The following is a 576,716-nucleotide window of genomic DNA, read 5'->3' as shown; positions in this document are numbered from 1 at the left end:
TCAATTCAGGATGAGGAGAGAGAGGGGACTCTCAGCACTTCAGAAATTCCTCAGAAGACCAGGCAACACCCATAGGAGTCCCAGTACACAAGGACAAAGGAGTTGCAAATGGCAGTCATCACTGCACCAAACAAAGGGATCTCATGCCGCCGGAGATCAGCTCAGGGAGCTGAGCATCACAGGATAGAGTGCTGGGGACCAGGGCTGGGCTGTGCACAAAGGATTTCTTGGAGAAGTGCACAGAAGCCCTAGGAGCTGCAAAACATGTGATGCACCGGATTACTGTCTGGCACGAGGAGGCAAGCTCTTACCTCCACCAAATTTATACAGCTGGACCTTTGGACAGTCAGGGTCACTTCAGTCCACCACCTGTGTTCCAGGGACCATGCTCGTCGACAGGGGAGGGGGCCCAGAGTACTGGTTGTCGATGCAGGAAGGTGCCTGCTGAAGCAGGGAAGTGACTCCGTCACTCCACGGGAGATTCCCTCAATTCTTCCAGTGGAGGCTGAAGACAGGGAGCCTTCTGAGGATGCACAACCTGGAAACTGTTGCTGTCGCAGGCAGGAGCTAGAGTTACAGAGTTGTATTAGTCATCTTGGATACTTTGTTGCAAGTTGTAGAGTTCCTGGAGCAGTTCTATAGTTGATCCGATGGTAGAAGCTGAAGCAGAGGTTGCAGAGGAGTCCTGCTGGAGTCTTGCAATCTGAATCTAAGGAAATACCCAGAGGAGAGACCCTAAATAGCCCTGAGAGATGTATTGGCTACCTTATCAGGTAAGGACCTATCTGGAGGGGTCTCTGAGGTCACCTGTTGGCACTGGCCACTCAGATTCTCCCAGAGTATCCCAACACCTTGGAATCCAAGATGACAAATCCCAGGGACACTCTGGAGGACAGGGGAGTGGTCACTCTCTTTTCCTTTGTCCAGTTTCGGGCCAGAGCTCGGACTGGGGGTCCCTGAACTGATGTAGACCATCTGTTCCCTCCAAAACACTTCCAGAGTCTCTGGGAGTAAATCCCTCTCATGCCCGTAACACCTATTTCCAAAGGGAGAGGGTGTAAAGCCCCAGTCCCAAAGGAAATGCTTTGTTTTGCCTTCCTGGGATTGGGCTGCTCAAGCCCCAGGGGAGCAGAAGCTTGTCTGTGAGGTGGCAGCAGCTGGGGCTGCAGTGGAAACCTCAGAGAGCTAGTTTGGCAGTACAGGGGGTCCATGGTGGAGCCCCCAGGGTGCATGGAATTGGCCCCGCAATACCAGAATCAGATTAAGGGTACAATTCCCAGTTCTTAGACACCTTACGTGGCCATATTCGGGGTTACCATTGTGAAGCTAAATATATGTTTTGACCTATATGTAGTGCACACTTATAATGGCGTCCCTGCACTCACGAGGGCTGGAAAAATGGGCCCAGACAATGTGGGGGCATCTCTGCTAGTGCAGGGGTGCCCTCACACACAGTAACTTTGCACCTAGCCTTCAGAGTCTGAAGATTAGACATATAGGTGACTTATAAGTTACAGGGTGCAGTGAAAATGGCTGTGAAATAGTACTTACACTATTTCACTCAGGCTGCAATGGCAGTCCTGAAGAAGTGTTTGTATGAGCTCTTTATGGGTGTCAAAAGAAATGCTGCAGCCCATAAGGATCTGCTGGAATCCCAATGCCCTGGGTACCTAGTTACCATACACTAAGCACTTATAAAGGGGGTCCAGTATGCCATTTGGAGTGGAATACTGGGTTACCAGTATGTAAGTACAAATTTGGAATCAGAGAGAGAATAACCACTGGAGTTCTGGTTAGCAGGATTCCAGTGACACAGTCAAGCATACTGACAAAACAGTAAAACATACTGACATATAGGCCACAAACTATGAGCACTGGGGTCCTGTCTAGCAGGATACCAGTGAGACAGTAAAAACACACAGTTCAAAAATGGGAGTAATCATGCTAGAAGAAAGCCACCTTCCTACAAGACCGTCCGCAACAGCAATGAACGCTGCATCTCCTGCCAGGGTGCAGCTCCAGCAATGACTCCCTTGAGGCCTCCATGAACTCAACACTCCAGCTGTGGCTCTTCACACCGACTTGGACTCTGAGAAGGTAAAACCTTCACCAGGGCAATCCTGGTCCCTTTGTCCGACCCGTGCACCATCCCGGATTGGTGTAAACTTCTGACTTTGACCCGGTCCAGCACGACCAGAGTGCTGCATAAGTACTTCATGCATTGCCTCTAACTTGAGCCTGACTGCTTTTGTACCAACCTACCAGTGTGTTAAGCACAGATTTAGTGACTTTTGTGGTTCTTCCTGACAAGGATTGTGCTTATTATTCGAGTGGGGCTCTCATACCTCTCAACTAATAATCCACAGTTGCCTTTCGAGATGTATGAAATGTTATGAGAAATATGTATTGTTTATAATTTTGTAACGAAAGGTTGTATCACCCTGCAACTGATTGCCAAAAAACAATATTATGGACTCGTCTATGTAAGTAAAGGAAGCTCTACCAATAGTGGTATACCCATACATTTATTTTAAGGAACAGAAGACCAAGGTCATTGCCAAACGACTTTGTTCCTTGGTGTCGAATCACTTGCATGCCAAAAAACGACAATGACTACAAGCAACTCCGTTTACAGTGCGCACTACACGAGGAAAGAAAATGTATTTATTACATGGCACTGAGAAAAAGGGAAGCTTCCCAGTGGATCTTCACGTATTCTGTTCTTATTCTTTGTATTATGGTATTTTCCTTCTGTTTGTCTTTATTCATAAGGCAAGATTTCCGGCACTAGTTTGCAAACCTATTAACACAAGTTCAGGAGACACACACCTAAGATGGGACAACTTTAGAACTCTGACCTTCCTACTCTGCATGTTTCAATCACAGTGACTGTTGTCGCTCTTATTGTTAAACTCTATGGGTAAGGTTTCTGTTCTTGAATAGTCTACTAAACCTGCGGCCGTCGTCAGTTAGTCTTACAGTGAAATTCTGCCTGCTACCAATGGCAGGAGTCACGAATTTACTCTACCGTTGAGGCCCCCACCCATCTGAAGAATGCACCCTCCTGCATTCCAGGTGATTCGATTGTTATGTTAAAAGCAAGAGTAGCAATAGACTATTTGAAAGAACATATGCAGACAATACATAAAAGAACTACTTTGTGTTAGGAAATCAAGAAGACAAAATGTTTGTGTAAGCACATGCATTATTTTTTTGTTGCTAAGGAATCATGTCCTTTGGTACGACACTAAACACTGATGAACTGGAATAGATGTGTGAAGCCTTTGACATTCCAGATACTATTTCGAGAATTTTGGGGCAGATGTATCATGATTTCCGATAGCGATTACCAAATTGCACTTTTTTGCTATTGGAATGTATGAAACTCCAGGAGTTTCATATAGCGATTCGCAAGAGGTCAGAAATCAACCTACCTCATTATTATTCATGAGGTAGGTCGTAATTTGCAACATATTGGGAATAGCTACAATCACAGGGATGGTGGCCTGCAGGGCTCAGCAGACCACCATGTCTGTGATTGCTTTTAAATAAAGCAACCATTTTTTTTAAAAATGCAGTCTGTTTTCCTTAAAGGAAATCGGCATGTGTTTAAAAAGAAAAACAAAAAGTTTTCTTTTCATTTTTTAAGAATAGGCAGTTGTCCGTGGGCCACTGCCTGCTCTTAAAAAATGTTTTTGCATGCTTTCACAAAGGGGAAGGGGCTCCTTGGTGACCCTTTCCCCTTTGCGAATAGGTTAGCACCAATTTGAAATTGGTGGTAACTGTGATTGTTTTGTGTCTGCATTCACGGTCACAAAACAATCATACATACCTCTGCGATTCGGTATTAGGAAGGGATGCCCTTAATACGCTCCATCCGAATACCGAATCAGTACATAGTCGCAAATCCAATTTGTGATTCGGTAACAAGTTACCAAATCGCTAATTGGACTTGATACATACCAAAATGCATTTTTGGCGATCGCAAACGGCCAGTTGGGCTGTTTGCGATCACAAAGATGTTTGATACATCTGGCCCTTTGTGTTTTAAATTGAGTCATTTGTTAAAAAATATTTAATAGGATGCAAAGCAATTCCCTTGTCCCTTCCAAGGCCTCTCTCTCTTGGTGAGTGACAGGTGCTTGTTTTGTGCATTATCGAGCTGCCTTAACAATTTTCAAGGGGTGCTTTTGGCTACAAGCCCAGTCCTGGTAATTTGTTATTCGGGTTATGTAAATTGATTAGTGCGATATGGTCCACTTATGTAGATGAAGCTGAGTTGAAAATATGTGCACTTTCAAATCAGGTTTGCCAGCTCTGCTGTCAAAAATATTCAGGAAATAAAAAAGGCTGTTGAGTTTAAAACTGCTAGCAAGCCGGTAAGAGTTCCTAGAAAATAACTAATACAAATATGCCAATTTAGATCGTTCTGGTGTAAATGTCTGTACTGCTGGGTCCTTCTGTTTCCTTGGAATATACCCACACTCTGCCTACCCACATGCATATGTCAACAAAACTGTTTTCTTATTCATATAATGTTCTGCAAAATGGAAATTATTGTAGAACTGTTTCAGATTAGTCATTTGTGCTCGTCTCTGCCCACTTCATTTGGAACGTTCCTTCAAATTTGCGCTTGTTTTCCATGTTTTATTACCACGATGAAATGTTGCTAAATGCTGGATGATGCTATCCTATTTACTATTCTACGCTAATAAAATTCACTGTAAAGTCTTGCAGTGTAAAAATCAATCCCCTTGATTTATAGTCCATGATCTGTATTAGGCATTTTAAGTATCCCATCCACAGTGTTTCAAATGGGGTCCCTCATACGAACAATGCAAGGCAATTAACAACAAGTCTGGCACTGTTTAGGCACGATCTACTTCAGTAAATTCAGTTGTGCTACTTCAACCCAGCAACAAGAGGCCATAACTAGCAAAGCACATGTATATTCGGTTACCGGTAGTGGAGATTCGTTTTTTGGAAATAAACACTAGCAAACCCAATAGGTCTCACCAATGAGAGCTATTGGCTTTGGGAATGATTTTTAACCATGTTGTGCAGCGTGGCTAAAAATATATTTTTTAAAGTACTATGAAGCAGATTGTCTTAAAAAAACAAAAACTAAGGAGTGGGTTGGGGGATGAGGCAACAGAGTGAGGGCAGGAGAGAAGGGCACGGTAGGGGAAGAACACACGAGACAATACGGAAGCACATGGACAACAAAGGGTGGACGGTGGAGGCTGGTGAAGCAACCAACAAAGCGTAGTGGGAAGGGCTGGGGAAGCAAACAGACAATTGAGGGTGGCCTGGAAGTCCTGGGGAAGCTGGATGACAATTTTTAAAGAACGTTATTTATAGCTTAAAGTTTAACATGTAGCAGCAATAAGACATATCATGTTGATTAAGTACAGGATCATCTAAAAAATTGATTCATACATCAGTGGTAATTTCGTAGCTGCGGTGCGGCCTAATATTACAGTAACCTTTCATGGCGCAGTTCCACAGTGCCCTGACAGCCAGTCCGCAATGTATTATGGCATAACATAGTCTGCAACACATAGTTTGTGATAGATAAATTACAATCGGTGGCATTAGTGGCACAGCAAGTTTTATGGTGCATTATCTGCAATCATCCCTCTTGTACAATCATTTGTGAGACTATTGTTACCTCGTTATGTCTAGATCCTTGTCTCCATAACCCTTACATCTTCCTCCTCTCCCCTGTCCTCACCATCTAGACTATGTAGGTAGGCCTGGTACAATCCCCAGATATCTCTGGATCTGGAGGTGACGGGCTGTAATTCTCTATAATTTCCAGATTGCGTATTACAGTACGTCATATCAGTGTGCCATTCTTTGAGTGTGGGGACTGGTCCACGTGCCCAACACATGGTTATTCTGCGCCACACCAATAGTAAATCCATCGTCACTAGCCTCCTGACTGTGCTTGTGACATCTCTATCATATCCCAATAATGCCAACAGTGGGTCCCTGGGCAGGGGTTCGGCTGTGATGGTTTCCAACGCCTGAAATACCTCTTCCCAAAATCGCTGAATCCCTGGGCAAAACCATGCCAAACGGGCAAACCCAGCCTCATCCTCTCCACAGCGCGTGCACTGAGCACTATCTCATAATCCGTATCTGGCTAGTCTAACCGGTGTGTAGTATATTCTATTTATATATTTTAAATGGATGAGTCTGTGTCTGCTGTTGAGTGAGACTGTTTTAATATTGATGCAACAGTGGTGCCATTGATTATCCATGATGTTGATACCTAGATCACTTTGCGACTCAAGCCTCACTTAGTACAGGGTTGAGCACCTTGCTTCCTGTGTGTATACATACATTTGAGTTACTATGTGTGTTGGAGTTGGTGACTGCAGAAGGAAGGATCGATCCTGTAGTTCTAATGGCTCTTGGAAGTCCTCACCCAGGAGCTGACACATTGTGCGTCATGCTCTGTAATAGCGGAAATGTGTTAACAGAGAAAACTTTGTGTGTTGACTACTGACGTGTTACCAGTTCCGCATCTTTCCCCTATCAAACAAGTCACCCATCTAGGGTACCGAAGGCTGGTACCATGTCCTTTTCCTGTCCCATCGGGAACCAAAGGCACCAGGACAACAGTATGTGCAGAGAGTACAGTCGCTCGCCCACCTGACATTCCAGCAGCCACTGCTAGCAGCTAGTGGTAGCATTGAGTGAGTCGAAAACATTATGGACCATATTTATACTTTTTGACGCAAAACTGCGCTAACGCAGTTTTGCGTCAAAAAAATTAGCGCCGGCTAACGCCATTCTTAAGCACCATGCGGGCGCCGTATTTATTCAATGACGTTAGCCGGCGTTAGCCGGCGGCGCTGCCTGGTGTGCGTGAAAAAAAATGACGTACACCAGGCAGCGCCGGCGTAGGGGAATATGGAGCTTGGGCGCCAAAAAATGGGGCAAGTCAGGCTGAGGCAAATTTTTCGCCTCAACCCGATTTGCACCATTTTTTTCGACTCCCAACCCCCATTGAAATGACTCCGGTCTTAGCAAAGACAGGAGTCATGCCCCCTTGCCCAATGGCCATGCCCAGGGGACTTCTGTCCCCTGGGCATGGTCATTGGGCATAGTGGCATGTAGGGGGGCACAAAGCAGGCCCCCCTATGCCACACAAAAATAAAAAATAAAAACTTACCTGAACTTACCTTAATGTCCCTGGGATGGGTACCTCCAGCCTTGGGTGTCCTCCTGGGGTGGGCAAGGGTGACAGGGGGTGTCCCTGGGGGCATGGGAGGGCACCTGTGGGCTCCTTCCGAGCCCACAGGTCCCTTAACGCCTGCCCTGACCAGGCGCTAAAAAACGACGCAAAAGCGGCTGAATGTCATTTTTTTGGACCCGCCCACTCCCGGGCGTGAATTTTGCCCGGGAGTGTAAATACGGCGCACATGCCTCAGAGTCAATTTTTTAGACGGGAACGCCTACCTTGCATATCATTAACACAAAGTAGGTGTCCACGCTAAAAAATGACGCAAACTCCATGGACTTTGGCGCTAGACGCGTCTAACGCCAAAGTATAAATATGGAGTTAGTTTTGAGTCGGAATTGCGTAAAAAAATCTACACAATTCCGGCGCAAACAGAGTATAAATATGGCCCTATGTCTATATGTTTGTTTGTGAAAAAGCACCTGAGGTAGTGGAAACCTGATCCAACGCTCCACTGCCTCCGCCAACCTTTGTATTGCTTTGCCATCATTTTTCCGTAGAGCTACTGATGGGTTCATGTGGACCTGAATACCAAGATAGCGCAGAGCATCGTGTGTCTACGATAGAAGATACAGTGTCTACAGGGGTCGTGGCCGCAGTTAGCGGGAATAGAATTATTTTATTCCCATTGATACAGAGCCCCGAATGTCTCCCGTACAGGGTCACCTCCTGTAGTATTGGCTCCAGGTTAGTCCAGGGATTTCGTAAGTGTAGTAGACTGTCGTCCCCATATGCTGAGCCAATGAGGCTATAGTCAGGAAACTGAAGGCTCCTAAATGCGTGGTTTTCTCGGAGAGCGCAAAAAGTGGTTCGGCCGCCATAGTATATAGGAGTGGAGGCAGGGGCCACCCCTGTCTGGTACCACGGCCAGTTTCCATCGGATCTGAAATCATGCCATTTATTCGTATGCAGGCGGATAGTCTTGTATATAGGACATTTACTAATTGCAGGAATATGCCACCCACCCCAATTTGTTTTAATACTGCTCTCATAAAACCCCAATGTACCGAGTAAAGCACTTTCTCAGCGTCTGTAAAAAGCACCACTGCACAGACTGCCAGATTGAGACATTGTACCACCCGAAAAAAGTTCTAAGATTGCATGAAACATTGCGACCAGGTACAAATCCCAACTGCTTCGATTCTATGACTAACGGAAGTATCAGTGCCAGGCGGTTTGCCAATACCTTGGCATATAGATTGGTGTCCACATTTAGTAGGGACAGTGGCCAATATGATGAGCAGTTATTGGCGGATTTACCTGGCTTTAGCAGAGTGACCAATAGTGCCTCTCTCATAGACAGAAGCATTTGCCCATTAGCCCCCATTTCTTCAAATAAAGTAGCCAAGTGAGGGATCAATAGATCTTAATAGTCTCTATAAAAGGCTACAGTGAGTCCATCTGTGCCTTGCACCTTCCCATATGGCATTTATTTTAGGGCTGTCCGTATCTCCCTAGGTTGTAACGGGCCCATCAGTCTTTCTCTATGCTCATTAGTGAGCCGCTGCATGGCTATATGTGCCAGATAGTCTTCTGTAGAAGTCACATCCTAGACTGTGTGCTTTATATAAATTAGTATAATATTTACAGAAGCTCCTGCAAATGCATCCCAGAGCCCCTCTGAGTCCAAATCAGAACACCCCCATGGTAAACCCTGCCGCACAAAATTGATCTTGTAACATCCTATTGGATAAGCCCCTATAACCTGGTGCCAAATGAGTTTCCTCCAGTATAGCAATGTCTATAGAGTGACGTTCAAGATAGGCTACCACCTTATGGAGCTTCCTACAATTGTTTAACCCACGAATGTTCCAGATGATGAAACAAAGTAGTGCTTCACCACTGGGTCCCATCCTGGAACCAGGAGTGAGGTCATCCGCCATGCCCAGGCAACATCAATTCTATGAGCCTGTACCAGTCACACATCCGTTTACTGAGTTCCGAAGCAAATACGTGCTCTTGCTGCATGCCACAGTCCCACTCCACCACCCACATTGTGCTATACCCCAAGTGGCACAATGATTGTATACCATCCCAACACCCTCCCTTACCCCAACTTTCATTCCCTTGTTGCAAAACGGGTAGTAAACACTTGGTGGGCTTTGCGGGTGCCATAACTGGACTCTAGGTATCAACGCCCTTAGTTTGGCTCCAGTCTAATATGTAAATGCACAGAAACAATATAAGTTATTGGCAAACGTTTGGCTATGGTATACACCTGTCCTCACCAGTGGTTGGAAGGCAACATAGTGGTATGGGAGTACCAATCTCCAACTGCACAGTATAACTAAAACATACCTACACCCCCTCCTTCACCATGAGGGAATTCCCTCCCAGGCCCAGGTCCCCCACAGGTGGAGCGAAAAGACTACACCTCTAGAGCATCAGCAGTATTAACATTCTGCTGGGGGCACCACGAGAGGCTGAGGAGACCCAATGATAGTGAAGCAAGTATATGGGAGTGGTTATTACCCCACAGGCAGGCCTTCCTCCCTTGCTGCTGGCTGTCCCATATGAAATGTTCTGGCAATGGGCGTCCACATGAATGCACATTAGTCGTCCATCTCTGTTTTGGCGTCGAGCTCTGGGGGTCTATGGCATGCACTTTTCAGTTCTCTGCTCTTCGGGAATTGTGGTAAAGTGTTAGGATCTGTGAATATAGTTGCCTTGTCATCTATCATGACCATGAGTTGTGAAGGATAGAGCATATTATACTCCAACTGTAATTCCCTCAATTTACGATTGCCTGGGGCAAACTGCCTACATGCATCCCGAAACCGTTGGGTGAAATCCTGGTACTGAGACAGGTCTGTGCCCCTACATTTGAGGGTCTTAAGTTCTCGTGCCTTACAGAGTGCAGTGTCTCTATAGTTTAGCAGCCTGGTGATTGTAGGCCTGGGAGTGCCCCCAGGACCTGCCTCGATGCCAAGGCACAGTGCGCTCTCGCCACCATGAACATGTCTGAGAATGTCTCACGATCTAGCAAGTCGATGAGGAGCTCTTCCACAAATTGTTCCATATTACTTATGTTTGTGCTTTCTGTCACACCTACTAACTGTATATTATTTTGGAGCACCTCCAAATCTTCTATTTTAGCTTGCAGAACTATTAGTAGTGTATCTGCCTTCTTCTGCAGTGCTGCCATCGAGACTTGCTTGTCTTCCACTTCACAGAGTCTGCATTCAGCCTGATCAAGGCACTCTGCATGTTTGTCTATCCGCTTCACCAGTCGGTCTAAGCGGAATGTTAGAACATCTATCTTGCCATCAGTTTTTATTAAGCTTTGCTGCATTGTCCATTGTCCTTAGGATTTGCTTTCGGTCCTCCTCCAGTTCTGTGCTGTTATCACTAGATTGGTCCCCAGGTGGGTGGTGTCTTCACTCTGAGCCTTCGGCATCCTCCTCTGGTCAAACTTAAGTTTTTTCTGCATTTTATCTTACTTGCCCCTTGCTGTGAATATGGGTCTGCGCCATTACCACCCTCACAGTCTCGTTATTGGTATTGGTCTGAGAGACCCCACCTGATTAAGCTGTTATGTTGTCCACCACAGAGTAAGGTGCGTTATTCTGCCTTCTATGAGCAGAAGTTGTTCTGCCTCTCTGTGTGGTAGGCCACTCCTGCAGGCCAGAATATCGCTGTCTGCACCTCATATGCTGCCGGGGCCCCTGTCCCTACAATCAGTTATGACCTATGACCCACCTTTCTGGGATTTGCCCTGTTCAGGGGGCCGAGCCTTTTGCAGAAACAAAGGCATTGCAGCAGAGGTCACCCATGAGGTTCACTCTGGCTATAAGGCAGGCTATAAGGCAGTGCAGCCCAGTGTGGGCAGCTCCAGAGGGCACCTTGGCCCTCCTCGCAGAGGGGCCACTTGGGATACCAATACATGTGCAACCACTAAAGTGCATGGGCTCTGGGCGTGTTGCAGAATGCTATTCCACTTCGATATTTGCTGACTCTCACCATGCGCTAGGCTACCTGGGCCTTACATGCCATCAATGTGCCTCAATAGCGAGTAGCCTATCAATAGGCCTACTGAACCAGTCCATACCAGGGACGCCACCGTTTACATATAGGCCTTGCGAGGTAAGCGATCTGCCATACAGTTCGTCTGCAATGCAGCCAGTTAGTGTTCATCCATGCATATCACATTTTAAGGTAGGCCTCAGTGCAGTCAGTTCCTGAACGTAAGTGGTCGCACTCAGAGGTGTTGTCCCGAGGAAGGGGTTGCTGCCATGCACCACTCTGTTAGGTGAGATTGCACTCTGTGGCCCTTCAATCTCCCAGATGTGGCTCTAGACTTATTTGCCGTCACCGGACAGGCCCGATGAGCTGCCCCTCTCAATGCAGGCCGCCGCCCAGTCTCTCCTGCTTTCATCAGGGCAACTCCCTCTACTGATGAAGCTGGCCTTTTCCCGACTGAAGAGCTTTGGGTTTCTTGGGACAGTTTTTAACAAAATGCCCAGATGCACCGCAATATAAACATAGTTGATTCACTCTTTTTCTTCCTTAGATAAAGGACCTTGGATGGAACCAATTTGCATTGGTTCTTCTATCGTTATCCCTTCTCCGGCTCTCGTATGATCATTTCTTACACAATCAATTCTCAGGGGAAATGGTCGATACTCTCTTCTCTTTTCTGCTCTTCGTTCAGTTAACCGGTGGTCAATCTGTAACACAAGATCAATTAACTCCGAAATTTCAGTGGGTCTATTTGGAACTTGTGCTAAGGCATCTTTCAATTCATCTCTCAGTCCACGATAAAATATGGCGGCTCTTTTTGACTCCGGCCAGGCAGTCTCTACAATGAGTTTATTGAAATGAGCCAGATAGGCTACTAGATCTTTATTACCTTGCCTGATTTCCATCAGTTCATTGTCAGTGGCTTGAGCTGCAGTTCGCCGATCAAATATTCTTAAGAACTCATCCTTGAAATTTTGGAAATTATATAAAACAGGATCATTTCTGGAAATTATTGGCATGGACCATGCGGCCGCATCTCCTGTCAGATAAGACAATATAAATGCCACTTTGGACTGGTCTTCGGAAGAAATGACTGGTCTACATAAAAAATGCAATGAGCATTGGGTCAGAAAAATCTGCCCCTTATTTGGATCCCCACCGAAGCGCTCGGGTTGAGCCAAAGGAATAATAGGGGAAACCGCATGAATTACTTGAGTGGATATACCTGCAGACTGTGAAGGGCTAGGGATTTGTGAAAACACAGATTCATTTGATTTAGCGGTGTTCCCTAACTCATTTATTCGCTGTTTTATTTGGACTGTTTCTTCTATGGTGTTATTTAATTGTTTCTGTAACCCTTCCAAAACGGTGGCTAATGCTTTTATATCAATTCCTTCTGCCATTCTGCTCAGGAAGAAATCTGTTTTTTCCCTAAAATGAGGGTGATGGCCCTTCAATCTGTCAGGATACTTCAATTCGATTTCCTCAGAAGCAGAAGATAACTCCTCAGTCCCGACCCGAGCTACTCACAACGAATATTAATCCTTCGTGCTGAGTACCCCAGAGGGGGAAAGGGGAATGGGATGGTAGAGAGACTGCCACAGAGATGATGAACGCCAGTACTCAGTCTGCCTCTTCACATCTAAGATTGGATACAGCACCTGCAAGAGTCACAGTCGCAATTACTAGGGACATACAACTTCAGTTTTTCACTTTCTACTCTCAACACTTAATTCTCTTTAATTCTATTATTTCTTCACTCACCCTGAGTTCTCTGTAGCCTTGCTTCTCTCTATAAATGATAGCTCTTCTTAAAAAAATGCTTATTACTGATTCTGGAAGAACTTCTCAACCTTTGTTAGAGATTGGTTTTATGTTGCTATATATATATATAGTTGGTGATAATGCGTTCTTCAAATCAGCTGATGTTATTTAATTTCTCCGGTCTTATTGTGACTTCTGTCAATACTTGTATTTGTAAATGCTTGTTTATTAAAGTTCGTTTCTCCTTTCTTACTTCGACATTTGTTGATAACTTGTATTTGTAAATGCTTGTTTATTACAGTTTGTTTCTCTTTTAAACTCTATTTTGGTTTATTACCATTGAATTTATAAATGCTTATTTGTTAACAGTTCGTTTCTCCTTTAAACTTGGCCTTTGTTTATAACCTTGAAATTTGTAGATACTTGCTCTTTTAAAGTTCGTTTTTTCTTTGACTTTAATATCTTAAACAAGAACCTTGTAAACATAAGGTTAATTCATACATTAACTCTGTAGCCTTGCCAACTTCCACGGGAACGGTCTACTATCAAACTCTTCGAATAAACCTTGACAATATTTATCAGTTTTCTGCAATATAATCTTCAAATGTAATTTTACCTCACAGGAGTTTCTGTTCTGAAGCGCGCTCTCTCTCCACACAGCTGATTCCTGTCAGACCTCAGTTGAAGTGCAAGGCTTCCAGCTGGAGAGCTCGTAACCTAGCAACCAACCGATTGCAAGACTAGAACTGTAACTAACCTTCAGGACTCACAGCAGCCATCTTGGATCTTCTCTTCTTGATTCTTCCTTTGAAATAAGCACAAGATTACTCTGCAAACCTTCTTCCAGTTTGGGCTTTGCTGTCTCCACTGAGGATATCTCTTTGCTTTTCTCATGCACTTCTTTGATTTGACTTGGCAAGTTTGTGTGGTCATGACAACAGTGCAATTTTCAGAACAATCCAAAATTTTGAAGTAAGTACTCTACTTACAGTTCCAGTTTCCAGGGGTTAGGATGTCCACTGGTCAAGGTTCCAGGTGATATCAAACATACACTACCAGCAACATGGGGCCGGCCAGGTGCAGAGGTCAAAGTTAGTGCTAGATTTAAAATGGGATTCTATGGAGACTGGGGAACTCGGAAACAGATCTGCTAGCAGGTAAATACCTGTGACTTCGGAGGGCAGATCTGGGGGGGCTTTAGGTGAGCACCAGGGGGGGGGGCACAGGTTAACACCAAAACACACCCTCAGTGGCACAGGGACGGATGGGTACAGGGTGCAAACACAGCATCAGGCACCCAATGCTATTTAATAGGGGGGCTCCAGGGGTCACAAAGATGCTGCAGGCTAGGTCCAAGGGGTCGTTTCCGGGAAACCACAGGCTGGACGAGGTGAAGGCCACCTGTTGAACAATGCTGAACTGGTGGTCGGTTTCCCCAAGGCCAGGAGGCTGCGGGTGCAGGAAGGGTCAACCCAGGGTGGACACAAGGTCATAATCACCTGGGGACCTGCTCTGGACTGATGGGTCACCTGGAAACGGGCTGTGGGCGTCGGGTGCAGAGTGGACAGGACTTGCAGATCCGGAGCAGTTCTGGAGTCCTTCTGGAGGGTTTCTTCTGGACTGGGCAGCTGTCCTCAGGAGTTTTTTGTCCTCTGGTGGGCAGGCAGTCCTCTGGGGTTTTGGAGAGTTCACTGGTCATGCTGGATGTGTCTTCTTTTGTTAGCAGAGTTCTTGAAGCTGTAGATAGACAGGTAAGACTGGGGCCAAGTCACTTGCTATCTGGAGTCTTCACTGCTGGGGGTTCGGTTTAGCAGTCCTTCTTCTTTCTTCTTGTCTTGAGGTTACCAGGAATCTAGAGAGTTAGGTTCAGGGGAACCCTTAAATCCTAGATTTAGGGGCGATACAGGGGTCAGAGAGCAGTAGCCAATGCCTACTGTCTCCGAGGGTGGCTACCACATTCCTGTACCCACTCCCTTTTAGGAGGAGAGCACACTCAGAACCCTATTGGTTCCTGTCTTCCAAACCATGATTGAGGATTCTGCAGGGAGGGGGCTACTTCAGCTCTGGACACCTTAGGGGTGGTCCCAGCTGGAATGGCCACTCCTCCCTATTTTACCTAATTTTCCCACTGGACTTGCCACCAAAAGTGGAGCTTTGACCAGGAAGTAGGCATCTCCACTAGCTTTAGTGCCCTTGGGCACTGAAAAAGGAGGCCTGAGCCTCTGAGGCTAACCACCAAGTGTTACAGTTCCTGCAGGGGGAAGGTGGGAAGCACCTCCACCCAGAGCAGGCTTTGTTTCTGGCCTCAGAGAGCACAAAGGCTTTTGCCCCATGATGTCAGAAACCTGTCTTCTAGTGGCAGGATGGCACAGACTGGTCAGCCTTACACTAACGAGCTGAATAAGATACAGGGGGCATCTCTAAGATGCCCTCTAGGTGCATTGTACAATAAATCCAACACTGGCATCAGTGTGGGTTTATTGTGCTGAGAAGTTTGATACCAAACGTCAGTGAAGCCATCACGGAGCTGTGCAATTCATAATTACAAACTCCCAGCCCATGTACTTAATATGGCCACACGGCAAAGTCTAAGAATGGACTTAGATACTGCAGGAGCATGTTTCAAATGCAGCTATGCCCTCACCTGCGGTATAGTGCACCCTGCCATAGGGCTGTAAGGCCTGCTAGAGGGTGGCTTACCTATGCCACAGGCAGTGGTTCGGGGCATGGCACCCAGGAAGGGGTGCCATGTTGACTTTATCATTTTTCCCCCCAGGACTCACAATTTGCAATGGCAGTGTACATGTGCTTGGTGAGGTGTCCCTTAGGGTGGCACAATACATGCTGCAGCCTTTAGGGACCCTCCCTGGTCACAGAGCCCTTGGTACTACTGGTACATTTTACAAGGGACTTAGCTGTGTGCCAGGGCTGTGCCAATGCTGGAGACAATGGTACAGTTTTAGAGAAAGACTACTGGCATGGGGGCCTGTTTAGCAGGATCCCAGAACATTCTCAGTCAAGTCAGCATCAATATCAGCCAATAAAGTGGGGGGATAACCATGGCAAAAGGGGAACTTTCCTACAGGGTAGGATAACAAAGGATCCCATCAGAGAAGACCACCCTTGAGTAAAATCTGTCTGGGGGCATATAGCTGCCAGGCCCAAACTGATTGGCTGATTCACCTCAGCACCTTCACTGTTTTTATTAGGAGCACCTATATAGATGAATGTAATTTTGATATATGGAATGGCATGTTTAAAAGAAATGTACATGCAGATGTCTGGAATAATATGTTTAAAGAAATATATGATGTAATACATTTTCTTTCATGTTACATTATTTGTACATGGAGATTTTTTAAATTATCCAGTTTACGCGGAAGTCCCTTCCCCCTTTCTTTGACCTTTCATTCTTAAACATAGATCACATCTTAAGCTTTTATACAACTCAAGCTATTGAGTTGGTATATCGGTGCTTGCCATGGCACCAAGAGGGAGTATATACTCGGTTGTGACCAGGAAAAGATCATGATAACGTAATACTGTCATCTTGCCTCCATTGTTTGATGCTAAGAAAAACAGAAAGGTATTGATCGATCACATCAAAAGGCATAATTTGACCAATTCTGTACAGCAGTCCTTATCAATAGCAAAGTGCCGCCAGATTAATCTAGTCTTTTGCTTTGAGGTGCCCTAAGAAGAGATCAGCTAGGCTCAGACTGACTCTTCTCATAGGGAGGCCACTGGGACTCCAGACTTTCCCTTATCAGATTTCAATTTTGTGGCAGCAATCATTGGGCCCTCAGTTTTATTTTCTTCTGCTAGCTGAACCCAGATCCAAAAGAAGTGAGGGTTATTGTTTTCCACTCAGCTGGATGTCTGAAACCGCTGTATAGAGAAAATGGATGGTCACCAGCCAAAGGAGTATGGACAAGTGCATTTAGTCACCCTGGTCCTACATTTGGGTTTCAGCAGTAAGCTCATCAACTCTTTTGTGGATTACTTTGTTGATAATTGTCATCACGTTGTTGCATGGGAACTAGCTCCCTTAATGCCTCTCACTATTCCCTGTCATACAAAAGCACCAACCATGTGTGTACTCTCACCTTGTGGTAGGGAGCTAGCATTTGGTTAACATCAGTATGTATTTGTTGGCTAATGGCATCTTTTGGGATGACTTCTCTCAGTATATTTTCGGACAAACTAAAACGGTTAAAATATGGCATGTTCTGCATGATCTCAAAACATATACATCTCTCAGCAACGAGGGTCCTTATCTCGAAGCCAAGAACTATCAGAAGATGTTTTTTCCACCACTTTAGCCACCACTACTTTCATTCCTCGATTCGTCACCATGAACTATTCAATTTCATGTAGTGCAACAACCAAGGCTTTTCAAGAAAAAAATGTGCATTTTGATATTGTTCGTAGTTCTGATTCATCTGCCTATTTTAATTTGAAGATTCCTGTGCTGTTGACAACAGTTTTGGTTATGCATCACAAAGCTCTTAAGCAACAGAGGGCGCCCTTAGCCCTCTTCAATTAAACATCCCTCTTAGCTCCATACGGAGCTATGTACACACTATTCTGTAGCTGGTAATCCTGACATAATGTGGTTTAGTTCATGGAACAATTTCCCCATAATTACTTTTCAATACGATGAAATATTGTAATATAAAATTTTATTAGCTTCCAATTAGGGGTGCTGATATTCACTCTTTTGGCCAAATGTCACTCTTTTTTGCAGCTTGATAAAGTGAGCAAACTAGTTTCAGTTCTCCCAAAGAAATCTGTTTCTTTTACTTTTCTGTTATTCAGACAGTAGCCTATAGAGCACAGATACAACATCTTGTGAATACTCATCACCCAGCTCACTCTGAGGGTCTTTTTGGAGCTAGGTTTATGAAAACTCAGTACATTGGATGTCTTCATATTCCCATCATTGCCGGTGTCATTACTGTAAAGGTGTCTCTTCTTTGAAGATGGGTTTGCTCTAGCTACCTGAACAGCATTGTTGTTATGATGCAGCCTTTTTCTTGGTAATAGATCTGCTCCACTGGCTGTACGAACACTGGGCTTTAAGTTTCCAAAAAATGTTACCACCAACGTCAAGGCCCATGTTTTATTGTTGATCCTGCTATTATGCAACTGTGCTCAATGTTCCGCTACAATAGTCACCTATGCTCCCTGTGGATGGTGGAGGTCGTATGGAGTCACTGCCTCATGTGCCACGAAGTGCCACACATCTTGCTCTTCTGATGTCATAGTAATTTACAATTTCAAAGTTTCCTCCTGTGACACCTATGTTTCCTTTCCCTGTCCCTAGCATGCTGTCTTATTCGCCCATAAACCCATGATTTGTCGACCTCATTGGCTCATGCGCTCCGTGTTCTCTCTTTGGCACCTTCCATTGTTTCAGTGGTTTATTTTCCATCATCATCTCCTCCTTTAGAGACGACTGTTGACTCTACAGAATCAAACATTACAAATATGTCTATTATATCAATAACACTTCAAGATTGGATGAAGCTGCTGCTGTTTTCCATGATTGCCTGCTCTGTATCCGTCTTGGTGACTGAAGTTGTACCATGCTGCAAAGTCAAATTAGGCCCCTGCATTTTGCATTGCTTGATATAGATCAACATGCAAGTCTATAGATTGTTGCTCTGGGATATAATTACATTCACTAATAATGCTCACTTTTATTCCAAGGGTGTTGTTTGCCTATACAATTGCCCTAGTTTGCCACCAAATTATGCATCCACCATTAAATTATGGACTAAGGCCTCCAGTTATTTCATTTTCTTTTACATATTTTTATTGGTGTTTTTGAAAAATCACACACAGTCAAGTAACATCCCTTACCCGTATCTGCTCATTCCAATACATCCCCATTTTTGAAGTATTGTGACTTCCATTATCGTGGTGTTGCCTCGGGTTTCGAACTCAGCCATTTAATTCTGTTCTTAATCCCTTTCTTCATTGAGCCCTAATGAGTTTGTGGATGAGTTCAGTGAGTTAGGTTCCGGCTCTTTGAGGCAGTCTATCTAACGGTCCCAGGTTCTATCCATCTCTATTGGGCTACAGCCCCTCACTGCCTCCAGATGTAAGGTCCTTCCCTTCACTTCCGCCCATCTTATTAGTGTATCTCTCCATGTTACCAGGTGTGGGCCCCCCTAATCCTTCCAATGTAAAGTGATTTCTCGCTTTGACAGGAGCAAAGCTAGGTCTGTGTGTTTTTTAGTAACTTTTTTGGCATTGGGGCAGTGAAATTCTCCCAGTAGAGCCTCCAGTGGCGAGACAGGCAGTCCCATTCCGTCACCTCTGCAATGTTTTGGAACACTCCCTCCCGGTAGTGCTTAAGTTGCAGGCAGCGCCATAGCATATGTAGGAGGCCTGCGTCTTGCTCTGTACAATGGGGACACCCACTATTCACTACATCAAACATCTTAGATATCCTTTTGGGCATGAGATATGCCCTATGGAACACATAGAAACAAACCAGTTTGAAGCAAGCATTTCTAGATACAGTGTATGTGTGTGATGTAATTCTGGCCCACTGGTTCTCATCTATAGGTGTTCCAATGTCTTCCACCCAGGCCAGGTTCAGAGTGTCCCATAGGAGCAATGTGTCTTTTCTCAGTGCTCTATACAAAGTGGATACAGCCTTCCCTTCCCCACCATTAGTGCATATAGCCTGACATGTGTAGGTGGCTCCACCGCCCCTCTTTTCCAATGTTGTTGTATGATAGTTATCAGTGATCTGTGTAGTAGAAATAACCCTGGGGTGAGGTCGAAATTGTCTGAAAGGGCTGCAAAAGGCAAGAGTTCCCCATTTCTGTACAGGTCCCCTATTGTGGAGATATTGTATTCCCCTAGGCCCGATATACCCGCTAGAGCCTGGCCTCCCGGGAGTGTGGAGAGTCCAGTAATGGGCATTTCTGGTGCATAAGGCTAGGCGGTCCTAGTGTGCTGTAAACCGTTTAGCCAACACTTGCGCAGTGTGTGCATGTCCAGTGGGCTCTCAGGGTGTCGCCCTCTAGGGTTTAGCAGGAGCCGGAGCAGGCCATTTACAGAATTCTTCAGTTGGTGCCCCATTCCTGGAAGTGGTGTCGCTGCGTGCATTTCCCGTGCAAGCCATTGTAACTGGCACTACGAATAATAGTGTTCCACATCAGGCGCAGCCAACTTCCCCTCGTCAGTGGGTCCCTAGAGTTAAGCTAGGGCCACTCTGCGTCTGCCCGCTCCCCAGATTAGGCTGATCATTATGAAGTTAATCTCCTGAAATAGGGAGCAAGAAAGAAATAGTGGTAGAGTGGCAAAGTAATATGTTAGCCTTGGCAGGGACACTATTTTAATTAGGACAATCCACCCCACCCACCGACAATGGAACCGTTTTCCAGAACAAGGTATCCGCTTTTAATCTCTGAATCGCCCGACCCACATTCCCCTCTAGTAGATCCTCGGGCTCGTGGTATATATGTACTCCTAGGTAACGAAAGTTGGAAGCTACCCCCATGAGACCACGCGTGTTTCCCACCGGGGGAGCACCTTTCCACAGTGGAAAGATATGGGATTTCTGCCAGCTAAAATGCAGTCCAGAGAGGTCACGGAAATTCCCTAGCAGTTCCATTGTACCTGTCAAATCTTTGTCCACATTGTGTAGGAAAAGCACTGCATCATCCGCATACAGCGCAATTCTGTGAGTTCAACCCTCAATGCTTAACCCCCTGAAGTAGTCACTCGATCTCGCAGCTTGCGCCAGAGGCTCTAATGCTATGACAAATAATAGGGGCTGCAGAGGACAACCGTGTCTGGTCCCCCTGCCCACCACATATGGCTCTGATATCAAACGGCCTGTCCAGACATGGGCGTTGGGTTCGTGTATAGAAATTTCGTCCACTTGATAAATCCCTGTCCTAAGCCCATCCGCTCCATCACTTGATATAAATAGTCCCACCTGAAACGATTGAAGGCTTTTTCTATATCTACCGATATAATCGCTGGTTTTTGCGAGTCTGGTGACTGATGTTGCAGGACAGAGATTAAACGTCTAATACTGATGGCCGTATTACGACGAGGGATGAACCCGGTCTGATCTGGAGGAATCAACCTGGTTCTGTAAGGGAGAAGGCGCGTGGCTAGAATTTTTAATATGGGCTTAATATCTTGTAATCCATGATCAATATGGATAATGGGCGGTATGAACGTATGTCTGTAACAGGGCGCCCGGGTTTTAGAAGCAGTGTAACTATGGCTTTGTTTGTCGAAGGGGGAAGTGTTCCCGTCTTCAGCAACTCCAAATGGACTGCGCTAAATTGAGGAGTTAGTAAATCAATATATGCGCTATAGGACTCTGTCGGGAGTCCGTCCACCCCTAGCATTTTGCCCCTAGCCATTGACCTCACAGCTGCACTAATTTCTAGGGGGGAAATGCCCTCTCCCAAACCCTGACGGTCTGCCTCTTCTAATTGTGGAAGTCGTAGGTCTTCCAGGCTTCTTAGCTGAGCATTGTTTATGTCCTCTGCCAGAGAACCATATAGCAAGGAATAATAATCTGTAAATCTGGCATTTATCGCCCCTTGCTGGAATAGCCGGGCACCACCCTCGTCCTCAATATTCAGCACCAGTGAGTGTTGTCGTGGAGGGGTCAACAGCCAAGCCAGAGGAGCACCCACTTTGTCCCCCTCTGCGTGCATCCAGGTCATATAGTTTTTATGATAAAAACATCTTAGTCATTCGATTGCTACTGCAACCTTTCCCTGGCCTCTATAAGTAAGGGGCATAGTCTCAGAGCACCTGGTCTGTTCTAGCGTTCTGAGTCTATCTTCACTGTCCTCAATTTCTTTCTCAAGGGTCTTTTCAACTCCCACTACCCCGGCCATGCACTGGTCCCTGATGACTGTTTTGAAGGCCTCCCATTTCAACCGCACGAGAGGACGCAGTACCCTCATTGTCCACAGAGTAAGTCCGAATAGTCTTGCCAATTGATTACCGGAAGGCTCCATCCTCTAGTGTTTCAACTCTGAGCTGCCAGTCCGGTATTTGAGGGTGGTCCCTGTGCCATGCTAATGTAAGCTATAAAGGATTGTGATCTGAAATCAGAGGTATTCTGCAGCGTGGGCAGTGCTGCTGACCTTGGGTGATGCCAAGAAAACGACTAGTCGGACATGGAGATCACGTTGACTCGAATAAAAGGAGTAATCCCGTACCATGGGATGTAAATGTCTCCATGAGTCTATGAGGCCCCAGTGTTGTTGCCAATCAGTGAACACTTTCACCAATTGATGTATAGGGGATCTTGGAAGAGAGGGTGTGATCTATCCAAGTTCCATGCTAGAGACAAAATTGAAGTCTCCTCCAATAATAGTTGCCTGTGTTAGCTGCTGCCCTAGTGTATGCGAAGGTGATGCCAAAAAAGATCCATGATCAAGGTTAGGTGTGTAAACGCTCCCCCTATTGTGATGTCCCTTCCCTCTAACCTTCCAGCAATCAATACATAGCGGCCCTCTGGGTCTATTGTCTCATTCATCTTTTGGAAGGGGACCCCGGGCCAAATCCATATTAGGACTCCTCTGGAAAATGCAGAGTATGTTGTAACATATATCTGCCCCCACCATCTCTTGGCTATGGTTTTGGCCTCTGGACCGGCAAGATGTGTGCCCTGGATAACCACTATATGTATACCTCGTCTCTTAAGCTGGGAGTAGACCATATAGTGTTTAGCCATGCTGTTCAATCCCCGGATGTTCCACGTCAGGAAATAGTAGGTTAGAGGGTACGCCATGTGGTGTTCTTGGTTGACAAGTGTGTGTCTCTCTGCCCCAGTGACCTAAGTCTTAGATGAAGCACTCATGTATGGATATGGATGTGTTTGAGCAGATACAACCCCTCTGTTTAAATGTGAATAACAAAACAAATAACCAAACATCCCAACTCCCTTTCCCCAGGACCGGCATCACAACCATCCCCGTCCAAACTTTCAATAATGTTTCTAACGGTTCAGATAGGGGGGTCAGCGTGAGGAACCCTGGAGCAGACTCCTCCGAGACAGCTCTCCTTCATCCGAATCTTCAGGATAGCTCTTTGGACCCCAGCCATTATGAGGATTGACCCCGTGCAGACCCAGCACCGATTACAACATCCTGGGGGCTGATGTATCGAGCCACTCCTCCCTTAGTGAAAGAGACTGCATGGATCTCCACACAGGTGCGTCGACAATTACACCTGCGGCTCCAAGGCGTCTTCTATACTATTAGGCAGTTCTCCCTTGATGTCCGGAGGTGGGATGACCAACCAATGTGATTCATATCAAGACTCTGCTATATTATCTCATCTGATGTGCCAGGGGTTACTTTTGGTGGAGGGTCAGAGGTGTCCTGGGATGAAACAGAGGCACTGCCAGACAACGAGTCTCGGTCCGATACAATGTCTGAGGGGAGGGATGAGCCCTGTCCCTGTCTATTGAGGGACTCCGCTATGTCCACTGCCTCCTGTATCTCCAGCAACGCCTGTGATCGTGGCGGCGCTGCAGCCATGGTTGCTCATTTCAGTTTCCTTCTTGGCCTCCCACGTGGGTCTTGGTGGTTTCACGGTGCCTTCGCCAAAGCTGGGAAGGTTGACTCCAGCCATTTCCAGACCTGTTGTGGGGAGGTGAAGAAAAGTACCTCGTTGTTGGTAGTGATCCGCCGTTACGACCGTGGCGGAAACCGCCAACAAAGACAGCCACTTTAACACTCAGACCGCCATGGCGGTACAAACAAACAGCGCGGCGGTCACCGCCAACAGACAGGCGGGAGACAATGTACCGCCCACACCATTATGACAGGCCAATCCGCCACCTTTTCCGGGGCGGATTCACCACAGATAAAAACACGTCGGAAACAGGAATTTCGAAGGGAAAACGCTCACCTCTACACACCCCACGAGGAACGAGGACACCATGGAACTGAAACTCAAAATTCTACCTGCGATACGCTTCCTGTTCCTCTACCAGGAGCACGAACGCCGGCGGCGAAGACCACGGTGAGTACTGCACCTACGACACAGGGGAGGGGGGAGGCAAAAAACAGGGACACACACATGGAACACCCCCACCCTCACCCACTACAACACACACACTAATACATGTTGATACATTACAGTTACCCCCCCCAAACCCCTCGAAGAATGCAAAGACAAAAGGAAATGATTGTAACGATTGTAATCTATTAAAATCCAGTACTCCAAAATATATATACACTATAAACAAATATATACACCAATAATACAAGTCCAGTTATTGCACCACTTATAGTCCGTGGACCACTGGGCCCAAAATGCATGGGCGAGGCCCACACTCGATACCCGATCAAAACAGAGAGAACACTGCAGGGGCATCAGATAGAAATACAACAGGCACCTCAGGGGGAAGGGAAGAGGGGGCGCCTCAGCCGGATGAGCGCACAATGCCAGATCCACGAGGGGGCTCAATGCCCACTGATGTATCCTGGGGAGTGCAAAGCCACAGTCTCTCAAGTCTCTACAGTGGGTGGTTTGCCGAGTGTTCAATCCTGGGGAGTGCAAAGCCACAGTCTCTCAAGTCTCTATAGTGGGTGGTTTGCCCACTGTTCAATCCTAGGGAGTGCAAAGCCACAGTCTCTCAAGTCTATACAGTGGGTGCGTTGCCCACTGTAACATCCTGGGGAGTGCAAAGCCACAGTCTCTCAAGTCTCTACAGTGGGTGGGGTGCCCACTGTAACATCCTGGGGAGTGCAAAGCCACAGTCTCTCAAGTGGATAACTGTCTCCACTGGTTCTGGATGGGCCTGGTGCCCAGAGTGCTTCATCCTGTGAAGGACAGAGGTAGTGGATGGATCTCTCCACTGGTTCTGGAGGGGGCATGGTGCCCAGAGTGCTTCATCCTGTGAAGGACAGAGGTAGTGGATGGATCTCTCCACTGGTTCTGGAGGGGGACTGGTGCCCAGAGTGCTTCATCCTGTGAAGGACAGAGGTAGTGGATGGATCTCTCCACTGGTTCTGGAGGGGGACTGGTGCCCAGAGTGCATCACTCACCCCGTGACGGACCCAGTTGCGTCAGTGCCCCTGTCGCTCATGGGCTAGCGTGCTTGAGTTGGCGGTGCCCTGTTCAGCGGTGCTTGAGTTGGCGGTGCCCTGTTCAGCGGTGCTTGAGTTGGCGGTGCCCTGTTCAGCGGTGCTTGTGCTGGCGGTCCTTCATGGCCCAGCGGGGCTTGTGCTGGCGGTCCTTCATGGTCAACGGTGCTTGTGCTGGCGGTCCTACATGGCCCAGCGGTGCTTGTGCTGTTGGTCCTACATGGCCCAGCGGGCTTGTGCTGGCGGTCCTACATGGCCCAGCGGGGCTTGTGCTGGCGGTCCTTCATGGATCAGCGGGGCTGGGGGTGCCCTCCTGGGCAGCTGGGCTGGGGCTGGCAGTGCCCTCCTGGGCAGCTGGGCTGGGGCTGGAGGTGCCCTCCTGGGCAGCTGGGCTGGGGCTGGCGGTGCCGTCCTGGGCAGCTGGGCTGGGGCTGGCGGTGGCCTCCTGGGCAGCTGGGCTGGGGCTGGCGGTGGACTCCTGGGCAGCTGGGCTGGGGCTGGCGGTGGCCTCCTGGGCAGCTGGGATTGGGTTGGCGGTGGCCTCCTGGGCAGCTGGTCTGGCGGTGGCCTCCTGGGCAGCTGGGCTGGGGCTGGCGGTGGCCTCCTGGACAGCGGGGATGATGGCGGTCCTACATGGCCCAGCGGGGCTTGTGCTGGCGGTCCTTCATGGATCAGCGGGGCTGGGGGTGCCCTCCTGGGCAGCTGGGCTGGCAGTGCCCTCCTGGGCAGCTGAGCTGGGGCTGGCGGTGCCCTCCTGGGCAGCTGGGCTGGGGCTGGCGGTGCCCTCCTGGGCAGCTGGGCTGGGGCTGGCGGTGGCCTCCTGGGCAGCTGGGCTGGGGCTGGGGCTGGCGGTGGACTCCTGGGAAGCTGGGCTGGGGCTGGCGGTGGACTCCTGGGAAGCTGGGCTGGGGCTGGCGGTGGCCTCCTGGGCAGCTGGGATTGGGTTGGCGGTGGCCTCCTGGGCAGCTGGTCTGGCGGTGGCCTCCTGGGCAGCTGGGCTGGGGTTGGCGGTGGCCTCCTGGACAGCAGGGATGATGGCGGTCTTCTCCGCCGTGTAGTTCTTCCCAGACTTGCAGGGTTTCTTGTGGCCCTTCCCCACCTTGGGAGGTGTCACAGCTGACTCCACACTCCCACGGGACCCCTGGGAGCGGCTTTGGTGGCTGGAGTCTTTACCCTCTCCCGCCGGTCACTGGCCAGCTTCTGATGCTTCACAGGTGGGGGACTGGCTGTGCTGTGGCTCTGTGCCACACTGGCTGTCCTGGTGGCCGGTGCACTCCACATACCGGTGACTACAGGCACCACTGGTCCCAGAGATTTTGTGGCTGAGGTGCTACTTCGGGACCTATGAGATGGACGGGGTGGGGAGGAGTGGGAAAAAGGTCAAGGCTGGACATGAAATATTTCTTGGACACACTGGGATGGGTAGCTGGAGGAGGTTTGGGAGTGGAGGAAGAGGTGGTGGTAGTAGGAGGTGTACGTTTGGTGACTTTGGGTGCAGGTGCATGTGCTGGAGGCTGTCGTGAGGTGGATGGCTGTTGGGTGGGTGGGTGCCTGCATTTGTGTATCTTGGGAGGGGGCGTCACAGACACACTGGGAGAGGACACAGGGGACGTGTGAATGGTAGTGGGGTTGGTGACTGCACGTGAACGGGGTGTGCTGGTGGGTGTGCTGGTGAGGGACGTATTGGCTGTAGAGGTAGTGCATGCAGGTGTGAGTGTAGACGAGACTGGGAGGGAGGAAGGAGACGACGAGGAGGGGGACACAGTGGAGGCAGTGGATGTTGGTGTGTCTGCATGTGTGTGTTGCTTGCGTGAGTGTCTGTGGGATGTGTGGTGCTTATATTTGCCTGAGCTTCCCTTGTGTGTTAACGTGTGTGTATGCTGGTCTGATGGTGTACTTGGGATAGGCAGAGGTACAGGGGATTGGGTCTGGGTGGAGGAAGTTGGAGGGGGGAGGCTAGAGACGGGGACAATGGCTGCCATCAGTGCTGAGGCCAGAGTTTGAAAAGCTCGGTGAAGGGCCGCCTGACCAGAATGAATGCCCTCCAGGAATGCATTAGTTTGTTGCAACTGCCTTTCTACACCCTGGATGGCATTCAAAAAGGTACACTGCCCAATAGTGAGGGACCTGAGGAGGTCAATGGCTTCCTCACTGAGGGCAGCAGGGGTGACTGGGGCAGGGCCTGAGGTGCCTTGGGCGAAGGTGATGCCCAACCTCCTGGGTGAGCGGGAACGGGGCGAAGGCAGAGGGGCTGCTGGGAGGGCGGTGCTGGTAGGGGGGTGGCGGCTGTACCTGTAGATGCGGGGCACAGATGTTGCCGCCACCACAAGGGAGCTCCCATCAGAGGATGTGTCCGTGTCGCTGGTGTCAGCTCCTGTCCCCGCCGTGAAGCTCCCCTCGCCCTCCGTCCCACTGGTGAATTCTGAGTCCGCAGTCTCGCCCTCCAGGGCCATGTGGGATGCAGCTCCCTCGTGCTCCGGTGCCACTGCTCCTCCGCCTGATGATGCTAATGCACACAAGAACAGGGAGACCACAAAAAGTGGGGGGGGGGGGGACAGAAGAAAGACATGTTGAGTGGATGGATTACCGCTACCGTAGGCGGACAAGACAGACACAGAAGCCCCCTGCACTACGCCGCGCTTTTGGGCTCCACTGTTCAATTCCTGGGAAATGGCCTACAAGGCTATGATGACATCTGCACACATAGATGACACAGGGGCATGAATACCTGTACTTGTCAGTCTACAGAGGTGGGGTGGGGTGCCACATGGCCTGCCTTATGGAGGGGCCTTGCCTACGGAACTCGTCAAATATCTTTCTTCTGGTGGGCGCTGACCTACATGAAATGTACAGGGGAAGAAGAGAAGTCATTACCAACTGCACCGTCAAAGTGATTGGCCCCCATCCCTACCCTTGCCATGTGGCACATGCATTCACCGTCTTTCATGCATGCAGCACTCTGCCTCTTTCCTTCTTACATCCAGCCCTCTCTACACAGGCATAGCCCATACAACATGCTCCCTGTGTACTTACCTGTTTGTCTGGAGGACCGTAGAGTAGCGTGTACTGGGGGAGGACCCCATCCACGAGCTTCTCCAACTCCTCCAATGTGAAGGCAGGGGCCCTTTCCCCAGACACTTGAGCCATTATCTCTTCCAGACCGAGGTCACAGCAGCACTTGCACTGTAGGTCCTCTCATGTCGAATATCAGGTATAGAGTGATTGAACAGATATATAAAATGGCGGTCACTTCCGCGGCGGCACATCCACGGCGGTGCGTACCGTCACCGCCGGCGTACATCGTCATTGGCTCCTGGGACCCATATGGTCCAATGTTAACCAATGCAGCATTGCGCCAGGGTCTCCGACCGCCTACCGCGACGGTGTACAATGCCAGCGCAGTTACCTCACATCCCATTGTCCCACTTTACAGGTCAGGCAGCCACCATTTCTGGGGCCCACATGGCTTCATTTTCAACTGGGTCACACATACCTAGGCCTAGTCTCAACACACATACAAGCCACCTTTTGTGTATGATTGGTGTTCTGTGTAAACTGTGGGTACGTACCTCTGAGTTGTTTGACTCTGTGCTTGCTGTTGTCCTTCATAGGCACCGTCCGCTGGGACATGTGAGGAGATGGCGGCATCCTCCGGTGTACCGACCGTTGGTAGATCTGTCGACAATGGAGGAGCGACATTTGATAATCACCTACAGGCTTGACCGTGCCACAATCCAGGAACTGTGTACCCAGTTGGAGCCAGACCTGATGTCAGCAATCCGCCATCCCACAGGAATCCCCCCTCAAGTGCAGGTGCTGTCAGTGCTCCATTTCCTTGCAAGTGGCTCTTTTCAAACAACTGTGGCCATGGCATCAGGGATGTCCCAGCCTATGTTTTCCAACGTATTGTCCAGAAACACACGCGGAGCTACATCGTTTTCCCTCAGGTGGAAGATTTGCCTACAGTGAAAGGTGATTTCTATGCCTAGGGACATATCTCCAACATCATAGGTGCCATTGATGGGACCCATGTGGCTTTGGTCCCCCCCCACAGGAGTGAACAGTTGTACAGAAACCGGAAGAGTTATCATTCTATGAATCTACAGATGGTATGTTTGGCAGACCAGTACATCTCCCATGTGAATGCCATGTTCCCTAGCTCAGTGCATGACGGCTACATCCTGCGGAATAGCAGCATCCCTTATGTGATGGGTCAACTCCAGAGGCACCATGCGTGTGTGGCTCTTAGGTGAGCACCTGGAAGCAAGTCAATGGGAATGGTTGTCTGGGTCGGGGGTTATCCCTCCAGGTTAGTGTGTGTCTAACAGTTGCCCCTCACCATTTGCAGGTGACTCTGGTTACCCCAACCTGTCCTGGCTACTGACCCCAGTGAGGAATCCCAGGACCAGGGCAGAGGAACTCTACAATGAGGCCCATGGGCGAACTAGGAGGGTGATCGAGCGGACCTTCGGCCTCCTGAAGGCCAGGTTCAGGTGCCTCCATATGACAGGTGGATCCCTATTCTACTCACCAAAGAAGGTGTGCCAGATCATCGTGGCCTGCTGTATGCTTCACAACTTGGCTTTGCGACGACAGGTGCCTTTTCTGCAGGAAAATGGTCCAGATGGCGGTGTTGTGGCAGCTGTGGAGCCTGTGGACAGTGATGAGGAGGAAGCAGAGGAAGAAGACATGCACAACAGGGACTCAGTGTTCCAGCAATATTTCCAGTGAAACACAGGTAAGAATACAATCCTGCCTACTACATGTACTTTTACACTACTACCTCTCTCCTGTCTGTCGTTTTCACCCAGTGTATGGTCACTGAGTTGTCACTTTCCCTTACGGTTTCACAGATGTGGGTCCCACTGTGTGACATCTGCTTAAATTCCTCATGGACTAGAGCTGTGTGACATAGGTATGTTGACATTACTATTTCAAAAAGATTTTGTCACTGTAATTGCTAATACACTATTTTGAAATCACAGACAGACTCCAGATCATTTTGTGCTTTAGGTGTGTTTATTTAAATACAAAATATTGGAGGGGGTAGTTAAATGGTGAGGGGTGATGATGGAGGAGTGTCCATGGCAGAGTCCAGTGTATTAGTCTCACAGGTGCATTGCCCATATGGGCATGGGAAGTGGAGCTGGGGCAGTTTAATTATGGACAGGGTGACAAAGTGGGACAGTAGGATGACAATCAGGGTGGTCTCATTTCTTGGTGGGGGTCTTGGCATCGTTCTCTGTCTTGTTCCTGGATCTCAGGGACCGTTTCCGGGGTGGTTCTCCCTCTGCAGGGGGTGGGGTGCTGGTGTGGTGGTCCTGTGGTGGGGCGTTCTGTCCTCTAGCGTCGGCGGAGGTGGTGGGCAGTTCATCGTCCATGCTAGTGTCAGGGGCCCCTTGTAGTGCCACAGTGTCCCTCCTGGTGTTGAGTACTTCCTTCAGCACCCCTACGATGGTGCCCAGGGTGGAGCTGATAGTTCTGAGTTCCTCCCTGAAGCCCATATACTGTTCCTCCTGCATGCGCTGGGTCTCCTGAAACTTGGCCAGTACAGTTGCCATCGTCTTCTGGGAGTGGTGGTATGCTCCCATGATGGAGGAGAGGGCCTCGTGGAGAGTGGGTTCCCTTGGCCGGTCCGCCCCCTGTCGCACGGCAGCTCTCCCAGTTCCCCTGTGTTCCAGTGCCTCCGTCCCCTGGACCGTGTGCCCACTGCCACAGCCCCCAGGTCCCTGTTGTTGTTGGGGTGGTGGGTTATCCTGGGTTCCCTGTAGTGGTGGACACACAACTGATTGACGTGTCCTGGGGACGGAGGTATGGGCCCGCTGGGTGGGTGCTGTGCTGGTGTTTCCAGAGGGGGGAAGGTCTGTGGTGGCCTGTGCCTGAGTGAGGGGAACCGACTGTCCCGAGGTGCCCGATGGTCCCGGCTGGTCATCTAGATCCAGTTTGACAGAGGTGCTGTCATCACTCTGGGCCTCTTCTGTTGGTGGTGTGGACATGTGTGGACCCTCCTGTCCATTGACGTTGGGTAGGGGTCCTGCAGGGGTATAAAAGGATGTTTGTTAAATGTGTGTGTGTAATGGTGTGCAATGGGTGGGTGACCGTGTACCTCAGTGCTAGCATTCCTGTGTGGGAGCTTGTGTGATGGTGGTTTAGGGGTGTGTATGGGTATGTGCAGTGGCCATGCTTTGGTGATGGGTGTCCATGCTTTGTAGTTGCATGCAGGGCTTGGTGTTGGGATGTGTGGTTTGTGATGTTGGAACATTTGTGAGGAGTTGGGGTGGTGAGGGTGAGGGTGAGGGTGGGGGTATGTGATAGCATGCAGGTAGGGTGGGGGATGTAATAGTAAAGCTTTGACTTACCAGAGTCCATTCCTCCAGCTACTCCTGCGAGGCCCTCAGGATGCAGAATCACCAATACCTGCTCCTCCCATGTTGTTAGTTGTGGGTGAGGAGGTGGGGGTCCGCCGCCAGTCCGCTGAACCGCCAGGTGGTGTCTTGAGACCACGGAACGCACCTTCTCCCGTAGGTCGTTCCACCTCTTCCTGATGTCCTCCTGATTTCTTGGGTGTTGTCCCACTGCGTTGACCCTGTCCACTATTCTTCGCCATAGCTCCATCTTCCTAGCTATGGAGGTGTGCTGCACCTGTGCTCCGAATAGCTGTGGCTCTACCTGTATGATTTCCTCCACCATGACCCTGAGCTCCTCCTCCGAGAACCTGGGGTGTGTTTACCGTGCCATGGGGTGGTGTAGGTGATGTGTGTGGTGATATGTAGTGGTGTGTTGTGTGAGGTGCGTGGAAGTTGTGTGGGTGATGGTGTTGTGTGCCTGTGGATGCTGTTGTTCTTGCTGGTGGTGTCTCTCTGGCCTTCTTTCTGAATTTTTTGTCGTGGGGGTTTGTGGGTGATGTGGGTGTGTGTTTTATATCGCAATGGGTGTGTGGGAGTGGTGTGTGTATGTGTCTCAGGTGTGTGTATTTTGAATTGTCCAATGTGGGGATGTTTTGTAAGAGTGTGTGTATTTTGAGCGCGGCGGTGTGTAGCGCCAATGGAATACCGCGGATGAAAGACCGCCGCGTGGATTCGTGTGTCGTGATAGTGTGGGCGTATTTCTGTTGGCGTGATGGTGGAGGATTTGTTTTCGCCAGTTTATCACTGACCTTTGGTGAGGCGGACTTGTGTGGGTGTCTGAATTTTGGCGGATTCAGAGATGCAGGTCAAAATAGCTGTGGCGGAATTCCGCGGCGGTGTGTTGGCGGTCTTCTGCACAGCGGTAAGCGGCTTTTACCACCAATGTTGTAATGACCGCCTATGTCCGATAGCCGACGGTGGTCGTCGCTTAGGAGGTTTAGGTCAATGGCGATCGTGTCAATTTTCAGCTCCAGGTCCTCCCTGGATGCCGCTATGGCCTAGAGAATTGTGTCGAGAGTTGTTTCCGGAGGCAAGTTTTGATTTGGACCTGCTTGTCCAGCGCCACTGCCCTCGTCGTGTGGGTCCATCGCGGCACCCCAGCCCGTACCTTCTTTTTTTTTCAACTTTCCTATTGTACGCACTGATTGGCAACCTCTGCTTCAGATGGCTGCGTGGGTGTTTTTTTTTTCCGTGTTCTTTTCAGAGCGGGGGAGGACTTTGCTAGTTGTTGCTTATCTGTTTGCGTGTCCTGGCAGCTGTTTTTCTGATGTATGGTGCTTCAGGATTATGGTGCCGGATTCAGGGGGCCCACCCCGCCCCCGCCGTTCTGCTCCCAGCGCAACCTCTCTGAGCTCGTTTGTCCATGGAGCCGGGTCTCGGGGCCCAGCCTCAGCATCCAGCAGTAGCAACACTGCAGAGTCAGGGCAGTCTCCCCGCACCACTCCCCACCAGCGCCGGTATTCCTTGAGGGACCCACTTATTTTCTACCCCCCCAATTTGCCCCGACTGCAAATGTTCAGGGTGGGGGCTGGCCCCTGGTCATCTCCTCTCAGGTCGCCTCTACTATCCATATATCACTGTCCGGTCTGAGTGGCGCTCGCTGCCGCACTCCTCGGGCCAGCACCACGCCGCACCACACGCCCCCACTCACCCGGAGTCCAGTGCTGGTGACACTGCAGACGTACAGAAAAGGGCATGCAGCACCACCCAGCAGCCTGCCAGCTCCCACCACTCCGGTATCCTCGCTCCGTTTCTCGGGCCGCTCGGCTTCCTCTGACCACCACAGGCAGCTCCCGCACTCGATTGTGGCCTGTCTTCCAGTCCAACCTGGGGGGATGGAGGATGCTCCGCAGGTCACTGCCTCATAGATCTCGTCCAGGCCCCCCAGCCCCCTCCACTCTCAAGCACGTTGGGCAACCGCACAACTTATGCCGGGGGCCCATGCGCCATCACTGTGCTCGGCGTCCTCCTTCAGATATTTCCCGGGCCACCATTTTGTGCCGCTCGATCCATGTGGGTCTGACGGGATGGATCCAGATACTTAGGCTGCGCCGGCAAGACGCAGAGTGTATCTTCTCAGGGAACCAGTGGTCCAGGAGGATTTTAGTTCGGCTGGGGACTCAGGATCCCGGATAAAGTTCGGAGGCCACCGGGAGCCTCGCTCCAAGCGCACTACTCCATGGGCTTCAGGCCACGCCCCCTAGGCCTCCACTTACATATTACAAAAGCTGCTGGTTTTCATTGCATTTATACAACTAACTGTACAAGAACGTGTTGCTTACTTGTCATGCACTCCGATAGTGTGCTCGTATTTTATTTAATGTGTAATGTTTTGGCGGAGGCCTACTTGTTTACTATTTGTACAATTATATGCAACAAATCCCAAGGCATCCTTCACGAACTACATCACAAATCACGGGTTCACCTGTGAAACAGTATAGCTATAGCGTCTCTGGTTCTCTCAGAAAGAGAGGACCATTTCAGCAACCAGCGAGCTGGTTCCTCCACTATCAAGGACAATCACAGACGCAAAGCTGGGTTCTCACAGACACCCTACCTACACAATACAGGTACAGGATGATGTTCTGCACCACTTTGGATGTCAGACTATGCGTGTTAGGTATCACTAGCAAAAACGTTGTAGGAAGTGGGGTTATAGAGAATAACATGCTGCCTGTTTTTATATTATTTATGTTCTATTCATTTTTACTCACCACCGTTCTTATGATATTTGCTACTCAAATTTTGCAATACTCTGCACCATGAAAGGCTTATAAAATGCTTGTCCCAATATATCATATGTGCTCACTTTTGGGAAAGGTTGAGGGAGTCCAGAAAATTACCATTTCTAAAATGCATTAATTCCAGGTAAGTTTGGAAAAGAATGATGGGTATACCTCCATTGTCTTGGGGCTAATGAAAATTTACCTGGTGTGATCAGGACTGATCAGCATACGGCAATATCCTTTATGAGATAGGTGCTTGTGTAACAGGTGTATTAGGAATGTATGTTGAAAGTTGGAGTAGGGTGTGGGGTGGAGCTCTGTAGATGGTATGTGCAGGCAGAAATTAAATTGTGCGTGAAAACATTAGGGATAGTGTCCTAGAGTAAAGACTAAGGACAGTACAAATCTACAATGCAAGTCTGTTTAGATTTAGGTAACGTTCTACAGGTTTGGAAAATTTAGGAAATGCTCTGCAGATTTTGCAAATGGTCACTTGTTTTATATCTCTGTCTGTAATTCATGGCAAAAAAATAGCAACATCAATGAAAAATAAAGAGGAATGACTAAGGCCAAGAAGGAAGTGGCAATCAACAAAGACTGGTATTTTTAATAGCAAATGTCTCACAGGCTGGACTGAGCTGTGGGCACCAGCTTAGTGAATCGTTGCAGCAAAACAATAGGACTCGCCTAAGCAAGAACTATTGGCTTGCCAATGTGTTTTAGCCTTGTTGTACACCAGTGTGGCTGCTGTTCAACATGGGTAAAAGTTATTGGCGTAGTGGAGAGTGACGTGGAGTTGTTGTGTAGCCATTTTAGTTGTAGCTTCATGCACGTGATTTTAGCACACTAAGCATGCCGCTGTGCACTTTAACCTAGATATATTTTATTCAGCTTCATTTATTATTTTAACAATAGCCACATTTGCGGTCTTGTTTTATTTCTCTCCATCTAACTGTTCTTTGCCTAGGCCAGCACTGTATTCTTAAACAACATTTCTTTCACTCATGGACTCTTTTCTCGAGGCTGCAATAAGATATGTTGCCGGTAAACGTGGTAACACTTTGTTTCTGGTATTCATAGAAACATACACATCCTTACGTAGGGACATTTTCTCAGAACATCAGCTGTTTTATTATAAAAACACTTCTTTGTCCCATACACGTTAGAGGGAGAGTCCAGGCAGATGACCATGACTATATGCTGATTGCTGAACGCTTCGCTACAGCTGCTTATGCAGACTTCAGGCATCTTGCTCAGGTATGAGGGATGATGTCTTCCCAGGAGAACCTGAAGGGCAGAACTAGAGCTTAACATGCTGTGCTCTAATATAGCCTAGGTAGGAATTATAGTAGTGACTCTAGTGACAATATGGTAGTGTTATTTTTATGCTTTACTCTCCTTGTCACAACTTTAATCCTGTCATGCTTCATCGTCCTGATTATTGCAGTACATGCTTTATTATCTAAGATGCAGTTGCTTCATTAAAACCTTATTGAAACATATACTGCCTCTGATTGTCCTTGTATATGTGAGACCAATGTAACTGAGAGAAACGGGTGCGATCTGAGTGACCACGATTTCACTGAGGAGTCACTTGTGTCATGCGCTCGGCTGCCCAATCATCCCTGCTCTTGGGTAGAGATGAGGCACTGCTAGTTAGCGGAGCAAAACCCGGATTAGGCCGACAGGTGTCACCTGTAGTGGGTTAGACTCAGTCCCCCACACCGCAGGCAATTCTGCTGCTCAAATCCAGTAATCTCATTAGGATAATGAGAGCCTACGCGACCAAGTGTCAGAGAGGAATGGCAAAGAATGGAGTCCAGTGTTGTAGAGTGGAATGTCAGAGTGTCGTGTATTGGAGTGGCATAGAGTGGAGGTGAGTTGAGTGGCATACAGTAGAGTAGAGTGGAGTGGACTGGTGTAGAGTGCATTGGTGTAGAGTGTTGCAGAGTATTTGTGATGTAGAGTGCAGCAGTGTAGAATTCAGCAGTGTACAATGCAGGGTCATAGATTTGAGTATTGCATAGTACAGTGCAGTGGTGTAGAGAGCAGTGGTGCAGAGCAGAGTGTCATAGAGTGGCACAGAGTGATGTGGTGTAGATTAGTGCAGAGTAGAGTGGCATAGAGTAGAATATAGTGCTGCAGAGTGCAGTGGTGTAGAGTGGAGTGATGCCAAGTAGAGTGGTTAGAGTGCAGTGGCATACCGTGCATTGGCACAGAATGTCGTTTTATAGAATAGAGTGGCATAGAGTTCCGTGTCAGAGTGCACAGTTGCACAATAGATTGTTGTAGAGTGCAGTGGTGCAGAGTGGTGTTGCATAGAGAGGCATAGAGTGCAGTAGCATAGAGTATAGTGGTGCAGAGTAAGGTGCAGTGGAGTGGAGTGCAGTGGCATAGAGCAGAGTAAAGTGATGTAGAGTGCACTGGTGCATAGAATTTTACGTCGTACAATGCAGCGTTGAGAATGCAGCTGCAGAGATTAATGTGGTTCACTGTAGAGTGCAGTGGTGCAGAGTAGAGTCACAGAGTGCAGAGGTGTAGAGTGCAGTGGTGTAGAGTGACATACAGTGGCAGAAAGTGCAGCAGCATAGAGTGGTGTGGACTTTGGAGTTGATTAACCCATTTTTTTTTTTTTCAGACGATCCTGACTCTGCCAGGAATCAAAAGTAAGACCCAAATACATATGATTTTACACTTTAGCACCACTTGCTTTGCATTTCCTGGTTTTAATATTTTTTTTGGCCCAATTTCCATAACACAAGATTTATTATGATTATGTTTGAAGGCTAGATCATCCATAAAAGTTGCAAAGGCATCCAAAAGGGATTAGAGACTATGGGGGTCATTCCTACCCTGGCGGTCCGAGACCGCCAGGGTAGGGGACCGCGGATGCACCGCCAACAGGCTGGCGGTGCATCCATGGGCATTCTGACCGCGGCGGTACAGCCGCGGTCAGAAACGTAAAACCGGCGGTGTCCCGCCGGTTTTCCGCTGCCCTATGGAATCCTCCATGGCGGCGCTGCAGGCAGCGCCGCCATGGGGATTCCGACCCCCTTACCGCCAGCCTGGTTCTGGCGGTTCTGCCCGCCAGAACCTGGCTGGCGGTAACGGGTGTCTTGGGGCCCCCTAACAGGGCCCCACAAACTGCACCTGTCGCACCCTTTCCACTCCGCCGGCTCCATTCGGAGCCGGCATCCTCGTGGAAGGGGGTTTCCCGCTGGGCGGGCGGCCTTCTGGCGGTCGCCCGCCCGCCCAGCGGGAAACTCAGAATGACCGCTGCGGTCTTTTGACCGCGGTACGGTCTTCTGGCGGTTCCCGCTTGGCGGGCGGCTCCCGCCGCCCGCCAAGATAGGAATCACCCCCTATATGCAGTTCTAGAGATTAAAACACCGTCATCCCTATGTCCTACACTGGCAGATCCCTCCCTGAATGGCATAAGGAATCTTCCAACCCATTTATATATAAGTTAAAAAGCAATGGGGCCATCACACAACCTTGTCAAACTCCCAAAGTAGAGTTAATCCTAGGGGAAAGTTCACCATTTACCCCATAACAAATCCTTGCCGTGATACCCGAATAAAACCTTCTGAGGAGATTTATAAGAGCTTGATCAATACTTAGACCCTTCATAATCTCCCAAAGTTTGAATCGATTAACCAAGTCAATGCCATACGAGAAGTCCATGCATGCTAAATGGATGGACCCTCTGTTGGCCTTGACATATTTTCCAATGATCAGCTGTAGATTAAGGTAATGCTCTACTATGCCTAGTCCTCGCTGAAAACCATACTATAACCTTGATAAAATCTGGATTTCCTCAAGCCATGTCTTACCCTTGTGGCTACGATTCTACCTAAAATTGAAAGTGAATTGTCTAATCAGGAACTGGGTGGTAACAATTTGTAGAGGACATATTCCCCTTTTAAAAAATTGGGACTACAGTAGCCTCCTTCTAAGATTCTACATATTCTCCTATTATAGCTGCCCTTATCACATTAGTTAGCAGATGGGCCCAAAAAGAACAGCACTCTTTAAACTTCATCCTGTCCTGGGGCCTTACCAAAAGGACTGAGATTTATTGCTGCAGTAACTTGTCTTAGGTCAAAGGATATACTAAATTGTAAGGCAGCTTGTTTGTCATAGGGTACTTCTTCCCTAAACATAAGGGTGGCCACAGAATTACCTGGGTTAAAAATGTTTGTAAAATGTTCTACTGATGTCTTCATTGGTATGTGCGAGGCCATTGAAGGTTTTTGATAACCTGAAAAGAAGAGATGGTTTACAACTTTCCAAAAAGAAGCACAATCTCTTCAGCTCCCTGCAGATACCAAATCACCCTAGGTTTTACATCCAAGATCTGCTTTACTTTTACCTAGATTTCATTATATACCCTTAATGCTTGGTTAATATCTACATTGGACCGTGGAGTTTTTGATTAGATTTGAAATTACCTGGCTAATTTAATCTTAGGAAATTTAGGTGGATGGTCACAGAGACAAGATGTGTTCATCACCTGGTAAACTGCTGCTTATGTTGCGACAGCGATAAACGTTTCCATGGCACTCTAGAGGCAAGGAATTTCATCATCAATACAGCGTGCAAAGTTTTATTATTTTTTGCTTGGGACCTCATGAATTTGACCTCTGCTGTTAATTTAGACTTGCTGAACAGGCCTTAGTTGCACATTGTTAGAAATGAGATCTTTGGTTGGCAGTCAGGTTACCCCCTGTCCAAGCAAGGCCCCTCACTCTAATCAGGGTAAAGGAGAATCACCCTCAGTTAACCCCCGCTCACCCCTTTGGTAGCTTGGCACGAGCAGGCCGGCTTAACTTCAGAGACCAGGTGTAAAGTATTTATGCCAACACACACAGTAATACAGTAAAAACACAACAAAATGACTCAGCAATATTTATCTAAACAAAACAAGACCAAAACGACAAAAATCTGACATATACAAGTCAAGTTATGATTAAACTAAAAAATGGCACTTAGAAACACAAAATGCTTTGATGAGGTGATAACACTGCGCTGTGACAGAGTCATTCCCAACAATCTGACGCCCACTGTGCCAGGTACGGAGTCACGCAGACCCCCAGGTACAGTACCTAAGTAAAGTGTGAAAACAAGCTGGTACGCGCAGTCAGGGATTGCAGCGTCGCTGGATCCGAGGCGGCGTCTGTTCCGGTGCTGCGGGGCGGAGGCGTAAGGAAGAGGTGTTGAGTCCTTGATGTGAAGCAGTGGAGGTGAGGTGGCGTCGGTGTGAAGTGTTGAATCCGCGCACTTCGGGCAGCGTCGGTCACGACATGGTGCGGCGACTTCCACGGAGACGCGGACTTCGGCAGGGCTGCACTGGTGTCGGGCCTGCGAGGGGCGTTGCACTCCAGCAAGGACCACGGAGTTGGTTACAGGTGGCGTCATGGGATTCGGCAGAGGCGTCAGTCCGGAGTTGTCCGAAGTCAGTTTTCTTGGATTTTCACCAGCTTCTCCTTCCAAGGACCCAAGGACTGGATAGGGCACCACTTGTCAGGGCAGGAGTCTCAGCAAAGAGTCCAGGTGCTGGTAGGGGAAGTCTTTGATGACTCTGAGACTTCAGAGAGACTCAGTCCAAGCCCTTGGAGATTCTTCTCAAGCAGGAATATACCCCAAAGTCCTGTCTTTGCCCCCTTTCACAGGCAGAACCAGCAACAGCAGGATCGCTCAACAAAGCACAGGCAGGGCAGCACTTCTCCTCAGCTCTTCTCCTTGCCAGAGGTTCCTCTTGATTACAGAAGTGATCTAATTTTCAGGGGTTTTGGGTGCTCTTCTTATATACCTTTCTACCTTTGAAGTAGGCCTACTTCAAAGGAAAGTCTCTCTTTTTTGTGAGACCCTGTCTTGCCCAGGCCAGGCCCCAGACACACACCACGGGGTTGGAGACTGCATTGTGTGAGGGCAGGCATAGCCCTTTCAGATATGAGTGACCACCCCTCCCCACCCTACCAGCACAGATAGCTCATCAGGATATGCAGGCTACACCCCAGCTCCCTTTGTGTTAGTGTCTAGAGAGAGGTGCAAACAACTCAGCTGTCTAAATGACCCATACAGGGAATCCACAAACAGGCAGAGTCACAGAATGGTTTAAACAAGAAAATGCCTACTTTCTAAAAGTGGCTTTTTCAAACACACAATCTAAAAACCAACTTCACTAAAAAAATGTATTTTTAAATTGAGACCCTAAACTCCAAATGTCTATCTCTTCCCTAAGGGAATTTGCACTTTAATAATATTTAAAAGCAGCCCCCATGTTAACCTATGAGAGAGATAGGCCGTGCAACAGTGAAAACCAAATTTGGCAGTATTTCACTGTTAGGACATGTAAAACACATAAGTACATGTCCCACCTTTAACACACACTGCACCCTGTCCATGGGGCTACCTAGGGCCTACCTTAGAGGTGCCTTATATGTATAAAAAAGGAAGGTTTAGGCCTGGCAAGTGGTACACTTGCCAAGTCAAAGTGGCAGTTTAAAACTGCACAACCAGACACTGCAGTGGCAGTCCTGAGCCATGTTTACAGGGCTACTTATGTGGGTGACACAACCAGTGCTGCAGGCCCACTAGTAGCATTGGATTTACAGGTCCTGGGCACCTCTAGTTCACTGTACTAGGGACTTACTAGTAAATCAAATGTGCCAATCATGGAAAGTCAATTACACATATATTTTACATAGGAGCACTTGCACTTTAGCACTGGATAGCAGCGGTAAAGTGCCCAGAGTAACAAAAACAGCAAAACAGAGTCCAGCACACATCAACAACCTGCCAAAAAGTTAGGGGGTACCACGTCAAGGATGCAAAGTCTAACACACATGTTGTGCTGTATGGTCTACATGTTTTACTAGTTCAACCTACAACACCATGGATTGGAATGACTGAATATCAGTCGTATACAAAACCAGAGACACAGATAAATAGAGACAGAGAGTACTGTGTAAGGGTTTATCACTTATTATTATTCATTGACATATATCTGTACAGCATATCACACCTTCAGTTTAACACCAAAATGCATTAATATTCAGCAAAGAATAGAAAAATTAAGAAAAGAAAAACAACATTTGGACTTTGCATTATAGTTTCTATCAACAAACTTAAGCAATCCCTGTGATAATTCAATTTGACATCAATATACATTAATATATGACACAAAAAAGGGATTTTGTTTTATAAAAAAACTGACGAAAAACAATAAATTACAATTACTGGCACACAAAATGGGGGAAAAAATAAAAACGACTATAAACGGAGAATTATTGTGTCTACCACAAAATAGTATTCAGTTTGCATTTAAATCTCCCTTTTGACCACCCCAATGTGGGACATAGGGTAGGGTGACCGTATTTTGAAAAGAAACAAAACGGGACAGGTTAGACATTAAAGTAGGACTAAAGCCTTTGGTCTCACTTTTTTATGTGGCCTGTCCTGTAAAAGAGTGTACATGCATGTGTGTGTGTATACAGACACACACACAAGAGCAGGCAGCAGAAGTATTTAAGACTCTAGAGGTTCATGTGAAAGGAGAGCATACCTTTCACTTCTGATTCACAGGTTGATCTGACCTTTGTCCCAAAAACCGGGACATTTATTTCAAATTAACGAAAGCGTTCACAGGCTGACCTGACCTTTGCCCCAAAAAATAGGACATTTAAGTAAAATGAACAAAAGCGTCAGACACTGGGATAGTCCTCTGAAAACCTGGACTGCCCGGGGAAATCTGGGACATCTGGTCACCCTAACATAGGGCCTCATTAAGAGTTTGGCGGTCCGTGCACCGCCATCAGCTTGGCGGGCAGACCACTGCATTATGAGCCTTCCAGGCCTATAGAGCAAAGACTGCCACGGTTCTGCTGGCACCACCAGGCAGCGCAGACCATTGTGGTGACAAGGCAGGATAAACAGGGCAGAGGAACCTGGTTTTGCCAGACACATTATGATGTTGCATACCGCCAATGTGACCGTGGTGGTCCAACCACCACTTCCTAGCAGGTGGAAACAGAGAATGTAAAGGAAGCAACTCACCTGCAGGCAGCATTAAACGTCCTGTGCTTTCATGGAGCTCATCAGTCACATGTCTTGCTGCTGCTCATTGGTAGAGCCCAAAATCCATGCTGCCGTGGACACAACCGACGTTAAGTTCACACACCTACCTGTGTCATTATGCTCAACAACAGATTGTTGCGCCGTCACCACCTGAGATGGGGTTACGGTAGAGGGCACCAAGTACATTTGTCACTTGTCACTGTGTACACAGTAGGACACATTCACAGCCATTAAACACCCCCTTTGTGCAAGTCACACAAACTGCACTGCCACACTACTCAAATGCGCACATAACATTGTCACACTAAGCAATACCACAGCAACATAACATCTACCAACACAACTGAGACCCTTGCATTGCACACATGCCATAGACTGTTGTCAGACTCAACACACATATGTATGGTTGTGACATAAAACACAAACACCCCTCCCATTAAACATCCCTGTAATGGACCCACACATCACCCACATTGCAACACAATGGAAGGACAATGGGATGCACAGTTCTCAGAGAGACAAATATCCAAAGCTCACTATACAAACAATACCTGCAGATTAGGGATGTGTTATCAGGTCATCGGGTGCATTCAGGAAAGGATGCTGCCCTGGGACACACTACACTTTGCACACACCCCTAAAACATCATTTTCACAGGGACAAACAATACTAGAGCCAAGTGACATGTTGATCTGCAGAATGTGGAAGTGAAAGTCAAGAAGCAAATACAACTGCAACAGGAGGGGACATACACCTAGATGAAGTAGTTGCAAGGTCACCCCAATTGCATTAACAAATACATACAGTCAACATCTACCCTTGTCCTGGGTGACTGCCTGCCTGCTCACTTGTTGTCCCTTCCGGTGGAGGTCCCCTGGCTTGATTGGAATCAAGTGTGGGCACAACCATGTGCATGGACATTACTTGGACTGGCCAATGGCCTTTGTTCTTATGCATGTTGCATTGATTAAACCCCAGTAGTTGTTGTTTGGGTACACATTTGTCTGGAAACTCCTTTTCTACCTTCTTGTTGTCTGCCTACAGGTGTGTGTGTTTCAGCCTACTTGCTGATCCATTTGCTGTTGTTTGCAAAATCTAACTTTGTGGGCAGTGCTGTTTCTTACGAGGGGTGGGCTTTTTCTTGGGGGAGGGGTATGGGTGCTTGCAGGGGGCGCAGGTGTGACACGGGAGGACACAGATGTGGAAGGAAGGTGTTGGGATGTGGGTGGGGTTGTCTTGGGTTTGGGAGGGGGTTCGGAGGTAACAGGGGAAAGGGCAAGGTTGAAAAGGAAACTCTCCTTATGAACACGGGGATGGTCTTTAGAAGGGGATGGGGATTTGGAGGTTGATGGAGTGGTTGTATGGTGTGTGGGTGTAGATGTCTTGGGTGTGTGAGGTATGCTTCTGTTTGGGTGGTGCCTGTTGTATGTGCGAATGTGGGCATTTGTGTATTGTGGGGGGCTGGAAGGTAGAGGTGCTGGGTGATGTAGGAGTGGTGGATGTTTGTTCGTCTATTGGGGTGCTGTCTGTGGGTATGTTGGATGTGGTGGATGTCTGTGTGTCGGTTGGGATAGCAGCTGTGGTGGATGTTTGTGTGACTGGTGGGGTGACGTCTGTGGGTATAGTGGGTTTGGTAGAAGTGTCACTGCCTGTTTTGGTAGTGCCTGTAGGTATGCTGGATGTGGTGTGTGGGTCGGTGGGGGTGCCTAAGAAAGTGGCAGCTGATGTGTTTGTGGTGTGTCTTGTGGTGTTCGTGCTTATGTGTGCTGCTTGTGTGTGGTGAGGTGGGTGCATGCGGATATGTCTTTGTGCTTGGGATAGGTAGGGGAATGGGGGATTTTGATTAGGAAGAGGGAGGTGGAGTGGAACCGGGGTGATTGGCTGCAGTCAGTGAGAAGGACAGAGCCTGAAAAGATCTCTATAGGCTGGACAGGGCACTATGAATGCCTTCCAGGAAAGCATTGGTCTGCTGAAGTTGTCTTTCCAAACCCTGGATGGTATTCACAATGGCAGTCTGACCCACAGAGATGTAACTCGGGAGGACAATAGCCTCCTCACACAGGGCAGCAGGGATAAAAGGGGCTGGGACAAAGGTGCCTGGGGCAAAGGAGAAGTCCACCCTCTTGTGTGAACAGGTACTGGCACTGGGTGGGGAGCAACAGGGTGGGTGGCAATAGAACTGGGGGTGGCGGACAAAAATAGTACAGGTGTTGGTCCTGGTGGGTCTGCCACCTCTCGGAAGTGGCCACTGGAGGTTGAATCTGATGATGAGGATGTAGACCCAGTCTCCTCCGTGGCACTCCCCTCATCCTCCGGGCCACTGGGTCCCTCCGTGTCAGTGGTGTCTTAACCACAAGTATCATGGCCAGATACATCCCCACCTGGTTGTGCCCTCTGCCCTTGATTGCCTGGGCTGATGCTGCAAATACAAAGAGGAAAAGTGTCACCACATGTTCCTGATAACACTTGAACAACAGCTCTGATTAGGAAACATTACCATGATGTCAAGTAGGCCCCAGCAACAAACTCCACCAAAGTGGCCCTTACATGTACCATACCATATGCATGCATGCCACCTGAATTGTCAACAGTTGCCCACAGGAAAATCAGGATTTCAGGCAACTACAATTGCATGGCTGAACCTGTGCAATCACAGTAACCACTTAACAAGTAGGAGACCACATCATCTTCAATGCTTTGCATCATGGAGCATTCCCCAGTAACCTGTTGCCATGCAATAGTAGGCCAATGCTAATTTCATTCCCATAGATCACAAACAATGTAATGCAGACATTTATTTGTGACATACCCAATAACACAAAAATAAGAAATGATGCTTTCAGAAAATGTCATGTTGCTGACAACAGTACAGTAGCCTAGAGAAAGTGACATGGAATTACTCATGCAACACTAGAAACATGTCAACAATGCACACTTCACCAAGTTACATTTGACCCAATCGAGTCATGGGGGTAGTAGTACTCATGTTGCCCAGATATGCTACACATTTGTCATGGAAATGTACACAGTAGACAAAATGTGCAAGTTGACAGGGAGATATGTCCCTAAAATCCACAACACAAATAATCAGCAAGCGACAGGGAATTCACCCCTAATGTCTGGCACCCCTTAATATGACATATTACAATTGCATCATTAGACACCATTAGCTCTTTGTATGTTGGAGAGGTCCAGAAATGTGCAAGTACTTGTAGAGGGCCTTCCACTTGTTGGCCAATGGGAAGCTACATCACTGTCTCCATTTTGATCCTGCAAACCCAGATGTCTGTGGATGAATGGTTGTCCCCAACCACATGTGATTCCAACATAACTGCAAGTAACTCCATGATGCATGCCAACAGTCAGGTTGTAAACCTCCCGATTACACATGCCCAGTGCACTTTGGCCTGGAAATGCACATTATGGCTAAAAGAATCTAGCCATACATGTCTTGTCCCTAAGTGCTACTGCAATTTTATATGCTAAATGAAATGTGTCAGCCAACAATCAATGGGGGCACATGCCTGTCTGTGGCACCACATTAAATGTACCCCCATTACAAATGTCCTATTCCACACACAAGTTGGCATGCACATGTATGTGAGGGAATACTAGAATAATCCCATTAACACATGTAGACCACGAATGAAACAGCAGCGTACACATTTTGTCAAAAGAGAATGGGACACAAGTTAACCTGTGGGCACCAGGAAGTTTGGCAGCAGTGATGGCACATCAATCATGCCAAGGGACATTCTCCACTTACCAAGGGAAAGTATTGATCTGTAGCTGCACCCAAAGAATTATGTATGCCCTGTCACATGTATGATGGCCATCTTCACATTACAAAACAGTAGTGAGGCACCGACACCCGTCACACAAACATTACTTGATTGATCATTGTACACAGCCATGTGTTGTCCCTGGAGGGCAAATTGCTTGTGGATGGTACACAGTTGCGTCCTAGGTCCCTGGGCCAATAGGCAAGGCACATCAGTATGTGCCACATGACATATCTACACAAACAGTCACTCATCTCCTGTGTCACACATAACTCATACATAATCGTCAGGGAGAGATGTCAGATCCTAACACATTAACTTTGCAATGTGACAGGCAGGAATATGCCCTGTACTCACCCCCTTGTAGCTGCTGTGCTCCCTTTAAATGCCCATCAAGGCCTGGGTACGCCACCACCAGGATGCAGGACATTATGGGGGTCATGTTCCTTTTTTTATTTTTTTTTATTTTTATTGAAGATGCACAGCAAGGAAAAAGAACAATATAAATAGAGGACATATAAATACATATAATTTATCTCATCCATATGTATCAAGCAGCAGTTATTAATTAGGTTCATTAAAGCCAGCTTAAAAGAAAAAGAAGTCAACTGCAGGTAAAGTGCATGGATTAATGATACTTAATACATACTACATACAATCAGCGCTTAACTATTGCCTAGCCACTGTGCGAGCAGGGCCAAAATTGATTTACCAATATGTCTGCGGGCATGGCCCTTAAGCGCGTAAGAACCCATCTCAAAATAAAACGTTGAACATAGGCGGGCCAGCCAATGGTTAAAAGTCAGTGACATTGATTCCAACCAGTCAGAAGTAATACAACACCAGGCCGCTGACATAGCTAGAAACAGAAACTTCTGTGACTGGTCTGTTTGCCCCGATGGGGATCATGTTAGAATGTGCGCCCCACCCACGCTGGGAGGACAGCCCCAGCTGGACCTCCGCAATCTTCCGAGAGCAGTGTATCACGTACTCCCGCCTCTTATGACAGTGAGGGCTCCGCCAGCTGTGGACTCCCAGGCTCCGCACCTTCCGGGTGATAGCTCTCCATTTCATCTTCTTCTGATGGGTGTTTACCTGCATGGATGCAAGAGACAAATCAAGTGATTACAATCATAAGTTTTGGCACAAATAGTTGAGACACACACATCAGAAACACCAATCTAGAAAATTTCAACTTGTCAACATACTACAAGTGTAATGCACACAAGCCAATACATCCAGAGACATGACTACAGATATTTGTACCTATTAGGAGACTAACCCACTACCCTGCGCAGGGCCTACAATGACTATGCAAGCCTAGTCACATCAGGTAGTCCATGCTCCAGCAACATGTACTGTGATGTGACCACAATGAAACACTACACACCAATGTGGCTTCTGAAGGGTTAACTCCTTAGGCCAGAATGGACCAACATATTCACACACTGTGAGATTGACTCACTGCATAGAGTCCTTACTAGCAAACTCTATAGTACAGACTTCATCATTACACTTGAGTCACAATGAATGTGCTGGCCTGATGGGTACAGGAAGTGTATGCCTTGTGCATGTGTGGATATGTGGTCTAACAAATGCAGACTTATGTCACTTCAGGGGGTGGACTCTGTGGAATGTACCTGTACCACAGAACACTCCTTTGGACATATGTGTCTATCCTACAGAGATGGCATCCAACATACAAAGGCATGCATTGTACAATTTTTGCTATGAGACCAAGATACTGACTCGCATATCATGGCCTCCCAGAAATCAACACACTCTCTGCACTGCGGGACTGTCACTAGTGCAATAAACCTGTACAGGACAAATATGACTTATGTGAAGGTGACAACAGAGCTGTGGGAGTAAGGGATCTGCTCTGAGTCAGAAACACACATTGACAATGGTGCTAAATGCACATATGGACTACTTCTGGGATATACCTCAGTACCCATTCCCAATCTAGTCAATGAAATGAGGCTTTCAGGGCTAGTGTTGCCACTGGAGCATCATATTGTCCACATAGCAGGATCTGCTGGTGTACAAGGCGTGGGCACAGTGCCACAGTTGAATAGCCACAGTGACTTTCCCAACATACAGTGGCCCTATCTTCTGGTGTGTTTCAACCTATGTTAATTCTGGTGTTGGAGGATTTCCTCTCAGCAATGTTGAAACACATAGACAGCTATATCAGATTTCTCCGATGTGAAGATTTAGCCAATGTGAAGGCTAACTTTTATGGTTTTGCCCACCTCCCACATGTGGTGGGGGCCATTTGTGGCACACATGTTGGCTTGGTGCCACTGCATGCCACTGAACAAGTCTATCACAACAGAATAAACTTCAATTCCATCAACGTGCAAGTTGTCTGTCGGATCTCTATATCTCACATGTATGTGCCCGTTATCCAGGATCAGCCCATGATTCCTTCATAATGCAGAACAGATCCATACCCAAGCTGATGTCACAACTGCACCCAAGAGGGCCTGGCTGGTTGGTAAGTGACGTCTATCCTGATTGTGTATGTGCAATGTCAGTTGCTACAATCACAAAGTGAGTGACTCATTGTTGCACTTATGTCCCATTCTTTAACAGGAGACTCCGCAAATCCAAACTGTCCTTGGTTGTTGATGCCGCTGAGGAATCCAACTATGCCAGGGGAAGTCCGCTTCAATGAGGCCCATGACAGAACATGGCAGCCAGTGGAGCGGGCTTCTGGGCTCCTGGAGGCCATATGTAGGTGTCTGGACAAGACTGGTGGAGCCCTCCTCTACTCTCCCAGGAAAGTGTGTCAGACCACTGTAGCATGCTCCACAGCATCCTACTGCAGAGGAATATCCTGTACATCCCCTAGAAAGGGGTGCCCGCAGTGCCACTGGGTGAGAATCCTGAAATGCCAAGGGAGAATGACAGTGGTAAAACGGAAGGAGCTGACTTGCGAGATCTCACCAACAACTACTTCTCATTTGTTTAAGTATGTCATGTGATGCAATGACTGTGACTGTACATTGAACTGTAGTTGTGAGAATGTGTGGAGTTGAGTGTTTTGGAAACAGCCAGGGAGCTGATAGTCTGCAATATTCAGCCAAAGCCTGCTTGATAAGATAGCTTTTGATGATGATGTTGCTTTGCTTGTGTCAGTTTCCTTGCAATGTACTTGTTTTCCAGTTGCTTCCTATGTGACATGTGTCATAGGTATGGTTTCAAGCCTATACTCCTTGTTTTTTTCTTTGTACAGGTACCTTCTCTGTGACATCTTCGTGTGGACAACAGAGTTGTGAGATTGGCAGTTATCTGAGGCTTTTCTAACATACCATGTGGAAATGTAGGATTGTTCCAGGTAATGTAGGTTGCAGAGTTTCTATGTATGACAATTGTACCAAGACAGTTTGCACAGCTTTTGGGTGGAGGTCAGAAGTGCCCATTGTACTTTTTTTGTGTCTTGTGGTGGGCCTGATGCATTATATGTGTCATCATGTGGTCAGAAAATATGTAGTCCTAGCTTTTGACCCAGTAATTTTTCCTTCACATTGGCTAAACACTTTTTGCATGACCTGTATATTGCTGGATATGTGTTTCATCATTGCAGGTCACAGTGCCTGTGCCACAACACTACAATATGTTTGCGTCATACCAGCAGATGCATTGGAATTGGATTATGTCTGTATCTTGGATTGTGTGGTATGTGATAAGGCTCAAGCGGCTGACAGCATACACTTTAATGTTTGCCTATTCTACAGGACAATGTCTGACAAATCTCTTCCTTCCGTGGGCTGGGAGTCTGCACCTGTAAATATATTCATCTGCTCAGTATGAGTCACACATTCTGGATTACCAATAGTCTAGACATATTGACAGCCTATGTGCTGAACACTGTAATAAAATGTTTGCTTTGACCAGACACTTGTATGTATGTGTTGGTGTATAATGGTTGTAATCCTGAGCTGGACACTGTGTACCTGTAACATATTCCTGTTTACACACGTATCTTGTATCTTGCTCATATGGTTCAGATTGCCTTACATCTCTACATAGCTAAATGTGAAATTTAAGCAAGCAAACAATGAGTTTGTGAGGGTGACTTTGTTACAATGCTGGTACAGAAAATAAATATGGGGCAAAAAGAAACAACAATGTAAAGTGAAGGTGCCAGTCATGGTGAATGAAATCATTGGAGTAGATGCCACACCTTTGGGAGTCCAAAGTCCAGAGTACCCCTCCCATTGGAACTGGTAGGTGGTTCAGGATCAGCCAACAGAGTGAATGTGTGGCACACAAAGGAGGTCCTTTAGGAAGAGGTCACTTGCTGGCAGTGGTGGGTGCCTTGCCATCCACTTCTCCTGGACATCCCGCTTGCCGGGGGAGGATGATCTGCTGCTACAAAGGCAGGGGTGTCTCGGGCTGGATTTTCCTCTGGCAAGGCCTCGCTTCCAGTGGCTGGCACAGACGCTAATGTGCCTGGGTAGACTGTTGTTGAAAAACCCTGCTCAGGGCGGTATGTATGTGCTTCAGGACCCTGTGAAGGAGGCCATGTTGTTATTGTGGGCCTCCATCTGTTCCAGCATGTTTCTGTGTATGTCCCTCTGTACCTGCTTGATTTTCCAGAGTTTGGTTAACACCTGGCCCATCACGCCTTGGGAGTCCTGATAGACCCCCAAGATGTGGCTAGTGTCCTGGCCAAGAGCAGCCCCAGTGACCACACCCTGCTGTCTCATAGCATCCGTTCCACGAACCCTACCCACACGGGCATGTGCCCTTGGCATAGGGTGCCCTCTCCAACTTGTTCCTCAACCCTCATTGATGGTAGTGTTGAGCTGCACCTTAGGATCCAGGACTGGGGGGCACGAGAGGGTAGACAATGTGCTAGGGACACAGGTTGGGGGCGGCGAATGGTTGCCTGTTATGTAGAGGCAACATTGTTGGGAGGTGAAGTTGTGGGTACAGTGAGACTCACCGTTGCTGTCTGATCAGGTTGTCCAGATGGCCCAGAACTTCTTCCACGTCCAGATGTCCGGGAGTGTCTTCTTCACTGAGGGCTTCGTCCAGGGGGTAGTGGCAGTCTGTGGCCTGTGTGTGCCCAGGGGCAGCTTGGTCTGTTGATGTAAAATGCATAATGTTACTGGTTGTATTGTGACATCTACCTCCAATGGTTTAGAGTTACAGTAAACAGAGACCTTGTACAAAGTTAAGTTGCAGTTAATTCTATTGTGGCAAGTAACCATGGTATTGGGTGTATTGACATGACGTGTGAAACATGCCAATTCATCTTGACTCAAACAGCTGCTGAAATGTGCAGATCATTTGCACTTGGGAGGATGGCCTGAAAATGACAACTTGCCACCATGCAGGCAAAACAGTGGCTAGGCAAGATATAGCTTTGACCATTTGGAGGCTTATTTGAGTGTGATGCAGGCAAACCCAGGAGTTTGGTGTATATGTGACTGGAGTCATCATGTGCACAGTGCTGTGTGAATGGGTCTGCTGCCAATATTAATCTGGAAAGACATCTTAAGGCCTTATGAATACTTGTTATACACACTAGTTAAGGTGTCATTCCTGTCCTCAAATATTTCATCTTGGGTTAGCATGTCAAGATGGAGGTATGTTGACAGATATGTCTCTGATTTGGCCATGATCTGTGCTTAACCACTCCCAGGTGAGTATACTTCATTTGAAAGTTGACAAACAAGAGTATTTTGACAAGTGGCCACTGTGCTGGTGGTTGGAGTAAGAGTTACAGGTCTTATTGGGCTTTGCAGCCAGGTCACTCCCTTTACTTCTCACCACTTAGCAAATGGTATCCTCCCAGGTGAGTACACTTCAATTGAGAGTTAAGGAACAGGGGTCATTGGACAAGTGAACACGGTCTGGTATTTGGAGCTACAGACACAAGGCCTCCTAGGAGTTACAGTCACCACTCCCTGTACTGCACACACTATACAAATGTTATTCCCCCAGGTGAGTACACCTCTTTTGGAAGTTACCAAACAATGGTATTTGGACACGAGAACACTGGGCTGGTAGTTGGAGTAACAGTAACAGAGCCTCCTGGCCTTAGCAGTTATGTCAATCCCTCCACTACACCCACTTTACAAATGTTATCCACCCCAGGTGAGTACACTTCAATTGAGAGTTAAGACACAGGGGTAATTGGGCTGGGCTGATGGTTGGAGTTACAGAAGAAGTGTCTCCTGGGAGTTGCTTCCCTGTACTACACACAATAAACAAATGTTATCCTCCGACGTGAGTACACTTTATTTAGAGTTAAAACACAGGGGTATTAGGACAAGTGACCACTGGGCTCTTGTTTGGAGTTAGAGAAACAGTGCCTCCTGGAAATTGCAGTTGGGTAACTCTCTGTATTACACACACTATACAAATGTTGGGTATTACATAGCTGTATGCAAACCGTATTTAGGTTTGGGAATACATTTACCTGCTGAGACATACCATGAGTCCTGGGATTATTATTGTATATTGAAAGAGACTTACAGGCCTCATTTTGACATATGGCATGTGATGGACGTAAGTAGCTGTGCTGCTGGGTCCAAAAATAAGCTATGAGCATGCATGACATAGCATATTTTGTGACAGTTTTTGTGTTGTGACTTACCAGACTCCACTCCCCCAGGAATTCCTGTCAAGCCCTTGGGATGCAGGATGGCCAACACCTTCTCCTTCCAGGGAAAAAGTATTAACGGGGCACTGGGAGGGCCACCACCAGTCTTCTTGGCCTGCAGTTGGTGCCTGGAGACCAGGAAATGCACCTTGCCCCTGAGGCCATTTCACATCTTCCTAATGTCCTCCTTTGTGCGCAGGGTGGTGTATGCAGCATTCACTCTATCGACTATCCTGTCCCACATTTCCATTTTTCTACTTAGAGGAGTATGCTGGACTTGTGCACCAAACAATTGTAGCTCTACTCTCTGATTTCATCCACCATGATTCTTAACTCATCTTCTCAAAAACTGGGATCTTTAGAACGTGACATGGTGGGAAAAAAAATAACTGGGTGCCAGTGACTTACTAAACAGGGGAAGTGTAAAAAGGTTTAAATGTACAGAAGTGTGTGCAGGGTGTTATAAGGGATGGTGAAAAAAGGGGTGCCTAATCGATGAAGTATAAGGAAAATAAGGTGCTCAGGCTTCTCTGTTTTGTGTTGGAAATGCAATGGATTGTGGACTGTGAAGGGGTGTGTTTTATAGTGTCTTTGTAGTTGTGTACATTTGGCCAGTGTCTGTCAGCTGTGTTGTTTTCAAATTCTTCCAATGTGCACTAGTTACTTTGCTGACCACCGACTGCCATGGTACAGACTGCCATTGTCTGACTGCCATGGAGGGACTGTCACGACGACTGTGTGCTTGTAATATGGTCAGTGGTTGGTGTTGTGTTATTTACTTATGAAGCAGGCGAGTAATGGAATATTGTGGATGTAAGTGATCACATAATGAGGTCCACTGCTGGAGATTCTGGCCAGGGGCAGTGCCTGTGTAACTCGTAATAGGGCGGTGTTTCGGGTCTGCCAATATGGTGGTCTGGTGGTCCGACTGCTAAACTTGTAACAAGGCCCATAGTCTTTGACCGAGGTCTTCCTCAGGGCCACTCCCAATTTTCACAGTGAGACATTAACAGAACCTTTTTTCAAAAACAACTCATGTTCTTATTCATGTAGGTATACTGTGTCACTGTGTGAATAGAGATTAATTGAATAATTGAAATTGAGGGAGTGATACTGCTTACTGTTTCTCCATCCTCAGCTGTCTTTGTTCTTTGCTTGTGTTCCAAATGTGCCTGTCACAGTATTATATCAGCATTCGCAGGGCAAGGACTCCTTTCAAGATTTTTTTTTAAATTGGCTTCAGGCATTGTGGTGCTGATTATTATTAAATGTCAATGTGACAGGTATTTGGCCTGAAACAAGAAAGCTACTGTCAGGCTGTACTTTTTTATTTCTTTTTTACTTTTAAATGATCTATTCTACCTTCTGGGATCTTCACACCTCTTACTAACTGCGCCCAAATCATTTGCCAGAGATTTTAAGTAAAGACACACAATAAATAGAACGTTTGTGGATTGGCTGATCTACATTTACTATGCTGGAATTTTCAATTGTAGTTTCAAAAAAAGAGTTTTCCATAAACCTTCAGTCTCCTGATTTGTGGGGCACTCTAGGAGGTGTCTGAGGAAGAGACTGGAAAGTGAACTAGTATACAGTCTTAGTGCTGAGTGGAATTGAGGACATCTGTATAGACACAAGGCTATTCTCAGTCATGGTGCGATGACACCTGTTAATCAGTTTGGGATGATTTTGGTTTCCAAAGTCATTACACCAGGACATGAATGAAATAAGGTTATAGCAATACTGGGATATAGAGTGGGAATATTGTTGAACTTGGGCTGGTTGGCTTTCTGATACTTAGGACCTATCCAGGAATAAAAGGAGGACAAACCTAGAAAAGGGCTCAAGAAAAACCATCTGCTTTGTGCCACCAAAGACCAGGCTGAAGCCAGAACATACATCTGTGCAAACAGACTTTTATTTGTTTTGCAAATGGTGTTCATTGAGGTTGCCTGCCGTGGCACCCTGGTGGAGTCCTTGTCAGATACCAACTTTGACTTCATTCGACTTGACTTTTTTAAGGTCCAGAAAAGAAACTGGGATTCTTGGTGGAGATCTGCAACAAGGCCAACTGCTATATCACAACCAGTCAAAAGTATTTTCCACCCACTCTTACTTGTTCCTCTTGTCCTGCTCATAGCTTTTTTCAATCCAGCAGTGTGAGCTCCACTTGCCTGATCACTTTGAGCCTTACTCGATACCGACAGGATGGTGGCACTTACTCTTGCTACCAAAATACTTCTTAGTGAAAAGGAAGAATTCTTAGCTAGTCTTAGCCAGACCTATTTATCAGTGTCACCCACGTCTCTGGCATTTTGGTTTTCTTTTGACTTTTCAATGACTTTCAACACAGCACATTTTTTATGTGTTTTCAAGGGGATGATGTGCCTAATATTTAAACCCCTAATTTTACTTTTTCATAATAAAAAGTTATATTTTTGCTTAGACTCGGTGTGCAAGCAAAAGTTATTTGTCTGACAAACTTTACTGTACTTGGGTCTGTTTGTTATGTACAATTCCTCATTCATGTTGATAAGGCCACCATATTCATGGCACACTAAGGTAAGCCTGTCTAAAACTTGTATGCTTCTCTGGAATTCTTGGACAACTGGAAGCTCTGCTACAGCTCATATCATCTCTCTCCCATAACATGCCAGTATTCCTTCCCACTCTAGACTAGAAGATTTTGTCAAGGTTGCTAGATGATGGGGATGGTGTGAGAGAGACACTGAGAGAGTATGGCACTGGAGAGGGTGTTTGGTGGAATGAGGAAGCTGTACATCTCAATCTTGGAAGAATTCGACCTTAGTGAACAATCAGCTTTTCAATAGAAAAATATAATTATGAAATTCTGATATTAAGCCTGAGGCTGGTTGGGGTGAAAGATGGGAAAGAATACAATATTTTAGTGTCATCCAAAAAGAACTGAAAGAAACCGTATATGGGTGAATTATGCAGGGAGAAATGGAGGCCCTTGCAGGACGTCAACACATAGGAGAATTGGTGGAGTGTAAAAAAGTAAATAAAAAAGAGACAGAAAAAGACAGAAATTAGTCACTGGGATATGTGGAGAACCCGTTGTACACTGCGTAGAAGGTGCCATGTTGTGAACAGTGTAGGATGATTGACAGTATTGAATGCCACTGAGAGCTTGAACAGAATGATGATAGGTAGTAAGTGGCCATGTTGTGTAGAAGTCAGAAATAGCAGTCTCATGGGAAAAGGCAGCTCAGAAACTCAGGAGTGGCCAAAATCACAATTTTCTTAGACCACATGCTAACTCAGCATGAAAGAAAGCTTCTTGTGTCTAAACAGTGATATAAAATAAATTCTAGTTATGGGAGCATATGCTGCCACCTTGATCCTATTCACCTGGCTTGATAGTGTGTGAAATTTTCATAATTTTACATTCAAATATTTCTGTGTAATTACCGAGATTACACCACATCACATAACAAACCTGCCATCTGGGGGCAAATGGTAATGTGAGATGTACGGAAACAACATGATTCACATGCAAGTGGCATCTTCCCAAGACAAGTAGCAGTCCTTTTAATGCAGGTGGTCAACAAAAAATGTACGTTTATTTTTTACCCAAGTGTACCATTCGGATAATTTGTAGCCGCAAAACCACAAATTCAAACACAAGAGGCAGTTCTATTAATGCAAGCAACTGATAATTCAACTTGAAATAAAAAAGTTGAGCTGAATGGTTAGCAAAATGGACCTTTAGGGTAATTATTTTCAGCATCAAACACATGTTTTTCTTAACAGAGAGAAAGAAATGTCCTCTTCCTGTTCTAAAAACACCTCCCATCTGCTTTCTTAAGCAATTGGCTATTTTGGAATTGGAGTTTGGAGAGAAAGTTTCTCTGTCTCTGTCTGTAATCTCTGCTGCATCCATCACAGACATATTAACTTTCTGGGAAACATCAAGTGGATTCAATGCATTATTTTTCAAGTTTGTTGTTTGAGAGAGGGCAGTCACCACTATTTTTATTCATTTTTTGTTTTTTACTTTCCCTTTGTTGTTGGATAGCCTTATCTTAGTAGGGGCCTGTAGGAAAGTAACCTCTTTTTAGCTTGACCCCCACTTTTGGCCTGTTTGTCAGTGTGTTTGACTGTGTCTACTGGGGTCCTGCTAATCAGGACCCCAGTAGTTATGCTCTCTCCCTTAAATTATGGTTGTTGCATACTGGTAACCCAGTATTTAACCCAAAATTGGCATACTGGTGCCCCTTATAAGTCTCTAGTATATAGTACCTAGGAACCCAGGGCATTAAGGTTCCAGTGAATCCCTATGGGCTGCAGCATATCTATTGCCACCCATAAGGAGCCCATGCAAAGGCTTTTGTGGGACCCCCCTTGCAGCCTGCGTGAAAAGGTGCGTGCACCCTTTCACTGCCATTTACACTGCACCAGGTCACTTATAAGTCACCCCTGTAGCAGGCCATCCAACCTAGAGGGCAGGGTGCAGAGGACCTGTATGTGAGGGCACCCCTGCACTAGCAGAGGTGCCCCCCACAACCTCCAGGACCATTTTCCTTGATTTCGTGAGTGCAGGGACACCATTTTATGCATGTACTGGACATAGGCTACTACCTATGTTCAGCTACATGGAGGTAACTCCGAACAAAGGCATATTAGGTATCAAACATGTTGGAATCATACCCCAAGGCTTTTGCAAGCATTGGTTGTATTATTCCATGCACTTTGGGGGCTCCTTAGAGAACCCCCATTATTGCCATAACGGCCTTCTGATTTTTTTCCAGGCAGCCCCAGCTGCTGCCACCTCACAGACAGGTTTCTACCATCCTGTTGCTTGAGAAGCACAAGCCCAGAAAGGCAGAACAAAGGACTTCCTTTGAGAGAGGGGTGTTACACCCTCTACCTTTGGAAATAGGTGTTACAGGCTTGGGAGGGGTAGCCTCCCCAATCCACTGGAAATGCTTTGAAGGGCACATTTGGTGCCCTCATTGCATAATCCAGTTTACACTAGTTCAGGGACCCCCCAGTCCCTGCTCTGGCACGAAACTGGACAAAGGAAAGGGGAGTGACCACTCCCTTGTCCATCACCATCACAGGGGTGGTGCCCAGAGCTCCTCCAGAGTATCCTTGGGTGTTCCCATCTTTGTTTCCAAGTTGGCAATGAACTCTGGGAGCATCTGAGTGGCCAGTGCCAGCAGGTGACATCAGAGCCCTCCGCTGATAGGTGCTTACCTGTTTAGCTGACCAATGCCCCTTTCAGTGCTATTTAGGGACTCTCCTTTGGATGGTTCTTCAGATTCGGATTGCAAGACTCCAGCAGTAATCCTCTCCATCCCCCACTTCAACTTCTCACCAAATAAACTGCATATGGACCCTCCAGGAACTCTACGAACTGCAACAAAGAAGCAAAGATCACTTTTGCAACATTATATCTTCAGCTCCTGCCAGCAACTGTTTCCTGGTTGTGGATCCTCAGAGGACAGTCTGTCTTCAACCTGCACAAGAAGAGCGAAGGAATCTCCCTTGGGGTGAAGGAGTCACTCCCCTGCATCAGCAGGCACCTACTGCATTAACGACCGGTTGTGTGGATCCTCTCTCCAGCAGAGCTGTGTGAATCCTGCATCACGGGTGGTGGACTGACGTGGTCCCGATGGTCCTGACGTCCTACTGTCCAACTTTGGTGGAGGTAAGAGCCTGCCTCCCCACGCAGGACAGTACCCCTGTGCACCACATGTTTTGCAGTTGCCAAGACTTGTGGGAATCCTTCCATGAAATACTTCATGCACTGTGCAGCTCCGGCCCCCAGCACTGTACCTGCAACACACAACTTCCTGAGTGGCTCTCCGGCGGCGTGGGAGCTTTTGTAGTAGTGCTGCGTGGGCCTCCTTTTGCACCTCCTTTGTCCCTGTGCTGTGGGACTCCTGTGCCCAGGCAGTGCCATTTTCCCTGAACCTCGAGCTTTGCGTGTGCCATGGGTTGTTGGCGGACTCCAGCGATGCAAACCAGACTGCAATCCTCCATCCGGCGTGAGATATCACTTGCACCAACCAGGGACCCAAATCCCTCTTCTTGGGTGCAGTACTGACTGTTCTTCTTCACCTGTGGTTCTTCTTTTGCACCTTCATCCAGGTTAGCAGGGGCTCCTATTCCCCCTAAACTCTTCTGTGCTTTTTGGACTTGGTCCCCTTCTTCCACGGGTCTTCGGGTCCACGAATCCACTGTTGGTGTCTTGCAGTCTCTTCTGGTTCTTGCATAATCTTCTTTATCGTGTTTCTGTGTGTTCTGGGAAAGTTACTTACTCCTGCTTTTCTTGGCACTGGGGTGGATTCTAGTCCTTATCTTTGGTGTTTTCTAGTACTCCCAGAACCCCTCTACACACTACACTTGCCTAGGTGGGAAACTAACATTTGCATTCCACTTTCTTAGTATATGGTTTGTGTTCCCCCTCGGCCTATTTATAACTATTGTGATTTTCACTAATTGCACTGTTTTCTAACTGTTTTTACACCTGTTTTTGCATACTAGTTTATATAGTTTGTGTAGTACTTACCTCCTAAGGGAGTATAGTCTCAATGGTATTTTTTGCATTTGTGTCACCAAAATATAATACCTTTATTTTTTTTAACACTGAGTATTTTCTTTCGTGTGTGAGTACTGTGTGACTACAGTGGTATTGCATGAGCTTTGCATGTCTCCTAGATAAGCCTTGGCTGCTCACCCACAGGTACCTCTAGAGCGCCTGGTTCTAGACAATGTTTACATTTCACTAATAAGGGATAACTGGACCTGGTATACGCTGTAAGCACCTTAGGTATCCACTACAAACCAGGCCAGCCTCCTACAAGGCCCTTGTGGGATTACACTGTTTTATAAGATAATGTTTGAACAATTTTGGGATGGTGAAGGTGTTTGTGTGAATTTTGTGCAGATGTGTTAATCATTTTACTGTGTTGTTGTTTACTGTTTGGTGCTGTTGTAAAGTGCTGCTTTTTGGATGGTCACTCCCCACGTTTCTTTGCTGCCGGATGCTGTGTTTTTGACCTGTTAGTGTACTAAGGCCTGCTAACCAGGCCCCAATACCAATGTTCTTTCCCTTAAAGTATATGTCAAATTGCATAGGCCAGTTGCCAAGCACCTTACCATCCCTGTAAGTCCCCAGTAAATGGTACCCAGGGCAAGGGGGGTACCAGGGCTGCAACACTGATTGTGCCACCCTGAGTACCCCGAGTAAAAGAGATACTGCAGAGTTGCCATTCAGCCTGCATGAGCAACTTGCTGCTTAATTGAGACTCTGCCCACGCCAGGTGCAGGGAGAGTCCCTGTTACTGCCCATTGACAGGTCAGTCACCCTAAGGCAAGCCCCCTATAGCTCGGGGAATAGGGTGCACTGTTTCATGAGTGAGGGCATTTGTGCAGGAGCGGCCTGAATAACCATCAGTCTATTGGATAACAGGGGCTGGCATCTGACCACTGCTCAGATGTCCAACTCTGCAATGGCTCAGCTGAATCCCATCATGTTTGGTATCAAACACTGTGCTTTTTAACCCTGAACATGGTGCCCATGCTTAGGATTAAAAAGCAGATGCCCAAGTGGCACCCTCAGAGGGTGCCCACAAAGTACGCAGGTCCTGTACTGTTTTGGCGGGCTCGCATGAGAACAATAGTGGTTTCTGGGTAGGTAGTAGTGTACTCCACACAGGAAGTCGTCACTGCAGGGGCAGAATAGCCGCAGGGACTGTTGCCCATTGGCCACTGTCCCTCACACCCTTAAACACCCCTAAACCAGGATTTAAGGGGTTCCCTGATACCAGAACGTAGATCTTACCTAGACAAGAAAAAAGAAGCACAAAGAGACACCTGCACCAACAACAGGACCTGGACTCCAGCCCCAGTGCAAAGAAGAGGACACAGAGTGACCTACAGAGACCAGTACTGGAACTGAGTGCTCAAAGTGTGCTAGAGGTGAAAACTCACTGGTCTCGACCAGAGGGGCCCCGGTGGACACCAAAACCCCAAGGAAGACTCCCTTGACTGGTTGCACCAGTCCCCTGTAAATTGCAGGACTAAAGAAGTGCTGAAGTCGAAGAACTGTGACCCGACGGGTTATGAGTGCCTGAGCCCAAACAGACTCAGTGTCCAGCATCTAAGGAGTGGGAGTAAAGCCCATGCCAAGTTGTATGCCTCTACTTCCCACTAAACAACCTGCAGCCACCAGAAAGCTTGTGGACCACCTTTGCAGCTACCAAGCCTTGTTTTTCGCCTGCACGGAAACTGACAGCCACATGATGTTCACCAACTCCAGAGCACCCCCCCTAGAATAGGGACTGACATAGCCAGCCACCCCCCTCCTGTGTGTTTGCATCCTGAAGGAAGTGACTTCGATTGGGGCAGCAAAGCAGCTTTGGCACGACCATTATGGTGATTGACAGCTAGGACCTCCCTTAGCACCCGGAGCCACCGGACAAGGTGGTGAAGATCCAAGTGTCAAATCCTGGTCCTGGCCCCCTAAAGACCTATACATCCGAAGGGTAGAGTGTGAGTCCACCCTCAAGTCCACTTTTGCAATGGAGTGCATAACACACCAGCCACTGCGGACCATTAAGCATCAAGGACATCCAAGTCACCTCTGCAACCGGAATCCATGGGAATGGTAAAAAAAGTCTGACTGTTGAATCTTGGTCCCCTCAGAACCTTAAGTTACTGTGGATTCGTTTGAACTCACCCTACAATTGCCTGAGTGCAGACTGCTATTTTCCCCATTGACCTCAATGGAAGCGCTTTAAATCTGCATGTATTTTCCAAAGACTTAAAAATTCACAAGTCCAGTTGTACAAAAGCTACAAAGTTCATTTTGGTGTCTAAATTAAGATTAAAATCTAATATATTTTTCTAAATTGGTGTCCGATTCCTGTTGAGTTGTGTCATTTACTTATCATCCATGTTGGTAATGTGAAATGCTTTACACATTTTCCTCTAAGTAGACTGACTGCTCTTTGCCACACTACCATGACTGATCTAGGGCTTGCTGAGAGTGAATTTGAGGTCCACTGCTGGCTATTGTCTTGGTATTTCATGGTAAGGCTTCCTAGTCATACCATATAAGACCTTTACCTTGCTACACGTGCCATCTGCCCTGCAGGCCTTATGTGTATTTTAAATGTATTTTTTATATTCTCATTGCTGCTGTGCTATATTTTGAAATACTTTTAGGATTTTGTTGACTGCCTTGTATTCAATGCAAAATGTAGGTTATTTTTTAGTATGCATGTGCCTGTTGGTGGCTAGGAATGGGTTGGCTCCTGGAGTCGAAGCCTATGTAGCTAGACATGCTTCTTTGTTCTCGGATACCTTCTTCCCCATATGCTTGTCCACCATTTGCTTGTGAGTTTGTTTATTGAATTTTCTCTTTTGACATAGCTGATGTACTGGTGGTAGGTAAAGTACAGTCCCATGTGTGGGCCCACACACATTCTGGGTAAATAATATATATCAGCACAGTTCTTTCTCTGCAGTGCTGTAAGATTTTTTGGGGGGCTGCTCTAGTCAGGAAAGGGCAACCATGGTCTTTGGTCCCCATGTCTCCTCCTTTGTCGGCCATGCAGCGGTGGCCATTTTATGTAGCCTATGTGTGTGCTTGCCATAGCCTGCCATTTTTTCTTTGTTCTCCATGCTTCCTTTTTGGGGGGCATGTGGCAATGGATATTTTTTAAAGCCAGTGTATGTGGTAGCCATTTTGTCTATGTTCTCTAAGCCTCCTTTTTTGCTGGCCAAGTGATGACCACTATTTGGTGGAGCCACTGAGTGTGTAGTGGCAATTTTATCCTTGTTTTCATGCCTCCTGCTTTGCTTGCTATATAGTGGATAAGATAGCTACCACCATGTTGCGCAGCCAGTGTGTCAGTCAGTCCTTTTGTTCCACTTTTCAAAGCCACTTTCTAGGAACAGTGATAGAAGAAGCCCATAAGAGTTTTCTTCATTTTTTTATTTACACTTGCAATCGATTTCAGTAATGTCTTGTTATGATTGATTTATTTGATTTTTATCTGACCTGCTCCACATCCTATATATGGGCCCCATTGCTCCTGAAAGGACACCAGCAAATATTTAATTAATTAATTAATTTGATTTTTGCCTTGCCCTCTCCCCCACTTCCGATAGGCTCCCCATGGGTCCTGGAGGGGCACCAGCAATTATTTAATTAATGTATTCTTGTCTGTACCCTGCCGAAATAGTTCATGGAGAGCTGGAGGGACATCATCAATTCGTTTACTCATTTATTCAATTCTTTCCTGCCCCTTCGCATCCCATAGGATACTCATTGGCGCTTGAGAGACACAAGAAATCATTTTATTAATTTATTTGATTTTTGCCTTTCCTCCCCTCAGTTTCCCCTTGGGGCTATGGTTTGCTATCACCTTTTTGTAAAGCCAATACCTGTTTCAATCATTTTAGTCCACTTTTAAAAGCCATTTCTCTAGGAACAGTGATAGAAGCAGCCCATTATTTTTTGTTCATTTGTGTTCCTAATCTACTTGTCTGCACTTGTGGCTGATTGTAGTGCAATCTTGTTGTTTTGACTCATTTATTGCATTTTGCCTGCCCCTCCTCCTTCATCTCATAGGGTCTCCATGGGCCTTGAAGGGGCACCAGCAATTATATAAGTCATTTGTTCAATGTTTGCCAACTCCCGGTTTCCCATAGGTCTCCATTGTGTTGGAGGGACACCAGATATTATTAAATTGTTGCCTGCCCCCATCCCTCTTAGAGTCCCCATTGGTCTGAAAGGGGTACCAGCAATTATTTAATTCATTTATTTTATTTTTGGCTGCCCGTCTGTATCTCATGGGCAGTGGAAGCAATTAACTTATGAATTTATTGGACTTTTCCCCATTCCCACCTCTCATTAAGTCCCCAAGGGCCCTGAAGGGACATCAGAAACTGTTTAATTCTTTTATTTAATGTTGCCTGTCTCCCCATCTGCCATGGGCACTTAAGATACACTAGCAATTATTTAAGTCCCATCCCTGGCTCTTATGCACCACCAATTATATAATTGATTTATATTTATTCTCCCTCATCAACCTCCTGTAGGGTCCCGAGCAATGACTGAATTAATGTATCCAATTTATGCTGACCCCCAGCCTCCCATGGGTCTCCCCATGGGCGCAGGAGTGATATCGCCAATTACTGAATTCATATATTTGGGTTTTGCCTGCACCTCTGCCTTCTAAAGTGTCCTCATGGGCTTTGGGGGGACACCAGCAATTATTGTATTAATTTATTTGATTTTTCACTACGCTTTCTGCCTTCTATAGAGCGGATTTCAATGGGCCCTGGAGGGACACCAAGGTTTCCTGTGTAATGTCTAGCAAAAATAGTTTATATATGGGTACACTACTTCTAAGCACTGATGATCATGAAGACTTGTTTTACATTGGACAGACTGTCAAACTCTCCCTAACTTCCTGCTTCATTTTTATTTCTTGCAGGTGCATGAGATGGTACATCAATCCACAGTCCACACTACTGAAATGGAGAGAAGCCTGTGAAATAGATGACAGCCACACCAAAGTCCTCCGCTAAGTGTTCCTGCTTGTGTTGTGTGCTAACCATAACATAAAAAGTAAAGAAGATGACCAAAGAAGTTTCCTGACAGGAACATGGCCAGTAAGAAAAAGTCTGTTGCCAGTTCCACCACTGCCATCAAGCCCTCCTAATTTTACTGGAAATGTGATGTACTTGCTGCACCCTCCCCTGGACAGGAAGAGGCTGGGGGGAGGATCATCCTTAGATCACCAAAACCAAAGCCCATGTTCCTCACTGTTGCAGTGATTTCAGGCATCGAGAGGCACGTCTGAAATCGGATTGTCCCAGCAGCAAACCGAATCTTCACATGAACATCAACAACAGGAACCACAGCTGGTAACTCCTGATCTTTTCAAAGTAGGAGCAGAGCAGGAAGGTTAGCTTGCTGCAGAGGAGGATGTTGTTGTGGTTACTCATCCACTGGACACATCAGCTTTGTGATCTCCAACAAAGAAAAGAAAGAACACTCCCCCCCAGTTCTTTAAGTCCCACCTTTCGATGATCTGAATATGGATTCACAACCAACCAAGACCCGCCATGTGAGAAAAGGGAAAATGAAGGTTCTAAAAAGGCTTGGAAGTGAAGCTTTCAACCTCCACAAATGGGGGGTTCTGTTGGCTCCCAGTACCTGCAGCACCAAAAAACACAATCGCTGGCTGCTAATCCTATAGCAACAAAAGCTCCAAGTTCACTACCAACCTATGCAATGGGTTGGTTTAATATGGCAGGACTTAAGTCAAGAGGAAAGGAGAAAGGCAACTGTTGGGCCTGACCCTCTCTGCAGGGTCACCCCAAACTTTTTGCCTTTTTCACTCTACTTTTTTCTGAATTTTCATTGGCCATAGTACTCTGTGCACTTTACTACTGTTAACCAGTGTGAAAGTGCTTTGCATTCTCCCTAAAATATGGTTAAATTGACTTCTACCCAGTTGGCACATTTAATTTACCTGTAAGAGGGGTATACCAGATACTCAGGGCCTGTAAATTAAAAGCTACCGCTAGGCCTGCAGCACTTATTGTGCTTTCCACTTGTGTAGCACTTTAAAACATGCCCCAGGCCTGCCAATGCTGCCTGAATACAGTTTTAACCTGCCATGTTGCCTTGACCTTAAAACCCCCTTGCCAAACCTTAACCTCCCCTTTTATTACATATAGGCCACCCCTAAGGTAGGCTTCAAGGAGCCCATAGGGCCGGGTGCTGTGTAAGTAAAAGGTTGGACATGTACTCGTAAGTTTTACATGTCCTGTTAGTGAAAACTCCCAAATTCATTTTTCAGAACTGAAGGACTATCCCTCACATAGGCTAACATTGGAGAACTCTTGTTATTTTTAACAATTGGGAGCTGGTAGTTTTATGATGTTTGGTGCTTTGAAATTGCGGTGAAGAGCCCTATTTAATGGTAAAGTCATGTTATAAAAATCCTCCATTTTGAAACAACACCTGAATCCAGTCTTTGTGAGCCCTGACCCTCCAAGTGGTGCCCCTCCTGTCTTGGACCCCTGGAAGTGGTGTGAAAACTGCTCAGATAGACAAAATCCAAAAGTAGGGACTTCTAACATTTTTGGCAAAAAACATCTCTGAGAACCAAGAGTAACCCAGAACTTATCTGCTTGCCTACACTCCCGAGGTGCATCGCCGGGCGGATTGACTTTGTGGCTTTTGCTGCAATGATCTTCTCTGCAGCAGCAAACCCGTTTCAGCAGTCCTTTGCAAAAGCAGTATCCGATCTCATGCAACTGTCTTTGGGTACAGACCTCTGCCTCATCTCTGGAGATTTTCATCTTCCATCTCAATGACTAAGTCGGAACATAGAAATCTTCACCCCAGCTTTGACCGAAGGCCGTCCAGTAACAAAGCTCTCTCTTGCAGCTTTGCCCCTGACCGTTACCTTCTCAGAACATTTTACTCAGAAATTCTTCTAAATCCAAAGGTAAGTGCAGACTGGGCCCAATCCACTTCTTGTATTTAATCCGTGCTTCATTGTGATCAGCCATATTTTTTGACTTTGATTCGGTCTGGTGTGACTAGATATCTGCAATTGGCGCATCCAACTGTTAGGCACTAATGTTTACTAAAAACTTTTAAAAATCATAACTCCAGTTCTACTAATTTGATTTTTGAATTTTTGGTATCAAATAATTTAGTAAAAGTAACTTTATTTTTCTAAAGTGGTTTGGGATTCATTTGTTGTTTCTTCACTTTATTACTGTTTGTGTGCTGCATAAATCCTTTACACATTGCCTCTATGTTAAGCCTGTCTGTGTTGTATGCCAAGCTACCCAGGGTTAAGCACACATTAATTTAGTTACTTTTTGTGGTTCACCATGCATAGGATTGTGGCTGCTGCTTGACCATGGCTCATACCCTAGTCAACCAACAGCCCAATCGTCATCCAGCTCTGTATCACAACGACCCTCCTGAATGTCTGAATATGGGGACAAACTACTTTCTTGCCTAATACATAACACAACAACATATCTGACATTCCTGCTTTAAACGTATATATGTACATATATTTTAAATGAAAATGCCAAAGGTTAAAGTAACATTTATAGTCCAGTAACAATGTAATATTTTAAACTTTAAAAACCACATAAATTCACCAGTTACAGTTATGGTAATCTCAATTAACTAGAACTAGTGCCCTAAGGTAATTATAACTTTAGCCCCCGCCAGCAAAAAAATGAATTACAACAATGGTTGCTCGAGAATAAGTAGTGTTGCACCTTGTTTTTTTCTTTTACCACTATTTATGCCCCATGGATTATACTGAAGTAACCTTTCTCCTGAGCCCTGAGGGTTTTGTTATGCTTACCTTAGTAAATAAATGCACACTATTTTGCTAGTTGATGCTTTACCATGATGGTCTCGGTCTTGGATTTTCCATTCAATCTGTGTTTTATTTTAGTCTAGTCACCTGTGTTGCAGAATGAAAATCCTCTGGCTGGTTTACCAGCATCATTCCAAATAAGAAGAATCTTGTTTTTCCTATGATGTCTTCCCTGCTAGTGCTGGGTCACTTGCCACCAGCATTAAGAAGACTCTTTGGGAAAACTTGCTTTCAGGTATTAGATTGACTACGGAGATAGGACACATCACTTTTTGAACTTAGGTAAGAAAAAAGGTTTTAAGGCCAGGAAGGAAGATTGTATATTTGTGGCTCTGTGTTGGCGGCCACCATTAGTGGTCAATAATTACAGGGCATAGAACAATGGTAGTACATATACAACTATTACTGATAAGAGGATATGCGTTGTTCACACTAATAAAGCATTTAAAGGGGTGTGGGTATGGTCATTATAATTTTTCCAACACTGATTGCAGGGGTGTGGACTGAAGAAAGTGAGGCAAGAAACTATCTAACATGGCAAGTGCTTTCTGATGGGCCAGGAGCTGGGCTCAGCCTTTGTTGTCACCATGTTGGTGGTGTCTCCTGTTTAATTAACAGACACCCTGACCTCCCGGAGCAGACCCCTTCCCTCTCCTTAAAACCTAAAAAGGGCTGCCCCTAGCTGCCACTTTGACCTCCAGTAACAGGTACACCCCGTCCCTAAACTATGAAAACCCCATCTCCAACTGTCTTTCCTACCCTCTCCTTCTGCAACAGACCATCCTCCACAAAAATGAACCTTCTGAAAATGTCCCACTGTTTTTCTTTTACTTGGCACTGACCCTCATTGATTTCTCCTGACCTTTGATCAGTTGTTAGAGGAGGATGTTTGTGGTTCAGGGTGGGCAGCTTGGAACCTTAGCTGCTTGCGATGGTCGTGATGATGATGTTACCGGGTTTTCTCTGGCTGGTGATCCATGGCAGGGGTCTCCTCCTCTTCTTTCTCCAGGACAACCAGCTAGAAGTACTCCACTGCAATGGCCTCCATCTTTAAGAGATGCAGTTGAGCGACTATGTCTAGCTGGGATTCTGGGGCATTGTAGGAAAGTAGCCTCTTTCTAGCAGGGTTACTCCCACTTTTGGCCTGTGAATGTGTGTCAGTGTGTTTTTACTGTGTCACTAGGATCTTGCAGCCAGGACCCCAGTGCTTACAGATAAAAACCTATATGTCAGTGTGTTTTGCCTGTCTCACTGGGATCCTGCTAGCCAGGACCCCAGTGCTCATCGTTTGCGGACTAATGTGTATACCTATGTAGTGCCAAACTGTGTCACTGAAGCTCTGCTAATCAGAACCTCAGTGCTTATGCACTCTCTGCTTTATATTTGTCACTGTAGGCCAGTGACTTCATTTACCAATTTCAATTGGCATACTGGACCCTCCTATAAGTCTCTAGTATATGGTACCTAGGTACCCAGGGCATTGGGGTTCCAGGCGATCCATATGGGCTGCAGCATTTCTTTTGCCACCCATAGGGAGCTCAGACAAACTCTTACACAGGACTGTCATTGCAGCCTGCGTGAAATAGTGCACACACTATTTCACAGCCATTTTCACTGCACTTATGTAGCTTATATGTCACCTATAAGTCTAACCTTCGCTTGCTGAAGGTTAGGTGCAAAGTTACTAAGTGTGAGGGCACCCTTGCACTAGCAAAGGTGCCCTCACAAAGTTCAGTGCCATTTCCCCAGACTTTGTGAGTGTGGAGACACTATTACACGTGTGCACTACATATAGGTCAATACCTATATGTAGCTTCACAATGGTAACTCTGAATATGGCCATATAATATGTCTAAGATCATGGAATTGTCCCCCCATTCCAAATCTGGAATTGGTGAGCCAATTCCATGCATCCTGGACCCCCAGTACTGCCAAACCAGCTCTCTGAGGCTTGCACTGCAGCTACAGCTGCTGCCACCTCACGGACAGGGTTCTGCCCTCCTGGGGTCTGGGCAGCCCAGTCCCAGGATGGCAGAACAAAACATTTCCTCTGAGAGCAGGATGTTACACCCCCTCCCTTTGGAAATAGTGTTACAGGCTGGGAAGGGGTAGCCTCCCCCAGCCTCTGGAAATGCTTTGAAGGGCACAGATGGTGCCCTCCTTGCATAAACCAGTTTACACTGGTTCAGGGACCCCTTCTCCCCTGCTCTGGTGGGAAACTGGACAAAGGAAAGGGGAGTGACCACTCCCCTGTCCAACACCACCCCAGGGGTGGTGCCCAGAGCTCCTTCAGTGTGTCCCAGACTTCAGCCATCTTGCTTTGCAAGGTGTGGGGGCACTCTGAAGGGCTCTGAGTGGACAATGACAGCAGGTGACGTCAGAGACCCTTCCTGAAAGGTCCGTACCTGATAAGGTAGCCAATCCCCCTCTCAGGGCTATTTAGGGTCTCTCCTGTGGGTTATCTTCAGATTCTGCTTGCAAGTTTCCTTCAGTAATCCTCTGCAACAATTTCAGACTCTTCTGACCTCGGATCAACCGCAGCCTGCTCCAAGAAACGCTCTAACTGCAACAAAGCATCTATAAGAGACACTTTTCTTCAGTAACCTCAGCTCCAAGTCAGCAACTGCAACAGTACCCATGGTGTGCACACTCTGGAGACTCCCTGTCTTTATCCTGCACCAGACGAACCGAAGAAATCTCCCATGGAGTGACAGAGTCACTCCCCTGCTCCAAGCAGGCACCTTCCAAGACGACGACCGTACCCTGGGACTCCTCTCACAACGACGAGCCTGCTCCTAAGGACACAGAGGGTGGACATCATCAACAGACTGTCCTGAGGTCCTGCTGATGCAATTTGGAGGAGGTAAGACCTTGCCTTCCCCAAGAACAACGGTACCCCTGTGTACTGTGTCTTCTTCACGTCCTGAGGCCTCTGTGCACTCTTTGCAAAATACCTTCATGCACAGCCTGGCCCAGGTCCACAGCACTCCACCCTGTGCCGCAACTCGCTGAGTTGTTCTCCGGCGGCGTGGGACCTTCTTTTGTTGTGCTGCATCAACTGCGTTTTGCACCTCCTTTGAACCCGGATCCTGCAGCTTCTGGGGGTGCTGGCTGGCATCCTGAGGGCTCTCTAAAGTGATGAGAGCCCCCTCTTCCTCCTCACATAGAGTTAAAGCCCCCAGGTCCCTCCTGGGCCCATCCAGCGCCATTTTGACAAATAACTTACTTTTGTCATTGCCAAGGCTTGTTGGAGCCTTCCAACACGAAATCTTATCTGCAACGATGTTCACGCCATGGGACATCTTTTGCATCATGCAGGAACCCGTTGGCATCTTCCTAGGGTGGATTTCTGCAGTCTTCGATTAACCAGGGACTCTTCTTTTGCACCCTTTTCTCGGGTGGCAGGGGCTCCTGTCCTTTCAGGAACTTCTTTCAACTTTTGGACTTGGTCCCCTTCCTTTGCAGGTCTTCAGGTCCAATAATCTAGCAGTTGTTCTTTGCAGACTTGGTTGGCTGCTGCAAAATCCCCAAAAACGAGGTGTAGTGTGTTCTTAGGAAACTTGCATTACTTTACTCATGCTTTTCTGGGCTCTGGGGTGGGGTAATTTACTTACCTTTATTGTATTCCTACTCTCCCAGTGATTCTGCACACACTACACTTGTCTAGAGGGGAATTTGTGATTCACATTCCACTTTTTTATTATATGGTTTGTGTTGCCCCTAGACCTATTTTCTCCCATTGCATTCTATAGGATTTCCTACTGTTTGCATTGTTCTATGACTATTTACTTGTATAATTGTGGTGTCTAGTGTATATATTGTGTATAATACTTACCTCCAGAAGGAGTATTGTCCCTAAGATATTTTTGGTACTGTGTCACCCAGATAAATACTTTTATTTTTGGTAACACTGAGTATTGTCTTTACTTGTGTATGAGTATTGTGTAACTATAAGCTGTATTGCATGAGCTTTGCATGTCTCCTAGTTCAGCCTAAGCTGCTCTGCTATAGCTACCTCTAGCAGCCTAAGCTGCTAGAACACTACTACATTTCACTATTAAGAGATAACTGGACCTGGTATAAGGTGTAAGTACCCAAGGTACCCACTACAAACCGGGCCAGCCTCCTACAGTCATGACATCTCGCAGGAGCATTTGGATGATCCCATTAACGAAGAAAAGGATATGAACAGTAGTAGTCAACTCAAACACTTGTTTATAAAGTCAGACAGTAACATTGCTGGTCCCCTAAGTCCACTAGAATTTTTTTATGTGATTTTTTTTATCACAAGGCCTCCTTTCTCATACATAATTCACATAGTGCAATATGGTGTATGAATTAATCCTTGCCCACTGCCATAATCAAAAATAGATGTTTTTCGAAAATGGATGAACCGTTCAAATGTATTTATAGGGCGACAGTCACTTAATGTGTTGTTAAAAAGTGATGCAAGATAAAATATAAATATATATCACCATTGAAAAATATGGCACATTAAATTTAGGCTGCGCAATTTATTTGATTTATTATGTAATATTAATTGAGTTGACCTGCATTGATAGAACAACCGGTGGTATGTCATAAATTCCAATCACTCTGCTGTTAACCTACTCCCTTTTGAGTCCCTCTCTGATTGTAAACTCTATGAACTACAGCCTCTTCAGAAGGAGCATCAGCTTGGGACTAATTGAGGACCTAGACAAATACATAACACACAAATGTAGAATATCAGTATGAACCACAGTATTTGACACATGTTAAAAACTAAAACCTAACTAACTAATGTAAAGGTATAACTATTCATCACTATTGTGTTGAAAGGTTTATTTTACTTTTTTTTAAAATCAAGTACTCAACAATTCAATGTTATAACAAAAAATGAACAATGGAGGCAAATTTACATGATCATGAACACAGTGATGAAAAAGTTGTCATGGCCTCCCTGCTTCATTACCGAAAGGGCGAGCCTGCTCATTGTATATTTCCTGCTCCCTCTCAGGAGCGTCCCATAATGCCCTACATGGACTTTATTTCACATACTGGTGGGCAGAAACCATAGTCATGATCCTGCAGACAATTATGCACAGTTGTATTAGTGGTAAATGTGTACTGAAAATCTTGAGGCTTCAAAATAATAGCCCAACTTCACTGTCCCTTTAAATGCAAAGGACTGCGGACCTAACTATAACAACACAGTAACCTTTGTTTTTTTATTAATTCCTGAGCTTTTTTTATAACGTAAAGTAATAATATAAAGAGATATCGTTTTAAGAAAGGCAAACTTACTGGCTTTGTTAAAGGGTCAGAACACCAAAATATATAAGGCTGCCCTGTTTGGCTATAGCAAGTACTTCTGCACATTGACCAATACAAACCAGACCTGGTAGCTTAGTCAAAACGTAGCCATAATAATTTATCAATAAACATATTCTTTGTAATCATTATAAATACGCAAATAATAATACATGAAGAACGTTTTTGCAAAACTATTCACAATAAAGCATTTTGTATTCCAAACAACAATAAATGTGTGCTTGAGTCCTTCTTTAACACTCTTCAGGCCATAAAATGCAGCCAAAGAAACAACCACAAGGGTCCCCTATACTCTAGCTGAAAAGCATACAGCTTCAGCTTGGAGTGCTTGGAAAATAATGGCAAGCTCTCAACTCATGCTTTCAATGGCTCAGGAGACTTACAGTGCTCATTAAACTTTCCTGAGGGTCTGCTGTTCTTCTTACACCCCCAGAACACTTTTGTACATTGTTGGTGGTGTCCCTGCCCTTAATTGGGGCACCATGACAACCAAAGTATATAAAAATAAAGCCCACGCAGGGCATTATGGTGCGCTCCTGAGAGGGATCAGTGAATACACAATGAGCAGCTTCGCCCCTTCAATAATGAAGCAGCAAGGCCATGACTATTTTTCCTATATTTACATGGGTGCCCCTATCCCACCAGAAGCACCAAAAGCCAATTTTTGTTTTTAACGGCAGCACGGGAGGAATTCCTCTTATATACAAAATATATGTGTGTATACGTGTGTGCGCACACATATATATATATAATCATGTAAACTTACTAGTGATGTAATGCTGTAAAGCCTCATGAACATTAATACATACATTTTTACAAATGTAAACAACACTTACCTAGCCCTGCCACTTTGAGGTCGCAGAGGTCACTCTACCTGTCGAAAATGTCAGCCCATACAGTGAACAATCCTAGATTTACTAGGGACAAAACTATAGAAAACCATGGACAACAAAATTAGCTGAACCAAACTACATCTTCCAGAAACATTTGCTTAAACATAGTCTCTTATATTTCAATAATCTATGCTAACAGGTTACAACCAGTGCTTTAAATGGAAATATAGAAATGCAATATTTATTATTTACTCTCCCTTTCAAATCAAAGAAGAGCTGTCAGCATCTGTCCAATTAAAGCACTGGTTACAACCTCACTTGTGCTACAATGATCAGCTATTTACTTACTGTAAATGAGTTGCCTTGCTTACATCAATAAAAACGAAACGAGTTATGAAGTTATCACAAAATGATCAACTGCACTATCTAAAACTGTAAAGAAATAAGCAGAATCAAGAGGGTCATTTCGATTATGCTTTAAGAGATACCATGCAAGTGTGTTCATTTCATACCCTCCTTCTTTTGGGTTTTAGCAGTTAGATTCCCAATTTCCAGAGTTATGGACATTTGCATCCTTCTACGAAGAAAGAGAATGGGGATTATACATATTAGCGGGAGAGACATTTGGAAAATCTGTGCTGGAGTACAGCACCCCAGCTGTTAGTGTATGCACAGCAGATACACCCACGTTTATTAGGGTTATACGCAATTTGCACAAACGTGTATTTGCTGTATTTGCATTATCCTAACGTAATGGTAATATCCAAATGGCAAAAAAAAGAGTGGTTGAATGGGCGTTTTATACAGGAGGGAAGCCCGAAAGTGAAAACTAAAACATTAGAGATTATGATACCGCCGGCGGTCTTGTGACAGCCGCCGGGCTGGAGACCCAAGTCTCCAGCCCAGCGGTCGTCTCCGCCATGGCGGTCTGATCGGAGAAGTGGCGGATGACCATGGCGGTAACCGCCATTGTCATAATTCCACATTTTTTACCGCCAGCCTGTTGGCGGTAAATCCACCACTTCTCCGTCAACTGCCAGGGTCGTAATGACCCCTTTATTTTGATTTATTAAAAATTTATTTCTTTGCTTACGCCCCAATCAATTGGCAAATTCCATGCTGTTTTATCAGGAAATTTCCCACATAATCCCTAGAATTTGGGAGTTTTTTGGGTGCTACTAGTGATTCTGTCATTTTATTTCTGGCGGTTAGCCTATTACGGATTTTGCCTTTTTTCTGTATTTTCCTATTTCTGATAGCGTTCATGGCAATAACTTCATGCATTTAAATGAAATCTTCTACTTCAGCACGTTACGATTTCTGTATTGTACTTATGAAATTTGCAATAATTCTTTAAAAATGTTCTAATTCCACCCTAAAACTTACTTGTTGAGTCAGTCTTTTCTTACTTAACTGCATTTTTGGATACACTGACTTGTAACTTATCTTGGGACTTGAAATTGAGGTTTAACACCATCCCCATTCCACCCACCTGTGGGCGTATTATTGTATCTCCCTTGCTGTTTTGTTCCAGGACTGCCTAAACAGTGAGAAAGCTGAGGTCTCACATGTACATGTTCCATGTTTGAGCGAAAGTGAGCGGCTCATCCAATTCAGGATTTTTCTTTGCATTTTGGTAGCTGTTCTTCTTCTCCTTGAGTGCTTCTGAAGCAGCTGTCCAGCTCTACTAACCCTTTACGAGTACATTGCAATACTGTACATATAATCATAAACAAATACGACTAGTACCAGAAGTTAAAGGCGGGGGAGGTTTGAACCAGATAAGTACTTCTATATGAAATCAGGAACCCTGACAGTTTGCCAACTGCTCACGTATCGTGTGACACCCCAAGCCAAACCTGATTTTTTTTAGCTACATTTAGCTATTTTTTAGCTAAATGCAATGTATATGTTATCTTTTTTAAGGTGATGTTTGTTTAAAACAAATAATCGAATAGGTCGTACCTATTCAAGATTTATTGGCTTTGGTAATTGTTTTAGCGATGTTGTACAGCAGAATGACTAAAAGGAAAAAAATACATTGTGACATCAACAACAGCTGTGTCATAGCGTTTGGTTTTTCTCTTACTTTCAACAGTGATGTGCAGGAGTCACTCTGATGTATAACATGTCTAAAAAAAACACTGAAAAAGCCAGTAGATCTCATACAGGCGACACCTATTTGCCTTAGAATAATGCTTTCTTGTGGTTTTTTCATCCCAGCGAGTATAGTGACATCAGCCATTTTGATACGCCTATTCTGTACAGCAGTGCCAACCTATTGTCTTGAGTTTGGATGTAGCAATTTCCTATAAAGGGGAATACAGTAATTTGTAGTTATGGCTTGGGAAGTGGAAGGGCCACTACTATAATAAGACCACTAAAGATAGAAATCTTACGGCGTCATAAGTGATGACCCCCTAGAAGGCACAGATTGCATCAAAAGGCCTTTAAATTGCCCTGATTAATAGGGAAAATGAAGCATACAAAGGGCAAATTATAATTTAGACTGTGGCACTGGAAATGAAAAGAAAGAGGAATGTTTTAAAAAAAAAAATTACATCCCTGTTAAGCGATGGACTATAATTTGTTGTGCAGCAGATTTAATGACTGAGTGCAGGCCCTCTATTAATTATTTCTACTCCTTCAGAATATTGTGCCATTGGTAGCAACCATAGATAGTGCACCAAACAAACTACCCTACAAGGCATATATTTGGAACACAAGTCCTTCTCACATTAGGGCCCCTCAAAATAGTTACTATCATCAGATATTAGGCTGCTGCATATTCATCAGTGTACCCTGAAATCATCAATCGCTGAGCCTTTCAAAAAGGACATCATTCAGTCCATTCAGTTTATGAAATGGCAGCAGGTAGCACTGCCAGATACCACACAGAGCGTTGCATGCTCATCAGATACTGACATGTGAAATATATATTATCTGCTGCCCATCCAATTTTGATTTGTGAAATATCCATTATAAATCCGTGAAATGCTGTTGCTAGGCTAGACGTAACATTAAGGTGCATTTAGCATGATATTCCATATAAAGTATCATGTATTTAAAGTTCTTCGAGCCGCAGTTATTTCTAGAAGTCGGTTCCCCTACCAGCTATCAGCATGAGATTTAATTAGCAAACTACATGCACAGAATGTGATGCTTGCATTACTGGGGTGATATAAATGTATTATCCCTTGGCAGTGTGTGAAGGAAAGAATTCTCTGTGCTTCACACAATTTTAGACAACACATGCATTCCCTTAGCGATGTTGGGCCCGAATCGTGCATAAATAAAATTACACTAGAAGTCCAAATATTTATTAACGCAATACTGAATTCAGGAATAAATAAACATTTTTTAATAATAATCCTGTCTTTCTCAAAGTTTTAGAATCCAGTGAATCTGTGTTTTCTATTACTGATGGAAATCTAGTTTTCTCTAAAGTTTAAAGCCACCATCAAGACTTTTTACCTGTGTGCCAATAGGCGTGTTATCCTTCGAGGTTTTCCTCACAACATGATGAGCCTACATGATTAGTTATTGATACTCTACTGACCGGTCTGCTTTAGAGTTTGGGGTGCTGTTTTTTTGTCAAAACTGTTATTAGATTTTATAAGAACAAAGCCTAGTACGGTCTCCAAAGAGAGGTTACACAGTACAGCTACACGTAACTATAATACGACACATTGTTTCAGATATAAACCTTGTCCTCTACAATGAGGAGTTCAGTGTTAAATACCATATCAGTACACACTTATGTTCATCAATCAAGCAGGTGTCCTGTTATAGATAACTAAGAAAAACAATGAAATAAACAAAAAAGTCGTCATTCTATTAGTAATCTAGGCAAACGCATGCCCACATTTTAAAACTGGAACGGTTGTAGTGCTTTTGCGCGTGAGGAACAGGTTGCTAGTGAAAGATCTCTTGAGAGGTATCTCACTGGTAGACCCCAGGAATATTCAAAGTTTTTGAATTAGTCTCTGAATATATCAGCTTACCTTTCCATCGTTAGAACTTGCAACAATCTTGCGTGTCATTGCAACAGAGCAGAGGCCTTCTTCTTCTTCCAAGCTGCCACAATTGTCAGTTTTGCTGCCCCTAGGCAGAGCTCCATTATTGTTTTGTCACTTTTGGTTTGATATTTTGGAGAGTCATCTCCGAGGCCTAGGAGTGTGAATTCCAGTGTCTCTGGAATTGGGTAGCTTAATATCTCCTTAATTTGGGCCCAAATTTCAGATCAATAAGGTCGATTCACCGGGCAATCCCACTAAATGTGACAAAACTCCTCCAGGAATCCACAACCTCTCCCACAAAGATCAAAAGTATTGGGAAAATACTTTTTCAACTTGGTGGGATACGGATACCAGTCACAAAAGGTCTTATAACATGTGTCTCTCAAGCCCAAAGAATGGTTATGTTTCACTATGTCCCTCCAAAGTGTTCTCTACCTCCCCTCTGTTATTTCCTGCCCCAAAGTGTATTCCCAGAAGGTTGTGTGAGGGGATGGAGGGAATTGTTGTGTGGATAACAGTAAGGTGTGCAGAAAGGAAATAGTGCCCCTGGAGGTTCTAGTGTTTTTCGCAAAACGTTCGATTGGTGTAAGTTCTCTGGTGGTTGCCTCTTGAACCTCTGGTTGTAATATCTGATGTCTTAGTTTAAGGTAGTGGTAGTGTTCCAAGGCGGGGAGCTGTTAATCCCTTCGACAATGGTCAAAAGTTATATCCCAGTTATGGAAAAGATCAGACAGGGTGAGACATTCTCCCTCCCACCAAGCGTCAAAGGGACCAGGTAGGATGGCTGGCGAAAATGCTGGATTGAAATGAACTGAGGTAAAAGGGGATGGGAAAGTTGTCCCTGTCGCTGATCTAGTCACTGTGTCCCAGATTGTAGGTGTTGTTTTGGTGGGTGTGTTTAGATAGGCATGCTGAGGACAAGCCGATTTTGGTTTCCATAATAGGTCCCAAATCACTCTACCCACCACTGTCCATATTGAGCTAATGTTTATCTGACTCACATTGTGACCACTCAGTTATGCTGCTTGATATTAGAAGTGGAAGTCTGGTAAACCTAGTCCCCCTATCTCTTTCATTAACCTCAGTATTTTTAAAGGACAGGCGGGCTTGTTTGTCCTGCCAGATAACCTGCGTATTGTGCTTAGTGATGAGAAACATTTGCAGGGGAGAGTGAGATGAAGGCTTTGAAAAAGATACAGAAATTTCAGCAGAATCATAATCTTAATACCACTGATTCTACCCAACCATGACATCTATGAGGGTGTCCAACACTTTAGGTCAGATTGTACTTGGAGTAGAAGTGGTGGGAAGTTCACCTGGTATAAAACCTTGTAGGCTTGGGGTGATTTTGACACCCAGATATGCGAGTTCTTTTTTTTTGCCCATTGAAAGGGGGTGGAGTCCAATAAAGCTATCATGTCTTTATCTGATAAAGCCAGGTTAAGCAGAGGGGATTTAGCCATATTGATGCGGAAGCCTGCTACTCTGTCAAAGAGGAGCAACTCCTCCTGTAAAGCTACCAGGGATCGCTGGGACGATGGGAGTGTCAATAAAATATAATCAGCGGATAAAGAAATCTTATGTTACACTGAACTAAAGTGGATGCCACTGATAGATGGGCTTGCCTTTATTTTGGCTGCTAGGGGTTCTATGCTTAATGAGAAAAGTAAGGTGGATAGGGAACAACCTGCCTTGTTCCCTACACCAGACTGAACTCCTTAGAGCTGACATCATTAATTAAGTCTCTGGATGTGGGTATGGCATAATTGAATTTAATTATTGCAATAAAGCCACACAGAAGGTGAACTGTTTCAGCGTTTGAAATAGAAAAGGCCAGTACACTCGGTCAAATGCCTTTTTGGCATTGAGACCCAAAATCACAGCCAGGATGCATTTCTTGGTAGCTTTCTCCATCATAAGCACCGCCCTCCTCACATTATCATGGATTTATCTGCCTGTGATAAAGCTTGATTGGTCTGAGTGTATCAAGTCAGGCATCAGACTTTCCATTCTCAAGGCCAGGATATTTGAGTATAACATCCAGTTGTATACAAATATGTGGAAGGTAGTAATGGTAGAGAGCTTCACCTCCTAGATGTGTCCAATTTTACATGTGAATAAGCCTAATAAAAGTGGTGCTCAATGGTCATTTGCCCTACTACCCAAAGGGATTTAAAAAAAATGTATTTATAAAAATACACAATGTACATATAAACAGCTAAGACCACAGCACTCAAAGCACAAATATTTACAAACACAATATCGAAGTCTAATGATCAAAGTCCGTCTATGAATAGTACAGTAATCGTTGTGTTCCAGTAAGGTGTTTATTTGGATCAACAATTGCTCTGTATAGTCAGATCAGTTATAGGCAGTGTACAGTAATAGCCTTAGATCACACATATATTCATACACAGCCAACACGTGTTTCATCACACAGTTACTTTTTCAAGGTTGTAAAATATAACATAAACAAAAGTGTTTACAATATTGGTACAAAAGATAAAAACACTCAGACATGACAGAAGTGAAAGAGCTTGCAGTAGTGGGATGTTACGCTGTGTTGAAGCGTAAAATGAGTCACGTATATAGATCACCGGAAAAGGGAAAAATAGGTAACCTCAAGGTTGGTTCTAATTGACATTTCCAACAACACCTAAGGTTTGAGATAAAGGGGCATGAGGGTGAATCGAGTAGAGATAGATGCAGACCCTATATTGTGTCAAAAATAAAGAAAAGTGATGTGAAAACAAAGAGGCACCCAGATTTTTAACCTACCTAAGATGTTGACAAACTATATCCATGTCCGGCTAGATGAATGATGTTTTGGTCATACTACAGGAGAATGGGTTGACTGTGAGGAAGGAGAAATGCAAATTTGGCCAGAGACAAGTAGAGTATTTAGGTCACATTATTTCTCAAGAAGGAATTTGTTCTAAAATAAGTCATGTAAAGGCAATTGTGGATGCTCCTGAGCCAAGTAGTAAAGAGCACTTGATGTCATTCTTAGGTCTCACAGAATTTTATTCTCGTTTTATAGAGAATTATGCAACCAAAATAGAGAATTTGAGAAAAATATTGAGGAAAAATGTTCCATTTGTGTGGGGTAAGGCTCAGTGTATGTGTTTCGAACGTATTAAGCATGAAATATTACAAGCTCCATGTTTAAAACCTTTTGTAACTAATATGGATTGTGAAATCGCTGTTGATGCTAGTAGTTATGGTAGTGGGGCTGTTCTTTCCCAAAAGAAGGGTCATGAGAAATGGCTTGTGGCCTACGCCTCTCGAACACTTTCGCAATCCGAAAGGAACTATTCAGTGATCGCGAAGGAAATGTTGGCAGCATCTTGGGCTGTGCAAAGATTCCGGTTGTACATTTGGGGGAAGAAATTCAAATTGTGCACGGACCATAAACAGTTGGTAAATATTTTACGTCCCTCTGGTGGGAAGAATTTATCACCAAGACTTGCAAGACTTGCTTCTAAGTTACAAATGTATTTTTTTGAGGTGGAACACATTCCTGGGAGGTGCAATGTTGTGTTTACATATGAGGATGTGTTGTCTGGTTTGGAACCGCATGAAAGATCGGATCGAGGAATTTTGACGGAACAGGAATGGGATCAAGAAATGGTGAAAGATAATGAAATGCAAGTGGTGAAAGGTTACATATTGAATGGCTGGCCTAGCGAACGTGTGTTGAGAGGTGAAAGCGCTACTTTAGGGAAATTGAAGGATGAGCTCAGTGTTTGTGATGAGGAAATTTTGGGGGGTGATAGAATTATTCCTCTGAAGGGAATACAAGAAGTTATTGTGAAGAAGATTCACGTTGATCACAGTGGTATGTCAAGGAATAAACGGAAAGTGAAGGAATTTTTCTGGTAGCCTGAAATTGATGTAATGATTGACAGATTTGTAAGGAATTGTTCAATTTGTGCGCAGAGTGATAAATGTGCGAAAGCATGCACAGCACCTTTAATAGCTGTGGAGTTACCTGATAGGCCTTGGAGGAAGTTAGGAATTTACTTTGTGGGGCCATTCTCTACTTTGCCGGCTAAAGAAGCTTATGCTATAGTCTCAGTGCATTATTTTTCAAAATAGCCTGAGGTGGAATTTGTAAACAAAATTTCTACGGAGACTGTAATTGAATTTTTGGAGAGTGTATTTTCCAGGGAAGGGGTACCAGAAGTCCTAGTATCGGACAATGGGGTACAATTTACTTCTACAAGGATGTCAAAGTTCTTTGAGCAGAATGGTATAAGACATGCTAGAGTTGCTTTATATAATCCTTCTTCGAATGGTCAGGTTGAAAGATTTAATAGGGTAATTAAAGAAACAATACAATTGGCTCTAAAATCTGGTATTTCATGGAAACAATCCGTACAGGGTGACTCCTCATTCTGTAACTGGCAAAATGCCTTTTGAATTGTTAAGAGGAAGGAAACCGTCTACTAGTTTAGTTCCGTGGTGGTTGATGGAAAGGAATCAAGTGAAATTTGGTGTGGAATGTGATAAGGGAATGAGAGACTTGGTGCGGGCCTATCAGCTGCGTACCAAATCGTATCATGATATCAAATCCAGTGTGTGTGAGTTGTCAGTGGGACAAAGTGTTCAAGTTAAGTTATCTGGGAATGTTCATAAGGGAAGGCCACGTTGGTCGGAGCCAAAAAAAATTGTTAAAGTTTTGAGAAACGCAGTTAAGTTGGATGATGGCAGAATCTGGAATGTGAGATGGTTGTCTATCTGTAGGTCTGGAGGAGAGAGTGGTGACGGATGTTCAGGAGGGTGTAATGGGTATCTAATGGAGGGTGTTCCTGATGTGGTGGATAGTAATGCTCAAGATGAGAATGATGGTTGTGGAATGGTATGTTACGACGTAGTGGAAGGGAAAGGAAGGCACCCACCTATTTGGAGGACTATGTGACAAATTAGTTATATCATTCAATTATTGTTATTTGTACTGTGTATAGTTAAAGTATTGGGAATTTTGTAACTGATATTGAACTGTTCTTCATCTATGACCAACTGTATATTGAACATTGTTTTAAGATTTGTTGGGGGAAAGATGTGTGGCGTCGAGTGTGGAATGGTCAGTATTGACCAGGAGATGGAATGTTGGGTGGCGACGGTTGAGAAGAGACGAAGGCAGAGGTGGACGCATCTGGGGTGGTCGGCACCGCTTATATGTATGCTGCTAACAACCAAATAAATGCTTCATCGCAGCCTTACCTTGTTTGAGGATTATCTTAACATATTGTACACTGCCTATGACTGATCCGACTATACGGAGCAATTGTTGATCCAAATAAACACCCTACTGTAACACAAAGAAGATTACTGTACTATTCATATACGGACTTTGATCATCAGACTTCGATATTGTGTTTGTAAATATTTGTGCTTTGAGTGCTGTGGTCTTAGCTGTTTATAACTTAGCATCCAGGTTAAGGAGTGCTATAGGCCTGTATGAGCCGCAATTACTGATCTTTACCTGGTTTAGGCAGGACTGTGATCACTGCCTTGCTCATAGTAGATGGGACCAGTCCTTGTTTGGCTATGTAGTTGAATAATGCTGTCAATAGGGGGACGGGATCAGAGCTAAATGACTTGTGAAAAAGAGCTGTGAACCTGTCTTGTACTGGGGACTTGTGAAGTCACTAATTGGTTCTTGCAATTGCTCATTTTGTTCTAGTGTCACCTGTGGGAGATCCACTGTTGAAAGATAATCATGTTAGGAGTGTGTATGTATGTATTATACAGAGGTTCGAAGTAAGTGCCAAACGCCAGGGCCTTCCCCACCTCTGAGGTCTCCAGGTCCCCGTCTTCGTTAAATATTCCACCAATGTATTCTTTTTTCCTCTCAACCCTTAGTTGTCTCCCCAGCTCTGTTCCTATTTTGTTGCCCTCAATTTAGGATCTATGTTTAAGGCATAGCAATGTTAGTTCAGCCTTATTTGTGTATATGGCACTAAGTTTTCCTCTTAATGCCGTTACCTTGAGCTGAAGAACCAGCTTGGGAGTGTTTTTGTGTGCCTGCTCGCAGGTCTTTAGTTCCTCTTTGAGTTTGCTGCTCTTTTGACCTCTGTTTGTTCAGTGCCAACGTCAGAGCTACACATCTACCTCTTACTACTGTCTTAAATGTGTCCCAGTTGTTGGCGGGTGTGGTGTCCTGGGGTGATTTATTTGAAAAAATCCTTAATGGACTTTCGCAGCTCATCCTGCAGCTGTGTATCACGTGTCAGGGCGCTGGGGCAGAACCAGCATTTGTGTTTCAGTGGCGGGGTTGCCCAGTCCAAACACACTGAGATTGGAGCATAGTCAGATAGCACAATTGGATGAATACTCACCTCTCTAAGGCCATGGATCAAAGTCTTGCTTAGGAAAATATAATTGAAGCGTGAATAGGTACAGTGTACATGAGAGAAAAATGTATAATCTTTGGCAGTTGGGTGAAGTGACTGCCATGCGTCTACCAGGCCTAGATCTTGAGTTGGCTGCTTAAGTGCTTTTGTGAAGCTCCCTGTGTGAGATCTTTGTAGATGAGTGCTATTTATTCCAGAGTGCCACGTGAGGTTGAAATCCCCCATTAGTAATATAGCTCCTTCCGCGAATTCCCTTACCAAGGAGAGCATGGAGTGTATGAACGTTGCTTGATTGGTGTTGGGGACATAGGCTGTTACAATGGTGCATAATCTCCCCCGAATATGGACTTTCACCATGACTATTCTGCCGTCCTTATCTGTTTTATCCCCCTGTGGGTGAAATCTTAGAGAGAAGTGCAACATTAGGGCCACCGTTGTGTTTTGCGGAAACTGAAGGTCTATAAAACAAGGGGTAAGATTTATTTTTAAGTCTATGGTCCTCAGCCCTTTTGAGGTGTGTTCCCTACAATTCCACTATGTCTTCGAGTTGTTCAAGCGGTATTTCCATATTTCATTTAGCTGGCGCGTTTGAACCTTGTATATTCTACAAGAGTGTGGTAATCACCATAGCGTTAGTAATTCCCTCATTCTCTGCCTCTGAAGCCTCGCAATTTCATAGGGCTGTCTCTCCTCCTCCCCATTTCTGCCACCCCCAATCCTTGGACCCCCCCACCCCAGCTCTACCCTATACCCTTGATTTTCAGCAGCGCCATTCAAAATTATATGAGATCGACATACATTTACCAGTTTGTAAAGCCAAAACCATTGTGAAACATGAACTTCCGGGACAACAGGTCACAACTTATACTCTATGTCTACCAGAAAAGTCATTGGATAGGCGATTCGGTCAGAGACCACCACCATGATCTAAATGTTGTTTACATAGTTAAGGAACCCAGTGACTGCATGGCGACTGCCGGGTCACATCCAATTCTGTTCCCTGGCGCCACAAGTTATCCTGTCTGAGACCTCCCCAGTTGTCTTGTTGGCGCTTGTGTAATTCGCATTGGAGTGCCCTTGGGAAGTATGTGCTGTTAATGCCCCGGAGAGCCTGTAGGGCATTGCAAAGTGAGTCGAGGTTGGTCAGAGTGAGTGAAGCGTGCCGCTTCAGACATTAATTTTTATTCTGTACTTGCGGACGTCATTGAGCAAACCATTGTCCCACGTTCAAAGCACCTTGTTCTCCAGGTACCCTCACTCTCCTGTCTTCTACCAGGGTCTGTGACTCAGGTCTACGTATCTCCAGAACCGTCATTGCCCCCTTTAAGTCTGTAATGTGATGTGTTTTCTTACTTAGCTCAAAGGCAAGGCCAAATGGGTCTGTCCATCTATATTTAATGTGATCTTGCCTTAGCTTTGCAGTGACAGATCTAAATTGTTGGCGACAAACCAGGATCGCTGGGGCAACATCTTGGTAAAGTGTGCACGTGGTCCCTTGAAAACTAACTGAGTCTATTGTAATTGTATTTATATCGCACTTACTACCCCTGGCGGTGTGTCAAAGTGCTGTTTGGCGAGTAGCACGCTACTCCAGAACCCAAAAGGAATTAGTGGTGGATTAGTATAGGGAAATATGATTACAGTATTAGTATTATTATGAGTTGATTTGAGCAGGGGATATGTGAGTTTGTTAGTTGGATTGACTAGAGTAATGGAGGGATAGAAGAGGGAAGAATCCAGAAGTGTTAATTGGGAGTTTATAGCAATAGGATGAGGCTTGGGATGAGTAAAGGAAAGGAGGAGGAGGGAAGAGTCTGTGGAAAGGGGTTATGGATATCAAAGTAGCAGGAGATGTTTTGGATGAGCCAAAGGTGAGATAAATGAGGGCGAATTTAGTAGGGTTCTTTGGGAGATAATGGTAGTAAACTGAGGTTTGGCGTGAGCTAGATGAGGTAGAGGAGGGAAGAGCTTAGGCAGGGTTATTGTGGAGATGAAAGTAGTAGAATGGGTTTGGGATGAGTGGGGATGGAGGATAGATTGATAGAGACATAGGGTGATTGGGAGATAGTGTAAGGCTTATGAGAGAGTAAAATTTATATTATTTTTTATTTATTTATTTTATTTTTATATATATTTAAATTATTTATGTTTTGACTTTTATTTATAGATTTTATTTTTTTTTATTTCTTCTCTATTACAGTAGGACTAGAGTAATAAATATGTAAATACATAGTAAGGGAATATATGTGCAAGTAATATAATAATGGGTATAATATGAGAAGAAAAGTAGTATTGTATAAACACAGACTTTCAAGATTTGTAATATCTGATGTTAATTAATAAGTGTACTTTTCTAACATTCATTTATCGTTCCTCAATTTTTCTGTAGTGAAGTGCTTGCTGTTAAATAGTTAAGATAACATTTTCTCCTTGTGATATAAAAAAGAAAGTAGGGATTCATAAGTATCTAATATAACAACTTATTTAAGAGCTATGCAATGACCTATAAACATGTTAAGCATAGAATAATATGGAAAATGTTACTTACCCAGTAGACATCTGTTTGTGGCATGTAGTGCTGCAGATTCACATGCTTTGCATAGGTCTGCCATCTAGTGTTGGGCTTGGAGTTTTACAAGTTGTTTTTTTCGAAGGTTTTCCAGTCACAAGATTGAGTGACTCCTCCTCTTGGTGATAGTGAGCATGGGCATCGAGTCCTTTGTTAGATTGTTTTCCAGCTGGAGTGTGAAGTAGAGAGTGCAGATAAATATATATATATATATATATATATATATATATATATATATATATGTATATATATATATATATATATATAAGAGAGAGAGAGAGAGAGGAAAGAAGATGTCCATGCAATGTATATACATATTTACATAAATAAGGTACCACAAGGGCTACAGGCTTCTGGGGAGGAGGAAGAGCGCATGTAAATCTGCACCACTACATGCCACAAACAGATGTCTACTGGGTAACATTTTCCATTTGATGGCATGTGTAGCTGCAGATACACATGCTTTGCACAGACTGAAAAGCAGTACTCTCCCAAAATAAGAGTTGGCTAGCCTGTAGGAGTTGGAGTAGTTTGACATAGTATTTTAAGCACTGCTTGTCCAACATTTGCTTGTTGGCGAGATAAGACATCCACACAGTGGTGTTTATTAAATGCGTGTGCACCATGTGGCTGCTTTACATATATCTGCCATTTATATATTTCCTAAGAATGCCATTGAAGCTCCTTTCTTTCTAGTAGAATGTGCTTTAGGAGTTACCAATAACTGTCTTTTAGCCTTAAGATAGCAAGTTTGAATACACTTTACTGTCTATCTGGCTAATCCTTGTTTTGAAATAGGATTACCCTTATGAGGTTGCTGAAAAGCCACAAAGAGTTGTTTAGATTTCCTGAAATCTTTTGTTCCTTCTACATAATAAATGAGAGCTCTTTTGACATCAATGGTGTGAAGAGCTCTTTCAGCAACTGAATCTGGCTGTGGAAAGACCACTGACTGATTGAAGTAAAATGGTGAAACTACTTTAGGTAGGAATTTTGGGTTTGTCCTAAGTACTATTTTATTTTTGTGAATTTGGAAGAAAGGTTCTTCTAAAGTGAATGCCTGAATTTCACAAACTCTTCTTAAGGGAGTAATTGCTACTAGGAAAACAACCTTCCATGAGAGAAATTGGAGAGTGCAAGAATGCATGGGTTTAAATTGGCGGACCCATAAGCCTTGTGAGCACGATGTTAAGATTCAAGGCTGGTGCAGCTCTAGGTGGAATAATTCTTTTCAGGCCTTCCATAAAAGCTTTTATAACAGGAATCCTAAACAGAGAAGTATGCTGTCTGTTTTGGAGGTAAACAGCTGTTACTATTAAATGGATTTTAATAGAACAATATGCAAGATTTGCTTTTTGTAAATGAAGCAAATAACAGACAATATCTTGTACTGATGCTTTAAGTGGATTAATGTTTTTGGGTTGACAGTAATATACAAAACATTTCCATTTAGCAGCATAACACTGTCTAGTTGTAAGTTTGTGTGCTTCCTTTAGAATATCAATACATTCAGATGGAAGCTGTATATATCCAAATTCTGTTATCGCAGGAGCCAAATCACCAGTTTGAGCATACTGGGATTAGGATGCCTGATTTGACCTTTGTTCTGAGTCAAAAGGTCTGGTCTTTTTGGAAGCTTGTGATGTGTTACTACAGACAGATCCAACACTTTTGTGTACCAGTGTTGACGTGCCCACGTGGGAGCTATGAGTATCATAGTGAGGGAGGTGTGACGGATCTGGTTGACCAGAAATTGAATTAGTGGGAGAGGGGGAAAAGTGTAAGCAAATATCCCTGACCAATTGATCCATAGAGCATTGCCGTTGGATTTAAGGTGTGGGTACTTGAATGCGAAGTTTGGGCATTTTGTGTTTTCGCTTGTGGCGAAGAGGTCTATGTCTGGGGTTCCCCACATTTGGAAGAATCGTTGAATCACTTGTGGGTGAATCTTCCATTTGTGTATTTGTTTCTGCGTCCTCCTTAAAAGGTCCGCTAGTTGGTTATGTATCGCTGGGATATAATCTGCTAGTAGTTGAATGTGATTGTGCATTGCCCATTTCCAATTGTCTGGGCTAGAAGGGACAATTTCTCCCCCCCCCCTTTTCAGATAATACATTGTGGCATGTTATTAACACTGTTTTGTGTGTGATCTGTGGTTGAAAAGCTTTGAGTGCTAGGAACAGTGCTAGCAATTCCGAATGGTTTATGTGATAAGCTTGTTGAATGGAGTACCATTCCCCATGTATGGTGAGTTTGTTGAGATGGGCTGCATTGATGCATCAGCTGTAATTAGGGTCTGTGGCACAGGGTCCTGAAATGGCAGTCCTTTTAACAAGTTGGTGTGATTCCACCATTGCAGAGAGTGGTTAAGTTTGGCGGTCCAACAACACTAGATCCTGACGTTGACCCTGTGCTTGAGACCCTTGTTACGAGAGACACTGCTGCAGCAGACTCATGTTTAGACGTGCATTGGGTACTATTGCTATGCATGATGCCATCATGCCCAAGAGTTTCATGAGCAACCTCACTGTGTAACTGTGGTTGTATTGTAGTCGAGATATGAGATTGTGGAAAGCTTGAATTGTCAGTGGGCTTGGGTATGCTAATGCTGATTGAATGTTCAGAATTGCTTCCAGATATGGTTGTATTTGTGCTGGCTGCTGATGAGAGTTTTGGTAGTTGATTGTGAATCCTAGGTTGTGTGGGATGTCCACTGTGCATGCTGTTGACAGGTTTGAATTGTACTGGCTTTTATAAGCTTTTATGAGCCAGTCATCCAGATAGGGAAAGACATGTTTATGTTGTTTTTTGAGGTGTGCTGCAACCGCTGCGAGGCATTTGGTGAATACCCTTGGTACATTTGTTACTTCAAAGGGTAGTACTTTGAACTGGTAGTGCTTGCCTGCTATCACAAATCTTGGAAATGTGCGATGTGCTGGATGTATGGGAATGTGGAAATAAGCATCTTTTAAACCTAATACTGTCATGTAGTCTTGTTTCTGTAGCAGGGGAATGATGTCCTGTAGAGTGACCATGTGAAAATGCTCTGACAGAATGTACTGATTGAGGGGTCTGAGATCCAAGATTAGTCTGAGAGTGCCATCTTTCTTTGGTATGAGGAAGTATAGGGAACATACTCCTGACTCTTGTTGGGATGTAGGTACCATCTCTATGGCACCTTTGAGTATAAGTGATTGTACTTTTTCTTTTAATAAATTTAGATATTCCTGAGAAAGTCTGTGCAAACGAGGGGGAATGTTTGGTGGAGTAGAGAAGTTCTAGGCAATAACCATGTTGGATAATTGATAGAACCCATTGATCTGTAGTAACGTTGTGCCATTGTTGGTAAAAAGTTTCCAGTCTTCCTTCCACAGGAGATGTATGCTCTGTAAGGATGTGTAAAAAGTCATTGTTTGGTTGAGATGGAGGAACCTCTTGTGCTGGTTGATTTACCTTTCCCTCTGTAATTATTTCCTCGGTAAGACCCTCTGAAGGTGCCTCTGTTGTAAAAATGTGACACTTGTTTTTGTTGGGATGTGGATGGCTCTGAGGTTGATGGTTTGAAGTCACCCCTAAACTGGGGCCTGCAAAAACATTCCGAGTAGGTGTGGTGTACCCATAGCTTTAGCTGCATCAGAGACTTTTTTCAGCTTTTCTATGGTGGTATTGACTTCTGGGCAAAATAAGTGTTGCTTATCAAATGGCATATTTAACACTGCCTGTTGTATTTCTGGTTTAAACCTTGAAGTTCTTAACTATGCGTGCCTTCTAATGATTACACTGGTATCGATACCCCTTGCTGCTGTATCTGCTGCATCTATTGCAGATCTAATTTGATTATTAGAGATAGCCTGCCTCTCTGTTACTATCTGCTGTGCCCTTTTCTAGTGCTCTGGTGGAAGGTACTGCAACAAATCTTCAATCTCATCCAAATGAGCTCTGTCATATCTTGTTAACAGTGCCTGAGAGTTTGCAATCCTCCAATGATTAGCAGCTTGAGTTGCTACTCTTTTCCCAGCTGCATCAAATTTACAACTTTCCTTGTCTGGTGGAGGAGTGTCCCCAGTGGATGGCTATTTGCCCTTTTCCTTGCTGCACTGACTACTATAGAGTCAGGTGGCAATTGGGCTCTGATAAAAAGTGGATCTGAAGGTGCAGGTTTATACTTTTTCTCTACCCTTGGTGTGATAATTCTAGACTTTACTGGCTCTTTGAAAATGCCCTCTGCATGTTTAAGCATGCCTGGGAGCATAGGAGGACATTGATACTCCTTATGAGTAGATGTTAGTGTGTCAAATAAGAAGTCATCCTCAATGGGATCTGTATGTAATTGCACCTTGTGATATGCAGCTGTCCTAGCTATAACCTGATTGTAAGCAGTGGTATCTTCAGGTGGAGATGGTCTTGCACGGTATAGATCAGGATCATTAGAAGGAATGGGATCTGAATCATATAAGTCCCATGCATCTATATCCTGATGAGTATCATCTAAGTCATCCCCATGTGTTCAGATAGGGGATTGTGGAGAAAATTGTGTAAGTAAAAATGGTGGAGGTGGAGTATCTTGAGGTGGAGAAGCAGGAAGTAAAGGAGAATGTGGTGGTAAAGGCTGTTGTGGTGCCTTTGGTTTTTCCTTTTGCTTAAATATTTTAGCAGGTGGAGGCGCAGCTTCTAAAGTCTCTTGGAAAGTTAATCTTCTTTTGGTTGTAGGAGGAGGAGAAGCAATAATCCTTCCTGTGTCCTTATGTATATAGATTTTTCGATGTTTAGTGTCCATTATTTCCAATATGGGCCTTATTTCAGAAGACTCCTCAGTAGCTGGAACATATTTTCCACTCACAGGTTTCAGCTCTGAACGTATGGAAACCGAATGTTTTAGTCGGGCTGAAAATGTCAGCTCTGAAATTGATGGTAGTTCTCTCGGCTCCGAGGTGGAAGTCTCTGATTTTCGGCTCGATCCTAAAACAGGTATGACATGCTGTTTGGTCGGCGCCGAATGCACTTTGGTCTTCTGTTAAAGTGCCGAACCCGAGGGTTGGCCATCCTACTGTATTTTTCAGATCTGACCGTGGCCAGCAAGCAGTGGGGGACCCAGGACCGGTGCTACAGTCTTTTGTGGATGGAAAGGGGCTGATGTACTCACGTACTGTGCCACTGGAATGGATTGGTGGAATCTTGATCCGAATCGGACTCTGCGATGGAAACTGCAGTTTGATGAGCCGTCTCTTCTTGTGCGTGTACTTCGCCGAAGATGTCGGACATTTGTTCCGTGACTTGGATGCCATCTCCAACCAACGTGCTCTTCGAGCTCTAAGAGTCTTCTTAGAACGGAAGAATAGACATGCTTCACAGCTTTCTTCTCTGTGATCTGGAGAAAAACAGAGATTGCACGCTGATCTGTGTATGGAAACTTGGTGTGACAACGAGGGCAAAGGCGAAACAGAGTCTGTTCCATCAGCCTGACACTGTTCGACAACCACGAGTTCAAGTAGGTCCAAGAATGGCGCGGTGGCCCGAAAAGGCCTTTTAATTGATATCAACAATTACAATCACATCGAATGTATGTTAGAAAACACGATTGAGAACTATACCGACGTTTACAGAAAAGAAGAGAGAAGTTCAGATAGTACCGAACCGAGATCTACCAGAGCAAGAGGAAACGCGTCTGAAACTGACAGCGGAAAGAAAACAATCTAACAAAGGACTCGATGCCCATGTGCACTACCTCCGAGAGGAGGAGTCACTCGAGCTCGTGACTCAAAAACCTTCTTAGAAGAAAAACAACTTGTAACACTCCAAGTCCAACACTAGATGGAGGACGTATGCAAAGCATGTGTATCTGCAGCAACACATGCCATCGAACACACATATATATGTGTATACATACACACACAAATATATATATATATTTAAAAAAACATGAGTAAATATACATTTGTTAAACAGGCTTAAAGAGTATGTGTAGAATTTATTATTATGAAATAGTAACTATACATATTTCTTAAAGAACTATACATATCTAGAATATACACAACCAGATTATAAACATTTATCAACACAGGCATACGCAGCCCACTGTTCTCTGAATATGGTAGTTATGAAGGAAAGAGCCAACTCTTGAGTAATCTTCTGAAGACAAAATAGTTATCTTTGGATCTTATGTTTGGGGGGGTAATGAATTCCATGGTTTTTGCTTCTTGAACAGAGAAAGATGTACCACCTATTGTCTTCTTCTTCTATGGTGGTGTTTTAAGGCGGGGTGTCAATCTTGAGCAGAGGTTTCTTTATTGAATGTATTTGGTTATTTTGTTTCTGTTGAAAAGCGGTCCTGTTCCATGTATAGCTTTGGCAATGGGTAACCAGTGTAGTGCTCGCAAGGCAGGAGAGATGTGGGTTTGTGGCTTTACATGTAATAGTAGCCTGGCAGCTTAGTTCTGAATAAGTTGTAGTTTTTTCATAATACATAGAGATGATCCATGGTAGAGGCCACTGACATAATCCAGTTTAGATAGTACAAGAGAAGCTATAGCCTGCACCTTGTGTGGAAATCCACGGTTGGGGAAGATGCGTCACAGAGTCTTCAAGATGATGAAGCTTGATCATGCTAATTTGTCCACTTGGGCATTCATTGTTAACTTGGAGTCACTGGTAATTCCAAGGTTTTTAACTTCCTTGGATACTTGAGGAGGTGGTCCCAGATCGTCAGGCCAGGCACACAGTGGGTCATCATTTTTACACTCACCGCACGTATTTCTTTTTTGGGAACATTCAGATTGAGATTGCTCCATTGTTCAATGGCTCTCAGGCAACTGAAGATTTGTGAGTTTTCATTGTCTTTGGGGCATTCCAAATTAGGTAGTATTTGTGTGTCGTCTGCATAGTTGTAGCATGTGAGTTGAAAATCATTGATCAGTTCTGGTAATGGCATCATGTACATGTTGAAAAGCATAGGTGAGATGATTGATCCTTGGGTGACCCCTGCTTTTGTGAGGTAGAGATTGGACGAGAAGGGGGAGAATAGATAATATCAGTTCTGTTTTGAAGGTAGGATGTAATCCAGTCACAAGCAGTCCGGCTTCATGGAGTCTTTGAATTCAGGCTTCATAGTCAACAGTATCAAAGGCAGCTGAGAGGTCTAAGAGAAGTATTGCGTAAACTCCATTGCAGTAGACTGTGTTTTTAAGATCATCCCAGATTGCTATGAGTGCTGATTCAGTGCCTCTTCCTGGGAGGAATCCAGTTTGGTAGCCTAAGAGTATGGAATAATCTTCAATGAATTGTGACATTTTGGCAAATGCTGTTCTTTCTGTCAGATAGCCCAAGAAAGGTCCATTTGTGATAGGTCTGTAGTTGTAGGGGTCCTGTGGGTCTAGATTTGTTTTCTTTAATAAAAGATGTATGTATACCCTTTTCAGGTCTTTAGGAAAAGTTCTAGTAGCTAAGCAGTTATTGATGATCCTTCTTACATGATGCTTTGAATGGTAACAAGTTCCGGCTTTGCAAAAATGACATCTAGAACGTGTCCAGCGATGTGTGTGGGATTGTGCACAATCTGATGTAGGTTCATTGTGACTAGGCCAGTGGTGATAGCTTTTGGATGGGGCATATTGGGTTTGTCAAACCAGATGTTTAGGTCCCCAAGAATGCATAGGTTTGAGTATAAAGTTATGAGGGATGAGACTATATCTAGTAAAGTGTCTGAGAATGTTGAATTGTTAGGTGGGGGTCTGTAAAGGAAGAGAAAGTTACAGGAAGATGTTGGTGTAGGGTTGCATCTGGTGAGGAAGGCTTCACAACTTTGTATGGAAATGCTGTCTGTTTTACTGAGATGTATTGCTTGTTTGAATATAATAGCTAGTCCACCTCTTCTCTTGCCTATATGGTATTGTGTGATGGTTTGATAGCCTGGAGGAACAACTTCATGCAAGACTGGGACCATGTCATCTCCCAACCATGATTCCATTACGAATAGTAAGTCAGGTTGCGTGTCCGTGAGCAGGTCGTAGATGTGGTGCTTGTTTGTTTAGAGTGATCGAGCATTTATGAGCAGGCAGTTTAGAAAATGAATGTTTGTGGTAGTGTTGTTTTGGAGAAGGGTGAGCAGTATATTTTGAGCTTGTAGCAGTTGTGTTGTTAGTTGTGATAACTATGTGAGGGACACAACAGTCCTGTCCTGTTTTTTCAATATAGCGTTTCTCTTCCAGCAGGCTTAGGGTCTGTGTGTGTTGGTGTTGGACTTAGTGGCTGAGAGTGACATGATGAGTATTTGTTTTTGTAGAGTACCTTATTGTGTCCTAGACAAGGGGATACGAAGTTAAGAGTGGCATGTTGTTTATTTTGTTTGCGTCACTTTAGTGTGGAAGGAGTATGGGTTGGGGTGGTAGCGGAGCATTTGGATCATAATGTAAGGCTCTAAATTGTGCAATGGATGAGAGGTGGGTGAATGAATGTTGCTGTGTTGGGGTGTTTGTGGTAGTTGTTTGTGAGGAGTGAGAATTTAGGAGTAAAGATTGGGCAGGATTTGTATTATTTGTGTAGTTATGAGGGTGGGAGTGTGTGACAAAGTATTATGAAAGTTTGTGTTATTTTGATGTACTGATATGTGTGGTCTGTTTTGTTTGTGCGGAATAGTGAGAGGAGATATTGAAGTAGTGGTTTTCTGTGAAGGATTTGTATGTCAGTGCTGGTGAGTGGTATTAGACTATTACAGAGGGAGTTGATGTGATTAGGAGAAGAATGTATGAAGTGTGTAAGAGTGGATGGATGAGGGTTAAGGGTTTTTGTGTTAGTTTTAATCATTAGAAGAGGTAATATGTGTGGTGAAGCGTAAAAATTGTATGGCTGTGTGTAATTGGTGAAGAGGGGGGTGTTTGTGGATAGTGTGTTGGAAGGTTAGGTTTAGGTATTGTCATGATAAAAGGGGGTCTGGTAGGAGCAAATAGAGGATAGTGCTATTGGTTTGTATGAACAGGGAATGTGTATCTGGATGGCTGAAAGTGATGTATAATGTGGTTTTGTGTTGTGTGTGCGACGGCAGGATGTGTTAGTGGGAATGAACAGTGGTGTGAGAATGAAGGTGTCTTACTTTTGAGGAGGTGGTGAATATGTGTATAGGTGTAGTATTTGGGGTTTTGTGTTGGTTGATGAGACATTGCAATCTATATGAGGTCAGTTTGTGGTGCATGAGCTGGATGTCTTTGCTGATAATGTGTTCGCATGTTGATGGATGTGTAGGGAGTAAAGTCCTTTTGGGTAAATGGAAAATTGAGCAGCATTTCTGGCCCTAGGCCCGACCAGGCCCAAACAGGCAACTGCCCTTGTCCTCTTCGCTCTTAGCCACAACACCCAGACAGAGACGCCCGGAGTCCTAGGCTTAAATATCTGTACTGGCCAATAGAAACCTAGTCCGAACTCTAACCAATCAGATTTGTAACCCTAAACGCCACAGCCAATGGGAGACCTAGCCTTATTAACCAATCACTCCCCTAATCCTGACAAGCAATATCAACACTAACCCTAAAACCACAAACCAATGGGAATCCCAACCCTAGTACCAATCACAACACCAACCCTAATACCATGAACCAATAGGAATATCAACCCTAGTAGCAATCACAACACCAACCCTAAAACCATGAACAAATAGGAATTTCAGCCCTAGCAGCAATCACAACACCAACCCTAATATCATGAAACAATAGGAATCTCAATCCTAGTACCAATCACCACACCAACCCTAAAACCATGAACCAATAGGAATCTCAACCATAGGAGCAGTCAAAACACCAACCTTGAAAGCATGAACTAATGGGAATCTCATCCCTAGTACCAATCACAACACCAATCCCAAAAACCATGAACCAATAGGAATCTCAACCCTAGTAGCAATCAGAACACCAACCCTAAAAACCATTATTCAATAGGAATCTCAACCCTAATAGCAATCACAACACCAACCCTAATACCATGAACCAATAGGAATCTCAACCCTAGTATCAATCACAACACCAACCCTAAAAACCATGAACTAATAGGAATTTCAACCCTAGTACCAAGCAGAATCCAGACCCTAATCCTTAAACCAATAGAAATACTAGTCCCAGGAACCAGTCACAACAACGTATGCAACAACCAATAGAAACGTATATAAGGGCCACGTTGATTGAAGCCCAAGCCCCTGTGGAAGGGAGCTGCTGCTCTATTCAGAATCTCCTTGGATATAGACAGGCAGAATCCACACTTCTAAGCTAGTAGAGTCTACTTTCCAGGTAAGGCAGAGATTGAAAAGCACAGAAATACTGCTTGTCGTGCACAAAGATATTTGGCTTTTTCAAAGCAAAAACAAGTGGTGCAGACACTTTCTAAACACAATTTAAATCACAGAAACAGATTAGGCAGTCTCCTAAACACACTCTGGTTAGCCACTGAGGTGTATGTAGCCTTTTTTTTCTAAAATAAAAAAAGGGGGGGGGGGGGGGTGAAAATCGGAGGTTGGCTTAATGCAGTCTTTTGCCACAAATTAGGTCTAGTTTTCAAGCTGCCTGTAATATTGCCTCTTTTACTTTGAAGGAATGTAGGTTGGTCAGAATATCCAGATGCCGGGGTCTGATGCCTACTGATGGGGCCCCCCACTCTGTGCACTCAGTACAGTTTTATCTTCGTTTGCGAGCCTCCCAGCACCTCAGAGAACAGTCCTACCATGAAAGCCTCTAGATCCTGCCCTCCGCCCCTTCCTCTAGTCCTGTCTGACTGTTATCTCTCCTGGACCTTTCTACTAAGTCTTCAGTTTTCATGACAGATGCCTGCAGCTGTATCCGTAGGGATTGTATGTGGTTCCTCACTTGTTCTGTATTTTGTTTGAGTTCAGGAGCCTTAAACTCAAGATACAGAACTTTCGTGCCCACAGAGTCCACATCCCCCTGTAACGTGGTCAGTCTACTGTTGAGGTCAGCTTGTAGTGCTTCCAAGGATGATACCATGTCAGCCTTAAATACTTCACACAGCTCCATATTAAATTCACATAGTGAAGATAAGAGGTCTTCCTTGATCAGGGACATGGTGTCTCCTAAGGCTGCAGGGGGGTTAGTATCCTGTGTCTCTGTTAGAGTGAAATATTAGGACATTCTGTTGCTTTACAGCTTTTTCAGCGACATAAATCTGGGTGTGGGAAATGTGGGGGAGATGTATACCTCCAGTTATCGTTGCAATTCAGCCTGTTCTTTTGCAAAGTGATGGTAAATAGGTAGTAATGGATTCCTGCTTCAGCCCTTAATGAGTCAGTCCATTGCCATCTTTCGATGTCTGATTTATAGGTAGCCTGGATCCAGGCTATAGGTCTGCATAACACCCCCACCTCAGCCAAGGGAGACCCCTCAGCTGTATGAAAGTTGTTTACACTGCATAACGAAGTCCCGACAGATGGAATCTACCTCCTAGAGGCTGTGGGTATTGTGGATGTTTACACCCCAATCGATGACTGACTGGACGCTTGCGCCTCAATAGGTATACCAATTCAAGGTCTGACACATCTTAACGCTCCGTTGTTACGTTCTTCTATGTTTGCTGCTGATCTGCCAAGTGTTTCAAGTCAGAAACTGTTAGAAATGAGATCTATGGTTGGCAGTCGGTTTGCACTCTGTCCAAGCAGGGACCCTCACTCTAGTCAGGGTAATGAAGATACACACTTAGATAGCCCCTGCTCACCCCCTTGGTAGCTTTGCACAAGCAGTCAGGCTTATCTCAAGGGGATGTGTAAAGTATTTTTACAGGGCTACTCATGTGGGTGGCACATTCAGTGCTGCAGGCACACTAGTAGCATTTGATTTACAGGCCCTGGGCACCTCTAATGCACATTACTAGGGACTTACTAGTAAATCAAATATGCCAATCATGGAAAAGCCAATTACACATACAATTTACACAGACAGCATATGCACTTCAGCACTGGTTAGCAGTGGTAAAGTGCCCAGGGTATCAAAAACAGCAAAAACAGAGTCTAGCACGCAGTCAAAACATGCGAAGCAGAGGGAAAAAAGACAGGGGAAACCACGCCAACGATGCCAGGTCTAATAGAAATGTTATCTCCCAGAAGATTTTGTCCCCCCAACACACACAGTAATACAGTGAAAACACTACAAAATGGACACAACAGCACTTTAGAAAAATAGGTAATATTTATCTAAATCAAACAAGACCAAAACGACAAAAATCCAACATACAACATACACAAGTCAAGCTATGAATTTTCAAACTAAAGAGTCTTACTCCATAGAAAACAATGGACACGTTGATTTTCCACAGAGTACCTGGTTTACGTAAAAAATAAAGCTGTAAGGGTGAGTCTGCATCGAAAAAGTCAGCGATGCGTTGATTCCTCACCCACAAGTGAGGCAGTGCAGCGTTTTTTCTTCAGTGAGGTAGGTGCTGCGTCATTTTCCTCTCCCGCAAGAGAACGATGCGTCGATTTCCTGACAGGGCACAACAGATCCGTGCAGGGTCACAATGATTTTGATGCCCAGTGACGATGCTTGAGAAATGCTAGCCGCACGGTGATGGAAAACCGTGCTGCATGGGGCTTGCGTCATTATCAGCAGCCGCAAGTGGGTGTTGCGTAGTTTGTCCAGCCGCAATGCCTTGATCTCCCAGCCGTGATGCAGGAGGGGTGTCAATTTAGTGCTGCGTCATTTTTTTGCTGTGTTGCAGGTGGTGTGTCAACATTTTCCCCGCACGGCTTCCTGCGTGTGGATTTCCGTCCTTTTTCTACCAGCTTTACCTTTGAAGGCCGCAGGGACTGGATGGGGGGGGCACCACTTGGCAGGTCAGGAGTCTCAGCAGAAAGTCCAGGAGCTAGCAGAGGAAGTCTTTGATAGCACTGAGACTTCAAAACAGGAGGCAAGCTCAATTCAAACGCTTGGAGATTCTTCTCAAGCAGGATTATACCCCAAAGCCCAGTCTTTGTTCCCTTTCACAGGCAAAAGCAGCAACTGCAGGACAGCCCAACAAGGCACAGTCACAGGGGGGTCAGCACTCCTCCTCAGCACTTCTCTTTGCCAGAGGTTCCTCTTGAATCCTGAAGTGATCTGAAGTTTGGCGTTTGGGGGTCCAATACTTATAACCCTTTCTGCCTTTGAAGTTGCCCAACTTCAAAGAAAAGTCTCTGTTGTTCACAAGATCCTGTCTTGCCCAGGCATAGCCCCAGACACACACCAGGCGGTTAGAGACTGCATTGTGTGAGTGCAGGTACAGCCCATTCAGGTGTAAATGACCAGTAATCCCTCCACTGTAGCTCAGTTGGCTCATCGGGATATGCAGGCTACACCCCAGCTCCCTTTGTGTCACTGTTTAGAGGGGATTCACAAACAGCCCAACTGTCAGTCTGATCCAGAAACGGAATACACAAGCAGGCAGAGTCACAGAATGGTTTAAGCAAGAAAAGGCCCACTTTCTAAAAGTGGCATTTTCAAACAAACAATCTAAAAACTGCCTTTACTAAAAGATGTATTTTTAAATTGTAAGCTCAGAGACCCCAAACTCCACATTTCTATCTGCTCTCAAAGGGAAACTGCACTTTAAGGATATTTAAAGGCAGCCCCCATATTAACCTGTGAAAGAGATAGGCCTTGCAACAGTGAAAACTGAATTTGGCAGTATTTCACTGTTTAGGACATGTAAAACACATCAATACATGTCCCACACTTAACATACACTGCACCCTGTCCATGGGGCTTCCTTAGGGGTGTCTTAGATATATAAAAAGGGAAGGTTTGGGCCTGGCAAGTGGGTACATTTGCCAGGTCGAACTGGCAATTTAAAAACGTCATACACAGACACTGCAGTGGCAGGTCTGAGCCATGTTTACAGGGCTACTCATGTGGGTGGCACATTCAGTGCTGCAGGCACACTAGTAGCATTTGATTTACAGGCCCTGGGCACCTCTAATGCACATTACTAGGGACTTACTAGTAAATCAAATATGCCAATCATGGAAAAGCCAATTACACATACAATTTACACAGACAGCATATGCACTTCAGCACTGGTTAGCAGTGGTAAAGTGCCCAGGGTATCAAAAACAGCAAAAACAGAGTCTAGCACGCAGTCAAAACATGCGAAGCAGAGGGAAAAAAGACAGGGGAAACCACGCCAACGATGCCAGGTCTAATAGAAATGTTATCTCCCAGAAGATTTTGTCCCCCCAACTCAGACATTTCTCCCCTTTTCAGTCTTTCGTTGGTGCGGGGTTTGGAGCTGCCATTTTGAGGTCAGGCAAGCCAGTATTCTGGGAGATTGAATGATTGATATCCTGTACGGAGTCTTGTTTTCTGATAATCTGTTTGCCCTTTTTAACTTGTGGTGGTATTAATAGTGGGCCCCCCTTTACCGCCGTACAGCACCCCTTTCAGGCCTGCCTCCAGATCTCCGTTTAGGGTCCCCACGGCTCACTCACTGATGCTCTCGCTGCAACCGTCTTTCTCTTCCGGGCTGCTGGAAGCAATGTGCACCGCCTTGGAAGATTGTGGGTCCTCCCGTGCCTCAGCTTTCATGGTCTCTGGCACCCTGTCTCGGGGGTGCAGTCCCTTCTTTGCTCGCTAGCTGGTGCCAAAGTCCCGCAGCGCCATCTTTCCTGACGCCATCCGCCCATGCATCTGCGGCATCCGACTCCAGTTAAGATTAATTTTGGTTGAGTGGGTTTTCATTGCCTCTCTGCATGTTTGGCATCCTATTCCTGGGTTTTATGGTCAGATTGGTATGGTGTTCCTCAACTTTTCTGCTGTACAATGGCTGAGCCTCCTTGGATCACATCCACTCAACCCTCATGGCTGGCCACATCCCCTGAAGGGCTTTTTTTTTTAATCCATCTATCATTGTTGAAAATGTTCTTCCGGTTCCATGGTGGGAATGGAAAAGACTACATCACAAACTAGTACGGAAGTTTTTTTTTTTTTTTTTGTTTTTTTTAAGGGCTTATCTTGTGTCCTCAAATCTGAGGTGTAATCGAGAGCCCTGGTAAGGTCAGAAGGTGGTCTGCCTGGTCAGGTGAAAGAGATTCCTTTTTCTGGGATAGGAGGCCTCACACACTAATCGTGCCATGCTTCATCCTCGGCAACTTCTCCCCACACTGGTAGGACAGTGCCACCAGGGCGAACTCAACCTCCTGTGAAGTAGCACATGGGAGGGAGTTCTTAGATAAATTGTACTGATACTACAGGCGGGATCCCAGGTTGTCACCATTATTGAAGTGAGATGAAAGGTATGATAAAAAACAATGGAGGATTGTCTGTTGGATAAATGACTCACACCATCAGTTTAGGCCAACATGTTTCTGCCCTTCAACAGCCAACAAGGTCATGGACAATCATAAGGGCCAAAGGATCCCCTAAGACACTGACCTATTCACCCAAATAGAAGTACAACAAAGTAGGCATATCCTACCTTATTAGTCAGGTAAAGTACCTTAAAAATCAGGTAAAGTACCCTCTACCCTTGGGCAAATAGCCTCATGGTCTGGTAGGGGATGGTGTCCTCTAAAGTCACACTTTCTTAAAGAGACCACTGTGACTGTGGAGTGGTACTGGGACTTGTGAAGACTTGGGCAGCATTTCAGCAACTCTAGATGACTTTTCTCTGCTCCCTACTACTTTTGCTCTCTACTGATGAAGGGTGAAACTCAGAAACGCACGTCTAGAGATAACTGCACTACCTGCACAAACCTTGGTGAAGAACTACAGCAACTTTTAAGTAAGCACACTGCATTTACCAAATGCAACCGTGCTTCTTCCATCTCGATTTCCCTAACCTGTTTTGTGCTTCTCTGTGGTCTATTACATCAGTCAAGCATCCGTACTTCTCACCACAGTGCTTTCCCAGCTGCCCATATAATTTGTGATGACATTTCTGGCGATTCACCTTCATATTTTTCAAGTGTGAGCAGAGTTTTTCTTTATGAGCAGGTGATCTATATTGTTTTGGCTTGCATACCCTATAGTTTGTGGCTTGTGCCATAATCATTGTATACATTAGTCAGGACAGCCCTGTGAATATTTACTGTGATGGTCTACCTGCCCAGTTTTGTCTAGGAATGGGTCTACAGTGATGTTCCAATCACTTACTAATACTGCACTATTTGGCTTGAATTCAGTCAGTGTGATCAATAATCTGGAGAGGAAGTGTCTTTTGTTTCGGGGATGTACATTGATTCTATGAAGAGTACTGCATACCACGTTTTGATTCTTGCTAACATGTAGAGTATGTCAAGGCATGTCCATAAGATTTTATTAGGTATGCTTTTCCTTATACGTATGGCTATCCCACACCTCTTTGCTGTTTTAGAAGATATGTCATTTTTGCCTCATTGTGTTCAGGATCTCCCACTAATATTCTCTGTACCCACACAGTCACATTTCAGTTTTAGGAAGTTGAATCACACAAAAAACATATGTCCTGAAGGAGGACAAAATCAGAGCATAAGTAGAGTAAGGTATTTTCTCCCTATGTAAAGGTTGCATAGCATGTTAAGTGAGGAAATAGCTAATGGGGGTAATCTGCCTTGTTGAGTCACTGTTTCTCATTGCATCGAGTCACAAGTACTTTGAATATTGCAGGCCATTATGGGAAACTTGGGTTTCAGGTTATTGAGTAGACATCTGATCCAGTGGAGGATGTATCAGGGGTGCTCCGCTTCCAAAAGGGGACGAGAAAGCAAACCACTGAGATGATGATTTACTAATAAGTAAAAGACACTCTGAATCATGCATACAATTACTTAGCTGTAGACTGTGGGTTCTAACTCTCTACATAGCCAAGGCAATCCTCACAAAAAGCCAATGTTTTAATCATTAGTTATTCTGGGGTGGCATAATTTGGACATGAGAGGTACTAACATACACTACCTGATTACGTTTGAAGTGCCCTACTTCCAATGCATGTGAGTATTATTTATATAACTAAATCACAATTGTGAGTTCTCACAAACGGTAACTACGACATGCTGCAACAAAATACTAAATAGTACAGTATCAGGTCCCAGTATATATCATATTCTGGGCTGTTTAATATGCTTTTCAGTACTGACCTTGAACTTATCCCTTCTTTTACTCACCTTAATCCTTATTGCCAAATGGAAGAGGAGAAAAGGGATGACAATTAGAGTAATGCCACTTGAGTGGAGATTTTGATTTGTCCCTGTTCTGCAACAATCTTATCCAAACCTACTTTGTCTGGCCTGGAAGGGTCTGAGGTTGAGTGGCCACAGCAGGTTACTTTGTAGTGTCTTGCTATTTAGGAGATAGGTTTGTGGATACCTACCATCATAGAGGTGATATTGTATCCATGTTATCTGATTCAAGGTAGCCAAGAAATATTTTCTAAGGTGAAGTAGGTGAAGTCCTTCATTTTGTCAGCCTATTACATTATTTCATGTTTTATGTCCCATTTCTAAGGGCGTGGACCAAATTTTTCATTAGGTTTGTGAGAAAATTGGGTTGTTGGGTGGGCGGGGAGTGGAACTCAAGCAACAACCACAATACTTCACAGGGTGAACCACAAAGAGTCACTAAATTAACCTTTGCCAATCCTCTGGTAGCTTGGAACAAAAGCAGTCAGGCTCAACTTAAGGGAATGCGTACAGTATTTATGCACCAAACAAACACAAAGTAAAAATAGAACAAAAGAAAAATACGACTCCAATTTAGAAAAAAAAGAAAAATCTAATATATCATTTGACACCAAAACTGCAAAAATCCAATCAGTAGAACTGGAGAAATGCAATTTCAAATATTTAAGGTAAGTATAGCATCTAAAAGCAGAAAGCGTCACTTGTAGTTATCTGGTCGTGCGGGACCAGGTGAAACTCACAAGTTCAGGCTGACCACGATGGAGAGCAGGCCAGATACAAGGACCAGGTGAGTTCCTCTGAAAAAATTACCTTCTCAAATCCAGCGCGCAGAGTTAAGTTCATGGTGGACAGCGCGGCAAGGAGGAGGGAGCGCATCACGGATAGTCGCTGCTGTAGCACAAAAAGCAGGCTGGGCACCATAGATGGTCATCGCTGTAGCATCAAGATCCTTCTGGACATTGCAAACAGTTGTTGCTGGAGATTCACAGTGGCAGTCATCCCTGGCTGTCAATGCTGTAGCATGAAGTGCAGAGCTTGCGTTGCCAGTCACTGCTGGTGCTCGCTGTAGCACAAAATGTCAGGTTCACCAGAACTTTGCATTGACGACTGGTGGGCTCACAAGACCTTGGTGCGAACTGACCCATTTGCAGTCACGAAGACACCAAAACCTCAGGATTTCTGATTTTCTTAAAGAAGCAGCTGAACTGATGCCACATCAAGGGTCCAGGACCTAGAAGACAAACTTGAGGAACCAGAACTCACTCCAGCAGAGGCCAGCAGGACTCAGGAACATCAAGTTGCAGGTCTCTGGAGCTTGTTGTGTCCCTGTAGCTCAGAGCAGGTTGGTCAGCTGAGCACTGCAGTCACTTAAGCCTGGGATAAAACCTGCAGGTCCAGTCTTCCATCTAAGCAAGCAGGGCAGGCCCAAAGCAGCAGCATGTCCTCCTTCTGTAGTATCCACAGGTCCGGAAGTGTACCGAAGAGTGAGTCTGAGGGTTCCCTTTTTATACCTAGTGCCCACTTTGAAGTGAGAGAGGCTTCTGGAGTTTATTCTTACAGAGGTGTCTGGAACTTCTTGCCTCCCTGCCCTGGTTCCAGTCTGTCTGGGGGAACAATAAGCTAGTTTGCAGTCTTTTGTGTGTGAGCTGAGGCAATGCCTTCAAAGTGCAAGTGTGGTAGGTGGCAGCTTCCCCCTTCTCCCCCCCCCACATCCTGCCAACACCCAGACCTTCTATTAGGATACTGTCTGGGAGTAATACACAAAGGTCAGTTGCCAACTACACAAAGTCATATGTCCCAGGAAAAGGCCACAGGCACCACATGGTTAGGACAAGAAAATGCCAGCTTTCTAAAAGTAAAAACAACAAGTGATGGACGGAATGCTGAACATTGTCAAACACTCACCCCCAGTCACAGATCTGGGTTTAATCCATCGTTCTTTTGCTCACCATGCCACCCCAGTTTGGACCCAGCCATATGCAAATCAGTCTTGACCCTGTTCCTCATGGGAACAGTCCAGCCCGAACTGCCAAGCCAGGTCCTCACTGGACCGGAAACAAGCATCCTGGGACCAGTTTTGGGGTTTCACCCCTCATCAGCCAGGCTAGCTTGAATCCAGTGGCATGGGAAGCACGGGACCCACGTCTGGGCATACCCTTCCACTTAGGGCGACAAAGCAAAAACAACAAGTGATGGACGGAATGCTGAACATTGTCAAACACTCACCCCCAGTCACAGATCTGGGTTCAATCCATTGTTCTTTTGCTCACCATGCCACCCCGGTTTGGACCCAGCCATATGCAAATCAGTCTTGACCCTGTTCCTCATGGGAACAGTCCAGCCCGAACTGCCAAGCCAGGTCCTCACTGGACCGGAAACAAGCATCCTGGGACCGGTTTCGGGGTTTCACCCCTCATCAGCCAGGCTAGCTTGAATCCAGTGGCATGGGAAGCACGGGACCCACGTATGGGCATACCCTTCCCACTTAGGGCGACAAAGCAAAAACAACAAGTGATGGATGGAATGCTGAACATTGCTTCTCATGCCACTGGATTCAAGCTAGCCTGGCTGATGAGGGGTGAAACCCCGAAACCGGTCCCAGGATGCTTGTTTCCAGTCCAGGGAAGACCTGGCCTAGCAGTTCGGGCTGGACTGTTCCCATGGGGAACAGGGTCAAGACTGATTTGCATATGGCTGGGTCCAAACTGGAATGGCATGGGCAGCAAAAAAACGATGGATTTAGGCCCAGATCACTGTACTGGGGGTGAATGTTTGACAATGTTCAGCATTCCGTCCATCACTTGTTGTTTTTTCTAAAAGTGTCACTTTCAGAATTGTGACTTAAACAACCCTACCATTGCAGAGGGTTTAAAATTACAATCTGTCAGACACCAAACACAACTTTCCTACTTGCTTCCAATCAAACGTTATTACTTATAAATGCAATAAGGTAATTCATGTATGAGAGATAGGCCTCACAATAGTGAAAAATGAATTTGAGAGTTTTTCCCTACCAGGACATGTGAAAGTTAAAAGTACATGTCCAACTTTTTAAATACAACGCACCCTGCCCTATACTGTTTACGGCCTACCCTAGGGGTGACATATGTTTTAAAAAGGAAGGTTTAGCCCCGGCAAAAGGTCTATTTTGACAGGTCGAAGTGGCAGTTGAAAACTGCACACAGGTTTACATTGCAGGCCTGAGACTTGTATTTAAAGGGCTACTTAAGTGGGTGGCACAATAAGGGCTGCAGATCCACTAGTAGCATCTAATGTACAGACCCTGGGTACATGTAGTACCACCTTACTAGGGACTTACAAATAAATAAAATGTGCCAATTGAGTGTACATCCATGTTTAAAAGAGAGTGCACATGCACTTTGCACACTTTACTACTGCTATCTAGTGCTAGAGTGCCAAGGCCAGCAAAAACAAATTCTGCAAAACAAGAGGAATGAAGGTAAAATGTTTGGGGGAAGACCACGCTATGGCTGACAGGTCTAAGATGGTTAGTATCTGATAATCTGCAGAGACTGATATGGACTGTCTGCTTAAGAGAAATAACCCTTAATACTTTTTTTTTCAGCAATCAGTATTTTCCTTAAGTCCTTGTGTCGTCGAAGGTATGTGATGACGGGACATGGACCTCTGTGGACGATGCTTGGCTGAGGCCAGATTGTACGTGTCCTCTGAAATTCCAGAAGACTTTCAAAGTGGATGTTCAATAAGCATGGCAGTAAGCCTGTTAGTACAACAGTTACCAGGCAGGTCAGCAGGTAGACATATAAACAGAATCCCTGCGAGTACTTAAAATGCATTTATTGGATGGGTGTTGAATCAGCCCAGTTTCAGGGGGTGAGAGGGTAGTCAAAAGTTATTCATATGGGGGCTTGTGTCATATTCTACACAGAGGTGATCACCTTTAGAGGTCCTTATCTGCACTTCCAAATTGTTTATCTCTAACCAATACAGCTCTGTATCTGGTGTTACTATTTTTTTAAGTAACCTATTCTTCAAGGGAGAATGCCCCCAAACAGGACCCAAATATCCATTATTTATCTTTCTGTCATCAAAATTCGTAAATGATTCTACATTACAGTGCTGTTTGTGTTGGTGCCTGGTTATCAATCTGCTGGGTGCATTGTGTCATCGATATTACAGCTATCACACCTTCTCTAATGTTTACTGGTGCAAGTTTTTTCTGACCGCTGTGCTCTCCTTTGATTATAGCTTGATATAATAACTTTTTCATTTTTTGTTGTTCCGTTCTTCCTGGATTTCATGCCAGTTTAGTTTCAGTGCACTGTCCATGGATCTCCAGTACCCACGTCAACTTACAACAAGCTTCTTCGTGCCTCTTAATCTGGAAGTGGGCTCAGTCCCCACAACAGTCCTCGCCTACCTGTACCATCAGATCAGTGCCACAGTTCTGTCTATTGTCCATCCTACACCAATGCCGTGTCCTCCATCTGCGGATCCGCTGTGCCAAGGGCTTCTTCTCATCTCTGCCCCACAGTATGTTTCTGGTACAACTCCTTCTTGAGCCTCTCAACCTGGGAACAGATCCCCTCTGCTTTCTTTTCTCTTCTCTTCTCTTCTCTTCACTTATCTGAACCTCATCAGCTGAGTCAAGGCTCTTTGACTGCCCGGGTGTTCCAGCGGTAGCATCCCTTCCTCCCATCAGGTGGACTTGATCTTGAATGCATTTGCACACTATTTACTATTTCTTCATCAATAAAAAAATAGAAATGTGCTCAATTTATTTGGTATGGTACCAATATGATACGTTTGAATAATTTACTATGGAAGTCTGATTTCAAAGCTAGAATCAATAATTTGTTTTGTGATTATCAAATTTAATTTCATCTCACAATTACTTCTAGTTTGAGGACCATTACTTACGCCTTCAAATCTATTGGAGTAACTATGGGGTGCAAATTTGCTCCTAATTATGCAAACATTTATGTTTATGTTTGAGAGGACAACTGTCAGGTTGATTGTGAACATGTATACCTCTATGAGCCGGTTCCATATGACGCGCTACAACAAAGCTCTTGGATTTGCATGTGATTAGGACCACAAGAGGAAGGACAGAAGGGTGCCAAACTGTGGGTGCCACCTGGACAGAATCCTGACACCTCAGAAGGGGACACCCCATGAAATATCTGAGTAAAGGCACATGGACTATATGTCTATGAGGCCACACGACTATCACAAGATTTAGCGATGGTGATGGCCCTCTTAGAAACTTAAAGGACCTAGAATATAAGTTCTTCAGGGGATGTGCTTTAGTTTCTTTGGAGCAATTACATCAGGAGTCATTGCATCACGTTTTCTTTTTTTAATCGGGTGCTATAATATTACATGCTAAGTTTTCAGGATTTTACAGCGCAAGTCTTTTACATAATAAGTCAATAAATAGCATTTTAAATATACCTAAACATATAAATGTGTGTGTTTAGGTGTAGGTATATAATAGAGATAAATTAAAGGAAAGTAAGTGGTAGATGCATCAAAGGATTTTGCATTTGCAAACGGTGCAAATCGCAAAATTCCACCATTTGCGAATGCAAAAATGCCTTTCAGAATGTATGAAAGGCATTTGCAGTGCAATTTCAAGGAATCGCTAACATAGCGATTCCCTGAAATTGCGACTCCATTCAGGGAATTTCAAATTGCGATTCCCTAAATAGGTAATCACAAATAGGGAATACCTATTTGCCTTTACCAGTGCACATTTATCATGCATTTCCTAAATGCGAATTTGGCATTTAGGAAATGCAATTACCACGAACTGAAGTTTGATGGAAAGTATGTGCAATTTTTAAAAATTCCCCTAGGGCATGTGTGCGCTTTACATGTCCACAAATATTTTTGGGGGGTGCATCAAAGGGGGCCTTAGGCCCCCAGCACCCTGGAATTTGCATTACCTATGTTGCAAATTCCTAACAGGAATTCGCAAATTTGGAAATGCAAAACCATTCGCACCTATGGGCCTACAGGCCCATAGGGATAAATGGAGTCCCATTCCCTAATTACGATTTGCTAATAGAGATTGAGATGTTTAAGAAATCGCTATTAGCGAATCTAAATTTTCATACATCCCATTTTGCCTTTCTCAAATATCAATTTCTTAAAAATCGCTATTTAAGAAATGCAAACTGGCTGCTTGATATGTCTGGCACTAAATGTTAAAAATAAACAGTTAATATTAATAGAAAACAAAACATATGTAACATTTAATTATGCAATATAATGATTTAGATAATTTAGCTGTAAATTAAATGTTATCTGTAAACAACTGAAATTAATGTAAAACACTAAATGAAAAAGAAAATTATACAATTAATCAATTTTAAGGTACATTTTGAGATAATGTATTACAAAATGCATTATTAAACATATAAAATTAAATATATAAACTTTAAAAAATATATACAAATACTTCTGCATATAAGTATAGGAATACACACACATATATTTATGTACAAACACACACACACACATATCCTGCGGGGTTTTACCTTGAAAAAAGTAAACACAGGTTAGTGAGTGGGTTAACCTCTTCCCAAAAATTAAATGTCTTTATTAATTAAAAATTAAAAAGAAGGCGGTGGGGGCTCTCCCCAAACAAATGGATTTTTAAAGTGTGTTTAATGAAGGGGGATGCACCACCCCAAACAACAAACACAGATAATATACTTTGGATTTAAAACTAAATTAAAGATTATACTAAAAATATGTTTTTTTAATTATTTTGAAACTATAACTTCTAAACTAATTTTAACATATATATATATATATATACATATATATATATATATATATATATATAAATGCTTTTGTCATTTTACTGCTCGGGGTTCATGGCACTGTGCTAATCTTATGCTTAAATACTTTGGTGTAGAAACGGCAAACAACTTTGTACCTTTCTATCTCGGTGTGAATAGCACTGTGCTAATCATACAACTAAAAATGTTGCTAGAAAGACATATATATATATATATATATACACACACACAACACATACACACACACACACATTAATAGGGATATATCAATTGATAGATGCACTTACCTTCAGTGATAGGCAGTAAAATACTCCTGGTGTAAATCACTTCTGATGTGACGACTCCGGATGAAGTAAGAATGATGTATTGACTCCCAATACAATTATTTGAATAATGTCGGCACAGAACTATCACAATATATCATGCATATATCAATAGTTACAAATAAGGAGTACCAAGGACTCAGATAAAACATTTAATATTAAGAACTCTGTTCATACTACAGCTATCAACTTGTTACACTGAATGAAAATTAAATCGCGAAATCCATTTCATAATATTAAAGGTAGCTATCTTTAGCAACAACAAAAGGTACACTGTTCCTGACTGTAGGGTGAACAATTAAAGTTTAGGAGCTAGAACCCTCACACACCCAAGAGGGTGTCATGCTTCATCATCGGGAAGCTCCTCGTCAGACCGGCCGGTGCAATGTCTGACGGGCTCCCCTTTCGGGGGCTCTTTGCCGGAGATCTTTTATGGTATGTGGTGGCTGCCGTTGAAGTTGTGGAGGTCAGACACTATAACTGGCAGGAGAGTGAACGGAATTTAAGATTGATTAGAAACCCCTAAACTTATTCTGTTTAATATCTATCCAGAGGGGTTACGATCAAGATTAAAAACTCTATTAAGTGGAATCTGAGAATAATGCTCGACCACTTAAGAAAAGCCTAGAGTACTGGGAAATTGTCACCTCCCCCTAGGATCTGGTCAACATGTTTCGCGTAATATTGGTCGTGAAAGATCCTCTAACGCTTCATCAGGACCTACATCAAACTAGACTTCTCCTGGCTATATACCAAAAAAAAGAAAGAAACACTATCTAATTATGTGTATGGAAGGTACATAGCAGTCACTTACATTCATGTGAACTGTCTCGTCAGTAGTCTGAAACAAAAAAAGGTCACCCCGCCCTCTTCGTGTAGGGGGCCCCTTAGGGAGTAGCACGGTCCAGCCTATAGCTTTTTGCTGTCGGCGTCTTCAATTTGAGACACCTACCCGTCGGCGTGCTCACCCTGGAAGTCAGGAACAGTGTACCTTTTGTTGTTGATTACATGTATAGGGAGCATGTACACTGGACCTTTAATTCTCCCGATCCCTCTCTTTGTTGAGCTATCTTTAGCAAACAATATGTAATAGCAATTGAGTTTCATTCCATAATAGAGTGGAAATACAGAGAGTGTTGAAGGAAGGGTATATTATGTAAAACATCAGAAGTTCAAGATCAACAGTATGGGCAAGCTAAAATTCTCGTTTCTCTTTAGATAAACATTCCTGCAGTGCATATTAGCAGAGCTGTATAACCAAAAAGTGTGACGATGTCCATTGTCTGTTTCTCTCTCTTGTCACATTTCTCATGTTTGTTGCAACCGACACAGTGGTAGTGTGGGAAGGCTGGGGAAATTACCACCACTCCTGTTTGACTCGGACTGCCAGGTTAAAGCAGCTTGAAAAAAAACATCTTGAACAGTGATAATTGAAAAACAATATATGTATTTGGTGGAGATTCGTAGATAGCTTTGTGGGCAAATGGAAGAAGCCACAAAGCTTGTTAAATAACTTTCAGAAGTATGTGTTGAGCTGTCACTATTCAGTTACTGGTGCCAAGGAGAGGACAGCGGGAGATGGATTTTTATAAACCATTGTAACACAGGTAGAAACAAAACTTGAGTATATTTATTGCAGAACCGATAGACAGAAAATTATTGTTGTCGACGAGTTTTCATCCATGACCCCACTTCCTTGTAGGCCTCTAGATAAATTTACACAAGCAGAGCTTGTATCATCCCATGAGCTATGCCATCGTAGCCAAGGATGGCCCTATCACTGTGCAAAGACATATATTAGGCCTTAACCATCATGCACAACGTGCTACCACTGCACCCAATCTTAAGGCTTTTTGCTACATTTGACAAACCTGAGAAACGAGTGCCAGTGACATCAATAATGACTTTTTACATATACGTATATTGCAATTCACTGAGGCATGTCCGAGTTTTGAAATGGTGAGGAAAGAAATAGGATAGACTATGTCTCATATTAAATTTTTGTGATGTGGAAGGTATGGCTATTCAGTTGTTTACAGTAAGCTAAAGCTTCACAGGCGCACCCCTGCTGCTATGACGTTGTTCCAACAAGTTCATTAGGCTGGCCAAAGTACTTACATTTTGTACATCAGAAAATAACTTATGTGGAAAATTCCATATTACATTATTTCATTTAAAGACAACTGTTGATCTGAGGACAAGTAGAATTGAGATGTATTTTTCAAAGACGAAACTCGTTATGATATCCAGTTTCTCGACAACAACGTTGGAGGCACTCTGCTTATACTCCTCATCCGTTTTAAGGCCAGAGCAACAGGGTGAGGAGTGTGGTCCTTCCTGACACGTTTTTTTTAACTGTTTACTGGCTAAGCACAGTTGCCATATTGTTAAAATGTGTAGGGATGATTGCCCATTATAATTAGTAGTACGAGAACTTAGATTGTAAGGAAAATACAACCAACGAGCAGTTATAAATTAAATATACACTATTAAGCATATTCTTCTGCGGGAAATTTTAGTCAAGAAGGATAAGACTATATTTGGCATATTACAACATTCATAACATTGGACATTGCAGGTAGAATACTGGCAATTGCTGATATGGCAAAAGTAAGAAAAGTGTTTTTTTATCCTGATAAATGCATAACTATGTACATACTTACAAACGCTCATAATAATGATAGTTTATTTTGTAAAGCATGCTTTCTCATAAGGTAGACCTCTGATGGACCAGCATTTGAAGAGGACATGTACAGGCATTGACTAGAAAGACTGCACAGTGCCATGCTACATTAAGTGGATGCATGATTTCTTAAAGATAGAATACACATCCATCTCTATTGATGGAAGGATAGAGGGCAAGATTAATCATTAACAAATGAACTTTTGTGTGCAACATATATATTTAGTGCAAACACACATCTAACACATAACAGACAATGGAGTTGCAGAATGGCATATGCAGGCCGATGCTTAATCTACATGTCATCGGTGACTCAACACTACTCGGTCGGTGTGGCTGGCCTTCCTGAATTGGAATGAACTGCTACATTAAGGTCAATATTTGGACCAAAACCAAGGCAATATTGGGCAACACAAAGCAGCTAACGATAATCTTCCTCACCGATTCTGGGAGTACACGAGGACGCCAGGTCTTCCCCTTTGTGATCCAGACATCTGAAGCGCAACCTCAGGAGAAAAAAAATGTCTTATCCTTGATGCTCAGTTTATGTGCATATGCTGCGCTAGTGCTCTGTTGAACCTCAATTGAAGTACAGTGATGGATGGACAGAAGGGAGTTAAGCAATGTGGAGGTAGGAGTAAATCATTGAGCAATCATGGAAAACAAGGTTTACATACATTTATCTGTGACACCCTGTAAAATGGTAAGATATGGTATTCAAATGTACCTTTCAGTTTGTCCTTCAACATTATTGTGTGGACTATGTAAGCATGCATAAGAGAGTGAGCTTTTATGCTATGGCTTCACAGTCACCAGCATCCAGTTCAGCTGCAGTTGCTGGCAGACACAATATGAAGCTTCACATGATACACCAGGGAAATTGACGATCACATGCTTTCGACATCACAGACATGTGGCACACTGATGAAGTGACATAGGTGTTGATTCCAAGAAAGGTGTTCAGTGGACTTGGCTGACAGCTGCATGGTGATGTAATTATATGGTTGCACATTAATTGCATTAACTACTGCATGCGTCGAGACTTGCTGGGCTTTGACATACCAACTGTGATGCCATTGTTTCTCAGGAATACTCATTAGCCACGACATGCAGGTCTGCGAGTACCCTGACATGGGTAGAGATGGCAGGACAGTGGGCTAGTGGTAATATACGTTCCAGCTCCCATTCCCTGATAATATCCAGAATCACACTTCGAAAAAAGCAATCTCTCTCGAAAAATCTCCATCAGACATAAAAAAGTGTGATGCCTTGTCTGCATATTCTCTCTTCCTCGATAATCCGGGACAGTGTTGGAACGCCTGTTCCTTATACAGAGGGAAAGTAGGTAGGATTGTGGGTAGCTTACTTATGGTGAATTCTAATGTTTAATTAGTCAAAGTACATATACACTGCAGCTGGAGTGTTTTGCATCAGGCCTCATTCACTTTCCTCGATTTTGGTATGTGTGCTTTCCTTCGACTTGGCAAGTAGGAAAGTCTCTCAATTCTCATTTTTGCACTGGCAGAAGGTTGTGTGGAGTGGAGTTGTTTCTCAATTAAGTCTCTTGTGTGCTTAGACAGGGAGGTTATAGTCCTTCACATTTCCAGATTCACCTTGACACCACCAGTAATTGGATTTCTTTGATAAGGTTACATTTTTGTTTGCAATGTGATGCTATTTGTTAGAGGTGCAATGCTATTTTCAAAACATTAGTTTTATGGAATTTGTTGTCATCGCCCTTTTGTGTTTTCTTGCAATAGATTTGCATTTCTTCTGTGTGTGAAATACACTGCAGTTAGTTATTACACATTGTTTTTTAAATGAGGTCTCAAGGATAACCAGGAGTTTTTAAGATCTGGATCTAGCTAGCGAGCATGCTCTGTGAAGAATGAATCTTTATTTGCATGATTAATTAATATCTTTGCAAAAAAAACAATACATAAAAGTTCTCTAAGACTACCGTGGACTTGAGATCACAATTTATCCTGGAGTGCAAAATCCTTGCAGAACATGTTTATCAAACATTATATAAAGTTCTCTGAGACTATTATAAATATAAAATCACAGTATGTCATAAAATGCTTGTTATAACGTGCTATATAGCTGGAAATCATCATAAACATGACGTGCAAAATTCTTGCAGGAAAATACTTGTTATAAAGTGCTATATAACTGGAAATCATTCCAAATATGAAGTGCAACATTCTTGTACGAAATGATTATAGCACATTACATAAAGTTTACTGAGGCTTTTGGAAATATGTGCTGTACCATTACACAGCCAGGTAGGGATTATGAAGCAACAGTGGCTTGGGGACATGTCTTCCGCAATCAAAACCTCTATGGGTGATGACTGTTCTGTGCATTCGTGGTGCCTGATGTAGCCTACTGGGAACCAAGGTCCATATGTACTAAAGCATTTTCCCATAGACACAGAATGGGTAAAACCCTTTGATACATCTGGCCCCAAAAGTAGGACAAGAAGGGGGTACACCAAAGATGAACACAAGCAGCTGCTACTATATAGAAGAATGTGCCGATCAGGCAGAGTAACCATTTAGTTGACCTGCACTTCTGGAGGTCGTTCCTACCCAAGTCTTGGCTGGTCTTTGGTGAGTTATAAATACCGGTGCTTGAGCTCTGAAACAGCACCTTTGCACTCTTTGAGGTGATTAGATGTTTCCACCGGGATAAAACATTAGCAGCAGAAAGGCAGGTCAGCAGAGCCTTAGCAAGGCATCAAGCATAGTCCTGGCTTGAGGAAACAGTTCGCACCCAGCTCCTCATTCATGAAGGCACAAGAGCAGGGTTTTGTTCATTTATGGTTAAGATTAAATGCTTGAAAGTAATGAATAGGACTCCAACTTAAATACCCAGTGCTTCGCAGGATGGCAGAATCCAGCTGCCAACTACAGTGAATGCATATTACACGTTTAGTGTTTTAAATTCCAACCACTTGTGTCGAATCAGATTTTCACAATTTTGGAGGTACAGGCATGGTGGGCTATTTTCACACCACAAAAGGACTAGTCGGCTGTAAATCTTTATAGGAGCTACAACTCGTTCTTCTAAAGTCTCTATTTGTTCATATCTAATAGTGGTAATGCCACACTGGTCAATAATCTCTTAACAGGGATGTGGCATCTAGAAACTATACATATGCTGATACCAATTAGGACCCAAGTTAATGGTGTAGAACCATTCAAAGTCATGTGGACACTAGCCTAGGTCTGAGAAAGCATCAGATTTGCAGATTTGGGCTAGGAGCTTCTCAAACTTAGCTAAGAAGTAAAAAAGATGTATTTATGTAACAAAGGAAAATCTGCAATATGGGACAGCAGAAGCAACAAAACTTGGTAATTTCATGTTAACCTAGGGGACTCAATCAGGCAACACCATTGACCAGTAGGAATATGAAGACGTCTTACAGTCTTACGGATGGAGGCAGATCTTAAAGTTGTCAGACTACTGTTCCATAAAATCTTTATTTCCTTCAGATGAGGTGACTATATTTCTAGAGATTCTGTAGTGAGACCAAAGAAAATAAACCTTTTCAGTATTCCCACATGGCACCAGACATATGTGGAAGAAGGGATAACACTGAAACTTTCCAACAAGCATTGGCAATGCCAAAGGTTCCGGCTTTAAAGGAATGTTGTATGGTAATGTGAAGCATTACACATAACTAGCAAGGGAATTGATATGCATTTGTGTGGAGGCAATGAATTGTAGAATAACAACTGGTGTAGTTTTAAAGATCAAGTGACAGTTGCACTGTCAAGCCAGACCTTAACATCCATGTAGGTCAATGCCTGCCTCCTCCCATCTGTGAAGCTGCCAGAGAAAAACACAGTAAACCATCTAAGACTCGTTAATAACATTACAGTGTCATGTGTGTGTCCCTGAAAGTTCAAGCTCCGCTAGTAGATGAAAAGACAAAATGATCACAGCTGCGTGGAGGGCAAGCACTTCTTGAGTGGAAGCACGCAAGTTCTGTCCAATTAAAATATGAACTCCTGACCACCAAGATGTGGGTGGAGCCAAAGCCCCTGTTTAACTATGCTGACATTGTTGTCTGGCAACATCTGCATTGTCAAATTGAGCCTTAAAAAGAAAACGAATTGACTGCATGAAAACCTCCTTCAGACTCAGATCAGAGTTTAACATTACTGGGGATAAGTTGAAAGGATACTTCAAACTGATTCCAATCGATTGCTCTCAAAAGGATTGACTCAGCATAGCAAGCACAAATCGGATAAGGAATTATTTATTAAATAATTGACAGAACATTAATTAGTGACAAGGCAGAACAAAAAGGACACTGTGTTCTCTATGCTTTAGTCTACGTGTCCAAACAATTTGCATAGTCTGGAAAAAACAATCAGGTGTAGATTTCTACTATATGTTTATATTTAGATCAGATGTGTTTTCTTTGGGGGGGGGCTTGAGTTTGGAGTCCTGTGAGATCAGGATAAAAAAAATTGTCAAACCTTCTTTCTGGGCAGAATGGACTTATTGTATTTTTCCAGTTATCTGAAAAATCAGCATAAAGATTTAAGCTGGATCAAACTGGGAAACAAAAGAGGATGAATAACTTTTGTTAGTAAGGGTGCCTGAAAGGCATGACTCTGTCCATGATTTCTTTTTTTACATTTTATGAAATTACTCTTTACCAGCCCATCCTGATCTGAAGCTGAAGAACAGCATTCAGAAGGCCCAAAGGGAACATTTTACAACAACCCCTAACTGGATGAAACCTAGAAAAATTCTGAATTCCCTACATACTCTACTAAGGAATACATCCGTTCTATAGTTAAGAAGTTGAAATTTGTCCAGGCAAGTAACTATAAATAATGGGTTTATTTTGATTATTGCAGATCCCCCAAGGAAAGTAAATGAGTTTTTGGACAGATCATGCAGCAACTGTGAGTCAAACATTAGCAAAATGCAATGTGTCTGTGCTGCATTCTGAATATATTCCTATATTGCAAGGAGCAGGCAACACAGTGGTGGCATTAAACTGTAGGCATTACTTGATGTCACATGAGTCATAAAAAAGACATGTTATGTTAATGGCACCGTTTGTATGTATGTAACCTTCTGCAATATGCCACTGCAGCGTACAGCTGATGGATGGGGTTAGTGCTTAACAACAGACACTTAAAGCTATTTGTAGCTAGATGCTAAAGAAAGATATAGGATTGTTTTCCAGTTTCCTGCCCAGCTCAAAATTATGTGGAACAACTTCATGACAGCCATGGACTCTCATGAAGCACCCGATTTTCACAGTAACATGCATGGTTTTGATTAGTGTTGGGTCAGATAAGTAGGGCTCTGACCATTTCAAATTCTTTGATTAGAAATGCAGGACATAGTTTAATACCCTTATGTACCTAGGTAGTAGTTTGTCCATGGGAAGGGTTGATTTATGGAGTTCAAAGGCATGGGGGATGCTACGTGTAGGACAAGGTTTCTATGAAGGGAACGGGTGGAGTAGTATGGGATGAAGGTGGAGGAGGGGTGGCAGGCTTGAAAGCCGGTTATGGCAGTACTGCATTGGACTGAACAGGTATATAAATGCACAGTTTGGGGGGTTAAAAGAGCCTTCGGTTCACAGTAGGTGTACAAAGAAAAGAAAATCCTTTTTGTAAATACTGATGTTATCATCTATTAAAGAGCTATGCAAAGACAACGGTCTCGGCCTTCTAGCTCCAGAAACAAGAGTAGAGGAATGCCCAGAGCTTGGTAGGGAGTTAGGTAGGCACAGCACCATGGAGGAGTAGCTAGTAGTACTTTACATTATTTTCAGTGAGGTCCACAGATAGTAAATGGGCCTATTTAAGGTTCTACAGGAGACAGAAGAGAGTTGAGCCACTTAAGATAAAAGTAAGGCTATGAGCCAGAAAAAAAAAGGTCCTTCAAAGAAGGGATGCACAATGAAAATATTGTCACTAGGAAGGAAATATTAAAAACTGGACAGAGAAATGCTGTTTTTTTTTTTTTTTTTAAGAGAATGCTGCCAGAGAAAAGATAGACTTTAAAAGGTAAATCAAGAATTTGCAACCTGGTGCCACAGGGACAGACCCAGAAGCTTGAGTAGTAGCATTAAAGAAAAGGTTGCAAGCACCAACAAGGTAGTTAAAAACATTAATCTTGGACATCGGCACACAACACCGTTCTCAACTGAAGGGTTATGGGAACACCCACTGGTGGTAAACAGCCAATGTTCAGAGAGCTGGTAGGTGTTCAGATTGCTGAAACCACATTCAGGGAAATTCATCTTGTAGGTTAGAGCTCTACAGACGTAACGTGGTCAACCATGGGTGAAGAATAGAAATGAGCGGCCCTCATTGAGCACCCTTGATCAGAAGACTCAGATGAACTCGAATGGGAGACTAAGACAACAAGTTCAGGCTTGAAAAAACTATCCGAGTTGTTGAATTGCTAACTGCAGAAGCTCCTATATTGATGGACCTCTACAAGGTGCAAAAAGATGGCAGTTAGAAGCCAAAGATTAATGGAAGAATGATCTCCTGCGTAGTGAGTGAAAGGGGACTGACATTAGTGTGAAATATCTTGAGGCTCTTGTAACCGGATACGTGAGGGTGCTGGAACACCTTTGTGTGGCTTGGCCTATTGGACACTGTAAGGCTCATTGGTACGGACACACAAGTGCTAAAGGACACACATGTTTACTCATACACCTACTAACATGGATAAGGCTTTACGTGACAGAGTGCAAAAACTCAGGGCCTCAAGACATTTTCCAGAACCCTCGGATCCTTTAGACTGCAGCATTAATAGGATAAGATACAAGATAGGCCACAATTTCTACTCCATCTTTCTAATATTTACAATGCTTGTCGAAAATGTCTAAGACTTTGTTCCCCATCTCTTTTTTTCCAGCACTGTGGTCTACACCCATGAAAGAGGGACACCCGAATTTTGTTTTTGGGCACTATAATTATGCTTTAAGAGAGAGTAAAGCCGGAATATTAAACAGTTCTTAATCATTACATGGGTCAAGGCACTCCCCATATTTCCATCCAACAGAGTGAAAAACATGCTAGTAAACATAATACGGCATAGTAATCGCCAAATTAATCGCATGCCTTTGCAATTCTCATACAGTTCTCAATGCCTAACGGTATGTGAACGTTAGAAGCCTAACTAGGCTTTGACGCTTGTAGAGGCCTCTTCAGAGGCACAAGCTGATTGTTGACAAGCTGCTAATGTCGTAGTTAAATGCTGAATGCATTTGTAGGTCGGGGGAGTCCCAGCATAGCAACGCGGGAGGCGTCATCATGCTGCTTGTTGTTCAGCTGAACTGCAATCAAAATGGGAAATAAAAGTGTACTCAAAGATAGATGTTACCAGAGAACAATATATAGAATGCTATCATCAGCAAATTGCTGGTATAGAGGTAAACACAATTCGAAAATAAATCAAAATTACCAGAGCATGTCTGAAGGAATACATGCAAATAGGCCAAGCAGGGTGGAAGACAAGGAAAACACTGCTTCTTGCAACAGTAAATATCAGCAAAAGCTTGCATCCCAATTACAACTAGCAGGCACGTAAGGTATAAGGAAAAACCAAACTGGAAGGATGGGTCACGCCAGGGTCAACTATTCATATCATGCCCAGTCCTATTTTTCAGATGAAATACAGACTGGCAATGACCACATCTGCCCTCTAAAGACACATATAAAAGCATCACGGGCCTGTGTAGTTAGGGCTTTGGCTACTGCTAGGTAGCAACAACGGACAAAGCCCTGAGACTGGAAAGCAGGGTTAGAGAAGAGGAAAAGGTGGTTCCATTTCTCAACAATGGAGTGAGAAATAAAAAAAATACTTAGGCCTCTCTTGCCAACGTGACGCCCAAGGTTTGATGGTCCCAGGTTTGCTGAATGCGATCTTCTCCTGTTCAAAGAGGGTTTTATTTCCCTTGACACCACACTTGTTTATTTTAATACATTCCATGTTCTAAGTTGGTTCTAATACTTTCCATGCTCAAGCAATTGAGAGCACTAACGAGGTTTCTTTTTTTTTTTAATGGTGAAGTGTGATTTTTTTTCTTCGCCCATCTTAATTCGATTTCGTTTTCAGATTCATGTTTTCAATTTGCAATTAGCTTTGACAGGGTAGGCCATGCTGCCAGTGCATACCCGTTTATAAAATACAAATTATGTATCAAAATTAACGAATTCACATATTCTGACTTTATTGGCGGTGTTACAACTGTCAAAAGAGCCCCTAAAATCAAACGCCTACATTTGTAATTAGAAAATGTATACCATTAAATGTGAACGCTCGACTAAAACATCAGTAGTGGCGTATCAGGGCGAATGTAGCCTGCTAAATGCTCAGTGCAGTGCTCAGTTATGTCGCTATTGCCTCAGCAGACTGTGCTTTGGATGGCTGACGCATGTTGTGCAGCACCTCTGGTAGCTACAACAAGAGCAAATTGAAAATAGGAGAACTCATCCTTCTAACACTCAGACCACGCACAAGATGGGGGAGCATGTCCCGAAAACAAGCCTCATAACGAAGCTTATCCTAGTCTTCTTGTGCTGGACTGCAGTCGCCTGGAGTAATACGTTTCCACTGCTCCCCACTTGTGTGGTTCAACACACTCAGAGCTCGCATGCTCACCCCTGCACTAGTAAGGCAGTGCAGCCAGAGGATGGCTATGAATGTCATGCACTTCTTTCTACTCGATCCGCAGTGTCAAGCAGTAGAAGTGTAAGAGTTGGTGTATGTCACTTTAGCAACATGATGACAAACGTCAATGTGTGGCTACGCGTCCTCCCAGGTCTGTGCATGTCCATGTGTGCAGCAAGAATGGAAAGAAAGATGTGGATGATTAAGAATTTGTTGAAGTGAGAGATATTGTATTATATTGCTATCCATGTGCTACAGTTCTTGAAAAATTATTAAATATATACAACTATAAATTGCTAATTATGGGCCTCTAGAGAGAAAACAGGGTTTGCAGTTTTTTGTCTTAAAATAAGCCTGACATTGAGGGTAAGCTCAGATGCCCCAATGGAATGGTACATAAGGATCAATGCATACAGGGTCCGGTCTACGGGAACCGCTGCTAGCACTGCTAACTCGCTGTAATTGGGTAGACTCCATTTCTGCCTCTTTGTTAGGAATTTGACATTTTATGAGCCTACACCACGGGCATCCCATGACACAATCTCTAGCTTCAAGAGTGTGGAGCTGACCGGTGGCGGATTCTTAATTTCTTCACTGCCTCAATCATGTTCCTATGTCTTGTGCCCACTAACAGTCTGTTTCCATTGTGCTGCAGGTCAGCACAGCTCCACCTCTTCAGCATTGCTCCTTTTCAGTGCTGTTGAGCATTTACGGATTGCCTTGCTCTTCTTGCTGGTAAAGGAAACCGTCAATATGACACCTGTAAGTGCAGCACAGATTTTCTTGTACATAGGGAAATGTAGATCCAGTTGATGGCTGGCTTATGCTCTTCGAATGTCTGTGGGAGCCATGTAATCCCCGGAACTCTTACCAAGTCCATCTGGCCCTTTAGACTGCTGGAACTGCATACATATGAAATATTATTAACAATGCTCTACTAAAGAAAATGTTTTTGTGCGCATGATTTTTTGGGAATGCTGTTTATACTGAGGAATTACTTTTCTTGTAGTATAAATTTCTAAGGACTAAATGCATATAATACAGTGCAAACAGATGACAGAATTCATATATAAGTGTAAAAAGTAATGCTGTGGAATTTGATAAAGTCGGTAAAACGGATGTTGAGAATAACATGCATATTGGCCATTCTTAATTACAAACATGGCAAGGCCTCTTACAAGCACTGGTGAAACCAATGCTTGCTTGCCTAAAGCTCAAGAACTGGCAACGCTGATAGCAGGAGGCGGCCATCTTCAGATGATATTTTTTGTACTTCCAAGACAGACAGAAGCTACGTTAAGTCAAGAAACAACATTCAGCCATTTTGAAAGAGTATAAGAAAGCAAGTACAAAATAACAATATTAGACGGGCTTTAAGGACATTATGGAGGAACGTGTTTCTTTTGTTTTTTTCCCTAGTGGTAGATGGAGTGGTTGATGAAACAGGCCATGTTACAGGGGTGAAGGCTCATCGCCTTAGGAATTTGTTAAGTATCTTGGATCTTCCAACCAGAAATCTAGTTACCACATTCTTCTGATTTGTATAAGGTGCTAGGGAGGAAGGGAGCACATGTGGTAATGGTTAATTTTCCCCTCCCTTGCTCGTAAGGTCTTATTGCTGAGTGCCTCTGGCATTCTTAACAAGATAGGATTAGAATGGTGGGGAGATGCAGCAGGTTGCAGCTTTTTTCTGGACTACCCTGTCACTTTTATTGTTAGTAGGTGTCCGAATGGGTTGATATGGCATAGGCCATAGCCTAGAGAGTTTGGCATTGTCTCCTGGCTTCCTTTTTTGGCACCCTCCCCAATTCATCTTCATGTTCCTGGACTTTGTCTTTTGAGCTCTGTGTCCTTTTGAAGATTTGTTCATTTTTTTGCGCTCAATGCCTCTAGAACATCCTTTCAACACCCTGGAAGTCGAATACATTGGTTGACAATGCTACATTAGGGGTTACTCATATAGCCTTAGAGCCCGCCGTAGCGGGCTATATTGCCCATTAAAGGCCCGCTTCAGCGTTAAAGGCCCAAGCCGAAGGCGAGAGCCTTTAACAATGGAGCAGGACTTTAATTGCCAATGTAGCCCCCTACAGCAGACTCTAAGGCTATTAGAACATTCTGCCACTAGAGGTCAGACTGTTCTAATAAATAAAACAAAGTCCTCACAGGGCCCGAGGGGATTAAAGTCCCCCTGAGCTCCGTGAGGCATTTGTTCACAGCTGTTGCTGTGAACAAAGAACATTGGAATGTTGACGCTCTGGGCTTTTACCAGCCAGTAAAATCCCAGAGCACTCCATTGTCTCCAATAGAGCTCCAAACATTCCAATGTTTTGATATAGCCTTGGAACCCGCCGTAGCGGGCTCTACCGGCCATTAAAGGCCCGCTCCCGCGTTAAACAAGGGAAAGGGCCTTAATGGCGGGAAGAGCCCGCTATGGCGGGTTCTAAGGCTATCAAAACATTCTGCCACTAGAGGGCAGAATGTTCTATCAAATAAAACAAATTCCTCACGAAGTCTGAGGGGATTAAAATCCCCTCAGGCTCCGAGAGGCTTTGTTCACAGCTGATGCTGTGAACAAAGAGGATATTGGAATGTTGATGCTCCAGGTTTTTACCAGCGAGTAAAAGCCCGGAGCACTCCATTGTCTGCAATTCCAAAGATCTAATATAGCCTTAGAACCCGCCGTAGCGGGCTCTACCGGCTATTAAAGGCCCGTCCCCGCGTTCGGCGAGGGCCTTTAACAAGGGAGAGGGCCTTTAATAGCCAGTAGAGCCCGCTACGGCGGGTTCTAAGGCTATTAGAAAATTCTGCCACTCAGGGCAGAATGTTCTATTAAATAAAACAAATTCCTCACGGAGCCCGAGGGGATTAAAATCCCCTCTGGCTCCGTGATGCTTTGTTCACAGCTGTTGCTGTGAACAAAGCGAACATTGGAATGTTGGCGCTGCGGGCTTTTACCGGCCAGTAAAAGCCCACAGCACTCCATTGTTTTCAATGGAGCTGCCAACGTTCTAATATTCTTTAGATACCATGCCTAACAAGGATCTTTACTCCGTGCAGGTTACAAGTCTTTCCATAAACTACTCCCATTTTTATTTTATTTTCTATCATTTGTTAATTTGATACTTTGTTAACTAAGCACAGTGAGTACTGGGACTTTTAAAACTGATATCAAGTCTTCGAGCAATGTGACGAATAAGACACAGTGGAAAACTCAGATGTCGATTTAGTGCAAACCATTGCATGCTCCTAGTGGGAAGCTTTAGTGCATTTGCACCCTGGGCCTAGGCCCAGTACTGTAAAAAGAACTTGTGCTCATTACCAGACTTAGATACAAAATGTAACATCAGGTAAGAATGATATTGTTTTTTTCTAAGACCTAGAACTCCTTCAAGCTCCACTAACTAGTGGGAGTAATTCTTGAGGGCGTGCCTAGAAATAGTTGCAGACAAGGTAAGTGTTGATGCAGTGGTGCAGGCTTTGGCACTCAAAGAGCCTGGGAATGTCAGATGAGGAGATTTCACAAGGATAACTTGCACATTCTTTGCAGCAAGTACTGTTCGGCCTGTTTAGAAAGGTTGGAAGCGAGGCAGGGAAACTAAGTGCAAAACTCAGGTTCCAATAATTAGTTGAAATATAGCGAAATAAAGTTCTGAAATACAAAAAAAAGAATGTGGTACACTGCAAATAGGCAATAACAACCCAGTTCTCCCACTGGGAGAGAAGGGAAGCAGGATGATGCGAGGAAAGGAGTGGTTAGGTAAAGGAAGAACAGTTATTGCATCCAATCTTTAAATCATTATGCGCTCTGGTCTTGCTTATCAATATTGGACTTTTTAAGAAAACTGGTTGACAGGATTGGTTATACTAGTAATTTGGCATTTCTTTTTCAATCTACCACAATATGTGATGTGAAAGCCAAGCACAGGCTATTAGTTTGTAAACCATGCAAATCTGAAAGCGTCAATAATCCATACAGCTAGACGGAACAATTAACAGATACAATCATTTTAACAATTGATATACTTTAAAACGTCATCCCATTCTCGTTCACCTCTGCTTCCTCTGGACCTTAAAATATGCCTACAGAAAGACAGAATATCATTTTTGGAGAATCAACTACCAACCAAGAAGTGGCCCATGGAATCCCCTGCAGAGATATATATGTATATGTGCAACCTGAAGCTCAGTGGTTCACTTCGTGGTGAGCCCACTCAGCCTCTCATCCTTCATCCAAACTTCTTACCACTGAGGCAGGTAATAAAGAAGCTGTCTTCAGCACAAAACGTATTGCTTTTTCTGCAAGTGTCTAACTAGTAGAGATTCTTAATAAAACCAATTGGCAAAGGTGTGAGAACTTAATTCCACTAGAACTATAATGTTTAGCATAGCTTTCTTTCAGTAAGAAGTACCAGGGTGCACTAGGCCACATTTGAACAGTGCATGTTTAATGTTGTGCACGAGCGTTTGTTTTGATTTAGCTTTCAGAAACTCATTGAAATTCAGCCCCAGGCACGGTCTGTCTCTGTCTGTGAAGTAATATGTTTCTTCTAGCTTCCTAGTCTGAAGCTATGCGCTTCTGCAACATTACATATTTATATGCCGAGATTTCCATTGCTATGCTGTCGTTCTGAATGTGCAAAAAAAAAGTATTTAGGGTAGAGTTGAATTTCTTGTTAATTTTTCTATAAGCACGATGTTAATGTCCAATGAAAATTGTTTTCTAGTAGGTGTTTTGGAAATTAGCAGTCGTATTGGTTAAGTGCGCAAGGAACATTTTGGTGCTGCCCTTCTATTTAAAAACACGCCATGAAATTGTGTGCTTTCTCGTAAAATGTGCCACTTTCGAAGGATTTAGCTCAGATAATTTATTTCCTTAACTCAGAGGGCGGGATGTTGTTGGGTCCTTTTGTAGCAGGCTGTGTTGTTATTAATTTGACTATTTTCAAAGTGCTATGGCTACTCAGTTTCTTAAAAGCTCATTGCATTATTGAATTTATTAATGAATTTGCTTCTAGTTCCGACATTCTGCTTTCTGTAATGATTAATTTGGCATTCAAATAAATCTATAAACTAAGAGCTGGAAGCAGCCTAATTGTGCGATTATTTCAGTAATTGTTTTGAATGATTATTTAACCCCATGATTCTCCCTTTCACACAAACTGACCCTCTTTCATTTTAGTTGAGTGGGAAGGTCAACAAAAGTACCATTGATGGATAATGAAAAAAAACAAAAATAACTTTTGCTTACTTTGCCAACTTTATCAGGTTAGCAGGTCACCAGCTGGCGGGGCAAATAGAACCATGCAGGCCCATTAAGTGAGCCACTGGCCTTGCCTTGAGGCGAGGAAGTGGGGGTTTGGTCTAAAAAACAAAAACTTAAGGATAGCAGCATGCGTGGTCTAACCGGCAATGCGTGAAATGTTTGCTCACAGCAACAGCGCCACCTGCACCCTAACCCCTTTCCCTTTTTCTGTGCGAATCCGCAGGAGGATCTTCCCTGCCTTATCATTAGGTAGAAAGGAATTTTGCTGCGGATGCAGCAATCAAGGCTGACTGGACTTTTGTGAGGAAGGAGAAAGGAGTTGTGTTACACATATATATATGAGATCAATTGAGAGAAATAAAGAGTAGGGGAGCACTAAATACCAATGTTGATTGCAGCATTGCTATATGAGGACATTAGAGTGTTAAGAGAGTTTAACCCATTTGTTAAAGGGTACTTCGTCTTTCTTCCTTCTTAGTATATTTTTCCCCAAGTATTTTCGTACCAATGACGAGTTTGGGGTATTTGGGTTCTTCAGATCTTGTATTTTTTTAATTATACAGTGTCAAACTGAGGATTCTGTTAAGCTAAGGATGTTTAAAGCAAAGTAAACAATATTATTCCCATCATTATAGTATCTTTTCACTATATTCTACTTAATACAATTACTTAAACAAAACCAGTGACACAAAGTAAAGCTAAACACACACACACAATTTCACCAAGAGCTATTTATTAGCATGACACTTTTTTAAAGATTCAATAACAACTGAAGTATATACAAATCATTACAGCATGTACACAATAAAAAAAGATGTCTCTCGGCTGACGAACGATAAAGTAGTGCTGCAATATACTCCGTAGCACAATACAAAAACAAGGAGTCTGACCCCTGGACTTTAGCTTCTGCCCGACAGATGAAATAAAGGACAATCGATAAAACCACAAGTAATGGTCAAAGTTTAAAAAAAAGGTAAAATATTTGTAACAGATTGACAGCACAAACTCTAAGACCAAAGCTGCAGACGTGTGTGCACTGCAGGGCAGAACTTTCACAGCCGAGATGGAACATTATGAAGGACAACATAAACCACAGTTTCTGGGTTATAACTGGGCCACTGGATAAGATGATTGATACTGATATGGCTGTGTATTTCCATTTTCAGCTAACTAAATTTTCGGTGACTAGAAAACGACATTGGACAACAGCTGCAGTCACAACTGCTTGACCAAGGAAGGCATTCAATATCAGCTTAACAGATAGACAAAAGTTTAAGACTAGGCATCTGAGTAGATGGGGAAGACAAAAAGTGCTTTCACCTTTAACTATTCACCTGCTAATTCTGTTTGGGCGACATTTAACGCTCTTGCACAATACCCTTATGAAGAGTGCAAAGGAGCTAGAACTCAAGACATTGAAATAGCCAGAAAGATATGGAGGTCACTAGAGTATTTTCACACAACCATAAATTGCATGATCATCCCCACAAATCATGCTTTCTAAGAAATAGCTGAGGTCATAACCAATTTAGTAAATTATGTTTAAAAATATATTTGCGTCTTAAATAATAGATCAGGAAACAGCTTTTTAGGCACACTGCCTAATGTTGCCAATGCATTCGTTTAACAAAACACTTCTGGTTGTTGTGTTCTCATTTAATACTTTGACTGTTTTAACTTCCTAACACCAACAGGATTACTGGTAACAGAACCGGTAAACGTAATATTAAAATGCATTAGCCATGATACAAGTTAAAGAAATTACCTAGACTTTACAGGTGTAAAAAATATAAAAAAATGAAACTCTAGTTGAACTCTGGTCTTAAACTTTTGGCAGATAATGTGTATGCTTAGCCAGGCTTTGTATTTCGTTTTTCAAGTGGAAGCCAGGTCAGCTCACATGTTGTCAGGCATGCAACTTGAAGATATTGCACAACAAGCAACACAAAGCGATCTGAGAAGTGTACAAGACCTCAAGTAGACTTCACAACCCTTCACAACTGAAAATTCACAGACAAAGATACAATCTTTTCTTTACTTAGGCCATCACTCTTGCTTGCTCTCACACGTGGGACACTTTCTGTGATTCTCGGACTTGCTTGATGCTATACAACCATTTGATGATTCTGGCATTTCTCTCAATTGCAGAAATGCCATACGGCACACGGTCATTGGCACTGTCATCATTTCTAAGGTCACTGTTGCTATCCTGAGACTGTTCGCAGTCCGAGCTAATCATGCTTGCACTGCGAAAGTTGAGGGATATAATATCCGAATTAGCCCTTGCAAAATTTTCCATTCCAAGGTTTTCAAGCTCTTCAGGATCCAGTCCACAATAGTTAAAGAACCTCTCAACATCTGCATCTACCCGAAAGTAGCGGTCACTTAAGTCTGATTTAGACCGCTGCAGGGAAGGCCTTCGGCTCACTCCACAGCCAGTATCCAAACCATCATTCTCTGGAGATTTAAGGAGCGAGAGGGTGGCAAGCTTGGGTTTTGGAGGCAGAGGTGGGGCTGAACTGCTGCACGGTATCGCTTTCAAAGGCTTGCTGCTGTTTACTTTTCTAATGTCAGATGAGCTATGGGACACATGTAGGAAGGTTTCGCTTGACTTCTCCAGTAGCCTGCGGCTAATGTTCGAGCTGCTCTCTTGAGGGCTAGAATGGTCTTGAGTGGGGTAAACCTTTAAGGATTCTGCAAATGAATGCCGGTTAAGTTCTGTTGAGTCAGACCTGTGGGGGAGCCAATTTCGAGAACTGTGTTTGTGGCCAGACCCTGAGCTTGAGCCTTCAGAGCTGTTGATGATATTCTTCAATATTTCAAGCTTTAAATTTTCTCTTTGCACGCTGCTCTCAGTCTTTCCGTTGTTAAACATTTTTGCTGTAGGGCTGCTCAAGGCTCGTTTGCCAGCGGGGCATACTGGTGGTTTTGCAAGCACCGCTGGCTTCACAGGTTCCTGTTTGGCATTGATCACCTCCTGACTCTTTACGTACTTTGCTTTGTCGGCTTCTAGCCTCTCCACTGCACTAAGTCTCTTGGGGTTAGGCTCTGCCTGCCTGCGGAAGTAGTCTGGTCCTTTATTCAAGATGCGCAGAGGAACAGCAGATGTGAAAGCAGCTGTGGGGCTGGCCTGCTTCCCCATGCTACCTGTCTGTAGTGTTTCTGTAGGCATGTTTGGTGGTCTCTCCCCTGCAGCCGTTTTGGATTCTCTTCTTCGATCTCCTATATGCACTGTGCAGAAACATGTACATCAAGCACACTGAAAAGCAGACGAACACAGGAATCTGAGTACTAGCAGCAGCTCCTCATCTCACAGCTCATTAGGTACCTTAAAAACAGCGTTTTGCACAAAAAAACACCAGTCACAAATGTGTAATATTCTGCTCCGCTGACTCCTTTGTTCTCGTTGAAAGATGTGGGAGTCTTGGCTTTTCCCCCTTTCTTTGTGCTCAATTACAGGCAGTGCATCTGAAACACAAAATAACCAATCGCAGGTCAGTATCAAAACATGACATCACAGCTATAGCAACCGAGAAATATTGTACTCTTTCATTTGCCAATTTAGGCGGTATCGCTAGGCAGTTTAGCAGAAAAAGGCAGGCGGCAACCCTCACACATTTTCTCTCAGCACAGGGGACTACTGTCAAAAAACAGCTTCAGAGCAGACTTCGCATTAACACGTGCGCACATTTACATCGCCACAAACAGACGCCACTGGAAAGTGTTGCTGCCACATTCCCGCGCGCTTTTCTATATTAAGTGGCGCTTGGTAAGGTTCCTCATTCTCAGAGCATGTTTGAGGTAAGAAATTATGCTTAATGAAGAATAACTCTTTGTATATTTCTAATCTTACCCAATTCTTAGATGATTCCGTGTGATTACGCCACACAGAATTACACAAGTTATCCTCACCCGTATTTATAATGCAGCGTCTGACTAATATTATCTTGTGTATTTAAAATATAACCCTATAACATGATCCAGTCACTGGGTGGGCTGTTCAATCAACATCAAATTAAACAGCATACATTTCTGTCACTAAACTATGCAACTGTCATGCTAAAATATAATTAATAAAATTGTACATGGTATGAGCTTTGCACCCAGCAGTTTGCCTCACCATTTAATGTCCTTGTCCTGGCATACAGTTATTTTCTTGCTGGGGCGATACTCAATCCGAATAATTTAATTTAGCATTTGTGCTGCCATCATTTGGTTGATAAATAAGCTATTTCACATAAGACACTAGATGAGCATTTTCCCCTACAAAGAGTACTTAGGGAAAATTCCTGTACTTTTGTTTTCAAAGTGGGTCCCTTTCCCTGCGTACTGTATGGCACAAACTGGTATTACAACATGGATGAACATCTACACAAGGTTCTGGGATGTCGTTTACAGCAATTAAGCAATTAGATTAAGTTTGTAGTGGTACACAGAGTTGGATCAAAGACCTCTAATCTGTTGTCCCTTCTCACAAGGGAAGTACGGTAAGGCTAAGATGTTTTAAAAAGTACATTTTCCGAAAATTCTCTTGACTTTTTTTGTTCAAGGAACGAGTGCTTGAGACAGGTAGTTTTGAACTTAAGTTTTTAAAAGTGAAATAAGGTAGCTATGTTAGTTCAGTGCTATTGCTGTCCCACAATCAAAGTCACTGGACAAAAAATCAGAAACTGGAAGCTTTTATAATTTCAGGGGCATTTTTAGAAAAAGTTAATATTTATCACAGTTGGGCAACTGCTGTTCAAGAGGGCATTTAAATGTGTAATCATGGCTAATAGAGGTTTACCTAAAATTTATATTACCACGATTTTGTCCATATGCATGCTTGTGTTCATTAACTAGTCCCTTTTTAGTAAGTATCAGAAAAGTCCCCCTATAGGGAGTTGAAGTTATGAATCAAGATCATCAAAGTAGAGTATATATTGACCTCTATAAAGTAAGTTACTAACCTATCTTTCTGCCTACTTCTGGGCTATGCTGTCATAAAAAGTCTCAAACTTGTCTGCAAACCAATTGGTATAAACTGATGAGGTATGAGAACAGTGAGGATTTTAACTCGGTGAAGCCACATATTTCTGGCATCCCTAATTACCTTAAACTGTACTCGTTTGTAACAGTTAACATCCGACTGCTGTAGTAACCAACCCTTTGCAGAAGGGTTGCATCAAGTTGTAGTATGCTATTTGATGCAGGCAGGGCACAAATACATATTATACACTCCTGCTGTAAAAACGATCCATCAAGGAAAGTCAGGACATGAGTAGCAGGTGCAGAAACAGTTAAGTGAATCATCCAGCATGAAGGTGACAAAATTAAATGAGTTGTAAACATTGATTGATTTTGCAGAGCTTCTTAAGGTGGTCTTGGCAATGGCAGTATCACAGTTCTTGTGGGAAAACTTTGCCATGGGAAGGCACTTTCCTGGTTGGTGGGGTCAGGGAGAGTGAAGAGTAGAGAAGGACAGGATGTTATTCCCAATTCATCACACAGCTGCAGTGAGGGCCCTATATGGGTGTTTTGTTTATGACTAGGGCTCCCAGTTTTAAGGTATTTATTTTTAAAACATTTCTGTCTGTATTCATCCATATTTAATTTTTGGCCATCTTAACAGTATTTATATGTATTTTAGTTTTGTGGGAAATTAAGTTGTAACTTGCATATTTCCACGTGTATTTAACTGATAAATGTGCACTCACACTTTAATACCTATTGTTTTAGCACGTTACAAAACAAAATATAATACTCCTACACTGTACCCAGAACATTGAACGACCTCTTCAAAAACACATCAGAACCTCCTCCTTGCTACTTGAGTTTCGCAAGAAGCTGAAGATCTGGCTCTTCGAATAATTCAGCAGGGACCACATGCTTACTGCACCAGTGCTCAAGTGCCTGGATACACTTGCGGGCAATGTTTGTGCTATACACATCAACATAACAATAAACAATACACCAACATGAAAAATATTAGCATTATAAAGCAAACAAATGTTACGAAATTGAGTTATGTAATGAAATCTCACCTTTTTTTACACTCCCTATGCTGTCAGTCTGCACAGCTACTGGCCTGGTTTTTATTGATGACAGCATGGAAAGTCACTCAAAAGAAGCCCAATTATCTGTATTTTTCCACTTACAAAAAGTGAATATTAATAGGAAATACACTATTTTATGTCTGTATCTTCAAAGGTCCATTAAAACAGAAAACTGTGAGCCTTACTGATAACAGTAAGACTTAAGCAAATCCTAACCTCCACATGCCTACCATGCAATCACTCTGCAATGAAAATACTTTACCCCAAAAAACACCCTATGTTTTGGCTGGGCAAGGCTACTCACTAGGTTGCTGCCTGCACAGCTAAGCCTCCTGTAACTACTGAACCCCAATAGCTATTTTATTGCTTGCTGAGCTCACTTGCTATGATTTCAATTTGAGACACTTATTTTACTCTAAGAACATAAATCACCACTTAACATGTTTTTACACCATTTCCCATAGTATGTCACGGAAAGCTTGTTCGAAGGTGTTCACAAACCTACCATGCAAGGTTACAATATTTTACTCAATATAGACTAAGAAAACATTAGCAATTGTATCTTTTACAGGGCTTGTCACATTTTCTTCCTAGTGGACTCTTTCTGAGGGAAATGAGTTGACCAGAAAGCTGCTCCTGGAGTGAGTGGAGTGGAGTGCGGTGCAGAGGTAATGTAAAATAAACTATGCCTATATGTAGATGATAAATTTAAAGCTCTACGATGGGAGCCATGCGCCACTATCGATCACAAGGAGGTATTGGCCAAGTTTGTATGTTTGACTTTTGTAGACTAGGGAAATGTGAATCTGTGAAGGAGGTAAAATGTGGCATTTCTATTTTTTTATGTTTATTATCATTAACAGCTTAACTTATAACTGAACTAGGGTAGACAAGACTAAGGTGCTCATTTCCACATCAGTGGTCTTTTGTGAAGACCGCCTTCGAAGCAGGAGCCAAAAGACTGCCAGTGTTGGCGGTCCGAAGACCGCCGTATTACGAGTCACCTATGGATTTCCGCCCATGAACAGGTAGAAATCCGACACTGTCAGCCTGACTGACGGCGGGTGAGAGGCGGTTCCACCGCCAGCCCCGCCTCACCGCAAGGACTCTGCCCGCCATATTACAAGAAGTAATATGGCACGGTGGTCCTTGCACAGCGGTCGGCATTGGAACTGCCGACATCCACCCCCTTCAGGACGACCACCTCAACGTGGGCTGCTGTGCAGCCCAGACGGGTAGGTGGACTGACCAAAAGGGGTGGTGGTAGGTGCATGTTTGTCATTTGTGCGTGTATGTGTGCGAGCATGTGTGTGTCAAAATGGGTGTCTGCACGTGTGTGACTGTATGCCTGCGTGCATGCGGACAGTGCAGGTGTGCCTTTATGCGGAGGGTGGGGGTGTGCATGTATGCAGAGGGTGGGGGTGTGCAAGTATGCGGAGGGTGGGGGTGTGCATGTATGCGGAGGGTGGGGGTGTGCATGTATGCAGAGGGTGGGGGTGTGCATGTATGCAGAGGGTGGGGGTGTGCATGTATGCAGAGGGTGGGGTGTGTGTGTATACGAATGCGGAGGGGGATGCGTACGTGTGCGAGTGGGGGTGCGTGTCTGTGTGCAAGCGAGTGGGGGGTGCGTGTCTGTGCAAGCAAGGGTGGGTGTTTGTATGGGTGTGAGTGTATATCTGCAAGTGTGTGGATGTGTGGGGGTGCGTGTGCCGGCAACAGTAATGGGGATTCCTGATGCCGGGTGCATTACCGCCATGGTTTTTGTGGCAAGGCGACTGCCGCGAAAACCCTGGCAGTTTGCATCTTTGTAATACGTCCAGGGGTGTGAGGCATCCCGCCGGCCCGGAGAAGGCCCCCGCCGGCCATGGCGGTCCACCCGCACTGGCGGCGCAGTGGCTGTTACCAGTCGGCCACACCGCCATGCTACTTATCTGGCTGTCTTTGCCGCCACCTCCACAGGGGCAGCCCTTGGAACGCTGTGGTCATGATGAGGGCATAAATCTGAAGAGTGGAAATTAAATGTGTGTGGCATTAAGCAGCATATGCAGCGCCGATGTGCTCTGGTATCTGCTTCTGGTAGTTTGCTAAAATCTGATTGAGTTGTGCTTGGCAAAGGACATCACTGAAAAAGTATTGTGTAGTAAACAAATATGTCCCTTCGTCACAGCTGATACTTGTATGGGGTACACTCCAATATTACCACATAGAAAGTGGCTTGCTTCATGTTATCTGTCTTAAATGCAGCAATGGGGAAATAGAAAATTAACTAATATTAACAGATTAATAACGTGTATATAAATAAAGTGGCTAACTGTACAATTGAACATTTTAAAATGTTCTGTCAATGTCTAGCAATTTGAAACTAGAGGCTAAAAATTAAATTAGTATACTCAAGACTGATTTGTGGGAGCAGTGACGGTGCATCAAACAGAATATATATAGTAGGGATGATATATGACTTCAATTGAATTTCGAAAAGCCCCAATATTACAATATATATATATATATATATATATATATATATATTTGTTTTTTTAATATTATATTTGTTTGCAAATGTGTTATCGTTTGTGCATGTGCTTGATGAAATGCTTGTTTCTGTATTTTTTTTGTATTGTTTTGTGGTTCATATAACCAACAACGTTTAGGCCTGGGTCCCCAGCTTCCAGTAATAATAAATTGTGGGTCCACAGAAGTCAAAAGATTGGGAACTACTGGTTTATGCTCCTACACATTTTTACAACACTTTCTGGCCCATAATTACAGATACATTTATGTCTATTACTGATGATTATTTAATTTTTGGACGGGTCTGTAATCATGTAATGAACTCATTTTTGGACTGCTCCTGAAAAACTACCTTTGTTCCTTCTTCACTACATAAACAATTTAATACAGCCATCAGAAAATGAGCTCTTATAGATTCATGGAGGCTTAGTAGCCTCTACTTACAAGAATATATCTTCTTCTCCCCTATCCAATTCTCACAATCCAGAATTAATGACCCTTTTTGTTTCTTAAGCCTTATCTCAACACATTACACATACAGATACTGGAACCATCTTTATTTCAGATCACGCTCAGGCTCTCAGGCTCTCTGAACTTAGCTTTCTCCTCATCAAACCAAAGGATGGAGGCGTTTTAATACTTCTCTGCTATTAGGTACGTCTTTTACTCAATGTTTTAAAACTTTTATAGATTAATTCTTCCTCCAGAATGAATCTCTAGAAATGTCTTTACAAACCGTCTGGGATGCTTTTAAAGCTATTTCTAGGGACTTTATTACACCTTAAGTTTTAACAAAAAGAAGGCCGCTGCAAAAAAACTCTAGCTATCATGAAGCATATTAATTCATTCAAACACTCTTACTTTACATCTAAATCAAAGTCGTGCTTGGATTAATTAATTGAAGCTAAATTTCAGTTTAATTAAATTCCTACAGAGAATACTTCTTCTTTCTAAAATCAAGTGCTAAATACTGTGAAGGACAAAACAAAGCAGGCAAACTTCTAGCAAATTATCTTAAAGTAAAAAAAAAAAAAAACAGGTTAAAATTGAAGAAATCTTGCCTAATGGCACAATTCCAGTAATTAAAGACAACAACATTTTAACAGTATTTTCTAACTACTATAAAACTCTTTATTCAGCCGAAAATCATCCTTATCTTATTGATACTGATCTTTATCTACCCTCCATTCATAAGTTATTAGACTCAACCACGGATTTCTCTTCACTTGAAGCTGATATTTCACTTCAGGACATTCATACCGCAATTAATTTCATTAAAAATGGTAAAGCCTGTGGACCGGATAGATTTCACTTAGAAATGTACGCTTACTTTCCTAAACAATGTATTCCTAAATTACATAAACTCTTTACATATTTTATCAATACCAAATCAACTTCCTGCACTTTTCAAGACGCTTTAATTTGTTTACTCTCCAAGGAAAATAAAGATCCTAAATTGTGTAAAAACTATCAACCGATTTCCCTTGTTAACTCTGATAACGTTTTTGCCAAAATTCATCTTACGGTTAGATCTTGTCCTCCACTGTTTAATTGGCAAAGAGCAGTCTGGCTTCGTTAAAGGAAGACACATCTCAGATAATACTAGAATTTTTTTTCAACATTCTAAGTAAATCTAAAACATATTCCCATTCAGTAGCAGCTATTTCTTGAGACACTGAAAAGGATTATGATCAGGTTCACATGAATTTTCTATTCCCTACTCTTGCTTGGTTTGGATTTGGATAAAATGTATTAATCTAATTTCTATCTTGTATTCCTCTTCTAAACTATCACTTTTTGTTAATGTTTTAATTTCCCTTTCTTTTCCTCTTCACAGAAGAGCTAGACAAGACTGCCCTCTACCCCCACTTCTTTTCATCCTGGTGCTTGAACCCCTTTTGCCTCAAATTTGACAAAGTTTAAACATGCAAGGCTTTAAATATAGGGATAAACACATCAAAAGTTTAGTTTATGCTGTTGACATTCTTTTATAGATGTCCTCTCCTGACTCCTCCTTACAACCTTTCCTAGATACAGTTACCACTTTTGCATCACTTTCAGGCTACAAACTTATTATATACAAACGTGAGATACTTCTGCTTAATAAAAAGTGTTTTAAACATGATGTTTCAACCTTATATTTTCCTTGGAGCAAACATAAAATATTTAGGTGTCTGGTGTAGGGGGCTGGCCTGGTTTGTAGTGGTTACCTTGGGTACTTACACCAGGTCCAGTTATCCCTTGTTAGAAAATGTAGTAGAGTTCTATCAGCTTAGGCTGATTGATGTAGCTATAGCAGAGCAGCTTAGGCTAAACTAGGAGACATGCAAAGCTCATGCAATACCACTTATAGATACACAGTACTTATACACAAGTAAAGACAATACTCAGTGTTACCAAAAATAAAGGTAGTTTATCGGAGTGACACAAGGCCAAAAATATCTTAGAGGCAATACTCCTTCTGGAGGTAAATATTATTATACACAATATATACACTAGACACCAAAATAAGGTAAGTAAATAGTCATAGCAAACAGTAGGAAATCCAATAGAATGCAATGGGAGAAAATAGGTCTGGGGCAACACAAGCCATATACTAAAAAAGTGGAATGTGAATCACAAATTCTCCCCTAGACAAGTGTAGTGTGTGGAGAATCGCTGGGAGAGTAAGAATACAGTAAAGGTAAGTAAATTACCCCACCCCAGAGCCCAGAAAAGCAGGAATAAAGTATTGCAAGTTTCCTCAGGACACACTACACCTCGTTTTTGGGATTTTGCAGCAGCCAACCAAGTCTCCAAAGAACAACTGCTGAATTATTGGACCTGAAGACCTGCAAAGGAAGGGGACCAAGTCCAGAAGTCGAAAGAAATTCCAGGAACGACAGGAGCCCCTGCCAACACAGAAGAGGGTGCAAAAAAAGAGTCCCTGGTTAGTAGAAGACTGCAGAAATGCACCCTAGGAGGATGCCAACGGATTCCTGCGTGATGCAAAAGATGTCCCACGGTGTGAAGATCGTTGCAGACGAGATTTCATGTTGGAAGGCGCCAACAAGCCTTGGCTATGACAAAAGTGCGTTTTCCATCAAAATTGTGCTGGATGGACCCAGGAGGGACCTCAACTCTGTGTGAGGAGGAAGAGGAGGCTCTCAGCACTTTAGAGAGCTCTCAGGATGCCAGCAAGCACCCACAGAAGCCGCAGGATCCGGGTTCAAAGGAGGTGCAAAACACGGTTGATGCAGCACAACAAAAGAAGGTCCCATGCCGCGACAGAACAACTCAGCGAGTTGAGTGTCGCAGGGTGGCGTGCTGGGGACCTAGGCCAGGCTGTGCACGAAGGAATTTTGCAAAGAGTGCACAGAGGCCTCAGGAGGCGAAAAAGACACAATACACAGGGGTACTGTCACCCTCGGGGAAGGCAAGGTCTTAGCTCCTCCAAATTGCATCAGCAGGACCCCAGGACAGTCTGTCAATGATGTCCACCCTCTGTGTCCTTAGGAGCAAGCTCGTCGCCGTGAGAGGAGTCCCAGGGTACCGGTCGTAGCCTTGGAAGGTGCCTGCTTGGACCAGGGGAGTGATTCCATCACTCCACGGGAGATTTCTTCTGTTCTTCTGGTGCAGGATGAAGACAGGGAGTCCCCAGAGTATGCCCACCGTGGAAACTGTTGCAGTTGCTGACTTGGAGCTGAGGTTGCTGAAAAAAGTGTCTCTTGTAGACACTTTGTTGCAGAGGATTCCTGAAGGAAACGTGCAAGCAGAATCTGAAGAGAACCCACAGGAGAGACCCTAAATAGCCCTGAGAGGGGGATTGGCTACCTTATCATGTATGGACCTATCAGGAGGGGTCTCTGACGTCTCCTGCTGGCACTGGCCACACAGAGCCCTCAAGAGTGCCCCCACACCTTGCAAGGCAAGATGGCTGAAGTCTGGGACACACTGGAGGAGCTCTGGGAACCACCCCTGGGGTGGTGATGGACAGGGGAGTGGTCACTCCCCTTTCCTTTGTCCAGTTTCCTGCCAGAGCAGGGGAGAAAGGGTCCCTGAACTGGTGTAGACTGGTTTATGCAAGGAGGGCACCATCTGTGTCCTTCAAAGCATTTCCAGAGGCTGGGGGAGGCTACCCCTCCCCAGCACGTAACACCTATTTCCAAAGGGAGAGGGTGTAACACCCTGCTCTCGGAGCAAATGCTTTGTTCTGCCTTCCTGGGACTGGGCTGCCCAGACCCCAGGAGGGCAGAACCCTGTCTGTGAGGTGGCAGCAGCTGTAGCTGTAGTGCAAGCCTCAGAGAGACGGGTTGGCAGTCCTGGGGGTCCATGATGGACCCCCCCAGGATGCATGGAATTGGCTCCCCAATACCAGATTTGGAATGGGGGGACAATTCCATGATCCTAGACATGTTACATGGCCATATTCGGAGTTACCATTGTGAAGCAACATATGGGTATTGACCTATATGTAGTGCACGCGTGTAATGGCATCCCCGCACTCACAAAGTCCGGGGAAATGGCCCTGAACTATGTGGGGGCACCTTTGCTAGTGCAAAGGTGCCTTCACACTTAGTAACTTTGCACCTAACCGTCAGCAAGTGAATGTTAGACATATAGGTGACTTTTAAGTTACTTAGGTGCAGTTAAAATGGCCGTAAACTAGTGTGTGCACTATTCCACGCAGGCTACAGTGGCAGTCCTGTGTAAGGGTTTGTCTGAGCTCCCTATGGGTGGCAAAAGAAATGCTGCAGCCCAAATGGATCTCCTGGAACCCTGGAACCCCAAGGCCGTGGGTACCTAGGTACCATATACTAGGGACTTATAAGGGGGGGGGTGGTCCATTATGCCAACTGAAAATGGTAAATGAAGTCACTGGCCTACAGTGACACATTTAAAAGCAGAGAGAGCATAAGCACTGAGGGTCTGGTTAGCAGAGCCTCAGTGACACAGTTAGGCACTACACAGGCATACACATTAGGCAACAAACTATGAGCACTGGGGTCCTCCTGGCCAGCATTATCCCAGTGAGACAGGCAAAACACACTGACATATAGGTTTTTATCTATGAGCCCTGGGGTCCTGGCTAGCAGGATCCCAGTGACACAGTAAAAACACACTGACATACACTCACAAACAAGCCAAAAATGGGGATAACCATGCTAGAAAGAGGCTACTTTCCTACATCTGGTTTACCAATTCTGTTACGGATACTGTTTCTATAAATTCCACTGCTCTGTTTTCAACCTTAAATGCCCTTATATCGAAATGGAATCCATTGTTACTTTCATGGTGGGGGAGATTGGATTATATCAAAATGCTATTAGTCCCAATAATACTTTCCTATCTTTCCACAATTCCAACTAATATCCCATGTTCTGTTTTTAAGAAAATATATTCTATCTTAATAGCTTTTTTATGGAATAATAAAAATCCTTGTATGTCTCTTGCCAAACTTCAATGGACTAAGCAATAAGGAGGAGTTAATTTCCCAAACTTTCAATCCTACCATTTCGCATTCCTTTTGAAAAAACTGCCATATTCTTGCGATGACCAATACAAACATCTTCATCCCTTATGGACATAGTTAGAGTTATCCTTTTTTCACCCCCCCCCCTTTTTTTTTTTTTTTTTTTTTAAAGAGTTTTTGTTCCTTACCCATCACCCTTCCTCCATGTCATCCTCAACAATACTTACAGGCTATTATACCCAATTTATTTCGCTAGTCTTTCCACCTTGGATCATTTTCTTCATTCTTCTATTTGGTACAATACTCTCATTAAAATCAGTAACACACCTATATTTTGGAAATAGTGGTGGGACAGAGGTTTGGTATGGACGCACCAATTAATACATAAAAAAACATTGAGCTCCTTCTCTCAATGTCAACTCTTTTTTAAATTCCCTAATTCATATAAACTCAAATACCAGAAATCAAGCTCATTTTCCAATCCTATAATTCCCTCTGTACTAACTTCCACCGCATCAACACTGTTAACAATTTTTACCTCAACAGCCACAATATATACTCAACCCACTTCCATCCGTGAACCCAGACATCGTTGGAGTTATTGTGGGAAACAGATTTGAACACCCCTGTTTCTCCTTCCTTATTAAATAAAATATGGCTAACACTTTGCAAAACCTCTCACGCTGCCCACACTACCCAAACATTTTTCATTTACAGCCACCTAATGATCATTCCAAGTGCCTCACATACATTTAATTACAATATATCACCAACATTTTGGACGCGCCATCTACATAATTCAACTTTAAAACATATGTTATTTGAGTGCCTTACACATCAATTCTGGCTCCAAGTTTGGACACAAATTAATTGAATATTTCACACACATGTTCCTGTCTCTTTTACAAATATCTTTTTGGTAGACTTTCTGAATATTAGAATGATTGTAATCTCAATGTACAAATTATACACTTATCAATTGCTGCCTATAGTTCAACCAATAACAAAACATTTGCAAAAATGCTCCCAATATCTCCTTCTTTAAGGAAGGTGGTATGGCATTTGTTACAATCACAGACTGGATACTAACTATGTTATTTCAATAGCCTAGGCAGTCAAAAGATGCATTCTTTCGTCACCAGTAACTTCTTTTCTGGATTCCTCCGCACTAAGACCTAACTTACACCACCCTTTTACAGAAGAAGTTTTAAACCCCCCTTAACCTTCCTTCTTAACTGTACTCATTAATTGTAATTATAGCTTTACTCACTTTATTGTTACTTTTATTCTACATTGTTGTAATTTAATCAACTTATCCTCTTTACGCCTCTATTTACTACAGGGAATGTTTTTACTGGTTCTTTCTATTCCCACCACCCCTCATTCCCTTCTCCTTCTCCCTCTCCCTCTCTCTGTCTTTTTGAAATATATTACTTTCATATTTTACTATTTTATTTGCAAAGATTGTAATGTACTTAACATATAGTTACTTTGCCATATTATAAAATACTATCACTATTTTAATTTTTCATTTATATTCTAATAAAAATGTATTTTAAACTTTAAAAAAACTATGGTACTGTATTAAGGCAGGGTGAGAGCAGTTTGGTTCGCACGAGTTCCCTTAAGTCGCTGAGCGTGCCAACCCGGTTTGTGGATGTGACCAACGTTTCCACTTCCTAAGCTATACTCTTCTCATGTTTTTTATCCATGTAGCAGGAGAGTACCTGACATTTTTTGTAAATGGGCTGGTGGATAGCTAAATGGATAATAAAAGGATATAAATCAAGTGAATAACTCAGTCACTGGTGCACATCTAATATATCCACTGAGCTGTACCTGCATGTGTTTCGTACGCTGTTATACTTCTGAGAGGTACTCTGATCCAATAGGAAAAAGAAGCCTTATAGACATATAATTGTTTAAGAAAAACACAATAAGAAATATACCCTATTGTAAAGTTGTCCACTGTTCTATCCGCAAACATTATCTCTAATCCTGGCATCCTCAATTTGATCAAACTGAATGATACTGGAGCAATGTCTTTTTGCTGTAATTCAACTCTCTGTTAAGAGCAGGGGGCTCCTAGAAACCTTCAAATTCTCAGGGGTGCAGCAGGGGGTGGATCAAACACAACTGTGTTTTATCATATTTATAAGCATTTGATTCTGCTACAAAAGCTGATGCATGAGTAGAATTAATCTCAATTACCATTACAAATGACATCTGTTTTCCAAAGAAAAAGGGATGATATAGGAAACATCACCAATGCACAAAAATCATTCTGTGCCAATAACCTCAATCCTATTGTTGGACTTGGCCCTTTCTGCAACCTTTTGCCTTCACCCTCTGGTTTTCTGAACCCATTTTCATGGGCTTTTAGGACTATCTGCACTTTACCACTGCTAACCAGTGCTAAAGTACTTGTGCTCTCTCCTTAAAACATGGCAGAATTGTCCTACAACCAACTGGCATATTTAATTCACTTCTAAGACAAGACAAGCTGGGGTCAGGACAGGGAGGGAAAGAGATAACTGTGGACTTTAAAGGTAATTCTAGAAGCTTCTTCCACTTTCCAGAGGAAGGGCACAAATATTGGACCTCAGACACTAAATACTAATTCTTCAGTATACTTATGGACCTGTGGATACTGTGCTAGGAAGAAGGACTGCTGTGCTGCTGGAATGCTGCTCTGAAAGAGTGCTGCTCTGCTCTGCCGTGCTGACCTGCTGCCCTCATGCCTGGGTTAGAAGGACTGGACATGCAACTTTGAACCAAGGATCTCAGAGTGACTCCAAGGGCTAATTGGCTGCCTCCTGATCAGAAGACTCAGGGACATAACCGGCTTCCAAAAACCTTGACCCCAGCACTTGGACTCTGCCACCTGTGAGCCCTGCCCTCCTAACTGATGTCACCCCAGTTCTGGACCCTTAGAAGGGGGCCTAATGGTGCTTGGCCAAGCCCAGCTGTGGAATCGAAGCGAAGCCTAACAAAGCCTCGCCGCACAGCTGCGCCTCATTGGAATCGATGCCGAGCAAAGCTAAGCCTGCCAAAATCCTCACTGGAATCGATGAAGAGCAACACTATACTCGGCAGTGCCTCTGTACATAGCTGCCAGTCTCATTGGAATTGATGCTGAGCAACGATATGCCTGGCAAAGCCTCGCTGCACTGCTCCCAGCCCATCGAATCTGACATAGCCACGCAAAGCCTTGCGGCACAGCTTCATCAGAACCAACGCTGGATGGCGCAAAGTCGTGCAGAACACCATCGCACAGACTGAGCGTTAGCATACAAGGTATGCGTTTGGTTGCCCTAAGAGGGTTACTGTAGCTGGCCCGCACTCCATCACAGTTAGCCTGAACTTATGACTTTGTCCCAGTTTGGTGCAACCAGATAACCACTAATGGCAATATATGCTTTTTAGTGCTATTTTCGCTGAAACCATTATAGTTGTATTCACCTGGCTCTACTGATTGGATTTTTGTCATTTTGGTTGTTTTATTTATTAAAAATAACTCTATTCTTCTAACTTGGTGCGGGATCCTTTGTGTGTGTGTTTTTCGTACTTAATTACTATTTGAAATACTGCACAAATACTTTACACATTGCCTCTGAGTTAAGTCTTGACACCTCTGTAACAAGCTACCAGAGGGTTGAGCACAGGTTAATTTATGGTTGGCTTTCGCCTCACCCTCACAAGGATTGTGGTTGCTGCTTAAATAGGGTTTCATGCCCCTCAACGAATTATCCAATTTCTTACAACTATGAACAAACTATTTGCCAGGAGAATCATGAGAAATCATCGTAGGATGAAATCACAATGTACCAGAATCAATCCATATAAACTGTTATTTAAGTAAATTGTGCAGGGCTAAATTAAAATTTATTAGAATAAATACAAAAACATTGGAAAAAAACCGGGATTGAAGAGCTATTATGTAATCAACACTTTGACCCAATCCATGAAGCTTCAACCCCCATCTCTATGCAAGTTATCTTGGACCTGTGAGCAAATATTGTAAAAATAAAACGAATAGGGAACGTTGACCCTTACCTCAAAAACGAGCCTCAGATGCTCATGAGAAATTAATCTTTATTCTTTTTATTAGTTTATACAATATTAAGCTTAAGATAAAAGATATACATAAACATGTACTAACCATACAAAATACTAAAATCCAACTTGGCACCCAAATCAAAGACGCACTTTGGTTGTAGAGGAAAAGCTAGACTGGAGGAGACTCCAAGTTGGTATTTCCAGATCGTGGATTAATTAGGAGATTTGGCACAGCTAAGAAAACTGGCGCGTCATAGACTGCAGGGGTTGACTAGGCTTCTGCTGGTTGATATGAAGGGTAAAAAACACCCCAACGAGTGTACAAGAGGTGAACAACAGTTAAAAAGTTTATTACATAGAGATATTTCCCTTGTTGGAATAACAGAGAGAGAAAGCATGGCTTGGGAAGATCCTGAACTGAGCAGCAGCTGCAGGAAGCCCTGTTTTGATCTGGTCCAGTTGATGCTGACAACACGTCTGGAAGCAAAACAACTGGAGAGCAGTCCAGCCAGGAAAAATGGGTCCATCCCCAATGTACAACCCAAATCCCTCTATCCACTGAAAAACAACTTCCATGAAATCACAAGACTAGTCAACTCTTCCATATAATATGATCACATGCACCTCATCCATGCTGCTTTACTTGTCATCCTAATAAGGCACACACTCATTTCAAACTGCAATGTTTCACACACAAGGCTTAATATCTCAGCAGAGCTTTGCACCTTACAGAGCTTCTTAAACTCTTCTGTGGCAAAGAGGCTTATGAAGCAAGGATACTCTCTTCGAGGAAAGCACAGATTTTCGAATTTCCCATGCCAGTGTCAATTGTTTTCAGGGGCTGCCACTACTTTGTGGAAGACTCTTCCTAGCGACCTCTGACTGAACTCAAAGCTGCTGACTTTGTGTTGTCAATTCAAGACTCAGCTTTTTAAGTTACATCTAATATGTAGACCAAAAAACGTTGGACCTTTTTGTTTTGGTTTGTTTACCAGATCACAGGTTGAAGATTAATCTAATGTTACTTTATTCGATTGTATAGGTCTCACATGTTCTGGAGTAACAGGCATTTCAGGAAACAAATAAATAAATAACTCAATTTTAGAAGGAGGGAAGGGACTTTTGAACAGGACCCTAGGGATACAACTGCTGAGGAACAGGTAAAGGGGTAGCAGAATATGATTGCATCCCTTGTCTTGATTTAAAAAATCATAAATGGGTAGAGGAGAAAGAATAACTCCAATGGAATCACGTATGGAAAATGAAACTGAGGAGGCCAGGGATGGAGACCATGGTGAATGGAATGGAGACTATTTTACATGGAGTGGAAGGCTGAGTTTGGAAAGTGGAGGCTAAGGTGCCATACCTCCGTTTGACTCTAAAAAAAATTATACCCACTTCCATGTTCCGGACAGCGAGCAAAATGTCATTTTAGTACACTAAGGGAACAGCCAATGTGAGGGTCCTAGACTTAGCTATCACAGCTGAAGGGAACTTGGTTGAGTTGATTACTTTTCTTGTGCCTCCCCCCACACCTCTAAACATTCTGGTCTAGCCTAAAAGCAACATGACGGTGGTGGTGGTGCTGGAGACCATGACAGGCAAGAACCAGTCTAGGTGAAGGCAACTGCTTGAAGAAAGAGATACATGTCGGAAACAAGGATTGACAAAGTCACTAGGTTTTGCCTTTCACTTGTGTTACCAGACCTTTAATTTGACAGTATTTTGCAAATGATGTTCTGAATTGGCAAAAACAAAAACCTTTTCCGATGCAGGACAGCATTGGAAAACAACACACACAGCAGTGTGATAAATTGGAAACATGCATCTACCCTCATGCACATTGACCTGACAGGCATTGTTTTGTACATTAAATTTACTGTTTCAAAGTGGAGGACACCCATCTTAGAAGCAGCAAATTAAACCTATGCATACATTAAAGTACACCAAAGTCAATGAAGCAACCCAATAGCAAAATACAACAGCTGGGTCCCACATCCGAAACAGAGAGAGCAACACAAACAACAGAGAAATTAATTTGTGGCCACAGGACAAGGGTGAGAAAGGAAACACATGCACTCCCAGAGAACGCTGGAACAGAAACAATAAAAGTAGTTCCCTGAATGTAAGGAGTTATTCCAAAAAATGATGGGGATGTCATGCTCCAGGTGAGGTACAAATGCAAGAACAGGAAGAAACACTATCAAGTAGGAAGCACACAAATTAGATGTACAAGCAATCCAACCAACGGTAAGCAGTGGGTTGATTAAAGCTCACCTGTAAGTATTGTTAAAGTAAACAATAGATCTTTGACAACAAACTGCTAGAAGTAGATGCGACCCAAAAATAAAGGTGGTGCTAAACACGTAGTACCCGTTTTTTTTAGGAAAACGGCAGCAAGAAAACAAACTTTCTCTCTTGTATGATAGACAAAGCAGCATTTTCCTTACTCTCAATGGAATTTTCTTCCATCTGAGATTAAAACTAACACTGACCATAGCTTTCAGAAAAGAGGTGAAATGTTGCTTCTAAACAGATTTCTACCATAACGATAGAGACCAAGGACTGCCGTCAGACCATCGAACACTGGGCCTCCGAAGGACGACCATGAGCAACAAAGCTTTTGTCTTGGGACTGTACTTGTTTTGTAATGGGTCACGGGTATTTCTCTGTACAATGCTCTGATACCTTTGGATTACGTTCACACTGTATAAAACTGTTTAATTAAATAAATACATCATATAAATTAATTCAAATCACAATACTTAGTGAGTGCACTGTTCGTGCAGGAGCTCTGTAGCTCTGTTCCAAACTCAATTTTATCAAAATCTTACAGTAGTAGCTCTGCAAAAAAATCATGTTTTCTAATCAATTTATTAATCATCTTATGAAAGTGTATCCCTGGCGTACAACACTACAAATAATTTGGGTAAGCACAATGCAAATATAGTGAATATTTCTGCAAATGTTCAAGTGCAGTTAATAAATAAAAAGTTATAGTTAGAAGAGTGTGATTAGAGACACATTCTGTCTGTGCATATCAGAACAGTGTACTTGGCAAAGGTCTTAAAGTAATTAAAATAGCCTAATGTAGACAATAATATGCTTCAACACTTCCCTACGTTGAGTGCGAATCTGAGACTAGAGGTGAGTTATTAAGTGAGAGCTCAAAGCATGCATGCAATCATTCCTGTGTTTATTTCTGAATGCGAAAGGGTATTTAGATCAAGGATCACTGTACAAACTGAACAACCAGGGGTTCGTATACCGCACCCAGCGTCTAGCTGTATTAGGTGTCTAGTTGTACAAACTGAAATCAGGTTTTGGGTGAAACGACAAAACCATGATATGTAGAGTTAAAGACTACCTGCACCACATTCAGTACAAGTCGGCTAAGATATACTTAAGTTTCATATATACACAATAGAAACTGGTCATGTCATGAGCAATGGGTTAAAAACGCTATCTAAATATATAGAGAGCACACCAGGAGAATTCAGTAATAGATGAACATGTGTACTTCAATGTATTAAACGTGCTAAAAAGCGAAATACATATGTTCAACTCACAATAATTTCTGAGTGATTTCCTCTGTCTGTCTGTATGGATAGCCTCGATGTGGCTCACCTGGACTAATGCATTAGGCACTTTTAATTAGGTCAGAATGAATGCTATATGTCGTGAGCGTAGGCTGCAATTCCCACTTCTGCAGCTAGAGGTTATTAACAAGTATGTGTGCAGTAAAGGCAGACAATAACTGACTGATCAATCTTACCACCATACAAACTAATGATATTCAGGTGACAGTGATTTGCATGAAGCACAATACAGTGCAATGATACCCCAAACTTATTCTATTACAATTTTCTTAATGGTTGTCAGACATTCTGTTAGCATAGTAGTACAGTAGTCCGTGCAACTACATGACCTATTTTACCACTGTTGTACCCAGAGCCTTGAAGATGTTCAGATCTCTCCATACAGTGAGACTAAGCCAACTTAAAACTAATTCTGGTTGTATTAAATAAATTCCATCTAGAGTTACTAGTGTAAGTTAAATCAGTGAGATACAAAAGTCACTGACCGGGGGAGAGCACAGGTTTAGAATTTAAATACAGCAAGACACACTCAGCTATTTATCCTTCCAAGGTAAATAAATTGAACAGTGAAAAATTGGGCATTAGGACCACCAGCTATTTACACGTTTAGAAACGTCAAAAGGGGGGGGATGGGCAGCAGGTTTCACACCATATCTAGCACCATCAGGAGCTTTGCCTCACAGATCGAATCCTGAGCCCTATTCCCATGGGCTTGGCCTTGGGGAGGAACAGGATGGGTCACTGGATCCTAGAATACAGCCTTATGAACAGGATATGGACAGGTGTGAGGAACTGGGGGAGGTCAGTGGCCTGTATATTTCTTGAGATGCTGGCATGCTTTCTTTCCCTACCATAGCTACGGAGGAGAGAACATCTTTTGCAATGGTGGTGCAGAGGGCTGCTGAGGTCCTCGACCTTCGCCTACCCCCCTGTGGCGGTCAAGACTAATGTTTTGACAGAGGTGTTTCAGTCAGAAGTCTTCTCACCTGAACCACCGCTCCCATTTAATGAGGCCCTTACTGATGTCCTCCTGGGAACCTGGTCCAAATCCAACACAGAGGGCTCCTGTGAACAGGAAAATCACATGTCGTCATCTCCCCACCCCGGGGGAATCCAAGTTTCCTCAACCAACATCCCACCCAAGAGAGTTTGGTTTTCCAGACTTCCACCTCACGTCAACCCTGGCACGTTCCCTACCGCTACTCGGGATAGGGAATCCAAGAGGTTGAAAATTCTTGAGAAAAAGATGTTTTCTTCCTCCAGTCTAGCATTGTGGTCTGCAAACACTGCATGCCTTTTTGGCAGTGACTCCATCGCTCTGTGGAATATGGTTGCGCCAGTGCTGCCTATGGTCCCAAAGGCGGCCCGGGCCGTGCTCTCCCAAGCTGTAGCAGATCGGAGAGATGCAGCAAAGCTTACAATTCGATATGGACTCGACACAACCGACTCGCTAGGCAGAGCGGTTTCGTTGATGGTGGCCCCTAGGCACCATGCCTGGCAACGCACTATCGGCTTTTCGGGGGATGACACATCCTCTTTGGAAGACATGCCCCTTTGATGGCTCCTGTCTCTTTGGAGACATAGGGGACTCGACACTTGAGAGGTTTAAGGACAATCAGGCTACGACCCAGTCCTTAGGGTTATCTTCTGCCCTGCACCATCCCAATCCAGTTTTCACCTCTTTCGTGGCTACAGAAGGGGTTGACAACTGTGCCAGGTCCCGCCCAGCCACCATGCCGCACATGCTCCCTAGCCCCTGAGCAGCAGAGGGCGCTGTATACACAAGCCAAGTGGATCATGCAGCCAGAGATTGGGTCAGTCCACCACCCCTTCTGCAGCTGCAGCCTCCAAACACTCCTAGTCTGCCCTTATACTATCAAGGGAACCCAGTTGATGAGAGAATCAGTCATCACCTGCCCCACTGGCAGTCCATAACATCGGATAGGTGGGTTCTGCAGTTGGTCCGAAAGGGCTACTCCCTACCCTTCCCTGACTACTCCTCCCCCCATGCAACCATCTCAAGACAGGCTAATGGAGGATCATCTTTCTCTCCTCCACAAGGAAGTTACGGCTCTCCTGGCAAAGGTAGCCATAGAGAGGGTCCAGATGCCAAAAGTATTCCCGCTACTTTCTGGTGCTAAAGGACAGAGGGCTTTATCATATTGTAGCCCTGCAGCACCTCAACTACTTCCTCAAGAAGGACTAATTAAAAATGCTAACCTTGGCTCAGGTTCTGTCTGCCCTGGACCCAGGAGACTGGATGGTAGCGTTGGACATGCAAGACACATTTTCATACCCTTGTACTGCCTGCCCACAGGCATTAAACCTGTGGTTCGCGGTCGGCCACAAGCATTTTCAGTTTGACATGCTCCATTTTGGCCTGACCAGCGTCCCTCGGGTGTTCAACAAGGTGATGGTGGTGATTGCAACTCATCTGCAGAGATCAGGGGCGTCAGTCTTCCCCTATCTTGACGACTGGCTGTTGAAAGCAGGCTCACCCCAGGCTGTCATCTCCCACCTCCAGACTACGGCAAAGTACTGCACTTGCTGAGGTTCACTATAAACGTGCTGACGTCAAACCTGACTCCCTCTCAGATGCTCCCTTTCATCGGAGCTGTTCTAGACATGGTGCAGTTTTGGGAATATCCTACTGTGTGGCGAATCTAGGATTTTCAGGCTATGATACCAATGTTTCAACCTCTATCCTGGATTTTGGTGCGACAGACTCTGAGGCTGTTGGGACTTATGGCCTCCTTCACCCTGTTGGTGAAAAATGCAAGTTGGCATATGCAGGCTCTGCAGTGGGACCTGAAGTTCTGATGGGCACAGCATCAAGGGAATCATTCCGACATGGTCCAGATCTTGGAGTGAACTGCAAAAGATCTACTGTGGTGGCTGACGATCTCAATTGGGCCAGCGGCAAATCCCTCTCCCTTCCCCACCCAGATCTCACAGTAATGACAGATGAACACACTTGGATTAGGGCCACCATCTGGGATAGATGGTGATCAGAGGACTCTGGTCTCTGGTGGAATCCGGACTCCACATCAATCTGCTGAAGGTGCGGGAGATCCAATTGGCCTTGAAGGCTTTCCTACCTTCCATCAAGGGGAGGCTGGTGCAAGTGTTTGCAAACACCACCACCACTATTTGGTACTAATACAAACAGGGCGGGGTGGGGTAGTGCATCCTGGACATGGCTGGAACATCAGGGAATTTCCCAGGTGGTTCAACACCAGGCAGTCTCTCTGAACACCAGGGTGGACTGAACTCAAGACACAGATACTTAGCGGATCACAAATGATGTCTCCATCCGGAGGTGGTGCAAGGTTTCTTTCAGCGGTGTGGTGGAGTTTCTAAGGCAGCTTACCCTTGGTGATGCTTTTTGTCTAGAGTGGAGCTCAGGCCTTCTGTACACCTTTCCACCCATATGTCTCCTGCCCAGAGTTCTCAAGAGGATCAAGACCTACTGCGCCCAAGTCATACTTCTGTCACCGGATTGGGCAAGGAGAGTCTGGTATCCTGAACTACTAAATATGGCAATTGATCCTTTGATCAGGCTGCCCATTTTTGAGGATCTTCTGTTGCAGTAGCAGGGGAAGTTTCTCCACCTGAATCTGTCCAGTCTCCCCTTTCTTGCATGGAGACTGAGATGCTGCAGTTGACAGCCTTTGATCTTTCTCCTGAATTCTGTGATGTTCTCTTGGCATCCAGGCGTTCCTCCACCAAGATGGTATACGTCTGTTGTTGGAAGAAAATTGTGACTTTGTGTTACGCCAAAAATGCTGATCCCCTTTCTGCTGCTCTTTATCAGGTGCTTCTATTCATTCTCTCTCTGCTCTAGGCACTCATAAGGGTTAACTTTCTGATAGCTATGCATTCCTAAGATTACCTGATCAACCCTCTATTTTCAAATCTCCTATTATACATAGATTCTTGAAAGGTTTGATTTATCTTTACCACCCTTCTCCTTCTATCATGCCTCAGTGGGACTTAAATCTACTGCTTTCATTCTTAACGTGTACTCCCTTTGACCCGCTTCATAATTGTCCCCTGCAGTTACTTATTGTCAAAACATCTTTCCTTTTGGCTATAACATATGCCTGATGAGCTAATGAGTTACAGACCTTATCGAAGCAGCCCTATTTATCTATCCATCCTGACAAGCTGGTGTTTCGCACGCGGGCTTCCTTTCTTGCTCCACCTCACCCTTCCAAGTATGTGGAGCGTCTCCATTGTCTAGACCCCCAACTAGTGTTGTCATTCTACCTTGACCGCTCACAGGAATTCCAGATGGACGATCAGCTCTTCATGGGGTATGCCGGAGCTGAAAAGGGTTGTGCAGTGCAGGAAAGGATCATCTCCAGATGGGTCATACTTTGCATTAAAATATGCTAGGCATGGGCCAAAAAGCAACCTCCTGAGAGGCTTGTGTGCTCATTCCTCCAGAGCCAAAGCTGCGACCATTGCATTAGCACATAAAGTTCTAGTCCTGCATATCTGCCAGGCAGCATTGTGGGCCTCCCAACACATACCAAACAATACTGCCTGGAAAGTCAGGTCCGTCGTATTTGGCATTTTGCCCATTCGGTCCTGTAGGACTTCATGTGAAATCGACCCACAGATCCACCTCTGGGGATGGCATTGCTTTGGTATCTATTCTAAGGTAAGAAACCTGCAGCTAGAAGTCTCTATCAGATGAACAAGTTACTTTCCTTTGCAAGGCCTTATTTAGTAGAGACTACATCTAGCTGCAGATTCCTCACCGGTCCACCTGTCCTACCTGCTCTGCGAACAGATTTCCAGGGACTGGGCTGTATTCCTTTCAGGGCCCTAGTAATCTACACCAGTGGCCTGTGTTCTCAATGGCTCCGCGCTTCAGGCGTGGAAAGTCATGAAACGAAACTGACTTCAGTGCACCAGGAGCATACTGGCACTTAGGGGTACTTCTCATGGAAAATTTTCTGGATCCAGTCTGACTCCTGGAATAATTCTAGGGCAGAAATAAGTCTCTATCAGATATTCACATTTTAACAGTAAAATGATTACAACCTCTCAAAATAATCCACTTGCTTTAAATCATTGTTCCAGAATATCAAAAGCAATGTCAGTTCCATCAACCAATTCCTCTATAAACGGTGATGGAACTTATTTCTACATTCTGAAAAACTACTAGCAACCATGAAATCATTACAGAGTTACAGTTTCAGAGCTTTAGCAACAGACAAATAAGAGGTTTATTGGAAATTAAACGCACCCACCTGTAGAGAGCAACCAACTGATAAATCCAACACGAAATTCACTCTATGAAACATTCACTAAAAATGGAACCACTCAAAAACAACTCTAAATACCTAGGTTTAAAGATCCAATTCCAGTTTTACATGATAATATAAAGACAAGGAAATCAAACACATATTGACAAACTCCCGGTTCAAAAAAATGTCTTAAAATATATATAAAAAAAATTTACTCAGAAAGATTTTGATACAATCTGCCCTGAGCAACAATACTGCAATGTGTAAAATCACTCACAATTAGATAACTCTCAGAACTATTTACTTGGTCTTTTTTATGGGTCACCAGAAACAGCCTGTGCGTTCTTGCTTGTGAGATATTTTGTTTGCTAAATGGGGCTTTCAGACGCTCACTGATTAGTATTCATTGCTTCATTGTCACTCTTATTTGCTACCTCCTCGTTAGACAGTGCATGCAGATTTCACTTGCAATTCTTGTGTTTGGAACATGGACCAAGTACAGATTGATTCATTTTCATTACTGTATCTCCACTGCTCCTGCTGTGTTTGAGGTACTACTTACTTTCTTCTTTCCCTTGTTGCTTCTTTCTTCTTTCCTGGTTGCTTATTTCCTCCCACCTACCACCCTCATATTGTTGCTTGCTCTTTCCTCACCTGCTAGTTACCCCCCAACCACACTTGTGTGATTCTTTGTCCCAGCTCACCACTCTGCCCCTTTCTGACTGCCTTACCGAGACAGTTATTGGCTTTGTCAATGTTTTTTGACATGTTGTACAGCAGTTTTTCTTCTTTCCTAATTACAGCTGTGCTTCTGTACAACAGGGCTAAACGACATTGACAAAGCCAATAGTTCCCTTGGCGATATTTATAGGCTTTGCCAATGCTTGTTCTACATAACAATGCATCAGTCAATCTTTTACAGGAGTTGGGTAGAAGTCCCAAAAGTTCAGAGGAACAGAGTAACATATGTTACTCAATACAACACAGATCTCACAAGAGACATAAGCACAGATTCAGTTGAGACATTATTGAATTTTAGAGCTGCTAAAAGCAGATGTATTATCAGAGGGCTTTTGCTGATATCTGATCTAACTAAATCAAGAAGAAAATTTTGATCTTTTTCCATGTTATAGACTCAGATGTCCGAAAGGATCCCAGTTCTTACAATCCAGCTTCCCATTCTTCATCTTCAAATCTGGATTCCACCATAACAGCACCTCCTCATATAAATCAAATGAATAGTCCTGTCAGTCAGAAGTTGGTTAGAGAGCTCAGTGGAGAATGGCACAGTTGTCGGAACCTTACATTTATTTAAAGCACTGTCCATACTAAAAATGGAAACAACAGGACAGGTTCCATTGGGGCTGTTTTTTTCCATTGCGCTATTTAAGTATAAGATAAAATGTTTTCGGAAATCAATTCAACACGGGGAGTCCAAACGTTTAGTAAAAAGTCAAAACAATTCTGTTTAATTTTGAAATGGATGTTTTAGCTATGGACAATGGACTATTTTGAAATACTTAATGAGGTGTAGTAAACACAAACGGCTTAACTGTATTTATGCTATTACACAAATTGAAACAATAATGATACTCTCCACCCCCAACTCATCAATACTTTACCAATCATCAAAATATATTTAAACTGATTACACTTTCATGATCTCTTTATATTTGAATCTCTGGATGGCCCAGAACCACTTCAATCATATCCCAATTAATGTCCTGCCTGAAATTTGCCCAGATACAGAGATTGCTTCTGTGTTAGTAATAAAAACATAAGCCAATATCAAAGGAAGGTATTTCATCTAGTTTCACTCATAATAAAAGCGAATACATATTTGAAAGCAGGTATCTTCCTTACTTGCCATGTATTCATCTAAGGAGAAGGCTGAAAAACAATAATTAAACACCAGGTAAATATTTTTTAACATTAAATTTAGAATGTCTAAAAGATAATGTAATGTAGCATTGCCCTAAAGCGCAAACTGCTTGTGCACAGGATAATGTCTGCATATCAAAACAATGGAAATGTAGCTTTTCAATTTGTCCCTACGCTACTTGAATGAAAGCGAGTGGCAGTACAGCATTTCTCAATACTGATTCACAGACGCAACTCATCACAAGAATATCAACACTACTCCAGCTGTGTGCATCAGCACAGCAATGCTGGTTTGATATCTGCAGTATGGAAGCAGTCGAGGCTCACAATGAGTGGGCGGCATGCGGGGTGGGAGGGGGGAGAAAATACAAATTAAATTAATGAAAAAAAAAAAAAAACACTTACTTCAATCGCCTCTGTCGCACCGCCTCTTTGATGCAGGCACAGGCTCCCAGCCTGCCCTGCAGCCAATGCCGACGCTGCTCAGAGCTGCAACTACGTTATTGTATTTTGCCCATGTGAATTTGTACAGTATCAATTAACCTGCTAAAAGACCACAACCTCATACCGTACCCTCACTTAAATTCATCTTACATTAAACATCCATTATTTTGGAGACCTGGCTTAAGAATTTTTTTATTCTTGCATTTAAGATATTATCGGATGATTTAAAACTAGCAATTACCGCTTCCTTGCATATGCGTATATTCCTCAGGTTAAAGGCCTCCTTAAGATATCTTCTGTGATCTTGCTTTAAGCCTTGGCATGTACAGATCCAATGTATACATTCCCAACTCCGCTCCCGCAAAAGATACAGATGGAATTAGAACTAGAATGTTTCCAGGGGGGAATAGCAGAACCTCCTAAGAGAAGGCCAACTCGATACTTAATGAATAGATATTTTTCTTTCTTTGACCATCGTAACTCCAGGTACTGCTGGTATTGCATCATTTTATACTCATTTATTATAACCCAGGACTACGATCTGTCAGCCAAAAGACCCTTGTCCATAGCCAAGGACTTTTTCTTCGTAATACGATTACTGCCTACAGCACCTGGTATTCCCAGGCGATCTCCCATCCAAGTACTAACCAGGCCTAACCCTGCTGAGCTTCTGAGATTGGACGAGATTGGGCGCATTCAGGGTGGTATGACATGGTCAATCCTTAGGAAAATAGGAGTGAGTCCAATTCGTCAAGGTGGGCATAGTTCGATATTCTCCACTGAGGTCATGTGTGGTACAAAAGTACATGGTAAAAGAAGTCTAAGTTTAGTTTGTCAGGCCCTCCTGAAGTACATGAAGAAGGTTTCTGTCCTGGGCTTTGTTTCTTTGGTATTCTTTCAGCTATTTTGTTATTTTACTTTGATACAATTAATTTGGCATCTCATGAGCAAGCATGCACGAAACAGAGAAATTCAGTCACTCTTGCAAAAGGTTTAGCAAATATTCTTTATGTGGTCCGACAAAGTATGAAGGGATGAGACCATTTTGGAGCGCGAACAGTTACCCCAAATTGCATCTTAGCACTGGGGATACTCCACCTGAAGAAAATAGGTCAAGCTAGTCATTCTTAAAGAGCAAGGTATTACGTTTTGTTTGAGACACCGAGCCAGATGGTGTCAAACATGGATCCAGTGGAAGAAGGTTCCAGTGTTTGAAAGCCAGAAATGAGAAGATACTGCCCTTTGTTGCATGCCATATTTAGGAACAGTAAGAACCATTGATGGTGACTATCATAAGATTGCAGGAGGGCTGTATACCTGTACTATTCATTGCAGACAGTGTTTTTCAGCCTTCATTACTGCCCGATGAGTATTGTTCGAAGCCATAAACAACACCCTCTTATGAATAGAGAGCTAGTGCAAGTTGCGAAGACGGTTTTGAACTGAAAGCTGTTTCAGCAGATTTAGTAGAAGACGAGCCACACCATTCTGAACAGTCTGCAGGAGCTAAATGGAATATTTGAGTAAACCCAGATAAACAGAATTCCCTTTGTTCAGTTTAGAGGCTTCAAGGGGGTGAAGCAGGAGGAGGTAACAGCGGTGATGTGGGATTTAAATGAGAGATTTTTATCAAATAAAATTACCAAATTTCTAACTTTGTATGTAAGACTTCAGTCCTTGAGTGATTTGCAATAAAATAATGTATTTTAAGGAGGTGGTTTTTAGTCCCTGGCTAAAATAGGTACATGGCCTTCTAGAGTCTGCACCAACTTTGCCTATACCTTTGAGCCCTCTTGGATGCAGGCACAACTATAATAAACAGTGGTAGCTTCTTTATATATGTATCCCCACCGCTTACCTTCCCAGACAAAGTACTCATCATTTTTCTTACCTTTTCTGAAGGGGCTACTTTACATCTCCGCTGTATAAATTTTTTAACTACCCAAAATGTAGCCTCATTGATAACTCGAGCAAGGATGGGATCTCATTAAATATATTGTATGGTTTGGTACACATGAGGCTGCCTTGAGAGCAAACACTTTCAGTTTGACCGCGTAGAACAATCGCTTCGTCGCAGTCTAAACTATCAATACACGCCAGCCCAATATACACTTCGTCCAGCTAGACCCGACTACAGATGGCATTATAGAGAACACAGCAGAAGTGTACGGTGCAAACACTAATGCTGCGAGAGGTGGATAATTCTATGGTTTCGCCTCTCAGCATTACCTGGATACCCAACTGTTCATTAACAACGTGCACATTCGATGGCTGATTACCATAAATGTTCTCCGACAGGCAGACATGGGGAGAAACTCCGAGAACCATTCGAGCTCTTGGCGGCATAATCAAGGAGTAGAGACAATATCTGGCACAAAAAGGTGTTGCTCATCCAAAATGCGACATTCGATTCTGCCAGGTGTGTTCTGCAGTAGCCAGCTCTACAGAACTGTGTGTTCTGGCAGTCTGCGTGTGTGTTTTGACAAAATATGTATTTGTTCTTTAGCAATTGATTCAAATTCTGCGCCAGAGTGACTGACACGGTGGTTAGCTTCTGTCGAAGTTCCAAAAATGCAAGCTCTTCAGATAGAAAAAAAATCATAAAATACCAGATTAACCTCTAAACAGACAAAGTCGAATTGTTATAATTAGTTCTAACAACAGAAAAAGTAAAGAGGGTGCTAATGCTGCTGTAAGACTTCTACCCTGCCTCCAGGCCTCATGCAATGCATCAAGCTTCCCCCATATACAACCAAACCACTTTCAAGCATACACCAGAAGGGCGTCCATGCAGCCAAAGACAGCAGTTGCTTACTCAACAACTTACGCGCTTTAGGCTTTGGGGTATGGGAAGTACTAATTAAATGTCGATACAATAGAATACAATCACGTGTTTCACTAGAACGAAGGCGCTTTACTGCAGCCAGAAGATCCTCCACCTCAGCTGCTCATTGCCGATTGGGGAATGAATAAACACACATGGAAATAAAAGCACTTATAAGGTCTGGACTTGTGAATTTACAGCAGGTGAATTCAGAGTTAGATTGCTGCACCAGCGACGAACACATACTTGAGCAGCTGGCCGACCAACGCAAAGAATATGCTGTGGAAATTGACGATTCGGACAGAATGAGTGATGTATAAAAATTATTTTCTATTAGAACTAAACATGATGTATGGGGGTGAATTTGTGATTTGTATTTACGAAACTCAGGCTAAGTTTGTGAATTGGAAGAACACAGGTTCCTGGAATGTATACTCCAAGATCTATAAGGAGCTACCGTAGTGTTTCTAAGGATAGCTAAGGAAAATCGGCAAAGCAAGTAAGGTAATTAAGAGAACATCATCACAGTTGCAGCCTCTCTCTAGAAACAAAAACGAGTTGAACAAGCGTTAGTGGCAGCCTTTAGCATAGTGAATGCCATTTAAGACACTACCATTCATTAGACAGTGAAACCAGTCCCATCTTGTCCAGCAAACCTATGTGCCACGCTTACCTGACAGAACGCTATGGTCAACCTCCGGAGCTTACCTCAGGGGCCCTGAACTCAAACAGAAGCTTGTTCTCACTAACAGGCTCCTGAACTATGGGCCAGCTTCTCGCTCTAGAAGAGCCTGACAAAGAGGCACTTATTGTTAGTTATTAAGCGCACTACTTGTGCTTAATAAATAATGGGAACCCGGGCATCTTGGTCCTAGGAGCAGGATAAAAAGGAAACAAAGAAAGGAAACAAAGAATCAGAGCACGAAGACCAGGGTAGACATTTGCAGAACATTTTTTTAACAGGGTGCTTAAAAACGAAACAAAATCGAGACCATCAACAGTTTGAGTACCAGTAGCTAAAGCAAAGAAACTGCTGGAATGCACCCAGCGAGGAGGTCTTAGAGAGAGGGACGTTAGATAAGTTAGGGAAAATGGGTCAGAGTGAAGCAGAGCCCATTGAAAGAGACAGAGGATTCTGAGGCAAAATCTTAAGTTGACTGAAAGCTAGCACAAGGATACCTTAGGCCTGGAAATCATGGTCACATTTGTTAAGATCCAGAACTACTGCGAAAGCCATGTTTGGAAACCTGTGAAGCTTGAAGATGGCTAGGTAAGGAACTGCCGAGATATAGTGAATTACAATTAACTAGGTGGAACTTTGATTCACCAACAGTTAAAAAATCAAATCAAAAGTTGTTTATTCAGTAATGAGTAAGGTCGTTTGGGTTTAAATGTATCCATCAAGTTTATTTGTCTGTACAGTTTGTGCTAAAAATATACACAGGAGAACCAGGGCTTTTAAAACGACTTTACAAACATACATACATAACAGCTAATCAAAACAGAGCTTGCGTAAAAATCACTTTATCACTTCATCCCTTTTCCTCATCAAAAGTTTGAATTCTTGTAATCACCTCCCAGTCTGGAAATTGCCACTTCTCTCTTTTCGCTGAGTTTAAGGCACATGCTCAATCTGAATGCTGCACCAGTTTCTAGTTAAGTTTTCGGTCTTTTGTTTGAATATACATATTATATATATATATATATATATATATATATATATATATATATATATATATATATATATATATATTAATGGCTGCTCAGTCGTGTGCTATGATGAGGCAGTTTACTGGTAGCTTATTCTCACATCCACTCACTATAACGGTTTCTTCTGTGATAATCTTCCACCACTTGAGTATGGAAGGTTATATAAAACTGTTATCACTGGCCATTATGCTTCTATCATAAGCGTGTTCCACTAGTGGACTGGACAGTAGTTTAGAAAGGGCAGTCTGTGGATGGTGATGTAGATTGTTTTCTTATCAATGAGTATGAAGAAAACCCAACCTTTTATGGTGCTACAACTCCCAGGATGTCTTGTGCTTCCTCCTGCAATTTGATGTGTTCAGGCCACAAAGCTTACCTGACCTACACCAATCAACTTATATAATATTCAAAGGTTGATTCCTTCAAAAGTCATCCATGACTGAGAAACAACATCCACATGGGGGAAACTAAGGCAAAAAAGAGACTAGGAAGAGAAGATCCACCCTCTGTGGGCTCTTGTGTTTTACTTTTCAGGAACCACCTTCCCCCCCCCCCCCCCTTGAAGCCCTTTCCTCTTCACAAACGAACAGAAAAGAAAGACTGAATTCCCACTTGCAGTTAAAACTTCCAAGAAAAAAAAGAATATTTTAATATTAATTCTAATATTCATTGTTCAGCCAGAGGCCAAGTACACACAATGAGCGCCTCATTCAGACATACACGGTTCGTTAGTGGCACTTCAATCCACAATCTACTATTTCACTCAAGCTCTTACAGTCTCCAAACCGGCTTGTTGACAAGTGCACATGTAGTTATCTGCACACAGACTCCTGCCACATTACAGTGAACATTTACTTAAGTCACAGAGACACTAAGCTAAAGGCAAACTATTGGGTCAGAAAAATGCCCCTCGCATAGTGATGGACATGTACCCCTGTCCTGAGTGACCCTAACTATAATAAAGTCTGGATCCCTGTTATCACGGATTGAAGACTTTTTTGATTGGGAAGGGCACCCAAAGCCCTACACTCACAGTGGTAAAAGACTACTGCCTTTACCAGGAGTTACTGAGCACACGTTTGGTGGTCGAAGCATACAGTGTAGCAATCAGCAAAAGTAAACAAGCCTTCTTACCTGTTTTACTAAAGTGAAGCATAGGGGCTCGCTCACTGTACAATACTTGGAAGGTTCTGGATTTAGTTTTGGGAGATCCACAGCTGACCGGAGGAGCGTGAGGAGATAGAGGACTCTCCCCCACAGACATAAAAATGTGTGAATTGCTGCATTCCTATGAGCTGGTGGGGCACAGTGGAGGAAGGGAGAGCCAGGCTCTTTGGTACACTTAAAAGGGTGCTCTTTGATTTAGAGAGAGATCACTAGAAAGGGGCCTGGGTACATCTCAGGAAGGAGATGAAGCTGATAAGAGAATCTTAAAAGGCAGGGCTGAGGGATTGGGGGTAATCATTTGATATACATATAACTGTAGCTGACATTAAGGTGTGAACTTCTAGTCACGCTCATGGTTTGGAGTCACTCCTGATGTGACAGACTGCTATGTACAGGAAGTAGGGCCAGAGGAGAGGGCACTTCAACAGGAAGCCGACCACCAACAAACTTCAAAGACTCAGACCCTAAATCAAATTGGGTGTATGGAAATGAACTATAAGGAGAGGAGCTAGGCCCCCAAAGTTATCAACTGTAAAGCATGCAAGTCAGGCTGTGTGAGGAGGAGAGGTGCTGCAAGACTTCTGCCTGTGACCAGCACCGGAGGCCAAGGCCTGTCTCTCAGCTGGGTAATCCAAGACCATCTGCTCCTGGAGCACTAGTGCCTGCCAGCTTGCCCAGACCAATGTGCGCTTTGAGGAAGAGAAGAGTGTTGGAGGGAGCAAGGTCTAGTAGGCGATCATGGTAATTGGATTGCTGAAGCTAAGTGTAAGGAGACAGCCTCTGCACCGATCCGGTTGTAGCCGTTGTGCAGAGGGAAGTCAGCTACCCTGTATGTCAGGTGTGGTGGCCATGAAAATTACTGAGGATCCAATCAGGCTGAAGCCCATGTGCGGAGTGAGGACTGTGACCTCGTAATCCAGGTGGGGGCACCAGGAAAAAGGAAAGGCGCATGGACTGGCCAAGACAGTTGTTGAGAGGAAGAGCCCGCCATGGTTATCCAAGCATACCCAAGCTTACACGGAGGATCTGCACCAGGAGCATCAAATTATGGAAAATCCAAGGAAAACTACCGGAATCAGAAGAGTGAAGAGGAACATCAGACGCTAGTCATGTAGTTCTATATGTGAGGAACTCGAGAGCACCCGAACACTGCCTCTGCAGAGGTGCATGTGTGGTATAACCAGGGACCGAAGCTGCAGTTTCAGAGATTCCGGTCATGCAGGTCCTGCTGTTGTGGGTAAGACTGATTGACTGGCCAGAAGGCCCCAAGGAACTTGCCTGTCATTTAGCTCTGGTGCTGGAACACTTTTGACTTTCACTGCAGTCTGAGTGAGACGCTTGAGACTCGGACTACTAGTAAGGCTTACCCTGAATGTCGACTATAGAGAATGGGAAATTGCAAGAGGGAAATTGCAACAAGAACTGCCAATTGAAACACTAAAGCCCTGACGGACTGCATGTATTGTTAGTGAATGCTGTATTTTGTATTTTACTTTGTGTTGGCATATAAATACTCCTTACTAAAAGCAAGTATTTTACTGGACAATCATTTATTTTTGCTATTGAAGATATTTGAGTTGTGAGCCTGTGTTCAAACTCCTTCGTCTACCTCCCCCCTTTTTATAACAGAAAGGCAAAACTACACCAAGGAAAGGATCACAGAGGCATTGGTCCTACAGAAAATGTATGTGTTATACCCTAGGCTTTATTGGACACTATTAACCAAATAATTTGTTTGTATGACATCAGTATCTAGCGTGAGAAGACCAGCCAATAGGTTTGAAAAAAAAATAAGTCTATAAATAATAATAATCTGCACCCATTCACCAAAACAGGCACTGTAAAGACCTAAAGCACACCCAGACAGTAACAGAAAGAAGAAAAACTGGACAGTAGACAACACCTTCAGTTCATGACAGAAGGCTATAGCTTATCGCTTGTGACAATCAATGTTGTGTGAAACACTCTGAAAGTCACCGAAATTGCCAATCGTCCAGCCGTATTTCAGGGGCGAATGGAGAGAAGTTGTCTTTAGGTGAAAAGGGCCACCTTCCTCTCCACCATGAAATACAAGACAAGGACTATCCTAGATGCACATGAAGACCAAGGTCAATACATATTACATAGACATTTGTCCCATGGGACTCATTCCAAACCTTGGACAAATTGTAGTTATTCTGAGGGATCCTCACCACCAGCACAATTCACCTCCTATACGTTTTCACTCCCACCTTCCTACTTTTTCATTTGCACTTTTAATTTATGTTAAGTTAATTTATTTAACAAAAATAGCAGTCAAACAAAATATGGATCAGATGAATCGATTCTCAGGTATGTATGAAGAAGATCAACAACAGAGGAATTCTACGAGAGAAAACTAATTTCCTGTTTAAGCTCAGAAGGGGCTTTAAAATAGGCAATGGAAGTAGTGCATAACTGGGATGTTGGGCTGAGACCTGTGTCAATGGTCACTTATGAAAGCAACTCCATCACCAACCTTCGAAGGTAGACTCTGGGTGCTAGATATGGAATACAAAAAAGTAATTTAAGGCTCTGACGTTGTCTTTTGGAGGAGGAGGAGGAGACTGATGTATTCATGCACAAGCAATCGGACAGTCAATCATACAAACAAGAGCACTCAGCACTACAAAGCAGTTTCCCGCTGGGGGTCCTTGCTGCTCCTCAGATACTGGTAAGTTTCTTTGGATCCTCTCCACAGGTGGTTGGCGGCAGGGGGAATGGGGTGCCTGAAGTGTGAAAATGACCAAAACGATGGATGCCATACTGTAATCTAGCTACATCATTGTACTAAGTCTGATCAACTTTCTTATTAGGTTTAGATATATCATCATTCATGCAACCAGCCAGTGGAATAATTACATTTAAAATTAAAAGTATTCCCATGCTCAAAGGTACTACGCCCCTCGCACTCAAGACTGACGTCCTGTGGAGTCGCACAATACCAGTGAGAGAGATCGCAACAAGGTTGGTGCTGACCATGTTCCTTGTAGACACACTTGTGTCATTTTGGAGGTGCGTGGCTCTATTCTCCCTGGGCGCCATCTTGTACAGAGCTCAGTCCCTTAGTACTTTTATGAGTTACTGTTCTCCCCTTTGATTCTCCTTAAATCTTTAGTTAACAGTACTCTCTTACCTCAGGGGAGCTTGAGGCCATAGAGAGAGGTTGCTGGACCCCAGTTAGACATTTATTTTACTGTACCTATTTTCAAACTCTTTGCATTGCCAAAGCCGTGTGTCTGGGACATGCCCTTCTCTATGACGGGCTACTTTTTCAACCTCACAGTGTGTCTGTACAGTGGATGCCCTACTAGCTTGCGCAACAGGTACACCAATGAGCAAGCCCGTCTGCGCCCGTCTCTTGGTAATTTTCCCTTCCAGTTTTAAAATCGTTTGAGTTACTCCAGGGACGATCTTCTGGCCCTCCACATTTCAGGTAAGGCCTCGGTTTGCCCCATGTTAAACTCGGGCCTGGTATCTGGTAGAGGCAAGTTTTCTAGTCAAACATGTAGCTTTAAGCCTTCTTTATTTACTATGCAAAGGAAGACCAACCCAAAGCCTTGGCAAAGACGGTAAAAGAAAGTGTTTGCCTTCTTCTGAGGGGCTCCAAAACAACCTGTGCACTGATTAACGCCAGGTCGCCGGTAAAGTACAGTTTCGAATTTGCTGACTTCCTAGACACCCTTCAGTTTAACATAGTATTTGTAACAGAGACCGTGGGTGATCCTTCAGCTGGACCAGGCTTGGCTGCAGCTTTGCCACCAGGCTAGACCATATACTGCTAGAGTACGCCATCTAGAAAAGGAGGAGGCCTAGCAGTGGTTTATCATGACTTTTATGCTGCCATCTTTTCTCCAGTGTCTGTACAGGAGTTTGAAGCATGTTGTTTTAACACTGAACTAACTAAAAGCTGATCTTTCAATGGACTTCACGTTTATTGCCCTCCTAGGACCAGATTAAACCTGTCAATCTCCACTTGGAATACTTCACTCTGAAATCCGATTTCACCTTTCATGGTGATTTTAACTATCATCGAGAGAATCAGACGGATTATGTCTCTGAGAATGTATTTGATGTTATGTCCGGATTTCGATTGACCCAGATAGTAGATACTCCTACCAATGTGGCGGGGCATACCTCTGATGGTATTTTTACTAATAATATTTTTATCTCTGGTCCATCAACTTCACAGCTGGTGTGGACTGACCACAGAGCGGTGACCTGGAAAATTGAACTTCCTGCCACTAACCCCCCGCCCAAGACTCTTCCCAAGACACTGGTCTACCAAGACTGACATAAAACTCAGGAGTCGGATTTTAACTGACTTCTAATAGAGTCGCAATAGGAGTGGTCAAATGATATAGATAAATGATTCTCAAACTACTCTATTTGGCTGAAATCAACAAGCAAAACCCTTGCACCTCCAAAACGCAGTACTCACCAAAGAAGCAAACCATCTGCGCCATGGTTTAATGAAGAACCAAGGGCAGCCAAATAAAATTGTCAGAGGCAGGAGAGGAGATGGAGGAAGGAGTATGACTTGCAGGAGAGGGAAAATACAAATATTATATTGTACAACATAAAGACCTGCTATTAAAAGTCAAAACTAAATACTTCTGAAAAAAATAAAATCTGCCACTATCTCCACTGGAGAGATTTTTGAAAGTGTCCTTAAACTCTCAGATACACCCACAGGCAAGGCCACCGATGGTAACCAGGCACAGGTCTTTCGCAATTCACTTGCCATTTATTTCCATTTTCAAAAGTTTTGCCACAAACAATTCTATAGGTACAGGGAGCGAGGCTTTTTCGTGTGCTCCCACTAGAAAATCCTTGGTTGGTGAATTATGTCATTTTAAAGTGAAACAAGTGAAGAGGCCAATCTGTCCACTAAATTCAGATTCCCCACTGTTTTCTTGCCCTCCATCCACTGCCCAGACAGCTACTGATATTATTGCCCACCACCTGACCCAAATCTTCAACGCCATGTTCACGTCTGGTATTTTCCCTAAACCAATGAAAGAGGCATCCATTCTTTCTCTACTGAAAAAACCCAGCCTAAATCCAGCAGACCCCAACAGCCATCGGCCTATATCCCAGAGTCCTTTTCTGGCTAAGGTGGTAGAGAATCCATTAATTTCCAACTCACCTCCCTCATAGATAACAACCAGCTCCTGTTTAACACCATTTGCATTAGATAGCGGCATCAATGCTTGATTTGTCAGCGACATTCAATAAGGTCAATTATTCTTTACTGATTTACTGCTTTCATTGGAAAGGATTGGAATTAAGGATGCTGCCATAGCACTGCTGAGCTTCTTTCCTTCTGATCATTTTCAGACAGTTTCCCTTAAGGAATTTACCTCGGAATCTTTTAAACTGCCTTGTGTGGTCTCTCAGGGATCATCGTTAAGCCCAACCCTAATTAACTTATACATTACCCCTCTGGCTAGTCTGATTAAGTCCTTCGGCCTGTTGTTAGTATCTTATGTTGACGACACACAGATAGTAGTATCAATATCTGAGAGTGGCCGGAATAGACGGGAGTGCTTTCGGTTCTGCATGAGTGCTGTTGGCAAACGGATGGACGTAATTTGCTTTAGGGTAAACTCATCAAGGTCTGGGGTTATTCGATTCAGCAACAATGTCCCGTCCTCGTGTCTTCTGGAGTAAGGGTTGCTACCTCCGCCCATCAAAAAGATAAAAAATCTGGGTGTTGTAGTGGATGAACAACTAACTTTTAAAGATCAAGTTTGTTCGGTTACCTCTGCTTCCTATTACGCGCTGTGAATCAAAGAAAATTGCTAAATTTATTTCCTCAGCCTTTTAAAAAATGGTTGAGACAGCAATTTTACTTTCTATGTTTGACTATTGCAATGGTCTCTACCAGAACCTCGAAAGAGTTTTGAATTAACTCCAGGTTCTGGGAAAATCGGTAGCAAGACTGCTCCTGAATGTGTCCAGCTCTCACTACGCCACTCAAGCCACTGACTTCCCATTCAACAACAATCATTTTAAAAGCTCTCTGTATTGCGTTTAAAGCACTGCATGGTCATGGTCCGGAATACCTGAAAAACAGCTTTACACGCTATGTATTCGGCGGAACTCTGCAGTCTAGGTAAGCAAACCACCTAGTTGTCCCTTTGTACCTACTTTTATTGTGCACTTTCAGCCCCGGGCATTCATGAGCTGTATAGGTATTCGTATCATCACCATCAATCCAATGGAGCATCCACGTTATAGAACCAGAACGAAAATATTGCAAACAAATGCTACCCTCTGTAATATATGATGTCAATTTAGATTCCAAGCTTTCCCTGTTTACCTACAACCCGCTAATTTTTTATGATGCTATATTTGGAACAGTTCCAATTGTCAATATTTGGCTCATATAGCACCGCTGTGGTTGAGCCCTATAAATCAACCAATTCTTTCATGGGGTCCTGAAGCATGTATATCTCTAATGATGGAAAGCTAATCCCACAGGTACCTGAAATGAAATGCATAAAATATTGTGAACCAGCTACTATTTTAATGTTACATCAATATAAGCAATTACTTACAAGTATAAATTTCCCAATTAAGCGATGGAAACACTAGTAAATTCACTTTTGCAGCTTTTGCAGATGAATTTCAACTATAGGAAACTGTTTAAACCAAGCCCTCATCACCAGCTGACTGGACTATGGAAACACCCTCTATATGGGAATTGAGGCCCATCTAGTTCAACCACTATACACCATCCATAATGCTGCAGCAAGACTCACCCTGGATCTCCCTCAGCACACTCGCATTACCCCCCACCTCGAAAAACACCACTGGCTCCCGGTTCAGAAGAGATGCCAGTTCAAGCTCCTCACCAACACATTTAAGGCCCTGCAAGCTTCGAACCCACCTACATCAACCACCACCTGAGATTCCAAAAACTCTCCAGACACCGCTGCTCCTCCTCCCTCGTGACGGCCATACCCTCCGCATACAATGCAACAGAGCAAAAGGACACTCCTTCCCCTACAATGCAGCCAAACCATGGAATGGACTCCCATGCACCACAGGACCTCTACTAGTCTACATGAGTTACGCAGGACGCTGAAAACCTGGATCTTCGACTGAGACCCTGATCCCTACCAGCCTGTGGAAACCATCATGGGTGACAAGTTGCGCACTGCAAGTCAACTGACTGATTGAATCTTTACCCACCGTACCTGGTTTAGAAGAACATAACCCCTCTTTAGTTATGTATTGATTCAGAAATGCTGTAGCTTCAGCATCAACATGCAATTTGGACAACTGAAACGACTGTTAAATTCAGAGTCAGATTTTTTTTTTTTTAACTGATCATGTATAGGATGGAAAGACGTGTGATGCTTTGGCCTTCCCCAAGAACAAGATGACTGAAAAGAAAAGTAACTTTTTTCCCCTCAAAGATTCACAAACAATATGTTGTCTAATAAATGCTTTGTGTGACCCCTACTAAGCACAAGAATGAAACCATGAATTAAAATAACAGCACAAGGCTGGTTGTTCTAGGAGGCTATGAATTGAGGAGAAACTCGTCTTTAAACCAATTTAATATACCTTTATAAGAACTATTCAAATAGGTACTTACCATAGGCAGGGTGCCAGATAACATTTTCCATCCAAAATACCATATTCTCAGATTCTGAAAATGAGGAGTAACATACTTTTTAAGGAGCAAAATAATGTATTTCTTAGCCATGACATTGGAATTTTGAAGCAAGTCAATATGTAGTGGAAATCTGGGGCTCTAGCAATTTCACACCATTGACCACTTCTGAGACCGGCTTTTTGGAGCACCTTTTGAAACTGCTAGGTAGTACCCCTACCATTCTACTGTTTACTGACCATGGTATTGTTGAATACCCTCCTTAGCCAGGTTAAAACCGCTTTTGTATTGGGTCAACGTCTGAGGTGTGCATGAATTAAGCCAATTTAGGAGGTCCAAATGTGATGAGTAGGGGTTAGTGGGTGGCAGGGTGTTTGGTCAATATAGACATAATTTGTGAATTCTCAAGGCAGAAAGGTGTGTTTAATATTTGGTCTTCCATTTAATCTGTTACTACTGGTCTATAATCTGAAATCAATGCCATGTACAAGGTATAGCTCCAAGGAATGTCGCTCGCAAATGCCATCCAAGGGTCTTTAACACATCTAATTTAAACACACCTAGATTCAAACCATAACTAGACGGTTGAGCCCACGTCAGCAAACATCTGGTATGCCAGATTTTGGCGTGCCATTTTACATTTTAAAAATTGTACCTTACATGGGGTGAATTGACTAGCTAGACCATGTATTTCCATTTTCCATAAATGCACCAAATAGACAGAGGACAAGATGCATTTCCTGTTCCTGAGTCAAGTGTATGCTATTCCAAGAGTTACATGGCTTTGACTCAAGATGAGAAACCTAGGTTTGTAACTTCACACAGACATTAAAGATAGTGACAGTAGATACTTCAAGAACTGAGGCATTCACTTGCCACTTTACCCTTGGCTGCTTGGATGATTATGTGTCGTTTCACTGATTTAAAAAATATATCTTTATTAAGTTTAAAAAAAACAACAAATAGTAAAAGGAAACATCATTGAGCAACCACAAAGGTGCTTTGAAAGGTTGCATTTTGTTTTTAAAGCATCCAGTGTGCACAGTCAATGGCCTCAAAGGCATTGAAGCATCAGAAGCAGGGAGGAAATTCTCCCATGACAGGCACTGAATCACTGACCAACGATAAGGTAAATAAAGCACCACCCGGCATTCAACCTGAGGTGCACCTTTAGCCAGACAACTCAGACACATTCATACTTCCCAGTCCCAAATTATCCCTCTCATCCGCCTCATGTGCCAAATCATAGTCACGTCACGAGGGACACCACACTTTGCTAAATTTGAGGGACATCCCCTGCTCTTCAACGTGACTCACTCAGCGACCATGTATCTATTCATACCAGCGTTTTTCATTCATGCAAAAAGGGGACATTCTGTGCACTCCAGTATTTGGCTACATCTCTTTTCACAACAATCAAACCCAGATTACAGAACAGGAGTTGAGCTATCTGGACACCAGTCTCCATAGGAATTCCCAGAAGGACGTATTTTGGGACAAGTGGGACTTCAACCTCTAAGATAGCCTTGAGTTCCTGGACATCCTCGTCCAATAAATCTGGATGATGGGACAACTCCAGAGTGTTTGTGAGAAGTTCCCATTGTCCTCTGTACATCTCAAACACTCTGGGCCACCCTCCCCATCCTGTGTAACCTAGCACAGTCATAGTATACCCAATGGAGAACATTAAACTGTATTAGTCATAGCCTTGACTTTATTTCAACTTCCCAGGGGTGCATCAAAGCTGCTACGCAATCACTGCTGTCAATCTCCCCAATGTCTGTCACCCATCTTTCTCACACCCAATATGTCAGGAAAATTATTGTTTATGGTTTTGCTGGTGTGTGACATGGCCTTACTCCTAGCTCCTCCATAAGTAACCTTCCCTCAAGTGTGGGCATACTCGGGCATATCGACCTCTCTGCCATCCAGGCATGATGGAGTTGTGCAGATTTCAAGTATTGATTAAAGTGAAGGTAATATTCCTGCCTCAAAGAGCGGAAGGGCATGAGGGTCCCATCTTCCGGTACATCACCAATTTTGGAGATGACAGTCAAGACAATTATTTCATCAAGCGCCCTTCCCACGGTGGTGTTTCCCTGTTGACCTTAGACATCCAGCCCATCGTCCTGGAGGCTCTCTGCCATACTCCGAACCTCACCTGCGTCGCCGGCAGTAATATGCCTGAACCGGCACCATTATATATAAGGTACAGGGGAGAGTGGCAGGACATGTAAGTTGGTTGGTCGCATGGTGAAAACAGCCAATCGTTGATGGGTATCAGGTGTGCACCCCAACAGTAATCCCGGACAGCTGTAAGAGATATCCCCCCGCTGCAGGAGCTGTGATGTAGCATTCATAGTGCCACCCGTGGGTGTCTCCCCCCAACCAACAGTAACATCCTCACCTCTGTCTATTATGTAAAACATCTCCTCTGGGACTACTGACAGTGTCAGTGGGGCCATAAGGTTTGAAAAGCATAGATTTCCCCCAGTTTATTTTGTAGCCTGAGTAGCTATTGAATCGTGGCATGGAGATCCAGGACATGAAGGAGAATAGCAAGATCTTCTCTTCCAGAAGGCTAGATTCCGAAACTCGAAATCCCTGAATATCAGAGTGAGCGCAGATCATGCATGCCAGCGGTTCCAGTGTAAGAGCAGAAAGGGTAAAGTGGGCACCCCGACGCCTTTCCGGCTCTATTGGGAACATGCTCAAGAGCACCCCATTCATTCTTATCGTGGCCATTGGGGCTTGATACAGTAGTGCCACCCACTGCCTATATCTAGTACCAAAACCAAATTTCCACAGCATTTGCCATAAATAGGGCCAATGAATAGCATCAAATTCTTTCTCCGCATACAGTGAAAGAAAGACCTGGGGTGTCCCCCGACCACGAACCTCCACCAGCCAGTTGTGCAGTCATCTCAAGTCAGATGGATCTACCCGGCATGAAGGTTGATTGGACTCCATGTATTAGTGAGGCTATAACTTTGATCAGCCTAGTCATCAGGATTGTGGCCAACACCTTAAACTATACACTTAAGAGCAAAATCAGGAGATACGCATCACAACTGGTTCTGAGCTTTCCCTCCTTGTATACTGCAGTAACAGTTGTACGTTTGGGGTCTGGTGGCAGTGCAACCCAATCTCTTGCCTCCCTAAACATGTTCAGGAGAAGGGGGGTCCCAGTGTGCCAGCGTATTATTTGATAAATTCAGACGGGGAATCATTAGGCCCAGGGGTGTTACTGTATTTAAACTTCACAATGGTTGCCTGTACCTCAGTGAGGTCTATTTCCCCCCCACAAGATCCATGCGGTCCTCCGCAGAGCGAACTGGAGTGGCCACTGCAGCAAGAAAATCGCCAATTTGGTGAGCTCCTGACAGAGGACATGCTGCATAAAACTCCACATAATAGCAGGCACACTCCTCCACTATTTAGATGTCAGTTGTACAGGACTCTCCTGTGGTAGCTGTGATGATTCCCAGCCTGCGCGCTTCTGCCCCTTTTTCTGAGCCCTCCCAGCAGTTTGCCCGCCTTATCAACAGTATCATACAAAGGGTGATGGATGGCCAGTTGATTCCTCTTCAACACTCCTTTGGCTAGTTCCTGATATTCCGTTTGCAGTATCTCAAGCTGTCACAGAATCTATGGAGCAGGATGACCACGGTGTGGCTTCTACGGTCTGCAATTAGTGTTCAAGCTGCTCAATCTGTTCCACTTCATCCCCTTTTTTTTCATGTGAGTATATTCTGTAATTGGTCCCGAAGCTCCATCTTATAAGTCCACATTTTCAGAAAAGTACAATTGTGTGTCCATTTGTATTTACCATGCCACAGCTGCATCTCTCAGGTCTCAGGTGTTCAATTTCCATCCCGCGGACCCTACTCACCTACTCTGTCCCATAGTGACCCAGAGCAGGGAATGATTTGATAATCTCTGTGCTACATATTCTGCCCTAGTTACCACCCCCACTTCACCCGCCGGTGCGAAGACGCAATTGAGTCTAGAAAATAAAAAACATGTACCCCAGTGGGTGAGAGCACGGGCAAAGATCGGATAACCCGCATGTAGCCACAAAGCGTGCCAAGGGTGTATTGAAGGACCTGCCTAGAACGATCTAAAGCATGGGCCATGACGTCACTGACGTCCCCTCCTTTAATATGCACCAAGGAGGACATCTCCATAAGTATGTCGGCCACCTTGCCCAGTGTGGGAGCTTGTAATCGAAGGGGTGCATATACACTAATTAGGATAATGTCTGTCCTTCCCCACATCCCTTGAACCCCTACATCTGTGATAGTGATAGTATTTTAAAGCACACGCGCTATTGGCGTCTTGGCGCTAAATAGCTATCGAACTGCTAACGCGTCCCTTTATGATAATTTATTACACATCAGGACTCGTTTTAGGACAATGAATCATTTGACCCAGTTGAGTGACACCTTAGGACGAGATAGCTAATCAATATGTCAATCAATACGTCAATAATGTCATCAATATTTATTACAACAATGCACTTCACTTTAGTCAAAGACATCAATCAATTCAAGACACCACTATGACCTAGCAGTCATGAATAACCACACCGGTTTAGTAGAATTTTATGAGTTTTATTCACTATTAATTACAATTCTAAGAGCAAGTGTGTTAATCTCAAAACCAAGAAACAAAATAGCATAGTCACAATATGGCAACTCTGATAAGATTTCATTATGGCAAGAATCATAAACATCAAAACATAATACGGCATGAACATAGATCAACTTTAGCAGAGTGTCATTAACGCGTCGGTTCAACAAAGCATAGATTCAGTTGTTTGTCCATTTGTGTCAGTTTAGTGAACACCTGTCCCAGGGGTGTGGAATTAATTTAAATATCTACTTGTCCAGGGGACAGGTTGCTTCTCAAATCTACTTGTCCTGTAAAAAGATCTACTTGTCCCTTTGGTGCCATGTAGTGTGGCGACAAATTATGGCAGCAATCTCATTATGTAAGAGCTCTGATAATAGCCTCTCTGATTATGCAAGGGCTACTACTATAGTAGGGCTTGCAGTTTCAATCCCTACTGTAGCAATTTCCTTATTTTGCCACCTTTCTGCAGATCTACATACTGGGGCTGGAGGAAGCAGTAAGCAATAGTTCCAGGGCTGGAATGCCTTTGAGTCTGCAAACCTACTAACCTGCATGTTTTAAAGATTTTCACCAGCTTCTCTCTAATATTTTCCCATAATAAAAAAGGTTGGACATTTACTCCTGACAATGGCAGAATTAGAACTTCTTCCAGGGTTGGGAAGAAAGTGGCTGGAGGGAAAATGAACTTGCAAATGCTCAATAGATTTTCACATGAGCAAATCTACTCATCGTATTTACCCATGCTAAAATACAGTTCACAAATATTTTATAGGGGTACGACATATACCATGGGTGCACTTTTGTGACTTTCTTTAAGAATTTGGGGCCACATGTAGGTAGGTTCAGATTTGCGACCGCAAATTGCGAGTCACAGCGACTCGCAATTTGCGAGTCGCAAATCCGAATGTAGGATGGTGTCCCTGACACCATCTGTGATTCGCAAGGGCTTCGCAAATGCCCACCTCATGAATAATCATGAGGTGGGTGGCAATTTGCGACCCCCTTGCAAATGGCGGCCCTCACAGGGATGGTGGCCTGCTGGAGACAGCAGACCACCATGTCTGTGACTGCTTTTCAATAAAGCATTTTTTTATTTTTTTTGTAATGCAGCCCGTTTTCCTTAAAGGAAAACGAGATGCATTACAAAAACGAAAAATTAAACGTTTTCGTTTAATTTTTTCAGAGCAGGCAGTGGTCCGCAGGACCACTGCCTGCTCTGAATTTTTTTTTACAGTGACATTCACAATGGTTTTGCGAAAGTGTTAGCACCCATTTGAAATGGGTGCAAACTGCGATTGGTTTGCGCCCGCGTTCACGGTCACAAAACAATCCTACATTGCACTGCGAGTCGCAATTAGGAAGGGAACACCCCTTCCTAATTGCGAGTCGCAAACCCGTTTTGCGATTCAGTAACCAGGTTACCGAATCGCAAAACTGGGTTTGTGCATCGCAATGTGCTTTTTGCACGTCGCAAACAGCTAAAGTCGCAGTTTGCGACATGCAAAAAGCTACCTACATGTGGGTCTTGGTCCCTAATTAGGTCTAGTGTTAACAAAGACATTTTGTTTTTATTAAACTTCTATTTCTCTCTCTTTTGGCTGGCTTTACTGTGAGTGATCGCATTCTGCTCTTCCACACGGAGCATATTGGCACACAAAGTAGTTTTGTTCAGTGTCAGGAACTACAGTGGCAATCAGTGACGTAACGAAACTGGAGGGTGCCCCTTTGCAAAGAACATGGAGGAGCCCCCTCTCCAGACTCACTCAGGGCAGGTGCTGTGCTGAAGGGGCCCCCTGGAGGGCGGCTGCGGGGCCTTTGTTATGCCACTGGTGCCAACGTGTGCTTTTAGAGTTCAAAAACTTTTTTGTTTTTTTTTGCCAGTGTTTGTTACAATGTTGAGGGCTTGGTAGCTCCCACAACAATAAAGTGTTACAAAAGCCATGTCAAAATAAGACACGCATTGATGAAACTAAAAGACTTATAAAAATATGTCAGATCAGTTGGCTTTGTCAGTGTTTGTTTATTTTCATGCTTCCCATAATCGTGTTGAAAATGGTTACACTGATTTTCCATTAGAAATATTTTTGGGAAATACTAGCATGCATCAACACATTTTACTAAATGACACTTCATTTGCATCTAATCAGAGAGCATTCTAGGAGCATTGTACTTAGCCTCATAGCCTAAACTTTTCAAAAATGTGTATACACGTTTGTTTTTTTTGTACTGGAACCAACGTCAGTAGTGAAGTGTGACCTTAAAACATTTATTTACAGCACTTACCCTAATAATGAAGGCTTTCAAATAATGAACCATAAATACAAGTTCGAACAGCATTGTCTTTTGGAAACACATTACCTCAACTGCAGAGAGTTTCACTCTCTGTAAACAGGCAGCCAAAGGGTTTGTGCTGCAGAGGGTTGGGCCTACTTGTCCCAAGGACAAAGTAAACATAAAAACTTGTTGCCCTTGACCCTAAACAGGATTCCACATCCCTGCTGTCCTAACCACTGATTAGCATTGGCAAGTTGGGCTTAATGCAAAACAATTCAGAACACCAATTTGGAAAACATCTAGCTATGGTCTCTGTCAAAAGTAAGCAGTTGGTACCTAGAAAAGAAAAGCAAACAGACAAATCACAATTTCATTGTCATAGTTACCCTCCAAGGTTTGGGTCAGCACTCAGGTTCAGTCTTCGTCTTCAGGACATCAGTTGATTCGCCATCAGTCAAAACTCAGCTCTGGGCAAAAAGGGCCACTTTCCTCATAAGGAGGCAAAGTGTAAAATGGGTAATCTAAGAAAGGATGGTTTAATTAAAACTATATAAGTCACCAAACAGAGTGACAGAGTTTCTGGATAAAATCAATAGCATTCCCTAACACCTCTCTAAGGCTCCCTGTGTCATGGGTTTTTATCCCTTTTTCATTGTACATTCCCCTAAAATCGAATTGGCTAAGGGGTTGCACCCCATTATCTCTGCCCAATTAACTTTGAATTAGCTCATCAAATTTGTCACCCCACAAGAGTTCACAAGCATTTTATTGGTCCATATGATTGACGTCTTCAGAGGTAGCACGTCCGGTAGGATTTCATTCTTCTATAATTCTTTGCACATCTTTTGGTCAGTAGCTCCATTGTCTTCACCGGTTTAATCGACCTTGTACATTATATTAATCTATACTGTTGCATTTTGGCTAAATCATTTCTACAAGCAATATGAATTTCATGAGAAGGGATCCACTATAGTTACATTCAGCTTCTAGTTTGAAGAGAATGAGAGGTCATGTCCTTTTGCGAGTCAGCACACTGCATGTTTAGAGAAACACATTTAATATGAGAGCCAGGCAGCTAAGCTTCGGCTCATGCTAACTTAAGGCCTACAAGCTTTATTTAGCATAACTTTAATAACACAATCATTAATAATTGGTACAAAACTATTTTAATGCAATATTTCATAAATATTAGTCATTTTCGTTAGTCCCCATATACATTGGTGGCCACTCTCCGTGGTCACATTTCAAGTGCACGTTTTAGCAAAGTATACTAGTACAATTTCTATGTGGCATTGTCACTCATTAGTTCATAAACATTTCACGTAAATATAGATTTTATAAGCTACGCTCTCTCAATACTAATAAGCATAAGCTGCAATAAGGGACCAGGAACACCACTCGTGGTGAACTAGAAAACAGCCAGGTTTAAGATGTTTCCTGAATCTCAAAAAGTTGGACTGGCCTCTCAAATGGTCCGAAAGTCTGTACCATAAAACGAATTATGTAAATATAACTTCTGCTGCCCCAATTATCTTTTCTGAATTTACATTTATTGTTTTAGAATTGGAGGATCAAAGTGTCCTGCCTGGGTTGTACCAAGTACGATTTCTTTATAGGTAATCAAGTGCAGATTTATAAAGGGATTTATGTGCTAGACAAAGTGCCTTAAATCTGACTCTTTTTCACCGGAAACCAGTGAAGCTCTTTCAGAGTCCCAGACCAGAAATGTAGGCATTTTCTTTAAGAGTCTTGCCGCTGCAATCTGAAGGCATTGGAGTTTCTTCAAAGCTCGTTGATGAATGCCCAGGTATGAGGCATTACAGAAGTTCAGTCAAGACAACACAAGTGCAGTTACTACTGTTTTATGAGGTTCGAAAGGAATATACAGAAAAATCTTCCTAATGGTTTGCAGCAGAAAAAAATCAAAGACAAGGTAAGTTTGTTTATATCCATGGTAAATGACAAACTAGAGCTAAACATTATTCCTAGATTCTTGACTGTATAAATAGGTGTAAGGGGGATCTCCCAGTGATTGAAGTCACCAAAATTGATTTCAGGGAGGTGAATATTTCCCCAAAAAAGACAACTTCTGTTTTTGTAGAGTTCAGCATAAGGATGTTAGCATTCATCCATTGGACAATGTTCTGTTTCTTCCAGGTTATCTAAAATGGACACAGTAAGTTCTGTGTCATCTTTATAGGCTACTGGCGCAAAGCCAAATAAACTAATCAATTTGGTCAGTGGGGCCACATAAATATTACACAAAGTAGTCCTCTGTGATGAGCCCCAAGGGACACCACACGGCAACGAGAAAGTCTTGGACATGAGATTGAGTGAGATATGAGATGAGATAGGTGCCATTAGTATCAATCCAAGCCTGGGTAATCTGAAACAGAGGTGTCTTCTGTGTCAATACAACCACCCTCCTGGATCCAGAAGTGAAGCCTGCATGTGCTAAAGTGTTATATCTGCCTCTACTAAGAAATGAGCATTGAGTCTCGCTCAAATGTGCTTCTTGAAGTAAGACTACTTCAGACATAAGTCTGCGTATGTATTGATTCATTAATTCCCGCTTGATCATGTTGCCCAGCACAATGACATTCCACAACAATAGAGAAAAGTGTGTGTCACCAAAGGGTCTAACCGGCATTGTGGATGTCATTGTGTCTAAATCCTGGTAGATGCTGCACACTTAAACTGCATGCTACAATGCTGTGTCACTCCTACCCAACAATGCAACAGAAAAAATAACAAACCCAAACACATACCCCACACCCTTTTTCCCACCTCCTACCAGTCATTACGAGCATCTACCCCCAGCAAACCAAAATGAAATACTCGCAATCAAATACCAAGAGGTCTGTCGCCTGCCCCCCTCCCAACATACAATACAAAATGAACATATAGTCTACAATCACATTACCTTCTCTCTCAGCACACACCACACACTCCAAACACACCAATCACAACAAATAGGAGGGGGGCCTCTTGCAGGCCTCAACCACATACCAAACATCATAGTTCTGTTGGACCATAGCAAACCGCCCCCGGGGGCCCTACCAGATCCTAATAATATCAAAAGTCCAAAGGATCATTAGTCTCTCTGTGCACCAGTTCAGGATTAAATGCAACATCTTCTCAGCCACGGCCCTGATCATCCTCCATTGTCTGCTGGACAGTGAGATCATCACCACCCGTCAAAGAAGGCTGCACCCCGCAGGAGCACCTCCCCCTGTGAGTCAGTCAACCCCTCACCCGCAACCTGGCCACAGGCAGTACCCCATGAGAGTCGACCCCCCACCTCTCACAGTCCTCACCTTTCTCTTTCGTATTGAGGACCAAAGTTTAGGTCTGGCACTCAATCCTCTATGTCCAGCAGCCTCACGTGCCTGGCCCTGTGCCGGCTGAATCTGGCTCCTCTCCTTGAGCCAACACCAGGTGTCCTTAGGTGCGAGGAAGAAATAGGCCTTGTCCTGAAACAATACTTTCATATTTGCAGGGAAATGCAACATGTACTGCAGCTGCAGTTTGGCCTTCACTTCATCAAATGCCTATTGCTGCTTCTTCACCTCCATGGAGGAGTCGAGGAACAACATAATGGTGGATGCGTCATATTTGATCTCTCCTTTCTGTCTTGCCTCTTGAAGGATCACATCCCAATCCTGAAAAGTCAAGAAGCGTAAAATTATCGGATGTGGGAGCGCACCAGGTGACGGCTCTGTTTGCCCGTTTGATAAAGCAGGTTATCAGCTGTGACTGTACAAATGAGCTACCACTTCTGGAAGTCAACAATATTAGACTTCTCAACCCCCACTGGGAATCCCAATAGCCTCGAATTGTTGCGCCTTGCCCAGTTTTCAGCATCGTCACCCCTCCAAACCAGGTCCTTGGTAACTGTCTTCACCTCCGCCAAGTCCTTCTAAAGGGAACACATCGGGCCTTCAAGTTCAGACTCCCTATCCTCAGCTGCTGTCACACAATCTGCAATGTTTTGAAGATATTGCCTCAAAAGTGACACCTTGGACCGAACTTCACCAATCCTGGATTCCAGTGGTGTCCTAGATGCCTGAATCGCTGCTAGTAGGGCAGCATTATCAGGCAGTGAAGGTTTCGCCGAGTCATCGGGTGAGGGTCAACTGCTTTAGTGTATCAATCAATTTTACTCAGGTGAGGAAGTTTAGGGTCCTTATCCTTTGTCATTGTGCAGAGTCAAGCAAGGCACTCACTGTGGCATCATCTACTGCTGTCATAGGCAACTGCAGGGATAAATGTTGGAGGGGGAGGAAAGAAACAGCACCCCACAGGGTATACCTCCGGGGCAATAACGGTAGGAATGTCATTGTTCATTAGAGTCCCAAAGCTCCTACACCAAGTGCAAAAGGGACAGGAGAGGGAACCAACATTAAAGGCTCCACACATCAGTCAATAGTATATCCCAACATGGTTCCTGATCAAGTATGTTGTACAGCAGAGAAGGGAATTGGGCAGGAACCCTTGTCAATGTGTAGCTGTCTCCCAATAAGTGATTCACAGAGTCCCACTGGAAATATGCATCCCCCAGGGGAGGGAAGAAGGTAGGGAAGGCCATCCGGGGTAGGGAAGATGAAGGGGAAGCAGCGAGAAGGGGGTGGGTGCGCAGCCTTTCCCACTGCAGTTACAGCAGTGACAATACAATGGGCCACACCGGCAGCACATTGTTCACATGCCCTGGGGCCAGGCCGCTCACCAGCTCTCTCAAATGTTCCACGCCAGGAAAGCCCAGTCCTCTTAGGCACCAGCAACAACTGCAGGTCTGCCGTCTTGGTTGACTCATTCCAGGGGATCAGAGTCTCAGGAGCCCTTTCATACCTCCATAACTCACAAGAGCAGAAACACTCATTACAACATTTGCTGCTTCAAACATTGATACTGAAGGGACAAAACAGGGAGCTGGAGACTATTCTCTGCCACATATATCTATAACATATCCAGTGCCTCAGTCCTGAGGGGAGAAGGAAACCAAAAGGACAGCCTGATGTTTTTTCTGACCGATATCAACTGAAGAGCATGAGTGTTGGTATATGTCTTCCCCTAATTGATGAGTCCAAACTGGAAAATGCAGAAGACTACCAAGTTCCACTAACTTCAGAACAGAGTAGCTGACTTGACAGTTTATGCTTTCAAAGTGATGTAGCAGAGCTGTTCCAGCTACTAAGGGTAACATTCTGTGGAAGTCCTCTCTCAGAACGGGTTTCCCTTAACTACAGAAATGTACACCATGTAGCAGTTAGACCTTTAGTGTGCCCTATGTAAAATGGCCACAATGCAATAGTCCTGAGAGGGTGGTTGATGAAAAGGAGGAGGATGGCATGAAGCTGAGCCAGATAGTCAATATATTTAAAATAATAAAAAAGTACAAAGAAACCTCCAGAACTGAATGTCTAATGCCACATACGTGCATGAATACCATTTTTGTAGAACTGATCATTTCATACAGGAAAGGCAAGGCTTCAGAAAATAAACTGTGGACAACCCAGATGCAGAGCTTGAATGCCCGGGTTAGCAAGACAATTCAATTGTACCTGGGTTTGCAGAGGTGGCCCAATTAGGGCCCATGGTGGCAGAAATAAAGGGGCCATTAAGAGAACAAGTGCAAGTAAGGTAATTGATTTATTAGTTCAAAACATGCATCAAGATTTGCTCTATTGTTCTGAGCTCACAGGTTTGGCTGGTCACAAAGGCCTGTGAAAAGAGGACTTTTGGTGGCAAGTGGGGACAGATTGAGAACCAAGTCCAATAATGGCAGCAACCTCGTTTCTTGTTCCCACTGCCGTTGTATGGACAGTAGACTCTACCAGCTCACTATATTAGTGACCTAATTTTGCTTCAACCTTAAATGTCAAGGCCTTTAAACTTGACAAAACCCTGGAACTCTGTCAAATACTTTGTCGACAACTTCTGACTTTCAAAATTAATTTCACAATCTACGTACATGTACGATGAAGAGTGCACCATTCTATTTTTCATTTATTGTCTCATATGCAAGTTGGTATAGTTATAACAAAATACGTTAATTTGAATTCGTACGAAACAAACAAAAATGTAACGTTCACATGCAGTTTCATTATATGTAAAAGATGCCATGTCTGAAACAAGTATGAAGAATATATGATAGGAAGCTACCTGCAGTTTACAAACACATATATTTACCACTCATTTCAGTAATTGAGGCTCTGGGCCTTTATTGGTATTTTTTCTGCACTCGTGTCGAGCTATTGTTCACAAAATGGTCCGGGGGAGGGATGCTAAGTTAGAAAGTGTGGGTTTCCATAGTAACCGAATAAATTAAGAAAGCAAGCTCACTTCACTACTTGAGTGCAGCAGCTGACTTAGCAATATGCATAGGTACACACAGGCGCGCACACACACAAGCTTTTATCACTCCGTTTACTCAGCTCAGAGAGCTGTTGCCTCCAATATAAACCCCAAATGGTGTGACTAGTACAAGCTTGCACTACCCCAGAAATGTGAAATTTCACGAGTTTTAGTTCTTGAAAAAATGGGCCCGGATATAATTAACACTGTAAAATAATACACAACATCAAAGATCTATTTTCACACCTCAGAGTTCTCTAACACGATAGGGCAGGATGCACCAAGATATCCCAACAGGGAAAATATGATAAAAGACTATTTGTACGATGGTTAACTGGTGCTTGTTTATCATAAACATGCAGTCACCCACTGTGAAAATAGCACTACGTCACACAGAGAGAAGACACAGCACAAAAAAGGCAGTGAGAGACGGGGACAGTAGTAGAGAAGGAAACAGCTTTTGAATCTGGACTGTATAGGTTCCACCACACTGTATAAACGCCAATGGGGCATGGCAATTCTGCTGCCAATCTCAGGATGGAGGTTAAGGGCTGACTGGACACAGAGCCTGACTTACACTTTCACCCAGATACGCTATGATGTCAAATACAGCCTGCCACGATAGCCGAGGCAAGACTGGTCTGCTGCTTTTAGTGCTTTTATATGGAACCCTCAAGGAGCTAGATTTATCCGCAGACTTAGTAAGAATTCTGTTTTGTTCACAGCAGAACTAAACCCGAAAAAAGTTGGTATAAACAATCATATACAAAGACAATATGTCTTGCATATGTGACAGATATTAGCTTTGTCAAATTTTTGTTTTTCTCATGTTGTACAGTAGAATAGCTGCTCTGCTGCATGGCTGAAAGTAGAAAAAATGTGCTATGATGCTGTCAGCTTTGGGCACAATATAGTTTTTTTTCATTTTACTTTTAGCCACTCTGCTGTACAACGCGGCTAGAAAAATATTGACAAAGTCAATAGCTCTTGCGTAGAAGGGACTGACTGGTGTTGCCAATACTTGTTTTCCTACAGCTGACAGGGCAGCATGAAACATGATGGGGGGGGGGAGAGAGACAACAAGGAGGGTTAGTGCAGGAGGTTAAAAAGTGGTATGATAGGGTCAGCAGTGTCTGCGACATATTGTGTTTTTTATGGTGGGTCTTAGAGGCAATGCGGACATGTCTGGGCAAAGCAACACAGATGGTGGGTAGGGAGGGTAGGGGCAAAGCAGGATGGACAGCAGTCATGGAGGGTGGGGGCAAAAAAACATGGACGGCGGGCAGGGTGGAGGGGCAAAGCAACATGGACGGCGGGTGGGGGGGCAACGCAACATGGACGGCATGAAGAGAGGGTGTGGCTAAAGCACCATGGACGATGGGCAGGAAGGGTGTAGCCAAAACCACACAGACAGCAGGCAGGGGCGGAGGGTAGGTCAAAGCAAAGCAAAATAACCCAGGGTGGGTGAAAGTGGAAAAGCAACAGCACAGGAAAGCACAAGCACTCTTATGGAGTGCTGCAACTGAAACAAAAAATAAATAGCTCCAAAAGCGTGAGCAGTGGAAGGATACTGGCCAAAGAAACAATACTTGTTCCATGCTCCAGAGAGGAACAAAAACACAAAGAAGAAGTGAAGTTGGGGTGCTCTGACCATAGAGAAGCAAAGAAATGGGAGTGATAGTTAAGCCAAGCAATGGGTGGGTTTTAAGTCCCCTGTAAATAAACAAAATGTCTTGCTAGCGACAACGCATGTGCTGTCTCTTGGGAGACCTAAAAAGGAAAAAGAAATAAGAGAAAGAAATAACAGGTAAGGCCCTCTGCTTATGGCATTAACAATGGCTATTATTTATTAATCATCTGCTGCACAATTACATACCCAAAACAAAAGCGAGAGCACATAAGGAGGTGAAAGGGCAACTGATAATTGAAGTTCGACAGCATGTCAGCAACTACAGCTTCATCCACCCTCTCCCTTTTCTTACCCACCTCCCGGCTCACCCCTGAGACAAATAAACTTTCCTTCTTCTTCACAATCTTGCATCACTGAAATTAGTAAACAGGCAAACAACAGTGGCTAACGCTAGCATTTTAAGCCTGTTTAGCAGAGGCAATCTCAGCAGTCCAGACATTCTGCTCCTTTCCCGCTTCTGAAGTCTCCCACATGTAAAGAAAGCCTGCGGTTTTTTCAAAGTATTGGTGAAGACCTACTCCACATGGCATTAACTGAAATTGCCCAGACCAAGTAGGGACACAAACATACTCGTACTTAAACAAAATGAAAGATACGTTCAACACTATTATTAAAAACACAACAGCTAAAAGCAATATTGCTGCAGGTTCAAGGTCACTCTAGTTTGGCAACAAAGACTAGGGGTGAGGCTTACAAGGGCCACGGTGTACAAGCTGCTGCCATTAAAATCAGTTTAAAATGAGTAAGGGGCATCTTTATAAAAGGGTAAGTGAAACAGCCATCTGAAAGCTACACACACTGCAAATTTAAAAACTTTAAAGATTACAACTGTTTTCCACCTATGTCAATGCAAGGAAATTACGTGGTAGTAAATACTGCTGAACAAATGTGCAATCATTCTGAATCCAGTTCTCCACATGGCATTAATTACAACTGTGTGTATGCAACAACAAGCTTTCTGCCTTCTTTGCTTTGCCGAATCTGCAATAGTGGAATTCTGTTCACCACCAGCAATTTTGAAAAAAAACACAACCATTTTAATAACTCTGCTGGGATTACAATCACTCTCTACTCTTAGATGCCATTTGTTTACATCTGCTAACCCGAAATTAACAGCATTTGTAACGCTTTCACTATACAGTTAATTGGCACTGTTGCTCGTGAGTGGTTTCGGTAACAAAATATAGCTACTGTTTTCTACGAAGAGGTAAGTGGAGCTCACCTGCAAACTCCGGTCTAAAACAGAGACCAATGTATGACTACAAAAAGTTGAATGTCTTATTTTAATTTTGCAAGAAAATTGTGACTATTCACAGAACACTGCCAAGTGTTAAATATGACAGGTAGCACAAGAACACAATGGTCTAAATATATAAGAACTATACAGGGAGTGCAGAATTATTAGGCAAATGAGTATTTTGACCACATCATCCTCTTTATGCATGTTGTCTTACTCCAAGCTGAATAGGCTCGAAAGCCTACTACCAATTAAGCATATCAGGTGATGTGCATCTCTGTAGTGAGAAGGGGTGTGGTCTAATGACATCAACACCCTATATCAGGTGTGCATAATTATTAGGCAACTTCCTTTCCTTTGGCAAAATGGGTCAAAAGAAGGACTTGACAGGCTCAGAAAAGTAAAAAATAGTGAGATATCTTGCAGAGGGATGCAGCACTCTTAAAATTGCAAAGCTTCTGAAGCGTGATCATCGAACAATCAAGCGTTTCATTCAAAATAGTCAACAGGGTCGCAAGAAGCGTGTGGAAAAACCAAGGCGCAAAATAACTGCCCATGAACTGAGAAAAGTCAAGCGTGCAGCTGCCACGATGCCACTTGCCACCAGTTTGGCCATATTTCAGAGCTGCAACATCACTGGAGTGCCCAAAAGCACAAGGTGTGCAATACTCAGAGACATGGCCAAGGTAAGAAAGGCTGAAAGACGACCACCACTGAACAAGACACACAAGCTGAAACGTCAAGACTGGGCCAAGAAATATCTCAAGACTGATTTTTCTAAGGTTTTATGGACTGATGAAATGAGAGTGAGTCTTGATGGGCCAGATGGATGGGCCCGTGGCTGGATTGGTAAAGGGCAGAGAGCTCCAGTCCGACTCAGACGCCAGCAAGGTGGAGGTGGAGTACTGGTTTGGGCTGGTATCATCAAAGATGAGCTTGTGGGGCCTTTTCGGGTTGAGGATGGAGTCAAGCTCAACTCCCAGTCCTACTGCCAGTTCCTGGAAGACACCTTCTTCAAGCAGTGGTACAGGAAGAAGTCTGCATCCTTCAAGAAAAACATGATTTTCATGCAGGACAATGCTCCATCACACGCGTCCAAGTACTCCACAGCGTGGCTGGCAAGAAAGGGTATAAAAGAAGGAAATCTAATGACATGGCCTCCTTGTTCACCTGATCTGAACCCCATTGAGAACCTGTGGTCCATCATCAAATGTGAGATTTACAAGGAGGGAAAACAGTACACCTCTCTGAACAGTGTCTGGGAGGCTGTGGTTGCTGCTGCACGCAATGTTGATGGTGAACAGATCAAAACACTGACAGAATCCATGGATGGCAGGCTTTTGAGTGTCCTTGCAAAGAAAGGTGGCTATATTGGTCACTGATTTGTTTTTGTTTTGTTTTTGAATGTCAGAAATGTATATTTGTGAATGTTGAGATGTTATATTGGTTTCACTGGTAATAATAAATAATTGAAATGGGTATATATTTTTTTTTGTTAAGTTGCCTAATAATTATGCACAGTAATAGTCACCTGCACACACAGATATCCCCCTAACATAGCTAAAACTAAAAACAAACTAAAAACTACTTCCAAAAATATTCAGCTTTGATATTAATGAGTTTTTGGGGTTCATTGAGAACATGGTTGTTCAATAATAAAATTAATCCTCAAAAATACAACTTGCCTAATAATTCTGCACTCCCTGTAGTCATGACTCAATAATGTATGCTTCTACTAAAAACAATCCACTAGCTTCTCCCATCGCCCAAATATGAGTGGTCATCCTTACAACCCCAAAAATCAAGCAACAGCAAAACTCCATTTAACTGTACCAGGAAAGGTGAAAATCCAGCAAAACCCCGAACTCCCTACACCCAACATCAATGTAGCCAAATAATCTGCCATCATACATCTTCAAAAAAATCCAGGCCCTTGGAACCGAAAAGATTCCTGTGCTATTGCAGGTGTGCAGACAAATGTTAATGGACTTCTGGATGGAGAAACCCTTAACAGGGCGCCTATATTAGATTTAACTGTGGGAGTGCTGGCATCCATAAACCTGCACATATCGTAAACACGGCCACATATGAGCCCCCGGGGGGAAGCCAAAGGCATGAGGTCTCCCCCCGGGAATGTTGTGGAAGGTGGTAAAGCCCACGGGCGCTTTCAGGCATTTTTTGGTAGGAGGGGCGGCGGTATTTATAAGGAGGGCCATTTTGTAACGGTCACCATTTTAGGTGGTGACACGGTGGCTGGTGAGCAGCCGTTTTTTCCCGAGCGTTTTTTGGATTGCATAGGGCAAATATACTTTTTCTCCGGTGTTGTTGGTGGCTGGGAGAAGAGTAGTGTGGTTTCTTATTGCGCTATTATAAAGCGTGTTGTTTCTACTTACTTGCTTTAGAAATTACCTGTGTTTCTTTGCCGATGGACAACCGGGTGTCTCAGGTGCTCTGACTTTTCCGTGAGGCCGGGCGCCTGGATCTGCTGGCGGAGGGTGTGGTCGGGAGCGCCCGGCCAGCGCGACGTGCGGCGACAGGGTGGCGGCAGCCGTGGTGGCCTGCTCGCCCCTGTGCGGAATGCTCAAGCTGGAGCGGCAGGTGAGGTTTGGCGTGCGGGGCTCAGCGAAGCGTGTGGGCGTCACAGGCGCCTCCCAGCGGAGGAGTGCTGGCGCACCGGAGCAGCCATCCTGTTTGGCATCCCGGTTGCGCGTTCTGAGCATTTGGTCTGGTGGGCGCAGCATTGCATTCCTGGAGTTATTTCCTTTAGTGGTGACGGTCCACATTTGTGGTCACCTCTTGATGCACAAACGAGTGTTGTTGCGGGTGGATAACTTAGCAGCTGTCCAGGTGGTAAATCGTCAGTCTGCCAGAGATGTACAAGCTTTGCAGCTGCTGCGCGTCTTTGTTTTAGAGTGTTTGCGCCGCAACATTTATTTCAGGGCGCAACATGTGCCGGGGGTCAACAATGACATTGCGGATGCCTTATCTCGTGCGCAGTGGGAGAGATTCCATGGATTGGTTGAGGACGAGGTCCTGTACAGGAAGACTATGCCAACGGTGTTGTGGACCATAGGAGATGGAGGATGCTGTGGTTGGTGGTGAATTCATTGGCACCCTCCACACGTCAAGCGTATGTCAGGGCGTGGCGTGAAGTTTTGCGGTCTGGGGCTTAGAGATGACATTTTGACAAAGACAGAGTGGACGATGAGGTAAACTTCATTATGGATTTAGTGGGAAGGCGCTTGTCAAGGGTATCCATTGCAGGGAAGTTGGCTGGTATTGCATTCATGGGGAAGCCATCGGCGAGTAAATTGATGCAGAGAATACTGGAAGGTTGGCCTAGGGAGGAGAAAGCAGGGGGAGGGTGAGACAGCCTATTACATTAAGCCTTTTGAAAAGGGTTATGCAGGCATTGAGGGTGGTGTGCTTTGATGAGGCTGAATGCTTATTGTTTCGCAATCTCTTGTCTTGGATGTTTTTGGGGGCATTTCGTGTTTCGGAATTGCTAGGGTCCAGATCAGCACTGGGGATTCAGTGGGGCGACGTTTGCATCAGGACACAAGGCGTAGTGCTTCGCTTACGGAGGTCAAAGACGGATCAGAGGGGAAGAGGCAGACATGTGTTTCTTGCGGCTTACCCAGTTTCGGATATTTGCCCGGTTCATTTAGGCCTTGGGCTAAGGGCCATTACACAGGACGTAAGAGGAGGAGTTTATTGTCATTTACATGGTAAGGCGGTATCAGCTTATCAGCTGTTAGCGGTATTGGGGGAAGGGTTACAGGCAATTGGGCAGGATGCTGCACATTTTGGGACTCATTCCTTTAGGATAGGTATGGTAACGGAGGCCGGATTTCGAGGATGGAAAACTGAGGAACTGTTGGCATTAGGAAGATGGAAGTCGAATGCGTGTAAAAAATATGTGAGAGGAGGAGTTAATGCGTTAAAATGGTAATTGTTTTTTCTCCTGCTGCAGGTTCAGTGCCCGGACCAGCTGTGCGATGCATCTACATCTGGGTCGTGGGCCATTCATTTGTCAAGTGGGCCTGGAGACAAGCGCGGAATACAACGATTAGGGACAATTTGGGTTTGGACAGGGACAGGTACCACGTACGATGGGAGGGTAAAGGGGGGATAGGCTGGCAAGAATTATTAGGGACATTACAGTGGGTTCAGGGAAGGGTTTTTTGTCACGATGTGGTGCTTCTACACTTGGGCAAAAATGATTTGGTAAAAAGGACGGGTTTGGACATCATGAGGCAAATGAAGAGGGACTTGTATGAGATCCAATGACAACGGTATGGCTGCCATCTTATGTGAACAGCCTTTATTCCCTGCAGGGTATGGAGAGGGGCGATAAAAGCTGGGGCAATCGAAAAGGTGCGTAAGAAAATTAATAAAGAGATGCATCTGTATTGCAAGGAGAAGGGAATGACTTATTTGGAGCATAAGGACCTACGTTTCAGGGATAAGGAGTTTTTTCGGAGCGATGGCGTACACCTGTCCTTCATGGGCATCAAGTTGTACCTGCTTCATCTCAAAGAAGCTTTAAAGGGTTGTTTAGGGAACCTTAATTAAGTTTAGGCATATTAAGATGCAGCGGGTTGTACAGGGAGGTGTCCTACAGTGAGAAGGGGGGGCAGAAAAAGGAGGGGTTCCCCCCTCCTTTTTCTGGTGGCGGAGACAGACACTGTTCACGTGACAACGATAACGGATGGACAGCAAATATGCCAAGACACTTTCAGATTGGAAGGGGTGGACAGCAGCAGGGAAACAAAGATAACAAATTGGGCAGTAGGGGTTGGAGACTTGCAGGTTCAATAGGTAGACGGCAGCAACTGATTATTAAGGTAATAGACGGCAAAAAGGATGACTGGATTAACGAACTGCAAGTTTAAGGGAAGGGAAGGGGTAGGGGAGGGTAGGCGAGGGGGGAGCTTTTGGGTTAGGTGAATTTATGTATAGTGAGGTGCTTAGTTTTGTGAGGCTGGAGGCCAGGGTATTGTGAGTGCACCTGTTTTCAATAAAGGGGCCTTTTACACACACAAACGGTGGTAGTGGTGCTGTTTTCCCTATTCCACAATTTCCAAGTGCTTCACTTTAGTTTCAAACTAGACGATAAAAAACAGCACAGTTCCAGAACTGTCTTGACTTTATGAGCTGTGGTCATATCGACTATCTGCATCCTCATCTTGCCTCACTGTCCCGGATATGTCCAGATAATTGCTGTTCTTAGTTCACATGATTGCCCCAACCAAATGTCAGGAACCCCAATATTTTTGGAAGAACTCTTCTTCGCAGAGCCGCTTGCTGCCCCAGACCCACCACCATCTCAATATCTTTCCTCATATAAGACTCAAATGAGATAGCAGCACAGGAGCTCACATGAAAACCAATTCTCCCAAACCCAGCAAACACCAGTTACCCTACCTCCATACTCTCTCCCAAACCTGAACTTGACTTTGTGGCTTATTTGCAGTTTACAAATGCATGCAGTAATTCCTTGGCCACCCCTGATAAATGTTTATCTAGAATGCACATTTTTAGTCTCTTCACGTGAGACAGCTAGCACTGTGATTGGCTAGATCAAGACTGTGTATAGAAATTATGTGAAGAGCTGTGTTGTTCAGCTTCTATTTCTGTGTCATGAGAATTTGAAGCAATTTTTCACAGAGTCCAATTACAAATCTCCACAAGCTAGAAGAGACAAAGTGACTGTATGCCCTCTGTTTGGCCATGATGTGGACGATAATACCTTCCCTGAGAGCAAAGAGAGAGGAGAGTTCAAGAATGGCCATTGCCTTCACCAAACTATAAATACTGTCCTTTCAGAGAACATGCATTGATCCTCTCCCCCCCTCAAACGGATTTTTTATGCTTGTTTTGATGGATATTTGATTAGTCCTCTGCCTAAAAGGTGATGCCGTTGAAATCGTTCCATTAAATGGGCCACTGAAGAGTGAAACAACTAACACAAAGGTTTAGCACTTTGCACAATTTTTTCATTCTGATTCTCTGAACAAAAATTTTACATTGCCTTCACTTAGGCACATGAATTGTGGATGCCCTGGTCTCGTTTGAATAAAAGTGCCATAAATGAAAACAACTGTACACTGTCCTATGAGCAAATAGTGAGAAACTAGGAAACAGCAGAGAAAGAAATAAGTACATGGCGCAGAATTGATTGACATGACGAAGATTCAAATTGTCATGATGTCGGAAAAGCTGAGGACCCAAAATTGCCCTGAGGTTGGAATAGTCACACTGCACTGTCAGGCTACAAAGAAAATCTACAAATATAGGTACACACACATTTAAAATTCAATGGTGGAAGACATAAGGTGACAATATGGACAAAAGCTCCATATAAACCTTTGGAGTGTAATGGAGGCAAAGGGATAATTTTGAAAAAATATATGGTTCCCCAGTACTGCAACCATGAGAAAATTCTGACTGCACTGTCAACTCGTGATAGGATAATGCAAGTCTGAACAAATCCTATACATTTTCTGAATAATGCCAATATTTGAGCATGAGTCACTAGTTATTCAGTGGTAACTGCCATTTCACCAAGGTAACATACAATGATGAGCCTCAATTCATAAGTTTCTATTGCAACCTAAAGGAACCAAGACTATGAAGTCTGGCCTTGGAACACCTATCAAAAATTATTGAAGGGAATGGGAGTGCGGCCCAACATTGAAGGCAACATGTTCTTAGACTTTATAATGATTAAAACTTAGCGCTTGACCTTGTCTGACCCTGTTCAAAACTCTGGTTTTCAAAGGAGATGATTCAATATGCTACCACATACACGAATAATAATCTGACAATAAAGCATGAGGGGAGACCTCCCATAGGTACTGTACCGATTTGCTGGGGAAAAAGGCATACAGTACTTTAAATCCGATCATAAAGGTTTATTCAGATTGAATTGCCTTCTTGGCAGTAAACCTATGAACAAGATATCAATCGAGTATAAGGCGCATTAAGAGACTTCTATTTATAATACCCATTTTGTCCTTCTTAAGGTAAAAGAGAGTAATCCCATGACACCAAGCACGAGGCCATGTACCGTATCTGTGTCCTTTTGTCAATTGTGAACAACATACATGGAAATCAAATGTACCCGATCACAGGAGAGTTTAAGCTGGTGCATAGCATTCTGTCTCTCCGCTTCTATCAAGAATCATGGTTTGTGCTTGCTGATGTGGGAAGCCACGAGATTTGCCACCAACAAGTGATCTAAATGTGATCTTTTTGCATGTGGTTATCAGCAGTGACTAGGAAGGCTGTTCAATGTTGCATTTCCTAATTCAAAATCTCAGCCACCAGAGTAAGCAGTGGATGCCAGTGCTTACTCTCGTGGCAGAGAGCTGGTTACAGAGAGTTGGTTTCAGAAGATGAGATGATGGTGTCCTCGCAAGGCGATGAATATAGCTTCGCCTGACATATGTTCTCCACTACATCAGTGACTTAGACTTCTCTATTTTAAGTCATTACATAGCAAGTCATTTGGGCAAGGTTTCATTGTTGGAAATCGTGGACAACTGAGCAGGCATGACTCTTCCCATAACTGTTGTGCCATTTAAAGACACAATTCTTGTTTTGTATTCTTTTCAGTCCATTTACATCTGGGGCATTTAGAGAGGCATAGATGAGGAAGGCAAAAATCTTGTTCCAGAACATGCACCAGAGGGAAGCCATAGGCTGGTCCTAATAACAAAGAGTCTACTGGCTAGTGTTGCTAGTCTCTGCTCACCCATGCAACATTATCAGTACAGAATCATTCAAATTTACAATAAAACCCCACAACTAAGTCGACAGTCAAACATGAGGTTTATTTATCTATAGGTGGAATTAGACAGTGCCACAATTACGTAACATAAGCAATTACATTTTCTAACATTTCATTTACAGTCAAGTAAGTTCCTTTTATTTGAGGCATATCGAATACAAGTTACCACATTGTCACTTAATTCCACTGTCTGTCTGTAGAAGTTGGGGGAAGAAGGATCACATCGGCTGCAGGCCAACGACTGTAAGATACAAGTCCTGAAGTTCAGCCTACCCCCTTTGCAATGGAACTGCAGCCAGTCTGCCCATGCTTCTTTAAGTGAGACACATTCATGTGGTTAATTTCCTGAGGACAATTTAGTAATCTTCTGCTAACGTCAAGAACTATCCAAGCAGCCACCAGCACGTTGTGAAGCTTAGTCAGGGTGAGTTGCTAATAAAGGACATCCACTGATTCTGCTGTCCTTAAAAAACAGACTTGTAATGAATATACTTTTCTAGCGAGTGGGATAAAAATGATGTACATACTAGAAATACCCCATTCGAAGACAGAAAAAAGAGGAAAAACAACTGGTTGGTGATGAGTGTCAAAGAGTCCACAACATAGGTTGCAGCCTTCATTGCTTGGCAAAAAATCTTAGTGGGAAGGTGACTGGGATTGTAAAAATGAAAGTGGCATATCACAGGGAGAAGCTCCACGAAGCTGGATCTCAAGCTTTTTAAACTGCTAAAACGTGCCTGGCCTTAAAAGCAAGTAGCAGAACGTTCTCATGTAAGAATATCACACAAGTCACACAACATACTATAAATTTAGTTTCAAGATTTGAGGCTCAGTAACTGGCATTCCATTTCTCCACTGTTAGATAACAGTATCTTGAAACCCAGAGGATGCGCTCCTACTATTGGGTGCAATGGACTGTAAGGGAGCAGGGGTAAAAAGCTGTAGTAAGAATGAGTTTTAAAACCTCAAAAACATTTCTGAAAACCAACAGCATTTTGCAAATGTACTTGGTAAATAAGGACTTTAAAAGAGAAACTGGACTTGAAAGAAGTGTATAAAATATCAGGTATGTGTATCCAGTCAAAATAAATGGTGATACTCATTAATAATATTTTACGAAATGCCTTGGACGTTGTATACTCTTCTGGCTCCCAAAGCTCTATAGACTTGACAATTTTTGCTTACAATACTGTTTTAAGTAACAAACTGGACTTAATCTAAAGAAAAAACCGTACAAAAATGAGTAAACTATTCTTTCATAATACCCTTTTCTGTTCTCAAATTTTGTTTTGCTTGTAATATTTTAGAAGGCATATAGTTGTGGTCATAAATTTAAAAACACTAACGAATTTCAGTGTTTTACTACATTTCCTACGCCTCTAAGGACCACTATAATACATTACCTTGGTTTGTGGTTCACTGGCAAACTATCATACACAAGAGGTGGGGAGGCAGATGTGGTCAGGGCATGAAAACAACCTCACATTTTAGGAGAATACCATGCTCTGCCCATATCACTTATTTATCATATCCACATCACTATGCTTCAAAATACCTTCAAGAAATTTGGAAATTCGAAAGTGCTAGAAGGAAGCAGACAGTCTTGCCTTTGAAAACAGTATTTTTCTCTTTCCGATCTTAGAAGTAATCGTGGAAACTTCTCCTTGCTAAAATTGCAGCCAAACAAGCTTCCAGTTAAGGTGCATTGTAAGGGAAGTCCAGCGTGGACTTTGTGAGTCACAGGATCTTTATTTTAGGATTATCCTGTTTACATAAATCGCTATACTACAGTCAATGAGAGCTCAGTGTCTGTTGTTGTGAGAAACGGCCACAAGAAAGAGCCAAGAATTAAGAGAAGTGGAAAATATAGTTTGGTTTTATTTCTGGCAAGACACTAACTCTGAGTATAACGATAATGAGGCATTTATAATATTATTTTGTTAGCCTTTGGTCCAGGATGGACTGGAATAGACGAATTTGTAACTAGTTAAAAAAAAAAGTTACTGTAGACCAAGCGTGACTCAGTTTTCTTGACAGTTTTATTAAGGTGTTTGAAAAGGATTAAAAATCCGTTTGCAGGATTGAGTTGTAGGCAAAGGAACTGCTACATTTGCTGAAGATTAAAGACATGAAATTAAACTATAGAGCACAGAAAATACACATGCTTGTAGGTAGTGTTGTGCCTCGGTGTTTAAGTGATGGCTGGAATAATTATCAATGCATGTTTTTTTTTTTTTTAATTGTTCTTGAAGACTTGCTGTTTTGAAGGGAAAGAAATAGAGAAGGGATCATGCATTCAGATTCTGGGGGAAGATGAGAAGTGAAAGAGGCCTCTCATTTAGAAAATTAATAGGAGCGTGAAAATTAGTACAGTGTGATAGGAGACTGGTTATGTCCTTCTGGGAAAGGCCCTGAATTTCAGTAAGAGGGCAGTGCTGTCCCAGCCTCATCGCTGTGAGACATAGTTGAAGTAGTCTTGTTTGACCCAGTAGCGATGTTGAAAAAAAAAAAACTGGTTCCGAAGTGAGGCTGCATCCAAGGGTGTCTGTAGGGGGGACTGCCCCTCCCCCCCCCCGGATTTAGGTACAGCCTGGTGCACAGGCTCACAGTGCAGCATAACACTATGGCCGCTGTTGTGTTACGCTGCCTCAGGGTGGATGACATTAAAATTATGCCCACCACCCCCTGAAAAAATTTGCCTTCTCACCAAAACAATTTCTGTGGACACGCATGGCTGCATCACCAATTGTTTACTCTGACACACAGAAAATGAACAAACTAGAGATGAGGAACTTTGTGGGCCCCTCAGCAGGGTGTTGACAATCCTATTAAGGAACTTGCAGAGAAAGAGGGTGTAGAAGTTATGGGGCTGTCTTGTTCAGCTGGGAGTGTTTTTATTTGCGTATGCAAGAAAGGGAACATTAATGCTGACATTTTTTGTACTGTGTCTAGAACTACTCATTTACAGGAGTAAGCTATGAAGCTGCAGCCACTGGAGGACAGTAAGAGGCTACTGTTCTACTTGTCCAGGAAATTATTTTTATTTACTAATTGTAAGGGATTATGCACCCACAAGGCAGACCGTGACTACATTCTGGCCAGTCTGGATACCTTATGTCCACTGATGTTTTAAGAAGGATGACTCGTGTGTTAGACTAGGGAGTGGGTGGTACCCTATATGACCTGTTGAAGCTTAATGGTTACAGTGCTGATATTTTAAACCTTTCAAGGATGTACCCTAAATGCCAGAGTTTGTAGTACATGGTCTGTGGGTGGCAAAGAAATTGGTAGGGGTTAAGTCAAGGTATTGGTTATTTTGTTTTCAAACCTAAATATATCTGCAAATGGTGTTTAATACATCATAGCAATGGACTTTAATGAGAGTGGCCTGGATTATCCTCTAGTTTGTGGTCTAGTAGTGTCCTGCAAAAGATGATCTCCCTCCAGTTTGCAAGCTATTGGAGAGACGGAGCACCAATTACAGGTAACCGAGCCTTAAATCTTAAAGATCCTAAATCTACAGTATGACTAACTATAACCTTCAGCAATATTCCTCTCAAATCCCCCCACAAGGGAGATTTCTGCAACTCGCTGCTAGGACCAGAAATTAAACATTTTAAAATCCACAGGGACTTGGAGATTCTTTTCTTGTGCTGCTTGCCTTGCAGTGACTAAGCGGTTTGCTTTTAACTAACTAATCCTTGCAAGCTTTGGAAATGTGTTGGCTCCTCACTAGTGCACTGTGTGAATGTATCCTTTGCTGACTTCTCAAGAAACTACTGAGAGACAGTAATATTAACTAACAATTAAGTGGCGTAGAAGTAGATTATGGCAGCTAATAAATCTGTAGGTTCAGAGGCCTAACTGAGAAAAGAAAGTAGAAATGAAAATGAACACGTTTAAATTGTGGTGACATTTGTGCCTACCATTCGTATTGTACACCATGTTCTAACATGTGTTTGCATTTTATTGAAAGTAAAAAAATATGGTAAAGTAAATAAGGTTTTATTAAAATGTAGATTAATAACTGAAGTATAAAAAAAATGAATTAATCATACTTATATTTGTTTAAATAAATTTTATTATTATAAATTAAGCACACGCAGAAAACAAATAAACATTTAAAATTAATTCTAAAATGTTATGAATAATGTTTGCAATTAAGCAATTTGCTTTGCACGTGTTAATTGTAAGGTGAGCAATAGGTTTATCAATGTATTAAATGTATTCATGTGTATTAAGGCTTCCTTGACTTGAGTAGGCCTGAAGAAGAAAATTCATTTTGCTGCAGTAATGGAAAATCACTTGTTTATTCTGTCCCCTCTGACCTGAATTCTTTTCTAGGCTGCTAATGTAATGTTGAACGTCTTACTGTATTGCAGGCAAGAAAAATGCTTTAGATGCAATAATTTAACACTATTCGTTCTAGTCTTCTCAAGTGAAATGAATTAGTTTAATTTATTGTGGGTCGTGAGAAAAGAACTGGGAGTAGACAATTATTAGAAAATTTAAGATTTTGACAGAACTGCATGCAGTCATATTAGAAACAATGGACTATTGCTAAGACGATTTCTGAAAGTTGCAAACTTGGTGATGCCATTGCTTACCACTGGATGCTGAAATCAACACCTGAAGTGTGCCCACCTAAAGGACCAATTAAATGGGTTTTGGTATTCCAATTAGTGAAGAACTTTGAAACTGAAGTCAGTCCGTCTTGTGATCTCCTTAGAGTCAGTTTATACTTCTGCTGTCACATTCTCTTCTCTAAGTCCCCTGATGAGTTTTCTCATCAGTCATAATCGCCCAAAGCGGTTTCAGTACTAATAAGGCCAACTAATTCTGAACTGCTGATCTGTGCTATGTGCAGCTCGTGTTCTGCACTATCCTGATGCTATCAACTGACGCAGAAAGAAGGTGATTATTCCTGTGGAATAATTCTGTCTTCAGTCTCATGAGGAGACGTATAACTAAATGTAGTTTCTTGTTTCCTTTCAGTTTAGTTACTTACACCAGCATATATTTTAGAGTTAGTTGCCCTAGTTAGATGTTTTCCAAATTATTTTTGTCTTCCATTAATTTGCTTTTGACCACGCGTTAGCCTGTCCCACACATACAAGTCTGAATTTTGGTTAGTGTTCAGAACGGTCCAGCTCTTAAATTAACTTTTATTTTTAAAACTGTATTTTGATGATTTACTGACGCCACCATCATCTGCTTTGAATATTAATAATCATGAACATATTATATTGTTGCTAATCTATATTATTCTTTTGGAGTGTCTAACAGTACTGATGTTTAGTAGGTTGAATGTTTTCAGACGTTTCGGGCAGCCTACGTTTTTCACGTATGTTTATAATTTAGTTTTGAGAACCAATTATGATTTTGGGACTGTAATAAAGCTTTGAAACTACTAGGTTTTGAGTTTGATTTAGTGTTCAAATTGTTATGGTGTTTAGTATTGTTTATGGTATAATGACTGAATTATTCTGACTACTACACTCTTCGCCAAGTCCAAAGATTCAGTCGACCTCAGAGGGTGAGAGTTTGTGGAGTTGTCTCACCCTGAGCACTAGTGGTAGTGGAGCCCAGAACTGAAGAAAAGGAATTTTTCGGGGCCCCGGAGCCCCAGCAATTTTGGTAGCAGAGCTATGGTTTTGTCTTGTGAGGAGAGTCAGAACATGTCCACATTGTGCGTTGTTCTTGGTATAGTGTAAGGGTTGATGAAATCTCAGCGTTGTGTTTCAAGTGTACGGTATGTATTCTGAATAGGGTTTTGCGCTTGCAATGCTTTGGCAAATCGCAATTAAGTGTGATGTATGAGTGAAGTAGGGAATTTGCGTACTTCAAGGTAATTGAGTAGGGAGTTTGCGTAGTCCAAGTAAGACAGTGGGGAGTTGGTGTACTCCAAGTGAATGCTGCTCTTTGTGCTAAAAAAATGCCCATATGGTGGTTGTTGTTGACGGGTCTTGTGAGGCCTAAGACTCTGGAGTATTGTACAAGTATAGAGACACTTGGTTAATTTATTGTCTGCAAGTGAAGGTGTTGGTCGATTGAGTGCTGTTGAAAACATCAGTATTATTACCCATGAGTGTATGTGTTGTTGGTTGGTATTGGGTGAATCCTGAGTGAACATAAAGGATGCGTACTAATTGGAGTGAGGTTTGCGGGTCAAATCTTACTTGGCTTAGTGAGAAAGCCACAAACAGAAGAGTAGCTGTTTGTGCAAAAGGCCCAAGTCACAATTTCCATACAGCTTCTGAAGTGTTTGAGTTGTACCCTTAGTGAGCATACAGGTGTTTGTTTTTTGTGCTCACAATATTCTGCAATTAGGTTTTGCGTGAGAAGTGTGTGAGACAGCTCTGAGGTGAGTGGCAGCGGCGAGTGAGTGAGTGTGACATCATTTGGTCCGCGCTGGGATAGGTCAATTGGTGGGAAAATCTGTGCACTGATTGATAGACAAGACTGCACCGCTATAGGTTGAGAACAGCTCCTGAAAAGGATTGTGGGATTGAAAATTACTTCCTGGTTTCATAGATGTTATGTTTGTGAATTAGAATTGTGTAAAAATTAAAATCTTCAAAGCTTTGAGGAGTGCGTTGAGAGGAGATGTTTTTATCCCAGTTTGGAAGGATGAGCTTTCTCCACCTGAGGATACCCCAGCATGAGAGGTAATGGAAGCGAGAGGAGTTTTGGCATGTCTTTAGGTAAATCAATGGTGCAAAGTAATTGAGAAGGAAGGCACCTTAGCTGTTCCTAGTGATGGAACCTTTAATTTGGGAATTTTGGAGAATCTGAGGAAGGCATTGTATGAATCAAAGCCCCTTCCTAGACTTGTGCAAAAAGAGGCTCAGAAATTCAAAAGGAGAATGAGGAAAGCAGAGAAGACAGTAGCAGGAGCTAGATGAGGTGCAGAGCAGAGAATGTGGAGAGCAGATGCACAATATGTATTGAAGCTATTTCCAGCAATTACTCAGGAAAGTGAGGGAAGGGTTAAGCCTAAAACCAAAAAGAAATCTGAGGAAAATAAACAGCAGGAAATGGGCGAAAACAAAAAGTTAGCAGAGTGATTCCGATGATGAATTTATAACACAGTTGTTGCAGAATCATCCTCCACAGTTTAATGCAGTTGTCCCAGTAAATCAGAATACAGTCCCGAGTGTTACCACAGCTCCAGCAGCACAAAGCCAGGTTTAGATAATTCAAATGTGCCTATTGCTAATCTTGTACAGGTGCCAGTGGTTTATCCAACAGTTCCAAATGTTAGCACAGTTTAAAATGTTCCGGTTCCAGTTATGCCACAGCCAATTCAAAATGCAGAAATGATTCAGTTTGATTCCACACCTAATATACAGGCATCTGCACAATTTGTGAATCAGAGACAGACCATGCCTATGTATTCCCCAGTAATGACACCACAGAATGTTGCTCCGAATCAGCCAAATCAGACATTTGGTACAGTTTTGACTGGCCAGAGAGAAGGATTAATGATCCAGCTAAATCTGTCAAATTTGTCAGATTCAGAAGCATTAACAGTCGGTGTAACGATAGGTCCAGTAGTCCTGTTGTATGCCCAGGGTAATAATGAGTGGTCCCCAAATTTCAATTCCAGTATCAGTAATGAATTCACCTTTTGAAACTAATGTTGAAATGGAGAGACTGAGCACTACGGTGCCAGCCATAACCCCTATTAATTATTTTGGTTCAAACCAGACACATAATGAGGGTGGTCCACTGATTGATGTGACATGCCCCCCTTTGCTCCCTGGGATCATCTGTGATGACTCAAGAACAGGCTATGAGAGCCCCATGTAATGTACCACAGTTTGTGCCCCGAAACAATGGTAATAATGTTAGTTTACAAGGATTGACTGCCCAACAGTTGAATGAATGGTTTGATAATTTGAGTGGAACATCAGTTCCAGGAAACGCGCCAGAAGGAGAAAAGATACTGAACATGGCTAGATCAAAATTGGAATTAAATTAAATGATTGAGGGAACCCTTGAGTTGGACAGATTAGATTTGTACAAAGAAAATGAACTGCGCTTCATGTGCAAAGATATCACTCTTCGTGCAGGACATGCTTATGAGAAATTGGCTAATTTGGCTGAGAAATATGAAATCAAAATAAATAAATCCAAGCAGTTGAAGAAGAGTTTCAGATCAGAATTTGATTCAAGAGACATTGCAAACATGCACTCTCCTGGAATGAAAATTGACATTAATGAGTTGATTTAACACATTCTAACATGGGGAGCATTAGATGAATGGTAAGGCAGATGGGTGAAGGAAGGAAATCAGAAGAAAAAGCTGACTGCATTTTGAAATGATATACAGCAGGCTGGAGGAGCTGTAACAATGATAGCAATGAGAGAAATTCCGGGAGGGAATTTTGTTCATCCCCCTTGGAGTAGAAGTGACATATTGTCATTTACAAATGATTACCCAAAGTTGTATAAGAAACCAGTGGAATGGTACCAGCAAACAGGTTTGTCAGACTTGCGAAGTGCCTGTGGGAAGAATTAAATACTTTATTTGAGATTGCTGTTCCAACAGATTTGTGGGTTGAGTGTAAGAGGAGTGTTGATTGGCCAACATGCGAGCCAGCGAGAGATGCGTTAACAGGTGCGCTGTCTGAAGAGGTGATGAAGGCTTATTACAAGGTGATTGAGTTTTTGAAAACTAGAGTTTCCCCTAAAGAACTGACAGGACATTACATGAGGCAAAGGAGTCTGTTCATGTGTATTATGAGAGGCTGCTAAAAAGTATTCAGACAATATAGTGGCACAGAAATTATTGAGCAGAGAGACATGATTCATTTTGTGTTTAGGTTAATTCAAGGATTGAAGCCTTAAGTTAGTAATATGATTAAGAAACATTTGATTTGCTGGCAAGGAAAGCCAATTGATGAGGGGTTGCAATATGGAAAATACTGTTGTGAGAAATGCAGAGTTCTAGGGATGGTTAAATGCAGGAGGAATGCAAAACACAGCAGCAGGGAAGTATGGTGCCTCAGTTCAGAGGCATAGGTCCTGGGATTCGAGTAGATCCGAATGCAAATGTGGCTGATACTCAAAACAGGAAGAAAATGCTGCCTCGTCATGAGTGCAGTGGCGGCTATTGGAAGCAGGAGTGCTCTTTTAGTAATGCAAATAATTTGATGGAAGGTGGTGGTGTTGTGCAGATGGTTGACAGCAGTCAATTTCAAAATGTAAGAATTCAAAGGCCCCGAAATCAAAACATGAATGTTCTTACAGGAGCAGTCCAAATACAGGTTCCCAAGCAATAAGTACAATTGCCCCAACAGCAAATTCATGTCCTATAGCAGATGCAGATACCACAAATCCAGGTGGCACAGCAACAGGTAAATGATTCCTCAGCAGAACGCGAACCAAAGAGTAAATGCAAATACAAATCAGTTAATCACACCATACCCATTGATTGATTTCAGTTATGATGAAGCGAGTGAAGAATACATGAGTGAGAGTTTGGAAGAGGAAAAGTGTGTGCCGGATGCCTCATTGGAGGTAGATCTGCGTAGTCCTATTGTGACTGAGAGTGTTAGGGGTCATGATGTTTCATTCCTGGTTGACACAGGAGCAACACATTTCACTGTCAGATCTACAGAAGTCCCAAATGTGCCCCTATCAGGAAGAACAGTTCAGGTTGTAAAAGCAGCAAATAAGCATTTGGTAAATCCCATTACAGAGCCCATTCCAGTTAAAATAGGAACCTTTGAGGATCTGCATCAATATGTGGTTTGTGATTCAAGTCCTGTGAGTCTGTTAAGAAGAGACTTACTATACAAATTAAAATGTTCCATCACTTGTACACAAGAAGGGATAACATTTCAAACCAATAGCGATGATGAGACTTCTAGTCAAACTGATGAGATGTATCCTCTTTATTACATTATTTCCTTCCATGACAGTTAAGGACATGCCTGATGAAGTACAAGGGGCAGTAACATTGACAGTTTGGGATCTCTCTGGAAAAGATATTGGACATGTTCAAGGTGTTGAACCAGTTAAAGTAACTGTAAAGCCAAACCCAGTTTTCCCCAGAACACTACAGTATCACATGACCCCAGAAGGACTAATTGAAGGAATTACCCCAGTAATTGCAGATTTTGTTGCGCAGGGTGTGTTATAAGAAGTGATAGGCAGCTCATGTAATTCACCAATTATGGGACTGCAAAAGCCAAGTGAGAAATATTGCACAGTTGAGGATTAGAGAAAGGTGAATGACAATGTGGTATCCTGTTGTCTCGTTGTGCCAAATCAAGCAGTGATTTTATTCTACATTTCTTGTGAAGCAGAGTGGTTTTCCATTATTGATTTGTCACAAGCATTTTTCTCAGTGCCATTGCATGAGGTCAGTCAGTTCCTCTTTTTTTTCCAATTCAGCAAACGTGTGTATTCATGGTGTCATATTCCACAGGGGTTTTCAAAATCGCTGTCCATTTTTAATAAAATCCTGAAGAAGAACTTAGAGCGTTTGAACATGCCGTTTCAGTCTGCTTTAGTGCAGTACATTAAAGATCTGATGGTTGCATCCGATACACGTAAAGCTTCCAGGCAAGATACCATAGCGTTGTTGAATCATTTGGGTGAAAGCCAACACAAGATTTCCCCTGCAGATTACAATATTGTTAGAAAGAAGTGAGGTATTTGGGTTACCAAATTGAGAAAGTGTGAGTAAAGTGTCCTGAGGGAGAGTTGCAGCAATTATGCAAATTAATCTCCCAGTTACACAGAAAGATGCCAGAATGTTTTTAGGCATGGTGAGCTACTGCTGCCAATGGATCCCAAGTTTTTTAGTAATTTCCACCAAACCGTTGCAGAAATTGGCACACAAGGAAGTCACAGATTCAGTCCCTTTCAATGAAAAGTGCATAAAAGCTTTCACTGAGTTGAGAGAGAGTCTGTGCAGAGTTCCAACTTTGGGAATGCCCAATTATACGAAAGATTTTGCACTATTTTGTTATGAATGTAATGGTTGCACTCCTTCTGTTTTGACACAGTCACATGGAGGAACGGACAAGGCCAGTGGCGTTCTTTTGCACCACACTGGATCCTGTCGCTGCTGCTTTGCCAGACTGTCTTTGCTGGTGTGAGCATCAGTCAATGCGAAGGCATTGTGATGGGACATCCTTTAACTGTTTATGTCCCACATTCAGTCGAAATACTCCTAACCAGGTCCAAAACTCAATATTTCACCAATGCCCGTCTTACCAGTTATGCAATATTGATCCTTGGATCCCCAAACAGTCAAGTGGTGTACGTTTTGAATCCTGACAGATTAATGCCTATAAATGCTGATGATTCAGATGATGTTGATGAAATGGAACAGGATTGCCTGGATGTCACGGAATTGTGCAGCAAACCCAGACCTGATATTAACGATACTCCTGTAGAGGAGAATGACCAAGTTGACTTTGTTGATGGCTCCTGTTTAAGAGACAGTGAAGGGACTTCTGAGAGCAGGTTATGCAGTTTGCTGCACCCTCTCAGGAGTGGTCAAAGCCTCAAGGCTTCAAAGAGTTGTTTGTGCCCAAGTTGCCAAACTGGTTGCTCTTACAAGAACATGCTGCGTATCAGAGCAATCAATATATTACTCACAGGTAGTCAACATGGATTTGGTGTTGTTCATGATTTCAGTTAGTAATGGCACCAGCGAGGTTTCATGACCTCCTCTGGATCACCTATTCAAAATGATTAAAGAATTCATGATTTGTTAAATGCTTTACAGTTACCTGAAAAGATTGCCGTTATCAAGTGTGTGGCCCACCAGTGGTCAAATGACTATGCAACATTGGGTAATGCCTACGTGGACCAAACTGACAGATATTGTGCACTTCATTCATCACCATCTATGAAGAGTGAAGTAATGAATGTGACACCAGTGAGACAAATCAAAATTTCTTGATGTCAGTGGTTGATACATGGGATGAAAGTTAGAGGTTGTAGGAAAAAGCAACAAAGGAAGAACAGAGAGGTTGGATTAAAGCAGGTTGTGCTCAAAAAGAGGGAGATGTCTGGATTTCAAATGAAGGGAAAGTTGTGTTGCCAGATTGTGTACTGAATTCGATGGCTGGATATTATCATGGTCAGATTCATCTAGGCAGGGATGCAATGATTCGCACATTCAAATAGACATGGTACAAAATCCTGGATTTAGATGTGTCGCAGAAGCGGTTTGTCACAGATGTGTTACATGCCAACAAATGAATGTAAGGAAACACACAGTGGTTCATTTGAGCCACATAGGCAGATCGGGAGGCCCATTTAACAGAATGCAACTTGATTTCATTGAGATGCCTGCCTGCAATGTATTGAAGTATGAGTTGGTCATCAAGTGTGCGTTTTTCAAGTAGGATGAGGCTTATCCAACATGTAAGAATGATCGTCACACAGTAGCTAAGCTGCTGCTCTGGCAACTAATACCTACATGTGGATTCCTGACTTCTTTGGAATCAGATCGAGGAACTCATTTTAATAATGAAATCATAAAGTTGTTGTGTGAGGCACTGAACATTCAGCAACACGCACTACAATTACAGACCAGAGGCATCTGGATTGGCAGAGCAAATGAATGGACCACCGAAAGCTCGATTGGCAGAGGTTTGCACCTCAACAGCGTTTAAATGGCCTAACGCATTACCACTTGTCCTGATGAGCATGCGTAGCACCCCTGACAGGAAGGCAGGACTGTCTCCCTACAAAATCTTGGTAAGTCGTGCAGTGAGACTAACAGCAGTACCTGCAAACACATTTGTGAACATAACAGATGACTTAGTGCTGGATTATTGAAAAGGTCTGGCTGATATGGTTCGCTCTTTGTCTAATCAGGTTGAAGCAGCAACAGTTCAACCAGCTCAAGAACAGTGCCCCAGTCTGAAGGCTGGAGAGTGGATGCTGGTTAAGAAACATGGAAGGAAGACTTGCTTGGAACCAACGTGGAATGGCCCCATTTCAAGTCATCCTGGTGACAACAAGTGTGAAATGTGCTGGTCTTCCGACCTGGGTACATGCAAACCACACAAGCAAAGTTCTGTGTCCTCTTGAAAACAGAGAGTCTGATCCTGCATGAGCGAATGATGACACAGAAGGGGTTCGACTTGACCAAGCTGTGAGGAAGGAACCTGTGGCTGAAGCAGAAAACATGCAAAGTGTTGAAAGCACAAGTGGTCTGCGCACACAAAAAAGCAGAGACAAAGGTGCAAGCAGTCTGCAAACTGACAAAAGTGCAGGAGAACAGAGTCAAAATCAAAGTCAAAATCAACAGATTCCTGCCAGTGCAACAAATGTTGTGAAAGCAGTTGCATCCGGAAAGAGAACTGTGAAAAGAGACAAACGGCCTGCAGCTGCATATGAACTGGTTGCTGATAAACTCCTATCAGTAATAGAAGCAGCTGAAGAGTCAAATCAAAGTGAAGAAGAAGGTGGTGCTGTGAGGAGAACGAAAAGGAAAAGAGTGCCAAGTCGCAGATCCTCTTCACCGGAATGGACCTATTTTATAACACATGAATGGGAGAACAAGTTTACGGCCTTTTGTTTTGACCGTTAGAATTTCGCTGGAACTTGAAATTGCATTTGAACTAAGCTTTCAAATAGCCTTGCCAATTGGTCAAAAAACATTACATTCTGGAAGTAATCATTAGCAATCAACAGACTGGGATTTAATGAAAGAAACATTTGAGCTGATTTTGACACCTTTTTGCTGAGCTCAGGAACTTTCTTGAAGATCAAGAACTGCTGTAAATAGTGCAAAGAGACTTTGAAAGACATTTTTTGTTTTCATTTTGCTTGCTTCTGCTTTTTTTTTTTTCTTTCCTTCTCTAATTCTATAGAAGCCATGAATCCTGTACACGGCAAACATAGTCAGTGTAAATTGGTGTTTATTGGTTTGATAATTGTATGTACGATTGTGTGCATTTTATTGATTGAGGTAATGAGTGCTTCAATGAAAGGAGAGGTGCAATGAAAGCAACTCCAGTGCTGAGAATTACAACATCCAAGCAGGATATGTTTTATGAGGATAAGTGATTGCGTCATTTAGATGATGCAAAGGGAGATTTGTCTTCCAATGTATATGATAGTTTGCTGTATGAGTATGTGGATACGATGAATGTGCGTGATTGTTATGCATGTACACAAATTCCTTTGTCAGTACAAGAAAGATTCACTTTTCACAGCTAACCACTAACTTATGGGGTTAGTTGCAGTCTATTACTAACACATTTGTACAACCAGGAGTACATTCAGTATTTTTACTCAAACTTTGAACTAGTTTTTAGGTCGAGCCTAAGCGATCGGCCTGGTGCATACTTTTAGTATACTTCTTATTGCATAATGCGATTTCATTTGTTGGTTGCAGTGTCCTTCAAAAATTCTAGCTCGCTAGTGGTCAGTTCTGCCTTTTTCTCCCTCCTTTTTCTGTTTCAGAGCAATGACCAACTACTGTATCGTTCCACTTTGGTTTCTTTATCTGTTGCTGTATCGGACTATTTTGACATTTCTTTGGTGCTCCCCTTTCACAATGGGTGTTTTAGACTGGTAGCTGCCTGTGTATTATTGCAGCATTCCGTTCCTCCAACCTCCTCCCATGTCGCTGAGATTTGTTTTGGCTTTATTCCATTGCTGTCCTTGTTTACCTCTGGCTCCTAAAATAAGCTTATTTTACAACAGAAACACCCTATTGTTTAGCTAACTGCTCACGAAAGCCACAATATGCCCTTTCTGGAAGAATGTAGCAAAACCTAGAGGCAAAGATGTGAAACTTGCTTAGCATCCATTGCTTATCTCCTTTATTGGTGCCATAAATCTTCTCGGGTTGCTCTGCTCTTTGAAACTTGAGGCAAGAATGCTTGCAAGACTTTTCATTCTGTTAAAATAAAATGAAAATACTTTTGCAGTCTTATTTTCCAATTTCTATTCAGACGCATGGTAGTGCAGACATCTCGTCTCCTCAAGGGCTTGTGATTGTTGATGCTCAATCGGCCTTTTACAGCACTGTTTGTTGCAAATTTAGCAGAACGCTACATACATTTAATATGGTTGATTCTGCATCAGTATGTTCCAAATTATATTTGTGGTGCTTGTTGCTAGCTGGCACTCTGTGCACATGTTGTGCTCCATTTTTTATTCCTAAGCCCAGATTGATTTTAGTATAAAACACACACTTGCACTTATAGCATTGTTTTTACATGGGATTTATATAGTTTATGTGATATAAAATATTTGTGCCACACTGGCCATTCAGTAATAGCATATTCTTATATATAACTCGCAGAACTACTATCCAGTCTTACATTTGACTCATTTTGGCTTGCTTTACTGGCCCTTGTCAAACGCAACATCACACAATTCCACACCACTCAACATAATTCCAGTCCACACAATTCCACTCTACACCACATAATTCCACACCAAACAACATAATTGCACTCCACGTCACACAATTCCACTACACACACCACATACAACAAATACACATAACAAAATTCCACATCATACTATATAATGCAATGCCACGCCACATAAATCCCCTTCACACCACTCCACAACACATACCACTCCACATAATTACACTCCATGACACAATCCCACCCAATATGATTCCACAACACACAATACCACATAATTCCTATCCACATAATTCCAATACACATTGCTACACTGAACGCCACACAATTCAAGCACACACAATTCCACTCAAGTCCAAATAATTCCACTCCACAACACAATATAATTCAATATCACTACACATAGTTCCAATCCAAGCCACTCCACATAAATCCATACCATACAACATAATTACACTCCGGCACTATTAAATGTCAATGCTCCGAATAGCAAGGTTGCCTACTCTTGAATCCACCCATGTACTCTTTAATCCAATGCCAGACATTCTGTGCCCTTTAGCTCTATTTTGGGGGTTTCTGCTTTCTTCTTTTGCAAGTTTTCCATATTTCACTTCCTTTGTCTTTCCCCTTTGTGTGTTTTTCCCTCTCTTGCTTGCAGAAAATGTCTGCCCACTGGCAACCACCGGATCAAAATAAGCACTGAGTACTGCCCCTTATTCTCCAGGTATGTGCATCTCCAGTGTCTTAAGGTCTCATTGTGATGAATTTTTCTGTGTATGTGCATGTGTATATGTTTGTGGTTATCGATATCCCACCATTCAATGTCCCTCATGGCTGGAACTTAACTTTTGTTTTATAGCTGAGAACAGTTTTTGCTTAAAGGGCCTTGTTTGTAGTATCATTGCAGTAGGCCTGCTAGACCTGAAAATGTGTAAGGCACTACGCCCTCTAGTGGTTACATATATGGTTACACTGCATTACTTTCTGCCATTCTATTTTCATGTTGTTAGGCCCTCTAGGGGCTGAGTATATGATTACGTGACCATGTTTCTTACAAATGCTTTTTTCTTTATGGTGTCCTCTAGGGACTGCTCTGGCCATTACAGTCAAGATACTACAATATTTGCTGCACTCAGAAACTTGCCCCATAATGCTTTGCGGGGCATTCCTTTCACAAAACTTTTTTGCCCATAACTCACAGTGTGTTTGTCCTAGGGCAATGGGACCACCATCAAAATTTTCAGCACAACACACTGTCTAGGGCATCTCTCGGTCCCCACACAAGGTGGTGGGGGGGATGGGCAGGGGGAGGGTCCGCAAAATAATAACCCCCCCCCCAGTCAGTATCTATTTTTAATTCTCTCACAGCTGGAACTTCTGTTTTACAGCTGGGTGTAGTTTGTGCTTTAAGGGCCTTGTTTGTAATATTATTCTAGAAGGCCTGCTAGGCCTGAAAATGTGTAATTCACTACGCCCTCAAGGTACTAAATATATGGTTACACTGCATTACGTTCTGCCATTCTGTTTTCGTCTGGTTATGCCCTTTAAGGGCTGACTATATGGTTACATGACCATGTTTCTTAATTTTTTTTATAGTTGTGCCCTCTAGATGCTGTTCTGAGCGTTACAGTCAAAATACTATAATATTTGCTGCACTTGGAAGAAACTCGCCCCATAATGCTTTGTGGGGCATTCTTTTTAGAAAACATCTTTGCCTATAACTCACTGCACAATGTGCTCTTTCTGTGTAGGCCATCTCTGGGTGCCCACACTAGATTAGGGGTACCCCAAAATAATGATAAAAAATATAAGAAATAGTGGCAATATTTTAATTTTTTGCTGAAGATAGAGAAAGAAGTTAAATAGAAGTACTTTAGTTATATGCAGGGCCACTGGTATGTGGCAGAGAGGACCAAATTATGCAGCAGGGTTGACCAATTTATGTGGCAAGAAAAGTCCAGTTATGCATTTACAATGCCAATAGCTCTAACTCAAGCAGATCGGAGACCTACTGCATTGCAAATGCTTGTCTCTTTTGTTCCCATTAATCAGAATTTGAGGAACATTGCAAAGGCTAGGAATATAGACATTGTAGGAGGATCCTTTGATCCTACACTGACTTTTTGCACGGCACGTTCACACACAGGAAGAAAAGGAGTTCATTGATCAAGTAGATGGTAAAAGAAAAGCAATGAAGGAAAGGATAGATAATGGTGTAGTTAGTAGAAAGAAATCAGTTCACATCACACCTGGTGCACAGGGATGCTTAGCTTTAGATTGGAAACATGTAGGAAAGCTTTGTATATAAAGGCCGCAACCAAAAGCTGACAATCACTTTGTAGGAACGAGTGAATGCAGACAGGTTCCTGTTCAAGAGTGTACAACATTTTAGGCTAAATGGACAAGCCCGTGCTGTGCCTGGTGTCTATTACATATGTGGTAAGAACGTTTATTACAAATTGCCAAAAGGCTGGTATGGTACATGCAATTTGGGAGGGTTTTTCCTGAAAATTTACCAAGTGGACGACATTACCAATCCTGTCTCTTTCAAAGAATACTAAATAAAACTGGAACTTTAAGTAGTATGTTTAAAAGAATAATAATAAATGATCTTTGGCCCTCACCCGTGTATCTAAACACACGCCAGATGACCTACTAGATACTGAATCCGAAAACTCAGGCTAGATATCACCATGCTCCAAATCTTTGCTGCTCTTTGATTGCCAAAGAAGTGGAGAACTTCTATCCGAGAAAGCTATACCAATTTCCATGCACGGACACCATAAGGTCACTTTTTATTTTACCAAATGGCATTTTGCAATCCTATGCTTACCCTCGGATGGGATGCTGAATTAGGCATTTTAAGATAGAGCCCTGCTAGACCATGCTGGCATCCACATTCAAAGACATCAGACTGAGGTATTCTATGGGTGGCACCGTTTTTATTGCCTTACTGCTACCTTAACGGTACTGGCGGCACTGAAATTTCTACTTTTTTAATATTGGGGCGTTTTTAAAGCTTTTTAAGTTTTTTTATTGTGTTCTGCGGGCAAACTTGGGGAAAAGGGGCATTTGGGTAGGATATTCTATATTTCCTCACAGCTTTATGCTCTTTGCCCTTCTATTCCAGGGGCCTGTCACTCCAGCTTGGACCCTGAAATGGTGGGAGCAAAGTGCCCACATTGCAAATTCACACTTCAGGATTATTGTGTTGCGGCGCAAGTTGTAATTAAGGGTTCCCACTCTCCCCCTTAAGCAATACTCTGCACCCGTCCAAGGCCTCTCATTTCAGATTTTTTAACATTAATTGCCGCTCATGTGGCAAAATTTAGCTTGATGTTTTTAGCTTTCTACACAATCACAGGTCAGCAGCTGTTTTTCTAATAGAAACCTGGCTAAACGAGGCCTTAGGGGCAGACTTTGTAGCCACACTATCCCAGGCTATTGTATTCTTAGAGGGGATCATCTGAAGAAAACTATAGGGAGGCATTACAAATATTGTAAAACACAGTATGTTTGTACAATGGAAAGACAACATATTCCAGACTGCAAAGCCATGCTGTTTTACGGTGTTCTCTCTAAAAACGTTTCTATGTCAGGAGCCCTGGTTTATCGTCGTCGTGGTTTGGCAGGTGATTGGAGCTCCTACATAACAGAGGCTCTTTCCTCTAGCATCATAAAATATGCCCTTCCTCTTACATCGTAAAATATGGCAATTCACAATTCTTGGTGATCCTAACATTCATTTTGCTGCCAGGAAATGTAAAATTGCCTCTACCCTAATTGAGGATTTTATGGCCCTTGATATCAGCTTGTTAGCAAGGGTCCCACTCATGAGGCTGGCCATTTACTGGATCCTATATTTTCATCTTGGTCAGAGCATTTTGCAGCCTCTTTTTCCCTTCTCATTCCAGGTTTTCTTCGCTCAGGGATAATTCTCCTTGGCTTGACTGGTAGAACCTGGTTTGAGGCCTAATGCAACTGCTTTGAATTCTGCATTAGAGGATAACTGCCCGATATTGGGCAATTCTACCGACTCCGATGCATCCATCATTGATGGGTGGATTCGGTCTGTACTGGACTCCCTTATCCCTGCCACAATTAGAAAGCATTGAAGAACTACTCCACAGGCCCCCTGGTTTAATGACATTTTCTGTGAGAACAAACAAAACTGTAAATTGCATGAAAGAATCCGGGGTAAATCTTACTGCGCACTAGACAATTCAAATATAAGTAGACTCTAAAAGAGTATCATAACAAATGTGGAGCTGCTACAGCCTTTTTCTTCTTCCTGGACAAAATAAGGTCAGCCGAAAATTGGTCACAAAACGTTTTTCAGATTAAGACATTCTCTGACCCCGTAAATATGACTCCTGCAGTTCCTCTATCACAACTCCAGTGTGAGGACTGAGCCACCTTGTTAAAAAAGTGGCTGCTATCCAGGCTTCTTCTTCTCTCATCAGAATGTATCCCTCAACAGGTTCAACCAAATGGGCCCTGCCGACTGAGTAGTTTTCAGTTTCTGGACCCGCCAACTTTTCCTTCTCTCCTGTCTACTATGAAGTCAGGTTCACCTCTCAACCCGTGTCCTCCCTCAGTGTACTGTAAATATGAATCACAATCATTGGATTTACTTATTCAGCTTTTAAATACCTCTCTCTCTGAAGGCACTGTACCAAAGGCAAGGAAACATGCAATGGTCAAGCCCGTATTGAAGAAAACTAATTTAGATCCATTTACATGGCCAAATTATAGGCCGATCTCTCTCCTACCCACCTAAACCAAAGTGCTAAAAAAGCTTGTGAAGAAACAGCTTATGTCGTTCAAAGAAATGAATGGCCTGCTTCATCACTTTTATTAGACTTTAGAGCAGGTCATAGCACGAAGTCAGCTCTCCATGCAGTCACCGACTATCTTAGGCATCAACTAAACAAGGGTGGCACTGCAGCGCTAATTCTTCTGGACCACAAAGCTGCCTTCGACATGGTGAACCATAACACATTTCTTCAAATATTAAAGGCAATTAGTATAAGTGGCACAACCTTGTCCTGGCTCAATTTTCTTTTTTTTTTTTTTTTTGCAAGACCCACTCAGGTCCACACTCATCAGCATTGCTGCAAGTCACATCCTCTACCGTTTGGAGTTACTCAGGGTTCCACTTTAAGTTTCACCTTATTTAACCTCTATTTAAAGCCACCTGCAGATATTGTGGAAAATTTTGATCTTACTCTTCTGTCATATGCTGATGATACCCAGATTGTTGTCTCTCTGTCACCCCAAGAGAATATTGGCGCTGCGTCCTTGAACAGATAGTTCCCTTACACAAATATCTAAATGGATGAACACTAACTCCCTCAAATTAAACAGGGATTAAACTGAGGGGTTGCTGATGGGCAACCTACCCCAACTCTGGGGTCCCTAATTACTGCCAGAGGTGATGGGCAGTATTCCTATACCTGTGGTTCAGAACCTGGGAGTCTGGTTGGACAGTGAATTATCCATGAGCCACCGAATCATGAAGATGGCTGGCACCTGTTTTGGCATCTTTCGATGGCTTTAAAAAATTCTGGGTTGTCTTTCCAGCTTTTCCCAAAGAACGGTCATCCAGGCCTTCGTTTTTTCTAGGTTGGATTATGGAAATAGCCTCCAAGTGTCAAGAAGGTTCTACTCAGGCAACTACTGACAATGCAAAACACGGCGGCTAGACTTCTACGTCATCCTCCAAAAGTTTATCCGACTGCAAATCTGCTCCTCGAACTTCACTGGCTCCCAATTCAACACAGCGTCCAATTCAAAGCACTGTGCTATGTGGATAAATGATTATCCAGTTCCAGCCCTAGCTATCTCAGACCTCTGGTGTCCCCATGCACACCGAGTTGGTCCTTGTCTTAAAGTAACCTCGATCTTGATTTAGTTCCTAGAATTAGAACGTCCTGGCAAGGAGGCAGAGCCTTTCTCTTACTGGGCCTATAGCCATGGAATTCCCTTCCCTCTGATCTGAGGGCCTGTCACTCCCTTCTGACTTTACGGAAAAGGTTGAAGACTTGGTTGTTCCAATCCTCCTGGTATAGGAATAGTCTTCTGATATATCGATGGGACAGTTTGGTAATGTAACGCTAGGAAACCCTGCCCGAGTAGCCATGCTCTATATAAATCCCCATAAACATAACAAATCATGTCGTCATCCAACATAAACCATGACTGTTCTGAGGAGAGCCAATTATATGTTTCCATTGTTCCTGCAGGCATGAAGGTCAAACAGCAGTTTTGTTACCCATAACACACACATTATAATGGTGCATTGCAGGTGCGATATGAACTTTGAGAAAATATTCAGGTTTATAGTGTTACTTCCTCAAGAACCTTTGAAGGAATCCCTATTCTTGGTTGGAGTTAAGTGAGACCAAATTCTTGGGCCATCTTCAGCTACCCCAGGTTCTAGTACAAATGACTTTCGTGCATATTATTCACAATCTTGATAAAGAGGCAGCCGAGATACATGGCCTAACATTTTTTTAACACACTATTCCTGCTGACTACAGATGGGATTCTCAACACTGTCAAAGTAGACATTATAAAAGGCAAACCCTTTGTTATTCCTCAACTCCAACTCTTGCTTGATCCATGAATCCCTTTTTGACTCAGGAAAGTGAGCTTCATCGACTTACTAAACATAAAGATGGCATCTAAATTGTTCTCAACTGGGTTATTCCTTTCTTGAGCGCATAAAAAATTTAAATGAGACGCCTCCTTTTCTGACATCACTGACCCTCACACGATTTATGTTCAACATCTGTATAGTAATAGTAACACCCATCCTGTTAGCCAACCACAATGGCTACCACATGTGTGCACACAACACTGAGATGCACTTGACCTTAGCTGAAAGACATGGGGTTCCTAACAAGGAAGCAAACTGTCTACAATCATCTAGCACTAAATGAAGCTGAAATAACGCTGCATCAACAGACAGAAATAACGGAGCACCTAGTCCTGGGCCTCATTGGGTAATTTGCTCTTTCTGTTTGAAATGCTTTTCTGTTTGAGTCAACGTCGAATGGTATTCCAGAAGATCTGTAACTATTTGTAGGAACCCCCATTTTAGACCTCAATTAATGCACAGACAGGATTATGTTCCACTACCGGGTCTCCAGGCTGGACCACTGCAAAGTAATTTACACAGGGCCTTTAAACAAGAATTGGCAATGTCAAAAGGTCTGGCTACAACTGCCAGCCTTTTGGCTTTGTCAATGCTTGCTTGGTTTGCCTTTTTTTTTAGTAAAACTGTATTTTTTTTTTTTTTTTTTGAGGAGCCGTACAGCTCTTCTAAAAATAAATGGCTAAATGCAAAAATACGTGGTCTCACAAAGCACACTTTACATAGCAATCCCTGGTAGCTAAGACAACTGTGTGTGATTGTGCTCTTTGTAAAAAAAAAAAAGCAGAATACTTTCCTTCACAGTACGTTTAGACAATGACAGAAGTGGGCTGACCTGCTGACCCATGCTATATTATTTAGTTGAGTGAAGAAAAATGTGAACGCAACAGCAACAGACAACTGGATAAAGAGGGGTGGCTGAAATAAAAGGGCCTTCCCGAACTTAAAACCAAGATGCCCAGATAATAATAGACAGTGATTACACCAATCCGCCGTTGATAATCTACACTGACTTCATGTCACAGAAACAGCACAGTTGAAAAAGGTGGGTGTCCCAGATCTACAAGGTGGTGCATAACCATGCACTAGGCTATCTTTTGAAGATCGTCAATCCTTAGTAGCCCTTATGGAGCCTGTGGTTATCAAACCACAACATTTTACCATGCTGTGGGAACAAATGTATGATGCAGAGATGTGCAATTTAACAAGGTCAGTGTGCCGGCAGTCTGTAATGACATACAGTTTGTAGGTGGTACTTTTTTGCCCTACCCCCACAGTTGTCTGTTTCTGAATTTACCAATCCCCACTTGAAGTGTGTTTTCGTGCCCTTTGGGTGGCTACAGACACCCTGGCAAAACGTTCAGTCCAGTGGAAGGTCGTGATTATCTATGGTTGTACAAGACCAGGGGAAAACACTAACTGGTCTATAACCTCAGAGGTTAAATCACCAGGATAATCTTTACCGAAAGATGTTTCCCTGTGCATCCGTTTACTGGACATACACACTTTCTCAGTGACCCAGATCTTAATTGTATAGGACAATTCGTGGTATCTGGTGCCAATCTCCAGACAAACTCTTCTTAACTACCTGAATGACCAAGGTACCCAGGAGAATCAGTTGCTTCGGAGGGGTAAACTTTCCACCTCAGGGTACATACAAGACAGACAGCTGAGCGAGAAGCACGTGCACCAAGAGTTAATATTGGTATGGGATTCCTGCAACCTCTAGGATCTGGGGAAAAAGCATGATGCTTGAGTGGAGTGCAAGTAAATGCAAAATAACTTCTTCAAGAGAGTTACAGTTCTGGATGCTTTACACCTTGATGATTATAAAATATTTCAAAATACTATTTGAAACCGCTGTACAAGCATGAGAAATTAGAAGGTGAGGTGGATTCCATGTTTTAATTCCCATTTGGTAAACTTGAATGTGAGCTAAGAATCGGATTATAACTGATTAAGCTGCATGTACACTATCATGCCTGGTACCTCAAGCATTGCAGAATGTGGGTTGGGTGGAGTATTGTCTTTATTTAGATGGCTGTTCTGCAACCTTTCTGGGGAAAAAAAGCTAGGCTGTGGAGAGTATATGTGTTTGAGGGGGAGAGGGATTTGAGGTCTACGGAGCACTAAGGGACGTGTGTTTAGATGTGTTATGGCTGTGCATATGAGAATATTGTTTTTTACTGAAATGTTTCAGGACAGAAATATCATTACTGTAAAGGCAACGCAAACAATGCTATTCCTCCAGTCGGTGCACGGCCATCTCAAAAGGGTAAGGAAGAGCAGAAAGAGCAGGATGACTAAGGACCTTGCTTCTCAGGGCCACGCACTCCTGCAGCAAAATGTATTTACATGGCCATCGTACCATTAGATGTTGCCAGGCGCCATGTTTTCTCTCCCTGAAAGACGTCTTGAGACTTAAAATAGGTGCTCCTGACACCTGATAAAAAGTTAAAATAATAAAATAAAAAATAAACATTTAAAGGACCCTAAAACAGGTTTAAAACCCGGGTCCCATAAAAGCCTCAGAGGTCTGCTGCACCGACTGCAAAATGAGAAGCCTGCGATTATCTCTACATTGCACTTGCCCTATATTATGTAGCTTACACCAGAACAGCTACCTCCTACTACTCCATCCCTAAGCACAGTTGTACCACATCCTAACTTGTGCTTACACACTGAAGGCTGATGATGTAAGCTCCGGGCCCCCTAAATGTCTACGTTTTCCAAACTTCAGGCACAGCACAATCCCTCCAAAACGTTATTCCTTGCCTCTTATTGGCCGGGCAATAGAACGTCATATTTCCCAAACCAATGAGTACTTGATGCGTTGACACACTTTACTATCCCCTGGGGAAGCAGTTCTTTCCACGAGGAAAGCACAGTCCACGTGTAGAAATGCTAAGTGCCCATTCTAAGAAGCCTCTCTGAAAATTGCAACCCCCTTCCAGCCGTTCACACTTACTGCCAGACTGGATTACAATGAGGCCAATTTAACATGTGCAGTGCCTATTCGGAACCATTCTCAGTTGCATGTAGCTACCAGTTTCCTTGTGGTGGTAAAAAGGTCTTCATGTGTCCCACTGTCCATTGGGTTCTGGGTAGAGATGTTAAGTTTGAGAAAAAATGCAGTGGACAAGATTCAGAGAGTGAATTGTTTTATCAGTTTTGAAAACTGAAGTAGTGTAAACAGACGTAACACACACCCCCTGCAGTCAATGGTTAATTTTGGCTGGTGGTCAACAGTGGACAGAGTCGGAACCTGTTTTAAAGCATCAGGAGGACCTCGGTCGGTGTGTGCAGTGAGGCACTGATAGAATATTGGGACACACGGCATACCTCCGGCAAGTGCACATTTATCAGGGGATCAATAACAAAGGGCTCTCTCACACACACATATCTTTCCCTTTTATAAGTGAATGTATTCCTATCATGAAGCATATGTAAATTAACTGTTTTCGTTGCTCCTGTAGCAGTGAAGGAATGTGACTCAGCTCAAATCTGGCCTCTTCTAGCTGGATCTCACTCACCTCACTGAATAGAAACACGTGGCACTAATCACCTCCTATTATCGATTTGGGCGAGCAAAGGCGAAATTCTCATTTATCCCCCTGGTGCACACATGACGAAGCACCTCCTCAAGACCAGGCTAGATCAATATCAAATACCGGTCTCAGCTGTGTGTCGCTTGCTATTGCCCAGTTTCAAGTCTATCAGTGACCAGCTGTACCTCCTGTGGGAGCTGGGAGACCCAAATGCTCAACTGAATAAACGGGTCAAACTTAGAGCAACACTAACGATGCCTCCTAGCCAAACGACCTGCCTTTCCCAGTGGAAGCGCACTACTATTGCCAAGCACTGGCCTAGCATGAGCAAACCAAGCAGGGCGATGGTTGGCTTAAAGTGCATGCAGTGCATCACTGGCTACAGGCTTCAATGCAACATGACTGCCCTGATCTAAGTGTGAGATAGTGACCCAGAGGCAGTCTGGTGTAATGCCACATCAACAACTTCATCGAGTAAGATTAAAGCTGATAAAACGGAAAAATTGGCATATAAACTTTGCCCAGCATTGTGCAGATGAAGTGATGTTCGAAGCTCCCCGCAATTCACTTGCAATTCAAATTCCAGAATTCACTTTAATTCACTCTGCCAGTCTGCTTCTCTATACTTGCAAATTACACAGAGGCACGGCATAGAGCTGGTCTACCACGAAACAGAGACTACTGTGAGCAAACCTTCACAATGCACGTAATGCTGGAGCAAGATCCTTAGAGTCTAGTCTAGTAGCAAGGGAGATCTGCAACACATATTTGGCAAGCATGAGTGACGTCTTAACCAATAAACAGCCTGCCACAAGTTCAGCTCCTCTCTATGTGGGTCAGCTCCACACTCACGTGCACTAATGGTGTCTGTGCTTACACGAGTGGACAGTGCTCAATAGTAGGATTCTTTCCTTCCTCTATTTTTAGAAAGATGCTTCTTCAACCCACGGCACGCTCAGAGTTGTAATGATCAGTCTGTGTTGGGATAATGTAAATAATATTGTGCATGCTGTGTGTAATAAACTGAGTCATTAGTTGGGAATGATGGTTGTCCTTCTCAAGTAACAAGTCTGCAAGCTTCCCTCTTCTGGGAACCAACTACATGGGTATTGTAATTGGAATTGTAATAGTATTTATATAGCGCTTACTACCCCTGACCAAGCGTCGAAGCGCTTTTCGACGAGTAGCACGCTACTCCGGAACCCAACAAGAATTAGTGATGGATTAGTATCAGGAAACATGAGTACAGTTTTAGTATGATTATGAGTTAATTTGAACTGCGGATATGAGAGTTTGTTAGTTAGATTGACTGGATTAATGGAGGGGTGGAGGAGGAAAGAAATCCAGAAGTGTTAGTTGGGAGTATATCCCTCATTTACTCATCTCAAAGGCTTGGGAGGAGTAAAAGAGGATGGAGGAGGGAAGAGTCTGTGGAAGGGTTAGGGAGATCATAGTAGCAGGGTGAAATAAATGAGGGCAAATTTAGTAGGGTTGTTTGGGAGGTCATGGTAGTAGAGTGAGGTTTGGTGAGTTAGACGTGGAAGCGGAGGGAAGAGCTTAGGCAGAGTTATTTAGGAGATGAAAGTAGTAGAATGGATTTGGGATGAGTCAGAGTGGGAATGGAGGATAGCTTGATAGAGACATGGCATATGATGATGGGTAGATAAGTGTGATAAGATGAGAGCAGGGATTCATAGATATCTAGTATAACAACCCACCCAGGAGCCATGCAATGACCAACGAACATGCCAAACACAGAACAACATCCACACATACATACATACATACACACATATATATATATATATATATACACACACACACACACACACACACACATGAATACACACACACACATATATGTACATACAATACATAATTAGAACCATGGGTAAATATACTTAGTCAAACAGGTTTAAAGAGTGTGTGTGTATTTTATTGTTATGATATAGTAGCGATACATATTTTCTAAACAACTATACATAACTAGAAATATACACATAATTAGAAAAAATATTTATCAACATAGGCATATGCAGTCCATAGTTGTTTGAATCTGGTGGTTATGAAGGAAAGAGCCAACTCTTGAGTAGTTTTCTGAAGACAAGAAAGTTATCTGTGGCTCTTATAGTTGGGGTAATGAATTCCATAGTTTGGCTGCTTGAACAGAGAAGGATGTACCACCTATGGTCTTTTTCTTGTATGGTGGTGTTCTAAGGCAGGGTGCCAATCTTGAGCGGCGGTTTCTTTGTTGGATGTATTTGGTTATTTTGTTTCTGATAAAAAGCGGTCCTGTTCCATGTATAGCTTTGTGGGTGATACAAAGCAGCTTGAAAGTGAATCTTCTGGCAACGGGTAACCAGTGTAGTTCTCTCAAGGCAGGGGAGATGTGGGCTTGCGGCTTTACATGCAATAGTAGCCTGGCTGCGGAGTTCTGAATACGTTGTCGTTTTTTCATAATAGATAGAGATGATCCATGGTAGAGGTCATTGGCATAATCCAGTTTGGAAAGTACAAATGAGTATTGCATTTGACTCTTTAAGGGTAGAGAGGGACAGCAGTCCAGGGCCTTCTCAGGTGAGGTGGTGTGGGCTAGTAACTCAGTCTGCAGGCACAGACCAGACACCACTAAATAAATCAATGTCCAGTTAGTGTTTTAACAAGCAAAAAGGAAAAGTACTTACGCATACAATACTATGCCTCAATTTATAAATATACGCATGATGGCAGGTGGAATTAACTAGTGTGTCCTCCTAACATTTCCTACCCCTAGCAAGTCCTGAACCTTAAGACTATAATACATCCCATGTACACTAGACACAGTATAATGGGGTATACTTATCAAACGGGAGGATTAAAGGCATAGTCAGGGTCGCATCATATTAATAAACGCAGAAATGTGTCATAATAACAGTATACATTAAAAATATGAAGGATCATACCATCTTACAATGATATTAATTAATATCTGTGATGATTCACTACATGTGGAAAGTTGCATTTTGCACTGGGTGGTGCATTTCAGCCACTGGGAATGGTTTCTTAAGGCCTCGTTGCCTCTTAGATTTTAATATTTCTGTAGACGTTTGCTCTTTCTGTGCTCCTCATTCCATATGACATGTCTCCTATCTGGGTGCCTGGCTCTGCTCCTGTTCCTGAGTCTTTCTTAACAGCACCCCCAGGCCTCCACAGCAGTGCCCACTCCTGCATTGCTCGGGTCCTATGGCTTCCTAGCCAGTTGCAAGGCACCTGCGTCTGTTCAGGAGTAAGGATCTCATTTTGGAGGTAACACACCTGTAGGATCAGACCACAGAAGATAAGATAAACCTCCAGACTCCCTTTCCCCAGAAGATATGTGGGGGCAACAGCACTGCCCCTGGAGAAACAAATCCTGGTAACTAAGTTCCAATTGAAGTCAGAAGTCCTGGAAAACATCCTTGAAGCAGGGATCAATAGTCTCCTCTCTTCAAGCTGGGCATTCCTCCTGTGTCACTTCCCCCAGTTCCAGACTGTTCTCAAAAGTCTCACTTGTGCAAGGGTTTTGTAAGAGGGAGTGGAAATTTCTAGAAGCTAGGCACCCCTGCCCAATCCTAAAGTGACTTATCACTCCACCCTGAGTCAACCCACCTGCACAGCACTGTCAGAATTTCCCAAGGTGGCATGGTCAAGTTGTGTATTGAAAGATCTTCTCTGCGAGCCTAGGCCCCACCCCTAACAACCACAGTAACCTGATCCTTTCCCGCCAAACCTTCAAAGGGCAGTCCCTACTGTGTCTGACTCCAGAGGTCAAGCTACCCACCTTTGTTTCTGTTGGATTGACGCTTCCCAGGCCAGGTGCAGTATGAAAAAAATACAACCTGCAAATTCAGTCCCCACCCCCTCTTCTCCCAGAAGCAAACTTAATAACTGGAAAATGGTCCTATGGCGTGGCAAGACATGTAATCCTCCAACTGGCCAGGAGAGTAATTACTTCTGCCCAGCAAGGTGATACAGAAACTGAACTCTAATTAGGAGCTAAGTTAGAGAAAAAATGATAAATCTTGAACAGCTACAATGAGTGCAGATATGTGAAATTGTCAGATCTGCATTTGGTGTTCTGATTCCCCATAACACTGTGTGTCATCGGAGTCTCTAGACCTAACTACGGTAAAACTGTAGTTTGGTGCAGATATTGCACACACTGTTTAGCACAGTAAAGCACTCTACATACTTCAGTGAACCACTACAGACGTACCTACTAGCACTATTAATGCCCCTCATATTATAATGTCTGCACAGGTCAACACCAATCTATAAAAGGCCCTTTCTGGACAGGCTACCTGTGCGCGCATACTGGGTGGAGCTACACTGTAGTCTCACATGTTCAGCCCGTAAATATGTGTGTGCACTTGTTTACATGCAAAGAGTCCTGAGCCTCTTACCCTAACTGTGAAGCTGCAAACCTTATCTTAAAAGGCGGACACGGGCAGTTAGCACTCTTAATCAATTATAACAGAGCTTACAGTGAGTGAGACTGAGATAGTGAGACTCACTCATGGCAACAGCCTATAAACCAGGGAATCCAAAAAAACAAAAAATCCAGGTTGATTACATGGGGCAGACCCCATTTCTCACACTGTGCTATTGTACATCTTTGAAACATGGAGCCAAGGAGGCAAGGATCCTCACAGCTTTAGTATTCTGAACCTCCCTGTCTGCATTCACCTTAGGGTGAAAAGGGCAGATAAGGTGATGTGCTTTTATGGTCTTTGCAACCGACTAAAGTATTTGACTGACTGGCTAGAATCTTCCAACTGTCTGCAGAAATAAGTAACATTGATTCATCCTTGAAGTGTTCTATATTATGATCTTATTTAAAGAATGTGTTGCTTCTACAATTATGGTGACCCAATCTCTGGACTGATTTTAGTCAGTCGAGGGAAGATCATTTGTTGTTTTCAACTCTGAGTAAATATATACACCCAGAAATAAGTATTAAGAATTCTATGAGGAAAGCAATGATTTTTCCACATAGCACTTATGCTTAAGTGTTTTATACATGATTACCACCTAGCTTAACCTAGTACTATCATCAGCTCATTTCATTGACCATAGAAAGATGAGAAGCTCAGTTGACCATGCCTGCATTTGAACCTATGACTGCAGCCTCACACACAATGATGAATCCCCACCACTGTCTTAAAAAGTGGGTCCTTATCAACTCTGATTTACGGGTGTATTGGTTCTCTTTATTATATCCAGAAATGTTAGTTTGACATTTGGAAACAAAAAATAACATTTGTGGTTGAGCGAGACCTACTTCTTTCAAGCTGTAAATTACCTCTGCTCAATAAATATTCCCGGAATATTTGAAAATGATTTACGTTTCACGGAAATAAAGAAACCTAGAAAGCGACAGATCCCTGCCTCGGGAGCAAAAAAGCCCAACAAGTAAACACTCTGTTTTTCTTTCGCTAATATATTTTGCTTTGAGGTTAACCTCGCCAAAAGCGTAATAAAATGAAATGTTTTGCTATTATGTATGAGAACTGCGCTGGGAGAGACCCAAATCTCAACCCATCAATGACAAGTGTTTCCTTTAATTGTATTTTATTTTGCTCTACCTACTGGCCTACAGAGTGGCTTCTGAACAAAATAGGTTAAATTAATCATAGGCTGTGTAAATGTCTATGTTGTGTGAACAAACGGTACATGTTTCACAATTACAAGCTATATAGCAAGGGAAGCAATTGGCAGCCTTCTCAGGAATTAAAAGATATGTTTTATATATATATATATATATATATATATATATATATATATATATATATATATATATAGAGAGAGAGATATCTACATATATCAGTTTGGTATTTCTCTGCCACCTTTTTCCATATCGCAGAAAGAAGTCACACCCAACGTGTCAGCATCTCAGACTGAATTCTTTATTTAACTTGGCTACGCGTTTCAACACCGGAGTGTCTTGTGTCTTCATCGTGGCCCAATTGAAAAAATTTTGCTCAATCACCTTTGAACTTAAATACACCCAGTTCATGGACATTGAAGAAATACTTCAACAACAAAATAATAATATTTTTTCTCTCTAATACTTCTTAAAAAATATAAACCAGAGCAAAAACAAAAAAGTTTCACATTGTTACTTGTTCCTCCCCAATTTATCAAGGGAATTTCAAATTTTGTCAAAAGTGTGGGAATTCAAATAACGATTGCCAAAACCACAGCTAAATAGCCATTTACCATTTAGCATTACGATGACCAGATTTATTTCCCTTCCAATCCTACTGCAACCAAATGAATATCATAATATCTTTTGTAAATAAAATATATTTCATCAATTATTCAGTCAAGTGGCCAATCAACCATAAAAAATAAAAAATAAATATATTCAATAATTCATAAATCATATAAATGTCATACGTCATGGTACAAGCAGTATTCCTAATACATTAACAAATCTATATATAATCTGTTATCATAACTGAAAAATACATCCCCACCCCATGAAACTTATATACGTGAAAATTAATAGAAAACACACAAATTTTTCAATTCTAATATTCAACCCAATGAAAGCGCAAAATGGAAATATTCATAAAGATCTACAACAATTAATAATTTTATCACATCACACAAACATGTACATAAAGCTCCTTGCCCTCATTTAGGCCTCCAGGTGATTTACTCCCAAGTAAGATGATATATTCTGATTCTCTCACTCTTAAAAACCTTTCTCTATCACCTCCACGTAAAGTCCTTTCAATTCTATCAATACCAAAAAGTACCAAAGAATCAGCGTACCGATTATGCACTTTTGCCCAATGCCTAGCAACAGGATATGAAATATCATAATTCTTAATCGCCCTATAATGCTCTAAAATCCTCTTTTTCACAACGCCAATAGTGCTGCCAATATATTGTAATTCACAGGGACATTGTAAGACATAGATGCAATGATCTGAACCACAGGAGATATATTTATTTATCCTCCTAACCTCCCCCAAAGCTGTCCTATATGTTTTCACATTCTTACTATTCTTACATGCCTTGCACTTCATATATATATATATATATATATATATATATATATATATATATATATATATATATGAATCAGGGGCCGAAATAAAGGGAGGGGGTCTCAAAACACTTTCCCACATTCTGTGTCCCGAACTGCTGAATGGAATTGCACCAAATTTTGAAGGAAGCTGGATCTTAGGATCTAGATTGCGCTTTTTGTGATATGGTATAAATCCATTCAGTAGTTTCTGAGATATCTGAGTTAAAAAAATATAGATATCTAGGGCCGCAGATTCGGGGGAAAAGCAAGTCCCTGATTGGCTGCCCGCAACCTGACAGAAAAGTTGTGGCTCCTGTTTTGTTTTTGTCGCGGTGGCTTGGGGATGGGAAAAGAACAGTGAAAAAACACTTAAGGGGTCAGGATACAGGTATTCTAACTCCATAGGACACATAGAGGGGTCCCCCGTCAGCATAAATTGCCCAATATATATTTTTTTTTGTCCCATTCACGGATCCATGGATCCTGGATTCCCAAATCCACTTGTGGATCTATGAATCCAGAGAAAAATAAATTAAAGAAAAAAAAACTCTGCATCAAAACTCATGCTATACACGTCCTTTGGCCATGTGCAGCTAGGGTTTGGGTGCATGCAGGAGGGTTGGTCGCTGGGGCTGGCCATAGGCCATGCCATTTGGCTAAGCTTTGCCACTCACTGCCAAAGGCTGTGTGCAGCACTGCTTATATTGACGTCTGTGCATGCTATAAACAACATAGAAATTCACTGGAAAAAAACAAAGGTTACAGGGAAGTTATAGGTAGGTTCTGAATTTACTCACACAATACCTTAGAAATTCAGCAGTTATAGTTATGGTTAACTCAAGTAACTATAATTTGCGCCCTAAGGTAACTAAGGGACTACTGCTGAGGACTATGCCCCTCATTATGAGTTGGGCGGTTGGCAGAGGCCGCCCGTCAAACTCGTTCTGCCACCTGACCGCCAGTGCGGCCAGAATACCGCCGGCCCTATTACGAGTTCACCGAAGGACCGGCGGGCGGAAGCGGCCCTGTGGTAAACAGGGCCTTAACACTGACACCGGCTCGTAATCGAGCAGGCTGCAATGTGGCAGTGCGGCGGGTGCAGCAGCACAGTCATGCTGTCCGCTCCTTGTAATTCAAGTGCGATGAGGCTGTCCATGGGGCCCCCAGCACCCCTTTTCCGACTGTATTTTCATGCAAAGGCTGGCGGAAAGGGGACTCGTAATCCCTAGGGCAGCGCTGCAAGCAGTGGCGTCAACGTGGCTGTGTCGGCGGTCTGACTGTGGCGGCTCTACCACGGTCCTAATGTGGAGGCGGGACCGCTGCTTTGGCGGCGGTCCGACCTCTACCTCGGGCCGGACGGTCTCATGACTGCCAGGGTCATAATGAGGCCCTATATCTTTATTCTTTTTCATACACAGCACCAATCTTATGTTTATAATAGATATATTGCTAATAACTTTGGTGCTGTTTGACGAATCTTCACAAAATGTTCTTAACTACTTTATCACTCACGTCAGCTGCTGTATGGAACATTTCGGGGTGTTTCATCAAGCAGGGGCCGAGAAAAAGGGGGTGTCCTGAAGCGTGTTTTCCCCATGAAATTTTCCCATAAGGATTTTAGACACAACTACAGCTCAAACTGCTGAACGGAATTTGGCAGAAAGCTAGATCTTGGTCAGAAAGAGTGCTTTTTGTAATTTGGTGTACAATTGTTCAGTAGTTTTGGAGTTATTAAAGAAAAAGGATATATGTATATCTAGAAAGGCAGGGGATCTACGGATCCGCAGAACTCTAAATAAGATCTGATTGGCTGCTGCCATTTCCACCAGGAGGTGGTGGCGGCCAGCTTGGGACTGTGGCTCAGCCGAATCCCAAGGAGAAAAAAAAACACCAGGGGCTATGTAGGACTACTCAGACCCCCCAGGCCTGGTAGTGCCCAAAACCTTTTTTTTATGTTCCAGTGGTTTCCCACACTTGATTTTATTGGCCCACAGGGTGAGCCAAGTCCTGAGGAATAATTATTTATTATATAATGGGAGTGCACACAGCCCCCATCCCTGGGCCGGTTTCAGCCTCGGGGACCCCATCCCCCAGGCAATATGCATAAGGGGAGGGATGTGTGGTCCACCTCCCAAGCCAATGTAAGCCCCTGGCCCCCCATTCCGTAGCCAGTTTAGAAAACGTTGGGAAAGGGGAGGCTGCCTACCCCTTCCCCTCCCCAGGCCTTGTTTGACCCATGGGGCCCCGTCCCACAGGGCCGGCTGTGCTCTCAATAGTGCAGGGCAGCCACTCTCCTGGAGCCATTAATGGTCTGGGGGACTACATCCCCCAGGGCCAGCTCCTACTATGTCCCGGGGTGCCCACCCCCACAACAAAGCGGTTTCCCTGCCTGCACTGGTGTGTGCAAGTAAATCTGTGTGTGCTCTTGCTTCGAGAGAACAATTTCAAAGCTCCGCCAAGAGAGAGCAAACACTAAGGGGGTCATTCCAACTTTGGCGGGAGGCGGAGGCGCCCACCAAAGTTCTGCCGCCAGAAGACCGCACCGCGGTCAAAAGACCGCGGCGGTCATTCTGGCTTTCCTGCTGGGCTGGCCGGCGACCGCCAAAAGGCCGCCCGCCCGCCCAGCGGGAAAGCACCAGCAACGAGGATGCCGGCTCCCAATGGAGCCGGCAGAGTTGCTGGTGTGCGACGGGTGCAGTTGCACCCGTCGCGATTTTCAGTGTCTGCCAAGCAGACACTGAAAATCAATGTGGGGCCCTGTTAGGGGGCCCCACGACACCCGTTCCCGCCATCCTGTTTCTGGCGGTGAAAACCACCAGAAACAGGATGGTGGGAAGGGGGTCGGAATCCCCATTGCGGCGCTGCTTACAGCGCCGTCGTGGAGGATTCCCTGGGGCCGTGGGAAACCGGCGGGAAACCGCCGGTTTCCCTTTTCTGACCGCGGCTGTACCGCCGCGGTCAGAATGGCCCCAGAAGCACCGCCAGCCTGTTGGCGGTGCTTCCGCGGTCGTTGGCCCTGGCGGTCCATGACCGCCAGGGTCAGAATGACCCCCTAAGTCTGCTCCCAGTGGGAGGGAGCATAAAAAAAAATTCAGCCCACTGGGGGGCCCCTTTCATCTGTCTCCCTGCCTGCAATGAAGCAGGCAGCGAAACAGATGAAAATATTGCTCCTGCCCGAAGGAAGCAGCATTTTTAGCTTGATGCGGAGAGCCAGCTGGGGCCGCGGGGACCCTGGGTCTCCCCCCACATCTCCTAACATTATCCTGGGTGCACTGGGTGGGCTTCAGGGCACCCACCATATATTGTCCAGGCCCCAGGTGAAATCGTTCTGGGGATAGGGGGGCATGCATCTCCTCCTCTCCCCATTATTAACTGAGCAGGCTCCTGGGCAGACAGTGATCCAGGGAGGGGGAATGTGTGCCTCTTCCCCATTTAAAACGGTGGCAGGCTACAGGTGATGGGGTCCCCTGGGGCAAATTGGATCGGGGAGGGGAGCTGTGTGCCTCCCTCAGAGATAGGGGCTGCATGCCCTCCATTTACAATATGGTCAAGCCCAAGAGATGGGGTTCCCAAGGCTGAAATCAGACTGGGGAGTGGGGCTGTGGGCCCTCTTTCCTTTACATCCAGTGGTGGGCCCCAGGGGATGGGGTCCCAGGGGCAGAAATTGGCCTGGGGAGGAGGGGGGGGGCTAAATGCCCCATATTGGGTGGCCTACATGCAGGGGGTTGGTCACACGGCCTGGCTGCAGAAGTAGGGTTGGCTGCGGCCAACCCTCTACATGCACGGCTAAAGGTCGTGCGCAGTGGCGGTTGAAATAACGTTTGGTAATTAAATATTACTTTATGTAAAAAAAAAAAAAATCCCTAGAAATTCACTGAAAAAAAACCAAAGGTTATAGTGGCGTTATAGTTAGGAAACAGCATTTAAAAATAACGTAGAAATTCACTGAAAAAAACAAAGGTTACAGGAATGTTATAGTTAGGTTCAGATTTTACACACATGAAAACATAGAAATTCAGCTTATCTCAAGAAAGTATAACTTGTGCTTTAAGGTAACTATGACTTGCGCCTCACCATGCACTTCTAATTACCCCATATCAGTCACGGCATCATCTATGACATCATTCATAGTATCACTGCAACATTTCCAATACAAGTACTAATGAGAAAACAGGGGCGCGAGGTAATAGATTTGCCATGTGGCCTTTTGTTTCAACAAGAAGATACCATTAAGCCATCTTTACTTGGACTTTGACAGTTAATATTCAGGAATACATTTGATTGACATTCATAAACAGAACTGTGAATCACAGGAACACATCATGATCGAGCTCGCTTGACTTTGTTCTTCTGAAATCAGCAATGAGGAATTTGCAAGTTTGGGAATAATAAAACATTAGCAATTGCAACAATGCAGTGGCTAGTGCTATCTTCCAGTCTTCTAGAACATTATTTTAACTACCTCACCAATGAAAAAAATCATCAATAAATGTTTAATTACAAGTATCTTTCCTGACGTCCTAGAAAAGGCATACATATGCCCATTTATTAAAGAAAATAAACCGGGACCTGTATGACCCCAATAAATACAGACCAATTAAAAATTGACCTTTCCTGGGCAAACTGATGAAAAGAGCAGCATTCGCCCACATGTCACAATTAATTGAAGATAACTCCATACTTTCAGATTACCACACAAGATTCCTACAAGAAAAAAGCACAGAATCTGCCTTCATTGCCATCTGAGATGACCTTCAAAACACAGTAGACCTCAACGGGGTTGCTGTACTACTACTTTGACTGGTCATCTGTCCTCAACACAGTTGACCATGACACCCTATCACGTCACCATAGAGGGGACTGCCCTCAACTGGACCACATCCTACCTTCAAAACAGAACAAATGTCACCCATACACCCCCTTTTTCCATCCAAACCATACTTCATAAAAACAGGTGTCTCTCAAGGCTCTATCACCTCATCCATGGCTTTGAACATCTACATGAAGTCATTACTGGCAATGATCAATTAATTTTAACTCACATGCTATAACTATGTAGATGATACACAAATACTCGCTAAACTGGAAATCCCCAAATATATTGGAAGCTCAAAAATCTTCAGTTGCCTCAGAGCCATTGATCAGCTACTGACATGGAGCAGTCTTAAATTGAATGTTTCTAAAATTGACATACTCATATGTGGTGACTGGAAAAATTATGACCCACTGTGAGCTTGGCCGGATGATCTGGAACCATCTCCTAAAGTATCTAAGGATGAAAGAAACCTTGGAATTACCATGGATTCCAAGTTATCAATGAATTGCCAAGTGGACAAACTGGCAAGATCAAGCTTCACTACTATGAAAACTCTGTGATGCATCTCCCCCCCCGCCTGGGATATCCACACAAGGTCCAGGCTACTATCTCTCTTGTACTGTCTAAACTTGATTACGCCAATGGCCTCTACCATGGATCATCTTTATCAACTATGAAAAGACTACAACAGATTTAGAAATCTGCTACCAAATTATTCCTACATGTAAATCCACAAGCCCACATCTCTCCTTCCTTGAGTGCCCTACACTGGTAACTTGTTGCCAGAAGATCCACCTTCAAGCTGCTTTGTATGACTCAAAAAGCAATACATGGAACAGGACCGCTATTCATCAGGAATAAAGTCAACAAATACAGTCAACAAAGGAACCTTCGCTCCAGATTGGCACCTTGCGTCAAAACCCCACAATACAAAAAAAAACCTAGATGGTACATCTTTCTCTGTTCAAGCAGCCAAACTATGGAATTCATTACCCCTAAACATAAGATAAGATGGATAATTATCTTATCTTCAGAAGTCTACTCAAGAGTTGGCTCTTTCCTACATAACCAACATATCAAACACTAATGTACAGCATATCCCTGTGGATATAAACATTTATAATTTAATTATATGTATGCATCTAGATATGTGTATTTCTTTGTACCAATATGTATAATTATGTTTTTTAAATATATAAATATTCTTTAGGTCTGCTTAACAAATGTATCTATATTATGTATGATTAAACATATATTATTCAATGCTTACATGTCTATAGGTCACTGCATAGTTTTCAGATTTCATTAGATGCTTATGAGTATTTGTATTATTTATCCATCACAATATGTAAATATAACTACTTTATCTACAAGAACTTCACTAGTGAAATGAGAAAAATATAAAATTAAAACGTAAAGTTATAAAAATACACACATTAACTTCAAGTACAGAAACACTTGAATGTATGAGTTTGTACAATATAACTTTACATCTCAATATATTTATTATCTTCCTTACACATGTATACCCTTTCTATGTACTTATGTACATATATATTTATTATTCACTCTAATCATAGAAAAAAAGTATTTACTCTCTCTAATGCACTACTCTATGTCTCACCCTATACCTCTATCAATATATCCTATACCACCACTGACTCATCCTAAACCTCATTCTATTACTATGATTGCCAAAATAACCCTTACTAGACTCTTCCCTTACCCCAAACCTCAGTTTACTACTATGACCTCCCAAACAACCCTTTTTAGATTCTTCATCATGTGTTTCTCCTTTGACTCATCCCAAACCACATTTTACTACTGCAATGCCACTAATCCATTTTTAGAGACTTTTCCCTCTCTCCTTTTACTCATATTCCTACTATATCTTACTACTAAGATCTCCCAAATAACCCTTTCTAGACTTGTCCCTCTTCTATTCCTCCATTATCCTATTCAAACAGGCAACCATGTCCACTGCTCATATTAACTCATATTTCCATATACTAACCTACCACTAATCCTTTTTGGGTTCCTGAGTAGCATGCTACCCACCAAAAAGCACTTCAACGCCTCGTCAGGGGTAGAGAGCACTAACAAATATAATTACAATTACAATATAAAAAGCCAGTTATTTGTTTGACGTGACCAGCTGATCACATGCCTTCCGAGACGCTGGAAGGAGCCAATCTTCTCAAACTTTGAGTGCCAGTGTTCGTGGTTGATTTTTATTCTTTTTATTTTTCATATCAGTGTTCTATAAGTGCTTATTCTTTTCTCATGTCTGTTTTGTTGCAAGGCAGAAATGCTTGCCTGAAAAAGAGAGTTCACAAGCATGAAAATCAGAGGCTCTGCTCAAACACTATATGAAAATGATGCAGACTAATAAAGCATTGTAATGCAGCTCAGTTTTCCAATAGGTTTTATTACCACTTTACAATAACTTTGTGTGTGCAATGACTGGCACAAGAAAAAAATCTCTGGAAACCCTGCTTTATAAAAACAGATTCACTCCAGGGATACAGCGGAACTCCTCTTTATAGGAGTAGTACTGTGCAGGTTCTATTCCTAGAACACATAAGTAAGATAGGGGTGCAGGTATTTTTTAAAACTACTTATGCAAACTGCTTAATGATACAGAAATTGACTTCTCCCCGAAAGAAATCCACTTGCCTCTCTACTGCCTAATTAATTAGATGCTTACTCATCATATTCTTCATATCCTCCTTCTACTGGTTCATTGACCAAACTACCCATTGCTTCCTTTCTCAAAAAATACGCTCAATTTCTTTTCTCCTGCATTGTATTAGGATGGACCCCTTCTGCACTCATACATTGCCCTACATCCTCCACACTTCCACCACAGACTTCATACCCCTTTTGTACACTTTCTCACCACAGTCTCTAAACACATTTCCTTTCCATGCTTTAACACAGGCTTTACACTCCCCTCTGTTTCTGTCAGTTGTGCCAATCCCATGCTCCCTACCCAATCTCACTAAAAGAAGCTGACTGCTCCTTCGCTCTCCTACCACTCTCCTCCCATGGCCGAGCACTGGGAGATGGGGTCCTTAGAGCTAAACTCAGCCTGGGAAGGGGGCTGTGTGCCCCATTCATCCAGTGGTTGGCCCTGGAGGATAGGGTCCCAGGAGCCAAAACAGCCCGGGGATTGGAGCCACATAACCACCTTCCCTAAAAAAAGGCACCGGGCCCCGCAGGATGGGGTCCATGGGGCCAAAATCGCTACAGGAAGGGGATATGTACCTCCTTGCCCCACAAAATGTGTCAGATCCCATGAGATGAGATCCCTGGGCCGAAATCGGTCCAGGGAGGAGGGCTGTGTGCCCCCCTACTGGGTTGCCTGCATACAGGGGTTGGCCAGAGGGCCTGGCTGCAGGCGTGGGTTTGGCTGTGGCGACCCACCCCGCCTTCCACCCCTGGCATGCACGGCCAAGGGCTGTGCGCAGTAACGGCTGGCTAAACATATGGTAATTAAATATATTTATTTACGCTAAAAAGCCCTAGAAATTCACTGAAAAAAACACAAAGGTTACAGGGATGGCATGACACCTTAGCCACTTTCAAAACAGACTCCATAACATGTTTTCCCCGCTCTATGACCACAGGCCCTTTCCCAATACTCTTATCACAGGTTGCCTGCCTGCCCATTGGCTCCGTTCAAGTTCTTCTTTGTTTAAGGACAGGCTGTCAACAGTGCCCACCTTCTGCATCCAATGGGCATGTGGACACATGGAGTCTCACTGGCACCTTATACACCTACTATTCTGATGTACATTGCTTATCAAATCTATATGACTCCGTCAAAAGGTCTACCTTATAAATTGCCAGATAGATCACGACCAGACATCCAGGGTAGGAAGGGCCCCTTCTAGTGACGGTAATTGCAGTTCTCAAGAAAACCAATGCTGCTCAGTTTTTTGCCATCAGACTTGCTGTGAACAAAGTGTAAGGTGGTTTACTGCGTGGCCTCTATAAAAAACAAAATAAAAAATAAAAAAACAATGGGTAATACGGTTTCGTATCTTGGTCACCTGCATTTACCACAGCACATGCACTTGTGAAAAATGGTCCTAGAAGTTGCTTTTTCGTTCAGACTAAATCTAACAAGCATTTGCAATGCAATGGGTCTCACGTTTGCTTGAGTTAGAGCTATTGGCTTTAAAAATTCATAACTTGACATTTCTTGCCACATAAATTGGTCAACTCCACCTCATAATTTAGCTTTTACCTGACACATAATTCCAGTGGCCTGCATATAACTAAAACACTTCCATTTACCTTCTTTCTCTATCTGCAGCCAAAAATAAAAATCCTAATTTAAATCTGCCATGCTAATTCCAATAAAATACCACTTTCACCACCCAACCATCAGAGTTGCTGGCTGGCTAACACAATCCCCAAAACAAGACAGCCACAAAGGAGTAACGAGAGGAATAAACTAGAAGGGTCACCCAAACATCAAGAGTGTTCTAACAGTCATAGTGTAATAAGGATGTTAACTTGACCTGAATCGTGGTCATAATTGCAATAAGGAGAAATTAATAAAACATACAATTATCATATAAACCCAATAAAAACCTTTATCAGAAATAAACGTTTGTCATTAGACTGTAATGCTCAGAACAGCCCCTAAAGAACACCACAATGAAAATAGCATTTGTAAGAAACAGTCATGCTACCATATAGTTAGCCCCTAGAGCGCATAACCACATGAAAAGAAAATTGAAAGTATTGCAATGTAACCATAAATTTAGTCCTTAGAGGGCGTAGTGCATTACACATTATCAAGGCTTGCAGGCCTACTGCAATGATTTTAAAAACAAGACCTTTAAAAACACAAACTATTCTCAGCTGCAAAACAAAACGTCCAGCCATTAGAGAGATTAAAAAGACACTGAATGGAAGGAGGGGTTTTATTTTGGGGTCCCCATTAACCGAGAGGGCGGACCCAGAAATGACCTAAACAGAAAGAGTGTGTCGTGATGAACTTTTAAGTGGTGGTCCCATTGTCCTAGGACCATCACAGGCTATGGGGAAAAATGTTTTGAAAAAGAATGCTTGCAAAGCATTATGGGGACACTTTTCCAGAGTGTAGTGAATATTGTAGTATTGGCTCTCCTGCTGTGCCTGGAGAGCCGCATTACAGATTTCTGTGTTTTTCAGTAAACCGTTTATCAATTATAAGTGTTTTTAGGAAAGCTATGAAGCGTGAAGGGGGGAGCCAAAAGAAATGACTGATTAGGTAACAGTGTGAACAATGTGACCTGTACTCTAATGCCACTGATGGAGTTCATGCTGTGAGGGCCATGGATGCCACGGATCACAAAGGGGAGGGACAAAAAAAAAAACAGTTCACCCACACTGAAGTATATCGTCAATCGTGCAATTATCCATGTAGCAGGTTCAGTCTGAAAGGAAGTAACAAAACCGCCCCAGGGCAGGACAAACGTAAAGCAATTACGAATGACATCAAGGGATTTTTGAAAAGCAAGCCCACAAACAAGTGAAAATGATGGGCGTGAGGTGGGTGTGGCTAAAAGCCCACAATACTTACAACAGGTCAAAGCGTTTGCACGCCAACCTAAAAATTAGATGACACTCATGGTGCAGTTGTGAAAGAAATGCTACTATATTCTGATTATTTTTGGAATACACAGGCCCTGCAAATGTAATGGACACTTTATTTTATGTGAAATAAATACATCGCCCAGGAATCATGTTTTGCATTAATGGACATAAGCAAGGGTAGCTAATACTCATCTACGTGCTGCAAATTAGCACCTGGAAACTTTCATTTGTCTAAAGAATCTTTATTGCAATCAATCAACTCCAAAGAGATGAACTTGGATATTTTTCAAAACTGGCCTGTAAAAATGGACCTGCTTTGTGCAGAAGTTATGCGAATCCAAAAAAGCTGTCAAATCAGAAACAGAACCTGGACCTAAAAGTGCTGTTATAAGTCACTGCTTGATTATGTATGTGTATAGGTTTACAGTGTGACACAAGGGATGCTGACCTATACGGTGCATAAGGTAATGTGAACGTAGGCACCCCTGGTATGGTAAAAAAGGCATAGAAAGCATCTGGATCAAAACATGCAAAAGTTTCTTATCCCCATATAAATTATGTTTTCCTTTGAACCACGTAAAAAACATATGTCTCTTCTATGTTCTCTTTACTTTTGTAACAGCTATGCCCTTTTTTTAAACGTATGCTTGGGCTCATCCTCATTTCATTCGCTCCCTAACAGCCATGGAAACTTCCACAGCAGCAAAATCTTACCATGTCTGCTACACCCATGGTGCCATCTTTGCCACATGATATAGGCTCTATTCACATGGCCTCCTGGTGGTCAGCCGATTTAACACAGTGAACCTATGCTAGCTGGAAACACCTGCACAGAGTTGGTTTTCAACTCTGGTGTGGAGTGTAACTGATGTCCAGCAGGGTGGGTGCAACCACCAAGAAGCATGGGTGGCAATGCTGGAAGCCTTTATAGAGATTCTGTTTGGGGTGGGTTAAGAGTGTTTCCCTCCCCTCCCCCAAGCTCTGATGGCCACCCAGACCCTCTGTTTTTTTCCCCTTGTTGTGTCTACTTTTATGTTGGGGCCTGTTTGATGTGGCACACAAATTCAGGTGTCCATGCTGGGCTTCGCCTAATCCTGAATAAGAGGATTTGGGTATGACATATGCATTTTTGATTTACCAATTCAGGAAACAGTCTGTGCGAAAGAAAGAAAAAGAGGCCTTATCATGGTGTTTACGGAATTTTTATGAATCAGTGTGGTCCTTGAATTGGAACATCCTGAAGACGTTCACTTGCATTAACGAAAGGCACTGTTGAGGCTGCAATATTTTGAATATTAACAATGAGAACATGTACGCTTTCTGTAATCTAAAATAAAATAAATAAGAAATACGATAGCTTGGGAACTTGAACAATTTTATGTTGTTTCTAGGATGCACGCTATACTTATAAATAAATGACACCTTGCTACTGCAAAAAGAATGACAAAGGGTACTGTTCAGGAGTGAACCCCATTTAGGACAAAAGCCCCTCGGTGGCATGCAAAACTTTAAAAAGGTGCCAAGTTTTTTCAATGGTGGATATTGGAGGGAACATTGATCAAAATGGCAACTTGTTCCTTTCTTATTAACTTAAAACGTTAGCCAAAATAAGCACCAGTTTCTATTTTGCCAAAAGAAGCACCAATTTGGAATACAGGTGGCTCGGTTATTACAATGTGGCAAGATCTTAAAGAAGGAAAAAAAGTTTCTCCTCTCCAATTAAGACTTTTCTAAAGCATTAGACAACTGATTCCAGAACAGGACCTTAAAGCAGCACTAGTCTCCCAAAAGCTCACCAAAGCCCCACTCAGAGCAGATCTACATTCAGAGCCTCGTTTTATTACAAGCCAAAAGAAATTTGCGCACATCGCACTAATTCTGCTACCCCTTCAATGACTCCTCGTTGTAGCTAGGGCTCAATATAAACCTGGTTACATCACGCACAAAGCCCTGTCTTCGCTCCTCTCCCTCCTACCTGACCGGAAAACGGAAAATCGCAGATACTCTGGGGTTCAAGAAATGCAGAATTCCTTCTTCTGAAGCCTTCCATTTTCAAGCAAGAATGTTTACATGAATCGGGTATTCTTTGAAAGCACTACAATAATCTGGATTTCTGTTCCCCAGTCCCTCACACAAACCTGTCTGACCACCTTAAAAATGGAACTCTAAATCCTCCTTTTCGAAAGGTTTTACTTCATGATTGTTTTAAACGTGTTTTCTTATAAAGCACTCTAATGCCCATGGGCCAAGTTTGTGTTATATAAAACCGCAAAAATCAATAAATAAATAAAAAAATTCAATAAATAAAATAAAAATACTGGATCTTGCCAAAAAGAAATGTACAACAGGAAAACCCGTATATCGGTGATATTGATGGCGGTGAGAAGGTTCGTTGGTGTTAGTAGGACAATATTGCAAGTTTACAGGATCCTGAGGTACAACAGGCTAAAGAAAACTCGATAAACTAAGAAGTAAATGAGAGACTAACGTGAGCGCATGCATCTGATGCAACCTGAAACAAGATGTGCAAAATAAGTTTCGAGAAAGGCCCGAGTTATACGTTTTAAATTCTTACCTAGGGCCTATATACAAGACTGATTGCATTAAAAGACCACCAGTCTACACCAGAAACACGGCCTGGGGGCACAGAGATTGAGTGTTATTATATGATATGGACCTGCGCTTTGTAGCAGAGTTTGTGGGCTTGGGCATTTAGGGTCATTAGGCAATTGGCTGCCGTACACGTGTAGTGGTGAGGACAGTTACACCCTCCAGACCCTCAAGGAGTGAACATTGATAGCAAACGTTAAGCAACCCTTCAGTTACAGAATGGCGGGGAGGACTATGTACAGGTGCATTACTGGAAACGATCAAGGAAACAATTTGCTCGAGGAGCGCCGCCACTAGCACCGTAAGAGAATTGAGAGACCACCCCGAATGTGGCTATGGACACTAATGTAAAACTAATGGCTAGGCGCGAGACAGTAGGGGGTCACTTGTTAGAACAAATACTTTGTTCACTCCGTTCAGCTGTTTCTTTAGCCTCGTGTAAGTTTAATCAACTAACAATTGCAAAACGTTTGGAAAATGCGTGGACAGACTGTCAAAAATCGAATGGCATACCGACTCAAGATATTGCTCTGGCAAAAAACTAAATGGCGCCCCAATACAGGAGTCCCGTCTCACTGAACAAATCGCTCTTACTATAGGTGTCACGTTTGTGTTCAGTGTGGACACCCCTCACATAGTTTAAGAGAGCCTGACTTGTGGGGGGGAGGGCTGTGCCTTCTTTCAAGGGAAATGTTTCCTGTACTTAGAAGACGGGATTCGAACTAGGAGCATCTGTCACTGAAGAGTATAAAACACATGTAACATCCATAGAAAATGAATTCGCTCATGAAAGAAATATAAGGCGAAGTGGTGTATATATGTTTTTCCATGCATAATGTACGCAGTTTTACACTGCCGTAATGCCCCGACGTACAGCTGGAAGCTTTAAAGCGGCTGCTCCCAGGTATTGACCTTTATGCCGTTTATCCGTAGGTGTTATGTGGACAAGCTCCTTTCCAGTAACAAGCTGTGCACAACAGCGCCCCACAAGCAGGCTTCTGTTATTTTTAATGCTCGTTATTCTCTGGATCTATACCCACTCCGTTCTAATGGGGCCTAAATGGGGGCTTGGGGGCAGCCGAGGTCTAACCCGGTCTCCCCCCGGGCTTATCGGGCGGTTGGAACGGGCCACGAGGGGATCGGGTTAATGATTGGGCAATTGACAGGATGGGGTGGGTATATAGTAGGTAGGCTGGCTGTGTGCTGCCTCTTTGGCCGTTGTTCACACCCAGGAGGCAGTACTGTTTTTTGGCCGTTTTAGGTCAGAGTTAATTTCGAGTCAGTGGGAGGATTTTTGTTGTTTGGCTGTTGTCATGGAGTCGAAAAGCCGTAGTACAGGCTTTGCGTGTGTTGCAGGAGGCTGGGAGGGAGGACCTGATTAAGGAAGGCGTGCTGGAGCAGGCGTGGGTGGGGCTGAAAAGACCGAAGAGGTCGTCGGTTGAGCGTGTGTCTGCAGCAGTGTTGGCTTGCATGTCGCCTGATACAAGCCCAAGAAAATTCAGGAAGTTTAAAACAAAGTGTGGCAGGTAGGAAGGTCTCGGTTTCACCTGAGCGTTTGCATTTGGTTGAGCAAATAGCGGCGCATTTAACTGTGGTGAGCAATGTGCGCGGAGGTGGTGCACGTTTATTGAGGCGGTCTGGGTCATCCTTAAGGCAGCGCGTGGCAGCGGCCGGTAGGGGGTCCTCCGCTGAACTTGCGGTGCGGTCAGGTTGCCGTGAGGTGCTACATGGGGTTCGGGCACGCGCGCCCACCGAAATGCATACGTCTAAGAGTGCGGTGAGTTATGGGGGCGTTTGGAACTAGCCCGCGGGCGTTTAAACGCACGCGTGCGCACATAAAAGCCTTGCAGCAAACCCCACTCGCTTTAGAAAGCGGTGGGGAACGCGGTGACACTGTGTCAGAGGAAAGCACCTTAGGAGGGGCAGCCAATATGGCCGTGCCCTTGAAAGAAGTAGTTTCGAGCACCATGGTGGCGAGTGGGTCAAATTTGGCTGCCGGGCAGGTGGGCGTGGAGAATTTTATGGATCTATTTAGATTTTAAGGAGGAAGGGGAGATTGTTGAGGTTTTGGGTGGGGGGAGAGGTATTGCTAAGTTATCAGATGCAGGTTCCAGTGTAAGGGGTAGTAGATTTTTACAGTGGGTGCCTAGGGTGGTTAGTCCCATGGTGCATAGAGTGCAGGAGTGGGAGGTTGCCCATCAGTCAGTTTTTAGAGCAGGGGAGCAGATTGAGTTTGTGGATGACAAGGGTTCTATGCTGTGGGGTACCATTTCGGGGGTGACCAGAGAGGATGATAGTGCGGGTTCTGCGCAGGTGCGACTGGATGTTTGGCAGCAGGATTCGAGGGCGTACCGACCTGGGTGTGAAGCTGCCCATGTTCATGAGGGACATGGGATGGCCTCGGCAGATCAGCGGCTCGGGCGGCCAGCTGGTTTTCAGGTACCGGTGGAGGTCAGGGTGCCTCCAGTACACCGGTTTGAAGAGAGGTCGAAATCCGGAGCAGTTCGCCCGACTGCGAGGGAGGCACCATTTCAAGAAGGGGGATCTGTGGATCCTATTTTAAATGTCACTCAGACGATTCCTGCTAGCCGGAGTGCTATTTCAGGTCTGGTTACCGAGGAAGAGGAATTGGATTACGAAGACGGAGTCCCGGTTTTGGGAGTGCAGGCTGTGGCGGCCCAGAAGGCCACAACGAGTGGGCGGGCGGTCCAGGGCGATCATCTGTCATGTCGTCGAGAATTGGCTGGCAATTTACATAGAGGTGAGGTCTCAAGGGAGACAAGTTTGGGGGCAAGTGGGGGTGACACAATAATGGTGGGGCTCAATACAAATAATGTGGATGTGGCTATTCAGGTGGAGGCAGGGGATAGGGCAAAAGAGAGTAAGCCGGAAGGTTCGATGAGTACTACTCAGGTGGTTGCAGGTAAGTCGGTAGAGGATCAGGTGAGTACAAGACAGTCAGGTTCGGTTGGACAGGGTGCTTCTAAAGGTAAAAAGCTACCATATATGGGAGGGTTGATGCCTTTGGGGGCGCATCTCACTCAAAGTTTAAAGGAAAAAATATGGAAAGGCGAATTCATTGATGTTTTTAAATTACTCCATAGGGAAGTGCAGGCAAAAGAAGGTTCTAAGGAAGAGGAATGGGAGTTGGCTCATAGACCTAAGGTGCCAACGACTAGAGAATTGGATTTCTGCCTTTTTGATTTATGCAAGTGTTTTGTGTGAGCGTTTTCCGGATAATTGTGTGGCCCTGTTCAAGTATATGGATGTGGTGAGAAGGGCTCAGATGGATTATGGGGGTTTTGGCTGGTTTCGTCACGATGAGGAGTTTCGAGCCCGTAAAGCTATTTATCCGGAGAAAGTTTGGGGGGGGAGATTGACAACGAATTATGGATGCAGTGGTTAAGAACTGCCAGGAATGCACCTACCACCCACACGGCTAGTGGCTTACCGGTTCAATATAAGCCTTTTCAGGGCCGTCCCACCCAATTTGGGGTGGGTTTCGGACAAAGAAGCCAGTTCCCTCATAATGGGGCATGCTGGTCATTTAATAGTGGATTGTGTACTAGACAACAGTGCAAATTTAGACACGATTGTTCCTATTGTGGAGGCAGGCACCCGGCATACCAATGTTTTGGCGGATTCAGTTGGGCGGGACAAGGGGTGCAGGGCAGAGGGGCAGATAGAGGCAGGGCTCACAGACAACAGTTGGCAGGTAAAGGGCCCTCCTCCTATTAAATTGGAGGTAGTAGGCTATTGGTTGCAATTTTATCCGCGTTTGGAGGAGGCAAAGATTTTGATCCAGGGTTTTCAAGAAGGTTTTAAACTATGTTATCAAGGTCCGAGATTGAGGAGATGGGCTAATAATTTGAAGTCAGCGAAACAGTTCCCTGATGTGGTGAGGGCGAAACTCCAGAAGGAATTGGTTTTGGGTAGGATTGTAGGCCCCTTTCAAAGTTGGCCATTACCTAATCTGACGATTTCACCTCTTGGCGTGGTACCTAAGAAGCAGAAAGGGGAATTTCGCCTTATTCACCATTTGTCTTGGTATGCTGGAGCGTTGGTAAATGATTCCATCGCCCAGAAGATTCAGTGTTTCACTATGCATCGGTGGATTATGCAATTTCTTTGGTGAGGAAATGTGGGCATGGTGCTGAAATGGCCAAATCAGATATTCAGTCGGCTTTTCGGCTTTTGCCTGTACACCCGGAGAATTTTTCATTGTTGGGTATGCAGTTTGAGGATGCCATTGATGTTGACAGGATGCTACCAATGGGTTGTTCAGTATCTTGTTCTCTTTTTGAAATGTTTAGTACATTCTTGCAATGGTTTATGCAGTGTCAGTGTGGGGCGAAGTTTGTTACTCATTACCTGGATGATTTCTTATTTGCTGGCAGACCTCAGTCTGGTGTGTGGCAAGGTGTTGGCGGCTTTTGAGAGGGCTATGGCTCAGTTTGGTGTTCCTTTGGCTCAAGAAAAAACCAAAGGGCCTTCAACTTGCCTGAGTTTTTTTGGAATCGAATTTGCCTCAAATAGGATGGAAGTGAGGTTGCCAAGGGAGAAGGTACAGCATTTGGTATCTTTGTTGGAGGAAGCGGTAAGGAAGCCGAAATTGGAGTTGCGTCAGGCTCAGAGTATCCTGGGTCATTTGAATTTTGCTTGTAAAGTAATTCGGGTTGGCAGAGCTTTTTGTAGGCGTTTAGGATTTGCGATGAGAGGAGCAGTGCTGCCACACCATTATATTCGGCTTCGGGCGAGTGTCAGAGAGGATCTGAGGATGTGGATTGGTTTCTTGCAGCAGTTTAACGGTGTCACCATGTTGGTGGATGATTCTGACTGGCTTTGGCAGATTCAATTTTTTTCAGATGCTTCTGGAGCCCATGGTTTCGGGCTATTTTGGGATGGTCATTGGGCTGTGGAGAGTTGGCCTTTGAGCTGGAAGAAGGCTAAGCATAGCATTGACTTTTTGGAGTTTTTTCCACTTGTTGTTGCTTTATTTGTTTGGGGTTCCACCTTTGCGAACAGGAATGTGGTTTTCAATGTGGACAATCAGTCTGTGGTCAATTTAGTCAATTCACAGAGGGCAAGGGATGAGAAGGTTCTTAAGCTTCTGAGAGTCTTTTTGCTAAAATGTTTGCAATTTAATGTGATGTTCAAGGCAAAATATGTTCCGGGTGTCAATAATGATTTGGCTGATGCGTTGTCTCGTTTCCAGTGGCAGAGATTCCGTGGGCTGGCACCGGGAGTGGATGTGCTGAAGACGGCGGTTCCCAGGGAATTATGGGAATTAGGAGAGTGAGGTTGCTGGAGATGGTTCAGCAGTCCATAGCTCCATCCACTCGGAGGAGTTATGAGCAGGCCTGGTTGGAGTTTTTAAAGTCAGGTCTGTTAAAACGGGAGGGGGACGTTGAGGCTTGTGAGAAACGGAGGGACGATGCGGTTCAGTTTATCATGCAGCAAATAGAGTTGGGTTTGTCAGCTGTTACTATATCAGGTAAGTTGTCTGGTATTTCTTTTTATGGGAAGTATTTTTGGGGTTATGATCCTGTTGAGGGTGAGCTTTGTAGACGATTGATTTCGGGTTGGGCCAGGGAAGGGGGGGCGAGCAGGGATCGTAGGCGGCCTATTACATCGCATCTTATGCAGGGCATGCTGGGGGTTTTGGGTGAGGTTTGCTTTTCTGATTGGGAGGTAAAATTGTTATCGCTCTGTATGTCTTGGCTTTTTCAGGGAGTGTTACGGGTGTCGGAACTTTTGGGAATTAAAGGACATGAAGGCATTTTACAGTCCGATGTGCAGGTAAGACAGGGGGCTGTTGTTGTTTGGCTGCGTGCATCTAAGACAGATCAATTGGGGAGGGGACAGGAGGTAGTTTTGTGGGGTAATGGGTCTTCCATTTGTCCGGTTAGACTGTGGTGGTCCTTTGTAGGAGTTTTGCCAAAGTCATCAAGGTTGGTATTCATTCATGAGGATGGTTCACTCTTAACGGCCAATCAATTGCTTATTGTTTTGAGAAGGTTCAGGTTTTTGTTGGGCTTAGATCCGCGGTGCTATGGTACGCATTCCTTTCGGATTGGAGCTGCCACAGAAGCCAAAATATTGGGTAAATCTGATGGTTTTATTATGGGTTAGGGGAGGTGGAAATCACAATGTTTTAAGTGCTACGTTAGTCAGTTTCAATGATGGCAGGTTTTATTGGGGTGGTTAGTTAGCACAGTGGGTTTTTAATTACGCTGCTATGTTTTGGAACTTTTGCCTGTTTTTGTTCCTACTTTCTTTCTTTTACTGCTTATTGTTCCTTTCTTTCGCTTTCTTCTTTAAATTTATGGTAATTGAGTGTTTTTTCATGCGTTTTTTTCGCTGTTCTCTCGTAGGTTGTGTCGGGGGACCCGATGGAGGCTGTTCCGTGTGGATAGTTGGGCACTTTTTCGTGCGGTGGGAGGAGAAGCAAGCGTCATCCAGGCATTTTGGAACGCAATTGGTTTTAGATGGAGCGAGAATTAGGATTTTTTGGGTTGGTAAGAGCGGCATGAGGTGGGGTGAGCTGTTGTCGGTTCTTTCGAGAAGGATGGAAAGAGGGATTTGCCCAGATTTGTTAGTTATTCACCTTGGGGAGAATGATTTAGTCTCTTTGTCGGGTATAGGACTTTTGAAGGCAATGAAAATGGATCTGGTGCGGATTAAGGAGTGTTGGGCTGGTACACACATAGTTTGGACTGGTATGGTTCCCCGTAGGGTTTGGAGAGGAACGTATTCGTTTTCAGGCATAGAGAAGCAAAGGAGAAAGGTGAATAGGGAAATGAAGAAAGTTTGTCAGGATAAAGGGTTTTCTTTTTTGTTGCACGAGAATTTAGTTGCATCAGCGGTTGAGTTGTTTTAGCAGGATGGCGTCCATTTGACTTTCATGGGCAACGAGCTCTACTTATTGGATCTCAGGATCATGATTGCGGATTTGTTGGGGGAGAAGCTTTGGGATCGTTAATTCTTGGGTGGGGCAGGAAAACGGCTGACGGGTTTTCCTGGGTGGCGGGGGATGTGCACAGAAAGGCTTTGGGGGGGAAGGGGATGATGTGAAAGATTTGAGGGCAGAGAGGTTTTAGCAAGGGTCACAAGGAAGGCAAGGGGAACTACAGAAGGTGGGCAGCAGGACAGATGGGGAAGGGATTGATCAAGGGCTATTAGGGAGTGGAAAGTTTAGAGGGTGGGGGAGGGGTTATGAGGGAAATATTGTCTAGTGAGGTTTTTAGTTTTGTGAGGCTAAAAAGCTAAGGTTATTGATTTATAACAGACCTGTTCTATTAAAGCGGCCTTTTACCCCTTAAGACGAGCTTCTGTGGTTTGTTCCATTTTCTGCCCGATGGGGCTTGGGGGTGTTGTGGTCTAACCCGGTCTCCCCCGGCCTTATCGGGCGGCTGGAACGGGCCACAAGGGGATCGGGTTAATGATTGGGCAATTGACAGGATGGGGTGGGTCTTTGGGGTGGGTATATAGTAGGTGGGCTGGGTGTGGGTGGCCTCTTTGGCCATTGTTCACACCCAGGAGGTGGTACTGTTTTTTGGGCCCACCCACTCTCCCTTTATTTAGATGTTTTATTTTGTTAGCTGTTGGGTTTTTTGTTGTAGGTAAAGGGTGTTTTTTGCGTCTGGAAGTTTTGTTTTGCTGGATGGCTTAATTAGGCTCTAATAGGACAGGTTTGTGATGCGGTGTTTTGTTGTTCACCTTTAGTATTTGCCCAGTTACGTGTCATGCCGCTGGTAGGCAGGTCTGGTGGGGTGGGGGATTTGCACAGAAAGGCTTTGGGGGGCAAGGGGATGATGCGAAAGATTTGAGGGCAGGGAGGTTTTAGCAAGGGTCACAAGGGAGGAAAGGCAAGGGGAACTACAGAAGGTGGGCAGCAGGACAGATGGGGAAGGGATTGATCAAGGGCTATTGGGGAGTGGAAAGTTTAGAGGGTGGGGGAGGGGTTAGGAGGGAAATATTGTCTAGTGAGGTTTTTAGTTTTGTGAGGCTAAAAAGCCAAGGTTATTGTTTTATACCAGACCTGTTCTATTAAAGCGGCCTTTTACCCCTTAAGACAAGCTTCTGTGGTTTGTTCCCTTTTCCGCCCGATGGTTGCTCCAGAGGTTTGCTTTCAAATTATAATGGCATTTTGTATGGCTATGCTAAGAAAGGTTTTAATGAATTTGATACAAATGAACTAATACTACGTGACAATGTGAAGGTTTACCAATATAACGAGATTTTAAACCCGGAAATGGCACTGGCACATCATTCTGTAATTCAAGTCAATTGAGTACCTGCAACCAATTCACAGCGAACCCTAGATATGTCGACGTAATTGTGTCACGGTAATGGGAACATTCACTGCCCATTTCCTCAATGGAAACTCATTGACTGCTGCCCTAGAATTTCCCCATTGGCAAATGCCATCTGAGAGAGAAAATTCCACTAACAGTCAGTCTGTAATTGCGAATTTTCACTGATTAAAGATAATTCTTTTTGTGTGCCCAAGTTGAATGTAAGTGCGCAAAATATTTTATATTAATCCTGTTCACAGAGTTCAGTCATGTCCTAAAAATGGCTGCACAATCATCCAGAGCTGCTTGCAGTCATTCTTTGTAAAACGCAATCTGAGCTTGTTGAATTCCACGTCCATCTGTTCAATTTTGAGCCTGTAATCTTTTTTGTTATGCCTTTTGTGTTTTTTAAATTTTATCTGCAACTGATTATGTTCCACTTCTGATGTGTCTAAACCAAGAGAGCTGTGTGCATCTTCTTAAAATGCTTAGGAAAAGCCTTGTAAAAGAGCAGAATTTATCATGTACCTACAATTTCCGCGTTAACATTTATTATCCAGAAGTATATTTGGACCTTGTATACTTAAATAGAAGTCACTACAATGTCTAAACAAGTTTCAGATTTGCCTCAAGTGCTCCTGTATGTTGAGACAATATTATTAGGACCTGACCTGCGTTCTCCCAGAAGACAAAGCAGCCCTTCATGTGGCAGCAACCCCAGGAAAACCACAAGGACAACTGCAGCCATAATTATTTTTTTTTTTTAAAAGAAAAAGAAAAACTTGAATAGTTTTACACAGGGAGATTTCAACCATTCATATACATACAATGCAGCCAAATGCTGATGCTGGATTTTTGTATCAATGTAGCACTGGGATTTATAATTATAAAATAAATAATTGCAAAAGCTGTATCAAGAAAAAAAAAAACTGTGTCGTCAAAATAAGGATACTGGGCCTGTCACTAATCTAAGGGAAAAGTTCTGAATAGGAAGGTTGATAAATGCCTGAATCTGCCTTCAATATATAAACATTTTTAAAAAGTGGCTTTGTAAAAATACCTTGTTCAGATTGCTAACTTATACAAATGTGTCATGCAGTCGGTGTAAGAGAAGTGACATACACAGAGGCGACGTGCTACAGCAGGCAGAAAAGTGGGCAAGCACTGCTGCCCCTTTCAGACCAATAAATATCAACTCTTAGTACAACTGTTGAGTAAATGCCTTCTGTTTAAAAATACCCCCTGGGGCACTGTACACATGTTTACATCTGTCTCAATTCAGCCTGCACTACAGTAGGCCAGCGTGGAAGAAAGTGTCCCAGGTGTGTGATATTTTAGTACAGTTACAGTGGGCTCTAATGTGGACTTTTGTAATCGGTCCACACCACTGAGTAAAATGTAATTGAAGCTCATTAAGTGCCATGGGGTGGGGGAGGGGTCAGAATACTTACTGTGCACTGACTCTGGTGTTAAAGAAACAACAGGACTGTTACCTACAAGAAAATGTCTGGCCCAGCAGCATGAGCACAATAGTGCTCTGGTGGCTCCTACTACTACAGACCACATAGACACAGATGCGCACCACTGTCGTGGTGCACAGCCTGTCAGTCATACTCTCCCTACGTATGGCATGACAAGGAGTAAAAGAATGTGTGGCCCAGTGATGTCTTCCTGGCTCAAAGTGCTGCCCAGTGGAGGCTTTCCAGTAAGTAGTGCTGACTTCAGGCTCTGAGCACGTTCCACAATGTTAACATTACCCTGCAGCCTTCGAGCCTTTCACAGACTTGTGTCAGTTTGCAGTTATTACTCTTGACATCACTGTCCTTACTTCTGCTCATAGCCATCAGGCTTCAACCTTTTGAAAATCTTTCCACAGACTTCTCTGCCCTTATCATTTAAGCAGCCTATCCTGCCAGCGCTTATCACATCTGATTATCGTAGATGTCAAATTAATGGGTTTGTTTATGCATTATGCTGCGTGCACCATAGGAAACCTTGGTACACGCCAGGTGCCATTCTCTCATTCTACATGAGTCGCCCCTAATTTTCTTAAAATAACTTGTTGAGAAAGCACGATTTATACACAAAGCTCATAATTTTATGTCAAGACCGGAGGCTCCTATTATGCTTACTTTTCCTGCTTTAATTTCAATAGCAGCTGCAGTCAAGAACATTAACCAATCCCAGAAGGTTAGCAGAACAAGCTACCAACGGGAAACAAAGAGTTACGAATGGCCAATCAGAACGCAATGTACATAAAGATATACCAAACTTGACTGCAAGCAGCCCTCTTTTCTTGCTGCTCGCAGTCAAGATAAGTATATCTTTATTGCGTTCCTTACATTTTATATTATTTTACTGTTTTAGTGTGTTTTTATATGTTTGTTTCATAACTTTACTGCGCTTACTCGCGCACACTCTATAGTCATCTTTTTCAACTAAGCATCACCCTTCCCCCCCCCTTTCCCTCCCCTACGGTCGACACGACCGTTTGGCTAGCGCTTACCGCGCTTCTGCCTCAGGCACTTTACTTCTCTCAGGACGCTCCGTTTGAGTTGCACTTACCGCGATCCTGCCTCAGGTGCTTCGCTTAGGATGCTCCACTGCACTGCTATTTTTAGCCCTCAGCTCTCGCTCTTATTTCCTGACTCTCCGTTAGGACGCTCCTGTTCGTGGCTATATTTAGCCTCTGAACTCAAAGAGATTCACTGCTTCCCTCTGGAACTTCCTGGAGGCGTGGCCTTTCGCAGTTTAAGGCTTCTGGTTGGCAGGGGGTTTTCCTATCTACACATTCCTTTATCCTTAGTCATCCCTCTCCAAGTTTAACCCTATTTTTGCCAGTGTAAATTTGTCTTTACCTTTAAAATTATTTTTTCCTCATTTTTTGAGGAAAATAATGATTCTAGTGAGGTTTTCTCAGATAACTTGAATACATTTATACAATCCTCAGTGGCAAAGGCAGTTTCTGCCTGAATGTCTACATTTTCTAAACAAATTGAAAATACTATTTCATCCGGTCTCTCACAATCTCAAATGGCCCTGTCTACGCGTGAAAGCAGAAAGCGCAAAGCCGCTGAGGCTTGTAATGACAACCAGCCTAATGTTTCCTCTGCGCTGTTGACTAGTGAGTCTACCTCACACAGGACGGAGGACAATGTTCCTCACAGGCCTCCTAACAAGGAGGGGAAAAACTCTATGGGTGCTAAGACTAAAGCAAAAACAAAACATATACTCTCAACCCACAAGACTGTGATTGATAACATAAAAGATACAGATGAGGACATGGATGATATAGATTCTGATAAAGACTTGGATAATACCGGTAACTGATTTTTGGATTGGAACACCTAGCAAAAAAGTAAAATCAGCATCAGGAGACCTTATTTCCTCTTCCCCTCTCCTGGATGCTGAAGGAAACCCCATGTTTGATCCCAAATTAATTCGCCATCCTAACTCCACTGAGTGGCTGCCTTCAGACCATGTTGCAGATTACATTACAGCCAAACAATACCTCCCTCTTGATAAAAAAGTGCACGCCAAGCTTCGTTCTGAATGTCCTAGACCTTCTCTCCCTCTCCACATTACTTCCACCCCTGCCATCGATACTTCCATGATAACATTTTTCTCCAAGTTTGAGAAAGATCCGCGCAAAGGAGTGGCTAGAGCTTGGCCAGTCTGTCAGGACAAAGTTTTAGATATAGTGGGTACTTTAGCCCGCATCTTTGACATGGCGCAATCTGCCAGATTAAATAATGATTCAGTCGATCCAGAAGAACTCTCCCTCTGGATTCAACAAGCTCTCCGTCTTCTTGGGAATGCAAACTCTGCTATGGCTCACGATTGACGTAAGGGACTTCTTAAATTGGACCCTAAACTGGCTAACCTTGCTGTTATGGACCCACGCCCCAAAGCTGATGGCCTGTTTGGCGATTCAGTTACAAAGGAATAAAGCAAATATGTTAAAACCTTTGCCTCTCTTGATAAAGCGCAACAATCGCTCCAAAAAGTTTTTAATGCTCTGGTTTTTGCCAGGGCCGGTAGAGGAAGGAGTCGCTTTACCGGCCATTACGCCAGATCTCAAGGCTACAGAGGCTCCTTTAATTCGCAACAATAAGATTTTCATCTACAATTCTACCTTCAAAGATCCAGAGGCTTCCAGGGCAGAAACAAACAAAATTCCAAATCCTATCCTCCCATAGGTAAGCCCACTTTCTGGCCATCTTTCCATAGGGGGTCGTCTAAAATTCTTTCTCCACAGGTGGAAAGATATTACTTCAGATACTTGGGTCCTCAACACTGTCAAAGGTTATTCAATAGAGTTCTACGACACCCCTTTTCAAATGTTTTGTCCTCCTCCTCTAAAATTCTCCACATACATGGCAGCCCTGTTTTCTTCAGAAATCCAGGCCCTTCTTCTCAAACAGGCCATTCATCCAGTGCATCCTCACCATTCAGGATTCCTGAATTCCATTTTTCTAGTAGTCAGGAAAAACGAAAAGATCAGACCGGTTATAAATCTTAAAAAGTTCAATCAATTTGTTGTATATCGCCATTTCAATATGGAGACGATTTTGCATCTGAGTGATTCTCTCTTTTGGACGATTGAATGGTTCATCTAGACCTTCAAGACGCTTATCTAACTGTAGCCATTCATCAGGCTCACAGGAAGTTTCTTCAGTTTCAATGGCAACACCAAACCTATCAATTCACTTGTCTTCCATTCGGGCTTTCCTCAGCTACTTGGTGCTTCACCAAGTTAATGAAACCAGTGGTAGCTCACCTCAGAGCACAGGGGTTCAGATTAATCATTTATCTAGGCGACATCCTTCTTATGCCTGATCACTCTTCGCTCTCAACTTTCTTACACTACTTCTCTCCAGTCGGAACTGGGTTTCATAATCAACATCGACAAATCTGTCCTAACCTCATCCCAAACCACAGAATTTCTAGGATTTCTAGTGGCTTCCTCTCAAGGCACTCTTCAACTCCCAGATGCAAAAATAAAATCCATCAAATCAGAGATAATCCACTCTTTACTGCAGACTTTTCTCTCCCTAAGGTCTCTTGCAAGGTTTGTAGGTCTTCTTTCCTCCTCGATTGAAGCGATCTTCCCGGGTCCCCTTCATTATCGAGCTCTCCAAAGATTAAAAATGTGACACTTGCGCAAAGGTCTTGCTTATTCAGATTCCATCCTCCTCGATCAAGAATCCCATACAGAGCTTCAATGATAGTTAGACCATCTGGAAGCCTGGAACGGCAGGACTATTTTTGCATCAGCCCCAGACCTTGTATTAGAATCCGATACAAGCCTAACAGGTTGGGGCGCAAGGTGTGGTCAAATATCGACTGGAGGCACATGGTCTACTCAGCAGTCTTCTTTGCACATCAACTGTTTAGAGATGCTTGCAGGCTCCTTGGCGATCAGAAGCTTTACCAAAAACAAAGTACAATGCTCTGTTCTTCTCTGCATGGACAACCTCTCGGCTGTCAAATATATAAATCATATCGGCGGTACCAGATCCAAACTTCTTGCCGAGTTAGCCAAAAGCTTCTGGGAATTCTGCCTTCACCGCAAAATCTCAGTACAAGCAGAATATCTGCCAGGTTCTCTCAACTCAGTTGCAGATTGGTATCCGCGTCATCTCTCAGATGACAGCGATTAGAAGCTTAATTCTTCCGTCTTCAATTTGATCTATCGCAAATGGGGTCCCTTCCAGATAGATCTCTTTGCATCTTGCCTCAACACACAACTTCCTCAATTCTTCAGTTGGAGGCCGGATCCCCAAGCTCTAGGTACGGATGCTGTAACCGTATCGGCACGTAGGAATCACTCAGGAATCGCTTGTTCTATGTACAAGGTGTTTTTATTATTAGATTTTAGTGGGTTAAAGTCCAGGTAGGTTTAAGTCTTTCTTCTGCTGACTTGGCTATGGCAGGTTTAAATATCGTAGTCTGTTCTTCACTCTTCTCTTTTTGTCTCCTCGTCTCACAGGTTCCCCGGGAAGCGTATGTGGAGAGAAAAGAACAACAGAGGTAAGTGTTCAGGGTTTGCTACTCAGGAAGGGTTTTTTATTCTCTTTTCCTATCTCTTTTCTTGTTGTCCTTCTTTTGTTTTCTCTCCCCTGTGGTCTCTTTCCTTCCTGGTACTCGTTCTCTGTTCTTTCTCTTTTAAGGTTCTTTCTAGGGCTATTCTTCTCTCTCTTTCTTCCTTTTCTTTTCCAACTTATATCGGTCTATTCGTCTCCTATAATCCTCTGTGGCTGTTAATAGAATATGTGCGGTGCCTTGGTGTGGTAACTATACGTGGTGCTATACTGTTAGTGAGGGTCAGTGGCAGTGCTCCCCAGCCCCCCCCTTTTCCCTTCAGTTACCCTTTCCTTCGAATCCCCCACTCCCTCAGGACAGTGCCCCCACGCACCTGGAACTGCCACGCTTTTCCAGAAGCATGGCGGGGTGCAGCGTTCCGTCCTCCCGGTTGCCTGCTGTCAGGGATCCCGTCGGAGGTCTCCGGTCCTCTCGCTGGGATGAACACCGTTTCCCCGTCTCTAGGTTCCGTTCGCGTCTCTGACTTCCTCCTTCCTCGTCATCGTGGTCTTCTTCAGGAACACCGGACCCGTCTCTTCTTCCTCCGACGCCCGCATGTTCTGTTTCTGGGCTATTTGACCTCCTGGCGTCCCGCACCCACAGTCCCTTCAACCAATCACGGTAAGGGAGGCCGGGAAGGTCCAGAGCACTAGCGGCAGCGCCAGCACTAGTCAGGTCCATGTGCGGGCGATCCGTAACAAGCCTGTCACATACACTCCCCCTAGAGAGCAGCCGGTCGGGACGCTCAGAAACCGGATAACGGGATAGAAAATCAGCAGTCACCATTTGTTTTCCCGGGAGATGCTGAATCTGAAACGAGAAAGGCTGTAAGGAAAGGAACCAGCGCAGAATATGGGAATTTGTGTCCTTATTATGAGCGAGCCAGGTGAGAGGAGCGTGATCGGTAACCAGGGTAAAGGTCCTGCCAGACAGATAATATCTGAGAGATTCAATAGCCCATTTAATCGCCAAACACTCCTTTTCTATAGCAGGATAATGTTTTTCCAGTGGCAGGAGTTTCCTGCTGATATAAAGTATGGGGTGTTGTGTTCCATCGTCTTGTGGCTGGGATAGTACAGCCCCAAGGCCTACCTCGGAGGCATCGGTCAGTAAAACAAAAGGTTTACGGAAGTCAGGGCAACATAACACTGGTTCTGAAGTGAGCGCAGCCTTTAGACTGTCAAAGCTATGTAATTCAGACAACGTAGGAGGACAAAGGGTATTTGGACACGCTTTCTTTAACAGGTTAGTAAGGGGTTCTCCCACCTTGGAGAAATGGGGAATAAAGCGCCTATAATAGCCTATTAATCCCATGAAAGCCCTTATGTCTTTTTTTTCCTTTGGGAAAGTCATTTGCGTGATGGCTTCTATTTTCTCCACCTGTGGGCTAATCTGACCACCCCCTACTATGTAACCCAAGTATTTGATACTGGTTTGGCCCAATCGACATTTCTCCGGATTTGCGGTTAGTTGGGCTTTTCTTAGGGCCCGCAGAACGGCATCTAAATGGGACATGTGATCACCCCACGTTTTGCTATATAACACAATATCATCAAGATAGGCCGCAGCATATGGACTATATGGCCGTAATATTTTATCCATCAGTCTTTGGAAGGTGGCAGGGGCCCCGTGGAGCCCAAAGGGAAGGACCGTGAAGTGATATAGTCCTGAAGGGGTGGCAAATGCCGTTTTCTCTTTGTCCTCCATTCTCAAGGGTATTTGCCAATATCCCTTCGTAAGATCCAGGGTGGATAAGTATCTGGCTTGGCCCAATCTCTCAATAAGTTTGTCAATTCGAGGCATGGGATAGGCATCAAAGTGGGTTAAGTTGTTGACCCCCCTATAGTCTACACAAAACCTTGTACTACCGTCTGGCTTGGGAACCAGTACAACCGGCGAGCACCAAGGACTGGCTGATGGTTCAATAATAACAGCTGCTAACATGGACTGGACTTCTTGTTCTATAATCCTTTGTTTTGCCTCTGGGATGCGATATGGCCTCTGTCGGGATACTTTATTTATTTTGAGCCGAATGGGATGTTGGACTAGGGTGGTTCTCCCAGGGTACTTAGAGAAGACGTCCTGATTTACGTCTCTTAAGTGGACAAGTTGTTTATGACAAGATCCTGTAAGAGCGGGATTGATCCAGGATTTGGCCAGGTTAGAAAGATCTTGGGTAGGGATGGAGGGATACGGGATTTCTTCGGTAACATCATGGGTGATGTAATGGACGGGCTGCCCACCTGTGGGTTCTAACCATTTTTTTTTTAGAAGATTGATATGGTATACCTGTTCCCTTCCACTGCCTTGGGGTATGGCCAGTTTATATGTGGTGGGGTTAATTTGTGCAATAACGTCAAATGGTCCCTGCCATCGAGCCAATAATTTATTTTCAGTGCTAGGGAGTAGGGCCAAAGCTTTGTCTCCTACAGCTAAACTACGAACTACACTCCTGGCGTCATATATTTGCTTCTGCTTGGTCTGAGCTTCACGTAAAGCAGCGTGGGCTTCTTCCCATACTGTATGAAGATTTTCTCTCAAATCTCGTGTATATGTTAAGAGGTCCTTTATTTCCTCCTCAGTTTCCTCCCACTGTTTGGCTAACATATCAAGCAGTGTACGTGGGTGTCGGCCAAACGACATTTCAAATGGGTTATGTCCTAGGGAGGCCTGTACGTGGGTACGGATGGCATACAATACTAGAGGTAGTTTTTTCTCCCAATCTTTACCAGCCTCTGATATGCTTTTTTTAGAAGGGTTTTAATGGTCCTATTGTACCTCTCTACTAGCCCGTCTGTCTGTGGGTGATATACAGAGGTACGGATTTGCTTCACCCCTAGAGATCGGCATACCTCAGTCATCAGTCTGGACATGAAGGGGGTCCCTTGGTCAGTCAATATTTATTTTGGGAAACCCACCCTCGAAAATAACTCTATCATTGCCTGTGAAATGGCTTTGGTGTGCATATTGGGTATGGGAATGGCTTCCGGATACCGGGTGGCATAATCCACCAATACTAAGACGTATTGCCGGCCCCGAACGGAGGGGGTGAGAGGACCAATAATATCCATCCCAACTCTAGTAAACGGAATATCTATAACCGGAAGAGGTTGGAGGGGAACGGGTTTATGTGGGGAGGGGATATACAGTTGACATTTGGGACACTCTGAACAATGTTTGCGAATCTCCCCAAAAACCCCAGGCCAATAGAACCGTCTGAGCACTGCTTCCTCCATTTTTTCCCTTCCCAAATGACCTTCCCCCATGGGCTAAATGTAACACCTGTTGACGGTGACTCCTAGGTCTGACCAACTGCAATTCTTTTCCCCCGTTTGTTGTGGGTCTCCTGTACAATAGGGTATTACGAATCAGGAATCTGGGACCTACCCCTTGTTCTGCCGGGGATACTGCTTGCTGCCATGCGTGTTTCAAAGAGGGGTCCTCATTTTGATTCCGCCGAAAGTCTCCTGTGACCGTACAGACCTTTCTAGCAACTTCGTGACCATCTTGTGGTAGGGAGTTCTGTGCATAATAATGTCGTTGCTCCCGTTTCTGTCTCCTACTGAGGGTAACCCGTGCTTCTTTGGGTTCCTCCTTATCCAATCCACTGGGTGCCTCCTCCCACCAGGTTCTCAAGAGATGTTCTTGCCCGGCTTTCTCTAATAGAGAGGGAAAGTCCTCATAATCAGTACTGAGGATTATATCCTCGTCCAATCGGGGAAGCACCCCAACCCGTAGGGTCTCGGTCCTATCCCTCCACTTCAACCGTATGGTAGCCAGTGGATAATACCGTTGATCGCCATGCACACAGGCGATCAGGACCTGGGTTTCGGAATCCTCTTGACCAGGCAATACCAGATCCCCCCAATCACGCTCTGGCTACACCCTGAATCAATTAGAGCTGTCCTTTCCACCTCATTGATGATGATGGTTAGGGTATATTTTGGTTTTTCTCCTCCAGACCAGAATACTCTCTCTCTCGTCAATCCAATCTCCATGGGTTCCTCAGCGTCTTTTTTATGGGGGCAATACCTGGCGCTATGTCCCCACTCTGAGCAGTTATAGCACTGAGGTCCGGTGCCTGGGTATCCGGAAGCCACTGTGGCAGCTGGTTGGGAACGGTCAGGGCCATGGATTAATACTGGCCGATGGGTGGTATTCCTAGTCATGATAGGTCGAACAGGAGGGGGAGGTGGGGCTCGGCTAGCGGTAGCATGGAAGTCCGGACCCCTATGATATGCGCAGGCAAGATCCACAGCTGTTTCATTAGTGAGCCCGGGATGTTGGCTTACCCAGTTTCGTGTGGTAGACGGTAAGGCATCCAAATACTGTTCTAGGACTATAACGTCAAACATTTCCTCCCTGGTTTTCTCTGTTGGATGTAACCACCTCCCCGCTGCATGCTGGACTCTATAATATAAGGTGCAAGGGTTCTCCTGATGCTGCCATTTCACTTGTTGAAACCTGGTGCGGTAACTTTCACTATCTAACCCAACTCTTTCTAGAATGGTTTTCTTGATATCCCTGTAGGGCAGGGTACCACTGGGATTAATAGCTTGGTAAGTTGCCTGCAAGTGGCCTGTAAGTAGGGGGGCGACATACTGGCCCCATTTGTCCTCTGGCCAGTTGGCTGTGCTGGCAACTCTATCAAAGTTGGTGAAGAAAGAGTCTGGGTCCTCCTGTTCCTGATAACGTTGCAGTACACTACTTGGTACGTTGGGGTGTACTTTTGTATGGGCGATGGTGTCGGTAAGCTTCCCCAGAGCTGTTTCATGTACCAGCTGGTTGTTGGCCATAATTGTTGCCTGGCTGTTAAGAGCTGTCTGCAACGCCTCACGCTCCTCTTTGGCTTCTTTCATTTGTTGCTCCCAAACCAACTGGAGGTGTCGCTGCCCTTCTGCCAACTTGGCTATTATGTCAGCCATTGATGCCTTCTCTTCCATGGCGGCGGTTCCTCAAAATCCCACTTCTGACACCACTTGTAACAGTATCGGCACGTAGGAATCACTCAGGAATCGCTTGTTCTATGTACAAGGTGTTTTTATTATTAGATTTTAGTGGGTTAAAGTCCAGGTAGGTTTAAGTCTTTCTTCTGCTGACTTGGCTATGGCGGGTTTAAATATCGTAGTCTGTTCTTCACTCTTCTCTTTTTGTCTCCTCGTCTCACAGGTTCCCCGGGAAGCGTATGTGGAGAGAAAAGAACAACAGAGGTAAGTGTTCAGGGTTTGCTACTCAGGAAGGGTTTTTTTATTCTCTTTTCCTATCTCTTTTCTTGTTGTCCTTCTTTTGTTTTCTCTCCCCTGTGGTCTCTTTCCTTCCTGGTACTCGTTCTCTGTTCTTTCTCTTTTAAGGTTCTTTCTAGGGCTATTCTTCTCTCTCTTTCTTCCTTTTCTTTTTCTACTTATATCGGTCTATTTGTCTCCTATAATCCTCTGTGGCTGTTAACAGCCTGTGTGCGGTGCGTTGGTGTGGTAACTATACGTGGTGCTATACTGTTAGTGAGGTTCAGTGGAAGTGCTCCCCAGCCCCCCCTTTTCCCTTCAGTTACCCTTTCCTTTGAACTCCCCCCCCCCCTCCCACTCCCACTCCCTCAGGGCAGTGCCCCTATGCACCTGGAACTGCCACGCTTCTCCAGAAGCGTTGTGGGGTGCAGCGTTCCGTCCTCCCGGTTGCCTGCTGTCAGGGATCCCGTCGGAGGTCTCCAGTCCTCTCGCTGGGATGAACACCGTTTCCCCGTCTCTAGGTTCCGTTCGCGTCTCCGACTTCCTCCTTCCTCGTCTTCGTGGTCTTTGCCGTCTTCTTCAGGAACACCGGTCCCGTCTCTTCTTCCTCCGACGCCCGCATGTTCTGTTTCTGGGCTATTTGACCTCCCGGCGTCCCGCGTCCACAGTCCCTTCAACCAATCACGGGAAGGGAGGCCGGGAAGGTCCGGAGCACTAGCGGCAGCGCCAGCACTAGTCAGATCCATGTGTGGGCGATCCGTAACAAGCCCGTCACAGATGCTTTCCTCCAAGCCTGGTCAAACTCAACAAATTATGCCTTCCCCCCTTTCATTATGATCAACAGAGTGCTTGCCCAAGTACAGCGTCAGAGGGCCACCATAGTTCTAATAGTTCCATTTTGGCACTCCCAAGTCTGAATCCTTCCCCTTCTCGAATTATCAAGACTTCCCAGTCCTTCTCCCATTCTTCCCATCTCTACTCCTCAACCCCCAAGGTCTTCCCCACAATCTGATCCTCAACAAATCCCTTCTTCTCATAGCCTGAAAGGTGTCAGGTCTTCTTCCTCCTATCCAGGAATTTCAGTCGAAGCTTCAGCCTATATCAATAACTCCTGGGCCCCAGGTACATCTAAAGCTTACAAGTCCGCATGGTCAATCTGGTCCAGCTGGTGTCTGGGAAAATCTTGTAATCCCTTTTCAGAAGATTTAAGCTTAATAGCTAACTTTCTTGCTTCTCAAGCTAGCTCTGGTAAATCCTACAGGACTATCAACCTTTATCGTTCAGCTATTTCTCTTCATCATCCCTTCATTAACGGTGAACCTGTTGGCGAACAACCTATCATCTGCCGGCTATTAAAGGGAGTAAAATTTTCCAATACTCCTCTACCCAAATATATAGTTTTGTGGGACATTAACCTTGTTTTACAAATGTTTTTATCTTGGCAAGAAAATTATCTACTGTCTCTCAAAATGCTTTCTGCTAAATTGGCAATGTTATTGTGTCTAGTCTCTATCAAACTTTTTTCAGATGTCAGAGCTCTGGATGTATCTGCTCGCCATTTTACCCCTACAGGCATTCTATTTAACGTTTCTAGACGTATTAAAAACAATATCGCTTCTGTGTTTTATTCTTTCTTCACCAACTATTCAAAACTATGTGTGGGTAACTGTTTAAAGGTTTATGAACAAAAGACTATTGATCTTAGAAGGTCTTCGGCCACCCAACTTTTAATTTCCTTTAGGAAACCCCATAAACCAGTTTCTTCCCCCACCTTAGCTCGTTGGGTCAAATGGATTATGGGGGTCATTCTAACCCTGGCGGTAAAAACCGCCAGGGCGAACGACCGCGGTAGCACCGCCAACAGGCTGGCGTTGCACCGCTGGGCATTCTGACCGCGGTGGTTCAGCCGCGGCCAGAAACGGAAAGTCGGCGGTGTCCCGCCGACTTTCCGCTGCCCTTGAGAATCCTCCATGGCGGCGGAGCGCGCTCCGCCGCCATGGGGATTCTGACACCCCCTACCGCCATCCTGTTCCTGGTGGTTCTCCCGCCGGGAACAGGATGGCGGTAGGGGTTGCCGCGGGGCCCCTGGGGGCCCCTGCAGTGCCCATGCCAATGGCATGGGCACTGCAGGGGCCCCCGTAAGAGGGCCCCAAAAAGAATTTCAGTGTCTGCCTAGCAGACACTGAAATTCGCGACGGGTGCAACGCAACCCGTCGCACCTTCCCACTCCGCCGGCTCAATTCTGAGCCGGCGTCCTCGTGGGAAGGGTGTTTCCCGCTGGGCTGGCGGGCGGACTTTCGGCGGTCGCCCGCCAGCCCAGTGGGAAACCCAGAATGACCGCCGCGGTCTTTTGACCGCAGTACGGTCTTCTGGCGGTTCCCGCTTGGCGGGCGGCTACCGCCGCCCGCCAATCTCAGAATCACCCCCTATGTCTCTTGCTAGAATTGATGCGTCCAAATTTGGAGCCCATGCTTCCCAGGGTGCAATGACTTTCAAAGCCTTCTGGGCGGGTTCCCATCTAGAAGACATTCTGAGATCAGCAGATTGGTCAAATGATGTTACATTTTGTACTTTCTATTGTAAACCTATTAATACTGCATCATCAGTAGTTATTGATATCCTTTAAACAAGCATAATAGGAGCCTCCGGTCTTGACATAAAATGTAGACTTTCCAAATAATTTATGATGGAAAGTCTTGATTTTATCAAAGACACGGAGGCGGGTATTATCCCACCTCTCACTTATTATAACTTTGTTTCTTCTTCCCTCCCTTTAGTCTCTACAAACGCTTCAGCGACTACATCTGGATAAATCCCTGCGTTCATCATTTATCATGGATCAGAAGCTCTCTCCTTCAGTGTTACCTAGGGATTGTTCCCATCTTCCTTTCCACAAGACTGAATCTACATTTTATTTGGATTGATTTCAAGATCTGTTTGCTCTGATTTTAGCTGCCTGTATAATTGCTTGTATTTTTCCAATGTTTAAATCTTATTAATGACTTTCTCGCAGAAGAAAAGAGGGCTGCTTGCAGTCAAGTTTGGTATAGCTTTATGTACATTGCGTTCTGATTGGCCATTCATAACTCTTTGTTGCCCATTGGTAGCTTGTTCTGCTAACCTTCTGGGATTGGTTAACGTTCTTGACTGCAGTTGCTATTGAAATTAAAGCAGGAAAAGTAAGCATAATACTCACCTCAGTGTATTTAATAAAATTAAGACTTTCCATCATAAATTATTTGAAAAATATACATTAAATACACAAAGACTGTTACAATGATAAATAAGATTGTATCACAGATAAGAAAGAGTTCCCTATTGTCATCTAGACACAATACGTAAGCTCAAATTGAAGGGAAGTGCGAAGCTGTGTTGGTAATCCTGGATATTCTTAATATCCTGAAACTGGAATAGTTCAGCTAACACTAGCTTCATAGTGTGTATGTATAATGAAAGGTCTGGTAAATATAAAAAATATGTGCATAAAGAATCACAGACATTGTGTAGTATCACTAGACCCGACATGCAAGAGCTGAATGCATGTCTCAGTGCAGCTCAGTTGGCTACCAATGACCAGGGCCGGCTCCTCCATTAGGGCGGAGGAGCATCACCCCCTCCCCCCACCCCAGCAGCTGCAAACCTTTTTACGAAAACGATAATAAACAGTTTTTGTTATCGTTTTCTTGAAAAGGGGTGAGCCACAGGCTGCGACAAGCACTTGAGGGGGGTGGAGAGAGCCTGCACAAGCTCCCAGTCTCCGTGGGAGCACCATGGCTGGGTGCTCCCAGCCAATCCTGACGCTGCTCATTGGCGCAGGGCATGTTGGGAGCCTGTGCCTCCAGAGGAGCAGATGAAGTGACGGCGGTAAGTGTTTTTTAAAACATTTTTTTATTTAATATTTAATCTTTTCCCCGAATGTTTCCCCTGCGGCATCGCTCAGCCCCGCCCCTTCTGCTGGTCACGAGCCCCGACTGCCATTGATGAGTCAAAGCTTTGCAAATGATGAGGCAGAGGGGAAGAGGCTGTTACCTGCTTCCATGAGTTCTTGGCTAGTGTTACGAATGACAGCCTGTAAGCACATAAGATAAAAATGTGGGAAACAAACACAGCATCTTGCACTGTCTCGGGTGTGTCGCATCCTTCTATCGACACAGTTCTTAACGAAGGTTGTCGTTATTCAACAATCAGGGACGAGTAAAAGTCAGTAGTCAGATAAAGGGTCATGAAACCATCAAGAAGTGACAAGTTTGACTCCCTCCTTCAGGTGGCATCTCCTCCTCAGTTGGCCACAAGCAGTCAAATCATTTGTCTGAAAGTGACATTTGGGGCACACAGGAAGATACTTTACTGCAATCAAAGTGATAGGCATTGTGGTTCACTTTGTTATTATGATGGCTCCTACCCAACCAATCTCATCTCCATCCCCCGGAGTTGGAGTTCCTCTTCTTGAAAGCTTCTAAACAGGGTATGTAACAGCACCTCAAGGGCTCCAAGCTGAAGCAAGCAAGCAATCTGAAAGCATACGTGTAAATATTCCAACAGTGAAATTCTTCTTGGAACCACCACTTAAGACTTTCAGAACCAGTAAATTACAGCAACTCTAAACTGTGATAGGCCACAATCATACATTTATAACGGCACTAATTATAAACATATTTAGTCACAATACAATTGTGATCGCTATGGAAAAACAGGTAAACAGTAAATAGAAATAAGAGAATTCCACCTGCTATAGGATTAAAGAGAGCCTAAACACTGTGTCAGGACACAGACTTCCAACATTATCGAAGATCATCTAACAAGGTCAAAGCCCATCAACAACTCTTGTCACATATGAAAAAAAAAATCCTGTGTGTGTCAAAGACTTGCCAAAACCTGGTTATGTAACCACCCACAGCTATCAACTGCATTAAGCTCCTATTCAAACAACAAAAGAGCTTTAAAAACACAAGTATTGATCTCCCTGTTCCTCTAGCAGGGCAGCACTCTTTTACCCACAGATTGATCTGGCTCTGGTGGTTCATCAGACTAGTACATCCACTACAGGGTTTTGTGTATAACCTCCTGGCTACAGATTTAAATCCTGGTGAGTCCACTCACCATTTCATCCTTCCAAGGATGATTAAATGATTACCACTGAGTTGGGTATCAAACCCCTGGTACTTCAGCACCAAGATACCCTGCTGGTGAACATGCCTTTACAAATAAACGTGCTATGTTATGATTTGTGTTTTATTCACTTTCGTCTCCACTGGGAAGGGTGGTGAGAGGGGACAATGTGGAAGGATACCCAGGAAAGGTAATAATTCTAAACCTTTTGTAGAGTATGAATGTGTGACAAACACCAATAAAATGATGCAAGTTAAAATAAAAATCAGTCAACGATGTGACTATTTCATGTCATATGTGGGAATAAGCAGCTTTGTGGTTGTGACGTAGTTGGACTCTCACTCCTAGGGGCAAGACTGCTGGTTTAGGGATGACAGCAGTTTTGTTTGTAGGCCACTGAGTCACTGCAACAAATCACAACTGTCGGCCAAACCCTCCCGGCTCACAAGCAGTACCTCACCAAAAGGATTTCTGGCAGCCTTACTCATGGACTCTAGATTGCAAAATCTCAAGGAGGTCGTGGTGGAACGGATGTTACCCTTCTCACATTAGCAATAAGTCTCAGTCACACACGGGCAATGAAGGAGATGCAGGAAAGTTTTCAATATATATTTATTGAAAAGACTGCAATCTGCAGTAAAATCCATGAGCTGCAATGATTAGGATAATGAGCAATAAAAGTGGCATAACTGTGAAGATGAGAGTCGTAAATACAAAGACCCCCACCAACTTTGAATAAACATAAAATGTAAAATCCCTAACATGGAGAACCTAATCTCTAACCTAATGAGAGCTACGTAACTCAATCTGCCAGTACTGTGTACATGATAAGTGCCCTCAATCCCTCGTTACCTTGGAATTAGGTCTCTAGGTCAGACTCCGTGGTGACACAAAGGCTGAATTCTGCAGCAAGGTGACATGCAGCATAGATGTCGTACAAGGCATCTAGTAGGAATCTCTCTGATAACCTTGTATGTGTGAGATGTATTAATACAGATCTTGCAGGACTATGTGTCCAAACAATTGATAATGAGGAAGACTTGTGGTGGCAATTATGTAAACAATCCCCAACAAGTGTACATTATGTTCCTGTCACACGTAAGTGAGAAAGGGACATGTTGTGAATAACTATGTACATAACTTGATTTTGACGCTGATAGTGACACCCTCACAGAGTGGCACTGATAACGTAAATCAAAACATTTATATAACTATAAACACTGTCAGCCATCTTAAAATAAATAATAAAATAAATGGGCTAAAACAGAGCATGCTAAGTAGGTTAAAAGTCACTATGTGACAGGGGCAGAGGCGTGCAAGCCAAAGGACTAAGCTAATTTGCTTCCCAATAAAAATGAATATGGATTCACCACTGTCGCATATGTCAAAAGTAAATGTTCACGCCGAATACTTTACAGCAGTGTAACTTGAAGGTCTTGATAATTTTAATAACAAACTTTCATATCAGGACCTTAGAACACAGAAATAATTTCATGTAAATAAGTATTATTCACTAAGCAGCCTCCAGAAGGAATTAATCAGGCAGTGGATAACTTTAGATCCTGAAACGCCTTTCAAATATATAGATGGCTGAATTGAATTACCTATCTCTACCCCAAATTGGGAATCGTATATGGCAGGGATATCATCCTCGTGGCATAAAATGCAGTAAAAATTCAAGCAGCTATACCTACATACATATAGGTGTTAGAATACCATTTCACAAGTGTGGTTCTACACAAGTTGGAATAGTCTTCCTGAAATGCATTATGGTAGATGTAGGTTAATTTACTCGCAGTTCAATTATTTTGCAGATTAGTTTACACACATGTGAATTACTTCAAAAGTGTAATAGCCTCGCTGGATCAGTACTGGAAATCACACAAGCGTTTCAAGCAGGGCTTTAAGTGGGCCGGGTCCTGCTGGTGCTCAGTACCAGCAGTTCTAAAAACCAGGTGCTGAGACGTGTCCCTATCGGGCTCTCGTTTTTTTCCCCTCACCCTTGGGGTGGAAGAAAAACATCTTAACTCAGCAGCAGTACCACCCTTCATGACTTTGATGTAACTTCCAGAGACTAGTTACAGTTCTTTCATAGTCTCGTCATTCCAGAGCTGAGGCAATTATGCAAGGACAGGAAGAAGCAGCAAAATATCAGTCGAGAGGCACTATATACTATGCACAGATTTTTAGCTTAAGTGTTTTAAGCCACGCTCTAAATACATAGGCCACGCCCCTTTGAGACACCCACCCCCACCGCTTTTTCATCCCACTTAAAGCTCTGGGTTAAAGAGTTTTGTCTCACGACTAATCCATCCACCTTGGGGTGCTTACATGCTGCTTGTATGATTTCCGTTAAGTACGAAATGAAACACAGAATATTTTTTTCCTTTTGTAGACCTGTAACGGACCGGTAATGTGTCTGCTGAGCCGCGTGGGGACAGGGTAAGGGCACAGCACACCCAGAATGCAAAGATGCGCCTCTTTCCAGCAGTTCCACGCACCGCTAGACGGTTCTCGAGTGAATATCCGCTTACAATCGGCCCTGCCTGCTCACAGAAGCGCGCACAGATTTGGGAATCTTGCCACTTTATGCCTGGAAGGAGTAAGCTCTTTGGAAGCAGCGCCCGCGGTGCCCTCTCAGCGCTTCTTGTAAACTCTGTCCAGCACATCCTGCAAGAAATCCCTTTGTATCAGCGGGATTCCCAAAAATCTGTAACAAAAAGACCTAGGGAGATTGTCTCGGGACAATGCTATACGCATTGCCAAAATACATCCCACATAACTCCACAAGGGCTGTATCTTAAAAGCACATAAAAGGCAGCGGTTAACACACATTTATCGCACTCAGGTAAGCACCACATACCGGCCACTCAGCCTAGCAACTAAGCAGTTAAATATAAAGCAAAGAAGTAAAGCCAGTGGCCATATTTGTCACTGGCCCCATGCCTTGATTCACCAGCAGAATAAAGGCTTTCAACCCGAAAGTACACGATGCGAAAGGCTCTGTATGTCAAGGCTGGAAAACGAACAGCCTGCATTTCTTTCCGGCAACTATGCTTGAGCATGAACACAGTTGAGGGACAGTCCCAGTGAATTATGCAGACTGTGTCCAGGTACTGCGGTGTTCAACACGAAGACAAAGGGTGCAGCACACCCTTGCAGATTAGGTGCGCACACGGCTTTTATTTTCCTTTCCTGTATAATTGAATGCATATGCATCATTTCAGAAACAGTCTGATTCCTTGTGTGTCAAACAGTGTCTTGGCACACCAGGAACCTCCAAAATGACTACCACATCCAGCAACAAGCCAGAGGAAACAAACACGCATGCTTAGCAGTGTCACTCAAAAGTTGGAAAGGGATAAACAGACACCCTTTTTTCACTTTTTGTGCACTAGCCCTATATTAGATATGCTCTTCTTCTGCTTTCTCTGTAAACATGTTTGGTAGGTTGGTCTGTATGTTTAGGTACACTAGTAATACTTTTTTTATACAGCACACAACATAAATTGAATTTTTGGCATTTAGTAAGTTACATCTAAGCAGAACTCATTTTAACCAACCTTAGACGAACAAAAGATCTAGTTCAAACCTGCAAGGAGTCAACCATATCCACTGTTTCAACTCAGGAACCTATTTTACCTGGATTCTAACATGTTCCTGTGAGGTGAAACAAAGTTGTCTGCAACAAAAAACACTAAGCACGAGATATCTCACATAAAATATAAATATGCGGCCTACACTTAATAGCTATGCTTTGTAATAGGAAATGTAACTCTGAGTGCACACAGATCTCTTTGGCAAATGCATTAACCAGTAGGAGTTTTCTCAAAACTACTATATCCTTTTACAAACACTCTCACTGTTTGTGCTTCACTCCATCACACTGCAGTGTGAGGCTGAAAATGAATACTGCAGACCTGGTGAGGGTGGAGGTAAATGGTAGCTATTTGCAACAAGAGCCACACACCAATTGTCTCCTTGGCCAACGATCTGCTCGCTCATTGCACATATCTGAGAAGTACATATATCTTTCCAGGTTGTTTTTTTTAAGTGTAAAATGCAACTGTGTTTTCAATACTTAACACACTTTCCAAAAAGTCATTATAAAACACCCATCACCAAACAAAGTTCAACTTTAGTAGTATTATTTCATGATACACCAGCCTTTTCAGCAGCTGTCCTGACCCCTTACGCCAATGAAGCCTGCAAGGGACCTATTAGGTAACCCAGAATAAATTTGCAATCACATATTTGTTGTTGCTAATTTCTCTGGGGGCAGAGTTTCAAACATGTATTGTATACGCTTCCATGAACTCTATATTGCTTTGTTGTCTCCTGGCCATCCCCAAGTTATTGGTCCCCAGAGTAAATTTTCATAATTTCCACCACCGGATGCCTTCAGCAAGTAATGGAATACAAGCTTCTGTCTTATATACCAGCCAAATTCTGGATCCACCTTGCAGAAATGCTGCAAAACTGTATCTATCACCTGCCCTCTGTTTTAGTTCCAAATCACAGTAAGTTACAATCCACACAAATGTGTAATTAATGTATTAGATAATGTCTATGCACAGAAAAAAAAACACTAGAGCATTCACTACAAAGGAATACTGCAGAGACTAGAAGTGGACACTCATAACTAGAACCGTTGAAAAGATGCAGGCACACAGTAGGCGAATCAGGAAGATCAGTCATATGTGGAATGGCACACAGAAGAAATCAGAGGAAGAAAACAAACTTGAAGCAATGTAGCAGTCATGGAGACAACAGAGATCCAGATATGGACAATATTTAAGTGGGTGGGATGCATTAGTGCCTACTCCCAAGAATGCCAGTGGGAGGTAGCTGGTGACCATTGAGTGGTGTAATATGAGTGCAGATTACAAGTCTACATCAGTGTTAATGTTTTCCTCTATAACAGAAAAGTGGTCAATACCTTTTCATGTTTAAACTACAAAAATAAAAAATAGAGAGATGACCACTCCTGCGAGAAAAAAGAAATCAGCACAAGGAGGACTTTGTTTGAAACATGGAACCAACACGGTTCTTCTCAAAACCTAGGACAGTATGCTATATATAGCGGATACATTCCACTACTTGTTTCAATCGCCTCGCCCCTCCTCCCTCTCCCGCCCCACCCCCCCACTCCCAAGTCCTCTCTCTCTGGTATCTCAACTCCAACAAAAGTTACACAAGCCCTTCCGCAGTGCACATTCCTTACGTTTATTTACTCCTTCCATAGTGTGCTTTGTGCTAGGGCTTATTCAGCCAGTTTAATATTTGTGCCAAGCTCCAATTAGATGCTATTAAAGACATGGCCCACTAATAGGACCAGTATATGTCAATCTTAAAGTACTGTATATTTAGTATACAATTAATTCCCGGAAGAACATACGGAGAGCACTGCCACCCCTTCCACACCGTGGCCTAACTTCTGCAGACGCAACTACTGCCTACTCAATATTATGTATACCCAGAAACATATTAGTGTTCTATATGCCATATAAAGTTCAGTTTTTTTAATCCGAAAGCAAAATAAAATCACTGCACTTCGTTTCCTCATTTTCATTTGCCATCTGATTATGTTTACTAGGAACATAGTCAATAACTTCTAGAAGGAATTCAGATTGCACTGTACGTCATACACAATTTCCCTCTGTAGCTTCATGACTCCAAGTGCCTGATCTGTATTAAAAAATAAATTAAAACTAATTAGTATAGGGGCTTAAAGTTTTCCTTCAGAGCCTAGCGCTGCCAAAAATTAGTTGCTAAATACTAAGTCTGCCTAGTTTTGATCACACTGAATCTCATTTCTTCAACTGCCCTACATTCCTGTTTCATAGCTCACTCAGGTAGGATATGTTTCATTCCTGCTTGTCCTTTATCACGGTTTTCCTTTATCTCTTCCTTCATAGTTCTGCCCTGCCTTTCTCTTTCTTGTTGTGGGTCAAAGAGAAACAGGCGTTGGCAAAGTCTGTATGTCCAGCTTTGTCCGCAAGTCACCTGGCAATTCTTGTTTATATATAATTTTAGTAAACTCAAAATGTCTTGGCTAACACAGATATTTAAAAAGGAAATCAGGCTGCATTGGCTGCAAGCCTCTTGAGTGAGTGAGAGAGAGAAGTGGGAGGGACAGAAAGCGAGAGAGAGAGAGAAGGAAAGAGAACGTCAGGAGGATAGAGACAAGGAAAGAAGAAAAGAGAAGGAATTAAATAATTAAACAAAGAAAGAAATAATGAAGAGAAGGAAAGAAGGAAAAAGAAGAAAATAAAGATGAAAAACGATATAAAGAAAGAATTAATGAAAAAGGCAAGCATGAAAATGGCTAGAGAAAGACATGAAAAGAGAAAGAAAAAAGAAAAGGAAAGATAGGATAACGAGAAGGAAAGATAAGGAACAACAGAAGGGAAGAAGGAAAAAATGAAAGAAAAAAGTAGGAATGAAAGAACGAATCAAAGAAAGTGAGAAGGAAAGAATAAACGAAGGAAAAGAGAATGAAATAAGGCAAGAAAGAAAGACGAGAAGAAAGAAAAAAGAAAGAGAAACAAAGACAGAAAAAAAGAAACAAAAAAGTAATAAGAGGATAACTTAATACAGAACAGTTTCAAATGGGCTCAGTCTGATCTGGTATGCTGTGAAATAAAATATGCGGAAAAGCAAAACATTCCAAATGGAATTTACAGCAGCTTCGGTTGGGGGTGCGATCTGATAAAAATGGAATGTGCATCAGAAGCGTCCTGCTATCACATTAGGCTTTAAACACAAAGGCAACACTAAAGTAATTGTAGAGTAAAAAAAACTGCCATTGAAAGGAATTAGCTTGTGTGCAATTGTTCTCCTTGTGAGATAGCAAAATGCACTGAAAGTGGTTAACCAGTGGCTTAAGTAGGCAGACCCACTCCCCAATGCTCTATGCTTTAATGAGAGGCAGCAACCTGAGGATAAACCTACAAGAGACCAATGGATGAAGAGAGGTAGCTGACATCCCCTGCATGTAGGTATATTATACTTAATTTAGTAAAATCAAAGTCTTATCTAACGTCAGACCTAAAAAAAAAAATAGTCTCAGTCACCAGAAAGTAGTTGTCATGACGATTGCCGTAGTATAAAGTCATCCATTTATGCCTACTTTTGGCAAAGGATGCCACTACATACTTAAGTATGATACAATACAATACCGTACATCAAAAACTTTCCTCCTCAAATTTAATATTTGGCAAGAAATATTTAGCTCAAACTGGGTGAAATATGCAATTCCTGTTCCATGATATAAACGTATTTAATTCCGTAACAGAAAGCCATAATAGACAAGCGTGACAAAACACATTTCTGAATGAGTACACTTCCAGCAAAAATATTGTAAAAAAGCTACACATTAAAAAAGCACACTCGAAACCTTTAAAAAGGCCGGCTTGTTTGTTTTCTAACCCTAAGAAAACGTGCTTAGAATTAACTGTTTAACAACTAGTGATAAAAGCAAACAAAGACTAGTACAAATACCTACCAACCCGACCGACGCTTATTCAATAAATAGTGCTTATCAGTGCAACAATCGCAATAAAAAAAAGTAATGGAAACATTTTACATCACAGAGCAAAAGCATGAACCTAAGTGTTAATCATTTTGTCTCACACCATTTGCTAGCTGGAGCCCACATTTTGACTGGCAGGTGCAAAAGGGGTATTAAAAAACACAAATGTATAAAAAGGACACCACCATTAGTGGATCACTACCTTCTCCTTCGTGTGCCAATCAAAAACACTGCTGCAAGGTGACTGACAACAAAATCCCAGGGTTTCTTCGAGATCAGTGTCAAGAGCCTGAGATCAAAGGATGCCTGAACGTGGAACCCTGTGTTACTAGATAAACATACAAACACAACAGTACTGCTGTGCACCTTACTCCCTTAGCCTCGACACACTGGAACCCCGAGAACTTGAGCAGCGCACAGAGCTCCAAGAAAGGTAGGGGGAGGCACTATACTCACCGAAAGACAGAGGAAAGTTTCACTTAGCAGAGGGTAGAGCAGGTGGACTGAAGTGTCTCCAACCAACGTTCTCCTCAAGGCCAGGGATCTGCAGAAAACAAAGAGGTTCTTATTTTTCCACACTGCAAATGACAGAAGAAAATAAGTACACAACAGAGCAAAGGTTTTCATTGGGAAAACAACTAGCTTATCTGTATTCACATAGAAGTCTTCTAGCAGGGATAAAATAAAATTTTTTAATTTTAGAACCCAATGTGAGATGCTAGTTATGTTTTTTTTTATACTATTCCGAGTTAGGCAAGACTACGCTATACAAATACACTGCGTTCATTTGTATTTCTATGCATTTTAATTGCTTTATGTTGAAAGCGTTTTTAGTAATTTTTTTCAATATGGTTTCACGAACCTGATTAAACACAAAACGGAGTTCAGACATATGGAAACGGATAAAGCAGGAATAAATACTGGCACGTAAAAAGTTATGGACGTTACATTATTAAAAAAAATAAGGCAAACTAAATTAAACTTGTACTGTAAACTGGCGCGTACAACTAGGAAACGTGCAGGTTCCCAAGGTCTTTTGTTGTATGACTAGCTCCAGGGGCTCACAAAGCAGGCCTCAGTGCTGCACCCCGGGTGGCTTCAACGTATAATGACAATCAAGCAGAAACCTGCACAAAGAGGCACATTCGAGTCCCGGGTTGGCGAATGATCTAACTAACAAGCATTTGCAATGGACTGGGTCTCGCGTTTGCTCGAATTAGAGCGATTAGCGTTGTATATTCCTAATTGGACTTTTCTTGCCACATAAATTGAAAATGAAAAGTGAACCAGTTGACATAAGCAAGCCAATTGAAAGCGCCACGGCTGCCATGAGCGAGGAGACGACACACAAAAGGAAAAAAAAGTTCACTCGCAGTCAAACATATCAGCAAACGTGCAATTACCCATGTAACAGGGTTGATGGCCAAGGCGGTAACAAAATGCCCCAAGGAGGGACAAACGTAAAGCATTTACGAATGATAACAAAGGATTTTTGAAAGGCGAGCCCATGAACTAGTGATAGTGATAGGAGTGGTTAAAAGTCCACAGATAGATTAAAACACGTCAGAGCACTTGCGCGCTTGACCTAAAAAGGATGAAAAGGGAAGGTCCATCTCAAATGTAAACATACCACTTTGGTGGGAAAGAGTCGGACACTACCTAGAATGTTACTAAATGTTATATTTCCACAAGGGAGGAGTGCATGTAAAATCACGTTGCTTCACACGATGTAACCTGTAGGGTTAGTGTCTCCAGGTTTAGATCATGTTGCATGTATGTTATGGCCACGAAGCAGGACACACTAAGATAATGTACAGCATATACAACAACAGAAGACCATTTCCTATGAGACTGCATAGTCCAAAGTAAAGTGGACTCTTCTTCTGGCTACTTTGGACTTGTGGCAGACTGCTGTTGTTTACTGAAGAATTCATACAGTTGTCAACAACCAGTTGGGTAGGTAGGTACCCTTTTAGCAAGATTGCAGTTCATTAGTCAGAGGTTCTATAGTTAAAAATAGCAAATGCAGACTAAAGACAATACTAGACACAAAAATAAAATTAAAAGAGGCAGTATCCCAACTGCGGATGCATTGATGAAGGTATACATTGGTGAAGATGTTCCAAGACTTAACAGTCTAGCAAAAAACTACATTCAACAGCAACCAACATGGTAGGCAGAAGGTGGACATGTGATACATTGGAAAACAGTTTGCAATATTGTACATGACAAGCACATCTTTGTCTATTAGCTAGATTATTTTTAAACTCTGGAACTGAACTTTCAGGTTAAATTCAGTCCCTAAACTCTGAAATAAGAGATGCAGCTACTAGTCTCCATACTGTAGTTGGTCATTAAAATATCTGTGCTTATTGTGACAAGCATTGGTAAAGTCAACTGGCTTAACCTTTTTGCTTGCCCGATGCTTTCTGCTGATGTTCAGCACTGGCAAAAAGAAAAAAAGCATAATGACGTCTACACACATATGCACCATCATGCCTGTGCACTTATAGGTCATGACATGGCATCCATATGTGCGAAAGAAGGTTGTCTGCTAATCCACATGCATTAGGTGTTCAACAGTGCATGTATGATTATTTCAAACCTTTATTGGTCAAGCAAGAGCTCTAAGCAAATATAGTGAGTTGTAAGCTCTGCTTGCAATATTGACCTTGGTTGTAACAAACAATTGTGTACAAATGTACAGCACACTATGTTTGCTTAGAAAGTTCATCCTAGTACAAATGTACAGTACAGTGTGTTTGCTTAGTGTTCATCCTGATAATAAAGGTTTCAACTTATACACGTGGATACATATCTTGCTTCAGCAGACAATTCTCTTTCACCTTGTCAGGATAAATGTGTGACCCTTTCCTGGTTGTGAAGAGCCTGGCTCTGGTATTACCAATTCCTGCCGCTTTTATTCCCACTGACAAGATTTGCTCACGTGATAACTTTATGAATGCAAAACCAACCTTTGTGCTTGCAGGCCAAATGTACCTGTCAATATCATTGAGAATCAGGCCCATAACATTTTGACTCTGACTAGACCTTGCAAAGTTAACCTACGTATCAAATGTAAATAAATGTCCAGTCATTGGAATAGTGCTTGGTATATGCCTTCAGTTATACCAAACAAGGGAACTGTGCCACAGTGAGATAAAGTGATATACCCAAGAACTACACATTCTGGTCAAGTAGAGAATGTCAGACTGTGAGCAGGCTCTTTGATCCTCAGTTTAAAATTGAGGCTCTGTGGCACAAGCATTAACTGGGTTTATGTACAGTAACTTATATTTTTTAAGTAAGCTAATTCTTCAAAGTACATTTGTCAGAGGAGTTCACAAGAAAGTTCACCAGAAACTAAATAAAGAATAGGAGCAACGTTTCAATTAGAACAATGATATGTCTAATACTCCGCAATAATCAGACATCTAGCATAATGAGCATGCTGGCTTATTCAGACTCCTACCATTACCGATTGTCCAACGACTACTGTGATCAAGAAGGTGGCTTATACGGAGCCCAAAAATAAACAGCCTCCACGAAGGCAAATATTGTGAATATTCAAAGATCTAACAGAGTCCACTACAATCAAAAAGGTAGCATAATTAAAAACTTTTAAAAATCCAGAAATTGACTTAAAATACATGACATAGCCAGAAAAGCTATTTTTAGAGCCCTGATATAATTAGAGTGCAGCCATAACTGGCCAGCTCGCTGCAAGTTACAAAATAGGACACATGTTTAAAAAAAAAAAAAAATTAACAGGACAAGTAGACAGATATGAAACCCTCCTCTCCCCCCCCCCCCCCCACCCAACCCCCTTACCCGCGACTGCAGAGGTCGCACGATCCCATTAGTGGTTCAGGTCAGGTAGAGGAACCTTCATGAATTCACCAATAAAGACAGTGGATGAGGCCATAAAATAAAACTTCGATCCAGTTCAAATCTTCACACTGGCATCCAAACAAAGCAAATTACGCGGGTAACGGGTAGACATTACAATAATATTTTGAAGAAAAGACTACTGGCACAGATGCTCCATCCTAAAACGTACCAAGCAAGCAGTAAATGTATTGATCTCGCCTTTGCGTTTATGAAACATGCAGTCACAATGAACCGCAACTCTGGTTCCCAACCATTAACACATGGAAATCTGAGCTTAGAAAATAGGCGCAGGCAGAGGACGACAATGTGAGACGTCTGCGGCACAGAGCTGGGAAATATGCGCCCATTCCTCGCTGGGACATTATGTTGCTGGTCTTAGATCATGGGTCTGAGTTAAAACCACCATAAGCCACTGACACAAGTCCCTGACTGCTTCTGCGCAAGGCGCAATACCCAAAGTGTCATTGACCGGCACACAGACTATGCTTTTTTCACTTGCATAGTGCACTTGGACGACACACTACCCATAAAGTATATTCCCCCTCTACACTATAGACTACTCACAACATTGGCTGAAATGATCTAAAATGCCTGCTTGTTCCCTGTAATTGAGCTGAAATATTACATATTGTTATGCTCCATCTGTGCAAGTGACAAAAACAACGTATACTAAATGCCATTTTAGTATGTATGCTTATATTAAAAATGTAACTAAAGACCAATTTAAAACAAAGTGCTTTGCTTGATGTCCAGGGCTGATTGTACATTTCCCAAAAAGGATCAGACCCAAACTCTTTTGCCATGGACAAGCGTACTGTGCGCTTTGGCTCAGCTGAAAACTGCTAAATGTCAGTCACTCGTAATTCTATCTCACAAGGCCTTCAAGTCACGTGTGTGCAATGCATGTAGTTCCTCCATACTAACGTTCAGAGCGTTATAGCTTCATAAATAAATGCTCTGCAAGTCTGGTAGATCTTAGGTCACAATATTTTAAACAGAGAAAAAAACGGGCCGGCAGTTTATGGCAGAGGATCCCAGTAACACCATTGGCATTAAGATGAATCACTGTGAGCGGATACTGGCTTCTCCTAAAATCCCAACCATGTTTGCATGAGTCTATGGCTCCCATGAATCCCTGCTCGCCCAGGGGCTCTGTTAGATGGAATTGATATAGAAAACATGTTTTCACAGGGGTTTGGTCAGTCTGGGTAGCTCTCATGTCGCAAACGGGCGAAGAATGCATTGCGTTAGGGAAAGCAACCAGATAAACACAAACACGTCCCGTCTCTCCTACACTATATGCTGCAGTGAGAAAAACTCTTTCAGGCACTGACAGATCAATTCTACATGTTATGTTCACTAGACCTGCTGATCGAATACAATTCCTTTAAACTCCCAATTGTTTCTTTTCTCCCATGCCTCTGCCACAGGCATGCATCAAAGCCTATGTTAAAAAGTGAAATGTAATAGTATTTCCTTTTAATGCCTTAACTATAATTCAAACACTGGTTTCAAATGCATATCTATTCTCAACAAGGAATGTTCATTATTGTGCCAAATGGTCCAATCCCTAACTTCGATCTTTTTCAGCTCGCAGCCTACCAAACTGCGCAGCTGTCTGGTTTCTTAAAGACATCTTGGGGACTTTCAGAAAGTTGTCCTAGGAATGCATTCCGCCTGTTGATTACCACTGGCTTTGTGGTGTGTAACTCACATTTTCTGGCTTTCTATTTGCTGGCTTTTTTTTGCTTTAGACTATCCTGGTTCAGCTTGTCTCTCCCATTACTTAAATCGTGTTCACTATATTCTTCCAAGAGTTCCCTTTCTATAAACAGGCCTTTAGATGATCTTCTTATCTTGTCATATTTGCTGTGCATTCAAAGGCCAAGGTCAAATGTTAGGCGCCATCTTTCGAGGACATTTATTTACTTTTATTTCTCTGACTTCAAAGTGAGAGGATTTATGTAGGGGTGGGAGGAAGTCAGAGGTTCACTCCATGGAATTTCACTGAGCCACTTAAAATCTCTGCAAGACTTCCACAAGTGGCAGAACTCCGGTCCACTGCACACCCACATTGAATTAATGCAGCCACTGTGCACCACAATGGGTTTCACAGCACAATAGCACAGTTAATTGACTGCACACCATTCCACCACCAAGGAGACAGGAGACTCTCACTGGGCTCCAACAGTGTCAGCAAAGTCTAACAGCTTCCCAGCCCGAAATTGAGGAGACAACCCAACAAATGCCTCTGGGGCTATATGTCCGCCACAACCTGAACTGATCACTGACACTCAGCACTTCAAAGACTGCATCCTGAATGTAAAAAAAAGCAACAGAATGCACTACAGGGCTTGACTGTTGCACTCAGCTTAGGGAGAGGGTTTCGTACCTTAATCCGCTGCAGCTTTCTCCCATGCAGACAGGATCGGACAGGAAACCGGGCAGAGGTCAGTCGCGGCTTGTACGGGTAAAGAGTTCTTGGTGTGGGGGCTGGACTAGACCTGCACGGAGCAGCACAGACAGCTCTCTCCTCCAGATCCAAGATGACTGCAGGCAGTCAGTTCTCCAACTCACAGAAGGCCCTCTTTGGGGCTTTATCCAAGAATCTCTCCTTGTGAATCAGTCAATCTCTGCGCCCAAGCTCTGGCTGCAGTCCCAGCCGATCCTGTAACCAGTCGGCACTAGTGCCCTCCACTGTCCTGCTAATGGCCCCAATACTGCCGCTTTCAAGACCCGAATCGCCTCTGCTGTCCAATGCTCAACGCACTGGGTGTGCACCTCTAAACTACATTCATAAACACCTGGGAGTCAATCACAACATGGGAACCAAACCCCATTGGTCAATCCTGGCATGTATTGCCCGATAAACCTCCCCAGGCTGTGGAGCTGGGCAGGAGACAGGGTGCGCACCAGTCTGGTGTAAGTGCCCATAAAGGCAACATCCCCATAAACAATACCCTGTGGTACTGCCTCCTGCATCACTCAACTCTACACCACTCCACTCAGTGCCACTGCATTTGGCTCCACTCCACTGTGTCCCACACACCCACTAAACTCTACTATGCACCACTTTAATTTACACCACTGAATTCTACGCCACTGCACTCTACGCCACTATACTCTGCAACAGTCTATGCCACTGCACTCAACACCAGTCCACTCTACTCTGTTAGTCCTGTGTATGTTACTCTACGTGACTCCACACTATGCCACTCCAATACACAACACTCTCTCTCTCCCACTCCACAACACACTACTACACTTTTCACTATTAAACTCTACGACACGCAACACGATTCTCTTCAACGCCAACCTTTAGCCATGTGAACAGCTGCCAAGCTGGTATACAACATGGCCAAAACACATTGGAAAAGCCAATAGCCCTTCCATTGACGAGACCTATTGGCTTTGCCAATGCTTGTTGGTAACTGCTAGCATTCTTTTTCTCCATGTATGCTAGTCAATATGAAAACGTAGCTACTAATACAGCACCTGCTAATAGGGTTGAGATGCCATCTTTTAGCTTTGTAAATGTAACGGTAGGGCAACAAAGCCACAAGAGTGTTGTGGCGGGCGCTGTAACAAGAAGAAAATATATTTAATGGTTCGAAACAGACACACAGAAGGATAATGCCACCTGTGCAGCAGCTTTTGAATATCTAACATTTTCTCCTACCCCAAATACTGCAATGGACATGGAAATACCTGCAATGATCTCTGATGTGAGGGTTTCCCATGCAACCCAAAGTAGGACAGAATTGAACACTTCACATAACGCTAAATAACGACATTTTTCAGATACTGTGAATAAGAAATGTTGTGATTACTCAATTTTTATTATTCAATTGTCAAGGATGGAAGGCTGAGTCTGACTTGAATTACAACTGATCCTCCAGGACACCACACTGTCAGTAATGAGCATTCGGGCCACCGAACCCACTGGCCCAACAATCGACATAAATAAATTGGTTAGGACTTGTACATGATTGAGCTAACACCATCAAATGAACTTTCCACAAACATGTAAAGACCCTCAAAGTGACTCGGTCCACGGGTTGTAAAAATTTACCTCTGACAGCTTATTCACCAGGTGGAGTTAAAGACACTTCATAAACTAATCTTTTCCTATGAGTGCACACTGGGCTACAGCCCTCTAATGTTGGGCTTCAATGTTTGAAGTCATTCAAGATCTTGTATAGATTAATACTGTTGGCTTGCTGTTCCTCGCCTCGAGAAAAAAGTTATATCCCTTATGCAAGTATCCATTTCTTCCATTAGCACACATGTAATTGTAAGTGTACTACACATAATATCTAGCTTTGACCTATCAGTCATTTACAGGTATACTAACAAAATTCCTTCTATTGCCAAATAACCAGCACAATATGCCATATAGGCAGCAACTACAAGTCATCATCAATTCTAATAGTCTCCATGATTAATTTTAATTAATATTAAACCCCACCGCTAAACTGAGGTAGTTTTGTTCACAATCAGAGGTCACGTTCTTCATAATTACCAGAAAATACTACAAATCGTCCTTGCCACATTGGTGTGTTCAAAGCTAGGAATTACAGCAGTCTCATTATTAACCCACGTCTGAGACGTGGAATCCACTGCGATTTGATCAAATCATCAATAAAAATGAACATTAAAATGGGTAATTATCAGTGACCTTAAAGGAATATTTCCCCAAAGTGTCCCTCATTCTCACACCCCTTTAAATGCTACATACATCGCCGACTAGCTTAAATTATTGTTTACATATGACTGACATTCACACCAGAGTGCAATTAAATGACCGATCAGCAGAATATTTCAAAATCTCGATTTCAGACTCATTCCCCAAACTACTGGGACACACCAATGGACACAGTAAGGAACCTGTGATTCACTGTGCCCTGCTAAAGTCTGGATGGTCGACTGTGAAATATACAAAACTAATTAACATTATCTGGACGTTCTTACTGCTATCTGCCACTTTAGAACAAAGGGACACGTTTGCCCGAATGAAGGAAGCTTACTCTCCACAAACATCTGTTTTTGTTTCTGCTCTCCTCTCCCCGAGCTACATTCCACCTAATGTGACAGTAACATTAACAAGCATTTGCAATGTAATAGGTCTCACATTTACTTGAGTTGAAGCTATTGGCTTTGTAAATTTATAACTGGATTTCTTTTGTCACATTAATTGGTCAACCCTGCTGCATATTAAAAAACAAACAAACCTGCTGCATTTTTTGGTCCTTTCTGCCACATAATTTCAGTGGCACTGCAAATAATTAAAAGGTTAGTAGGAATACTGGAATATTTTTTTCAAACAAGGGCCTTAAAACACAAACTACTCCAAGGTGCAAAACAAACATTCCAGCCATAAGAAAGCTTACAAATACACTGAATGGTGGGATGGGTTATTATTCTGGGGTCCTCAAAAACTTAGTGTGGGGACCCAGAGATGATCTAGACAGAAAGAGCACACGGTGGGTCACAATGTCCCAGGACTGACACAGGCTGGGTTATGAGCAAAAATGTTTTCTAAAAGTAATGGCCTGCAAAGCATTATGGGGTGAGTTTCCCATGTGCAGTGAATATTGTCGTATCAGCTCTCCCAATGTGTCGGGAGAGCCAGGTTCAGGATTTCTATGTTTTTTACATGAAGCATTTATCAATTACAAGTGTTTTTTATGAAAGCTATGGAGCTTGAAGGGGAAGAGCCAAAAGAGAAGACTCGGATTAGGTAACAGTGTGAAAAATGTGACCAGTGCTTCGATACCGCCAATGGAGTCCCCGCTGCAGTTCTGCACTGTAAGCGCCATGGCCGCCATGGAGCATGAAGGGGAGAGACAAAAGAAAAAAAAATAGTTGCAAACGCTGAAGCATATATGCAATCGTGCAATAATCCACGTAACAGGGTCTGTCTGCAAGGCGGTAACAAAACCACCCCAAGGTGGGACAAACCCTTACTAATCACATAAAGGGATTTTTGTAAGGCAAGCACACAAACAGTGGAAGTGAAGGACATGAGATGGTGTGGTTATAAGCCAACAGAATACGTGCAAGTTGAAAAGCGCTTGCGCACTCAACCTAAAACCTGACGAGGATCCTTATTTCGCCATACCAAGCTGATATATTTTGCAATCATGCTTGATTTATGTAAAAATAATCATTTTTTTAACACGTAGCTTCTGGGTACAATTAACTTGGAAGTAATATGCTTAGAAGGTCAAAGTTGTAAATTGATATTTAATAAACATTAGTTCTTGCATTCCGAACAGAGTGGGAAAAAAAAGCCTGAGGCAAACGCCTGCATGGCAGAGAGAAGGGAGATTTACTAGATTAAGAATGCTTTGTAATTTGTCTAACAAAGTAATTGGCAAGTGCACATGACCCATAGTGTAAGCTACTGAAAACGTGCTGTTTTCCCATTATGCCCAAAAGTCACAAGCATAGCACAAGCAACAGATTAAAAACTGACCTTTTTTCACCTACTTTTAGAGACATTATTCAAACCAGGGGTCTTCAACGTTTTCTGTAGTGAGAGCTACTGCTGATCAGTGAAAGTCATTGTGAGCTACTGAAGGCTAAGCTAATCACGCATTGGCGCATTGTTACCAGAGGCCCTCATGCCCAGCTTAATTGACCATAAGCCATAGAGCCAAATACTAAAGTGTGAACAAAATACTTTGACTAGGGTCACTATGACAGGGCTGCCATGTGTGGCAGTGAGAGAGTGTTCTTTGGGGATGTATGAACTTGTGTGCGTATAAATGGGATACATGTATACGGATGACTGAGAGGCTATTGAATGTACTTCAGGCACAGGAATACCTTTCACCTTATGTGACACCTTTACATGTATAACACAAACATACAACCATTTTTTTTTAAATGTGAGAAATTTAAAGTGCAGACAAATGTACTGCAAACATTTTCAATTGATGGAACATTTATCTGCATTTAAAATTTCTCCCACTAAAAATAACAGCTGTATTTTTAACTTATAAATATGGCACTTTGTCAAGAAAATGAAGCTGAATAGTTAACTTTGTTTACATGGATTCCATAAAACTCATAATTTAAAATGTCTCCCATTTCCAAGTGTCACACATACAGCACTAAACCTCTTGCTCACAGTACTCGCGATTTTGATTTCTTTCGGAATCTTCGTATTTGGAAGATATGCAATATGTAGTTGTCTTGATATCTTGAAATTTGAAGTTTCTGGCACGGAGTGTGCAAACCAATAAACACGTAATACACGTGCAACGTCGCACTTGCTTTTGAATACAGGATTCCTATTTGACAGTTTGTCAGCCCTGAGGAAGTAGTTGGGGTATTCCCCTAAGGACGAAACACATGTTGGCTGTTTGCTCAGTTGAAAGAACTTTATCAACAGTGTACCGGAGAGTTTGTTTGCTTCATCATATGAACCTTATGTACTCAACTGAAGATCTTTTACCATTCTACGGAATACAGAGCACTATGTGAATAAATTACAAAGACTGGAACATTTTTATGAGGAGTTGTATGAGTATTCTTTCCTTTTGTACAATTTGTGAAGTGACTGTGGCATAAATGTTTCTTGTGAAATTACTAGATTATTGAATTTACTAAATTTCAGTGAGTGCCTCACATATATTTTTTGTATCTTGCTCCCAGGAGCCTGTAGACATAATGTCATATTTATAAAAGAAAAATACATTTGTTTAAATGGGAGGAGGTTTAAGTGAAGAAACCTGTTTCACAAAATATTAAGGCATAATTGGCTTTACCTAAAGTGGAGAAAGGCATTAAGACAAAGATTCGCAGAAAAACTTTCTTCACTTCAAATTTCCCTCATTTAAAAATACATTACTATTTGTCAGTTATAAATATAGCACAGTGTCTACTGGCCACTGGAAACAAAAGGCCTGCTACTTGTAAATGCAACACTTTGAAATAAGAGAAAATTAAAATGAAGAGTTAATCATTAATGTAACTTTGCATTTGAATTTCCTTCCATTTAAAAGCAGTCATAAACAAATTTTCAATAAGGATGTTTATTTAAGAGTTAAATACTTCAGTTCTTCACCTCTGTGCCCCAGCCTGGCCCATAAGTCTGACTCAGCACTGCTCATTATCAGGCCCTGCTATCTGTAGCCTGATGATGATAGTGTACAGTTAACACAGCCTTCCCTTTACTTTAAAAGACAACAACTGGCAAAGCTAATAGGACTCGCCTATACAAGAGCTATTGGCACTGTGTTTTGCTATGTTGTTCACCAGTGTAGCTGCTGTTCAGCATGGCTAAAAATCAGTGGCGTGGAGTGTCAGAGTGGAGTGGGGGTGTAGAGTGTCACAGTGGATTTGTTGGAGTGCCGTAGAGTGGAGTAGGGGGAGTAGATTGAGTATAGTGGACTAGAGTTCAGTGGTTTAGTGGCAAGGAGTGCTGTAGAGTGGACTGGGGCGAATGGGGTGGAGTGAGTTGGAGTGGACTGAGGTAGAGTGTTGGATTGGAGTAGGGTGGGTTGGATTAAAGTGGCATGGAATGGGCTGGATTGGACTGTGGTATATCGGGCAGGAGAAGGGGGGGATTGGAGTGCAGTGGGGTGTCCTGGACTGGAGTAGGGTGGATTGGATGGATTGGGGTGGATTGGAGTTGTGTGGACTGGAGTGAGATAGATGGCATTGAGGTGGGGTGGATGGACTGGAGATAAACTGGGCTGGGGTAGATTGGTTTGGGTGGGTGGACTGTAGGGTGTGGACTAGAGTTGAGTGGATTGGATTGGTGTGGGGTGGATTGGATTAGGGTACACCGGATTAGAGTGGAGTGGGGAAGCTGGATGGATTGGAGTGAAGTGGATTGAACTGGGATAGGGTAATGTGGACTGGGGTGGAATGGAGTGAATTGAAATGGTGTGGGTCGACTGGGTTGGCGTGGAATGGAGGCATGGATTGGAGTGGGGTAGATTGGACTGATGTGGGGTGGGGTGGCTTGGATTTGGGTGGGTTGCATTGCGGTGAGGCGAATTGGACTGGTGTAGGGTGAACTGGATTGGAATGAGGTGGGGTGGATTAGAGTGGGGCGGATCAGATTGGGGTGGACCAGACTGGGTGGCGTGGACTGGAGTGAAGTGGATTGGATTGAGTGGAGTATATAGGACTGAGTAGGGTGAATTGGATTGAGTGGGGTGAATTGGACTGGGATGGGGTAGATTTGATTGGATTGGGGTGGATTTGATTGGATTGGGGTAGAGTAGACTGGATTGGGGTGGACTGGAATTGGGGTGGGGTGGACTAGACTGGGTGGGGTGGATTGGATTGGGGTGGGGTGGATAGGATTGGGTTGGGGTGGAGTGGAGTGGATTGGGGTTGGGTGGAATGGATCGGAGTAGAAGTGGTTTGGAGTGGGGTGGACTGGGCAGGAATAGGGTGAATTCATGTGGCCTGGATTGGATTTAGTGGGGTGGATTTAAGTGGGAGTACTGGAGTGGGATGGATTGAGGTGGTGTGGGTGGATTGAATTTGAGTGAGGTGGACTTGGTAGCAGTGGACTTGATTGGAGTAGGGTGGACAGGGTTGGAATGGAGTGAAGTGGGTTGGATTGGAGTACAGTGAGTTGGATTGGAGTAGGATGGATTGGACTGGAGTGGAGTGGATTGGACTAGTGTCTATTAGGGTGGGGTGAATATGATTGGGGTCAGGTGTATTGGATGGGAGTGCGGTGGATTGAATTGGTGTGAGGTGGATTGTGGTGGATTGAAGTGGGGTGAACTGGGGATGAGTGGGGTGAATTGGGATGAGTGGAGTGGATTGGATTGGGGTGCAATAGTTTGGACTCAGCTGGATTCAATTGGATTGTTGTGGGAGGGACTGGATTGGTGTGGGGTGGACTGGATTGGAGTGGGGCACATTTTTTTGGACTGGAGTGGGACAGATTGGAGTCCGGTGGACTGGAGTGAGCCGGATTGTTTTGGATTGTAGTGTGGTGGATTGTTTTGGATTGGAGTGAGAGGTTGCATTAGGGTGAACTGGGGTGGATTGGAGTGGGGTGGGGTGGATTGTAATGGAGTGGGTGGATTGGTTTGTGTGGGATGGATTGGGTTGTGTGTGGTGGATTGACTGGAGTGCGGTGGGGTGAGTTGGACTGGAGTGGATTGGGGTGGAGTGCGGTGGATTGGAGTGGAGTAGGGTGGATTGTTTTGGAATGGAGTCGTGCATATTGTTTTAGACTAGAGTTGGACAGATTGAAGTGGAGAGGATTCGAGTGAGTGTTCTTGATTGGAGTGGGGAAGATTAGAGTGAGGCGGATTGGAGTGGGGCAGACTGTTTTGGATTAAAGTGGAGCAGACTGGAGTGCAGCAAATTGCAGTGGGCAAACTGTTCTGGATTGGAGAAGATTGTTCTCTACTGCAGTGGGGCAGATTGGAGTTGGGCAGTTTGTTTCGGATTGAGTGAGGCAGATTGTTTTTAGATTAGAGTGGGGTGAACCGAAGTAGGGCTGATTAGATTAGGAAGAGTGAGGTGGGGCGGGTGGGTTAACGTGGATTGGACTGTGGTGAGTGGGGTGGATTGGAATGGGATGGATTGGTGTAGGGTGAAGAGGGGAATTGGGATGGATTGTAGTGCGGTGGACTAGAGTGGGGTGGATTAGGATGTACTGCACAATTATGTGTTAAGGTATAATTTCAGAAATTACATATAATGAAGAAACAACGTCATTTTGCAATATTTAGAACAAGATAAGATAATCGTCATCTTTCGAGAATAGCAACCATGAGCAAGAACAAAAGAAAACATGAGTACAAAGTGAGAAAAGGCGGCTAGGCAAAATAAAAGAAAGTAAGCTATAAAAAATAAAACTTTGCAGTTTTGTTTGTACTGCTTGGCACATTTTGCCATTCACAAGCCCTCTGTTCGCAGGACACTAGCAGATAAAAAGAACGAAATAGTACCTCAATCATGTCGGGAGCAGCAGATGGGCATGGATTAAGTTAAATCAATCAGTGCTTGGTCCCTGCTCCATACAGAGGAATGGAAATGCTTAACCTGCAGTGACAAATTACGATCATGTAAAAAAGGAGTGCCATGCAAGCCGACAAATGGTAAGTGACACAACAATGCACACAACAGTCTCTCGCAAGCGGGATGCACCCACGTGCACATGCAGTCGCAGGCTTAGAGCCCTAAAAAATGTGACCCTGTGCTTATTCAAAAATTAACTCAAGGCTGTCAGCTACTCTGAAGGTGTCTGGGAGCTACTAGTAGCTTGTGATGGATGAGTGGAGACACCAGATTGAAACAATAGGATTTATGGTCTGAAAGTCAGAATAATAATTTGAAAAATATCTGAACTAATGCCAGATAGAATGCAATCTTTGCAGTTAAAGCAGTTTTAAAAGCATTAAAAAATAAAGCCAACAGGATTGGCCGTGGCAAGTTTGTGAGATGCTAATTTTTTATTGCAACACAAAAAGATGATGGACAGAATGCTGAACACTGTCAAACAATCATCCCCAGTCACAGATCTCGGTTAAATCTATAGGTTTTTTTTTTTTGCTCACTACGCCACCCCAGGTTGGACCGAGCCATATGCAAATCAGTCTTGGTCCTGCTCCCCATGTGAAGAATCCAGCCCAAACTGCCAGGCCAGGTCCTCCTTGGATCAGAAACAAGCATTCTGGGACCAGTTTAAGGTTATGACCCATCATCAGCCAGGCTAGCTTGAATTTAATGGCACAGTGGGCACAGGACCCACGTCTGGGCATACCTTTCCCAAAATTGAAAAGTATTGGCTAGTCTGGGAGACAATTTAGGTATGCCTGCAAAATTATTGAAACAGAACTTTTACATAATGCAAAATTCACAAAACAATTTTGTGTTTGTGTAGACGGATTTACATAGAAAATGTCTCTCCAAGTAAAATGTTATACACAAAGTTTTCTGCTGGTGTCTCACAAAATGTTTTTATGCAAGGTGTGACATCAGGTGAACCTGCACTTTGAGAAGGCCAATCATTTTCCTCCGTTTTCTTCAAGATTTAACTTCCATTTGTTTAACATCCTGCCATCCCCTTCTTTTCAAAATAGTTTGCAAATCATAAAACAAGATTGGGACTCTTGTTGGAAGAGGAAGGATGGAAAAATGAAAAATTAGACGGATTTCACCTCTTCAGGAATTTGACAATAGAACCATCTTTTGAGTTACACGTTTACACAGGAGAGTTATTGCTCAGGTTACAGTGATGGTACAGGTTCAGAGCGGAAATTCCTTATGATACAACAATCTTAAAGGTCCAGATCTCAGACAGAAGTAGTGATTACAGTCCCTTAAAAATCAATAAAAAACTAAATGTATTTGAGACTTGACTTAATTGACATCCTTCGCAGCCAATGTCTTCTACCACCAAGAAATAATATTCGAAAAAGGTCCTCCACCTCAACATGAATGTCTTAAACATTAGAATTAAATATATTTAGAAAAACTAATTTTAGCCATACAACTAAGCTTGACGTTTCAGAAAATGTATGCATTTTGCTGTCAAATGGTGTTTTTTTGACAAATAGGCATATTCCCCACTAAAACGTCCAATTCTAGATTTTTATGTTTTGTAAATAAACTTTAATTCCTGGAATCAAAAGTATATCACTGTTTTATGGGGCCAAACAGCAGACTTAGCTACTGAGTCCCACACATGCTGGTTGAGGTTGTTTGTTGCTGATGACCTGGAGGTCCACACCTGAATCTCAGGGTAGTGAAGGGGAGCGTGGATGGCAAGATCTCAGAAGTCAACAGTTAACCAACAGATACAATAATGTATTGTCCAGCCTAGTGTTTAACTTTTGAATTAAAAGAAGTAGCATAATGTAATACTACACACCACTGTTCGGGGAATCGGACACAGAGTTATAATCCTGTTTAAGATCTTCCTTGAGGCACCACAACTTCAGTACCATCACTCCGCTCAGTCCCTCAGAAGCTATGATACCTAACATGTAACCCTGGAACTGGCGATGATAATGCCCAGGTGCAGTGTACTCAAATCACCACCAAGGTATTTATGTGAGCAACACTTTAGTTTGCTTTGACTTCTTTGCAGTTACTTGTTATAGGTCTTATATGCATTCTTCGGACCACTCTCTGCTACTCAGTCTCTTGCTCCACTCACAGTCTTAAGCTCCGCGGTTACCAGAGTTTTATGGGATTAGTATGGTACAAAAGTGTGCACTTGTACTGCTCCTGCAGTAGCGACAAACTGGAGGGGATGCACTAGCACCCTCACTTGGAACTTGGTCGTTGGGAGATTGCAGCGCAGCAGCTCACAGAGCATCTCTCATATTCTGCAGTTTTGGCCTTCCTAATCTGGGTGCAGAAGGGACACTGGGATGGCAAGTGGACCTCCAGGCCAGTTGTGACCTTGTGGATTTCTTAAGTACTTGTGGCATATGGCTCGAACAAGGGTGACTATCTTGTGGCAATGCAGACTTCAGATTCTGGCTGCAGCACCACCAGTCTCTCGATCCCAGCATACTTCTGAATATACACGAAGCTTAGCAAACGTAGAAGTCTTAATGTGCTTCATGACGAGAGTTGTTGAAGTAGATTGGAGGGACCCATACCACATTCTGGTCACTCCTGACTTCAATCCTTTATCGCTTACTTTCAATGGAAGTTCTGATCATGTGGAACATGCAGGGCTTATCCTTCAGGACAGTCTCCTCCAACAGAGTGAAGCACACTCCTTCTCTCGCTCAAAAGACATGCAGGCTTTTAGGCTGAAGACAGGCTCTTTGCTCACCCAGCAGAAAGTGCAGACTTCAGGTGATGTCCCCTCACCTCTGGCACTATAGCTGTCATATAGAAACATCCCTGGTCACACAGCAGTCCTTTGAGTATTCGGTGGAGTACTTCTTTCCAAGGAGAAGAAATTAGAAGTGGAACAAAGTAGGGTTGATTTTTTCCACTGTTATACGCATGTTCCAGAAAGGTGATGTGGATCCACTCCATTTGCGATGGTTCTCTCTCAAATATAATTTTCTGTCTGTTCTTCAAATACAGTTTTTGTGGTGGATGATGGCTCTCACAACAGACAGCAAGGATGCTGGCTTGAAGCAGGAGTATCCAAAAGAAAGACACAATCAAGTGTGAGATCTCTGCATCTGGCTGTCATCAGCTTTACTAAGGCAATAATCAGTTGGCAGGCAAAAAGGAACACCCTAATTTGAAACGTTCTCTACTTTAAAAACAGAAACTACGGTCCCACCATTCACCCCTACCATCTACCAAATTGCAGTGCTTTGGAAGAACCAGACAGCAGCCTTTTGCTAACAAAGTCATCATTCATTGAATTTCAAAGGCAAGCTAGTCTCCATACTCCCTTACTTCAGTATCTAGTTCTTCACCCTCCAAAAACAAGAATCCAGTCAGAAAACTTCCAGTACCTGAGGAAGATGTAGGCCCGTTCGCATCTGAATGGCGTCAGGCATGCTGGTATGCTGGTATGCTGGGCTAAAAATGGACCAGGCTTAGAAGCACTGCTTGTTTCGGAAGCTACTTCTTGACCTACAGCCTTGGAACTACTAGGCTGTCTATCTTTAGTTTTGGATGTCTCTGCTCCCTCCATAAAGCATTGCCTTACCCTCCATAAAGCATTGCCTTAATTGCGACTTTTGCTTTGTGCCCAACACTGAAGTGATGGCACCGCATAATAAGTCAATATCAGACTCCTCCCAGGCTAAATCCTTCTGTTCCTTAGCCTCTGACTCTGGGACGTTTTAGTGTGGCTTTTTTAATGCACAATACTGAAATCCACAATCTAATCTTAGCAGGTGCTCTTGAGTCAGTCTTTATCACTGAGACATGGGCCAGAGACGATTCAGATCATGACGTTCTTGATGCTATCTCTTCTGGCAACTCTATTTACAGGCAGGACTGCAAAGGCCGGATGAGTGGGTGCCTTGCCATTATTGCTAGGACTATTTTTAGTTACAATTTGGACTTGCTATCCCTCAGCATTAAAGATGGCACTGAAGCAGCCTTTTTCAGATTAAGGCTCTCAGCCAAGGTCACTTTTTCTGGAATTCTAGTCTACAGACCTCCTGGCAGTGAGGCCTATTTAACTGAACCATGGGAACAGATTTTTTAACCCTACCTTACCTCAGGTACACCACTGTAGTAGCGGATTTTAATTTTCATTTTGATGACCCCTCTAGTAATGACACTGCCACTCTATATGAGTCAATGACTAACCTAGAAATGCCCCAGAATTAGGATGCCTACGCACTCTTCAGCTCACACCCTTGATGGTCAATTTTATAATTAGCCTGACCTACTTATTCATGGAATTCACCCTTTGAGTTGGACAGACCACCATATTATCCTTTTAGGCCTTCCCTTGGTCCATTTCAAAGTCAATAGAACCCCTCCAAAGTCTATTAAATGGGAGTAAGATCACCACTGTCACATTTGAACAAGTCCTTTGTGCATCCAAACACAGTAGGGCGCTCTCTCTGGGTTTTTCTGCTGAGACTGAGGGAAAACGCTGTGAAAAAGCCAAGCATAAGACTATGCTGTCACAATATAAAATGGCTGTCAAGTCCGTTAAAATTGCCTTTTTCACAGATAAAATCAGGACAGAAAGGAACTCTTCCAAATTTTTGTTTAAGACCATTAAAGACCTGGCCTTTCCCCCCTCTCCGACCTGTCAAGTCTTCTGTGATGGCATGGCACTTTTCTTCAAAAATAAGATTCTGGACCTACACTACTCCTTTGACCTATCAGATGTGGTGGGCTCCTTGCATGCTGTTGTGGGATCCTCTGGACAAAATCTGATAGAGTTTCCCAGAATTTCTCTTTAACAGATTAAGGAATTACTCCTGAGTATTAAATCTGGGTCTTTGTTAGATCCCTGCTCTGCCACAATTTTTCACTTGGTCTCTGAACCTATTGCTGATTTTTTGCAGAATACCTTCAAGTGTATTCTACAATCTGGCATTTTTCCCATTTCTTGGAAACGAGCCCTGGTTACTCCTTTACTAAAAAAACTCAATGAAGATCTGGATGATTTTAAGAATTATTGCCTGATCTCTTTGCTTCCTTTGCCAACTACAGACTTAGGAAAATTATTAAATCAGGAACTTGTGAATTTTAGAGAAACACAAGGTTACCTCACAAAATGACTTTAGGTCAGGTCACAACACGGAGATCGCGCTTGTGGCAGTAACTGACAACATCTGTCGTCACGTCGACCAGTGGGGTGCGGCCATACTTCTATTGCTTGATTTGTCCACAGCATTTGATGCGATATAGCCACCACGGATGATTCAACGGCTGGAAAAGACTGAGGTCGGTGGCACTGCCTATCGTTTACTATCTTCCTTCCTCACAGAGTCCATATGGTCGGCTGTGAGGACTTCAAAATGGATGCCTTCAGTCCTCCTTGTGGCGTACCCCAGGATTCCACGCTGAGTTCGACTCTAAAATCTACGTGGCACCTTAGCGGTTCTGATGAGGTCTCTTGGCTTTCAGGGCGAGTCACACACTGACAACACCCAAATCACTGTGAGTATCTGCAATCATGTGACCTCCGTTGCCCAGTCCTTTAGGCAATGTATGTCCAGCAGTGAGAAATGGATGAACAACAACGCGCCCAAACTCAATGCTGGAACGACAGAGGTTTTGGTCTTCGGTGCCCAGGACTCAATATGGTCTAATATCCTGTGGCAAGAGGGGTGTGGGTCTCTTCCCATCCCGGTATAATCTGCCAAGAACCTGGGTGTTTTGGTTGACAACTCCTTGAGATTCAATAACCAGGCAAGTCGTACTTCCAGCACTTGTTTTTGTATCAATAGAGTCCTGAATTTTGTTTCTCTTTTTCCATAAGGAATTATTGTCAGACAGTTGTTATTGAGCTTATCAGTTCTCGATTAGGTTACTGTAATTTCCTATACCTGAATACTAATATGAGCAGCGTCAACAAGTTGCAGGTGGTCCATAATTCAGCTGTCCGGCTCATTTTGAATATCACTAGACAGGTATCGGTGACAGAAGGTCTGCATGCCCTCCACTGGCTTATTATCAGAAAGAGAATTGTTTTTAAAGCCTTGCATATGGTCCATAAGGCCCTTCACCTCCAGAGCACTGAACGGCTTAATGTTATGTTTAGTTGGTATGTATCAGCAAGACCCCTTAGACCATCCTCCCGTAGATTGGCAACTGTTCCAAGATTTTGCAGAGGCAGATGTGAAGGGCTTTCTCTTTGAGAGTGGCCAAGCCTTAGAACACCCTGCCATCCCACACTGCGGATAGGAAAACCTTTTCAACATTTTAAAAAATAACTGAAAACATGGCTCTTCACTAAGCATGGCTCTGAATGAGTGTTCATTCGTCTTGCTGGGTCTCTGCTAGTGCTCTGATGCAGGTTTAGGGAGCTCTACAAACTAGGGCCAAACAAAAAGTCAGGATTGCAGTTTGACAAGCAGTTATGCACTCAGGGCAGCGGGTACATGACTTAACAACTTAGGGGGACAGTCTCATCCAAACACCAGCTCTTTTTTTAAAGCAAATTGATGACCCTCATCCTCAAATATCACCTTGTTAATTTACTTAAGTATCTACATTTATATACCGCCTCACATCCTGATGTGTCACAATCACATTGGAGGAATGCCACAGGATGCCCACCTTTTATAAAGAATAGCCTCCAGATGTCAAGAAATGCCACGAGAAGTCAAAGGTGGACACTTCATGCTGGGAGAGATAAACAAATGTAAACATGTCATTGATGCCCCCCCAGACATACACAGACTGTGAAAAAGCCAAAGACAGAAATGTATGCTCAGCCAGCCAGACTCAAACGTGAATACACAAAGACACACAATCTCTTTTCCCATGCTTCAAGACTGGTGCTCCTGGTTCTGGTGAAGGGATACAGGCAAAGTGTTTTCACGTTCAGAGCCTTGGAGCATAGATTCTTTACTATCATTTTGATTACACTATGTGTATCTTTTCACTGCTCACATTCAGGCAACTACTCTCTTCTTTTGTTTTAGCACTCCTCTAAATTACCTATTTTCTGCTCACTTTCTTGCTGGTGCATCTTGCCTCCCTCATTCACCTCCATAGTGTTCACTGTGTTGCTCTCCCCCACCCTTCAGCTCCTTGCTTCTCCAAACCATCCCCTTGAGCTCGCCTTTTTTTGTCTAATTAACCGTTTTGCCTGTTTCTCCCCCCCCCCCCCCACACCCTCCCCCAATGTTTGCTGCCTCTGGTTGTCAGTGCATTTTCTTCAATCCTGGCTCCTCCATTGCCTTCCCCACTGCCTGTATGCTTTTTTTAAATTGCACTTTTTAGGTCGAGCGTGCAAGTGCACTGGCCTGTTGTAATCTCTCTGTGGGCTTTTAACCAGAACCACCGCACGCCCATCACTATCACTCCTTAATGGGCTCTCCTTTCAAAAATCGTTTGTTATCATTGGTAAATGCTTTACGTTTGTCCCTCCTTGGGGCAGTTTTGTTACCGCCTGTTACATGGATAATTGCGCGATTGTCGATACGTTTGACTGAGAGCTAACTTCTTTTTCCTTTTGTGTCTCTCCTTCGTGCTCATGCTCATGGCAGCTGTGGCGCTTTGAATAGGCTTGCTTGCTAATGTCAACTAATGTTTTACACTTTATTTTCATTTTATGTGGCAAGAACAGTCCAGTTAGGAATTTACAACGCTAATAGCGCTAACTCGAGCAAACGAGAGACCTATTGCATTTCAAATGCTTGTTTTCTTAACATTTTGTAGGAGGGCCTAGCAGCTGCAACTTGCTACCAGGCCGTACCTTTCTGAAAAAGCAGTTCTGTGCACCTTTCATTTATTTTTGTATTTACAATTCTAAAGGGGTCAGTCAGCTTGGAACAGTAAATTGCAAAATAAATAAAATGGCAGTTGCATCATGATGCATGCGTTCTCATGCATGCACTACTGTATGTCATCATGCTGAGGCTGCTATAGTGACAGGACACATTAATGAAGATACTTTGTTACTAATCAATGTGTATAACATGACAATTTTTAACCAATTTTTCCCTGGTGATTTAGAACAGCATCATCAACAAGCACTGACAAAATCAATATGTTTGCAGTGGAAAGCCAAAAGATGATGCCACATAGCATTAGCAATGCTTGTTAAACTAGACGAGATAATATTTTTTTTTATCCGGGTACATCAGAAATCCCACCGGGCACTGTGACTTGTGCAGCAATTCTTTCTTCAAATGGGGTGGGCACTTCCGAACTGGCCATTATACTTCTGGTTGTCACTGGGCGAGTGCATGATGGGCTAACACAATCTGACGTTTTCACTTTTCATTCCTTGATTTTTTTGTTTTTACTTCCAATACAAAATTATAATTGTCTGTTTTGTCTTTTAAGACATTAAATAGAAATAACACTTTGTGAAATAAAAATAAGTGTAATAATACAGTGTAACCTAGTTCCCCTGCAAGATATATTCACTGATGAAAAGTATGGAATGGCATTTTAAGATTAGTATCGCTGGACATGTTTTATTTTTTTCTCGAGAAACTGTTGCAATTTGTAAGGCATTGGGGTTTATTCTGTATTTGCTGCAAAACATCAGATGATACATTACTTGCTCCTAAGCACAAAAGAGGACCCATAATTTGCCCTGTCCTCGTCGAAGACCATGTAATGATTGCTCACAATGGTTTTCTGCGATGGAAGGTGAAGGAAAGAGAAGCGAGTAAAAAAATGATGACGAAGTGGTCCAATACATTACATTTTAGTACATGACAGTACAATGCAATTTGGGTTCAGGACCTCTGCGGAGCAGTACAGAATGAAGATAGATAGAGCTAAATTAAGAGCTATGAATAGGAGAGTGGTGTTAAGTGGTCGTCCCATGCATTGGCTTTAAAGAGGCTGAGAAATGGAGCAAGGAGCGTTGAAAATGTGACAGTGTCTAGGGGACGACGCCACCAGACTGGCTTTCTGATCGATCGTAGATCTCTACATTTCAAAGTCAACATGTGTCTTCTCCTAAATCGTCCTCAATGGTTGGTTATATGTTAAATTCCTCAATCTTAACATAAACCCCAGGAACCTAGGCACTCGGTTTCCATAAACTTTGTGGCGTGGCAGAACGTTGTAATCCAATTATATGAAATTCCAGTTCCACCAATAACTTCTAAAGTGCTTTTTTTGCACAGGGGTGAGTCAAGTTAACTGAAGCTTTTAATGCTGCCATCCTTTGTGATATGTTTAGTCACCAATGTCCTCACGAAACACTGCATGCCCAGGTAGCTTTCTAACATCCTCTCCTCCCTTAAAATAACACTGACTGCACTATCAATTTAAATTAAAAGGCTCGGGTCTGTGGTCGACTATGGTAATTCCTCCACGCTTAATACTAAAGCGAAACAGTCATACCCAGATGAGTATCGGAAAGGACTAAGTACAACTATTTTTCACATTGATCGTTTCGGCTGCTTCGATCGGGATGAATATTCGTGTTAAGTACTCAATTGTCTTTGAGCAAAACTACTAACAATACAACCAGAAAGAGGTGCCGTAGGAGAGCCAAAAACAAAAGATTGTATGAAGTCCCAATAAGAAATAGAATAATGGCTTACAAAAGTGACTAGCTGTAAATCTGGGTGTTAGCAAATGTGAGTTTCTCACTTCTCATCGTTACAGACTGGTTTAGAACAAACAGCAAGTCTATGGAGGAAGGTTACAACAAGAAGTATACATAATGTCCTCCACAGCACACCTCTCAACTCACCCTCACTTGAGAGGAGTTATCCTCTGTGAAGTCAGCTTCACCTTTAAAACAAGCACAATACCTATCATAGGCAGCAACGTGGACACTCACCCTGACAAAAATCCTCAAATTAAAAAAAGTCCATGTTCTCCAGTAATTTCTATGATCTTACGCTTTAAAAACACTATCACACCCACACTGAACACTTAATAGGTTGAGATGTATACAACGGGATAGAGTGGCAGTTTGCAAAGAAAAAAGAAAAAAAAAGTGTTTGTTTAGCGAACAACATCGCATTAAACTAAGAACTGCAGACTAAGAGGTGTAAGGATCACAATACATACCTTAATTTTGACAGGGTTCATCAAATTTCCCATGCATGCAAACATCCTGTTGCGAATTTCTATCTGTTATCATTCGTAAAAGTACTAAAATACACCAACTGTCTGTTTCTCGCGGAGAACTACCATCCAATAAGTATCACAGAAAAAGTGCCTAAACTGTAGCACTTTCTAAACATCTATGGTAAGGTGATGGGAAAATAAAAACGAACACTGGTAAAGCTAATAGGGCTCACTTCTGAGAGCTACTGACTGCCTATGGGTTTTACCCATGCTGCACAGCATCAATTGATGTGCAGCATGGTTAAGACTAACAAGCACTGGAAAAGCTAATAGGTCTTAACTATGCAGGAGGTATTGACTTTGGCAATGTGTTTTAGCCATGTTGTACACCAGTGTAGCTGCTATTTAGCATGGCTCAAAGTTAGCGGAGTGGGGTAAACTGGGGCAGAGTGGAGTTGGGTAGACTGCAGTTGAGAGGGGTAGAGTGGGTTGTCTAAAGAGGAGTACAGTGGGGTACATGGGAGTGGAGAAGAGAAAATTGGGGTAGAGTGCAGGAGAGTGGAGTTGCATGGGGTAGATTAGAGTGTGGTGTTTTGAGGTAGATTGGGTCAAATTGGAGTTGGGTAGATTGGAGTGGGTATGTTGTAGTGGGGGAGTGGAGTGGGGTAGGCTGGAGAGGATGGGGGTAGATTGGATTTAGGTGGATTTGGGAAGACTGGAATTCAGTGGGGTAGGTTGTAGTGGTATACATTGGAGTGGGCTAGAGTGGGTGGACTGGAGTGTGACAGACTGGAATTGAGTCGGGTAAATTGGAATATATTTTAGTGGGGTGGAATAAATTAAGTGGAGTGGGGTAGATTGAGCCAGGTGGCGTGGAATAGCCTGGAGTAGAATGAAGTGAGGTAGATTGGAGTTGAGTAGGGTGGGATGGGTAGATTGGAGTGTAGTAGATTGGAATGGAGTGGGGCAGATTTGGGTGGATTTGACTGGGGTGGATTGGAGTGGGATAAATTGGGTTGGAGTGGTGTAGACTGGAATGGAGTGAGGTAGATCGGAGTACAGTAGACTGTGGTAGATTGGAGTGGAGTGGGTAGACTGGGCTAGATTAATGTCAAGTGGGGTAGATTGTGGTAGATTGGAGAGGGGTGGAGTCGATTGGGGTGAAGTGGGGTAGACTGGAAAGAAGTGGGGTGACTGGGGTGAAGTGAGGTAGATTGGAGTGGAGTTGGGTAGATTGAGTGGGGTAGACTGGAGTGGAGTAGATTGGAGTAGAGTCCAGTAGATTAGGGTGGGGTAGGGTTGAATGGAGTGGGGTTCATTGGAGTGGAGTTCATTGGGGTGAATTGGGGTAGGCTGGAGTGGGGTGGATCTGGAGTATATTGTAGTGGAGATTGAAGTGGAGTGGTGCAGACTGGAGTGCCTTAGAGTGTCTTCAAATGGAGTGGATAGAATGGGGAGGCATGCTGTGAAGTAACACAGAAAGAAATGGCGTAGCTTAGAGTGGAGGGGCATGTTGGAGAGCGGAGTGGTGTAGTGTGGTTTAAGCATTGTGAAACTCTTTTAGAGTGCATGGTCAAAAGTACATTTTTTTTAAAGTACCTAGAGCAGAAGGTAGAAGGATACTGGCCGCAAACAGGATCCTGTGCTAGGTCCATGATCCACAGCAGGGACAGAAGCCCCATGAAGCATGCCGGAGGAAGTGAGCAGCCAGCAGGAAGCAGAAGGATTGATGGGGAGAAGAAGCAGCGGATGAGAGAGCAATGTAGAGTCGGCAGGGAAGAAGAACATAGGTGAGCAGGCAATGAAGGGAAAGTGTTGGAATGATAAGCAACAACGAGAAAGGAAAGCACAGACATGAGGAGGCAACATGAAGGGTGAGGATGAGAAGAGCCTGACTTGAGAGCACTGTGAAGCAGGTGGGGGAGAAGCACATGGACCAAAAAGGAATAGGTGGAGTGCATAAGGGTGAGCGCAACATGGAGGTGGCAGGGAGAGCAAAAGGAAGACAGAACAGCACAGAGTACAAGGGGATTGAAGTACACAAGGGAGAAAACTAGAAAAACATGCACTCATGCAGTTGTTAACCGAAAAGAAAAAAGCTGTGTTTGAATAGCAAGAAGTGGAAGCATAGAAGGTAGTCAATCGCAAGTGATGGCAAAGAGCCAATACTCTATGGGAGGGAGAAACACAAGATTAACAAACGGGACATAAATATTAACCAGGCAGATGAGAATGGCAAGAAAGTCAGCCAATGGTAAGCAATAGGCGGGTTCCAAACCTCTGTATGTTTTTTGTAAGCCTGCAATATGCCTGGCAACCGACAATGTTATGTGTTGTCTAACACGCAAGACCTAAAAATGGTCAGAAACATGACGTACTTGACATGGACTGGGAAACTCACAGTATCCCAGTAAAAGAAGCAGCCAGCATTGAATGCTTCTTAGTGCAGACTGACATGGGGAGGGTTTAGGTCAGAGGCAGCTTACAATACCTACTCTGTAATCAGCTTTACAACCCACAGCACATCAATGTGCTTTTCATTGTGTACTGGAAGGCGGAAATAATGGAGATAATGCTTACAGTAGACAGAGCTCTTAAGTAGTTATCTCTTAAGCACATGAGATCCTGCTGCAGCCCTCCTCCCACCCACTGCCTCCCACACCACAGCCTGTCTTTTCAATGTTTAAAAGCCCGGCCGAATACCCATCCCCCGTGAAAATTCCTGCACATTATTCTACACAGATAACCTGTGCACATGCATATTCTTCATGACGTCCTTCCAACTAATATTAAGGATAGGCCTGAAACTGCTCCTAGGCAATGCAGTTCTGTTTTGACCCCCAGACTTCGTGTTAGCCCACAGACATTCAATGAGAGCCTGGGAATCCGTCCGTGTGCTGCCATTAAACACCGTGTGCAAAGCAGAAGCCTTGCAATGTTCAGCTTGCAATGCACACAAAACTGCACAGCATTGTTTGGAATACACCTGAGGGTGTGCACATTCTAAGATGTACAACTTTTAATGCACTGCCTGTAAAACCAAGCAGGAGCTGAATGGGTGCCCTTCCCTGTAGGCATAAGTTGTAGGCACACTTCAAACATATATATATATATATATATATATATATATATATATATATATATATATATATATAAATACACAGACAACCTGCAGCAAACAAACATGCATATGCACAGCCTTTGGATCAGGAATATAACAATCTGTGTGTGTCTGCGAGTTCTCTAATAACAAAACATAATCAGTATAGGCATGCAATATTCAGAGTGTCCATAAAAAAAACACCTAACCTCACAGACTGCAAAGCAAATGAGCACACCAAGTCCTTACAACAAGAGTACAAGGCACACATTTATCTACATTCTTGAAAGAGTTAAATCATACGCGGCATACTTGAACACATACACTCACCCCTTCCACATGTACTTATGCATAGCATCTGTGATCACGATGCCCTCAGTACATGGTACCAAATTATTGTAGATATTGTAGAGCGCAGGTTTTTGAGATCTATATTAAACCTTCCCCAAAGTACTCTGCTTTTGCCACTATACTTAGACCTAGCACAGAGAAAGATCTCACATGGAACAGAACGCAGGCATCTAACTTTTTGGAATCGGCTGTGGACTATCCCAGCCCTTGAACTGTATTGAGAAGAAATAAAAGATCTAATGGCCTCAGTGCACAGAGAAGATCCCCTGGTTTCGAACCCTAAAAGCACCCCTAAAGAGATTGGGGACGGTTAACTAATGCTCCTCCCCTGAATCGATTAGCTTGATCCCACGAGATAGGATCAAGGGACTTTACTGGGGGGTTGTTGCCGTATAATTGGTGACACAGAGCAACAGAACATTAACGTTAGCTTTCATTGATGTAAAAAGCTATAAAGCAACCATTGATGAAATTGTCCCAACCCTAGCAAGCAAGTTATACCTCCAATTTAGGTACAACACCTTGCCTACTAAAGCGTTCCACTTCAAATGGTACAGCAAGGATGAGGTTGATAATCAGGGTCCAGTATGCCAAGGGGGAACAACATCGCTGGAACATTTTTTTTTGGGGGGTCCTTGCTATCATAACATTCGGGCCAAGATGGTTGTGCCCCTTTGCAAGAATTTGGGCACCAGGAGGTAACCAGACGCTCTTAGAATCTTGAGAACAGACACAAGTAGACTAATTGTGTCCGGTATCGCCAAGTATTGCACTTTGGTTAAGGCGCACTAAGCGTCTTCGAAAGCGAGGGCTAAAAGTTGATGGGAAGTTGAGCACTTGTATTGCGTTTACGGTTTCCACTACAATGATAATCCCAGAGCACAAAGGGGGTGGGATGTTTTTATATTGCTGTAAATGTGCTAGTCCAAAACTACTGTAAATATTGTAATGTGTTTGTCGGTGCTCTCTTGTTTTTCCTCCGTCCTCGTTACAGAATTATCATAGAGTTACTTTTGGTTTTAGCAAATTCTGGGAAATTAGTTACTTTGTATTACTCTGATTCTGGGCACTGGGCAAGAAATCCCAAAGAAACACATTACCTTATATATTGCCGCTTAAGTTTCCTAATGTTCTGGCTTTTTATGATCTTAAACTGTGATTTTATTATATTGTGTTTTATACTACTGTATATTTACTTGTATTCGATCATGGGATTTTTTTTATGGCTATGTACTATTTATTTCTGAAGATAGTACTTTTTATGATCCTAGTGATCGAAATAAAATCCGATGAATGAATAAAGGAGGCTGTGGTGCTTTAGAGAGTGGCAGAGCTTGCATATGCACACAACCTCGAGCACAGAAACCACAAACCATCTGTGGACTACGCCTGAAACACACAGGATACATTCTTTGTATTTATCTTCAATATCATGCACAAACGAATGACATTAGGCATTCCTTTTAAATAGTAGTCACATACATTTTATTTGCAATAAAAACAATCTGTGCGTGGCAAGTGCTGCGCATATACTGCGAGTACTCTGCCTATGCTTATCCTGAAATCACCATGTTGGTCAAGTATAGGCTCCACTGGAACTGACCAGGTCCAGCTTTCAGAGTCTTTATGAACCCACCTATCAAAGCTCAACAGCCAAAACTCCCACCCCAACATACTGCACATCACACAGGCAATCATGGATGACCCACACACAGGTAAAACAGTTTTACAATTACAACAGTGGTCTATGATAAAAGCCCATGCAACAGAGGTAAAATGCATATATTAATGAAATATGCAAGAAATGTTGACAAAGTCAAGTTTCATCATATTTTATAAGCATCTCACTAACTCAGCACGCGGGCTGTGTATTCAGGTGAGATAGGCCATTAATTTCTACAGAAAGGGAAGAACGATCGGCTTTGACAATACTTTTTCTTAAAAGTGGTAGGCAGTAGTTACATCTAGGAATATATTTATCAAAATTGCTTTAGACTTTTAGCTCACATGTACAAAAGGAACCAGCATTTTGTAAACCATTGCAACTGTAGTCCAATAGTCCGTCAGGCACAAAATGATGTGCTTCATCTCACTGCATTACAACCAAGTAACCACACACACGCTGTCGCTCACCGGTGCTGCAGCTACGAGCAGTGGACAATTCCATTCTGACCAAACCCACTCCACTGACAGAGGCTCGACACAAAAGACAAAAAGTGGAGACATGCTTTAGGTAATGATTTTAATTAACTAGCATAACCAACACTTATAATTTATCAACACTCAAATTTGATGGGTGTCCTGAGCCAAAAAATTGTTAAAAAGTAAATTAAATGTTATTAGGGGAGCCACTACCTAGCGAACTGCGTGTCAAGGTCCTTGTTCTCAAGTGTTCTCAAGATATTTCACCAATCTTCATTCCGATGTTTTATTGCTATTTTTCTCATCACGCAGTACTTAACAGTGACCTGAAGTAATTAGAATCCTTTCACTTTCGTTTGTACACTCTGCAGCTGACAAGGTTTTCCATTGGAGCCTGGTTATGAACCATCGGTGAAGGGGTTGCCCAGCACCCAATCAGACCCCAATTACCATCTAGACATCCTATGTTTTGCTAACCGCAGTTTCCTTTAAATGGGCCAGCAGTATACCAATGCTTTTTATTCTGGCACTCAGCTTTGGACACACACTGACACTTTGCTCTGTGACTACGTCATTTCAGCGCTCAAGAAACTACTTTGCAAACTGCAATATCATGTAGTTATATTTGTCACTTACGACTGCTGTACCATTCCTCCGTATGTTTGCGGAAATCTAGATCATACTGCAGCCACATCTTCTCACTACTCAATGTGCTCCCATTCATACTGGTGTAGTTTTAATCTAATCCTAACAAGAGCAGGCCTACTTTACCCACATTCCTTTCCTAAAAGGTGGGCCCTCTTCCCCATGTCCTCTCGTGTATTACAAGGATCAATCTTGTTACTCACGTTGTTTAATAACTACATGAAAGTACTGAAATATGGGATGGTTTGTCAGATGTCTCCTTGCATAGGCAAGCAGACCACACTATGTCTGATCTGTAGGCTTTACCTTTGACCTCCTTCGTATGACTGAGCACATAAAAATGTCTATCACGTGGGTTGTTTTTTGCTAGCTGGTGGTGGTTGCCACTGGGGGTGCTCTGGGATAAGTCAGACACATTAAAGTATCTTTGATTCCTTCAGTCTCAGTTGCTTACTACCTCAATTTGATTCTACTGTCTCAGCTATAAATATTTTTAAGAGACATTACAAATTTAGCTAAACGTAAATGAGGTAACGTACAAAACGCAAAAAGTTGAAGAAGCTGCTTTCAGTGTGGTTCAAAGTGTGCATAAAATAAAAAACAAAAACACACAATTGCAATTATAAACGATGAACGAGAATATACTCCTACTCGCCACGAAGGCATCTGCTGCTGTCTCCCTAGAGCCCTAAACAAACCACAGAGGAAGGAAACACTCATTGTCTGTCTCGACACAGCCAAGTCGACTTATTTTTTGCTTTTTAGGGACTTTAACCAAGTTTTATTTTTATTTGTATATTTGGCATTTGTTTCTTTTATTACTTTACTTTGTTCCCCGGTATTTAATTGGCACTCAACTCTTGCAGCAGAGCGTATTGTGTGATTTGTTGCAGACATTCTAAACCTGGTTGAGTTTGTGGGATGTTACTCTTGGACTGGTTTTGGCTGAGTTCACACAGGCTTTCAAATATACCTTTTCAGCTCCAGTACTGACTGAAGGAAAGGAAAATTAATCAAACAATTAGTCACAAAATGGTATAGCGAGATCATTATTTATGCAGTCATACAAGACTGTTCTGTGATATAGAGAATTGGCTGAACAAATGTAGTGTCCCTCAAGTCTACCGCTACAAGCTCATATCGACGTGACATAGCAATGCCAAACTGGTACACCGTCATCGGTTGAGAACTGAGCTTTGGGCACTTGACTGAACCATACCAAAACCCAGGCATGCCAACAAGTGAAATTACACATAACAGCTTTGGCACACAGACGGCAATAGTGCTCTTAAGTGGCTTCGATGCAATATATTATCACTCAACAAAATAAATAATGCAGTTACATAAACAAGACAATAACTAAGCAAAATTGGTGCAACTAAAAAGTAAGATACACTTTTATATACTTATGGAAACATAATAGCAAACAACTACACACAGGTATACATTCTTGAACAGTGTTAATCTATTGCCCTTGAAGAACATGAACAAGATACTTTCCCTTGGTTACCTTCTTTCGGGTGGATACTCTATATAAATGCAGATCCCTCACCCTCATAATGTCCCCAGGTGCCAAAAGGAATCTGAACTCAACACAGAAGTGATAGGTGGAGCCACATATATGCGTCATTCAATTCGCTGACGTCCGTTTGTTTCTGTGCACCGTCCGCGTCCTCCAAAGCATAACCTAAAGACCAATTATTCGTTTCAATGTGAAGCTCTCATATTTAGGAAATTTTTACATGGAAAAAAGTGTGTTCCACAGAATGAGTAGGTGAGAGGATGGTGAGGAATCTGTAGTTAGGTAGAGTATTCACCAGAAAGAGTTTAACCAAAGGTAAGTAACTTGTTCTTCTTATGGAATTTTCAAATCTTTGATTCCTCACCTCAAATGCATTATCTCACCTGATAATGGGTCTGTGAACTGGTTCAAACCAAAAAGTACTGCAGGACCAAACAAATAAAATGCCCTTCCTGTCTGACCTTGCTGTCAAGACAATAATGTGTTGTGAATGTATGCACTGATACCCACAGTGAGGCCTGAAAAATATCCAAATCAGGCACTTCGCGTACTAGCGTGGTAGTAGCAGTTTTGGCCCTGGTGGAGTGGGTCCTCAATCCTTCTTGAGGCTACGTCTTGGCCAGCTTGTAGCAGATCTTAATGTAGAGTCTATCTACCTGGATAAGGTCCCCATATGCAGTGCCTTGACTTTCTCTGGATCAAGACCCCACAAAAAAATGATCGTCCACGGGGGGGTCTTTGGAACAGTCAATGTAGGAGCGGAGTGTTCTTTTGGGGTCCAAGCAATGGAGTTTCTCCTCCTCTCTCGAGGCTTGAGGTGAAGGAAAGAACATCTGAAGGGTGATGGACTTTTCAAAATGGAAGAGTGCTGCAACTTTCGTCAGAAAAGCAGTTCAAGACCCCAGCACCAATATGTCAAGAAAGAAGATAAGGTATGTAAGCTGGACTGACAAAGCTCACTCATGAAACGAGAGGAGGTGATTGTGATAAGAAAAAACTGTCTTCAGTGTAAGACGACATAGGGGACTGCTGTGCAAGAGCTCAAAAGGGGTACAAATAAGGAAAGTAAGGGCCAAATTAAGCTCCCACTGTTGCATCACAAAAGTTTTGGAAGGAAACATGTAGCTCAAACCTCTTAGAAATCACATCACAGCAGGTGATTTGAACAAGGGCAGTTAGTCTGGTAAACCAAAAAAGGCCGAGAAGGAAGACAACCTTTACCAGTGCATATTGCAAAGTCCCTGCTGGAGCAAAGACAAAGCAAACAGTAACACCTACAACAGCAGGTCTGTTGTATGGATGCTACACCAAGACACAAACCTGTTCAGCATCTGGCATAAACAGACTTTGCAGAAGGACGCCTGGCTGCCAGGATGACATCCACTTCTTGCGAGGGAGACCCAATACAATAAACTGCCACTGCTCAATCTTCACATTAAAGGTGTAGATTGCGCAGACCTGGGTCTAAGACTGCCCAGATGCTGCAACAGAAGGTCCTCGGCAGCTTGGTTGGAGGACAGACACTTTTGCACTCAAGTTTCAAATACTGCACTCTCATGGTCCAATCCAAAGCCACTAGGATGACTTTGCCTGGTCATTCCTAATTATCTTCAGAAATCAGGACAAGAGAGATCGTGAGAAGGCATTCAGGAGTCTTGTGTTGCACTGTTGGATGAATGTGTTTCAGACAGAACAGTCTTGTGAACACCAAACACACAAAAGTGCTAACATTGCACATTCTTGGCGGTGGCAAAAAGATCGAGCAAGTGTACTCACCAATCCTAGAAGATGCCCTGCCACACATAAGGGGAGCTGCAAATTGTGATTCACTAGGCATTATCAGCTAGTTGGTCTACCCTGGTATTTAAAGATCCCACCAGGTAGTGAGTGATTAGGGAAATGCCATGATGATTCAGCCAGGTCTAGAGGCACAGGGGGCCTCCTGGCACAGAGCCCAGACCCCAACCAGTCCTGCATGTTGAAATACTACATGGCTGTGGTGTTGTCTGTGAGGACCTGAGTCACCCTGCCCTTGATGGACAACAGGAAGGCTTTCATTGCCAACTGAAAGGTCCACATGTGAAGCAGGTTGACGTGGAGGTAGGACTTTGCCACAGGCAAGAGTCCTCTGATCTCCTGCTCTACCAGATGACTGCACTAACCCAACAGTGAAGCATCTGGCACCACCGTCAGCTCTGGGTGGAGTAGGGAGAGGTGTCTGCTGCTGATCTACTTGCACTTAGCAGTCACTACTTCATATCTGGTGCAGTACCCTCAGGCACCTTGATGGAATCTGACCGAATGCCCTGGTGCTGGACCCCCTGAAACTACAGGATCAATCTGCTGGAGGCCAATAGACCAAGACGTTTTAATTTAAGTCAGTCCTGATCTTTTAATTGGCATCACATTGTGTTGTGGGACTTGAGCTTTTTCTGTTGATATTGTTACTATGGGATAAAAAACTTCAGTGGTAAAGTGCAATTGGGTAAAAGGCTATCACTAGCTGAAGGTGTCGCACCACAATGGGGCACCTTGCAGCTAATAATTTTGCTGTTGTTTGAAAAGTCTTGTGTCATGTTTTCATCAAGTTCATCACTACCCCATGTGCATGGTGACAGCAATCTTCCCCAATACCGGTCACTAAACCTTGCATCGCACGTGTAAACCCTAGAGTGTTTGGCAATTCACCTGCTATGAGTACTGACTTGTTAGAACAAGAATTGGCAAAGCGAATAAATTTAGGCCTATGCGAGACCTATTGGCTTTGGCTTTATCTTTTCTTTTTTTTTTTTTTTTTACAGGTTGCACATGGAGCTGCTGTGCAAAATGGCTTAAAGTAAGAAAAGAGGTGCTATAATATGACCAGTGCTGACCACATCATAGCATTTTCTTTCTTTTAAGCCATGTTGCAGAGCACCCCATGCTGTTGTGCAACTTGCAATATCCACATTTAAGAGTGGCATTAAAGTGTAAATACAGTGGAGGAAAGAAGAAAAGCTCTTAAAAAACATACAGGAGAAAGTGATTGTTTACAAAGAAAAAAAGGTAGCTCCAGCAATGAAAGCAGCAGATGACCATTTCAAAAGGAAGAGATACTTGATCCATGCTCCTGAGAAAATACAAACACATGAAGTGTGACAGGGAACCAACAGCAAATCACACACAGTAACCAAAAGAAAGCAATGAAATGAGAGTGACAAGTAATCCAACAAATGTAAGTAACGGACGGGCTGTTAGCCCCTTCTAAAATTTTACTATTATTTACAAGCGATTTCGCAAGCACAGCACAAGTGCTGTACAGGCGAAACCTAAAAAGGGGGCTAATGTATCAAACATTTTTATCCATTCCGTACTTGTAGGCAAATGTGATAGTACTACTGGCCAAGATTTATATGAGCCAGCAATTTTATCAATCAAAGAAACATTTAGGCGGTCATTATGAACTTGGCGGTTCGACCTGCCATGCCAGCAGTGGCGGCTAAAGCCACCAGCCGCCATGGCGGGCCAAACCGCCACATAATGAAGAGGTTGACGGCCGTCAGCTGCAGCCGTCACCCACCGCCATGCTCTCGCCGCCAGGCAGCCTGGTGGCAGGATGAAACACCATCCGCCAGGGTAGCTGCGCTACCCTGCGGATAATGTTTCAAATGCCTCCAGCCTTTTCCTGGCGGGTTGTCCCTGGGGGTGCCTGCACTGCCCATGCATTTTGCATGGGCAGTGCAGGGGCCCCCGTGCAGGCCACCGTCACGCATGTCACTGCCCGGTTGGTGGCGGCTCCACATGGAGCCGTCCTCAATGTTGCGCCGTGTTCCCCGCCAGGCCGGTGGGCGGAGACACTGTCTCCGCCCACCGGCCTGGCGGGGAAATCATTATACGGCCGGCGGGTTTTCCAGGAGGCTGGTGGTCGATGGAAAGACTGCCAGCCTGAACACGGCGGGAAATCCCGCCGTGTTCAAAATGACTGCCTAAATACTTCCAAAAATCAAATATGATTTTATCATTTCCATAATGCCTACAGTGTACGAAATAATTAAATCAGACCTAAAACCTTTTAAACCCTGCACCTTTGATCCAGACACACAAACTGGAAGAAACAGAAGTGAGAAGAAACAATCTTTTAGTGATATCCTTAAACAACAAAATCCATTCAGAATAATCTTAGACCAGTCTTTCTCACTAATACCTTGCAAAAAGAAGTTATGTTGTGTTGGTGTCTTCAGAAAGAAAGAAAAAATGACTCAGTACCTAATTTTTCGTTCTTTGAATGAAATTTTAGTTTGTAGTTGTGCAGGTGTTCATCAGTTTTTATATGTGCTTACACTGAACTACATCCCTTTCGGTGGCGTTTTTGTCAGGTATTGTAGGTTTAAACCTAAAACAAGATAAGAATCCCCACAACGCAAGGGAGTACATGCCCAACAAACATCTGGAATTCACTGAACTGAGGGCAAGGCTAACCGAAGAAAACACCTTCTTCCCAAATGCGGTCATTCTTCCTGACTTTGGATGGATAGTAGGAAAAGAATTTGGATTAAACCTGCTAGTAGAAGGCTGCGCTACCAGGCTCTAAGGAGTAGGATGCTGCATCAGAAAGGCAAGGTCATATATAGCGGGTCTATGATAAACCACCTATCTGTTCACAAGTGCCCATGAGGGTAGGTCTTTCTGGGTTTCAATGAATATCAGCGAAGGATCAGATGAGGTCTGTCCTGGTTATAAAACTTTGGTGGGGATATTGGTTTTTACCTCAATAGACGGTAACTGCAAATCAAGGACTTCAGTCGCTTGTCTGATGACTATGGTGAATGAGACTGACGCCTGCATAGAAAGGTCTGAGGGAAAACTCAACCCCTCATCAGGGGAAGAGTCTAGCCCACTGGGTCCAGATAAAAAATATCATCATATTGTGAGTCACATTTGTCCTCACCATCATCAACAAAATTGGTTTGTCTCTGGCCAAAGTCTATTCCGAGACCAAAGAACAGTGAGAATTCCCCTAGGACCAAACTTAAAAAGTCTATTCCGAACAGTTGTTGGAGCAGTGGAGGTGGCTCATAGGCAGAAGCACTGTCTTGTCAGAGTGTACTAGAGCCAGAGGTGTCAGAAACGTGCCGGGATGCTACTTCAGCCGAGGTCAAGCAGGATTATATTCAGAGTCGCAAAGGATATGGCATTGGCGTTCTCCTCTGGCATCGGCGTCGGGCCAGTGTCGATGCAGCAGGAACTTGCATGAATTGTGGCGCTATAAAGTCAGAGCTGAACCATAAGCAAGTCAGGAGGCACAGATGGCATTTAGGGTGGAACCACAAGGGGTACCCCGACTGCAGGCCTCCACAGATACAGGGGGCCAGAGGGTGCACCAGCATGAACCGAAAGGATACTGAAGATGCAAAGCATGGCCTCCTTAAATGCCTCAATCTGTTGTTCCATCACCAATGGAAATTTGAGGTGTATCGGTATCGGCTGCAAAATCAGCTCCTCAATAGGGGAACGGAGCAAGACTGAGGGGCACCAGGATGTCCTCAAAACTCCTCAGAGGGGAGTGGATAGCCTTACACAAGGCCTGCTTGGGCATCTTGGGCTTATTTGTAGACTTGGGCTTACCTGAAGACTCCAACATCGACAACAACCTATTGCAGGAACGGCTCAGACACTAGAAAAGGGTCCACATCCTCAACTTTGAGTGTCGATTACAGTGTTCAGTGAGGTACAGATTAGCTTTGCATTTCTGAATCGCCTTTGGGTGCATCAAGGCACACTTTTAGAAGGACTTGGACTCATGGCCTGAACCCAAACACCAGAGACAGACCTCATGGGGACCTATTGCAAGTATTGGTCTGCAACAGTCCTTACAAGTATTAATCCCTGTAGGGTTAAAAAGGGATATGTTCCCTTGCAAAATGGAATGACATTTTGTAGAGAAAAAACTCGTTAACTGACAAGAAAAAGTTTCGATCTCACTCCTGTACACTCGGATGTTTTCCATATGCAAATCCACCCACCACTTTAGGGGCGAACAAAGCTGCACAACGTCAGCTACTGGTGCTCAGGGTCTATGCTGAAACATCTTTCAGATAAAGGGCCTGATTACAATCTTGGCAGACGGGGGTTACTCGTCACAAACGTGACGGATATCCGGTCTGCCGTATTACAATCCATTTTATTCTATGCAGTGCTTGAAATGGAGAAATACAAGTGTATCAGAGTAACTTCTTGATTCTGAGAAGTGCCGGTACTGTCCAATGAAAAGTATTCGTTTTTCTTGAGAAGTGCAGGTACTCTCCCTCTCAAAATAAAAAAAGTGCAGGCACTAAGTACCGGACAGTACCGGCCCATTTAAAACACTGATCCTATGGTAATTGTAATACAGCAGACGGAATATGTCACGCTTGTGACGGAAAATTCCATCTGCCATCATCTTTATCAGGCCCTCAGTCTGGAACCTGGGGATTTTCTTAAAATTAGAAGTCTGTGGTTAAAAGTATCCATCAGAAGAATGTTAGCTTATTGAGTTTTTAAAGTATATGCAAGGACTCGTTTTGGTAATGCTTTTAATGGTTTAAATGTAAATTCAATTAAATAACCACTGGGGGGATAAGCTTGCTAATTAAACAATGCAGTGTTATAGAAACATTTTAAGCATTGGTTAATCAAGCTGAAGAAAATATGTTTTAACTTGTTTCCATCAAACGCAATGAAAGGCTCAGGAGACCTTCAGAGAATAATAAAGAACGTTGGCTTCAAATGACATATTAGAATAACTGAAGACTGATCTCAGAACTGACACGTTTCCCTACCACTTAAAACCGAACAAAAGCAAATGCCAAGGGAATACCTTCACGAGATGTCCTGCTTCATTGGAACACACGCTATGTTTGATAAAACATACATTTGATCTGTTGATCAGTTATTAATTACACATTGCCGCACTGTGATGAGATGATTTCCTTCCAATGACAGTGCAATGCTCGGCCTCAGTTTTAGTTTCGGAAAACAAAGGTGTCTATTTTAGGATTTCGTACTTTATTTAAAAATCATTATTGTGGCAGGATGATTTAGACGTTGGCTCTGAATTAGAATGAAGGCATCGGTTAATTTCCCCCCTGCATTCTAGGCCTCTGAGTGTTGATAAAGTTGTTAGCAGAGACATGAGGCAGATGGGAAAAGGAGAGCCCCGTCTAGGCATTTTAGAACTATAGCTGCGGTGCGCTGGTGTTATTCTACATGTGCCGAAGTTGTTGGCAGGCGTTTCTGGCTGCAAGCTTTTCTCACCACTCAACTGGCCCGTATGTGTATTGGCATGTAGGGAAGTAATAGTCATCAACAACACTTACTACAGAACGTATTTCAGCAAACGTGTTTGGCACTAAATATTTAGTGATAGTCGATAACAAGGGGTGATGAGCATTAATAATATTCCAGGTTCTTATTATCATCAGGTGGGAGGGAAGATGATAGGGTTGGGTAAGGAAGAACAGTTCGACTAAAGTTGAACTGTTCGAGCGGCATGCCACCCCTAAAGACCTCATTCAAGAGAATGCTTTTCTTAAGGGGTCATCTGGGACCATTTCCAATGACCACTGTCAGACTCCTACAGGCCACCAGGTCACAGCAAGGTTGAGCCCAGTAAAGGTGAAGGGGTTACATGGGCAATGCACTGCCAAGTCCAGTACCCAGAGAGGTTTGCCACGCATTGCAGTTCACTAATTAGGCTACCTGCAGTCTGGTAAGGCAGTGCCCGATTTACCCGCCTTTTTCTTTAGTGGGTCATCATCGATAGTTGGAGTGGAGTCTTCTATTAGTGTGCCTGCCGCCCTCCCAAACCAAACGCAGTATCTGAGCATGGCCTTTGGTGCATATCCGTCTAGTGACTTGACTTAACCTCGCAGTCCAACTCAGCCTACTCACCCCTTGCATTAAAACTTCTCATTGTTTGAGACTTTCATGCTTGAACATGGATATGAAGTATTTACAAAGGGACCTGTACCAGCCACAGTTCAGCGCAAAAAGACAAGCCATATGACAGACAGGAGACCTGCTCAGGTTACTACTGAGACAACTACTGCCCTCAATGGTGCTTCAGTAGCCCCTAGAGGGATGAGGAGGGACAAAACATCTTACACTTGGGGAGAATCCCCAATGCTCCCCAGGTTAAAGCTTCAGACTGGGACCAGTACTGTATATAGCAGCACCAACTACTGACCCGGAAAGGGCTTCACTTCAGCACACTAAAGATTATCTGGCACCGAGTTGGGGGAAGAACAGATGTCTGTGATCAAAACAAAATTTTAAGAGCTTTTGCAAGAAACACTGCAAGAAATTACAGTACACTCACCATTCCATATCCAATACCATATAAGAGGTCACAACAAAAGGTCTGGAAAGACAAACTCCCCTTTGGCTCAAGATGAACCAGGCCAATCTCTTGACAGGAAGAATGCCATCACAGCTCGTTTTATTTCTAGTCTACACTGCAAAACTCTTAGACACATTTTAACCATTCAAAATTTTATGAATTGAAGTCTGATACCCACACTCCCATTGTAGCTATGCACCATATCAGGAACTGCTCACTGCTGCTGTCCTAAATGCATTATCTGGACCCTGTTGGCCTTATCTGCGTTCACTTAGTCACTGGCCATCTTAATTCTTTAGCCGTTCTACTCTCTTTTTCCCTCTTCAGTCTGTCAGCCTAAATTGGTTTTGGGTTGCAGAAGAAAGACAATCTTTTTCACTATCTGAACTAGGTTCTGATTCAAACCTACTATTGATGGAATATGCTTTCCCTTTAGTAAGAGTCTACTCCCATGCTGAAGATAAAATTTCTCAGACCTTTATTACGAACACTCCAATATGCTACGATACTTTCCATTCAATATATTCTTTTGTCGATAGTTAAACAACTTACTGAACAACTGGCAGTTCAGGAGCATGGTTAAAGATCTAAAATTCACACAAAAAAATTTAAACGTAAAAAGATCACTTTTTTTTTTTTTTTTTTTTTAATACTCACAGTCTTCCTCTGGCTTGATTTCTGATCCCAACAAAGGCATTACCTTCATAGAGGAAACAGAGAAATATGCCTTAAATTTGTATGTAGCCCATCTGAATCCTGCATCAGGCCATATCCTTTGGGCTACAAATACAACAGACAAAAGTAAGTCTAAAGCCAGATCAGTTTGAATGTGATTGCCGAAACTTTTTACGTATGCTAAGAGAGATGTCGCAACCATGATGAGTATTTATAGTTCAGAAATTCTAGTCATCATACTTTAGGCAACTGAGGTACACCTACTAACTACAATATGCAAAATAAACACGGTAGTATCACGATTACGGAAGTCTTATCTTGGCCTATGAAGCCGTACCTAAATTGAGATTAAGACTGGAGTTGAATTTGATGGCTATGATGTACTGCACTTTTTCACAAGTTGTATGCTACTCATGTCTATTTAAAATTCAATGTTTAAGAGTTAGAGAACAAATACTCGTTCTCTAAGATTTTAACTTTTTCCTTTGAGTCTTTGGGTATTTCAAGAATGGATATTTTAAATCAACCCACTGTATTTTGTATTAAGCAGTTGATAAAATCAATTTCGAACACAAAAGTTTTAAGAATGATCTTGCTCACTGCCTTAATATTAAAAACCTTACTTTTATTAGTTCCTTTGTTAAAGGGGGAGAAACCCAGGTCTATTTAGGAGCTAACCATAATCCAGAAGTTGTGTTTTGTTTTAATTTTACATTTTGGAACTTAGCTATAGGAGAAAATGTCTAGCTAATCGCTGAGAGTGGTAAGAAAGATATGGGTTGTCAGCTTCGTTCTAGTGACGCTAAGACTTGCATCATGTTCTTTGATTTTATCCTGGGGCATTAACTTATCAAAACATGTATTTGTAGGTAGCTTGTATTTAAGAGATATAGGGGGTTATTCTAACTTTGGAGGAGTGTTAATCCGTCCCAAAAGTGACGGATATACCACCAGCCGTATTACGAGTTCCATAGGATATAATGGACTCGTAATACGGCTGGTGGTAAATCCGTCACTTTTCTGTCACTTTTGGGACGGATTAACACCTCCTCCAAAGTTAGAATAACCCCCATAATGTATAAAACATTTGCTGAAGCATTGAGTTTAGTATATCATCCAAAAAGGTGAATATTTGCTATTGATTGTACAAGTTTTAAAAATCTTATTATATTTTAATTACGACTATATTGCTTTATGTCTGCAAATGAAAGTAATATCTCTATGGGAATATTGCAATAAGTAAAACAAGCATTTGCAGTGCAATGGGTCTAGCATTTGCTCGAGCTATTAGTGTTGTAAACTCCTAACCGGACTTTTCTTGCCACATAAACTGAAAATGAAAAGTAAAACAGTTTCGCATAAGTGAGCCGACGGCCACCATGAGCGCAAAGCAGACACACAAAAGCAAACAGAAGTTCTCTCGCATTGAAACTTAATGGCTAAAGTGCAATTATCCATGTAACCGGCAAAAGTGCAATTATCCATGTAACAGGGTCGCAATCATGCAAAGCACTCGACTACTGCCCAGCGAGATCGCGCTTCCTACGAAATAAAGAGAAAAAGTAGTTTAGAAACCATACTGAAAATATGGAGCCTTGTATGTTTTCAGTAGTTGGCCGGTGCGCTCAAAGTAGGCTAAACACCAGAAAAAGCATGACGTATGCATGCCTTTCACTAATTAAATCAAGCGAATTTTAAGAAGCAAGCCCACGACCCAACCAAACTGATGGGCGTGGCATGGTTAAAAGCCCACAGAGAGAACACCAGGGACAGAGCGCTTTGTGCTCGACTGTAAAAAAAAAAGTCATAATGATGCAAGAAAAGCTGATAACTCATCAGAGTTAATGAAGGGGAGTCAGACATAATGGGTGCTCTCTAGGGTTCCAATGAAACAGATACACCAAATGCAATGCTAGGCCACAAAAAAATTATTTTTCAAATAAAACACAGCATATACTACTAACATATAAAAATATGGTGCTGTTTTTGGTTGAAAGCAATAGTGGTATTTCTACTTTCCTCAAGGTGCACAATACAATAACTATATAGACCATCACCACCACTGGAACTCTCTCCTGATACTTCACTAATAAAGGCTAATATCATTCACTACAGCAGTGACCTTTTGTCAACCTCATGAGTCTTATCTATGGAGATTCAAACCTGTGAACAGCTGATTGAACACAGATCTCTAGACTATCAGTTCACATGTACAACATTGTTACAAGAGGTGCTATTACCACAAAAGTATCAGGTGGAGACGCTGGCTGTATGGGGAGAGGTGAAGATGGAATGAAAGTGAGCGGAATGTCTAATGTCTGGAAGGATAGTTAGAGATGACGGTGTTGGCATTGTCTGTTGTATTTGAGAGGGTTTGTGAAGACACATTTGGTGGGGGGGGGGGGGGGGAGTTTCAGAGGTCCACCCTTATTTTCTTCTAGTGTTGGAGCTGTTATTTGGAGTTTGGCAAGGTACTGGTCTCTGAAACGTCAAACAAGCAATGCTCCCATTATCACATGCCATGTACTGCACGGGGGAATAACAGCAGTGAAAACGTCACCGTGCAAGGCTCAACTATGCCTGCACCTTGTTCTGGAAGGGTCGAGGATGGGGCCCCAAAACATTCTCTGATGGTGATTATTAAGGGGCTCATACCCACCCTCTTCTTGTTGGTACCCAGGTTCACACTTGTTTGTTACTAACTTTAAAGGTTCTCAAATACAAAAAAGAAACAACCAACAAAGACTTAACATGAGTAGGAAAAAAACTTTAAAAGCTTAATTTTCTTTTTAGGAAACAATAATTCCTTCAAAATGTCCTGTTTTGCAAGAGAATACAGGAAACTCATTACAAGGAAGGAAGCAAGTTAACACATTCATCTTTCAGCAGTTCCCATAATAGTCACAAAGTCTGCTTGACTTATTAGACTCGGGCAATTAAGTATACTGTGACGTCCCCATGACAGTCATGTGCTCTATCATGTGTCCATTTTGGTGTAGTTCCCGACTATGTTAGAGGGGTCAATTCATGCACAGACATAACCATTGTCTCCCTCTCATCCAATCATGGTCCCTAGCCTTCTGGCAGTACAAGCCACACAATTAATGGTGCTCAAGGAAGCACTTCTGGGAATTTCATGTATATAATAACTCACACAGAGCAGGAGTTTGCCGACATGTTGTATGTCAAGCAGAACATCTGAAACTGGACCGCCAAGAACTGTCCACGAAAATGTTGATCAGTGGTCACGTTTTGATGTTAGCACTTGTAAAGGATAATTCAGCACTGGAAGGGATTGCCATTTTGTCTCACTTTAAAAGAAGCCATTCAATCAGTGGGTTGCTGAGGGTTGACCCATATCAGCAACAGGTCCAAACTCCAATATTTAACGGTCAAATGCATGAAGTGATTTGTGATGGGAGCAGTGACTTAATTATCTTTGAAACGCTTCACTTAGCTATCAATTAAGTGCTGAAAACACACCATGCCATGAACCCATACACGTCCTCTGCCATGTCCAATGTGTACCCATGAGACCAAATGCAAGTTCATTGGGTGCAATCCTCCTCTTTAAAATGATTAACGATTCATGCACCGACCTGGAATTCAGTACCCTGAAAAGGAACGTAAAATAAAAACTTAATAGAAAGCAATTGTTCACTCTCCCGGGAAGAGTATATGTCAAAAGTAATCTTCCACAGTGGCGCCCAGGAGAGTGCACTGGTCAGTAATCTGGTGCGCAAACCAGAGACTTTTCCATGCTAGACAAGGTGCGCCAAGATAACTCCACTTTTAAAGAAGAATGTCATTCACTTGGCTCTGTCAACTACTGCGTTATCTCAACTGATTTGTTCGTATCCTCGGGGACTCGTTAATACCACATTTTCCCTGAAATATTACACAAATAATGCACAGTCTTGGATATTCGACAAACAAAATCAGCACTATGATTAAAAATATTTCTTCTATTAAACACCTAGTGCTAGTACGCTCCTGTGTTAGCAATTAAGTTATAGCCTTCTAACATAAAATTTGGTGAGTTACATGCGTCAGTTCGTCGTCAACACCGAACAAGGGCCATTCAACAATGCTTACTACCATTCAATTTGTATCACGTGCAAACATACATTAGAAAATGTGTACTGAAAAACACAAAATAATTAGATGTTTATTATACAGCACGTTGTCTTTTCTAATAAATGAATGCTAGCAATCCTATTTGAGCCCATAAAACTACATGAAATGTGGCACCTTACGGTGACTTAAGATTTAATGGTTTCTTCAAATAAAAAAAAAACATATAAAAACTTAAATAAAACTATTACAATCGCTATGCCCGATTTAACTTTTTTTTTATATTTGGCTTTGACTATCCTGCCTACATGAGTCCATGGTGGCAGAAGACCAGCAGCGTGACCACATTGCCTCGAATCTATATTTCCTCTATACAATGACAATACAGAGACAATATTTAAGTCTGAAAAGTAAAGAAATTATTTAAGCAAAGTACACTATCGTGTCGGTGAGAAGAGGGAGCTGGCTTTGTCTCCTGCGCTCTCACTACTACACTTTCTACCATTGTAAACAAACTTCACATTACCACGATTAAAAGCCTTTCGAAAAAAACAATAACAGACCATTCTGAACAGGAATCGAGCAAGACAATGAAAATAAAAAGACTATTGCTCACCAAAGCCCGGGCTCCAGCTTCACATTGTTGTGCGTGGCTTGCTAAAGAGCAGGCCTTCAATACACAGGGCCTGGGGCCAACATCTGGCCCCTGGGAATAATCCACTGCTCGAGCTGGGAAGGATGTGCGCTACGCTAGACTTTTAAAAAGAAACGATGTTGGTATTGTGAAACTAAAAAAGGAAACACACACAAATCCACCCTGATTCAGAAGGCATACAAACACGACAGAGAGAGCAAAAGTAGCCGCTGCTCGCCCCTCAGCGAGAACAATCAGCAATGTGATTACTCCAATCTAATGGAAGCACTTTTTACACTACTGCCCCCCCCCCCCACCTTTCTCCCCCCTCGCTCTGAGAGACACTCATCTCCTGGGCAGACAGGGAGGCGGCGGCATTAGAATCCAATTGCAAACATGTGGATTAACGCATTAGCACGGCGAAGAAAAACAATGCCCAAACGCGGGCATGCACCTTTCAGACAGGAATCCCGCGCACCACACGGCGCACGCACTTCCCACGCAGGTATGCGCGCAGTTCGTCCTTCCTTGAAGGAGAACAAATGACGTAAATAACAAGATCAAATTAGAGCGATGACCTGATCAACAGTATCCATTTCATGCATGGGTGAGCTTTATGAGAGAGGCGAGTCCTCACCAGGCTCTGAAAGTCCCTCAGTGACCTCCAGCAGCTGTCCGCCATCCGCAGGTATCAGCCTCTGGCAACAAAGAACCGGGCTTCTCCTTATTCCACGTTAGCACCTCCGCCGCACGGACACGGGGCTCCTGTCTCTCCAATGCAGCGTAGAGATGCCTGTGGAAACGTATCGGGCGGGTAAGCAGCAACACCGGCAGCCAATGAGAGGCAGACTCCTGCAGAATCCAGCACATGCTCTTTGAGGCTCGGATACTGTCACCGCCGCCGCTTAGCGGGCTCCCGGGCTAATTATAGCTGTTTCCGAGCACGGGGCTGTGGAGGCACGCACCTCCCGCGCACAGCGGTGCAAGGAACGCAACTATTTCTATGTAGCCAACACGACTTTCACCCCGACCTCATGGTTTTACACGAAAAAAATACAGGTTGCAAGCAACACTTACGATTTGGCCATGCTCACTCAGTACTAGTGAGCACGAGAACCCAATTACTCACGACCACTTAATATTCTCAAATCTCTCACGGGCTCCGATATTTCCCGGTTTGTGAAATTCAGACCAAATAATTCTATTGCAGGCAAATTTACGGTGTGCTTTACTGGGATGCTTGCTGACTCGACTTCTGCAAACGTAGCGTGGTCGATTTCGAACCACACTTCAACGTGACCAGGCGATTAAAATCCCATTTTGTAGGGGAACGTCTAAAAAACACGAGGGTCAAAATTAAATACGATACCTCTGAGAACGGAGGGACCTCTAGCATACCAGTTCAGACACCGAAGTGGCAGCAAACTGATCAGGGTGCGGTCAGTCAGACCTGTCCTTTCTTGTTCCTTTTATCCCGGGATCTGAGCGCATAGAGCACGGTTCTCCTCCTCCTTGCTGGAGCTAAGACGGCGGTGAACTCTAAGGCCCATATTTATACTTTTTTTGCGACGCATTTGCGCCGCTTTTTGACGCAAAAACGGCGCAAACTTACAAAATGCAATTGTATTTTGTAAGTTTGCGCCGATTTTGCGTCAAAAAATGACGCAACTGCGGCGCTAAAAAAGTATAAATATGGGCCTAAACGTGGTGGGCCACACATGTTTGTCCCGAATTGCCCTGAGCATATGACAGCATGTACTCCCCGAATAGGGTCTTTTTTTTTGTTTAAATAATAATAATGATGACCAAATGGTGTACCCTGCAGCACATTTTTCGAACAGAAGGGCTAAACAGTATAATGCAGTTCTGAAGAAACACTCTAGAAATATTCCAATAACTTCCTAATTGCCTGGCAAGACTGACCTTCCAAATGAGCGTAGAGAGGTTAATTTACCACGAAAACTTTGAAAAACCTGGTGTCAAAACAGCACATTTTCAGTAAAAAAAATCCTACAAATGAGTTAACAAGCATTTGCAATCCAATATCATTTTCTCGAGTTAGCGCTATTGGCATTGTAAATTCGTAGCTGGATTTTTCTTGCCCCATAAACTGGTCAACCCTGCCTCATAATTTTGTCTTTTCCTGCTATATAATTCCAGTGATCCAGCATTTAACTAAAGCACTTCCGTTTACCTTCTTCCTCTATGTTAAAACAAATACAATGATCATATAAACCTTTATCCGAAATAAACTTTTGGCATTAGAGTGTAATGCTCAAAACACCATAACACAATTATCATTTGGGATGGATTGGAGGGTGAATGGAAAGAGGGAGTCAGGAGTAAAGATGGAGAGGACAAGTGGCGAGCTAACAGTGGAGCCCTGGAGAAAGAAAGGAAAATGGTTGACTTGAATTTCAGTAGGGAAAATACAGCAGTAATTAGAGTTGAGTGAGGTCCGAAGGTCTCTGGCACCCAGTGCCACTGCAACTGTTGCTCTATTGATTAATAGGCCTCAAGAGAGAAAGCGGAGGGAGCGGAAAAAGAAAAGCAAAAGTAATACAACAAACAATAGGAAGAAAGAGGAAGGGTTGCAAAGAAATAACACAAAGAAGGGAAAGAAAGAACAAGAAAATGAAAACACAACTAAGAACAAATAGAGTAAACGCGTCAGACAACAAATAGGGAAGGAAGCTAGTGAGCGAAAGATAAAGAGGAAAACTAATGAAAGAACTGTGAAAGAAAAGAGAAAAATCAACATTGGAGAATAAAAGTGAGATGTGAGAGAAACAAGCAGTAAAAGAACCAGGGCATGTATGTATTGACATATTTCCCACAGACACAGAATGAGAAAACCACTTTGAACCTTCAGGTCCAGACAGGTAACTTGTGGCTTCCACATACAGACAGGGAAAAAAGAGGGATTTATAGTAAAATGTGAATTGACAGATAAAGATAAGAAAAACATCAGAGAAAGGAAGGAAGAAAGATCTAAAAAAAAAAGTGAAAGGACGCATACCGAGTCAAAGGAAATTGGAAATAAAAAAAGACAAATAATGAAGGGAAGAGAAAAAGATAGTGAAAGAATGAACGCCTGATGAAGACAAAAAAACAGAGGAACAAAACAACAAAAGAAATAACCACATTTTTGCGAGTTTGAAAGAGGGGGTAGGAAGAGGGAAATAAAAAAAAGGAGAGGAGTAAAAATGAACAGGTGAAAGAAAAAGCAAAACTTAGCATGTGGATTTTAAGAGCTGGAAAGAGAAAAGTGGGTGAGAAAGAAAACATTGAGAGTAAACAGAGTAAAGGAAAGAACAGAGTGAGATAGGTAAAACAGACACTCCCAAATAAAGATTGCAGCTAAGAATAGATTTAATTGGCTCCTCCATATCTTCAAATAGAAGTCAGAGTGTGGAACAGCAGGGGGCACTGCAGAACAGCAGGAGGTCCATTAGCAGAGTTGTATGTGAAACCCAGTGCAGAAATATTGGGGCAATTCAGATCAGGATTGGGGTTATAGACAGAGCTGTGTCCCAGCCCAGTGCTGGAATAACAGAAGGGCAGCGGGTGAGGAATGAGAAATGGAGCACCGTGTAATTCCTGGTATTGAAATAATGGGGTTCTGCAAGTTAGGGTTGAGGTCCACTGACAGAGTTGTATATGGGTTGCAATACTAAATAGTAGCGGGCACACAAGGTCAGAAGTCAGGTATGTAAATGGAGCTATGTGTGGAACCTAATATTGGTGTGCCAGTGTAGGCAAGTGTTAGCCTAGAGGTGCCCTGGTAAAGCTGCAAGTGGTGCCCAGCATGGGAGTGGCATTGCCTCTGAACCACAGAAGTAAGGAGTCCTGAATGGTGTGTGTGTGAGCCTTAGTATTAAGAAGAAAGTGCACTGAATGTTAGAATTGATGGATTCTGGCAGAGCTGCTGTGGTTCCCATCAACAGTGGCGTTGGATGTTAGACATGTGGTGCACTGGCTGAGCTGTGTTTTTCTCTTATTCGGTCCAGTATTGGCTTGGCAGTGGGAATGAATATTAGAACTGAGCCGCTGTAATGTAACTGTATGTGAGCAGGGTCCCAATATAGGAAAGGAAGTGACCTTCCAGGGGTAGAACTGAGGTGCACTGATGGAGCTGCACCCAAGGTCCCAGTACTGGAGCTGCAGATTGTACTGACTGCAAGAACTGAGGTGCTCTGGCAGACAGCATGTGTGGAGTTCCTGGGAATGGCACAGCTTTGGGCTTGGAGTGTGTGAACAGAGGTGCACTGATGGAGCTGCGCCCAAAGTCCCAGTACTGGAGCAGCAGATTGTACTGACTGCATGAACTGTGGTGTTCTGGCAGACAGCGTGCATGAGGTTCCAGGCACTGGCATGGTTGAGGGCTTGGAGTGTGTGAACAGAGGTGCACTGGTGGAGCTGCGCCCAAGTTCCCAGTACTGGAGCAGCAGAGTATACTGACTGAACAAACTGAGGTGCTCTGGCAGGCAGCGTGTGTGGGGTTCCTGGCATGGCTGAGGGCTTGGAGTGTGTGAACTAAGGTGCACTGATAGAGCTGCAAGTGGGAACTCAGTATGGAGCAGAAGTAGGCACTGTCTCTAAGGATTGCAAAGCCCCGGTAGAGCTGGGTGCCTAGGCTCTAAGCAATTATAAGTGATCCTCTGCCCTTGCTCTCAGCCCACAGGTAGGCAGACTTGGTAACGAGAATACGAGCCAAGACAGGGTGGGAGTCAGGCAGCTGAGAGAGGATGCAGAGAGCCCACCAAGACCAAATATGACCAAGAGAACGGCCTGATTTATAGCCTTGTTTACAGCTAAACTCAGAGGAAGAATGCTCTGCAAATGAAAAGGGAGGCTTCCCTGGACAGGAGCAGGAAACAAAGTAAAAAAAAAAGTCCCCTACAGACCAGATAAACAAGACAAAGCATAATTATACAGTAGCTGGTCACTGCTCCCACATAGAAGAAGGAGGGACAGATATGCATGACTGACCAATAGCAAGCAAGGATTTTTAAATGACACTGAAACTAACAGATGAAATAGCTGGAAGCCCACAGCAGAAGTATACTTAAAAATATACAAGAGGTTGTAAGCTTACGCTCAACCTAAAAAGTGAGCTTGTGTTTCCACCAAGCATGGACCTTCAACCTGTCCAGTATCACAATTCTGAAGGACAAGTCTCCTTGGGGATTAAAATGGATCGAGGATGCTGCAGGGGTGGCTTCCAAAAAAAAATGCCAGAAAAAATGTTTTATGAAGGAGTGCAAAGAATGAATTAATATTGGGGAGACTGGTTTAAGCTGTGAGGACTAAACTCGGCATTGTGGCTACTTGACCAAGGCAAAATGAACTGTCATTAACCTTTCGAAAAGTACTTCGACTATTTGCATTTATTACATTTCAGTCTGAAGAGAGTGTTCAGCCGAATCAATTATGGGGCAAAGATTGTATTGTATTGTATTGTAATAGTATTTATATAGCGCTTACTACCCCTGACGAAGCGTCAAAGCGATTTTTGGCCAGTAACACACTACTCTGGAACCCAAAAGGAATTAGTGGTGGATTAGTATAGGGAAATATGAGTACAGTTTTAGTATTATTAGGAGTTCATTTGAGCCGCAGATATGGGAGTTTGTTAGTTGGACTGACTGGAGTAATGGAGGGGTGGAACAGGGAAGAATCCAGAAGTGTTAATTAGGAGTTTATGGTAATAGGATTTAGGTTTGGGATGAGTAATGGGGGGATGGAGGAGGGAAGAGTCTGTGGAAAGGGTCAGGGAGATCATAGTAGCAGGGTGAGATAAATGAGGGAGAATATAGTAGGGTTGTTTGGGAGATCATGGTAGTAAAGTGAGGTTTGGGTGAGTTAGATGTGGAAGAGGAAGGAAGAGCTTAGGCAGGGTTATTTAGGAGATGAACGTAGTAGAAGGGATTTGGGATGAGTCAGAGTGGGAATGGAGGATAGATTGATAGAGACATGACATATGGTGATGGGTAGACAAGCGTGATATAAAATGAGAGCAGGGATTCATAAGTATCTAGTATAACAACTTATCTAGGAGTTATGCAATGACCTATGAACATGTTAAGCATAGAATAACATACACACACACATATATATACCTATATCTATACACACACACACACATACAGACATGAATACACATGTATATGTATATACATATACATATTTAAACCATGAGTAAATATACATTAGTTAAACAGGTTTAAAGAGTATGTGTGTAGTTTATTGTTATGACATAGTAGCAGTACATATTTTCTAAAGAACTATATATAACTAGAATATACACAATCAGATACAAAATATTTATCAACATAGGCATATGCAGTCCATAGCTGTTTGAATATGGTGGTTATGATGGAAAGAGCCAACTCTTGAGTAGTTTTCTGAAGACAAGATAGTTATCTATGGCTCTTATAGTTGGGGGTAATGAATTCCATAGTTTGGCTGCTTGAACGGAGAAGGATGTACCACCTTTAGTCTTTTTCTTGTATGGTGGTGTTCTAAGGCGGGGTGCCAATCTTGAGCGGAGGTTTCTTTGTTGAATGTATTTGGTTATTTTGTTTCTGATAAGAAGCAGTCCTGTTAATGTTAGCTTTGTGGGTGAATCAAAGCAGCTTGAAGGTGCATCTTCTGGCAATGGGTAACCAGTGTAGTGCTCTCAAGGCAGGGGAGATGTGGGCTTGTGGCTTTACATGTAAAAGTAGCCTGGCTGCGGAGTTCTGAATACGTTGTAGTTTTTTCATGATAGATAGAGATGATCCATCGTAGAGGCCCTTGGCATAATCTAGTTTGGATAGTAAAAGCGAGATAGTAGCTTGAACCTTGTGTGGAAATCCGAGGTGGGGGAAGATGCATCGTAGAGTCTTCAAGGTGATGAAGCTTGTTCTTGCTAATTTGTCCACTTGGGCACTCATAGTTAATTTGGAGTCCATGGTGATTCCAAGGTTTTTAACTTCCTTGGATAATTGAGGAGGTGGTCCAAGATAGTCAGGCCAGGCGCACAGTGGGTCATAACTTTTCCAGTCACCACATATGAGTATTTCGTTTGAGATGGCTCCAAGTCATCCACTGATCAACGGCTCTGAGACAACTCAAGATTTCTGAGTTTTCAATGTTTTTGGGGCATTCTAATTTAAGTAGTATTTTTGTGCATTCTGCATAGTTGTAGCATGGGAGATGAAAATCATTGATCAGTTCTGGTAATGATATCATGTAGATGTTGAAAAGCAAAGGTGAGATGATTGATCCCTGGGGGACCACTGCTTTTGTGACGTAGGGTTTGGACGAGAAGGGGGGCAAATAGATGGTATTAGTTCTTTTTCGAAGGTAGGATGTAATCCAGTCGAGAGCAGTCCCTTCTATGCCAGCTTCGTGGAGTCTTTGAATTAGGGTGTCATGGTCAACTGTATCAAAGGCAGCCGAGAGGTCCAAGAGAAGGAGTGCAGCAACTCCATTGCGGTCAAATGTGTTTTTAGGATCATCCCAGATTACTATGAATGCCGATTCAGTGCCTCTTCCTGGGCGGAATCCAGTTTGGAAGTCTGAAAGTATAGAATTGTCTTCAATGAATTGTGACATCTAGGCGAATGCTACTCTTTCTATCAGTTTGCCCAGGAAAGGTCCATTTGTGATTGGTCTGTAGTTGTTGGGGTCTTGCGTGTCTAGGTTTGTTTTCTTTAATAACGGTTGTATGCATGCCTTTTTCAGGTCTACAGGAAAAGTTCCTGTAGTCAAAGAGTTGTTGATGATTCTTCTTACAGGTGTGGCAGCAGAAGTAGATAAAAGAATGTTCTTGAAGACGTGAGGTGGACAAGGGTCAGAAGGGCAAGAAGGTCTCCTTGCTTTGACCAAATCCATAAATTCACATTGGGATATTTGTTTGAAGGACTGTAGAGGCTGGGTTGGTTTATTCTTAGAGAGTATTTTAGGAAATGGGTTGGTGCTGATGGTTTTCTTCTGTTTTAAATAGGAGTCCAATGTGTCTGCCTTGTTTGTGTAATGAGTTGCCAGTTTGTTTGTGAAATCTTAAATAGTGGGATGACGTCCTTCCATGCACGTAGGTTTTCAAAATTCATGGAGAATTTGCTAAAATTCTTTGGTTGCAGATTTAGCATTTTGAATTCTGTCTGAGTAGTACCTTTTTTTTTTAGCTCTTTTGATTGATAATTTGTATATTCTGTTAAGTTTGTGTAGCTGCAGTTTGTCTTGACTGTTTTGAGTCAGATCCGCTGCAACTTTCTGATTTGTTGCTTTATCTTTTTAAGTTCTGTGTTTCTCCAAGGTGTTGGTTTTCTTTTGTCGTGTTTAGTTTTTCCGAGTGGTATTAGGATATCAAAGGTTCCTGTAGCCACTCAAAGTTTTGGAACAGAATTAATTGTATCTAGATCTGTGTTGGCTGTAAGTTATGTTTCTAAGCCATCAAAATTGAGTTTGCTCCAAGGTCGATAGGTGCATGTATGTAAGTAGTTGAGGGGTGTGTTGATTTGTGGAGTTTTGTGTCGGAAAGTTATCAAATGGTGGTCTGACCATGTGATTGGCGTGACATCTAGGATGTGTCCAGCGATGTGTGTGGGATTGTGTACAATCTGATGTAGGGTCAATGCGAATAGGCGAGTGGTGATTGCTTTTGGATGTGGCATATTGGGTTTGTCAAACCAAACGTTTAGGTTCCCCAGAATGCATAGGTTTGAGTATAACGTAATAAGGTTTGAGACTGTATCTAGAAAAGCGTCTGGGAATGTTGAGTTGTTAGGTGGAGGTCTGTAAAGGAGGAGAAAGTTACAGGAGGAAGTTGGAGTAGGGTGGCATCTGGTGAGGAGGGCTTCACAACCTTGTATGGAAATGTTGTCTGTTTTACTGAGATTTATTGCCTGTTTGAATATAATAGCCAGTCCACCTCCTCTCTTGCCCATACGGTTTTGTGTGATGGTTTGATAGTCCAGAGGAAGGGCTTCGTGCAGCACTGGGGCCATGTCATCTCCCAACCATGATCCTGTTATGAATAGTAAGTCAGGTTGTGCGTCTGTGAGCAGGTCGTAGATGTGGTGCTTATTTTCTGAGAGTGACCGAGCATTTACGAGCTGACAGTTTAGAAAAAGTATGTTAGTGGTGGTGTTGTTTTGCTTAGGAGAAGGATAAGCATTATAATTTGAGCTTGTAGCAGGTGTGTTAGTTGTGATAACTGTGAGGGTCACAATAGTCTTGTTTTTCAATATAGTGTTCCTGTTCCAGCAGGTTTAGGAGGCATTCTGTTGGGTCTGTGTGGGTGGGTGGTGGACTTGGTGGCTGAGAGAGACATGAAGAGTGTACTGTTTTTTGTAGGATAGCCTTATTATGTAATAGACAAGGGGATGCGAAGTTGTTAAGAGTGGCATTTTGTTTATTTTGTTTGCGTTTGCTTAGTGTCGATGGAGTATGGGTTAGGGGTGGTGGAGGAGCATGTGGATCATGATGTAAGGCTCTAAATTGTGCAATGGAGGAGAGGCGGGTGAATGAAAGTTGCTGGGTTGGGGTGCTTGTGGTAGGTGTTTGTGAAGAGTGAGAATGTAGGGGTAAAGAGAGGACAGGATTTGTATTCTTTGTGTAGTCATGAGGGTGGGAGTGGGTGGGACGATAAGTATAATGAAAGTTTGTGTTGATTTGATGTGCTGATGTGTGTGGTCTGTATTGTTTTTGTGGAACAGTGAGAGAGGATATTGATGTAGTTGTTTTCGGTGAGGGATTTGTATGTGAGTTAGTGCTGGTGAGTGGAACTACAGTCTTACATGGGGTGTTGATGTGTTTTGGAGATGAATATATGAGGTGTGTAAGAGGAGATGGATGTGGGTCAGCGGTATTTGTGTTAGTTGTGATGACTGGAAGAGGTATGTGGTGGAGTGGTGTGAGAATTGTATGGTTGTGTGTAATTGGTGAAGAGAGGGGAAGGGAGTTTGTAGATGGTATGTTGGAAGGCTGGGTTTTGGAATTGTTATGATGAAAGGTGGTCTGTGTGGAGCAAATAGAGGATAGTGTTGTTGGTTTGTATGAACAGGGAGTGTGTATCTGGAAGGCTGAAAGTAATGTATAGTGTGGTTTTGTGTTATGTGGGTGATGCCAGGTTGTGTTATTGGGAGTGGACAGAGTAGTGTTTGCTGTGAGAATGAAGGTGTTTTACTGTTGTAGTTGGGGTGGATATGTGTTGTATAAGGGGTATTGTGTTTGATGATGGGACATTGCAATCTGTCTGTGGTCAGTCTGTGATGCAGGAGTTGGATGTCTTTGCAGATAATCTGTTTGCATGTTGATGTATGTGTAGGCTGTAAAGTCCTTTCTGATAGATAGTTAAATGGGTCAGCAATTCTGGCCCTAGGCCCTACCAGGCCCAAACAGGCAGCTGCCCTTGTCCTCTCTGCTCTTAGACTCGACGCCCGGGCTGAGACGCCCTGAGCCCTAGGCTTAAATAGCCCCACTGGCCAATAGAAACCTAGTCCTAACCCTAACTAATTAGATTTGAAACCCTTATTCAAATAACCAATGGGAGACAGCCCTAATCACCAATCATACCCCTAATCCTGACAAGCAATCACAACCCCAACCCTAAAACCAGAAACCAATCAGAATCTCAGCCTTACTACTAATCACAAGCCCAGCCCTGAAACCAGGAACCAATCAGAATCTCAGCCCTACTGCCAATCACAAGCCCAACTCTAATCCCTAAACCAATAGAAAGATCAGCCCCCAACAACCTATCAACACCATATGCAACAACCAAAAGGAACTTATATAAGGGGCAAGTGGAAAGGGAGGAGGCAGCTGCTGCTCTATTCAGAATCTCCTTAGATACAGACAGGCTGAATCCACACTTCCAAGCTAGCAGGGTCTACTTTCCAGGTAAGGGAGAGATTGTTTAAAGAAACACTGAAATACTGCTTGTCGCGCACTCTGAAATGTGGCTTTTTCAAGGCAAAAAAACGGGGGATGCAGACAGTTTCTAAACACAATTTAAATCACAGAAACAGATTAAACAGTCTCCTAAACTCACTCTGCAAGATGTATGTAGCCTTTTTACTTAGAAAAGAGGGTGGGGGGGGCTTTTATGCAGTCTTGTGCCACAAACTAGAAGGAAAATTTCACACAGTCACAGCTAAAAAAACACCACTTTGAAAGGCCAACCTGCCTGAAACACAGAGAGTCTACAGTAAACGGGCACGGGTAGCAGTAAAAAAACACTTTAAAACAAATAATACAATTTCCCAGAAAAGTCTGGGGATCCTTACCTAGATCTTTTAGGAATCCTTGAACACTGGGCTGTATTAGGGCACAGGGAAAATGCTGGTCTCACAAAATGGAGGTTGAGATGAAATGGTCCAACAATTCATATTCACACTAAAGGTATGACAGAACACTTTAGGTAGGTTTAGAAAGGGTAAATTAAAGACCTGAAATTCGCAGTGTGTCTGGAGGAGATCTCAAGAGACCCCACCTTGGCAAAGGGCAGTGGTAGACTCCAATCTCCAACCATCTACAAAGTTTTAACTATGCTGACAGTTCACATTTTATGTGCGTTTACCCCACAACCCTTTCATCATCCTGAGGTACCAAGCAAGGGTTCAGATGACCAGAGCTTGTCACTTCGCAAACAATGTACTACAGATAACTCTGCTCATCGGGGACTACCTTGTCAGTAAGATTTTGTGGGGAGATGGTTTCACATTTTTCCAACCATCATGCTGGCATATACCGTCAAAACACACATTATACGACAAGTAGGGCGCATTAGAGGGGCTAAAGGAGCAGTGGAAAGGAAGACAAATGTTGATTGCTGGGGTACCAAGTGAGAGAAACACTATTTTGTAAAGTAAACAACATTTTTGAAAACTTTCAAAACAGAGCGAGAGAGTGTACATTTTCGTCTGTGTGTATGACAAAATTGCTGGTGAAGTCCGACAGACACCCCACCAGACCTGACAGAAAGCACCTGCACCCAACTATTTACCAGAAAATATATTAATTAGAGGGGTGTAATACCCCAAGCTCCCCCACTGAAGCCACGTCCCTGCTGTTCCTTTGAATCCAGTCCTTTCTGCTTTGCAAAAGGTGGGCAGGAGACCAGCTCCACGAGCACATTTTACTTTCAGCGAGGCCAGAGATCTACAAGAGCACACACTGAACATATTACCACAGGTAATAGTAGCAAGTTCCAAAGAGGCACAGCATATCAGGGAACAAGTTAGGGTGCAGACGTGTCTTGTCATTTCAAGGTGGCCAATTAATTGCAGGGTAACTTGCCTAAAGGCGCTTTGCCCACATACGGCGGATGCAGAAATTAAGCAAGGCCCTCGTACGTGGTCTACCGTGTAATAAGGAGGCTTTCTCCTTTATAGACGCAAATGCAAACGTTGAATAGTAAATTAGTGCTTGCTGTCATATGTTTACAGTTACATGACACTGGATTTAGCTGGTGTTACCATCACTATATTCAATGGTATTCATTTAATGATATCAGAATCCTAAAAGGCAGTTTCTGGCCACTGGAAATAAAGAGGCAGGCAGGTTGGACACTAACACAAACACAGAGGGATGATCTAGAAGCAGCTATAGGTCGGAAACACGCAAAGAACAAAAGAAAAGATGTGTCTCCGCAAGAAGGTGACAAAAAGTAAAATTAACGGAAGGGGGGGCAGGAATAGAGATAATAGATTTGCAACCTTGGCCCTGTCTTTCCCTCTAGCGCCACAGACAAGTGCTCTGTATGTTCTCTTAAGTCAGGAGAAACCAACTGTTCTCCATTGACACCGTTATTAGAGTGCTGCTGTTTAGTTAAGTCAGATACTGAAAACCGCACTGCACTGTTCACAATCATTTAAAGATGTGGACAGTGCTAAGGGGGCACCTGCAAAGGTATGGGGTGTGGTATTACTGTAGATCAGTACTGTGCAGTAGCTATCTTGTTCCTGTTTATAGTTGTAGCTCATGGTGCAGAGACTGGAGGCTTGGGTGAGGTCCAAGGGTGTTGGCTGCAGGATTACAGTCAGAGAAACGTACCTATGAAGTGTACACCCTCCGGAGAGTTCCAGCTAAACGATGATGTAGGTTCCCCATGCTACTTCTGTGCCGAGAAGTCTGTTGGGGGTGCACAGTAGGCGCACATATATTACATATCTAACATGGCAGCCCTCTGTGGATGGCAGTCAGTGCTCACTGATCAATGATCAAGCACTGTTCGGCTATTGGTCCTAATCACCCTCAGGCTGGTTCAGAATGGAACTTAAGAAGGTGCCACAGCAATGTAGAAGATGCAAGGCTTTGCCACACCCTGTAGTGTAGAAAGGCGAGACACTGGTGACTACAAGTCATCCCAGACGCCAGAAGACAGCCCCCAAGTCAGGGTACCCCAACGCGGTTTTTAATTCCCCATGCAGTCCATAGCCAACAAGACCATCTCTCTGGCACCAGCCTCTGGTGCAGACAATCCAATGCACATAGCCACAAAAAATTCCAACACATGCATGCCGTGCTATTCTGGAACTTCTTAAAACACAGGCACCTCCACACGTCATCTTGTCTTACATACATTTTGCACAGCACTAAAGACAACATGTCGCTCTCAACAGTATACTCGCACTGTCCTCTCTCCCATCCAATGTCCCTGCACATCTCCAGCAAAATCCCCACTTCGAAACCCACACAGTGCATTCACAACCAGTGCCAAAGCCAGCAGCCCGCTGGCACACTCACCGACGACCTAGCTATTCCCACATGAGCGGTGGTACTGTACAACAGCCAAAGTGTGCAAACATCACGCACTTAAAGTAACCAAACTAACTAATCCCCTTGCAGAGAAGTGCTGCAATGAACAACAATTCAATCTAGATAGCGAAAGGAAGTTACAATTTGGACAGTCTTGAAAAAGTGCAGTACAAAAGCTTACTGCGTGTAAGTAGTACAAGATCACTCCAGTGGCCGATTTGTGCCATACAACTGATGGAAAGAACTGCATCCTTAAGCTATAAAGATTGCATAGCTGAGGCTTATGCTTTATTTTCTTTCAATCTAATTTCTTTGTTTCTAAAACCGACATCTCAGGCTTTGTCACTGACCTGTGGGTCAGATAATATTGCTTTTGATGCTTTATAAGCAGTACTGGTGTTGACTTAGCTAGTATTTTCCCTTTCTTAAGGCGTTTTTCTTGGCGATTGAAATAACATTCGCCCAGAAAACGAGTTGAAACACGACATTTTTCTGCAATCACTATCTTCCCACCACGTCCCGGCCCTTCGGGAGTAACTATAACTAATAGGTCTTAATTTAAGGGAGAGAAAGTTTGAAGAAGTTAATCAAGTTTCATCATTAATTCATTAATTAAGAACAGTTTTGTCTTTAGAAAAGGGCTCAGGAAACTGATCCCCCATAACCGTCTCAAATCTGTGCTCCTTGCCACCCTCTCAGTGGTAGTCGGGGCATCCTGCCGGGTGCTTCTCTCACGTGGATGCAATCCCTACACTCAGGGCCAGTAGAGTTGTCCGATTACCCCCGGCCTGCTGTTTGAGGATTATTGCATCAGATCGTGCTGTAAAGTGCATTCCCTCTGGGCACCCACACGGAATTGACCGATTACGTCAAGAACTGTATCAAATGTATCCAATATATTTTTCCTTCCAGTGCGTTTCCATAGTCGGTGCATAGGGTTGTTTGCCTTTCTAACTGCTTTGTTTTTTACTCTTTAATGCATAGCTCAGCTTTGAAGACACAAGTAATGGAGCTGTTCTACCTCCTGCCGCTATAAACCTTTTCAGGCTCCCAGGAAGGATTTATGAGGATTAGTCACCCCCCAAGGTACAACCTGGGGTCTCTTCTAATAGCACAGGCCCATCTCATCAAAGGCCGACATAAATTCTACATTCTTGCATCCCTCTGGCTCCTTCTCTAAGGCCAACATATTCATTTCTTGACTTAAATGTGCTAGGAGACAACGCCGAAATAAGTAAAGTAATATCCATAACTATTGTTAGTAACAACCACATAAACGGCCAGCACAGCATGAAGGGCAAGCAAGGTGAATGTGAAATAACTGACCAGTAGCAATGTCAGACTGTCGGAATCTACTTGGGAGAGAAAGCGCTAAGAATGAGAGGGATCTATTTTCAAATAGCACACAGGTTTATGTAAAAATGTCTATTCATTGTGGTTGATACATGTATTTACCTCGTATCCGGCATCTACCAGTTTTGGTTGATAACCGAAATGAACTTAAGAAAACATGTATAGTAACTGGCTGGCGACCATACAATGTGGCCAGTCGAGATTACAATCCTGGTAAGACCAGTCACCACCTTAGTCATCAGAGCACATTACCTCCCAAAATGTGGCATGCTGGAGTAAAAAGAAAACAGGAGGTCTCCAAACAGGCTGGTAACTTATGCACCTACCAGAGGGCTGGGGTAGTCAGTCACATACTCTTGCCTAACCGGTGGCCCAACCGACCAGTCAACATGATTCTGTCAGTCTATGTCTAAAATAGTGAGCGTCAGTGGAACACCTGAGTATACATGTTACTTGAGTTTTAAAACTGGTTACACAGGTTTGACAGAGAGCAAGAAGCACAATGTTTCACATGAATAGATTATGTAGAGCGTGTTTATGGGTTCTGTTACCTTTTCCTACTGCCCACCTCTGGCAGGTCCCTGCGGCTCAGTAATGCCATAATCCAGAGATGGAGAGGGCCACAAGGACAACATTGTCCACTGGAGAACCAGTCCGAGGCAGGACAGACTGCAGGTGTTACTGTGCTGAGTCCACATTCACATTAGACCCTTTTTCTTCAAATATTGTAATCGTTTTTTGTATTTTCCCAACAAGCCTCTGGACTATCGTGTCCAGAGTGCAAGAAGGACAACAGGTCCAGATAAAGTCGGGCTTAGGGCAGACCTGCTGTGTGTCTGTCTGCAGTGAAGAAGGTGACCGGACAAGGTCATCGCTCCCTTCTAGAGAGCTACCCCTGCTGGGTTCTGCTTCATCATTAGTTTATAGAAGACCTTCAAGTTGAAAGCTATTATATATTCATCAAACGCTTCTTCATGGACGTCTTTTGTGGCCATTCCAAAATCTTTAAGCACTAAAAGAATTGCTGATAAAACAACCAGACATCCTGCAGGCTGGAATTGTCAATTTCATTTAAAGTAAACCCTTGTCTGGGTACCTGTGGTCTGAATGTTTAAGCGGATATAACACGTTTTATTACATTGTTTGTGTTTATAATTCATCGCAGACTTTTTTGTGTGCGCATTGTTTCACATGATATTTTTAAGAGAACACAGGCAATTAAACCTGTAGCGTAAAAACTTCACTGGAAATAGGTGTTGACTTTGGTGCATTTTCAATGATATTGAAGAAACTGCCTTAACTAATGTGATTATGGTTGATTATGTAGTTCTAGAAACGATGTCTTAGTAAACCTACCTTTCAAAGTAAAAGAACGAGCGCTTGTTATTGTTCTGGCCGCTGTATGCCAAAGGTGGATGAACCCGATTCCATCAAACACGATATAAAAAACATAAAGTGGACAAATAAGTTACTAAGCAAAACATTTATCAATACCACATGGCCTGATGTGTGTGGAAGGCATAAATAGTGCAAGATGAATGGGTTAAGAATATTGCTTTTCAAACATGAGAGCACAAGTCGCATATACCTTCTTTTAATTCCGGCGGCATACACACAAGTATCAAGAATCTTGAAAAATGAAGCCTTCATGCTGTGCTTTACCGCTGGCCTTGGTACCAGGTTCTTATCTGCAGCATTAATCAACAGCAGCAAAGAGAAGACAAGCAGCAGACCAAGGAGCTACGTCCTGGTTGCTCAGCATCTTGGCTGCCTCACCAGTTTTAGCAGTTATCTACTAAGATGAAGCCACTCTGGGAAGCATCCTCAGAAAGGTATGTGGGAAGAGGATTCGAGGGGAGCAGCAACTAACCCGGACACCTTGTTTCTACTGTCTGGTTGTTGGGGGCAATACCCATGCAAACTGACTTGACAAGTGGGCATCAAGAGCTCTGAGATCTCGCCCCCTTCCTGAACCACCTATATTTTAGGCCACAGCTGTCCCCAGCCATACCCACAGGATCCAATCCCTGCCTTGCATAGACTTCTGCCAGTTATAATCTGGCTCTTGGCCACACATGGTGCAATTTCCATGAAAAGAAGGGATACGATATCGAGAGGCACCATTCACCACATGCCATGGAACAGACAGGTTTAGGGATGGGGGAATTCACAATTTAGTATAACAACAAAGATAAATGGTTTATATATGTAATGGTCTATTTCACATAGCAAGACATTTATGGTGGCATGTGCTTAAAATCTGGCCAGAGACAGAAATACAACGGCAAGGAAACATTATTTAATATTAAAAGGGTACCAAAGTAAAACAGCTCAAGCATGAGGCCTGCATTTCTCAAAGATTGTCAAAGGTACACTAGACAGAGTCCAGTTTCTGAAGTGGCATGAGAGTTCTTGATAACTAGAAAAAAAAAAGAAATGGGAGGCACTGACATAAAATACACGCACCAAGCTAGTACCAAACACCTGTAAACAGAGGAAGGCATAGCACACGAAATGCACCATGGAAAAATAAGCCAACATTATGTCTTTGAGAACTGTGGTAGGCATAGTAAATTTAGAACGGCAAAAATATTTGAAGACGTAGAGACCAAGTTCTATTACAAAATGTAAACTGCACGAATAACGACAACTAAGACAAATAAATGAGAAAAATAAGGAAGTTATTATATCTCTTCTCAGAGGATATATCAGTTATATCCAGTTTATATACAGCACTCCTGAAAGTACAATGACAAGAAAAGGGTCCACAGGAGAACTGTCTGGATACAGAGGCGATGAGAAGTGGACAAGAGCGCGAAGAGACTCCATGAAAAATAATATCATAAAACTTGTTTAAGCTTTTCCATAACAAAGGTTTTTGTTGGAAATAGCCCTTTTTGCAGGGCTATCCCCAAACCTTCTGACCTCCTATTTTTGACTGTGTGCTGAATTTCGTTTTTGCTGGCTTTAGGACTCTGGGCATTTTACCAATGATGAACAGTGCTAAAGTTCAAGTGCTCCCTGTCTAAATGGTATTAGTGATTGGTATATCCATGATTGGCATATCTGATTTACTATTAAGTCCCTAGTATAGTGCACCATGTGTGCCTAGCGCCTGTAATCAAAAGCTACTCGTGGCCCTGCAGCACTGATTGTGCCACCCACATGAGTAGCACTGTAAACATCTTAGACCTGCCACTGCAGTGCTTGAGGGGGCAATTTAAACTGCCAGTTCGACCTGGCAAGTCTCTTACTACATGTAAGGCACACCTAAGGTAGGCCCAAGGCAGTCCCCTGGGCAGGGTACAGTGCATTTAAAAGTCAGGACATGTACTGGTGTAGTTTACATGTCATGATAATGAAATACTGCTAAATTTGGTTTTCACTATAGCAAGGCCTATCTCTCCCATAGATTAACATGGGAATTGCCTTGAAATATGTTTTAAGTGTAACTTCCCATTGGAAACAGATAGAGATGTGGAGTTTGGGGTGTCTGAACTCACAATTTAAAAATACACCTTTTGGTGAAGTTGGTTTATAAATTGTAAGTATGAAAATGTCATTTTTAGAAAATTGACCATTTCTTGCTTAACCATTCCGTGCCTCTGCCTGTCTGTGGAATACATGCCTGTGTCAGGATGACAACTGGGTTGTTTTGTGAATTCACTCTAGACAGTTATACACAGGGAGCTGAGGTGCCTCTGCCTGTCTGTGGAATACACGCCTGTGTCAGGATGACAATCAGGCTGTTTTGTGAATTCACTCTAGACAGTTACACAAAGGGAGCTGAGATGTGCCCTGCATATCCTGATGGGTCTTCCAGAGCTAGAGTGGTGGGAGGAGCCGACATGTGCAACAGAATAGGGCTGTGTCTGTCCTTACACAAAACAGTCTCCAAACCTCTGAAGAGTGTCTGGGGCCAGTGTGGAAAGGCAGGGTCAGGGGCACTCCAAAGACTTCTCTTTGAAGTCTGCCTACTTTAAAGGCAGAAATGAGTATAAGTACTGGACCTCTAACCCCACAAAGTTGGAATCCTTCTGGACTAAGGACCTTGTGCCAGGAAGAAGAGCTGGATGCTGTTGGAGGAGATGCCACTCAGCCTGTTGCTTTGCTGTGCTGGCCTGTTGCTTCTGTCATGGGAGTGAAAGGACTGGACTTTGCTGTCTACATCCTGCATTCTAAGATTCTCCAAGGGCTTGAACTGAGCTTGCCTCCTGTTAAGAAGTGTCAGGGACATCAAAGATTTCATCTGCCAGTGTCTGGGCTCTTCCGCTAAGAGTCACTTGTCAAGTGGTGCCAAATCCAGTCCTTGGGCCCTTGGAAGTCAAAGTTGGTGACCTGAAGAAGAAAATCCACGCATTGGTGCAAAGCAGCAGAAAAATCGATGCTGCACCTGCCCTGCAGCTAAAAAAAATAATAAAATAATCGACACAGTACTGGTCTATTGGCAAAAGAATCCGACGCAGTGCCTGTTTCAGCACAGATCAATCAACACATAGTGGCTAGATTTTTTATACTCATTGTCCCCAAGCATAATTTTCTCATCGACCCTGTACTGCAGCAAGGAACCAATGCATCGCCTCCTCTGCAAAGAAAGAATCAATGCATCGCCTCACCTGTGAGGAAACAATTAATGCATCACCTTCCCTACGCAGTAAGGAATCAACGCATCGCTTGTTTTTCAGACGTATCATCTCCTTTGCGGTCTGCATCATCTTTGTTTTTTGACGCATCCCATGTACTTTGTGCTAAAAAGATACAACCGTTGATTCAAACAGATTAAGACTCATTTACGCATTTTGAAGGTGATATCTTTACTTGTGTATGTTGGATTTTTGTCTTGTTTTATTCAGATAAATAGTGGCTATTTTTCTAAACTGGTGTGGAGTACTTTTGCGGTGTTTTCACGGGTACTGTGTGCATGTATACAAATACTTTAAAACATTGCCTCTGAGATAAGCCTGACTCCTGGAGCCAAGTTACCAATGGAGTGAGAGCAGGGCTATCTTGGCTGTGTGACTCTCTTATCCTGACTAGATTAAGGGTCCCTACTTGGATAGGGTACAAACCACTCACAACTACTAATCCCATTTGTTTCCATAAAAGATTGAAAATTATGTACAATACAAACTTTCTCAAAAGTGTGGCCAAGGTTAAATGCGAACCACACCAGATTTATAACATGCAAACACACCAAGGCAGAAGTTTACCTGTTTACAAGAGAAAGGGTGACTGACACTTTTGCAGGGAGGAGAAGCATTGGCCAGTGCAGGATCAACATCAAGAAGGCACTGCTGACCGTCTGGCTAAAATACAGCACAGTGTAAGAGAGAATATACCTATTGAAAAGGTTCTGGGGTAATGCATATTTGGTGCTGTTAACAGTGCGATAACAGATGCATAAGCATTTTAATAGGACATGCTCAGTGATGCATAGTTCATGTAAAGGAGTAAGACTGAAAGTAATAGAAGCCCAACAGTTAGCCCCTGAAATAAGAACAAGGCCTGTATGCAGCCTGTACGCAAAGAATCTGGAGACCCCTCAATGAAAGAAATGTATTCCATCTACACAGAAAGATATGGCTTGGGCAACACGCTTTCAATAGGAAATGAGTAAGAGAGTTCTGTCTTTTCTTAGAGTTAATAAGGAAATGGTAAAAGAAAGATAAAATATTTATTTGTGTATGAAAGACAAATAGTTGCCAAAATAGTTACTGTATTGAGAACCAAGGAGAATGAAGAGGGTGGAGTGAGTTAGCATGCATGCCAACCACTAGTTTACAGGCCAGAAGTTACGGGGGCCTCAAACCACGAGTACCTCTGTTTTGTTAGAGTTCAATTTCAAACACTTTAAACTCACACAGCTGGCACTTGTGGGCAGGCTCTCTTCGTATCAGCCTGGCAGCAGTGGTAGGCCCATACAAACATAATGATGATGTTATTGTCGACTAATAATAGCAAAGAAACGCAGATGATGAGGAAAGCTAGAAGTACAGCGTACATAAACGACTGAAGGAACATTGCATCAGACAGGGGAGAAAGTAAGAGGGGAGAGAAAGAGAGCTTGGGTGCAATCCAAAGGGAAAGGTGCAAACCAATCATTAGAACCTCTAGAAGATGGTCTAGCTGAATGGAATGTCATATCATGATGACAGCCTCTGAGAAATCAAAAATGATTAATGCAGCCCTCCCACTACTGCTCAAAACTAAACATAGTTAATTGAGTACTGAGATGCAAAAGGACTGTGTCTTGTTTGCCCGTCTGCACACAGCTAGGGCTGTATCTAAGGACTACTTATCTTTCAGCAGTGTGACATGTGAGGAGGCGTGTGAATGGTAAATTAATGCCAGAAAAGCAAACAGAAGGTGCAAAACCTAAAGGGGTGTAAAATACCTAGCAAAAATGCCGGACAGAAAATAACCTATGGAAGCACTGAGTGGTTGATGCAGATTTATATAGTGCATTGGGCAATGTAGACAATGTTGCCAGCGGAGGATGGGAGGGAGCAGCAGTACATGAAGGTCCATAGCCACAGCACTGGGATAGTACAAGACAGATTAACAGTTATCAAAAACTAAATCAGGAAAAAGACTTCAAACAAACTATATTTGTCTATCAACCTTTTTGGTAAGGATTCAAAATAAAATCTGACAAGAAACAAGAGTCAGACCCAGCTGCTAGTTTGCCATCACCATACAGAGAAAGGTGTGCTCCCTCATCTTTCATAAAGCAAACCCCAGCCCCAAAGACTTCATGACAGCAGGACACACCATCATGTCATTTATTCTGAAGTAAATGGCCGTTTGCCTCACTATAAAAAAAAAAAACAGCAGCACAACCTTTGTGAACATGGCCGGACATCACCAGAATTTAATGGCTAAGTACATTTTTTATTTCATTCACCTCTTAGAGAGTTCAACAAAGATTTTCATATCATAGCCATCCATGACTGGGTGAGAAATCAGGCCCATTACTAGTATATTCCTTATTGTCCTGACCCATCACTCACCACTCACCACTAAAGGTCTCACTTTTTCCAGTGGCATGCACAGGCAGTAACACAAGACAACATTTAGATTAAAGCCAAACATATGTGTCACTGTGATAAAGATGTTGTCTATATGTAGCTATCTTTTTAGTGTCTGCACTAAAACCTATCCTTGAAAATGAATTGCAATAGATGGGGTGTTAGAAATGGGGTCTTTGGTTGGCAGTTAGGTTACCCCCTGTCCAAGCAAGGACCCTCATTCTAGTCAGGGTAAAAGAGAATCACACTCAGCTAACCCCTGCATACCCCCTTGGTAGCTTGGCACAAGCAGGAAGGCTTAACTTCAGAGTGCTAGGTGTAAAGTATTTGTACCAACATACACAGTAACTTAATGAAAACACTACAAAATGACAACAGAGGTTTAGAAAATTAGAAAACATGTATCTAAACAAAACAAGACCAAAACAACAAAAATCCACAATACACAAGTCAAGTTATCAATTAAAAAGCAAAAAGAGTCTTCATGTAGTTTTAAACACACACTAACACTTTTAGTGTGAAAATGTACCTTGGGTACGTCAAAAAAAAAAAATGCACGGGCGAGTGTGCGTCAAAAAGGGCTTCTGATGCGACGATTTCACTCATGAGCGAGAACTTGCGTTGTTTCTCCTTTCGTCAGGTCGGGGCACGTCGTTTCTTCTCTTCGCAGGAGAGCGATGCGTTGATCCGGTCAGCACTCTAGGGTCCAGGCAGGCCTTGTGTTGATTTTCTACACACCTAGCGGTATTTGCGTCGGAAATCCAGCTGCACGATGATCCGAAAACCAAGCAGCGTGGGTTGCAATCTCACCAGCCTCCGTCAGCGATGCTGTGCGTCGTTTCTCCAGCTCCGTGCGTCGATTTTTTGGTCGTGTTGCAGGCGAGCGTCGATTTTCAGCCGCAAGGCCGTCAGTGCGTCGTTTTTTCAGCTGCAGATCAGAGTTGCGTCGATCTTTTCCCCGCACGGCATTCTGTGCGTGGATTTCTTTTTCTTAGGCTGACAGCTTCTCGTTTCAGGGTCCCAGGAACTGGATGGGCACCACAGGGTAGAGTATGAGTCTCTCCAGAGACTCCAGGTGCTGGCAGAGAGATGTCTTTGCTGTCCCTGTGACTTCAAACAACAGGAGGCAAGCTCCTAATCAAGCCCTTTGAGATCTTCACAAGATGGAAGACACACAAAGTCCAGTGTGTGACCTGGTGCAGTGACCTGTAGTGAAAAGGGTGCATGCACCCTTTCACGCAGGCTGCAATGGCAGGCCTGCAGACACTTTGCATGGGCTCCCATGGGTGGCATAATACATGCTGTAGTTCATGGAGAACCCCTGGTGCCCCAATGCCCTATGTATCTACGTACCATATAATTTGAACTTATGTGGGGGCACCCGTATGCCAATTGTGGGGTGTAAACAATTAGAGACAACCAAATCCAGAGGTGGGACAGCACAGTTACTAGGGTCCTGGTTAGCAGAATTCCAGTAAAAACAGTCAAAACACACTGACATCAGGCTAAAAGTGGGGGTGGCCATGCCAAAAAGAGGGTACATTCCTCTTTTTGATTCTGGGCAAATTATATAATCTGAATCTTACCTTGTGTATTGTAATGTGGTGTTCATATAAAGTGTGCCAATACCCTTGGACTGTATTATATATAGTTACAGTCACTGAAAAAAATCAAAGGTTACAGGGACGTTATAGTTGGATTCAGATTTTACTCGCACAAAGCAATAGAAATTCAGCAACTATAGTTACTAGTTAAAGTTAAAGGCACGAGTTATAGTAACAAGTAACTATAACTCTTGCCCTTAGGTAACCATAACTCATGCCCTCAACATGCCCGGTTATCTAATCAATAATTTTACTGCTAATGTTACACTGATATTATCAATGATATTATAAAAGACGTCATGACTGATGTATTATCTGGGGGAATTAGGAGTCCATGACGAGGGCGCGAAATATAGTTACTTTAGGGCATGAGTAACAGTTACTTGTGATAACCATAACTAAAACTGCTGAATTTCAATGTTTTTGTGCATGTAAAATCTGAGCCTAACTATAACGTCCGTGCAACCTTTGTTTTTTTCAGTGAATTTCCATGGTTTCTTAATGTTAAATAATATTTAATTGCTTTATGTTAATCCACCCACCAACGGGCACAGCCTTTGGCTGTGCGCAGCAGGTGTTGGTTGCAGGGCCTGCGGCTTACCCCCTATGAGCACTCTTAGAAATGGGGTCTCTAGTCAGCAGCGGTTTGCACCCTGTCCAATTAGAGGCCCTCAATCTAATCAGGGTAAGGGAGTCACACAGCTATGATTTGCTCATTCCCTTGGTAGCTTGGCTCAGCAGTCAGGCTTATTTCAGGGGCAATGTGTAAACTATTTACACACACACACACACACACACACACCCAGTACTCCACACCAGTTTAGAAAACTAGCCAATATTTATCTAATTAAAACAAGAAAAAATGTCAAACATCCATCATTCATAAGTAAAGGTGCGAAATTTTAAAGATTAAGTGTAGCATAGCACTTAGAAACACAATAGTTCTAACTGTGGCTATCAAGAAGTTGTGACAGAGTCATCCCCAACAGTCAGACGCCACTTGCGAGTGCAGGTCGGTCACTGAGTCGCAGGGACCCCAGTTACAGCACCTTGGAAAACGATGAGGAAACTGAAGTCGTTCTGGACTTCGATGCACTAGTTTATTTCTTGTTATACCAGAACTCACTCCCAAGGGCCCAGTAACTGAATTTGGCACCACGTGGCAAGTCAGGACTCTCAGCAAGAGAGCCTAGGTGCTGGCAGGTGAAGTCTTTGATGTCCCTGAGACGTCTCAACAGGACGCAAGCTCAGACCAAGCCACTGGAGAACTTTTGGAAGCAGGATGTAGAAAGCCAAGTCCAGTCCTTTCACTCCCAGGACAGAAGCAGCAAGCATTCCCTTCTACAACATCCAGCTCTTCTTCTTGACAGAATGTCCTCCGTTCAGAACGATTCTAAATAGTGGTGTAAGAGGTCCAGTACTTATACCCACTGATGTCTTTGAAGTAGGCAAACTTCAAAGAGATGTCTTTGTAGTGCACAAGACCCCTCTTTCCCTGCCCTGGACACACTGCAGGGAGTTGGAGACTGCTTTGTGTGATGACAGGCACAACCCTATTCAGGTGCAAGTGTCAGCTCCTCCCACCAATCTAGCTCAGGAAGACCCATCAGCCTGGTGATGGGTCTTCAGGATATACAGGGCACACCTCAGCTCCCTTTGTGTGACTCTCTAGAGTGAATGCACAAACAGCCCAATTGTCATCCTGACACAGACCTGTTTTCAGCAGACAGGTAGAGGCACAGAACGCTTAAGCAAGAAAATGCCCAATTTCTAAAAGTGGTATTTTCAAGCTCTCAGTTCAAAAAACACCTTCACCGAAAGATGGATTTTTAAATTGTGAGTTTAGAGACCCCAAACAACACATCTCTATCTGGTCCCCATGGGAAATTACACTTAAATTATATTTCAAGGCAATCTTCATGTTACCTTAAAGGGGAGCTAGGTCTTGCAATAGTAAAAACCGAATTCAGCAATATTTCACCATTAGGACATGTAAAACACACCAGTACAGGGCCTACCTTTTAAATACATCGCACCCTACCCATGGGCTGCCTCAGGCCTACCTTAGCGGTGACTTACAGGTAGATAAAGGACAGGTTTGAACCTGGCAAGTGGGTGCACTTGCCAGGTCGACATAGCAATTTAAAACTGCCCACACAGACACTGCAACAATAGGCCTGAGACATGTTTGCAGGGCCACTCAGGTGGCTGACACAGTCTTGCAGACCCTCCAGCAGCATTTGATTACAGGCCCTGGACATACACAGCATACTTTACTAGGGACTTACTAGTAAATCAAATATGCCAATCATTGAAAAACCAATCACCACTACAATTTGCACTGGGAGCCCTGGCACTTTACCACTAGTCAGAAGTGGTAAAGTGCCCAGAGTCCTAAAGCCAGCCAAAACGAAATTCAGCACAGGATCAAAAACAGGAGTTCAAAAGCAAAACGACAGGGGAAATCACACCAAGAGCTGACAGGTGTAACAATCATCCAACCCCATGCCACGCACAGCCTTTGGCTGTGCACGGCAGGGGTTAGTCCCAGGGCCTGACCTATAGCCAGGCCCTGCAGTCTACCCCCCTATAAACACCCAACCCCAGGCACGACCTTTGGCGTGGTAAAGAATTGTGGGATAAAGGCAATGCATGGTAAAGTCATTGCGTGGTAAAGGCTTTGCTTGGTATTGACTGTGTTTTAAAGGATGTTTCCCTTCCTACTTCTGTCATAGCTAAGTTTTCACTCATTCCTTAACAGCTCACCTTTCAGACACTTAAAGGAATGACATCAGGTTAAGTTAATATCAGATTTACTCATTTTTATGTGGTGAAATGTTAATTGCAGATGCTTTAATATAGACAATTTCATCCAACTGTACCATAGTGCACTTTCAACTAGTCTACTGATTTCTCATCTTAGTGACAGCCTTCTTAAATGGACATGAAAATAATGGAAGCACCTTGATATGAAAAATTACATTTATCTACTGCAACTACAAGACCTGATGTTGTGGCCAAGATAAATTAGATACAATCCTTAAATACATACACTTCTGATGGGGATCGCAGGGGGAGCCTGAATGCCCGTGCAGTCCCAGCCGTCTCCCCACCACCTGCAGGAGCCGGCATTGCTCCCACACATAGGGAGCTGCAAAAAACGCAGCTCCTTGCGCAAGGGTAAAATCCTTTCACCTATTTCCCTGCCCACATGACAGGAGGCAGGGAAACAGATACAGTTTCTGCTTGCAGGAGTTAGTGTTTGTTCTCACTTGGTGGGAACACTGTCACAGCTTCCTCCAAGCAAACTGCCAGCGTGTGGGCACCTTTGGAGACAGCAGGAGCCAGCACTGAGGAGGGCGGTCCCCAAGGCCATTTATGGCTACAAGAGTGGGGACGTAGCCCCCTTTTTCTTGTGCAAGGGCCCCACCACATGATATAACGGGCCCTGGGTAGGTGGGGGTCCCTGGGGCCCAAAGGTCCACACGGTCTCCACTACACATATTTAATTTTAGCACCAGGGAGGTGGTGGTCCACAGGCCTTCAAACAGCCCCAGGAGGGGGGTCCACGCCCCCACCCCCTTCATTTTAAAAATAAAGCCCCAGGGTGGTGGTGGTCCCAGGGCTCATTAGAGCTCACTGGAGGTCGGGTCTGCGCATCACCCCACTATTATCTACCAAAAACCCCGGGGAGGTGGTGGTTCCAGGGCTCATTAGAGCTCAATCGAAGGGGGTCCGAGCAGCCCCTGACCATTATCTACTAAAAGCCCCAGGGAGGTAGTGGTCCCTAGGGCACCAAAGGAGCCTTAGGAAGGGGGCCTATGCACCCAGCTCCTTTTTTATATAACTCCTGCATGAAGTGCGGGAGACTGCATTTTTTTTTTTTTTTTACATTTTTGCTAAATTTGTCGATCCACTGTGCTTTTCGGCAAAACATTTTTTTTCAATTGTTTTTTTTTTTTTTTTTGTCCTCATCTCACTAATCCGTGCCAATAAAGAATGGATCCATTACTCTTTGCCCCAGGTATCTAGCCCCCTAATATCAACGGGCCATTCTACCTGGCGTTCTTTTCCATGGATCTCCCTATAACCTTGGCAAATCCTTCCCATCTCCGCCTAGTATCCTAGATGGACAATAGGACTAGATGCGCAGAAGGGGGGATCAGATATAATCATCGGACTTCATAACCAAACTAAACACCAATCAAGTAAGAATTTGACAAACATTTTCCCATCCCACCCAAAGAACATCTCTTTTACTAATTAGCTAAGCCAGAACAATCCCAGAACATATGGATATCATCCGCATTTGTGCCATCACATCGTGGACAATTTTTCTGGACGTTTAAATCCATAAATAAACCCCCATCCAGAATTCCTCGGAGGTAGGAGTTCGATGATTTTTAAAAAAAAATTATCTCCATGAAAAAAGTGCGGTTGCTGAAATCTATCAAACAATCCCTCCCAGCTCGGTCGGAGCCGCCGGCACTAGCGCTGACTCAGCGCGCCCGGCAAGCCCCTCCTCTTCCTCCTGCCGCGTCGCGTCAGCTCGCCCAGTGCGGAGCACTCGCGGCTCAGCTACCTAGCTGGCCGCCATGTCCCCGTGAATTCCGTGCTTTTTTGTCCTGTCAGGGTTCCGGGGAACCCCAGTACAAAGGCTTTGGGGTCAAGGTATGCCTACCCTGCCCCTTTCTCTTTTTTTCCAATCTTTTTGCTTGGGACTCTGAGTCAGAGTCCCAAAATGGCTGCCAACCCTTTTTGGTTGAAGTGTTGGCAGCCAAACAGATCTCTGCACAAGATCCGTTGGATTCACAAAGGGTTCCAGCCTCTAGATATACAAATGTATTTTTACTTTGGTAACTCTGGAATTACTGAGTGGATTTACACCAATTAACAAAAAGGTCCCTTTCTGGACCAAGAGCCATTTTTCTGCCAAATTTGGTGTAAATCCGTTTAGCGGTTCGGGCTGTAGTTGTGTTAAAAAAATCAATTAGACATAGAATGTGGAAAAATTGTTTTGGGACCACCCTTTTCTTCAGTCCCCACTAGACAATTCACCCTAATACTTTCAACATAGCAGTTGAACTGTCATACTAGTTTTTAAAATGTTGTGATGATTCAAACGGCGCCAAAGTTATTGGAAAAACAAAGAGCACTCCGTCTATGAAAATGAGGCCTTAACTCATACTCTGCTGCAAAAAGGGTTTCTCAAGTTTGCTAAAATCACTAGTAACACCAAGATTTTTGAGAAGTCGTGTGATTTTAGTGAACGGCTACCACAGGCCAGTATCCCACTCTGAAAAGTGTTCCAGTACCAGACACCACACACCTACATGAATGATGGTGATGGAAAATTACTCAAATAACCCTCTAGCAAAAACACTGGAATAGCCTAATGCAGACCACGTGACACATGCCACCGACAAAGGCATTCAGAAAACAATCAACAAATCAGATCCTGGCATCCCATAAGTATTTTTTACACTTTATGAAGCGGAAATGGAACGCTATTGATGCCGGATGTAAGACGCGCTATTGATGCTGGATGTCAGACACACTATTGATGCTGCAAGTAAGATTCACTAGTGATACTGCGGTAAGAATCAAAGTAACGCCATTTCAGACACTTATGTTTTAAAAGTGGGCCGAGTAGGTGTAAGGCGATCAATCTATGACCAATAAAATAGGCATGGAGATTTATGAAAGGGCTAGAGTGGCAGGTAAGAATGGTTTAATAGTACAATATAGCACTTGTGGGCAGTAATTAGAACACGCAATTTTGTCCAGGATGAACGAGAGGCCCGTGTAAAGAGTTAGTCAAGTAGAGACATACTTGACACGCGGGTGGTAAACTAATGAAACAGTTTACAGTATTCTACAGCCTGAAGCAGTTGTTTTGGGAGCTTACGTAGCAAGTGTCTTAATCACAACGTGCTCTGAGGGTATAGTTAAGTAGAAATTGTGTTTTTTAAGAGGCAGAATTTTACTGTGTGATCCTAGCTCCCGCCTCGCAGAAAGCTCCTGGATTTCGCTGAGGTGGATAATTATAATTATACTCTTCACTTTCAATGAGGATTTGTTTTATAACCGAGTGGTTTGTATTTGAGTAACACAGACTTTTGAGACAGTCAATGCTCTTATGAATCTGTTAAATTTAACAAGTGGTCATTGTGAGGGATTTTGACTCAATTTAAGGGAAACTAACAGCGCAGTTGTTTAGAATTGAAATAACGCTTTGTCTCTGGCACTTGCAATGTCACTAAAGTAGCGTTTGGATGAATTAGACCATTCACTTGGCAGAAATCATAAACCGTCATTCAAGATTACTGTCATTTATTTAATATTACAAAAGTCAATGTCCCTGCACTTTTACATGAGGTCAGACGAGCACATATAATAGTTTCGTTGTTAATGGCACGCTGCTTTCTTCGAATTAAAGAGATTGCCCTGTTCTGTCATGACGCAAAACAAAAGTTGAGGGGAAAAAAGCTTGAATGTTTGTCTAAATGTATACATGGCATTAACCCCCGTCTCAAATTACCGCATACGAGTCATCGAAACATGGTAAATAATCCGAGGCTTCGCAGTGAAGTCACTCAACTACAAAGGGATATTCACTAGCGTTTCTGAGGGGGCTGACAGTCCATAATTACAACGTTAGTTACAGATGGGCACGGGCCGCAGGCATTCCAAATGGCCAGCAGCAAAAAACACCTTTGTCTTTCCATCAAAGAGGCCTTACAGTTATGGTCTGTTGCTAGTTTGAGCTAGTGCACCACGTAAAACAGGGGACGGTCTACTGGAAGAGGAATCCCATCACATTCAAACACAGTAAACAAAATGCTCTTAGCAGCTTTTACCTCCCCGGCATTTTAAGTGTTAACGTTAGCAGATCAGGGAGCATTTTGGGAAAGCTATATTACCGATAGGTATCTGAATTTCATGCCAATAGTTCAGTAAAATTAAACAATTTGGACTGCAGCTGAACTATCCTTCGACTGCTGAGAGAAAAAGTGAACGAAACCACATATTAGCCATTCTCCCTCCTGGATTCACAATGTTAAAACAGGCATAGAATACACAGAAAATGAAATTTGCCCCAGCTGTTTATACTTGTAGCTGCTGCTTATCTGTTCTTTTTCGTTTTACTTTCTTCTGCAGTAACAAGAGTGGTCTTCAGCCCCCACTTCAGGAAATCACGAATCAGCTGAATGTTTCAGAAAAGAAGTGCACAGTCACAGAGGAGTAAACCTTGAGTGATCGGATGCACCACCAGCGTAAGACTGATAAAATATGTGGATTAAAACGCTGCCCTTTTTATAAGAATTTTTTTTCATGTTGCCTGGATTACATCAAACTCAAAAGTAGTCATACCACAGAACGTCTAGATAATACTGACTGACTGAACGAGATGAGATGCCCCTGGATTGGCCTGATCCACACATGAACGAAAAATCATACCAACACCAGATATCAAATAGAAAAGGACTGGCATAGCCAACAGGTTTCACATATGCAGAATCTATTGACTTTGTCTATGTTATTTTAGAGATGTCGTGCACAGCAGCGTGGGCTACTGTGCAACACTGCTTAAAGTAAAGAAACAAAGCTCAATGATGCAGCCAGCGATGACCGTACCATACCGATGTTTTTGTCATTTGTCATTCTGCACAGCTGCAGCAGTGCTCTATAATATGTCTAAAAAACACAAGGACAAGCAATACGAGGGAGGTGTGGAGGAGGAGGGAGCAGCAACTCAGCATACAGCGGGAGGAGGGCGAAACCAATATGAGGGAGGTGTGGGGGAGAGAGAGGGAGCAGGAACAAAACTGACAGCAGGAGAAGGGGGCAAAAACACAAGGGAGGTGCAGGAAAGAAGAGGAGATAACGGCAACACGGGGAGTGCTGACGGTAGGAGGGAAGGAAGTATGAGAGAGGGGGACAGACTGCAGACACATGCACTCCTATACAGTCCATTGAAAAAAAATTAAAGTATCACCTGCAGGAGCGAGCGGCCTGCAGAAGGTCACTGGCCACAGGCAGGAAACTGTACTTGATCCATGCTCTTCAGAAGGGGCAAACAATGGAAATGCCTGGAAGAAGCAGGAGACTAACCCAAAAAAGCATGAGTTGGACATGAAAGCCTACCAATGGTAAGTCCATTTTAAGTTTTTTTATGTCAAGCATAGCAGCGTGCAAACGCTGCTCTTCTTGACATGTTGTAATATATTCTGTAGGCTTTAACCACACCCATCTCACACTCATCTCTTTCATTCATTCATTCCTGGGCCTGCCTTTGAAAACTCCCTTGATGTACTTGGTAAATGCTTTTGTTTTTCCCCTCTTGAGGCAGTTTTGTTACCGTCTTGGCAACTAACCATGTTACATGGCGAGAAACCTTAGTGTGGCACACAATTATTTTTTTTGCCTCGCCGCTTGGCGCTTGTGGCAGTATGTTGTTTCGGATATCTTGCTGTTTCTTAGCGATGTCTGCGGGGTCTTTATTTTTTCGCAGTTTTATGTAGCACAAACTCTATACGAAGGTATTGGAGCGCTTTATTTTTGCAGTTTTATATAGCGCAAACTCAATACAAAGGTATTACAGCGCTTTGCATGAGCACCGATTACATTACACAAAAACACATTAATTTTTGGTAGCAAGGGGAGATTAAGGGGGTCATTCTGACCCCGGCTGGCGGCGGTAGCCGCCGGCCTGGCTGGGACCGCCAGAAGACCGTACCGTGGTCAAAAGACCGCGGCGGTCATTCTGGGTTTCCCACTGGGCTGGCGGGCGACCGCCAAAAGGCCGCCCGCCAGCCCAGTGGGAAACACCCTTCCACGATGAAGCCGGCTCCGAATGGAGCCGGCGGAGTGGAAGGTGTGCGACGGGTGCAGTAGCACCCGTCGCAAATTTCAGTGTCTGCTGAGCAGACACTGAAATTCAAAGTGGGGCCCTCTTACGGGGGCCCCTGCAGTGCCCATGCCATTGGCATGGGCACTGCAGGGGCCCTCAGGGGCCCCACGACACCCCTCACCGCCATCCTGTTCCTGGCGGTCGAAACTGCCAGGGACAGGATGGCGGTGAGGGGGTCGGAATCCCCATGGCGGCGCAGCAAGCTGCGCCGCCATGGAGGATTCCCATGGGCAGCGGAAAGTCGGCGGTACACCGCCGACTTTCCGTTTCTGGCCGCGGCTGTACCACCGCGGTCAGAATGCCCTGCGGAGCACCGCCAGCCTGTTGGCGGTGCTCCCGCCGACCCCGGCGGTCAGAATGACCCCCTAAGTGATTTCCCCAGAATCACAGGATGTTGAGCCGGCGTCAAGACTCAAACCGTGTTCCCGAGCTCCAGAGTTGGCAGCTCTGGCCGCTACGCTACATCCTCTTCCCTACGGTTCTTTGTCTGGTGCGTGTTGGGGCAGTTTGGGAATAACTTGTTTTTTTTATATAGCGCTTCATAATACGGGTTCTGCCATTTCATACCTCTGCAAAGCAGATACCATTCTTAACAAAATTGCTTTAATTCATTTGCATCAACCTTGCAGAGATTAAAAAACTATGTTAGGATTATAATCTGCGACATTCTTTTTCTGTCAAGACCTCTGCAGCTGGTGCATTGGCCAACTGACTTGAGTAGAGCTTAACACTAGGCAATAGTACATGCTCTTGATAACTTTCAGAGGGTCACCAACCAAGCATACAGGATAGTTCTAGGCAAGAAGTTGGCGAAAGGTGTTGTCTCCAAAATGGTGGAAAACCAGTACTGACTCCAGACCCAAGCGCTTCAAAGCTTCAAGCTTGGTAACAAAAAACATCTAGCCTTTAGCTGTAAGATGAGCCTCTTCAAATAATGTTCAGTTAGCGCGCACTCGATGCATAGGTATTACAGCGCTTTACATGAGCATCGGTTACATTGCACAAGAACACATTCATTTTTTTGTAGCAAAGGGAGATGAAGTGAGTTTCCCAGAATCACAGGATGTTAAGCTGGCGTCGAGACACGAACCGTGTTCCCCAGCTCCAACGTTGGCAGCTCTGGCCCTTACGCCACACCATCTCCCTTAGGGTTCTTTGTCTGGTGCATTTTGGGGCAGTCTGGAAATAATTCGTTTTTTATATAGCGCTTGGTAATACAGGTTCTGCCATTTCATGCATCTGCAAAGCAGGTGCCATTCTTAACAAAATCACTATAGTTAATTTGCAACTAAGCTGCCTCTTCTGTTCTTCTCTTTGTATACAGTCAATGTTTTTAAAAGTTAGGCTGGTATTGCCAATGTAGAGGAATTATTCCTTTAAAAGTTCAACACACAGAAATATATGGCTTCACCCTTTTCTGTGCTCCTAACTCTTTTGACCCCTCTTTCTCTGGGTTAAATGCCACAAAGGTGCCTCTTTTTGACTTGTTTGGTGCTATAAAAGCTTAGGTTAAATCACTAGGAAGGGTTGCATCTATAGGGTATCACAGCCAGTCTGTATGAGTAAGGCAAAAACACTCCCAAGATGGCAGCCTTGTAGTGTCCTTTCTCCTGCAGCGACAAGCATGGGAGGGTTGCTGTGGCACCTGGCATACATCCACTTCACTCTAAACCAAAACACATAGGTAAAAGACATTGTCATTTACAACACCAATAGCTTTAACTCTCACAAATGCAAGACCTATTACATTGCAAATGCTTGTTTTTGTTTACAAAAGATTTCACAGACAGTGCATGCGATGTCTAAGGCGAATAGCAACAGAAATGCCAGACAAGAAAAACCCACTGAAGAGCGGACATGGGCAGAATAGGTAGGCAAGTTCAATAAACTGTGTGTATCACTACAAATATAAATAAACAACTGGAACTAGCGAGTTGGATTTTCAGTCTATTAACATGGTGTCTCGGGTAGACATCTACTCAAATGGTGTTTAGTGCTGTATTTGTAATTATTCTAAAACAATGCTGTCTTCAATATAATAATTTCCTATGAATGTGATTGAGTTTGTGCTGTATACTGGTCCAAAACAAGTCAATTTAATTTGCAAGGTGCCTAAACCTGGAGGTATCCAAGTGTCTTTTTAAATCTTGCTCGCAGTTACTTATGCACTTCCATTTTCGCATTTCTGCTGCATGCAGGAGCCTTTACATTCAGAAATGAGTCCTCCTGTTTGGATCAGTGTCTGTATTAGTTGCTCAAACTCACATCGCTCTCTTCCATCTCCTGTTCTCACCACTGAATTCTTCACCCAGTGTCTAATCTCGACATAATGCTTGTTTTTAGGTCGAGAAAAGCAGCGCACATGTGCTGCTTTTCCCACGTGTTGGTATGTATCTGGGCTTTTAACAACACCCACCTCACGTCCATCACTATCACTCGTTCGTGGGCTTGCCCTTCAAATATCCTTTGATGACATTGGTAAATGGTTTAACGTTTGTTCCTCCTTAAGGAGGTTTTGTTACCGCCTAGGCTATCGCCCCGTTACATGGCTAATTGAACTTATGCTGATAATTCTGACTGCCAGCAAACTCTTTTCCTTTTTTGTTTCACCTTATCGCTGATGCTCATGGCGGCCGTAGTGCTGTGAATCGGCTCTATTATGTGACACTCTTTTACTTTTGATTTTCAAGTTATGTGTCAAGAAAAGTCCGGTTAGGAGTTTACAACGCTAATAGCTCTACCTGGAGCAAATGGAGACCCACTGAATTGCAAATGCCTGCTATGCTCTGTCAGAATGGCATTTCCCCATCTTTCGAAAACCTCCTTTTTGCCAGTTGACAAAAAGTTCTTCCTCTTGTGGCGACTATGAAGTTAGGTTCACAATGCTTCTGTGGTTAAAAGTCGAAGTTTTGAATTTCTGTTTGGTAACTGCCGTGCACTTAAGCACGAGTGTAGAATTGGTTATAGGGTTGAAGCACGGTGAATTAGACATTGATAACCGCTTAAACCACAGTGTTTCCCACTGAGGTTGCAGTGGTGCACCCGGAACCAATATCCCTTATTTAACTCAGAGGTCGCTTCAAACTTGAAGGAGGCCTAGTGGGAGTTCGTGCTGCGTTATTGCTGGCTTCAATCTGAGCCACCCGCAGGATGACAAACAGAAAATGAGTAGTTAGGCTGAAGAGGTTGGAGACCAATATGCATATATTATGATTTAACCGTGCGAGAAAATATGGTTTGATCTCAATGTGACCTACATATGAAAGGGGAGCATAGGACACATTTCCATTGCGCATAACTAGATTTTCAAGTAATAAAAATACCTCCTAGTGCAGTTTGTGTTTATGATGTGCTTTAGCAATAGTATTTACACATGTAGCATAAGATGTATTTATTAAAAGCAAGACATTAGTGTATTATTTAATTCAAATGAATCAACGTAGTCAAAATGTTCACTCTTTCCTACTACTAGTTTTTGTGATTGGGAAGAAAGCGGCCTTTAGCTCCTGGTTCCAGTTACAATATGCGTAGGTATTTTTGTCATTATGCTCAACACAACTCGCAATGACAACGCAAACTATGCCTCAGTTACCTCATGTATGAGGAACAGAACTCAACAAGGTACATTTTATCTACGTAATATTGAACTGAATGTCGGAATCTGAAAATCACAAACTAAAACCGCTAACTAGCTCACAAAGTAAACGTGAATTCTACGTTAAGTGCCTTTTCTAGTGATACTGTGATCCACTGCCATGAATAGCATAGAGGGTCTGAGAATAATACAGTAAGAAAATGTTGATTTTTCCTCCCCTCTCCCTTCAGCCGTCAAGACCCTTGTAGGAAGACTCCGAATAAATTATGTGTTACTAAAAGGAGATTTGATTAAAATGATACGCTAATGAGTGCACCTACCCCAAGAAGGTGGAAAATCCTGTCAGCGTACATCTACACCGTTGCATTACAAGTAGAACATGCTATTGTCCATGAGTACAGGGAAAGGCTCAACAGGATCCAGATATGCTACCGACCCAAGAAGGGGAGAAAACATCAATATATTTAAGGCTAACTGGACTTCACATCACTCAGCAGAGGCGACCAAAGCATTACAATGAAATGCTGACTATGCGATCACTCGAGGAGAAGCAGCACTCACCCTCCCAGGCGCGAGGTACACACGCCCTCCGTTCAGGACAAAATCAACACAACACCAAACTGTGCTGCACCACTCCTCTTTCCCATGGACAATACATCACTTCGCATTAAATACATAACAGTCAGTAGTGCAGAAGTCAGGAAATAGTACTGATGGGCAGCTGGTCACAATTACAGGCAGCCAAGAAAGCGCCTGGGAGAGGCTAGATAAAAAAAAAACAGCTTGTGGTTTTTGAACACGTAATATTTTATGACATAAATTGCAGTCGGCAGCTTGTATGCATCCTCCACACTGCCTAGAAAAGATGCTGAGTAAAGCAGATCTGTAGATACTTTTCTGTCAGTAGCTGCTGCCATTGAAAACAGTTAAATGGGAAGTGAGTTTACTGCACTGTTATTTTTCTGAATTATGATTTTACCATTCGAACATATATTGCCCAAAACAGATTTAATTAAAATAACGTGTGATCTCTGTTGTGTCAGTGCTATAAGAAAATGTATCTGTATAAATCACAAAACTACAGCAGGGGCTTCGGGATCACATGGCTAAAAATGTACATTCAACATTGGAAACAGACAAAGCAGGATGGGGGAAAAACTTGCCAATAGTACAAACCACTGGTAATCACTCCGGGTAATATTTCATCCCATGGGTTTTCATACTGTGGACCTCTCTAGGCAAAGGCCCACCCTATGCAAATCAGTACTGACCCTGCTCCTCATGGAAACAGTCCAACCCAAGTGCCAACGAGGCCCCCTGTAGAAGGGAACACAAGCAACCCCAAATTCATTTCAGCCTTATTAGGCCCTGTTAGTTATAGTTTTACCCAGTGCCACAGTTATCAAAAAAATGTGAGGTATTATCTAGGGAAATTAGTCTAAGAACTTAATGTGTTCTTTTGTTTTTCCCAAGAAAAGTTTTATCAGCGTTTTCAAAACTGGAAATGGAGAAGACCTTGTAACATTATACATCAAAGGAGAAAGGCAAGGTCCACTTCCCAAAATAATTTCAAGTGTCAGTTCAACAATTACAGAGTTTAGAAGTCCATTCCAGCCAAATTCATTTGAATAATATATTCTTTTATCCATCGCTTCCTCATACACAAGTAGCCAATGCGTTTTGCTGACAATCGGGCTGAACATACAAAAATATAAAAATATGCAACCTCTGATGAAACCCTTCATTAAACAATTAAATACATCTCTATTAAAAAAATGACTAAAAACAACATATTAAAAAAAACAGTATGATAACATACACACATACAATCACATGGACTGAAAAGAGTTGGATTCATTTTGGCAGAAAGAAATGAGGTAATGTAATTCAATCCATCACGCTAATACAATCATTTATTTATGAAGCTGTTGGCAAACATTTTCAGGCAGGAGATACGCAAGTGATATGTGAATAAAGCAGCCCCATCTCTCACTCGCTTACTGTTTTTTAGATTCCAAATACCTTATTCCTCCATAAAGTAAAACTATTAATGAGTCTAATATTAACCAAAAAATCAACATTGAAACAATTAACTTAACCACAGTCACAATAGTTATAGGGGATAGGGTAAGATGCTAATTTAAAGTCATGTGTCCCAAAATGTCTTACCAAACCTTGCCTAATCCTCTACAATGGACATTAAAAAATCGCATATTAATCAAAACCTCCATAGACACAGATATATATAATCTCCAAGATCCACCACCAGAGAACACCTGTGAAGAAACATAAATTACCTCACTATATACATCTCTATCGGTTTCCGACATCTGAAAATTCAAGGACATGAGACAACAAATTATTTTCATCTCAACTGCATGGGTAATTAATATTAAAAATCCACCACCAAAGAACACCTGTGTAGGAACAAAAATTATCTCACAGTATGTATCACTGTCGGCATCATGGCAGATAGTATTCTTTAATAATTGATTTGCTAACTACACATACCTTCATGCTCCTCTATACACCTGCCTGCTGAAATCCAGCACTAAAAGGTAGAGAAATAAAAGGAGGGACAATCGTTTTCGTCTTACCTACCAAAATGTTACCAACACTATACTTCTTCCTGCGGTGACTTTAATAAAAAAAAACAGGCGGTTGTGCATGTGTCGCTTGTAAATTTTCCCTGGGGTGATGTTAATCAGAAGCAGGCACTCATACAAGTATAATGCATGCTCAACACATATACCCTCCATGCTAAGTATAAACAACATTGAATCCAATCCATTCATGTAAACACACAAATAATCCATGTCACACCCCATCTGGATTCACCAACCAAACGTTAGTATGGACAGAGAAATACACCATGCCCCAACTGCTTATACATGCATTCCTCACCTCTCAATTCAAGCCTTAATCCATTAGACAGTCGTACAAAGGGGCACTACCCAATATTCTCGTAACAGCATTAATTGTAAAAGCATATCTCACAGTAGTGCACTACCCATTACTTCTGTGCCAATATGTGTAGGTAGAACACATTGAGAAAGATACATGTGTGCAGCGACTTATTCCATCATCCATTATTTCAAATCTGACAAAGAACTCACAGGCAGTCTGTTGTCCCTTCTTTCACTGGTCATCTTTTCCTCAATGCAGCAGAATCCTCAGATGCCCTTATTAGGTCACCATCTTAGAAAATGCAACTAAGCAAGGAATGGCATTGGTTGAGACACAAGTCCTTGCTATTTCATAACTTCACTAAGACCTTGTAGCATGCTACAGTCAGCTGAAAGCTTGAGGTGCATAAATTATTGGCACAAATGAAGTAGAAAAAGTACCTCTTTCAGTTCTGAAAAATACAAACCTTATAAAACTAGCCAATTACAATTCAGTTCACAATTCAGAGGATATATACCAGACTGATGAGGTGTAGTAGCTCTACCTTCATTCTAGATTAAAATTCTGTTTTATTCATTATTCACGTCACGTAACTGCACTTGGATCATCGTCAATACCTATTGTAAGTTGCTGAAACAGACCACCATTGTCCATGTCTCCACCTCTCCTAAAGAGGACTGCCCATGGTACCTTCCGTAGACTAGACTGGACAATTCCATGACAGTAATTATGCAATTCTGGCATGTAATTATGACACATTTGTTCTAGGGTGCCATAAGTTTGACCAAGTCTCCCAATATGCCTACCATTACGATCCCTTTAAATGCTAGAACAAGTACTCTTTCCTATAACAGGTAAAACCAACCATATCCACTGCAATGTTAAGCATTTACTCACACATCTATTCCCTCACACTCTTTCATTACAGGGGAAGAAGAACTTAAAACTACCAATTATTGCCAAACCGACCTCCTTTACAGGAATCCAAAGGTTAAATTGTGTTTACTTTCAAGACAGACATTTTCAATTTACATACCAATACAATTTTACGTGGTGCAGCCTTGCACACACTACACTCAATCATACCCACAGCTTGACTTAACAAAACTCTCGGCTTCAAAACTGGATATTATTTCCCCCCAAGGATCACAGCCAAGTTACAATGATTCTGAACATACATTCACTTACAAATGGCTCTTCATGCCAAACCTCTGGTTGCAAAGATTCAAAGCTTATACACTTTCAGCATGGCACATGATACAGCACTGGGTATGGCTTTCTCAGTAGCAATCACTTACATTTGAAGACACCTATATGGTCCCATTAGATTAGATAATGTACTCTTCACCCCATGTACTGGTCATATGTGTCCGATATACTGCATCACTGACAACAACATAAGACATTTCCTGAACTGATCCAGCAAGGAACAAGTTTTTAGTGGCACTCTTTTAGAGGCTTTTTTATTATTATAAATATCAATACTCATTACTGAAAACAATTAGTATTTTACTCACAACACAAATTGCGGATTGCTGAAATGAACCAATTTGGAAACAGATCCAAGACCAGTGTCCCATCATTTTGTTTCTTTAAATAGTTTGTCTCTTAAGTGTGAACTGTTCAAATTCCAAAACAGGAAAGTGTGGCTGGGGACACCCTTGCAATTTAATACATTGTTTTCATAACAGCTTCAACTCTCTACAGAGTGCAGTGAAAGACTTTATAAATGTTTGAGTTTTGTGCAAATGAGCTATAAATTAAGTCCCGGTTGGCGAACACTTTATTTGAAACGTTTCCTTGCAAAATCAGAGAGGCTCCGAATCTAATCATAATATACAAACTCCAGACAAAGACTCCCTTCCACAATGGTACCGCATGAAAACCAAACTAAACTCTTTCTTCGGAGGTCTCCAACCAATGACGTCTTTCTTTGCCATAACCCCCAAACTATGTCAATATTCACGCACAATTCTTTGGGGCCATTTATATATATATATATATATATATATATATCTCAATTGATACAATACAGTACCACCTGAAGTTTAAAAAAAAAAGAGAAATGGAGTCGATTCAATATCGGACATTAGCACAGGCCTGCATTTACTTCGAGGAAAACATACTTTCTCCCAGCTCTACAGAACAATCGAAAAAAAATAGTCCACGTGTTTTTCCGGGTGATCCGATATGCTCATTAAAAACACAAATGGAGCATTCCTGTTCACAGTATGGGACTTGGCTATTTGTGAACACTTAAACAGCCCCCTCCCCGAACAACCCCCTTCACGGTTACTCTTATGCCAAAGGGTCAGCAAGGAGGACACCATGAATCATCAGGACTATGGACAGAATTCTAATCAAAGCACATTTCTAAACAATGAAATCTCAATTGTACCAGTGGAGGACCCTTTATGGAATGCTGTTGTAACCCTGTGATGGCGTGTCCAATCATACATGAAAAGCCTATTTATAGGGCAACACAGGACTGGCAGGCACTAAAAGAATCGCAAGCTGTGAGCCGATGTGTACAATTAGCCTGCCAGTGAGAACCCGCTACCATCCTCTCATGTCAATGAGTCATGTTGTTCCATCTTGGACTAAGGGAGGGATGGCTAGCCAGTAAGACTGAGAATTTTAACAGTGGATAACCTGGAGTCAGAGCTGCAGCAAGCACATCACCAAGCCTTCAAGAACTGTAGATGAAAGCGATGGCTACCATGTTTAAGTAGCTGCGGTACTAATATACGTCTTGTGGTGTAGGCCACATGTGATCTCTGTAATTAAACACAATGCATCCGTTTGTAATGTATCTTGGAGGATAACTTTACTTAAAACTAAATATGGGGGGTGATTAGTGGGCAGTATTGGAATTACAAAGATCTCACCACATCACAAGACTAACTCAGAAGAAATCTTTAACACATCACCTAATAATTAAACGTTTCCTACTGCTAGCTCTCTCAATTTAACTCGAGCACCTGCAGTTACATTTCTAAGGAAATGAACATCTGGTATTTGGATCAACTTCACTACTCTAGAACTGACCAACTGCTGTGCTCTTTATCCAGTGGGCACAGAGCATACTGGACAACAGCAGGGTTTTCCTTATGTTTACTGAAGAACAGAGGGCCATTAGCCTAGGATTCATTAGGTAGAGCAGGGCTTGGATTACTCCCTGCCCGCGTGCACTGCCCATCAGTGAAAAAAAGATGCGGAGGTGCTGACGCTGGCATCACTGTCACAAAGACTCGCAAAACATGACAAACACACTCTAGAGGCCGTTAGGAGGCTATGGGAAGAGGCTTTATACTCTGCAAGTTAAACTGTTAATTTTATAAAGACGTTCTATTATTTGATAGTAACTTTTTTTCTTTTGGTTTGACCTAATTTATTGGAACCAACTAATTTAGGAATAATGTTGACCAGGGCTCGGACCAAATGTGTGAATATAGTTTCTGGGGGTTCCCATTTAAGTTGCAAAGCTCAACTGAACATCCAAGAACTGAACAGGAGCCCATGTTTACTATCAAAACAATTAACAACTGAAGAGTATTATAACAAAAAGGCATACCTGCCAGGGTGCACTGAACACTAGAATTCCCTTATTGGTTAGTACTTAAGTGTGCTCTGCAAAGATTAAATCTAGCACTATCTGCGATTAATGAAACCAGGGACTATTTGTGGTAGAAATGAATCACCAGTTATTTGTTAATCATGCATGATATATCCTCAAACATCTTCTGATGATACATTAGGAAAAATTACACAATTAGCAGAAGTGGGGACTTTCTACTCTGCTGGAATAGATCAACCAATCAACATGATGCCCTTTTAAGTACTCCTTATAATGTGGAAGGTGCTAGCAGGAAAGCCAGTACCCTGCAGAGGGATTTAGAACTAGATTACTCAATTTTATCAGCAATGCGTGCCATAAGCAATACTTTGAATATGATATCCTTAGTCATACTGCAGTCAGAAAAATCTGATGTGCATTAAAAACATGAAAACTGGGAAATGAATACCTCTTGTTGAACAACATTTGAGAGCTTCATTTACAATTGAAGATGTGAAACACATACAGCCAGAATGTCTTAGAATTTATTACCTAAAAACACCTTCTTGAGGTTTCTGCTAGTTTTAATTCATAATATTTTAGGTCAAAAGGCACGATAAAAAACTAGAGCACCGCTGCCAGACAACTATACAAATCAAGCCTACAAAAATATAAATTAACTATTATTGAATCTAGGCCCCAAATATACCATACCTGGATTTACAAGTCACCCAACTCTTTCAAGGAGATTTATACCTCATTGTGGAAACAGCTAGAGAAGTGGTGGTAATCCTCAACCAGGAGATCTTGGAGCTGGAAGAGAAACTACGTAGCCAGACTGCATTGGAAGAGGCAAATAATAAATTGGAAGCGATCAATGAAGAATTTCAGAATTTTAAGGAACACTTGATAAAAAAAGAAGACTGACAAACAACAAAAAGACATACAATGGTACACTTGAGAGAAGGTTTATCCCTATTTAAGATCAAATTATTACCAAGAATGGAATCAAGATATCGGGCAGGAGTGATTACCCATAAAGAAGAAGAGTCACCTTTTCAGACACATGTTCAACAGACTCAGAAGGGGACAGTTCAGGAACATCTGACACGCTGGCATCCAATCAAACACCGATGGGAGGGGTATGCACATAGAAAATTATCACCAGTCTTCTCCCACTCCTTTTTTATCTCGGGTCGGGGCAGAGGACACAATCGGTTCAAGAGACAGGACAGAGGTTTTTTTTAAAGTTTTTTTTGTCAAGAAGACCCTCAACATCAGTATTTGAAGATGAGGAATCAACAATATTGGAGAGCATAAAGCAATGTAAAGTTGGGAACAATGAGATGAATCCCATTTTCAATGTGTCATCTGAGGAAATTGGTAATGAAGAATGTGCTCCACTGCCTAGAGGACTCTTTTGTTCCCAGCACCAGAAGCAACACGTTTAAACTGCATCAAGATGTCTTTTTCATCTTCAGGAAGGTAAGATAAAAAAAATTCTTCATGAAATTAACCGCTCAGGATGTAAACCTAAGTCTAGATTCACTCTTACCTTAGAGAGGCTGAGCCCAGAAGTTGCAGTATTTAAAAAAGCTGTACTGAGAGACCTAAATAACATCACAAAATGTATTCCATCAGTACCACCGAACTTGAGTAAAGGGGACTTGAATGCCCTAAAAAATCCTACAAGAAAATCAAAAGATTATTATAAAGCCAAGAGACAAGGGAGGGGGAATCGTTGTCATGGATACCAGGAAATATGTTGATAAAATGCAGAAAATGCTAGCTTTCTCAGAGCATTATAAGCGAATAAATTCAGGAGTATTTGACACCTTAAAAAACCCACATCTTACAAACAACTTTAACAGCTTAAGGAAAAGGTGATATTTTCAAGAAGGAAATTGAAATCCTGAATAAGGACAATCCAGTTACTCCAGCACTTTATGGGGTCCCTAAGACTCATAAAAACAGAGGACCTCCCGCTGAGACCAATAATCTCCTCCATTAATTTGATTACTGAACCGCTATCCAAATATGTAGACACTTATCTTTGTCTTCTAACTAAAACCTATGATTTGCATATTAGGGACACAGGAGACATGATCACCAAAGTAGAAAATGCACCCTTCAACCCTCAAGTAGAGATCTTAGTAACACTAGATATCGAGGCGCTTTATAGAAACATTCCTCAAAGAGGAGCACAGGAAGCAGAGGAAACCCTTTTCGAAAGAACATCTGGTGATCGTCCTAACGGTTTCATTTTGGAATGCTTGAACATCATGATTTTTAAGAACTTGAGTTTAATGGAGAAACCTACCAACAAATCAAGGGGGCCGGCATGAGAGAATCCTGTACCCCCAGTATAGCAAATATCTATGTGGGTGAATACGAGCAAAAACGTATATATATTTAATGAAGCAGCACTGTTCTTTGAAAATGTGAACTATTGGTTGCAGTTCATAGATGACATATTTTTGTATGGCCAGGTGAAGAACAGGACCTCCAAGAATTCGTCTTATGGCACGACTCCAGCAATGATAACTTAAAATTCACGGCCAAGTATAGCAGGGAAAAAGTTGAATTTTTGATTATCTCGAATGTGGGAGCAAGTGGTTGCCTACAAGGATTTCTTTGTTTTCTTTTTTTTTTACAGAAAACCTACGGTGAGAAATACTGTACTCCAGCATGCAAGTTTCATCCCAATTGTCAGAAGGATTCAATCCCCTATGGAGAGTTCCCAAGAATCATGCAGAATTGTTCCACCATGAATGAATTTATAAGACATGCAGAAGAAATGAAACAGAAATTACTCTCCAGTGGGTACCCAAGATGCCTCATTAGACATGCTTTTAAAAGAGCAAAGTATTACAACCGGGATGCTCTTTTTAATGAGAAGAATAAAACAAATGACAACAGACTAATATGTGTTAATCATTAGGACATAAAATATAACGTGAAACATAACTTTGAACGGACACTTAATACTAATGAGGACACCAAAATAGAAAAACAGTTTTTGCATTTAGGCGCAATGCGAATCTCAAAGACAAATTGGGGCACACGAGATTAAAGCAGAACATGAGGTACCAGCAAAGAACCACCACAGGTGACAAACTGATAAAGGAAAATCATTGCTCTGGCACCTGCCATGCCTGCAATAGTGCTATAACAACTGAACGCTGAGAATACAGGGGGCAGACTGGTCCTCTCAGGGATATGACTAGTTGCAGAAGTTGCAATGTTGGATATTTGATTATCTGTCCATACAACTTAGGTTATATTGGAGAAACTGGGAGATAGTTCATGATAAAGTATGAAGAGCACAAATCAGCATAAGAGTGAAGAAACGTCAGGCACCTCTGGTACCCCATTGTCTGGGAAATGAGCACACAGAAAAGGATCCAGGATGGCTCAATTTGGAGAAAACCAGACAAAGGCACGGCAAACAAATGATGGAAGTGAGAAGAGAACAGGAAACTTTTTGGATATACACTCTTAATACAGTGAAAAAGGGCCTAAATGAAGAAATTGTGTGGTCTACCTCGCAGTAGGAAAATATTATTTCAAAGGGCTCATTTTCAGTTATAAATTCCATCTATTAGGGTTAGTATAAGGTATTTGACAAGACATATTGCTTTATTTAAATGTAGCAAATGATGTAAGGGTGCCCATAAGATTGACATCAGGAGCCATTCAGTTTTAGGCATTAGTATTGCTCGAAGGTAATTTCGGGTTGATATTAGTTCCTCCACTCAGATTCCATTTAGCTGGTATTCTAACTCTAGTCTAGGAGATAGCTACAGTATTAATATAAGAGAAGTCCCGAGCCATTTTACGTTGCCAATGTAGCTTTTTTTTGTGACAAGCAGGATGATGTCAGACTTAAGCCGATATTCCTTGAAATGATGGTGACCTTAAAAGTGCTTGATAGCTAAAATGCTTGTTAAACGACAGGAAAAGGAAGCAGAAAACATACTTGTCCCACATCATGGTGTCTGTATCAAATATGGGGGCTTCATACCAACTTGCCTTTGAATACATTGCCCTGCAGGGCTTGGCCCTTGCCACATATATATGAACCCTGTTACTACTCTGGATAGCTTATTAAGTACTTGTAGTTGATCGTAACCCCAAAATGAGTTCACTGTGCAATAAATTGAGTATGTTGGACCAGACATTACTTAGAATGATTCAGCGGGCATCCCCTTTTGTGATCTATCTGGTTTAGGATATACCTTCAATAAACAGATACACTCTCTAATATAGTGCCTATGATTTTGGGAATGTTACAGGGCACTGATACACAGTGCTGACTTTAGCATTGGCCTGTGATATATTACAACGCTGGGGTGAAAAACAGATTTGGCTTTGGGAAAAAGGGCCTCAATATACTCCCTGTAATGACTTACATAGTTTGGGATGCACATTAAGTATGCAAGATATCTATTTCAATATGGCGCCCATGACCGCGGTTGTAACCAAGGCACATTGCCTGGGATTTCATCTTTCGGATCTTCGTCAGATGTCCCCGGTTATTTAATCGTGGATCCAAGATGGAGGAAGCAATAGTTCCTCTGTTATTTGGACTGAGCACTACAGCGCAGTCCGCAGTATAATGGAAAAACCTAGGGTAAGGACACATTGGTGGGATGCATGAATAGCAGTTTGAGAGCTAGTAGCCATTACAGGGTATATAGAGATGGTGTGAGACAAGAGTTTGCCGGCACTAGGGGCGACAGCCAAGCGGTACAGAGGGAGCATGGTAGTCATGCATTTCGACTGCATAGCTCTGCGTACTGACAAGGATGCTTTAAAGGTGGTATAGCAACTGACCCATGCATCATTGGAGGCTAATAGAGACCAGAGATGCCTTATGTGCTGCACGGGCAGCGATTATGCACACATTTATGAGCAGCACTGCCTTTTTAAATACTGCTACAAACTAACAGACATCTGGCATGCATTGCCAATTGAAGGATTTAGCTTCGGGGTTAATAGCCATCAGTAGGGGTTCTTCGATGAAGTTAAAAATTACACTGTATGACAAATTGAAATATTAAAAGATCTTTTTTGTGATACTTGAACGGGGGCTCTGAGGAAGCAATGGAATGTTTGAGGCCCAACAAGAAACCTTTCCCAAGAGGGCTGGATGTAAAGTTAAAGCCAGCAGACACAAGAGTCACAAAGAGGTTTCTAATGGCCCCAGTGGAGTGCAAGAGCTGTATTGTAAGATGATTAAGGTATCCATTGTTGGAGACAATGATATTTCAACTAATACAAATTAGATGTTTAGAATGCTTTCTTCGTTTCATTTTAGGGTATCCATGTTTGATGTACTTACTAGCATGCAAGGGAATTGCTCCTACTAAGAAATTGTGTGGAGTACAGAGACTGAGGGGGCTCATTACTAGGTTGGCGGTCATGAGACCACCAGCCTCGCAGTGACAATCGGACCGTCTCACTCCAGGCTGTCCAACCCTCACATTACAACCCTGCCAGTCGGACCGTCAGAGGACCGCCGTCCCAGGAACATGGTTCCCAACAGGAATGCAGCGGTCTGAATTGTGGTAAGCCATGGCACTGCTGCACTCAGCATAACCGTGCTGATTAAGACTCAAAGCTGATGGAAAGCCAGAGCAGGGGGCCTTAGGGGGACCCCTGCACTGCCCATACCCACTGTCAATTTACCCTGAGGCAACAAAGCTTCATACAGTTAGAGGCAATGTCACCTGCATGCGAGAAAACTAAAAGTCAGACTCCCTCTGTAAAATATTAGGTCATCAATAGTGGGTGGCAACTGGCTACCTGTTGCAGGCAAGGCTGTTATGCCAGCAGGTTTATGTTACCCATTATTTGCAGCTGGCCAAGCACCTATGCTCCACAAGGGATCTCTTATCTATACCTGGGGCCACAAGTGGTGGGCCGGAAGTAGTGAACTAAGAGCAGGTCATCATGCAGCTCCTGAGAGGGAATAACTGGGTTCACTAAGGAGTTTCCACTTGTGAAATTGAGACAAATTAACAGCAGGGCAAAAGAGATATCTACGGCACATTTGTGGAGCCTATATTCCACAGTATAGTTCCCTGTATTGGACACCTGAACGGTGGATCAAACCCTATTTAAAACAACTGTCTGGGAGGGCTGAGCACTTGATCTGGAAACAACCCCAAAGGTTTAAAAATGCAGTGTCTGTTATACCTATTACAGGTAGTTTCTATTTTGCTTGTCATTAAAAACAATAGTGCATGGGCGGTTATCTCTGCTTACTTCTAAAATCCGAAGCTGTCAAATGATCCTTATTATGAAAACCGTGATAGACTGTGTCTGGTGTACAGATGCAAGAAGCGATTAAACTATCTAAGGCTTACAAAAATCTTAAGGTAGGAAATACAGCTATTTCAATAACTGAGGCCTTCACTAGTTGAAATAAAACAAGACAACATTGATAATACCCCACTACACATGTATTGTGAGTGTAGTCTAATCAACACTACTCCAAAGTCTCTAAAATACGCTCCGATGGAATGGTTCATTTTATTTAGATTTTCTACTGTTTCCCCCATCACCTCGCAACACAACCCTCTGCAGTAGTCATTCACACAAACTAGTCAACTGTCCTAAATACAGTCATTATTTACTTCTGGTCATGCATGTGTGTAGGAATATACAATACCAAAGAGGAAGAAGGAGGGGCTGAGACTGTCCATTTTATAGCCTATATAACGATGTAAGAAGAATAGGAACACATCATATACATCACATGCATACAAACATAAGTCCAAACCCCAATAAAAACATTTTAGGCTAGGGATAGTTGTAAACCAATGTAAGTAGTGAAAGGCTTAATACATGACATGCTAAAAAAAAAGACAGACTGTGGGTTCTATAGAAAAGGCAGGTCACATTTAGGACAAGCAAACAATTATTACTTAGGAACCTTATACACATGCTGCCCTGTTAAGTTAGCTGTGCTGAAACACACAAGAGGCCCAAGCCACATTAGAATTAGAGTTTTTCTTTAAAGCTGCACCAACTGTTGCTTTCAAAATCTTCACTTAGCACGAACAGGGTGGAACAAAAGGGTGTATCCTGCCTTAGCACAAGTGTCTTAAAAACCACAAGTCATTCATATCTTGGCGAGGGGAACTGTGTAAGGGTCAGATAAGCATTTGCACAAGGCAGGGCTACCGTGAGCATCATGTAACATATAATCACTTGTTGTGCAGAAAAGATGGAGATGCTGAATGACGTCAATGTTACTTACCCACCCATGAGGCGATCAATAATCGTGCATGTGCTCTTGTCAAGAGGTACCTCTCCCCTATTATCTTATCTGTACTGCTTGTTCTTGCTTACGTCAATGCTGAACTTGTCAGCACAGTTTTTTGTGGTTTTTACAGTATAAATACCACTGCTTGTGAACTAGAACTCTGAACTTCAGTCATGGCCTCTATGTTGAGATTGCCTGTTGTTCCCAGCTGAAAATCGATTAAACCTATATTACTTTGTCAAATTAATATGTCTTATTTTATTAACAGATTTCCCTCTAACAATAACATTGCAAAAAGGCCCAGCCCACAAAAAAGATTTCACAGGGTGGACCAGGGAAAGGAAAAATATTTTTGGGTGTAGAAAAACCCTCACCCACCAGGATTATTCTTTGGTGGCATGCTTTATTATTGGGTTTCTTCCAGTTCCGCTATGAAACGGGCGTGCTACGACCAACAGAATACGAGGGAGTACTGATGTAGTTTCATCAATGTGAATTTTGAGAGGGATAGGAGTGGTGGGGTCTTAGGTGAGTTAAAAACACCTGCCTCTGGGTACTATTACTAGTTTAATGTGTGTCACAGGGGAAGTATAGCTAAAAAGGGGTGTTGGAGGTGGGGTATACTATGTACCTTATCTCATGGTAGGTCTACATGTTTCGGAGTCTACCCTTAGACTCCTCTTCAGGATCAAAATGGACTCCCTAATATCATTCCTTGATTGACTATCACGAGTAAGAGCAATAACACTGATTGCTCTGTGGTATAATTAACTAAAGTAAACTAATATAATACCCAATGGTACCAATGTCCTTCTGAGAAAGCTGTGGAAACGAAAGAGCAACAGTTATCATTGCCCTTGTATAAGTTGGGCTGCTATTCGTATTTCTTATGGGTGTGGTGCCACTTATTTGCAAACTTCACCCCACTTGTGGGAAAAAGCACTTTTGAATTTCATGTATGAAACAATAGAAAAATACAGGACAAACTACATTTAGAAAAACATGTAAACACACAGGCGTGTACAGCACCTCTAAAAACGCACACGTGGTGCATGCGTGACCTACGTTTTAGTGTCTACGCTCTCGTATCATAGATCCTCCGGGAGGGGTGTGTGCTTGTAGTCACACACTGAAAATATATGTAAAATATTAGACTCACCAAATTGCTGCTTCTACGGGGTGTTGCAAAAAGGGGTTAAAGCACTTGCTTCACCAAAGAGACACTTCCACCTTGTGCCTAATGCTCACCTCCCTGGGGTCTGAAACACCGTGACTCACGTGGGAGTCAAGTTTATAAACTCACTGCAGCTGATGCGTCTCGACCCACTGCAACATGTGGCACTAGACCGCTCGATTTTCAAAATGGCAGCCACCAGTGGGTCAATATAGGACTAAGAGGCCCCACAAATTAGAGTCATCCGTCAGTGCCTGCTTTGGCACCAACCTTAGTAAAGCACTTTATCAGGGCAGTGGGGGCTACTTATTGTGTGAAAAACAGCCATGTGGATATAAATATAATAAAGGGATCAAAATATTTTTATTTCATGAAATCCCCAAGTAAACCTAATATAATAAATTTGAGGGGACAGAAGGCAGGGGTGGGATTACCAGGGGGGCCTGAGACTGCTGATCTTGTGTATTTAGGGAGATGGTCACGTGTATGAATATGGCTTGCTAGTCAATTTCTGTTGCAGTCACTTAGTGTTTCATTAGCTGTCCCAAAGGGATATTCTTATTGAGGCCTCGTTGGTGTGTGCATAACTTAAAAACCCACAGTTGTTCTCTTTGCTATATTGGAATCACTCAAATAAAGGTGCATGTGAGTTAAAAAAGGTGCAGTGAATACCCTCCAGGGGTCATGGGGTATTTTGTTCAAGATTCCTGAAAAGACTAAAAAGATGCTACAGCTTCAAAACAAACAATATCAACAAGCTAGCCACAAAATGAAGCGTCACATTTCTTCCATCTGAGCGCACCTCTTTCAAGATACTCTTATTGAGGAAGAGGAAAATTACAAGTAAAGAGTAGGATAATATGGATGCGTCGCTCACTTCTGTTTCTCTTTCAAATGTCAGGAGAAGTTATTAGCTGCAGTTTTGAGAGGACTGTTGTGTCCCATACTAATCAGTAGCCCACAAACTAAAGCCCTTCAACAGCATCAAAAATCGAGAGATGAGAAGATGGCCAACTCAACTTTACACTTCGACAGGGTGGAGGGAGTGTTTACATACCTCCTAAGACCCAGGAAGATTTATACACATACATTATATGTAATTTTGAGTTTCAGAATTCGAATACAGCCTCTGCACATTCGATACATGTATGCATTTGGTCAGTACGGCTATGCTCACAAGTGTTGTTAAATCACTAGTCAAGGAATGAAGGGTCAGATGTTCAAAACTTTTTGCATGTTGCAAACAGTGAATTTCGTTGTTTGCGACGTGCAAAAAGCACATTGCGATGCCCAATCCCCGTTTTGCGAGTCGGTAAACTGGTTACTGACTGGTAAAACGGGATTGCGAGTCGCAATCCCTGTGAGTGCCGCCACTCGCAAGGGGGTCACAAATTGCGACTCACCTCATTAATATTAATGAGGTGGGCCTTTGCGACCCCCTTGCGAGTCGCAGATGGTGTCAGGGACACCATCCTACATTCTGGATTGCGACTCGCAAATTGCAAGTCGGTCTGACTCGCAATTTGCGAGTCGCAATCCAGATTTTTACTACATGTGGCCCGATGTGTGCAAGCAAGAGCATGAAAAAAGTACCTGCGTTTTAGGTATTTTATTTTCATTTGGTACTTTTTCCTTTTGATTTCATTTATTTCATTCATTTTATTTACTTTGTTACTTCATTCATTTTATTTCCTGGTGTATCTCATTTATCTTTTCTTTTTTAATACGAGAATCTATGAAAGAACGTATTTTAAAAACACAACGAGAATTCAACTGTACCACAACACAATCCTGTTTAAAGATGACTCACAGTGTAATCCAAATGGAGAACAAAAGAAATGCGAGTCCACAAAATTTAATAATGGTTAAAAAAAAAGAAATAATGCACTGGAAACATCTGCTAAACAGATACATATGTCTTGGATCGTGAATAAAGTTAATATAGACCAAATTAAGAAGTGATATATTACAGACAGAAAGAGAATTAACATTCTCAAGGAAGTCGGCAGATATTTTAAAATACAGAAGAAACAAGAGGTGTGCTTGCCAGTGTGCAACCATAGGTTACAGGGAATGGCCAATCTGCTGGGATTGATATTGTTTACTTCAATGTTGTGGGTTGGTTTTTAAGCTCCAGAATTCCCATAAAACTCTTTAGAGATTCTGGAAATGTCTGTTTTGAACTTCAGCGGAAATTATTTTTCATTGTTATCAGTTTTATTCTTGTGCATTTAACATGTAACTGAATCATTTTAGATAAGATAAAGACCAATTTACATGTACTGATCATTTGCTTTAATGTCTTCCTACGATATTTATTATTTAGAGAATGTTCATTCACTGTGGTTTGTAAACTATAGAGGAACATTCTGGCTGTACTTGTGCATAAAACTACATCGATTTAAAATGTCTGGCTGAAAAGAAAAGTCGACAGCAATTTACCGGAGACAGGAAGAGGTTTTGGTTTTAGAAATGCACAAGAAAACGTGCCTAGTGGATCGCAGGGTGCAAAGTGGAGGTGAAAATGGAATCTGGAGGCCACTTAAAAATGGATGAATGGCTCTGTGGGCAGATAGGCAGAGTGGGTGAAATATGGTTGTGTGGGATGTGCCTTTGACAATTTGTGCTGCTGTAATTAGCACCAAATGCAGCTGTCTAAATTCATCTAGGAGGGCCAGGTACAAACAGTTGAGGTAATCAAGGAGATATTTAACTAAAGCCAAGGAACTGAAATGCAATGGTTGGGATCACGGTAAGGAAGTATCTTTATTAGTAGTTTTGCCAAAAACAAACACTGGCTACTTTGGAGGCCTGGTGCTCAAGCCTAGGTAGATACCTAGATAACATACCACTCAAGGAAACTGAATGCGTTCCCATCACTTCTGGCCAGCTGGTGAAATTACAGTCCTTGATGTCGCTTTTTGTAATGAATCAGTGCTGGACTTGGCCCTTTCTGCTAGGTCACCCCTAAACTTTTTGCTTTCATCCCTTCTGTTTTCTGAACCTTTTTTTTTCGCTTTTAGGGCTCTGTTCACTTTACTGCTGCTAACTAGTGCTAAAGTGCTTACGCTCTCCCCTAAAACATGGTACAATTGGCATACGCCTAGTTGATACATATCATTTACTTGTAAGTCAGATATATATAACTGACTTGTAAGTCCCTCATATATGGCACTACAGGTACCCGAGGGCCTTTAAATTAAAGGCTACTAATAGGCAGCAGCACTTATTGTCCCACTCACTCAAAGTAGCCTTTTAAAACAGGGGTGTGGAATTTAATGAAATATCTACTTGTCCAAGGGACAGGTTGTTTCATAAATCTACTTGTCCTGTAACAAAATCCACTTGTCCCTTTGGTGCCATGTAGTGCGGCAACAAATTATGGCAGCATTCTCTTTATGTAAGGGGTCTGATAATAGCCTCCCTGATTATGCCAGGGCACATATTATAGTAGGGTATGAATACTAGAAAATCCCTTTTTTGCTACATTTCCAAAGATGTATGTACTGGGGCTGTGGGTAGCAGTAAGCAATAGTTCCAGGGTTGGAATGCCCTTTTGAGTCTGTGCAAACCTACGAACTTGCATGTTTTAGGGTTTTGTCTGGCTCCATACTGAGAAAGCTTGGAAATGTAATCATAAGAGTTGGGGGAAAAAACAAACTGGATAGAAAGTGAACTTGTATATGTAACAGATGAACGCATGAGCAAACCTACACATAAATATTTATTCAAGCTGAAATGCATTTCACAAATATTTTCTGGAAATACCATTTCCTGGCCTACTTCTGTACATTCTTGGTAAATCATGAGTCGTAAATCTGCACTAATACAGGAATATACAGCATGGGTGCACTTTTGTCAATTCCTTTAAAAACTGAACCCCTAATTAGATCTGGTATTAACCAAGACCTGTCTATTGGCTGGCTTCACTATGAACAGGGCCACTGGAATTCTGAGTTTGTGCAGCAACAGTGATTTTCACATAGTTATAGATTTGCAGCATTTGCCACAAAATCCATCATCTGCCACATAAACTGTAGATTTTAACAGTAAAACCCCAAAAAGTATGTTTCTAGCTCAAAGGGTTCAAAAGTTACTAAGCATGCAGCAGCACTTGCTGCCATGTGGTGAAAGGCCTTTTGCAAAGCTTGCCTGGTCACCTTTCTGTTGCTTGCTATATTTCGGTTTTAAACGGGCACTAATGAGGCGTAACCAATACCCATACAGTGTTATCAAGTTTAAAAATAACGATATAATGAAATAACACCAATACAAAATCTGTAGCATCATGCCGCATAATTTGGCCTTTCTTGCCTCAAAATTTACTCAACCCTGCCGCATAATTTAGCCCTTCCTTGCTGAATAATTCCAGTGTCCCTGACTATGAGTGACAGCATAGTGCTATTTTACAAGGAGCATATTGGCACACAAAGTAGTTTTATTAAATGCCAGGAACTACTATGGCAATGTGTGCTTTATGAGACCAGAATTATTTTTACTTATTGACAGTGTTTGGTATAATAGTGAGAGCCCGGAAGCTCCCACAACAATAAAATTGTAGAAAAACCACATCTAAACAAGACATTCATTGACATAAATAAATGACTGACGACCAAGGTCGAACCTACCGGCTTTGCAAAAGCTTATTTGTTTATTTTCATGTTTTCCCATAATCATGTTGAAATTAGTTACACAGATTTTTCGATTATGGACATATTTTTTGCAATAGTACCATGCAGCAACACATTTTAGTAAATGTGACTTCAAAGAAATGGTACCTAAAATTTCACAGTAGTTTATCAAAACTTATTTTCCTAGTTGCATTTTTTTAATGAATTTTTTGATTTTGAAAGAAAAGAATCCTCAATATTACTTTTAAGCTTCTGCAAATATTTGCATCTGATTAGATATCATTGTGGCATCATTATACATAGCCTTGTACTGTTAAAATGTGCAAACTTGTGTACACATTTTTATACTGGATCTACTATCAGTAGCAGTCCGAGCTTACAGCATTTCCTTAGCCCACTTACCCTTATAATAAAGGCTTTGCATTAAAAAACCTTAAATACAAGTTTGAACAGCATTAACATACAGCACAATGTTACAGTTACTGTAGACAATGCCCTTCCCTAATCCATAATGTGGTACTGTAAACTGGCAGACAAAGGGTTTATGCCGTAGGGGGGTGGACCTACTTGCCCCAAGGACAAAATAAATATGACAAATTGTTGCCCTTGACCCCAAACAATATGTCACGGGTGTCAGGCTATAGGTATTCCACACCCCTGTTAAAATGTGTCTCAGGCCTGCCACTGTAGCCTGTAGTTCAGTTCTAAACTGCCAATTTGACCTTGCAAAATAAACGTTTTGCCAAGTCTACACCTTACTGTTAAACACATTTAACCCACCCTTAAAGGAGGACCTAAACAGCCCACATGACCGTGTGTATTATATTTAAAAGTAGGACATGTGTTTTCAAGTTTTATATGTCCTGATAGTGAACAGCTCCTAAGTTTGTTTTTCACTACTGTGAGGTCTACCTCTCTCATAAAATAACGTTGGGTTACCTTGTTACATTTAATAAGAGCTAACGTTTGACTGGGAGCAGGTAGAATTGTCATGTTTGGACTAGAATTCTAATTTAAAATCATCTTTAATGATTAAGTCAGATTTTAAATTACAATTTTGAAAATGAGAAAGTTGGCATTTTCCTGGCCTAGAATTTCTGAAGCCTTCTAGGATTTTCCAGCTGCCTGTTATTTGCTCCCTCATGAGTAATACGTACTGGGCCAAGAAAGTGAACAATAAGACCTGGGTGTAGCTGGGAGAGGACCATCCTGCCAGAATGAGGGTGGGGGTCAGAGCTGTTGTCTGCCCCACTCACATTTTAGAGGGCTGCCTCCAGCACACTCACAATGGAACTGCACACCAGTCTTTCTTTCACCCTAGACCTCTTGGAGGCTGGGCACCAGAATAAAGGAGAAGTAAGACCCAGATGTGGGGGTGAACCAAAAGTTTCCCTCACTTCAAAGTGTGGCACTAGCTAAATACTGGACCTTTTGAACCTCTCATTAATTCACTCTTGGACCTGTGGAGGACACTCTGAAGGACAACCCTGTATTTCAGAGAAATGCCTTGCTGGTTAAGGCCTACTTTGTAATTCAGAGGACAGCCCTGCTATTACCAGAGGACTGCCTTGCTACTTGAAGCCTGCCCTATACCCTCAGAAGACTGTCTTGTTGCTTGCCTTGCTGCTTGAACCCTGGACTACTAGAGTGACTCCAAGGGCTAGTTGACTGGCCTTCTGACAACCTTGAACCTGTGCCTGGACCCTGCCTGCAGTTAGTTTTGCCCCCAAGTGATGCCTAACCAGCCCTGTACCCTTGGAAGTGGGAAAAAAGTGCCCACATGGGCAAAACCTGAAACTTTGGTCTTAGAAAATTCTCCACCAAAAAGTGGTCTGAAAACCAATGGGAGATGGGGACCTACCAGCTCACTGATTTGCCAAAGGTGCAGCACCAGCTGGTCTGACTGCGGGGGCTCCTGCTACGTTCTTCTCCTCAGCAGCAAATCTTCTTCAGCGACTACTCTCGGATGGGGTATCCAGCCTCATTGTGCCCTCAGCGGCTACAGCCTGCAGCTTCATCCCTCTGTTGATTTTCAAATTACAAAAAAGTGAAAAAGTCAGAATGTAGAAAGCTTCATCCAGCAGCTCCCGAACTAAAATGCCTCCTCCTCCAATGTCACCACCTGAAGGTAAGCCAAGACCAGGCCCAGTCCAAATATACTCTGTGTATCTGAACCGTGCTCCTTCAGAGTAGGCCATAACTTTGGACTGCACCATAGTCTCAGGCAGCTTGATGCCAGAGGAAGGCATTTTCATCTTTTAGGCATTAGTTTTTACAAAACGTTTTAGAAATTCATAACTCCGGTTCTACTGATAGGACTGTTGTCCTTCTGGTGTCAATTTATTACTTTTTCCCTATTATTCCTAATTGGTGTGCGATTTTTCTTGTGTCATATTTTCACTTTATTACTGTTTTAGTGCTGCATAAATACTTTGCACTCTGCGTTTAAGTTAAGCCTGGCTGCTTTTGTGCCAAGCCACCAGAGAGATAAGCAAAAGTTCACGACTTTTGTAGTTCACCCGGACAGGGATTTTGGTTGTTGCTTGATATGGGTTCCCCTTCCCCAAATTTCCTACAGTCATTTTATTTGCTGGGTTAAGCTTTAAAACGTTTGCTGCCTTAAGGTAATGAACTGTGATAAATTCAAAAGGAAGGTATGAGCTAAGGCTACGTCTAAATAGACCAATTTTGGCGATGGAGAGGTTGAAAATAAGCTGTGCATCTGCATACATACAGAAAATAAATCTCACAGAGTTGAGCCTAAGGGGTCATTTCAATGTTAAAGAGGGGTGAAAGGGAGTTGAGCTCTTTAGGACACCGCAGCAGATGGGCTTGACATCAGACTTGAACTGGGTGATAGAGATGGTCTGGCCCCACTAGTAAGAAAGGACCAAATCCACTTGACTGAAAGTTGGGTCGCCATAGATCCATGACTCTGGAAAGTAAAAGGAATTGGTCAACAGTATCAAAGGCCACCAAAAAGTCCAACAGGACGAATAGGGCTGTACCTTCTCCATTGACCAACATTCTTAAGTCATGTAGTACTGATGTTACAACAGGTTCAGTGCTGGTATATGATCTGAAACCACCATAAAAAGAGTTAAGCAGGTTGTTGGACTCCACATAAGATTGTAGCTGGTTGAAGACTGTCTTTTTCCCTTTTCCAGGATTTCTGGTAGTAAAATAACCGGACGAAAGAGCAAAAGTTATTGGGGTCTAAAGATGAGAGTGTATTCTATATTGTAGCTTTGTATGGGTGTTATATAATGTACGATTAATTAATAATTGTGAGAAAAAGAGACAGAGATATGTGGTCTAGAAGGTTTACAAATGGGTTTCTTTAAATACAATTAATCCAGAGTGGAAATTACTGCTGTTTGAGAGGTTGACTGAGAGAGATGAACATTTGAGTCCTGACAAATGTGGCATTCTGGAATGCATGAGTTTCTATTCAAGTCAGTCAAAGCCTACCATTCTTCAGAGTAGGATAAAAACAAATTCCCCAAAATTGGTCACTAGATGCACCTGTTATTAACAATGTTTACAATTTGCAGAAGCACATTGTTTAGAGCTATATAAAAGCAAGCTATTTTTGGAATAATTTGACTCCTGGCAACGAATGATAAGTTGCTATCTAAGAATTGTAAAGAGGTTAGGAATCAGAGGTTATTCTAGGAGGATATAATCAAAATTGGATCCACGTGCAATGTAATGTCCTAGTATTTATGGCACAAGGTAGGAAACGCTTTAAACTGTAAATAGTTTGTTTGTGCAAAAATTTAAGGCAAGTTCAAAGAGAGACTCATTTGTAGTTACTTGGAACTATACAAAGTCTTCCATTCAGCCAAATCTGACAGCACCACATATTAACGAAATGAAGATACATTGGGAACCTGGATGAGGATGACTGATGTTGATACCACAATGTGCCCTTGTGCCAGTGACCAAAAGGCACAGCAATCCATAAAATAGTCAAAGCAACAATATTTTAGACCTACCTACATTTACAGGAGTCAAGTTGTCTGCAATGATGGAATGCACTCTAATATTCCTGTTTACCAAGTCTGAGGAGAGCATAATATTGTATGAGGACTGACACTGGACCACCTTTAAGGTCAGATAAATTAATGTTGTGTATTCAATTCAGGCAAGCTGCTAAAAAGGATACATTGGAACAACTGCCTCCGAATCTTTGTCCATAAAGATCAGTAATGTTCATCCTCTTATCACTTGCCATTTTACTTGTCACCAGTATCTTCCTGGTTATCATTCTTGGACAGCTAGCCAGGAATAGTCTATTCACAGACTCTGTACACCTCGTATGCCTTCTCACACTATATTGTGTGATGTTGTAAATGGTTGAGACCAATGACCACATCATATAATGAAGAAGTAAGTGATATCTTTCTGATGTTCGAGGTCCACAACTCAAGGCAAAGCACTTCTGTGGCCAGAGTGTGGCTCTCAGGACAACTGTACAGGGTAAGGTGGACTTAAATGTAGGGCTGAAGAAGGGTCCAGCATGGACTTTGCACAAATTATAAAAAGAAGAAATTCGCACCAGAGAAAAGCTTTTGGTGCAAGAAGAGGGGATGGAAGTGAAGACACTGTTGAGAGGAAGCTTTGGCCTCTGTGCAAAGACGCTTGCTCAGAAAGTGACCCCCATCCATAGATTCTGCCTGAAGGCGAGCATTATTAGATGTCATATCAAGAGCAGACTGAGAACTGAGAATCCAGTTTGCTCAATGAGAGAACAGGCTTGCAAGAATGAGCAGCAGGGAACTAACTGAGGACTATAAAAGGCACAATGCAACAAGACAAGCTACTGAAGGTATGACCAAAACTGAAACTATAGATCAATTACACTGAAAATCATCCTTGCTTTCCTACCAGTGAACCGAGAGCTAAAGAACATTGTCCTAGTGTCCTAATTCTGTAATTTCCCCTTTCAACACCAATTATCAAACTGACTCTCTAAATGTTGGTGCAAAATAACTTAGAGGCTGAAAGCCTTATGGGGCTAAATGTAAATCAATTTAAAGAGAAGTAAAGTATAACTAGGGAGATTGACATAGTACCACCAACACAATTTCACTGTTGTACAGATGCTGTGTGGTATATGCTGAATTATCATTATTAAAGACTTCCTGTGATGATTCTCCAATATAAGGAACCGTCGGACAAAGGACATGTATTAACAAATGCAAAGAGGACTCATGAGAAAATCAGCAGTAAAGAGACTGCATCAAAACTAAAGAATGGAGCACAGCACCATTAATGAAGCACAATACCATCTCTCTGAAAACTCCAAGCCACCATGGTTTTCCAAAGAGGTAAATTTTCAGATCAAGCATGGCATGAGATATGGCTAGACACATCTAGGTAGGCCAGAATCATTGGCCTAACCTTCTAATCAAAAGGGCAAAAAGGAGGTGAGGGTGGGGAATTAAACTCCTGACCTTTCACTAACGTATTTTCATCAACTCTGAAACAAAGCAAACTGAGGATACAAAGTTTATTACAGATAGGCAGGAGAGAAATGTCGGTGTGATGAGTGCAAAGAAAAGTATCTAAACTAAGACATACAGTGGTGGAATCTGATGGGAGCATTTTGCATGACGCAATCCAAAGACCAGTGTTGGGACGTGACTGTCCTCTGCCTGGTAAACTGGAGTGAATCGTAGAATAAGACTGTATGTGAAACTTGTACCCTGACTTTTTTCATTGGCCCAGCCAACACCCTACTCTAGTGTATGCCGAGGCCAAGAATGTCTATGATGATTCTATGGTCCAGAACCTTTCTGTGAACTGGAGGGGTGCACCACACCAACTTGCATCGGAATACTGCCTATGTCCTAGGCCAGTGACCTGAAAGGGGTGGTGGCAGGGTATTGTTTTTTGTGGATTTTAGACTATTTTGCAAGTTCAGGTGGAGTGTGGTGGCTACCAGCATTACTCATGAAACTTGTGCTTATAAAACCGACACACAGACTCATGAGCTAGCGCCCCCCTGTGCATTTCAAGACTGTGTGAGAGGTATGTTTGGTAGTGTACAGCGTTTTTAATAAACAGCAAATAATGCTTGATTCAAATGTGCTTTGGTTAGCATAACAAGACCAGGAAAAGACTAGGCCAGAGTCAGCCTGCGATTGCATTAGTTTTCTAGTGACAGAAAGAAATGTGGCCTTTAAGATTACATGGATCAGTTTCCTACATGTATGTTTCTCTCCTGTGTTTTTACTTTGCAGAAAATAATCAAAACAGAATTCATTTTGTGGTTTTCTTTATTAGCTGAGCCAAAATGTACTCATTTATGTCACTCTAAAAGGAAACTACGTTCTGAATGTTCTTGTAGTTGAAACATACTTAAGGTCCTTTACCCGGGTTTGCTCAAATAAGATGAACTGCAAAAATGACATTATTTTCCTGTGTATAATTATGCATAAAGGTAGATGTTCCTAAATGTTTCTTATTGATGTTATTACATTCTAAGTACATCCCTATTAAGCATGATCTCACCATGTCCAGAGGGTGCCTTTCCCAGTCTGAAACCTATAAAATGTGCCCTTTTTAGGAGCTATGCCAGACTTTCCTTGCTTTCTAAACTGTACAGACTCCATGTGAATCTATTTGATTTACACTTTTTTCTTACCTTACGAACTGATCAGTCTCTAGGTCATTCTGTTTCTGATTTCTCCTTAGATTTTCCTTTTGAACTGAAAAGATTTATACTCATCCTCTTGCTGATTCATATATTGGTTGTGGCTGCTCCTTAGATTTTCCTTTTGAACTGAGAAGATTTATACTCATCCTCTTGCTGATTCATATATTGGTTGTGGCTGTTTACTTGCATTGCAGTGCAACCTTATGTTGATACCTCTCACAACTGGTATTATTTGATGCACTGTTGATGCAGATTTTAATATGACTAACTCTATAAGTTTAAGCTTTCCCTCTATAATTACTATTTAATTAGAATAAACGTATGTTTTGACTTATATTTTTGTCATGTGAAGGTTTTCTTTAATGGCAAAAGGGCCACCGTCTTTTGAGACTCACATGGCCCTGATCTTGCGTCTCAACCCTTTGAATTAGTTAAAAACGTTGACTGTAGTTAAGACTTCAGTGTTGTGGTGAGAGAATGAAGGAGAATGTCTGAAGCTTCAGGAGAAAAGACTGTACAGGAGGAGAAACCAAGCTATGTTCCTAATGTGGGATGCACCCTGAAGAGTGGACTTGTTACCAGAAGTGTAACTGGTGCTGGCCTGAGCTGTGAGCGGTCATCCAGCCTCAAACTGTGGTTCATGTAGCAAGTTGCATGAAGCATAAACAACCTCACTCAGGTGTCAGCATGTGTCCTGGATCACAACCATCAGAGGGACTAGTCCTGCCACTGCACAAACATGCTGCAAATCCTGCAAAGTCAGACAACACCGTTGTAGCAGAGGACCCATAACTTGTCTGGAGACTGCAACTGCCAAAGACACATGATCACTGCTGAGGCCTGCTGTACTGTTCATCCTCAGTGGCAAGATTCAAGAGGCAAGGCTGCTGCCCACAATTCCCCTGGCTTAGCCAATGACTGTACAACCAAGAAGGGCACAGCACCAATTTCTGCTTTAGACCCCATCTCATTATATGAATAAGTAACATGAGTCTGAAGTGAGAGGCTATGATTTGGACTCAGAAAGATAATCTTGCATGTTAGTGAGATTAACTGTATGTTCTTCTAAAAATACATAACTATCTGACCTGAGTGTACCAAGGAGAATTGCTGCCAAAGCCTTTAAGTGGTCTTACACCTACCTGTGCCTGATACTGGTCTATGATCTTTTCACTGCTACCGGATCCCCATAGTCGATGTGAGAACTGTAGAAGCTTGCTAGGACCCCATTGCTGGGCATGGTAGGACCCTACAGCTACATACCCATTACTTTGTGTTGAGATCCTTGTATCGGTTGCCAGATACAAACATACTGAGAAAAAGAACACTGTTTTATGGTAGATGAAGTAAGCTGTAGAAATCCACCACCTTGTGCAGGAACATAAGAAGTGAAACCTCCAGGATGTAACTCGTGCACTCTGGTCATCAGTTCCTCCTCATCTGACTCCCAACTGATAACTAGAGGGACGTGTCCAGTTCTGGAGGTTTCATTTCTTATGCTCCTGCACAAGGTGGTGGATTTCTACAGTAAATTTCATACCAACAGTGATCTTGGTTTGTTTGTATCTGCCTGCCCATACAAGGATCTCAACAAACGTTGGTGACAAGTTACTGTATCTGCAAGGGGGCAGGTATTTTGGACTTCACCACACCCCAAAACCTTAATGTGTGCAGTAATATCCAAAGATTGGACTTGTAATTATTGAGTAGAAAATGGTATGAGCACAGCGATTTCTGTTTAGATTTAGAATGCCTACCAGTGACTTGCAATGCTTAAAAAAACTGTGGAAGCCTAGTCTGAGCCATCTTGGTTCCGAGGCTGAAGTTAAGCGCTCATACATTGTTGTCGCTCTTGACGTATGTGCATTGCGCTCTGGGACGGCACCATGCATGGTCACGTGATTACCCACATTAGCAACCATCTTGAATTAGGCCTACTACAGCAATTTCACCACATATTGTATCAGCGCCTCATCTGTGCCCTGAGAATTACACTGTGGAATATTCTTCTGAGCTGGCCTTTTTACTTATCGTACTGTTACTGCAACTAACAAAGGTAGACTGTAATTATCCTTCCTTCAAATACTATTATGTTTGTTTTGGATATAGCGTTTAGAACAGAAATTCCTTTCCTATGCTGCATTTTGAGAATGGAAGCGTACTGTATTGAATTACTGTGACATTGGCACAAACTTTTGTATTATTAGTTATACGGTTTACTGTTTTATAATTATGGTGAAGGCAGTTGCTGGGCTGTCCCAACCTCCGCCATTCCTAAATGATGAGGAGAACCAAGGCTACAATGGAAGAGTTATAAGAAGTTATTTGACTTCAGTTTGGTAGTCAATGGAGGAGAAAATATTCACCAGCAAGAAATCAAGGTGTTTTGTTACACCCTTAAATACCTAAGCTATGTAACACATACAAGCGTGTGGATGAATTACCTTTAGGTAGAGGAGATGGTAAACCTAATGACATATGACATGTCAGTTAAAATTCTGGAACTACATCTTGGTACACGCATTAATGTGGTTCTTGAGAGACTACGTTTTTCACACATCAACAGGCCAAGACTGAACAAATTGGTCAATATGTAGCTTCTCTGAGAAACTTGGAGAGGACATGCCAGTTTGGGGATCTTGCTGATTTGCTAATTAGAGACCATCTGATGCGTTGCACAAATAACATAGGAGTTCAGGAAAAATGAATTACCTAAAATCCTAGCTTAAAGGAAGGCATTGCTATAATTGAAGAAATGGAACATACTACAGAATGAGTGAAAGAAATGAAGAGTGACTATAGTGACAAATCTGAAATATGCAGAGACAAAGAAAATTCTGATGTCAGCAGTGGCAAACAAGTACAATCAAGTAGTGTACAACCCAGATTAAGATCTAATATATTTAACAAATGTAGATGTTATAGATGTCGAAGCAATGGATCCAATAATACAAACTGTTTAACAAAGAATTCATGCAGCAACATGGGCACGTTCTCCCTAGTCATCAATTCTCATGCTTGGGGCATAAAGGGCACTTATCTTCGGCCTCCTTTTCCAGCTGACTCTTTTGAACTCCTGTGTCGTGTCGTCCTTGAGACCCTGGTTCTCTCCTTTTATCCTTGAGTGTGGCTCTATGCTTGGCTTGCGTGGTGTGTACCCTTTGCTGGATTAGTAGCTCCTAATATTGTGGTCTTGAGCCCCTGGCTTCTTGCTGACCTTATTAGGGAGCTTGTGGTTCTGTGTCCTGTTCCCACCCTATTTGGAGTAGGGCATAGATTTTGTCCTCGGCCCTTCCTTTCTGGGCTTGAAGTCTATGTGATGCTGTGTTTTGAGCTTGGGTTTGGGGAGGGGGTGGCCTGATCCCGTAGTGTGTTTAAGTAGTTTGGAATGAGTGCATCAAAAACTAAAAGCGCAGTTATATTTGCCTCGGTCCGCTTTATAACCTTCTCTACTATTAAAGCGCGTGTGGAGTTAGAATGGTAAATACACACTTCATTATGGTCAATGGTCGGTCCTCATAATTATAGGTATGTTGTGTGTGCGTGTTACTGTTCTTGTGGGCACTTGGGTGTGATAACACACTCACGCGGTGGGGACTTGATGGCACTGTAGGTACCTGAACCCAGGTTCTCACAAGGCACTGCCTTCTAAATGATAAAAAAAAAATGACTTCAGGAAAATATGTGTCAATTTTAACAACTTTTTCTAATATTTCCTTGTGGGGACCTGTGTTTCATTAAGTGTGTTTATATTTTGGCTCAGCTCTGCCCCTGTAGACAGGGGGCAGTACTGCAGTCTTAAACACACTGCATTTAAACACACTTTGCTCACCAGAAACACACACTAGCAGCAGAAAGCACAGCCATTTCAAAATAAAAGCAGCATGAACCTGTATTTTTCCAAATATTGTTCATTCCAATCAACCTTTTCTCTATTAAAATAAAACTTAAATGACATGGAGATTTTGAATTTAGATGTTTTTGCTCTAAAATGGTTAGTGGTATTATAAACATTGCTAAAAATAATTTGGGTCTATTGGGTCAGTTTCAAATCCTAGAATACCTCACTATTGCTTTTTTGATCCTTATCGGCAATTAAAGAATGATTATTGGACCTGGCCCTTTTATAGGGTCATTCCCCAGACTTTTTGCTTTTTGCCTCCTTATTTTTCTGACCTTTGTTGGCTGACGTTTTGACTCTGAGCACTTTTTCACTGCTAACCAGTGCTAAAGTGCATGTGCTCTCCCTTACAAATTTGGTATGATTGGATTATACCTAATTGGCATACTTAATTGACCTATAAGTCCTTTGTAAAGTGGTATCCCTATACCCAGGGCCTGTAAATTAAATGCTACTAGTGGGCCTGCAGCGCTGCTTGTGCCACCCACTGAAGTAGCCTGTCAAACATATCTAAGGCCTGCTAGCGCAGAGCCTGTGTGTGCAGTTTCCTGCCACAGGGACCTGGCATCTAAATTTACTTGCCAGGCCCAGAACTCCCCTTTTACTACATATAAGTCACCCCTAAGGTACGCCGTAGCTAGCCCTTTGGGCAGGGTGCCATGTATGTAGAATGCAGGACATGTGCCATGTTGCATGGCCTGTCCTGGTAGTGACAAACAGCCTAACTTGATGTCTCACTGCTGTGAGTGCTGCCTCCTCATAGGATTACATTGGAAATGTCCTGCCTTATGTGTAAGGGGTATTGTCAGAATTACGAGGGGTAGTGTAGGCATGTTTGGTATGGTTGTGATAGTGGTGAGAAATGCTGCTTACTGGTGTAGGTGTATTTTTTATTACTGTCACAGAAATGCCACTTCTAGAAAGTGCACATTTATCTGTGCTTATGACTTTGGGGGTTTGCTGCTTGTCTCCAATCCACGTCTGGGCAGACTGACAGTTGGGGCTTTGTACATACTTCTCAGACAGCCTGAACACAGGGAGGGTGGAGGTGTCACAGAGGTGCATCTACATATTGTAAAGCCTTCCTGGGCTGAGAGAAGGTAGAGGCGGGGCACACCTGCATTTGTAAAGACTGTACCCTGGCCTCACACAATAGGGTCATTATCCCCCCACTGATGTTTGGAGCCTGTGCTGAAAGGAGAGATGGGGCACTCCCAGAACCAGTTGTAACTGGCTGGAACCTCCTCTCCCTGCCATTGTAAGACACACTGTAAACCCAGTATAAGTACAGGGGAATTTTCCCCACAATTTGAACATTCTTGGAACTTGAAACTGGACACAGAACGCTGATGAATGGACTCACCAGGAAACCACCTTGGACTGCTGCTGCTGTGCTGACCTGTGACCTGCCTGGTCACTAGGAGGAACTGCCACCATCTGCACCCCTTGTGCTGGCCTGTAGCTGGGCCCACCAGCCCTGTGCTTTTCCTTGTTTTCTTGCTTTTCCAAGGGGCAGGGTGCTGTGGTCCCTGACCCCTGCAACCATCCCTGCTGATTGGACTAAAAGCGCTGCGAGAAGCGCTTTTGTGGGGTGTCCTAGCGCTTTCTTTAAGTGCCCCTCTGCTGATGCGAAATCACCGCCGCAGCCCGGGCTTATGGAAGTGCCCCCACACTGGAGAAGCGCTTCCCTGCTGTTTTAAATCACCGCTGAGGCCGGGGCCGAAGCACAGAGCCTCCGTGCTTTAGGAAGCGCTCCTGTGCTGAACAAAACAACCACCGCAGCCTGGGCGTCCTTTGTTTACTGAGCGCGAGTAGGGTGTGCTTTTCAGTGCCCCCGGGGCACTAATTGCCGGCAACTCCTGACAAAACACAGCGGCGGCCCGGGAACAACTCTTTACATTTGCGCACCACTTCAGGTGCGGGCGAGTGCCTCCTCGCGTCCCCGAGCTTCCGGTCAGCCTCAAAGCAGGACTCGGGGAAGGCGCAGGGAGCGCCCCCTTCCCCAGTCTCCGCCCCAGGAGCAAGACGCTCCTTTCTCTTCACGTCGGGCATTTCCTTTCGGCTGGAATCGGGAAGGGAGACCTCGAAGGTGGTCCCTTCCCGCCTTTGCCCCTGATTATTGTCGGGCCTCGCCTGGCCCCCACCCCGAGGACAGGGTGTGAGGAGGCCGAGGCAGGACCCCACCTAAAACGCGGACCCCCGGAGGGGCCCGTTTACTGCGAGGAGAGGTTCCCGACCGCCCCTCTCCCCCGGAGCACCACGTGGCCCCCGTTTTGCGCACAGGAGCGCCGGGGGGCCCTATGCTCCTCTTTTAGGCATGAGGAGTGCCTCTTTGTCACAAACAGGTACTTTTCCAGAGATATGGGCTCCAGGAGCCTAGTATAGACCTTGGGGGGTTTATAGGATTCCTACCTGCTTTGGTGACATTACATATATGTGCTGATGTTTCTTTTATGAGCATGACAAGCTGATATGTACTTTTATGACTTGTGATCTGTTCCCTAATGTTCCTTCTATGGGTATTTAGGAATTATTCATGACAAGTGCATATAACTCTTATTGTAATTCCTGACTACTGCTTATGGTGCAGAATCCTGAGTACTTACGTGTTCTAATTATGTTTTGTGCAATACAGATTCTTTTTACATAGCTCAGTGTTGTGTTTACTTTGTGGTGTACATTTTGCGGCACGTGTGTTGTGTGTGTTGTGCAAACGCTTTACACATTGCCTCTGGGATAGGCCTGACTGCTCATGCCAAGCTACCAAGGGGGTGAGCAGGGGTTGTCTTAGACATGTAACTCCCTTGCCCTGACTAGAGTGGGTAGGTTCTGCCTGGCTGAGGTGCATACCCTAGCCAACCAGAAACCCAATTTCTAACAATTATGCATTACAAGGTGATATAGTATAAATAGTTTGAGCATTTGTGGCAAGGAACCTATAGGCATCAATGTCCATTGCTACATTTTAATTCTGGTACCAGAAATTCAGAGTCTTTGTATTGCTTTGCCTTTATGTCAATTCTAATATCCACCAGTGAATTTTTTACATGATGTTCTTGATGAGTGCGAGACTAGTGTTGTACTGCAGTAAGGGCTACATTCTCACATCCAGCAAACTGAAGCAATGTCATGCCCACAGCATGGGGAAGTTTATTGTTTAACCGAAAATGCATGTCCTTATAATAATAGTGAACTTTTAAGAAGATATATGTAACTATCACCATAATCTGTAAGTACATTTAAAACTTTTGAAATGCTAAATGTAAAAACTGTTCCTAAAACTTCCCAAATTAAAACAGTTTTTTTTTACATTTTCAAGGGTGGGTGAGGAACAATCATAATAAGCATTGGCAAAACTAATAGGTCTCACCTCTGCAAGAACTATTGGCTTTGCCATTGTGTTTTAGCCATGTTGTACACCAGTGTTGCTGCTGTTCACAATGGCTAAATGTTAGTGGCATAGTGTGGAATGTCACGGAGTGAAGTCATGTACAGTGAAGTAGAGTAAGTGGATGCGTGGAGTAGCGTGGAGTGGCGTAGAGTGATGTTGAGTGGTGTAGAGAGCTAGGAGTAGGGTAGAGTGGAGAGAAGTGTTGTGGAGTGTCAGAGTGGAGTGTCAAAGTGCAGTGGAGTGTCACAGAGTGGAGTCTCACAGAGTGGTATGTCGGAGTTGAATGGCATAGAGTGTCATAGGTTGGACCATCCTACACTGGAGTAGACTTGTAGAGTGGCTTAGATTGGAGTGGCGTAAAGTGGAGTACAGTGGCCTGGAGTTAACTGAAATAGAGTGGTGCATAATGGTGTAGAGCAGAATGGCACAGAGTGGAATGGTGTAGAGTGGATTGCAGTGGAGTAGAGTGTCAGAGTGGAGTGACTGAGTGGAGTGGTGCAGAGTGGAGCAGATTAGCATGGGGTGGAGTAAAGTGTTGAGTAGAGTAAAGAATTGTAGAAATAAGTAGTGTGCAGCAGCATAGAGTGGAGTGCTGTGGAGTAGAGTGCAGTGGTGTGGCATAGTATGGAGTGTGGCAGAGTGGAGTAAAGTGGCATAGAATGTAATCAAGTGGAGTGTCATTGAGTGGCATGGAATAGAATACTGTAGAGTGTTGTAGAATAGAGTCTCATACAGTGGAGTGTCTTACAGTGGCATAGAGTGGCATATTGTAGAGTGGAATAAAGTGTCACAATAGAGTGGTGTAGCGTGGAATAAAGAGGCATGGAGTGTTTTAGAGTGGAGTGGCAGAGTTTGGCATAGTGGAATATCATAGAGTGGAGAGGCAGAGTATAGTAGAGTAGCATGTGGTTGAGTTGAATATCCAAGAGTGGAGTAGAGTGGCCTGGAGTGTCAGAGTAGAGTGGCATGTCGTAGAGTGTCATACAGTAGAGTAGAGTGGCATGGAGTAGGGTGTCCTGGAGTGAAATGGCATAGTGTGGAGTACAGTGCTGTAGAGTGTTGTAGCGTGGAGTATCTGAGTTGAGTGGTGCAGTGTGGAGTGGCACAGAATGGTGTAAAGTGGTGAAGAATGGAGGAGAGTGGCACCGAGTGGAGTAGAGGGTAAAGAGGGGTGTAGAGTGGCAAAGAATGGGTAGAGTGGAGGGGAAGTAGAAAGTATTAGAGTGGTGTAGAATGGAAATGCATTGTGTACCATAGAGTGAGGGGTTTAGAGTAGCAGTGAGTGGAGTAGAGTCTCATAGATGTCAAAGTGGAGTGGTTTTCCGGCAGCGCCTCCGACGAGCAGCGTCTTGGAGCTCCTTTATAGTTCCTCATCCCCCTGTTGCCTTATCACAAGTTTAGATTTGTGTATGGAGGCGACTGCGCCCGTGGCGCCATCTAGGGCGCGAGCTAAATGGGAGCTGGACATCGGGTAGACCCTGTCGAATGATGTGTGTGGCGATACTGCTGTGCGCACATGCAGGAGCTCTCCCCCAATTAGAGGCTACGCCCACTGCACTTTAAATTTCTGCACCATTCGTATTGTACGACGCGTTACCTTAAGAAGATGGGCGTGTGGTCCGATGACAGCTGCTATCGGTGCGCGGCGGGTGAATTTTCTGCACCTGGCGTGGGGTTGTCTGGCACTGCAGGGCTTCTGGACAGAAGTGTTGAGTGCGCTGGAAGAAATGGTCGGGTTTCAATTGCTGAGGTCCCCTAAACTCGCCTTGCTATGTTATGTTACAGAGATTCCCTCGAAGAACAGATTAGTGGGGTTACTTCTGGTGTTGGCGAAGTGCAGAGTGGCGATATGCTGGGGTAGAGGGCAGGCGCCATGCCGGCAGGATTGGTTACAGGATGCTGTGTAGTGCCAGGAGCAATTAACGATATATTGGGAGTTGTTGCCATCCAATTCTCGACTTAGGGATGTGTGGTCCCCTCTGCGGACCTTCCTTGCATGTGGGCAACAGAGGGATGGGACGGTAACAGGTGTTTGGAACTGCCCATGTTCGCTGGCCCCCCTTCCATCCCCTCCTTTCTTTCTCCTTTTGTTCTGATGTGAACATGCTCGACCTGTCCAGCTTGATGGTGATAGATGAGGACTTCCTCTTCTCTTTCTGTTTCTCTTTTTCCCTCTTCTTTACCTATCTTATCTCATGCTTTTGATTCTCGATGCTGATGGTGGCATGCACTATTGGAATGTTTGTCACATGCTTGTTTACACTTTGTCTGGCAATGTATCATATGTAACATCGCGGATGGAAGGGATGTGACTTTTCATCCGGTCTTAACGTTTGATGTGTTTTCTATAACTTGCTCTTTACGCATTCTGCCTCATGCATCGGAGTTGTCTCTTATTATGTGTCATATAACTTTGAAAACGCAATAAAAAAAAGCGGAGTGGTGTAGAGTGCAGTATGCATGGTGTGATAATGCGTTACCATACCTTCAATTAATCACATTTTCAATTGAAATTACCATTACATTTGCACAGACATACAGTTTTACTAAGATTATAGTGAACACAAACAGTAATTTGTTTTGATTGCATCTCCTACTGTATTGATTTGTTTTGATTGCATTGAAATATTTGTTTCCCGCTCACTTCAAAATTACAAACAAATGTGCTTCTCTGTGCTTTCCTAATTCTAGGGCACTGACACACCCACTTAGACACCGAACCACCCACTCTCAGATCCACTCAGACCATCACACATCCATTCACAGACCCTCTCAAACACTCATGCACCCACCCGCAGACCCACTCAGACACTCACGCACCCACTCGCAGACCCACTGATCCTCACACACCCACTCACAGATCCATACTGACACTGATGCACCCTCTCACAGACCTACTCAGACCATCAAACATGTAGACACAGAACCACTTAGACCCTAACACACCCACTCTCACTCCCAGAGACACCCTCTCACACCTATTCTCATACCCAGAGAGACAGACCCTTCGGATGAGTGTGGTGCAGGGTTGGATGGGCATGGGGATTGATTGTAGGGCCTGGCTGCAAGCCCTGTGGCCAATCCCCTCCACACACAGCTGAAGGTTGTGCACTGCGCGCGGTTGGGAGATTTTAGGGTGTTGGCCACAGGGCATAGTTAGATTCTGAATTTGTTGGAAAACTTGTTAACAGGTTTCTCCTGTTGCTTTTCAGCTGTAGCCTTAAACTGGTCTATATATATATATATATATATATATATATATATATATCTCGAGAGAAAGAGATATAGATATTTAGATATATAGAGATCTATATATCTCAATATCAAGAAATCTTTAAATGCTGCATCCAACATTTAATTAAAATGTCAATATTTTATTGATAACCAATTCCTAATCCCCTTGCACACTTTTCTTGCTTTGAACAGATCTCATATTGAGGATTCTTACAGTGATTATTTGCCTCCTTTTGCAGTCCTCTTCTTTGTGCCCAGATTGTTGGCCTATACACTGTCCGTGTCTACACAATTTTCATCCTTTATCACCAGTGTGGTGGCTGCAACTCTCCGCAGCTGACGCCAAAGGAGAAATTACTGGCTGTCCCACCCGAATCTGTTATTTTAGTGTTATTTCACTAGGCACTATTGAATCTTACCCTGTGTCAGCAACCTTTGCTTCTGCACCATCACACGAGTCCAGTGACAAGCTTTTGTGATTCAGCCCCCTAAATCCAACTGCCTGCCCGGTGTATACCCTCTGCAAAAGTTACATGGGGCACGAACCATGGCACTACCACTCTGACATTTGCACATTTAAAGCAACGTTTGTAATTTCGACATGTAAAGAACACAATTTGTGAATAAAATACATTACAAGAATATACTTTGTGTGATACGTGTGGTAATATATAGTGTGGTTGTGAGATCTCACAGTATAATACACTCAGAAAACCATCTTGTGCCCAGTCAGGCTTGCTTGTAGAACCTCTAGCTCAGGCTTTGGTGGCTGTGGCTTCAAGCAGGAAGGCTTAGACAACAGAGCAAGTGTCAAGCATTTAGACACAACAACAACAGAATAAGAAAGTCTCATAACATAAGAGAAATCCGATACCACTTTATAAAGACAGATTATACTTTTATGAATGTTTAGACACCAAGAGGTGAAAAATCCACCAGAGGGTTCCAGAGACATATATTTATAAGTAAAACGTAAATCACAGCTTTTTATTTCCCAGCACAAACAAGCATTGGTAAGCTTAAACTTTAAAAACTTTTGAAAAGTTTGGAAAAATTGCCTTCAACCTCTCAGTCCTAACTTTGGTGACCAATTCTGAGAGGGAGGAGATGGGGGAGAAAGAGGAGGACTTGGACAGTTACCTGGTCACAAAGCAATCTTGAGTCAAGTTCCACACAGTAAATCAGAACCGCCATAGACTGGAATGGAGTGGTTCTAATGCTGGGGATGCAGGATGCTGAGATGCTGATAGATGCTCTGGGAGCTGTGCAGTCGATGGGGTTCTTTTTGCAGTTATTCCTTGGTCCATGGGTATGGTGGGGCAATTTTGCACACAGGAGTCCGAGTCCATCAAAGTCCTCTTTGAGACAATAGAAGATCTGCAGTGGTGGGGCTACAGATCTCCCTGATCTCCAGCCATAGCTGGTCCAGCAGTTTCCATTGGTGAGGGCTAGTGTCCATCTTTGGTGACCAATCAGTGCTCAGGTGACTCTTTTTGGTCTGGCAGACACAGGTACAACTTTTGAGTCCTGAGAGGTGGTATTCTTGGCTGCATGTCAGTAATTAGCAGTAATTCCTTGGAGATTACAACTGTCTAGCCAGAAAAGGTTACTCCATCTTTTATGAACCTGGTGCTGGAACAGGGGTCAGCCTACTGACTCTTGGAGTCACTGCTTCAGTCTGGGCTCTGGAGTGACCTTTACAAAAGTCAGCACAGGCACAGTCCTCTCTTCACTAGCTCAAGAAGCAGCAGGTGTAGTCCAGCTTTTGGCGTAACCTCTCTTGCAAGGTGCAAAGGTCAGTAGGGCAGTCCTTCTTTGGTCCTTCCTCCAGTCCAGATGTGATCTGAGATTCAGGCTGCCACGGGTGTCATATTTAAGCCCAAATCATGCCCTGTGGGATGATGCAGTCACTAGCTAATGGGCTACCAGGACCCCTCCCTGCCCTATATAAAATTCAGTCTATGTGTGGCATCTTGTAATTGCAGAGAGCACTATTCTACCCACTGTAAGGATGTCTGAACCCTTCTTTGGATGTCAGGAGCTTGGTAGCCCACCCTAGAGGTCGGGCTACTGGTGGGCTACACGTCCATGGGAAAAACAGATTAGCATCTGATTTCCCCTCTCTGTTCCTGTCATCAGCCTGTCTAGTTGAACAAAGGGCCAGCCCTACTTGAGTGTGATCACCATTTGACCACCATAGGTGGCTTCCCTCTTGAAGCGCGCCTTTTGGGCCAACATTTTGTGTGGTTTCCTGCAAAGGGGAGGTGTCTGTTCCCTTTGTACCAAGCTACTATTGTTCTTGAGTCTGAAAGCCATTTAAACCATTCTCCAGAAGGCTAAAAAGCTGTCTTGGGCTTGCAACTGCACAGTGGCATAGCAAAGGCCCCCCACAGCCTCGGTGGTGCAGGGGACCCCCAAGCTCCAGGGGGCTCCCTTAGCACAGCATCTGGCCTGAGTGACTTCATGTTCTTTGCAGGGTGCCCCCTCCAGTTTTGTTATGCAACTGCAAGTGGCCACCGGATAAACTGAGTTAACAAAGGGGCAGTTTTCTCAAAGTTGCTTTTCCTTAGAAGTGACATTATATTACAACAGGACAGTAGGTTGGGGTTAATGCCACGATGAATTTGATACCTTGAAGTGCCCATTTTAGCAGTCCCATTCAGAAGCTATCAGGGCTGTGATGTCAGCCTGTGACTCAGTACTAGTCAATAAGGCTACTAGCTTTTCCACATTAAAACAATTTGGACATTTTTCTGTTAGGACATAAAAAATTGCATGTCTTAATAGTATACTCAATAATAGCTGCTTCCTGCCTTGGGGATCTGTAGGCCTTCCTTAGGGTAGACTCATATATATTGTTAAGGACATTGGGGGCTTTCCCATTGGTATAAATCTGCAACACTCTGTCAGACTACTTCCACAGCAAGTTGCCACCATCTACAACACCTTTGACCCCCAACCCACAATCTCCATCCTCAGCTCTCTCGACCTTCAGTGCACACCAACAGCACTATCTCCACGTGGGCATCGCTCACCACTCAATCCACCTCAGCCATCATGGCCTCTATTCAAGCCGGTGCACCCACCAACCCATGGCCCCACCACCTGTTTAACATCGGACCCAACCTCAGCAGCACAGAACTCATCAGCATCCTCAACTCCTTCATCACCTCTGCAGTTTTTCTGGGCAAATGGAAACATGTGGAAATCAAATGCCTCCTGGAAAAACCCTCTGCCAACCCCAACAAACTCAAGAATTACCAACTCATCTCTCTACTCTCCTATCCCGCCAAAGTACTCAAGAAGGCCATCAAACAGCAGCTAACCAGCTACCTGGAAGATAACAACCTACTGGCCCCCCCAATCAAGTTTTCACTACAACCACAGCACAGAGACCGCACTCATCGACGCCACTGATGACATCAGAGCACTCCTCGACTGCGGGGATACTGTCGCCCTGATCCTCCTCATCCTATCAGTTGTGTTTAACACCATCTCCCACCACACCGTCATCAACAGACTCCACAGCATCGGAATACAAAATGATGCCCTCAAATGGACAGCCTCCTTCTTGACTGGTTGCACTCAGAACGTCCAATTATCTCTTTCACCTCCTAAGAGCATAATTTGCAGAGTATCCCAAGGCTCATCCCTCAGCCCCACTTTGTTTAATATCTACATGCTGGCTGACATAATTAGATCCCACGTACTCAACATCATCTCCTATGCAGATGATACCCAACCGATCTTCTTGCTTACTAAAGACCCTCCACCACCAGAACCAACTTCTGGAATGTCATGACCACCGTAGCCAACTGGATGAAATCTAATTGACTGAAGCTAAACTCTGAGAAGATGGAAGTCCTGATCTTCGGGGAAAAGCATCTCCATATGGGACCATAGCTGGTGGCCAGCTGAACTCAAACCCACTCCCACGCCTATAGACTACGTTCACAACCTTGGCATCATCCTCGACAGTGCACTGACCATGAAGCAGCAGATCAACTGGTGCAGTGGCTGCTCTTTTTCCTACATCCCCGCCAAGGCCTGGAAATACCTCCCCCTCCCACTCTGAACTTCCACTTCAGAAAGTGACTCAAGAACTGTCTCTTCCACCGAGACAACGCACCCAAGTGCCCAGATACCCCCGAGGGGTGATAGCGTCACACTCTACAAATGCCTGATTGAATGATAAATAGCAAAGTTGAAACTGCTTGCCAGGCTGCAGTGAAAGGCTGGGAGCCATATTGTACCTTGTCATACTCAGGGTGGCACAATCAGTGATGCAGCCATGGGTGGACTCTGTAACTTACATGCCCTGATTGCCCCTGGTACCATATATCATGGGCTTATAACTAAGTTAGCTTATGCCAATTGGGGATAGCCAATTTAACATTAATTTTGTGAGGGTTACAACACTGGCCCTGAGGTCTGGTTGGCAAGCTGCATTCCTCTCTGAGTCCAAAACCAGCTGCATCAATCCAAAACTTTGGGTGTGATCAAGCACAAATAGGCATTACTATACAGACTGCAATTAAACCAAGTTGTCCTTGTGTCTAGGTGGTAGCTCTATAGTGAAAAGGCACTCAGTGAAATAGACATATGAATCTCAGAGCCTACTTTGTTTTCTCTCTGTTCACAAACATAATCTGCAAATACATTTACCATTATTTCACAACTTTTAAGAGGTTGTTGTTGAGCAACCCATTTCAGTCATCAGAAATTCCTTTGTTGAAGAATTAAAATAGGACAGTTATTGCAAAGAAGATTGTATAGTTTGCTGTGTTTACTGTACAATAATACCTAATGGCTAAACATGTTTTCAGGGAACAGCTAGAGTTTGATTTTTTCTTTTTTTTTGCTTTACAAATACAACCGATGTATCGTTAGTTTTCATGTCCAGAAAGGAGCTAATCCACCAGTTCATTATTAGCTTGAATTATTGACCACAGTGAAAAGACCAGGCATTCATGGCCACTGGAGTAATAGTGTAGTGGAGAAAACCAATTGTTAGATTTCAGCAAATTATGTGCCATGAAAAGGCAAAAACAACAACAAAATAAGTGGTATATTATGAAATTAAGGCAAGCTTGGAATAGTTACTAGCAATTTTGCCTTTGTGACATGTTACAATGTGTATAGAAAAAGCTCAGGTGGTTTAATAAAAATTCATTACATTTTGTTCAAAATATTGTTCATCAGCAAAATAATAGCTGTTCTTGCTTGGAGTAACATGAAGACCGTATTGTTAATGCTGTTCTTTTTACCTTCCAGGGTAAACCAGTTTAAAATGAAACATATCACTCTATATAGAAAACAGACATTCTTGTAATAAAACGTGCCATAATGTCATTGTACACATCTGATTTATCTACATTCATACCGTAGAGTCCCTGGGCTCGCCTGTTACCATTAAAGACACATTTCCTATTTAATACAAACGTTAAATTTGGAGGGACCTTGACACGGAAGCCGTAAGTGAATCTTTTAAAACTAAATGTGATATGTTAGGTATTGTTTTGAAATCTGAGTGCCTTCTTGAACAAATTACCAGTTTCAGAAGAGCCTGCAAATACATTCTTGAATTAGAATAGTCCATGTAAGACAAAGATGAACGCACATCAATATGAAAGGCAGAATTGAATGATTAACATTGGAATCAACTTTCACACTGCATTTGAACGGAGTTAAAGCAAGTAAGCCGGTTTTTGCTTCATCATGTGGGCCATGCCTTCCCTCAGTCCACCATTGGAAATGTTAATATTATCTGTCTTGAGAGGAAGTTCAGGGCAGGACTTTGGGATGGGCAGCTACCTCAATGCAAGTACACAGCTGTGCATAACAAAAAGGCCCTTAGCATATGGAGAGGCTGGTGTACCTGAAACCCCTGAAGTCAGTTCACGCTGCAGACTGGGGGGTGGGCCCTGCTACAAAGAAAGGAAACACTTTTGAGAGTCAAGGAGCATCAGATGTCACTGATCTGAGACCCTGACTGCAGCAGGGATGGGGCTAGGGCGTTCAAATAGAGGCTGTCTGATCGTAACCTCCAGCTCGAAGCGATTTTACATCAAAAGCAACATGTATGAGTTTAAAGTGCATAGTACATTTAAATGTGTCTGTGTTCTTCTAGTATATGTACATTAGCAAAGAATTCCTTTTGTCCATGTCTACAGCTGCCTCAAATTTGCACTTAGTAAAAAGGGGCACATGCCCCTCGGATCCCTTAAAAAACTGAACACCGAAATATTTTGTAGCTTTGTCATAAGGTCCTCACTCTGAAGGTAATGTGCACTATAAATGGACATATGCATAGAAGAGCAGAATGGAAAGGATGGAGACTGAGACATATAAGGGTGAGAAGAGGACAAATAAGAGTCTGCAAAAAGAGAGCATGGTAGTTTTGGAGAGTGTAATATGGGGAATCGGGCCTGGCAAATGAAGGAAGACTAAGGAAGAAATGGAAACAACTGCGGTGGAAACCGGAAAAGGGAGGGAGTTAGTGGTTTGGTATGTGGGCTATTCGAGGAAGTAGAAATGCTGACAACTAGTATGATATGGCAGGCAAGGGGATGACTTACATCCAGAATTTGTAAATACAAAAAAACACATCCGCGATTTAAGAGAGTTCAGTGTCTACTGTACCTCCGGATGCAAGGACCAACACGTATGTAGTTTGTCCAATATAAGAAAGACCATAGAAAGGGAGAGATGGGGAGAAAGAGAATGAAGGACACAGGGAGAGGGAGAACAGAAAGAGAAACAAGACAAAGATTGAGAGAGACACAAAGTCAGACAAGGAGAAGGACGGTTGGGGAAGAGACAGTCGGAGAGAAACGTCAGGGGGAGTGTGAGAGACCGACCAGGATAAAAAGACATGGACAGTCCGAGAAAGACAAAAGAAGAGAAGCACAGAAGAGAGAGAAACGAAAAGAGACCAAGAGAAAGACACGTGCAGACATTAAAAGACAGAGAATGCCAGCAACAGAGGCAGAAAGACAAGGATAGAGAGACAGGGAAGAAAAATAAAGAGAGAGAGGTAAAGGCATGGAAAGTCTGGATAGAGAGCGAGAGAGACTTGGCTATGCACAGAAAGACCAAGAGAGAGAGAGAAAGACAACAAGAGATGCTGAGACAAAGATGGAAAAAGACAGAAAGGGATAAGGACAGGGTGAGATAGTGGAAGAAAAAGAGAGAAAACTGCAAAAGGGAGGCCAGACCAGTATGGTGATAACTAGTGAGGGAAATTCTGTTAAAGACAGGCAAATACAGAATGATAACCACTGGGCGATGTACATGGAGTTGGTGGGGAAAAAGAAAGCCAGAGAAAGTGGGGGAAACAGAAGGAGGGCAGAGACACCACGGCCAGATACAAATAGATGTAACTTTGCATTTCCTAAATAGTAACTTCATAGAAATCGCTATTTAGGAAATGCAAAATCATATGTATCAAAATACCGATTTCCTAATAGTGATTCCAACAAATTAGGAATCACTATTAGGAAATCACTACTAAGTAATCTAGGGGCATGTGTGTGCTCTATTGCACTTTAAAAAAAGCATCTTTGAGTGCTTCCTTTAAATTGCACATAGTTATCATTGACTTGAAGTCGATGTTAATTGCAATTCTTAAATGTCCAACTGGCATTTAGGAAGTGCTTTGTACATCTCATTTGGAATCGCAAATAAGTAATCCCTATTTGAGATATCCTATTTAGAGAATCGCAAAAACTGGGTAGAAATCGCAATTTGCAATTCCCTAAAACATTTTGTGCATCTGAAAAGCCCATTTAGCATTTCTTAACAGCCTGAAATTGCGATGTGGACTGTTAAGAAATGCTAAATAGCTTTGTACATCTGACTCACAAAGTAATGATAGAGACACACAAAAAGACAAGATGCAAGGGAAATAAAAGGCAAGGCAGGCACCCCCTGAACTCACTATGTCCACCATTCTTTCCATTTGTCTGTCTCTGTTTATGGCTGTCTATTTATTACTACCCCTCTATTTCTTTTCACCTCTGTTTCTTCATCTTGAGCTGACTCTCTGCTTCTCTCCCTATTTGTCTCTCTCTCCATCTTTGTCCCGTTCCTTGGCCAATATTTTGTGAAGCTTTATCAGCAGATGCCAAAGTTAATAGCAAACCAAACAAGCATTAACAAAGCCAATAGGCCACCAGCTTTTTGACCTTTGCAGTTCTTGCTTTGTTCTTTTATGGTCTGTGCAAAACTTTATTGTTAGGCTCGCATCAAAAACATCACTGGCTAAAGGCAACATTTTTTTTGGTTTAGAAAAAAAATATTACCATAGCAGCCACTGACACAGAAGGGGACTACTTGGTGTGTTCATGTTTTCCTTGTGAGCAGCAGTAAAGGCCAGTGGCTGAAGTGTGCTGGTCAATTGCCACATGGTGCATGTTGAGGAGGAAAAATGTAAATGACACAGCAGACTAATGGATGAAGTCTGGCTGAAAGCCCCTATAAGTAACTATGTTATACATAACAGTTTAGAAAAATCAAAAACGTTTGTCAAATATAATGGCTTGTAAAGACGAACAAACAGAGAAGCTTGCAAAGACAGGCAAATATAGGTGCTTGCAAAGACAGATACATAAGGTTTGACAGATAAATATAGTTGTATAGATAGAACTGTACAGATAGAGTTGTATAGAGTTGTACATTTAGACAGTTGTATAGACAGGGTTGTATAGATTGTTAACAGATAATGTCAATAGGAGTTTCCATGCAAGCACAACTATTGTCCTTAATTTGCATTCTTGTTGCTTCGCTAGGTCCAGCCTAGCAGCAGCAACCTCAAAGCCTCTTTAGTTTTCTCTCCTACCATCAAGGTAACACAGTTGGTGGAAGGGTTCTGCACCATCTGTTCCGGTGATGGAAAATCACTTATGACAAATGGATTTATGCCCTACCTTTCCAACATACCCTGCCCCACGCCACCATCCAACAATAGGCTGACGTAGTACCACTTCTCACTCTTGTGGAAGGAAGTATTAGCTCTTCTGACCAAAGGAACTATTGAGAGGGTGCCAATATCAGAAATAGGTTGCTATTCCTGCTACATGTTGGTGCTGAAAAAGAATGTAGCCTCTATCCTATCCTATTTCTACACCCTCTCAACTACTTCCTGAAAAAGAAAAAAATCAAAATGCTCACGTTGGCTCAGGTAGTGTCTGCTTCCCTCGATTCTGGAGACTAAATGGTTTGTGCACATGAAAGTAAAAGCTCTGCGAGTCCATCTTGCCTGCTCACAGGAGATACCTGCAGTTCACTGTAGGCCAAGAGCATTTTCAGTTTGCTGTGCTCCACTTTGGCCTTACCAGAGCTCCTTGGGCATTCACAAAAGTGTTGGGGATGGTGGTGGTTGCAGCACATCTGTGGTCAGGGGTTTCAGTCTTCCCCTGTCTCAATGACTGGCTGTTGAAGGCAAGATTGCCAAAGTCATTTGTTTCCCACCTCCTGACTGTGGTACACTTTGTGCATTCGCTGGGGTTGACCATCAATGTGTTAAAGTAACCTGACTCCCTCTCAGATGCCCCCCTTCATCAGAGCTATCTGGCTACAGTGCTGTTTCAGGCTTGTCCTTCGGGAACAGGGAGTCTGGGATTTTGGGCTATGATTCTGATGTGTCAGTCTTTATCCTGGATTTCAGTGAGATGGACTGAGGCTGCTGGGTCTCATAGTCTCTTGCATCCTGCTGGTAAAACATGCTGGTTGGTATATACGGGCTCTGCAGTCGAATCTGAGGTCCTAGTGGGCACAGGATCAGGGAAATCTCTCCCACCTGTTCTAGATATCAGAGGGAGTTGCAAAAGATCTGCAGTGGCAGCTCACAAACACTGATTAAATCAGCAATAGGCTCCTCTCTCTTCCTCATCCAGAGTTTGCAGTAGTGACAGATGTGTCACTTCTGGGTTTGGGTGGCAAGCTGGGCGAGGTGGTTTTCAAAGGACTCTGGTTTCAGCTCCATTTCAACATGTTGGAACTGACAGCAATTCATCTGGCATTGAAAGACTTTCTTCCTTCCATCAATGGAAGTCTAGTGCAGGTGTTAAAGGACAATGCCACCGCTATGTGGTATTGCAACAAGCAGGGTGGTGTGGGTTTGTGAATTTTGTCAATAGTTCCTATGCTTCTGGACATGGCTGGATAATCAGGATATTTTTCTGGTGGTTGTACATCTGGAGGTCTCTCTAGATGGCAGAGCAGACTCATTCAGTTGTCAACACCTCACGGACCACGAATGGTGTCTCCATCCTTAGAGGGTGCCGGATCTGTCCAGAGATTGAGGAGAAAGAACCTTGGTTATATCAAATTGCCACTGCCAAGAAAGCACAATATCAGCACTCCTGTGTGCTGAAATTTACAAAACTGCTCTTGCCCTGAGACACATTTTGTCTCAAGTGGAGCTCTGGACTTTTCCTCCAATATCACATTTGTCCAGAGTTCTTAAGAAGATCAAGAATGACTGGGCCCAAGTCATCTTTGTGGCCCCGGATCGGGCACGAAAAGTGTGGTATTCTGAGGTCTTGAGCATAAATATTTGTCCTCACTCAGGCTGCCCCTTTGGGAGGATCTACTGTTGCAGCAACAGGGCATGTTCCTGCAAACTCTCCATCTACATGTATGAATATTGAGAGGAAACAGTTGAGGGTATTTAACCTCCCTCCTGAAGACTGTGATGTCATTCTGGCAGCCAGCACCTCTCTACCAAAATAATATGCATATGCCAATGGGATAAGTTTGTGGCTTGGTGTACTGCTAATCTGTTGATCCTCTGTCCACATCTTTGACTGACATTCTGTTGTTTACCATATCCTTTGCCCGGCAAGACCTTGCTTTGGACATAGTTAAAGGGTACCTTTCTGCCATTAGAGCCTTCTGGTAATTGCCGGATCATCCCTCCCTATTTAAGTCACCTGTTGTGACTTGGGGCCAGATGTAGCAAAGGTTTGCGACTCGCAAACGGGCAGAATCGCAATTTGCGACAGTGCAAAATCGGAAATGGGATGCAAAAAGCCCATTTCCGACTCGCAAAAAGCGATGTGCCCCGTTTGCGAGTCGCACCCGTTGCGACCCCCTTTTGCGACCCGCAATGTGTGTGTCGCAATTTGCGACTCGCAAAGCTTATGCAATTGCAACTCGCAAATTGCGACTAGTCGCAAAAAACCCAGTTTGCAAGTCGCATTTACCACTAACTCAGAGCAGGTGGTAACCATTACCAAAGTATAAAAGGAGACCCAGAAGGCATCTGGGTCACTCAAGATGGCGGACATATACCTGATAGCAGTGAGGAGGAGAGTCTACGCAGCCCAGCAGAGGAGGAGGAGGGGCCACAGACAGGAGAAGATATATAGAACAAGGCAGACCCTTTTCCAGCAAACTGAAGAGGAGATCTATGCTAAATACCGCCTTAGCAGCGCTGCCATTCTAGAATTAATAGATTTACTAAAACCACAGCTAGAACACAAGACCCTGCGTGGCTGCGCCATCCCTACGCATGTTTAAGTACTATGCGCACTGCACCTCTTGGCATCAGGGAGCTATCAGGGGGTCATTGCCGTGGCAGGTGGGGTATCCCAAAGTGCAGTGTCAAGGTTCCTCAGGGCATTCCTAGATGCCTTAGTAGCGCACAGGTCTCAGTTCATATACTTACCAAGGAATGAGGCAGAAATTAACAGCACGAAGCTGGACTTTTACCGCATTGCCCTCTTCCCCCAGGTCATTGGATGTGTAGATGGGACACACATTCAAATATGCCCCCCGCTAATCTGGAACATATTTTTCGCAACAGAAAGTGTACCCACTCACTCAACATACAGGTTGTTTGTGATGCCCATCACGTCATCACGGACATCGTAGCTAAGTTTCCAGGCAGTACCCATGACTCCTACATTTTTAGACATAGTGGGATCCATCAACGCCTGGAACGTGGGGAGTTTGGAGACGGATACCTCCTAGGTAGAGCTGCATACACCTTGCAGACACACACACAGGTCACTGTGCACGACTATCTGGACTTACTAACAGTGTACTTTTGTGCCCAACAGGTGACAGTGCATATGCTCTAAGGCCATGGATCATGACTCCATTTTTAACACCCAGCAATGAATCAGAGAGGCAATACAACAGTGCGCATAAGAGGACCAGGAACCTGATCGAGCGCACCTTCGGACTCCTGAAGGCAAGATTCCGATGCCTCCACCGCAGCGGAGGCGCCCTCCAATACACCCCCATTACCGCCTTCAAAATTGTGGTTGCATGCGCCATCCTCCACAACATAGCCACCAGACGTGGGCTACCTCTCACCCCTGCAGACCCAGATCCTGATGAGGAAGAGCAAGAACAACCACACCGCCATCATGGGGATAGGAGTCTAGCTAATCAAGGCAGACTGAGACGGGAACACATCGCAACGCAATATTTTGGACGGTACGTGTAAACTCCCACCATACTCACCCATTAACCAGACACTCCTTTTGTTAAGTGGAAGAGAAATAACAGTTTTAATAATGTAATGGATGAACTATATACATGATTCAATTGTCCATGGGCAGGGAAATGCCAACCACTCATGTGGCACATTAAAGCCATGTGCCACATTTGTTTGTCCGGGCTGTTGGCTAACTTCTCCGGCCCCTCCTGCCAGCCTGGCTGGTCCCAGCCGCATCTATGGTGCTCTGCCTCCCACTCCTTAGCACCCTACTGTCAGTGGCAGATACACTGCTCACTGTGGAGCCCTCTTCACTATCTTGGGGTGTTTCCCCGGTGGCCCTCGACATCTCACGTGTCTCCATTAGTTCAATGATATGTGTGAGACGTCCCAGGCCCCTGGCAACATCCCCAGCAAAATGGCCCATCTCAATTTGCAGGCCAACTGTCCTCCTCGACAGGCCTGTTGTGTTGATGGCTAGCCTGCCGATTGATGTGGCCATCCTGTCCAGTCTTAACATAATCTGCCTATCCCTGCGCCGCCCAGCCTCTGCCTGACCCAGCAGTCCGGCCGCCAGTTCCCTGATGGCAGAGGCAATGTCCCCAGTGTTCTGGCACATCAGGTCCATCCGCCTGTTGAGGTGCCGCATGCTTGCCTGGTTTTGTCTTTCAATGCGGTGCAGCACCCCACTGATCCTGCCCAATGTTGTGTTTTGCAGGCGCTGACCCCGCAGCAGATGTGCCTCACTGCTGGTTGGAGGATGATTCCGGATATCAGACGCTCTTGCCCTGCAACGCCTGCGCAGTGGTGGCTGCCTTGTCCTCGCACCTGTATCCTCCCTGGCTGTTGCTGGGGCAGCTCCTGGCGTTGCTGTTGCAGCAGGCGTTACAACTGCAGGAATGCTGCTGACTGTGCATGTGGGGGTGCTGGAGGGTCCTGGGGTGTCCTCCTGGGCCTGGGTGCTTGGGGTGTAGGGGATGTCTTGCTGGAGACCTGTGGGACATGGGGAACACACTGTCAGTGTCTAGTATCTGTTGCACAATTCCTAATAAACATTTGCCTATGCACTGCCTATTGGACTACATTTCCCATAATGCATCATTCTGGCTTTTTCTACCCTGATATGGAGCTAATTTGGTTGTGCATGCACATGTGTACATGGTGGGTGGGGTATGACATTGATAGGGGTACAGGCTTATCACATGGTACTCACCGGTTGATGTGCTGGGCTCTGAAGTGTCCAGGTCCCCAAATCCACACACTGCCTCCGGCTCAAAGGTTTGCTCAATCCTGTCTTCAAGGGGTGTAGGTGGTGGCACAGATGATGGTCCCCCTCCAGTGCCTCTCATCTCCCGGAGCCTTTCTGCCACCCTCTCCTTGGTCCGGGAGCGGAGGTCATACCACCTCTTCCTTATGTCCTCAATTGTCCTGTGGCTCACCCCCAGGGCATTGATTTTCTCCTGCATTTCCTGCCAGATTTTTCTTTTGGTGGCCTCTGGAACAGTGAGGGCAGCTCTCCCAAAGAGCTCATCATGGTGCTGACAACATTCTTCGGTCAGCACCTCAAGCTCCCTCTCTGAGAATTTAATTTTCCTTTTTCGGGGGGTTCCCTCCATGGCTGCTGCAGCTAGCTCAGTGTGCAGACTGGCAGTTGTAAAAGGGTGTGGTCCAGCCTCCTCCCAGGTGTATTTGTTAACTTCCTGGCTGTGATGTCATCATCATGTGCCAGGAAGTGTTTCCAGAGTGTTTTGGTGTGCTTTCTGGAGTGTTCTGCTGCACCTGCAAGCAATTTTGAGGGAACTCGCAATTTGCGACACCAACTCGCTAATTGCGAGTTCGTTTTTTGCACACTCGCAAACAGCGACCTCGCAATCTGCGGACTCGCACACAGCGTTGCGAGTCCGGATGCGAGTCGCTAAATCGGACCGGTTTCTTTCCTGGCATACCAATTTGCGAGTCGCATTTTGCGAGTCGCATTGACTAGCAAAATGCGACTCGCAATTTTTTTGTTTCGTACATCTGGCCCTTGATTCTTAAAAGCTTTGCAACATCTGTTCACTCCTACGCCCCTTATTATATCCCAAGGGATCTTAATTTAGTTCTCATATTTTCAACATTTGAGCCTTTGCACAGCTGCTGTAGGAGACTGCTGACCATCAAAACAGTCTTTCTTGTAACTAGAACATCTGTCAGGACCTGTGTCTCCTCCTTACCAAAGATGGTTACACCTCTTTACATCAGGCAGAATATCACACTACCTACTTTCTTCACCCCCTTCTTCCTGCTAAGGAAGAGGAGCACCTCCACGTCCTGGTTATTTTACATCAATAGTACCAAAGAATCCCAGGTTGATGATCAACTCTTTGTTGGTTTAATGGGTTCCCAAAACAGGGCAAGGCAGTTCTCAAGAGAACCATTTCCAGATGATTTGTCCTTTGTACTCAAATCTGCTACCCAATGGCTGAAAAGTAGCTCTGTGAGGGCTTAAAAACTCATTCCGCCAGAGCTAAAGTCCCAGTTCTGAACATCTGTCAGGCAGCTATATGACCATTGCTGCACGTTTGCCACAAACTACAGCCTACACAGTCAGATCTGGCATGATGGGCTCTTTGCCCAACTGGTCCACCACTACATCTTAGTGTAGCATAGTACAAAGACCCATTCCAGTGAGAGGTTGCTTTGGTATGAATTCCACGGTATGGAATCAGCGGCTGCAGGTCTCTATCAGATGGAAAAGTTACTTACCTTTGGTAACCTTATATGGTAGAGACTCCTTACCAACTCTCCCACCCTCCCCATTCGCACACTGTGGCTCTCATTTTACAAGATTCTGATGTATCAGCATCGACACATCAGATTTCTTGTGCATCCCTTAGATCCCCTAACGATGCCATGGATTTACAATACAGAGCTCCATGGTGCACATTTTCACAGATGCGTCAAATTCTGATGCATCTTTTGGCGCTAAACACACACATTGCTGGAGTAACATCATAAAAATTACGCTACTACAGAAATGCGAGGAGGCTCCCATTGGAAAAAGCCCTGTGTCAATTTTATGCCTGCTCTGAGCAGGCGGCAAAATTCTGACGCAGTGAAGTCTCAGAATTTCACAGTGAAATGTAAATGTAAATGGCTTTTTGCCTGGGAACACCTACCCTGCATACATTATACCTGGCGCAGGTATAATCTGATGCAGGGCTTTACAAACTGACACATTGGGCCCAATGAGTCAGTTTGTAAATCTGGAGCAATGCAGTGCACTGCTAGCACCACTGCTGAGTTAAAAAAACAATGATGCAGAGGTGGCACAACAGGCTTGTAAATGAGGCCCTAGATATCTCACACTGCAGAGATCCTTCAGGATCCCACCTTGGTACACTGGCCATTCCACCTCAGCTCTGTTCTTCTAGTGCAGAAAAACAGTCAAGAACTGAGGTCAGCATGCCAGGGTGGTGCGTTTATAGGCACGGTACAGGTCACTTCTGATGCAAATGATGCCGACAATGCCAGATGGAGCCAAATGATGCCACCTACCAGCGCACAAGGTGTTTGTTCAAAATATGTCCGGATCCACTCTGATGCCTGGGGAATATTCTAAAATAAGGTTTCTGCAGCTAGATGGATTCTCTACCAGATAAGGCGTTACCAAAGATAAGGAACTTGTTCTTCGAACAATCATCATAATCACACATTATCACTGTGGGGACTTGAGGATGCCTACCGTCACACACAATCTATGCCGGGACCAGGGCTTCACTGTAATTACACACTATCTAGAGTAAGCTTAACATGTTTATCAACACACACTTTCTCTGTGAGGCATGGATATAACAGCACACTATCTCGCTAGGTATGCAGACATCACTATCATCACACACTATCTTTGTGGGTAACTGGACATCATTACCATCACGCTATCTCTGTGGGACATGACGCGCATCCTACACAATTTCTGAGAGATTTGAACATGACTATAATCACACACTATCTTTGTGGGGGATTAGGCATAACTACCATCTCAGACTATCTCTAGTGACTTGAAAATTATTGTAATCGCACACTATCTCTGTGGGGGGTTAGGCATCACGATCATCACACACTATCTCTGGGTACCTGGGCACCACTATCATTACACAGTATCTTTATGGGGAATGGGCATGACTCACTTTGCAGCCAAACTCTAGAGAGACTTTAGCAAGGCTATAATCAAACATTATCTCTGTGGGGAATTGAACATGATTATCACACACCAGCTCTATGGGGATCTCGGCATCACTCTTATCACACACTGTCTCTAGTGACTTCAACATGATTATCATCACATACGATCTCTACGGGAAACTGGATATTACTACCATCACATTCTATTTCTGTGGGGACCTAGACATTACTCTATTCACACACTATCTCTGTGGGGACCAGGGCATTACACCAAGGTGACATCTCTGTAGGACACAGACATAATCTTAATTTAAGCTTGTCTGCTATGTGAATAGTTACCAGAGGTTAAGCTCAAGGTTCAAGTACTAAAACCTTTACCTGACCCAACAAGAATAGTGGCATTATTACTTGTGGACTAACATCCAGCCAAACTAATAATTATTTTCCCACAGTTCTCGGACTAGAGGATGCCTAAAACCACACAATATCTCTGTGAGGACCACACACTCATCACTAATCAGTAAAACATGATTATCATCACGCGCTTTCTCTGTGGGGACCTGGACATGATAATAATCGCACCCTATTCTCTGTGGGGACCTGGGCATCACTATCATCATACACCATCTGTGTAGGACATGAACATGACTGACATTACACTATCTGTGTAGGACATGACTAACATCTCAACAGAGAAATAAACATGGCTATCATCACACACTATCTCTGTGGGGACTCGAACAGGATTATTATCTCACATCTCTCTGAGGATCTTGGCATCAATGTAATCCCACACAATCTAGTGACTTCAACATGATTATCATCACACATCACCTCTGGGGGGGGCTTTTGGTACTACTATCATCACACACTATCTTTGGGAACATGAACATCACACATGATCTCTACAAGGACTTCAACATGACTATAATCACACACTACCTCTGTGGGCATCTAGGCATCACTATCATTACACACTATCTCTAGTGACCTCAACATGATTTTTATTACACACTATCTCTGTGGGGACTTGGATGTTGCTATTATCACACACTGTCTTTGGGGACCAGAGCATCACTATCATCACATACACTATCTCTATAGGATATGGACATAACACATGATCTCTACAGAGTTATAAACATGACTATAATCACACACTATCTCTGTGGGGGCTTGAACACCATTATAATCACACACTATCAGAGAGAGACATCTAGCCGCAGATTCCTTAATTGGGAATCCTCCCCAGGTGCAAGACTGGATCTGGAAACTTTTTGCCATAGCACGTCTGTGTGTCGGAAGAGGGCATGGCATGACTCCGTATCAACGTCGTCCACCGGATATGACATCAACAGAGTCCATATAAGCCCCTTGCTGACATCAGTTCCTTCTTTGCTGCGCTTGTAATGCGGATCCGGAAACGTTTATCAGACCGTTTTCGGCCTACTTTGACATTTTTTGTCGATGGAACAGTGTGCTTTCTTTGTGTATGTCTTCAGGGTTTAACCCCTGTGCATCCTGTGGATGACAAATATCAGCCACAGACCTTCACACTATTTGTATGTGATGCCTGGTTGAGTATCATGACTCTGTAGAGTGCGACTCCTATTCTTAGCTTTGGCCGAAGGCGCCGCAGGAGCATCATATGAAGCTTCTGGCAGCATGGATGTAACAGCCTTCCCAGGCTTCACGTAAACTTCGGTCTCCTCCTCGTAGTAAAGTCCTTTTGTGGACCAGTTCCAGAAGTTGTTCTCATGGATGTCATTCACCATCACTTTCATGTGGTAAGTCACAATGCGCAAGGTCGAAATTGTGGTGTCTCCTGACTTCATCACACATGGCCTCCCCACCACTCCTCAGTGGAAGAGTTGAGGCCTGAGTCCACACCACATCTTCCTCCTTTCCCAGGGGCAACTGTGAAGGGAGGGAGTACTATGTTTCCCTTTGTGATATCTTTGGGAAATCACCTTCCCTTGGAATGCCTGTGGGCCGAAGGAAATGCAAGATGCTTTGACTGTGTCTCAGCCAGCGGGTTTGCCCTCAGCTTCAGTTAGGCCTTCTGTTTCATTTGACGAAGCTATTACAGCGCCGGTGCACAGCCCTTCGGGGTTTCCACCTTCAACACGTGTATCCAACCAGCCAACTCCGTCAACTCCACTGGCAGCGTCGATCGACATTGCATCTCTCTCCCCTCTTCTGAAGTCAAAATCGATGTTGAGGAATCTCCTTCTCAGTGCGGGTCCACTTCAGGGTACGAGGCCAGTCATGCCAGTTATCCCTGACATCCCCCCTTTGCATTCTGAGGAGTCCCCTCACATTTGTTCTTCTGAGGGACATGATTTTGGAGATGCTGTAGAAGAGTTGGGATTTCTTCTTCCATTTCTCATGTTGATCAGCCTCCTACAGAGGACAACAGGTTGGCTGAACTAAGTGTGGCTAGTGGCTTGCACTCTTCCTCAGCCATGGGCCTCCTTTCCCCCTCTGACCTTGCTATGGATGTGAGTCTCTCTTTAGCTGACATGCTGAGACGGGTGGCTGTGGTCTTTGATCTGACACTTCCCTCCGTGGAATTGACTACTGATCCTCTGATTGACATTCTACATCAAGACCAAACAGGAGTTTAGCCAGTGCTCCCTTATAGTGAAGCTCTACACAACATTTTGTTGGGGGGCTTGGACTAAGCCTGATACAGGGGTCCCTGTAGATTGAGCTATATCTCACAGTCACAGACCTGCCACTGGTGATCCGGCCTGTCTCCTCCACCATCCTACTCATGGTAGTTTGATGGTACAGCCTGCTTTTGCCTCCCATGATATTGAATCTCTTCCACATGTCCCGTCTGACAACGGTTCCAGGATGCTTGTGGCAGGCATATTTTTTTGTTCACCACTTCTGCTCTATGCTCTAAAAATATGTCTTGCATTCTTGGATGTTTTTCCTATTCCTTATGGAATTCATTGGCACTCATCTTGCCATCATATCCCGATGACCTCCGGAACCATGTTGCCCCTGTGATCCGAGATGGCCAGCAGGCAGCTAAAGTGATCATTTGCTGTTGTATGGATACTACAGACTCTGAGTCAGGCCTTGGCCTCTTCAGTGGCACTACACCACTGAGCGTGGTTATGCAACTCTGATTGATTGATTGATTAGCGTAAACAGCCTCGGAAAATCCAATCAGTGTATTTGTAAAGCGCACTACCACCCGTGAGGGTCTCTAGGTGCTGAGGGGAGGGTGGGTGTTGCTACTGCTCAAATAGCCAGGTTTTGAGCTGCTTCCTGAAAGACAGCAGGTCTTCGGTTTGTCGTAGGAGTAAGGAAGGGTGTTCCAAGTCTTGGCGGTGTGGTGGGAGAAGGATCTGCCTCCGGTAGTCGCTCTTCGGATGTGGGGGACGGTGGTGAGGGCGAGGTCAGCTGAGCGGAGTTGGCGGGAAGGAGTGTAGAAGGTGAGTTGTCTGTGAGGTATGCTGGGCTGGTGTTGTGGAGCGCCTTGTGTGCGTGGGTGAAGGTTGAAGGTTAGCCTTTTGTCGACAGGGAGCCAGTGTAGGTCTCTCAAAGGGGGGTGATGTGGCTGTGGCGGTGGGCATCGAGGATCAGGCGTGCGGAGGTGTTTCGTTTGCGTTGCAGTTGTTTGAGGAGTTTGGCCGGGGCTCCTGCGTAGAGGGCGTTTCGATAGTCAAGTTTGCTGCTGACGAGGGGTTGGGTCACTGTTCTTATATATGTGGGGATCCATCTGTAGATCTTGCGGAGCATGCAAACGCTACATTGATTGACATGCCTTTTGATGGTGTCCATTTATTTGGTGCACAGGCTGAGTCTGCTTTAAGGTGTTATCATGACAGTAGAGGTGGAACAACAAATTAGCTTGGTTCTCTCTACCTTTTATCCAGTTAATACATCCGGCACTAGCTTGTAAGAGGGATATTTGTTTTTACTTATTCGCACAGATGAGCCATATTTTGGCAGCCCTGTAAGGCTTTTTCTGTTCTATGCCTGTTCCACATTATGGTGGCACCCAGTGGGGTGTTCCTGCTTTCGGAAGGTATTATTTTTCATTATATTTTCAAGGATTGATTATTGGGGTGCATATTACCCTGAGACCCTATGGAGGTTTTCATGCCTGATGTTTCAATGCTACATTCAATATTGTTATTACTTGGTGTAGAAGTGGTGCCTTCCACTTCAAGTTTGTGAATTACAGATTTTTAGCTGTATTTCTTTTTTGATTCTTAACAATACTTGATACACAGGTGATATTGTTTTATTTACTCTGAAGAAGAGCTTGAGCTCAAGAGCTGATACCTTAATGGTATGTACCTTACTCTAAGTGGAGCATTGGTTATTGTATACCCTGGTGAGCATTTATATACACAAAATTATGAGATTTAGTATCGCTTATAGGGAACGTCTGATATTGGCAGCTCTACGGGAGTATCAGTATATTATTTAATTTCTGTTAAGAGTATTTCAGATAATCCTCTTCTAGATCATGGTTCTTACGAGAATGATTTTATTGTTCATCTGTGTGATAATTGGTGTCCTTATGCTTCTTTTATGAGAATTCATTAGTAGATAGTATCCCAATGACGGGATTACACAAGGTGTATGACTACTAAGTCCTTTATGAACTTTCAAACAAAGTAGCTTTTGTCTATATTGTTTGTTTATGTGCGTTCTACTTTTGCTCCCGATACTTTTGATATTTACTAGTAAAAAGTTTTTCTACTTTTCCAAGCTTTGATTCATTATAAACCAGAAGGTAACATTCTGTGAACTTTACGGCTTTGTTTGTTTTGGTCTCAAAGGTTTTCTTTCCTAAACCATCACAGTTTTGTGTATATTCTACACTTTTGTGTAGACATTTTCTATAGTTTCGACATGTTCATTGAATATTGTTCTTTCAATTTCCTGGCATTATGTCATGTTATCATGGGTCTCCATTGGGACATACAGCAGATTTAAGAGCCACTTGCGCCATAATATCACTATATTACCGTAATTTTTTTTTGTTTTTACACTAATGTGCCAATGCTATGGTAAAAATGCTGCACCAGATTTACAAAGTGGTGCAATGCACTTTATAACCCCTTGCACCACATTATGCCTGTACCAGGCATAATGTATACAAGGGGGGCATTAGGAGAACTGAAAAAATGGTGCAAAGGAATCTAAAAGATAATTTGTTTTGTCACTTTTAACGCCTGCTCAGAGCTGGTGCTAAAAGGGGCATGCTATTGTTTACAATGGAAAAACAACAGATGATGGACAGAATGCAAAATGTATAAAACATTCACCCCCAGTCACAGATCTCGGTTTAATCCATCAGTTTTTTTTCCTGCCATGCCATTCCAGTTTGGACCCAGCCATATGCAAATCAGTCTTGACCTTGTTCCGCATATTGGAGCAGTCCAGCCCGAACGGCCAGGCCAGGTCCTCCCTGGACCAAGCTAGCCTGACTGATGAAGGTTGATACCCTGAAACCGGTCCTAGGATGCTTGTTTCCAGTCCAGGGGGGACCTGGCTTAGCAGTTCAGGCTGGACTGTTCCCTCAAGGAACAGGGTCAAGACTGATTTGCATATAGCTGGGTCCAAATTGGGGTGTCATGGTGAGCAAAGAAACGATGGATTAAACCCAGATCTTTGTGACTGGAGGAGAATGTTTGCATTGTTCAGCATTCCGCCCATTATTTGTTCTTTTTGCAATTGTCGCCCCAAGTGGGAAGGGTATGCCCAGACGTAGGTCCTGTGCTCTCTGCGCCACTGAATTCAAGCTATCCTATCTGATTAAAGGTGATACCCTGAAACCGGTCCTAGGATGCTTGTTTCTGGGCCAGGAAGGACCTGGTTTAGCAGTTCAGGCTGGACTGTTCCCTCAAGGAACAGGGTCAAGACTGATATGCATATGGCTGGGTCCAAACTGGGGTAGTGTGGTGAGCCAAAAAAAACATAGATTAAACCCAGAGCTTTGTGACTGGGGGTGAATGTTTGCATTGTTCAGCATTCTGCCCATCATCTGTTCTTTTTGCAATTGTTCATAATGGGCCTCTAAGTGCTGTTCAGGATTAGCGCCAAACTTTTGGTGCTAATCCTGAACAGTACATCAATAGCATAAAAAATTCAGATGTTAATGCCCCCTACCCTGTGCCATGGTGCGCTATTTAAATACGGTGCACACATGGTGGCGGTAGTGGGGAGCTAAGGGGCGCAAGGAAAGTGACACTGCACTGGGTGCAGCGCCACGTTTCTTAAATCTGCCCCATAGTCTCTCAGTAGAGTCCATTCATTCTTGTGTATAGAGTATTTAATATACCTCACTCTAATGCTTCTGCATTACTACTTAGGAATTCCTTCTTTCTGAAGGAATTAACTATCTTACGGGGTACTTTTTCTTCTCTGCAAGGATATTTATTGTACATGAAGGCAATATGGGTTTGTTTCATCAGGTCTACTTTTTGTCTACTTTTTGTAGAAGGCTAATTTCTTTAAAAAGGGTCTGGCTATAACAGCAAATACATTTAACTTCATTAGGTCATTTGGCAAAAATGTCTTTCTGTCATGGGTAGCGTTGTTTTCCAAATCTATTAATTGTCTTTATCTTTCATTACTGTGGTCCTTTCCACAGTTCGTATGGGATGATCATGCATGGGTTCAGATCCCATTAAGGGTGCAAATAGTTTTGTATTCATATTGTTCGTTGGCTGCTGATACAGGTGGGTCATACTAACATGGATAATTTTATTTCTATTGCTCTTCAATGTCTTAGGACTTTATTTACCTGTGGTTCCATCCGCAAGTTTTATATTGTACAAATGTTTGGTCTTTTATTTTGTTCTAGTGAGAGACTTTCAGTGGTCTCAGTAATGAGTGATGTTATTTCCATTTTAATGACTTTTTCTTACTGTGGCCCTTTACACAGTTCTTTTAGTAAAGACTCCTATATATGCTTATGAACGCACAGTGCATTTATCTTGTTCTAGACTGATTTTCTTCTGCTTACAGACTCTCAATGAAATCAGTTTGCAGACCCTCCTCCAGGGATGGTATGTCTTTGGTACTGATTCTAAAGTAAGGAATCTGCGGCTTGATATCTCTATCAGATTAACAAGTTACTTACCTTCGGTAATGCATTTTTAGTAGGGAAAGGATCTACCCGCAGATTTCATAATGGCCCTACCATCCTTCCCGCTCTGCAAACTGAGTCCTCTTTGGTCTCAGAGATTTTGTTATGGAAATATACACCTTGAGTGAGGAGTTCAGTGATTATTTGAGACAAGGGTGTCTAGCACACTGTTTTAATAGGCAGTTTGTATATGTGGCTCCACGTTTTCAGTGCGAAAAATTGTCACAAAAGAAAATTACATTTGGGAGGGAGTTAAATGGACTCAGTTGACTTCACATCCAGTGAACGACATTGACACAGAGTCATTCAACACCCTCTCCTGACGCACAGACGTGCTATGGAAAAATGTTTCCCAATCCAGTCTTGAGCCAGGGTAAGATTCTAAAGTAAGGAATCTGTGGCTAGATTCCGTCTCTACTAGATAATGCGTTACCGAATGTAAGCAACTTGTTCATCTCTGTGGAGACTTAAACATCATTATAATCACAGGCTATCTCTGTAGGGACCTGAACACCAGTATAATCGCATACTATCTGACAAGGGACTATAACATTTATATGATCATACACAATCTCTGTTTGGACTAGAACTTTGTTATCTTCAAACAGTGCCCATCTGGGAACTTGAACATTATGTTAACGGACTATCTCAGTGGTCTTGAACACAGTTATCCTCCCCAGAATTTACTGGAGAACTGAACATCACTATAATAATATGCTATCTTATGGGAACTTGAGCATAATTACTTTTACACAATATATGTTTAGACAAGAACATTCCGATGTTCACTTTGTACCTGTGTGGAGACTTGAAAATCGTCTTTCACACTATTTCAATTGGCAGTTGAGATTATCTTAAACATTGCCTCTGTGGGGACTTGAAAAAGATTAACTTTGCATATCATCTCTGTGAAGTTACATTATTTCTATAAATCACACTATCTCTATGGAGACTTGAACCCCACTATAATCACACACTATTTATGTGGGGACTATCATCACACAAGATCTCTAGTGACCTCAACGTGATTATCATCACACACACTATCTCTGTGGGGACATGAATAGGATTATTATACACACTATCTCTGTGGGCACATGGGTTTTACTATTATAACACATTGTACTTGGGGGCCAAGGCATCACTATCCTCACACACACTATCTCTGTGGGGCATGGACATCACACATGATCTCTACAGAGATCTGAACATGACTTTAATCACACACTATCTCTGTGGGGACTTGACCACCACTATAATCACACACTATCTCTGTGGGGACTTGACCACCACTATAATAACAGACCATCTATGTGGGGATTTGATCAGGCTTACCTTTACACACAATATCTGTTTGGACATGAACATTCTTATGTTCACTATGTACGTGAATGGAGATTTGAAAATTGTCTTTTACACTATTTCACTGGGCTTTTGAGATTGTCCTGAACATTATCTCTGCGGGCACTTGAAAAAGATTAACTTCACACACCATCTCTGTGAATGTAATCTCATTTCTATATTCACACTGTCACTGTGCAGATTTGAACAGGATTATTATGACATCATCTCTGTGGGGATCTAGGCATTATAATCCCACACAATTTCTAGTGACCTCAACATGATTATCATCACATACTATCCCTGTGGGGACTTGAATATGATTATTATTACACACTATCTCTGTGGAGACTTGAGTATCACACACTCCCTTTGGGGACCAGAGTACCGCTATCATCACATTCACCATCTCTGTGGGACATGGACATGATGGACATCACACATGATCTCTACAAAGAACTAATCATGACTATAATCACACACTATCTATGTGGGCTCCTGAACACCACTACAATCACACACAATCTCTGTGGGGACTTGAACACCACTATAATAACAGACTATAATGTAATGAACATCATTATCTTCATACTAGCAGTGTGGAGTCTCAACAACAGCCTTTACACACTATTTCAGTGGGGACTTGAACATAATCATTGTAACATTCTATCTCTGTCTGAACTTCAACATCCCATTAACCACATCCTGTTTCTACAGAGACATGAATATATCGCCATAATAACGAATATCTTTGTCGGGACTTAGCCATAATTAACTTTGCATACCATTTCTGTGAGGACTTGAACATTCTTATATTCACTCACTGTTTCTGTGGGGGCTTCACACTCCACATCTGTAGATACTTTTGACACAGCTACAGACACCATCTCTGTGAGGGCCATGGTTCCACTGTGATCACATCATACCTCTGTAGGCATCATCGCATAAGATCCCTTTGTTGTGATTTCATACCAACTCTATGGGCATCATCACTCACCATCCATATGCAGACATTAACATTCCATTCCATACTATTCCTAAGGAGATCTGAATTAATAGCTACTTTGAGAAAAATGTAAGCAATTAATCAAACTCTGAGTTCCACTTGACCACATTGCTTGACTGTATCTGTTTGTTTGTTTTTGTATTAGTTCCCTTGGGGCCAGAGGTATGAGAAAAGCGGTTCAGGATTCCCTAATAGCGAATTTTTGCAGTCCACTATTTGGAAATCGCAAACTGCAATGTACTACAGTGTGTTTAACATTGTTTGCGATTCCCAAATGGGTCGCAGGGACCTGCCTCATCAATATTCATGAGGCAGGTTGCAATTTGTGACCCACTGGGAATGGCTATACTCACAGAGATGGAGGCCTGCTGGGGTCAGTAGACCTCCATTCCTCTGATTGCTTTTTTAATAAAGCAATTTTTTTTGTATTGCAGCCCATGTTTTTTAAAGAAACATGGGATGCATTCCAAAAGCAAAAATAAAACGTTTTTTTTTTTTTTTTCATTTTTTAAGAGTAGGCAGTGGTCCCAGGACCACTGCTTGCTGTTAAAAAATGTTGTCGCCCACATTTTGAACACAGAGCACTGGGTCAAATACAGTTTTAAGTGCCTTTCTGTAATCATGATCTATGATATTTTCTGATACATTATGAGCATAAACCACCTTTTGTGTGCATTTAAGATACATGCAGCAATTCCTATATATATATATATATATATATTATGATGTTATATGTGTACATTGGTGATAAAATAAATATTTTGTCATGCTTCTTTGACAGTATTCAATCACAAGTATTAAGTGTGGAGTAAGTCCTCACAAGGATGGTCGCACATGTTCAAGTCCCCACAATGATGGTTCTGTGCACGCAATTAAATAACAATATATTTGAAGCAGGATCCTTTATCATGATTTTTTTCTTAACATTTTAAAAACATTAGGAAAGGTTAGTTCCCACAAGGCCTGTATCCACACATAGGTGGTCATTCTGACCTCGGCGGTAAAAGGCGCCTACCGCCGGTCAGAAATCCTCCATAATTCCGCCGCGGTCGCGGAAACCCGCCACGGTCATTCTGACCCGCAGAAGGCAAACCTCCGAAAATCCGACCGCCACAACAGACCGCCAGACCAGCGGTCGGCGGAAAGGTGGAGGTGACCAAACCTCCACCGCCACGCCAACAGAAATACGCCCATGCCATTACGACCCACGAATCCACGCGGCGGTCATTCAAACGCGGTATTCCATTGGCGGGACACACCGGCGCGGTCAGAATACACACAAACGAACAAAACTCACCCACATTGGACGATTTGAATCCCACACACCTGATACACATACACACACCACTCCCACACACACAATACAATATAAAACACCCACCCACATCACCCACAAACCCCTACGCTTAAAAATTCGTAAAGAAGACAAGAGCGAGACACCAGCATCCAAAACATAACAGCCACAGCCACTCAACACCATCACCCACACACTATCCACACACAAAACAACACACACCACCACACTCAACTCACTTAAATACACATACTCCACCCCACACATCATACACACCACCCCATGGCACCCCAAAGACAACCCCGCTTCACAGACGAAGAACTCAGGGTTATGGTGGAGGAAATCGTTCGGGTAGAGCCCCAGCTGTTCGGCACACAGATACAATACACCAGCATTGCCCGGAGGACGGAGCTATGGCAGAGGATTGTCGACAGGGTGAACGCAGTGGGACAGCACCCCAGAAATCGGGAAGACATCAGGAAGCGATAGAACGACCTACGGGGGAAGGTGCGTTCCATGGTATCCAGGCACAACATCGCCGTGCAGAAGACTGGCGGAGGACCCCCACCTCAACCCCCACAATTCACATCATGGGAGGAGGAAGTCTTGAACATCCTGCATCCTGACGGCCTCGCAGGAGTCGGCGGAGGAATGGATACTGGTAAGTTGAAGCTTCAATACTGCTTCCCCCCCACCTGCATGCCAAATCAGACCCCAACCCTCACCCCCATCCTCGAACCCCACCCTCACCCCCACCCCCATCCTCACCCCCACCCTCACCCCCACCACCATCCTCACCCCCACCACCATCCTCACCCCCACCCCCAGCACACCTATTCCCCGCCAATGTCTCACCATCACAACCCACACATCCCAACACCTAGGCCTGCATGCGTCCACTAAGCATGGACACCCATCACCAAAGCATGCCCAATGCATATACACATCCCCCCCACAAGCCACCCTCACCAAAGCCCCCACACACGAATGCCAGCACTTGGGGACACGGGAACCCACAGATACACCCATATGCCACACATTGAAACTATAACCATACCTCTATACCCCTGCAGGACCCGACCGTCAACACACCGCGGCGGAGGGGCCAGAATTATCCACCCCCCCCACCCAAGAGGCCGTCAGCGATGACAGCAGCTCTGTCGATCTGGACACCGATGACCAGCCCGGACCATCGGGGACCTCTGGACAGTCGGTTCCCCTCACACAGGCACAGGCCACTATAGACCCTAACCCCTCTGGGAACACCAGCACAGCTCCCACCCAGCGGGCCCATGCCTCTGTCTCCAGGGCGCGTCAATCTGCGGTGTGTCTACCACTACAGGGCACCCAGGATAACCCACCACCCCAACAACAACAGGGACCTGGGGACAGTGGTAGTGGGCACACCGGCCAGGGGGCAGAGGCCCAGGGAAACAGGGCAACTCGGCGGGCAGCTGTGCGACAGGGGGGGGAGGAGAGGCCCAGGGAACCCACTCTCCACGAGGTCCTCACCACCATCATGGGAGCATACAACCGCTCCCAGGAGACGATGGCGACGGTACTGGCCCGGTTCCAGGAGATCCAGGTGCTGCAGGAGGAACACTATCGGGGGTACAGGGAGGACATCAGATCCATCAACACCACCCTGGTTACCATGGTAGGGCTGCTGCAGGACCTCGTAAACAGCAGGGCAGACACTGAACAACACCCAAGGGCCCCTGCCACTAGCCTGGACCAAGAACAGCCATCCACCTCCGCCGGCGCTAGTGGACAGGAGGCCCCCGCACAGCAGCAGCCCACCAGACCCCCACCTCCTGCAGGAGAAGAACCACCCCGCAAGAGGGCCCTGAGATCTCGCAAGAAGACAGAGTAGGATGTCAAGACCCCCGCCAGCAAAGGATACCACCTGATGTCATCCCACTGTCCCACATTGTCACCCTGTCCATCCTTGAACTGCCCATGCTCCATCTCTCCACTGGCCTCTGGACAATGCACCTGTGTGACTGTTACTCTGGACTCTGCCATGGACATTCCTTCACCATAGCCCCCACCCACTTGAAACCACCCATCCCATTTTGAGCACTTCAATAAACACCTATTTTGCACCAAAATATCAGGAGTCTGGCTGTGATTTCAATAGATTGTAATTGACATGACAGTGCAAATATGTCCTTGTACATGGTGAAGTCAACAAACAGCTGCCACAAAGCTGTAGTCCATGGGGAAACGAAGCACAGGACTCGTAGTGGGGACCCCAGATCTGAAATAGGGAGGGAAAAGCCAAAACTCAGTCATCATACACTGGGGCAAATAGACAGGCAGCAGAGATGCTGCAGAGTAGTTAACATTTACTAAATTATCTTTGAAATGTTACCTGTGTCCTATTGGAAGTACTGTTCAATGATTCTGTCCCTGTTGTCTGTTTCAGCCCCGTCGTCTTCCTCCTCGTCACTCTCCTCAGGTTCCACCGCTGCCACAACACCACCGTCTCGACCATCCTCCTGCAGGAAAGGCACCTGGCGGCGCAAAGCCAGGTTGTGAAGCATGCAGCAGGCCACGATGATGTGACACACCTTCTTAGGTGAGTACATTAGGGATCCACCGGTCATATGCAGGCACCTAAACCTGGCCTTTAGGAGGCCAAAGGTGCGTTCGATCACCCTCCTAGTACGCCCATGGGCCTCATTGTACCGTTCCTCTGCCCTGGTCCGGGGATTCCTTACTGGGGTCAGTAGCCACGACAGGTTGGGGTACCCAGAGTCCCCCACTAGCCATACACGGTGTCTCTGTAGCTGTTCCATCACGTAAGGGATGCTGCTATTCCTAAGGATGTAGGCGTCATGCACTGACCCTGGGAATTTGGCATTTACATGCGAGATGTACTGGTCAGCCAAACACACCACCTGGATGTTCATTGAATGGTAACTTTTTCTGTTCCTGTACACCTGCTCCCTGTCTCTTGGGGGAACCAAAGCCACATGGGTCCCATCAATGGCACCAATTACGTTGGGAATATGTCCAAGGGCGTAGAAATCACCCTTCACTGTAGCCAATTCGCCCACCTCAGGGAAAATGATGTAGTTCCTCACGGATTTCATCAGGGCAGACAACACTCTGGATAACACCTTCGAAAACATGGGCTGAGACATCCCGGAAGCAATTCCCACGGTTGTCTGAAAAGACCCACTTGCCAAGAAATGTAGTACTGACATGACCTGCACCAGAGGGGGAATCCCTGTGGGTTGGCGGATGGGGGACATCAGGTCGGGCTCCAGCCGGGCACACAGTTCATGGATAGTGGCACGGTTAAGACGGTAGGTCAGGATAATGTGGCGTTCTTCCATTGTCGACAGGTCCACCAGCGGTCGGTACACGGGAGGATTCATCCGTCTCCTCGCCCAACCCAGCGGACGGTGCCTAGGAAGGACAACATGGAGCACACAGTCAAGCAACCCACAGGTACGTACTCACAGCTAGCACAGTATACGATTCTCTATGCAGTGAATGGCGTGTCTGAGTGGCTATGCAAGGCCTAGGCCTGTGTGACGTAGTTGAAATTGAGCCATGTGGGCCCTGGAAATGGCGGCTGCCTGACCTGTGAAGTGTGACAATGGGATGTGAGGTCAATGCGCTGGCGTGGCACACCGCGGCGGGCGGCGGGCGAAGACCGCGGCGCGAAGCCGCATTGGTTAACATTGAAGCCTATGGGTTTCAGGAGCCAATGGCGAAGGGCGCCGGCGGTGGCGGGACGCACCGCCGCGGTACGCACCGCCGCGGACGTGACCGCCATTTTCTATCTACTTATCCACTTGCGACTTGAACTTTCACAGGAGAGGACCTATACTGCAAGTGTTGCTGTGACCTCGGTCTGGAAGGGACAATGGCTGCTGCGACTGGGGAAAGGGCCCCTGCCTTCACTGGAGAGGAGTTGGAGAAACTTGTGGATGGGGTCCTCCCCCAGTATGCGCTACTCTACGGTCCTCCAGACCAACAAGTGAGTTTAATTCAATATGGATTTGGGGCCACTGGCTGCCTTGGGGGCCTGGCGGGGATGGGGGGCATGTGGGGGCTGGCGGGGGGCCTGGCGGGGGGCCTGGCGGGGATGGGGGGCATGTTGGGCCTGGCGGGGGGCCTGGCGGGGATGGGGGGCATGTTGGGCATTGCGGGGGGCCTGGCGGGGGGCCTGGCGGGGATGGGGGGCATGTTGGGCATGGCGGGGGGCCTGGCGGGGATGGGGGGCATGTTGGGGCTGGCGGGGGGCCTGGCGGGGGGCCTGGCGGGATGGGGGGCATGTTGGGCATGGCGGGGGGCCTGGCGGGGATGGGGGGCATGTTGGGGCTGGCGGGGGGGCCTGGCGGGGGGCCTGGCGGGGATGGGGGGCATGTTGGGCCTGGCGGGGGGCCTGGCGGGGATGGGGGGCATGTTGGGCATGGCGGGGGCCTGGCGGGGGGCCTGGCGGGGATGGGGGGCATGTTGGGGCTGGCGGGGGGCCTGGCGGGGATGGGGGGCATGTTGGGCCTGGCGGGGGGCCTGGTGGGGATGGGGGGCATGTTGGGCATGGCGGGGGGCCTGGCGGGGATGGGGGGCATGTTGGGCATGGCGGGGGGCCTGGCGGGGATGGGGGGCATGTTGGGCATGGCGGGGGCATGGCGGGGGGCCTGGCGGGGATGGGGGGCATGTTGGGCATGGCGGGGGGCCTGGCGGGGATGGGGGGCGTTGGGCCACTGGAAAGGAAAATGCTGAGTAACTTGAACGTGGTATTTCTCCCTCCCTGTACGTGTCACATAGGTCCGCGCCCATGAGAAGATCGGGATTTGGCGTGCCATCGCCAAGGAAGTCCGGGCCCTGGGGGTCCACCATCGACGGGGCACCCACTGCCGCAAGAGGTGGGAAGACATCCGCCGCGGGACCAAGAAGACCGCCGAGTCTCTGCTGGGGATGGCCTCCCAACGTAGGCGGGGTGCCTGCCGTCAACTGAGCCCCCTGATGTTCCGGATCCTGGCGGTGGCCTACCCTGATTTGGATGGGCGCGTGAGGGCAGCACAGCAGACACAAGGGGGTGAGTACAAGCATTATCTACTCTGTTGTCGTGCAGTGGAGGTGTCTGGGTGGGGGAGGAGGGCTGGGGGTCCCCCTAGGCCAGGGCGATATCTGTAGGCTGGGCACCCCCGTAAGCCCCTGTGTCCCCAGCCACCACCCTCAGTAGTTTGTCAGTACAGCCATCCCTGGGCCGTGTCATCCATGGGTGCAGTTGTCAACTCTAGGCGTGTAGGGCATGTTCCACGGAATGCGTAGCGTACCCCAAGTGCGCAACTTAGTGCAGGGGGCATCTGTGTCTGTCATGTCCGCTAACTGTACCGGAGATCCATGTACTCAATATCCCTTTATTTCTCTCTCCCCCCCCCTTTTTGTTTGTCTTTCTGTGCTTGTGTGCATCAGCATCATCAGGCGGAGGAGAAGTGGCATCGGGGCAGGAGGGAGCTGCATCTCACATGGCCCAGGAGGGCCATGCCACAGAGTCAGACTGGACCAGTGAGACGGAGGGCGAGGGGAGCTCCACGACGGGGACGACTGGAGCCTGCAGCGACACGGACACGTCCTCGGAAGGGGGCTCCCTTGCGGGGGTGGCACCATCCGTGCCCCCCGCCATTACAGGTACAGCCGCCACCCAGCGCACCATCTCCGCCCTCCCAGCAGCCCCTCCGCGTTCGCCCCGTGCCCGCTCTGCCAGGAAGCCGGGCATCTCCTTCGCCCCAGGCACCTCAGGCCCTGCCCCTGTTACCCCCGCTGCCCTCAGTGAGGAGGTCATTGACCTCCTCCGAACACTCATTGTTGGGCAGACTACCCTTTTGAATGCCATCCAGGGGGTGGAGAGGGAGGTTCATCGCAGCAATGCGTACCTGGAGGGCATTCATTCGGGTCAGGCTGCCCATCAGCGATCGTTCCAGGCTCTGGCCTCAGCACTGACGGCAGCCATTGTCCCTGTCTCCTGCCTGCCTCTACTAACTCCCTCCTCCCAGTCTCCTGTTCCTCTGCCTGTCCCACCCACACCATCAGACCAGCCTGCACACACCTCAACACCCAAGAGAAGCTCATCCAAACATAAGCACCACAGATCACGCAGACATTCACACACGCAACATTCCGATGCAGACATGCCAACAGTCACTACCACCTCTGTGACCCCCACCTCCTCGTCTCCCTCCTCCCTCCCTGTGACGTCTACACTCACACCTCCATTCACCTCACCATCAGCCAGTGTTTCCATCACCAGCACACCCTCCACTCCAGTCCGCACACGTGCAGTCACCACCCCCACTGCCATTTACACGTCCCCTGTGTCCTCTCCCACTGTGTCTGTCACCCCCTCTTCCACACCACACAAACGCAGCCACCCACCCACCCAACAGCCATCCACCTCACGACAGCCTATCCCTCCTGCACCTGCACCCAAAGACAGCAAACGTGACTCACCTACAACCACATCCTCTCCCTCCACTCCCATTCCCACTGTACCTACCACTCTCCATTGTCCCAAGAAGCTCTTCCTCGCCACTACTAACTTCTTTCCTGACCCTGAGCCCCCCCCTCCTTCTCGTCGGGGTAAGAAGAGCACCTCAGCCACCACCAGCCCTGCAGCCCCCTTGACAAGGGTGCAGGGGTATTGGAGCCCGCCAGCCCGCATGTCTGGATCTTCGCCCAGCAGCAAGGGGACAGCCAGCCCACCCCCTGGGAAGAGGAGCAGAAGGCGGAAGGGGCGCCGCAGGAGCCCGCCTTCTACATCCCCCCCGGACACCACCCAGAGACAGTCACCAGCCACAGCTCCAAAGGGAGGAAAGGGCCACAGGCCGACGACTAAGGAGGGCAAGGGCAGCAAGTTGGAGAGGTCAGGCAGCAGGCCTGCTGCCCAGGAGGAGCCCACAACCCCCATAGCCGCTGCCCCGGGAGGAACCGGCACAGCTGCCCCGGGAGAGCCCGCCAGCCCCATAGCCGCTGCCCAGGGAGGACCCAGCCCAGCTGGCCAGGAGGGCCCCACCACCCACAGCCCAGGTGGGCAGTGAAGGAGCACCATCCCCGCTGCCCAGGAGGGCACCACCAGGCATTTAGCAGTTGGCCATAGACCGTCCGCCGTCTCAAGAACCGCTGAACTGGGCCCTTCAAGGCAAGAACCGCTGAACTGGGCCCTTCAAGGCAAGAACCGCTGAACTGGGCCCCGCCGTCTCAAGAACCGCTGAACTGGGCCCCGCCGTCTCAAGAACCGCTGAACTGGGCCCCGCCGTCTCAAGAACCGCTGAACTGGGCCCCGCCGTCTCAAGAACCGCTGAACTGGGCCCCGCCGTCTCAAGAACCGCTGAACTGGGCCCCGCCGTCTCAAGAACCGCTGAACTGGGCCCCGCCGTCTCAAGAACCGCTGAACTGGGCCCCGCCGTCTCAAGAACCGCTGAACTGGGCCCTTCAAGGCAAGAACCGCTGAACTGGGCCCTTCAAGGCAGGAACCGCTGAACTGGGCCCTTCAAGGCAAGAAGCGCTGAACTGGGCCCTTCAAGGCAAGAAGCGCTGAACTGGGCCCTTCAAGGCAAGAACCGCTGAACTGGGCCCCGCCGTCTCAAGAACCGCTGAACTGGGCCCCGCCGTCTCAAGAACCGCTGAACTGGGCCCGTCGTCTCAAGAACCGCTGAACTGGGCCCCGCCGTCTCAAGAACCGCTGAACTGGGCCCTTCAAGGCAAGAACCGCTGAACTGGGCCCTTCAAGGCAAGAACCGCTGAACTGGGCCCCGCCGTCTCAAGAACCGCTGAACTGGGCCCTTCAAGGCAAGAACCGCTGAACTGGGCCCTTCAAGGCAAGAACCGCTGAACTGGGCCCTTCAAGGCAAGAACCGCTGAACTGGGCCCCGCCGTCTCAAGAACCGCTGAACTGGGCCCCGCCGTCTCAAGAACCGCTGAACTGGGCCCTTCAAGGCAAGAACCGCTGAACTGGGCCCTTCAAGGCAAGAACCGCTGAACTGGGCCCCGCCGTCTCAAGAACCGCTGAACTGGGCCCTTCAAGGCAAGAACCGCTGAACTGGGCCCTTCAAGGCAAGAACCGCTGAACTGGGCCCTTCAAGGCAAGAACCGCTGAACTGGGCCCCGCCGTCTCAAGAACCGCTGAACTGGGCCCTTCAAGGCAAGAACCGCTGAACTGGGCCCTTCAAGGCAAGAACCGCTGAACTGGGCCCCGCCGTCTCATGAACCGCTGAACTGGGCCCTTCAGGGCAAGAACCGCTGGCCCTTTGGCAGACGTGGCAGGGCAGGATCTATCTCGGGCAGGGCTGCAGGATGTCCTCTGGCCAACTTGCCTCCTCCAGTGGCAGTGGGGTCTGTTATGGACTGTATGGACTGTGGCTTTGCTCTCCCCAGGATGGCCCAGTGGGCAGGCCACCCACTGTATGGACTGTATGGACTGTGGCTTTGCTCTCCCCAGGATGGCCCAGTGGGCAGGCCACCCACTGTATGGACTGTTTGGACTGTGGCTTTGCTCTCCCCAGGATGGCCCAGTGGGCAGGCCACCCACTGTATGGACTGTATGGACTGTGGCTTTGCTCTCCCCAGGATGGCCCAGTGGGCAGGCCACCCACTGTATGGACTGTTTGGACTGTGGCTTTGCTCTCCCCAGGATGGCCCAGTGGGCAGGCCACCCACTGTATGGACTGTATGGACTGTGGCTTTGCTCTCCCCAGGATGGCCCAGTGGGCAGGCCACCCACTGTATGGACTGTATGGACTGTGGCTTTGCTCTCCCCAGGATGGCCCAGTGGGCAGGCCACCCACTGTATGGACTGTGGCTTTGCTCTCCCCAGGATGGCCCAGTGGTCATGGAGTCCCCTCGTGGATCTGGCGTCGTGTACTCAAGTGGCTGAGGTGCCCCCCCTTCCCTTCCCCCTGAGGTGCCTGTCCTATTTTCTTTCTGATGCCCCTGCAGTGTTCTCTCCGTGGAGTTCTTGTCGTGGGACTGGGCCTTGCCCCTTTGCACAGGACCCCTGTGATCCACGGACAGTGGTTGGACTACATTTAGTAGCTGTATATATTTTGTACATAGTTTATTTATTTATTGGGATTAATGGCGTACATATTTCAATATATCTGCCCGTTTATGATCTCTTCTTTTGGTCTTTGCATTATTTCGGAGGGGGGTGGTTTGTGGGTTGTGGCAGTGATCTGTGGGAATGCATTGATGTGTGTGTTGTAGTGGGTGTGGGTGGGTGGGTGTGTGCCGGTAATCTTTTCCCTCCCCTGTGTCGTAGGTGCAGTACTCACCGATGTCTTCCGCGCCGCCGGGCGTGCTCCTGGTATATGAGGAGGAATAGGAGTGCGGGGATGACCTGTAACTCTGGCTCCATACTGCCGGAATCTCGCGTGGAGTGCGTAGAGGTGAGCGTTTTCCCGTTCGTAGTCTGTTTCCGCCGTGTTCTTATCGGCAGTGCTCCCGCCCCGGAAAAGGTGGCAGATTGGTGGGTCGTAATAGGGTGGGCGGTACTTTGTCTGCCGCCGGGCTGTTGGCGGGAACCGCCGCGCTGTTTGTTTGTACCGCTGTGGCGGTCGGAGTGTTAAGTTGGCGGGCTGTGTTGGCGGTTCCCGCCAGGGTCAGAATTGCATATTTTAGACCGCCGGCCTGTTGGCGGCTTGGCCGTCGCTTTATCACCGACCGCCAGGGTCAGAATGAGGGCCATAGTCCCCACAGGGATAGTAACACGTGTATGGGAGAGAGGGGGCGTCTGTGTGTGTGTGTTGGGGGGGTAAATTATTTTTCTTTATTTCAGATCTTTTTCAGTGCTCTGTCTCCCTGTTAGACGGTGCAGCTGTGTGGCGCTAGAGGGTCTGGCTTCTCTTCTCTGGTGCCTTCCTGGGCTTCTGGGCTTAGCACTCATGGGTAGACAGGTCCTACTTTCCAGTTTTGGGCCCACTTTGGTGCCCCTACTTCCCTGTTGGGCTTAGGAAATATGTGGTGCTAGTTCTGACATCTTGCTTTTCTTCTGGTGCTCCCAGCTGAGCTTGCTTCTCAGGGAAAGGGATTATGGGGGTGCAGGATTGGAACCGTCTCTCCCAGTCAAGGTTCTCTGCACACATGTCCTTGCTTGGCCTGAGGGTTGCTGGTTAGGGACCTGACTTCACGTTCCCTTAGTTCCCTGTTAGACTTGGTTTTTGTGGGTGGTGTTTTCTGTTTTGTTTGGCCTTTTCTTCCATGTCTCCCTGGTGGGCTTGGGACTTGTGTTGGAGGTGTCCTCTCTCAGGTTCACCCCTTTGCCTTAACATGACTACTGAGTTTGGAGCTATGGTGGTGTGCAATGGCTCTGCCTTGATTAGGTCAGGTTATCTGACCTCCCTCCCCCTATCCACCCTATCCCTCCCTTTGGGGCTGAGGGCTTCAAAAGGTGTTCTAGGTCTCCTGCAGACTTAACCTTCCATTTTTGCTACTTACTCCAAAGGCCCTTGCTGATGTTTTCCCACTTTTTGTGGGTGTGATTAACGGTCGAAGAAGGCTACTACTCTACATGTTTATTTCTGTTCTGTGTATGCATTAGGCTGGCTCTGTGTACTGTTCCTAACCTGTAGTGCGGGGGTTGTTGGGAAATATTGATTGATTCCTCTTGGTCTTGTTTGCCTTGCTGTGTCAAGTGGTGTTATCTTTAGGCTGTGTTCCCTTCTCCGGGCATCTCTGTGAGGACTGCCCTGCTGGTCTTGCCCCTATCTGCTGTGATGTCCCCTCGGTGTACTACTCAGTTTTATCATATCAGTTCATCTAGAGCTACAGTTTGCAGTGTCCCGTCTCCGGACTGTTCTTGGCTCTAGTTTTGGTCCTGGCATGGAAGCTTCTTTGGGAAAGGTGCCCCTGCCTTGTGGTTCAGTGCTGCCTACCAGAGTTAGGCAATCTTGTTTTGTTGTGGTTATCTGGGAGTTCATGGGCTTTCCTGCATCTTGACCCCTTCTTTTGGTGACAGTGGCCTGTTGCTGGGTGGGCCTGCTTCTAAATGTGGAGCCTTCTGGTTGCCTGCCTCAGACTTTCTCCACTCAGCTCCTTCAGTGTCTTCTGTGGCAGTCTTTTGTTGGCGTGGCATGTTTCTGGGTTGATTACGCTTAGTTCCCATTGAGGGGGCAATCTTGTTCTCTAGTAGTGGGTTGGCTGGCTGAAGTGCTCTTGGCAGCATTCTGGTTAGCCCCTATGCTGTCCTCTTGGTCCTTTGTGGACTCTTGGTTCTCTTGTTCCTTTGCCCAAGGAATCTCGACCAATTTTGAGTCTGCTATCTGAGAGATTTGAGCATTGGTTGGACTTTTGTTTGGCTTTTGCTAGGGCAACTTCTTGTTGTCTTGTTGTCAGTGTCTGCTCTGACTTGATGGCTGTCTTGTTGCCTTGTGGGGGAGGGGGCAAGGTTTCAGTACTGGCCTTGTTTCAGCTGTCCTTGGGCCATTGTCCTTCATATGTCCTGTTCTCCTCTTCTTTCCTCACCCAGGTTTCGCTTCTTTGGCTTGTCAGGTGAAACCTGCTGGTGGGTTTCTTGCCCTGTATGGCTCCTCGTTACTGCACTCCAGTAATTTCCTTTTTTATTGCATTGTTCATGGTCAGTAGGGAGCTGTTTCAGTGGTTTGGATGCTTGTTCACCTCATTTGGTATGTCTTCATCAGCGTCTCGTTGCTCGTCCACTGAAGTCTGGGTCTTACCTATGGCTCCCTGTGTGTTGCCAGGGCCTGACTATGTCTGGTTTGGGTGGTTCTATGGTGGCTGATTCAGATGGAGTACTTTTTTTTATTACTTTCTCTTCCTCCTACAAGTTGTTTTGTAGGGCTCTTATTCCAACTCTTCCAGTCCCTTACTCCTTGAGGATTTTGAGCTTGGTTTTCTCTTGGTTACAGGTTACTTCCCCATTTCTTGCTGTTCTGGTTTTGGGATGGTTCTGGATGTTGTTTGCCTTCTTCCGGTAGGAGTGTTGAGCTTCCTGTGTGCTGTCACTTTTCTGCTCCTATTTGCACCCTGAGATTCTGGGCTATCCCTCACACCCCATGCAGGTGATGTATGCTTGTGCCCTGCTTTCTCTTTGGTTGGACCTTTGCCAGTGTTTTTGCTGGTCTGTTTCTAAAGCTTCAAACATGTCATTGTGTCATTAGCTCTCTGTAGGCTGTGGGTGCTGGGGTGTCCTTGCAGTTTCTAGTTCAGCATGCTTGGTGTTGGTCTAAAAGTTCCAGCTTCCTCTTGTAATGTTGTGCTCCTCTACTGAGAGGTCTTGCCTTGCTTGGGGGTTCTGTGGGCTCTTGGGGGAGTGGGTTGGTGGCTTACTGTTCTGGTTTCTTCATGATGTGGGGACTGGGAAGAAAGAGGATTGAGGAAGTAATGCAATAATTACTTACCAGTAATATTCATTAATTATGCTTCCTCGAACAAGAATGTCCAGCCCATCCTCTCTCTTTGCCCTTGTTCCGCCATTGCCAATGCTTGGTGACGTCAAGTTGGGGGTGGGGATGCCACTTTATTTTATGGTGAGGAGGGCATGTGGTGGAGGTTCGGACATGAGGAGGAGGTTACAAGTGTAATGTGGACCTGTTGCAAGAAGGTCAATTCATACCTTTAGTACTAGGACTAGGGAATATAACTGGAGCATTAAATTATACCTGTAACTAACTGTTGCATTTCTTAAGTTCTATTTATTATGTGTAGTACTGGCTGGCATCGATGCCTGAATTTTATCACGTGGTTCCTTCTACCAACTGTTATCTTAACCGAAGCAGCTATGTGCTGAAGTCTATATTTCCATACTTATTTTATTTATAACTACTGAATTAAATCAATTTTTGTCCAAGCTATACTGTAGTTGATTACTGCATTGTATTTGCTCGCCTTTCACTTGTGAACATGCACTTTTATCACAGCAAACAACTCATGTTGAAGCACTAAATCATATGTGCATTTTTCCCAGTTTCATTGTGAGAACTGTTATTTTTTTTTTAACAAATATGGATTATTCCACTTTGCAAATTGTGTAAATTGTGTTTTGTATTATTTGGGAACGTTGATTTGTGAAAGTAAGGGACAATGGCAAAGCAATACAAATTAAGTACTAATTCTGAAAGTTGCAAACACTGTTGGAGAGTAAACATGAATAAAATTGTGTCACAAAAACATAATACGAAATAAACCTAAAGTGTGTTTAAAGGCCTTACTGAAAACTGTGCACTTTGAAAATGTACCTACTATGGTGTCAGCCACAATAAAGTTAGACATGAATTTAATAAATGACTATTGAAAATGTATTTTGCTTAAACATAGTTAAATATACTGACATGGTTATTATTGTGCATTGGAAGATCTAAGGTTTAAACTTATAATTAAATGTTTTATTATTCATGCTTAGCACTAGTTAAAAGGCCTCACGTTTTAATAATTTTCCAGAGGCATGATGTTTTAAAAGAAATGTTAACTCTGTAAAATAATGTTTCTTTAAATATCCTGTGTGACTTGCACACTGTGTAAAAGTTATGCTCTATGCTTGTAGCATTTGTTTCCTGAGATGAGATAATAACATATAAATTAAACAATAGACGTTATTGCTCAATGTCTTGTTTCATGTTGCGAATAATCTGTTCCTGCTCGTGCTTTAGTTTTTGGCAGTAAACACGTGTCATGTTTTTTTCACACTGCTTATGTAATTTTTTAGAGAAAACTGGTGACCAGGTGCTAGAGAAGAAGAGCCAATCGTGGGTGCAGAAAATGAAGAAAGGTACTTCTGGAGCACAAAACAAAGTTACTTGGCTGCACACTAAAAGACCTCACAGACTGACCAATAGAAACTCAGCTAGTTGCTTTCTAAGATTTTAATATAGCAAAGTTTAAATGATGTAAGTTCATATTTGTTTTTTCTCAGCTTGTGAAATGATGTGATCCTTAGCTTTCTGCCATTGACAGTTCAGATACATTAGGCCCAAACTTTACTGAACTTTTTCCCTATTTGTAACACTGATACTGTACCAGATGCTCAACTGATATAGATGTCGCTGCTTGCTAATCCATTAAGGAGAGGTATAACAAAATGTGCATTTGTTTTTCTCGCAGATTTTATGTTTTCTTTCTTTAGAAAATCAAACTGCTATTTTGGTTAGCATCATAGTTAGATGTTTTCCAAATTGAATTTTGTCTTAATTTTCTTTTTGCATGAAGTCCAAACATGCTTAACAGATTAGAGGAATAGATAAGAATGGCAAGTTCTAAAGTTGATTGTTATATAATCTGATGTTAATGATTCATCTGCCATAACCAAATGTATTCTGTTTCAATTATTCATCTGTAATTGTTGTTATTCTGTATGGTGGTTCTTGAAAGTTTAATGATAAATTTTCTGTCTAGATTAAGATTCTTTCGACATTTTGGTCAGCCTGTATTGTTTCTGTACTTATATCATTTGGTCTGGTGTTTGATTTACGTGATTTGAGCATTGTTCATCTAAAGGGAAATAAATGTTTGAACTTTACTAATTTGGTGTGGTGATTTATGGCCACATAGGTCATGATGCACATAAATTGCTTACTCCAAAATTGAAATCGATGTTTACTGATTTGATATTGTTATTGCTGATTGTTAGGACGTTATCACACTCTTGTCTGAGTCAAAAGGTTCAGGTCAACCTGTAAGGGTAATAGATAATTACCCTATACGCGTCACCTTATGAATAAAATATCAAAAGAAATATAAGGTTGAACACACCCACAACACAAACATCTCGTTTGGTTCAATACAGCATTAGTAAATTCGATCAGCATGTGGCTTCATCAACACAACCTGCGAACTTCAGCAAAGGGAAGAATCTGCAGAGCTTTTCTTGATCAAACTGTGCTTCTATCTCAGTCCTATAGAGGAGACTCAACAAGGAGATGATGTGGCAAAACCTGGGAATTCACGGACTGGACTGCTGGACTAAAGAGCATCAGATGATGGTGCCAGAGTAGAAATGATAACCGCCTCTCCTTTTTATACAAACTACTTTTTAGTCACAAGATAGTAATTTCACTCTCAATCCACCTTCCACTGATAAAGTACCTTTGAAACACTTGAATATGTGAATAAATAAACCATTGCTATTTGCAAATGCTTGATGGTTGCAGTTTTGTCTATATTACTATCAAAGACATTTATAGAAGCAATATCACCAAGAGCAGCCTGAAGCGTTTTGTTTTTTTATTTTCACAGTGTGGCATTTTGCAAACTAGTTACCAGACCTATTTATTTTCATAGACTAAGTTGTTGGAATCATTTTCAGACAGTCTCACTTTCTTGACGTCTGACTAGACAGCAAGGCTGTCTACCAGCACTTGTCACTGCTCTTCTTAAAATATACATTAAATTGAGTTGTAGGAGGTAACCATCTTTCACCTCATGACTGTTTGATGCTCCATTCCACTTCCTTGAGTATGCCTCTATTGCAATGCATGAGCGACTATTTTATATCTGAAAAGTCAGTTTGATCACCCACCATTTCAGGTTGAATCCTTTATCTCAACCATGCGTTCTGCAAAGAAAACATCTTTTTCCACTGCAAAAGTGTTGTTTTTTTTTTGCAATTGTCAGGACTGAAATGGCCCCTCATTCATTTTATGTTTTTGAAGATTAGGACAGCCTGACCCCGAGATGGCAGTCCTAACGTCTTGCATGATCAATATCAAAAGATGCAATCTTGACTAACTTACAGTCAAGTGTCTGGATCTCAAAAACACAACCCACTTTCAGCCCTAAACCTTTACACATCAGGAGTCCTGGGGCTTCTTTGCTGCTGTTACATCGGCCTTTTCTTCTTGGGCTACCAGACTGCTTTACTTCACATGTCGAGTGGCCAGTGACTCCTAAGCCATGTTGCTACATGCACTTCCTCTCTCTCTCTCTCTGCTGGGCCACACAGACGCGTGTGGACTTCTGGTCCTTTAATTCTCCATTCCTCAAATTTGTCTTACTGTCCACAAACAGACGGTGTTACATTTCATATTAGACTCCTACGAATGTTGTTGCAGTACGTACTGAACAGCATAATGTCATCCCGTGTATGCACTGTAAGAAATGATTACCAGTTTTTGGTTTTATGCACGTTTTCTGGATATGGCACTTGAAAAGACACCTCTCACCAAAAAATACATAGATATGCTTTAAAACTAATTTAAAATACATAAAAAATACACAGATGTGCTTTAAAACTAATTCAAAATAAATAAAAGCTTGCATGATTTGTTCCAAACAAGGTTTCTCTTTTTTCCTATATTCTTCACTACACTTCTAAACAAGCATTATCAAAGACAAAAGGTCTGCTTTTCATATAAACAGCATTTTTGCATGGCTAGTTTGCATGTTTTAGCTCAGTAATGACAGACCCATTAGCTGTGACAATGCTAGCTTGAAACGTGCATAGTACAGCACAAGCAGTTGATTTTTTTAACTGCATGCCTAAGTTCATCGAGAACAAGCATCTCTAGTAAAGATGAAAACTTTGGACATTTTAATTTCAGTACCATAGGATGGTGTGTGTTGTTCAATGCATGGTGTCGCTTCCGGCCACCTGCTGGCTGTAGCCTACTGTAACAAATCAGGAAGACATGAGAACCCAAACCTCCCAACACAAACAGGGCATGCCATCTAGAAATTGAATTTTCCAAGGGATTTTTTTTTTGCTTTAAAACACAAGTGGGGATTATTCAAATGCATTCAAGGGTTTGCCTTGGTGAATTATCTTCTCAATGGCTGATTAAGTACTGCAAATACGTGTGGCCCTCATTCCGCTGACGTTTTGTATCCAAAGAGCACCAAGCTAAATCTGAATTTTACACAGCGAGATGTGGCTCATGACTCCGAGTTAATCTTAGCAAGGTGCCAAAGATGTCCATTTCATAACTACCTCAGAAAAGGGATCTAAAATGTATGAGCTTCCTTTCTGTATTATTCATTAAATCATTAAATGAAACATTAACTTTCTTGTGTTTTTTATATAAACGAAATTATATGCAACAACTCTGCAGTGTCTTGCTTGTCCCTAACAGGAAAGTTAGCTCTTTCTCCAAAGCCTGGAAAACCAGCTATACATTTCGTAATTCCAAGTGTAATCTCAAATTACGAAAGAATGATTCAACCGTAGCAAGCTTTAAAAACTGGGTCTGAATCAAACAGTTCATACTGTACTTTGGTGAAAACAGTTGTTGGCTACTTCAGTTCCCAGGCTTGCCCCCTCTCTTCTCCCATTTTCACACTGCAGTTTAAATCATATGGGAAACGGAAAATAAAGCAACCTTTGCCAGAGAACATTAAGTCATGAGAAATGTATTGGCTCAACAATACAAATTAAAAATACACCAATTGCCAAAAGCCAATCATTAAACAAACCACTGATCGTTGCCACAGTAGGAATGTAAAAATACGAGGGCCAATGTTAACTGCCGCATGATGCAGTGTAGCCCTCATGTTCCGCATAGCAATTGGCAAGCGCGGCGCTTCACGTGCTTGTAGTTAGGGCTCATTTCCTGGAAACAGAACCCAAGACCACACGGTCTGAATTATTGATGGCTTACCTCAGCCTTGTAGCGGAATCATGAAGCTTTACAGTTATCTGCCAATCATGACGTCAAACAGAATTATTCAAAATAGCCTGCACTTCCATCCCTTCTACAACACAGAGGGCTGTTTATCCCGTGCAGAGGGCTGCTGTGTCTAGAAAGCTTGTCCTTCCGAGCAAACATAACTGCCATTTTTAGACTCTTAACTTGGAGGCTACACATATACACAGCGTATCTTCTACATCTTGAGTTGTACTCTGCAGATGTATACAACATTAATCTTCTAGCTAGAATTCCCATTAGCAGTACATCTGTTAGGCCAGTATAAACAACAAACCAGGGCACAATGCAGTGAGTGTTGAATGAAATAGTATTAGGACCCCCAGCGGGGCGCTCCTTTCTGTTTACATCAGCACTGTTTATGTTGGTTCAGTAGAAAATGGTGAACAGAAATGCACTTCAACCCATACCTTGCAATCGTGACAACCAGTACCAAGCTGTCAGTCACCCAGGCCCTGTCACGTGGAACCAACACAGTCGCTGATATGATCCCGGGGGTCACCTCTGCTGGGATATAGGCTTGCAGCTTCTCTGTTGGTCATCCACTGACTCCTGGCGACCATCCCAAGTGGAATTATAAGCACAGACTACTGATATTCTTGAAATTCTGCAACATAGATCTGTTCAACCTGGAGAGTAAATGATAAAAACCTTAGTTTGAATGTAACCGCAAAACAAATAATTGCATTTTAAAATGAGTAACAAGTACATCTTCCTCATAGTTTAATGGTGATTGTCAATGTGTATTCTATACGAGATAAAAATGTTCCCATCTCAGAGATTAAGACAGTCACAGAAAAGCTTCATATCCACATTGATGTTGAAGGCTGCAGGGTGAGTGCCTTTAAAAATGCAAAGCTCGCCAAGTGACTTGCAATATCCTCTTTAAGCAAAGATGGGGAATGTTATTCTATGCAATATATATCAATCACATTGTTTCGTTCTTACCTTCACAGATCCCTTTTTCTCTGGTTTTCCATTTTATATTTTACATTTACTGCACTTTAGACTACGTTTTTGCTCCTTGGTGATGTTTGATATGTCCCTCTCCCCCTTTAAAAAATGCCTTTCTCTTGGTTGACATGTGCACCAAGCCAAGTTTAGCAACATTAGTTTCTATAGGCTTTTTACTCAATGCAATACTGCATGCTTGGGGTTTTGAGCTCACACACATAATATGAAACACAAAAAAATAACTCACAGAACGAAGTGTGTGGGCAGTGAACACAGTGTGAATGCCATGAAGGTAGCGCCTAACTGGGAATCCCGCTGAAAATTCTCAAACCAGTCCACACCTTTTTTACCTCTCTCAGTCTCTCTCCTCATCCATCCATCTCCTCCCCTTTTTCCCCTCTCTGAAACACCCTTTCGCCCTTCTCTTCATCTAGAAGCACCCCTTTGATTGCTGCAATTATCCTTGGGAACGGAGGAAAGGGACAGAGTCAACAGCAGCAGCCTTGTGCTTTCAAAACTGGCCCAGTGGCTCCAGCACACCAGGGAAATGCCCTCTGGAACAAAGGGCCGGGCGGCCCCTAGCTGCAGGGGCCACGTATGGCAGGGCTTTTTGGCCCTTATGCCTTCCACATGTCTGAATCTTCTGTTCCCAAAGGTTTTCTTATTTCGTACCACATTTTAATTTGATTAAGCAGTTTGCGGTCATCCGATTCCCAAAATCTTTGACTATCTTCCCTCCTTTCAAATATGTTTTAATTATAACTTTCAGACAATGCAGTGCTAGTGTTCGAAAATAGAAAACACTGTGAAATATGCAATTAGATAGCGCCTAATAATATCTTGCAAAGAAAACTGCTGTTTAAGCCTATGCCATCAGGAAAGGAGTTTATACTGCAAAGATGCCCGAGTAGACAGGATTCCACGGTGTACATTATCTGGCAGAAAACCAGGAGTCATGCGTGGGCGTCAGCGCGTGCTGAGGCAGCCGACAGGACAGACCCCAGCCTTCCGTCAGAGTAAAGTGCCGGCCGAGATGACGTGCAGGCGCTCGAGCAGCGCCTCTGCGAACCCCCAGCTGAGTGACAAACTGGCTCGCAGCTAGAATGCCGGGTGAGAGGGGCACCTCCCACCCTCTAAGGAAAGGAGGACATCTGCGCTGTGCCTGCCCTGCATTCAGATGGCGGTGTTGCAATATTGGTCAAAAATTGCTACAGATGACTTGTGGCAGTTGCATTATTACTGAACGGCCCGTAGCTCAAAAATAAATTATAGCACTTAAAGCAGATCTTTAAGTGGGCAGGTACTGTTCGGTACTGAGTACCTGCACTTCTTTCATTTGAAAGGCAGTGTACCTGCGCTTCTCAGCATTGCTACAATACATTTAATATAAGAGTACCAGCACTTCTCAGGAGCAAACAGGTACCCTATAGAGTCAATACTTGCACGTTCAGATTTCCATTTAAAGCACTGACTGAAAGAGGAGGTTACAGTTTACTATATTTAATAATATGGATATTTGAATGTACACAGTTTAATTCCTTATATTTTAATTGTTCATTTTTGCTCGTATCGCACATACTGGAACTAAATTGCTCCTAGGCAGGGGCATCAAGATAGTATAAACTAAGAATGTAGGTACCATGAATATAGCCAGACTGAACAGAGTAAGCTGAAAAGGCCAGTAATGGTGAGACATACGAGCTACATAATTACTATTGAGGGGTCTGCAGAGTTACAAAGGTCAGAACCCCGTCTATGTGCTGCTCTAGCTAAGCAAATTACAAGACCACTTGTGGAAAAGTGACATGCATGAAATGGAAAACAGGAAAGCCAAAAAAGAGGTACATCACAGGCGCCTGCGGAGGAAAGCAACAAGTATCTTGAGTAACACTAGTAACTGTTTCCCATATGAAATAGAAACAAATCTTCTGTCTCGCTTATAACAAAAACATGCTAGTCTAATGATTACTCTTCCAAGAGCATAAACGTAATAAGTGCAACAAGAACATTCCAAAATACACCAGGGAGCACATTAGGAGCATGGGAAAACTGCAGAAAGCATTCCCTTATGTTCCTACATTGAACTCTGCTTATTTACGTAAAGCAATGCACTAAGATGTTAATCAATCTTGTCTACTCTTACCAGATATGGAAATAACTGGAGTGGATGTGTATTTAGTTTGCAAGATTTTAATTTGAAGCACAGACAGTAAATACATTTTTAAAATATAAACCAAACAAGAAAGGGGCTGCACAGTTCTAGTAAGACAAAATAATATTCTCAAACAGAAGCACATACATCCATAGGGGCGGAGTTAGGTTAAAAAACGACGTCCCTCTACAAACATATATAGATGTCCACGAGGCAGACTTAACAAAATGTGGATAAGTATATTGTGTCCATAAACAATGATCTTCCTACCACGTTGTCACAAAGATTCTGCAAAGGCTTGAACTGCGTCTCATTAATGGGGTCCAACAATGATTCTGTTTACCCTACCACTTTCAAACGGTCACACCACCCAATCTATTTTAAAAGTACTTTATTATCCCTTCAATGCATGACATTGTCAATGCATTTAGATCATCACTTTACCCAAGGCAACACACAATCACTAAACTTAATCTGTAACAATAATCCCATACCTGTGCCATAACACCAGCCTTTGGTGATTACCATAGCTCCTTAAACCCCAACACTTCCTTTGTCATGAAACCTGATATACCAACTCCTACCCAAAACCCCAAACCTAACGTAACCCTAAATAGTATATAGTTATTTAACTGGTGGCAATGTAAATGAGTGCAATGTTAAGGTGGAAACGTTTCATGCTACTTTGTACCAGAAAGACAAAATAAATGATGATGTAAAGAGGGCAGCACTATTCTGTAGTGGTGCAGCGAGAAAATCAAAAATAGAGTGGGATCCTGCCCAGAGCAGTGCCAGTAGCTGTGACTGATTCAAGGGCAAACTTCAGTGATTTTTTTCCTGTCAAAAGTGTGGGGTGTAGGGGCTACGGCACAATATATGTACACATCACCTAAAAAGTAAGGAACATTTACTGCAAAGGTAATATGGCAAAGCAAGACAGTGGGTAAAATAAAGTATAGCTAGTATCACCACGAAAAAAAATAATAATAACTGCATGAAATACTCAAGAATCAATTCACTTATTACCAACCAGAATGATTCTCACAGATCCTAATCTTCCTAACTTTCCTTTAAAGCCCTCCATCCACACTCATGGAAAACACGTCCTTCATGACTGATTCCAATACATAAAACATGCTGTTTACCAATAGACTTCAAGTATTAAAACTTTAAACAACTCACACTTCACTGTGTGACTAATGTCACTGTCTCCCTTGAGCCTGGAAATGTTCTCTACAATTTTCAATCATGGTCTACACCACAAGTCTTCTGAAAATAAGTGCTGACTAAATAGACCAAACCATGTACTATGGCCCATGCTTCAACACGACCTGCCTGAACTGGAACACATCAACTATTTCTTCAGACACTATACAGAAATGCATACTCATGCTGCCGCTAGGATGCCTATCAGTTCTCACATGAGCAAAAGGCAACACACCATACAAACCCCGGGCCAGGTAGAGGGTTGCAAGATCCACATCCACAATTAGGAATCACCCTGTAGCAACAAACCCTGACATATACTGGGGTTAGGTGGACAATTACAAAGGCTACACACCCAAAACATAAATACAGGCATACATCAAAACTTCTAAATCATATCATCCACACAGATCTGGTTCAGATGGAGCTCAGTGGAAGTCAAAATACCACATGGAAATCTCCCTTGGACAGCCCCAAACTAGAGGCTTTTACCTGCTCACTAAACAGACTTAAGAGGGAAAACAACAAGCAATTATAGTGCTACAGAAATATCATACAACAGTGCCGAAGCAGAACAGAATCAGTTCAGAGACTGATGAGGTTTCTTGAAGAGATGTGCCTTCAACTCTGATCTGTGATATAATGTTGTTAAGCCCAGTTTAATTTTTTTACACCCCTTAGTTTTTAAACTGGCTAGATCATGGCTTTGCATGTTCCCCTCGTCTCCTGAAATGATAAGCCTTCCAGACAGGGAGCTTTGTAGTGTCAATTGTTAGTGGTTGTACACTATGCAGTAGTTTTTGGAAATTATTTGAGTTTACAGGGTATTCCGATTAGTTCTTTCTGGGTCACCTAGACGTGGTCATATTTCTCCCGCCTTAAAATAAGTCATTCAGTACCACACAGGACACTTCAAGGAGCCAGGTGGGTCTCAGGGATGCTGATGAGTGTGCAGGTGGTGAAAGAGGGCCAAGACTAGGTCAGTGGATCTGAAGCCTGCTTCCACAGGATTGCACTACTTTAATCAAAAGATCTACCAGTGCAATTTGTACTACCGGTTAAGTAGTTATTCAAGTCACATGTTAGACTACTCACATGCATGCAAGACATTTCAATAATTGTGTTAGCTAAACCCAGAAGATTTGCCTCATATTTTAAAAACAATATGCACAATTTATTTTAAACAGATACCAGGAGCCTAAGAAACTCTGGCTCAAGATGTTGGAAAAGCCTTCACGTAAGCAACCAGGCTTTAAAAGGAAGAAATGCAAACAGACATACCTTAGATCACTCAAGAATCCAATTGAAGTTGTAACGGTAGGGGGGGTCACAGGCACAAAGTTTTAACACTCAAACATTCATTAATTGTGATTTGCAGCTTCATTAAGGGGCCCCTCAAAGTACATGGCTCAAGCTGAAATCAAGAAGTAATCAGATATGCAAACTTAAACATGTTTCAGTGATGGAATTACTCGTTTTAAAAGTATTATGACCAGAATACTAAGTAAATTACTGTATAAAACCTACAAAACAGGTCCAGTCACACCCTTGCGAACACTGCAGAACCAGGGCATCTGAGCAACTTCCTCTGTGTATCTCACGTACACCTCCATGCCAAGGCGTTCAAATGCATGACACTCCGCTTAAGCAATTCATTACCGTGACCATCTAAAAGAACTAAAATGAATAAAGCGTGAAGAGGACAGCCACCCTAGAGAAACAGCGAACCTCACCTCATTCTCCTTTACTTGTGAACAGAGCTGCACACAGTAAACCACTCATATCTCCTAAGAGTCCCAGAGGGCAGAATGGGGTGGAGCAGGACAGTTCTGCCTGGTTTCTCTTCCTTTTTAACCTCTTTCCTGGGGACATTTCCTTCCTGGCACAGACATGTTTTAACATCCAGTCTGGGATGTCAGGCCAGCATCTGAATATAACTCGCCAGTCTCCACTAAACTCAGAGATAAGTGCAGGTGTCTCATAGTTCATGTTCCAGCTGTGTGCCACTGAAGGAAAACAAGGTCTTCAAAGCGCAGCTGCAGAGGGATGAGCGCCCACACCGACGAACAGATGAGGTGGAGGAACTGAGGGGAAGGAAGTGCAGGTGCAAGAGCCAGCTAAGGCTCACAGCAGACGAACCACTATAGCCTTATAGCCTGCCACAACGGGCTATACCGACCACTAAAGGCCCGCTCCAGCGTTAAAAGCCCAAGGCGAAGGCCTTTAACAAGAGAGCAGGACTATAATACTGGTATAGCACAGCTAGGGAGGGCTATAAGGCTATTACAACATTCCGTCACCACCAGAGGGCAGAATGTTTTAAAACAAAGGCCTCACGGAGCCCAAGGGGATTGAAATCGCCTCGGGCTATATGAGACCTTTATTCACAGCAACAGCTGTGAAAAACGCACATTGGAATGTTGGAACTTCGGGCTTCTACCAACCATTAGGAGCCGGATCACTCCATTGTTTTCAATGGAGCTCCCAACATTCCAATGTTCTAATTCTGGGTAAACGTTCCTGTCCCAGCTGTGTGAGACCTGCAGCTGACCAGGTCCAGCCAGCACAAGGCAGCTCAGTGGGTTAAGGAATCAGCAAAGTAGGTACCAAAACTGGGAGGCTTGGAGTGCTCAGTAACTCTATGGACTGTTACATGCACATCTTCTGCACCTGCACAAATGCGCAGAATGGAGAGGTACACCCATTTTTCGCAGTCGCAGTCTGTGGCGTATGTAGTACCACGGGAACACTACGCGATCTAAAGGCAGCAGAGCACCAGTAATGCGAAACAATGTCATGTTAAACGGTGCACGCACAGGGCCAGGCGTAGGACGTGTTCATAATAGCAGTCTGATACGTGTATTCTGTGCCTCGACAGCCCTCTCATAGTAATTACCAAGTGCTGCCATCAACGCCCAAAAGAATGGGCTTTTTTGTGTTCACAAAGCACCTGGAGGTGGGGGTCTCTAGGGAAACCGACTTTCCACAAGGCAGACAAGCATTAAAAGCACATTTGAGGTTACAAACCTGGGGGGGGGGGGGTTGATAGTCGTGATCATTAGAGGGGGGTGTGAGCTCATGCACATGTGTGGTGGGATTAATAAATGAGTTAGAGAAGATTAGGTATTGTTAGGTTGCATAGATTTGCCTTTGAGAGAAAGGAGGATGTTTATGATCTTGTAAATGAGTTGTGAAACTTGCATGCGTCAGAGCAGATTGTGCTGAGAGGGAGGAAGCGAGCAGAGGAGTGAAGGGACGGACATGAACATTTAAAAGCAAGAATAACAAGCATTTGCAATGAAACGGGTGTCGCATTTGCTGGAGGTAGACCTATTAGCGTTGTAAACTCCTAACCAGACTTTTCTTGCCACATAATTTGAAAGAAAAAAACGATCCCTCCATGTAAAACCCAGCACGATCGCGCAGAAATGACAAAACAAAAAACCGAGCTCGATCGTGCTATGTAAAACCATAGTGAGATCGCGCTGCGTGAAAAAAAAAAATAGTGCAGAAACCAGGCTGAAAACATGGAGCCTCATATTTTTTCAGTAGTTGGTCGGTGCGCTTGAGGAGGGCTAAACACCGGAAAAGGCATGAGGTATACATGCCTTTCACTAATGAAATCAAGTGGATTTTAGAAGGAAAGCCCACCAACCAATGAAAGTGACAGACGTGACATGGGAGTGGTTAAAAGCCCAAAGAGAGATTACAACAGGGACAGAGTGCTTGTGCGCTCACCCATAAAAATGGTGTAAATTAATGCAGAAATATTTAGCTTTTTCTGTAATGGCCTTTATTGTGCCAACATAAACGTTCCCATAAATATCTCCATTCTCCTGGTTATATTCCTTTGAGAAAAAACAGAAGGAAAAGTCAGTTAAAATGTTCCTTGTTTAAACAACAATTGTAAATATGCTCCTATTTCCGTTGAGAAGCTACATCATTTTGTTATTACAGATGCCAACAGACGTCACAAGTCGCCTGTAATGAGGAATTTAGAGACAGGCTTTTATACAAGAACAGCAGGCTATCATGTATTACATATGTAATATCATGATTTTAAGTAACCAACCTTTCAAATCCAGACTAACGGGCTGGAATACCGGAAAAGGTGATCATTAGGACAACAAGGATTTGGGGGACATCAGCAACTGTATTTTAGTTTTGCGTTGCAACAGTAAATCATAGAAATGTAACAACTGCAGCAGAGTATAGACAAACACTTTGCTATCTGGCATATTAAGAAGCTGATTTTGAAGAAAAAAACACGTAATCAACGCTGGTTTTGCTTTTTGACGAGTTTTTAAGGAAGTTATTAATACATAAATAGTAAATTCTAATGGCCTAGATATTTTCAGAACTTCAAAGCAGAAGTTTATTTTTTAATGAAGTGCCAGCAAAGCTAACAAATAGTTTTCGTTTGAGGTACTTTACATGAGCATTGGGAAACAAAAACCTAGGTATGTTCCCTTGTGTGTTCTATATGCCTGAGGTTCTCCACAAACATTTCAGAAGAATGGACGCAGCGCCCGTGGTTTAAAATGCAACATATGGCTTGCTCCACACTTTCCTTTAGTCTCAAAAAGGTAACTAAAACACTCAATTATCTTTCTGTTGTAGTCAGTGTGCACTGTAATGTGTGCATATGAGTGTGAAATAGGACGGAACTATAATGGGATATATTTATACGTTTGGTTGCTTTTATTGTACAAAATGACCTGGTACAAAAAACATATTTACTAGGGACCTGTAAAATATTCCATGTTTCTTGGAATACTTATTATGACAGCCTCAGATGACTTCACCGTTGTCGCAAAAAGGATTATTTGAATTACAATTTGGCCCCCCTGATAGCTGAGCCCAAGAAAAGTTTTTACCATCTCTGAATTTAGGTAACAGTCTATTTGTGAAACTAAAGCAAAACATGAACCTTCTAAAGGCAATCACGGCTCATTAGCTCTACCTTGACAGTGGCTTCAACAATCTCCCAGCACAGCTAGTGCCTATTGTTTTATTAGCACTATATTCATGAAAAGCTGAACAAATTAATTGTAATCCGGTTCCATTCTTAATCCTGCCTTTTAAGACCAGAATTCCATTTTCAGCAAATTGAGGCCAGTTTTATCTGAAACCGTATATTCCTAACTATATAAATACTCCCCTCTTCTTTTTACAATAATCATTCTAGTCCATTATTTTACCACTGTTTTCAAAAAATCCTTATGTTTTTGAACTCAAACTATGTTTTCATGCTAATATTATGAATATAAAAAACATAACTTTTGTAATGTGATCCTATATTGCCATCTCAGGGTTCTGGTGACATTTACTAACGACTCACACTTTGGGCTCGTGCTTTATTATGGCACCAGAAATCCTCCACAGAGATATGGGACCATGTTACTCAGTTACACATTATGTATTCTATATGAATAGGATCACTTTGAGATGGTCATAAGCATAAACCCTCAATGTTTGAATTTTTTCTTGATTTTAGATCCCGAGACTCTCCTACCGGTGAAAATCCCAATCAACTTTTATACTGAACTATTAGCTGCATGACAGCTCCTTCCCAATTCAATGACAATTGTCCTGTGTTTGTTTTTACCCACATGACGGGTATATTTTGCACAGATCCTGAGAGAGTCCACCTTGCAATACATGTGCGAGCATGCTTGAGCATGACTGTAATGTGCCAGTAAAGCATTGCTTCGATGTGCTTTGGTTTTTCACCACTCAAATCAGGGAAAGTGAAAAAGAGCTGCAGTGCGGTGGCCTCTGGTTCCTCCAGTCGTAGCACAAGGCTGGTGAAAGTTACAGCACAATGTACCAGTTTATACAGAGCCTTGATGTCAGTTCATCTAAACAGCACTCATTGGTCTAGGAGCTTTTCTATCATAACCGGAGAAGCTCCGTCTTTGGAGAAACGAGATAGTCTCAAGTAGCAGCTGATGAATTCCTTGTTTTCATTAGAGGGCATCAAGCACAAGATGATCATCTTGGAGCTGAAAGTAAGAAGCAGTACTTTGAGTTGCAGACAATCACTGGCACAGAAGAGATAGGAAGTGAGGAACACTTCTGTACCTGACAACTTCTAAATCTGCAAGCAAAGTAGGTCTCGCTATACTATATATTTAATGTCCAGATGAGAAACTAACACCAGGAATTCCTCGGCCAACCAGATTTCCACAAATCTAATTTTGAGCTTGCAGAATAATAAGTCCTGTGAAGAAAAGCTTTTGCACAACACACATGACACACTATCCCCACCACAAAGGAAACACAACACCAAGTTATATGAAAATATACTGTAATGTACACAACGCAATTATTAGACCAAACATCACATAACGTGTTTCCTGACTACTGCTTATGTTGCAGAATACTGAATACCCTGTGTGTTATATGTGACTACTGCTAGTTTGCAGAGTGTAACATTCTGACAAATGCTAAGGTAGCAGGATACTACTGATACGTGATGTTTTGTCTAATAATTGCGGTGTGTACAATACAGTACATTTTCTTGTAACTTGGTGTTGTGTTTCCTTTGTGGTGGGGATACTGCGTGACGTGTGTTGTGCAAACGCTTTACACATTGCCTCTGGGATAGGCCTGACTGCTCGTGCCAAGCTACCAAGAGGGTGAACAGGGGTTATCTTGGACGTGTAACTCCCTTGCCCTGACTAGAGTGGGTAGGTTCTGCCTGGCTGAGGTGCATATCCTAGCCAACCAGAAACCCCATTTCTAACATTCCCCATTTCTACCAGCAGGCCACTGTCCTTGAAATGTAAGTGTCAGGCCCTCCACCCTTCTAGCCCAGGAAGACACATTCATTATGCAGATGAATGCAGATGTGACTGAGTGTCCTGGGTTTGTGATTGTCTGGGTGAAATGCACAAGGCAGCTGTCAACCAGCACAGACCAGACATTAACTGGAGACAGGCTGTAAGGCACAGATGGTTTTAAGTGCATAGAAATGCTCACTTTCTAAAAGTGGCATTTCTAAAATAGTAATATAAAATCCAACTTCACCAATAAGCAGGTGTTTTATTACCATTCTGGCCATATTAAGTATGACCTGGTTGCCCCTTTCAGATCAGAATCTACCACTCAAAAAGTATACGAGGGCAGTCCTAATGCTAGCCTATGAAAGGAGCAGGCCTCACAGTAGAGGAAAACAAATTTAGGAATTTTTCACTACCAGGACATATAAAACACATATGTACTTGTCCTGCCTTTTTCCTACATAGCACCCTGCCCTATGGGTTACCTAGGGCCTACCTTAGGGGTGACATATGTAGAAAAAGGGGAGTTTAAGGCTTGGCAAGTACGTTTAAATGCCTAGTCGAAGTGGCAGTGAAACTGCACACACAGGCCTCGCAATGGCAGGCCTGAGACATGGTTAAGGGGCTACTTATGTGGGTGGCACAATCAGTGCTGCAGGCCCACTAGTAGCATTAATTTACAGGCCCTGGGCACATGCAGTGCACTTTACTAGGCATTTATAGGTAAATAAAATATGCCAATTGGGAATGAACCAATGTAATCATGTTTGAAGGAGAGAGCATATGCACTGTGGCACTGGTTAGCAGAGGCAAAGTCCTAAAAACTAGCAAAAGCAGTATCAGAAAAGTGGAGGGAGGGAGGCAAAAAGTTGGGAGATGACCACCCTCAGGATGTCAGGTCTAACAATAAGATTGCAGATCTCAGAGCCGAAATAACAGAGTTAAAAAAAACATTCTTAGGACATTAACATAAATGATTCCCAACACTTTCACAAAGGACTTTGACATGGGTGTTGGAAATTGATAGCCTCTCCTACATGATTATGTATAATTAGTCTAAGGACACAGGTATAGGGCCTGATTTTGAGTTTGGCGGTTGGGCCATCAAGCTGGTGGCCTCACCGCCAACATATTAAGATGTTTTGGTAGGGCTAACCGGGGAAAACTGCGAAGGTATTGGCCTCGGCTCACTCAGTAAGCCAAGGCCAATGGCATCACACAGACTGTGCCATAGCAGACAGTGCACATCTTGAGGGTGCTGACAGGGTGGCCCCGGCACTACCCATGACATGTGGCGCCAACTCTGCCTTTCCACCCACCTTTTCATTGGGGGGACCCCGCCATGAAAAAGCTGACAGAAAGGAATGTTGAGATCAGCACGACTGACGACGCCTTTCACCGCCACCAACCCATCGGGATCTCTGATCCTGGCAGAGTGCAGGTGGTCCAGCTGCCAGTATTGTAGTGCCTTGGTCAGACCACCAAGGTTGCAGCGGTCCAACCGCCACAACAAGTACAGCATTCCATGGACCGCCGTACTCGTAATTAGACTCTTATTTACAACCAATTCTACTATCAGGAGGGTTAGGATGGATGTTTGTTCTTGTATCTGCAAATTGCCCAATAATTTCTATCGCCCCTATTAATTTGTAATATAGTCAACATCAGACAGGCCTAGGAAACAATGGTGGCTATAATGTTGACCAACAAAAGAGGGCGTCCTCGCATACACAAACTCACAATACACTACACAGTGTAGGGAACTTTCTTTGCCCGTCCATAGCTCACAACCTAGGGGGTGTCCCTGCCATTGCTATTGTGTATCGAATGCAGGAGCAATTAAATGTTGGCTACAATACCATGGGTTACCATGATCATACAATGGGAACTGTGTAAGTGGCTTGGTTTGTCTCCCCAATGTTGCCACATTTTGTCAGCAAATTTAACATTTTTATTACAACTGCGTGATTTACCTGTAAGTTGGCTGCCTCCATTAAATTTTTAGGCCTTTGGGGAAACAGCGATGCATGATGCAATGTTTGAGATGTACTGATGAGACGAAAGAGAGAATAGGATTTCGGGGGACCAGAAATGAGTCAAGCACCATCAGAGAAGCAAACAAGTGCACAGTGTTGCACAAATCCAATACATATACCCAACCAAAGGCAACTTGCGCTTGGCACCTTAATAACAAGCATCAGCATCCATTAGGTCTAAGGGGGTTAACAATGTGAGACATCTCCCCCATGCTCTGAATTCTTCAGTGAGCCTCAAATGCCCTTTAGCCTTCCCTGTCCTGAGAAGCACACTCGCCCTTGGTCCAGGGGTTGCTAAGAGCAGTGCACCCTGTTCCAATATAACTGGCTATATATTTGCATCAAAAATCACTATGCCATGATGCACACTGATGCACTTCAACGATGGCAACAACTCCTCTCTCTAGTAGAGTATAAAACATCCATGCAGTGATTTGGATTTGGCTTCCACGATTCCAGTGGACTCTTCTTCAAACATCACTGCAATACACGCATCAAGAAGTAAAGGTCTAGAGGTGGAAAAAAAGAACTAACAGTAACCAAGTGAACTGGAGAATAATGCATCCAATTTCTGCAGCTGCTCATAACTAAAAAGCGCATTTAATCTGTCAGGGTTTTGGTAATCAAAACAGTTCTTGCAGCTTCAATGGTCACATGCACATGCAAAACGAGCATGACAATAAAAACATTTCTAGCTTACGCGTCAAGAATTTTCAATTCTATTTAGGACAAGAAGGCAAGGATTATGCTTCTCTCTCTTTACTGCAATAAAATACAGCAGCCAATCAAAACTTAAATAACCAAAAAACTACATTTCTCATGAACCCAATGAGGCAATGTCCACCAATCATAGGGATGACTCCTGTATATATGACTGTGCAAACATAGTCCTTCCTCTTTCTTTGCAATGAACCAAATAAGAACTTGACTCCTTAGAACTGGAATCTCTTCAAACGAACCAACTCTGGAGAAGATCCTGACTATCCTCCTGAATACTGAAACTCAAAGACAACCGTCTCCAATAAAAAACGATCAGGTACCTTTGTTATCCGTACCTAGAAATAAAAAAAACATGCCAATAATATCCTTCTCTTTGAAAATATCATAAAATATCATAAAATTCAATATATAATGGGAGGGTACACAATCATAGACTCATAATACACATGATAATTTCAATCAGGAAATTAATAATACAGTGATTTCTCTCTGGGTGGGATAATCCTCGCCTCCGTGTCCTTAATAGAATTGAAATTTCTTGACGCGTAAGCTAGAATTTGTTTTATTCTATGTCAGGACCAGAGGCTTCGGATTATGCAAGTTCAAAGCTGATCTACTACCGCTGTACCACATCTACAATTGGTTTCTGATAGAATATTTTGAAAGTGGAATCTGATGACCAATCAGCCGCTCTCATAATATCCTCCAGACGAGAACCCACAGAGAACGCCTTAGAGGCCACTGCTCCTCTGACTGAATGTGCTCCAAACATAGAAACATCTATACCAGCTTCCTTCAGCAGCCAACGGACCCACCATGCCAAAGTAGCTACAGACTCAGGACTGAAAGGCTTCTGGAGAAAAATCAACAACTGTCCTTGAAAATCCCTACGGATCTCACAAGTACATTCTTCATAAGATTTTAAGCATTTCACAATACACAATTTTTGATGGTGAGGAAAAGGTGGGTAAGAAACACATCTAGACGATGTCTTTGTACAATTGGAAATAGTAAAAGAAACTTCCGAAGGAGTAAATACTCTACAAGCTAACTCCAGCGCGCGTACATCTGACACTCTCCGACAGGACAAAGGACACAGCAACATAGTCAGCTTCACAGAGAGTTGTTTACGAGAAAGATCTTCATTGCACGGCCATGACATCAAAACTTTTAAGACTATATCTACATCCCAAAGGGAGGAATGCTTAGGTTGAGGCGGTTTAACCATTCTGACTCCACGAAGGAGTTTACAAAATAGCGGGTGTTCTCCTACCGGTTTTCATTCAATAGGGGGATGCCCCACTGAAAGCGCCGATCTAAAATTGTTAATGGTTCTATATGCTAATCCTTGAGTGGCTCAGTCAGAAAGAAAGTTGACAATCATAGCAATGGAGGACCCCAAGGGATTAACACTTTGTTCACCACACCAACACACCCATCTTTTCCAGGAAGACCGATATCGTTTGAGACTGGAAGGAGCCCAAGTTTGGGACAAGAAAAACATTGCGTTGTCCGAAACTCCAGACACCTGCCAGCGTCTCCGGAAATTCTTCACGCCATCAGGACCAACTGCCCCATCTCTATCAGAGGATGGGGAGAACCCACTGGCTCCAATAGCAGGTGAGGGTCCAGCAGAATCGCAACTGGGAGAGCACATGACATCGACACAGGGAACCTAGGCTGTGCTTTCCAAATGGGAGTCACCAGAATTAATTCTGCTTTCTGCCTCCTCACCTGAGAGAGTACTCTCTGAATCATGACAAATGGAGGTAACGCATAAAGAATCCCCATTTCCCAAGACTGGAGAAAAGCATCTGTCCCTGATGCCAAAGGATCCGGTCTCCCACTGAAGAAACGAGTCAGCTGAGCATTGAGCCTTGAGGCAAGGAGGTCTATCACACAAGGACCCCACTGAAAGTTCAACTTCGTGAAGACCTGAGGTTTCAGTTGCCAATCGCTGCCATCCCTGAGAAAAATGGAATTTCAGTCTGCGATCTGATTGGCTCGACCTGGAAGATACTCTGCGGTCACTGAAATGTGGTGTTGCAGACAAAACTGCCAAAACTCCATTGCGATTTCCACTAGAACACGGGACCTGGTGCCTCCAAGCCGACTGATACATTGAACCTCCAAAATGTTGTCCAATCCGAAGAAGAATACAACATTTCGCTTGACGAGGAGATAGGGAGCGAATTGCAAATGCTCCCGCCAATAGTTCCAGGTAGTTGATATGAAGATTCAACTCCTCCTGGGACCACCGGCCCCCTGTCTGAATCGGACCACAATGGGCCCTCCAGCCCCACCGGCTGGCATCCGACTCTATAATCATTTCCGGGTTTGATGCAAAAATTGCTCTGCCGTTCCATGCATCCATGTGGGCCAACCACCAATCGATCTCCGCTCTGGCTTTTTCTGAAGGAACAATCTGTTTCGCATAAGATAAGCCTTTGCGAAAATGCAAGATCTTCAACCGCTGTGAGGCTCGATAATGAAGAGGTCCCGGAAAGATTGCTTGGATGGATGAGGCTAACAGACCCACTAAGCGCGCAAGGGTCTTGAATAATATAGTCGGAGAGGCAAGGGCTCTCCTCAACTCTTTCTTGATGGAAGTCCTCTTTGTCAGAGGCAATAACAATTGAGCTTTGATAGAATCTACTTGGAAGCCTAAGAATTCGATATCTCTGGAAGGAATCAGAACTGACTTGTCTGAGTTAATAAGGACCCTAGATCCTCCAGAAGTTGAATCGTCCAAGAAAGATGAAGAAGGACCGAATCCTCCGATTGTGCCATAATCAGAATATCGTCCAGATAAATAATGAGACAGACTCCTCTTTCTCTGAGAATTTGAACCACCCGTTTTAAGAGTTTGGTAAAACACCAAGGGGCGGAAGACAGGCCGAAAGGAAGAACAGCAAATTCGTAGCAGCTCTCTCGCCAACAGAATTGAAGCTACCGGCGGTGAGGTTCGAAAATAGGAACTGTGAGGTAAGCGTCCTTGAGGTCTAATCGAACTAAGAAGTCGCCCTCTTGCAGGAGATCTCTCAGCAGATGGATGCCTTCCATCTTGAAATGTCGGTAAACGACCCACTAATTGAAATCTCTCAGATTGAGAACCAGTCGAGAACCACCTCCCTTCTTTTAGACTAGAAAAAACGAGCTGACGAAACCTCTGAATGGCGACTAGAACGGAAAATGGCGCGTTTCTGTAGAAGGAGCGCTATTTCGTCGTCCATGAAAGACCTCTGCTTGGGAAAAAAGAATGGGGCATGGGAGTGGCCTCTGAGTAGGAGAGGCATAAAACATTCTGTATCCTCTCACCATCTGGAGAATCCACGGGTCCTGAGATATACGTTCCCATGCTATTACATGATCCTTCAACCGACCCCCTAGAAAGACTTCCGAAAAGGGAATGATTCTCACCTGTGGAATTTCCGTTGGAGGAGTTGAAGCCACCTCTGTTGTTGCGGAAACCACGACCTCTACCTCTACGGTTTCTTGTTGGGTAGAATCCAGATCTGGAATAATGGCCTTGGGCTTGCGGGTCGTAGCCTCCGGAGGTCTGGGAGTATCCTCGGACTGACGCTCGACCCCGTAGCGTCCGGCCCTGAGAAAAAGGACCCTGTTAAACATCTTCCTCATTGAGGATTGAACCTTGTCTAGGTCGGAGAAAGTGGCAACGTACTTTCCTTAGTCTTTGACAAATTTGTCACCAAATAATAAACCATTCGTGAGAGAGTCAGCGTCATTGGGAGCCAATTCTGCCAGATAAGGGTCAATTTGCATCAAAGAGGAACGTCTACGTTCCTTTGATATGGCATAGTTTGCGTTGCCCAATAAACATATGGCTCATTGAGCCCACTCCAGAACAGTCTGAGGGTCCAAGGGAGAATCGGATTCTTTGGCTTGAACAGCCAACTCAAGGATCTTTGTGGTTGGACCTGAAACATCAAGTAACTTATCTTGGCAACCTTTCCATGCTCAGTCCAGTCCTTTTTTAGGATCTTTTGAAAATGTCTTCATAAACGTCGCCATATTGGGATCTAAGTCAGGCGTATCTGCCACTTTACCCATCAAAGAAGGTCGAGGGCACTCCGAGCGTAAGGTGTTGCGCACATCTCGGTCAAAATCTTTACTGATGTGTCCTGCACGTAAAGTGGAACCTCTGTACAAGGAATCCATTTGGATGAATGGGGATGGATTATGTTCTCAGGATCGAAAGAAAGAGTACGTGAAGAGGAACTACGCTCTTGTATGTTATGAGACTTGCGTTACGTTTCCCGGTAGGTTTGGGATCTTCATGATCCAGATCCGATCCGGAGGAATGTGATGTAGAAGGAAGACCCTCCGTCAGGGAGAAAGGATCCAGCCCTGTCTCAGGTATCTCCAAACTATTGAAGAACCCATACCCATGGTCTTGCATCACTGACGCTGCAATGTGCGCCAAAATGTCCGCAGGGGACGTGGGTCTCTTTGAGGCTCCTCGGGCAGCGCCCGTTTCCGATTTCTGGTCTTGGGAACAAGAATCAAGTAGAGATCAACCTCTCCATTTACGCTGACCAAAACTCATAAGGGGTTGAGTGAAAGGTTTTAAAATGTTAATAAGAGCCTGGTTAATGGAGTCCTGGACATGATATCCCAGTGCCTCCACCAATCTTTCCTCCATAAGGAGTTCATCATTTGTTCCAGGTTGTTCCTGGTGATATTCATCCTCTTCGGCGTAGTACGCCATGGTAAATGTGGTATGTATGGAGGAGTTCAAAAAGGGGGGGGGAATGGCCCCAGCAGGGAGATGTTCAGCAGAAACTGAAAGGATTTAGCACAGCAATTTGTGTGTGGAGGGAGCCCCTGCCAATTACCTAAGGTCAAGCCTTTGTCCGTATAACCTGTCCCATCGGGCGTTCTATTTGGTCTCAGGAATTAAACCAAGCGATCAGAAAGAGCTAAAAATAGACTTGTTTCTGATCGCTGCACGCGTAACGTGCACCTCGCTCCTCCAGGAAAGCCGAGAGACCGAGGGCGCATGCGCGTCATCAACATCGAAAGAGGACTTGTCCTCGTATGCGGTCTAGAAGTCCGTAGGACTCCCAAGCTTTAAAGCGGGCCACACCTGTTTTCAGAGCAGGGAAAGGCACAGATAATCGCGTTGCAATGATCGAGAAGGGCCGATCGAGCGCGCAGCAGATTTAAGAAAAAAAGCACTGCTACGCGCAGAGCCCGCTCCCACTCCATGGTGTGATCCATCTACATAGTGTACACATGTAACACCAAAAAGTCACACAGAAGAGAAAACAAGACTTATCTCTGGGCTGCAGCAGCAAAGAAAGAGGAAGGACTATGTTTGCAGAGTCATATATACGGAAGTCATCCCTATAATTGGTGGACATTGCCTCATTGTGTTCATGGGAAATTTAGTTTTTTGATTATTTAAGTTTTGATTGGCTGCTGTATTTTATTGCAGTAAAGAGAGAGAAGCATAATCTGAAGCCTCCGGTCCTGACATAGAATTGAATATATATTCAATATAGAATTGATATAGAATTGAAATACAGAGTAGAATCTCAGCAAACTACTTGGCTCTTCCATGCTCCACTCAGTCATAGACTGACAGTGAATTCATCCACAGAAAAAGATTACCTAATGTCCCAGGTGTCAGAGCAAAGAGCAGCAGATGCTGAGGATTTAGTCAGATAACGCTTACGATAGTGATAGAGAGAAAGAACCTTCAACATATTATCAGCCCATTACCGTCTTGTCTTCAACATATTCTTAACCATTTTTAATACTCTTAGCTTCATTGAAAGAGGTGGAGCAAAGCATACAGAGCTGTCTTAGACATCACCTCACAAACATAGCTGCTTCCCAATCTGCTGTGCAATGCTAAAATAAAGCTGCAGCACTTAAGACATAATGAAGTCCAGAGCTGGGAACACTTTAATAGATTACAGCCTCTTGAATGGGAATTGTCCAAAATACATATTCCTTGACGACAGTCGCCTGTATTTTAGACGGGGAAATACAATTAAAACAGAGGATTAGCCAACAAGATGAGGACCTCTGCAAATGCTACCATTTGCAGAAAACAATTAGCTACCTGTATTGGAGAGATCATAGGAATCTTTTCTTCAGTAATACAGGTGCAAATAAATGTCCCTATAACCCAGTCTGATGAGAGGCTTTGATGCCTGTTAATCAAATGCTATAGCCTGTGACTGTGATAGAGAATGCAATATTAAATTGTTAATTCTCATAGCCCCTATAGTAGAAACCCGTAGAACACTTCATGCTGCAGCAAGCTATATAAATACCCTCTTTGCTTCGCCATACTGTAACAACCCGACCTCTCTGAATGACTCAAATGTAACATTATCGAAAACAAAAATCATTAAGGACGCTTTTCCATTTTATTTCCTCCCATTTTACAGCTAGCTCTGTACGTGTCAATCTTTGTACTCAAACTTGTGTGTAAGGAGGTGCTGGACTTGGCCCTTTTTGCAGGGTCACCCCAAACTTGTTGCCTTCCTCCTCCTGGCTTTCTGACCTTCTTTTGTTGGCTTTAGGACTCTGGGCACTTTATCACTGCTGATCAGTGCTAAAGTGCATGTGCTCTCTTCTTTAAACTTGGTATGACTGGCTTATACCTGTTTGGCACATTTGATTTACCTGTAACTCCCTTGCACAGTGGTATCCCATATACCCAAGGTCTGTAAATTAAATGCTACTTGTGGGCCTGCAGCGCAGCTTGTGCCACCCAAAGAAGTAGCCTTTCAAACCTGTCTCAGGCCTGCCACTGAAAGGCCTGCGTGTGCGGCTTACTGCCATATTGACTTGGAATCTAAGGTTACCTGCCAAGCCTGGAACTCCCCTGTTACTACATATAGGTCACCCCTAAGGTAGGCTCTAGGTAGCCCTTTGGGCAGGGTGCTGTGTAGGTAAGAGGTGGGACATGTGCCTTCATTGTGTGGCATGTCCTGGTAGTGACAAACAGATTATTTGGTTTCTCACTACTGTAAGTGCTGCTCCTCTCATAGGCTTGCATTAGGAATTCCCTTATATGTGTTTAAGTGGTATTTTCTGATCTATGAGGAACAGCATGTGCATGTTTAGTATGTTTGGAATGGTAATGAGAAATCCCGATTATTGGTGTAGGTGCATTTTTTTAATTGCTAATGTAGAAATGCTGCTTTCAGAAAGTGGGCATTTCACTATGCTTATGACTCTTGTCCTTTGCAGCCTTACTCCAATCCACGCCTGGTGTAGCGTGACAGCTGGGCTTTGGGCATACTTTTCTGACAGCCCTCACACAGGGAGGGTAGAGGTGTAACAGGATTACATCTGCATACTGAGTGGTCTTCCTGGACTGGGAGAGTGGGAGGCGGGGTGCACTTACATTTGTATAGGCTGTGTCCTGCCCTCACACATAGGACTTGTTTACCCACTACTGATGTCTGGAGCCAGGGCTGTGGTTTAAAGAGGGTGTTGTGCACTTCTAAAGTTCGTTTGAAGTGCCCCCTAGATCAAAGACATGTTGAGTATAAGTACAGGGGCTGTACCCCATGTTGTTAGACACTGTGTGGACTTGTAACCAGTCACTGGTGGCTCTAAAGACTGCACCCTGCCAGGAGAAACTATTATGCTGCTAAGAGGAACCGCCATTAGGTTTGTTCTGCTGTTGTGCTGACCTGTGGCCTGTTAGGCCACCAGAGGGACTGCCACCTTATTTGAAGGAACCTGATGTGCTGGCCTGCTGCCAGTTCCCTGCTTGTGTTCCCCCAGTCATTCTCTAGGGACGGGGTGGTGTGCCCCCTCCCTGTTCTGCTGTACATCAAACCTGCCAGTGTGGGATTCTTCCCCTGATCATCACCGCGTGTTGAGCACTGCATCGTGTCCAGGAGCAGCAAGGACCAGGAGAGTTCTTGGTGAGGGAGTGCGTGTGAGGCAGGTCCCTTTCATGTAGGAAGTCGCCCGGTGCAGCAGGCACTGAGCAATTTTGCCCCACACCAAAGCCGGTGTTTATTGCCTCACAGGCTGGCTGAAGCAACCAGTGGGTCCGGCAGAGCAGCCCTTGTTGTGCACTTGTCCTGGTTCCTCTAGGAAAGGGCCCCTCGCCTCACCGATCGGGTGCAGCTGGGCCCCCAGTGTTGACGGCGTCCCGCCTTCCTTTAAGGAAACAGATGCTGCTGGCATGACAGGAATTCCAGGAGAGCAGGGTGGAGGGACTCTGCTGACAGCTGCTAGAGGGCAGGACTTGCCAGCCCAAGGGAGACGTCACTAAGCCTCGCCGCTGACCTCCCCAAGTCACCACCGGGCAACAGTGGACACCGCACCCGGATCGGTAGAGACCTCAGGTGCCCAGAAAAGTACTGGGCTCAGTGGCTGCCCTGTGTGGTCGCGAGCAGCCATGTCGAGCCTTCGCGTTGTCCCGGAGAAGGAGACGCCGGGAGGTCTCCCCATTGCTGGCCCAGTTGTTTCGGAGCAGCAGCGGTCCGAGAAGCCCCCGAGGGCTCAAGACATGCTGCGTCCTCTTGGGACGGACGAAGGTTGTGAGAAGTTTGCTTGGTATGCAGGGGTCCCAGGAAGGTCTCCACGCCGAACCGCACCATGTGGGCCCACCCAACATGGCCCCAATGAAGGGAATCAGATAGGATTGGGTGACGATCCTCGATGGAGGTCCCGATCTTGCTGATTATATTGCTTTAGTTTACCATATACTGTGTAGTAGGGGTGCAGGTGTTTCTGTACCCCACGGTGGCATATAAACTACTGTATAATCCATAACAGGACTCCGGAGCGCTAGGCCCTATACTTTTATGGTGACAGATGTTTTTTTCTTTATTACATGCTGCATTTTCATGCACTGGGATTGATTTACGCTGTGTTTCTTCTGACAATGCGACAGAGCCCCGGACTGGGTCACCTCCTTTCTCACCGGCAGAACCCAGAGAGTCTGCCTCACCCATCCTGCTCGGAGGCCACCGAAATCATCTGCGGCGTACCCCAGGGTTCATCCCTCAGCCCGACTCTCTTCAACGTCTACATGGCCCTGCTCGCTAACATCGCCCGATCCCACAACCACAACATCATCTCAAACGCCGACACCCAGCTGATCCTCTCCCTCACCAAGGACTCTGCCAAGACCTACCTCCACGAAGGAATGAAGGCCATCGCTGAATGGTTGAAGAGCAGCTGCCTCAAACTCAATTCCGGCAAGACGGAAGTCCTCATCTTCGGCTCCAACCCCTCCGCATGGGATGACTCCTGGTGGCCTGCCACTCTAGGAACCACTCCGACTCCCACTGACCACGCACGCAACCTAGGATTCATCTTGGACCCCTCACTATCCATGACCCAGCAAGTCAAAGCCATCTCCTCCTCCTGCTTCAACACCCTCCGCATGCTACAAAGGATCTACAAATGGATACCCACTGAAACCAGAAGAACAGTCACCCAAGCCCTTGCAAGCAGCAAGCTGGACTACGGCAATTCCCTCTACGCAGGAACCACGGCCAAACTCCAGAAGAGGCTGCAACACATCCAGAATGCCTCCGCACACCTCATCCTGGAAATCCCCTGCCACATCAGACCACCTGAAAAACCTGCACTGGCTCCCAGTCAACAAGAGAATCACCTTCAAACTCCTCCCCCATGCTCACAAAGCACTGCACAACACCGGACCAGAATATCTCAACAGACGACTCTCCTTCTACACCTCTATCTGGCACCTCCGCTCCGCTGACCTCGCCCTCGCAACCGTCCCATGCGTCCGCAGAACTACAACCGGTGGTAGATCATTCTCGCACCTCGCTGCAAAAACATGGAACACTCTTCCCACCCACCTGCGCCAGACCTCCTTACATTCAGGAAACTTCTCAAGACCTGGCTGTTCAGGCAGTAGGAGCACCTCCCTCCCTCCTCAGCGCCTTGAGACCCTCACGGGTGAGTAGTGTGCTTTACAAATTCCTGATTGATTGATTGATTATATGTTGTGCAAGCACTTTATACATTGCTGCTGAGATGAGCCTAACTGCTTGTGCCAAGCTACCAAGGGGATGAGCAGGGGTTATCGTGGATGTGTAGCTCCCTTACCCTGACTAGAGTGGTGGGTTCTGCCTGGCTTAGGGTGCATACCCTAGCCAACCAGAAACCTCTTTTCTAACAGGAGGAAATGAATGTAAAGTTGAAGTCCAACTACCAAAAAACAACATTTCAATGAAGTCAGACTTAAACTCAATTCATTCTAACGCCTATTCAGGACCTCACTTGCGATTATTGTTACTCTCCTAGCTGTGGACCCCAAACTACTCAATCAGGCTATCATAACATTTCTATTAAGGAATCCTGCGGCAGACTCAAACATCCTGTAAAATTACAGTCTGCTTTCCAACAAAGCATATTTGAGTAGAATACTTAAGGCAGAAGTGACTAACAGATTTATAAAACTACATGATAAAAAAAAAAGAGTAAAATGATAGGGAAAAAAGCAGGCTTACATACAAGATTAAGCATGCGTACGTATGCCTTGTGAAACTATGGCATCCCACTATGAGGACATATATGTGCAAATGTGTCACAATGCATGTGTGTGCACATTGAATGATGAGGCTGCCATTTTGTTTTTTTTTATTTAGTGATACCAATATCCACCGATCTGTGAAGGATGTATTAAAAAAAAATACAATCTGCGTGAAGACACACTTTAAAAACAGAATACCCTTGCAACAATTTGTAGCTGCTGGCTGATCATTTCATTTTGAAGGAAGCGTTTTTTGTAGTTTTTTTTTTTAAAAAGAAGACTGTCACAGGACAGGAGGAACGAAATAACAGCAGGTTGAGGGTAGCAAATTACATGGGGGTAAAAGCAATAGCGCGCAGGGAATGAATTGAGCAACAAACTACATTGAGGCAAGGGAGGAGAAAAACAAAAAGTACAATGCAAACAAAAATCAGTCAGTTGAGGGAGGCAACATACAAGCTACAGAGTGTGTAAGCAAAAGACATAGTGGGAAGGAAGGGACAGTACTGAGTGCACAGGAAATATTTGAGGGCAAATCCGCCTTCAAGGGCGAGATCAAGAAAACAAATGCCCTCCCATGGAGTGCTGAAAGAAAAAGAAATAAATAATTCCCTGAATGTGAGCGGTTTAAGGATGCAAGTTATCCAATCAAAATGATGGTAAAGAAGCTATGCAGCTAAGAGCAGTTTCTTGCGAAAGGAAAAAAATAATAATTTTGAAAAACCTAGGATTCAAACTGTTAACACCAATATGTTGAACTTTGACGAGACGGGGTGTCTCATAGGACTGTCACATGGTTAAAGTTACAGTTCATCATCTGTATTATGCCGGTTTACATCCAATGCAAGCTTATATTCATACAAAACAATAAGGGTTATTGAAAGTGAACCTGTTATTATGAAATGGTTTCCTTGTCTTGAAGGGCCTTTAGAATACGTATTTCAGGAGGAAATTAGATGCAAGTGTGCATAACTAAGTGGAACCTCAATGCCCTACAGTCTTGAGGTGTAATATTTTTAGCTGCGGAATTCTAATTTCGTGTCAGCGGGAATCTTTACGACTTACATTCCTGCCTGAAGCGAGTTTTTAATTAGGACGTTTTTGCTTTTTAATTTATGAATTGCAGCATTGATTGAACACACTGTACAGTTTATAATACTTGCATACTTTTCATTCCACAAAAATTCAGATTTACATCTCGTCTAAAGTGTACCACTGTACGTTTCATTTTAAGATTAAAGTGACAGCAATAAAGGAAAATACGTAATTGGGACTTTTATGTCAAGAGTTTGTAAAATTAGAACTGTTTTGTAATAGAAATTGTTATAAGCTTTACTCCTAGGTAAGCCAGATGTTTGACTGAAAAGGGGTGCCAAAAGATTAATCTTTTCTAGCACATTTCTGTTGCTTACTGCTTGCTATCGAGCTACTTCAACAAATAGTTCATACCAACTTGTACTTATTACAGAGCAGCGACCTCTAAAGCACAAACGTGGGCCTTCATTTACTCTCATATAATATTTCCCAGCATTCCTAAGCCATTCGCAGTAAGACACTCACTACATAACCATTTCAAATCATGGTGTGTGCTGATACCGATAGTGCTGTATGCTCCAGGTTACTCCAAGGTGCCAGGGAGAATCATTAGGCAGTCAACAAAAGTAAAATATCTTTATCATTTCAACAGAAACAACTTCTCTTTCCACACAGAAAACTGAAGACAGTGTTACCCATATGTATACCCACTATTGTAAATAAGACAATACTACAACGATTCGAACCACACACAGAACGTGAGTGCACATAGGATGTCACTAAAAACACTAAGCGCAGTACTAAATATCATTCACGTCTAAGCAGCCAAGAAAGATGCCGCAATTGCTAACAACCTGCATTCGAACTACAAACAAAATACTTCACAGCGCCAAATAATTGTGACAGAAAAAAGCCCCAGATCTTGCTCTACCCTTCCAAGCACAGTAATGCCACAAGAGCCTCGTGTTGAAGGACCTTGTTCGCCTTACTCATGTCCAAAGAAGTCAAGCGTGCGTGCACAAAGTAGTTTCCCCTTTCTCTGTCAGAAACACGCACTAGACTCGCACAAGCAGGTCGATGTGGTGGCAGACTTACCAGGAGAGAAAGTTCTACCTGACTACAAACATCTGGAGAAAGCACAGAAATTAAATTCAAAACAAATACAGATAAAATAAATTAATAACACAGTCTTAAAAAATGTTAATATGAATGCTGTTGCGGGGTGGCGTCCACTGTCTCAACGCTTTAATCTTGTTTTGGCCACTAATAACCGCACTAATGAAACTGTGGCCCTAGAAGCAGACAAATCAATGCGGGCCTCTTTGTTGGCCCAAAAACTGTACCTTGACAGGTCTTTTGAATGACCCTGAGCCTGTCAATAAGATTACTAGTTTAGACCAGAAAATCTATTAATTGCATAGTCGAAAAATCCATGCAGTGCTTTGCCGAGTACCACCATTTCTTTACATGAAAACATGGGTGTTAAATTATCACACCTATAAACAAAGATCAATATATGTTCTTCAAAAGCTGAGTGTGGGCCTATATTGACCATAATTCAATACCTCCAAAAACACCTTCACCCAAGTAACCAACACACACCAACGGTTATAATTGCTTGGTATATTCAAAATCATGTATCCAAATAATATGCATACGTTTTCTTTTTTTCATATAAAGCTGTTAAACACACATCAAATGACATAATCATAGTGATAAAGTGACACAGTGAAAAAATAAATTTGACATTACAATAACATTACATAATACAGATAAAGACAAATTATAACACGATATAAAAAGATTACAAAGATGCCTGTTCTTTCCCCTATCAATAGTTCGACAAACATTCTATATCATTATTCGCACTTCCGTAGGATGGCTGTCAAGGAACATGAAACAATAGGACTGCCATCAACGTTTCGACCTTCGGTGTATGTGTTCATTAATTAATTTTTAAAATCATTTGGAGACCCTGGAAAAAATATGCTTTGTTGCTGTACCCAACCGAGAAAATATTTGTCAAGGTGGCCGCATTGATGCATGCGTAGAGCGAATTCCAGAAGGATACCAACACTGTGCAAGAACGCACTCAAGCGGAACTATAAAAGTCGTAATTTGAAAACAGCCCACATTACTAGCCATAATGTCTCTTGCACTCCTGTCCTTCACTCTCTTCATCTAGACAGGTAGGACTTCAGATAGTGTCAGATCAATGCCACATTTTTTTCCACCGCAACTGGTGTGTGGACCTGCTGAGACCCAGCATCTCCCAAGCAGGCAGGCTAGTATATCTCATCTCCTTTTTTTTCTTTGCTCATTCATTAAAAAAACAAAACCAGAGAGCATTGTCCGAGTATGGTTCCTCTAGAGAAAGAGGAACTAAATATCAGGAGCGCACAAGTCACCTAGAAATTCCCTGCCAGTGCCCTTCAACTGCATGAGAGCCCTCTGTTCTTGAATATACGTAAGACCTAACATTTACTGTGACTGGAATTCACTACTTTGAACAGACAATGAGAGCAAAGCTCGAATTCTGTATGTTGTCACTCAGAACCTCGAGGCGAAAAACATTTTGTTACTTAATTCTTACCCATCTGTAATTTTATGTATGCCCCCCACCAAAAATGCACCCACTCCCACCACCTTCTATATTTACTCTCCCACCTAATTTGGGGGGGAAATACCCTGGTCACCTGATGCTCACACAAGCCTCCCTCTATAGTTACGATCCCCTGTCCAAATATATTAAAACCACCACACCATTTTCAGTGGTTTCCCTCCTCTCCGCCAAGGGCGACCTCTCTCCTTTTACATGAGCAAAGAGCAGGCACGGCAATTCATGGCTTGTTCCCCCTTCATGAAGACCCGTGCTAGCAACGAAATGTGGTGCAAGTACAAAACCACATACCTTTTCCCATCTTCCTCGAATCTGGAGATTACAGATAGCATAGTTAAAACATATTCTACGCTAATACTGAAGGCCTGTGTACTGACAAAACTCCCGATGATAGTCTTGCAGTCATGCTTGTTGTACTCTAGGATACACTTTATAATTGGAAAAAAAACATTAATTCAGCTATCCACCCCCACCATTGTACCTTTTGTCTGGAAGAGTTCCAAGCATTGTGTTTTTACACTTTAGCAGTTTGTGGAGTCCCCTACACCCATGATGCCCCGCAAATAGTGCACCGGGTGTTCTTTAGGGACATTGTTCTTGTTCACTATAAAAGTCAAAATCTTCAATTGGCCTTTTCCCAGCCAGGAGCCTCAAGGGGGTAGTCCCCTTCAATCCTTTTGTTCAAGTCATGGCTGAAGGCAGCATTTATAGTCTTTGAGGGAGTGGTGGCTACACAGAGGGATGATGCTTGCTGGCCTTCTCAACTAAACCAAAAATGGAGTATTTCACAGAAGATCACAAACATCTTTTCACTGTAAATGGTGACTGCTAGATGAAAAATGATGGCTAGCCACCAAGACACAAAGAGGACAGGCTGATTCCCCAATGTTCCTTTTCTCCTTCATTTGACTTCAGGTTGTTTCATTATTGAATACGGGCTTCATTCCCACAACAATTTGAGGAGAGAAACTCTGACTCGTTAGGGTTTCAAATTTCTGAAAAGTAGTTACCTGGTTTGGCAGAATGTGCTGCCCATCTGCCAAGGGCTGAAAGCGTATCAATACAGACATGTAGACCCTGATTTGGTGCTACAGGAACCTGGCGATCTCAGCTTAGAAATAGCCTACAGCCCATGTGAACTCGGCTGAAGCTCTTGTGGCCCAAATTTCTGCTGACCTCGTCCACGTGGAAGCCACCTACTGGTCAAAGGAGCCTAGAGGTGTCCCCAAAATATACAACCTGTCCCACACCAGAGATCAGAGGTCATGTAAGCTGGGTGGTGATTCTGCTGGCGAGTATGCTCCTTCACAGTTACAAAGTTGTTTATTACCTCTTTATTCCTGTCAATTTAAGGAGAGGTCCAGAATACAATTGATTATGCGTGCCAATATACTATTTCATTGCTTTAGAGGTAGCCGCTGTGTTTATATCATTTTTTTCAGTTATCCGGTATATGGTATTAGTAGTATCGTAAATGGTATTGGTTTGTAAAAAATAATTACAAAGTAACCAGATTTTGACGGGACCGTTGTGCTCTTCAAACTACATACAGGATGTGATTATGAACAGTATATGTTTGTTGTTTGTAAACACTGCACAATGTTTTCGTGGACTGTTCTGAATTTGTGCCTCTAAAGTGATTTATCATGACATTTTCAGGATCACCTTGGTGTCCAAAATGATCTGGAGATCACGAAATAAGTGTATTTGAGAATTTTCACAGGGGAAAAACTGTTTAAGGGAAGTTATGGTTAAAAAAAAAAAAACTTAAAAAGTACTAAAACGTCCCAGTTGTGATAAGGTAAGCTAATCAATCCCACTCCACCTCACACTACTTATGAGTTCACGAATGACCTTTATGACATTACTGACATTGTTAAAGTCCCGTTAAAATGTATTTGTTAAGTGGAATAATACTTATTGGGTTCCTCAAAACAGTGCTGTAACCAATTAAATGTTTGAGGTAAAACTATTACTTGGCTTGGGCAAAATTTTAATCAAGGCGGTGTAATTTTGCATTACTTTTTTTTTTTTTTTTACAAAATCTCTGAGATTACGCCACTATTCCACATCTCTTGATTTCGGGGAGGAATTTTAATGAAAGATGTACCATTCAAAAACTACCCTAAAGCAAGTGGCACTTCAGGTAGATTTTTTAACCAAGAGGACAGTTCAGGTAACTTTTAAGCACAGAATTACAAATCCGAACACGAGTGTCAGTGTTCTGAAAGAAAGTGCCCAAAAATGAACTTGAAATTACATTTTCCAGTTAAATTTTTTACCCGAACAGTTCTGGTAATATGAGTGTGAGGCGCATTTTGCATAATTTTGAGTAATTACACTGCAGCCAATTACCGAATTTTTGCACTTTGCACACTCCTACAGTTAATGCACAGAATTTGCATCTAGATAAAAATATATAATATTGTATACTACAGAAACATGACTCATTCATGCATATGCCCCTGTAATTATAAGAAAACAATTTTTGTATTACAACATATTAAACATTATGATTAATACTGCTCCTGTCAGCCACTATAAAAACTTACACAAGCACATCCATTATTCATTGCACAAATCCACCATTAAAACAAGAAACTACTACAATTTCACACAACTGAAACAATGAATATCATATAGTATAACTATCATCAAATAAAAACACAGCCATGTAACAAACATTCCAGTGTCATATGACTGTACATCCCCAATTAATTACAACCACAGAAACAAGCAATATACAGTCAAACTGCAACACATAAATAAAAAGTCAGTCACTTGTGTAACACATAGTAACATATATATATAACTACAAGCAACATCAAACCCATAGACCAACCTCAATATATAGACACAAACTGTGCAACATACACCCATATAAGTGATATATACTACTGTCCACAGTCGGTAGTTGGGCAATCTGAAAATTTGATTGTCAATCTCTCAAATTATGAACTAAACAAAATAGAAACAGCAGTGTTATCAAAGGGTTTAAGTTTCTGCCCAGAGAAACATCAGGATTTCGTCCAAACAAGAATTGATCTTTATAAGTTTGTAAGGAAATTGAAACTGGCGAAATACATCTCCAAACCAGGCTCTACTGCGACATCAGAAGTAGGCTCTGATATTGACAACCTAGATTTAAACATTGAACAAAGTACCGATTTAAAACCAATTTATGACTTGACCCATAATTTAAGAGATGAAGAGCTGACTGAAACAGAAATCCTGGCCACATTGGGCATTGAGACAGATTTTAGTGTGAAAACGAAATTTAAACCTAAATCGAAATTTTGCCCATCTCTCTCCCCAGGAAATAAAATTGACACATTTCATGACTTGGTAGTGACTGATCTAGAGAAATTACAATCTCTTCATAAACAAGATAAGGAAAATCTGACAAAGGAACAAAGACAAGCATTGAAAGGTTTAATGGATAACCAAACAATAGTGATTAAACCTGCGGACAAGGGCGGTAATACTGTAATTCTGAACAAGGATGACTATGTAGAGGAAGCACCGAGACAATTGAACATGAATGCAAATTATTGCAAATTGACGCAAAATCCCATCAATGACCTAATATGGGATCTGAATGAAAGATTAGAAAAATGGTACTCAGAAGGATTAATCAGTTATGACGAGAAATTATATATGATGAATAATAATCCAATAATGCCAACAATATATTTCTTGCCAAAAATCCATAAAACCTTAGATAAACCTCCTGGTAGGCCTATTATATCAAGTTGTGGTTCATTATATGAAGGTATCTCAAACTACATAGATTATTATCTGGCCCCAATGGTAAAAGGTTTGAATTCATACATATAAGATGCTGGTGATTTCCTAAGTGCATTGGATGGTGTAGTATGGCAATCTGATTATTTGTTGGTTACAATAGATGTTGTGTCATTATATACCCCCATCTCACATCAGGTGGGGATAAATGCAGTGAAATTTTTCTTATGGCAAAAAAGTATTCATTTTCTGAAACACTCTGAGATGTTATTAGAGATGTTAGGAATATGTCTCAACAATAATATTTTTCTGTTTAATCATCAGATCTACAAACAAATCTGTGGGACAGCGATGGGAATGACCTTCTCACCGAGCTATGCGAATCTCACGATGGGGTGGTGGGAGAGTTGCGTAGCTTGGGTTCAAGAGAACTATAGATATTTGGACAAGGTGATCATGTGGCTTCGTTACATAGATGACCTGTTCTTGATTTGGCACGGAACTGTGAAAGAATTTGAGGAATTATTTAGGATACTGAATAACAATGATGTAGGACTACAGTTTACACACAAAATAAGTGATAGCTTGATTGAATTTCGAGACGTACAACTGTATATTGCAGCAGGAGCATTACAAACCACATTATATAGAAAACCCACAGCAACTAACAGTATTCTACATGGTACTAGCTTTCACCCTAGGTCTTTGATTAGAAGTATCCCTTATGGTGAATTTATTCGTATCAAAAGGAACTGTTCGGATGAACAGGATATGAATGAGAAATTCAGTGAAACCAGACAAAGGTTCATGAATAGGGGATACATATTGAAATCAATCAAGCAGGGAGAAATGAAGGCAAGGGAAAAAAACCTGTGATCAGTTGTTGGCCAAGAAAAGAATTGTATTAGAACAGTCAGAATGGGAAAATAATGAGATTAGACTAATTTTGGATTATAGCAAAGAAAATCAACAAATTGTAAAAATATTGAAAAAATACTGGCACCTGATTCAAAAAGATAATGATATTGGACATCGGGTGGGCACTTGCCCTTCAATTACATATCGAAAAGTACCATCTCTAAAAGACATGTTAGTAAACAGCCATTTTGAGATGCCCAAAACTTTCAATTGGTTATCAGGGGGCAACAAGGGTTTCTTCTGTTGTAGTAAATGCAAAGCATGCAAAATTGGCTGTGACAAAAAGTCCGTAACAGATTTCAGAGGTAGAGAAATAGTGATCAAAGAGAAAATTACATGTGAAACTTCCTTTGTTATATATGTCCTGGAATGTCGATGTGGTCTAAAATATGTGGGCAGTACTATATGCCCCCTAAAAAAGCGCATTTTAGAAAACATAGGGCAGTACAAAATGAGGATACCACGTATGCCATAATGAAACACTTAAAAACTCACTCAGATTTGAATTGGATGTCCATGAAATATTATGGTATTGCAACAATTCAAAAACATGAACGAGGGGGTGATAGGGTTCAGAAACTAAGACGTTTGGAGTCCAAATAGATCATCAAACTAAAAACTAAGATGCCATATGGGATTAATTACAATGAGGAGTTGTATTGTCATCTATGATTTTGAATGTAAAATAATAATAAGATCTCACTGTCTTTGTACAAATCTACAACTAAAATAATCTGTAACAAATTTGATGTTGGTTAAAATAGGGATAAGCATCCCCATGATGAAATGAGGTACGCATAGGTTGTGATTTTGATTAATAGTAATTATAATTTTGAAAGTAGAAAAAGCAATGACAGTAGAATATCATAACAAAGATTATTGATGCACGCAATAGTTATTGAAGGAGTTATGATCTTGTTTTTGTTTGCATTGAGATATCATATGGATGTATTTGTATTTCGGGTTTACAAAAATTCTCTTTTTTTCTTTGTTATATTAGTAGCACGTTTTGGGGTAATTCTTATGCTATTGGTGGCTTGTTTTAGTACTACACACGTTGTAAAAACTACATATCCCAGAATGCCACTTAAAGGCATGGCTTAGTGGAAGAGTATAAGTAGCACATGGATTGGATTAATGATTTACCGTGATCAAGACCGGGAAGGTCAAAACGCGTTGGTATTAGTTGGTGGGGTTTCTTATTTAATAAAAAAGGACTAATCAGTATCCTGTGAGTGCGGCATCTTTAACTTGAATGTTAATTTGGCAGAAAGATTTATGGGAATAGGTCCTTCCCTGATGCTGGCACCGATGTTCTCAGCGCGCCTTTGTTGTGGACCCGCTGGAGTTGAAAATATATATACATATATCCCCACTAAAAAAACAAAGGTTATAGTTACGTTCAGAAATAGAAATTCGACAGAGATATCTCAAGTAACTATAATGTGCACCCGCCATGCACAGATTTCTCATCAATTATTTTACTGTAAATGTTGCAGCAATATTATCAATGATGTCACAGAAGATGTCATCACTGATGTAATATGTGCGGTAATTAGCAGTGCATGGCGAGGGTGCCAGTTATAGTTACCTTAGGGCACGAGTTATAGTTACATGAGTAACTGCTGAATTGCTATAGTTTGTGCTTGTAAAATCTGAACTATAATGTCCCTGTATGTATGTATATATATATCTCTCTCAAGATAATTGTGGGTGTCCTGTCCTTGTTATGTATTGTTTATATGAATGCATGTTGCTGTTTGTTTATATATTGAGCCACCCCATGCGGACTTCAGCTGACCCTGCAGTCGACCCCCACATGCAGCTAATCCCATACAGCCTTCCACCATCTGGTGCAGCGGGGTTTAACCACAGGGCCTGGCAGGTGACCAACCCCCAAAGGCAGCCAACCTGGGAGGGGATCAGGCAGCTCACTCCCCTCAGGCTGATTTTAGCCCTGGGGACCCCAACCCCTGGTGCCCGTCACATTTTATTTTAGGGGATGGGGGTAAGCAGCCCCCCCTCCACAGGCCGCATTTGGCCCCAAGGACAGCATCTCCCGGCCTACTGCTTACACAGCCCCCCTCTCTGGGCCAATTTTGGCCCTGGGGACATCATCTCCCAGGGCCCAGCCAGTATATCAAGGGGGAAGGAGGCACCGAGCCCCCTCCAGGGCCAATATTGGCCCCAGGGACCTCACCTCCAGGGCCTGGCCAGTATATACAGGAGAGGGGACATGCAGCCCCACTCCCCAGGCCAATATTGGCCCCAGAGACCCCATCCCCAGGGACCTGGCCACTAAATGGTGGGTGCCTTGGAGACCAACCCAGAAAGGGTCCTCTGCTGTAGGCCGCGGGGGAAGCACCAATGCCCTCACAGCCCCAGCCAGCTCCCTCCCTCCAGGGGGAACCGGCACTGCTCCCAGCTGCAGGGAGCTGCTAAAAATGCTGCTCCCGAAAGACAGGCACAATTTTTTCATCTGTTTCCCCTAAAGAGATGAAAGGTCAGCTACTAGTGAGTGGGAGCACTCCCTGGGAGAGGACTTAGGCCCTAATTTAGACCCTGGCGGTCTTCTGACTGTCAGAGCAGCCGTAGCAGTCTGACCGCCACAAAAGCAGTGGTTAGACCATCACATTATGACCGAGGCGGTTCGGCCATGGTCGGACCGCCAGTTTCCCTCCACGGGAGCAACTGGTAGTGCTGGCAGACCTAGTCGCCGCCACCCTGGGGATTATGAGCCCCCTCTCCACCAGCTTTTACATGGCAGTTGCACCATTATGTAAAAGGTTGGCGGAGACGGGTGCACTTGGCATGGGCATTGCACGGGCCCCCAAGGACAGCCCTGCGATGCAGACAGTGAAAAGCGCAACAGGTGCTGTTGCACCCTATGCACTGCAGCATTGCTGCCGGCTCCATTATGAGCCAGCTTCAATCTTGTGGGCTGTTCCCCCCTAGGCCAGCGGGCAGAAACACTGTTTCTGCCCGCTGGCCCAACAGGGAACTTGCAATGGGGCCAGCGGGAAGGTGGCAGCACTGGTGGCAACCTGAATGCAGGAGTTTGGTGGGAGGGCGTTTGCACCCGCCAAATTCAAAATGACCCCCTTAGTGTTTGCTCTCTCTTGGTGGGAGTGTTAACCACACGAGAGCAAACACAGGTTTCCCTGCCCACACTAGTGCAGGAAGGAAAACGCTATGTCCCGAAGGAAGGCACCCCAGACATAGCTGGACCCAGCCCTGGGGGATGGGGTCTCCAGAGCCACTAATGTCTCTGGGAATAGGGCCCCCGTCTCTTTTGTTGGCATGGCCCCCAACCCCTGGGGCTGAATATACAACCCTCCCCTTGTTTGCTTATGGCCGGGGTGGTGGTTCCCTGGGCCAAAATTGTCCCTGGAGAGGGCTTGCACAGCCCCCTCCCCTCTTTCTTAATGGCTGGACCGAGGAGGTGTTACAGTACCTGGGGCCAAAATCAGCCCAGGAGGGAGGTCGTGTGACCCCCTCCCACTTTATTTGTAAGGCCAGGTCCCTGGGGAAGGGCTCCTCGGGCCGAAATCATCCTGGGAGGGAGGTCGCACAGCACCCACCCTTTTTGTATTCAGCTGGGCCCCAGGAGATGGGATCCCTGTGGCCAAAATTGGTCTGTTAATCGTGCCCCGCTACCCTAATTATGTTCATTAATTCACCCCTCGGGAACTGGCCCACTGGAGGAGGGGGCATATAGAAAACAACAGCAAGAGCCACGCTTTTTTTATTTTATATTACTGTGGATTTGCGAATCCCCCACGAACTCGCTGCAATTTTTATTCTCGTTTTTTAAAAACTTTTTTTGTTCCCAGCGAGTTCCCTTTGGGACCCCACCGCCAGGCCTAGGGAATTAGGGTATTTACACTGTTTCCTCTTGTCTTTTTGATGTTTTTTCTTGTGACTTGGCTGAGTCAGAGTCCGAGATGGCTGCCATCACTTCCTGGTTGAAGTGCTGGCAGCCAATCAGATCTCACCATGAGATCTGTCGGATCGGTGGAGGATTTGCGCCCCAAGATCTACAGAAATCTTGGTTTTTTTCTTTAATGACTGCAAAACTACTGAATAGATTTATATCAAATTACAAAAGAGTCCTTTCTGGCCCATAATCTACGTTTCTGCCAAATTTGGTGTAATTCAATTCAGTGGGTCGGGATGCAGTTGTATTCAAAATCTGTAAAGGAAATTGCATGGGGAACCCCTCCTCCCTTTTTCTTGGCCTCAACTTGACGAATCACCCCAAAACTTTTTAAGACATCAACTGAAGCTACTGGCATACTAGGTTTGAAAATTTTGTGACGATTTGTCAACCAGCACCAAAGTTATTAGCAAAGCAACAAATGCTTCATCTATGGAAACTAGGTCCTAACTATAACTACATACTGGCGACCGCCAATAGGTAATAGTAATAAATATATATGTACACACACACACACATATATATATATATATATATATATATATATATATATATGTGTGTGTATATATATATATATATATATATATATGGAAAATGTCACTTACCCAGTGTACATCTGTTCGTGGCATGTTCCACTGCAGATTCACATGCTGTACATTATCCTGCCATTTAGTGTTGGGCTCAGAGTGCTACAAGTTGTTTTTGTTCGAAGAAGTGTTTTCGAGTCACGGAAGCAAGTGACTCCTCCTCTTCGGTTCCATTGCGCATGGGCATTGACTACATTGTTAGATTGTTTTCCCGTAGAGGGTAAAGGAAGGAGTGATAGAGTATATAGGTACAAAGTAAAAGATGTCCATGCTAATGTAGATGTATGTATATATGTACAAATGTTTGTAACTTAAATGACTACAGGCTTCCGGGGAGGGTGCATGTGAATCTGCAGCGGAACATGCCACGAACAGATGTACACTAGGTAAGTGACATTTTCGGTTCAATAGCATGTGTAGCTGCAGATACACATGCTGTGCATAGACTACAAAGCAGTTTGTCCTCCCATAAAACAGCGGTGGTTAGCCTGTAGGAGTTGAAGTTGTTCGAAATAATGTTCTTAGTGTAGCGTGGCCTACTGTGGCTTGTTGTTGTGATAATACGTCTACACAGTAGTGTTTAGTGAAAGTATGTGGTGTTGACCAAGTGGCAGCTTTACATATTTCAGCCATTGGTATATTCCCTAAAAAAGCCACTGTGGCACCTTTTTTCCTTGTAGACTGTGCTTTAGGAGTAACTAGAAGTTGTCTTTTTGCTTTAATATAGCATGTTTGGATACATCGTACAATCCATCGTGCTAGACCTTGTTTTGATATGGGATTCCCTGTATGAGGCTTTTGGACAGCGACAAATAGTTGTTTAGTTTTTCTAAATGGTTTAGTTCTATCTATATAGTACATTAAAGTTCTTTTGATGTCTAATATATGTAGAGCTCTTTCTGCCACAGAATCTGGCTATGGGAAGAATACTGGCAGTTCCATTGTTTGATTTATATGAAATGGTAATACCACTTTTGGTAAAAATCTTGGGTTTGTTCTTAGTACAACTTTATGCTTGTGTACTTGGAAGAACGGTGCTTCAAGAGTAAAGGCTTGGATTTTGTTTACTCTTCTTAAAGAAGTAATTGCCACGAGGCAGGCAACCTTCCGTGTTAGAAATTGAATTTGGCACGAGTGCATAGGCTCAAATGGTGGTCCCATAAGTCGTGTAAGAACTATATTTAAATTCCAAGAAGGAACTGGTGGTGTTCTGGGTGGAATGATGCATTTTAAACCTTCCATGAAAGCTTTAATAACAGGAACTCTAAATAAAGAGCTATGTTGTCTATTTTGTAAATATGCTGAAATTGCAGTAAGATGAATTTGTATTGAAGAGAATGCTAAATTAGCTTTTTGTAAATGACGTAAATAACATTCAATGTCTTGTGTTGATGCTGTAAGAGGGTCAATATTTTTGGATTGACAGTAATATACAAATCTTTTCCATTTGTTTGCACAGCACTGTCTAGTAGTGGGTTTTCTTGTTTGCTTAATAACTTCCATACATTCTGATGGGAGTTGTAAATATCCAAACTCTATGACTTCAGGAGCCAAATTGCTAGATCAAGTGTTTTGGGATTTGGATGTCTGATTTGACCTTTGTTTTGTGTCAACAGATCCGGTCTGGCTGGGAGTTTGGAGTGAGGTACTACTGACAGATCTAATAATGTTGTGTACCACGGTTGACATGCCCATGTTGGTGCTATGAGTATCATGTTGAGTGAAGTTTGACGCAACTTGTTGACTAGAAACGGAGGGAGTGAGGGGGGAAGCGTATGCAAATATCCCTGACCAATTGATCCATAGAGCATTGCCCTTGGATAGGGGATGTGGGTGTCTGGATGCAAAGTTTTGGCATTTTGTGTTTTCACTTGTTGCGAACAGATCTAGGTTTGGTGTTCCCCACTTTTGAAACTATTTTTGAAGTACTTGAGGATGAATCTCCCATTCGTGTGTTTGTTGGTGATTTCTGCTGAGGATATCTGCCAATTGATTGTCTGTCCCTGGAATGTATTGTGCTAACAGATGAATTTGGTTGTGAATTGCCCATTTCCACATTTGCTGGGCTAGTAGGGAGAGTTGGTATGAATGTGTTCCTCCCTGTTGTTTAGATAGTACATGGTTGTCATGTTGTCTGTTTTGATAAGAACATTCTTGTGTTGGAGAAGAGGTTGAAAAGCGTTGAGTGCTAGAAAGACAGCTAATAATTCCAAGTGGTTTATGTGTAGCTGTTAGTGTTTGACATCCCATTGCCCTTGAATGTTGTGATTGTTTAGGTGTGCTCCCCAACCAATCATTGATGCATCTGTTGAAATTATGGTCTGAGGCACAGGGTCTTGAAATGGCCACCCTTTGGTTAGATTTGTGGAATTCCACCATTGAAGGGACATGCATGTTTGGCGGTCTATCAACACTAGATCTTGAAGTTGACCGTGTGCCTGTGACCATTGTTGTGTAAGGCACTGTTGTAAGGGCCGCATGTTTAGTCTTGCGTGTGGAACAATTGAAATACATGATGCCATCATTCCTAAAATTTTCATGACAAATCTGACAGTAGATCGTTGATTTGTCTGTATTTGTGTGATTATATTTTGTAAAGCTTGTATCCTTTGTGTATCTGAATATGCTAGAGCTTGCTGAGTATTTAGTATTGCACCCAGATACTGTTGTATTTGTGCTGGTTGCAGGTGTGATTTTTGGTAATTTATTGGGAAACCTAGTGTGTGCAAGGTTTGTATTACATAATGCGTATGATTTTGGCATTGTGTATGACTGTTTGATTTTATTAGCCAATCGTCTAGATATGGAAAGACATGTATATGTTGTCTTCTTAGGTAGGCTGCGACCACTGCTTAGCACTTTGTGAATACCCTTGGAGCTGTTGTTATTCCAAAGGGCAACACTTTGAACTGGTAGTGCTTTCCTTGAATGACAAACCTGAGATATTTTCTGTGTGCAGGATAGATGGGTATATAGAAATACGCATATTTGAGGTCTAATGCCGTCATGAAATCTTGTTTTTGTAGTAGTGGGATGACATCTGTAAAGTTACCATGTGAAAATGTTCTGACAGGATGTAATGATTGAGGGTCCTGAGATCTAATATTGGTCTGAGGGTGCCATCTTTTTTGGGCATTAGAAAATATAGTGAGTAAACTTCTGTCCCTATTTGAGATTGTGCCACCAATTCTATTGCTTGTTTGAGTAGTAGAGATTGGACCTCTTCTTGCAACAGACCGATTTGTTCTGTGGATAGTTTGTGTGACCTTGGTGGGATATTTGGAGGAGTTTGTATCAATTCTAGGCAATAGCCATTGCGGATAATTGATAGCACCCAATTGTCTGTGGTAATATTTTGCCAATTTGTGTGGAACTGTTGTAGTCTTCCCCCCACAGGAGAGGTGTGGAGCGGAAGGGAGTGAGAGAAGTCACTGTTCTGGGTGCTGTGGAGGTTGCTTAGAGTCCTGAAATGTTCCTCTATTTCTGGGGGACTGCCCTCTATATGTGCCCCTAAAACCACCCCATTGGTATTGCAGTTGGTAGGCTGGCTTTGCTTGTGATGTGGATGCCTCAGCTGTCTGTGGTCTGAACCCACCTCGAAACTGAGGTTTTCGAAAGGACCCCCGTATGGTGCTGAGTAGAGTGCACCCATTGCTTTTGCTGTTTCAGAATCCTTTCTTAATTTTTCTATGGTTGTGTCAACTTCTGGCCCAAAAAGATGTTTTTTTAATCGAACGGCATCTTTAACACCGCCTGCTGTATTTCTGGTTTGAATCCAGAAGATCTGAGCCATGCATGCCTGCGTATTGTGACTGCAGTATTGACACTTCCAGCAGCGGTATCTTCTGCATCTAGGGCAGATCGTATTTGGTTGTTAGTAATGGCTTGCCCTTCTTCCACTACTTGTTGTGCCCTTTTTTGATGTTCTTTGGGGAGATGCTGGATTATGTCTTGCATCTCGTCCCAATGGGCTCTCTCATAGCGAACTAACAGTGCTTGTGAGTTGGCTATCCTCCACTGATTTGCTGCCTGGGATGCAACTCTTTTCCCTTTCCTGCTGTCCTTATCAGGTGGGGGCGCATCTCCTGATGACTGACTGTTTGCTCTTTTACTGGCAGCTAACCACCACAGTGTCTGGAGGTACCTGATGGGTGATGTAATCAGGGTCGGAGGGTGCAGGTTTAAATTTTTTCTCTATCCTGGGTGTTATTATACGTGCCCCCCTTTAGCACATAGCCAGAGGCTATGCATGATAAGTTTTGGCTGTCTGCAGTGAGAAGGGCCCATGTAATTTATCATGTCACTAGTGGTGTGATATGTGAGATCAGGAGTAGTGCATGACTTAGGCCCTAATTATGAGTTTGGCAGGTGGAAAAGACCGCCCGCCAAACTCCTGCGGTCGGGTTACCGCCAGTGCAGTCCCCTTCCCACAGCTCCTGTTGCGAGTTTCCTGCTGGGTCAGCGGGCGGAAACTCTGTGGCCCAGCAGGAAACAGCCCACAACATTGACTCCGGCTCATAACTGAGCCGTAGACAATGTTGCGATGCGTAGGGTGCACCAGCACCCGTCGCGCTTTTTACTGTCTGCAATACAGAAAGTGAAAAGCACAACGGGGCTGGGCATGGGGGCCCCTGCACTGCCCATGCCAAGTACATGGGCAGTGCAGGGGCATCCATTGGGCCCACTGCTCTCCGTCTCTTCCAGCCTTTACATGGCAGTGCTACTACCATGTAAAAGCTGGCAGAGAGGGGACTTGAAACCTCCTTGCAGCGCTGCTATAGCGGATCAGGACCGTCAGCCCCTTCAGTGAAGGAGAAGTGGTGTTGCCTCACTAAAACACTACCCTTATTTGGGTGGATGGTGATTGTGGCAATCTGAACCTGATAGTCTGACTCCCAAGGAAGTTGTGGAAACTGATTTCACCCTTTCTTTGTATTATTCATGCATGCCCAGGCAAAACTTAAGAGATACAAGATAAGCTTTCAATACATTTATTGAAACAATTGTAGGCTTGCATAGGGAGAATGAGCTGCAATAATTAGACAGCTAAAATAGAGCAAGGTAACTAGCATTATGAACATGCTAAAGAGAATAAGCAAACCAACCATGGTAAATGATTTCTAGATGTTACTACATAACCCTAAGTCTATACTGAGAGCATAGCATGTGTACCCTCTGCCTTTGCCCAATCTAAGGGATTAGCCTTATCCCTATACATGTGAACTGTGTCAGAACTCAGGCTGTAGTGTGGATGGCAATCCCTTCAGGAGGCTTGAAGATTAGTGCCAGTAGCACTGCATGTCAAACACAGCATTGGTCCCAGGATGGTCGTGGCTGGAGTGACCCTCCGTCCCTTCAAGGTCAGTGTGCCATTTATATAATAAAAGCCACACTGTGTTGGAAGCACAGCTCTGATGTAATGATATCTCTAGCTGTTAAAATCTGTCTCCTGTCCGGGCACCACAAGCACAAGGATAATGTGTACTGTTTCTCTAGCCTTGAACAGAATGAACTGATAATATGTCGAGAAAATCCAAAGTAAAACAAGCAACTCCTCTGGCATATTCCAAGAATAATATCTTGCAGGCAAAGTGTGTAAATGTCACTTCTAAAACGCAGTGTAGCTAAAAAGTGTAAAATATGAAATCTAAAACAAAGCAGAAAGACGCAGAACCAAAATAGGTCTAAGAGGGCCTCACTACACTTTGAGTGGTCTACAACAGAAAATGTTCTAAGTGTCGTCTAAGGATGTAAGGCTTGGTCCCAGCTGGTAAAAAAAAATAAAACATAGAGAGACAAAGACAGCCAACCAGCGGGTTGGTTGGGTTAATATGCTATAGCTCAAACCTCTGTCGTGCACTGTTTATGACTTTGCGTCTCCCAGAGGATTACTTGGGACATCCTGATTCACCATAGTGACCTCACACATGATGACATTGAAGGCATGTTAAATGATATCCTTGATGACATCATTGAAACTCCTATAGACATTAGCTTTATTTTTTGTTATAGACGTCATGTTTAAAATTGGTAAAATCCTTTGATTGTACTCATTTTGAACAAGTACTGAATTTTTTTATTAAGACATATATATATATATATATATATATATATATAAAAAACACCAACGTTGCCAGACATCCGAGGCTGCTAATTCAGTAGCGGTCCAAGCGTGGACCTAGCCATCCACAAATTATTGCCAACAATCCTCCTGTTACATGCAGAGAGTTCCCGGACACCAAATGGAGGTCCAAAAAACTTTTATTCACCAATGCTTCCTCCCAGAACAACGCGTTTCAGCCGTAGCCTTAATCACGTAACAATTGAGAGTGTCTCACAAACCCACTATATACCACACCCAGAATACACATAAGGACAAAAAATAAAAGAAGGACTACCAGGTCACCCAACTAGCCCAAGTGTGCAAATATCAGCACCATCTTGGAATGTCTAGAATGGCCCATAAGCTATACCAAAGTTGATCTTACAATTACAAAATTGTCCATATTATTTGCTCTCTTTGTACATACATTCATTAAATCTCTATATAATCACTTGATCACTCTGTGGGCTTTTTCTGTTGCAGACAATGCAAGGCATGTAAATACAGCAATAATTGCCTTAAAGTATGTGGTGAGAATGGGCATTGGATGTACCAAATTCGAGGATATTTTATTTGCAATACAGATTTTGTGTTTATTGTCTGATGTGCCCTTGTGGGAAACTGTATGTGGGCAGTACAATACACAAGGCTAAAAAGAGGGTTCTTGAACACATTCGAGCGATTCGTAATTTTGATAGAACATACCCAGTGGCAAGGCATTTCCATGATAAACATAATGGGGATGAGAGGTTGTTGAGTTTTGCAGTCATTGATCAGATTAAACCCAGTATCAGGGGAGGTAATAGAGAGAGAAAAATGAGGATTTTGGAATCAAAACTGATTATTAGACTCAGCACCCTGAGCCCTGGGGGTCTAAATTCAAGTGAGGAGATGAATGTGCATTTAGGTTAATTGAAGCTGCTTGGACATGTGTATATATATTTTTTGTCAGTCACTCTAATCATATTTTATTTATCTTTGTGGTGTTTTTATATAAAAAGTTTTTGTGATAGATGTGACAGTGTGGGAGGTGTTTTGATTAGTGGTAGGTAGTTAGAGACACGTATTTGCACACATGTATAGGAATTGTTCTGAATATTAATATAGGGCTGTCAAGGTATATGTGAATTATCTTTTGATATTTACAGCATTTAAAATATTTAAATATTTAATATTTAATATGGATGTCAGTCAAATGATTATAATTCATTAGGTCATGGAGAGTAATTAATGTGGACATTTTAGGAATAGAATGGTATTCAGAGCAGTGAACATCTCGACGTAGAGGAAGAAGAACTGATGCAAACAGCGGTCTCGGTTCGAGATTCCGAATGTGATCAGGCATCAGAAGAAGGCAGACTGGTCACGGCAGGACAACATGTGAGTACGCCTGCCCCTGTACCCTCACAAAAGCAAAAACACAAGGCCTTGGGTACGCCACTGCCGGAAGGCCATAGCTCGGCCCGAAAAAAGACTACCGGTGACCAAATTACCAGTTCGGCACCGAAAAAGGCCACTCCTCCGAAAACATCAGAGGCAACAAAAAGCTCCATGTCCGACTCCAGTAAACACCATTTTTCAGAGTCGAAAATTAGAAAATCACTTTCGGAGCCAAAACCTCCGTCATCATCATCTTTTTCGATCCCGAAAAAGCATGCTTCGGAGCCGAAAGGCCAGCTTATACAGAGGAGCATGGACTTTCAAAAAGACTTAAAGAAATCCACAAAACCTCTGAAGAGGAGTCTGAAATACAACCAATACTTGAAGTTATGGATGAAAGGCAGTCCAGGATCCACATCCATAAGGAAACAGGCAGAATTCAAACACCACCTCCTCTGAAAACAAAAAGAAAGCTAGCCTTTCAGGAGGAATTGGACACTATGCAGCTTCCAGCAAAAGTGCCAAAGCAGAAGGAGAAACCACCACCTCCTCAATCATCTCCTCCTCCTCACTCTCCACACCTACCTACCTCTCCTCCTACTAGCCCTACACCAGTGCAGTCACCCACTCACTCTTATGACTCACAACAAGACAATTTGGATCCATGGGACCTTTATGATCCAGATCCCATTCCTAGTAATGATCCAGATGTCTAGCCCTCTAAACCATCACCACCTGAGGATAGCACTGTCTACAATAAAGTTATAGCTAGGGCTGCAGCATATCATGGTGTCACCATGCATACAGAACCCCTAGAAGAGGATTTCTTATTTAACACCCTATCCTCAGCACACTAAATATCAATGCCTTCCCATGCTCCCAGGCATGGTAAAACACGCAGATCAGATATTTAATGCCCGGCCTACAACCTGGTCCTTTTTTAAAAATATTTTTAAGGGTTTCCAACGTTGGTACCCCAGACCAGAAGTGGACAAAACGGATGACAGGGGCAAAAAGCTCTTGTCCAGCTGAGTGGGTACTTTTGTTTTTAAAATTAAATTCCATGGACAGACTGCAAACCCTGCTTCGACAACTGTCCATGGAAGACTTAAAATGCTAATTGCCAAAGTTCATATGGTGGTGTCAGATGATGCTGCAAATATTAGCAAATGTACACTTTTTTGACCATCCTCCCTTTTCACTGTGCCTCCCTTGATGAATCTGCACAAGCATAATACAATATAAGCACTAATTTGTCAAAAACTACTGAACAGATTTACACCAAACAAGCAAAGGTACTTCCCAGAACAAAGTTCTACTTTCACGCCAAGTGTGGTGTAATTCCATGCAGCCAGTTTTTATGTATCTGCAAGCAAGTAATCTTACAGAAATGAAAATGGGAAATGTCACGTTTTGCCCTCCCTCCATCTTTATTAGCCCTGATTGTCAAAACTGCTTGAACCTTGTCAAGCCACACCCGAATCAGATGACCTTTACTGGACAATTCTGTGCAGATCTGAATGATGTCAAAGTTATTAAGAAATCCAAAAAAAACATTCAATAGAAATTCTGGCCTAGTCATAGCTATATACTAACTACCACTACTGTCTGATATATTTTACATAGTGGCAGTCGCAACAGTGTATAGTTATGCTTCCACCACACTTTCCATTGAAAAGGCACTTTTTATTATGCATATAACTTTTGACCCATGAACGGTTGTAGCAATTGGTATGGTCATCTTCGGTCCGTCATGCCATAGGGAAATTGTTAAGGGGTGGGGGCTGGAAAAAAAAATGTTTACCAATTTTAAGTCTCAGAGAAAAATGTGCTCACGCATGCACCCGAAACGACTTAATGGAGTTAAACCAAACTGGGCATGTCACTAGAACTTCACTCAACAAGCATGCTTAAGTTGGTTTGAAGTAAATCTGTTTTGTAGTGTTTGGAATTTAAGTATTTTAAAAAAGGTGTTTGGTGGGCTTGAAAGTGCTACCACTCATGCATTTCTGTACAGTTTAAATATACGAATCATAATTATTTGACAAATGTGACGGACTAAAAAAAGAGCTCTGAACATTTTTTTCTGCCATCTTTAAAATCACAATTCGATATGGGGACCATCCTCACGAGTCCGATTTGGGGCCACCCTCAGATGTATCTGACCCCATGAGAGTACTGATGGATACCCAAAACCATGGAAAATTCGAGTTTTACACGAGTAAAAACAAAACATTAACAGTTGGCAGAATCGGAGAACACGCTGTACTGCTTGTTTAAGACTCCTATGACCTGAGATGCCCTACATTTCTAACCCCCAATCTTCTCCGTTTCTAATTTATATTAGACACTTTTTTATCCACTAAACATTTAAGGACTACTATATAAAAATACAATATGTTATGGCCAATCGAACTGAACTCCTGCAAAAAGAATTCCAAAACAGCAGTAGATGATGTTTTACGGTGCATACTCTGTTTAACAACTAGAGACAGCTTTACCCACTGCTCTAAAATATACTACTACCCAACAAATGACCGCATGTTGGGTCGTAGCTACATAAGGTGCTGCAACACAAGGTTTTTGTAATAATTTTTCGAAAACTACTGAATAGATTTACATTAATCCAAGAAAGTTCTACGTTCATGGCAAGTTTGTCACTGAGGCCGAAGGGTGTGAAAGGCCCACTGTACCCCAACTGTAACTATAATTTACTACCAAATCATGCCATGGGGCCGGCCAATTCCTTCCCTGGTTTAGGCCCATAGCGCCCCTGCTGCACCACTAGCCCGCACAGCATAGCGTCAGGTTTTCAGTTGCTGGCTGTATGAATCAGTTCTTGCTTTCAAAAAGAGCCCTTCCCAGAAGATTTACAGGTGAAATCCACCTGCATGCAGAAAGAGAAACATGGCATTTATATAAAGATGGCGGGAGTGTAAACATAGTTTCCAAATAAAAAGTTTGAAAAAAGTCTTGATCGAACGCAATGAAGTACGACAAACCACGCAAGAGCGCACAAAGCAAATTCAGCCAAGTCACATTACAAGCCCATGCTAAACTTTCAAAGTTTACTATTGGCATCACTGGGCTTGTAATACCAAGTCGAATGGGAGAAAAGCCACATTCAGAACAGAAGTTTGTGTTTCTCTTCATTTTGAAGGTGAATGTAAAATAAACAGCACAGTCTGGAACAAGATCAAGATACTTCCAAATCAGATCCACGAGCCGTTTCTGAGTCACACGCTCCAGTAAGTCACCACCTCCTGACTCAGAGTCACAGCACATAACAGTGTTGTTTCCAAATGTGTAGACCAGCTTTCCCGAGCGAAACACATACTTTAACCGGACTGGCACTTATAGAAAATCTATTAACACAACACCATGGTTTGTCATTTATATTTAGAAGGGGGAATTTTCTCCAACTTTGAAATGGATTTAGATTTCTCATGAAAGAAATCTGTGTTAGAGCTGGCACATTTCCATTCTGGGGGTGTACTAAATTTAACTAAAGCGTACGTTCCAATACAGTGTTACAAAGTTAAAATTGTTTGCTTTGCCTCATTTAATAGTATTCAATGCTATGTAAAGATTGAATAACCAACTGTATGAATGTCTATGGGATATTTACATGGTCTTTTTTATATGACTGCGAAATGTTATGGTCAAACTGCATTTTTATATTGATGAAAAAACATTATTTTGCCAATAACGCTGACCCCATTAAACGGATTTTCAAAAACTTTCCTTACAAAAAAAATAAATAAGAACACACCCAAGTTGGATCAAAGGTATAGTAAAGGAGTGATAGGTTTGAGGGTATTCATACACGTTTGCAATGCTTTTTCCACACTTATCCCAGCATTTAAACATAGGCTACTGCAGATGTGAGTGCATGAAAATCCACCATTTCACTAGAGAGTTATGATGGGAGAGGTTTCAAGTCGAACAATGCCACCACTTTCCTAACCTTACACAGGAGGAAATAAATTCGCGTAGCATGGTTTACAGAAATCAGGCGTACAAATATGAACGTTTTAGCTCCCTAATATGCGTAGTGTTTTAGACGTGTGCTCCTAAGGGACACAACTTTAAATCATTTTTAGAACACGCACTGGAGGGAGATGTAACATTTTTGACAAAGGCGCTTTGTGCAATATGATCAAACCTTACTGTAGAATCTACTAACACACCACTCCCAATCCACCTTTAGTGGAGCCGGGCAGCTTTGCCTCACATTGTGGTGCTGCTTGCAATGTGCAGTTCATTGCGCCTTTCCTTTTCAGGGGTTTCCTAATTTGTTTGAAGCATACATAGATTCAGTGCACACCCCCGTTTAGCTATGTATTCAGAGTTGCAAGTACACAGTCTGCAGTTGCCATGGTTACCACGAACCAGTTTGTTTGCAAAGCAAGGGGGGAAGGGGATGTCACCCGAGGTTAACACAGCGAGTTTGCATAGGTGTGATAGTTTGCCCTTTAAAGTGACTGACCACAGTGGGGTGTCTGTGTTGTTTTATCCCTGTGTATGCACTCCGCAGTGTCGAAAGGCAACGCTACATCTTTTAGCATCAATAATCTTGTTATCTAGCGACGCGGTCAGAAAACTTCACTGCTAATCATTCATCACGAAGAGCACATACTGCCAACGATAATACGAAAATACGCCTTGTGCTGGGGAGCGACGGCGATTATTAGATTTTTTAAGAGGCATCCGACGCCCTCGCCCCCAAGAAAAAGAAAAAAATGCTGACACCTAATGTCACAGCTGGACAAGTGCACTTAAAACCCTTACAGATTCCTTTTTAAATCGAGCATATCAGCATGCTATCGCTGCATGTCCGCCGTGTTGTTATCTATTTGGGCTTTTAACCACGCCCACCTCACGCCCATCACTATCACTCGTTCATGGGCTTGCCCTTCAAAAATCCTTTGTTATCATTGGTAAATGCTTTACGTTTGTCCCTCTTTGGGGTGGTTTAGTTACCGCCTAGGACATCGACCCTGTTCATGGCTAATTGCACTTTTGCCAATACGTTTGACTGCCAGCAAACTTATTTTTCCTTTTGTGTGTATCCTTCACGCTCATGGCGTGGCACTTTGAATCAGCTCGCTTATTGGAAACTGTCTTATTTTTCATGTTCAATCTGTGTGGCAAGAACAGTCTGGTTAGAAGTTTACAACACTAATAGCTCTAACTCGAGCAAATGCGAGACCCATTACATTGCAACTGCTTGTTTAGTTTTAAGGCGCATACCAGGATACTAGAGACACTTGAATCTTTTTGGTCCAAAGTAAAAAGTTACAAAGCAAAGTACGTGAATTACTATAGCCTGAAATCATAGGTTAAACAAGAAAGGCTGACTTTAACAGAAAAACAAGCATTGACAAAGCCAATATGTATAGCCTATGTAAGAGCTACTGGCTTTACCTATGTCTGTTAGCCACGTTGTACAGCAGCATGGCTGCTGCTCAGCATGGCTAAAAGTTAGTAGTGTAGCGAAGAGTGGAGTAGAGTGGCATAGAGTAGAGTGCAGTGTCGTAGTGTAGTGTTGTACAGTGGAGTGGTTTAGACAAGAGTGATGTGGCGTAGAGTGGCACGGCATAGAGCACAATCGTGTGGCATGGAGAGGGGAGTATGGAATGGAGGGCCATGGAAGAGTGGCATATAGTACAGAGTAGACTGGTGCAGAGTAGAGTGGTTTTGAGTGGAGTGGTTTTGACTGGAGTGGCATGGAGTGGTGCAGTGTGGCATGGTGTGGAGTGACAAAGTGGAGTGGCACCGAGTGTGGCACCACAGAGTGAAGTAGCATGGCGCAGAGTGGAGTGGTTTTGTGTTGTGTTGAGAGCAGTGGCACTGTTTGATGCGAAGTGGCATTGTGTGGTGTGGAGTGGAAAGGCATTGTGTGGTATGCAACGTTGCTGCTTAATTGACCTCTAGCACTTAAAAGCATTATAAGGGCAAGTAAGTGCAATATAAAGGCAATAACAGAATACGATAGCTTACCAATTGTCTCGACCTACGATATACGTAAGCATCTGATGTAGAAGCCTGTTAGTATACACACAGCCTCTACAAGAACTTTCTTTTGTGTTTTTTTAAATCAATGTTTGCTGGACTGGGAGCGGCTAGTGGCAAGAGCAACATATAGTGTACAGTGGAGGATAAAGGAAATAGGTCCAGGTGGAGGAGGTGAAAGAAACAGTACCTCATTACTTCACAAGTTGTAGGCACACATTAATTAAGCGGAATCAATCTATGCTCGGTCCATGTTTCACATAAAGAAACTGAAGTAACTTCCAGCATGTGCTTTTAAACAGCCGGGCAAAGCAGCAGCAACAGGATCCAATGTGGTGGAAAAATATGCCAGTAGCATGTTTTTTCCTCCATGCGAATGCGTCAAAACAAAAAGAGCACAACCATCACATTCATGGCAAAACAGTGAAAAACCTTTTGTGTAATCAGGCATTCCCCAGGCTGGAGCTCGGCACAAAGTCTCTTTCATCTCAGGTCAGTGAAGGTTTTCAAGCATTCTTCATTAAAGGGTTCCGGGCCTGTGACTTTTATTATGTGCCAACTTCTGCAGTGGTTTGGAAATTACAGAAAAATTCTGTGGATCCATTGGCTACAAAAGCTCACCATGCCCAAAAACATCCTGACATCTTTTTGTGTAACTAGGGGATTCATTTGCATAACTGCTGCAACTCTTTCACAGGACACTTTCCTTGCACCTTTCTCAATTTTGTGACCCAAATACTTTACTTCTTTCTGACAATACTGTAACTAAGCAGGGGAAACCTGGTGTCCGTTTTCACCCAAATGATTCCATGATGCTATGGTATCTTGTCTGCAAGCTTCTCATGTATTGGACGCGACCATCAGGTCATCAATGTACTCTGTAAAGCAGACTGAAATGGCATGTTCAAAGACTCTAAATTCTTCCACAGAATCTGATAAAAAATGGATGGAGATTCCAAAAACCCTGTGGAGTACAACACCATGAATAAACCCGGTTGCTGAATCAGAATGAAAAGAGGACTTGACTATCCTCATGCAAGGGCACTGAGAAAAATGCATGTGACAATTTGATAACTGAAAACCATTCTGCTCCATGTGGAATCTAGAATACAATCAGTGATGTATTTGGCACTATGGGATAGCAAGATACCACAATTTCATTCACTGTTCTCAAATCCTGAACTATGCAATATTTCCCACTTGGCTTTTGCAGTCCCATAATTGGTGAATTACATGGGCTGCCCATCACTTCTTTTAACACTCCCTGTTCAACAAATTCTGCCATTACTGGGGTAATACTTTCAATCACTTCTGGAGTCATGTTATACTTCTGGGGATAACAGCATTTGGCTTTACTGTTATGCTGAAAGTTACAACACCTTGAATAAGTCCAATATGCTTTCCAGAGAGATCACAAACTCTCAGCGTTAATGTATCTTGTAATTCATCAGGCAATTCGTTAACTGTCATGACAGGAAACAATGTAACAAGACAATACATTTAATTCATTTGACTGGAAGTCTCATCATCGCTATTAGTTTGAATTGCTATTCCTTCATGTGTATAAGTAATTGAACATTTTAATTTGCATAGTAAGTCCCTTCCTAACCAACTCACAGGACTTGAATCTCAAACTACAACTTGGTGCAGACCCTCAAAGGTTCCTATCTTAACTGGAATGAGCTCTTTAGTAGGGTTTACCAAATGCTGATTTACTACTCCTACAACCTGAATTGTCCTTCCTGAAAGGGGCACATTAGAGACTTGTGCAGATCTGACACTGAAACAAGTTGCTCCAGTGTCAACCAGGAATGAAACATCATGACCGATAACACTCGCATTCACATAAGGACCACGCTGATCTACCTACAGTGAGGCAGCCAACACACATTCTTCCTTTTCTGAACTGTCGCTCAGGTATTCTTCACTCATTTCATCACCACTGAAATCAATCAATGGGTATTGTGTGATTAACTGATTTACATTTTCACTTGTTATTTGGTTCGCGTTCTGCTGAGGAACCTGTTGCTGTGCCATCAGAGCTTGTTGTATCTGCATTTGCGGAGGGACATTAATTTACTGTGGTGGAAATTTTACTTGTTGCTGGGGAACCAGCATTTGGACTGCTCCAGTAGGAACATTCATACTTTGATTTCGGGGACTTTGGACTTTGATTTTGAAATTGACTGTTGCCAACCATCTGCGCAAAACCACCACCTTGCACCAAATTATTTACGTTACTAAATGGACACTCCCATTTCCAATGCCGAAGTTGCCGCACGCATGACAAGCATTTTCTTCATGTTCTGAACATCAGCCACATTCGCATCTACTCGAATTCCTCGAACCTCTTTCTCTATACGGAGGCACCATATTACCCTTCTGTTGCATTCTCTGCAATCCCTGCATACTTGCTGCTAGGGTAGACTTGATTTGCTTCACCATTGCCTTTTTCCAGGACATTTTTTGCTTCAACTCAATTTCATCACTACAGTATTTTGCGTAATACATTTCTTCATCAATTTGCTTTCTGTGCTATCAAATCAAATGATTCTGAATCATATCGCCAATTTCAGGCTTCAATCCTTGAACTAGTGTAAACACAAAATGAATCATGTCTCTCAGTTCAATAATCTCCAGGCCACTGATTTCTGGAATGCCTGCAACGGTCTCTCATAATAAGTATGAACTGGCCCTCTCATTTCCCAAGATGTCCTGTCAATTCTTTGCCAATCAATATCTGTAGGGGAAACCTTAGTTTTCACAAACTCAATCACCTTATAATAGGTCTTAATCACCTTCTCAGATGGCGGTCCTGGTACTGCATCTCTTGGCAGCTCACACACTGGCCAATCAACACTCCTCTTTCACTCAACCCACAAATGTGCTGGAACCACAATTTCAAACAAAGTGTTCAAATCTTCCCACAAGCACTTCACAAGCTTGACATACCTCTATGTTTGCTGATACCATTCCAATGGTTTCTCCCTCAACTTTGGGTAATCTTTTGTAAATGACAGTATGTCACTTCTGCTCCAAGGAACATGAACAAAATTCCCTCCAGGAATTTTTCTCCTTGGCGTAATTTTTACAGGTCCCTCGGCCTGTTGTACATAATTTGAAGATGCATTCAGCTTTCTCTTCTGATCTCTTTTCTTTGCCCATCTGTCTTCCCATTTATCAAATGCTCCCCATGTTTGAAAACTCTGAATTAACTCCTTAATATGAATTTTCATTCCAGGTGATCTCATGTTTGCAATGTCTCTCAAAACAAATTCTAATCTGTAGCTCTTCTTGAACTGTTTGAATTTATTCATTTTGATTTCATATTTCTCAACCAGATTAGCTAGTTTCTCATAACCCTGTCCTGCTCGGAGAGTATCATCCTTGCACATGGAGCACCATTTATTTTCATTGTAAGAATCTAATCTGTTCAATTCAAGTGTTCCCTCAATCATCTCATTTAATTCCAATTTTAATCTAGCCATGTTTAATGTCTTTTCTCCCTCAGGCATGTCTCCTGGAATTGACGCTCCACTCAAATGTCTAACCATTCAGTCAATTGTTGTGCTGATAACCCTTGTAAACTAATATTATTACCTCCATCTTATGACGTAAAATGTGGTACATTGATGGGGGTCTCAGCCTGCTCATGAGCCATCACAGATGATCCCTTTGGAGCATGGGGGACATGTATCATCAATCAGTGGACCAACTTCATTATGTGTCTGGTTCAAACCAAAAGAGTCTATAGGGGTCATGGCTGGCACAGTGGTGCTCAGTCTCTCCATTTCTGCTTTAGTTCCAAAAGGTGAATTCATTGCCTATACTGGATTTGAAATATGGGGACCACTCTCATTATTACCCTATGCATACAATGGGACTAATGGACCTAAGGTTACAGGAACTGTTAACGCTTCTGGTTCTGACAAATTTGTTTGATTTTGCAGAAACATTAATCCTTTACATTGACCAGTTAATACTGTACCAAAAGCTTGACTTGACTGATTTGGGGCAACATGTTGTGGTGGTGTTACTGGGGCAAATAGGCATTGTCTGTCTCTGGTTCACAATTTGTGCAGGTGTCTGTACATTAGGTGTGTACTCAAACAGAGTAATTCCTGCATTCTGAATTGACTGTGGCATAACTGGACCTGGGACATTCTGAACTGTATTAATATTTGTAACTGTCTGATAAACCGTAAGAACCTGTGTAACGTTAGCAGTAGGCCCTTTTGGAATGATCTGAACATGGTTTTGTGCAACTGAGGCTGTGGCAACACTCAGGACTATATTCTGGCTTACTGATGCAACTGCATTATATGGTGGGGGATGATTCTGCAACAAAGGAGTTATAAATTGATCATCCGAATCACTCTCGAAGTCTGCTACACCCTTTTATTTTCACACAATTTCTGTGCTGCACTTCCCTCAGATGTCTTTTTGGTTTTGGGCTTAACACTTCAATCACCTTCCTGAGTAATTGTTGGAAACCGCTTCACTGCATGTAATGCTTCTGCTCTCCGCATTCGCTGCTCTGCAGCCCATCTAGCTTCTGCTTGTGTCTTTTCTGCTTTCCTCATTCTCCTTTCAAATTTCTGAGGCTCTGTTTGTCTCACAACTAATTCCCAAATAGCAAGCGCTTATAATTGTGCAGGTCTAGAAAGAGGCTTTGATTCATACAACACCCTCCTCAAATTATCTAAAAATCTCAAATTAAAGGATCTGTTGCAGGAAAAAGCTAAGGTACCCTCCTTCTCAGTTATTTTGCACCACTGATTTATCCAAAGACATCCTGAAACTCAACTCTCCTCCATTACCGCGAATGTTGGTGTACCCTCAGGTGGAGTAGGCTCACCCTCCATAACTGGAATAAAAACATCTCCTCTCAAGGCACTTCTCAAAGCTTTGACAAACTTCATTTATACAAATTGAATTCACAAACATAATCCCTACAATACTAGGAAGTAATGTTTCAATTCCACAATCCTTTTCACAGGCTGTTCTCAAACTATAGCACTGAAGCCCTGTCCACCAATCCATGTGTGGCTTTTCTCACCAACCGACCTATCCCAGCACAGACCAAATGATGTCACACACACGTCATTCAGCAGCTGCGACTCACGTTAGAGCTGTCTCATACACCTCTCACGCAAAACCTAAATGCAAACATTGCAGGCACAAAAACCAAAACCTGTCTGCTCACTATGGGTAGGACTCAAACACTTTGATAGCTATACAGAACTTTCGACTGTGGACTTTCACACACACAGATACTCTTCCGGCTATCGCTTTCTCACATGCCCAAGTAGGATCTAACCCGCAAACCTTACTCCGAATGATACGGATTCTCCTTGTGCACTCAGAATTCACCTAATACCAACCAAGGGAAATCTATTGGTATTGTTGACAGCGCTCAATTGACCAACACCTTACCTGCAAACAATAAATTTACCAAGTGTCTCCATACACTTGTACAGTACTCCAGAGTCTTAGGCATTGCAGGACTCGTTAACAACAATCACGTGGGCAATTTTTGAGCACAAAGCACAACATACCCTTGGAGTTAGCCAACTCCCACTCTCCTAATTGGAGTATGCAAACTCCCCACTTAATTACCTACTCACTTTGTACTCACACTTCACTGTGATTTAGCCAAAGCATTGCAAGTGCAAACCCTACTCAAAACACATACTGTACACTTGTAACACAATGCTGGAATTTCATCAACCTTTACACTACACCAAGAACAGCTCACAATGTGTGCAAATTCTGACTCACCTCCTCACAAGACAAAACTGATCCACCAAAAACTGTTGGTGCGCTGTGCCGGGAAGATTTTCTCCCTGTGTTGGGTTCAATAATCACACATGTGCAGGTGAGAAACCATCACTATTCTTACCTCTAGACGTCGACTAGATCTTTGGACTTGACAAGAGTGTAGTAGTCAGAATCATTCAATCACAAGTCAATCCCATTACACCATATACAATTCTAGACACCATGAAAATTTTACACATAATCAAACTCCAAACTGAATAAAGTTTCAAAGCTTTATTACAATCCCAAAAACAATGTCATGGAAATTATGCGGAAAACTAATTTTTAAACATACATGAAGATCACAGACTGACTGAAACGTCTAAAATATTTAACTTACTAAACATCAACACTGTTAGACACCCCAAAAGAATGATATAAATTAGCAACAACACTATGTGCACATTATCATTAGATTTCAAAGCACATGATGGCAACATCAGTAAATCATCAAAATACAGTTTAACATTCAATTTCAGATTTCAGAGCTGGGCCATTCCTAACACTAACAGAAATTTAGACTTGCATGTGTTGGAATGGGCTAAAACATGCGGGCAAAAACAAAGAGGCAAAAATAACTTGGAAAATCATCCAACTAGGACAACTCACTATAAAATATGTTTGTGTAAGTACCTAACTTAAAAAGGAAACAAGGAACCACATTTAGTTATGTCTCTCCTCATGGGACAGCAGACAGTAGTGATTCATCGGCAAGAGCCGTCACTTCTTCCGGCATCAGTTGTCAGCAGCATCAGGATAGTGCAGAACACGGGCTACACATAGGACAAATCAGCAGTTCAGAATTAGTTGGCTATATTTAGTACTGAACCACCTAACAAAATAGGACAATTAAGACTAAGATGACAAAACTCATCTAGGAGATTTAAAGAATCGGAGTGTAAGAGCAGATTCAAACAGGGTTCTGGACAGCTTCGAGGCAGGAGAAGAACTCCCAAATACACTCCAACAAGAACTAACTCTCTTTTTTCAAAGTTCCTCAGTAATTAAAAGTATGCACAATTCATTGGCCCTTCAGGTGGGTGCACTTCAGATGTCAGATTCAACATCCAATGGCTGTTGGTGGCATCATCAAATTTGCAACTATTCCAAATCTTCTCAGTAAAAGTGCATTGTCATTTGAATGATTTCACACAGTTCTGACAAAATATAAAATTCTCTAGTTATTTGTTACTTGTGTTTTCTCTCACAAAACTAAACCTGTTTCACATAGGAATCATGAGTTTCCTGTCTTGTTCGACAGCTAGAACAAATAATGCAACATTGTTAATTTTGAAACGTTTCTTGCCCTCAGTAAAATAGAACATTCAACATCACACTAGCATTCTAGGAAAGGAATTCAGGTCAAAGGGGACAGAATAAACAAGTTATTTTCCATTACCGCTGCAAAATGAATCTTTCAGGCCTAATCAAGCTAAGAGAGCCTTAATACACATTAATACAGTAATGCATTAATAAACCTATTGCGCACTTTACAATTTAATATTTAATTGCAACCATTATTTACGACATGTTAAAGCAACTTTAAACGTGCATTTTTTTCTTCACACATGTAACTCACATTAATAAAATTCATTTAATAAGTTTAAGTATTATTAATTCATATTCATTTAATACTTTAATTCTTAGTCTACATCTTAATGAGAACACTCAATGTTAATTCATTTTAGTACTTCATTTAATTTAATATAAATGCAAAACCCTCATGTTAGTGTTTAATAAGAATGGTGGCCCCATGGCCACCATAATTCAAACATGTACATTTTACAACTTGTGTTATTTTATCAATTAGGCGTTTAAATGTAGATTAATTAGTCACCATATGCTAACATCTATGCCACTAATTTATTGATAAAATTTGAACCATCACTATTCAGAACAACAAGTGCCCTTATTTGCTCAGAGAAAACCTTCACCCCCAAATGTGGCCCAGGGCGAGCTCCGATTATCATAATCAGGACCTGTGGAACTCTGAACAGACAACAGCTCTATAACTTGGGGACCCTGACCCAGTGTGAGCTCCAGAAAGTTAGCAAAGAAAGACCCAACTAAGGTAATTGCCTCCACTTACATTTGAGCTGCACGAGAGTCTAGATTGGGATGAGATATACTTCCACTTAGATGGCCTCTACATATAAGATTATATCCTGGAATGTCCAGGGTCTGAATAGCATATCTAAAAGATATAAAGTCCAGGCTTATTTGAAAAGGATAGGGACCCACATAGCTCCTCTACACAAATCTCATTTTAACTAAGCAAGAAAGTATGGGATTACGTAGAGGTTGGCGGGGACAAACATACTACAGAGAGTGCTCTGCCTTTGCACAGCGGGGATCCAATAAGTGAGAATGTGGATCCCCTTTCAGGTTTTGAGGGAAAAGAAAGACAAAGAAGGTTGTCATGTTATAATCAGTTGTCAACTGGGAGCAAGGATATAACAATAGTGAACATGTATTCCCCAAACATCTATAAAGCCAGATTTCTGGATGGGATTTCACATGTAATAGTGCCTCATGTCTGGGGGGGCTGCAGTGGATGGGATTTCAACATTGTTGCTGACATGGTAATAGGCAGGTCACATCCACTCCTGCAGGATTCGCACTCTGCACAACTGGCGAAAAAAGAAAAAAAAATACACGAATAGCAAGAATATTGGGGAATAGTATATTGATGGAGGGTGACTCACCTTAAAGAACATGATAACTCATATTTTTCAGCACTACATGATTTACATATCCAGCTAGACCCTTTTCTGTGCATGGTGGATATACATGCAGGAGTAACAGATCCTGAGTACCTCACTAGTACCTTGTCAGATCACAATCCTATTCATATAGTACTGTTGTGAGCTAGTAAATACACCTTCATACCAAGCTGGTGGTTGAAAGTTGAAAACTTATATGATCAGCTCTTTAAACATGTTTAAGGAGAGGGCATCTAGTATTTTGCAGAAAATGAAGGTGCTGTCTTTTCAGTAGAAAGCTTTCAAGTCAGTGATAAATGGACAGTGTATAGTAGAAACAGTGGGTTGTTTGCATGACACTAGAAAAGGCAGTTGAGGCTCATTGAAACAGCGCTTAAAAGTATGGAAATAGAGAAGAGAGATCAGAAAACCCAGAGCAGCAGCACAAATTATTGGAAACAAAATAATTTTTTTGGGAACACACAGAACAACTCTGCTGCTTTGATTATACAGAGCACACATACAACTGGCCAGGTTAGGAGCACCATTGGCATGATCAACTAATCACAACAAAGGGGCTTGCAAATTTTAGAACTTGACAATGCTCAGGGTATTAGAGTTCCTAAACAAGTAGAAATGGGCTTTAACATTATCATACCAGACAATACAAAAGCAGGATAAGAGATGGCGATAATGCATAACAGGAGTTTCTGACCCAGTTATCTTAAGAACAGGTGGAGAAACTTGAAAGCAAGACAATGGTAGAAGAAATTAAAGCTTTGGTTAAAAGAATGGCACGTGGGAAAGTAACAGGTTTAGATGGACTGCTGGTTGAGTTTTATGCACTCTATGTTGAAAAACAAGAGAGGCTTTAATGATCCCTTCACTCAAGGCCAGTGGAAATCAGACAGGTGTGTCGACCTCTAGACCCTTATAGATTAATATCTACTATAAAATACTCAATAGGGGGCTAACTACTAGATTGCTGACACTTTCGCAGCACCTCATACTTCCAGAGAAGTCAGGGTGTATTCCTGGTGAGAATACTGGATTACATATAAGCATACTGGTCGTTCTATTAAAAGATGCCCTCAACATCAGTGCAGAGGCTCTGGTGATGTCCATATACATTGAAAAGATAGGCTTTCAGCAGTCTAAGATGCGATTACCTTCACACTGTGATGCACTGGAATAGGCCTGAGAAGGGAATGAATAGATGGACTAGACTGCTACATGCTGAGTTAATGGCATGAGTCAAAATATGCCACATGATTTCTGAAAGCTATGAAAGGGGCACACAATGAGTGTGCCCGTTGTCTCTGCTGTTATTTGTTAATGCGGTGAAGCCACTAGCATAAAAAGTGAAGCTGGGGTCTCACTTTACTGGCATAGGAGATGGGACACAATACACTGTTCCTCAGCCGATGACATGCTGCTTTTTTAAACGACAAACAGACAGATCGAAGAGAGGCAATCTGAGTATTATATGCCTTCAGAGGCATTTCAGGGCTGCAGATAAATTAGCAGAATACTAGCATGTTTTTGATTAGCCCCCTCCTCCCCAGATTAGAACCAAACTCACTCGGCTATTGTGGATGCACACAACAATAAAAGTATTTGGGAAGTGGGGCGAATCTATAACGAGGAAACTCACATCGTAGAGGATAATGTAAGATGATCCATCACAACATTAAAGATGGAGATAGCCGTCTGGAGCAGGAAGATTTGTGATAGTCAAAATGGTAGCGCTGCCTACATTTTTTTTGTATTAGTTTACTACACTACCATTGGTCCTTCCTAGAAGTAAATTCTGTAAATTGGATACCATACTTAACAAGGGGCATGAGCATGCCTACGGCAGCGCTGGCTTAGCTGCAACACCCCTATAACAGACAGAGGAGTGGCTGCTTCAGATTTTGGGGCTTATTATTTGGCGGTACAGCTGCAATGGCTCACTAGGAGGTTGCCAGCGAGGATGACTGGGAGATAATTTAGGGAATCGGTGCCCCATCGATGAGATTGCTGATCCAGATAATGTTAGACTGCATACGGACTAGGGTGGAGAAGCATGGGTTGTTAAAAGTGATTAAACCTTACTGGATTAGGTGTCTTCAGAGGACACAAACTGAATCCTCCCTCCTCACCTAATGTTCCACTGAAAAGTTTGTCTGCATTACCATATCAGGCAATTGGAGAGACTGTAGAGGTGGAAACAGTTGAAATTAAATGACCGGGCTTATTCAAAGTTCGTGAACTCTTTTCTTTTGAAGACCTAAGGTAGGAATCTGACCTACCAGCTGGCAAGTTTTTACTACATAGTGCTACAGCTGCAGCGATTAGAAGAAATGTAGTGGGGTGCAGGCAAATCCAGGGTACACCAGGAGTGCTATGTAATATATTCCACCAGACGTAGTGCAAAGCCATCCCAGGACTGCATCAAGCTTTGCGAGATTACACGTTTAAACACTTAAGTGTGCTAAAAGACGAACAAGATGAGGGTGTACTGACAGGAGCCACAGATTGGGCCGGAGTACTAGACAAGGTATCTAAGGTTTCCAGAAATGCACATATTAAATTACTCAATTTCTGTTACATTTATAGGGCGTACCTGACGCCTGGTAGGATAAGTAAGTTCTTTCCACAAACTGAAGCTGCATACCTCACATGTGTAAGAGAAGGAGCAGAGATGTTTCACATGGTCTGGACATGCACACATCCTTCTGAATATTGGGTCAAGGTTGTCGCATTCATTAATGACACCACTGAAAAAGACGCCATCTTGTCTCTTTTTCCAACACTTTTATTTCATTAAGTATAATGCGACCAACCCTGGCAGTTCCAGTCAGCAACTGTCACTGCCCACAATCTCCACCTCCCATTCCATTCCCTGTTACTAGGCAATCACCCTGTTAATAACATTCCAATTACATTGACCCAACATATCTCCCTTCCTATACAGACTACATGTACATTATACTTCATAACACAACAACCACAGACAGGAATATAGAGATCACACCAATGGCATGCCTGCTGAGACTGTATCTGCGCACTGCTAAAAATAAATTCATATCCAGGTTCATTGTTCTGGCACTGATCCTGGCCTAAAGACAGATAACACTTAAGTGGAAATCGCTGGTGGGCCCACAGTGGCAGGGGTTGAAAAAAAGAGTTTCTCAATGGGCAGAGTATGAAAACATTGCCCTCCTTCGGGAGCTAAAAGAGGTAGCGTAAACTTGATTTTGCTTGAGAGTAGGAAACACTTGTGGATCAATGCGGGCAGAAGATGAAGTATTGGTGAGCAGTACACCCTCTAGGTAGTAGGCTGCACTATGTGGACATCAAGATGACACCCCTGCCCTAACAAGCAGATACTGCAGTGTTTAACTGGGATGTTGTCATACTGACTTTTTACCCTCTGTTGGAGACACAAGTAAGACCTCTATTATGATCTATTTTGGTTACTGGATGGTTCAGAGCTGCACTACACAAGAGAACGGATTTGGTTGGTTTAAAAGTTCTATGTTTTGCGATTAAACAATTAAGGGTAACAGAAGATGCAACTCATTGTTATGGATAGTTGTAGGGGTTGTATGTGTTCGTGAACCAGAACAATTGTATACTATTATACTGACGTAAGAGGCTGGCAGCCTTATAACCTTATAACTCTTTGCTGTCAATATAACTCACAGCAGAAGGATTTAATGCATGTGTTCATGATTCTTACTGTGAATAAAATAAAACTGTTTAAACAAAATAAGGGAAGTGCCTCCACAGCATTTCCGCATTAAGATTCACATGCTAAAACACATCTTCTCCGGAATGGAGCTCCTTATTTTCCATGTGCTCCCATGTAGTGTACCCACATTTGTTAAAATCTGTTCAGATGCAGGCACCAACCACACCCTGTGAGAGATGTTTGCTCCATCTCAAATATGGATGTAGTGTCTTGACTGGACCTTTAACCTAGCTCTCTTCCAGCACTTGTATGTTGGTGTTATCTGGGTATTGATTTAATTGAAATCCCAAGAGTCATTAGTCTGAAATTCTGTCATCGCCCTTGACAAAGTAAGCTTATCCGAATTGGTTCCAATGGGAACAACTGAATTTGCTTTTGTCTTTTTAGATGCAATTTCCATTTAAAAAAAAAAAAAAATTGTTTAGTCTACTCATTTATTTTTCACTTTAAATGTCTCTGAACCTTCACATTTTTCATCTAAATCCTATTTTTGTTTAAAATGAGGCAACATACACGTTACATCCTTGCACATCTCTGAAAAATATTCTTTGGGATCAGCCATGCTATGAATAGGTTTGCTTTTTCCTTAAGGGAAGGCTAGTTACCTCCTGATCAAGTTGAGTGGGAGCTCAGGATTGTGGCCTGTACCTCCTTCAGTTTGCTTGTACTTGACAATAAAGAGAAATAAGAAGACAAAAAGTGGTCCACTGAACATTGACATAGGCTCACATTCTAAAGGCATCAATATTTCTTTATAAGAGGATTCAAATGCTTTTATAAAACAAACAGCTCAAAAAGACATACACTACTTTCAGTTGACCACTGAACAATAAAAGAGCAGCAAAAACACAAAGCTTGGACCAGTGGAATAAGAGCAGCAGTGCTCAATAAGTGCACAATTTTTGAAAGGTTAAACGGATGGTAAGGAGCAGCTTTTATAGCAGGTGATACTTATAGTTCAAAGGAGCACTGAGTGCTGATTCTACAGGAATGCCCCCTGCGTGGTATTTAGCATGTGTGTTCAGGCCCAGGCCAGTCCATGTTAAAGCCAAGGTTTATATCTTGTATTCTGACTAGGAGGGAGCACTAAGAGTACCCTCTGTAGTGACATGAGGCTGTTGTCCATGTCTTGGGTTGTAGACACAGATAGGTGGTGGCAGCGTACTGATTTTTGAGGATTAATAGTTATTGGCAAAGCCTTTTCGTCTGACTCAGATGGGCAGCCTTCTGTCTTATTTGTGTAAATATCTGCTGAGATGTGACAATCCAACCCTAGTGCTGGCATCTCCTTTATGTGTCGTGTGAGGGTGTATACTGGATGTAGGTCACGCACTCTGTATGTAGCGCGAGTAGGGTTGCTCAGACCATTGGGACCCATGCTGGAGTTTGCCTGGTTTGACATGGAATATGATGGAAGCCGTAATCTAGCCTCTCCGCACAGTGAGTATACTGCCTGCACTCCTGAGCTGAAGAGTGCTGCTCCAGGCATTAAAATGTGGAAGAATAAAGAGAGGGTTGTCTTTAAAATTGTATAATAACCTTGTTAGAAATTGGGTCTCTAGAAGGCAGAGGTATATACCTTTGTCCAAGTAGGGACCACAATCCTAGTCAGGGTAAGTCACAACACAATCCAAATTATCCTGTGCCCACCCTCTGGTAGCTTGGCACTGAGCAGTCAGGCTTAATTTAGAAGGCAATATGTAAAGTATTTGTGCAATAAATCATACAATAACACAGTGAAAACACCACAAAAAAGACACCACAAAGGTTTAGAAAAATAGATAGTATTTATCTAAATAAAATAAGGTTGAAACAATGAAAATCCAATGTACACAAGCAGAGTTCTGAATCATTCAAGATTAAACCCCACTAAAGCGCATCACGGATGTGGAATTCCTATCACCAGACACCCGGCACATATTGTTTGGGGTCAAGGGCAAAAAGTTTTCATTTCTATTTTGTCCTTGGGACAAGTAGGCCCAACCCCCTGCAGCACAAACCCTTTGGCTGGCAGTTTACAGATAAGGAAACTGCCTGCAGTTGAGGTAATGTGTTTGTCCATATGTTAATGCTGTTCAAACTTGTATTTATGGTTAATTAATTAAAGCCTTCATTATTAGGGTGATCACTGTAAATCATTGTTTTAAGGTCACATGCACACTGACAGGGGTTCAAGTAAAAAAAAAAAAAAACATACACACATTTGAAAAGTTTAACAATATGATGCTAAGTATAATGCTCCCAGAGTGCTATCTGATTAGATGCAAATGTTTAGCAGACGTTTGTAAGCAAGAGTAATGATTCTTTGCATTCAAAATAAAATGTTCAGAAAAAAATGCAAGTTGGAAAATAAAGTTTCTCTACTATAAAAATTTTAGGTGCTGTTTCTTTGAAGCGTTATTTAATCAAATTTGTTGATGCATGCTAGTATTTCCCAAAAAAAATCCTAATGGAAAGTAAGTGTAACCATTTTCAACAAGATCATAGGAAACATGCAAATAAACTATCACTGGCAAAGCCAGCAAATCCAACATTTTTTTGTGAGCCTTTTGGTTTCATCAATGCATGTATTGTTTTGACATGATTTTTGTAACAGTATTGTTGTGGGAGCTGCCAGGCCCTCACCATTGTAACAAACGCTGGCAAAAAGAAAAACAAGTTTTTGGTCTCAAAAAGCACACATTGCCACCAGTGGCGTAACAAAGCCCCGCAGCCCCCCTCCAGGGGGCCCCCTCAGCATAGCATCTGCCCTAAGTGAGTGGGGCCTCCATGTTCTTTTGCAGGGGGCCTCCAGTTTTGTTAAACCACTGAGGATTGCCACAGTAGTTCCTAGCACTGAACAAAACTACTTTGTTTGCCAATATGCTCCTTGTGTAAGAGCAGAATACTATCGCTCACAGTAAAGCCAGCCAATAGGGAGAGAGAAATAGAAGTTTAATAAAAACAAAATGTCTTTGTTAATGCCAGACCTAATTAGGGACACAATTTTGGAAGTCAGAAAAGTGCACTCATGGTATAATGGTTTTGAATCAGTGGCTTTCAGTAATTTACTTAAAGAAGTAGACCAGGAAATCATACTCCTAGAAAATATTTGTGAACTGTATTTTAGCACAAGCAAATATGCATGTGTAGATTTGCTCATGTGAAACTCTATTGAGCATTTACAAGTTCACTTTCCCTCCAACTACTTTTTTCCCAACCCTGAAAGAACTTCTACTTCCAACCTTTCTCATTATATGGAAAAGATTAGAGGATTAGAGAAGAGCTGGTGAAAATCCTTAAAACATGCAAGTTAGTAGGTTTTCAGACTCAGAGGCATTCCAGCCCTGGAACTATTGCTAACTGCTTACCCCAGTCCCAGTATGTAGATCTGCGGAAAGGGAAATAAGGAAACTGCTATAGTAGGGATTGAAATTGCAAGCATTCAAGCCCTACTTTAGTAGTAGCCCTGGCATAACCAGAGATGCGATTATCAGAGCTCTTACATAATGAGATTGCTGCCATAATTTGTCGCTGCGCTACATGGCACCAAAGGGACAAGTAGATTTTTTTTACAGGACAAGTAGATTTAAGAAGCAACCTGTCCTATAGATAAGTAGATATTTTAGTAACTTCAACACCCCTGCGCATATAAACTCAATAGCTCCAACTAGGGCTATCACAGCGTCGTTGACGGAGTCGTTCCCAATAATCCAGCACCACAGGCGCTGGTCACGGAGTCATTGGACCCCCAGGCACAATATCCTTGGAAGCGAAAAAACAAAGATGTTGCAAGGAGTGGTAGAGATGAAGTGTCGCTGGAGAGAGAGTGGCGTCAGTCCTTTATGGCGTTCAGGGAGGTGAGGCGTCGGTTCCGTACTGTGAGGAAGGGGAGGGGACGGTTCCATACTACGAGGCAGAGGAGGCGAGGCATGTGTTTCATCTGGTTGCAGTGGGGGCTGGTGCAGCATCAGTGGCGAGGCATCGGTTCCTTGAGACCAGGTGGGGTCGATGAAACCATTCGGTCAAGACGTGATGAGTCTCCTTTGCAGTGTTGTGATTACACTGCGTGAGGTCAAAGGCGTCACAGCAACGTCAAACTTGTGTTGCAGGCCTCAGTCATTGCGTACTGCGATGTCCATGGAGTGGAGGCAGCTGCAGCGTCAGTGCTGGTGTCGCTGCAGTCATTCTTGGTGTCTCTGAAGTAGGAAACTAGCTAAAAGCTAACAGGTGAAGTCTTTGTTGGCCCTGAGACTTCGGAACAGGAAACAAACTCAATCCAAACCCTTAGTGAGCACTTTTGGGGAAGGCAGAGTCCTTACAGCAAAGTCAGTGGTCAACAGGGCATCAAGTAGGGCAGCAGCCCTTCTCAGAAAAGCAGTCCAGATGAGTCCTTTAGGCAGCCAGGCAGCTCCTCTGACAGAGTTCAGGTGTAGATCCAGAGGTGTCCAATTTGGTGGGGTCAGAGATCCAGTTTAGATACCCAAAGTGCCTTTGAAATGGCGGAAACTTCAAAGAGTGATTTTGAAGTGCACAAGTTCCCCTTTCAGTCTTGTCCTTTCTGCCAGGATCCCTGTGGAGGATTATCAGTCATCAGTGTGAGGGCAGGCTACTGGCCTTTAATCGGTAAGTGTGAGCCCCTCCACCCTTCTTGCCCAGGAAGACCCTTTCAGTATGCAGATGGATGCAGATGTGACTGAGTGTCCTGTGATTGTGGTTGACTGGGTGGAATGCACAAGGGGAGCTGTCAACCAGCACAGACCGACTTGGATTGGAGATAGGCTGTAAGGCACAGATGGCAATAAGTGCAGAGAAATACCTATTTTCTATAGGTGGCATTTCTAAAACATTAATATTAAATCCAATTTCAGCAGTAAACAGGACTTTCTATTACTGTTTTGGCAATAGTAAACATGCCACTCCTTCCAGATCAGAATCTACCACTCAAAAGTATATGAGGGCAGTTCTAATGTTTGGCTATGAGAGGAGCATGCCTCCACAGTAGTGGAAAACAAATTTATGAGGGTTTTACTACCAGGACATGCAAAACACATACGTACATGTTCTGCTTTTACCTACATAGCACCATGCCCTATGGGTTACCTAGGGCCTACCTTAGGGGTGACTTATATGTAGACAAACGTTTGCAATTCAATGTGTCTCACTTTTGTTCTAGTTAGAGCTATTAGCATTGAAAACTTCTAAACAGACTTTTCTTGCCATATAAACTGAAAATGAAAAGTGATACAATTTCACATAAGGGAGCTGATTTTAAGCGCCACTCCATGAGTGTGAAGGTGTCTAATCAGAACAAAAGGACCAGTCTTGTTTCTCCTTTGCATAGTGATAAAAAAACTAGCGCAATCGCGCTGTGTAAAACCTTCAATTCGTGAAAGAGCGCCAGGATAAACAATAGAATTAAACAGGTAGTAATTAAAAGCACTCGATTAGTGCCCAGCAAGATTGTAATGCCTACAAAATAAAATGAAAAAGTAGTCCAGGAACCATACGGAAAACATGGAGCTTTGTATGTTTTCAGTAGTTGGCCAGTGCTCTCGAGGAGGGTTAAACACCGGGAAAGGCATGACATATGCATGCCTTTCACTAATGAAATCAAGCAAATTTTCGAAGGCAAGCCACAAACCAACTGAAGTGACGGGCGTAACATCGGTAGGGTTAAAAGCCCACAGAGATATTACAACACGGACAGGGCGTTTGCGCGCTCGACCCTAAAAAAAGGGAAGTTTAAGGCTTGGCAAGTACATGTAAATGCCAAGTCGAAGTGGCAGTGAAACTGCACACACAGGCTTTGCAATGGCAGGCCTGAGACATGGTTAAAGGGCTACTTACATGGGTGGCGCAATCAGTGCTGCAGGCCCACTAGTAGCATTTAATTTACAGGCCCTGGTCACATGCAGTGCACTTTACTAGGAACTTTCAGGTAAATTAATATGCCAATTGGGTAGGGACCTACGTTACCATGTTAAGGGGAGAGCACATATGCACTTTAGCACTGGACAGCGGCGTTAAAGTGCGCAGAGTCCTAAAACCAGCAAAAACTGTGTCAGAAAAACAGAGGGAGGGAGGCAAAAGGTTTGGAGATGACCACCCTTAGGCTGTCAGGTCTAACAAACCTTTTTAGCATGAGATTGCAAATTAGTCCTTGCTGAGAACTACCATTTAGTTGACGCTGGGTAAATGGGGTTAAGTGTCGGGAGATTCTGTTGTGAAAGGTGAAGACGTTTTAAGGTACAAACTGCCCTTTTGTCAGTCCCCGATTACCACTCCTGGAAGGCTGATGATAGCCAGGTGCAGAGATTCCACACTTCATTGTGCCCTTGTTTTGGATATTTCTGCTGTGAGAGCCATCACTTTGCCCAAAGGTTGTCTCTGCCATCCACTCAGAAAGTGACATTTGAAAGGGAACCTGTTTGAGGTTCCAGGATCAGGGACAGTGGATCCACATCACTGTCCAGTAAATTAATATACAATTAAAGCCAAGTCACCCCTCTTCTTGATCAAGAAAGGGAGTGCTCTGCCGAGTACTCTAAGAGCTGCTATGTGACCACAGCTGGTGCCTGCATGACATTACGTTTTCCAAGAAGTGAGGGAACATCACATGAAGCCTTTACAAATTGCTGGAGACGCTGTAGGTCTGCCTAGCACCTAGAGGCATCCTGGCCTGCTCAGAGAGGAATGCTAATTGCCTAGTGCTTCAGTAGGAGAGACTGCCCAGGAGTAAAAGCTCCATCATGTTCCTGGTGCGAGGACACACAGAAGAATGCAGATTGTAGCAGTGCACCTGGCACCTACCTGATCTGACAGAGGACCTCCAAGACCTCCTTACATGGTTTATTTGGCAAACTACACAAATTAACATTAACTTTTGTAAACAGTGTGCCATCAGCAATTCAACCAAGATTAGAGGAGCCCACTTGCCACCATCATGAGCTGTGTCCAGACCTCATTACTGATGCAGCTGTTGACTTCCCTGACAGCCCTGAGACGGCAAATGCCAAGGAGGGATGGAAGCTGATCCCGGGCTGCTGTGCTACAACACCGATTTGACCAAAGAGTTGGAGTCACCTCCGTGGCCCTGTTCCCATTCACGACAGAACTCTGCCATATGACCATTAAGAGCATTGGTCGACCGTCACAATGCTGAGTGGTGCCTTACAACAAGGGCTGTCTGGAAGACTGACAGACTGTATCTGCCCTAGAGCTACGTAGGTAAATCCAGCCAATGTGCTGTGATACAAGGCTGAGTAGCCCAAAGTTTGCCCACATGGGGCCACTGAACTAACTGCTATAAGAGTGTACTAGTACCTGAACTGATCTTGTCCAAGATTCTTCATAAGTATTTGTCCTACACAGAGATATGGGGGCTATGGCAATAGTGGGGTAGATTTGCCACCCCCAAGCAGAAACCTGGGTGGGTGGAGGCATCATACACACTTGTTACGTCCCATAGTGATTTGAATAACCCCGTAACTGAGCATCAATACTGTATCATTTTGTCTGTTACTGAAGTACTTCTCTTCTCATAAGAAATACTGGGCTGGACAGTGCCTTGTTGTGCTTGTTAGTTGACTGACTAGTTCTAAGTTTTGGCTTCCAAACTACCTCTCTGAGAAGTGCTGAACCTGCTCACCCTCACAACCCTGAGTCTCAAAGTGCAGAAAGGGTTACGTGGCCCATTTGTCAGAGCACTAGTACGCTGGACCTCAGGACACCAGTTGTAAACAAACCCAACCACCACAGTTGTGGCAGGTAGCTCCTGTCTGCCCATAGCCCATCAACAGGATTTAACAAGTTCACAGTGTGAGGAGGTGTACCTAACTCAGTGGGCCAACAAAACCTCAAGAGGAGAACTCATTTGTGCAAATAGCAAAATCAAATCTGTTTTGACTGCCTTGAGGCATAGATAATACTAAAAATACTAGCATATCCACTTTGTAACAATTCCAGGCAACCCATAATAGAGCGGATGTCTGGCAATCCATCACTTAAATTCAATGAGATCTGAATATCGCTGAATATGTCTGCAACGCAGGCCATGGGGAGCAATTATCCAGGAAAGAGAGATCATATAAATGTTGAAAATGTGCACAAGGGGAGAACCCCAGGGTACGCCACAAGTTATGGCTTAAGGTGTAAATAGAAGCTGACCTAGCCTGACAAGTTGAAAAGACTCAAACACTGCTGATCCATTCCAGAGCCCTGCTTCACCCTCCTAGTCACTAAGCCAACTGACTGCATACCAGCTTATGATCAATGATATAGAAAGCTGCTGACAATTCTCATAGAACCAAAGCTACGGCCAGTCCACCATACAGATGTAAAAGGTACTCCTGATATCCAATACTGACACCTTAGTATCCGTGAGGGGATAGAAATCAGATTGAAAGAAAGAGAGTGAGTGAGACATCATGCTGCAGATAATCCTGGAGTTAACCCATAGTTACGAATATTTTGGTCAGAAATGGTACAGTTTATATGGAAGAAACTTTTCCAGTTAGAAAAGTTGTGCAGAAGGCAATAGTACACTTAAAGTTAGTAGGTGTGAGAAGAACTAGTATTCACTTAGACACAAAGCAATAAACCTTAAAAAAAGAAATTAAATACTTGAGATTCCTCTTTACAGAGAGTAACTGATAATTTGACAACAGTATCCATAATACCATTGTGTGACTAAAACATTTCCATGTCAAATACCGAATCATTCTCTCCACTTTGTAAGAATTAATTTAAGTGTTTAATGATTGTGCAACCAGCTGTAGCAATAAGCTCTTTATTCTCAGTCCACCAAATGGGGATGGTTACATTATGTGGGCACGATTGACACATCTCTAAAGGAATGAATACAGCATTCTACGGTTAAAAAGAGACGAGTTACTTTTGCAGGCAAGGCATTGCACATGATGTGCAGATATTTTAGATAGGAACATTTTAAAAAAATATGCAGAATAAGTAGGCAAAGTTAGAATCATGGAGGAAAAGCTAACCCTCAGAATCGCATTCTTCCAGCGGCCCTGCTTTTAAATAACAAGGTGGTAGCAGCAGAATAGTGGATGAGTTAACCCTGAAAGAAAAAGCCTGTCTTACTCGGAAGAACGGAGAGATCTTAATAAGAGGACTCATGAAGGAAAGAAAACGGAACTCAAATCCCGAACCTTCCGCCGGAAGATTTAAAGGATGTATCCAGTGAGGAGGGAGACCACACCAGTTCTCCAACCCCACATCCGTCACACTTAGTTTTCAAAAGGGCAGCGGTCTGAAAACACAGCACGCAAGGGAGAGCTGTTGTGCTTTCTAGGCTGCTTATAGACAGTGGGTACATCCACCGATTTAGGTCTTAACCCAGAAAAGATACTTATGTAAAGAGGCTGCAATTCGAAAGTTTCTGAAAATCTCTAAGTAAAATGAGAAACGTTTTCGGGAGCGTGTTAAAATGAATACCCCTACTTGATGACCCCGTTTCACCGAGGTCTAAAAAAGGGAATACCAGGCGAGCTAATCGGGAGAAAGATTAATCATCTGCGAGGCTACCACACTTCCGGTCAAAAGATTAGAGTTTGGTGCTAAGGAATAGAAAGTACAACTACAATCGTAGCTCGGGGTGCTGGAGAATTACACAAAATACAAAGCCTACCCCTCAAAACATGCTCCTATTGTTCTCATCTCTGCCCGCACACCTAGTCCACCATGACGACATAGGTAGCTTCCAATGATACTGTTACAATATAAAACCGTGGTTATTAACCTTGTCACTTGTGTAGACACCCACGTAATCATTATTGGAATCCAGGGACCCCCCCACTGAGTCATCTCTGAAAGCCGGGGAACCCACCATAAACATTTTTGATGATTAAAACTACAACACCATATACAAAAAATACAGAAATAAGCATTTACCAAACACTTACAAAGAATATGAAATATTTTATTTCATTTGCAAACAAATATAAACAAAAAAATATCACAAAATTAAAGAGAAGGTTGCAGCTTTTCTAGATTCAGTTGAAGCCACTGGACCTCCATACTACATTCTGTTTGATGCAATTACACCCCCCCCACAAATCAATCTGAGGATACTAACTTGGCTTTTGGCCTCCTATTTTACATTTGGCTTCTTTATTTATATACACCTTATTATTCTGTTAATAGTAATTATTATTTTGCTAAGATTTCGTGGACCACCTGAGTAGGCTTCACAGGCCCCCAGGAGACCCAGGATCACTGATGTAACATAACATGCAGTAATTAGCAGTTAAACCGACATTAATCTATATGCAACTGTCAACAGAAACATTTGCCTCTATTTTTACATAACGACGAATGCAGCCTTGGTGTTATAAACAATCAGAAAATTTCCCAGTATTGTTTGATACATAGCAAGTTCTAGACGCCGAAATACACTTCATCTTGTTGGCCAACTCCTAATATCAATATTATTGTCTCGACTGAATAAAATGATTTACGACATTTACTCAGAAATTCAAAGACTTTAAACTTCACTGAGAACAGTTCTCCTCTGGGAATTATTATTAACTCGGCTCACGACTATTTACTTTGTGGGTATCTGCATAATTTTTAATATGGACCTAACCCGTTAAGGGTACTCCCAAGCACACCAGCACTCCCGCCGTCTTCGCTCCAAATCACGTACCCTTGAATGTGAGCACATCAGAGCTCCTTAATGTTCATATTAAACATATTAAAACAGTTATATTTGAATATTTGACTTTGGTTCAGACTGGGATCTGGCAGACACATTGCTTTGTTATGAAATTCCAAGGCGCAGAGGAATGACTATTCACTGGTCCTTATTAAAATTGAACTGAGTCATGTACAAAGAGGAACGTTGTCTAAAGACTACGCTGATCTTGCTCGCTTTGGTGGTCCGTACGGGCCTTCCTTGTTCTGTGCTACTGGAATAGTTCTGCAACTAAAAGACATAACGCCGCTATAGCACATTCCTCCCTTGAAAGGGAAACTAGAAAAGGCTGGGCAACGCCTTGTAAAGCTTTTTATGGGGAAATGTTATGATTGGGATAGCAATTATCCTGCCACTTGCAAAATCTCACAGTAATCACGGGTATTAAGGTAAGTTGGAATGTGACTGTGCACCAACTGCAGGCATCCTACAAAGGTTTAGAATTCAGGGCCCACTTGCCGCCGTTCAGCACTGGTCATCAGTGCAGCCATGCTGTCAATCAAAGCAAAATGTGCAAACACTGAGTAGATATGGCTGGTGAAAGATTTAAAAGTTCTCATTTATTGAAAGGATACTTGTATAATAATTGATTAAGAAGTTAAATAAGGAGGTAATCACAATAGGATAGCCCCCACCTCACATTTTACAACATAGTCTTGCAAATAACACTTAGTGAGCGCACACTCATCTTCCAAAATGTGCAAATGTAGTTTAAAGATATTACCAACACATACCGTTTACACAGTCAAAATACATACCTAAAGATACACTTATATAGACATATGGTAGTACAATGCTAGGTAGGTAAACGCGATCTGTGTCCAAGCATCAGTAGTTCAGACAGTGGTGTGCACACAATAGGCAGTTCGATCTGATCAACTTTAGATTGTAAAGGCACAAGTTTAAACTTGGTAAGAACTGGTATATATATATTCATATATATATATTTTTTTATATATATATATATATATATATATATATATAAACTATCTCCTGTCTTGTGTCCCTCCTTTTGAAAAGACCACAGTCGCTCAGACAATTCATTTATTGTGCTTCCTCTGCCAATATATATTTCTTTTTCAAGTCCCCTAAACTATAATTCGTGTACAAGGCACTACAATGAGACAATTCACTATGGTTACGTTAGTCAAGCTCACAGACTGAACTATGTTCAAATGACTGAAGGGAAATTTACAATACCTCGCACAAAAATGTACACCAACCATTTACAGACCCACACAACTGTTTATGTCATCTTAGGTGTTTGTGCTAGAAGTGTAAAACATCAAATATCAACCAACAGTCATTGTTTTGAGTGTAATTGCTGGACTATCAAATAGAAGCTGCAAAATAAGACATGGGGGTAACTTAGCAGAAAACCACTAGCAAGAAAACAAGTCTACACAACCAATAAACATGCAATTAGTCCAAGACAAGTTACAACCTATCAGTCGTAGAGTTAAAGGTGTGCATTCATCATAAACAATCTAGAGTCACAAACCTCCTAAACACAATATGCCTCCATAAACACAACATTCAGATTCAAGGCAGGCAACAAGGCAGGAGAAAGAAGAGAAAGCCATCAAAAACTAGAATGCAAAACATCATATTTTCTTGATTAACGCTAATACCAAAATCTTCATCAAACTCCAGGCCAAGACTCCTGGAAGATGCCCCTCACCAATACAGCCAGATCAGGATGGCTGCATTCCATGCCAGAGAAAAGACACTGTTTTCAAAAGGTTGGGATTGCTTTAGCACAGACACACAACCTTCAGGGGGCACAATGGCCTGATGGTAGTCAATTTTGTGAAGGTTTTCTACACTATTGAGTGGACATTTCTCTTTCAGGCTCTGAAATAGATGAATTGTGGCCCATGATTCCAGTTTTACATAAAAAGGCAAGAACACCAGAACCGAGCTCAAATAGTAGTGAATGGTGTCCTATCACCCTCTTCTTCAGGGTTAGGTACAACAAAAGCAGGGCTGCCCTTCTCGTGCCTACTTTTCACTCTTGAAATTATGTAACTGGCGATCTGTATCCGATCTAATGTCAAAATGTGAAGCTTTCCCTTCAGATGGAAGAATTTAATACTGGTTAGCTCTCTACGCCAAAGATATGCTGCTTTCCTGGTGAACCTCTAGTGCTCAGAACCCATAATGATGCAAGTCCTCAAACTATAAGGACTGGCCTTGGAACTAAAGATCAGCTGGGACAAATTCACGATCTTCAATGAGGCCTCCAAGTGGCAATCAAAATGTAAACAGTTTTAAATACCTAAGTACACACATAGCAACAGACTCCAAATGTATTTGGAAGTCCAAGAGGTGCCCCTGGCCAGGGATACTCCAAAATAACTTGAGAAGGTGGAGTTGTTTACTGTAGATCATTAAGGAAAGAATAGCCCTATTTCAAATGATCTTACTCTGCAAGCTCCCCTACTTTCCACAGATCTTTCCTTTTGAATTTTCACAGAGCTGGTTCACCAAACTGTGATCCAAAGCCCGCACTTTTCTCCGGTCTAACAAACTTCCACAAATAGCATTTGAAAAATGCATTCAGTGTGTCCACTGAAGGAAACTGCTGTCTTACATCTGTATTACTAGCCCTCCTCAACACAGTCCCTTAGAAGAAAAAGTGATTCTTAGCCACTTATCTAGGGGAGGTATATCCACATTGCACAGCTCCTAATAGCCAATGCATCAGATCTGCTTACAGAACAGAACACAAAATGGGTAAAAAAACAGACTGGGTCATTTAGCTGCCTAGGATTGAAGGGGTGCTGGGATGGCCTTACTGCAATATCAATTAAAATACAAATAATGTAACACAATTATTTGCATACAACATACCTCACCACAGAATTATTAATAGTGCATTGGGTACTTTCCCCACACCCATGTGCATGAGGTGTTGTTCACAATCAGGTGACTTCTATCACATAGTCTGAGAATGTAGAGTAATAAGTACTGGGAATCAACACTATGAATTCTGTTTAAGATATTGGAGTAAGCTGTTGATTCCTCTCTCCAGATTACACTCTGGTGGATTCTAGACAACTTGGGGCAGGGCCCCAGAGGAGATAGAATCTTGGTGGGCTTCAACACTCTATTACCAAAAAGAGACAACACCAAATTTTAGAAGTCAGCCATACCTCTACAATAAGAGAATGGTTGAGAGCAATGGTCAATTGTTCCAGGAGTAAAGAACCAGTTTTCTGGCCTATGGGTGCCCACATAAACATGTGAAGATCTTCGGGTCAGAGAGGAAAAACTTCAATAATTCTAATCCATAAATTATGTTAAAATCTGTAGCTGTGTCTAAGTGGGTGAGATGTATTTCACACCCTCAAGTAACAATATACGTTGCTTTCCCCGCTGTTCATGACTCTACCCAAAGGTTTTAAAATTCATTTTTTTTTAGTTAAAAAAGAATACTAACCCGAAAAAAAGAGAAAATACGAAGCAGACATGAAACCAGGAGACAATCACTTGGACACTGTGGATAAGTCAAAAGCAAATCAGGATGTTGGAAGACCCCCAAAGCCAAAGAAAAAAAAGTATAGTCAAGAGTCAAGAGAATGAGCATGTCAATACAACAAGCCTTGCTTTGTGGTTTTTGAAGCATCCATGAACAATGGCAAATCTAAAACCTTCTAATCCAGATACGTGTTGCTTATGACAAGATCCTAAAAATGTAAACACATGCAGTGTCTTGGAATGACCATTCAAAGAACATTAAAACAGCAATTACTGCATATCCAAATTCATCCAATGAATCTCTGGTCATCCATCCACAGCAAAAAGAAACACATCCACTTCTCTGGTGAAGTGATGTTGTTTATGAATGTCCTTAATTTTGAATTATTTATAATTTCAGTTTTTTGTGTGAATGAACATAAATGATAAAAACCCAGATACACCTGAGGTGGAAGTGAGAATAAACAAAGTACTATGAACCGAGTAAAGCCAAAAGCGGTATGGAGAAAAATAAATGTTCTGGCTACTGCACGAGTAGAAGATGACAGCAATTTCGAAACAGAAAAGTAGGTTTCTAGCTATAGCGGCTATACGTGGTGGGAAAAAAAAGACTTAAAATCAATGTTCCAGTGTTTGATAATTCCAAATTTCAGTAAGAATGTCATTGTTATATCACCTACAAAGAAAGTCAGGAAAAGGACAGGAAAGGTATACTAAACAATAGAGAAGGGAAGGGATTGAAAGAAGACTCAAGTTTAGTTTATCCAGGTTTCAGTAGATCGGGCTCCCTATCACGTCTCAGGGTCTATCCCAGAGCTTCCCAAACTTTTAGAATCACACCCACCTAGATTTGATGGACATGAGGCGGGCCAATTTTTAATGTAACAGCAGCAATTGTTTGTTAACGTCACAATCTTGATCACACTCTTCAATATCAGACTCTGGCATACATATTGATCTGCCCACAACAGTAGCAGATGGCGAACTGCACTGGAGACTAAAGCTAGAACGTTTTTCAGAGTGGTTTGCTGGCCTGTGGCATTTGTTCACTAAAATCACAACACCTCTGAAAAATCTTAGTGTTGATTCCAGTGTTTTTAGTAAATTTGAAAAACCTCTTCTGCAGCACAGGAAGGCCATTTGAAAAACCTCTTCTGCAGCACAGGAAGACCATTTGAAAAACCTCTTCTGCAGCACAGGAAGGCCATTTAATATAGAGCAAACACAACTCAAGTGCTATGAAAAACTTTATATGAGCATCACACCACATTACAATACAGCAGGTCCGATTCATTTTATTTTAAGCATAAGTATAGAAGATTAAGGATTTGTCCAGAATCAACAGATGTGGAGTCAGTGCAGAGACTCAATCCCGGTTCCCCAGATGCAAAGTATCCTGCACTGGCCATTAGGCTGCATCCATATTTATCAATTTGTGTGTGAAAGTCATACACAACTGGCCTGGTTGTGTATGTTCATGTATAGTGTGCACATTTTCTGATGAAATGGCTTTGACACATTAAAGAGTCTTGCTTGCAAGGGTTTGTTTTAAAACTGGATTGTTGGACATACTTTACCACCTATGAACTAGTGCACAAACAGGGCTAATCTTTTTTAATATTACTTACATACAGACCACAACATTAACGACTCAATAAAAATCAGTGTGCAACCCACTAGTGAGTCCAGATCAACAGTTTGGAAAACCCTGGTCTATCCACACTGTGAATTCTACACTTCCTCTGACATGTTTCTTACTTGCTTCAAAAGTATTAGAATAGCTATACTGTATTTTTCTATGTAGTTTTTTTAGCAGCTGGTCATTGCTAGGACTATTTGACTATTGTTCAAAGACTAGCTCCACATACCTTTGCTACAGAGTCTCATTTTTTATGCAGGAGTAGCTTTTGCTTGTACCACTTGGCAGAACCATCAGTGAGAATTCTACTTTTTGATAGTAAGTATCATGTGTTCTTAAGAAGGTGGCTTTTTACAATTTGTCGTCTTCCTGTATCCCAGGACTTATCTTGGTTATCCTTGCACTCAGTCCCTCCTGTGAGGTCCAGATCTTCATCATGATCTTCATTGAATTTTACCTAGATTATCTACATATGCAGATGACAGACATAAAAGCAGGGGAGTGGTTTGTATTTACAAGTGACTAGTAAATATCGGAGGGTTTGCAATCATCCATGGCATAGCACTGAAGTTGAGAAGAGTTCAGCACATACAACCAAATTTCAATGGACACGAGTGTGGTGTGGTGTGAATAATACAAGCTTATGCGGTAGGGCCCGTGTATCACTCGGTCACGTGAGAGAAATTAATTCAGCAAGTATCCACACAGAATATTCAACAATAATTCACTTAGCTCACACATACGCGCAAGACTGTCCATCATCATAGTGGCTAAGCATTACAAGGATTTTTCACAAAAAGCATAAGGTGGGATGATATACTCCTGATAAGTCGGGGCTACGTTCCAGCCATCAACTGTGGATGAATCTGACTTACTAGGCTATCAAGACTACCAACTGCAGAGACTGCAGTTAAATGAAACGTTTGTTCTACTGTGGGCTGGTTTGTGACCTATGTAAAATGTTTACACTATCTCAGGATCACAGAACATGCTGTAGTAACACACATCACCAACTTAATAAAAAAAACAATTGTAGTTCAAAACTCTCAGGTGAAAAGCGTCAACACGATCATGAACCAGTCATAATTATTGTGTAGAGAGCAAATTATACTTATCTCGCCTGTAGTATCCTATATAAAGTTCATGATCACTTCCCTGGTCCTGGCTATCAAAGTGCCCCAACACCAAAATATATCCCCAATAGTATTAACTATTAAACCTCGGCCAAGTTCGTTCGGCACCTTGGTTGACGCACGGGTAAAATGTGGAGATACTGGTATGGTGCACATGCCATTTTAACCAATATTAACCTGGGACTAGTCAGACATTACAGGATAAAAAAAATAACCGGTTAATTTCTGACATTCCTCATAGATGATAAAAAAGGTTTATTGTATAAAAATATTAATTACAATAAGAGACATTAGTAAAAAACAATTAAATCCCTCTCCTAAATGAACTGCATAATACATTGCTAAATCATATTTCATTAAAACAACCATAAGATAGATCTAAATCGTTGTCAATTTGCCCACAAATTGGGCATCTGTGGCAGAGAAACAATAATCAATAGCATCCCCACTAAGTTCTACAGTTGGAAATAATAAATGCAGGCTTCAAATATTTCCTCTTTAAATAAGGTAAAACCGGACGTGGAGCTGTGCCAACAGAAGGGGGTACATGGCACTTTTAAGAAGTGCTTTAAATGGTATTAGCACATTTAAGAAGTGCTTTAAAGGGTATTGCCTTCAACTTTTCATTAAACACAACGAGTTGCACTGTTATGTTTTGAGTTTTACACAGAAAAGTCCCGATTTTAGAATAGTTATTAGACCCAATGTGTATAGAACTTCAATCTGGATAGATCATCCAAAGACAAACTACGAGTGTTAATAAGCTGGTATCGAAAAAATACTTGTGTTAGATGAGAAAGGGAAGAGAGTAGAAACCCACATGAAAAATCCACTACATATTACTCAGCCTAAACAATTCTACTTTCGCTCACATCTCAGGAAGAGCAAATACACTTAAAGCACTGCCAACTATTCACCCCTTGCTCCCAAGGCCTTTTATCAGGATCATGAGGACAACAATGTCAAAGGTCACAGGCTGATCCAGTGAAATCTGATGATTTGTGTGTTTTAGCTTTCAAACATCGAAGTAACCTACAAAATGTCCCCTGAAGAGGTTCTGGTGTACTAAATTCTGACAGACAATCAGCCAACATGTTATGTTTAAGTTTGACTTGGAGTCTAGGCATGACTTTAATTTCCAATATATGTACGACTTCTATTTAGAAAGGGCTATAGTTGTCCAGAGTGATCGCAGATGATGTCATGCCACATCTTGATTCACAATAAGTAGCATCATTCCAAATTTCAAAGACAGATGTATTACCAGACAAAGCAACTCAGCTACCAACTCAAAGCAGGGTTTCAATAGAGAGGCAGATTAGGGTCAGCAGACAAAGACACTTTTAACAGACATGACTAGTCACATTAAGCATTACTTTGTAGAATCCTCTATATTCTCTTCGTTCCAAAAGCACCATATGCATGAATATCTTCCTTTTTTGTTTTTTTCCCAATCTATATGTAACCTAAGCTGCTCATGAATCCTTCTGGCAGGCCCTTTGGTTGGACTGACGCTGCTGTCCGTCTCTGGGTCCTCAGCTTTACCGTGACCTGGGCTGATCTTGCTGAGATCAGTGGGCACTGACTCCTCTCTGTCCCTGTGCCATAAACTTCCCCATCCCTGCCCATGGCTCTTACATTACCCCTGGCAGCTAACCAAAAATCTGTTTAACAGGATGACAACTATGTGATGCACCCAGAACTCCTCAAAAGCACATGTAACAGAGTGGAAACTCACTTGCAATGCAGCTACCGGTACTGGTTCCACATGACCTTCTAAAGGGCCCAATACACTAAGTCTGTGTGAATCCCCTCAGGAAGGCTTGCCCTGCACCTCCATTCTTACACCAAGATACAGACTAATGAAAGAAGGGACCTGCCCCAAGCAACTTCTTTCGACCCCCATGCTGTTTCCAATGCAGCTCTACATATTATATGTAACTAATATGGTTCAGGACAACAATCAAGGACCAATATTTGTGAGCAACCACAACCCACAATGGGAATCACTAAGCCATCATGCCAAACTCACCTAGATTTGAACAAAGTGTAGAAATCCTAGATGAAGATGCAAAGAGAAAGTGTGGTTCCTGTTGCTGCTCCCAAAGGTGGTGGTACTTGAATCAAACAGTGCTTTTAAAAGAGTATGCATTGAGCACTGTTGACATGGGGGCTGGTGCAGGGCCTGGCCATATACTAGGGCCTCTGCACAGAGCATGAAGTGCAAAGCAGAAGTTATGCAAATCTGGTACGGTAGCAAGGGGACTGGCAGAGGGCCTGGCTGAAGGTCAGACCTTGTGCTTAGAGACTGCTAATGTAAGCGGAAGGCCAGGTGCACAAACAGGGACTGGCCCAAGACCAGTAACTGATGTAAGCAGTTGTCACATGACATCCAGTAATTAATTTGCAAAAGAAGTGAGTGCTGTTGCCCAACGCCCTGCTCAGATGCAGAAAGCCGGCGGTATTGCTAGCCAGCATGCCGAATACCAAGGCTACTTAGTCCTGAATCCACACAAGGCCTCTGTAATCCACTAACAGACACTCTCTGTCCCTTTATTTCACTCCTGCAGGTTCCTACTTTCTCCCGGTGTTTACATCTTGCTCGTTACCCTTCTTTCCTCTTTGTTGGGTTTTCAGTCTCTTGCTCTTGAAAAATGTTGGTTGAGGAAAAATAAGTGTCAGTCCTCAAAAAAGAGTGTAAGTAGGCCTAATCAGCAACCACCGGCTCTGAGTAAGCGCTGGCATTGCCTTTAAATTGATCTCAGGAATCCTTGAATTGAAAACTTAGGTGGACTTCCTTCAAAATGCACATACACAGAACTTCTGCCATGGTGCTGGGATACAATCTCTCATATTAGGGGTGTGCAGATTATTGAGGACAATCCACATTTTTCACTGCACAACATTATATTGGAGGTGTTTTTAGCACCTTCTTTTTACATACGCACCAGCAAAGGTGCCCAAGAATTCAGCTCCCAAAAAGTACTCAGACACAAATATAACATATTAGCCTGCATTAAAATTCTTTGAAATATATCTACTTTACCTTCTGTTGTAAACAGCTATTTCACTTTAATAGTAAAATTAATTTCTTCCAGATATTAGGTTGATGCAAGTTGGAACTGAGTATTCTTTTTGGAAATGTTTTCTTTTCGTGTACTTACACAAATGTACTGAAGAAAACGAGGATATCAAACATAATAAAAACTTATGACGCATTTTATGACTGTATGCGAACAGCAAGACTGACAACTATTCCGCTGAGTACTAAGTATTCCACATTCTGTAGAATTGCAAAGTATGCTGATCAGTTTGGGATCACAAGACTATTCTTTTCCTTTCTAAATGCTTTAGTTTGTGGTAATCCTTGTCCTGGAGGTGAAAATACTTGTCTCTATCCAACTGTGAAAGTCATTTATGTGGAAGAGCACTGTCTGCAAAGAGTCACTTCCCAATGTCATCATTAACTCCCCAGTGTTGTGCAATTTTTTGGCTAGTTGGGGTAGTTCGCAATTAAACCTGCATAACTTTTTGTCTACATAAGCTAGCCACGCCAAATTTGCGTCCTTTTTTCCCAACATCCTAGGGATTCTAAAGGTACCCACAGTTTGTGGGGTCCCCTGTAGGAGACCAAGAAATTAGCCAAAATTTTGCTAAAAGTACGTTTTTGGGGAAAAAATGGCAAAAAAGGGCTTCAGAAGAAAGGTGTTTTTTTCCCTGAAAACGGCATCAACAAAGGGTTTGTGGTGCTAAAATCACCATCTTCCCAGCTTTCAGGATCAGGCAGACTTGAATCAGAAAACCATATTTTTCAACACAATTTTGGCATTTTACTGGGACACACTCTATTTTTTGTGCTTTCAGCCTCCTTCCAGTTAGTGCCAGAAATGGGTGTGAAACCAATGCTGGATCCCATACAGCTAAACATTTCTGAAAAGTAGACGAAATTCTGAATTCAGCAATGGCTCATTTGTGTAGATCCTTCAAGGTTTTCCTACAGCAAGTAACAGCTAAAATAAACAAATATTGAAATTGAGGTGAAAAAAGAGCCATTTCTGTCCAGGTTTTCTTCTATACTTTTTCCAGCTATGGCAGATTTTTGAAAGCAATATATTGTTACATCTGCTGGACTCTTTTCTGGATGCGGAAATATAGAGGGCTTGTAGGCTCATCAAAAACCCAGGTACCCAGAGCCAATAAATGAGCTGCACCTTGCAATGGGTTTTTATTGTATACAGGAATTCATTTGGTGAAATATAAAGAGTCAAAAATAGGTATCAAGGAAACCTTTGTATTCCCAAAATGAACGCGAGATAAGGTGTTGAGAAGCAGTGGTTATTTGCACATCTCTGAGTTCCGGGGGAGGGGGAGGGGCATACTAGCATGTGAATTACAGGGCATTTCTCAAATAGACTTCTTTTTTACACACTGTCTTACATTTGGAAGGAAAAAATTTAGAGAAAGACAAGGGGCAATAACACTTGTTCTTCTATTCTGTGTTCCACCAAGTCTCCCGATAAAAATGGTACCTCACTTGTGTGGGTAGGCCTAGTGCCCTCGACAGGAAATGCAACATGGATATCACATTTTTACACTGATATCTGACATGTTTTTTTTAAGTGCCTAGCTGTGGATTTTGGCCTCTAGTTCAGCTAGAACCTAGGGAAACCTACCAAACCTGTGCATTTTTTTAAACTAGACTCCTAGTTATAATCCAGGATGGGATGTCTTGTGGGGCTCCTACCAGGTTCTGTTACCCAGAATCCTTTGCAAACCTCAGAATTTGGCCAAAAAAACAACAAAAAACAGTTTCCCTCGGATTTCGGTGCTGCAAAGTTCTGGAATCTGAGAGGAGCCACAAACTTGCTTCCACCCAGCATTCCCCCAAGTTTCTCAATAAAAATGGTACCTCACTTTTCCCTATATGGCCGCCGAGCCCGGGACCAAAAACGCAGGTGCCTGCCTTACAAAACCAGGTTGTTTTGTGATCGATAATTTTGATGACTCCAAAATACGATGTGGGCGGTGGTATTTGGGGCTGAACTAAATTGGGGAGCTCCCAAGAAAGCGCTCTCTCTGTGCTTCCCGCCACATGCACCTTCTCTTTGGGTTCGGCTAACCCACTACTGTCCCTCCCCACAGACTGTGCTTGTGAAGGGACAGCGGGACTGTCCTCATCACCTCCCTCAGAATCACTCTCAGAGGAATTTTGGAAAAATCACTCCCAGAGTCTGCACCATTGTCCTATCCCTCAGATGCTGTCTCAGTCTCTAATCCTACATCAGAGCTGTCCTCTATAACCAAAGTTAGGGCTTGAGCAGCAGTCATCCAACAAGATGCCATCTCTGCTACTGGCTAAACTCTAGCTCTAAAACACTACCCTAAGTAGACAGTCACAAAATGATGGCTGTGTGTGAAATGCGTGCAACAGTAAAGGTCAGTCACCTTACCTTTGCTTCTTCCCTCAATCAGCACATTCTTGCAAGACACTCAAAAAAAGACACACTATTACTTCACCTTGTCACATACCGATCGTCACAGTCTTTAGTCCCAATGGTGCCCAGTCCAATAATCATTACTGGTGCTCCCATGACCACCTCCTCGGATTCCCTCACTACCACCCAGCGAAAGTGCCCTATATCTCTCCATAGCTCCCCTCGCACATACACTTCGTTTGTATTATAGTGCAGGTAATGGCTAGCTTTACTAATCCACTCAGCTATTTACATAAAAAAAAGATTTTATCATCTTTGCAGTAGGCATACAAACCTTCTGTGCTACCTTATGGCATCAAAACTGCCACTAGACAAAAGTCAGATCCTCTTGTAGCAGAAACATAATCACAAGAGTTACTTGACTTTTTTTATTGCTGCCTAAAAGCTACAGGTGAAATGCATCAGGTGAAGTATGTGCATTGCTCTGAAGACACCAGCTGCAACTGCAAGAGAACTGGTGGCAAATATATATATATATGTATATATATATACACACACATACATATATAAAAATGTAAAGAGATCACTTTTCTATGTGGGTGTGGTTTTCCTTGGGGGGGGCGATCACACGCAAGTGATCGCTATATATCTGTGTGTGTATATATCACACACACACTGCCTAAAATGAAGACATCGCAAACCACAAAAGCAAGGGCGAACAGTAAAGGATTACAAAACACGCAGAAGCGCGGGGTACGAAGGATAAAAGGATTTGTTCACAAGGGGTCACGCAAGACTGGCTGACTGTTGGTGTCAAGTTTCTCTAAGGTAAATTATGTCCCACTAATGTTTTGCTGCAGGGAGATTCTTACAAGGTCATGGAAAAGAACATAAATGCACAGCGATCGCCAAACTAATGGACGATAATGCAGAACAAAACATAAGAAATTAATATTTTATTTAATTAGAGCTGAGCAATTAAAGAAACTAAGTTGGAACGATGGGATAGGGAGTGGTATCAAAGGGAGCAGAGAACAGTACAACGATGAAAACATGATTGAAAGCAGAAATAAAAACGCCAGGATAACAAAACGGACAGAAAACACAGCAACATCGAATTGTCAGCAAACAAGGATTTGGATAAATTTTTAGTGATTACGTTTCACGATGGATTACTCACAATGAAGCTAATCATGAGCAGCATTTTAAACCTGGTGCCGTATTCTTCTAAGGAGAATCGCTGTTCTCTGGTCTAGACTAACATATTTACCTTGCACTGCAGTAAGGAAGACAGGGCAGCGCTGTCTTAGCACACCGCACTGGGGAGGGCTTACTGGCCTGGCACGGAGTCTGGGCTTTACATCCATCCGGGCAAAGCACGGTGGCATGACGATAGATTTACCGTGGCACTTTGAACTTGATAAGCAAATATATTAAGGCAGAGTACCCTTCGGGGAAACATATTTACTCTGGAATAAAGATACAGGGCGGCACATTTATCTCGGCACATTAATGCCAGGCAGCCGTGGGAGAAATGTAATTTGTGCTGCAGCAAGTAAATAACCCAGTCTCGGAGTCGAAAGGAGTCATCTGCTATGGAAAAAAGCACAAATAATCAGCCGCCGTGAATGTACTTTTAATTTATGCAGCATCATTTTATTAACCTATTCAAGTATACCAAAGTAAAGAATGTGTAAGAAAAATAAGATGACATCACCTGCTATCTACCTATATTCGACGAACTCTCTTATCGTTTGCCTTAAGCTTAAAGGTTGTTCTTTTTTTGTTGTTGCTGGAAAACACTTCAATCCTAAAGTTAATGTAACAAAGGAACTGAACCATCCTGATGTTAAAACTAGATTTCTGGGGCGGGAGTTTCAAATGCTGGCACGTATAAGACATATGTGGGTACACAGGGATAGAAGATAACTGAGAATCAAATGTAAATTTAAAGCAAGTAAACAATGGATTTTAGGAAGTTCCCAGACTCATTGTTCAGTTTGAAGACGTCCGTTACGAATACACAGAAGCCTGAAAAGGAATTGGGGCATGCAATGCTACTGACCAAGCATAGTCGGGTCCCACTGTTGGACACAAGCCCTACCCTCCTCTTGCTGCGTTCTACACAATGCTCTAACCCAGAACTTACTGATAAGCAATGTCCCAAAATCCATGAACCTATCTCTGTCGTAAACACACACATATACACACTCAAATGTCCCCCACACCTTCAATCACTACCACCTGTCTGTTCTCCCTGTCCATCATTCCCACATAGGCTTTTCATCCTTCATACTACCATCTCTTCCCAGTTTCCTGGAGCACCCCTTTTACCCACACCCACAGCCTCCAACACCAAAACCCAGCACCTCAATGCTCCAGCCACCATATTTCTGATGTTGCTTTTTGGCATGTACTAGGTGAGACATCGCAATAGGATAAAACATGCTCAACAATATTCAAAAGCTCTAATTATACAACACACACGCGCACACACAGATAGGTGGGGTCTGTACAATCCAAACACTCATTTAGAATGACTCAGGATTGGGGAAAGTTTGGAAAACCCTTCAGAACATGACCACCAACCCCTGTACTGGGTCAGGTGACCGACATCCTCACTAGCACCTGCCCAAGAACCAGAAAATGATCCATATGGGATTCTCCTGGAGACCTGGACTGGAGAATAAACTTCAGAGCCCAAATGAAAGATTTTCACATCCTTGTGTAGCACAGTAAACGACTGTCAGCGCAGAAATGTGCAACTTTGCTCAAGTCGCCCAAAGTTACGACACTATATTAAAGGCTCTTCTTGTACAGCAAATAAAATGTTTCAATGCAATGTTGAGCAGCGTTCATTTTATTAATTGACAATGAGTATCCTGCAGCCCCTGCAGCGGATGTCTTCTCGGCTTTCCACAGTCTACACTGAAGCATTTTGTTCTCTGTTAGACAAATGGACAAATGCATTCTGGCCAGAACACGAGGTGCGCAGTGCTGGTAAATAAACAACAGTCATCCCTGCTGGCATGGGTGTAAGGTTTTTCTGTTTTAAACTTTAACCATGCACCTAAAACCGTATAGGCCTCAAATCACTCATTTGCTCCTAATGTATACTGAAAAGACTCCTGAACCATTCCTGCTCTTTCACAAGGTTAAGGAATAACACATCCACCCCTTTAAGTATGTATCTATCAGTTTCCATTGGTTTGAGGCTGAACTGCAGCAATTACACAACTATAAGTAGTGATCATCGCTAACTAAGCCATTAATAAGGTTAAGTCATCCTGAAATTTTGCTTTTTTCCTCATTCCCCTAACTTGACAATGGTGCCACTACATAGGCACCTTTTACCACACAGTTTACTATTTTCCTTGCTATCCTCCAGCCAACCTCATCCATTTTAGGTTATAATTGTCATCTTCATTTTTAGGCACATCAGGCAAACAAAATGGATGACTGTTACCTCAATGCTGCACACTACTGAGAGTGCAGGTGATTTACCTAAAATGTCAGTTACCCTTGGGTCCTCCTTTCATCGCACACTGACACAATGAGGTAGGGGAGGCCGCATCACCATAACACATCTGGTGACCTCGGGAACCTAGGGCCATTCCCAAGATAGCCTAAGCGAGGCCCTGGGTAAATCAAAATTATAAGATACCTCCTTGGCCAGCTTTAAAAAGTCTTTTCTCAGGGTTACCTGAAGTATGAGTGGCTGCTGACCTCTGTCCCTTCTACCTCACACCTGCTCTATCTTTTCAGGTAGCCATCTCCAAACCAACTTTACACGGACTTGAAAGCTTTTCCATCTCAGTAGACACAACCCACTGATGACATCACAAAATCTCAGCAGACACCGACTCCAGCATTACCTTCAGCTCAGCAGCGCTCTTGGATATCAGTCATACAAACAGATAATAAGAAAGACTGAAAATCCTGAGACAGAACACTACAGTTAGGCAAACAATTCGGAAGGCTGTAGAGGTTTGAATAATCAGATACACTTTACTGACTGCTTCTCCTGTACCTGTAATACTCCTGTGATCATTAAAACCATTACCATCACATGGGGTACAGCCATATTTTTGGGACTTCGTAAGTGGCAACATTCCCACACTGACTTTCTATCTTCAAGTACAATGTCCAGGTAACCATGACCAATAAAAGAATACCAACTTTCTCCTTCAAGACTTCTGCCTTCAGTATTCACCGATGTGCACTCCCTATAGTACCTGTTTACTCATTGAAATCGAAAACATCCCCAATCCTCCAGCAACCACCTTGTGTTTGTTTTAACACCCTGGTAGAAATATGAGGGAGAGTCGCGAAATAATTTCCATTCTTACAGCAATTATACTCATCCACAAGCACTAGCTGCATGGAACGTGGGCATGCTCTTTTTAGCTTCTGCAACCAGTGGTCTTCTTCAGCTAAGTCCTGCATGTCTGGCCATTTCCCTAGACTCCAGCCCAGCAACACTACTTGAAAGTCGCCACGCAGATTTGAGGGAAGGTAGGATGAACAGAGGGGAACTGCATTGATCAGCGGTTCTTGACCTTTTGACTCCTGTGACCCCCACTGTGTCATCACTGAAATCCGGAGACCCTGTCCTAAGCAATCTCGATTAGTTTAGCTGCAAAACAATACCCAAAGATATGGAACCATGCGTCAAACAAATACACAAATGTTGAAATATATTATCTAATTCACAACAAATCAAAATTTAAATGGGGAGGTTGGAACTTGTCTAAATTCAATTGAAGCCTCCCATTGTCCCTACTAAATTCTTTTGAATGCACCTGCAATGCTCCCACAAATCAATGAGGATATCTACTTAACTTTTAGTATCAATTTCAAATGTATTCACATTTACAGAACTTTCAAAGAAATCGATTTATATTTTGCTCCTTTTTATAGGCACTTTTTTAATCGGTTAATGTTATTTAACTTTCTAAGCTTTTGCAACCCCCTATGGGTTTCCAGACCACAAGTTAAACACCACTTGCATAGATGATATATCAGTTGAGTGGGTTACAAATGAAGTTTCACCTTCTCTTAGGAGCACTCGATGTTTTCAAGTCACAGGTGTATGTCCATTGTTTTGCTGCATTGTTCATCTGTTTCAGAGAAGTCTTCATATTTTGTAACAATGAAAGAGGCGTGGTTGTTATAAAAATGAAAGATGCGTTGTGATGTATGCTGTTGCTTGGAAACATCACTACGTTAACAGAGGCAACATCAATTGGCGTACTGGAGGTCGCAACTGTACAACGCAGTTTGTCCCAATGTCTGTTCCCGTTGTTCTGGTACATGAACTTCTATTACATTGTATCCCTTCATGTTCAGGCCTGGTGAAATGGCAAAGCAACACTAAGCAGCAACGACTGGCACCACTAGCAAGAGAGCATTACAGGGCACTAAGAACATAACACATGGCAAATATGGCTAACTTCCTTGAGCAGAGGCCGACAAGGTGCCACTTCCGTCCGAGTGCTGAAAACCCATGTTGCGACCCGCATTCCTTTATCCCACCTGGCAACCCGGGATATTGCAGTGTGATCTATGACTTATTTTGTTAGGAGAGAACGGTGCAAAAACAAGTGCTGTGGTTTGGAGTCGTATCCATTTCAAAACGATTGTGCTATTACTACATTGTGGTTCTTGCTGCACAATTTCATATGGAACCACTTTTGTTTCTAAAAAAAAAAATACTGTGCCCGAAGCACTTTCTTCATCCTAGCCCTATTTGTTGTGGGCTAAACTGTCAATTTTCGGGTACAATTTCCAATGATGCTTGGCAGAATACTGCAAAATACATGTTTAAACATTTTGATTCGCTATTGTCACGAAAGTATTCTAATGTGGCAGTGTCTGTCTGACGTTTGGACCATTCAAAATACAACTTCAACTGCACTTTAGTCAGACAGATCTAATAAAGCCCCCTCAGCTGTTTAACGGCTTGCTACAACTACATAAATATGACTCAATCAGTTTACTGCACTAAATGACAAAGAGAGTTTAGTGTTAGTTAAGGGCAGCTGGCCCTGGGATTCTTGGGCAGATATTACTTCTGACAAGTGGCATAAACCCGATAGTTGAAATCACACGCTTCAGTTCGAAACATTATTAATGCATCTCTGAGGACTGTCACAATGCCCTTCCGGTTAAAAGCACTGCAGGGGCTCTTTAGGCCCATATCGCCTGGACTATTACAGACACGTGTCCCCACTACTTTTTCTGGTGAAATTGTTTGAATGTGCAATATTTAACCAGCTGTCGACTTGTTGGGAATCACGAGCTGCGCCATCTGTCTCAGGCAGATTTCAGGTTGGGATGCGTCCTAACAGCGGTGCTAGACTAAATTCACGTACGTGCAGATTAAAGCATCCAAGCGACACTAATCCAGTGCTTGACACTGTGGACCACCAGATCTTTTTAGATCACACAGAGATCCTCTAAATTGATTTTGCAGTTTTTGTCCAATAGGTCCACTGAAGTGGAATTGAACAGACAGATTTCTTACAGGGATCAGTGCCCTCGATGCAATTTATATATGGGTCATTCTTCTAATAGTATCAATTAGCTGGACTATCTGCTATTATGTATGCAGATGATACATGCATTATGTTCAAAATTATTTATAACCCTAGTCTAAGTGCTGACCTTCTCAGGACGTGCTTGCTAATGTACAAAGCTGTATGTGGGTCCCTTGCTTGCTGTGCCACTGGATTCAAGCTAGCCTGGCTGATGAAGGCTGACACCCTGAAACTGCTCACAGGATGCTTATTTCTTGTCCAGGGAGGACCTGGCCTGGCAGTTCAGGATGGACTGTACCCATGGGGAACAGGGTCAAGACTTATTTGCATATGGCTGGGTCCAAACTAGGGTGACGTGTCGAGAAAAATAACGATGGATAGACTCCAGATCTGTGACTGTGGCTGAGTGTTTGAAAGGTTTCAGCACTACGTCCATCATTTTATTTTGTGTTGTGATGTTGTCTTTTACTTTTAATACAGATACAAATGTGGAATTTGGTCTCCTCTAATGGGCAGAAGACCAGTATCTTTTTTTTCTTTTTTTTTTTTAAAGTAGAACATTTAGAGATTATATTTGATACAAACCTGCCTTTAGAGAACCAAATAAAGTATGCTGCAGGGAACTGCTTTTTCTTTTGTGGCTTTAAAGAGAATTAACTATCTATTTAATTACATTAATTACCCACAAATAGACCAGCTACCAAATATTTTTACATTGCTCAGGTTAAATTTTTGCAATGTGATCTAGTTATGTTTACCTGCTAAATAAAAAAAAAAAAAAAGGAATCCAGAAGGCAGCAACCAGATTAACTGCAAACATCAAGAAATCAGAATATCTATCTTCTAGTCGCAGCTCGCAGGTGTAACTGGGGGTGGGGCCGCACGTGGGGTGGGGGGCAGGGTGGGTGTTGGAGGTGAATTAATAAAATAAAATAAAAAATAATTACACTTACCTCCTCCATTGCCGCGATGCGCTGCTCCTCTCCCCCACTGCAGGAACAGGCTCCCAGCCTGCCCTGCGCCAATTCTGGCACTGCATAGAGAAGCATCAGGATTGGCTGGGAGTGCCCAGCCAGGGCGCTCCCAGGCAGACTGGGAGCCTGTGCAGGCTCTCTCCAGCCCAGCAACTGTTGGCAGGCCCGTGACGGCCGGCCAAACAAACATGCGCTCTGAGGGGAGTCCCCAGTGCACTCCCCTAGTCCAGGTCATCCCACAAGTCCCTGCCCCTTTCACAAGGAAAGGATAATAAACATTGTTTATTATCCTTTCCTTGTGAAAGGATTTGCTGCGGTTGAAGCTGGCTGGGGCCGACGCTCCTCCGTCCTAGCAGAGGAGTCACCATTGCTGTCTTCTAGTTTGTCAAAACTACTTTGGTTACCAATTACCCAAACAATAAAGTACACAGCCTTATGCTTGGTTCAGAAATCTGTATATGGAAGAAAGACAAGCCCCTCTGGGGAAAGATTCTCCTCGAGGAACCAAGAAGCAATTTAAGTTCGGAAAGGCTTGCAGGTTAAATGTTCCTGTCTTCAAACAAACTACTTTCGGTGGCAGGGCCTTTTCTGTTATGGCATACCCCATCACTTCGGAGTAAATATAGTTAAAATGCAGGAATCTTTAAAAACGTGGTAGTTTTCTTCATTATAACCATTATTATGGATGGTTCGACAGTAAATAGTCTCTGAATCGGTCAGCTTGTTGCGAAAAGCCTCGAAAGTGCAGATAGCAATGCCAACTCTAGGATCGGACTGACTTGCAGGGAAATCTGGTAGTACTAGAAGGGCTGGTCAGACAGGTCAGTGTGGGGGTCGGTTTTGTGGCTGTTTGTGGGCCTGTTTTACGGTCTGGTGGCCTGGGGTTTACTGTGGATTTCCCGTGGCACTACCAAAATCACTGCCTGCAACAAGCACAAATGCTCCCATACTGTAAAAAATACCCTTGTACAGCAAATCGTTACTAGTTCGAAACAGGTCCAATTTGCAAATGTGGGTCACATTTTTGTCTATATGAAGCATTAAAGGGGGGCAATTTTACTTTTGTTTCCTTAGTTTTCCATCTCAGTACGACCCTGACTAACTATCCAACGTTCAATTTAAATTGTTTTGAAACCACACTTCCACATGAGCCGATGCTGGAACTTCACACATATTTTGCAGAAATGGAGGGGGTGGATTATCTTTGTTTGAGTCATAGTGGTATCTGTAAAACCATACTTGTAGAGGTTTATTAAAAAGCTTGCTTGCCTCTAGTGACTTCACCATTTTCTGCCAGACTCCTAGAAGCTCTACCCCGCAAGCATCTTCATGCAGGTTCCCAAAGGTTTAATTAAAGAAGTGGAGTTTGGATATTTCCTTCAACTCAAAGCACATTGAGTAGGTCTTTTTTCCATGCGTCTATGAGGCAGGTGTGTCTATTACTGAGTGTATGCGTCTTCCTTCATGGCCGGGCATGCTCCCACTGCATCCCTGCATTGCTTTGGTAGGATGTCCTTGAGGAGGAACAAAGCAGCAACAATTGTTCTAATTTGCTTAGTCATATAACAAGAGTACAAATATGAAACAATGTCATATAAAACAACCAGGGTGACCTGTGGGGTTGTGCATATTGTGAAGGAGAGAAAAAAATTAAGATTGCCTTAGTATATATTGTTATACTACAGTGATATAAGTGCTATATTAAAAAAAAAAACTATTATTATCCTGAAATCATTTGGAACAAATTTACATTACAATCTCGTTTTACTAACCTACCACAGAAATTGGTTCTCCAATAGCAAAAGAAACAAAAATGTCACATCCAGATCAATCAATCACAGGAAGAGGCCTCATCACCCAAATATAGTGACGACTAAGGTAGAAGCATGGTGGACCGGGAGCCAATTTAAAGTGCCTCAGCTTAATGCAATGTATAGCACACAAAGATGTGGCATTCAAACAGGCACTCAAAATCCCAGAGGCTAGTTTCTTCAGTAAATCCACTTCAGCATTTATCTTTCCATCAAGTAGCCCTAGCCACTTGAATCCCTCATCCGATAAAAATACACAAGCAACACAACATAATCTTCAGGAAAAATCTCAAGCCCTGCTTACAACCATTCAAGAACTACTAAAGACTGTTAAAGCCCCTCACCCCACTTTTGTTCCCACCACCACACACACAGAGTGCTTTTGTGAGTTTTATAGCAATACAAATGAACAACCACAGGTTAACACGAAACACACATTGCAAACTATGCTAATTGAAACACTTAAGACTAGAAAAGAAACGTTCAAAAGACAACACAAAAACACAGTAATACAATAACTTACAAGTACTATTGAGATGCGGCTTTAACGTATAATCGCTGTGAAGTAAGTGGCACATGCCCCATTTTAGCCGGTTGTTCACTGTCCCATCAAAATCTTTCCAACTTCCAAACTGCGCTTCACCAGTCTGTCTGATGCCAGGCTTACAGCAGTATGAAGCCTGGACGATTGTGTTATCAGTCATCAGCTCGGAGAGTTTCCCTGCGGTGCCATCCCCTTATATGCTCAACAGCCGGCTAAATAACACCACATTTCAATTCATTTTCCCGAGTTATGCAAATCTACCTCCGCTGCTCTCTTCTGTGTCATCTCGCCTCATTCCTACACGACTCGTGAGCCACAAACTCGATGGGACACTTGTTTTCTACAAGGCCGCAGCGAGTGTAATAATATAAGCACGCCAAGGTCCCTTTTCTATGCTTTATATGCATGGAGTGAGATATATGCAACAACTGAGTATCAAAAAGCAACCAATGCTTCCTGTCAACCTACAAATCCAGGTTCCATAGCGGGAAATAACATGCGGAAAAGAAATGCAAGGCAAACAGAATGATTATTGCCAAGGGAGGGTATTAAGCGACTTCGCAGTTTATATACTGTTCTCCGATAACAGCGGATCCCCATTTTATCTATCTATTATGCATGACTAAAAGGCTGAGTCGGCGTTTTGTTGTTATTATGAGCTGGGAGTCGGCTAAACTCACGGCGCGTCTCCCCCAAACACGCTCGTGGACGAAGCATGCATGGATGCCTGTGTTGGCTTTGTCAAGTAGACACTAATGGGTGACACAAAAAAGATAGAGGCCTGCGAGGCCTCACGCAAAAGCGTCATAAATGCAGCTATGCATACTCAAATAATGTAGAAGACTCCCTTCTTAAATACTGTCTTGCAACAAAATCAACATTTATCACAGCTTTCCAAACTGCTCAATATAACGTGCGCCAGCAGAAAGATGGCTTGTTAGTTAAGCCCCAACTCACCGAGATGTACGGCGGACTCCAAACGTATTCCACAAAATGTTGCGTGTTTACAGCAGCTACACGTTCATGTACCAGATGTGCGTGACAAACATACGGCAGGGTGGCGCAACAACGACAACACCTCCGGACAGAAGCACCGAAACACCAAGAGGTGGCGATATGGGTGGCAGGAAAATGACACAAAGTGCAAAGCAGGAAGGACAAAAAAGGAGAACATCCTAACGTAGTAGTATCTTAACGCCACCAGACACGTCGTCAACCGAGCAACACGAATTCAGGAAGTGAAGATGGTGTGTGCCGCGGAAAAATATATAATGGTAGAAGTTCCTTTAGCCTGCACCCAACCTGCAAGGCTTCTTTATTAACGACTGGCCTTTTACATAGTGCTTGCTACGGCCATTCTTGCGATTCTAAGCGCTCTACATGGGTAACGCTGCAATCACCCAAGTTGGTACTCCATACACGCTTGGAAGGATGAGTCGGCCTTGTCAGTATTTGAAGTTGCGAACTTCGAATCGTGATGACTTTATAGCTCACTCACAGTCTGCAGTCGCAGAAACAGGTAAAGTATTTAGTGGCCCTAAGCACTAAGTAGGAGAAAGGACAAGACAGAGGTACTGCCAAATCCACGAAAACCAGGAATAACAACTACATGGTGGGAGATAAACATACATGTTGGTTTGGGATGCAATGTACAAGAAGTCTACTTGGATTGAGGAAAGCCCGGTTTCATCTACACGCTATGACATACAATATATGGTCAATTTATTTCACCACTGACTGATCCTGGGCTGCACGTGTTCCTGCCTCTGTTTGCCACACATCTTTCAGTGTGTGCTCAGGGTTAGCACTATCTGCCTGTACCACATTTTAGCAGCAACTCCCCGTTGCATCACACTCTTTCTTCTGTTGTCACCACAGATGGCAAACCGGAACCCATCACCCAGTTCCTGGTGCTTTGAAACTTCCTCTTGTTTAGGTGTACAGTGGTAAGTCCCATTTTGCACTGAACTAGTCAGTTCCTCTTCAGGCGGGAAGGGTTTTCAACGACCCGAGGAAAAATGCAAAAGGTCAGAATCCCGGGGCGCGCATCAAGCATCAGGGAGCTGGGGTCATAAGAGGGAAGAAGGATGGGGAGCTAACATCTGTGCACAACATGGCCACTTTTTAATGCTTGCTGCACAAAAAGGCCTAAAGAGGAGAAGACTGAAAAGTTCCAAAAATTGATCCAATCTAATCAAGGTGATGTTTATTAATACTACTGTGGCAGATGGTGGTGTACTCTTATTTAATGTATTTTTTATTTTATGGGGGTAGGTAAGCAGAAGAGCATTCACATAAAAGCACTGATACTGCTAAGCAGACGTGTACAGCTACACGGCTTGTGTCAGATCATAATTCGGGTGAGGATTGGGTTGGGATGGTAGAGAGGGTTGCCTGTTAAGGGAGGATGTACTCTGGGATTGTCAGTTGATTGGAGCTAAGAATATGGAAAACAGGTGAATATTAGCTATTTTCTGAATTATTACAGGGAAGGGACACGTCTAAGGTGAGAGGGTAACTCACAAGAGTAACCTCTAACCCTTTGCTAACGTTTAGCTAGGTCAGCACAAAATAAATATATGCATACACCTCATTCTCAGTTATCCGGACACAGTCAGTGAAGGCTCTTTTACGTCATTTTCTGTGTCGGTGCAGAAACATACACATTTGCTAGAGGGGGCACAAAGACCTCAGATAAGTAGTTGGGTAGTGAGGGTGATGTAGAAGAGTTTTATCTGATTTTAAAAGAGGTCAGAGTTCTGTTGAGGGGCTGGTGAAAAAAGCAATGTCATCATATGCTTTTAGACAGGAAGGACACAAAAGTGCAGGAAAGCAGCTGGGGACAGTAAATGGTTGCTCTGTGCTTCTACGTAAGTGGCGTAATTGGAAGCAGAACGTTAGGCACGTTATTCTTTTTATGCTCCTTAAAGATCAAATTAGAGTCTATATGGGATCCAAGGGTTTGGCTTTTTTTTAATAGCTTTCTAGGATCACGTCTGAGAGCTGTGATGGGATCACACTGAAGTGAATTAAGGTTTAGGAGAAGTTTAAATCATTGATCTTACACCCTATTATGGAAGTTTGGAAGGCAAGATCTCAAGCGGCCGAAGTCACTGGCCAACAAATTTGAGTTGGTGTCCTGTGTCTACATCAAAAACATTTATCCTCATCTGCACATTATGTCTGTTTGCAGATCATCTCTAAGGTTATGTAGAATCGGCGGACGTGTATCACAGTTAGAACCTATAGATTACTATAGAAACTTAACATATGGCATCTGGGAATACAGATTTAGTTCACAAATACAGATGTGCATGCAATAGTCAGAGAATGGATTTATAGCTGTGCCACTAGTTATAAGCCTACTAGTGGTCAGAAAGTTCTGCAACCTCAGATGCACAGGTTGCCAATGTCTGAGGCCGGCACCACACGGGTTTCGGCATGTTGACAAAAGCGTCAATGTTTGAACATTTCTTATCACTGGCAGGCCTTTACCAGGTGGCGATGTGGTGCAGTGCACTGTTGAGGGACAGTCAGTCATTGAAGGCCCATTTAATAAAATAAAAAAATACGTAGGGGTTTTAGACACATTTTTAACATTGTTTGTGGTTCATCTGTGACTCAGAGGGTGATGACTGAACACTCATTCAATTGAGAAACTTTATACGTTTGTTTTAACACATTTCTGGTCTCCCCCAAAAGTGAATTTAGAAAAAATTGTGTTTTTCCTACCTCAATAGGAAAGTGCAGATGACGAGATATTAGCCTATATGTAGCATTCTTCATCAGGCCCATGGCGATTACCTACATAAGGCACTTCCTATGTATATATCTTTATCCAAAATATTCCGCTCCCATTTTTTTTCTAAAAAATGTTACATTCTTTTAACACTACTGTTTTTCGTTTCTCTCCACAGTTTCACCCCATTTTTACAAGAATCCTCACAATAGGAAACTGGGCCTTTAGTTCTAGCATAAACAAGGGTGAATTGTATATAGAAGCCCCCTTGAAGTGGCAGGAGGGTGGGGTTTTGTTGTTGTACATTGTTTGAGTGGACAGTACCAGATTTTTCTCCTTATTCCCCCCCCCCTCTTTGGTTACTTTCTTGTTTGATATACTCCTGCTTGGAACCAGTGCCACTGCTACTTCACTTTGGGAGAAACATCACTTTGTGCAGAGGCATGATCTGGAGAGCAGCCTGGAAAGGACACATGAAAGAGAAACACCCCTTACTGGTGCTGAGCCCCTCGACAATGGATCCACATCCTTTATCTGGAAAATGTATTTAAAAGTTGGATCCAAACCATGCCACTCTGTTTCAGTCCCATGTCCTTCTTGCCAAGGAAGGTGGTGCTCCACAGAGTGCTCAAAGTGCTTCTTTATAACCAGGGCTAGTTTCTGTCTGACAGCCACTCTTTGGGAGGTAAGGAGATTTCACACCAAGTCTTCACTTTCTACTGGAAGACCGGAGCATGTACCTAAAGAGCCTAGAAGCCTGCCTGTCTGGCGAGAGAGCACAAGCGTGTGTCTGACCCCACACAAGGAGCGACTGGCCAAGAGGAAGAGATTATGTATTCCCAGCACATGAAGCATCCAAAGGAAGAGAGCAAGCAAGAAGTGCTCCATGTAGGAATGGTGTTCCATCAGTTCTTCAGTGTCTCTGAGAATTCCTGAGTGAACTTTACCTTTAACCCTGAATCGGACAAGGCTGCTGCTCCCACAAAGAAGAGAACCAGATTCAAGTGTGGGAGAATGTATTCCACCTCCTGTAATGCCTGAACTGCAACATAACCAAGAACAGCTAAACATGGGGCTTACCCTTGATATGGTGACAGAAGGGCAACCAAGACCACTTCCCTGCTTAAAACGTTTTAACCAAGGGTTGAAAAAGATAACCACAGAGCTGACACGCTAACCAATGAGAAGGCTTTGAGTTATCTTTACCCTTGACTACTCTGTATAGCTGTCAGGAATCCCTGAATCATACTATGTCCACGGGAGCAGAAAAAGCCCCAATGCCCCTTTAGCGGTACCCGGGCTGAAATTCTCAGTAAATTCCAGCTGCTAGTATCAGCAGGGGGAAGGAGGAAGTGGAGATAAAAGAGACTGCCTCCAAGAGTTGGATGCTGCATTTATCGCTTACAAGCTCGTCTGCTGGGTCTTCTCAACTGTGGAAGTTCTATACCATATGGCACCTAAAGTTTGAAACAACATTAAGTTCCTCTGAGACAACGCATATTAACTTTTTACATATTACAACCAAATATGGATGCATATCCATTATTACTCTAAACTTTACCCAAGGGCTTTAAGGCGTTAGCAACTCTCTTGTAATCTGATGCTTGCAAATTCTTGCAGTATAAGTTTGTGCTCTCATATATTGCTTCTTAACATCTCAGCAATTCTATCCTTGATGTAATTATTTTCCGCAGTCATTTATTACATAAGTTCAAGGTTTTTTTTGTTAGATGTGTTTATCCTACTTTGTTTTGGGCATAATATATATATTTATTGTTTTGGTTGTTTTTCACTGACAATACTCCCACTTCTTGAAAAAAGAGGAAAGACGAGTCACACCACCGGAGTCCGTTTCACTTGTTTAATGGCGAAAAAGACAGGAAAAACTAACGTGTTTTGACCGGTCACACAAATGTAGAGTTCACTTTATTTTAAATATGACTCTTGGCGCTTCTCTTACCAGAACCAGATCAACCAGGAAACAAATCTCCTCAAAAGTGGACATCAAGCCTCTTCTCTGGAGGAATATCTGAAGTCTGAAACACTACATTGAACTCTTTCCTCATGCTTGGGAGAGACACACCTCTTTGGATGGAGAATTCAGGGAAATACACGCTTTCTTGGCAAGAGTGAAGATGAGACACTACTCATAATGACCTGGCACAGGCTCAACTAGGCAAAAGGTTTCTTGACCACATAATCTCTCTCAGGAAAATGCTATCAGAGAGAGCACAATATTGAGACGCTACCTCATGGTTCAGAATACCGTTGACGTGTGCCACCCTCTCCTCGCGCAGGCACGTCTAGGCTTCAGACTCTGGCGTGAAACAAATAAGCTACACTGCTGATCCTCATCTATTTCCTTAGTGTAAACAATCGTGGAATTTCTCACCCCAATATTTTTGCAGTGATTTTAGCAGTTGTTTGACAAGTTTGTTGGATATAAATCGGCCATGTGTCTAGTGTGGATATTTTTTTAACCCTGGCAATTATAAAATAAAAAATAATAAAAAAATAAAATAAAAAAAAAACAATTTTTTTCCATGCTTCAGCTTTGCAGAACAAATTACAGCTGCTACGATCTTAACAGTAGCGTTGAAACTGAAGAGTTTGAAACTCAACCATAGTAGGATGGAGAGGCGTGTCGTGGAAAAGGTTTCTGGTGGGAGCAGATATAAGGCTAAGGCACACTGTTGGGGGGTGTGGGGTGATCTAGGGTCTAAGTGAAGGATTCCAAGGATTGGTTGTATCATAAAGAGAATCTATTCACCAGAAGAAGAGCCACATGTATAGAATACCTAGAGGAGACACAGCAACCAAAATCATGGTGAGAGGGAGGATGGTACATCTCTCCAAAACAAATGTGTTCTTTCCAAACAAGGCTGGTGCTACAAAGATGAGGAAAAGGCAACATATTTAAGGCATTAACTAAATTTGCTTGTTTTCAGTGGGTGAAAATTAAATGAAGTCGGACTCCTCCCAGTGCATAAATGCTGCGCTGTACGTGTGCCCATGCTCGTGCCAACCCATTGGCCACATCCTGCTCCCTGTTGCTCCGTGTTCTCTGCCAACAGCCAGCGTCCTGTGGTGCCCAAAGTGCTGCGCCACTGGTTCTCAGCGCTGCTGGAGCTAACTTTGCCCTTCGTGCTGTGGCCAGTTGGACTGGCCGCTTATTGCCACCATCCGCCGCAGCCAATTGCTTCAACACAAAAAGGTGTGCTGCCAGCAGGAGCCCCTAACCTAGTGGCAGGCTACTGAATTGTGCCTCATAGCTCACACAGCAAGGGGCTGGTTTGATTAACTGAGAGGAATACTAGACTTCACTGTTACCAGACTACATCTGTAATAAAGACACTGGCGTGCATTAAAGAGCATACTCTTGGAGCTGCAGCCACCAGGAAAACAACAGTAAAGGGTGGGGCAGCAGCACAGTAACACAGTTAACATCACTGCAAGCAGGAGGAGGAGATAGGCCAATTCTTTGTAAAAGTGTTGTACTTTCTTTTTTTAATGTTTTCTTTTCCAAAACGTTTGAAATCTCTGACGAGTGTCTCCAGGGATGCCTCCACCAAGGAGAAAAGCATCAAACCCCTGCCAAATCTAAAAAGCAAAAAAAAAAAAATGAAGTCAGAAACACTCTTGTCCCCGAGTTTATCTCATCATGAGGTCAGGATAGGGCGAGTTACTTTGGTCAAGATTATTCTCCCTTACTCGAAAATGTGCAACCCTCAGCAAAATCCCCAGCAGCTTTGATTAAGGACCTTGTGGGGAAACACTTCAAGTCCATAGCGGTACATGCATGTTCCCTTAAAGGTGGGGAAAGTGGCATCCCCATCAGGTGGACCTCGGGAGATACTGGATCCCAGTGTAGAAAAGTACCCTCTTTTTGGCATGGTACCCCCAATTTCTGCCTGATGTCAGTGTGTCTGACTGTATTACTGGAGTCTTGCTAACCAGGACCCCAGTGCTTGTGCTCTCTCTCCTCTCAAATTTGTTACTACATACTGGCAACCCAGTATTTCATCCCAAATTGGCATACTGGTGCCCCTTATAAGTCCCTAGTATATGGTACGTATGTATCCACGGCATTGGGATTCCAGAGGATTCCCATGGGTTGCAGAATTACTTTTGCCATGCATAGGAGCCCATGCAAAGGCTTCTGCAGGACTGCCATTGCAGCTCGAGTGAAATGGTGAAAGCACCCTTTCACAGCCTTTCACTGCACCAGGTCACTTATAAGTGACCTACATGTCAGACCTTCCAACCCGGATGGCTGGGTGCTAAGTATCTGTGTGTGAGGGCACCCCTGCACTAGCAGGACCAGGACCATTTTCATGGACTTCGTGAGTGCAGGGATGCCATTTTACACGTGCACTGGACATAGGTCGATATCTATGTCCAGCTTCACAATTGTAACTCCGAATATGGCCATGTAAGGTATCTAACACTTGGGAATTATACCCCAATACTGATTCCAGTATTGGTTTTACAATTTCATGGACTCTAGGGGCTCTACAGTGGACCCCCAGTACTGCCATACCAGCCTTCTGAGGTTTTTCAGGCAGCCCCGGCTGCTGCCACCTTGCAGACAGGTTTATGCCCTCCTGTTGCTCAAGCAGCTCGAGCCCAGGAAGGCAGAACAAAGCATTTCCTTTGGGAGAGGGGTATTACACCCTCTACCTTTGGAAATAGGTATTACAAGTACGGGAGGGTCAGCCTCCCAGAGCTTCTGGAAAAGCTTTAAAGGGCACAAGTGGTGCCCTCCTTCCTTAATCCAGTCTACACTGGTTCAGGGACCCCCAGTCCCTTCTCTGGCGCAAATCTGGACAAAGTAAAGGAGAGTGACCACTCGCCTGTCCATCACTACCCCAGGGGTGGTGCCCAGAGCTCCTCCAGAGTGTCCCTGGGTTTTGCCATCTTGGATTCCAAGGTGGTGGGGCACTCGGGAGCATCTGAGTGGCCAGTGCCAGCAGGTGATGTCAGAGACCTCCCCTGATAGGTGCTTACCTGTGGTGTAGATGACCAATACCCCTTTCAGGGCTATTTAGGGTCTCTCTCCTTGGTGTTTCCACAGGCTCGGATTGCAAGACTCCAGTAGGAATCCTCTGCATCCTTTACTTCATCTTCTACCAACGGGACTGCATCTGGACCTTCCAGGAACTCTACAAACTGCAACAAAAAAGCAAAGACGACTTCTGCAACATTATATCTTAAGCTCCTGCCGGCAACTGCAACTGTTTCCAGTTAGTGCATCCTTCGAGGAATGCCCATCTTCAGCCTGCATCAGAAGAAGCGAAGGAATCTCCCTTGAAGTGAAGGAGTCACTTCCCTGCTTCTCCAGGCACCCCTCTGCAGACGGTGGCATGGGTCCCTCTCTTGACAACGAGCATGGATCCAGCAACATGGGTGGTGGACTAAAGTAACCCTGACAGTCCCAAGGTCCAACTGTCCAACTTTAGTGGAGGTAAGAGCTAGCCTCCCCATGCAAGACAGTATCCTCGTGCACCGCGTGACTTGCAGTTGCCAAGCATTGTGTGCGACCTTCCACGAAGTTCTTCGTGCACAGCACAGCTTAGGCCCCCAGCACACCATCCTGTGACGCACAGCTTCCAGAGTGGTTTTACGGAGGCGTGGGATCACTTTGTGCCGTGATGCATGGGCCTCCATTTTTTGTCCCTGTGCTGTGGGACACCTGTGTGCACTGCCTGGTCTTCTGAGGGCTCTCCGAGTTGCTGAGAGCCCCCTCTGTCTCCCCATCCTGGGTAGAGGCCACCAGGTGCCTCCTGATCCCAAGCAGCGCCATTTTCCACTAACCAAGTGCTTTGGGTGTGCCAAGGCTTGTTGGCGGAATCCAGCGAATCATCCATCCGGCATGGGACATCTTCTGCACCAACCAGGAACCCGCATCTGTCTTCTTGGGTGCATAACTGACTTTGTCTTCTCACTGGTGTTTCCATTTTTGCACCTTCATCCGGGTTAGCAGGGGTTCCAGTTCTCCCTGGACTCCTCAGTGCTTCTTGGACTTGGTCCCCTTCTTCCACAGGTCTTCAGGTCCAGGAATCCTTGTTGGTGTCTTGCAGTCTCTTCTGGTTCTTGCATTATCTTCTATCACTACTTCTTGTGTGTTTTAGAAAACTTACTGTGATTTACTCCTGTTTTCATGGGTTTTGGGGGGTTCTATTACTTACCTTTAGTGTTTTCTTACACTAGCAGTGCCCCTCTACACAGTACACTTGCCCAGGTGGGAAACCAACTTTCGCATTCCACTATTTTAGTATATGGTTTGTGTTCCCCATAGGCCCATTGCAACCTATTGTGATTTTCACTATTTACATTGTTTTCTAACTGTTTTTACAGCTATTTTTGCATTCTAATGTATATACTGGTTATATTACTTACCTCCTAAGGCAGTATAGTCTCTAAGGTATTTTGGCATAGTGTCACTAAAAATAAAGTACCTTTATTTTTGTAACACTGAGTATTTTCTTTCATGTGTGTGAGTTCTGTGTGACTACAGTGGTATTGTAAGAGCTTTGCATGTCTCCTAGATAAGCGTTGGCTGCTCAGCTACAGCTACCCCTAGACAACCTGGCTGCTAGACACTGACTACATTTCACTAATAAGGGATAACAGGACATGGTATAAGGTGTAAGTACCTTAGGTACCCACTACAAAACTGGCCAGCCTCCCACACCCAGGAAAAGGAGGCTTTGGACTTGTTAGAAAATCCTGAGATGTTGCACCCCTGTCTTTCCACTTCCCTGCCTGTTTCATTCACTGTACACAACTCAACTTTGCAAGCTCAGGAGAGCAGTCTGGTGCAGGGGGGGTAACGAGGGAACAAAAGAAGTATCAAAATACCCGATAATGGACAGCCCAGAAGAACAGCGTCTGCTACGTCTGCGTTGGGAGGCGTGTCTCTTCATGGTGGAGTACTAGGGACATTGGTAACTTCTGCAGCAAATATGGAGTCTCGATTGACTGGTACTTCTCCTATGTTAAACGTTCGCCTTCCAACGTAGACAACATTGCATGGACTATTCGAATCGTCCCTCGCTACAAGCGAGCTCTTGAGAGTGGAGGCTGGTATACTTAGTGAGATTCTTTGTGAGTTAAGGTCAATTGATTCTTGCATTCCTACACTCGTAAGGCCAACAGCATCCTAATATATGGAATTTGATGAAGAGGCTCCAGCACAAAGGTGGGGGGGGGGTGATCGGGGAACTGTAAGTATCAAGGTGGTCAATTCTGGTAAAAAGGTGGTACCATGGGTGGATCAGAAACTGGGGCTTGTGGCGCTGTAATGGCAGGAAAGGTATCAGGACAGATAAAAACCTAAGTAACACCCTGAGAATTCTAAGTGAAGGCTTAGATAAATTATGCAAACCCAAAAAGAACCAAGCGGAAAATAGGAGAGTAATTCAAGGGGATATGTGTGTGAGGAAAAGATCCAAGAGGTTGGTAAAGGAGGCCCCCGCTATATCAGTTAAATTCCAGGAACCTACAAAGAGGAATTAGTAACCCACTTAACAAGAAGGGAAGAAAGGGGACTTCAGGATCAGTGAATGTACTTAAGGATCTGGGAGAAACGCCACTCCGCAGATAGGTAAGATTAGGAACTACCAAGATTCTATAACAAGTAGACAACCTGATTATGACTGGGATCTAGAGCACACTCAGGGGCTCTGTAGGGATCATAGAGCAAAGTATGTATTAAGATGTGACATGTAAGGGGAAGAAAGCAAGTAAATTGAAGCCGTTGAACAGGTCAAGCTTTTTAAAGGTATTCTCAACCTGTAAGGCACTGGATGTGGTGATGACAAGGGACATAGAGCAAGTAGCCTTCAGAGGATCTGTAGTAGGGAGAGAAATCATGAAAGTTAGTTTTAGTTCCCCAGTATTCGCTGGCCTGGTAATGAAGGCCAGAGATGAGCTCACTTAATTAGGTATAAGAATCGTGCCCATAGTAGAAGTAGAGACACCCCAATTAGTGTTGCCTCTATTATTTAATCATGCTGGCCTCAATCTGGAACAGCTACAGATGGTAGCTGGCGCGGAAGTGAAACAGCCCCTCTCCCACTTGTTGTGCTATAACCATGGTACTCTTACGGTGACTATTACAGCCCAATTAAGTGATGGAGTGGTAGATTCAATACCCCTGCACAATAGATTTGTTAGTCTAAGTATGGATAGGGAGAGTGTCTCCTCCTCGGGGGAAAGGAGGTCAGGTGGATTAGGTAATTGCCACAAACACCAACTTGGAAGTTTTTTCCTGAAATGTATATGGGCTAGAAAACCTATATAGAACTATAGATCTTATCAAGATCTGGGAGGAGAATGAAGTAACCTGCTTTCAGAAGACCTGGTTAGCAGGGAAACAAACCCATGGAAGTGTGTTTATGCAATTTGTGAAATGGGGAACAAAAGTGGTGTCAGGGCACTTAGAAGGTGGGCTGATGACCTTGGTACCACTAAATGTAGCTAAAGAGCAAGAGTCATACCGACAAGTAGTGACTGGCTCCTGGCTTGCCTCCTTGACTTGTACTATGGTTTCCACTGTTTCAATAGTTAATTAATTGTCAATGTCTAGCTAAATCAATGTGAGCTCCGAAAGGAAATGTGGGAGGGCGGAATTGTTAACTCGAGGGTATCACAGTTATAGCCCACTAAGCAGGAGAGGTGCTGCTTTACTTCTGCACCAGTTACCATATTTAGTTGTGCCAGACTGAGGCTAGAAGACTGACCAATAGATTTGAGAGCTCTTACAGAGCTTCCGGGGGCCCGTCCAATTTTAATAGGAGATTTTAATCATCGGTTAACCCCAGCCCAGGTCAGTGGTCGCAAAATGCTAGAGAGCTATGGAATACCAAATAATTATCCCAAAGCACACTCAAACAAAGTATGATTTGTAACTAATAAGATTTCTATCAGAGTTAGGTTTTGTTACCCTAAATGGACAGCTTAGGGGAGATATCCTGGCAGCCGAAAAGTTTCTGTATGGCAATCAGAGCTGTCCTATTGATTATACCTTTATACAGCCAGGTTTTTTCTGTTTTACTAGCTTAGAGGTGTTAAGAATAAGAGGCATTGAACACTAGGCCTTACTAAATGGCTCTACTTGCTGCCTCATACAAAACTGAGCAGGTGACCCTGATGGAAGTATCTTAACCTAAACGTTAATCCACAAGAATTAATGAAAGATACTGTACCTCCTAATGCAATACCAAGTTACCAATGATCTGGGGCTGACTGGGGAACTGGACCTTAAAACAATAGACTGGTACTCTGAAATGATTGACCCCCTAGATAGGATGTGTAATTATGAGGCCAAAAAAGGTAAGCCCATTGGGTTATACCAGACCTAGTTTGATAATGAGTGCTTAACAGCTAGGAAGAAGTTGAGGAAAACATGAATGGTGAAGCGCTTCTTAAGGGCGTTCATTGGGAAAGATGGTTATAACTGTATAAGAAAGGAGTATAATGCACTGATCAACGCTAAGAAGCAGGCTTACTATTAAATTGGGACCTTATGATTTGCACGCTTGGATAAGGGTATAAAAAAATTCTAGACATTAGTTCAGAGAGGGTGCACAATGTCGGATCCCGGTAAGGTGCACGGTTCCAGAAAATACTTGGGTCACTTACTTCAGCAATATTTACAAAGCTGGAGAGGTAACCATGAGAGGAACCTGGCCTAAAATAGGGAAGAAGTCCTTAGATACTTTCTCAGTACAATCTCTAAAAGAACTGATAGCCTCCCTAAATTTAACCAAGGCAGGTGGACTAGATTATCTTCTGGCAATCGCAATAAAATCTAATCCTAAACGGAGGGCAACTTCTTATCAGAAGTTTTTGAATCTCTACCAAGAACAGGCATATTTCCGCCAAACTGGAAAGGTGCAATTATCAAACTTTTACATAAAAAGGGAGACAAATGACCCGTGCAATTTCCGTTTGATAAGCCTCCTTGACGTAGGTGGAAAATTGTACTCAAATGTATCCTTATCTCTCTCAAGAACTGGATCGAGGATATTAATACTGTGCCTATGGAACAATGCGGCTTCAAGCAAGGGCATTTAACTGTTGATCACTGTTTCAGCTTGTGGGATCTGGGGCAAAAAGCGATGGAAACAATAGGGAATTTGTTTTGTTGATTTTTGCTCAGCCTTTGATTTAGTAGGTCGTATTATCTTGTGGGGAAACTACAACAACTGGCAATTCCCACTGGCTTATTAGCAATACTTCAGGAACTACATTCACAGAACTGGGTCCAAGATGAGTTTGGCCTAAATGGGGCCTTATCCAAAAGAATTGGGCTGAGGCAGGGCTGTCTACTGGCCCCCACATTGTTTTCTTTGTTTCTCGCAGACCTCCCTAAAGCCCTTGCTACCACCAATTCCTTCCTGCCGAAAATGGAGGTGTAGACACATTCCATGCTTCCTTTACGGAGATGATTTGACCATTTTAGACATGACTCAGGTAGGCCTACAGAGGAAATTGCATAGATTTAACATCTATTGTGAGGGCAATAAATGTACGATTAACCTAGAAAAATATGATGAACCTGGGAAAAATACTAAACTGTTTACTTGGTTATTGGCTAATAGGAAGGCGGAAGTGGTAACGTCTTACAAATATTTCGCAATGATATTTACTAAAAAAAAAATTAACTGGCTCTACATAAAGAAACTGTGGAAATACATGCAGCTTCCACTATAGGAGGACTGATGCGTTTCAAGAGCACTTTCAGTGGTCCATCAAGGACCTTGCATCTAACTGCCTATAATGCGATGGTCCCCTCCCAATGCCTTTATGGGGCTGAGTTACTGTCTTTATGCATGGAGGCAAGTTGGGAGAAGTGTGAGGGCAAATGTTTGAAAAAATTGTTATGTCTGCCTAAAAGTGCAATGGGCCTGGCGATAAGATTGGAAAGGGATCTGTGGGCTCGAAATTTCCTGGCCTACAAATCTACCCTGTGATTCTGTGATAAACTTGGGTACTCTGAGGTCCAAAAGGTATTGCTCCTCTGTGAAAAGGAAATTGTGAGGAGTGAGCTAAGATTTGGCGGTGCAGGCCAGGAATAGATTTGTAAAAATTACTGTGGCTTTACAAATGGAAAACTTTAAGCTGAGAGGGGCCTCCCACCTTTCAAAAGGTGAATTGAAAGAGGCATACAGAAAAGTGTCAAGGCTGTCTGACTTAAAACGCCCAGTAACGCCGATTACTTTTAAAATTCTGTGACGCTTTGAATGTTCGGGATCTAAGGCCTGAGAAGTTTAATGTACTTTTGCATACTGAGAATTACTGCACGTGTGCACTAGGATTTTGAAATGTTAATATTCATTTTTTATTAGATTGTTTACATTTTTATAGGTTATGCTGTGTGATTATAAAACCGCTTTTATAAAATATAATATTTCTCATCGTAATGAAGCACTTGCACTTTTAGCGATCATGGAATTCTTGTATGTTACATGTGCCCTCACAAAGTTTTTAAGAACAAGCTTGGGTTAGTAATACCTGATTACAAATTTCTGTATGGTTGGTTTATTAGCTGAAGCCATATATAATGAATTGGATAGTAGAAGTACACAGTGATGTATGAGGACCTTAGCTTGGCTGTGTAGAGCAGACTTTGTAGGGTTCTTTGGAATAGGAAGGGTGGGGAGGGAGGCAGAGGGGAGTCTTATTTTTTTATATGTAAGTATATATGTGTTTTAAAGACTTGTCTAAACTTTAATAAACTAAAATTGAAAATGTAATGAAGAATACGAAAGTGAGAATAGCAACGTATATAGGCATTAACTGGTGACACTGAAGTACAACTAAATGCCCTTGTTTTCAGAGTATATGGGCGCTCTGCTAGACACATTTGTATTTTGACTGGAATGCCAAAAACCCTTGCCTAGTTCCTGGATACAAACTCCTGCCTCAAAAGGCATAAATGCCGAGCATTGCCTGCTGAGCGAACCTGTGACTGTGTTACAGAGCTCTAGAATGAATTTAAAACGGTTGTGTGAAGCTAAATAAAACAAGGCAATACATGCATAAAAAGACACTGGGATGTTATTTTAAAACTTTATAGAATTTGTAGTTTTCAAAATCTTTCATGGGGAAACATACAAAATGTGTGTTTGGGGAGAAGATTAGACACATGACTTACACTGTCTTGTTAATCACTGATTATGTATATACCATACCAAAAGAACATGTAACTAAAATTAGAACAATAAGGGTCAAGAATCATACAGTTCACAGCCATGAAATTAGCTATAAGCATGGGATGAGATAAGCTTTTCATTTTTTGAAGAAACAACTAGCAAGGTTTTTTTTCCTTAATCCATGTAGAGGACCAGAACCCTTGGCTCATGAAGACCAAACTCCCTCTTTGTAAACATGTGCACAAAGTTCAGCAGCAGAGAGCTCTAACTGAAGGCTAATTACTTGCATCAAGTCACTGTAGGGCAATCAAATTGCCGTCATAAAAAACCATGACCTAATGAAGTGCAAGACTTGGAAGCATCCATGTCCACGTTAATGTGACTTCCCAAATTCTGCATGGGGTTTAAGTGTGAAGTAAATTATGACCTATGTGAATACTGGCATCAAACCGCCTGCTGAAGCTCGCAAACTGAGAAAAGACAAAGACAAAGAGGTGTCATTTGAAAATAACCGATATGTTCTAGTTTTCTACAGATTACTGGCCTTGGAAAAGTGTCAATTACTCCGGTGTAATTTGTGTAATTGTGTGTCATGGTTGTAGCACAAAGTTTCAGAAAGTATGCCATGAAGCCGCGTCACGTAATAACACCACCTTTGAGGCAAATGATAGCATGGGAGCGCGGAAACAACGCAACCAACCAGATTGCGAGCAGCTGTTATACAGAATAATTGTGTTTTGGCGCTATTTTTTTTTGCCTGAAAAGCATCCGTGTGTCCAATATAAGCATGAGGATACATTTCGCACTACATTACAGCTCTAAGTGGCCGATTTGCATTTCATATAATTAAACATAATTATGCGTAATTTCATTCGTCTCCCAAAATTTCACGTTAATTACACGAAAGCAAATTATGCAGATTTCACACCCCCTACAGATTACTCCACTCGCCTGCAGTCACTTTACCTGTACCTACTTGCATGCGAGTTTCCCCTTCTCAAAACACTTAAGGGCATCTCTGGGTACAAAGTAACAGCACTACCGCAGAACAGTCTTTTCAGCTTGTGATAACATGATAGCCTGAAACACACGTGCATGGAAAAGCTTATGAATCTGTGATCAAAGGCACTATGGAACTGTATCTATCGTGGAATTGCTTTTTACCTGCTGGGGTCTTACAAAGGCTAAAAGAAATACAGTGGACAGGTAACTGACAGAATTAAGAGCAGCGATAATTAATAAGATAAATAGGTGCAAATGAGAGGAACGACGCACATGCACAGGGAGAGCAGCCCGTTTCCACGCCCCTGTACTCAGTTACAGTCTTTGCAAAAACATTGAAGTCAGGGCCACCTTGTTCTGGGAGAGTTCATGGGCTCGGAATTGAAATGAGAAACCTAGCCCGCAGGCTGCCTGAATGCATCAACCCATTAGCAGGACACCCCAGGCATACCACAGCGTCATCGGCCTGTGTTCACAGCCCAGGATCCTGAAGACACACTTTCACAGGTCTTTCCAGCCATGAAACACAATCCACAGTGCCCGGAGGAGGCGACGTGACAGCACGAGGAGGAGGCACAGACAGTGCTGTCCGAGTCACGATACACCGGAGCGTCAGATCACGGCGGCAGGCAGGAGAAGCCTGCAAATTACTCAATGCCCCAAAGGCACAGTGGGTCTCACACAGGTAAGGTACAACCGACTAGGGAATAAACGGTACTGTGACACACGGAAGAGAGCTTCGACTACGCAGTCTGCAGTGTCACGAGAAGGGCAATGGGTAGACTGGAGGGTCTGGCTGTCCAAACCTGCGGCCCGTCTCCATCTAAAAATGTCACTGGATGATTCCGGTTGTGAATTCTCATGGGCACAGCTACATGAATGTCGTTGAAATTGAAAGGGGGAAAATATTGTGGACACAAGTTCTAAAATTGAACTCTTCCTTATTCTTAATTTCTAGCGTTATAGCTCCTTCACTTTCAGAGTTTGAGAGCACTGTTTTGGCCCGGGTGAGTTTTAATTGGCATCTGTTGCTCTGGATAACAAGAAGGGCTGTGCAGTTACCTCTCCTTGTTTCTCCACCCACCTCCCTCCACTATAAACTACTGAGCTACTTGGACAATGGATGAAACAAAGCCATGTTAGCCAATGATGTGCAAAACTTACTGGTTAGTTCAGATGTGCACAGCTAGCTGTTATTTGCTGACCAAGAATGATACTTTCAAAAAATAAAGCCAAACCCATTCCCACTAAGTCACTTCCCTAAGGCCTGTTCAGAAATAAAGTCAAAAAACGACCCCTGAAAGCAGTTTTCAAACATGGTGTGTGTGTATGGGGGGCGGGGGGGATAGTCACAAACTTCCAAGGATTACTCTTGGATGTTTACAGCAGGTCTACATTTAAGGAGACGTGCCTACAGCTAATAATTATGTAAGCTGATTTCCACTAAGTAGAACACATTCATTGGTATAACAGGAGGAAATGTGCATTTGCAGTTAAAAGTTTGCAAATACTATGAAAAAGTATTCCCTACTTATAACACTTTCCACTGGGCAAACCTTAAGATTTTAGGGTGTTTCCTACTCCCTCAGGCCCCTTAAACACAGTGAATTTACAATATTTCGGGAGTGATAAAAAAGGAGAGGCAAAATGCTTGTTAATTCATACAAACTTGCACGTTTGTGGATGTTCCATGCATTTCGCATTACCCAGCTAACACAGTGTCCGTTTTGTTGCAGTCCAAAATCTCTGCAGAGATTTAAGCCTGAGTCATGAAATTAGACAGTTTTGCAAAATACGTATTGCTAGTGATTTTAGAGATACTGCCCATCAATGCACTCCTGCGAGGGTTCAATGCGTATATAAATGAACCGTAATGATCCACATATAAGTCCTCATACACAAGTTTGACATTTTGAACAAACCATGTTGAGCTATATAGTCTGGTGACCTATACCATTCTATGAGCAGGCGCACTCATTCCGAGTGGTGTAGAAGATCTGTGATTTTGGTTTCTCCTAGATGTATTGGATCTGCAGTCCTCATAATATTGCCATTTATGCCAACGTAAATATTTTTGCCCGTGGCACTCTCGACCAACTCCAGACACATGATCTCGAGAGAATTCTGGCAAACGTTGGATTAATAAATTCAAACGGCTCCAAAACACCCTCCTGCAGCGCTTATGCAAAGCACAGTTTGCGCTCTGTCCTTATGAACCGTACAACCTTTTTAATCACTACCTAAAGTCACGTTTCCTCCCCGCTTCCTAACATTAGGGTAGCCTCATCTTGCAAATCCTTACCGGAAATCAGGACCACTGACAAGCCTGAAAACATAAACTTTCAAATCTGGGAAAGTACTACATCTGTCTACCAAAACAAATTAGAATCACTTAACAGAAAACATTGAAGCTTGGCAACTGAAACAATAAAAAACTGGTAGCAATTGCATCAGCAGTTGCACTACATTGTGTGGCAGATTAATTTACATGCATAGAATAGAGCTGTATACCCCCGAACAGGTCCCCTTTTAATCAAACCTTGGAGCTAGAAGCACAACATAAACCGACGGTCCTAAGGCGCTAAACCAATCACCGTAAAACCATAATAAAAAGCTGGAAACTGTATGAGACAGCAGGAGTCTGGAAACATAATTTCAGGAAGACAGCGAAAAGGGAATATTCACTTGTATTTCGCAACGCGCGGAATCGTTGTTCATTCTCAAAAACGTTTCACCTCCTTCGAGGTAGGGCAAGGTATTTCTGAAGATAGTGATTTGCCTTTCCTGTAATTATGTGAGTGCTTGTGTGTGACCACAATAAACAACAAATAGGCTATCAATCAAAACGACTTGGGATGCGCGTTAAAACCAATCACTACCTCATACCTCTCCAGCAATCCCTACTTGCCTTTAGCCATCTGTAAGTTTCAATGGGAAAACGCTCTAAATGTATAGCAGTTTACACATTTCTTACGAGACGGACGTGTGAATAGATGTCTATAAGTGACGTTTCCTAACTGAGAAGGTTCTGCTTAGGCAAAGGACCATGCGTTGCGCTCGCATGGGGTAGCCTGTCTCGCAGCCGGCTCGAGGAGGGGCAACGCTCCGAGGCAATGCCACCTGAGGGCTGAGGCTCGACCAACAGGCACCGTTCAACAAGTATCGAGGGCCTCTGGCACTGCCGGGGGACACTGCGCATGTCTGTGTGTGGCCCCCGGGGCGCGTGCAGTCGTGACTTTGTAGCTCACTCTCACCCATCACCCACCTTCCCAGAGAGCGGTTTACCTCACCTCCGCGGCCACGAAGCGAGCGCTGAACACAATAGGGTTCCGGGGAAGTGCAACAGAGACTCCGCGCCAGCTGCGGAGGACTGGAGCCCCCTCCTGCGGACTCTGTGCCCCGTCTCAGGCTCGCTACCCCCCGCCTGCAGGAGGAGGTTCGGCGCGGATAGTTCTGCAGCCTAGCTGGGAGCCGGGGCCTGCCTTCACCCGCCTCGTCCCCTCCAGCGGTGCTCCCCGCGGCGGCTTCCCCGGCGCCGGCCTCCGCAGGCTGCAACGGTTCGCTGGCCGCTCTGTGGGCGGCGCCTGCTGCATTACATCAGGGTACGCTCATGTGGCAGACGGTTCCTGCTGTTGTTGGAACCGGGCTTTCGCTGGCCGAGAAAGTGCAAATCAACAGAGGCTTCAAGAAAAAAAACCGTAGTGAAATCTGACGAGCTGTGGAATGTTTCAATGCAACAGTTTGCTGCCGAAATGTCATAAAATAACTCAGAAATGAGCATTTGGCAGCTCGATTTGTTGGTTTACAGCTGCTTTGTGTTCCAACCGCTTTTCTTTTGTTGCAGGCAGTGATGCCGTCATTGTTAAACATAGAAATGCGAATGCGTTGTGCACGGCTATTTTACATATATTTGTATTGATATTCGTGATAAGAATAAAACACAGCGAGCATATCTCACGTCATTCTTGCACATGGGAAAAAATATTCAGGGGTCCCATTAATTGGAGGTCAAGGTAAGGCAGCTTGAAAGGGGGTGCAGTCACGAAAAGTGGAGTCTGACAGTCCATTTAAAAAAAAAAAAAAATTCTGCTTAAAGACACTGGCAACAAAGACGTATACAACAGTAAATCTGTTTTTACTTATTTGTAGAGGTATGTGAGCAAAACGTTTATAGGGTCGGCGAGCCTAGGGTCTGGCTGGGCTCAATGAGCTACTGCAAGAGTCAAGCCCTGAAAATATTGTAAACCAGCAAATATCATGTACAAATACAATACAGTTCCTCCAGCATTCAAAGAAGAGAATTTCGTCAACAAGCCTACGCCTTTCACCTTAGCACATGTGAATATATCATTGAATTAAGAGGCGTTCATTAATAGTGATACTTTTAAACATTCCTGCCCCCTCCCCCTGTGCTGACAATAAGGCCATTGGTGAACTGAGGCCAGTTATTTGCTATGTGTACGCTATAATATGTGGCCTCGATTCTTGTATGGATTCTTAGATGGAGTAACATTATGATCAGGTCTTTGCAAACAATGGTGGTCATTACAACCCTGGCGGTCGGTGTTAAAGTGGCGGTAAGACGGCCGGCGGTAAAAAATTGGAATTACGACCGTGGCGGAAACCGCCAACAAAGACAGCCACTTTAACACTCAGACCGCCAGGGCGCTACAGACAAACAGCTTGGCGGTCGCTGCCAACAGAGAGGCGGAAGACAAAGTACCGCCTACAGTATCACAACAGGCCAATCCGCCACCTTTTCCAGGGCGGATTCACCGCCAATAAAAACACGGCGGAAACAGGAATTTCGAAGGGAAAACGCTCACCTCTACACACTCCACGAGGAACGACGACACCATGGACCCGGAACTCCACATCCTACCTGCGATAGTCTTCCTGCTCCTGTACCAGGAGCACCAACGCCGGCGGCGAAGACCACGGTGAGTACTGCACCTATGACACAGGAGAGGGGGGAGGGAAAAAACAGGGATACACACACGCCCCACCTCCACCCTCACCCACTACAACACACACACTAATACATATCTATACATTATAGTAACGCCCCCCTAACACCCTGGAAGAATGCAAAGACAAAAGGAAATGAGTATAACCATTGTAATATATTCAAATGCAGTACGCAAAAATATACATATATACACTATTAACAAAATATACACCAAGAATAGTAGTCCAGGTATTGCACCATTTATAGTCCGTGGACCACTGGGCCCAAAATGCATGGGCGAGGCCCACACACGATACCAGATCAAAACAGAGAGAACACTGCAGGGGCGTCAGATAGAAATACAACAGGCACCTCAGGGGGAAGGGAAGGAGGGGCACCCCAGCCGGATGAGTGCACGACGCCAGATCCACGAGGGGGCTCCATGCCCAATGATGTATCCTGGGGAGTGCAAAGCCACAGTCTCTCAAGTCCATACAGTGGGTGGTTTGCCCAGTGTTCAATCCTGGGGAGTGCAAAGCCACAGTCTTCCAAGTCTATACAGTGGGTGGTTTGCCCACTGTTCAATCCTAGGGAGTGCAAAGCCACAGCCTCTCAAGTCTATACAGTGGGTGGTTTGCCCACTGTTCAATCCTGGGGAGTGCAAATCCACAGTCTCTCAAGTCTCTACAGTGGGTGGTTTGCCCACTGTTCAATCCTGGGGAGTGCAAAGCCACAGTCTCTCAAGTCTATACAGTGGGTGGTTTGCCCACTGTTCAATCCTGGGGAGTGCAAATCCACAGTCTCTCAAGTCTCTACAGTGGGTGGTTGCCCACTGTTCCATCCTGGGGAGTGCAAAGCCACAGTCTCTCAAGTGGATAACAGTCTCCACTGGTTCTGGAGGGGGACTGGTGCCCAGAGTGCTTCATCCTGTGAAGGACAGAGGTAGTGGATGCATGTCTCCACTGGTTCTGGAGGGGGACTGGTGCCAAGAGTGCATCACGCACCCAGTGACGGTCCCAGTTGCGTCGGTGCCCCTGCTGCTCATGGGCTAGCGGTGCTTGAGTGGGCGGTGCCCTGTTCAGCGGTGCTTTAGTTGGCGGTGCCCTGTTCAGCGGTGCTTGAGTTGGTGGTGCCCTATTCAGCGCTGCATGAGTTGGCGGTGCCCTGTTCAGCGGTGCTTGAGTTGGCGGTGCCCTGTTCAGCGGTTCTTGAGTTGGCGGTGCCCTGTTCAGCGGTGCTTGAGTTGGCGGTGCCCTGTTCAGCGGTGCCTGAGTTTGCGGTCCTTCATTGCCCAGCTGGGCTGGCGGTCCTTCATTGGGCAGCTGGGCTGTGGTTGGCGGGGCCCTCCTGGGAAGCTGGGCTGTGGCTGGCGGGGCCCTCGTGGGCAGCTGGGCTGTGGCTGGCGGTGGCCTCCTGGCTAGCTGGGCTGTGGCTGGTGGGGCCCTCCCGGGCAGCGAGGATGGGGCTGGCGTTGGCCTCCTGTGCAGCGAGGATGGGGCTGGCGGTGGCCTCCTGTGCAGCGAGGATGGGGCTGGCGGTGGCCTCCTGTGCAGCGAGGATGGGGCTGGCGGTGGCCTCCTAGGCAGCGAGGATGGGGCTGGCGGGGCACTCTTGGGCAGCGGGGATGATGGCGGTCTTCTCCGCCGTGCTGCTCCTCCCAGACTTGCCGGGTTTCTTGTGGCTCTTCCCCACCTTGGGAGGAATCACAGCTGAGTCCACACTCCCACCGGGACCCCTGGGAGCGGCTTGGGTGGCTGGAGTCTTCCCCCTCTCCCGCCGGGCACTGGCCAACTTCTGGTGCTTCACAGGGGGGGTACTGGCAGTGCTGTGGCTCCGTGCCACATTGGCTGTCCTGGTGGCCGGTGCACTACACATACCTGTCACTACAGGCACCACTGGTCCCGGAGATGTTGTGGCTGAGGTGCAAGTTCGGGACCTATGAGTTGGACAGGGGGGTGGGAAATAGGTCAAGGCTGGACAGGAAAAGTTGTTTGGACACTCTGGGACGGGTAGCTGGATGGGGTTTGGGAGTGGAGGAAGAGGTGGTGGTTGTAGGAGGTGTACGTTTGGTGGCTTTGGTTGTAGGTGCATGCGCTGGAGGCTGTCGTGAGGTGGATGGCTGTTGGGTGGGTGTGTGCCTGCGTTTGTGTATCTTCGGAGGGGGCGTCACAGACACACTGGGAGAGGACACAGGGGATGTGTGTATGGTAGTGGGGGTGGTGAGTGCACGTGAGTGGGGTGTGCTGGTGGGTGTGCTGGTGCGGGACGTAGTGGCTGTAGAGGTAGTGCATGCAGGTGTGAGTGTAGACGAGGCTGGGAGGGAGGAGGGAGACGAGGAGGTGGACACAGTGGAGGCAGTGGATGTTGGTGTGTCTGTATGTGTGTGATGTTTGCGCGAGTGCCTGTGGGATGTGTGGTGCTTATGTTTGCCTGAGCTTCCCTTGTGTGGTGAGGTGTGTGCAGGCTGGTCTGATGGTGTGCTTGGGATAGGCAGAGGTACAGGGGAATGGGTCTGGGTGGAGGAAGTTGGAGGGGGGAAGCTAGACACAGGGACAATGGCTGCCATCAGTGCTGAGGCTAGAGTTTGAAAGGCTTGGTGAAGGGCCGCCTGACCAGAATGACTGCCCTCCAGGAATGCATTAGTTTGTTGCAACTGCCATTCTACACCCTGGATGGCATTCAAAATGGTACACTGCCCAACAGTGAGGGACCTGAGGAGGTCAATGGCCTCCTCACTGAGGGAAGCAGGGGTGACTGGGGCAGGGGCTGAGGTGCCTGGGGCGAAGGTGATGCCCACCCTCCTGGGTGAGCGGGCACGGGGCAAAGGCTGAGGGGCTGCTGGGAGGGCGGTGCTGGCAGGGGGTGGCGGCTGTACCTGTAGATGCGGGGGGCACAGATGTTGCCGCCACCACAAGGGAGCTCCCATCAGAGGACGAGTCCGTTACGCTGGTTTCAGCTCCTGTCCCCGCCGTGGTGCTCCCCTCGCCCTCCGTCCCACTGGTGTATTCTGAGTCCGTAGTATGGACCTCCATGGCCATGTGGGATACAGCTCCCTTGTGCTCCGGTGCCACAGCTCCTCCGCCTGATGATGCTAATGCACACAAGAACAGGGAGACTACAAAAAAGGGGGGGGAAACAGAAGAAAGACATGTTGAGTGCATGGATTACCGCTACCGTTGGCGGACAAGACAGACACAGAAGCCCCCTGCACTACGTCGCACTCTTGGTCTCTACAGTGCAATTCATGGGAAATGGCCTACAAGGCTATGGACGACATCTGCACACATAGATGACACAGGTGCATGAATAGCTGTACTTGGCACTCTACAGAGGTGGGGTGGGGGGCCAGAGGGCCATGCCTTACGGAGGGGCCTAGCCTAGGGAAACCCACAGCCCTCCTCCCCCACCCAGACACCTCCACTGCACGCAAAGTCAGCTGAATGAGAGTGTACTCACCCCCTTCTGTCTGCTGTGATGCCCTCAAGCGCCCTTCCAACTCCGGGTAGGCCACCGCCAGGATCCTGAACATCAGGGGGGTCATGGTTCAACGGGCACCCCTCCCACGTTGGGAGGCCATCCCCAGCTGAGCCTCTGCCTTCTTCTTGCTCCAGCGGCGAATGTCCTCCCATCTTTTCCGGCAGTGGGTACTCTGTCTGTGGTGGACCCCCAGGGTCCTGACGTCCTTGGCGATGGCACGCCAAATATCCTTCTTCTGGTGGGCGCTGACCTACATGAAATGTACAGGGGAAGAAGAGAAGTAATTACCAACTGCGCCGTCAAAGTGAGTGGCCCCCATCCCTACCCTTGCCATGTGGCACATGCACCCACCGTCTTTCATGCACGCAGAACTCTGCCCCCTTCCTTCTTACAACCAGCCCTCTCCACACAGGCATAGCCCATACAACATGCTCCCTGTGTACTTACCTGTTGGTCTGGAGGACCGTAGAGTAGCGTGTACTGGGGGAGGACCCCATCAACGAGCTTCTCCAACTCCTCCGATGTGAAGGCAGGGGCCCTTTCCCCAGACGCACAAGCCATTGTCTCTTCCAGGCCGAGGTCACAGCAGCACTTGCAGTGTAGGTCTTCTCCTGTCGAAGATCAGGTATCGAGTGATTATACAGATAGAAAATGGCGGTCACGTCAGCGGCAGTGCATACCATCACCACCGGCGTACATCGTCATTGGCTCCTGGGACCCATAGGGTCCAATGTTAATCAATGCAGCATTGCGCCGCGGTCTTTAACCGCATACCGCGACGGTGTACAACGGCAGCGCAGTTACCTCACATCCCATTGTCCCACTTTACGGGTCAGGCAGCTGCCATTTCAGGGGCCCACATGGCCTAATTTCCAACTGTGTCACACATACCTAGGCCTAGTCTCAACACACATACAGGCCACATTTTGTGTATGATTGGTGTTCTGTGTAGACTGTGGGTACATACCTCTGAGTTGTTTGACTCTGTGCTCGCTGTTGTCCTTCATAGGCACCGTCCGCTAGGACATGTGAGGAGATGGCGGAATCCTCCAGTGTACAGACCGCTGGTGGACCTTTTGACAATGGAGGAAAGTAATTTGATTATCACCTACAGGTTTGACCGTGCCACAATCCAGAAACTGTGTACACAGTTGGAGCCTGACCTGATGTCAGCAATCCGCCTTCCCACAGGAATCCCCCCTCAAGTGTAGGTGCTATCAGTGCTCCATTTCCTTGCAAGTGGGTCTTTTCAAACAACTGTGGCCATGGCATCAGGGATGTCCCAGCCTATGTTTTCAAACGTATTGTCCAGATTATTGTCTGCCCTGCTGAAACACATGCAGAGCTACATCGTTTTCCCTCAGGTGGAGGATTTGCCTACAGTGAAAGGTGACTTCTATGCCCTTGGACATATCCCCAACATCATAGGTGCCATTGATGTGACCCATGTGGCTTTGGTCCCCCCCCCACAGGAGTGAACAGGTGTACAGGAACCGGAAGAGTTATAATTCCATGAATGTACAGATGGTATGTTTGGCAGACCAGTACATCTCCCATGTGAATGCCATGTTCCCTGGCTCAGTGCATGACGCCTACATCCTGCGGAATAGCAGCATCCCTTTTGTGATGGGTCAACTCCAGAGGCACTGTGTGTGGCTATTACGTGACTCTGGTTACCCCAACCTGTCATGGCTACTGACCCCAGTGGGGAATCCCAGGACAAGGGCAGAGGAACGCTACAATGAGGCCCATGGGCGAACTAGGAGGGTGATCGAGCGGACCTTCGGCCTCCTGAAGGACAGGTACAGGTGTCTGCATATGACAGGTGGATCCCTATTCTACTCACCAAAGAAGGTGTGCCAGATCATCGTGGCCTGCTGTATGCTTCACAACTTGGCTTTGCAACGACAGGTGCCTTTTTTGCAGGAGGATGGTCCAGATGGCGGTGTTGTGGCAGCTGTGGAGCCTGTGGACAAGGATGAGGAGGAAGCAGAGGAAGAAGACATGCAGAACAGGGACTCAGTGATCCAGCAATATTTCCAGTGAAACACAGGTGAGAATACATTCCTGCCTACTACATGTACTTTTACACTTCTACCTCTATCCTGTCTGTCGTTTTCACCCAGTGTATGGTCACTGAGTTGTCACTTTCCCTTACGGTTTCACAGGTGTGGGTCCCAACGTGTCTCATCTTCTTAGATTCATCATGGACTAGAGCTGTGTGACATAGGTATGTTGACATTACTATTTCAATAACATGTTGTCACTGTAATTGCAAATACACTATTTCGAAATCACAGACAGACTCCAGATCTTTTGGTGCTTTAGGTGTGTTTATTTAAATTCAAAATATTGGAGGGGGAAGTTAAATGGTGAGGGGTGATGGCGGAGGAGTGTCCATGGCAGAGTCTAGTCTATTAGTCTCACAGGTGCATTGCCCATATGGGCATAGGAAGTGGAGCTGGGGCAGTTTAATTATGGACAGGGTGACAAAGTGGAACAGTGGGATGACAATCACGGTGGTCTCATTTCTTGGCGGGGGTCTTGGCATCGTGCTCTGTCTTGTTCCTGGATCTCAGGGACCGTTTGCGGGGTGGTTCTCCTTCTGCAGGGGGTGGGGTGCTGGTGTGGTGGTCCTGTGGCGGTGCCTCCTGTCCACTAGTGCCGGCGGAGGTGGTGGGCAGTTGATCGTCCATGCTAGTGTCAGGGGCCCCTTGTAGTGCCACAGTGTCCATCCTGGTGTTGAGTACTTCCTTCAGCACCCCTACGATGGTGCCCAGGGTGGAGCTCATGGTTCTGAGTTCCTCCCTGAACCCCAAATACTGTTCCTCCTGCATGCGCTGGGTCTCCTGAAACTTGGCCAGTACCGTTGCCATCGTCTCCTGGGAGTGGTGGTAGGCTCCCATGATGGAGGAAAGGGCCTCGTGGAGAGTGGGTTCCCTTGGCCTGTCCGCTCCCTGTGTTCCTGGGCCTCCGTCCCCTGGACCGTGTGCCCACTGCCCCCAGGTCCCTGTTGTTGTTGGGGTGGTGGGTTATCCTGGGTTCACTGTAGTGGTGGACACACAGCTGATTGACGTGTCCTGGGGACGGAGGTATGGGCCTGCTGGGTGGGTGCTGAGCTGGTTTTTCCTGAGGGGGGAAGGTCTGTGGTGGCCTGTGCCTGTGTGAGAGGAACCAACTGTCCCGAGGCCCCCGATGGTCCGGGCTGGTCATGTAGATCCAGGTGGACAGAGGTGCTGTCATCACTGTGGGCCTCTTCTGTGGGTGGAGTGGACATGTCTGAACCCTCCTGTCTGGTGACATTGGGTAGTGGTCCTGCAGGGGTGGAAAGGCATGATTATTGCATCTGTGTGTGTCATGGTGTGCAATGGGTGGGTGACCGTGTACCGCAGTGCTGGCATTCCAGTGTGTGAGCTTGTGTGATGATGGTTTAGGGGGGTGTATGGGTATGTGCAGTGGGCATGCTTTAGTGATGGGTGTCCATGCATTGTTGTTACATGCAGGGCTTGGTATTGGGATGTGTGGTTTGTGATATTGGTACATTTGTGAGGAGTTGGGGTGATAGGGGTGAGGGCGGGGGTGAGGGTATGTGATGGCATGCAGGTAGGGTGGGGGATGTAATAGTTAGGGTTTGACTTACCAGAGTCCATTCCTCCACCGACTCCTGCGAGGCCCTCAGGATGCAGAATCGCCAAGACCTGCTCCTCCCATGTTGTTAGTTGTGGGTGGGGAGGTGGGGGTCCGCCGCCAGTCCGCTGAACCGCCTGGTGGTGTCTTGAGACCACGGAACGCACCTTCCCCCGTAGGTCGTTCCACCTTTTCCTGATGTCCTCACGATTTCTTGGGTGTTGTCCCACTGAGTTGACCCTGTCGACTATTCTTCGCCATAGCTCCATCTTCCTTGCAATTGAGGTGTGCTGCACCTGGGATCCAAATAGCTGTGGCTCTACCCGGACGATTTCCTCCATCATGACCCTGAGCTCCTCCTCCGAGAACCTGGGGTGTCTTTGCCGTGCCATGGGGTGGTGTAGGTGATGTGTGGGGTGGTGTGTGTGGTGATAAGTGTGGTGATATGTAGTGGTGTGTTGTGTGAGGTGTGTGAAAGTTGTGTGGGTGATGGTGTTGTGTGCCTGTGGATGCTAGTTTGTTGATGGTGGTGTCTCTCTCTGGCCTTCGGTCGTGAATTGTGGCCGTAGGGGTTTGTGGGTGATGTGGGTGTGTGTTTTATATTGTATTGGGTGTGTGGGAGTGGTGTGTGTATGTGTTTCAGGTGTGTGTATTTCAAATTGTCCAATGTGGTGGTGTTTTGGAGATGTGTGTGTTTATTTTGAGCGCGGCGGTGTGTACCGCCAATGGAATACCGCTGTTGAAAGACCGCCGCGTGGATTCGTGTGTCGTGATAGTGTGGGCGTATTTCTGTTGGCGTGAGGATTTGTTTTCGCCAGTTTATCACTGACCTTTGGTGTGGCGGACTTGTGTGGGTGTCTGAATTTTTTCGGATTCCGAGATGTGGGTCATAATAGCTGTGGCGGAATTCAGCGGCCGCGGCGGTGTGTTGGCGGTCTTCTGCACGGCGGTAAGCGGCTTTTACCACCAATGTTGTAATGACCCCCAATATCTCCTGACCTCCGCTATCACCATTATTAAAGGTTATAAAAGCTATTTTTTCCCCTCATTAACCCACGTCCTTGAAATACTTCCTGACAAATTTGGGTCTGGTTTAATACGTTTTAATCAATACTTTTTCATCAAGTGTTTAGACTCCCAAATTCCACAACAGAATCCCAGATACGACTAGAATTCCGTTTCAAAGAATAAAGACTGGCAGAGAGGGCTTCCTTATTGAAAATCTGGTTTAAATTAAAGCAAGCTGAAACTGGGACCCTTAAATTTCACCTGGGCAGAGATCTGCTTAAGTCACCTACGTTGCCTTGGCAGGGGATAGTGTGGAAGTCTTTGGTAGATCTTCAAATAAACCATCCATGAGACCTGAATATGTCATATGGGGGCCTTTAAACATCTTTTAGGAAAGCCAGTAAAAAAAGATCTTCTACAATCAAAAGCTCATAATCGACATATAATTGCAACTTATATTGAGATGAAACCCCAATTTTATCCTCCATTACCTCTGTCAAGAAACTACAAGCTCAACTTGCTATGAATACAGATGGGCCTATTCCATGTCTGTGAAGTGGCTCAAAGGTGGAAACGTATATGTAAGGACAACTCTTGAAGTTTTTGTCCTTTCCCAAAGGAATCCTTGGCCCCAGCCAAATGCACTTGACCCTGCTTTGAGAAGGAAAGACATGTTTTGGTAAAGCTTCTATTTAGACAGTTGCAGGTTCATTTGTTTCAGGAGGCAATTAATCATTGCTTCCAGGGCAAGGGCAGCAGGGTCATTGCCCGTTATTTGAAAATCATGGACAAGGTTGAATCAAGACTTGATTGTCAAATCTTGAAGAACATTATTACACTTTATAAGTTTAATTTGACATTCAGCATGTGAAATCTGGACCCCACTCAAATTAACTCTTTTGATATAGTTTGACTATGATTATCTATCGAACAAATTAGTTTGATGGCATCTGCACTTTGAACTTTTTAGATTTTGAGGGACTTTAATATAATCTTTATAGAAATGTGCTCAATTACTCACTACAATTTTTGAATATCACATTATGCACTTTAACTTTGAAGTATTCCACTATGTTTTCCTGATACAAACTGTTGATGATAATCGGGACATCTTTTTAATATTTGTGTACTTTAATTTATTCTTAGGACTGTAATGCAGTAATTTTGAGTCTATAATGCAGATTAGGTATCTTGATCTTACATGACCGGTGGAGTGGGCCTTCTGAGATACCACATTGGCAACAAAGAGACCACAGCCATGCGTGCTCACCGACAGCACAGAGCAACTATAAGCAGCCCAGTGCTGAGAAACACAACAGACGAAAAGACGCTCTTCCAGCCTGCCTCCCGCTAGAACTCAGCCGGCCCAGTGGCAACTTCCTTGCATATCAGAGTAAGTCAGATCAAGCACTGACCTACATTGGAGGGTGGCAGCAGGCCCATGAATGCGTTTTCAACTCTGTACCACCGCACCCAGATACTTAATTCATGCAAGGCACACCACTTCATTAGCGGGCCTGCACAAAGCCCGCACAAAGATACCAGTGAAATACCGCCATGCCCCAGAGACAGTACCCAATGTCAGTCACGGTGCACCATGAGATCTTGCACAACCAAATGTGCACCTTGCAGCCAATGCTAAGCAGCAAAATAGGAAAAGTGTCCCTCATGTGAATCACTCCACCAGTGAAAGAGTACACAGGCACCACACCTTGCTTCTTTACCGGTAAGGACACTGAACCAAAGCTACAATGACAGTTGAACAGCACTAAGCAAATGTCAATTCACAAGATCCATTGCATGCGGGTGCAGGCGTGAACTCACAGGATCCACCCATGCAGAATAGTCATACCTCTAGGAGAGGGTCAGCACCCCCAACTACCCTGGTGAATCAGGCTTCTCTGTGGTGCTGCGACCCTCCCGAGCTGCCATGCGGCCCTGCTGCTGATCCAGACCCCTGCCTGGCCAGCTCCGGGCACCACGAAATTGGCCGAATGCGGCTTCAAGGAGGACTCTGCCCTTAAGGGGCAGGTGGACGCAAACATTAAACTGTTGGGTGTGCCCTTATTCCTTAAAACCTGAGACTAGAGGGTGTGGGGATGGGGCCGCCGACATTCCCCGAGCTCTCCGGCACGCTTTCCAACTGCCACACACTTGAGAAGATCGTCACCCTACAAGGCCCCCTTGGGCCTGGGTGCAGAGAGCTCTGCCACGGGCTCACAGGTGCTGGTGCCCTGGGATACCCTACCAAGATAGGCAGCATCCACACAGACTGAGCAGCTGCACACTCAACTAATGAGAGTGGGGCCCCTCTCGTGGCTGCAACTCCACTGCTTTGGGTCTGGCTTGATTGTGCCCCTCGGCCTGGTTGCTCTGCCGGGGTGCAGTGGGGCCCTTCGAATCCTGGCCCAGGAGGGTCATTTATCCCCTGTGCTCACTGGTGACATAACGGTGTAGCAGTTCTCTCTAGACTGCCCCGTGGCCTGGTTGCCTCCGGAGTGGGCACGCTGTCCTCATGGGTCTTGCCCATACTACTACAGGGGTGGTACCATGGGAAAACACGAGGTCAAGCAGGCCAAACTGATCTTCGAGAAAAATGCCTCACTCGACAGGCGGAGCACTGTGGAGGTCCCAGACCAGTGGCAGATGTATTCGAGGATGATGACCCCCAAGAGCTCGACCCGAAGGAGATTCTTCTGGATGTGAAAACCAGTCTGAAAAACATCGATCCCAAGCTGGACCTACTCACCTCTCACCTGGATCAGGTAAAGAACATTTGCTCCGAATGGATAAAGTCCTCAAATTGGTCAAGCAAAAAAATGAAGACCTAGAGGCCAGATCCATGCACAACAACCTTCGTATTACGAGAGTGCCAGAATCAATGGCTATCTCCAGGATGGAGGAGTTTGTTGAAACACCATTGATGGAGTTTTTTGAGGAGAGTCTATCACCAGTCATAACTGTGGAGTGTGCCCACTGCTCACTGGGACCCCGACCTCCTCCTAGCCCTCCTGCCCACCCTATAATCGCTAGATTACTAAACTACAGAGACTGAGAGACAGTCCTACAACTTGTGCGGGAGCGGGGAGCACTGTAATATGAGGACAGCAATATCTCATTTTACCTCAATTTCACACTGGCAGTGCAGACGGTGTGCCAAGACTTTGTGTCTGTTCAAAAATCCTTCAAACAGCAGGAATTTCCTATGGGCTTCTCTACCTGGCCAAGCTCCAAATATCTCCTGGGGGCAATACTCAAATTTGCCAAGAGAGCTGCAAAAGACTGCAGATTCTCCTGGAGATCACCAACGGCTGAGCTGAAATCCCCTTTCAATGAGAACAATTGACATAAACTGTTGCACCATCCCCTTTTGTACAATCATGCCTGTTTTTCTAATATATCTGGGCTGCTCCTCCCTGTCTCGAGGGACACTGTCTCCATGCCGGGAACACTCACACTTGCCCATATCTTGTGCTTGCTCACCACTGTTCAATCCAGGGAATGTTCTCTTGAGTTTTCATTCAGCCACCCTGATCTCACTGGGCCGTGTCAGTGCCAGGTGTTCCTCGCCCCCAGGGATGTATCCTGGCTATTCTCTTCTATAGGTGTGTTGGTCTACTTTAAACTAAGAGGACACAATGCCAAAGAATGCAGCACTCTTAGTCTGAGTAATTAATTTATTAATGCATTTCCCAGATATTAAATAAAAGCACACGAAAATATGAACATAATCATTTAACTTGATTGCAGAGAAACATGTATGTATGCCAAAATACTCACAGAACTTAAACAATGATAGGCAGAAACTCTGTAATACATCAACAGTGAATATGTATATCTATACCTCTATCTATATATATCTAGTCAAGCTAAATAATTAAGAATCAAAAATGCATCACCATAGGGATTCAATCCTTCTTCCTTGCCAGTATCAAGCCGAGGAACCTGAACGGCTGAGAATGGAGGCCGTCCGTCCCCAAGATGGGATTTGTCCCTGAAGAGTGAGTCTACTTTTAGGCGAGCTCATTCCTCAGTGCCAAGTTTTCCCACCTTATAAACCTTCAACCAGCTCAAGAAGAAGATCCTAGTAATCCCCCCTCCCTTCCGTAATGAAATTCAAGCGCTGGCTGTACTCGGTCTGTATCAAAAACACACAAAGGAACAGGCCCTGCCCCAATGTGCATTCAAGAGACATAGCTATACTTTTCTTTGATGAAAACATTCCCAGGCTGAGACTCTCTTATCATGTCTACCTTCCACACCCCCCATGTTGTGTTCCAGCACGGTGTAAGCCTCTTCTCGTGAAAAAAGCGCAAACACGTTCTATGTGGAAAACAAGCCTGATGTGGAAAAACCCTTCACCGCTGCTGTGACGGCATCCGAAGCTAAGCACAAAATGGAATCAGTGATCAAGATGGAGTCGCTGGTCAAATACACATAGCATTACATTCCACCCTTTGACAAATGACTCTCATAGCATACTGGTCTAAAAGTAACCCTTTTTGATCTAAGAATAGTAACTAGGTTAGGTATGCAGTGTATAATGCAACAAAGCATTATTATATTACAAATTACCACAAGTATTCCACCTAAAATGGACCTAAGTTGACATAAGTCAGGGAGCCACCTAAATAACCAATCCTACCACCCTGAGTCCACATCTTGCCTCAATCCCTTCACCAACTCACGCAAAGCTTCAATGTGGGATTGGATGGATTTAGAGTGATCTGACAGGTCAAAGCAACACATACCGTCAAATTCTGAGCAGCCACGATCATGATTTAAAAGCAAGTAGTCAATGGCTGGCCTGTTTTGCAATGCAGCTTTTCTATTGTACCGTATATCTAATAATAACTCTGCTAAAGAGATAGATGTATGGTTAATTTTCTTCACCATCAAACATGCTAATTTGTTAATAACTCGAGTATTATAAACAGCTAATCCTGGAACTCCTACTATAGAAAGACTTAAGCTCACGCATTCTGACTTAGATAATAACTGAATTTCAGGTACACAGTCTTCGCTTAATTAAACTGCTTCGCTTGTGTGTCGAGTATGTAATACAGAGTGAAATGGAAACATCTTAAGTCCTAACCACGTAAAAGCCCACAGTCATCCTGCTATATTGGCAGGAATGTACATAAAGGTGGTATTTCCAAAAGAAAACAACCACCCCACCAGTAATTTGCCAGGCTTGATGTGACTAGCGGCAGTCACTATGCATTTACAAGGCATGCTGTTGTGCATATTTCTACACATTTGATAATTTCTTTGTTGACATCGTACTCGTTGTTCCCACAGGATCTCTTGAGGGGACTCCATTGTTGCTTCAAGGCACATTTGAGCACATTTTCCGATTTTGTAAGTGTTGCAAGTTAAGTTGTAGCAGACATCACTGGCAGTAATATTATAAGTAATCACATGAGTTAGATTATCCAATTTTTCATCTGCTGTCTCTTGACAAAACTGTCAGTATTCGTAAAGTGTAAAGTGTGTTAAGACATCACTTTCTTTCACGGCTCCATCCTTGTTGGTGGCATTAGAGATTTGCTGCAAAATGCTGGCAGGAGTCGGTATGGCAACTAAACAAGTAGAAATTACGTATTCCTGCGTTGCCACTTCTGCCTCTGAGATTTTAGCTTTGTCATCTGCAAATGAATTGAACCATCATTCTAGTGAATTGGTGGGAAAGTGGGCATCTACATGATATACAGTAACGGTACTTTACTCTAGCATTTCCCAAATTTCCAGCCATCATTCTTTGCCCCACACCTCCTTGGAATGTATTTGCCAGTTATGTGCATGCCATGTGGGAAGCCAGGTGGCTAACCCATTGGCGGTTGATCAAGAATCAGCCATGTCCCAGGAAGTTTCTATTTTAACGTTAACGCTTGATATAAAGCGTACAATTCTGTGTCTTGACTACTCCTACCTTCTCCTGTACCAGAAAGCAGCTTCTTGGTTACTCGGTTATACAACACTGCCTTCCAATGTCTCCTGGCCCACAAATACTTGGCTGAACCATCAGTGAACCATACATGCTTCCTATCCTCAGGGGACAAGGATTCAAATGGCTCACCCCACCTTATGGGTGACTTATTTCTGGCACTTTCTGCAACACCTCACCATCCTGCATGGGGGCCTGTACCACCTGCTCCGGCAGGGCCGCTGTTCCTGCTGGTCCCACTTGGGCCCTGTCCTTAATTAATCAATCAATCAACATTTTTAAAGTGTACTACTCACCCATAGGGTCTCAAGGCACTGTGTGGTAGGTCCTCAAGGTTCAGTTGAAGAGCCAGGTCTTACGGTCCTTCCTGAATTGAGGTAGCGATGTCAACTGCCTGAGGTGAACAGGCAAGGTTTTCCAACATTTTGCCGCAAGGTAGGTGAAAGATCATCCTCCTGCAGAGGTCTTCCTTATGCAGGGTACTGTGACGAGTGACTGCTGGGAGGAGCGGAGAGGTCTGGCAGGGGAGTAAAAGGTGATGCAGTGGTTGAGGTAGCTGGGCCCAAGGTTGTGGAGGGCTCTGTAAGTAAGTACGAGGAACTTCAAGTTGATCCTTTTCTCTGTAGGGAGCCAGTGGAGATCTCCCAGGTGTCCTGTGATGTGTTCTCGGTGAGGGATATTCAGGACGAGTCTGGCGGAGGCATTCTGGATTTGTTGTAGCTTGCTCAGGTTCGTCTTGGTGGTTCCGGCATAGAGGGCCTTGCTGAAATCAAGTCTGCATGTGATCAGGGCATGTGTCACAGTCTTGTTGCAGTTGTTTCGGATCCATCTGAAGATCTTCTGGAGGAGTTGGAGGGTGTGGAAGCAGGTGGCGGCAACAGAGTTGACCATTCTTGTCATAGTGCAAGGACTGCGCCGAGGTTGCGTGTGTGGTTTGCAGGGGCGGAGGGCTGCCAAGTGTAGAGGGCCACCAGGAGTCATCCCAGGCTGAGGAGGAGGGTCCCAGGATGAGGATTTCAGTCTTGTCAGAGTTATGCTTAAGGCAGCTCATCTTCATCCAGGCCGTGACTGCTTCCATCCCGTCTTGGAAGTTCTTCTTGGCCGTTGTGGGGTTTTCAGTAAGGGAGATGATCAGCTGGGTTTCATCAGCATAGGAGACGATGTTCAATCTGTAGTTTCTGACGATTTGGGTGAGCGGGGCGATGTAGATGTTGAACAGTGTGGGACTCAACGAGGATCCTTGGGTACTCAACAACTGATCTCTGTAGGTTCTGACAGGTGTGGTGGGAGTCTGACTCTCTATGTTCTGCCTGTCAGGAAGAAGTGTATCCACTGAAGAGTCTTGCCTCATATGCCTGCTGTGTGGAGTCTGGCGCATAGGGTGCGGCGTCCTGTATGTATCATCCCCAAGGAATGACACTAACTTCTTGTGCATGTCCTGTCCGGTGAGTCTTAGGTAAACTCATCACCCACTGCATTATCGGGATCTCAGGTCTTAGAATCACATTATGCCCTATGGTTATTTGCTCAGTATCCACTTGAGCCCAGTAGCACACTTGTAACTGTTTCTGAAAGGGAGTATATCGCTCTCCAGCATCTGGTAGCTTTTTGGTCGAGAAACCAGGGACACCCTGTATCTTCCCTGATTTTTACATATTGCCCCAGAATGGTTACATGTAACTCAATCTCTCCTTCCTGTACTGGCCATAAGTCTAATGTCTGTTGAATCAGCTCCTTTACCAATTCAAACGCACACTGCTGCTGCTCTCCCCCATTCAAACTCATGTTTCTTTCTAGTCACTTTGCACAAAGGGGTCTAAATTAGACTCAAGTGAGGGATATGCTGTCTCCAAAAACCAAACAATTTAATGAATCACTGAGTCTCCTGCTTATTACAGGATGTGTCAAATTCTAGTATCTTTTGTCTTGCCTGTGGCAACACCTCCCCATGTCCCTGATTCCACTGAATTCCTAGAAAGGTCACATTTTGAGAGGGTCCTTTTGTCTTATCTGGGTTGATCAGCCACCCTTTGCTTTGCAAATGTTCCACAACCCTGTCTAACTGAGTCTGCACCTGTTCTTGCTTTTCTCCCTGAATCATCACATCATCAATATAATTAGACAACTGCACTCCTGGAATGACAGGTACTTCATTAGGTATTCTGCCACCTGCTGGTGACCGATGATGGGGCTGTGTACATACCCCATAGGCAAACATAACATCTTAAATTGTCATTCGTTCCACAAGAAACTGAATTGTTTCGGACTCTCAGGTGCCAATGGTGTGGAGAAGAAAGCATTAGCAATAACAATGGTTGCATGTCAGGTCCCTTTAGGTTTTTGTATCTTTTTCAATCAAAGTGATTTTGTCGGGTACTGCAGCAGTCAAAGGAGGTGTATATGTGTTAAATTCTCGATAATCGATCGTCTTTCTATAGCACCCATCTGAGTGCGTACGGGTCACAGAAGATTGTTCCACCCAGTAGTGACTGGGGCCACCACACATGCATCTATCAAATCCTGTATAGTCTTACTTATCTCCTCATGCCCTCCCGGGACTGGATACTGTTTCAAATGAACCACCTTGATGGCTGGGGACACCTTCACTGGGGGTATCTTCAGATGACCCACCCTCTCTGCTGCCGCTGAAATGTATCGCTTTGATCCAAATTGATAATAACCATCATTCAAGTATAAAGTCAACCCCTTCAGAATGTCGATTCCCATTATATACTCTAGGAGGGGCACAATCAAAAACAAAACAGAGTAGTCTCTTTTTGGCATTCTCCCTATTTTCATTTGAATATTAGTCTGAACTTCAGGGGTTTGCTCTCCACCCAACCCTATGATGCTGTAGTGCTGACCTGTGAATTTTTTCAGATTTCCATATATTAAAGAGGACCCCGCTTCGGTGTTTACCAATGCCTGAACCTTTTGAATATTTTTATTCTTCCAGTGATTTTCTAAATCAACATGGGGTCCATTATCTTTGCGAGCCCATCCCCGTACCGGAGTTTGGCCTATTTCCTAATTTGATTTAAACCTGTTAACTGTTGCCCAAGTCAAGTCCCGATATATGCTCTCAAATCTGCAAGGAGATTCCTCTCCTTCTCTGTTTTCCTCAGTCAACCAGTCAGTCAGTCAGTATTCCCCTCAGAGAAGCATTTTTCTCCATCACTTTTCCTTCCTCCTGCATCTGTGACTTGCCCTGATTCACTCATTTGTTATCCTGCTTATTCACCTTTCACATTCTGTCCAACCCTCACTTGCAATACATCTCCCACAGACTCTTGGTATCTATCCCATCTATCTGTTTTTTGTTGACACCATCCTTCAGCAATGCCATAAATATATCTCTCCTAGATATTCTGTTATTATTTGTGCGACCTTCAGACGTTGAGGATCTCTCAGGTTTCATCCAGTCTCCAAGCTCTCCTAACTAACAAACTGCCTCCAGCACATCCTTTAAGGGATTACCTGTCTGACTGATTAAAAGGTCATTATCATATGTTTGTAGGCTGGAGGAGCAAAGCAAAGTTTTTTGTTTCGCCCTGATACAGAGAGCGGTCCGTCCAACAGATGGTGATCATCACCCAGGAAAATGGCAGTTTCCATTCCCTCCTCCTTAATTCTCTGTATTGCATTTCTTAATGTATACAACGGATTATCATTTGGTGGCCAGTCTGACCCTGTAGGATTCTTATGATTACACCCCATGACTGCTAACAGCAGTAGGGGGATTTGTTGGTTACCTTGATAGCCTTTAAACTGCTTCTGTTCAGTGGGATCAATGCTAAGTATGCAAAACTTCAGAGCGTCTCCTACATCTATCACTGCAGATGCTCCTGTGTCAAATAATCACACCATCCGTGTAAGCAATGTTTCCCCACAACAAACACAGGCCACATGAATCTAGTGACAGCTCCCCCTGACATACATGCAGTAATGACATCCTCCTATTCACAACTATACAAGACCACCCCCATCCTCAACGAGGCGGGACTCATGAAATATTTTCACACAATACAGCTGGTCTGGCTTGGAAGCGCTTTTCGCATGTACCTGGATGTCCCCATGACCATGAAAGAAATGACTCAGGTATTTATGAGCCTACTAGGGGATAAAGACCCTGCCCTTGATGGATTGACAAGGGAATTGTACAAAGAATATGTTTCACTCCTAGCCTCATGTTTCTTAGCAATGTATCAGGAGTCATTACACACCGGCTCCCTTGCCCCCTCATTGCGAGAAGTGGTAATCATCACATTCCTCAAGGAAGATAAGCCAGAGAACCGCTGCAAATCGTACAGACCGCTCTCATTAATAAAAATGGACAATAAAATATACGTCAAAGTGCTCGCTAACCGTCTTTCCCCCTCCTCTCCAAAATAGTACTGCCTGACCAATTAGGCTTTGTCCCTGGTAGGGCCATCTCAAATAACCTCTGAATGATTTTCATGGTCATGCACCACCTCAGTCCCCAAATCACGACTGCAGCTCCCCTATTGGATGCAACCAAAATGTTTGACACTCTGGAACAGGCATACCTCTACCCTCTGCTGACACTTATCTGCATAAGTCCACAATACATGAAGCACATACAACCCCTTTACACACTACCCACAGCCCGAATGCGACTCAACAGACTTACCGCAGACCCACTGCCGGTGACTCAGGGAACCAGACAGGGATTCCCCCTCTTCCCATTACTCTTTGATATCGCAATGGAGCCCTTGGCCGCTAGTCTCCATCAGCATAATGCAAATAGGGTTATAGGATTTACCACCAGAAGCTTAATCGTTTCAATATATGCTGATGGTATTACCCTCTATATATGCAATCACAAAGAAAACCTGGCTCCACTGACTTATGAGGTAATCAAGTTCAGAGGCTACTCTGGTATCCAGATAAACTGGTACAAGTCGTTAATTTTCCCCCTCATGGACAGTACACTCCCATTCCCTACTGCGTTCCCTATGAGGTGGGCTGATGAGCCGATCAAATACTTGGGAACATGGCTAAATCGTGATCCTGAGGAACTCTAGCAAGCAAACTATGGGCAAGCCATGTTTTGGCTCGGGGAGAGAGTACCAATCTGATCCAAGTTACCCTTATCCCTTACCAGACGCATTGTGATCACTAAGATGGTTGTACTACCAAAGTTCCACCCTCCCCCTTACTGCTTCATTTCACAAACAGTTGAGGGCAAACCTGGTGGTCTTGACTTGGGCGGGGAGCCAAGCCTGGATTTAATGGGAGACCCTTACTCTTCCATCCACTTGGGGTGTCCTGGGCGCACCAGACATGACTCTATAAGCCTACTGTGCACAGGCCCAATTTGTACATTTCTGGATATACCCGACACCGTTTTAGCCCCATGTAGCAGTGGAAATAAACAAAGCATCGCAATGTCCCCTTTTGATGGCACTATACATGTCCTATGGGGCACCCAGAGCTGAACTCAACATAGCTGAATGCATATGATGGGAATGGGTGGGTTTATGTAAACATTGCTATCTGCACCATCAATCCCAATCGCTGACAACCGCACAATTCCACGGCTATTTGAAAGTGGTGAAAAAACCCCAGCCCAAAAAGTCTGTCTTCTCCACTATCCAGACCTATACCCAGATAGCCAATTTCTCCCCCTATTTGAGGGCACAGGACCCAAACCCATCACTTTTGTGGATACACTCTTTTATTATCAACTCCTCATCACATGCCGAGCGCTGCATGACACCACCAACACTTCCAGCACATACTCACATCACCACAACCACGCAAACTTATCACTCAACTTGACACCCTCAAACTAAATTCACTCTTGGTGGCACTGCCTCTCGCCAGGGCACGATGGGAGGATGACTTAGATTCACTCCTCACACACTGCACCCAACTTTAACACAGTTCCCCTAACTCTAGCATTTGCTTAATTCACTTTAAATTTGTACACAGTCAATACCGAACCCCTTTGCAGCTTTTAAAATAGGGCTAGCTGAGGATTCATGCTGCCAGTGCTGCCATTATGCCCCAGCTTCCTTTCTTCACCTGGCCTGGCTCTGCCCTAGGGTTGCAGCATTTTGGTCTGATGTTTTTCTAATCATACAAAAGATGACTGATCATTCCCATTCCCTTACCCCTTTGGTGGGCCTGCGAGGATATGTCAAAAGTCCTATCCCAAGGACATCTTGGGCCCTTTCACAGCCCAACTCGTGTCCATGCAGATGGAGGATACTGCGGATACCACTTAGGATTGTTGGTCCTGTCTGGCAGCCTGTTCTGTGGAAGCTGTGGGGCACACACTCCTAACCCCAACACCAATAGCACACATCCCACACTGTTTCTATACTCCCCTAAGCCATGTTGGGTAGTGGTTACCCCATCACGCCTTAGGCGACACAACTAAGTGACCTTACTCCTAAGTCTGTGTATTGTTGCTGATTGCAAATTGCCTAACATACCACTGTTTGTAATTGCCAACAGCCAGTCGTGATTCCTAACTTCAAGTGATGCTCAGTTTGTATTGATAAATGGCAATAAAATTACATCTCAACAAGACAGTGAAGTCTGTTGCCCTGCATCACAGACAAGTGCTGTTGCACCTGCAGTCCCTAAGCGAGAAAGAGATGGAACAGCTTGAGGTATTTAACAATACGGAAAAGTGGTTGGCTCATAGCCCTGGATGTCTCTCAAAGAGATTATGCCCAAAGCAAAGCAGCCGGGCACTGTCCTTCAGGGTATAGATATGAGGGTTCCCAATTGAGCAGTCAAATGTAAAAGTTGCTTTACTCCGACAATGGATGACATTGTCGTTGATCTCACAGGGGTTCAGTGGTTTTCTAAGGTTGATTTAAATGCTGGATACTATGAGCGGCTTCTCGAATCTGCTAGCAGGTATATCACCACCTTCTCACCTCATATGTGGCTGAGATATTATAAAAGACATAACTTTGGCATATCCTCTGCAGTGGAGGTGTTCCAGTTCTCGGTGCAAGAAAACTTATCTAGCGTTGACAGAGTATTTAACATCATTCGAATACTGCTGCTGAACATCAGCAACACATGAAAGCTAGGTTGCAAAGAATCTCAGAGCATGGCCTCACTCTTCATAGAGATAAATGCAAGTTTTTTGAGACCCTAGTCAAATTCTTTGGATACATATTCTTCAAAGACAGCATCTGAGTTTATCCCAAGAAGTCCAACAATATCAGAATTGCATCAGTGCCTAGGTCTGCAACAAAAATAAGAAGCTTCTTAGAGATGGCAAATTACTGCGCCCACTTTGTCGCTAACCTGGTAACGTTATCCGAGCCTCTGAGGTCTCTGACAAAGACACACTGTAAATGGAAGTGGAGTGTACTCCAAGACAATGCCTTCAGCAAAATCAAAACAGCATTTCTCCATGACTCAAATTTAGTAACTTTGACCCCAAGCACAATACTGAGTTAAACCCCGTGGGTCTGTTCTCGTGCAAGAACAGATCCTAGGGAGATGGAAGCCTCTAGCTTTCGCCAGTCCAGCCTGCACTGACATTAAGACCTGGTACACTTAAACTGAGAGGGAAGTGCTAGTCAATATGTGGAGGAGAGCAGCACCAAAGCAGAGATCCATCAAACAGAAGACATGGAAGAATACAGTAAATATATCACAAGCAGCCTGCTCATGAGTCCCTGATCTCAGTGACTTCATCTGTGAAACAGTAATGGATTAGTGCTTGCAGAAAGTTTAGGAAGCATTTAGGCTAAATAAGTGGACGATCTTTACTGAGGCAACCTCAGAATAGTGATGAAAATTCTAGACAAGTTCCATGACAGATGTGGAGGATGATGTCTGATCTCAGCACCGAGGGTGAAGGACTTGTCTTAAGATGTTGGTGAATCATGTTTCCTTGAACCATGTATGAGGCAGTTTTCATGCTTACTCGCAAGAGACACAAGGGCATTGTGCAAATCAAATCTCAACACCATGAAAAGTTGGGTTTCCAGGAATGGACCACAAATGGAAGAACTGACCTAAGGGTGCCACATGTGCCACCTAAAAAATGAACCAGAACACCACCTAATCACAACCCGTTGGCCTCGAGCCAACAGGTACATGAGAACTCTTAACAAAGCACTACACATTGGAGTACATAAGGGCAGACATCTGAAGTAAGCATGTCATAGGTTTTACAAGCTTACAAAAACACCGCACACTGTGTGACTAACTGCTCACCTGTGTCACTTACATTTAGTAGAGCTGTAAAGAACACCATTCCATTGCTCCACAGTGGCATCTTCTCAGCCTCAATAAGACTGTCAGTCAACAAAGGCGGGTGAAAAACAACAATGATATCTTTAAGTGGAAGGGGGAACCCACAGGGTATTTAGGTGGGGAAACCAAGTAGTACTAACAGACCAGTATGCAGGATAAAAGTTCCATATCTTCTTTGAGAAAGGGTTGTGGGTAGGGTTGTCTGTAAAGTGAACAACCATCACCGCTCAGAATGTGCAACATATTCTTCTTCAAATGCTCTTCTTCACCTCAGAAGAGCTTGAGTGTGTCTGATTCAGATGATGTGTGATAGACCTGACAGCCTTAGGGTGGTCATCCCCCAACTTTCTGCCTGCCCCTTCCATTTTCCTGACACTGTTTTTGCTGGTTTTAGGACTCTTCACATTTTACCACTACTAACCAGTGCTAAAGTGCATATGCTCTCTCCCTACAAACATGAAAACATTGGTTCATACCCAATTGGCATATTTGATTTACTTGTAAGTTCCTAGTAAAGTGCACTAAATGTGCCCAGGGCCTGTAAATTGAATGCTGCTAGTGGGCCTGCAGCACTGTTTGTGCCACCCACATAAGTAGCCCCTTTACCATGTCTCAGGCCTGCCATTGCAAGGCCTGTGTGTGCACTTCGACTTGGCATTTAAAAGTACTTGCCAAGCCCTAAAATCACCTTTTTGTACATATACGTCACACCTAAGGTGTGCCCTAGGTAACCAATTGGGCAGGGTGCTATGTAGTTAAAAGGCAGGACATTTACATGTGTGGTTTATATGTCCTGGTATTGAAAAACCCTAACTTGGTCTTCCACTACTGTGAGGCCTGCTCCTTTCATAGGATAGCATTAGCGCTACCCTCACATACTGTCTGAGTGGTAGATTCTGATCATAAAGGGGTAACCAGGGAATATTTAGTATGGCCAGAATGGTAATAGCAAATCCCACTTATTGGTGAGGTTGGATTTTATATTACTATTTTAGAAATGTCACTTTTAGAAAGTGAGCATTTCTCTGCACTTCAAATCCATCAGTGCCTTAAAGTCTGCCTCCAATCCACGTCTGGCCTGGGCTGTCTGACAGCTCCCTTGTGCATTTCACCCAGACAACCACAAACACAGGATACTCAGTGTAGGAAAGTTCCATCTTGCCTGGCATGTTACCCCCATATTTCACTGTATATATGTTGTTTTAGTCTATGTGTCACTGGGACCCTGCCAGGCAGGGCCCCAGTGCTCATAAGTATGTGCCCTGTATGTATTCCCTGTGTGATGACTAACTGCCTCACTGAGGCTCTGCTAACTAGAACCTCAGTGGTTATGCTCTCTCTGCTTTCCAAGTTGTCACTAACAGGCTAGTGACCAATTTCACCAATTCACATTGGCATACTGGAACACCCATAT

The 576,716-nt window shown here is 43.6% G+C and overlaps 1 protein-coding gene across 7 annotated transcripts; it reads right to left on the bottom strand.

Annotated features, from left to right (window-relative positions):
* Positions 1 to 127,735: 127,735 nt before the first annotated feature.
* On the bottom strand, positions 127,736 to 551,919 carry FAM110B (family with sequence similarity 110 member B). Of its 7 annotated transcripts, XM_069220216.1 has the most exons (5): positions 551,333 to 551,685; positions 436,337 to 436,555; positions 356,508 to 356,540; positions 271,935 to 272,022; positions 127,736 to 130,487 (listed from the first exon to the last, which is right to left on the bottom strand). In XM_069220216.1, exon 5 carries the CDS (start codon positions 130,189 to 130,191, stop codon positions 129,082 to 129,084), a length of 1,110 nt encoding a protein of 369 aa, XP_069076317.1. In that variant the 5' UTR covers positions 130,192 to 130,487; positions 271,935 to 272,022; positions 356,508 to 356,540; positions 436,337 to 436,555; positions 551,333 to 551,685; the 3' UTR covers positions 127,736 to 129,081. The 7 variants fall into 7 exon arrangements, with proteins under 7 accessions (XP_069076317.1, XP_069076320.1, XP_069076321.1 ...); XM_069220219.1 differs by lacking the exon at positions 356,508 to 356,540 and having other exon boundaries at positions 551,333 to 551,919; XM_069220220.1 differs by lacking the exon at positions 356,508 to 356,540 and having other exon boundaries at positions 551,308 to 551,687.
* Positions 551,920 to 576,716: the final 24,797 nt, after the last annotated feature.

The sequence above is a fragment of the Pleurodeles waltl genome, chromosome 2_2 (assembly GCF_031143425.1).
Source record: "Pleurodeles waltl isolate 20211129_DDA chromosome 2_2, aPleWal1.hap1.20221129, whole genome shotgun sequence".
Classification (NCBI taxonomy): domain Eukaryota; kingdom Metazoa; phylum Chordata; class Amphibia; order Caudata; family Salamandridae; genus Pleurodeles; species Pleurodeles waltl.
Note: the sequence above shows the minus strand (reverse complement) of the source record. Positions and strands in the feature narration are given on the sequence as shown.

Excerpts from the sequence above, each read along its gene's own strand:
- FAM110B (XM_069220219.1), bottom strand. The coding sequence starts at position 130,191 with ATGCCTACAGAAACACTACAGACAGGTAGCATGGGGAAGCAGGCCAGC.